A 576,716-nucleotide genomic window follows, 5' to 3' on the forward strand; every position below is an offset into this window, starting at 1 on the left:
TTTCGTAACAGCTTTATTAAGATGTAATTTACACACCAAGCAATTCACTCAAAGTATAGACTTTAATGGGTCAGAGTGTATTCACAGTCATCACATTCAATTTTAAAACACCTTCATCGCCCCAAGGAGAGCCCCCACAGCCACCAGCAGTCATTAGCACTCCCATTTTTCTCCAAACCCCCTCAGCCCTTGTCGACCACTAATCTACTTCCTATCGCTATGAATTTTCATATGTTGGATTTCTCATAAAAATGAAATCATTCAATATGTGGTCTTGTATGACCGGCTTTCACTTAGCATGTTTGCATGTTTTCAAGATTCATCTAGGCTTTGTAGCATTCCCTCACTCATTTTTTTTTTTAACATTTTTTAAAAAAATTATTTGTGCCTGGATCTTGGTTGCAGCACACGGGATCTCAATCTTCGTTGCAGCATGAGGGATCTGTAGTTATGGCCAGTGAACTCTCAGTTGTGACATGTGGAATCTAGTTCGCTGACCAGGTATCAAACCTGGGCCCCCTGCATTGGGAGCATAGAGTCTTAGCCACTGGACCACCAGGGACAATACTCCATTATTCCTTTTTATTGCTAAATAATATTCCATTCTGCTTACCCTTTTTTTTTATTAAAATATAGTTCTGTTTTTGTTTTAGTGATGTTAATTTTAGTACCTTACTGAATTGATTGGCCCTACATCTCCCATCTATGCACCCTTTATTCATTCCAGTGATGATTTTTAGTAGGATTCTACTGAACTTACCAAAAAATCCAGTTCAGTTCAGTTCCGCAGATATAAAATGCTGGGGATACAGATATAACTAAACACAACCCTTGTCATTCAGGAGTTTGCAGTCTATTTACATCAAATCATGTGAGCAAACCATGTCCATTAGTCTTTCTGATACCTTTAGCTTTTAATTAATATTTTGATTTACATTAATTGGATGTAAGCATATTAATGTTTTTTTCAAGTTTTGTTCTTATGTTTATACCCACACTATTCTGTAAACTATCCCAAAACAGGATCTATGCTTCATATTAATTAATATTAGCAGCTACCATTTACTGTGTATATAATATGATCTACAAAACAGTTCTGTGAAGTAGTCATTGTTATTTCCATTTGCTAATGGAGAAATTGAGGTTCAGAGTGATCAGGCAACTTGCAGAAGGTCATTCGCATGGTAAACGTGGTCTCTAGACCATGCTACCCCCAGTTGCCTGGAGGACACTCTAAGCAGCCAGTAGGTGATATTGTCTACCTACCACTCTGGCAGGCAGCTCTACACCTCGGTCTGGGCATCCTGAACTAGTCTGTGGGCATAAAAGCTAAAGTCAGAGTCTCAAATCTTTATCCTATGATATCCGTTAGTTGTGTTCATTCCATTATTCCCTTGACAGTGATAGGAAACCTACCTGCTACCCCACCCTGCCAAAGTACTCCCTCTGCTTGGTACTGAAATCATTGGATGTCGTCTCTGGAATTCATCATTTTTGAATCAAAAATTTGATACACCTAACGATAACAAATTAGGAAGCTCTCAACACCCAAGAAGTGCCATTTCACAAAGTAGCATGACGAAGGGCAGGATTTGCGAACTCAGGCCTCCCGTTTTGGGTCTCCAGAACTGTCCGACTACCTTCCTAAGACATATTTGACTAGTGTGCTGTCATCTTCAACAAGAAGGCAAGTTACCTCTGTGAATCTACATATCACAATGAAAATGCTTGATAAATATTAAATAATAATTATTGTTTCCTTCACATTCGCTGACAGGATAAAATCCCCATAAAGAGTCTTTAAGGTCTAATTACTTTGTAGGTATTGAAACCAAACTGATAGTTGAAAAATTAATTGTGGAGCCTTTGGAGACGGAGGAGTAGGAAGTTGTTTTGAGCAGTGGTGTCACTTTGAAACTCCGTTTAAAATGTGGAGCAATAAACACCATGCGAGCTGCCAAAAGAGACAGGGCAAGAGGAGACTAGGTGTGCAGCTGGCATTTACTGTCTTCAGCACACAAAATATGTGTTGAGTGAGTGACCAACTGAATTAACTAATTAACAGTATATGTTGCTAGGGATATTTAGAGCAATACATAGATGGACTCTATGATGCACATGAAGGCCCCCAACAGTTGCAATAATATGTAACATTAATATGTAATAATCAACATAGCTACGAGCCAGGCCCTATTTCAAGTGCTTTATATTACATCTAGAGAAGGAAATGGCAACCCACTCCAATATTCTTGCCTGGAAAATCCCATGGTCAGAGGAGCCTAGAAGGCTACAGTCCATGACGTCACAAAGAGTTGGACCCAACTGAGTGACTTCACTTTTATATTACATCATTTAATCCTGACAACAAATTGTGAGGCCAATATCCTCATTTTTAAAATGAGAAAGTAGAGGCTCAGAGAAGTTAACTGACTTGCCCAACATCACATGGTTAGTTAATTTTTTTTTTTACTGTGCCATTCTCTAATCTCTCAGGAGATCACTGAGTTTCCAGGAACTTCCAAAAGATATCCAGGGATTTTTCCAGTCTGTAGTCTTCAAAGTGGTTCATGGAACCATGAAAATTGCTTCAGAAGTTCCACCAACAGCATTGTGTTTGTTAAACAGGGTTGAGTTTAGCTCCCTGAAGAAAAAGAAATTTCAAGAAGCAAGTCCAAATTTGCTGCTTGAACCTGCTTTGCATGTTGGATTTCCACATGGCGTTTTGTTTTCAAACGAAAGAGAGAAAGAGTGTTCCTTCGTCACAGGTTTGGGGCTGGTCAATGCTTTCTGTAACGGGTCAAATGGCAAATACTTTAGGCTGTGCAGGCCACACCATCTCTATTACAACTCAGTTCTACTATTGTGCAGAAACAGCCATGGACAATATGTAAATGAATGAGCATGGCCATGTTTCAATAAAGCTTTATTTATAAAAGTAGGGAGTGGGCCATAGTTTGCTAACTTCTGGTCTAGGTCATCCTCCTGTGGTCAAGCGGACCTAAACTTTCCAAATACCAGTTGTCTTGATTACTCACAAAGAGAAGGTATGTAGTTCTAGACCCCCATATTTATTAATGCCTATTACCAGAAAGCCCAGGCCACAGTTTAACGGAAAGGAATCTAAAACGTACTGAATGCAAACTTTGTGTCAGGTACCCTGCTAATGGTTCAACAGGTGAATTAATCCTCCTCATAACTGTGAAGGGTCAAGAGTAGGATTCCCCTCAACAAAAAAGAAAACTGAGACTTGCAGAGGTGAAAATAGTAATGAGAGTCAGGCCAGAGCCTCACTGTGTGCAATTCTACCATGTTGACCTGGCTGAAAGCCACATGGCTTGTCCTGTCATGTAAGACTGGAAGGTTATCAATAAGTCACCCTCGGTTGATTCTTTTCTAGGAAAAACCCTTCAAGTTCACTTTATAAGCTTACTTTTCTCCCCACAAAATGTGTTACCATCTCTAGTAAATTATAGACTTAAAGAAGAGTGCTGCCATATCTGTATGAGTTTCCTCAAAGCATCACACAAGTGGAAAGTAACCTTGCAACTTCAATAAGCTGTTCTCCTATTTATGCTTTCTAGTTTTTTATTGTCTATCTTAGCAGGCTGCAATGAGGGTTGTATTACCTGGTAATCCTCCATGATCCATATGTATTTTATAAAGATCCTTTTTTATCTCTAAACTTTGTTCTCTGCCTCCTGTACTTGTCTCTCTTGAACTCATACTATTCTGGGAAATTTTGGAGCTCTAAGTCTCAGTAACTCCCTTTCATCAAATGTTTAATGGTACCACTAACTTAGGTATATGGCACCACTAGATAAATCTAATGTCTTCCTCCTGCATAGATAGGATAGGTTGAAAATTTGAGGCTGAAATGTTGATGCTTACAACACTAAATCTCTTTAGAACATGCATTTGTTGTCTTCTTTCACATTCACCAAAATGCCTTGGAAGAGAAGGACCTCTTACATCTATTGTCAATTCATTCTGGATTGGTTTCCTCTCGAGAACCAGTCAGCCCCATTCAACCAGCAGTAGGTGGTTGGTGCTTTCCCACAAGTCAGTGACAGCATCACCTTTCATGGCTCTTGATTCCGAAAAATCCCATGTCCCTGAGCCACCACAGCCCACCTTCACAACTGAATGGTAACATAACTTCTAGTGAAACAGAAGAGAAGTCCATCACATGTAGAAAACTCAGCCATCAATAAGCAGCTCTGTAAGCGTTTCAGTTGGGGACCAACCACAGAACGGTCTGTCCTTCAACAATCAAACAGTCTTTAGCTGTGATCAGCTGCTTCCATCACCTCTGAGACTGGCAGATTTCCAATAAAGCCAATAGCACCCCCTCCCCCAGGGTAAGGTCATCAGCAGGAGGCAGGCATTGTCATTCAGCCCAGCAATTTGACAACAGTGTTAGCTTACACTCTATTAGCCAGCAGCTACACCCTGACCCCTGACCCTGACATTGGCCTCAGACGGCCCTCTCCTGAGGTAGACTCTGATCACTTGAGGTGGCCCGCCCTGCTGGTTAGTATGGGAGGAGGCCCGTCAGGACCAAGCCGGGCTCCTCGCTCAGCCCTGCTCCCCACAGGAGGCTGAAGGCTTGCAGTACAGAAACAAGCCAGAGTTGAACCCAAGATGGCAAAGGTGAAAGTTCAGAAACATATCCATCAGCAGTCTGTCACCAAAGGACGCTGTGAGAACCACGGGAGCTTTCAGCGTAGGGCTAGCCGTTGTCTCCAGACAGTCCCGCTCCTTAATGGAAAAGACATATCAAAATATGGCTTACAGAATACAAAATAATGGACTGAGATGTACATTATATGAGGGTGTTAGATTGCGATGTACTTTACAGTGGGGGAATTAGATTGAAGTGTTATGCCGGAGTAGTTAGGTTGAAATATGGATTATCCTAGGAATGTTAGCCTGAGATGTGCTTTATAACACAGTTGTTAAATGAAGACGTGCTCTTCAACGCAGACATTAGTCTGAGATGTGCATTATAGCAGAATTGTTAGGGGGAGATGTGGATTCCACTCGGGGAGGGGGATAAGAGCAAGAAAAAACACCTTGTACTGAATAGTACTCGAGGTTACAAAGAGTCTTATGCATTACATGGATTCAGAGGTTTGAAAGCAGGGGGAATGAGAGCATGGCAAATATGTATGCCATGTATATATAAAATATGCATATAGAGTGTTCTTCCCTTCTCCTTTCTGCCCAGCCAAACAATCTGCCACTTTGCCCACTTTTCCTGTTAGGGACTTAAAGGCCTCCCCCCCCCCCCCCCCCCATCAATAAAAACATTAGCTCACTAAACAGCCCGACGGCTTTTCCTTCCCTGGCTTAACCCTTCGGGAGCTGGGGTTTCCTTTGGATTTGTAAAGATATTGATCCCAGATAATGTTTGCCTTTCTAACTCTCTCTTCCCTCGACTTGATGGATAGGTTCAGGGCGGCATCTCGGCAGCCAGCTCGCCACAGCTACCCAGGGAAAGGGGAGTGGAAAGCGAGGCGAGCGTCCTGTAGTTTAACACCCTCAGAAGGCCTTCCCGGGATCGGGATCGGCGGGCAGTCACGCGGTGGCTGGGGAGAGATGCAGGCACCGCAGTCGCTTTCAATCAGCGCGGGATTTCACTTTCGGTTTTCCTCTTTCTTGTCCTGACCCTTCTACCAAAATTTCTTTGGTTCAACTTTTAGACTGTTGTATAATGTCTAATTAGTATCAGATGTTCTCTTGAGGCTAGCAGCCCTGAGTCGCCTTTATGAAGTCTCCTTTTCCAGTGAAAGAAGGTGATTTTCTCCAGCTTGGTCAGCGTGGAATGAACACAGGTAGCTGGGTCATTTGCTGGTGGCCCAGGTGGGAACGAGGAGGTTGATAAACCCTCCCCTTAAATGCAAATCATATCCAAGAAAAATAAGTGGGAAAGGATGGGCTCATCCTCTCTCTCGTTTCCCACTTGGCCTATGAAGGTCCACCGAGTGTCTCCCCAACCGTGTTTTTGTTCTTTCTTCTCTCCCTCAGCTCCGAATATATAATTTACAGCCTCCAGAAGTCTAGCCGAGCGTGATTGGATGGTGTCCAGCCTTGCCGGAATCGGAGAGGTGAGTTCCAGCCTTCTTGTTTCTCAATGAAAGAGAATGTTATACCAGGTGAGTTAACGCAGTCAAAAGGCTAACCCGCCAGACAAGGACACCAAACAAAACCAAACAGTTCAAAGGAAATAAAAGTGTTACTAGACACCTCTGCATTGTGCCCTGAGGTTCCGGGAAAGAGGCAAGCGGGCCATTCTGCGTGTGTTTTGTCAGGCCCTGTTTGTCTAGATAGAAAAATGGGGCTGAGCTTACTATGGGCGGGACACAGGAATGTGACAGAAATATGCTGCCCAGGTAGGAAGGCAGTTCCATCTCCCCCGTGTGTCTCTGCCAATTTTTCTCTCTTTGTCAGCCTTCCTCCTCCTGGTCTCTCTGAGCATTTCCTGGCTAAGCACTCCTTGACTCCATTCTGGTGTGTTCTTTTTCATGGTGTCCATCGCTGCCTCATTTTCTGACATCACATTTCCCTTAAAAATAGGCTTTGAGAGCTATTTCTAGCCCCTGTCAAGGGATCTGTCCAGCCAGACTCCCACGGGAGGTAGCAATGAGTTTAAAGCCAGTCCTGGGGAAGAAAGAAAAAGAGAGAGAGAGAGAGGCTTGGCTTAGTCTCAGACTCCGTTTTAAAACAAATCTTCTGTTGGGTCAAGTGAGATATTTGGAGCCTCTCCCTAATTGCATTATGGTTCTCTGGAACACCACCTAAAATCCCACCCTGAAGAAGAGACCACGGAGTATCACAGCAGGATCGTGGTGGCCTGGTGGTTGGAAGCAGCTTTGGAATCTGCACTCCTCTATCACTGAATTGCTCTGTGAATTTGGGCAAAGCACTGGGCTTTTCTAAGCCTCAGTTTCTCCATTCATAAAATGGGCTTAATGGTAGCATTGACCTCCAGGTTATTATGAGGTCCAAATGGCCTAATGTATGTAATGCTTAGGCTGACGTCTGCCACAGGGTAATCACTCAACAGATGGAGGTTGTCAATTTTACAATTTTAGCACCATGCCATTGCCAACAACGCGCCCATTTACCGTCGGGCTCCCATGGTATTGACTTATCACATAACCACGCCCACCCTCATGCTCATTAACACATCTGGTTTTAGACACATGCTGCATCTCTTAGCCTCGGTCCTTTTCAACAAACGCTGCTGTTTATGAGGATTTTTTCTGTACAGGAAGAGGGACATCCTGGCCAATGAGGGCAGAGACAGATTAGAAGGGCCTTCCTGATGGAATATAACCCCCCTCTTACTCACTGGGAACCAGTCATGATTGTATGTCAAAGCTAACAGTTCATCTCCACCACAGGGATTGGCATTCGGTTCCCAAATAGGGCCTAATGTGATCCGACAGGCCTGATTTCTCTAGATATATATTAAAACAGCATGCCCAGTGCTGATGGCTCCAAGGTCCTGACCCTTAACAAGGGCTTATGACGTAAGGCAACCTGCCCAGGAGAGCCGGCGGGGCCGGAGGCCAGAGGGACGAGGTCGTCGGCTAATGAAGTGGTCAGCATTGAGTTTCTGTCACTCAGCTGGTTAACAGGAAACTGAGAGGGAAGTAGAAGAAAATGGGAACATTTAAGAAACAAAGGAAAAGACCACATTTCGGCTAAGGCTCCAAAGCTGAACTGTTGTTGTCAGAAGGCAGGGGGGGATGAAACACAGCCGGTCGGAGCCCTCCTTGTGGACTTGTTTAGTTTAACCTGACAAGCACACACTGGTTGAAAGGGGATTTGGAAGAGGCTAACTCTATAGATCTTCCCTTGTAGTTCAGTCAGTAAAGAATCTGCCTGCAGTGCAGGAGACCCGAGTTCGATTCCTGGGTGGGGAAGATCCCCTGGAGAAGGAAATGGCGACCCACTCCAGTATTCTTGCCTGGAGAATCCCATGGACAGAGTAGCCTGGCAGGTTATAGTCCATGGGGTCGCAAGAGTTGGACACGATTTAGTGACTAAACCGCCACCACAAGCTCTATAGAAATCCCAAGTCAGAATGAAAATGAGCAGGTACTAAATCAGACTGTTCTTTGGCTCAAGTTGGTTTCAGACATGGCCAGGAAAAGTGGTCAAGAGCACTGGCTTAAGAATGGATTCCAGACTGGTTATCTCTGGACTCCAAGCAGACTGCCCTCTGAGGTTCAGCTTCAGTATCTGGTACCCACCTCAAAGGGAGGTTGGTGGAATTAGATGAGAAAGTTCATGTACTGGGCTTCATGTGCAAATCATCCCTATTCATTCATTCAGTTGGGCACAAATTGTCACACAGATGTCAGCAGTTGTTATTGTTATTCCACATGCTCTTATAGCCTTAGAGAGAGTGGAGTGGCGTTTTAAAAAAATGGATAGTAAGTCGTCTGTTGCACAGAAAGAGGACAGTTCCATGAGTTTTACAGTGACAACTCCTGACGCGTCCAATTGGGGGAGCACTTTCGAACCACTCATCTGGTCAACAAGCTTTAAAGGAAAATACTGCCTGCTGTGTGTTGTGCTAGGTCTTGGGATGGAGTTGTACTGAATCAGAATCGTTCTTTTTTAAATATTTATCTATTCATTCAGTCATTTATTCATTTGGCTGCACTGGGTCTTAGCTGCAATACTCAGAATCTTTGATCTTCATTGTGGCATGCAGGATCTTTACTCGTGGCATGTGAGATCTAGTTTCCTGACCAAGGATTGAACCTGAACCCTCTGTATTGTGAGTGTGGAGTCTTAACTACTGGACCACCAGGGAAGTCCCCAGAATTAGTCTTTTTTAAAAAATTATTTAATTAAGTTATTTATTTATTTTTGGCCATGCTGGGTTTTTGTTGCTTTTGTGTGAGCTTTCTCTAGTTGTAGCGAGTGAGGGCTACTCTTCATTGCAGTGCACAGGCTTCTCATTGTGGTGGCTTCTCTTATTGTGGAGCCCAGGATCTAGGCACACAGGCTTCAGCAGTTACAGCATGTGGGCTCAGTAGTTGTGGCTCTTGTGCTCTACGTCTCGGCCTCAGCAGTTGTGCACAGGCTTAGTTGCTCTGGAGCATGTGGGATCTTCTCGGACCAGGGAATGAACCCATGTCCCCTGCATTGGCAAGTAGGTTCTTACCCACCGCACCACCAAAGAAGTCCCCCCAGAATCATTCTTGACTTTGTTCTTCAGAGTCTTGCTGGGGAGGCAGAAATATCAAGACCTATAGCATAAGTGGTAGCCTGTTATAAGAATATGGCAAGGAGTGGGGACAGCCAGCTCTTCTAGAGACGGTCAGAGAGAAGTCAAGAGTTGAGGACGTTCACATCTGTTATATCACTTGATCCTCCAAAGGATGACTTGGGACAGGTAAGACTGATGTAGCTTTCCCCCTTCATTGTATGTATAAAAAGGTTGAGACCCAGAGAAGTTAACCCTTGCCTCCTTTGCAGCAGCTCATGGTAGGACAAGACTGTTGTCCCAGTCTCCAGACTTCCAGAAGGAAGCCTTCTCGGCAGCATCAGAATGAATTGGGATCACTGATAGCCTCACGAGGTCCAAGAACGTTTCTCCTAACTGGCACTCTCATCAGAGATAATCCAGTTCTTAGACATTTGAATGCACAGAAAGGGCAGAAGTTTTCCATTCCATTTCCTGAGTTATTAAAAAGATTCTTTCAAAGCTTTTCCCTGTCATTTCTGAAAGTGAAGGTCTATGGGTTAGGCAAAGAAGCACTGAATCTCCAGAGAGATGGAGAATGAGAACGCTGGTCCCAGCAGTGCTACGGTTTCCCTCCGGTCCCGGAGCCACGGGTTCGTCAGGTCCCCAGATTAAGAGTTCATATTCCCTGCCCTCTGCTGCCTTGCAAAGGTCATCTAAGGATAAACTGAAAGCATTGATCTGAGGAAACACCTTGAATGTTTAGTAAGGAGTATAAAATTCCAATGAAAATTATCAGTTTAGACCATAGTGGCCTGGGAATAAGGAATTGGAGCATCAGTGGGGCAACCAGCTCCCTGTTCGCATCATGACCCAGCAAAGCCCCTTTATCCAGATTCAGTTCCTTATGACTTTTTTTGGGTTTAACAACACTAGCAGAGCAGCACAGACACTCATATGCCATTAACCCAAGGCTGATCTCTCAAATATACACCTAACATTAAGCTTTTTTCTGATTATAAAGAAAATATATAATCTCTTTTCAAAGCGATTGGTCAAAGCAGACAGAAAATTAGCATTACCCCAAATTCTACCACCCAGAATAAACACTGTTAACCTGAATGGCGTCTTATCAAATGCTTAGCCTGTAGACGTATACTTGTATGTGTCTTTTATTTTATATCAGTGGTATCATAGTTACTTGTTGTCCAAAGCCATGTACCACACCGGTGAAGTACAGATTTGCATGTTTCTCTTCAATGACTGTGTTGCATTCCAGTGTTGGATGTACTGTCAGTTATTTGACAAATACTCTGTGGATGGGTGGTTACGCTATTTTCAGAAATAGTCTAAATGAACATCCTTGTGCTTGGTGAATCTTCCCAGTTATCTGCTTGGCATAAATTCCCACAAGTTGGAATTTCTGGGAAAGCTGTCAACCCAATGTTAAGAAAGAATTCACGTGGAGCATTGGGGTAATAAAAGGGCAATGACCAGCCAAGCTGAAGAGTCCCATTAATCCTAGTGGCCTGTGACGGTTGCAGGAACCCCTCTCCATTCACCTCTGGGGACATGGGTATGAGAGAAGGTGAATCCTCACATCCCTGAGGTTAAGCATCGAGCCAGGAGGGTCTAGAGCTAGATGCTTGTTTTCTGTTACCTCACACCTCCCATGCCTTTCACCCTGGTCTTGAGATTTTCTCTGCCACACTGTTCATGCCCTGATGCTCTGACTATCAGCCGGTGGGTTCCATTTTCCCTTGACTGGGTTTTCCTCCTGCTTTTCCCCATATGGGGCCCTGATGAACTCCTTTGAGTAAGAGTAGGCACCGAGACCAGCCAAGCAGTGAGTTGAATTGAGTGATTACATTGCAACGTTTTAATTTGCCTTTGGACAAATTCTCATAAGCTTTCCCGAGAAAATCTCCCATTAGACATAGTCATTTAATTTAAGAACAGTTGGGAGAAGAAGATGAGCTAAGATGACAGATGGAGGAATGCAGATGTGTGTGCGTCTTAGAAGGACTTGGAAGCGCTCTGAGGATTTGGCATTCAGTGCAGCGCAGTGTCAGCCTCTACTGCTTGTGTCCACGGACTTGAGAAATTTTCAAGAAATCATTAAAATACAGTGATTTTTCTCAGAGGACAAGCAGGTTTTTTTTTCTTGTCTACAAAATCATAGCAAGGTCAGTTAAAGAACTGGATAGCCCCTGCACACATCCAAAGTCCACCAAACGCAAAAAATAAAATTTGACTAGCCTTGGAGGAAGGCAAAAAAAAGGCTGCTGTTAGGGAGAAATTTCCTTTGGTCACATTGCCACAAAGATCATTTTTTTCTTTTTTGTAATTCCATGCTTACCCTGGTTTCCTTCAAACAGATTTTCTGAACATCCTAATTTGGTGTTCACATAATTCAATGTCTATTATTGTTTTAGGTACACAGTTATTATTTTAATTATAATTTAAAGCTGCCTAATATACCCTGAGGTTACTGGGCACCTAAAAGAAATAAATAAAAACAACGTGCCATTTTTAAAATCAGCATGTTTATTTGGAAGTCCCATGAGCCGCTGAACTAAGATATCATAAAACCTTCAAATAAACTAAATCAGAAACAAAATAAAATATCCAGTCTTAATCTCCTTAGAAGGCATGCCAGAGAAGGTTGCAGCTAGCTGAGTGCTGGCGTGAGAACTCTCAGAATGACTTTATTACTGAGTTTGGGAACCCTAGTGTATGTCTTTTTTTAAGTTATATAAGTGCTTTTTCAAATTTTTATTATTTGCTTATTTGGCTGCACTGGGTCTTAGTTGCAATACATGGGATCTTCCATTTTCATTGTGGCAGGCTGTATCTTTAGTTGCAGCATGTGGGATCTAGTTCCCTGGCCAGGGATCAAACTTGGGCCCCCTTCACTGGGAGTGTGGAGTGTTAGCCACTGGACCACCAGGAATGTCCCCTCAGTGTATGTCTTGATGCCTACAGTCCATGTTGCAGTCTGCACAGTCCTAGTCCTTGGTGTATAATCCTTAGTCAATGAGGAGTTATTGGTCTAGCAGTGAATCTGGTGAGGGAAAGAACAGGGCATGCCAGAAGTGTAGAAACACCCATCCACCATGTGGAGGACTACTTCATCCACATGGTGTCGGATGGCTTCCTGCAGTGGGGGTGTCAATAAAGCAGATGCAGTTCTCATTAACTCTGATATTTTAAATGTGGAATTGGTGAAATATCTAAGTCTAGTGATTTTACATTTGGAAGGCTAAAGACGTTTCAAAAACAGTTCCATAATGTTCCTACATGTGAGTTTCCATAACAGAAAACAGTAAAATCATTTTCAAACCATTTACTGCTCGTATTCTGCATGTAATCAGAGATGTTATGGTTTGTTAAGCAACAGAATTATCTAGTGGGCAGGAGGTTTATGCTGTTCCAAGACCTTCGAGCTACACAAGTATGCAAATCAGTAAATATTATAGAATCCATTGAATAAGCATAGTCAGGATTTCCAGAGGGAAGCACCCATTCCCTCCATCCCCAGAATGGTCTTAGATAGTGTTAGGTGACTCTTTTCGGGACTCAAAGAGCTGGACTGTCAAAGCTGGGTCACTTGAGTTTCTAAGAACAAGGCAGAGAGTAAGTGCCCTCAGGGTGGCAAAGACAGATCTCCTTCCTTACTGTGGACAAAGTAAGAGGAAAAAAAGAAAATGAAGATAAGGCCAAAAGAGAATTTTAAAAAGAAGGAAGTTGATCCACAGATTGGCAAACTCCAATGACTGCATGGATTAAGCAAAGAATACAAGTAAATGAAGTGGGGATAGTATAAGGCAATAGGGAGGGGTGGGGACTGTGGAGAACACGCTCAGCCTTAGAGGGCAGCAGGTGCTCAATTCTAGCCAACGGTTTCTAGGCCCAGTGAAACCAGAATTTTTTATTTTTTCAAAATAAGCTAGAAATATCCTTTTTTTTTTACTTGAAATATTTCAAATTTTGAATGTTGGCAATCAATTTGATGTAAACACCAACACAACACATGAACCAAATCAAAGAGTCAACATTGCCACATTCAGCTCATGGGCTGTAACTTCGTAAACTATATGAAACAGAAGCAACTAGTTGGGAGTTAAAAGGAGCAACAGATTCTGAAGCAGGGAACAGAGAATTTATATTAAGGATTCTTTCTTTCTCTGTCTCAGATAAGAGAGAGGCTTATCAAGTCTTGCTGCTAATTCCCATCTATAAAGAAAAATATATACTTTTTCTCTCCCATGCTATCCAATGCCCTCGAACCTAAAATAACTTTTAATTTACTTCATCCTTTGTTTCTGATTCTCTTTGTAAATATTAGACTGGTGAATGAATTCTGAATGTACTGAGCCAGGCAAATGCTTCCCATCTCTTAATGTTCTGAGATGGGGGTGGGTTGATGCATAAGAAGTATTTGCAGAAGGTGGAAAGCTGTTTTGAACCTCTTTGCAATATTTCTTTTACAGATTAGAATGTATTTAATTGGTTATTTAAGAGTATTATCCTTAGAGCGTTTCTATCATTTGAGCTTAAAAATTTTGATATTTAGCACATGGATATTTAGTATCCATCAGTTTTTACTAAATAATGCTGCATTTGTAAACAACCCCCAGGTCTTAGTGACTTAAAGATATATTTTTTTTTTCATGTACAAAATTGCACGAAAGTAATCCTTCCATTTCATCTTTCTCCATTTCATCCAAATCAGATGGTTGTATCTTTGTTCCATTTCATCTTTATTCTGAGTCCTAGGCTGAATGAAGGAGCAGATCCTCCCTGGCTTCAAAACCATATCCTGCTAGAAGGGAGAAAAGAAACAACCAGATGGCTTTTAAGGCTTCTGCTCAGAAGTAGCATACCTCACTTTCTCTCACATCTTACTGGTGACCAAGTCACATAGCCAAGCCTGATGTTGATGAAGCAAAAGAAGTGTTACCCTCTGGCAGGGAAGGGCAACATTTAGGAACAATGAAACCATCTCTCACAGAGGGTGCTTCCTCAGGGACTTTGAAATGGAAAAATAAGAGCAAGTTCCCCAACATCTCCTTTTGGAGAAACAAAACCAGCCCTCAGGCTCCATGCTGCCCTTGGTAGGGACCATCGAGGTCATTTGATCAGTGAATGGTTAAAAGATGGTACCTGGAGTCAGACTTCCTGAGTTCAGACCTTGGCTCTAAGACGTTAGATATATTATTCAACCTTCTTGTGTCTCGTTTTTCCAGTGTAAGCATACCTGTCTATAAGGCTGTTTGGAGAATTCAATGAGTAAAGATATGTATTTATATGTGGAATACTTAGAACAGTGTTTTGCTCATAATAAGTACTGACTATTACTACAGTGATGATGGCTAGAAAGCTATTGGCTCAAATGCATCTCAGCCACCCTGTCACCCCTCTAATATAGCTAGATTACTTCAGGTCATTTTGACTTTAAGAATCCCATATGAAAATGCATGCACTTCTAGAAGGTCTAAATACTTAAGTTTTTATCAACTTATTCCCTGTTGGGGAACACTTTGAAAGCAGAATGAGATATAGAAGAGGGTCCTGGAGACAGTGAGAGAGAGAAAGCAGAAGTTGGGAAACAAGGACTCCCCCTCCCCCATAATAAATTTGCCATACTGGATGGCTTTACCAAGAGCTACTCCAGAACCAGACCAGTGGTTCTTATCCTTGGCTACACATTGGAATCAAGAGGATGCTCAGACCATACCCTAGACCAAAACATCAGAATCTGTGTGAGTGGGATGCAGGACTCTGAACATCTTGAAGCTCCCCAGGCCCTTTTTGTGTAAAACCAAGGCTGATGAGCCTAGGAGCAGTGTGTCTTCCACTCCGAGCACCTGATTGCCTCCTCCTTGGTTCAGAGCTTGCTCTGCCGTGGATCTGCCTTAACCCCAGTTTCTCCAGCGTGGTCCGAACTGACTGGGAGAGGAGCATTTGCTGACAGAGAGGAGGGAGAGATATGGCCAAAGCTGAGCATTTGTCTTTCCTTTCCTCCTGATTGATCACTTTATACAATAATAAAACTTTTAAAAGGTTGAACCTGAACTGAGGCTGTGACTGTGACACAATTAATCAAACCCTTGAAGAATCATGTTACATTATGTGCTTCAAGCATTGATCCAGTTCACTAAAAGTTGGCCTGAAATACAACCGAGACACAAGATATTGGATCCATAAGAAATGGCCAGGATGCTGTCAATTGCTTTGAGCCTCCATGTGATATGTGGCCATGCAGCTGGCCAGACATTAAAGCAGGACACATTTTAACACATCAGAGAGGATGTCACCAGCCCCCACCTTGCCCCAAATTGCTGGGAGAAGTACGGAAGAAGAAAGGGCTGACTGGAGTATGATCCCCGAACCTGCTATCACTGCAACTAGATAACGATGCTGCTATCCATCCACAAGGCTCCAAGGCTCCCTACCTCGTCTTGAATTGATCACAGACAGTACCAGCATCCCCAGTACTATAAACTCTTCTTCATGGAGGAACATTCTGTGGTCCTCTCTAAAGCTAAGTTTTATAGAATCAAATGCATGCCTCATTTTAACTCACCAGTAATCATCAAGTCAGTGACAGTAACTAGCGCCTCTGAGCAGTGCTTTCCAGTTAGCCAAACACTTAAACATCCCCAGACTCACTTGAGCCTCATAACAGCCCCAAGAGGTAAGTAGGTAAGCCAGGGTTCCTGATCCACATTTTATAAAAGAGGAAACTTTCTGGGGAAGTGAAGTGAGTAACCAGGGTCATGGAACTCCTGGTGGAACAGGAACACCCAGGTTTAGGACTTGAATCCTATCGTTGCTGTTTAGTCACTAAGTCATGTCCAACTCTTTGCAATCCTATGGACTGCAGCACACCAGGCTTCCTTATCCTTCACTATCTCCCAGAGTTTGCTCAAACTCATGCCCTTTGAGTCAGTGATGCCATCCAACCATCTCATCCTCTGTCCCCCCTGTCTCCTCCTGCCCTCAATCTTTCCAAGCATCAGGGTCTTTTCCAATGAGTCGGCTCTTCAAATCAGGTGGTTAAAGTATTGGAGCTTTAGCTCCAGCTTCAATCCTTCCAGTGAATATTCAGGGTTGATTTCCTTTAGAATCGATCTCCTTGCCATCCACATGGCTCTCAAGAGTCTTCTCCAAAAAAAAAAAAAAAAAAAAGGTCTTCTCCAGCACCACAGTTTGAAGGCATCAGTCCTTCAGTGCTCAGCCTTCTTTATGTTCCAGCTTTCTCACATCTGTACATGACTACTGGAAAAAAAATCATAGCTTTGACTAAACAGACCTTTGTCAGCAAAGTGATGTCTTTGGTTTTTATTATTCTGTCTAGGTTTGTCATGGCTTTTTTTTCCATGGAGCAGGTGTCTTTTAATTTAATGGCTACAGTCATTATCTGCAGTAATTTTGGAGTTCAAGAAAATAAAATCTGTCACTGTTTCCACTTTTTCCCCCTCTGTCTGCTGTGAAGTGATGGGACTGGATGCCAAGATCTTAGTTTTTTGGATGCTGAGTTTTAGGCCAGCTTTTTTCACCCTCCTTTCTCACCTTCAGCAAGAGGCTCTTTAGTTCTTCTACTCTTTCTGCCATTGGGTGGTGTCATCTGCATATCTGAGGTTGTTAATATTTCTCCCAGTGATCTTGATTCCAGTTTGTACTTCAGCCAGCCCATTTGGCGTGACGTACTCTGCATAGAAGTTAAATAAGCAGAGTGACAATATACAGCCTTGATGTACTCCTGTTCCAGTTTTGAACCAGTCTGTTGTTCCATGTCCAGTTCTGTTCTGTGGCTTCTAGCAACTTCCAGGCAATGTGGGAGAACACAGAGGAAATCAGCTCTCGCACTGTCCCCAGGCAAAATCTCATGACAGGCACAGCTCCTTGGATGTCTTCTTCATCCACGCGCCAGCCTTTCCCTGTCTCCTCCAGTCATCCCTCCCCTTCTGCACTGCCCCCCATTGCATACCTACACTTCCACTAACATCTCCAGAAGTCTCTCTGTGCTCCCCTCTTCAGTTTGTCCTGTGGCCTTAGCTGTAAAAAGATGGATGTGCCCTCAAAGCCCAGCTCACCCTTGAGGCCTAGCTGTATGACTTGGGCAGGTTACATTATGCTTTTGAGTCTCCTTCTCTGTAGAATGGATAATTTCTAGTACCTACTTCTTAGGGCTACATGGAGAATTATATGTGTTATGTACATGAGGCACTCCAAACCATGTCTAACATGTATTAGACACTCACAAAGGACACTTGCTTTGGAACTATTTATATTTAGCTATTAATTTTATATAATAGATATAGCAGCTAGTGTCTTTCAAGACCTACTGTGTGATGGCATGTATTACATTGTTCTTAGTACTTTTCTTTCATTGATTTCTTTAATTGATTTCTCATGACAACCCTAAGAAGCATGTACTATTACTGCCCCACCTTACAGATAAAGAAACTGAGACACAGAGAGGTTGCATAGAGGCAACAAGGGCTAGACCCTGGATTTGATCTAAATGGTATAACTCCAGACCCAGAACTCTTTATTCAGACACTATCTCCAATTGGAGGGAGGGTGGGTAACAAACCTTTAATATTGCTTTTTGCCACTTGCATTTTTATTTTTTATTTTTTTTGCAAGTAGAAGTAAGATTTAAAATAAATATTCAGTTCAGTTCAGTTCAGTTCAGTCTCCTAGTCGTGTCTGACTCTTTGCAACCCCATGAACTGAAGCACTCCAGGCCTCCCTGTCCATCACCAATTCCCGGAGTCTACCCAAACCCATGTCCATTGAGTCAGTGATGCCATCCGGCCATCTCATCCTCTGTCGTCCCCTTTTCCTCCTGCCCTCAATCTTTCCCAAAATCAGTATCTTTTAATGAAAAGAAATAGCTGAAGGATTTAGAAAGGAGTGAATCTGTAAGGGTGAAATATCAGCCATGATCACAAAGAGGACAGGCAATAAGTAGGAACAAGGGCTTTCTGAGTCCTGCTAAAAATATACCATGAATATATTTTTTTAATTGAAGGAAAGAATTGCAAGAAAACATTACCAGTGTTAGTTTTCCTGGAGAGGACCAAGCTTGGGTGAGGAGACAGGGTTTTTCATGTTCATTTTGTACTTTTCTGTATGATTTGAGTTTTCAAACCAGCTTTGCACATTGATTTTGTTTTATACCAACAGAATTTATCAGAACAATAAGAGTATTGCTTTATTTTGTTATTTGTTCTTTTCTTCCATGTATTCTCACAGTAAAAATTAATGAATGTCATGTTTAAAAATTATACTGTAAAACCAACCACCTGTCCCACTCCAACACCACACCCTCAAACTGCTGATCATCTCAATGCAGAGATAATGTGCAGCAGAGTGAAGAACTCGAGCGCCCAGCGAGACGGGTTATAATTAAGTGCCCGAGAATGCAGAGCCATCTCTTGAGACCGTAGGAGTCCTGCTCTCTTCCCAAACATGGTATTTTCCCTGATTTTTTTTTTCCTCCACCAGAAACTTTCCACTTTAATTATGTGGGTTAGGTTAGAGGAGTTCACCTTCAGAACTTTAAATGCGCAAACAGCTAATCCCTTCCATAAGACACATTTCTGGGAAAGCCCAAAGATAAATGTTTACAGCCTGTGCTGGGAGAACAGAACCCAGTGAAATTCGAAGTGAGTTAAGCATGATGTGCCCACGCCTGAAGAAACAATTTAGAGACTCTAGCCTCTATGTTCTGAAATTCTGGCCTTCGTTCTCACAAAGAGTGGAATCGCTGGCAGTGCTCATAGGTTAGATTTTTTTCCCTCCTTTTCCCGGTTTTGCCTTCAACATGAGAAAGATGGTAATTAAAACCATACTTAAAATATTAAGTCTACTACCTAAAGGAAGAAGTTTATTAAAATTGCTAGGCGTTAAGTACAGAAACTCAAAATAGTTGGGGCACGCTCCCCTCAGCATATACCCAAATTATTGGTTGCAAGGAGCCCGGGCATAAAGATGGTGTGCACACACACACATACACACATCAATACATTGATATGTCAATAAATGGAAGTCATTTCTCAAGTAACTAACCTTTGACAAGAAGAGAGCAAAGATGATCCCCCCAATTAAGGTACTTAGAACGGCCAGTTACTCAGAAAAGTTATAAAACAGCCTCAAAAGGGCACAGAGAAAATAAGAACCAACCCTAGGTACCATTTAACTTCTTTGAAACAGCTTCTCTTCAAGCCCAGGGGGTCAGTGATGGATGGACGGATACGGGGTAGATAGAAGGAGATACTGGGCATGATCCCCAGAACAAAGGCAGGAGGTATGTAGTGTCAGGCTCCTTATTCCTGGGGATCTTATGGTGGTTCAGTTGACAAAAGATGAGCACTCTTCCTCCTCCCCATGGGGCTGGCTGGAAGCTACAGGTCAATCCAAGTAAATTCCAACCATGATCGAAGAGTATTCCATCATCATCCTTTCCTCGTCACCCAAGGTCATAAGGAAAAGGCAGTGTGGTGTGTTGGATAAAGCTTGATCCTGGGTTCAAACACCAGCTTTGGATATGAGACAACTCACGTGGCCTCCCCAAGGGTTGTTAAGAGGCGTGCCTGCAGTGCTGAATGGCGGGTGCTCATCAGGCAGCAGGGTCTTAACTGCTCTGGGTTGCTCCGCTCTCGAGGGGCTCACTCACACCTGCACAGCCGTCCGATGGCCTGCAGGCTGGCTGTGGACCCAGACCACTGAGAAGGCTCACCAGTAGGAAGAGGGCTGCTGCCCCTCCCCATCTCCCATCGCTCGTTGGCCTGGGATCCCCTCTGTTCAGTGCTTTCTAAGGATTTGGCACTGCAGGAAGCCCAGGAGTATCTTGAAAGGCAGTATGGACAAGAAATGGTTTCCTTATATGTTTGTTCTCAAATTCCTTGAAGAATTCCTTGAAGAATTTCTTGGAGCACGCTACCTAGTACAGAGAAGCTGCTCCATAAATGTTTATGGCGTGTTCCCTGGTGGTCCAGTGGTTACAACCCACTGCTTTCACTGCCATGGCCCAGGTTCAATCCCTGGAGACTAAAGTCCCACAAGTCACGCAGCAAATAATAATAATAAATAAGTTAAATAAATGTATGTTTATCAATGAGCCATAATTAGTGTTACCATGTGCCAGGCCCTGTACTCCAAGAGAACCTTAACTATCTTGTTCTAGTTTAACTCCTCAAGTGGAAGAAAAACTCAACCCAGAGATCAAACCCAGGTCTCCCTCACTGCAGGCAGATTCTTTACCATCTGAGCCACCAGGGAAGCCCTTCACATTAAGTGCCAGGCCCTGTACTCCAAGAGATTCTTAACTGTCTTGTTCTAGTTCAACTCCACAAGTGAGAGAAAAGCACTAGAGTTTAACAGAAAAAAGACCAAGCTTTGGAATGATCATGGAATTTTTCAGGCAAGAATCCTGGAGCACGATGCCATTTGCTTCTGCAGGGAATCTTCCCAGTCCAGGTATTGAACCCACGTCTCTTGCATTGCGGGCTGATTCTTTACCACTGAGCAGCCAGGGAAGCCCTTTGGAATTGCAATTTGAACTAACTCCCCACCCTTCATTCTAGCCGGGTGACCTCTGAGAAAGTATTTAAATTCTCTGAGCCTCAGTTTTCTCATCTGTAAGGTAAACATAATATCTACCTCCAAGGATTGCTGTGAAAATTAAAAGATAGGTAGGTAGGTAAATAGATAGATCTATCTTTTATGTATATGTGTACAAACACCCACACACAGAAAACCACATAGCACAGTGTCTAGAACCTGGAATACGACATTAAAAAACAGATGAAAAATGGTATAACAACCCAATGAGTTGGGTGTTATTACCCCCATTTTATACAGACGAGAAATTCCTCAGAATAGCATCCTCTGACAGAAGTCCATTCAGTCTCTTCCACTGATAAGGAGTTTCCTTGCTTACATCATGAGTGAGTAGGGAATTGATCTGGAGCTTCAGAGATACCCAAGATTGAGGTAACAAATGTAGAAGGTTATTCCAGACAGGCTCAAACCTTACAGAGGCTTGTTGGAAGGGGTGGGGTAGACAGAATAGTGAGAGCGCAAAGGAAACACTAGCTACATTTTTCTCTTCTCCTCCCAAACAGAGTGCGTGAGTGCAAACCTATTTGTGAATTTAATCCCAAGCTATGCTGGCAGTCCTGCTATATACTGACCACCTAAGCTAAGAACCAGGATAGGAAAATCATTAAGAAAAACTGCTCTAAAGTGACCTGGCTAGGCTTGAATTCCTACCTGTCATTTACAAGCTGTGTGACCATGGAAAATTCTTTAAACCTCTCTGAACTTTGAGTTACACGTTTCTGAAATGAGAACAATAATATTAATAGATCCTTTGCTTTGAGAATTACACGAGTTAATATAGGCAGAGCCTATGCCATGCTTATATGTGGTAAGCTTTCAACACATCATAATTTTTATTGTGGTTGTTACTGTTTCTATATGCTTTATATGAATAGTCCAATCAGATTAGGATGGATTAGGTAATGAACCAAATCATGGTTCAACTACTATGCAACTACTGGACACAAGATTCTAAAACCCAATCCCCTTGTCCCAGTCAGAAATAGTTTCGTTATGCTGGGTAACAAACAGGCCCAAAAGTTCAGCATTGTGATATAGTCAAAGTTTATTCCTCGTTCACACAAATGCAGTTCTGGACAACTGTCCATGTATTAGCTTAACATTACAGGGGGGGTTTGCTCTTATCCATATGAACGCAAGCACCTATGATCACAGTGGCAAGCAAAGAGCAGGAAAGTTGTGTACTAGTGATTAAATGTCCACCCAGAAGGGACACATGTCTTTCCTGCTCACATTTCACTGACCAAAACAAGTTACATAGTCACACTTAGTTCAAGAAAGAAGCCCAATCCTGAGCACAGGCAAGTTCAGAAAACAAGTTATTAGTGAGCACCAACCCCCCAGCACCAGTCTGTAAGCAATGCAAAATTGATTGCACTGTTCTGCCCATGAATGGACCAGCCATTGGTCAACTTTCTCTTACTGCAGCAGTTAATTTTAATACTCTTTACATGCAGAGAAAAGCATGGAAGTTTTAAATGAACTAAGTAATCAGAGACTGTTTTATAAACCCAGCCTGGCTCCTGTCCCGTTCCTGCCCATCAGCATCATTCCATGGTCCATGGCTGTCCTCCTGTGTGCCTAGTCAGCTCACTCAAGACCAAGGCTGCCCATCCCTCCATCTGGGGGCTCCTTTTCTTCCCCCATCCATGACCAGGGCCCTGCGATCTCACCTGTCTATGCCCAGCTCTTGCTTGATATCTCAGTTCTGGAACAGAGATGTGCCAGCCACTACCTGGGAAGGCTCTAGCCCCCCAAATATTTAGTTAGCAGCCATTCAGTTAAGTGGAATTGACTTTTTATCAGCTTTCCTCTGTACGGCTGCCACCAGCGAAGTCTGTTTCCTCCTTTCCTCTTCTCTGCCTGTCAGTACACTCCACATTCCTATCGGCAGCCTTTAGCTCTGATCAATACTAACCGCTGTGTAACAGCTCACGCACGGCTGCTCTGGTTTGCATCGATCAGACCCTTCTTCCAACAGGTAGTCAGCTATTTGAGGCAATGACTTGAGATAAACACCTACTTTTACTTCAGGCTAATTCATTTCAGGTGGATTTCAAGGAGGCTCCGCACCCCATCTCTGTTAGACAAGCTGAAATCATAGAGTCAAGATCAACTCCTCATGTGCTCAAGTTCCTAGGAGGCCTTTCTTCCTCTCCCCTTTTTCCCTCTTCCCTTGTATGTTGTAAGTGCCACTTATAAACAAGGTACCAAGACTTGGGACATTGAAAATGCTTCTTCAGGAAATGTGTCAGCCAGTCATCTCTCTTTCCTTTTAATTGAGATGCATCCGGACCACCGGAAACCTAGGGCTACCATGGAGGCAACATTGTCGCCAGGCAACCAAGCATCCTTCCATCTTCCCCAGAACTAATCTCACTGTATCCTGCAACCTTGGTCTCTCACCACATTAGGGGGCAGTGAGTTAACCCCCATCCTTGTTCCAGGCTCACCAGTGAATCTGCCAGGAGTTGATACTGCAAAAACAGTTGTTATTTTGCAATTAATTAGGGATTGGTACAACTTCATGGCATTTGCACTATAACTCAAAAACAGGCAAGACTGGATTTTATACATTTTTTTCCCAACATGTACACCAAATGTGGCTGAGTGGTCCATCTGATACCATCATGACCCTGTCACCTGGGTCCCAAACCTCCTGTCTTGTTTCTCTCTCTCCAGCTCATCGGTCCCCTTGTTCTGTTGAGCCTTCCCTTGCATGCAGTTGGGCAGTTCCAGTGTCCTGCATTTCATCTCAATTACTATCATCTTATTGAAGCCCTCCTCTCCTGATGCTTGAACCACTGCAGTACCTTATAGCCTGGTTTCCCATTGTTCCCTGATTTGTTAGTTTCACCCCACACCTAAATATATCTTCCTTGCATTCTGCTACAATTGCCTTTCTCTTGAAAATTCTCAGTGGCTTCCCATTGCCTACCAGAATGCAGGTAAATTCCTCAGTCTCTCATTTTAGTCTTCAGTGGTCTGGTCCTTACCTCTCCCTCTAGACTCTCTCTTGCTGTCCTCTAGAAGAAATCCCACACCCTATTCCATCTGGACAATTCCCTACTTCCTCTACAAGAGTTTTCTAGCTCTGTGCCTAAAAAACAAATGTCATGCCCCACACTGCCTTTGAAATGAGTTCAAATCCTGGCTTTACTACTTATTAGCTGTGTGACCACAATTGAGTTATCTAACCTCTCTTGGAGAAGACTCTTGAGAGTCCCTTGGACTGCAAGGAGATCCAACCAGTCCATCCTAAAGGAGATAAGTCCTGGGTGTTCATTGGAAGGACTGATGCTGAAGTTGAAACTCCAATACTTTGGCCACCTCATGCGAAGAGTTGACTTGTTGGAAAAGACCCTGATGCTGGGAAGGATTGGGGGCAGGAGGAGAAGGGGACGACAGAGGATGAGATGGTTGGATGGCATCACCGACTCGATGGGCATGAGTTTGAGTAAATTCCGGGAGTTTGTGATGGACAGGGAGGCCTGGCGTGCTGCGATTCATGGGGTCGCAAAGAGTCGGACACGACTGAGCAACTGAACTGAACTGAACTGAACCTCTCTTTGCCTCAATTTCTATTCTATGAAATAGGGATAATGACAGTATTTACCCCCATAAGTTGGTTATGAAGATTAAATAATGTATGTAAGGCATAAATAATGGTACCTGTATATAGTAAATTCCAAGTAAACATTTCTATCATTTTGTTCTTTTTCCCAACCCCTCCAAAGTATATATTGTCCATGAACATTTGCTAGGCCATCCTAGTAAATAATACTCCTTTCCTTTTCTGCCTCTTATAGCCCTTGGTTATACTTGAATGATAATTCATCATAATTACTGGGTGCTGGGTACATGCTCAGTTCTTTTATAGGCATTATTGCTTTTAAATCCTTAGACTGGATACCTACCATTTGCCCCAAATCCACTCTCCCTCTTATTCACCTTGCTTTTTGCCACAAGAAGCTGATCTGTATGTCCAGTGGCTCCTAGTTGTATTTGACCAACAAGGAACACTGAAAAGAAGCAAGCAGGAAAATGTGTGGGTCAGAGTTTTTATTCCTCCAGCTCCTTCTCGGACATGTCACTGAAGAACAGCTTCCTCTCTCAGCTCAAGGTCATGGCTCCTGCCAGGTGGCCCTCTTGGTCCTGCTGTGTCCCTCACTCTCGGTCATCTCCTTGTCTCTTCACACCTGGGATGGTAACATGGCCCTAGGGCACTGCACTCCCCTTTTGGGTCCCTGAACCCTGACTGCACCTTTGGAAATACAATTGTCCCCCTATAAACTATCCTCTAATTACCCCCTGTGTCACACTGGTTGACACAGTTCTCATTACAACCCTACAAGGTAGGAACTATCATTTTCACCAAATTTGCCCGAGATTATAGCCCATACTCTGAATCACTCTATTATAATAAAGAGTAAGTAAGGTGGCTATTTCTCTGTGTATTTCCACACCTCTTCATCAGAATACTTTAGTTTGCTTTTCACCACATGAAAAAACACCCCAAAACTTAGAGACTTCTATAACATTTATTAGCTCACCATTCTGGGGGTCAGCAATTTGGACTGGGCTCAGCTGGGAAGTTCTTCTGCTGAATTTGTCCAGGTTTGCTGGCATGGTGCAGTCAGCTGGAAGATTTTCTGAGGCCTGGTGGTCCCTGGTGATGTCGCATGCATATCTGGCATATGGGGGGGGTTCCACAGGGGTGACCAGCCACATGTCCCCAGTATCTAGCAAGTTAGCCTAGGCTGCTTCACAGGGTGACTGTTCTAAAAAAAGCAGAAGAGAGCAAGCCTCAATGTGCAGGCACTTTTCAAGCCTCTGCTTACATCAGGCTGTATAACGTCTCATGGGTATAACCCAGATTCAAGGCCTGGCAAAATCCACTCCACTTCTTCGGTGAAAACAGCTGCAAAATACTTCAGCCATTCTTTTTTTCATTCTACCACAGGGGCACTCCTTTCTGGAAAGATCTATGCCTTGACAACTTCATATCCTGTATCCTCATAACCCAAGTCAGAAAAGCAGTATGGTCAGGTTCTGTGTTTAGGGGGTGGGGAGTATCCGCTTTACAGCTTGGTGAACATCTGACACTCTTCCTGCCTGTTACCACCAGACTGAAAATAATTCTGAAAGGGAAGTCTCTTAAAACTTAGCATGAGGGAGTGGAATTTTTTTCTAATTAGGCTTCAGCAGAATTTTTAAAAGAATCTTTCTTTTCTTCAGTGGCCTCTCCCTTGTTATAAATCTTAACTCCACCCAGTGGCATACCACAGCCAGCCTTGCTTCTCCTCCCCAGGCCTCCTCACCACTGTTTGCTTGGCAGCAACACTCAGCTCACTTTGCCGCAGACAGCAGTAGGAGAAGTCTTGCTTCCTGCTCGCCTCACTTCCTCCTTTTCCCCCTCCGTTCCTCCTGGAGCTCATCCTCTTCTGCTCATTCCTGCTCTGCACCCATCCTCTCAGGATCAGGATTCTGGGAAAGGAGGAAAGGTTAGCCTACAGAACTGCTCTATAAATACATCCCCCCCAGGCTGAGCGCTGCACACAGTAGCCAAGAGACTCAGCCAGAAAACTGGCCTTCCAGGAAGCCCTAAGACCGACTCTTAATCTAGAAAGTAGCTGTACTTGAAATTTTCACTTTGAAATATCTGTGATATCATGAAATTGATGAGGTCAGCCCTTTATTAATTTATTTCACAAGTACTTATTGAATACCTACTATGTGCCGGGCACTGGAAATATAAAACATGGCCCCTGCCCTTGAGAAACTTATAGTCTGGGGATGGGTGGGAGGAAGATAGAGACATGAAGAGATATATCAGTTAACAAAGTTAAGTATTGAGTTGGCCAGAAAGCTCCCTCATGTTTTTCTGTTATATCTAATGGAAAAATCAGAATGAACTTCTTGGCCCACCCAACTCGTACTATGTACGAGGGTGTCATGAGAAGCCAGGAAGCCATTGCACCCGGCCTGGGTGACCAGGGAAGGCTTTCTCAAGGAGATAATGCCTGATTAGGTCTAGTCCAGCACTGTCCAGTAGAAGTATATTACTGGCCATGTATGTTTAAACTTCCCAGTAGCCACAGAGAAAATAACCTTGATAACATTTCATTCAAGTCAATATATCTAAGTTATTGCTATTTCACTACCCAATCATTATAAAAATCATTAATGAAATATTTTACTTTTTTTTTTTATTGTACTAAGTCTTTGAAATCTAGTATGTGTTTTATAATGACAGAACATCTCAATTTGGACACTAACTTTTCAGCAGTTAAAGTAAAATGTAGTCCTACCAAAGCAATAAAGTTGTGTTTAATAGAAACACATTTTGTCTTGTTCCAATTTAAAATTTTTAATCTAAATTAATTTAAATGAAATAAAATTTAAAATTCAGTTTTTCATTTCCTTTAGCCATGTTTCAAGAACTCAATAGCCATGTGTGACTTGTTGCTACCATATTGAGAACTCAGGTTTTAAAGGATAAATAAATGTGAAGCAAACAAAGAGAGGATTAAGCATTCTTGGCAGGAAAACAAAAAAACAAAACCCAGTATCAGCAAAGGCACTAAAATCATATGGGCTTTGGACTGTGCAGTTTAGTAGTTTAGTATTACTGTGACAGAATGGGCAAGGCTAGTGATGGGGAAAGAACCAAATGTGGAGGGGTAGGCAAGACAATCAAAGCAAGCCTTGAGTGCTCCTGAAAAATCAAGGATCATATCTTTCATGAGAATGTACTTAATATATGAGGGAAGCTGCGCACAGAGAGAAGTCTCAGGTTTAGCCCCTGCCTAAGGCCACTAAACCCTATGTGAAGGAATCTGCCCTCCTGGCAGCCTAGGAAGCTCAGCCAGTCCACACCTGATATGATGGAGCTTGGCAAAACAAAGTATAGAGTGCACGAAGTGTATTTACTACAATCAGCTGAAACATATTTCAGTGACCAGTGGTTAAATGATAAATTATTTACCCCAGGTACACCCAATACAGTGAATAAAGAGCAGGATGTAGACAATAGAACCTTGGTTTGGAAGAAACAGGGGGAAGAGCATAGCATATAGTGTAGAACAGAAATAATTAAGAATCCTGGCAGTAGAAGGAATTCTTTGTATCCAGTATGGATCAAGGAGGATCATCCTTTTCCGGTTGTACTCCATGAGCGTATCTGAGAAAGGAATTGGAAGGACGTGATCTCTGGGAATTATCTGCTTTAGCAGTTCACAACCATTTGGTGCAGGTTTGTAGGCTAGGGAATATCCTAAAGTTTGTCCTAAGATTTGAGCAATTTCAGACTGCTGTCTTCCTTTTATGGAGTTTCTGTGGCAATGCACACCTCAAGAAAAGCTAATGGGCTTTCCATCTATTGCACTGGGTAACAACCACAGCCAGAAGTTTTGTTTGGTCATGCTTTTCAAACCTAGAAGTTTCTATTTTCTAGTCAAAAACCTCTATGCTTTATTGATACACCTAGACTACTAGCTTTCAAACTTTTAGTGTATAACTCATAAGAAATGAATTTTACTTCACAACCCAGTATATAATTATGCATGTATGTTATTAATATGTATGCATGTATAACCAAATCACAAGTGTCATGCAGAAGTATTTACCCTCACTGCATGAGGCGTTTCCTGATATTTTCTATTCCATTAGGAATAAAGAAGAAAGGAGAGAAGAAAAGCTGGTCACAATTCACCAAATTGATTTTGCAACCTGCTAATGGGTCACACCCAGAGTTTTAAAGCAATACCTTAGTTGAGGCCTAGTTTAATAGCCTCTCCTTTCATTTTAGCCTCTGCTTTGAAGGAAATAAAAACCAAACCCTTGGATAGAGATAGTCTCATAATTTCTTCTATCCCTCAGATTGCTACCAAATACAACTACACAAAGCATGTGAGTCTCCCCTGTCTTAGAGAATGTTTGACATAGAATGTGCTAGGAGAGCCTAGGAGGGAGGGAGTCAGAATTTTTATCATGTCCCAAGCTCATTTCCTGGGAACCCTCTGCCCTCCCTGTTTCTGTGTATGGAAATTGAACCCATCTGTAGTAATCAAGACCTCCCTTCCGTATTTTATTCCACTTCCTGTTATCTTTTCTAGAACATTCCTTCCTGTGCATTTGGGGCACTTGCCTCCTTGCCCCACCCCAGTAGTTCACATAGTGGATGTATGTGATTATAGCCCACAGGAGTTCTTGCTTAATTGTAATTACTCACATTAAAGCAACGCCTTGGATGATGCCTCATTCTCTAGGCTGTAATGTGGACGTGGGTGTGGATAGATGTGGGCCCTGCACACTGTGACTGGCCCTGGATTTTTAATTTCTAGGAGGCAGCTTTGTGTAACCTGGTAAAGTTCTCATACTTCCTCAGGGCTTTTGCTAACCCTCAACTAGAACTTGTTATTTCCCAGGTTTATTGACCTTCAGGATATGAGGAACAGTCTTATATTATTCTTATGTTCTTGTATGTTATTCTTATATATTATTATATGTCCCTTCCTACAAATATAAAATACCTTCCTTCCTCCCTTCCCTCGCCTTCCCTGCTTTTTACCAGCTTCTCTCCCTCTCTCCTTGTTTCTTTTTTCCTCCGTCTTTCTTTTTTTCTTTAATCCTCTCTTTTTCCTGTCATCTTTCCTCTTCCTTCCTGTTATCCTCCTTCTTCCAGCTTGTTGCTTGTCCTAACTGCTTTTTTTCTCTCTGTTTCTCTCTCTCTCTCCTTCCCTTATTCTTTCTCCCATGACTAATGTACCTAGTTTGCTGCTGCACTGTGTAATTTGTTTTGTCTTTTTGCATGGATGCCCCAAGACTTTCAGGCCAAGGGCAAACTTTGAAATCCCCTATGACAGTAACACCCAAGGTGCAGGGCATCTGTGAGTGGCTGGGCCTGGGAGCATGTTCCCAGGGCGTGGAGGAGCCCTGCCACACGTGAATCCAGAGGGGCTGCAGACCTCCCTCATGGTCAGCCAGGCCCCAGGGAAGTGGTTGGGGACCCTCCACCAGCTCCCCTCAATGCAGAAGGAAAGTTGGTGATGGCTGGCGTTCTCTCCTCTTCACTCTTCGCTAACCTCCCCCTTCCCATCTTATTAGGAAAAGTGTTCATTTTTTAAAAAAATCCTTCCAGCGTGGCTTTGTTGTCATTCATGAAACCAAGATTCCCATAGTTGGTTGTATCACAGGTCCATCTCCACCCCGCCCCCCCCACTTCTCCTCCACTCCTTTTCTCCACCTCCTGCTTTGTCAGCTCCTCTGTGGTCTCTGCCTCTTCCTCTCTGACTACCTCACCCTCTCTTCTTAGTGGACATTATTCCTGTTTTTCTCTCTTATCTCTCTTGAGATGAGATATGGCGGGCAGATGAGAGGAGAGAAAAACGAGGCCCTCTGGAGAGAAGTGTGTCAATATGCCCGGGCATCACCCAAAGCTCGTTCCAGAACATCCATAAAAACAGAGGAGAAGGACATGCAGATACCCAGACCCACAGATCTGGGGTCCTGCAGCTCCAAACGTGCTCTCCAACCATCCCCAAGGGATTCCGTCAGGAAGAACAGAGGCTTCTATCCTTGGGAAACCGTCACCTGCTAGTTGGCTCCATCACCCACTAGTTGGTATATTTGAGACTTTGCACAAGCATGTTAAACCTTCTGAGCCTTGGCTTTCCTATCTGTAAAATGGAGAGATAGTAATAATTTCTGAAGTTCCAGGCACAGGGTAAAATAATAAATAGGACAAGTGTTTGGAAAGTGATGTTTACAGTGAATATTAATTTCCTACTTTCCTCCCAGAGAATATGGAAACTGCTAAGACTTAGGAAGAATAATAAAGCTCGGCAACTAAAGCTGGTGAGAGCGGCACTTCATGTAGTGGTCGGTGCTGCTTCCTGTGGATAGCAGGAGCCTACAGGTCAATTTTTATTCTGGCTCTGCTGTAGTAACTGCATTCGTTTCTTTAATGTTTAAATAGTGCCTGCTTTCGCTTAGCTGGCGTGATGGTTAGACCTCCCATTAGTGTGCTTATTTATTTATTTTTAATTTCACTAGCAATGCGTGAAAGCATTCTCATGGGGGAAAAGCAAAATCAAACAAGATAGGATAAAACGAAAATGCCCCTTGGCCATCCCCAGAAATCCTAATGCAGTCCCAGAGGTAATAACAGCTTGGCGTGTGTCCGTTCAGACCAAAAGGAAAAACTTTCATTCACATGCATATGTGTCCCTACAGAAATGTCTAGATTTATTTTATAATTTTAAATATAAAATGTATCCTTACTGTTATTATTTTGCAACTTGGCTGTTTGTTTCTTTACTGGTTTAAAGTACGCTGGAGATCTTTTCTTGTCATTATGTAGAGCCCCATCTCATTTTTTCTACCTACTGCCATGCACCCCATAATCCTTCTAGAATTATATTCTAGCTAGAATATAATAGACTCAATAAGAGGTGTTGTCTTTTTCATCTCTGAACCCCTTAAACCTCTAACATTACCTGTCATATAATAGGTGTTTATTACTATGTTAAGTTATAACTATTTCTGAAAAGATTTTAGATGAATTAATATGCATATAACCACATGCATTTTTAACCATTCCCCTACTGATTGACTTTTAGGTTATTTCTTTTTTTCCTATTACAAACAGCAGTGAACATTCTTATATTTGTTTTGTTGTGCACATATGCGTGGATTTCTCTGGTGTAGGTCCTAAGAAGTAGAATTGCTGGGCCAAGGAAGACATCTTTTTCTAAATATTGATTGCCACAGTGTCTTCTAAAGAGGTGGCACCAGTCTACAGCCCCACATTAATATCTTTGTTTAGGTGTCTTTTTGACAATATCTTTCCAAAATAATCCTATGTTGCCCTTCTCTTTTTTTATTTCAGGAAAGGAGGAGGTATGATGATTAGAATGATTAGAATTAGAGTAAAATAAGAGGTGGTACAGAAATTCATTCATTTATTCATTCATTTTTCCAACTATTGATTTCATTGTAGGCCCTGCTGTAAATGCTGGGCATAGAAAGATAAACAAAAGCTTCTACACACCCCAGAAGATTTCACAGTCTGGACTGAATACTTAAATTTTTAATTCTTAAAATGCAATAGCATAAAGAAACATGACAACTAAATGCAAGGTCTGATCCCAGATTTGATCCTGGACCAGGAAAAACAATGGCCATGAAGAAAAATACTGGGACTTTTGATGAAATTCAAATGAGGTCAGTGGCTTAGATAATGTATTGATATTAAATTTCCTGATTTAGATCATTGTACTATGGTTGTATAAGAGAATGTCTTTGTTATTAGGAAGTACACATTGAAGTGTTTAGGGGAAATATACATGATTTCTCCAACTGATTCTTCAGTGGCTCAAAAATATACTATCATGTAACTCAGAGCTTTCCAGTGGAGCCTGATGACAAAAATGTTCTGTACCTTCTTTGACAATATGGAAGCCAAGAGTGTCATGTGACCACCAAGCACTTGAAATATGGCTAATGCAACTGAAGACTTGAATTATTAATTTTATCCAATTGAAATATAAATAGCTACATGAGGCTAGTGGCTACCATGCTGGACAGCAAGGATACAAACAGAGAGAGAAAAAAATACTAAAATAAATAGGATGAAATGTAAAGAATAGGTGAACTTGTATAAAGGGAATGAGGAAATTTTTTTGGATTATTCTTGTAATTTTTCTTTAGGCTTGAATTACATATTTTTAATTAAACAATAAATGCGGTGTAATCTCAGGGAAGTTCAAATTAAAATCTTACTGAGGTATATTTTATTACAATTAAAGTGTCACAAATAAAATTATACTAACCAGGAGCCACTAAAAGGACACACTTAGACATTACTGTTAGGTGTGCAAATAGGCAGAACCTTCTATCATATACACTTGCACAAGTACATGAGAAAATGTGTAAGGATTTCATTTTAGCTTTGTTCGTAATATCAAAAAATTGGATGGAGTGGAAATATTCACCAATAAGAGAATGACTAAATGTATTTTCTTTGTTCTTATTCTAGATTACTATAAAGCTCTTTACCACACTGAGACAAAACAATTTTTTAAATTTGTTTTATTGAATTATAGCTGATTTACAGTGTTGCATTAATTTCCACAATATAGAAATTGTAGAGCAAATAGAAACTGTATAGCAAAGTGACCCAGATTTTTTTTTCATACTCTTTCCATTATGGTTTATCATAGGATATTCAGTATAGTTCCCTGTGCTATAATTTGTTTATCCATTGTTGTTTATCCATTCTGTATAAAACAGTTTGCATCTACTAATCCCAAATTCCCAATCCATCCCTCCCCCAACCCTTCTCCCCCTTGGCAACCACAAGTCTATTCTCTATGTCTGTGAGTCTTTCTGTTTCACAGACAAATAAGTGATATGGTATTTATCTTACTTCATTTAGTGTGATAATCTCTAGGTCCACCTATGTTGCTGCAAATGGCGTTATTTCATTCTTGTTTATAGCTGAGTAGTATTCCATTGTGTGTGTGTACTATGTCTTCTTTATCCATTCATTTATTGATGGACATTTAGGTTGCTTCCATGTGCTAGCTGTTGTAAATAGTGCCACAATGAACATCAAGGTGTATATATCTTTTCAAGTTATAGTTTTCTCCAGATATATGCCCAGTTGTGGGATTGCAGTATCATATGATAGCTCTAGTTTTCATTTTTTGGAAAGGAACCTCCATAGTGTTTTCTACAGTGGCTGTACCAATTTACATTCCCACCAACAGCATAGGAGGGTTCCCTTTTATGCACACCCTCTCCAGCATTTGTTATTTATAGACTTTTTAGTGATGGCCATTCTGATATGAGGTGGTACCTCATTATAGTTTTGATTTGCATTTCTCTAATAATTAGCAATGTCCAGCATCATTTCATGTGTCTGTTAGCCATCTGTATGTATTCTCTGGGGAAGTGTCTGTTGAGGTCTTCTGCCTATTTTTTAATTGAGTTGGTTTTTTTTTTTTTTTTTTTTTGCTGTTGTTATTGAATTGTATGAACTATTTATAAAAAAAAGCAATTTGCTTTTTTTTAATTAAAAAAAAGATGTTTGGTATGATTGTATTTTTGTAATAAGAACACTGAAACTACACACACACACACACACACACACTCACTCAATCACTTATTCACCTTTATATGCATGTAGGAAAAGATTTGGAGAAATACACATGAAACAGTTACCAGATTATTCTCCAGAAATTTCCTCAAGTCCTGTGGAAAGACCACCCAGCTCCATCTCTCGAGTCCTTGGGCTGGGCTGTGGAGGGTCCTCTGAGCGCCTTGTGCTATAACAACAGAGGTGCCTCCAGCCAGCCAAAAATCTCAAGCTGGTGCCCATCAGCTTGTTAGCTGCACCTCTGCGCCTGCCCCACGGAATCTCCAGGAAATGCCCCTTAGCTCGACCTGCCATTTCCAGGCACACGCAGTTCCCCTCCCCATAGCCACCAGGCCTACGGGGCAGGCAGGGTCATTACTGAGTTCCAAGAAGGGAGTGTTTATTATTGTTGTCGGTTTGATGCTGATCCCAAAAGGACCTAATCAACAGGTAATAAGACCTCATGGGAGCGATTAGAAACCTCAACTTTAACCCTGTTATAACCACAGCAGAGACGACCAGAGTCCTGGCAGGACTCTGCCCCTCACTGAACAGGGCCTGACGGAGAGGAGAGGGATGGGGAAGCTGGAGAGGTACTGGTGGGTGTGCTCGGCGGTGGGCTGAAAAGGGAATCTGGGAGAAGAGGACACATCTAAAATCAAGTCTACCCAACAGCATACCTCGTCATGCTTAATGGAAGAGCTGTGCTAGGTGCATGAGGTACAAAAACAAATAAGCCGGGGTCCTGCCCCCAAGATGCTCACAGACACAGGAATAAAGATTTGCAATATGATAGGAGCTACACTACAGGATAGGTTTATTCAGGGCCCAGGCTGGTACAGAGGCAGGAATTATCAGCCTTGTTGGGTGAGTCAGGGAGGGTAAACACACCCAGTCAAGTGAGGTCTCATAGTACATAGATGTGACAGCGTCTGTTGGTTGCCTGAAGGGCTTCCGTTTAGACACCCACTTGTGACGCAGACCTCCCTGTGTCTTTCAAGCTGCCTTAAATCCTTTTTCTTTCTTTATGAGGTTGGATTTAAATAAGTAAAACTTAGTAGTAATTAACTTAAAAACAGATACTTAAACACTTGTTTTTGGTGTTACAAGTGGCTCTACCTGCCAACCAATGAGATAGAAAGTTAGTCTCATCCATTAGCAAAACTTAACAATGCCTGATAAGATAACAGTGTCATGAACCATTTCTCATTACCCACATAGTGACCAAGGGTGTTGTTACATAATCATCACATGAGAACACCCTTGGAATGGAACCGACTGACTACACATAGGCACATCACCATCATTGTCAATGGATAGCTGATAGATGTTTTAATTACTTCAAGTTCCCAAAGTAGGGCCTCTGTGATGAATGATGGAGACAAGGAAATGAAGTCACATCTTCAAAGGCCAAATCAGCTCCCGGTTTTTTCCAGCTTGCACAGAATTGCAACAGCTTCTCTCGTTAATTGTTGCACAAGATTCTGCATCTTGCATAAAACTAGCTGCAAATGTCACATCAGCCATCTTGATCAGGCCCAAGATCACAATCAGGAGGGTGAAACTGGACAGCAGCATGGACGCCAGGTCACTGCTCAACCTCTTCTGGCCCTTAGAGAAGAGCAGTTTGTACCTTTGCAACCTGCTTAGTCCTGGGTTCTCATTTTGCTAGAACAAAAGTCCTGGACACCAAAACCTGATACCATACAAAAACCAGGGTATGCTTAAAGTCTCAGAGCTGGTAAAGAACTTCAATTTCATTAAATGAAAAAGAAACATAAGATTATACAGGTTCTTCTTTCACAAACACGCATCATCACCTAGCACCAGGTACTGGGTGTGGGGGGAAAAGAACAAGATCTTTGCCCTTAAAGAGCTTGCACTCTAATTATAGGAAACAGAAATAACCAGAGCATGATGAGAAAAGTCAAGCAGTAGCAGAAGTTCAGGGGACTAGGGAAAATACCCTCACATGACTTGGGGCCAAGGGTCCCAGAAGTCTGAGGAGGGACATTTGAACTGGGTTTTGGATGATGGAGAGGATTCTCTTGGTTCTGGGGCCAGTGTTCTAGGCAGAGGGGACTGTGTGTGCAGAAGCACAGAGGTTGGCGATGGTAGGTCAGAGTGTACATGGTGAAGTGAGAGAGATGAGGAAGCAGAGAGAAGACTGAATGTAAAGAAATCTCAATTGTAAAAGTCTTGAAGGCCACAAGAACAAATTTTTGACCTAGAAGACCATGGGGGTGTTCAGGTATTTTTAGAATTAGCAAACAGGAAGTGTTTAAAAAAAAAAAAAAACACCAGCCAAGGATATATTTAGGTAAGAATTTGTGTCATCAAACAGAGAGTGATACTTGGTAGTCATGGCTCCTCTGCAGGACACTTCGATCATCTCACGTGCTCACACAATGGCCCAGTGACAGACATCCTGGACAGGCCACTGCCTTCAGAGAGCACACCGTCATGCAAGGGACAGACTCACGTTCAACCCCTCAACAGTGTAATGATAGAAATGAACATGGAACACAGTGGGAGCACTTTGGGGGACAGAAGGCAGGGTCTCGGGGGTGGCCAAGGAAGACTTCTTCAGGAAGTCTTGAGCTACATGCTGGAAGCTGACTAGGACTTAGCCAGGTGGAGAACTATTCACAGGACTAGTTACCAGTTCTTAATTTGAAGGTGCAGGAGGGAGGCAGAGACAGGAGAGACCGAGGAGGTGGCACCAGATTAGGAAGGGATGTGTTGGGAGAGATGGTCACCTGTGTGGGGGTGACTGGAGGGTTGAGGTCTGAGCCTGTGGCCTGCAGAGCAGTGGTGTCATGAACAAAAGTAATGTAGTCAGAAAGAAGCCCATCTCAACACGGGCTTGAATGCAGAAGGAATGATAAACTTCTGTGTGGTGCCAAGTTGGATCTCTGTTAGAGCAGCAGTTCTCCACCGGGGCAGTTTTCTCCCAGGGCAATTTCACTTTGCCTAGAGACTCGTTCAGAGGTCAGAGCTCTGGGAGGGTGAGTGCCCCTGGCATCCGGTGGGTAGGATTTGGGGATGCTGCACAATGCACAAGAGAGGCCCTGAAACAAAGAAGTATCTGGCCCAAAATAGTGCTGAGGTTGAGGAACCCTGCCCTAGAGCATCCCCTCAAGGGTGACCTGAGTGCTCTATGAGCAAATGGAGAAACAAGAGTAATTCAAAGACCATTAACAAACAGATTGCTTTCCAATGTACAGGTTTGTAGTTGTAAAAATCTTAGGAAGGGCAACAGAAAGCTTTGGTCAGGGTTCTGGGATGCCCACTTACGCTGACTACATTCTAGACCTCCAAAGAGATCATGTCGCTTTGCCTGGACTCCTCCTTTCTCCTGTCAACACGTTTGGCAGGATGTCACTTTCAGATCACCCCAGTGCCCTGTTCCTGGGTCCTCCTTCTCTACACATGCAAGGAAAGGGTAACCTGACAGAATTCCACCCATGCTCGCTATGCAACAGAATAGCCTGTTGTTCATGGCAATTGTATTCCTCATGCCAGAAGACAGTGTTCCCAACTTTATGAGCAATTCTGGGGGGTCCAAAGTCCACCTAGAAACCCTGGGTAGTTCTTGGATGGAGCTTAGAAACGTACATAGTTAGCTTAATATTTCCAGGAACCCTGATAAGGGGGGGTCAGGGGCCATAGTTGAGAAAGTCTTTCTATAAGAGTGCAAAGGGGTGGATGAAGAAGGGAATGAAGTAGAGGGGTTTATATCAGATCACACAGGGCAGAGGCAGGCATGACTCTGAGCTGATGGAAGGTAGATCAGAAGAATAGAGAGGTGCTGGGTACCAGTGACTTTCTGAGGTTTTATCCACAGAATCCTTTCTTTAGAGAATCCAGGGAAGTCTAACCTATAAACCAAAAAACCGGGGGATGTTCTGATTTAAGTGGGGTGAAAGGGCTCTCTTAAGCTTTGCCACTTCCTGATACTTCTAATAGCGAAATTCTACCAAAGATTTGTGAAGTTCATCAAACCCAACAGACTCCAGCAGACTTTATATTAGGAAATAAATCCATAACATCAAGTTTCATGACAACAAAGAGGGAAAAAGGCACACCCAGTTGGTCAGTTCAGTTGACGCTTGAGTATCTGATGATATGACCAATGTTTATTCATTCATTTAGTAAATATTTTTTTGAAGACTGGCTGTGGACCAGGAACTGTTCTAGAATATGAGTAGTATGGTTGGGCCACCTATATACTGTCTTTCTTCTAATTTTTTCTCTGCTCATCAGTCCAACTCTAAGAAGTTAGGGAAAGAAACAAAATGAAACTCACAATTTGGTTACTTACTCAGGCTTTTAGTGAGCTACTTGATGGTGGAATCCTGGAAATTACTAACAGTGAAACCAACGGCTTCTCTCCAGGTCCCTTGTTTGAATTCTCCTTGCCCTCATCCTCAGGTATAATGGGCTGAGTAGTATAGTAAGATGGTGAACATGTGGGCTTCCCAAGTGGCTCAGTGGTAAAGAATCTGCCTGCAATGCAGGAGGCAGCTGGTGATGCCAGAGACCTAGGTTTGATCTCTGGGTCAGGAAGATCCCCTGGAGGAGGAAATGGCAACCCACTCCAGTATTCTTGCCTGGGAAATCCCATGGACCGAGGAGCCTGAGGGGCTAACATCTTAAGTCCTCAAGACAGTATTCCTAGGGAAAGGAATTCCACTGAGGGACCCCAGAGAGTAGAAGCAAAAAGTCCATTGCAATAATACCGAGGCATGGCCGATGATAACGGCAGACTGAGGGATCCAGGTCAAGATGAACATGTGACCTATCCCTGCTCCCTCCCTACCCACCCCCCCACTTCTGTTTCTGCTTAGAACAGGACACACAAAGCTCACCTCTTAATATTTCCAAATAGTGCTGTTTTAAGAATCTGGCTGGCTAGTGTGTGACAAAAATTAAAAAAAGACCTGACAACAAAAATTACCATTCAAAGTAAAGTATTATTTTAGGGTGACATTATTTTTTAAATTCACATTTTTCATTTGTTATAACATGTAGCAGTTCTGTGAATACATAGATAAGAGGATACAATAGATATTTGACAGTGTAGTTCTCAGAGTATTTGCATATCCAAGAGATTATTTCAGCAAGTATACTTAGACTGACCCTATTAACCATTCACAATATTTTGTCTTGAATCCAATTCACACTCTGTAGACATGTCCAATTCACATTTCAGCTCTTAATGCTGTTTTCCCTCTTAGACTTTATATTAGGAAATAAATCCATAACATCAAATTTCATGACAACATCTACTCTGGCTGACATGATTGAAAGAGAATTTCACTCATGCCAGGTTATTCTGTTTCTTAATTTGTTCTTTATCATACCTGGAGAAGCAGCATCTTTTATCAAGTCCAAAATAGAGAATTGAAGCTACTGGTGAAGAATTCACAACTGGCAGCAGCCTTGGCAATGCTGGAAGGTGACTACAAGAAGTACTCTGAGGCAGCAGAGTTGACGGGATGGCTGGAGACTGATTTCCAGGCATGAATAGCTTTGCCACACGTGCCCAGGCCAGTTCTGCCAAGCTAACAAGGAGAGCATTCAAGATGAAGGTAGATCATTGCCTAAAATGGGCAGTGAACTTTAATGAGAAAAAAATATTAGTCCCTACGTACTAGGGACCCAGTCTCTTATACACCAGTGTTCATAGCAGCATCATTCCCAATCGCCAAAAGCTGAACAATCCATATGGCCATGAACAGATGAATGGGTAGATGGAATGTGGTATATCCATACAGGGGAACATTATTCAGTCATAAAAAGGAATGGCCTCCCATACATGCCACAACATAGATGAACCTTAGAAACATGCTCAGTGAAATAAACCAGACACAAAAGTACAAATACTGTATGATCCCACATATATGAAATAACCAGAATAAGCAAATCCATAGAGGCAGACTGTAGATTAGAAGTTTCCAGGGCTAGGAGCAGAAGAGAGTGGGGAGTTGATGATTAATGGGTTCAGAGTCTCTTCTGGGGATGATGAAAAATTTTGGAAATAGTGACGAGAGATATGCAACATTGTAAATGTAATCCCATGATTAACACCACCAGATTGTGCAATCCCCCAAAAATGATTACCATAGCATGTTTTATGCTATATATATTTCACTGCAATGAAAAATTAAATAGTTTTATATATATATAGATATAAAATGATTTAATTAATATATATTTTTTAAAAGCTGATATCCTAATATCAGGAGGTTGAGGACTGTGTTCTCAACTTCTAGGTACAGACAGAGGGAGACCATAAGCCCAACTTCATGTGGTCATGGGCCCCATATGGTTCTCATGCTTACAACTTCCTGACATTAGGATAGCAGCTCTTTTTAAAATCTAAAACCAGACAGTCAGATTTTTTTTTTCATTTATTTTTATAGACAGTCAGATTTTTAAAGAAACCTATGAAAACTGTACCTGGGAAATTAAACAAACTGAAGGTAGAAAATACAGTAAGCAGCCATCTCAGAGCTCCACAATTCAAACTGTCTCGGAAAGAAATCCATTTCTTATCTCGTCCTTGCCCAAACTTCCTGGTGGACATGGGTGTTTGTTTATAGCACATGCTGGTGGCCACCTTTCTAGACCTCATCTCCCATGTGTGGGGCGATGGCGCCTGTCTCCTCTGGCCAAGCACGTCTCCGAGCTAACACGCCTGAAACAAGATGAGGCTCCAGAATGTTCTGGAGGCAGAGCTGTAACACAGTGTCACCTTCTCGGCCAGCTCCTGGCTCCACTTTCTTCCCATCAGCCTCAGCTCCTACCTACTGGCGGTTCCATGTTTTCAGTGGCAGGAGAGGGCCTATGGAAGGCAGGGAGGTCTCCTGAGCTCTGCGGCCATGAGAGACCTACTCACCTCTCAGCCTCCAGCTCTTCCTTGCTGCCAGAAGGAGAAAAGGCGACTTTCTGGAATGGTGATAGGAGCCCAAAGGCAGCACGGGCAGCAGGAGCGGGCGGGCGGGCGGTAAAGTTTCCAGATCCCCAGGGGACGTAATCCCATTCTCCAGCCAGGTGCTGCAAGTGAGGCTGGTGGCTTCCAACCTTCTTGGCCCGAGGCCAGAGTTTCCAGGCTTCCCTCCATCCTGAGCTCCTTCCCATCATCTTTCCAACCAGAAGCTTGTTAACTGTTTTCCTGTGCTTTTATCCAGATTTCAAGGCACCCTCTGTGTGTTAAACTTCAAAGAAAGTTTGCTACAGTAAGTGCCATGCTGTAGCAAGGGGAAAGCTGCAAACAGCTCTGTTGAAAATGGTTTTGTTCAAATGAATGGGGCTGGGACTCTTTCCTCTCGCACCCCCCTCCCCACACACACCCTATTTCTTTCAGATGAAATTGCATTTGTGTCTGGATTAAGTTGCCTGGTATCAATCCTGAAATTTTTAAAGATGAAAAGCAGAACAGCCGCACAATATTTAAAATGTGAAATGATTACAGATTGGCACCGGGCCAATGTTTATGAATCATTGAATATGATCATAAAATCATAAAAAATAATCACCAAAAGGTAAATAAATTACCCAGCTTACTGCTTATTTTCACGTAGGGTCTGACACAAAAGCGGCAGCCATGAATGATTTATACCTGTTTTAACAATAATACTCATTTTACTGAAAGATGGTCAGCACTTGGACTGCTGTGGGCAGCGTGCCAGTTGTCGAAAGGTTAATGTTTCAGCAGCAATACATTAAATTATGAATAATACCAGTCCCAAAATGGAAGGTTATTAGCTCAGTATGCTTAATTAGCCCAGCTAGAACTTTGCCATCAAGTAGCAGTGCCCATTACTGCAGCACTTGCCTTGATGGGGGATGGCAGCTTTGGGATTCTAACGGCAGGAGCCGGGGCAGGTAGAGGTGGGAGGGGTGTGGGCATGTTCTTTCTTTTCAACTCAGGGCACAATTATTAGAAGCATCTCAAAGCTGGTTTTCAGGATTTTGAGCTTTCCCATGGTTTACCCAGGAAGTCTTCCCAGCAAGAAAGGGCAGAAATGACCTGGGAGGGGCATGGTACTTAGTGTTGTGGATACAGGGGATGGTTCACAGGCTGGGCGAAGCCATCAGCATTCATCCAACATGGGCATTTACTGAAAAACTACTGCCTACCAGGCACGTGCAAAGCAGTTAATGAGACCAACAGGTTCTCAGATCTAAGACAGGGGAGAGCCTTTAAACAACCAACTATGCAATTAGTGCCTTAATTACAGCCTCGTGACTGCTAAGAGGGGCGGGTTTAGAATGCCGCTGGCACCTGGACTGGAGTCAGGTTAAGGGTTTTTGGAGAAGGCTTCCCGTAGGAGGTACCATTCACTCTGATCTCTAACGGGTGAGTAGAAATGAGCTAGGTGAATCTCCAGGAGAAATTCTTTCAGGCAGGGACTAGCTAAATCACGCCAGAGCCTCCAGAAAGGATGGTGCTAGAGAAAGAGGCAGGCTTTAGGCAAAAGGAGTATTGACAGTGTGCTTGCCTGCCAGGCCATAACGATGCTGTTGAGCACCTCGCTTGTGTGGTTGCATGAGTCTGTGTGTGCATGTGCGCCTACACCGGGGCCCACGGCCACCCATCCTCCACTCCTCCTGCTGTCTTTGCCCTACTCGGTGCTCCCATTTTAAACTCCAGGCCCACAGACAGGGGTAGGGCCGGACCCACCCCTGGCCTTCCTGCTACATCCCTGCTGTCTGCACCACCGCCCAGCTCTACTTAGTACTATTAGTAGCTTGTTTTTCTAAGCCCAAAAATTCATTTTCTTTTCCCGCCTCACTTCCAGAAAAATAAATAAAAGTGAACACATCACTCATTTAAGACGAGGAATGGAATTTAGGTTGCGTTTTTCTTTCTATTTTTATGATTAGTTAGAATTTTCCTGGGAATGCGGCCAGGAGGGCATTATGGTGAGATAATGTCCTGTATTTAATCACGGCTGCAATGGCGAGCCGTGTTCTGTGGGGAGAAGCCGAGTTAACGCATCTTCCCTGTCTTGTGTGTTTTCAGGGTACCGCGGGTAGCCCAAGATGAAGACTGGGCCGAGAGGCAGCTGGGCTCCAGGCCTGTGTGACAACCCACGGGTGGACAGGATGCAGCCATGACTCTCTTCATGCGGGACCCATCAGCCCTGAGAACCCTGAAACCCCCAAAGGAGCCAAGTGCAGGAAGCCCCAAGACTGACCAAAGTCAGTTGCATCCTTGCTCCTGCACCCTATGGACATTTCTGGCATCGTCCATGTCCGCCTCTGCACAGCCCCTTGGCCTGGATGCATTTCTTGCTTTCACGTGGGCATCCCACCCCTTTGTGACCCCAACATCATGTGTGCAGGGGGAGCTCAAGGCTTCTGAGTGAACCTGGAAGTCAGCAACAGGTAGGACCCATCTGTTCCTTAATTCCACGCATGCCATCCAGAGACCCACAGTCCTCTGCGGGGCGGGGGCGGGGGGAAGTCCATGGTGGTTGACAGTTTTCTGAGTCACTCTTGTTTTCCAAGATGGTTGATCCATCACTGAAGAATGAAAGAATTGCTGGCAGTGGTAAAATAGAAATAGATATCTTAGTGAGATGTCTTAGGGAGATGTCTGGAAGGCAGGAAAGGGAGATCAAATTTAACCTGGAAGAAGGGAGCCCGGAGGATAGGTGGATGGATGCGGATCCACTTTTCTCAGCCAGGAAAACCAGAGCAGGTGGGGAGGGGCACATGGAACCTTTCACATTCACTGTTGTCCTATTAAATGTGGCGTTAGAAAGAGTAAGGTAAGGGCAGTGGAGAGAACAGGATGCCCCGAGCAACCCATAAATAGCAGGGCGAAGACAAAGTGTTTATTACTTAGCTTCATGAAGCCCATATAAGCACTCTCCCGGGGTGCGAGAGTGCGGGAGCATGTGTGTCCAGGGATGGGGAGTCCCAGACCCACTGTTCGCGCTTGGCTTGATTCTATGAAGGCGTCTATTTGATGGAACGTACTGGAACAGTTCATAGCCAGCCCAGCAAACCTTGTGCGGAGACAGAGCTTTCTTTTTCTCTTTCCTTTTCCTGTTTGCAGTGAGAATGAGGCCTTTCTCTTCTCGGCCCTTTGCTCTCCCCAAAGTTGTCTCACGAGGTCACTGCCAGCTGACAGGCTTGCCTTTCAGTGCGAGGTTGGAATGGAAACAATGCCCTGTGTTCTGGGGGGCTGGTGAGGCTCTGGGTCTAGTCCTGACCAGGCTGCCCTAAGCTGTAAATGGGTTATTGTTTTAGCAGGACTGTCAGTTTCTATAGACAATTTGGTGTATGTGATGCAAGACTTGCTCCTTCTAGTTTGTATGTATATATATATTTCCATAGACGGGAAAGAGTCCCTGGTTTGATCCCTGGGTCAGGAAGATCCCCTGGAGAAGGGAATGGCTACTAACTCCAGTCTTCGTGCCTGGAGATTCCCAAGGACAGAGGAGTCTGGCAGGCTTACAGTCCATGGAGTGGCAAAGAGTCAGATAGGACGGAGCAACTAACACTTTCAATTTTGTACATACATATATACATACCACCAATATGAGCGGCAGAAAGGTGATTTAAGATCATCATGTTTACTTTCAAACCAGGTTTGGCCCCTCACTCGCTGTGTATCCTTGAGCAACTAACTTAACCTCTCAGTAAGGGTATTAGCAAGGCGTTAGCATCTCAGTTCAGACAAGTCTACCTACAAGATCGCTTCTAGTTCAAACATACTCTGACACTGTGATTGCAAGATATTACATTACCATGTTCAACAACAAGCTTAAAAGAACTTCCTTTGATTAGCTTATCCATTGACAGACCTGATTTCTAAGAGCAGTCAAAGATGTGTGCTGAATGTTCTACTGAATCTCCTGAATGCTGAAGTTAGTGGTTTGCAGATATGAATGGCAAGAAGCGGAAAGTAGAAGAGATCTGTGTTGTCAAGTTCTGGGATCTTGAAAAATCCTTACAGTCATACTCAGGATTGTCAGTTACAATACACTTTGTCACCAATGGATAATATTTGGAGAAGTAAGAAGCATTTTTAAAAGCTATATATTGGAGGTTTCTGAATGAGGACCCAGCTCTGAAAACTCTTTTCATTGGATGAGGAACAGCAAATAGATAAGAAACAATTCACCAAAACTAAGGTTGACTATTTTTCATTACTAATAATGGTCAAGTAACAATAATACTGCCTATCAGAGGCCTCAGAGGAAACCAGTAGGACAGGGACAGAACCAAGCCAGGGCCAGCCTCTGGGATGCTAGGAGCCCTCTGGCACAGCCAGCCTCTGGCTGGCACTGGCTGGCCGGCTCTGTGAAAGTGTCACCAGCACAGAACCGTGTGCGGGCCTTCCAGGGAGGTGAGTGACTAGCTGGGCCCAGAAGGAGGGGTTCCCCAGGGTTCTGCAGAAGCTTCACTGAGAATCACAGCCCTGCAGCCACTGATGGCCATGGCCCACCCCTTAGTAGATCTCTGTGAGGGGGTCTCTCCCAGGCTGGCTGGTCAAAATCCCTTTTGGAGGAGGCTGACACTACCATCTACCTGGCTAGAGGTCTTCACTGCTTCTTTGAGCTACAATTTTCCTTCCTTCCTTCCCTCCACAAGCACTGACTGGATATATACTGTTTGGCAGGCACTGGGGGAGGCCCACAGTCCTTGTGTACTAACAAATGAGTCTGAGCTGGAAGTACTTTCTGCCTCACAAGACAGATAATCACAAGCATAGTTTAGAATTCCATACACCGAGCTGGAGAGCACAGAGAAGGAAGAAAGTAGCTCAGGCTATAGAGGGTCTCAGAAGAGATGTTTATGGTAGATATCAGTAGAGGGGAACAAGACATTCCCAGCAAAGCAAACACAGCCTATTTAGAAACCAGGGCTGGGTATTTTTTGGGTCACGTCCAAGACTTAGAGAAGAATCAACACTGGGGATGAGTTTGAGATACACAGCTTCAAAGCAACCACAGCCTGGGTTCAGGAATATCTCTTCAACTTATACCCTGCAGACAATTGCCTAGGCCTGGACGTTGGTGAGGAGAGGAGTAGGGAATATCCAGACCCTGCCTATCGCTAGTAAAAAGCTTGATGATCATTTTCAAAGGCTGCAGGCCATTCTCTCAGAGTGACATCCCCCCTCAGACGCTGCGTCTGTAAGGATGAGAGCTCTGCCTGGTGCATGCAACCTATGCAGCAACGAGTCTTACGACCTGTATCCTGATTCCTAACAGTACAGTCAGTGCAGGGTCCATGGATGGTGTGGGCACCATACACGTGATTTAATCACAGTGGAGTCCGTGATGTTTCTTGCATCAGCTCCCCCACTTTGTTTTCTTTTTAGATTTTAATTTTATTGCAGTGTGATCAATTTACGATGTTGTGTTAGTTTCAGGTATACACAAAGTGATTCGGTTATATATATACATGTATTTTTAAAATTCTTTTTCAGGTTCTTTTCTCATGTATGTAGGTTATCACAGAATGTTGAGTCTCCTGTGCTATACAGTGGGTCCTTGTTGGTTATCTACCTTACATGCAGTAGCGTGTGTGTGTGTATTCATCCTAAGCACCTGATTTTTCCTCCCCGCCACGTTGGTAACCTATGGTAACCATAAGTTTGCTTTTTACATCTGTAAGTCTGTCCCTACCTTGTAAATAAGTTCATTTGTAACTTTTATTTAAAATTAGATTTTACATCTGAGTGATCACGTGATATTTGTCTTTCTCAGTCTGACTGACTTCACTTGTTATGATAGTCTCTAGGTCCATCCATGTTGCTGAAAGCGGCATTATTTCATTTTTATGACTGAGTAATAGTCCATTTTCGGGCTTCCTTGGTTGCTCAGTGGTAAAGAATCCACCTGCCAATGCAGGAGATGTGGGTTGGGTCCCTGGATTGGGAAGATCCCCTGAAGGAGGAAATGGCAACCTGCTCCAGTATTCTTGCCTGGACATGGACAGAGGAGCCTGGTGAGCTACAGTCCTTGGGGTTAAAAAAGAATCAGATATGACTTAGTGACTAAATAACAACAACATTCCACTGTATGTATGCACCACATTTTCTTTATCAACATTTCTCGATCAGTGGACTTTTAGGTTGCTTCCATGTTTTGGTTATTGTAAATAGTGTTGCAATGAACACTGGCATTCATGTATCTTCTCGGATTATGGTTTTCTCCAGATAGAAAACCATCCCTTTGTTCAATGATATAGCTGATTTCCTATTGGCCCATCTCTCTCCTTTTTGATCTCTCCTTGCTAAAAGATACACATTGATTGAAGAGATCCAAGTGCATATGTAAAGATGAAATACCACCTTTGCCTTTGAAAGTAGGTGTATGGCTAGGCAGGCTACTGAGATCCAGGTCTATCATACCCACAGGCAGAGGCTCCACCCAACCCTAAGCCTTCCCATGAGCCACATTCTGCCTCTGGCCCTCTCTACCTACATCCCACCTTCACAGTCCTACCATGGAGATTAAGTAGAATTACTCCCTCTTAGGACCTAGGTACGGCCAAGACTCTCCAATGACTAGCCCACATGGCCAGCACTCTAGGGATCAGAAGACCAGGCTTCTTGTGATAAGGCAAGCTCCTATTAGCAGTTCTATCTTCTGAAATAGGTGTCTCAATATCCCTGACCTCCTGAGCTTATAGATTGGACAGCCCTGAACTTCAAGACCCACTTATTCATGTATTAAATCTCATGTGATTACCTGGATTTGTGGCCCCCACAACCTACTCTGAGGCCTAATATTTGTTTGCTCCATTCATTTCTCCTTTGTGCTTCTTGACACAAAGGAGAAATGAATGGACTAGACTTGACACTGACTTCATAGGCTATATGTAATCATGTAGATGGTAAGTACAGGTATGTGAAATGAAACAAATTAAAGTCTGGCTTGGCCAATAAAACTTTCTTGTCCCTTACAATTTAAAACATTTCCTGATCTTTGAATCACATTAAATTTCATAGTGTTAGAATTTGGTGACACTATCCTTTACCACTGGAAAGAGCTCAAAGACTGCTTTGACATGAACAAAGTAATCTTGTCCATGAAAGAAGATGTATGAATGCCACTTGCTTGTAGAGCCCCATGTGGTTCTTGTCGGTCATCCTCCATTTAATTAGAACTGCAATCATCTCTCAAGGGGCACCTGGAGGCTTCATTAAATCTATCAGCTTCCCTATGATATATAAAACTGGTGATGTTGAAAATCTTGGCTATATAAAAAATACTAGGAAGTTGGGGAAAATGTATATATCATCTGGGTTGTTGTCGTTCAGTTGCTAAGTCATATCCAACTCTTTGCGACCCTATGGACTGCAGCTTGCCAGGCTTCTCTGTCCTTCACTATCTTCTGAAGTTCACTCAGATGCATGTTCGTTGAGTTGGTGATGCCATCCAACCATCTCATCCTCTGTTGCCCCCTTTTCCTCCTGCCTTCAATCTTTCCCAACATCAGGGTCTTTTTCAGCGCTTAGCCTTCTTTATGGTCCAACTCTCACATCCATACATAACTACTGAAAAAACCATAGCTTTGAGTATGAGGACCTTTGTTGGCAAAGTGATGTCTCTGCTTTTTAATACACTGTCTAGGTTTGGGAGCTTCAGGTAAAATGAGTTCCCGTTTCATTCCTGTAGGACCAGGGCTTTCCTGGTCAGTCAGCATAAGAACAGCATTCTTTCCAGTTGGTACATTTGCTTCATGTCCACCTCACATTCCTGGAACCTTCCCATGTTCAGTTACATCTTTTAAAGCTGTCATTCCGGGCCCTTGAATGACCATGAACGTGGCTCACTGATGCTTCTTGTGTGTTTCTACTAGGCCTGCCTTCCTCCATCTGGGGAAGAGGAAGTTGCCCTCTGAGTGGAGTTCACCCAGGGCCTTTCCAGTAAGCTACTTTGAGGTTAAACTTACAGCTATCAGAAGTTATCTAGAACCTCTCTACTTCCATTCAGGCTGCTGTCCAAACCAGTGGGCTTAGGAGGGCCTTCCAGCCTTGGTACCCCACCTTACCATGGAGCCACAAAGTATCTTATAGTGTTTGTCACCTGTGATTTACAATGGTGTGCTAGTTTCAGGTGTACAACAGTGTGACTCAGTTATACACCCATGAGTATCCTTTTTCAAATTCTTTCCCCATTTAGGTTATTACGGAATATTGAGCAGAGTTCTCTGTGCTATATAATAGGTAGGCCATTGTTGATTATCTGTTGATATTTTAAATACAGTAATGTGTACACGTTAATCCTGAAACTTTTTATTGAGATAATTGGTTCTTGGCATTTTGAACCAGATAATCCTCTGTTGGCAGGGAGAGGCTGTCGTGTGCATTGTAGGATATTTAACCACATCACTGGCCTCTCCCCACTAGATGCCAGTGGCACCTGCCCCTCAGTTGTGACAAGTAGAAATGTCTCCAGACATTGCCAGATATCCCTGGGATGAGGAAAAAAAATTCACCCCCTTAGTTGGGAATCACTGCTCTAGGATTCATGCTGTGTGGGGCTTTGTGGCTTTTCCAGTGGAGGGAATGTTCTGGACTGTTTGTGGCAATCTTCTTTGGCTTATAAGAAACAGGAAAGACAAGATATGACTACAGGGAAAATCACTTGACCCAAGGAAACCACAAGACTTAGCACCATTCATTTACAGTTCTCTACCCCCACAATCTTATATCTTCTATATGAGAGTTGCTCAACTGTGTTAGCAGTTCTGATGTGGAGCAGGGAATGGGGGCAGTGGCTAGATCTTCTTGTTCAACCATCTCCTGTCCTGTGGAAACACTTGTCTCTGTCATCACAAGAGGTCTCATTAGAAGGCCCATAAGAAGCTTTATCTGCTTGCTATGCTGCAGTAAGCCAAGGGTTTTCTGAAACGCCCTTTCCTGTGTCTCACTTGGCCATTGCCAGGGATTCTAGTAATTCCGCAATGCCTCAGAAACTGTGTCATCATTTCTCAGTGTTTTCAACACACTTCATTTCAAAGAAGGGCTTTATTCTAACAAGCTCATTTGAATGACCAACGACTAAGAGAAACAACTGGACCTGTGGAGATCTGTCCTGACCCCACTGCTTCCTTCATGTCTATGAAGCATAGTCTCCCAGTATTTACTGCAGGGTCTGCTTCCATTTTGCACAAAAAGTGAAAGTAAATTAGTGGGAATAAAATGCAAAATCCATTCATTCATTCAAAGAAAAGTCACCATTCATTCAAAGAAAAGTTACCCAAGTTACCATCGTGCTAGTTACTGTAAGGTATTTAGAGACACGTAAGACACAAAGTTCAAGAACTGTTTGTCCAGTGATAGAGTCCAATGTGAACAAGAACATTCACAGTACAAATTAGGGGTCCTAGAACATAAGTGCCATAGGTGTTCTGGAAAAGGTCATGGGAAGAGGAAATGTATTCTATACACTACAGTCCTTTGCCTGGCCACAGTTTCCAGAATACTTGTGTAAATGGCCTGTGAGAATGCGTCTTTGCCGTCTTGGACAGAGTTGGTACAGACCAGTGGATCAGGGAAATATGGAAAATATTTCATGGAATTTGGAAAGTGCAAAAAAAAAAATATCTGGGCTCTCCTGAGGCATTTGGCAAATGACAAGTTGTCCATTTATCTCATGGGAAAGAAGACCCAAGTATGAGTCTGTTAGTAATTAGTTGATTATCGTCATTGGTATCAGTGTGGAAAGAGACACCACCTGATGTGGAGAGAGTCACATCTGGTGCTGTGACTCTAAGGTGTTTCATCTTGATCATGTGTGGTTGTCATGAAGTCATATGTCGAAGATAAAGAACTCAACAGATTTTGATAGGCTGGGGCAATGCACCAAACCTAATGAGATGAAATCTAAAAACAAGAAAATACAAGGGTTTGTCCTGGATCCAAAAACCTATCTACACAAAGGCAGGGGCAGGGGGCCAGGCTTGGCAACAGATGTTGAGAAAGCATTTTTTTCACCAGATTTTGTGTGTATTAGGAATCATCTGGCATACCTGTGTAAAATGTGGGTTCCCAGGTGCCACCCTCAGATTGTCAGATTCAGTGAGTTTGAGGTGGAGCCCAAGAATCTGCATTTATTAAGGCTCCTCAGCCATTCTGTGGTGGAAGGTCTGGAAGCCACAGTTTGCAAACTACTATCTTAGAGGTCTGAGTTGATAGGAAGAGAATTCAACAATAGTATTGAGTAAAGTGTAATAAGGAAGACAAAGGAGGCAAGAACCTTGCTCTACTGGGCTTGGCAGAGCAGACATGAACAATTTACATTTAATCTTGGGCCATGACCCTTGAAGAAGAGAATCAAACTAGAAACAGGGAGGCGGGGGTACTCAGAACCAGGGCATGCAAAGAATAGTTGAGGGAACTGACAGTGCCTAGAGAGATCAGAGAGAAGAGGACAGAAGCAGAGAAGGATGATCTGCATAAACTTGCTCTGTGTGGCCTCACAGAATGACACTGGCATCAGTGTCAGGGGCATCAGTTTCAGCTCAGAATAACGACCAACGTCTCCAATAGGCAGAGGTGCAGAGGGCTGGAGGTATTCAGTAATGGACTGGAGAACACATTTAAATAATTCTTTTAGGAAGTTGGTGGTAAAAGGAAGAGTGGGACGTTGAACAGGTGTTAGGATCAAGGGAAGTTTTGTTTGTTTTATTTCATTTGTAATAGGAGAGAATAGAGCATGTGTAGATTTCCAAATAAAAAGTGGATTGATTATAGAAAGAGAGAAGTGTGAATGAGGGCAGGCATTCAGTGGGGACAGGAGCAGAGAGAGAGGAATAAATGAAGAAGCAGGGGATCGGATGGACCTGGAAGGGTGGTCTCTAAGACCCAGGAAAGATTTGCAGTGGAAGGAAGCAGAATAGAAGAAAGGAGGTAAAGATACAAAGGCATTTTATGAAGGAAAAGAGGATGCCCTGCAAGGCACCTTAAGGTCACACGGTGGGCAAGTTGAGATTCTTTCCAATTATGGTTTCTAGAAACAAGGGGTTGAAATGTTATCCAGAGTTAAGAAGGAGTAGGGTTGGTGAGGGCTTGAGGAATGTGGGAGAAGTGTGGAGTAGCAGGTTTGTGGAATTCAGTGAGGAGTCAACAACCATTCCCGATTGGCTTGGCTGTTGCATTGTAGAACTTTCAACTGGTTACATTCAGCTCAAGTTCCTTGCATTCCCAGCAGTGTTGATCAATCCAGAGGCTTAAGTGAAGTGAGCAGGCAGCTGGGGGAAACCTGGGCTGCAAATCGGCATGGTGGACCTAGATAGGTTAAAAAACTTGAATTTCAGGCTCACAAATATTGGTAAATGCCCAGCTTTGACGGTTCCAGGGCAATGGGGTTTTCTTCTTCAGAGCCTCTGAACAAGCACCTGTCTTCATGAAGTGTAGAAACTCCACACTCTAGGGATACTTATTCATAAGTACTCAAGATATCTGAATTTTATTTCAAGGGTGTCATCTCTGTGCCTCCATCTTCATCTTTACAGAACTGGGGCTCTTCTGACTTAGAGATGGCATCATGTGATGTGTGTTCTAGAAATGTTGGGCTTTTATAAGCCCTGAGATTTTAGGAAGTGTACAGACTCCATGTCCACTGTAATTCATGTTAAGCGATGGAAGCTACAAGACTTCTTACATGTTTTCTTCTAGTTTTCTCATTTATTTCCTAGTGGACTCACAATATATTTATGGAAAAAAATGGCTCTGACTTGCCTGAAACTTGCAAGACTGACACAGTCTGAAAAGTCACCATAGCTATCTTTGACCTCAAACCCATTCAATATAGAAATCTCTTCAGATAATACCTAAATCGGTATTTAGAGGGGGTGGGGAGACGTGAAACAGGCCTGTCAGAGTGGAGTCTTAAGCCTTGACCATTTGCTTCCTCATTGTCTTTGCATGATCAACTTTTAAGTAGTCCTTAAACGCTGGTAGAAATACCTTCTTTTTTAAAAAAATAGATTCTTTGCAGGGCAAAGGTTTTTTTATAAAGGAATTTCATTATTGGCTAAAATCATGGGAGAGTAACTTTGTTTTTAAAAACTTGGCAGGACTGAAAAGAAGCAGGATTAATGACTCTATTTTTAAAAAGCAAAAAGGAAGTTCGTAATGTCCCAATCTGGAACTTTACCTGAAAAAAAAAATTACCAAATCATTTCTAGAATAATCTGTAGTGAATACAGTGTTGGGAACTTATATCACTTGACAGAATAAGTCCTGTCAAACTGATTCATTTCCTTCCATGAAAGAGTAACAAGATTTTAGTAGATTGAGGGGAAATGATAAATGTAATCTATATTTTATTTAGCAAGATGCTTGAACCTGTTCCATCCAACATCTTGGTCGATAAATTCAGAAAATTTGGGGACTGGCATTAGATGTCTGGGGGCAGCTGAGCTCCCATCCTGGGGTCTGGATCTAATAGCACATCCTTTTTGAGAGGCTCTGCAGCAGGGGAGAAGTTACCTGATCTGCTTTAAGAGGAAGAAATGACGGCAGCTTACTCCAAAATGATCCTTTAAGCCCTAAAAAATGTATCTGATGTGTTTGTCATTCATGGTTTTGATTATTTAGATGTGCTGGGAAGATCGGTTATGAATATATATTTTTATCAAGTGAAATGGATGCTGGCTGCTCACAGTCATTCATACACCCTGCTTTGTACATCCTTCTGAAAATTCCCCAAGAACTTCCTGACAGAATTGGTTCTCAGGCTTCTCTGTCACCAAAGAGGAGGGGGGAAAAATAAGAGGAAACAATAACTCTGAAAGCAAGTGAGATGTGTGGAAATAAATCTGTCAGACTCCGTAATTCCAAAAAGGGAAAGATACTTCTGGAAATTCTATTCCAGGCTAGGAAAGCGTCTGTTGCTAGAAATGGTGATGATGTTATGCCAGTGATTAGTCCTCGGATTTACATATCCCGTCTGCTGCAGGGCGCCCAGGTACTTTCATAACTTGTGTCACTTTTAACTATTAATCTTCACAAGACCCCGCCTGAGGAAGTCTGGTGGGTTCTTGTGTTCCTCACATTTCAGTAACTTTATGGATGGGATTAGGTATATCAGGTACCCATATACAGAGAAAGTGTGTCCTTGATGATTTCTTAATCTCTGCCTCATTTCCCAATACTAACAGACTTAACTCAGAGCCTAATCTTAAAAAGAGTAGCCCTCTATTTTAGGGCTACTCAAACCCCCTTTGTTGAGGGCCCTCTATTTTATGCAGCACTTTCACCATCATTTGATCTTCACATTCCAACCGAGTAGTGCAGACAGGTAAATAGTATTGGGATGATGTTCCCCATTTCTGCCATGCATTGAACACCTGCCACGTGTCAGGCATTGTGCTAGGCATGTTGCATGTATCATCTCATTTAATCCTTCAACAACTCCGTGGGGGTGTGTACTGTCATCTCCATTTTATAAAGAGAAAACACACTCTGAGGATTGACTCCCCAAGGCCATCCAAACTTTAGTGGGCAGAAGCGGGAGTAAGACCCAAGTCTTATGTGATCTACATTTTAAGAAAAGATCTTGATTCCTCAAGGTGGTTAAAGAGTTCTTTCTTATATTTGTTTCCTTTTCTGTATGCTTTAAAATCTGTTTACTGATTTATGTGTCACACATCACTGCAAGGTGCATCTGTCTCTAGCTCACAATCTTTCTTCATGTCTTGACCATAAGGCATATCTGTCTCTGCTGACCTGCCCCAAGCAGATCAGGAGAGAAGGTCTCTAATTTAGATACAGCAAAACACTTTCTGTTCTGTGGTCATTTGCCTTAAGAGAGAGAAATGCTAGGTAGCTAAATCATGTTTTTAAAAATAGACTGATGGTAAAAGAAAAAAAGCAAGCAACTGTCAATCCACTTTGTACTATTGTTATGCCATTTTAGTCCAGCTCATAGGCTCAGCTGTTGAGTTTGGTTCTTTTAGTACGTATTGATAATCATAGGGTAAATTTTTTTTTTAATAAAAATAAAGAGCCAGATCTCAGAAAAACACGCAGTATAAGTCATAAACATTATGCATTCATTCTGTCTTTGTTAAGTATATCTCTATGCCCAGAACTGTTTTCCTCCTGGAATGATTAGCAATTCAGTATCATCACTGGCGTCATCATCACCATCAACATTATCATTATCCTCCTCTTCATCATGGGCACATCACTGAGCACCAATTAGCACTGTGGGCATTTATGGAGATGTGTTCAATGGAAGCTCCATATGCTACCCTTGCAGGGTGGGGCGACCCATAACAAAGAATACAGACCTATTCATAAACCCATGTGCAGTTTCACATCACCACAGGTACTGAGTAGTCAAACAAATGGATCTTAAGGATGCTATTTTGGCACCTGTATAAACTAATCCAGGAAGTCTACCCAGAGAGGGAATATGAGAAACTGGATGAGGTCAGCTTTAACATTGGGCCAGGGGGCAGGATTCACAAGAGGAGGTGAGCCTGAGCTAGGCTCAAGGATGGGGAAATCCTTTCCCAGATCCCTTCAAAGTTGAAAGGTGCCATGTTGAAAGATCGAGAACCCTTATATATATATATATATTTTGCATAATTCCCATCATGCTTCCCACTTCTCTCTACCACTGTGGGCTTCAATAGGGGTGGTATAGAAACCTGCCACAGGCGTCTCAAACCCACAGCCGGGAACCTGTGCTCCATCTTAGCTCTTCTGTACTTTAATTCAGGAAGGGCTCCATAAATATTCATGGAGAAGATAAGAATGACATTGAGAGTCTCAACACCACTTTATGCGGGTTCTAAAACCACAAAAATCATTTAATTGACCAACAGAGCCATCTGCCTAATTGACAACTCAAAGCAGCAAGTCCTTGGCCTATAACATTTAGAAGTTTAAAATTGGAACTTTCACAATGTATCCAAAGCTTGTCGAAAGTTCTGGATTTCCAGCATGTCTGAAGAGGATTTAGATTCCAAAGAGACAAAATCTATCAGTGGACCTACTAGACCAGACCCTTCTTCTAGCATTGTACCTTGATTGGTGACAGGGTCTCCAGAAGGTCATGATATGACTTCCATAGTACTGGAAAGAAAATTCCTATTTCTCAAGAAATAGGCATGCATCTGAACATTGAAGACCAGTACTATCTTAATATTGTTTTATTATCTTAATTGCCTTAGTACTGTCTTCATATTGTTTTAGTATCTTAGTATTGATTTTACTAGGGTTTTCCAACAGGATGTTGCATTTCTGATTTTCCATATAACCCAGTGGTAAATTTGCCCACAAAAGCATGTTCTTCCAGTAGAGTCCCACCTTTATGCCTATTGGGGATTGTACGCCCTCACCTTAAGTAATGATTACTTAATGCCCTCATCTGTGCATGACTGTCCCATTCCTCCTCTACCTCACTGCCCCATCCCAACCTACAAGGTGTGTCGTAGGGACACAGGAGAGCACAGGCTGGGCTGGCAGGTGGGAGTAAAAGGGGAGATGGCCTTGGCCAGGCCAGCCGTTCCCTGTGATTCCCCCGGGTTGTTTCACCCTCCAGTCTCCCCACCTCGTGGTCTATTTTGGAGGCAGTTTCCAGGGACATCACATTTCCACCTGTCTGTAAGGATAAACAGTTTGAGGCTCTCATGTCTTTATTAAACATTTCCTCTAAGCAGCATGCTTTGGCTCTGTGCCCATGTGCACCAAGAAAGGTTTCTGGGAGCAGCTGAACCCCAGAGCCTTGCCACAGACAGGGTTGCTTGTAAAAATAGTCCTTTGAAGAGGTAGGAGGCACCTGTGCTGATCACTGGCCTTCCTCCCTGCCCCCCGGGTCTTCCCAGCTCCCCCAGATCCTGGCTGGCCAGAAGAATGCGAGAAGCCTCCTGGGCCCTGGGGCAGAACGAAGAGCAGCAGCCTAGAGAAGACCAGGCACCTCCGCCAAGGGCTGCTGGGACCTGTGGTCTGGCTGTGGGGTGGGAAGGGCGCCCCTGCCTGCAGCAGCAGTCGAAACATCAGAGAGGAAAGATGGAGAAGAAATAAATAAATAAGGCCTGTCTGACCAAACTCCCTGCACCTAAATCTGCAAGCCCACTGGAGCAGGAAATTGAGTGGCTGGATGGAGCCACCTTGCTCTGTCCTCCCCCACCTTTGGTCTGGAAGCTTTTCTGGGCCTTTTTGACTTTTTTTTTTTTTTTTTTTTTAAAGAAATGTCCAACCTATAGAGAAAGAGGAAGTGTATTTTTAAACCAGAGCGAAGACTCAGTAGCCACAGATCTGCGAGAGAATGAAAGGGGAGAAAAGGCTTGTTGAAGAAGGGAAAGGAAAAGGGCACCCGAAGTGTGTGTGTGTGTGTCCAAGACAGTCTAGGAGACAGCCTACAAGGAAAAAGAAAACAAAGGAAAGTGTGGCACAAGGAAGACAGAGAAATAAGTGGGAGCAGGCGTGAGTGGTGGGGGAGGAGGCCGGCTGGTGGAGAGAGGCCGGACGATGGATGTCGGAATGCCGGCGAGCTGGGAGGGAGGGAGGGAGGGAGTCCGCTCATGTGTGAGAGAGGCAATGATGTCAGCATTTCCTTCTGGACTGGTCACGTGATCCTTGCCAGGTAAACACACTGGAAATAGACTCCATAAAGGCCGAGCCTGCTGGGGGAGGCGGGGGCGCTGCCACTTCACCCTTTCCTCTCTGAGGAGTCCTGAACTAGCCGGGTTTTTTTCATGTTTGTGACAAGGTGGTCTCTGAGTAGAACTGCCTTTTTACAAGCCAAGGAATATGACTCAGGGAAGGAAAGCTATTTGCTTTTATAATTAGCTCGAGGAGTTAAAGAGACATTTTGATTTTAAAAAAGGATGGAGGTGGGGATGAATATAAATTTAAGCTCCCATGCTGTGTCTTGGGGGGGCGGGCGGGGCTAGATTGCTTATCCTCATTTGTCTCCTTTGGAAGAGGGTCAGATGGGTCTAGATTAAGGATGGATTGGAAGGCTGCAGTTTAGAATGAAAGGATCAGATGCTGTGATTATCAAGATTAGGAAAAAGAAAATGCTAACAGACTCAAGGTGAATATATTAAAGGAGTTTGACACAGCTCAGTATATGACTGTGGTGCCACCAGAGTAACAGAGACCCCATGAAAGAGATTAGGTGAAAAAAAAGACAACTTACTGTGACTTTCAAACAGAGTTCCTTCCCCCTCAAAATAGTGCTTCCTGACCAAAGCAGGGCAGAGCATCTTAAGAGTGGCAAAGGCATATCTGGAAACTGTATCTGAAAAACGAAGTGGGTGAAACAGGTAATTTTCCCACCTGGAAAGCTCTAGAATCCAGAGTGGGGCTGGGGTGGGGAGAATTACTTGGCTTTCTTCAAATTCCTGGAAATAGGGCCTTTGCATCTATGTTGGAATAGCTTATTTGGGTCATTCTTTGAATAATTTTGAAGTGAAAGGAACTCCTTTATTTTGATCATAATTTTCTATGTCCTTGTGGAAATTTAGCCAAAGCCTGTGAGAGGGAGGGTGGCCAACTATCTGAGTTCTCCAGGGTTGAGGGTGTTCCTAGTATGCAGTTTTAAATCTAGGACAGTCTTGGGCAAAGTGGGACTACCAGTTGGTCACAGTAGTAGGCGGCCTAGCCTCGTGGACATAGAAATAGTAACAATTCATCCTCACCCTGTTCCATCAACAAACAAAACAATACTCTTTTACTCATTTTCTACTCATTTCTTCCTCTCTCCCCCATCACTCCTTCCCCTCAGCCTTCCTTGATTCTTTCAGAGCAGGGACCACTGCGAGACAAATTTGAGGATATGTGACTGATGCCTTGACTTGGATAGAATGGAGCTGAGGTGAACAGTTGGGTTTAGTTGTACCTGGAAAAAGGAAGGAAGAAAAAAACATGCCTCCTTGCTGCATCTGCCTCCTCCCTGTCTTCCACTTCCCCCATTCATTGTGTGTCGAGGGGAGGGGTCCATCAGTGCCACAAGTCTACTTTTGGCCCTTGGGTTGAAAGATAGATATTTGATACCCCACTCCGTTAGCAAAATACGTCACTCTGACAAGACTCCCAGGCCAGAGTTATTTTTGCAGCATTATGTAATTGGATTGTCTGGTCAAGAGGACTTCTTAACAAGGCTTTCAGCAACCCCTCCATGGGGGCCTGGCCAGTTTGCTGCCCAGTTACCCACACTTACTCTTGTGCAGTTTCAGCCCAGGTCAACCCAGAGAAAGACAGCGAAGAGATGTCAGCTGTTGCTATTGACCTGCCCACTGCATCCTCTTGCTGCAGAGCCCCTGGAAGGAATGTTTTACTGCCCGGTGGCCAGAGTCGGGGAAGACTCACTCCCACGGCAAACCTCAGTGTCCACAAAGCAGGTACTCCTCTTCTGAGGGGGCTGCAGGTTGGCTGAGGCACAGACCCTCCCCTGTGCTCCCCCACCCCCACACCACCTGTAACACTGAGCTCCCAGGGCCAGGCCTGGAGGGTCTAGGAGACCCTCCCTCCAAAGGCCTGCCATTTGGATGTCACTACCCAGTCTTCTTCCTGGTCTTGAGATTTCCTCATATTTGTTCATGAGTAACTGGTCATCTGATCATTCCTTCCTGTTAACCTGCTGACTCACAGAAGTCACAAATTTGTCTGAGCTTCAGACACAGTAAGAACATTTACAAAGGAAAAAAAAAAAAAAAAAAAGGGCCAGTGGGAGCTTTTCCTGGTGTGGCCAGCAGATCCAGCAGCATACTGGGCAGCTGTCCCGGGGCCCCAGTATGTGGCCTTCACCTGGGGGGTGGGGGGCTTGTTCATGCTGTCCTGTTTCATTATCACTCCTGCCTTTTGGCCCTAAGACAGCGTCTTCCGTGGCCTTCAGTACCTGTCTCTCAGCATTGGATCCAGTCAGGAATCCATAGCAAAACCAGAGAACCCATCCCAGAGTGTCTTCCTTTTCCTTCCTTCAGCCCACAGCATGGCATCCCGTTTTTATTTTCCCTTGGGTCCCTGATCCTTCTATCTTAACAAGAGGCTGACGGTATAGTAGAAATAGCTTTAAAGCCAGGTGGAGCTGGTTCACATTCAGGCTGAGCCTTGAATAGCTAGCTATGTGATCTTAATCTCTGATTTCTCATCCATAAAATGGGACTAATAATACCCATTTCCTAAGGCTACTGGGAGAGTGGAATCCAAAAACCTACAAAGTATCTTCCAGGAGACCCACACACAGTAGGTGCTCAATAAGTGGCAGGCCTTCAGGGAGGGAGGGAGGGGAAAAGAAGAGAGCCAGCTTACCAGGTTCCTAAGAGCTAATGTCCAACCCCTTCACTCTGCCATCCCTCTGTCCCTCTCCCCGGGAAGGCCCTGTTTCAGGCTGCTGGGGGTGGGGTGGGGTGGGGTGGGGGAGGTGGGGTCAGGGGAAAAGCTGAGAAATGGTCTGCTCTTGGTCCTGGGCTCCCAGCACACCAGCATAGGGTCCCTGGGATACACCCCTGTGCCCCCGGGAATGTTCCTTTTGGGAAATCTTCGCACCCCCCCCCCCCCCCCCACTGCCCATTATAACCAAGGTCTCCCTGGAGCTCCCTCGCTTTCTGGGCACTGCATTCAGTCTATTAGCTCTGGCTTTGTAATGCACCGAGCTGCAGGGACCACTAAGTACCCCAGCAAAGGGAAGAGGGACAAGTATTCACCTGTATGAACTAGCTGGAACCAGCAAGTCCTGTCTGCTGAGGGCAAACTGAGGTATAAACAGCCATGACAAGATGATGAGGAGACCAGGAAAGAGGCCCCCCCCCCAGAGGTGGGGTAGGGACGGGGAGAGCTAGCACCCAGGCCCGCCTCTCCTGGGGTGCAGGAAGGCCCCAAAAGCGTGAGTGACTCTGGCTGTACCTGGAGTGGGGGCAGGGCGGGTGGAGGAGAGCCTGTGGCGGCCACACCACTGTTCCAGCTGGCAGGAAGCCCTTCCCTGAAGACTGTAAGTTTAACCTTTAGCATTCAAGTGTCGAGGCTTAAGTGTCGTTATGAGCAATTCTTCCTGCCGCAGCATTCCCAGACTTGGGGAAGAGGGGTCGGCGCAAATCCACCCGCTTTGCTTTTCCTTCCCAGACAAAAACGAAAGGGAGGGGGACCCACAGGACCCAAAACGCAGACAGGGCGCTCCTCAAGTGGACCAGGGCAAACCCTAAGCATCCAGTTCCACCCCCTTGGGTGGAGTTTCTGCAGCCGAGTTTCTGCAGGCCCGAGTGTCTCCCAAGGGGTCCCTGGCTCCCAGACCCCTGGGACTGTAAAACCACCCTCTGGTCCCCCAAGCCTCCACTGGGAGTGTTGTGTGGGAACTCCACCCCTTGCCCTCCTGGATGCAGAACCCCCCAACTGCCCCCACCTTGATGCCCCCACAGGATGAGCTTGGGGCACCTGTGTCCTGAAGGAGCTGGGCAGCTTGGCCAGGGCGGTAGAGAGGGGGTGCCACCATAAGCGCCGGCGTGGGGAGTGGGAGGTCATGGGAACCGACGCTGGGCCTGGGCATCTCAGGTCGTGCGTGCGCAAGAGGTGCCCCCGCCGCTGCCCCCCTTTCCTTCCCAGGTGGCCGCAGGGGTCAGCACGCGGCCTGGTGGTTTTATGGAGGCGTCCCGCAGGGTCGCAATGCGGGGGGGCTCCAGTTGTTCCTTGGGGATTCATTTCCCCGCAGAGCCAGCCGCCAGTGTATTGCGCGCACCTGTGAGGGTTGCCCAGCCCGGGACAGCGGTTCTGCGCTGCTGTAAGTTCCTCAGCTGGCCTCTCCAGGGGCCTGAGCGCCCCGCGCTTCCTGTCAGGAGCTCAGAGCCGGCAGGAGAATAAAGCTTCCCCGAAAGGGGGCCGGGTGTGCCAGGCATGAGGGATGCGAGCCCTGGCTCAGTCAACTGTATGGTCAGTGTCTCGGGAAACTGTCGGGATCCGCGAGGTTTATGGTTCATGGGGAGGAGGGAACAGCGCTCAGTCTATACCGAGCCCCGAGGAGAGGAGAGCAGCCTCGAAAAGCGTGCGCCCCATGCCGGAGCTAGAGGAAGGTGGCGTCGAAAGTCCCTGCTGCCCCGCTGGGCCCTGGAATTAAACAGGGAGGTGGCTGCGTCCACAGGGAACCACTGCCCTGCCCACTGCCCCGGCAAGAGGTGGGGGGTGCGCAGAACGTGCGCGCAAAGTCTAGCTAGCCAGAGCCCCCCACCCCGCCGGCCTGGCGTGCGCCGGACTCTTCCAAACCCGTGGGGCCGCGCCGGGTTCTCCGCCCGCCAGCCTTAACCGAGCGAGCGCTGGCTCCAAATTTCGTGCCATTCTCCTCGTGCAGGAAGATTAGGTTTGCCTTTTTTCTCTATTTCTAAGAATAGGAAACAAACGAATTGGAAAATTTTTGCTTTGGAAAAATATCTGTTCGATGTCGTTTGGTGCTTAAATTGTCCTTTGAATTTTTTTCCAGCTTCATTTGAAAAAGAAAAGGAAAGTTGATGCGCGCCCCAAACCTTGTTTCTCTTTAAACCGTCTCCTTAGACGTGCAGTCGGTTGCCACAGATGTTTTCTGGGGCAAAGAGAGTGAAATGGAACGGGAGGGAGGATGAGGACTAGGAATCTCTCATTTTAAATCCCATTACTGGCTTTGAGGAGAGGCACAAAAAAATCAGGAAAAGATGGTTCGTCCCCCACTGATTTCCTTCACTTCAAAGATTTCCCTCGCCCCTTAAATCAGAAATATTATGGCGCTAGGTATTTGTCAAAAAAAAAAATGCACATGTTTCTTCAGAATATGTACACTGTATAGGTTCCCTTTTACATTTCTCAGCAAAAAAAAAAAGGGGGGGGGGGTTGGATATCAGGCACTCAATTCCCAGGCTATTAAACAAGCCATGCAGGCATCGGGGATTGCTCACCGCGCATCCCTCCATTAGCGCACGCCTGCGTGTCTGCGTGTCAACAATGCACGTGCTACCATGGGCACCGACTCCCCACACCGGTCCTAGCGGGCTCTGGAGGGAAAGGCGCCAGGTCTGTTACCCACTCGCCGCCTTGCACCCCAGCCCACCTCACGTTCCTCTCAAGGATTCCTTTTTCCTGCCTCCAGCTGGCAATCAGAAACCTTGGTCATCATCCCCCCCACCCCGCCCAAGTTATGCTCTTGGAATTCCCCAAAGCGAATATAGCCTGATGAGGGTCTCTTGTCCTCGAGTTGTTCACTTTGTTGCGTTAAGAGGTTAGTTCTCTCTCTCTGCTTCACCCGCCCCAGGCTTTAGATGTACTGCAAACTTCTAGCACCAGGTCACCAAAGGGGAATCAGCGTTTGCCGCTGGTGTGGGCAGTGCAAAACCTAGGAGAGCCACCAGCTCCCAGGCGCCTCCTGCTCCAAGGTTGGATTTCAGATTTCCATTGCAAAGGTGCGGAGGAAACTGGGAATCCGACTCAAACCCTGGAACTGTCTGGTTGCCCAGCATTTTTACAATGTGCCATGTATTGGAAATGAAGGGCAGGCTTTATCATTTAGAACTATTTCAAGGTCCTGGGTGCTCCAAGTTTGGGGCTAATTCTTTAAAGGTTTTTACTTCTGAGAAGTAGGAAAAAAGAATGAAAGAATGAAATATACCCACAATCCATGTAGTGGGGATGGCACTCCAGAGTACGTTGTGGTCTCTTTTGAATAGGGAGTTCAAAAGGAAAAAAAGAAAGTCTGTTCCCTCCCCCTTGCCCCAGGGATGAAACCTCTCTAGATTCTAGCGGCCAATTTGGTTTGATTTCCGTGGTTTGGAGGCTCTGGCGGGGTAAGGGGTGGTGGGGCTCTGAAGACATCCCTCAGCTGCCTTCTGGACCAGCTGGTCCGCGCTCTTGGCCCTGGAAGCAGAAGCTGAAATCGGGGTGATTCGTCCTCGCTCTGCTCTGGCAGCTGGAGGGAGTGTCTGGGGAACGAGTCGCAGAACCTCCCCGGCCGCGCCCTTGTGTGTGGACATCCTAGCTCCCTTCTCTCCCTAGCTACTCTCCACACCTCCCCCCCCCAACCACACACACACCTGCCTTCTGTCCCCCAGGGATCTAGTTCCCCTGCCTGTCATTTCAAGCCAGATCTTTTCCCACCAGAAACTCCTTTTTCTTGGAGTAACTTTCCAAAAGAGCGGTCGTTGTCCTGAAGTCCAGCCCGGCCGGGGTGGATTTGGGAAACTCTTTCTCAGTCAGAGCTCCTTCTCTGGGCACCATATATGTCCCCCTACAGTCCCCAGACATCACCTGGGCTCTGAGACCCACCCCTTGGCGCACCTGCAGGGCGCCAAAACAAAAGGGGACTCCAGTTGCTTTGCTCTTTTCCAGTGAAATGCCTCAGAAATAAATCTGAATTGGGTTTTGGTTATCTTTCAGGCATGACAGATATTTTCACAAAAGTATTCTCCAGGCTGCCTGAGTTGGGGGGGAGGGGAAGCTTTGACCAAGAATATGGGCACAAAGCAAGAAGCTGCAATTAATGGGCACCACTGTGTACATCTGTCCTCCACTGTGAGGAGCGCAACCCGAGTCTGAGGAGCTGGTGCCAACATTCAAAGTCCCCCATTCTGCCAAGGGCACCCCTGATTTTTTATAAACGGGGAGCACTTTCTACCCATATCTAGCTGCTCACTATCTGGTGCATTAAGAGCAAACTTTCTCATCGGTGGTTGAGGTTCAGGGCACAGTGGTTTTAACCGCAGGACAGACTTGCGGGGGGAGCCGTTCTAGATGCTCAGAGGCACCTCGCCCTGCACCCTTAGGAGAATGGGGGAACCGTTCAATTTGTCTAGGGGTCAGGAGGTAGGCTGCAGGGTGGGGGGTGGGAACGGATGGCTGGAGCGCCAAGTGCCGCTCCAGGCTGTCTCTCTCTCCCTCCCTACCTCATCTTCTGCCATTTCCAGAGGCAGGAGAAAGGTGATCTCGGACTTGACCCCTAAATCACAGCTGCTGGTGGCTGCACCTCGCTCCGGAATGAGCGCAGCTCCTTCCCGAGGCTCAGGCAGCTTAACCCTTTCCTCCCCACGCGCTCAGGGGCCGGCGTCAGCGGCGCCTCTGACCTCGGCACTGCCGAGCAGCCCGCCTCCTCCGCGCGGCACCTTGGATCCCACCAGGAGACCACAAAAGGGCAAGACTGCGGGGCGCTGTAAGGCTGGGGCACGGGCCGGTCGGCCCGGAGTGCTGCCTGAGAGCTGGAGGAAGAGCCGGAGTTAGCGGAACGAAGAGGGATGTTTGGATCGTGTTAACTACCCAGACAGATGCACTTCGGCATGTCTGCATTTATGGAATCCATATGTTGTCGTGGCAAATGAAAGGACAGTAACACGTACATACAATAGACTTAGAATAACAATACACATTCAAAAAGGGACCGCACATTCTTCACCCTGCAACCCTTCTCTTAGATCTAGCTCTGGAGTTGTACGGAGAAGCGTCCTTTCAACCTCCCATGCCTCCACACGAGGTTTTCTTTTTTTCTTTCTCCTCCCTTTTTTGTTTTTGTGTCCCCAGTCCCCCAGCAGCAGAGAACCCAGGGCCCAGAGCTAGGCTCTTTGGGAGTGAAATCTCCTAAGATCCCGTTCCCCTCCCTTCCCCCTTAAAAAAGACTGGCCCATCGCATCTTTGAGCCCAATGTGACCAAATAACAGCTGCTCACATTGCAACCCCAGACTCTGAAAATTGCAGGGGAGCAGATTCTTAATCAAATTTACCATCCACATCTTCAGCATTAAACCGACATTTCTATATTATAGTTGCGAAAAAAGGAGCTTCAGACAGATCTGGAAATGGAAACCCCCAGCCCAAAAGCATACCCCTGTCCAGTACCTGCATCTGCGTACACCTTGTATATCTGTGTGCACATGTACTTATGCACACACAGGGATGCACAGACATCTGAAGTCATTCAAATGTATATTTATGTACTCATTTATGCAGATATCTTTGTGTTTATATATACAACCATGCACTTGAGCGAGAAGCAGGGAAATATACACATCAATGCAATATTTAGCCTACTTTCCACTTTCCCTTCCTACTGTAAATTGTTTAAAAACAGATTGGTCTAAAATTTTCTGTCCCTTTGCCAGCTAAATGAAGGATTTAGATTCTGAATTTCTTGGTTCCTTTTTTCATTCTGTACATAAAGTAATCCATATAGATGCTGGATTATCGCCTAAGCATTATTCAGTGATACGAGCTTGGTACCTCTCCGCCTTATAACGAATTCACTCAGTGAAATTAGCATAAGTATTTACCAGATTAAGCTGACATTTTCCTATACTGCAACACGAAATACATTTATATCCAGAATTTCCCTCAAATCGTCTGTACCACTGGAGAGACTGATTTCCTCCATGCCGTTTTGTATAAGAAACAAGCTACAAGTTCGTTTCTAGTACTACTTACATTAAAAAAAAACAAACAAACAAATACATAGCATTTCAGTGAGATCTCAACATTTACAAGGAGAAATTGAATTCTGGTACACCCTAAAAAAATAAACAGATTTATGAAGATTTGTGAAGACAGATAAAGAGGAAGCAAATATACTCCTGAGGGTCTGAACAATTTTCCTTACCTGATGTATAATGGAAAAATTCAGAATTTACCAGTCTTCCTTCAGTCAGCTACATTTTACACTGACCTGCACTTTGGACTGAAAGGGAAAAAAAAAAAAAGATTAACTGTTGCCAATGAAAAATTTAAAATAATAATCAGAAACTGGACAAACTGAAGGTAAAAATATACAATGGCTACAATAAAGATAAATATTTATTTAATCAAAGTAGAAGTTGTGTTTGGACTGTAGGAATGTTTCATCCTTCCCTTTAGGAAAAAAAAAAAAAAATCAAGCAAGAAGAAAGCCAGAGTCTTTGCAGACTCCTGGAGAGTTCCCATTGTCCAGGGCTATCGAGAGCCCAGAATGGCATTAACCTCACAAAAGACACATTGTGCAGAGGACAAAAAAAAGCCCCTTCTTCTACAATAACTTTTAGCTTTTTTATTTTTAGAAAATGACAAAGGTTTTGCAAGCACTGACTGGTGAAACCTGTAGCAAGCCAGGCTGGACTTGGCTTTATTGATCTACTGTCCCGCATGGAAAGCAGCCAGGAAAAGTTTGAATGGCAATCCAGATTTGGCTCAGAGAGAGGAAACCCCCGATTTCTCTAAATGTATTTTTTTTTCTAAATAAAACAGCATTATTCCCAGAGTGAATTCAGAAGGATTAGATGAGGTAACCCTGCAAAATCCTAAACCGGTTTTCTCCTCCTAGTCTTGACTAAGAAGCTGTATGCTCTTAAGAGCATTGGGAAATCTCTCAAAATGAAGAATTCCCTTCTAATCAAACAGATTTCCCGATTAATTCCCCAATTCCTTCTAAAATAAATAATCCAGCAAGGCTGGGACAAAATTTTTTTTTTCTACAAAAAAATAAGTTTTAGTGTGTGTTCTCTACCTGATGTTACAGGGTTCATGAATAATGCCTTCAAAACATAAATGTTTTTACATTTGTTTGCAGATCATTTAAAGTGCAAATTGCATTTTATTTTATTCCAGACATTGTAATTTCAATGGTACTAGTTTATATTTAGAACTTGCATGAATACATACTTGTCATTTAAAAAAATCTATTGCAATAGCAGTGACGCTAAGGCTAGGATTTAAAAGGGGAGGGGGAGAGAAAAAAGGGAAAGAAAGAAAGAGAGGGAGAGAGAGAGACTCCTGTTCTTCCTGCGTTTGTTTGCTTGCTTTTTGGAGGTATCATGCACCCGCCTAAGTGATGGCTTTGATGTACTAGGAATCAGTACAGTAGCAGGGTCCCTGGATGCTGTCTTTGATTCTAGGGATCTCCTTCGGGCTCTGGTGGGATGTACCGTGCCTAGTCTTTATCTGAAATCCATCCTCTCATTTCAAGCCCTTTGGCTTCTGAGACTCTGCTCCAAACTCTTGGAGGTAGCTGTAAGACTTTTTTTTTCTTTTGGCATTTAGGGAAAGAGTATGTAATTCCCCCACCCCCACCCCCCACCCCACCACACACACACACACTCTAGACCTTTCCTCTCTATTTAAATATATTGGCTTTCTTTCTTACGAATTTAGTCTGAAATTATTTTTCACTGCCTTTATTACATCCCTGCTTTTGATGGCAAAATAGCTTCCTGTGTTTTGAAAACATCTGCTTTCCAGGTTTTACACGAGAAAATTGATTTTACTTTTCTCTTAAGTCCAGAAAGGTAGAAAGTTGGACTTGTTTCCAAGTCTTTCCTTAAGTTACCCCCTTTCAGTTCTGATTCAGTTTCCCCCTTTTATTTCTTCTAATCATCACTCCCCTCTTCCCCCTCCTTCTAAAGAACCAGAGAAGATTGATTGCGTCTTATTTCAGAAGACAAAATTAACATATTATATCTTTTTGTCTAGTCTATGGTACGTGTTAAAGTTTTCTCCCTATTTTCTCCATTTGTCCTCTGATTGGAGGGGGGGGGTAATTTTCTTCCTTTAAAAAAAAAATCTCCGATTTGCAATTTAAAGTGGTTTCTATTCTAAGTCTCTGCTCCTTCTCTGTTCTTTCACTTAAATCTTGGCTTTAAGCTGTCCCACTCCTTGAATGCCCCCCCCCCTCCTCTTTGAGGATGCTCTCTTCCTATTTAAACATTTCTGCGTTTGCCAAAAAATGAAAGAAAGAAAAGGAAAGGGGGAAAGAAAAAACAAGAGCGAAAGAAAAGAGAGAAAAAAAGAAAGGAAAGAAAAAAAAAATCTTAGCCAGGTTCCTATTGTTGGTTCTCTGCATTTCACTTCTCGGTGTGTGTGTGTGTGTGTGTGTGTGTGTGTGTGTGTGCGCGCGCGTGTGTGTCGTGTGTGTGTGTGTGTGTGTTTTTAATACATGCATAAACTTTTGGTGCCTCTCTCCCTCTTCCTGGGCTCTTCTCCCATCCTCTCTTCCTGCTCTCCTCGCCCTGCTCATCACTTTCCCCTGTTTTTTTTTTTTTTCCCTCCCTTCCTCCCCTCTGCCTCCCTCCACCTCCCCCTTTTCTTTTTTGCTGAATCTTATTGATCCAGAAGGTGGCTAATTAGCCCTTCCCGTCGTGCCTGGGTAATGAAGCACATGCGCACTGAATTAATCACAGCCATTTTTTGCAGGAAACTAATTAGCAGAATAAAGATCCAAAGACTTTTTTTTCTTTTCACTCATCAGCTCCCACTTCCAGCGCGTCCCCTCCGACCGCTGCAGCCGCCGCCGCCGCCGCCGCCGCCTCCTCCTCCTCCTCCCGGCCGCAGCCGCCGCCGCCGCCGCCTGCTTTGCATCCCAATTACAGCCTAGAGCCGCTGCCGCCGCCGCCGCCGCTTCTCCTCCGTGGCCCCTGCCCGCTCCGGGGGCTGTAAACTCCCCGCCAACCATGCTGCTCGGCGGCAGCGGCGGCGGCGGCTCCGGCTCCCCGGCTGCGGCCGCCTCCCGCCCCGGGCTCCGCCGAGCGCGCTCCAGCTCCGCCGCCGCCGCCGCCGCCGCCGCCAGCAGCGCGTCCTCCGCCGCAGCCGACCCCCGCCAGCCGCCGCTGCTGCCTTGATGGGCTCCGCGGCCCGAGCGCCTCTTTTCGGGATTAAAAGCGCCGCCAGCTCCCGCCGCCGCCGCCGCCGCCGCCAGCAGCGCCGCTGCAGCCGCCGCCGCCGGAGAAGCAACCGCGTAAGTGGCAACTTTTCCCTCTTTTTTTTTTTTTTTTTCCCGCCGCCGCCGCCGCCGCCTGCTCCTCCTCCTCCTCCCGCCGCCACCGCCCGGACGCGGGGCTCCTCGGGGCGCCGGGGCTGCTTTGCATGGGGCTCGTCCTGCCCCCTCCCGGCTCCCGCGCCCGGCCGCCGCCGCCGCCCGCGCTCCCCGCGCCCGCGCCCTGCTCGCTCGCTGCGTCCCGCTCGCCTTCCCCCTGCGCCAAACTTTCTCTTTCTCTTCTTCTTCCTCCTCCTCCCGCCGCCGCCGCCGCCGCCGCCGCCGCGGAGCCCCGGGCCGCCCCCTCCTCCCCGGCCCCCGCGCCGCCGCCGCCGGCTGCCGGCGACCCCCCGAGAGGGTGGAAGCGCCCGGGGCGAGGCCCGCGCGGCGACTTTGGAGGCGCCTCCGGGCAGGGCCGGCCGGGGCGCGGGCTGAGGGCGGGAGGGTGGCCGGGGTCCGGGCGCCGAGACAAAGGCGGCGGTCGGCGGAGTGGGGGGGGGTTTCGCGGTGCCAAGTGCCCCCGCCCCCGCCGCCCCCGGCCCCCAACTTTGCCCCACCCCGGGAGGCGCCGGAGCCCCCGGGCTGAGCCGCGGCGCGGGGCGCGCACCCGGCCGGGAGCCGTCGCCGCGGCCGCCGCCGCCGCTGGCCGGCCGCTTGGCCGGGCGAGCGGCCGGGCGCCTTCCGCGCCAGTGCTCCACTGGCTGGGGACACGGCCGCCAGACTGGAGCCCTGCGTTCCGAGAGAGGGCGAGGGGGCGACGTGGCCGCCCGACCTTCTACCTGCGCGCTCTTCGCCCTGCCCCACTAGCAGCGCCGCGAGCGCCCTGAGGGGGCTCTGCCCTGGACACTAGGGGCTCCCGGGGGCTCGGGGCTGCGCCGCCGGCCGGGACCAGACATCGCCTGGCCGGCCTCTCCTTGCCGAGCTGAGTTGAGAGACATCAGAGGATTCCTTCTTGGGTTTTTTTTTTCTTTTCTTTCAACTCCCCCTTTTCTCTTTCTTTTTTTTGCTCACGCGAATCTGGGATTGTTTACGTTCCGTTCCCCACTTTTACCCCTCGTCCTGTTTCACTCCTCTTTTCAGTGTCTTTTCCCCATTAGATGCAAAAAACACGTTCCTGATTTTTACATTACGCATTTTCATGTACATCTTTTTGCGTATCTGTTGGAGAGTAGAGCTAAGTGTATTTTATGCCGGGTATTTAAAGTGTGTATGGAATCAGTAGGCTTTTTGTGGAGCTATTAAAAAATACATTTTACTTTGCAAATTAATCTGTTGCTCAGACTCTGACTTTGGCAAAATGTTGTGCAGTTCCTTCGAATGTGGCAAATTCTTTGATTACGAGTGCTTGCAAAAAATCACCCACTCAACTTTTTCCCCCTTGTTGCTTTGAAGCAGGGTAAATATGACAATTTTTATTGGTCTCAATTATTGAAACTTGATCTAAGGACTATATGGAAGAAGGGGGCTGATTGCCTTTTTCTGGCCTCCAGTTCTCGTGACTTTTAAAAGGGGGATTGTTAAGTACCTTTGAAGAATATGACATACGGTGATCGCTTGGCTGTAATGCAAATTACAGAACATAAATTCACTTTGAAATTAAAAAAAAGAGACTTGAGCCCTTTCAGTGGGGACACTTGAGGATTTATTATGTTTTTTAAAAAATTACTTTTTTTCTCCCTACTTTGGGAGAATGGCTAGTTCCACATCAACTTATTTGGAGGTCTGTGGAAAGAGGCTTGGGGAATGGGAGAGGGGGAGAGGATTGATCACAATCTGCATAATCGATAGGGAAGCGTGCTGCAGTCTTGTACCTACATTTACTGTAAATTTCTACAATATTTGCAGCGTGGGTGCCCTAGTGCCTTGCTTGGCTCCTTAGAGCAGATTTAGAAACAGTGCAAGCAGAATTTACTGCCAGCTCTCCGGAATAATATAGAGGAAGTCCACTGGATTGTGGCTCATTTGAAAACTCCTTCATTTTACTGTACATTTTTCCTGGTGAATCTGTTTACATGTGGGGGTTTCCGGTACTGAACCCCCAAAGTGTAGGTATCCTATAGGTCGGGAGTGGAAAGTACTGGGCGGGGGGGAATGAGGGGATAGGAATTCACTTATTGAATTACCACTTCGGCGGCCCTCTGCTTATCTTATAATGTGAAAGATCTTTTAGTGCAAGGAATTTAGAGAGAAGAATCCAAGAGAGAGTATTCCACCAGAGACTGAAGCAGTGTCAAAAGTAAGGGTTGCTGTGTGTGTGCATATGAGAGAGAGAGAGAGAATACAGACACTTATCTTAGAGTCAGGCTTGAAAGCTTGGTGGTAGGTGAATCCATATTTGGAGATGATTTTGAAATAGTCTAGCAAATGGTGCACGAGCAAGATTTCATAAAAAGTGTACACTGAGTCAGTTTTGAAAGGATTGTGGTTTGGGGAGATGAGGTGTGGGCAGGAAAACCCACTGTAGGCCAGCCGCCTTCCTCTGTCTGGGTGTCTCCTCCCTTCCCCCCTGCCTGAGTTCTAGTTTTTAATTACTTAATGCTGAAACGCACAGGGCTTATATAAATATTTGCAAATGCTCTTTCCTATTGATTTCTCTGAATAAACTGCCCTGCTCAGGTCCAGAGAGGAGGCAATTCAGATCTGCGGACTTTTTAAACATACAGAGTCTCTGGAGGAGGGTTGGTCTGTGCACGCGTGTGTTTATGGGTAGAATTGTAGACATGAAGATTTTGGGGCGCTGCAAGAAGAGTCCAGGGCCTCTGTGTGGGAACTGGCCCCAAGACCTGGCAGTTCTGACATGTGTGCACGCATGGGCGTGCGTGTGTGTATGTACATTTATGTACTGTGTGGGTGTCTACACTGTGGGAGTCTAAATGCATTGCAGTTACACTACTCACCCCCCCCCCCACCGCCCCCCATTAAATATGGAGCAGTTTTCCAGGGCTTGGTGACTGCCTTCTCCTCAGGGTCACATTGAGTTTGAATCTGACCCAAGGTGCAGGAATCCTGCAACAGGGAAATAAAAGAATATACAGAATGGGGTCAGGTCATTTGCTCAGAGGCCAAAACCCCTACAGCTGCTTTGATTTTGTTTTTTCTGTGTGTATATTTTAGGCTCCTCCTGCCATGTTACAAATTGGGCCTCCCCCTCTCAGGTGTTTGCTCTGTAGCTTAAAGGCACCAGAGCCTCTGCCTGCATAGATGTCTGCTCCCAGCAAGAACAGAAAACCTACAATACCAAATCCAAAACAAAACAAGGGAGGAGGGGGAGGGAAAAAAAAAAAAAACCCTATTGAGTTCAGGCAAATAAGGTTGGGTCTCCAGATCCGATTACAAAGCAGCTTTGAATATGCAAGACAGCACACAGGACCAGTTATTCCAGTTACAACAAACTATTAAAAAAAAAGAGAGAGCGAGAAAAGAAAAGGCATGTTTAGGTCGTAATTTGTTAGTACAAGGAAAAGAATCCCACATAAAGCTGCCTTCCCCCCCCCCCCCCCCCCCCGCCTTTGCTGGCTTCACAGAATTCACTCACCCTTTCTCGACTTGTCTACTGTATAGGTTCCTTTATTAAAATCTTTGGATTTAGGAAGATCGCTGCAAGCAACGCATTTTCTGTATTTTTTTCCCTTTATCTTAGAGGAGAGTTGGCAGGGGTTCTGTGGTTTGCAGTTACACAATATGTTATCATGTTTTTAATCACTAAATCATTGCAGTGGTTATAGATTTACAGTCTTGGGGTATTACAGAAAGAAGCAACGGCGGCTGTATATATATGCTTTTAAATTACACCCATGTAAACTGAGTACAGTGGCTGTGAATATGGTCGGCAGACTTCATCTCTTCCCCCACTGCCCCCCCCCCAGCATCTTATTTCTTTTTCCCTCTGTGATTTTTTTCAAATTGTTCAGTCTGCTTAAAATAAACTATACCCCCCCTCCTATGTTCCTTTTCTCTTCACACCTCCCCCAACACACACAATTTTTATTTTTTTTTTTAATTTCAGAACTCTAACCCCAGATAAGGTAGAATTCAAACTCTTAAAATAAGACTTTGGATCAGGGAGGAGAGTAATAATAATTTAAAAAGTAGATTTCCTAAGAAATCCTCTTGGTTTTCATGCCCACCTCCAGTATAGGGATGAAGGGCCAGTGTGCAAATCTGGAGGTGGGGGTGGGCAGAGGGGAGAGAAGGCAGGCCCGTGGCGCTTGCCTGCCTGGAACCTCCAGTGTCCTGTCACTGTGAACCCACTTTCAGCTTCTGTTTTTCATATTATTATGTAACAGAATCCTTGGCAGCATTAAAAATTCAGTATTACAAGCTGATTGTAATGCTGCCTCATTAGACAGCACTGTCTGGCCTTGTATTAAGTGAAACACAGAGGATGGCTTTTAGATTATAAACACCAATAAATATTAAGGATCAGCAGAGGGGGGACATAGTCAGCTGGGTTTTTGGCCCCTTCTGGTTTTATATCCCCTCCCATCGTCTTCCCTTTATCATCCCTGCCTCCTCCCATGGCACTCCCCGCCCGCCCCCCCCCACGGTAACTGTCATCTGTTTTCTTGGGATGTTGATGTGTCGACCCTGGTGACATTTTAGGAGGGCTTTTTATAGAGTTATCTTGTGTACACAAAAGGTTTGGAAGTTTGTTTTGTTTTGATCTGCAATAAACAGGCCCTTCACTTTGCTGATGTCATTTCCGTTCATATTTGAGTTGTTTATTGTGCTTCGTTGCAGGGCCCTCACATCCCTACCCCCACCTCGCATTTCAGCCAGAGCCTGTGGCTGCCCGGGGAAGGGGGGACACGTTTCTAAGCTGCCAGGTCTGGGTTCAAAGGCTGAGGGTGCGTGTCACTGCTTCGTCCTAGGGTTCGCCCGCTGGGGAAGATGTTTCCAGCTTCCAATCTGGTTAAACACTCCAACATCCACTTGTCCTGGTATTTTCATGGCATGTAGTCATTCACCTCAGCTTCCTTTCTTTGAAGGATCCCCCATACACACACACCTTGTCTCTGTCTTTAGTACATCCTTATTGTCCACATCTCCATGCAGCAACTCCTCCCTCCAAAAAAAAAAAAAACCCTAATCTCATAATGATGACTTTGATTCAGTTGCAAATCTGAAGCTGACTTTAGGGACTTCATGCTGTGAAAAAAAGAAAACGTTTCCAGGCGTTGCCCCACAGTCTCTCCTTCACCACCTTCTATCCCTGTTTAGTTTTTTGTTTTCTCATTTTGCGTTTATTTTTCTGTTCCCTGCCTTTTTGTAGACATAAAGGCCACTCTGGTGTTACTGAAAATGACCGCAGTGCCCAGTGTCTCTTATTTCCATGTGATCTACAATCGGAATGGAACCCCTCCTCCAAAAGGGGAAAAAAAAAAAAAATAGAGTGAGGAGAGGAAGGAGGAAAAACTGAGTGTGTAGGCCCCCAAGGCTTTCCTCTAATAGGATGATGGGTTTTAGGTTAAAAAAAAAAATATTATTGTTTTGTTCTTTTAGCTTTAGAAATAATAGGGAGAGAGGGAAAAGCAGTCATTAGGAAGTTCACTGAGCTGCTTTCCAACTAAGACGGGTGAAAAATGAAGCTGCATTGACACTTGGCTTCATGTGAAAGCCCCAGTAACCTCTCCCCCCTTCCGTGGCCCTGGCCTTTTGTTCCTGGAGAACGGAGCTAAGGTGCTTTTTCTCCCAGACCAAAGGCAGCAGGCAAGGAGTCCCCTTGTGTGCGCATCGCCTTTAGATGGCCTTCTCATGGTTATTGTCAATGCAGACTCCCCCAAACAATTGCTCCAGGGAGACACAAAAGCAAAAACATTTGTCCTATTTTTTTAACCTCTTTGTTTTAGATTTTTTTTTCCCCACCCATTCTTTAAATTTCACAGTTTCTATTTGTCTGCAGAGAGACAAACGGAACAGCATGAAGCAAGCGCATTTTACCGTAGGCCTTACTGGCGATTGGAATGGCCTCAATAGAAATCCAGATTCTCAAAACACCGCCTGACTTGGAGGAGATGTGAAATTTCAGCTTGGGGCTCTTAAGTGAGCTTACCACAAATTTCGGACAAAAAATGCACTAAAAGGAAAAGATAAGACAATGGGATTCTGGAATCATCGGGGGAAGTGTGAAAAGGGTCATCTTTTGTTTCTCTCTTAGGAGCCTGCCCTGAAGAAGTGGTTGCTTGGTAGGAAGGAATCACAAATCCAAATGCAATTTGGATTCATTAAAAAAAAATTTCTGGTTCTGTTTTATTGTGCTCCTGGTGTATCGTTTCAGGGACTGTTTTAATGCACGTATGGCGGGGGCTGTTGGTGCGCACTGTGAATCTGAGGCTGTGTTGAGAATTTTTTTTAAACTATGATTTTATATAGAAAGGCCACATCCCCCTCCCCCCTTTTCTTTCCTCCCTCGTTTCCTTTTTCCTTTCTTCTCCTTTCAACCTGCTTCCCCTCCAAGAATTCAGCGGTGTGCATCAGGCTGAGGGCAGAGGGATGTGTCAGACCGTGGGGATGGCCCATGAGCAGAATAGCCCACCTCTTTTTCCTGAGCGCAGACAAAGCACCTCTCTCCTGTAATGTATGGACCCTGATTTCGATGCTGTCCTTAAGAATCTGTCTGCCTTTTCATTAAAATTCTCAATTTCAAGGTTTAGAAACACAAATGTAAGAATCCCCCTGGGTATAAAAGTCTTGCATGGCAAATTCTCTTGGCCCTTTCAGAAATAATATATATATATATATATAAGAGCAAGCTCCTCACCTAATGTTTTAAAGCTGTTTTAAGGCAAGTTCTTTATTTTTGCTTTCTGAAAACTTGGGCTTTTTAACTGAAATTTGAGGAAAGCTCTTCTCTACTACAGTTTTTTTTTTTTTTTTTTCCTCTTCTTTAAATGGTTCCTCATTTGTATCTTTTTAAAATTGTCATTGACAGACTTAGGTTCTGAGCTGGGGAGGTTGGGGAAGTAAACCAGATAGCATTCCACCTAAGATTTGGGGGGTAAAATTAATCTATGGAATTAGCATTGTAGCAAGAGATGGAGGCCTTGAGGTTTGTGACAGAGAAATGTGAATCAGAACATCTGTTAGGCCTTGGCACACCAGCCTCTAATCCTTCTGGAGGTGAGTGTGGGCTGTTCTGAGGAAAGCATGCATTCTGTACCATACCCAGGAGGGCCTGGCCACCCAGCGGATACCAGGCTCCTAAATATAACTGCCCAGAAAGAATGGGGTGAATTCAGGGCATGCAGTGCAGTTCAGCGCCAAATGTTTCCTTGCTTATTTCAGGGACTTTTGTTTTTGTTTTGTGCCCTCTTCTGGCTTTTTCTTTGTTAAAGCCTCAAGGTTATTTAAGCACTAGTTTTAAAAATCAATGTGTATGTATAATTTAATAAAAATAGAAGGCTCTGGAAGAATACCCAAATCTGCCTCAACCCAGTTGTGTTGTGAAGACAAGAGCCCAGGTTTAGCTGCAAGTTAGAATGCTGACATTCGCTGTCTCTTAGCTCAGAGATCATATTTACCTTTGATGAAGTAAAAGGAGCAGCATTGGGGGGGTGGGGAGTGTGTGTGTGTGTGTGTGTGTGTAGGGGAGAGAGAGACAACCAGTTTGGCTGGATGGGGTCTTCGTAATTTACCAGCCAGCTCAGTAAGCGCCAGGGGACTGGCCTCTGACTTGAAAAGTGGCTAAGGGGAGGAGTAGGGAAGGGGTTAGTGTTCCCTGATTTATTTTTAAATGTTTATCCTTTTAGCTGTTGCCAGTTACGCTTTCCAGATGAGACAAGACTAGTTATGGAGAACTGGAAGAGAAGAATTGCCTTTTCTGAGAGTGGGTTTATTTGTCAACAGTGTCCAGGAAGGAGCGAGGAGAGCGCCCGCCTGTCACTGCTGTGTAGGCCGTGGGTGTCACGTCAGACAGCTGCCCTGGGAAGAGCTGGGGCCTTTCAGAGCCGGGGGACAGAATTTGCAACACGTATGTCAGAAAAACTGTTGATTCCATATGGAAGTGCGAAACTTGCAAAACTCTCTGAAGAGGTATTGTTTTGGTTAGCGATGAAAATAAGTTTTGGTTGCAGTAACATGCCAACTTGTGTGTAATCCTTTATATTTCTGATGATGCAGAGGCCGTAGATCACCTGCCTGTGGGTTACCTGTTAAGTCTGTGCCTGAAGCAAAGGCAGGCCTGACCAGGCCTTTACCTCGTCTGCAACTTGGTGTCGAATTAAAATAAAGGGAAGGAACTCAGGGTCCTTCTTGGTTCTACCTGTCAGGCCTCTGATGTGGTGGCAAGTGTCTGCCACTTGGGATGGCAATTTCAGACTGCCCAGACCTCCACAATCCTTCCAGGTGTCTAGATGGCTGGATCTTTGGGCTTTCCAGCGTTTATTTTGTTGAAGATACCTATCTGTTGGCCCACCCAGTTTATGATGTCACCGGATTAGGAGGTTTTCGCCTGTTAATAAAAGTTAAGACAAAGCAGCAAAATTAGATTTTCTGGGAGTAGAAACATTTTTGTATTGTCTTTATCTGCTGGGCTGTGGGTTGCTTCCAGGTAAGACGTGGAGGCCTGAAGTCTCCACTCGCCTGAAGATATTTCCAGAGACATCTCTGAGTTGTCTGTGCCACGTTACTTGCATTATTGCTAGCATCATCATCTTCATGTATTATTCATAGTCACTTTTTCAATTAAATTATTAATTGGTTTTCTTTAAGGTGTTCTCAGCTTATGTGGCTAAAATAAATAATAGTGTTTTGAAAATACCACCTGTTCTTGGACCTGAAGTCAGGCGGTCTGGAAACAGCTCTGCAGAGGCCATACTCTGGTTTAGAAAATCACCCTCTGCTTGTCCCTTTTCCGTCTCCACTCCCCCTGCCCCCCTCATTCTCTCATGTGTGACAGAATTTGGCTTGCGCTGTCCTTTGTCCCTAATCGGACATGATTCCCTAGAGGCAGTCTTTTCTCCCTGGACTCTGGCTGGAAAAAAAAAAATTTTTTTTTTTTTGGAGTCTCTTTTTTGAAGTAAAATGTAGAGAGGGGCTGTCCTTCCCCAACAGGTTAAGGTAGTTGTATTAATTTGAGCCCAAATTATACTGTGCAGAAATGCCTTCTAGTTTTCATTGCCCCTTTCCCTCCTGCATCAGTGTGTGCTTAACGCTAATGCGATTCCATACATACAGCTCTTTCGCCTCGTGAGCTTATTATATTTCTAACACTTGCACGGTTCATTATTGTGCAGTCAGAAAGGACTCTCAGGGCTGTGGGGCCAGCCGGGGTGGGTGGCTTTCAGAAAGGGCAAAAGCAGGTGCCTTTCTGTGCTGAGAATCCGGAGTGAATTCAGACTGAGCCTGGGACTCCAGCAGGGAGGACAGGGGACTTCCGGTGAGATTTCTGTGGTGCTGCCTTTTGCGTATCTGAATGGAGAAGACGAACCTGGGGAGATAGAAAAGTGTCGAGCGACTGCTTTGACCAACTGGAGTGGCCACATTAAATCTGCCCCAGGTGGTAGAATCTCCCTAGGAAGGGACATGACCTATGGCTTTTTAGGCATGTTGTTAAAGACACTAAGGTTAATTGCAGACTGGACTTTTTCTCTCTTTCTGTCTCCTTTTTCTTTCTTTCTCTCCCATGAAAAACTGTATCCTTAAACTCTCAATAGAGAGCAGGGGATTTTTTTTTTTTTAAATAAGTTTCTGCAGCTGAAAAACAGAAGTGCTCTGTAAAGCAGTTAATAGGTTGGGTGTGTGTTTCAAATAAATTCCTGTCCACATTGGCTAATGTCCGTACGCCGGAGTGGCCTGGCTGTGACGTGGCTGGGGCCCGGAGACCCAGGACTCCGGTTCGGAGGCCCCAGGCTTCTTGTTTTGGCCGAGGGAGCGTCCCTTTCTTCTCGCCCGACTCTAGGCCGGCCCCTGACTTTTGATGAGTGAGGGGTCAGCGTCTGGGGAGGACCAGGCTTTGTTCCCGCCGGGCTGGTTCTTCGAGCGGTGCAGGCCGAGCCGCCCGGAGCTCTGTCTCCGGGCGCGAGGCCCGGCCTGCCCGGAGGCCCGTCCCCGGAGCGCAGCCGAGCGCTGGGGCCTCGCGCGCCCGTGTGTGTCCCCGTGTCCCCGCGGGCGCGGCCGCCGCGGAGCACCCGGCCTGCGCCCGGCACGACTGTAGATGTCAGGCTTTGCCCGGGGAGCAGAGCGGCGGCGGGGCTGTGAGTTTCAAATTAACCTTCCGCTTTGTTGCTGTGTAATGTGGATCCCCGAAGGCCCCCCGCCCCGCCCGCCCCCCTTCCCCGGGCGGTGCGCGCTGCAAACTGCGAGTTGAGCTTCATTTACATAAAGCGATTCCGGGCGGGAGGGCCGGCCAGCCGGCAGCGGGCAGGCCGGGGACGGGGACGCGAGCGCCGCGCCCCGTGGGTGAATCCCCGCCGCGCGCCCGGGGACCCTCCCTCCCGGGGAGGAGCGACCACCGGCCCCGGCCGCCACCATGAGCCCCCCTCCCCAGCCCCAGGCCCCCCCGCACCTAGCCAGAGCCACCTTAGAGCCCCGGGGGCAGCGGGAGGTGGGGAGAAGGCCGCCTGGGGTGGTGGGTAAGTTCGGGGCTCCGGTGCCGCTGGAATTTCCCATTGTCGCTCCCGCCGAGGCCCCCGGACCTGCGAGTGCCTCCTCCCTCCGGAGGTGTGCGGAGCCTTTGTGCGCCAGGTGAGTGCAGCCTCCCGCCCCCGGCCGGTCCGCGCAGCCGGCCGGGAGCTGCGGGCAGGTGCTGCGAGTCTTGGCCGAACTTCCCATTCTCTTGGGGCGTGTGGGGGAGGGGCAGGCTGGATACACCTGAGCTGCTAGACTCTACTTGGAACCTACCTGGGGTGAGAGCCTCTGAATTCTGCTGGGCACAGAGTAAAGCCCTTCCTCCTTCCCTCCCTTCCATCTTTTCCTCCCCTCCCTCCTGCCTTCCTAATTTTGCTTTTGGATTAGTTCCTGCCTTCTGAATATTTGCGGCGCTGGTGTCATTTAGAAGTTTGAGTTCCGCCGCCGAAAAATGCACTCTCTTTATCGCAAGAGAAGTCACTGGCCAGTTGGAAACAGCGTGAACAGTGCGCTTATTGGGGAGTAATTAAAGGGAGAATCAGAGTTTTGGAGCCGGAAGGCACCTTTGGAGATTGACTAGCAGGCACCTTTGGAGATTGATAGCCCACCCTCTACTTTGAGTTGGTTGGCCCTCTGGAAAAACCAGAGCAGCCTTCATGTCTGTAGGGAGGAGGGGTGGGAGAGAGAGAGAGAGAGAGAGAGAAGTTAGATGTTTGTCCTGTTAAAGAGGAGGAAGGCCTACGTTAGGTCAGTAAAAGAAGAAAAAATCTAAAATAATCATGGTGAGCTGGAAGGGAAAGAACTTTCTGGAAAATGGTCCTTTCTGCCTTGGACATACCTGTGTTATAATGATGAGAAAATGCCTGGAGGGCAAAGATTACAGCTCATTGCCTGGTGTAGTCTTAAGAGTGCTTTGCCTGGCACAGTGGTGCATGGTATATACACTGGCTTAAATGAAAAGAGCTGGCAGATGAACCCAAGAGGGTCTCCCCTCCCACCTTCTATTTGTGTCATTTAACTGGCCTTGAGGACTCTGAAAACCACTGACAGATAATCTCAGCGAGGACACATGGCCCCACTTGGGCACAGAGAGAAAGCTTCTCTCTCAGACCAGGGCCTGCCATGGTGGAATGCATAAAGGCAAAACAAGGAAAACAACCTTGAGCCTTGAAGGTAGATAGTGAGAAAGTTACACGTCATCTTATTTCATCCTATGCTTTGCGATCCTTGGGGAAAGGTCACTAAATAAATAAGAGTATAATTTCGAGCTCGCACTAGCTGGGGAACTTCATTTCTCTGCCATCAAACAGCAGGTGTGAGTTTGCAGAGTTGGCCCCCGGAGTCCCCTCATTCCTAAATTCAGGAGGTGTCAAACCCTCATGTTCTTTTAATGCCTGTGGTTTCTGGATAGGTTTCAAGGGGAAACCCTAAAAATCACGAGCTCTAGTAGACCGGGCTGGAGAGGGAAGCGTGAGTGAGAGGGCAGAGGCTGCATATTAGAGGAAATCATACACCGTGCAGGGTAACCTGATCAAGAAAGGCCGAGACCAGCCTGTTCCTTGTTATCAGAACAGCCATTGGCAGCCTGAGGTTCTGAATCCTTCTTGTTACCCAACCCAAAAAGCAATTAGGGAACAGAGATGGTGGAATGTGAGGGAAGTCAGCAGACAGGGTTCTAAATAATCTAAGGGTTTCAAGAATAGGGTCATTGGAGAGAGGGCCATACCTGGATGTTTGCACACCTGTATTTGTATTCACTCTCCTTTGCCGAGACCCTGAAGGCCCCCTCTCAGAGACATGTGGCTGTGAAGGCCAAGAGAAACTTTCCCTCTCTCTCTTCCTTAAATTACAGGACTAAGGAGGTTGTCTGCATTTAGTTTCCAGCATGTTTTCAGAGAGCATGTAAGTGCCTCTCAGAATGGGCTAGGGTCACATTTTGCTCTTTTATTTAATTACACAAGTGTTATTTAACAACATGGGGCAGAGGCAGAAGCAAGCACTTTTACACTTTAAAAACAGTCCTTTTGGAATCACAAGGAATTAAGTGACTTAGAGACCTCCTGTCTTGATGACATGGGTCACCTCCCTTTCCCAAATCTCTTTTGAAATGGCTGCATTTTCTTTGGGATAGAGCTGCTATTTTCCAGTTCTCCTGAGAGCAGTTTTGATTGATAGGAAACTATTGAGAAACACTTGCTAACTCTTCCAAAATACAAAAGAAAAAAAAAATCTGAGCTGCTTCCCCAGCCACCTGAAACTTTAATTTTGGTTTCTTCCCCTCTGTCTTTTATTTGCACAAACGAATACTCAGGGAGGGTGGAAGGGACCCAAATAAAACAGAATTCTCAGCAGGCCTCTGTTTGACTCTTCCCAACAGGACGTTGCCGCGCCTGCCTTCTTGCTGCTCTAGGGTTGCATTTAACTGCCATATCAGTTCAGTGCCAATTGGGCTGTCCAGTGGCCAGGAGCTAAACTAAGCAAGATTTCAGTTTTCATCATTATGACTTTAAATGATGATTAGTAAGACACTCCCTGGCTCAAGACACTCCCTGGACAAGCCTGGCTCACCTTGGGTGACCCAGAGGTTGTTAGTTCCTTAGAATAAATCTGTGATTGTAGACTGCTAGTGAAGTCTTATCTGGGACTGCATATGCTTTAGCTTGGTTCCTTCAGTTCTAGCCATTAGTGGTGTCCAGGGGTGTGTCCTTACTGTCATGGTGGGCTATTGTTCCTTTTGGACCTTGGGACTTTGTTTTTTCTCCCCCCTTTCTTTTGAAGTGTTAGTGTGAGAGCCTAGAAATACTCCAGGGCCCAAAGCAGATCTTTACCTAAGAAATAATTTTTATTACAGGGTTGCAACCGTCTCATGTTAAAAAGTAAATATTCAGGTGACTGAGCAACATTTTATAAAAGGATAGGGAGTTGTTCTAAGGGAAAAGTCAATTGTCTTGACACCCACTTTTTAGAGGAGCTCACCTTGCCTCTTAACTGGAAGGGTTTGCCTCCTGGTCTTATAGGGGAGGAAGCGGTGACTCTGGCCTGAAGAAACTTGCAAGCTCCATCTCACACTTGCCGGTATTCCAGAGATAATGTACCTGACACTGAACATTAGTAACCTCAAGAAGTACAATATGTGCTGTGGTTTATACTTGTGTTTGTTATTAAAATCGTTGCTTGCTCTTAGCCTGGCCTATTTCTGTAGTGCTTGGGCCTGCTGGTCTTCTCTGGTTCCCAAGGCTGGTGTAATTAGCCAGGATGGGGCGTTACCTTAAAAACACAGCAAGAAGGCAGCTTCCATTACAGTGGGCTTCATAGGGGTATTGAAGGGTTCTGGTATGAGATTTTGGTTGTTAAAGGTGGTTGTTTTGGAAATCACAGCACAGCTCAGAACCACCATCCTCTGCTTGCGTTAGAAACTGTGGTCAGGGAAATGGGGACTTAGTTTTAATAGAATCCAGGCAAGGGAATCCCTCTGCAGGAGCTAGTCTCAATCAAATATTAAAAGGTGCCTTTTCTGTCCAAAGCAGTGTGCCGAGTCCTCAGACTGCTCACATTGAGGAACAAACACACAGAAGCTGAGATTGAGTCAGACTGCCCCAAGGGAGAGACCCAGGCAAAAATCTTGGCTCATTGGCAGGCCACTCTCAAAGTCCAGATTAAGGAGGAAAACTGCAAAATCAACAACTGTCAGATTTCTCTTCTATATGATTTAAAGTTTGCTGCCAGATTGTTCTCTTTGAACATGTGCAGACTGACAGTCAGATGTTAGAGGGCTTTTTTTGTTTTTTTCTTCAGCTAATAAAGTAAATGACTCTTATATGGATAGGAACTGGGGAATTGACAGCAGTATTGTGCCAAAGCTTCAGAGGCAGTGAGACAGCGTGAATGCTTTTTTTCTGGTTTTCATTTTTTGGGGCCAGGGGACAAGATGGTGAGGACAAGGCAGTGAGTCGTCAGAGCAGTGATGGGTGTGTTTCCAGAGAATTCTTTGCCCAAGGAAGGTGGCTTGGCTTATTTATCACTTTTAAGAGGTGACTTTTTTTTTGTTTCCTTAGATGTTGTTGCCCTTCTTTAACCCTTAATTCCTGGAGTTTCTTGCTTTTGCAAGAATAAGGGTCTGAATAAAAATAGGGAAAGAAACAGAGAGTTTGCTAGGTGGCAAATTTGACTTCATTTCAGAAGACTGCTGTGTTGTTGGTTTTAACCCCAGACAGGGGCCTCTTAGCAAAACGCTGGGCCTTAATCTGCCTTTGGGTGAGCCCTTCTCCCTTCGCACGGGAGGGTCGCCATGCAGTCTTGTCAACACCGGGATTAATGCACAGGGGTTTTGATGTGTACCCCTCCAGAGGGGCCTTAACCAGCCTCCGTGTCCTGGGGGTGGGGTCTTAGAAGGTTCAGTTCCTCCCTCTTTGAGTTTGGGTGTTAACACATGTGTCATCTCCAAGACTTTGCCATCCTCTTCCCTCCCTGAAGTTGGTCTAAAGTTGGTCTAAAATTGGTCTAAAGTTGGTCTAAGGCTTCCGAGGAAGGGAGGAATGGGGTGTGCAAACCATATACTCCCCTACCGCCCGTTGCCCCTTCTGGCTGCTGCAGGTTTGGGACGGAAGCCATCAGCTCCCCTTGTAGGCTGTGCCTTGGGAAGATGGAGAAACCCTGAGATCCCTCTCTCCTCCCATCCTGCTAATCACATAATGGCCTTAAAGGCTTTCTTCAATGATTATCTTGTCTTTAATTTTAAGTGGGTCTTTTGGGGCAACAGTTGGGAGTTTATGGAGTATCTTCTGTCATCTGTAGGCAGACTCTGAACTGGGGAAGCTGGCTCCATTGGACGCTGTGAAAAGACGGCGGAATTTTCATCTGCTGCCGATTTCACGCGCTGTCCTGAAAGTGATTTCGGCCACAAACCTTTGATCTGGGAGTGAAACTTGCCCCCACCCCCCGCTGCCCCCACTTCTGTGCTTCTGGAAGCAGGAGTTGGTGACTACTCAGACCTCCTACTCTGTGTGTGTGTGTGTGTGTGTGTGTGTGTGTGTGTGTGTGTGTGTGTGTGTGTGTGTGTGTGTGTGTGTGTTGGGAGGGGTGTTAGCTAAAGAGAAGGGCTGAACCAACTACTTGTGGGGCTTTGGGAGTGGGCAAAAAGAAAAAGCAGCTTTGCTGCGTTCTTAGTTGTGCCGACTTTATCCAGGAATGTGACTGCAGAAAACTTCTGAGCCTATTGGTTGAGCTAGATTTTGAATGAGAACTGTTGTCCATGCACATCTCTGCTGTAGACTCTGCATTTCTGTGTTACAATTCCAGGAGGCTCTCTGTCTTCTTTGAGTCTCCTTAGTGGAAAGGCCAGAGTCAGATGAGCTGAGTGAAGAAAAGACTAGGGTTGCTTAATTTGATCCTTGATTTCAGGCCTCAGCCTATCCCCCCACCCCCACCCAACCCCAGTCGTATAGATCCCTGTTCAAATGTGGGAGCCTTGATTCAGTACATAAAAAGCTCTTTACAAAAGAGTTTAAACTCCTGTAAGCCTATAAAAAGTACAGATGTGTAGTCCTCAACTTACTTACTTTCCACACTTAACGGTTTCTCAGCAGCCTGTTTTGGACAACTTTTCGTGATGAAAATATGCTAAGGAACACATGTATGCCTCCCCCCCCCCCCCCCCCCCCCGCCCAAGCAACTTTTCCTGTCTTTTTTTTTTTTTTTAAACAGTTTTTCTTAACTGCTCAAGAAACAGTGCAAGCCTCTGCCACCATTTCAGGCCCTCTATTTCTAAAAGGCTCTTTGGCTCAGGGCCTTGGTTCTTAATGTGCATTTGGCTAGTAGGGGGAATCTTTTTTGCTTTCTCTGTAACATCGCCACATCTCCCCGTGAAACATCTGCCTGGTTGCTAAAGTGTCAACTTGTGGACATAAAGAGGAGGCCTGTGGATTCAGTGTGTGTTAGAAGGTTGATGTCACTGCGAAAGCAACCGGTTTCAGTTGCCACCCCTGCTCTGCCAGGTTCTGGGATGGTGTCACTTTTACACCAGGTACAGAATGATTGTCCAGGGAAGGCTGTCAGTCTGTGTACCTGACTTCATGAGTACATGTTACCTGGGCCCACCTGCCTTACTTTTAAAAGGTAGTTGCAGGTGAGGAGTATAGGCATGAAAATAATAAGGCTTCACCTCCCCCTAGCTTTTTCAGAGAGGTCAAAGCTGATTTTTCTTGCAACAGATATGAAACCAAAGGTAGAAGTGTCTTTGGGAGAAAGCACAGACCTTTTACACCTTTTGGGAAAGGACCTTTGGTTTATTTCTCACTCGCTGGTGAATCTAACATTTGTCCAGACATTGAAGATGCTGGCTGCTAAAGGAAATCCTGGTGCAAACTCCTCTAAGTGTCTTAACTGGAGGGAGGTGCGGTCTTGCTTGTTGGTGGAAGGAGTGAGATAATTATGAGTATGACAGGTAGGGGCCAGGTCAGGATCAGAGTGCCGCTTATGAGTCAGCCCTTGAAATGGGCATGCTGGTGTCCACACTCCATTGTCCTGGGAGAAGCAGAGAGAGATCAAATGAGGCTGCTCTTTGGGAAGCCAGCTTCTATTCTCTACTCTGCTCTAGCCCAGACCCCTCTGCGGGGGTCGCAGGCATGGAGGCCCAGCTCTGTTCCAGCCTGGCAGCGTGACTGTGCACCCACCATGCAACCTCTCTGAGCCTTACTGCGTCCTTCCTTTGTGAAACGGACATAATGCACACCTCACTCCTCGAGTGGTAATGAAACGAAGTAGAAAGCAAGTCTTCCCGGAGCGTTTTCAGTAGCCTCTCCATGAATGTTCGTTCCCATCTGCATATCCTTGCCTTTTTGTTTCTTTTGTCCCCACTGATGGCCCTGGCTCCCTTCTGCTTCCCAACACCCTGGAAGAAAGAAACTCAAAGGTCCAGCATTTCTTCTGCTCTGCCTTTAGGGGCTAGGAATAAAGCCAACTCCTTTTGACATCCTGCAACTGTGTTCAGGAGTGAAAGGGTCTGAAATAGACGCAGTGTCCCCGTCCTCCCCTCACGTGCCCCCCACCCCAAGCTGACAGGCGGCCTTCGAAGTGAGCAGCCCACTCAATGACCCACCTAGAGAGGCCTTCACGGGCTGGCTTGTATATGCTAATAGGCCTGACTTGTCCTGGCTTGTTTGTAGTGATTTGTGGAGGCATTTATATGCAAATACTATCAACTTGCTGAGTTAATTATCATGTGCCCTCCCTCCCACCCCCCTTCCTGCCAAGCCTCCCAGACTGGCTCCACGAAAAGGGGCTGCTCACGTTCATCCCTGAGCTCTTCCCGTCTTGGCCTTCTCCGCGCAGCCCTGTCCTCTTCCTGTCCCCGCCGGGTCGGTCTCAGCTCCTCCACGGCTCTGTCGCCTGGCCCAGGAACCTGTGTGGTCAGGGCTGGAGAGCTGAGCACGTCAGGGGCTTGCCTCATTCAGAGCCTCCATGGGAGGTGTCACTCCGTGTGCAGGGGCCGGTGTGGGGGGTGGGGGCGGGGTGGGTGTGGGGGGGGGGTCTGGCTCATGTTGCACTGAGCTTTTTTCTTTTTTTAATTTTTATTGGAGTATAGTTTCTTTACTGCACTGAGCTTTTAAACCCCGTTTTCTATCAAATAACCTGAAAAACAGCTGCCCAGACCTTTCAGCCCTTGAAACTCAGTTCTCAGTCTGGTGAGAAAGTAAATATTGTTTTAACATCATTATGACTTTCATATTCCCACGTTGTGGGTACCACTATAACCTGGGCCCACTTCCGAGCCCTGCAGAGAAGCCATTTTGCAGAGAGATGCCCCCTTCCAGCCCCCTGCCCTTGGAAATCTTGAGTGTTAACAGTGTGACCGTGCGGACCTCAGATCAACCTTGCCTGATTGTGTGTGGGGCATGGTTGACATTGGAGGCTGGAAAATTTTTGTTGTCAGGGGTGTCCCTCATTTCTCCAGGTCAGATACCAGGAGTCCCTGCTCCCCCACCCCGACTCCCCATCAAAAATGTCTCCAGGAATCATCCAATGTCTCCTTGGGAGGCATGGAGAACCACTGGGCTAGAGACTGCATATGTTTTCTCTTGGATAAAAAGATGGCAGATTCCTGTCGCCTCTGAGTTACACATATTTGTTGAGTGTTCTCTTAAGTTTATGATTTGACCTAGCTGATATCCGTTGTTGCCATTTGCTTAATTTCATGGTCACTTTAGCATTTAAACATTAAGACTCTTTCCTTTAAGGGCACGGCCATGGGCTGGTGTTCGAGGCTGTGACACTTTCGTCCCCAGGAGGGCCATCCTGTAGAAATAGAACTCAGGCCCCATATGGAATTGTCCATTTGCTAGGAGTCACGTTAATAGAAAAGTAAAAAAGAAACAGGTGAAGTGAAGTTTAAAATGTCTTTTTCCGCACAACGCACAGCACCGGCATGATTTTCTCACCTCACCAGTTGGGATTTGCCTTGTTGCCAGTGCTCAGGAGCGGTGGATGAGCAGTGGCCAGCATGTTGGACAGCTTGGCCCCATCTGGGATGGTTTTGTGGTGGCCACCATGTTGGACAGGTCAGCAATATCTAGAATGACTGTGGCCCTTTCCAGCTGTGGAATCACACCACGGGAGCAAGTTTTTTTTTTTTTCTTCTTTACTTAAAAAACAAAGGAAAAAAAAGGGCTTTGTGTTTATTCTCTGCAAAGTGGGGCCTTGGCTGCACAGATGCAGCTGTGTGGAGCTGTGGCCCAGGGAGCCGGGCCTCTAATCTCTAGGGAAGCTCCCCCGGCCGCCGTGGGGGAGCACCCCGGGCCGGCCGGGGAGGAGGGTAAGTAATTCCAAGGGCTCGGTGTACTCTCTCACACCGCACAGACTAATGGTTCGGGTTAATTTTGTGTACAAGGTCCCTTTTGTTGGAGAAGGGGGTGAAAGTCCGCAGCTGTGACCGGAAACAGGGGACGGGCCTACTGGGATGACCTTGTTTTGGAAAGTCTAAATGGAACACTAATGGCAGAGATCTAAGACGGGTGATGTATGTGTGTGTTTGACTGGGCCTGAAGATAAGGTGAAGAGTATTTTAAAAGTTACTTTAGTGCAACCTCCCAGATAACCATAGGCCGAGGGCCAGTTACAATTTATGGCAAGCTGGTAGTCAGGCCTGTATGTTGGCCTCATTTTATCTTCTGAGTCCAGACTCTGTAGCTTAACTGGTGGTGCTCTCTTTGTTTATTTTATCTTTTTTTTTGGATGGGGAGGGCATTTGGTGGGGGGTGGGGTGCTGATCAGGTTCTGCAGTGAAGCTTAGCGGTATTTTATTATGCAGAGAACCATTGGTGTTCTTGCTCCGGCGTGCTGTTGGTGTATCACTCCTTGCCATCCCTAATTAGAAGGCCGCTGGGTGTTGCGCTGTAGTTTCCAGTAGCCCGGGAGTGCAGGCCCACACCTTGTGTGGTGACACAAGCCTGCCAAAGATGTGACCTGGGAGGAGGTGTGGAGTCCTTAATATAGCCCTGAGCCCCAGGTTTCGTTTCATCTCTGAGGTCAGTCAGCCTTTTCCTGTTGCCTCTGGAGTTCTTGAACCGGTGTGGCTGGGCTGGGCCTGGCCAGCACCCCTGGCGGCACACTTTGCTAGTAAACAAGGCAGCTTTGAGCAGTGAGTTCCCGGCTGTTTCTGGACCACAAATGTGCCAGGGGTATCTTCTGACACCCTACAAGGTCCCTTCACCCCCGAACCGAGCCATTCTCTCAACACCCCCTTTCTTAGACCTTAAAGAGATCCTCAAGTTTACCAAGTCCCCACGACTGGATGCTTTCTCCTTCCTACCCCAGAATTCCAAGGAAGGATTTTGCAAACTACTCCCAAACTTTGTTCGTGAAAAATGTATGTTCTTCAGTTCGAGGGGACTGTACTGCCCATAATACATTTTATAATCAGGTTTGCAGCTCCACTGGCAGCGACGTCTTGCTTATTTCTTATTTGCACTTTGACTAGATACAGATTTGTGGAGGGGTTCTTTCTTGAGGGGTGATAAGAAGAAAACAGGAAGTTCTTCTGAGTTTGGGAACCTATCTATAAAAATAACCTCTTGATTGATAGATTGGAGTAGGTTTGTAGATAGCTTTCTTTTTTTTAGAGTGGGGGGATGTGGTCAAATGTTCCTTCAGAACATTTCCACGTTACCTATCCTGTAACCCACTGCCATCTGCTTAAAAAATTTTTTTTTTTTTTCATTTTAAATCCTCAAAGACAAAGGGACCTGGAAGCTCAGACCTGTCCTGCCACATTCCTGAGTAATTTGGTTTTGATTAACCCTAGGAGAAAAGTTGGTTTCTCCTAGCGACCGAGGGGATCAAAGCACCAGGAGGGGCAGTTCTCATACACACAGTACCCACCCCCCCACTCCCCCTCCCAGCCTTTTCACCCTCCCCACTCTTTAGAAAGCCTGAGTAGGAGTTATTTCCACTTTCTGACTCTCAGAGAACTGGAAGTGTATCATCAAGCTTTGGATGGACAGACTGGGGAGAAACAGCCCCCCCCCCCCATTTCTTTCTTCCTAAACTCCTTTTCCCCCCACAAAGCTGCGAAGCACATTCCTGTGCTAATCCTGCCGCTGGAGGAATGCAGATGGCTGTAATTGTGTGCCCCAGGATGGGCCTTCCGCATCTGTGCAGCTTTTCTTCTCTGTGGAGGTGGCCAAAAAGTTCATTTACATGGAGAAATGAGACTGGCCCGGGATCCCTCCTGGTAGGACGGGTACTGTCTGAGAGGCAAGGGGCCGTGTCTGTGTGTTCTCTGCCCCTTGCTCCCCCTTCCCTTCTTTACATACTTTACAGTGTGTGTGTGTATGTGTGGGGGTGGGTACCAGCATCCTGCTGGGCATATTTTATAGGAAGAGCAGTTAAAAGGGAGAGGTCTGCTCTCCATAGTGAGAAATTCAGCCGGAGGAGGAGGCAAGCCAGCCTTGTAATGGGCAATCCTTGAACCAAACCACAATAAACAACTTTTTACTATTTTTTTTTTCAAAGCAAAAAGATCGGCCTCAGATGCAATTGATAACATTTTGAAAGAGGGCGTGTCACCCCACTGGCCTTGTCCAGCTTCTAATGCACAGCTGACTTTATTCCTCCTCCTCCCCTACCCCGCCACCCCTTAATCCATTGCCAAATTGCAAGTATAAATGATTTGATTTGGGTCCTAAGATTTTTCAGCACAATTAGAAGTATCACTTGGGAGTCAGAACGTTGTAGCTTTAGGGGGGATGTTCAGAATAGACGAGAAAATTCTTAGTCCTGTTCAGGAACACTGAACTGCTGGCTGAGTCTGAAGTTGAAAGCCAGACTGAAGTTTTAGGAACACTGCTGTCCAATAGAAATACAGTACAGGAGTCACGTACATAACTTAAAAGTTTCTAGTATCCACATTAAAAAAAAAAAACTGGTGAAAGGAATTTTAAATATATTTTCTGTAGCCCAGTATATCTGAAATGTTACCATTTTAACATATAATCAATATAAAGAAAACTACCAATGAGACATTTTGCATCCTCAAAAAAAAAAGAAAGAAAGAAAAATCCCACGTGTATTTTATATTTGCAGCCTTCTCTCATTTTGGACCAGCCCCCTTTCATCGGTTCAGTAGCCCTGAGGGCCTAGTGGCTGACTATCAGACAGGGTAGAGCTGGCATTTCAGGTTGCCGCCCTGGGCTCTTCTGCAACATTATAGTGATGGAGCTGAGTCGCCTCCCGTCTCTTCTGACCGGCTGCCTCCATTTATCGGGGTGCTGCCTTCATATACTGGTGTTCAGGGGCTGCAGGCTGCATCTGAACACGGTTTCCTCTGTAAAAGTCACCCAAGCCTGCTGACATCCTCATGGGATGGTTAGGAGGCAAAGTGTGCGATGCTGCCGTGCAAACCTTTCACAAACTGTTTCTCGGTTCGCGGGGGGCCAGTGGAGGTACCCCACCTGGCTCTGAAGGCCATTCCAAACAAAGGATGGCAGAAGTGGCAGCAAGGTGGTCCCAGCCCCAGCGAGAGGGCAGTACAGCTTGCAGCTGTGAGCTCCGGTGTGTTTATGCGTCACCCCCTCTTTGTTTGTGTCCTCAGCGTGGCAGGGCTGCAGGGAGCTTCTGAAAGCCATCCAGTTCGCTCTGTCCATGGCGGCTTACTAGTCAGTGGCAGGACAGGGGACCTGGACTTGTGGGTGGTCATTGCGTTCTCCTCTTGGACCTCAGTCACAAAGGCTTCCTGGGTTGGTTGGCCTGGGCCCACGTGGCGTGTGGCTTAGAGGGGCCTGTTTTTTGGGGGGGCTACTCTGCTGCCCACGTACTGCTATTGACCTGTTCCCCAATCCCAACAAGAGACTCCCTCCTCCTCTTCTCCTGGTTGTATTCAGGGTTCTGGTTTCTCACGTTACCTTTTTCTTTTCTTCCTTTTGGCCACACTGCAGCATGTTGGTCTTAATTCCCCAACCAGGGATCAAACCCACGCCCCCTGCATTATTGAAAACACAGAGAGCCCTAACCACCGGACTGCCAGGGAAGTCCTTCTCACGTTACCTTAAAGGCCACACAGTGGAGAGGCCTCTTTCACCGTCTGGGGCCAGTGGGCCTCTCTGGTTGGAGGCAGAGAGAGAGAGAGGCAGAGGGTGATAAGGAGAAATCAGAAACAGCCTTGCGCGTGAGGATAAGGGAAGGGATATGATAGAGGCAAGGAGTCCCAGCCTAGACTCATTTGTGTTTTGTTTTGTTTTTTTCTTAAAGGCTGGTCATATTTTTCTTTTGTATGCTCCTGAAGGACTTCTCAAAGTTAGACAAGTCTGACAGCCCCGATGAGCAGGATAGCAAGGATGGCTGTCACCCGGCTTCTGCCGCAGAGAGCAGCTGGGAGCCCTGTCCCACCGAGGGGTGGGAGCGTCTCCTTGCTGAGCGGTGGCTGAGTGCTGGGGTTTCCTCACTATTGATCTCAGCATTCCTTAGTCGACAATTGAGATAAGGACCCTCTCCCTTCGCAGTCGCTGTGTCCAGGGCGCCCAGCTAGCCCTGGCCCATCCCTGGGCCTCCAGTGGGATTTGTGCCCCTGGTAAGCTGAGAATCGAGTGTGGGTTTGGGGTTTTAGGGAAGGGGGGTATCTAATTCCTTCAATGGGCCGACCTCCTGTGCAGGCAGGGGGGGAGAAAAAACTGTGAAAGTGTGAGGTTGAGTGGCTGCGGCGCCGGCCTCTGCTGGGGCTGGAGGAGCGCAGCTGTCTGACCCCGGGTGAAAAGTTCAAATCTGCATTTAAAAGGAGTGCCAGGACCCCCCCCCCCCCCCGCCCCCGCCCCTTCCCCCCAGTCAAGTTGAAACTATTGGAGTTTAGAGGATATGGTCAGGCCCTGCCCTGGAACATGAAACAGCTCCTGGTTCCCTTCGGCCACAGCCCAATGATGTGGGGACCCTGGGGGCGGGGGTCTCTCCTGGGGTGTCGTTCTTGGATACCAGTGATGTTGAGGGACCCCACCCGTCCACCCCAGTCACCAGGAGGAGAGGAAAGTTCCTCCCTCTGTCTGGTGCTGGGTGTTTAAGCCCTTTCCCCAGGCACTCTTGGCCTGGCCTTTCCTTTTTCGACCTCCTTCCTCCAAGGCCACTGTGGGTGGTGGAGGCCCGGGCCGGCCAGGTTGGGGGTGGGGCAAGGCCCCTTCTCCAGCGAGGGGCTCTACTCCCCGTCTTGGTCTTGTGGCTTAAAATGCTCTGCTGGGCCCGGACGGGGTCAGGTCTGCAGCCCGCTCCTCCTCTGTGCCCACTGGCAATCCTGAACCAAGGGCGCCCTGTGCTTTTCTGGAAGCTTCTGTGGCCTCTGTGGGTGCAATCCTCATGGGCTGCGTGGGATCAAGGAAGGTGCCGACCTGCCGGTGGGGAGAAGCAGGGGTGGGAAGGGGAGCCTGGCCCCCGATGGCAGAAGTGCCAGCAGCAGCCCGTTCCCTCCCCTCCCCCTGCCCTGCTACCCTGCTCAGGAGGGGGTCTGGCCACAGCCCTGCCCGGAAACCCATCCGCTCGGGCCCTGATTTGTTTACTCGAGCATTAGGTGAATGTAAACAGTTCATCCTCTCCGATTTTATATCCCTAAAGGCTCCGAGTGTGAATACAAATGGGTATTAGGCCCCTGCGGTTTCAATGGCTGTCCCCACCCCCTCTTTTGCTAACTAGCAGGTCTTTAACCCGCCTGGAGGAAGATAAGGTCCTCTGCAAGCCTCAGGGCTTCGGTGACTCTTTTCTCTTTTTTTCTTTGGTTTCGAATGCTGAGACTTAAGGAGTGGTGTTGGGAGGCCTCCATCCCTAGGACTGAACATGGACGAGAGCAGAGAGCACGGCTTCTGGCTTCTGTTAAGGGGAAGCCTGGTTATTTTGATCTCTCATTTGGGGAGGAAGAGACATTTTCTATGTCCCTGTTGCTATGTTAAATGCACTATGAATCTTGACTGTTTGGTCAAGTTAATACTTTCTCACAGATCAGGTGGCATCATATACCTTTGCTTCATTCTTTCTGAATCTTTTTTTTTTTTCCCCCCCACAGTGTAGTTGGATATTCCTGCCGGTAAGAAGGGTGGTCTCTGGGGAAGGGTCTCTCAGGTCAGTTTCACACATCTTGTTTTCTCCCGTAATAAGGTCAGACACTTTTTTTTTTTTTCCTTCAAGGGATCATGTGAACTCCTGAGGGTCATGCCAGGTTACTTCACCCACAAGGTTCTAGAACGCACCTTCTGTTAAGGAGTACCCTCACACCCCCTTTCCTAACTCCTCCCACTCCCCCACCCCCACCCCCACCCCCTTCCAGTAAGGAGCTTCCTTCTTTGCAACCAGAGGGCATTGTGACCTGAAGGAGCAGTCACCCATCACCTCCACCCCCGCCCCACACGTTTGCGTTCTGGTTCATGCGTTCAAGGCCGGGGCAGTTCTGGTTCCTGTGGTGGCTCTGAGTCCAGTCACGCCATCACAGGGGCATTTTAATTAGCAAGGCCTTAGTCATTAGTGAGTTATTGTTTTTGTCTGGAAACACTTAAGTACTGTTTACTCGATGTCTCAACGAAATGCAAAACAGCAATTAAGCAGAAATTTGTTGTATGAGGCAGGAACCAAAATGGATTGTCAAAAGCAGGTCGTGGGTCCTCCAAGTCAAGTCGCTCTTCCCTTCGGCCTCCTGAGAACGGTGGTGCAGCAAGTCCTCTCTCTCTTCAAGACCTGCCCCCCACCCCCCACCCAGGGTTATCTGATAGAAATACTGACAAACTTCCTTTGCATCTTCCTGCATCCTGCCTTCACTGATGTGGATGGTTAGGTTTGGTGAAGTGGTAATGTTTACTTTCTTCTTCCTTGGCGTTTCCACTACCTGGATATTTCAAAACCCTTTCCAATGAAGATTAATTATTCACGAAAACTTGCATATCCTTGCTGGAACTTGAGTCTCTTTTGTTTATGCTTCTGAGACCAAGTGCCATGGTTAGTTTGATCAGTACTTCATGAGCCCTGGAGAGGATTGGGTGCTAGGATAGATATCCCTTTTACTTAAAACCTTTTCTATGGGTTGGTGGGAAAGAAGCTAAAATGAAGAATTCTGGCTAAGGCAGACCTGGAGAAGCACCAGAATGTGAAGAAAACAGAGGTGCATGTAAATTGCCTGCAACTTGGATGGGAAACATTGACCCCAAAGAAGGAGTATCTCCTTCCTGAGACTAATAAAAAAATGGCATCTGCTTTGGTAGGGTTCTAGCCTACCAAATGGAAAAGGGAATCATGTGAGAAGGCTGAGGGGGCTGTTAGGGGGTCAGGTCAACTCTGAGTCGCATTATACCGGCTTCCATTCCAGGAGACAGGTTGATGTAAAAACTCTTGGTACCAAGTTCATGATCGGGGACCCCATTTTCTAACTGCTTGGGCGCTTGTCTTGTTGCTCCCTGTCTCTTTTTTTCTTCTTTTCCCTTCAAACAATATCTTCTGACTTCCAGATTTCTGATAAATTGATAAGAGGCATTGCGTGAGTCAATAGAGCTGTAGACACTTTGCCAATATAACCCCGGCTCTATTGATCTGCCAGTAAATTAAAGTCTTACTTAGAGGCTGCCGATATTTCTAATCTCCTGCCTCACCAATTACATCCTCCCAGCTACCTGGAAGGGGGACTTGAGCCTTTGAACCTTTATTTGTTGTTGTTGTGAGCAGGCCGCTATCCTTCCATGAGCCTGGGGGCCTTTGCCTGCCTAGCCAGGTAGGAGAAGGGGGAGCGTGGAGGAGAATGAGCCAACTTGACTCCTTGCCTGGGATCAGTTTTCATGCTCCAAGGTTCATTAGTAAAAATTTCTGAAAAACAAATTCCATCATGGTGGTCAGGAACATTTTATCCACAAACCTGCAGGTCACTCTTACCCTTGACTTTGCCTGGAGTTTGGAGGTAGAAAAAGTTGAGAGTAGCTGCCATTGGAGGTCTCCCTGGAATGTTTCATGGCTGTCTCTCACTTGGGGGGGAGAAAATGCTGACAGCTTTTCTCTTGCACTGGGAGAGAAGGAGAGTTAGGATCAAAAGCTGGATTATTAGTGTTTTATCACTTTAAAAAAAAATGCCCAAGAGTTTGGAAAAGGAGAACAGAGGACGGGTGCCCAAAATAGGAATGGCTGGAGGCCTGTGTATATGCTTGCTGCTTTTTTTCGGGTTTTGTTCCAGAGCCGTTTTGTGTTCTCATTGGAGCAGAGGCCTGGGGGAGAGAGAATTCCCTTCTTTGTCCTTTGTCACTCTTGCCCACGGTGTCCCCTCTGCCACTCCCCTCTCTGCCTTCTTGCTCACTCATTTGAAGTCGAGTAACAATAACAAGGGCTTCAAGATGTCACCCTGGAACCGTGAGGCTCGTTGAGTCCCCTACCGGGGTGCCCACTTTCTGCAGTGGTAGTGGTTGCAGATAAGCTCTTTCAAGTCCCGTTGATGTGGTTGGCTTTGGGAAGAAATCTCCAGATAAATGCTGTGTTCTCTCTAATACTCCAGAGCGGACAATCAATGGGAGGGATAATTCCTCCTTGTCCAACACACACCCCTCCTATGTTTCTACCCGGTGAAGTGAAAGTGAAGTCGCTCAGTCGTGTCCGACTCTTGGCGACCCCATGGACCACAGCCCACCAGGCTCCTCCATCCATGGGATTTTCCAGACAAGAGTACTGGAGTGGGGTGCCATGTTTCTACCCGGAGCAGCACTCAAAAATTTTTTAATGACAAATCCAGTCGCAGAGTCTTATCTCTTCCTCAGCATTCAGCAGGAAGATGCATTAGGACTTGCCCATTCCCCCTTTAGGAGAAAGAACGGTTCAGACCCTGGAACCTGGGGGTCTCCCCTCTGCCTTCCTCCTCTGCTTACCTCTCGTGTGGAAGAGCCGAGCGCTTGAGCTAGGGACCGGGAGTGTGGGAAGCTTGCCAGAACGGTCCACCAGCTGGCCGAGTTAGGGGCAGATGGAAGGTGTGTGCAGGGGCCCAGGATTGCATGTGAGGTGTTCATGGCCTTGCCTTCTGCTAGAGGGTGACCAGGCTGGTGGCCCATCTGGAGTGGCAGAGGGACCTGCTTCAGGGCTGTCTGGGTCTCCTTGCCCGGCCTGGAGACAATCTCTCCACGCGTTCACTTGGCTCTCTTGGGCTGAGTGAGTGAAGAAGATGTTAGACAAGGTTCACCCCAGGAGGTTGGGATTGACTTTCTCCTTTGTTTGGATTGCATTGTATTGTAGGAGGTGTTTAAATCTTGTTCACACCTGTTGAGGCTGAGGCCTGGCTTTAGAGAGCGGTTTGTAACAAGACTTCTGTTGTTGCTGAAAAGGTTCCTAGCTCACAACAGAGGAACTTTATTGTAGCAACTTGTTAATGTTCAATTAGGCAAATTCTGGGTGCCCCGGGGCAGTGGAAGGGCGTGCTGGTTCTCCCTGGCTGCCCACAGCCCCTTGTCGGCCAGCTGGATGGGGCGGGGGAGACACAATCTTGTCCACCGGCTCCTCCAGGGGCAATAGGTGGGGTCCCGCTAGTCGTTCCGAGGCGTCTGAGGTTGATAGCGGGGAACGGAGGAGGTTGATGCCAGCTCTTCGATGAAGCAGTCTCCTCCTGAATCTTGGCACTTGCTGCTCACCCACCCTTGGGTGTGGCACTGGCTGCGCACCCGTGCCCGGTTCTTCGCCTGTGGGTTGGGAGGAGAGAGGGAGGACCCCAGGCCCGGTGTGTGGCTGCTCCAGCATCAGGCCTGCCCCGGGCAGTGGAACCCTGTTATCTCTCAGAATCAGAGCCTGCCTGGCCACACCTGGCTATGTCTTCTGGCTCTGGTCCTGGCGTGATTCCTCTCGAATGACTGTCCCTCGTTTCGATGGTTAGTGTTTTCCAGCTCCTGATTAGACTGAGGTCTTGACTGTGCAAAAGTAGAAACAGGAAGCTCGTTTCTCCGATGGGAGGTTTCACTCGGAGGCGCATCTGTTCTCATGAACCTGGTGGGCTGGCGGTTGTCTTTTCAGGATGGAGGTGAAGAAGCCGGGGCTTGAAGGGACTGGAGGTGCGCTTTTTAAAAGGGCGAGCAGGAGATGCTCAGAGGGGCCCTGTCCCCCACCAACACCCCGGCCCACAGTCAGGGTGCACCTGGGGCCCGGCAGCCTGGTGGGAGGTGGGTGCACCCTCCTCACCGCGTCAGGGAGTGTCTGCTGGCGAGGCCTGGCTGTAAAATATCGGCCCCCGTGGCAGCCTCGCGCCGCGGTGTTGAGCGATGAGGAGCGCGGGGCAGCCGGCAGTGTATTAAACACTAGTTGAGCACAGGAGGGGCAGTATATCACAGGAGAGAGATAAGCAAAGTTCTCTGATAGTGGATCAATAAAGGTTAGTGACATCATATCTCAAAGTGAGGGAACCTGCTTTCTGCACAGCCATTTATCAGATCACAGCCTGGAAGGGCCTTAACCCCTCTCTGGCCGGGTTTCTTCTTCCTGAGCACAGAGAGACCGAAACTCCTCCTTGGGCCGGGGGGGTTGGGGGGTTGGGGGCTGGGGGGCGGTAGCGCAGGGCGGGTCACTAATCCCAACACTATATTTAACGACACTGTTAAATACATGTGTGCTGGTTTTGAAAATAAATGACTTCTGCCGTTAGTGTATTACCCCAGCAGTGGCTTGGGCGTGTGCGTCTGTGGAAAGTTTCTTAACTTTGAAATTTGTGCAGAAATTCCCAACAAAAGGCAGCGCTTCTATAGAAGTGTGGAGACTTGGCCAGTGTGTTTTGGGTGCGCGACTGTGTTTCGGTTGGACACCTGGGGGCTGGACGTTGTGTTTGGCGCTGGAGGGTCAAGCAGTTTCAGTGGACAGGACTATCACAGTCGTAATGAGCCTGGGAATGGTGGTGCCCATTCTGTTTGACTGTGTGGTGTTCTAGATGCTTCACATCCCCCAGTGGGCTGGGATCGGCAGACTGCAAACACGCCTGCAGGCCACATCTGGCCCAACGCCTGTTTTCATATGGTCCGCAAGCTAGGGATGGTTTTCACCTTTTAGAATGGTTGGGGGAGTCCAAAGAAGAATGTTGTTTCGTGACATATGAAAATATGCAAAAAATCTTACTTGTGTCCGTAAGTAAGATTTTATTGGAAAACAGCTGGGCTTGTCCTTTTACATGTCTGCGGCAGCTCCATGCCACAGTGACAAGAGCTGAGCAGTTGCAGACAGACACTGAAAGGCCCCAAAGCCAAAAACATTTACCTGACTTTCCACGGAAAAAAGTTTGCCAACCTCTAGTCTAGCCTCTAAGATCAGACCTGCTGCTAACTAGCTGTGTGACCTTAGGTAAGTCACTTACCTTCTCTGTCTCATTTGTCTCTGTAATATAATCTTGTCCCTTACCTACTCCATGGTGTTCTGAAAGTCAAGATTGATGAGAGATGGATTTGAAAAATAGCTTGTGTTTGCGTCATGTTTATTTTTGAACTAGCAGGCCCTTCAGTATGTAAATCTATCTAAGACTGCTAGGGCGTGGGGACTTGCCTTGTGGAAACCTAGCGTCTGGCATGATTGTTAGAGCTCGTCTCATCCCTGTGTCATGCTGGGTGAAGTTTGAGTTTCTTTGTCTCTGAAAACTTCAAGACATGCATCTTCCCAGAGTGAACATCTCTTGCTTTGCAAGGGAACATCAATTTTCCTCAGCGACTGCTGAGATTTTTATCCTTAAAGAGTTGGATCACTTTTCTTTCCTGCCCACCAGTGATTTATAGATGGAGAGAGCAGGCCTTTTCCTGTAGGTCTCCGGCTGTTTATCTTTCAGGTTGGGCCCTGACAATACACGGGCTGGGATGGTCACATCGGTCAGGGCGTTTGGGGGCAAGATGCCAGTTCCAGGGCACAGGGGTGGTTGGGGGGAGCAGAGGAGGCCGGAGATTCCAGCCCAAAGCTAATGGGCTGGTGTCCAAGTGGAAAGTGTATTTTCATTGAGGAAGTGTAGGTATTAGTGGAGCCTGGATTACTGTGTGATTGTGCTGTCAATACTGCCGTATTGAGTCTGCGAGAGCCCGCACAATACGGGGAAACACTTAGCTCACTACTGCTGCTTATCGAGAAGCCAATAGCAATTTACTTGCTGACACTTGACATCAAATCCATTCCCAGAGGTAGAGCTCCCGCAAACTACCACGGAGCTCCCTCCCGTTCCTGGGGCCCTCCCGCCTTGGGGGTCTGCCAGTGTGCTGCCTCTCGGCTTCAGGGGAGAAGACAGGGTGGGCCGGGAGGAAGCAGGGTGGGGGAACGATGGGAGAGATGTTCCTGTTTAACTTTCAGAGCTGACAAGAGGTTTTCTTCTGCTCCTCATCGTTCCTGTCCATGTCTTCTTTCAACAAGTGCTCAGTGAGCCCCCCTCTTCATTCCTCCCCAGGGTGTGAGCTTTCTACATGTGGGAACTTTCTCCTCCTCTTCTTCACAAAAACATTGATTCCTAAAAATGGATACATGAGGAAATCATATGTGGGAGAAGGCCGAGCAGGGTCTCCAAAAGATGGGCGGGCATCTGGGGAAAGGCTGGGAGGATGCCGCGCTGGGGAGCAGAGACACCCCGTGGTACCCCGGGGTGGGGGACAGGGCCTCCCCGTGCCCACGTGCTGGTGGGGGGGAACGTGTGACTCCAGAGCTGCTGGGATGGGGCACAGCTGAACACGCCGTTCCTTCTGCAACTGGTCGTCTGCAACTGGTTCCTTCTGCAACAGTCTGGAGTCTGTCTGCGGAGTGTGCGGCTGCTTGATTTACAGAGTCTTCACTTGGCCAAGCCACTTAGATGCCTTCTGACCCTGGGCTCTTCTCCCAGGAATTGGCTCCCAGATGTGGCTAACTGGATTCTGGGAGAAAGAACCTACCACACGAGGATTTGGGGGTGACCAGTCCATGGCTCCCACTGGCCGCTCTGGCCTCGCTGAATGCTGGTGCCTCTGAGTTTTGTCTGTGTGTCCCCAGGCCTCGGGGCCCAGCCCAGAGGTTTTTTTTTCTTGGGTGTCTTATGTGAGCTTCTCTGCAGCCCCTTCTTGCTGGCCGGGTAAGAGGATAAGATGGTTGGAGACGCTCTAACCCCATCAGCATCGCTGTGGATGGTGTGGTGGCCACGGGCAGTGGGAGGGAAGGCAACGCAGGGAGGTCCACACCTATGGGGTGTCATGAGGCTCATGGAGACCAGCCGGCAGTTCCCCGGAGTCTGCTGCCTTCACCTGCAAGGTGCTGCCCATGGGAGAGAGTCCTGCTTCCCTCCTTCCTTGTCCCCCCCTTCCCCTGCTCACCCAGCCTCCTCCTTCCTCTGCCAAAGACTTGGGTGTTCCACTCACATCAAGCAAAGCAGAGCAGCGTGGAGGTGAGATTAGGGGCCTCTGACCGTTTTACCTTCTCTCCAGTGACCTTGATCAGACCGAGCATCTGATGCTGATCAAGGCAGCCTTTGCCTCTGTGCTTGATGGTGCACCATGCTGGGAACAGTGTTCTTTAATTATGATCATGCTTTGTGGTAGGGTAACTCTCTCTGAGAAGATGACAGCAATTAAAGGAGGTCATTCTACCTAGTTTACAGATTGGGCAGCGAATGCCGGTGTCGTAACCCACCCCCACCCCAACCCTGAGCGTGTCCAGAAATGGACGAGTCACTCAGAGCTCTTTTGCTTTCTGTCACAGTCTAACGTAGATGAGACCACAGTGCCTTTGGACCAACACCATGGTATGTGTTGTCAGAATGACCTTCTCATTGCTCCAGATTCCGGGACTGGTTGTGTGTGGGGGTCAAACAACTCAAAATCCGCTGGTGGTGGTTTGAGGTTGTGGACCTGACCTGTGATTCCGCCAGGCTTCCTGACGCTCACTTGCTTAAGCCCCGTTTTCTTTAACACAGAGGGATTGTCTTGAGGGATGCCTTGGGGTCCTTCTCAGGCCAGATTATCATGGGAGGGAGCCTAGAAGGTGCCTAGGCCTGGCTGGGGAGGCAGGAAGCAGTCTCATTAGCACAGTGACATTGTCCCAGTTCTTGGGGGAGGTTGATCTGAATCCGGCTGCTCCTTGGCTGGTGGTCTGGGTGTACTAAACATCGGGGAAGGTCCACACAGGTGGTCAGGCTAGTTCCTGAGCAGTGTGAAGATGGGGAGGCCTTGGCTTTGTCCAGGATGGGTTTAAGGGGACCTCCCTGTATTCACTTTCCTCTTCAAGGAACTCTCCAAAGTCAGCAGCTGTTAGGTTGACACTTGCACTGAAGACCTGTGTTTCAGGAACATGTGGGCAGTTGTCCCGGTGTGCTTATCTCATTTCAACTTAAGTTTCTGGGACTTGGCCCTTTTCTTCAGCTCATTCTCACAGGCCTTGTCCAGGGCCCCATTTCCTTGTGGCTAAATTCCTACAGGTTCTAAGGAATCTCCAGGCTGCCCCCGCTTCTGCCTCTAGGCAGCCTCTGTGCCGGAGATTTCAAAGTCATGGCCTGTAGGCAAAACCTGGGCTAGAGTTGAGTTGGTTCAGCAATATGGTATTTTAAAAGCAGATATATTTCAACATAAGACTCTAGACTGGAACCTCCTCCTGGAAACAGAGGGGATTTGGCACTTCTTAGGCCTTGAGAACAAAAGCCAGCTAGCATAGTGACCTCCGCTTTTAGAAGGGGTATGTGCTGTTTAGGTCACCAAGAGTGGGCCCTGTCGCAGGTACACCTGGTGTCCGGCCAACTCGCCCACCTGTGCTTCCAGCTTTTAGGTCTGTGCTTTCAGGGGTCGCTCTGCGCACACACCACTACCACAACTCTCTTGGTTCTCAAAGGGGCTGACTTTGCCTCCCCTTCATCCCACAGGGACATGTGACAGTGTCTGGAGACATTTGGGGTTGTTGCAGCCTGGTGGGAGATGCTCCCAGAAGCTGGTTGAGGGAGGCCAGGGATGCGGCTAAGCCTCCGCCAGCGCACAGGACAGCCCTCCACCCCCGTAAAGAATATGCGGAGTGTCAGTCGTGCCAAGGTCAAGAGACCCTACTCTCTTTCCTTCCTCTCGTTCTCCTGATCCAGGCCTGCAGGCGCTTCATGACGCCCAGCACTTTCCATCTGCCTGCAAGGACTCGGGAGCCTCTGGTGCTCAGCCTGCAGACTCCACTGGAGCTCCCAGAGTCCTGGCTGACCTCCACACCGCTGCTGCCCCTGGCCTCAGGCTCCTTCCTGCCCCTTGACCCTGTGTCCACCTTTTCATCAAACGTTTGGGGACATCTTGGGTGCCAGGCACTGCTGAGTGCTGGTGCTGCTGCAGTGGGGGAAGGGGAAAAGGGAGCCAGCCCTGTCCTCGTGGAGTTTAATACACCCTCCACCCCCTCAGTACATGTAATTGGTAAGAAAAATGCAGTGTTTGAAAAGAAGTGAAATGCTACAGAGAAAGAGCCCGGCGGGGGAACAGGGCGTGCCGTGGAGGACAGTGGTTTGCAGGTGAGGAAGGTGACCTGAGAGCAGAGGCTGGAGGGAGTAAGTGATGGAGAGAGCTCTGGGCAGAGGGGAGACTCAGTCAGAAATGTCCAGGGAGCAGCAGGAGGCCCGTGTGGCTGGAGCAGGCGTGGGAGGGGACAGGGCACGTCCTATAGGCCCGGGAGGTCATGGCAAGGCTCTCCCTTCTGTTCTGAGCCGGGTGGAGGGTGGGAGCGCGGAGACCACAGGGAGACGATTGTGGCCGGCCCAGTGAGAGGTGGCTCTGGCCAGAGCCCTCGTGGGGCAGGGGTGAGAAGCGGCACTTCCGTATGCTGTGACCGCCAGAGCGAAGGGAGGTGTCACAGCCGAGTGGCTTACAGAATGCGTTTCTTCACGGTCCCTCTGAAGTCTTAGCCGAGGCTCCTCCCTAGCTTCCATCAGGCCCTGGCAGTCCTCTGCATTCCTTGGCTTGTAGCCGGATCCCTCCGGTTCCTGGGTCTCCGCATGGCCTTCTTCGCCGTGGGTCCTCTCCCACTCTCAGCGCACCAGTCCCGGGGTCTGGGATCCACCCTCATCCACTATGACCTCTACTTGGTACCTGCAGAGACTCGGTTTCCAGATAAGGTCACACCCTGGGGTTCTGGGTGGACAGGAAGTGCTGAGAGGTGCTGTGCGCACTCACTTCTGAGTGTGTTTTGAAGGTGGGTGTGGGAACGAGGAGACAGTGATGCTTTGGGTGGCGGGAAGGATGGCTGTGAGCTTGGCCAGGGCCCCTCCTCAGCGGTGGCCCCCACCCTTGCCCCAGTGCCTCCAGCCCCACCCAGTGGGCTGTGTCTTTCCTCAGCTCTAAGCCCCATCGATGTTTTCCTGAGCTACTACATCTGTACTGGGTATCACTGTTGAAGCCCCTGAGTTAGCCACCCAAATATTTAATCGTTTGATTCTAAATAAATTCTGAATAGAAGGGAGAGGTGCTACATCTGTCTGAGGAAGACTGGAAAGGAATTTAAGCGGCTTCATTTTTCAAAGCCCTGGGGCCTGTGTCCCTTCCACTAATCCCCGCAGTTGTTCTGTGAGGTATGTAGGGTGGGGGCGCGTCATCTTTTTTGGAAAAACTGAGAGGCTAAGTGCCTTAAGAGGATCGCCTAGCAGTTGGTTGAGATCTGACTTTGAACTCCAATGGGCAGGCAGGGCATCAAGTGGAAGAGTGTTGAGAGGATGGAGTCGGGGTGGATCGTAAGGAGATGTTCTCTGCTTTCCGACCCCAGGATGGCTCAGAATCCAGACAGAGGGAGGCCTCAGAAGCAGCCACCTGAGTGCACGGTGGGAACCCAGCCCCGTGGCTCAGCAGGTAAAGAATCCGCCTGCAGTGCAGAAGGCACAGGAGACACGGGTTTGATCCCTGGGTTGGGATGATCCTCCTGTAGGAAGAAATGGCAACCCAGTCCAGAATTCTTGCCTGGAGAATTCTATGGATAGAGGAATCCAGCGGGCTACAGTCCGTGGGGTCACAGAATCTTACAGGACTGAGCGTGAGCCCGAGGGAGGGACAACTTTTCCATAGCGAGCACAGTGTGTGGAGAAGAGGGACAGATGGAGATGTGCTCCAAGCCAGGAACTATTCCATGTGTGAACCAGACTTTCTGCAGGCAGTGCTCATGGCGGGTGTATAGGCGACCCTGGCAGGACAGTGTGTGCAAAAAGCTCTGGTGTTTTGAGGAACCAGGCACTGGATTCTCACTCTGCTGTTACCTAGCTGTGTGACCTTGGGAAGTAACTGGGACTCCCTGGACCTTGATTTCCTTGTGGGCAAAACAGAATCCATGATAGTGCCCGCCTCATAGGTCATCCAGAGAATGAAACAAAAGTATGCAGGAAGAAGATTTACCATAGTTCCTGACACCCAGCGCTAACAGGCATCAATCGGTGTACTTGTACTTAATGAGTTCTAATGTTGTCCCTGCTTTAACAAGATTGGGTAAGAGAGAAAAGAACCAATGACCGTGCCTGTGACTACTCCCTAAGCTTACTCTTCAACTGGTCAGTATTGAGTGGAAAAATGCCTGACACACATAGGACATTGACGAATCATTGTGTGGAACCCAGCACTGGGGGTCTGAACTGATCAGTTCCACTTGATTTCAGTTTTGATAACCGACAGGCGCAGCCAAAGTCAGCACGGTGGGGTCTGGCTGGGGCAGCTGGTTCCGTCGTGGATGTGTCCTGCGCCTCCCACTTGCTGTGTGTTGCTATACCACACCATGAGGCCACTTCCAGCCCTTCCAGGCTGGGGAGGCGGGGGGATGGATGTTTTTCTTTCAGAGTATTAAGATGGAGACCTCTCGTTATGAAACTCCTTGTAGGAAATCAGAACTGTATCTTTTCGATAGAAGGATAGTAATGGTAGGCCTCTTGATGATTTCCCTGGGCAGTCTCCCTTTTGATCTGATCTGAAGTTTGGTCTTGATCACCAAAGAAATGGTCTTCCAATGTAAAGTCTTTGTCTGTGGGTCATTACATATATTTAAAAAAATTTTACAATAAAGTATGCTGACATCTCTGAAGAGTAATCGGGGCCCTGGTGCCTCTTGTACTGGCGACAGTGGCCTTTCCCACGTTTCTGGGGTTTCCTCTCTCTTTCTCTCACATGCTCAGCTCCCAGACCAAGAATGTGAGGGGTCCATGTGAGATGGGGCAGGGTAAAGTGGATTTTGTCTTTCAGTGATGATAAGGAGCGGCAATAGTCGGTTCCCATGGAATGCCTTCTGCTCTTTCAGAAGGTTAAAGGGCTCAGTTTTGGACCCAAGCAGAGCTGGAACATACATTTCTTAAAAAAGTGTTTATGCCCTGCCAGGAATGGCAGACAGCTCTCTCATTTTTCTTACCAGTGGACTAAACAAACAAACAGTCCTGGTTGTGGCTCCATGGAAGGAGAGATCTTGAAAAGGCTGCAGAGAGAGGGGACGGGGTGGGTGAGCCCAAGCATGTTATGAGAACCGGGGCACGGGGCAGAGGGGTGGAGGCAGAGAAATCTGTCTAGGAACTGGGTCAGGCCTTAGATTGAGCGTTGTTTCCTGCTAGCACTGATGACTCACGCTCTTCAGGTTCATGCCCTTTAGAGCAGGAAGGTCTACACAAGGAAAATGCTAATCTGAGGCTGAAGATGGGGGTGGTGTGGAACCCCGGGTCAGTTCAGGTTTGGATGGGAAAGTGCTGCTCGCTCCATGCTGCAGTGAGGCTGGGAGGGGTTTGGGGTGGGGGTGGGAGGTCCAGGTAGAGACCCCTGGTGGGCACATCAGTGGGGAAGGGGCATGTGTGTTCAGATGAGGTGGGAAGATGGCAGTGGCCTGTCAAACACGCGTGCGTGTGCGCTCACACACACACATGTACACACAATGTTGCTGATGGGAGAAGACTCCAGACCCTGCACACACACACACACACACACACACACACACACACACACACACTGTTGCTGATGGAAGAAGACTCCAGGCCCCGCACGTACACACACACACACACACACACACACACACACACACACACACACACTGTTGCTGATGGGAGAAGACTCCAGGCCCTGCACACACACACACACACACTGTTACTGATGGGAGAAGACTCCAGACCCTGCACACACACACACACACACACACACACACACACACATACACACTGTTGCTGATGGGAGAAGACTCCAGGCCCTGCACACACACACACACACACACACACACACACGCTGATGGGAGAAGACTCCAGGCCCTGCACACACACACACACACACACACACACACACACTGTTGCTGATGGGAGAAGACTCCAGGCCCTGCTGGGGTTTAGTACCATGCCTGAGACCACTTCCCTGGTATAAAGACCCAGTAGGAGTGAGACAGATGTTCCCTGGCTCATTGGGCCCAGGATGAACTGGCCATAGGATCCCTGCCTCATAGGGCTAGCTTTGTAAAGTCCCGAGGGAGTGAATCCCAGCTCCGACTGGAGGCAGGATGAGAAAGTGCCATATGAGTTACTGTTTTGCTCTGATATCCAGTGATGATTCTTGGGAATCTTGGGTGACACATCTAAAGAAATAGTTACAAGAGTGTGATCGAGTGGGCCTCTAGATCTCCCAGGTGCCTGTTGCTGGAAGTCGCAGTGAGAGTCTTTTGGGGGCTGGAAACTCAGGCATGAGCAGTAGGGCACCTGCAAGGCCAGAGGCCAAGTTAGCTTGGGGTTGGCTTGAGGAGGATAGCCTTTGAATGAGAAGAACTGTAGTTTTGGGAATAAAAGCATGGCAGACGAGGACTGGGGAGTTCAGCGCTTAGAATGAATGGAGACTTAGAATGAATGGACAATGGCTTCTGTCTTCAAGGGAAAGAGCGACTTCAGGTTTCCAAGGTGAGGAGAATGTGACCGCATAATCAAGTGTGGGTTGATTTGTTCAGGAACCCCTGAAAATTTTCAATGAAAGAAAATTCTTGTCGTTTACTGTCTGATTTTTAAAATAAGATTTAAATTCATGAAAACATCTTCCCTCCCAACCCTCGTGAAAAAGAAAAGAAAAATTCCAGCTAAAATGGGGAAATCCTTCCCAGAACAGAAGGGAGTAAAAGTAGAGACAGAAAGAGGGTCTGAGGAGCTGAACGGGAGCTCTGTGTGGGCAGCAGGCATCTTGTTCCGTTGGCCTCATCCCATCCTTAGCCCGCAGGACAGTCCCTGGCACACCTGGGCCACTGGGATGTTTGAGTGCCTGGACTGACTGTTCTCTAGACAGGCACCGACTATGGAATGCTAAGCTGGGAAGACTTCATGTGGGACCAGGTTTTCTAGCACCCTGGCATCAGAGAAGCCAGCTACAGATCAGAGAGGCTCAGGGCAGCCTTATTGAACAGAAGAGAAGGCATTTTTGAGACTGGAGGACAGCCAAGCCGTGGGTGGAGGGGCCCAGGGAAGTGCAGTGGAGAACAGTGTGGGCAAAGCTGTGGTGGCTTGGCGAGGGGGGCCTTTGGGGTGGGGCCTGGAAACAACTTGGAGCACTGTCAGAAATTCCTTCTAAGTATTCCTCCTCCTGTGGCCCGTGGAGGATATTTTCTGGGACATCTTCCCATACCCCCCCCCCTCAATAAAAACAAAAATCAAGACCTTCCCCCCACTCCCTTTAATCCAAGTGAAAAAAAAAAAAAAGAACAAAACACAAAAAAACCCAGACTGTGTCTTGAGATTACACACTAGTTGCCCACCCAGCCTTTTTAGTCTTGCTTTGTCATCTTTAAAGGCGTTCTACCCTAAAGCAAAAGCATACTCATCCACCTCTCTGGGGAGCAGGACTTGGGTAGGGTGCCGAGTGAGCTCACGCTGTAGTGGAGAGGTGCCGCCCCTGAGCACCCTGCTCTCACCCGGGCGGGATCCCACATCCGTGGGAGGCCCGGAGAACACGCTCGGTTCACATAGAGGTTACAGAATGGCTGTAAATGGACATGCGTATAGAAGGAGAGGAAATTGCTGGAGTCGGAGCTCTGGTGCGAGGGCTTTCAAAGAAGGCCATAAATTAGTCATAAGAACTAAGGAAGATGGGATTCTATTCCTAGGGCTGCTTTATTTTGTGAGGAGGGGTAGGGGCATCAGAAGAAGCAGTAGGTAAAGAGAATCTGGCCAAGTAGCATCAAGATTTTGAATCTTGGGCATGTTAGATGTCAGTTTTGCCACAAGTCACCTTCTCCTGGACTTTGAATATTCAGAGTTGCATCTTTATTATGCAAAAGCTGAATGACAACCCTGTGTGGAAGGCTGGTAAAACTGTTTTTTTTTTTTTTTTTTTAAATTGTTGACAACTTTGTTTCGAGTAGCATCTTGTACACATATGCACCGAAATCGCGTGTTTAAGTCCCACTGACAAAGCCTAGTTGTCATGACCCTCAACGTCATGACACAGTCCTATACCTCACGTTCCTTGTGAAGCATAAACAAAGTGGGCTAGACTGGGAGAGTAAAAGCAGTTTGGAGGAGAGGGAGAATTAAGTAGTGTATGGGATAGAGGGTTCAGAGAATGGAGGATCTGACTTGTGATTGAAGCAAGCCCAAGTAGACCAGAGTAGGAAGAAGACCCAGGTGGGATGCTGCTTGATCTAAGCAGTGAGAAGAATGTCCTTGGTGTGACGGCCCACATGGAGTGCAGATATGTTTCCTGACTCTGCAGCAGGACAGTCAGTCCACGTGTGGCCAGTCCCTGTGTGGGAAGTTCTTCAAGGCGCGTGTGCCTCGATTCGGTCAGCAGTGGCCTGTACCTGTGTAGTGTGTAGAGCCCAATCCTGGAAAGCTGGCTCCTGCAGAGGTGTTGGGCAACGGGGGCCGGCTGGCAGCCAGCTTCTGATGTGGTTGGCTGCCTGGCTCACACCTCTCAGGTGCTGGCGAGATGGTGAGATCCAAAGGCCCCAGGCTACCACTGAGGTGGGCAGGATGCCACCACCTTCCAGAGCCTTCCTCTTCTCTTTGTCTCCAGGAGTCACATGGACCAGGGCCCTGGCTTTCCAGGGCTTTGGACTGGCCCACCTGTGGGATCTGTTGGACAAGGTTGGCTTGGCCTGCCTTCAGTCCAATAAAAAAACCTTGGATCTGACCCTAATTCTTCCCTGTAGATATTTTTTTTTTAGCCCAGTGTCGAATCAAAATGTCCTACACATGTATTCTTGAGTTAGCTGCTGTGTTTCTGTTGTTCTCATGGTTTATTGTGGTTATTTGTGAATCTCAAACGCAGTAGGCTGGGATGGGAGTTCTTCTGTCTAATGCTGAGAAGCTCCGCTGAGCACCACCCACAAGTCATAACACTTGCTTGTTGCATCAGACGCCTTTGGTTTTCGCTTTTTGGTGATGAAGAAAGAGAGGGTTCAGCTGGCTCTTTGAGTCCAGAGAGAAGGTTGTGTGGATCCCAACAAAGACGACTCATTCTTGAAATTCCAGGGCATTCCTGGTTTTGTGTGTGTGTTGTCACAGTCCCCTTTCTCCAGAGGGGTCATATTAGCTTCCGATTGATGCCATTATAAATGACTGCAAACGTTGTGATTTAAAACAGCTTTAATTGACGTCTTAACTCTTCTGGAGTCCAGGAGTCCAAAATCAGTTTCAGTGAGCTAGAGTCAAGGTGGTGGCATGGCTGGTTCCCTCTGGAACTTCTGAGTGAAGGGAGAATCAGTTTCTTTGCCTTTTCTGGATTCTGCAGGCTGCCCTGTCCCTGGCTTATGACCCTTTCCTCACATCACACCCCCTGTTGCTTCCATCATCACATCTCCTGTCTGACTCTGAACTTCCCCTGCAGTCTTGTTACAGGGACCCCTGATATTGTGTCCGGTGTCCCCTCCCAGGTCATCCAGGATAATCTTAATCCCTTCTGCAAAGTCTCATTTGCTGAAAGGGTAACACTTTCAAAGGCTCCAGCTATGAGGATATGGACATTTTTGGGGCCTCTGAGGCAGCCCACCACTGGAATCAGTACAGTCTGCAAAAAGGGAAGGCCTCACAGGGACCAGGATGGTGTTGGATGGCAAAGCTCAAGCAGTGTCCCTGTGAAAACTGAAGCAAAGGCTGTCTGTTCTGGCAAAGGAGGTTTCCTGGGGTATAAGGGGGGAGGATTTGTGGTGAAATTTGGTAGCCTCCCTCCTCTCCAAAGGCTTCCCCTGGTGGCTCAGTGGTAAAGAATCTGCCTGCCAATGCAGGAGACATGGGTTCAATCCCTGGATCAGGAAGATTCCCTGGAAAAGGAAATGGCAACTCACTCCAGTATTCCTGTCTGGGAAATCCCATGGACAGAGGAGCCTGGCAGGCCCCAGTCCATCGGGTCATGAAGAGCTGGGAGACAGCTGAGTGACTAACCAACAGCTCCTCCCCAAATGATGTGATCCTGTTCTGGTCAGATTGTGTTGAGGCACCAAGAGTAGAACTTGAGAGAGTTTATAGAGAGTTCTTCCAGAAGAACCCTGATGTTGTATGCTTAAGAACAGAGGTTCAGGGGAGCCCACCAGCACTGAGAGGTCAGTCGGGGGGTACAGTAGACCGCAGGTGTGGGTGGGGTGGAGGACTCCTGTCTGTGCTTCTTGCACAGCTTCTCAGGCTGGGTGCCTCCTCTACGTGAGAACCAGGTCTGCTGCATGTTGCTCCTGGGTGCCCAGTCACAGGACCATGGCTGTTTTGGCAACATCAGAGGGAAGCATGTTCATAGAATGGGGACATGTTTTTCGAACCACCATGGATGCATTTTCCTCTAGAGGTGATAGTGCACTTCACTATGGCACTTCATTCCTTGGCTGGTCCCTGGAGGTGGTAGTTTAAACCATGTGGAATTGCTCTTTTTTGGATTGTGTGGACTTAGCACTCAGTTGCTGAGTCATGTTTAATTCTTTGCAGTCCCATGGACTGTAGCCCACCAGGCTCCTCTGTCCATGGGATTCTCCAGGCAAAATACTGGAGTGGATTGCCATTTCCTTCTCCAAGGGATCTTCCCGACCCAGGGATCGAACCCATGTCTCCTGCATTGGCAGGCCGACTTTACCCATGAGCCACCTGAGAAGCCTCGTTTTTGGATTACATGAGAGTAATTAAATATCATCGTGGAGGAATGTGTTAAGTTCTAGGTAAGGATCTTGAAGGTGAAGATTTTGGAGTGACTATAGGTGATTAGGTACCCAGATCATTATCATACCATCTGTGCCAGAATCTCAAACACTTGAGGTCAAAATGATTTCTGTCACACTCCTCTTTTTTATATCCAGCTGCCAAGTTTAAGAAATAAGTGGTTGTACCAAGTTCCAAGGAGGACTTACAGGATGGAGGCCAGTTGCTCCCATAGCACAGGGCCACTATCCGATGGCTGCCATGGGCTCGGGGCCACTGCGAAGCGTGGAGACAGGTGGAGCTGAGATGGTGATATCAATGCGTAGAGCAGCTGAAAAGGAGTTCAGGGCTCTCCTCCTACTGTTGGCTGTACCTGTTCCACCAGATAGGCAGTGTTGGAGACCTGAGATCAAGTTCTTAGTTGGCGGTGGCTTCAAAGCGTAGTTGAGAGGACCGCTCCTTCGGGCGCCTCTAGCTTTAAGCGGCGGTGACGTCTGTAGCTTGAATGTGCTTGATGAGCTAATAGCATGCCTCTCTCTAAAGATAGCATTTTAGTCACAATGGAAGAGGCATCCTCCCTGGGGCTGGACGGCACAGCCAGTTTCTGCTCCTTGATACAATCTCTCCTGGTGCCCCCATAGTTTGTAGGAAACTCTCAAAAAGGGCTTCCCACCAAATTGAGTTGAAGGGCACCTTAATTCCCCTTGTATCATCCCAGCATTGTTTTGGGGAGTCAGGTGAAATCTTAAAATTCCATCAAGGACCTCATGACACTGAAGTGTTGTGTGTTAGCCAGAGACTCTATGACTTGAGTTAAACGACTCCTCATTCTGTGGAGCCCCGGTGCAGGATGGCCTGCGTGCGGAGAGAGTGGTTTCCAGAGACAGACTTAGAGTGCTGGGCTGAGGGGCGACTTGTGGCTGCCAGTTCTGTCTTTTTAAGAAGTGTCTAGAGTCAGCTCCCCAGAGAGGAGGAGGACAAGGAGATGAGGTAACCTGGTTCCACAGGTCAGCAGGGGAGGCTCTGCCTTGGGGCAGTGCGCTGGCTCTCTGATAATGCAGCATTTTCACTTTAATGCATCTTAAATGTGGATTATACTGTTAATTACTGCTGGACAAAAAGGGATTAGTGCAGCTGGCCCGCTCTCCCCCTCTGCACTTTTACACTTCCCCTGTGCTCCAAACGGCCAAAGGGCAGTAGGTTTCCCTGTCGCCTGTCTTTCGTTTTAGCACAGCCGTGGCTGCTGAACCTCCTGTGCTTACCAAGTCAAAGGTCAGTGGTTGGGGCTGCGTGTAGAGCCCTGAACTCCATCTGGTTTTGGTCGGTCAGCGGAGGTGGGACGCTTTCCTTCCCCGGAGTTGGGCATTCTTCCTCGGGCTCTGGGGGGGTCTGTCTGGATGGCATGCCCCAGCAAGGAGAGCCTTGTAGCTGTCAGAGGGTCTTGCCAAGCGCTCCTTTCCCGCAGTGCTGCGCCTCCATGGGTGTGCTGTCTCTGATAGTCCTGCGGTGCTGGGCCCCCACCTTAAGAGGTCCTTCAGTGGTCTAGGAAAGTGGAGGATGGCTGTGACTCCCCCTGTGAGCCTCCTCTGGTCCCACTGCCAGGGTGGAGATCTCAGTAACTTGCGGTGAACTCGTATCTTGTAATGTGAGACATTCTGAATTCCTAAGTTTTGGTTGTATCATCTTGTGCTTGTATAAAACAGCACAGATTTTAAGAGATCTATGATTACATCCCCCCCCCCCCATACTCAGGCTAGTATACTCATTTTTCATCCATATGGAATGAATTTTTTTTAAATAGATGAGGCATTAAATAACAACATCTCAGTAATAATACTCCCAGGAGTACATAACGTGGTAGTGTTTGCAATTACACACAGTGTAATCTGTTGTGTGTACAGGCGTGTGGGCTTTCTGTTTACTGGCATCCTTCATTATATGGTAACATAATATACAGAATTTCCCAGTTGCAGAAATTAGAAAGTGGAAAACAGATTTCTTCCACATAAATTGGAAAACCGATTTACAGAGTTGTTTTTTTTTTCCTTTCCTTTTCCCTTTCATTCTTTGTTTTTTTTTCTAACTTGATATTTCAAAGTTTGTGGCAAATGAGTTGACAATGATATAATGCTTAAAAATCTTCACTTAATTGAATTAATTTGGGATTTGAATTCATTTCAAGTGATAATGGAGAAGACTACAACAACCAAGATGCATAATATGGAGCATTTCTAAAAGGGGAATGCCATGGTGAGGAGGTGGAGGAAACTAGAAAGTCTGCTATTCTCTCAGCTGTACTTTCAGGAATTTCAGGTTTCAAAATTGTAGCCTGATTGAAACCTGACTAAACTTTTTTTCCCCCCCTTTATACTTTCTTTGCCTTGAAACTCTTAATTCTTCTGAACTTGGAGATTGCAGAATTAGGGATCATTTCTTTTCCTCTTCCCTTTTCTAGGCCCAGATGTTTTATCATCTTGGATCCAAGTCTTGTTTAATTAAACCAATCTCGAAATTTCATCAAAGAAAGTATGGAAATTTACTTGGTTATATACTTAGTATATCTGGGATGGTTTCATTCCATTTATTGAGAGATGACTTTGCTTTTTAAATTAATTTTTAAAGAGGCAATATACCCATAATAAAATTTTCAGAAGGTACGGAAGAGCATTCCTTTCCCCTCTCCTCCTGTGCTGTCTGTCCCCCAGTCACTCAGTTCCCCCAGAAACACCTCCCATTAAATCCCTTGGGTAAGGCATATACTTAGATGCAGCCATCACAGCACTATATAGTTTTTCTTTTTTTAAAAAACTAAGCATTAAGTAGTGTTTTCTACTTAAAAGATTTCCTCGCCTTATCAGAGTTTCTCCATCTTATTTCAGAGATGTATTTGTTCTCTGTAGAACACTTAATATTAAAAATATTAATGAAATCCAGTTACTTGAAAATAAAAAATTCTCTCCTGAATCACTTGGGTCAAAGAGGAAGTGAAATGACTGTTACAGAATCATTAGGAAATACTGAGAACTCTGTGTATCTAAATGTATTGGTTATTACCAAAGTTTTATTCAGGGATGCGTTCATGGCTTTAAATCCTTTCATTATTAAATAAGAGAAAATGAAGATAATGAATTAAGTATTCAACTTAAAGTTGGAAAGAGTAAAGCAAGCCTAATAAGATGTAAGTGATACTAATGAATTAGAAAACACACAGAAACATTAAAGTGATCAACCTAAGAGCTGTTTGTTTGGGGAAAAAGTCAAGAGAATAGACTGAGCAAGTACCATATCTAAAGAGAAATAAAACTAAAAGTAAGTTGACATGTTAGAAAAGAGAGTTAACAAATTAAAAGTTACACTTGAAATAATCATTTTGTTATAAAAATAAAATTTAGTAACTTAAAATACAGCATTTTTGAAAAATCTCAGTTGACGTGTCTGTTCTAGATGACTCAGAAGTCTGAGTCTTTAAACTAGGAACTAGGGAGCAAACTCAGCCCTAAAAAAATTAATACTTCCAAAATGGGCTCTGGATGCAAGCAGTTTCATGGATGAATTCTTTTAAACTTTGGGGGACAAAATAATTAATTGCTCTGTAAACTGTTTCAGAGTATAGAAAAAGAGATAAAACATCCTAGTGGATTTTACAAAGTTAGCACAACTCTGTAAAAAAAGAAGGCTGAAGATTTAGGTCAGGCATGAGGATGGATGCAAAAATGCCAAATAAAACAGTCATAGATTGAATTCAGCAGTATTTTAAAAGAGTTGTGACCACATAGGGTTTATCCCAGAAATGTAACACGGACTTAAGATTAGAATGTCTAGTCTCCAAATACATCGTGTGAGTAGAACAAAGAAGAAAAACATATATCCAAAAATGGCATTTGGTAGTTCTCTATTCTTATTTCTAGTTTGCTTAGAATTTAAAAAAGCAAAACAACTTTGCTACAAAGAGATTGCATTAATTTGATCAAGAAACCGGCAGCTACAACACTTGGAGATTTAATGGCAAATCAAAAGAGGCAGCATAATGAAATTGGGAATAAAGCAAAGATTGCCCATTGTACTCGTTTCTTTTTCCTGCCTTATTGAATTGGCCAGGATATACAAACCAAAGTCAAATAATGGTTAAAAAGAAACAATGAAAATTATTTGCAGATGTTATTGTCTTCCTAAAATACCCAGGACACATTTACATGGAATTAAGTATGGAGTTCAGTTACAAAGTAAAATTTCAAAAATCATTAGTTTTCTCCTATACCGGGAAAACTTGGTTGGAAAATATTACAGAGGTCACACAGTGGGATGGAATCAAATAGAAATGTGTCTGGGAAAGGTAGCATTTCAAATAAATGAGAGGAATTAAAATAGTAACAGCTCACATTTTCCCATACTTGTATGTGCCAGACAGTATGTTAAACACTTTTACATGAGCTCATTTCATCTTCACAAGAATTGTATGAGGTCAGCACTACCTATAGTTCCATTTTATAGATGAGGAAACTGAGGTTCAGAGAGCTGCAGTAACTTACCCAAAGTCCTGAAGGCTTGAACACTGATCTGATTGGCAGTAAAACCAGTGACCTCCCTCCCTGGGCTTTACTATCTCTAGTAAAGAATTATAGGGCAAATAGGAAAAAATTAATTTAGATAAACAGGGAAAACTGAGTTAGAGCCACTCTTCATAGCGTATATTATCATATATCTACATGAGTTAGAGAGCTGTTAGTAAACGTGAAATCACAAAAGAGCTCAAAGAAAAGCTGCTGCTGCGGCTCTTTAGCCACTATGTTGTGTCCAACTCTTTGCGACCCTCTGCACTGTAGCCCACCAGGCTCCTCTGTCTGCGGGATTTCCCAGGCAAGAATGCTGGAGGGGGTTGCCATTTCCTTCTTCAGGGGCTCTTCCTGACCCAGGGACCAAGCCTATGTCTCCTGCTTGGCAGGCACAGTTTTTACCACTGAACCACCTGGGAAGCCAGAAGAAAGTGTGAAAAGTGAAAGTGAAAGTCACTCAGTCCTGTCCACCTCTTCGTGACACCATGGACTGTAGCCCACGAGGCTCCTCTTTCCATGGAATTTTCCAGGCAAGAATACTGATTGCCTGGTTGCCATTCCCTTCTCCAGGGGATTGTCCCGACCCAGGGTTTGAACCTGGGTCTCTTGCATTGCAGTCAGATTCTTTACCATCTGAGTTACCAGGGAAGCCCATACTAGAAAGTATAGGTGAATGTTAATCTGTAATGGAAGAGGGAGGGACATCAGGCCCGACTCTTCTGGCAAAGAAATGATAACAAAAAAGATTGATGTACTACATTTTAAAAAGTTCTTTATGCTGGGCACTGATAATCAGTATTTAAAGACATATGATAAACTGAGAAAAGATACTGAAAACACATATAATTGTCAGTTTGTCCTCAATGTCCTTAATACATAAAGAGCTTTTAAAATCAACAATAGAAAAAGATAAAGAGAAAAATGAGCAAAGAATACTAAATAATCAAACTTATGTAAAGAATAAATTCAGATTGCCTATTTGAAGAGCCAAATGATAGCTCATTATTTTCACTTATTTGTTTACTAGGAAGAGTGTGCTTTCTTCTTTGTTTTTCTTTATAGAGCAAAAAAGGAGTGGTTATGATGAAGGAGTGGAAAAATTAGTAAACTCTTTCTGGAGAGTGCTTTGACAATACATGTCAGGAAGCTTTAAGATTTATTTAAATTTGTAACTTGTATCACCATGAATTTCCTGATTCTCCTTACTCTGACCCACTTCTCCTACCATAGCCTATTTTTGCCTAATAAAATACTAAATAATATTAAAGAATTTTTGAGTTTATTACCCTTGATTTTCTCTCCTTCTAAAGACTGTAAGCTTCACAAGGAGGAGAGATGTTTGCATTTTCACAAATTTATCCTTAATGTCTAGAATAGGACTGGTAACCCAGTTCCTTCATGTATAATATAATATAGGGATCTCCAGTTGTGCAGAAGATATTTATAAATAAAGATTGTTATTACAGATGTCTATCATAGTGAAAAAGAGTAGCCATCTAATTCTCTCACAGGGGACTGATTTAAACTGTGGTGCATCCATATGGTTGATTCTTAATGTGGTTATTTAAAACTCTTGTCTCATGGTTAGGAATGTGGGAAAACAGTGGTGTTAAATGAAAGGAGGCTGTGTGTACTATAGGACTTCAGCTTAAGTTTTAAAAATATGCATGAGGGCACTATTGAAGGATACCTGTAACAGAATATTAACTTGAGTGGTTACATTCAGGTGGTAGAAGTACAGGCTGCTTTTAATACTCAGTTTTCAGAACCCTGGGTAGTGAGTATCTGTTACTTTTGTAATAAAATATATATATATATATATATATATATATATATATCTCAATGTTAGTGAGAATGTAGGATCACTTGAATTTTACTGATCTGTGGCTATGCCTAGAAATATTTTAGGGATTTAAAATTTTTCAAATTAGCAAGATCCTAATTAAAAAAAAATCAGCAAGAATGCTTCCCACATGTCCTTAGGCTACTTTGTCTTAATTATTTATGATCTTTACTGTAAGTGTCTAGGGCATGTGTTTGTAAAAATAGTGGAAGTCTTAGTCAGTTTTGTGCATGCTTGTGGAGTCCTGCTGGAGATTCAAGAATACTTCTGCCTGTTTAGCTTTCTTGGTGGAAATGGTGCGTTGTCTTCCTGGTATGTCACAGAATCTCAGAGGACACTTGGATTGCACGTGGGCATGAGCTGAGGCTGGGAATTTTCAACTCCCACATTAACCAAGGGGCAGACAGTCTACCTGTTGTGACCCATCAGTGTGGAAGGACTTTGGAGGACAGGTACAGAGGAAGCTGCCAGGTTAGAGGGGAAACGTCAAGGTGGGGGCAAGATCCACAGCGTTCACAGTAGTGCCAAAAAGAGAAGACCAGGGTTCCTGATGGAATTTTCCTAGCCAGCAAATCAAAAGTGTGTCCAGAATGTTTGGGCTGAAGTTTCCCAGATCCTTAAAGAGTCACATGTCATCTTGGCCAGCATTTGAGTTCCGTCTCTGCTGCTTTATGACTGTGAGTGTTAATTTCTTTATTGGTAAAAGGAGATTAGACCAGCTCCTCTCTTCACTCTACTTTCATATCTGCATTCTGCAGGAATTTTGTGTTTTTTGGTATTAAAGCTTGTATTTTAGGTATGGATGTGTCATTTGTGATGGTGGTGAGGCCCAGTGAGTATTGTCACTTCCTATCTGTGTGGGCCCAAATGTGAGCATGAGCGCAGAAATTGCATGGTGAAAGGAAAGTTGGCAGTAAATGATCAGTCTGGCCTAAGTGAGAATCTCAGCCCCACCACATTCTGGCTAAAACTTTCTCCTTTTCATTTTAACATGGAAAGTGTATTTGGTATCTACTGCTGTGTAACAAACTACCCCTGAACTCAATGGCTTAAAATAACAGTTATTATTAATCTCTCAGAGTTTCCATGAGTCAGAAATGTGGGTGTGGCAAAGCTGGACCCTCTGCCTCCAGATCTCTCATGAGGTTGCCATGAAGATGTTGAACAGGGCTACGCTCTCATCTGAGTGTTTAGTTGGGGAAGGGCCCATGTCTGAACTGATTCACGTGCTTGTTGACTGGATTCAGTTCTTTGTGGGCTGTTGGATAGGGTGCCTCTGTTCCTTGTTGGCGGGGGAACACCCTCAGTTTCTGGCCATATGGGCTCCTCCTCAGAGCAGAACACAGCATGGCAGTTGGCTTCCATTAGGGAGAGCAAGGAGTGTTCAGGAGACAGAGGCTACAGTGTCTTTGTAACCATATCTCAGAAGTGACCTCTTTGCAGTTAGAGGCCAGTCATTGTGCACAGCCCATGCCAGAGGGGAGGGGACTCCTCAAGGATGTGGATTCTAAGAGTTGGGATCAGAGGGCCTTGACCACCTGAAGCTGTAAAGAGGTGGTTTTTTTAAGGTGTCAAGAATGTCTTAGATGCTCAGTGTTACTCCTGTCTGTCTCTCTGGTTTAAAAACTTCTTTTCTTAAGGGTAGTCTGTGGGGTTGAGCAGAGTAGGTTAAAACCAGGAGGGCGTCTCATCACATGATCTAACGTCCACTCATTGTCTTCTTACACTGAAGTCTTGAAGTGCCTGTTAGGCCCATGACTCCTCACCCTGAGTCTGCTGGGTGTGGCGTGTCTAGCATAATTTGAGAGGGAAATGGGTATTTGGCTGATGAAAACGTTCAGTGTGTGTTTCCGCGGGTTAGGCAGCCATTCGGGGGAACGCCCGGGAGCAATCTGGGAGCCTGCGGGTCAAAACATAAAAGCCCTCCAGGGCTGCCCCTTTTTGTGTCTGAATGCCACCACCTCTGGAGTCAAGAAGGTCTGCCTGGCACAGCCTCTGGGTGAGGGACACTCCAGCGGGTTGCGCTGGGTGCCAGACATTGCCACAGCCCTCGGAAATGAGTAAGAAAAAAATTCAAAGCAGAGACCTCCCCCTAGAACAAGCTGAGCTTTGTGCAGAACAGGCTCCAAATATGAAAAGACCATTGTTCCCGGATGGCTTTTTAATTAATGCTCACCACTCACACCCATCAGCTCGCCAAGAAGAGCCGCCTCCTTCCTTCCTTTTCCCCTCATGCTCGTCCCCTACTCCTCTCCTCAGGGTCTTGGGGACAGGTTGAGGGCCACTCTGAATGGCAGGATGCCAGGAGCAGCATTGGCTGAGAGTGTTCCCCTCCTGCCCCTGCCTGGTGTACTTGGATGGGGGGGGCCCCCACCTGTTGGAGAGCAGCCCTCTGCATTTCCAGGTTCAGGAGCCAGGCCTGTCCCCTGGGGGTTCCTGGAATGAGTCCCGGCCTCAGTCTGTTCCAGTCCTTCCTCCCAAGCTCCACATGTACCTTCTCTTGCCTAAAGCCAGAGCAGTGAGCCAGAAGCGAACTGTTTTCTGTATGTTTCAGGTTTCCCCTGGTTATCCTGCTCTTAGAGCTGAATCTGGATGGAGGAGCCTATTAAAAAAAAAAAAAACAAACAAGTCTTTAGCTTTCTAGTAGTTCTTTCTAGATCACCCCTCTATTCCTCTGGGTAGGGCCGATGTAAATACAGGGGACAGGGCTGAATGGGGAGGCGAGGATTCTAGCACTGACCCAGCAATGGCTTAAGGGGGCTGACTGAGGAGTTGCTGCGGGGTCAGTGTGGCTGGTGGCTCAGTGGGACCCTGCCCCGGCCCGGCCCGGCCCGGCACTGGGAAGCATGCTGTCACAGACCCACTTACACTGTGCTGAGTGTCTCTGCAGGCTGGGGTTTCAGATCTCTGAGCTGTTTGTTGTATTTTAAGTAGCTCTGTGACCCTCCTGCATAGATCTGGACTGAACTTAGCAAGTTTTCTGGTTACCAGTTGCAGAGAACACGGCGTCAACATTTTATCTTCTGTGGAAAATTTTCCTTCTGTTTACAGGCAATTCCCAAACCTGTGGATTTGTCCTGCACCTCCTTGTGCCTTAGGATTCTGCAGACATGACCTCAGTCCTTTATTCTGCATAATTTTGTTAAATATCATGTAGATTCATCATCTGCGACCAGGGCAGAAACCATTGAGCGTGATCTTGAGTTAGAGATGGGGTCTGTCCTAGTGAGAATGCATCAACAAGGGACTATGGACGTGGGCACCAAGGAGTTAAATATACATCACCCGGAAGATGGTGGATTTTCAAGTTACAGGGTTACAAGGATTTAAAATTAAGAAACCCTGGGGGTTTACTTGAATGGTGGACAAGCCCTGGAGAGAAGATCTGATTGACCAGATAAGTTGTACGCGATTCCTTGAAAAAATCTGTTCACTCCAACCCCAGCAGCTTAACTTCTTGACATGTCACCCAAATGTAATTGTAAATGCCGTGGGAAAGAATCTTGAGTAGGGGTGAGTTCTGTGAAGTCTGTGAGTGGGAAAAACAAGCATGAATTATTACAGCACAGCCAGATTAGAGTTCTGCTTTAGGCTTTCATCGGCAGAGGAAGGCAGTGCTCTTGAGATCCCTGCAATATGGTAGCCACCAGCCACGTGTGGCTGCTGAGCCCTTGAGATGTGTCCACTCGGCGTTGATCTGTGCTGTAAGTAAACACGTATAGGTTCTCAAGGCTTAGTGTGAGAATGGAGGGGTGGTGGAGGGGGAGATAGGTTAGTAACATTTCAATGGATTGCACTGGAAGTGATATTTATTTATTTTTGGCCGTGCCACGCAACATGTGGGCTTCCCTGATAGCTTAGTTGTTAAAGAATCTGCCTGCAATGCAGGAGAGCCTGGTTCTATTCCTGGGTCAGAAAGATCCAGTAGAGAAGGGATCAGCTACCCACTCCAGTATTCTGGCCTGGAGAATTCCATGGACTGTATAGACCATGGGGTCACAGAGTCGGACATGACTAAGTGATCACACCCATGCGGCATGTGGGAGCTTCGTTCACTGACCAGGGAGTGAACCTATGCCCCCTGTAGGGGAAGCATGGAGTCCTAACTACTAGAATGCCACGGAATTCCCTGGAAGTGATATTTTGGATATACTGGTATTAAATAAGATATATTTCAATTTTTACCTGTTTGCCACCCAACCTCCTTTTTTTTTTCTTTTTTTTTAAATCATGACTACTAGGAAATTTAAAATTACCTCTGTGGCTCCCATTTTCGATGCAGGTTTTAGAGGAAGGATAGCTAAACAAGGGAGACCCAGAGATGTGCTGGTTTGGGTTCTCTGACTGTAGACTCTGAGGAAAGTCACGGCTGGCTCCACTTGGGAGCACTGTGGGAGACGACCTGTGTTTGCATTTGGGGGTTAACCCATCCTAGTCAGAAATTCTTTTAGATTCTGTCCTCCTGGCTGTGGTCAGACTGCAAAGGAGTGCAGCAGAGTCTGTGGCTGGGAGGATGAGTCTCCCCAAGTAACTGGGGAGGCCTGGGTGCCCTGAGATGAGCAGAGGTGGTCGGTCTTAACCATGGCAAGCCCTCAGAGGGGTGGGGGGATGATTACTCAAGAGCTGGAGCGGCCCTCCAGGGCACAGAGCTCTTGCTCAATGGCGAGACCTTTAAGAGAAGACAGCTATTGCTCAAACAGACCTCTGGACCTCTGAATCCAATCATTCCAGTTGCACAGGCCCACAGGCAAGGCAGCACCGGGTAATTCTTCCGTGGTGGTAGACCTTACCCCACTGTTGGCATGGAGCCTGCTGGTGCAATTGTGCCTTTATGTAAAGCAAAACTGGATTCCTGTGGGTGATTCCCTTTCTCAGCATGTTTGGGGAGGGTCCCTTTGGGAGCAGAGTCCACCGGCTCTCTCTGTGGAGTGCCTGGGCTTGCCCTCCTGGATGGAGGGAACCTGACAGGCTTTCTCACTGGCACAGAATGTCCAGCCTCGCTATGGGCTTCTACCAGTCGAGGGGTCAAGAGTTCACCATACCAGTTGTCAGTAGTAATATCGAGAGGGCCAGCAAAACGAGATTGACCTTAAGCTGCTTTTTAAGTTTGTCTCTCTTGTGATCCTGCATCCAGAGTACTGGTCAAACCAGTCCGTATCTGGCTGATTATTATCAATAAAGCAAACTTAACTCTGTGGCCAGAAAGTTTCTGGCATCCGGCAGCTTAGATTTACCTGGTGAAACTGCCATAGTGACAGGTTTGCATTTCACGAAGGGAAGTGCCTCTTAAATATGAGAAGCTGGGTCCACTGTTTCCCCACAGAGAAGGGGGGGACCCGAACCCCCATCCCTCTTGTCGCCTCACTGCCAGTGCCGAGTCTTTCACGAGGTTGGTCTCTCATAGAGGGTTGACGGATAGTTGTTAGCTGTTGGTGTTTGAGAATGAATGGGTAACCGTGGGGGCTGTCGATTCCAGCCATATATGGAGAACCTCCATGGTACTGACTGGTAGTCTGCACACACTGGTTTGCAGAAGGAATAAAGCCGCAGTCCCTGCCTGGCAGGAAACCGTGTCTAGTTGGATTGATAATTATCCACACAAATAATTATGCATATTTAGGGGCACAGGAGGAGCAGAAGAACCTGTGAATAAATATGCATAGTGAAGAGGAAGGCAAGGCTAGCACAGTGCCTCTTGAACAGAAAATTGAGAAATTCCGGAGCCTAAGGGCTTTGGCGGCTGGAATAATATGAATGTTTATTTGCGTTTTCAGTTTGCACTGTTCTCCAACGTGCCCATTGACCCTCTTAATAATCTCGGAGGTCGTTTGGTCAGACCAAGACATTCCCGGTATTGGCTGGTGAGCTACTGGGGCCCCTGTGAAGTTCACGTGATTTCACCCAGGATCCCGCAGCTCAGGAGTGGCAGGACTCCATGTGGGGCTGGGGGCGCTTATGTGTGTGTTTTCACTTTGCACCACACGACGACCCTCACCTATGGTTTCTGCAGAAGTGTGGCGCGCTCTGGAGGCCTACCGGTAGCCTCAGTGTGTTTCACATGAGAGGAATTGGGGGTGTTGACCTCGGGGAGAAGACTGTGACAGCTGTAGTTATGAATGCTACTGGAGGGACAAAAAAGGTGTCCATTAGAGAGGTTTGTGCCAGCGGTTTAATTTCCTTTATTTCAGAACTGGAAGTTATTTAAATTACTTTATAGACTTCCTGTTTCCTTGCAAGAGCTCATTAAGTCCAGGCGTAGCTGCGGCCTCGCCATCACGGAGCAGCCGGACCCGCAATTCCCATTCTGTCCGCTAGGGCCCCCACGGTGGCAAGGACTGACCCTTTTACTAGATGTCCAGTTATGACCCGACGTTGTCGATGGTGTCCCTCAAGGATCCAGAATTACCCGGTACTCTGGACCCTATAGACTACTTTCTGAACTTGTCCATCCCACCATTATGTTATGGAGAAGAGGCAGGGCGGTCTCATCTGGCCAGAGGACGGGGGCCCTTGCCTACATCTTTGGTGATCAGATGTGATGTTAACGAGCTGATGTGTGTGCAGTGAAGGCTGCAGATCTCCCTGGTGATCAGGAATACAAGTCAGGGTTAAGTGTGGATTCCCTTAGTCCTCTCTGTTATCTATGGAAGAGGGCTTCTGACAGGGGTTCCAGAACTGCACTCTGGCTTTTGAACCCTGCTCCCAGGCAACTCTTGAAGAGATGTGTATTTGACTAAATGATTTACCTGTAAACTTGCCAAGAAAATAATTTGAGGTGACTAGGAAACACCCCTCCTGTTGAACATCTGTGACTGTTCCGTCATGGGGACATTCAGGGCTGGATTTGTGGGCAGAGTACTAATGAGGAAAGGTAGGTACCAAACAGGCATTAGGAGGGAGCATACATGGTGTCAGCATCCAGAAGCTGTCACTGGCGCCCTGTGTGGACCAGTGGTGATGCCGAGAGCTCACGGCTTACCTCCATCCACCTGGGGGAAGGTAGGGAAGATGGAGGCGGGATAAACTGCCACATCCAGACCTTCCTTGACTCCATGCATGTTGTTCCTGGTTTGGAGTTGTGTTCATGCATGTTGTTCCTGGTTTGAAGTTGTGTTCCAGACCATGTATCTCTTTTGGTACTCAGTGGGTACTCTGTTTTGGCTGGTCCAGAAAGTCTCGGTGGAATCCCGCACCTGGGATTTGGGGAGGGACCTCATTCCTTACTATCAGCCAGACAAGAATCTTTCTAAAAAGGGAGGTAATACGGCGGCTTAAGTGTAACCTGAGTCAGACTCGAATGCCTAAGTGAGCGCTGAGTCTTCCGTATTCATTTACAACATTAAGGTCTGTAATTTCTTCATAAAAAAATTCTAAAATAATGAAGATGACCTGGTAGGCAAAATTCACTGGTATTTTCTAAAAGCTTTTGATAAGGTCCCTCATAAAAGATTAAGAGAGAACAAAACCACAGTGTGGCGAAAGTTCTTGTTGTGGATTAAAAAATGATTAAGTGATAGGGAACAGAAGAATTCCGGTGGAGACCCACTGCTTGGAGTGGGGAGAGGTTAATAGAGGGGTGCTGAGGAGTCTGTTGTTGGGGCTGGAGTTATTAAGTGCATTAATTGTTTGGAGAAGGAAATGGAGGGTGAATTAGTGCAGTCGGCTGCAGCGACCCTGGTTTTTGTCACTGGTTTCAACCCGGAGAGTCTGTACTGCCTGGAACCTACTGGGGGAAGAGACAGTACAGGGAAATGAAGGTTGTGGAAGTCTGTGGCCTAAGTCTTATGGCTTCTCTTGTGGCTCAGTGGTAAAGACTCCGCCTGCCAATGCAGGAGATGCGGGTTCAATCCCAGAGTCAGGAAGTTCCCCTGGAGAAGTAAATGGCAACCCACTCCAGGATTCTTGGCTGGGAAATCCCATGGACAGAGGAGCCTGGCGAGCTACAGTCCACGGGTCTGTAAGGAGTTGGACATGACCTAGCAGCTAAGCGACGACAACAAATGGCGTAACTCAGATTGGCAGAAAGTCCAGTCCACACAGACGAGCTGTGAGCTGCGGTGCCCCCTGAACTTGCCACCTCTCCTGAGGAAAGAGGTTCAGACGCTATCAAGGGCAGCTTTTTTGGATCAGACAGAGGAAATGGGGATGGGGTGGGGCTGAAAAATAAAGGGTTTCCTTAGGAAGGATGAAGCAGGCTATTGTGCTGTCCCGTGTCTCACTGGCTTGCTGCATTAGAAAGGAGGGACACCTTTTCAGTCTTTCTGACCATGTTATCTTTTGTGCTGTTAGATTTATTTTTAGAGTCACAATGAGGGCACCCTGCTGGTCACGGACACACTGCCTCTTGAAAGTTCTCGGTAGGGCCTTTGCACACTACTCTGACACACGTTACGTACGTGTGTGGGCTGCTAGTGGGGATGGCCTGTTGGACGGGCCTGGTTGAATTACAAGCAGATGATCACGCAGGACCAGGCTACCGGCCCGGCATCTCGAGTATTCTGAGTTTGAGGTGGGGTGCCCAAGCTGTCTGGGGAGGGGGAATGGTTCTGAGCTGAGTGGAGCGGGGTGGGGTGGGGTGCTTGTAGGAGCTGCGGGGCCATCCTATGCCTCCTGCCCGTGTGCGTTTCTTGTTGCTGCCTCTTTAAGGCCACTTGCTGTGTTCCTCCTGAGGCTGAAATGAAAGTTTGTTGCTGGGGCCATCCGCCTCCAGAGCTGGTGCTTTCCTGAAATGGCTCTTCTTCCAGGCAGGCCCTGGATTTCTTGTTTTCTCCCCTCTTCTTTACTTTCTGATTTCCTTGTGTCGCTGTCTCCTAACCTGTCCCACTTTTCATTAAAACCTGAAAGAATGCCGGCCTCCCTCAGAAATGTCGCTTAGTCCCTCCTTTCGGCTGTGAGCAGATGCTCTGTGTGGGTTGGGGTCCTCAGCAGCGCCATGCCCGCCCCCCCCCCACACTCCATCGCCCCCTCCCCAGGGTAGGGGGGCAGAATTTTCGCAATCTTGGTCCAGCGTAGTTAGAAGCTGCAATTACTACTTGGTCGCTAATTACCGGGCCTCACATTAGATCAGTTTACAGAGGGAGCTTGGAGCCTATCAGCAAAGGTCAGCCTGAGGTCCTCTCACTAAACAGCCCTCTTGGTGATAGCTGTACAAGGAAAAAGGCATTACGAGGGGAGACTGGGTACCAGGTCCGGGCTGCAGGGTCTTTGCTGGATGGGGGCGTGGGGGATGGAGAGGGAAAGAGCCACAGCTGACTAAAGGGGTCACGGAGGCCGGTAACCCTTCTCACAGCCTTCCTCAGAGAGCCTGGAGGAGGGCGCAGCCCTCTCATTGAAAGGCTGTGCTTTAGAGAGGGTCAGGCAGACACACCGGGAACCAGGACGTGCCCGCCGCTGGCTTCTCATGCTTGACTCTGTCAGAAAGATCCATTCAGCTCCAGCTTCTGAGAGGGAAAGCAGGGCCTCAGAGAGAGCACCCCAAGCGTGGGTATCCTTTTTCTGTCTTTTTATCACCCGAATTACATTATTTATTTAAATTTTTTTTTTTTTTTTTCATGAATCCCTGTATTAAAACCATAAATACCTGCTCTAGCATCATCCCAAGCAGTGATATCAGGGGAATCACAGGTTTGGGCTAGTCATATTTGCTCAAATAAACATTAAGTAGGTAATGATTTGAATTTAAAATGTCTGCCCACTCATCATCCAGTGGTGCTGGTTGGACACACTGGGAAATAATGGTGCGAAAGACACCAGTCCGGAAGTGTGAGCACTTGTTTTCCAGGCCAGCCTTACTTTCTCATGAGATGTGAGACTATGGGTGAGTCTCCCCTGCTTCTCTGAGCCTTAGAAATGAGGATTTGGCCTCCGTTAGATTTTATGCAAGTGAAACGATTTTATGCAGATTCTCCCTGTATACGTATGTGTGTATAAAGATTAATAACTGACACTTACTAAGCATTTACTGTGCTAAATACTTCAGTTATTAATCCTTACAACCATATGGGGCACACATGATCTCTCCAACCATTATAGGTATGATAAACCCAAAGTGGGTTAACAGTTTGCAGCTTTTCAATGGCCTCCGTGCTGAAATGCCAGCCCAGGGCATATGCTTGTAGTCGGTTCTATACTATGCTATACTGTACTGTGCTATATATATAGGTTTTCTTTATTTTATTTTTTGTCATTGACCCACTTCAAGGTGTTAGTTTAGAGCCTCTCTGATAGCTGCTTGTGGGGCGCAGCATTAGAGAAAAATCATTGGAAGTGATGAGTGGAAAGAAGAGGGCGTTCCACTCCTCCTCATGGGTGGATCTCTATGTATTCCCTGCTCAGGTGTGGCACAGTCCTGATTGCTCAGTCCCAAGTCGTCTGTTCAGCCCTTCACTGGCTGGGACAGACCTGGGCTTCACTGTAACTCCCTCGCTTCAAATCAGGGCCAGATCAGTATGCGGTCGGCGGGGGCCTGGCAGGCAGGTGTGGGGGACGATGCGTTATGTTGATAAAGGGCTTTGCAGCCCCAAGCCCTGGGATTCGGAGCCATTTCAGAACTCCATGTTCAGTCTCACTGCAGATACAAAGTGTCTCCCCAGCACCAGAGACTCTGGCACTGCCAGGACCCAGGGGGACACGGTGCTGTCCTGACCCTGCAAAATAGCCGAGGGGCGGTGGGTGCTGGAGGTTCCCTGGGGGCCCTCCCATCACCTTGAGGGGCAACACTACCGCCTCACCATTGTGGTCCGGGCTTTGAGCCTCTCTCTGGATTGGCTGAATCTGAAAGGAGCTCTGCCACATTTTGATTTATAGGACAAATGTGCAGAAAGGAAAAGGCCCCTGGGTATTTTGTATGTTAGGGAGTTTGGCTGGGTGGGGAGGTGGGGTTGTCTACTGAGTGGGCTCTAGAAGGTCTATGCACAGAAGGTTTGGAGGTAGAACCCAGAGCTCTGCTTCATGATTCCTCTTCTTATCCCGAGCCCAGGGAGCCCCGGGCCTGCGTGTGAGACATGGCTTGGAAAACCATTTTACTTAACTTCCACCCCCTGGGTGCTGACTAACACCACTTCCCCTCATATAACTTCACATTCATGTAATTAACATATAATTTGATACCTGGAAATTCATGCTGGGTGGAGCTGGAAAGGATTACTCAGCTCTTAGCAATTCAGACTCTTGGCTTATAGAACGCCATGTGTTGTGTCCGGGGTCTCCTGTTACTAACTTGCTTTGCCAGTATTCTTGCTACTTAATTCTTCCTTCTGCCTCTTGAAGATGAGTGCAAATGATGACACAATATGATTTTTTTTTTTTTTTTAAATCATTTTAACAACTGAAGGGCTGTAGACTGCCTGCTTCTCTAGTTAACATGTTCTTATCTCTCTTCTCCCATGGGCTGGTGGAATTCGGGGGTGCCATAGTTTATTTCACTTCCTGTTTCTTTGTCAGGGCAGCACCATCAGTATTAAAAAATGTGCTAAGTAATTATCAGGGAAGAACAAAGATGAAAACTTAGGACGATTTTGCAATTTAAATTTAGAGTGTATGCTGGTGATTCTAAGTTTTGTTGGAGAAATTCTTTACTATGTTGACACATACTAATGGGACTGGATGGGGGGGTATCACAGTTCTAAATATACATGATCCCTGCCTATTGAAAGATAAAAAAGGCTGGGTGAACTCTGACCCAGAGTAGAGAACCAGCATAGTTGAAAGCCAATCAGGATATCTTGAAAATATATCTAAATGTTCACATACTTTGAAAGAGGATGTTTAGCGCAGTACAGATGGAAAATTGTACCTGATGGGAACTCGGAGGGAGAAGAAGAGTGAATCCCTTAAACCTCGATAGTCACAGCTTCCTGATCCCGTGGGTCGAGAAGGATCCAGAACCCCCCAGAACCCCGGTCCCAGGTGAGCGTGCTCTGTGAGCTACAGGGAAGGTAGGAGTGGGGAGAGTATTCCAGAGACTGGCCGTTTGGTTTCTGCCATGGATTGAGCTTGTGAGCCTTTCAAGGATTGAGAATTTGACTTTGGAAAGCTTCTAAATTTGTTCCTAGTGGGTTTGATTTATTTTGTTGAGGTCAAATTAGTGCTAATGGCCCTAATGGTTTACAATGCTCCTAAATGGTTCTTAGCACTTATGCGGGCTTGGCTGGCCATTGTGGGCGGGTTTCCAAGTGTGGACCATATCATTCTGAGGGTATATTTTTTGTTGTTGAAGTTACTGTTGAGAGTATAACTCTGTTTGTGTGAGTGACGTTAAAAGGTAACAGCAGAATTAGTCACACTTAATATTCTACTTTCTCTTGGTATCAGATCCAGGGATGTGTTTGTGAACACGGGCCCCATGGACATATGGTGCGTGAGCAGGGCGTCCAGCTGGACATTTAGTAGTTGATGATTGTCCTCTGCCACTTTCCCTGGGAGTGTATTGTTCATGAAATGCAGTAATAGGGACGCCTCAGATTTCCTCCTGCCGTTCCTGGTTGCCAAGCAGTTCCTGTAAGAGCGGGTAACCAGGTTAAAGTGATCTCGGTGCATCCCTTCCAGCCATGCTGTGGTATCTGTGAGTTCATGGCAAGGTCTTTGGCAAGGGGATTATACTCCCCATAAAACTGGCTCCAGTCTTCTGATTTCTGTGTGATTGTGAGTAGGCGGAGCAGACAGGTGTCTACAGAGGAGCTGCGTGTCTCTACTCGTCCACAGAACTGAACCGTGCGTGTGCACACGCAGGCAGGCTATGCAGGCAGTGAGCTCCCAGGGCTGCCGGCGCAGCTGACTCGGGAGAGAGTCAGGGCTTCAGTGCCGGAGCTGAGGTCTTGGTGCATGGTCAAGACAGGGGCGTTGGTTAACCATTTCTCCATGCTTTGATGGAAAAGAAAGAAGCTACCCCCACATCATAGTTCTTTGGCCCATCAACTCTCAGAGTAGTGCTCCTGAAAGTAGCAAATGTGGTTTTGAAGGCCTGTCAAATTCTGTCATGGGGAACATGCTGCTGGTTACTGTGGGCCGAGCCAACGCTGTCGAGGGTCGAGTGAAGGATGGGGCCTTCACCTTCTCCTTTCTAATGGAATGGCTACTGGCTTCTTCTCAGAACTCGAGTTCCTTTTTTCCTTCTTGCACATTCTGCAAACACACTTTTAGTCTATTGTCAGGCTTTGGCATCCTGAAGCTACCATACTTATCTTCAGGACCCAGTGAAATTTCCCCTGGAATGGTTTGAAGAGCATTCATGCTACCTGCGAGATGCTTGCCTCTATTGAGAAACATTTCCACATTTGTCTAGTTCATCTTGAAAAATAATATCACAGCATGTGAAAATATTATTACAGTCATTATTAACAGTGCTGTTAATCCAAAGACTTGGGTCCCAAGGCAGATGGCTGTATTTATAACCAAGGAGTTAATTCCACTGTCAATAAAAATGAAGCTGTTGCTTTGGGCATGATAGAACTCGAGACATGAGCCCAGTGTAGCAGAGAAAGTCACCACTGAGCCGTGTCTGCAGGAATGCATTCTAGAATCAGCGTTTGAACATCTTCAGTTAGTTCCATGGCCACCAAGTCCTCCAGAGAAGTTTTAATTACAAACCAAGGTGATGTGGTTTCTTAAATGTGCTATAACAAATGGATGTTAGCTCAAGTAGCCCTGAGCAGCCCCCTCCATCAATAAAACCCCATAATTATCACATGGCGGGCTCGGAGGAGGAAATCTTCACGCCCTGAGTGTCTAGTCGGCTGGGCTTCCGGCCTCCCTTTCCTGAAGTTGGGGGCAGGGTGAGGGTGTGGAAGATCAGCCCTTTCCTCAGAGGCCCCCGAGGGTCATGACACACCCAGGACAGGCTCTAGTGCTGGCCCGGGAAAGAACATGTTCATAGCCCAAGGGTGTGGCCTGCTTTTTGGTGGTGGCCCTGGAGTTTGGGGGAGGAAGGGTGGTTTAAATGGAAGAACTTGAAATGGCAAATCTTTATTAGTTTTGTAAACAGCTTTAGGAAGCACTGGGAGCATCTTGCAGGGACCCTGCAATTATCATAATAAACAGTTTTATCATCTACTTGGCAATCAATATTGTGGCTTATGCTGCTTTAGTATCTCAGTGGTATTGATTACCTTAACAACTGTGCTGCGGTCAGCTTCCATTAACCCCTGCTCTGCCAGCAGGGCCTGTGCTTTCCCTGGTTGGATGGAAAACTGCTCTGGTCCCAGACCAGGCAAGTGCCAGAATTCAAAGGCTGGCCAGAGTCAAACACAGCTTTTATCTCAAGGCACTCAACAGAAGGAAGGGTTTTAAACAGGGAAGTTAATGCAGGTTTTTAAAGGCATCTTGTGTGTGTGTGTGTTTGTGTAGACAGTGTATAAAACAATTATAGCAGTGGGATTTCAACGGATACTCAGGAATTTGAATGTTAAGATCAAAAACCCTGATTTTTCCCTGCCGTGGCCCTGTCCAGTGGTCATGTCCATTCCAGCCCTCTCACCCCCATGATGGAATTGAGCACTGCAGTGCTGAGGCCCTTATGTAACAGGCATTCCTGGGACATTTGGAGCATTCTGCTTTGAGATCCACAATTTGCTTTTAGAGAGTAACCACTTACTTGGGGACATCTCGTTCTAGGATTCAGGTTCCTCCAGACCAGTGAGTGTCTGAAGTGAAATGGTCGATCATAAGATGACAGAATGCTGGAGATAGATTTTGGTGCCACTTTAGATTACATCACTCTCACTGGCTATCCCCAGTCTCTGGTCTGATTCATGTTTACACCCCTCTTTTCTCCTGATGAAACAAAAGCAACATGGATTCTTAGCTCCAGGGAGCAAGGGATGGAGTCCCCAGACACAGCCAGTAGTTAAGAATTAGGCAGTGGAGGTGATGGGACCAGATGCCATGATCTTAGTTTTCTGAAGGTTGAGCTTTAAGCCAACTTTTTCACTCTCCTCTTTCACTTTCATCAAGAGGCTTTTTAGTTCCTCTTCACTTTCTGCCATAAGGGTGGTGTCATCTGCATATCTGTTGTTATTGATATATCTCCTGGCAATCTTAATTTCAGCTCATGGGAAATAGATGGGGAGACAGTGGAAACGGTGTCAGACTTAATTTTTTTGGACTCCAAAATCACTGCTGATGACTGCAGCCATGAAATTAAAAGACGCTTACTCCTTGGAAGGAAAGTTATGACCAACCTAGAGAGCATATTAAAAAGCAGAGACATTACTTTGCCAGCAAAGGTCCGACTGGTCAAGGCTATGATTTTTCCAGTGGTCATGTATGGATGTGAGAGTTGGACTGTGAAGAAAGCTGAGCACTGAAAAATTGATGCTTTTTTGAACTGTGGTGTTGGAGAAGACCCTTGGGCTGCAAGGAGATCCAACCAGTCCATCCTGAAGGAGATCAGTCCTGGCTGTTCATTGGAAGGACTGATGCTGAAGCTGAAACTCCAATACTTTGGCCACCTCATGCAAAGAGTTGACTCATTGGAAAAGACCCTGATGCTGGGAGGGATTGAGCGCAGGAGGAGAAGGGGACGACAGAGGATGAGATGGCTGGATGGCACTACTGACTTGATGGGCATGAGTCTGAATAAACTCCGGGAGTTTGTGATGGACAGGGAGGCTGGCATGCTGCGATTCATCGGGTTGCAAAGAGTCGGACACGACTGAGCGACTGAACTGAACTGAACTGAAGTGACAGTCATCCAGAAACTTTAAGGACAAGCAAGGTCTTTCTAGCAGCAGTGGGGACGGTGGTGTGTGTGTGTGTGTTGACTGTCTACGTTGTTTTTCTCTTAATAACTACTCTTTGTTTTAAATGAGAAATGTGTATATGTGTGTATGCATATATGTATCTGTATGTATATATGTGTGTGTGTATATATATATTCACATATAAAATAAGTATAAATGATGCTGGGGGTGAGCTTGCACAGCATATCTGGCAACATAACCCCTTTAAACCAATTTTACTGCAAACTGCCATGGGGTCTTTACCTTTCTAGACCAAACAACACAGGTGTGCTGTTCAATCTGAGTGACACTGATCTCTAATGAGAAGGCAGCAGCTACATCTAGGAGTCAGTTTTTAAAGTTGGTGAGTTTCATGGAGTCGCTGGGGAGCGGAGGAGCAGGAGGAGGAGGTAGCAGTAGTTGGACTGGGGGAGGGTGAATCGCTTTGGCAGCTGACATACAGAATATGTCTGTATTCTTGCCCTCCTTGCCAGGCTGCAGCCTCTGGCTTCCTAATCCCTCAAGAGGATCCAGGAATCAAAGTTTAACAGATGGGGAGGAGGCCAGTAGGTGTGTGATAAAGGCAAGGGGCTTGGCTTCAAACTGAGCTTGGAGAAGTGTAAGTAGGTAACAGGCAAGAGGGGGTGCCAGGTGTATGGGATTCCAGATCTTGGAATTTAAGTCCCAGCAAATAAGGGTCCATATAAGAGAGGGTCAGAAAGCCAGGTCACAGAGTCTGGGCAGCAAGATGTAAGGCCGTAGACTCTATCTGGTGAGGTCTAGGGGAGTAATAGCAAGACATGACCACAGTATCCAGCCACAGGCTTGACAAGCAGGGCTGAGCCCACAGATGGCCTTGAGTAGACAGAGACCTGTGCGGGTGAGGGAATGGCTCCAGGGAGTAATGGTGGGAAGTTGGTGGTTCTCTAGGCGTGGTTGAGAATCTAACCAGGGCCAAGCTTACCCTCCTGACCCCACCCTACCAGGTCACCATCTCTCCCACTGGGAGGTCGAGGGATCCCCATCACTGTCTTGTTTTCTGCACCCACCTACTTTTGTCCTCAATCTCCCTGCACCCAGACTACCTTGGTTCCACAAGTTGGTGAGTTTTGTTTTAAGCATAATGTTTTTCCTAAGTGGGCTTCCCTGGTGGCTCAGCGGTAAAGAATCTGCCTGCCAAGGCAGGGGACGTGAGTTCCATCTGTATGTCGGGAAGATCCCCTGGAGAAGAAAGTGGCAACCCACTCCAGTATTCTTGCCTGGTAAAGCCCATGGACAGAGGAGCCTGGTGGGCTCCAGCCCATGGGGTCACAAAAGAGTTGGACATGGCTTAGCAACTAAACAAGAACAACATTCTTCCTTAAATATTAGCTACATCAGTCAGTCAGACTCAGAGGGTGGGCAGTGGTTAAGTTGACCCAAGTTCCATTACTTTCCATTATGATCGGGACAGTAGCTCAAAGGGCTCCATTGTGACAGCAGAGGGTAGACCAGATGGCCCTTACTTTGTCACTATAGACTAAGCAATATTCATGGTGGGGACGATACCCCCATTTTTTAGTTTTATGTAGATGTGTGCATCTTGATTGGATTATAGTGCAGTAATATTGTGGCCCAAATCACCCTTTCTGTTACCTCACCTCACTGGTCTTAAATTGAACTCTGCATTGATACTAGCTCTTCTAAGCTTGACCTTATTCATGAAGAGCTCCTAGATGTTGACAACTTTTTACTTTTTTCTTTTCACCAATAGCTTTTTGAGCCACATGGTCAGACTTCTGGGCAGCAGTATTGTCTATGTGGTAGAGGATGTTTTAGAGGGAATCACGCTCTATGTAAAATTTCAAGATGTAATGTCTCACATCAAGGTTCTTGGCTGTGTGGAGCAACCCGGTATTCAGTGTTATTTATAGTTCTGCTTTTTAGGTGTGAGCAGAGAAGTGAAAATCTTTTTTTGGGTCTTTGGTATACTCAGGTTTTTTTTTTTCTTTCTTATTTAGAAGATGAAATGTTATCTTTGAAGGGTTTGGAAAGATGATTCTTTTTCAGAAAGTGGTAGAAATTCTTTTTCATAGAGAAAAGAACCCTGGAGTAGAAACCAGAGAATGGATCCTGGTTCCTGATTTGCTGCTCACCAGCTGGTGACCTTGGAAAAGAATGATTCATAGTAGTCACTCTGCTGTTTTAGAATCTTTTTGAACCTGTAAAATCTGAGTTATGGTTCCTATTCTGTCTACTTAACAAAACACAGTTGTTGGTGGTCAAGTGAGAAATGAATATGAGTGTTTCAAAATGTATAAACCACCGTATAAATTGAGGGAGCATTGTTATTTGTTCCTAGGGAAGTTGGTGCCGGGTGTGACTGTTTTCTTGGTCAAACACCAACGCTGCTGTGAAAAAGTGCTTTGCAAAGAGTATTTCCCAGGAAGCTGCAGCGTGACGATGGGCATGTGAAGGCCTCCATGCGGCAGGAAGCCCACTGATCGCTGGCTCAGCCTACCTGAAGATGAGCACAGAGAGCTGGCCCCAGTGGGAACCAGCTCAGTTCAGACTTTACAAAGCAATTAAGGTGACTTATAAAACATTCATACTGAGATGAAAGACAATGAGCTCAAAAACAATGGTTGGTAAATATCGTCTGATTTCGTAAATTCACTGGAAGTGTTTAAAGTTATTTTTTAACCCACTAAAGCAACCAGTGGAGGCTTTTCACTTATCAGTGGGTGTGTTTTTTCTTTATCATGAGTTTGACTCCAAACTCTAAATCAAGCTCTTATGTAATCTTAGGCTGTTACATTGGGCTCATTTTTTTTCTCAGCAGTGGTACTGATAGTTGGCCATGTATAAACGGGTCAGGGACTGTGCCCAATGCGTGATGCCTCTTGCCCTTCCTCTATTAGTGGTCGGATGGTGCCTTATACCTTCCAAGGGTAGGAGTAAGGGTGGGGTCAGCAAATGGTGAGTTTTGAACAAGATTTAGAGGTGGCTGGGGCCTAAAGTACTTCTTTGGAAATCTTTTAGCTCTTCTAAATAAAGAAGAATCCATATTTCCTTGATAAAAGGCTTAGCTTGCCATGAATATGTCAACTCAAGGCTGAGGAGTTTGGCTCTGGCCAGGGCCATTCTTTTTTCAGAAGGTGCTCCTGAACTGGATAAAGACAGAGCTTTCTTTTTTTTAAAGGAAAAAAAAAAAAAGTGTATTATGTAAAAAAAAAAAAAATATGATGATGAACTCCATCACCTACACTTGACAACAATTTACTTTTTGTTGGATTTCTTTAATCTTTTTGTTTATTGACTTTGATTTTAGAGCTAATCAATGATATCATGAGGCTTCATCATTTTCTTAGGTGGTAGTAACATGTCGACAAAACAAACGTAACACATTCTTGCATGCAATCAGATATCAAAGTGCTCTCCACACTTACCTGATTGTCCCCAGAATAGCTTCTTACAGTTGATTTGTTTGAAGGGGTTTCCAGATGAGGTCTACCTAGTGCATTTAGGTGTTCGATTCTTAGCTCTCAAATCCAGATCAGTCCCCTCACCCCTCACTGTGGCCTCCACCTGTGCCTCCCTGCTAACCATCCCATGGATTTAGAACAATGATGGGGAGTAGGTCCATGTCGTAGAAGAGGCACTGTCGTGGTGTGACAATACGTCCTCTTTCTAACTCTGCCACTGACCTTGGACAAACCACCAACACTCTCTGGGGTCATTATTCTTGTCCATCAAAGGAGACAGTGAGTCTGAATGACCTTAAACTCAAGCCGTCTTATGACCTTCTCAAAGGGAACACTTGCTACCTGTTCTTTATCCCAGTTTTTGTGATTGAGAAATTGTTGGTGCTAAATAATCCTGAGTGATTAACTTGTTCTTTTTCTCTTGACCATTGTGAATAGTATACCTTAGACAAGGTTATTATGTTTTCCTCCTGAACTTTCAGAAAGCTTAGAGCCAAGTTTATGGCTCAACGTGTTGGTTATTATTGTATGCATTTTTTCTGAAATTTTAAATTTAAACTTTTTTAATGTGGACCGTTTTTAGTCTTTATTGAATTTGTTACACCATTGCTTCTACCTTATCTTTTTTTTTTTTTTTTTGGTCAGGAGGCATGTGGGATATTAGTTCCCCAATAATGGATCGAACTTGCCCCCCTTCACTGAAAGGCAAAGTTGTTAACCACTGGACCACCGGGGAGGTCCCTGTTGTATGCATTTTAAGCCTCGTTTTTGGCTCAGATTTTCTCCACTGTTGTTTATTCTTTATTCTTTTGCCCTGGCCTCAATTTATGCTATCATGTTGTGTTGTGTATTCTTGTAAGCAGTGTGAATAAATGACTCCATGCTGGATGTTCTCATGTGACTCTGATCTGGTCTGCAAGCTCATTTACCTAGGGTCCCTGTCTTACCTATTTTCTGCTTTGTTGAGCCACACATTAGGTGCTCAGTAAAAACTTAACCAATAGAGTTTAAATTTGACATATTGTCATCACTTGTGGATTTACATTTTTTCCCATTTTAGTGGTGAAGAGTTGTTTGGAGTAGTATTGATTTTTTCAGTGTGGCCCCAGTCCTTCTTGGATTCATCTTTTTATGGCGAAACTGCCAGAGGAAGTCTGGCAGTTTTTAAATGCAGTGGACTTGGCTGTTGATGTTTATTTTTCGGTAGAACTTATCTTTGTCAATAGCTCCTTGCTACCTTTCCCCCCCTAGGCTTTTGGTGAGTGAAGCAGTATTTGCTGGGCAAACAGTTGGGGACAGGGGGTTTTAATTCCTGAAACAGTAGCCATTCTATGTATTCTGAAGAGTTCACCTCTGGTTCCAGCCTTGGACACCAGGAGCGCTGTTGTGGAGATGCACAGGGTGATGGAGGTGGACGTACACCTGGGAGAAGGCAGGCCAGGCAGGCGGACAGTGAGCGAGTTCTCCGCCTGGCTCTTGGCAGCCTGCCTTGCCCTCTGGGGAGGCTGTGCCTGCTCTCCTCAGCAAGGCCGTGGTTCTGGTGGGCTCTGTCCCTTACCGCCCCCCTCCCCCCAGGACCTCTGCTTCCTTGATTGTCCAGGAGAGGTCGTTCCTCCTGCAGCTTTAGGGGAGGGTCTGAGTCTGTGCTTCTTGAGCCCCCGGCACACAGTAGGTGCTCAGTAAACACACGGTAAGTGCCTTCCGGAGCAGCTCTAGAAGTGATCAGAGGACATATTTACTTCTGCTGGTGGCCTCCTTTTTTGTTGTTTCTGACACTTGGGAAGGCAATCTAAGCGCTGGTTTTGAGGGGCTGTGGTTTTGAAGGCTCCTGTTCTGGGTCCCTGGATGACTTCTGTCTCAACCACAGAGAACTGAGGTGCCCTTGTTGGTTGACGGAGTCCTGCCCATGTTCTTCTCCCAGCCAGACACCTTCCCAGGCCAGCGGCTTGGCCTTGATTCTCTCATCCCCACTGAGGAGACACTTCCAAGCCTCTGCTCCATGCAGACCTAGTCCAGAGGGACGGCGAGACCCTTGGGTGAGGGGTCCTGGGTGTGGCGAGGAAGTTGAGGCTCATGGCTTGCAAGTTTTCTTCTAATGGAATTTCCCATCACTTACTGCCCTGCTGATTTCTGATCAATGAAAATGAAATTGCATCACCTCCTCAGAGGCTCCACGTATGCCTGCTGCTTCCAGCTGTGTCAGTTCCGGTAAAATAATCTCATCAGGCGTGCGAGAGGGTAATAGGAAATAAAAATAAAAACCCACAATTAGCAAGAGGCCTTGCAGCTGAGTAACACTTTCCATCCCGGAGGCAGAAGGCCAGGGAGTGAATGCTTAGGAAAGATTCCCTCAAATAAAAGAAAAGAAAGAAGATTCCTGGTCCTTTTCTTCTCCCTTCTTCCCCTGAACTCTGCCCACCCCCCTCCCCCCCCATGTGTGGATGGTTTAAAATCATTTGTCCTGCCCTCCAGGTGAGGTCAGCAGAACAGCTGTGAGAGGGACACACACGAGGGAGGGGGCTTTCACTTTTCTTTCTCCCTGGCCCGCCTCCCACCCCAGACAAACACCAAATGAATTACAGAAATTTCAGTTTCTCCCACCAACCTGTGACAGGAAACCAGATGATTGCAGGGTGGGGGGGTGGGGTGGTGGCTGACAACTTGAAGCTGAGTTAAGGTTGGTGAATAGGCTTCTCAGAGCTGGTTTATTTTAATTCCTAGACTTTATGCTTCAATTATCAGTCCATTAGGAACCAGACTCCCCACCTCTGCATTATTCTCTGAAACTCTCAGGACCATGTCATGAATAAGAAGAAGGAGGGTCTATTGAGGGGCATGGCTTGATCACGTGGAAGCAGGGGTGTGGGACAGGCCAGCCCTAACACCTCCGGGTAAGGCTTGGGGATGGTGAACCCAAGTATCCGAGGAGAAGCAGTGCTCGTGTGAAGCCCGGTTCAGTGTTTCTGGCAGTTTTTCATGAGTTGTTTGGGGGACAGCATGCTTTCCTCCTGGGTCATCAGGAAATCTCGGACATCTGTAAGTTTCCTTTAGGAATCTGACTCCCTTTAGGTTCCTGACTCCCATGTAGGTTGAGGATGAGACCCCTGAGAGAGATGAGCATGGCTGGGGGGCATGGCAGGGGCAGACCCAGTGGCAGGGGCGTGGAGAGGGGCTATGGTACCCCCAGCACCACAGGGGCTCGGGCCAGTTGCGCGGCTTGCCAAACCGTGTGTTGCAGTATTTGAGCCATGTTTTTGAATGCAGTGGACATCAGAGGTCGTCACTGGCCACCTCTGGTTCACAGAAGGACAGGTTCTGCCTTAGAGCAGGAAGGGTCAGGAATGTGGGGAGCGGTGGTAACCCAGATAACTGTGTTGATACTGTGAATCCGGCAGCACGTGAAGTTCCGTGCCTCCTCGAACTAGCACCCCGCCTGGATGATTACCACTGTCCAGGTTCTTATTTTGCATTTCTGGCCTCTAATGAGGGCAAGCTAGTTGGGAATCTGTATTGATAAGAGGGCCGCTGTGCATATTGTAGTCACTCAGTGAACATCTGTCGTGTGAACGGATAAAAATCATTAAGAGCAGCCAGCGAGTTTTTGGCTAAGTATGATTCACAGGCATTTAAAGCTAAGAGCACCAGGGCCAGAACCCCAGTAGCCTCTTCATTATCATGGTCTAAGAGATGGGCCCTGTTAACCAGCCAGGTTGGGTACCCCCATCTCAGCATGGCTTAACGCTGGGGCCTTCTGGAGCTGCGGGAACAGTTTTCGTCAACTTGTTCTGGCACTGCCCGGGATTAGGGCTGCTAGCTGGAAGTTTTGAGGGGATGACCCGAACTCGAGTGGGGAGAAGACAGAGGGTGTCCCTTCAGAAGAATGCTGAAGTTCTTGATGTCAGCATGAATTTTTCATGTGTCTGTGTGTTTGTATAAATATATTTCTTTTCTTTTTTTTTAAATTATTTTTTAATTGAAGGATAATTGCTCTACAGAATTTTGTTGTACAGGTATATGTTTGTCCTCTCATCTCAGACACTTAGCACAAGGTGTTGATCTACATTGATCACTTTTTATGACGAACTGGCAATTCCCCACCAGGGATCAGACCTAACCAGGGTGTTCAGGAAGCCATTAAGGAAAAATACATAACCACACTCATTCCCAAACTCAATTGTTTGGTCTTAGTAGTGCCTGGATAAGAGACTTTCCAGCATGATTAAGCCACGTCCTATTTAACATGGCCTCAATGATTCTTCACAGCAGCCTTTGACCTAAGAGCAGCATCTGGAGCAGTGAGAAGAGAAAGATCATCTGGGCCACTTGTGCTGAGTTTGTGAGGGTGCCATTGTTACCCACCGTCACTTGCTGCTTCAGGTGGCTTCTGGAAGGCTAAGGCAGTGCAAACTCTTGGATCCTTACGTTTGAAGAAGGAATTTTCTTTTGTTGATTTGCCTAATTACCAGGGCCACTCTTTGAAGTGGCTAGTGGTAAATACATCTCAATCTGTTTTTTTCTTGATTAAAAGTAATGGTGCACATAATTGGCTTTCTGATTACCACTTGGGATGGAGAAGGGGCTATGAAGAGTAGGGCACACAAATCAGTTTCACTACTCCTACCCCTGCCACCCACACACCCCGCCACCCAACACCTGGTTGGGTTTTAAGCTTCAGAGTTTGGAAGTCCTTCACATACACTCAGAGGGCGAACAGCATCAGTACCCTCTTCAGTCTGTCTTGAAGTCCGCCAAGGTCCCCATGGCTGCTGGTCCACTTGGCCGTAAGGAAAAAGGAATTGTCAGTGGCTGGGCCGGGGACAGCCTCCATCCCTGCTCCATTTAGTGGTGCCTCTTGCTCCCTGCTGCTTGAAAAGCTGTTTATGCTAACGAGCCCGGGAAGATCTGAAGCGCGCACTGTGCCTGCGCTGGTGAGAGGCCCTGTGTGTGTGTTGCCCCATTAATGAGCCTTCCAAGGGCAACCCTTGTTGGTTTTGTCCTGGTGCCAGCTCCCGAGCCGTGTGCCAGGGCGCGCTGCCGATGGGGAGCCCGCCGTGTGGCTTTCTTCCTGCTGAGAGGAAAACACACTCCTTTTTCAAAGAGTCATTTTGGAGATGTGCATTGAGGGGGACATTCCTTCCCCAGGGCCACCTCTCACACCTCGCCCTTGCCTGGCTTCCTGACCATCCCAGCATCAGCATGACCGTGTCCGATGGTGGAGCTTGTGGATAGCAGAAGTTCCGCTACTGGGAACGCTGGATGGGGTTCCCAGGTGCTGCTGCAGGACCAGAGAAAGGCAGCTCACAGGTTGATCCTTTGTTCGCACGATCAGATCGGTGTAGAAGAAAGCTCGAGGCCCATGGCTGCTTCTGCCTGCGTCCCAGAAACAGCACGTGCAAACAGAGAATCTGCCCAAGTCAGTTTCTCTTGCGTCTGTGCAGCCTTGAACCCCTGCAGTTTCTCCTGCGACTCAAAAGTTCTACTGACCAAGAACTAGTTCATAAGAATTCAGGAACCAGTAGACTCATGGTCCTCTTTTACTCATGAGCATAGATGGCTTTATAGCTCTTTCCACAAGGAAAAAACTTTGTCCATACCTGATTCCCCTCACTCTGCCCCCCAAACCCAGATATTTAGGGATTTGCTTGGCTGTCTGAATTTCTGTCTCCTTGACCAGTCTATTTAGGATGACTGGAATGAGGGCTGCCCTTGTAGACTTCAAACCTTCCAGATTATTTGGAGTGGGACATAAGAAGTCACAAAATACTGAACTACTCAGGTGTTGTACCTGAGCCTCCAAATTTGGAGGAATGGGTCTTTGGTGGTCAATTATATGTAACGTTGAGATCAGCATACTCCCAATAATATTATTTAAGAGAGAGTGCTCTTAATCAAGTTTTTGGTTCATACTACCTGCTTAGCACTGTGCTGGGAGATGAACAGAACTATAAGCTGATTTTCACCTTCAAGCAGCTTATAGTCCATTGGGAGAGAGAAAAGTAACCCAGGTGGCACAAGGAGAAGTTGTTTTAATGTCAATGTGGTGGTGATCACTGTTGGAGTTCAGCGAGGAGAAATAGTTTGGTGGGTTTGAGTGATTTGAGTGTTGTTCAGTCACTACGTCGTGCCTGACTCTGCGACCCCCATGGACTTCAGCATGCCAGGCTTCCCTGTCCTTCACTATCTCCCCAAGTTTGCTCAAACTCATATCCATTGAGTTGACGATGCCATCCAACCATCTTGTCCTCTGTCGCCCCCTTCCCCTTCTGCCCTCAGTCTCTCCCAGCATCAGAGTCTTTCCCAGTAAGTCCATTCTTCACATTAAGTGGCCATAGTACTGGGGCTTCAGCATCAGCATCAGTCTTTCCAGTGGATATTCAGAGTTGATTTCCTTTAAGATTGGTTGCTTTGATCTCCTTACTGTCCAAGGGACTCTCCAGAGCCTTTCTCTAGCACTGCAATTTGAAAGCATCAATTCTTTGGTGCTCAGCCATCTTTTGGAGAAGGCAGTGGCAACCCACTCCAGTACTCTTGCCTGGAAAATCCCATGGACAGAGGCGCCTGGTGGGCTGCAGTCCATGGGGTCGCTAAGAGTCAGACACAACTGAGCGACTTCATTTTCACTTTTCACTTTCATGCCTTGGAGAAGGAAATGGCAACCCACTCTAGTGTTCTTGCCTGGAGAATTCCAGGGACGGGGGAGCCTGGTGGGCTGCCGTCTATGGGGTCGCACAGAGTCGGACACGACTGACGTGACTTAGCAGCAGCAGCAGCCATCTTTATGGTCTGAATCTCACATCCATTGACGACTATCAGGAAAAACCATAGCTTTGACTATGTGAACCTTTGTCGGCAAAGTCATGTCTCTGCTTTTTATTACGCTGTCTAGGTTTGTCATAGCTTTTCTTCCAAGGAGCATGCGTCTTTTAATTTTGTGACTGCAGTTTGAATGATAGGAAGGGAGTTTTATTGCCTCTGTGGAACTGGAGCTTGTGCTTTTTAAGGGACGTCCAAGGTTTGGATGAATGTTGAGGAAGAGGGACGCCATCCACCGGGTGTGGGGCTGCAGAAACGGAGGCAAGAATGTGTTGATGGGGTTGAAACTGTGCTGTTGGGGAAGTGAGAGCTGACTGATTTGTAGTGTGGGGTTGATTTTAGAGTGTGTTAAAATCAGTCTGGGGAGCATCTGTTTGAATATTTTGGCAACTGTCTCTTGCATGGGAAAGGCACTGGATGAAGATGACAGTGAGAAGGCTAGGAAGATCTTTCCTGTTTTCTGAACTCAAAGATGGTACCAAGAGTTCCATCCAGAGAGCCCAGGGCAGTCGGTGAGGGGCAGTTCCGCTTGGACATGTCGAGCCACGCCAAGTGTGGCGTGATGGGAGGCCAACCGCTTACAGACATCTTGTGGTCTACTGAAAGTATGAGATGCACATTCAGGTGATAAGTCAGGAATGGAGATTTTTGCTTTGGGAGTCAACTCATAATTTCAGTAATTGAAACCACAGAAGTAGTTAAGGTAGTTGATGTACAGAGATAAGAGCAGAGAACCAAGGGAGGTGGTGAAGTATGATGCTGGTTAATTCTATACAACAGAGAGGAGAGATTCTGGGGGTCAACATAGCAGGGTATTTTATCAAGTAACTGGAAAAGCGCACCCACGTATGGTTAGAGAGGTTGGAGGAAAGCCAAAAAGCCATGTAAGAAAAGTGAGGTGGGGAAAAGATTGCAAGGGGACAGTCAGCATTTCTGAATGCAGGGGAGATGGAAGAAGATGAGGGGAAAAGAGGAAGAGCCATTGGCTACCCTGAGAAGGGCATTGGTGACCTTGAAAAGGGAGCTGCATCTTGGAGGCATGGGACCTTCTAACACCCCTTCCCATAGAAACAGTGTTTAGTACCCCCTCCAGAGAGCCTGAGACTCTGTTCTGGGGTGGGGGGGTGCTGGCATCTGTGTGTATCTTCCCTTGGGTCTATGGTTGGGTCTGCTGCTCAGCAAAGCTTGAGAATTGCTAATGCGACACAGTCTTGCTCTCTGTAAGCACGTAGAGCTGGTGGAGTCACCTGGCTTTAGGAGATTGGTGATGGGAAAGTGAGGCCGTGGTCACAGTCCACTTGTTGAAAGGAGTTGAGCCCCGAGGGAAGGACAGAGCAGCATCATGTGCCTGACGATGTGAACAGTCAGGTTCCCATTCAGAAGCTTACGTGGGAGTGGACTGTGGTAGCCTGTCAAGTGGGAGGGGGATTGGCCAGTGAAACCCTATGAAGCCCTCTTAGTAATCATCATGGAAAGGACAACACATCCCTGCCATAGGAATAACAGGCAATTTACAAAAGAAATAGCCAGTAAGTATCTGCAGATGGGTTCTGTCTTACTGGCAATAAATGGAAGTGAGAATGAAATGCCATTTCTTGCCTGCCAAATTGACAACTTTTTTTTTTCTAAATCAAAATAATACCCACTATTGATGAGGGTGCAGGAAAATTGAGGCTCTTGTGCCAGTGAGCATGTGTTGGAAAGGCTTTCCTAGAGGGCTGCTTGGCCTATGCCAGGCAGCCTGAAATATTCCTAGCTTTTGAGCCAGCAGTTACACTTCCAGAAATGTGTCCCACGGAAATAGAGATGGAACGTTATGGGTGAAAGCCTAGGTTTTAAAGTAGGAAGGAAGGCTTATGGTTTCAAAGGTTGACATTGGTAGTATGTAACTTGTATAAGGTATTAACATTTAACCCTCTAGGCCTCAGTTTCCTCATCTGTAAAATGGTCTGTTGAAAGGATCGAAGGAAATAATGTCTTTTTAAAAAGTTCTTAGAACTGTGCCTGGCCCTACTAAGTGGGTAGTAATTGAGCTACTGCTTATTTTTATTATTTTGCTATTATATGTGCAGAAAAATTTGTGAAGAGTTTATTGTTGTGCAGCATTAACAGCAAAATATTAAGGATTGCTTAAATGTCCAGTAATTATGAATTATGCTGTGTCCATAGGATGCAGTATCTATGTAGTCATTAATTCTAACCTGTGAAGAATATTTCATGTCCTGGGAACACTTCAATGCCTAAATTAAGTTAAAGGGGCAGTTCACTTAAGGAGCAGTGTGATCTGAGGTTGGTAAAGATCTATAACTATAGACATGAAGAAGGAAAAAACCTAAAAACTTCATACCTCCAAGTGGCTCTCTGGTCAGTGATATTGTAGGTGGATTTTATTTCAGATATTGAGTTTTTCTACAGATACCCCAAATTTTTAAAAACAGTGTGTTCATACTGCTTTAGTCAGAAGACATTATTTAAAATAAGTCTTAACATCATGAAATGCCAGACTGAAACTCTTAACGGGCCAGATGGTACATTTTACATCATTTCCTAACTTCTGCTCCACAGCCCAATAGGAGAAACGGAGAGATCAGAAATGGGATCTTTCGAGATGGATTTTTAGGAAATTGGAGGTGAAAAATTTTGGGTGCTGGCACAGAAGACGTTGAAGTAGTTGTTCACACTTAGCAGGGATAGCAGGGAAGGTATCCAGTTGAGCAGAAAAAGCACTGGCGGTTGGGTGAGGATGGAAGGGAAGAGGCACCTACTTGCCGGTAGGAGGGGCAGGTGATCCAAGTGGGAAGTTCAAGGGACTGCATTTGCTGGAAGGAGAGGGAGATCCATGCATTATGGTGAATAAATTCAGGTCTGGAGAGAACCATTCAAGCCAGTGATGGACAAAGGATACTGGCCTGTTGTTCTCAGGATATGGGGGAGAGGTCTCAGGGTAGACACTGAAGGAAGTACCTAAGTGTTAGATACAAATATTCATATAGCTGGTTAAATTGCCCCCAATTCTGCACTTCCCCCCCCCCCACTTTATTTTTAAGAAAAACACAGAATCAGTAAAAACTGAATGGTTTCACTTTTCATTACTGTATTATGGGTTTGATCTTTTTTGAGCTTTGGGTGTGTCTGCATACATAGTAACAAATCTGTTCCGGTAAATACCAGCTCCTCTCTCCTGACACCCACAGCCTGGCCTGTTAGACCTGGCTCTGCTTTGGATCTCACGACTCTCTCCTCCTCCCCTGCGTGACTCTGTCAGAGCCAGAATATCGCGGTAGTTGTGGATTCCCTGCAGAATGGACTGAGCTAGCAGTTTTCACTTCCAGGGTGATTTATGTTCACGCTGGAAAGAGCACAGATGCAGTTATTAGCAAACATGAAGCCCAGGGCCTGGACGATTCTCTGGGCCTTCCAGGCAGTGGTCCTCCTGCAACACAGGAGACCTGTTCCAGCATGTGTGTGTTCCCTGATCTCGCCATAGTTACAGAATGATTCTCAAGGCTACAGGGAAATGGCTACCAAGAGGATGGAATCTCGCCTATTTATGGTTTAACACTTACTGACTTACACGCAGCAGCAATATACAAATACCGTTGTTGTGTAAAGCACAGAATGGAATTGGATTTGATTCTTCAGTGGATTCCAGGCTAAACAGTTGAGGGTATTATTTCTTTGCCCCTAGAATGAGGTTTCTACTTATCTCCAAACCTAGGTTGCCCTTGGTGCTCTTTTTTTTTTCTTAGACCGTGGGAATAGTTTATCCATCATTGTGTATTTTGCAAATATGTTTTAGTCTAGGTTAAGCGCTGCCCACTCTCTGTAGGTTGCTGGATTTCTTGCTTTCTTTGGTGGCTATCCTTGCCATTATATTTAGCATTGCTCTTCACCAGGTTAGGGAAATCTGTCTTGAATCAGGATGCCACAGTAAATAGCTTTCAGCATGTGTTATTTGAAATCCTGCCTGAATTAGAATGGCCATTTGTCTTCTCCAACCAGGGAGTTCTATCTAGAACCTTTAGGCTGAAGAAAGGGAAGACCAGTTTCCTCTGTCTATCTGTCTGCACCTCCACATCGAAGCCTCCCTCCTGTCATGAAGCTGTGCCAGGAATGGATTTCAGATGAAGATAAGGGTGGAGGATCAGGCTGGATTGGCTGTTTATAGGTATTTTGGGAGATTCAACACGTAGAGGTCCCACACTGGGCAATTTATTATTTCTTTTTCATTTAACGTAATTTCAGATGTACAAGAAGAAAGTTATAAGAATAGAATAGAGAACTCTCGCATATATTTCATCCAGACCTCTCCCATGTTATTAATAGCATTTTCTCCCTTCTATCTGTATGTTTGTCTTCATGCATGTCTGCACAGAGACACGCTCTCACACATGTATTTTCTAAGCAGTTTGAAAATGGAGACAGCATGCCTCTTTACCTCTAAATGGACCCGTGCCTATTTCTTAAAAACAAAGATACTCTTTTATATAACCACACTGCAGTTATCAAAATTAGGAACTTAACATTCATCTACCACTATTTCCCAATCTACAGACCTTAATCAGATTTTGCAAGTTGTCCCAACTGTGCCCTTTATTTGGGAAAAGTCCAGATTCTGTGTTTTGTTCATTGGTCACATCTCTTTAGTCTGACTCTTTAATCTGAAACAGTGTGTCTTTCTGCCTCCTGACACTGAAATTTCTGAAGAGCCTAGGCCATTAGATTGTCCCCACTTTGGATTTGCCTGCTGTTCTCTTGTGATTAGACTTGGGTTTTACTTTTTTGGCAGGCATTTCACAGAAGGGATGGCATGTTCTTCTTAGTGCATCCTCTCAGGAGGCACAGGATGGCTCCTTGTCTAATTCCTGGTGATCCTCGCTTTGACCACGTGGTGAAGGGAGGTGCTGCTGCCAGGTTTCTCCAGTGTAAAGTCACTGCTTTTTCCTTCTGTAATTAATAAGTGTCTTGTGAGGAGATACTTTGAGACTGTAAATATTCTGTAACTACTCAAACTTTCACCCACTGCTTTTAGTATTCATTGATTCTTTGCTGAATGGGTTACTACTATGATGATGATTACCAGATGGTATTGTTCTAACTTTATCATTCCCTCTGTATTTGTTAGTGGGACTTCCACCCTAAGCAAGAACTCTCCCTTCTGCCACATTTAAAAAAAAAAGAATTATCAGAGTATGGAATCATGGATTCTAATTTTATATACTGGGTTTGTAATCCTTTACTCTCATGTAACTTTCTTGCTGAAATTGTCCCAGGCTTGGGCAGTGAGAGCCTCTGAAGATGCTCCTGGGCCTTTGGGCACACTCTTCATTCATTCCTAGAGCACTTCTTTCTGTCCTGGCTCAGAAAGGTGCTCCACACTCATCTTGCACTCTCCCTGCCTCAGCCCAAAAATTGGCCGGCTCTCCAAGGAAACCTGCTTCCATTTAGAGGAGAAGGATTACACCAGACATTTCTTTAGTTTAGAGGAAAAGAAGGAATGTGTCCAGGGATCGTCTGTTTTTTTCTCTCTCTCAGTGTTATCATTTCTCCCAATACGTTCATTTTCCCCATGGTTTTATTAAGCACCTGTTACATTGTGGATGTGGAAGATACAGAGATAAATGAGACATGGATCTTGCTCTCCAACTACTCATAGCCTTAGGGCAGAAACAGACAAGTCAACATATCATTACAGCAGTGTGATAACTCTAGAATTGCAATGTGTCACCATATGCAAAGCTGTGGGATCACAGAGGAGGAGGTTAAAGCTGATAAAGCTGACTGAATAACCCAGTGGATCACCAGGAATGAATAGAATCTTCACCTTTCAAAGGACCCAAGAGGCTGCCTGATGTGGAACCTCCTGGCCATAGAAAAATGCCCTTCTCCACGCATGAAACCAGGGTCAGCATTCCACTTGGGAACTCTCTCTAATTAATCCAGAGACAGATTTTTGTTTATATTGAATTGAACTCTAATTTTTAAATAAATTGCCCCTCATTTACTCCTAGTTAAACCCTAAAGCTCAGTAGAAGATGCAGAACTAATCCTCATCGTATGTGGCAGGCAGGGCTTCGCGTGGTTGAAGATGGTTGTCTTGGCCTACAATGGGAACCTCGATTTTTTTTGCTCTTGAGCTGATCATGGTCAGCCATTCATTAGTCAGTACACCTCTTACCAGATTCCCCCACATGGCTCGTAAAACTCTTCATACAGATAGAGAAAACGAGAGGGCTGTGATCCTGCTCAGTTGGAACAGATAGAGGCACCCCTGTAGCCCAGAGGCCACATCTACATCGTTGGCCGTTGTGTCAGCTTTAGGCTGCCTCTGAATGTGTAGTGAAGGAACACCTCCAGGTATGTTTTTTGTTTTTTTGCATGAACTCCTGTTAATCCAAGTCTCTTTCATTCCCTGTTGGTTTTACTGCTTGCTTGAAGTTAAATACAAGGCTTCCTGTTTCTCCTTTCAAATTTTCATCTTGTTTGTTTCAGCCTGTTGTTCCAACTTACCGAGATTTTTTTAAAAAGTCTTGATCCCACCATTTAGCATATCAGTCCCCTCAACTGATGTATGTGCTTGGTCTTGTCCACCCCCTAAAGTTGTCGATTTAAGTGACGGGAACCAGGGAAAAGGCAGGACTTTAAGGCATGTCCCTAGACACATTGACCTTTGAGTGGGTACTTTAGGTAATAACATCCTCCAGCTATAAGAGCGGGCAGACTTTATTATCTGGAAGACATTCTGCTCCCCTAGATACACAGAAATGATAAACTTTGGGATACGTTATTAAAATAAAAAAGTACCCTCTACTGCGTTTCTCAGATCGTTGAGTCTAAGTGAAGCTATTTTTCAGTTTATTTTATGTGAATTTTCTTACTGAACCTACAGCTAATTGCTGAGTCCTCAGGACCTTTCCTCCCCCAGATGCTATTCAACAACTGTCGACTCTCTTCTAAAACTGTGAGGAACTTGCAGTATATAGTCTATAACACATCCTTTTAAACCTAATATATATACTTAATCCAAAATGACGATACACATCTTCTTCCCCTTTCTCTTGTTTTATATTACTTCTGAGTGCTTTTTCGCCATTTAACATTATATTTATTTGTTTGCAGTCTTTCCCCACAAGAATGTAAGCTGATTCTTGTTGTTGATTCTCTAGCATCTGACACATAATAGGTGGACAGTAAATGCTGAGTTAATGGATGAATACATTTTTCGATCTATAGTTTCTGGAACTGCTTTTTTATTTTTTTCTTGAAAGAAATCAAGATAATGGGCCTTTTATCCCTTCTTTGCTGTTGAAGATATCCAAGTAAGAGTCCATTTTGAACTCTCCTCTCCTCTATCACTCCCAAGTTAAAAAAAAAAAAAAAAAAAAAAGGAGGGAGGAATGTGTCTATGAACTGGTAGTGTTCCTTTACATAGTCATCCTGATAGCCCATGATCTTAGAACAGACCCTGGTACCTAAAGATTGAATGCGACTATCAGATGTTCTGAAGTTCTCTTTGAGAAACAGACATTAAAGTAAAACAGAGAAGACGGGACTTCACCGGTGGTCCAGTGGTTAAGTTTTGCACTCCCAGTGCTAGGGGTACAGGTTAGATCCCTGGATGGGGAACTAAGATTCCGAATGCCACATGGTGGGGCAAAAAAAAAAAAAAAATAGGGAGAGAAATAACTAAAAAAAAAAGACAAGAAAACATAGCAGAATGACTGAGAACACAGGCTCTACAGCCAGATTATGGTTTTGTCATTTAGGCTTTCGTTTGTTATTTGACAAACACTATGTCATTTGTCATTTAGGTCAAGCAACCTCAGTTTTCCCAGCCTCAAAATGGGGCTAAAAATAGCACCCGTCTTATGGAATGTTATAAGCATCCAGGTGGTGTTGGACCCACAAGCCTTACCATGATGCCACACTCAAGAAGTGATGGCTTCCCTTCACATGGTTTTCATTTTTAAAAAGCTTTGGGTAAAAAAGGTGCAGAGGAGGACATGAAGTTGCCTATAACCTCATCCCCTAGCAATTGCCTCTGTAAAGTTTTTTGACGTAAATCTCACGTATTTCCACATGCAGAACCTATATAGGCTTTGTTCACTAAGCATCCTGTGTGATCATTTCCCCACCCACCCCTGTAAATAGTTTCTTTTAAAAGTGATATTTTATAACATCCAGTGGAATGCTATGCACTGTAATTTAGAAAATACCTTGTTTCTCCAGATTATTGCCATCTATTTTTTTTTTTTTCCTGTTACAAACATTGTGATGAATAATCTTCTATCTCTGTGGGTACCTTAGATTGTTTCCTGGAATGGGGGAATTGCTGAGTCAAAGGGCACATGCATTTTTGAGGTTTTTGACACCCACTGCCAAATTGACTTCAGGAAGGTGGTGCTCACTGAAGTCTCCTGCAGCAGAGCAGGGAACCCCCGGGAGCCCACCCATTCACTTCTCCCTGGTGATGCTGCTCGGGTTATTCACGGAGGCAACAGTTTCTCCCATCTCTACTCTCTCTTTGTTTTTCTTTGCTTCCCCCCTTTGTTTCCTTTCTTGGTTTTCTGCCAAACAGCCTCTTGTGAAAGGACCGCCTAATTAACCCTGTGCTAATTAACAATTTAAAATTACACAGTGCGACTGTTGGTGTTAATTCTCCAGGAACTGGAGCAACAGCAGAGCCCCCTCCCCTTCCTCATAACTGCACCCCCTGTAACTTCACCAGCTTCCCCCGTAACTCTTGCATGGAGCCCTGGCCTGTCTCCTTAAGGGAGAGTGATAAAGCTGTCACTTCACGTCTTCTCAGTTGAAAGAGGGAGATGGATGACTTTGTTAATGGGGGGCCCCCGGGATAACAGGGTGGAGTCTTACCATTTTTTAACCATCTTCAAAAAATAAGGACTGAGACTGGCAAAGATGCAGGGGTTTTACAGGGAGGTTCAAGGAAACTCTAACCTGTGAGAGGAACAAGAATGGGGGAGGGGTTCCTGATGAAAATGTTAGAACTTTTCTGCACAAGAGGACTTCTCAAATGGAGGAAGGCACTCAGCAGAGAGTGCGTGAGTGCTAGGTCACTCCTGTATCTTCCCTTTAACTCTCTTACTGAAGAGATGCACTCTGTTGAAATCTAACTGAATTCTTAAAACCACCACCACCAAAAAAAACCCCCCAGACCCACACTGAGTCCAACACTGGTGGTCTTGTGTTTAAAGGGGATTCAAGGGTGCAAATGGCTGGAGAGGAGCAGGCGGCCAGAAGGGGTGAGGGTTTGTGGCGTGTGAGCCAGCCCCAGCCATACCGAAGGATGAGGAAGGGGCGCAGAGCCGGGGGTGGGGGGCCGCCTGTGAGAGCACGGGGACCCGCTGGGTTCCCAGGCTGCCCTCTGTAACTGAAGATCATTGATTTTACGGGAAACCATGTTTACAGACAGAGTGCTGATCGACCTCGAGTTGACTTCTGCCTCCTTAAGTAAGAACTACCTTTTTCTTATTGACTGGCTGATAAACAGAGCGAAAGGAACTGCTGGCCGGGTGGGAGGGTGGGAGAGGGCCTGAGGTCCTGGGGCCCAAAGGTGGGGCAGCGTTAAGAGATTCCTGCATCTCTGTGCTCTGGCCCTCTCCTGGCCCCCCCATCCCTGCACCTCCCAGGGACTGGTGAGTGAGCCCAAGACTGACCCTGCCTGATTACCTGGCAGCACAGGCTCCGAGCGCAGAGGAGCAGCGATCTGTCCTAAAGCAGAGTGTCTCACTCAAGCTTTAGTAATGCACAGCCCCTGGGGAGGGTATTAAAAATGCAGATTCTGATCTGGGGTAGGGCTGAGCGCCTGCATTTCTCACAGGCTCCCTGGTGAAGACAGGCTCTTTGGCCCTGAACCATATGTGGCTTAGCAAGGTGGCAAAAGCCGTCTGCTTACCCTGGCCAGAAGGCACTGAGAAGAAGCCCAGAGCAGGTGCTTGGTATCCCGAGCGGGCTCCTTTCCCACCAGCATCTCAGGGGGCTGGTGCCCCCTTGCGAATGAGGGGTCCCCCACGTGTGCTCCCTCATGGGGCACGTGTCACCACCACAGGCTGTCTGTCTTTGCCCATAAGGTCATCTTTTCTTGACACCTTTTGCTGAGGAATAGAAAACAAAGTTGGGTGACTTTTTAAAAGTCCCAGTCCCTTAACCAGATGATTTATGGAGGAGGAGGAGGAAGAAGAGAGCAGAGCAAGAAAAGCCCACCAATTAATTGGTAAACGCTTTGCAGACTTCTCAGCCCAGTCCAGGCTGGAGAAGAGATTGGCTTTGCTGTCAATACACAAGTCCCTGGTGAAGCATCAAAGCTGTTCTCCTTTATCAATCGTGGCCTCCCCTTCCTGCATGTTCCTGTAACTTACCAAGCATTTATGACATTGATTTTACAATCCGGCTGTTAACCCTCCCGCCCCTTCAGGCCTGCCAACCTTTTTGGCCCAAGCTGTCAATCAGATGTCATCCAGCCAATCACATGCGTCCTTAGGGAAGAGCCACCCTGTATTCTCACCTGTATCCCAGCTGAGCCTTGTGAGGTTGTCTCATTGCGTTTGCTGTTTGGTTTGGTTTAGTGTAGTTGTCTTTGTTTAAAATCAATATATCTTTTCTAAGGCACACGAAACTTTGTTGTAATGGAATTTGAGGTTATAAGCTGAGAGCTGGTGTGTGTGCACGCGTGTGCTTGTGTGTTACAAACAAAACATGACATATTCTTCCAAAAAGTTGTTTCTCCTGAAACTTCTGGTAAACCTGCTTTCCCCATCTTTTCCCGAGAGGGAGCTATTGGCTCACTGTGCGGTCGAGAATCAAGCAATGAAAAAAAGAATGGGAAGATGGAGGGGGGGGGGGGTTGGGTGGAACAAACCCAGCCAAAATCTTCATCCACTGTGAGTGAATGAGATGGTGGGTGGAGAAGCAGCCAAGTCTTCTCCAGGAAGGAGGCGTGGTGGGGAGGGTGGCCTGGGATTCACAGCAAGCACTCTGAAAACCTTGCGAGGCGCTGAGTCGCCTGTAGGAGCGGGGCCAGACGGAAGAAATGCTCCTGTGATGTTGTTGTCACAGGAGCAGAGCAGAGGCAAGCGATCTAATGTCTCCCTCCCCAGGGACGTGAGGTCTCCGAGGGCAGATTGAGCTCAGTGGCACTTTGGAGTCGGAAACGGAAAAGCCCCAGGGCTGAAGGACAGCTGCTTGGGTAACGACTAATAAGTAAGAGGCAGGTGTGGAGCTGGGGCTGGCGGAGCCCAGCTGCCATCTCGGCTCGCTGTGAGATCCTTGACAGCAAAACCCACCCAGTCAGTGGTGAACGCGCTCCATTCAGGCAGGGTGAGATCCTCCCTGCTGGTGGCGGACGCGGCCCACTGAGAGTCTCGGTGGATCTTCCTAGAAACATCACACTCATGTTTTGCACCTCTGTATTTTAAGTCTGAAGCCAGCTGAGTCACAAGCAAGGGTTGTAGGGGGGAGATGGGAACTGGGAACACCACCTTTCTCAGTGTCCCAGTGGCTTTGGAGTCATTTTTTAGATCTAGGGCCTCAGTTTTACTGCTTGTAAAATGAGACGGTATTTTCAAGACTGGGACAGGGTGAATGTAGCCATGGGGCCTTTGAGGGGCTTCACAGAGCTCGACCAGGCCTGCATACTTGCCCTTGACCCCTGCAGCCCTCAACCACTTCTCCGTGAATTTCTCAAACTAAAAATGTGGACAGTAAGAGCAAGAGCACAACTTCGCTTCTAAATCAAATGGCATGTCCCCGCCCAGGTTCATCATCCTTTCTCTAGGGCTGCAAAATCGTCTTTCTCCTGTCCGTCTGTCCCAGGTGTTCCCCTGGCCCACAGACAGTGTGGGCGACAGGGGTGGCTTTGTGTTGCCATCTGTATGTGGTGGGGCCACTGTTCTGTGTCCCAGCAAGTTGAAAACAATCCTCCTCCTGACCCCTGCCTGATCGCTGGGCCCTAACTCTTTAACGCTGTGCTTGCAAAGAACTCAAATTCAAACTGGTCTCCAGGGGTGCAGCAGCTGACAGTCTGGACAGAAAGGGCTTTTCCTGACGCCCCTTTCCCCACCCCCCACCCCTCCTGTGACACCCAGGGGCACCGCCCGCCCGCTGAACCTGGACGGGGTGGGGCGACGGCCCGGGGTCCCCGCTGCCCCGCCGTCTCTGTTGTGGGTGTGGAAGACAGAAGCCTGCCAGGGCAGAGTGCTCTGTGCAGGACCGTAGCCTCGGCCCTCCTAACCTCTTTCCTTTCTCTCTCTCTTCCTCCCTCTCTCCCTCCTCTCCCCCTTGCCTCCGCCCTTCAGGTCCAATCCGTACTGGGTGCAATGAAAGCTCCACGCAGGCCTTACCATGGAAGGCTGTGACTCGCCCGTCGTCTCGGGGAAGGACAATGGGTGCGGTATCCCTCAGCACCAGCAATGGACTGAACTCAACAGCACCCACCTCCCCGACAAACCCAGTAGCATGGAGCAGCCCACAAGCGAGAGCCACGGGCCCCTGGACGGCCTGAGGGCCCCCTTCAATGAGCGCCTCGCGGAGAGCACCGCCCCGGCCGGGCCCGCCGCCGAGCCCGCCGCCGCCGCCGCCGCCGGCAAGGAGGTCAGCTGCAACGAGTGCTCGGCCTCCTTCGCCAGCCTCCAGACCTACATGGAGCACCACTGCCCCGGCGCCCGCCCCCCGCCGCCGCCGCCGCCGCCGCCGCTGAGGGACGAGAGCGGGAGCGACAGCAGCGAGGAGGGGGATGAGGAGAGCGACGTGGAGAACCTGGCCGGGGAGATCGTGTTCCAGCCGGACGGCTCGGCGTACGTCGTCGAGAGTCTGAGCCAGCTGACCCAGGGCGCGGGCGCGGGCGGCGGCGGGCCTCTCCCGTCACTCTTCCTGGGCTCTCTCCCCTCCGCCGCCGCCGCCGCCTCGGGGGGCAAGCAAGGGGACCCTTCCTGTGCGGCACCCGTCTACCCCCAGATCATCAACACTTTCCACATAGCCTCATCCTTCGGGAAGTGGTTTGAGGGCCCAGACCAGGCTTTCCCGAATACCTCAGCCCTGGCGGGGCTCAGCCCCGTCCTGCACAGCTTCCGCGTATTCGACGTGCGACACAAAAGCAACAAGGATTACCTAAACAGCGACGGCTCCGCCAAAAGCTCCTGCGTATCCAAAGATGCTCCCAACAACGTGGACCTGTCCACCTTCGATGGCTTCGTGCTCTACGGCAAGCGGAAACCCATTCTGATGTGTTTCCTCTGCAAGCTCTCCTTCGGCTACGTCCGTTCGTTTGTGACCCACGCGGTGCACGACCATCGAATGACCCTGAGTGAAGAGGAGCGGAAGATTCTTAGCAATAAGAACATCTCCGCCATCATCCAAGGGATCGGCAAAGACAAGGAACCCCTTGTAAGTTTTCTGGAACCAAAAAACAAAAACTTCCAACTCCCTTTAGTTTCCACCGCTAACCTCATAGGCCCCGGACACAGTTTTTATGGGAAATTCAGTGGCATTCGAATGGAAGGGGAGGAGGCTCTCCCCGCCGGCCCCACTGCCGGCCCCGAGCAGCCCCAGGCGGGTCTCCTGACCCCCAGCACCCTCCTGAACCTTGGCGGGCTCACCAGCTCCGTCCTGAAGACCCCCATTACCTCAGTCCCCCTGGGGCCTCTGGCCTCCAGTCCTACCAAGTCCTCAGAGGGCAAGGACTCTGGGGCAGCAGAAGGAGAGAAGCAAGAAGTGGGTGATCCGGACTGCTTCTCGGAGAAGGCGGAGCCCGCTGAGGAGGAGGCGGAGGAGGAGGAGGAGGAAGAGGAGGCGGAGGAAGAGGAAGAGGAGGAGGAAGAGGAGGAGGAAGAAGAGGAAGAGGAGGGCTGCAAAGGACTCTTTCCAAGCGAGCTGGACGAGGAGCTGGAGGACAGGCCCCCCGAGGAGTCTGGGGCCACGGCAGGTAGTAGCAGCAAAAAGGACCTTGCTCTCTCAAACCAAAGCATTTCTAACTCCCCCTTAATGCCTAATGTGCTCCAGACCCTGTCCAGGGGCACAGCTTCTACTAGTTCTAATTCCGCTTCTTCCTTTGTTGTCTTTGATGGTGCGAACAGGAGGAATCGTTTAAGCTTTAACAGTGAGGGCGTCAGGGCCAACGTGGCAGAGGGCGGCAGGAGGCTGGACTTTGCTGATGAAAGTGCCAATAAAGACAATGCCACAGCACCAGAACCAAATGAAAGCACAGAGGGGGACGAGGGGGGCTTCGTCCCCCATCACCAGCACGCTGGCTCCCTCTGCGAGCTCGGGGTGGGGGAGTGCCCCTCGGGGAGCGGCGTGGAGTGCCCCAAATGCGACACGGTCCTGGGCTCCTCCCGCTCACTGGGCGGCCACATGACCATGATGCATTCTCGCAACTCGTGCAAGACACTCAAGTGCCCCAAGTGCAACTGGCACTACAAGTACCAGCAGACGCTGGAGGCGCACATGAAGGAGAAGCACCCGGAGCCGGGGGGCTCCTGCGTCTACTGCAAGAGTGGGCAGCCCCACCCCCGGCTGGCACGAGGCGAGAGCTACACGTGCGGTTACAAGCCTTTCCGCTGCGAGGTGTGTAACTACTCCACGACGACCAAAGGCAACCTCAGTATCCATATGCAGTCCGACAAGCATCTCAACAACATGCAGAACCTGCAGAATGGCGGGGGGGAGCAGGTGTTCAGCCACACAGCCGGGGCAGCGGCAGCCGCGGCGGCGGCAGCTGCAGCCGCGGCCAACATGGGCAGCTCCTGCGGGGCCCCCTCGCCCACCAAACCAAAAACCAAGCCCACCTGGCGGTGTGAGGTGTGCGACTATGAGACCAACGTCGCCCGGAACCTGCGCATCCACATGACCAGCGAGAAGCACATGCATAACATGATGCTGCTGCAGCAGAACATGACCCAGCTCCAGCACGGCCGCCACCTGGGCCTGGGCGGCCTGCCGCCACCCGCCGAGGCGGAGCTCTACCAGTACTACCTGGCCCAGAACGTCAGCCTGCCCAACCTGAAGGTGGACAGCGCGGCCCCGGACGCCCCGTTCGTGATGAGCGGCTTCCAGCTGGACCCCGCCGGGCCCGTGGCCGCCATGACGCCCGCTCTAGGTGAGGCTGCCCCCGTGTGTGTCTGTCCTGACCGATGGGAGTGAAACCAGGGGAGGACGCTTGCGCGGGCCAAGGTCCCCGTCGACTCTGTTGGGTCCTGTGGATGTTATGAATCTTTACTCTCTCTGAGAGTCGTTCTGTGCTCCGCTCAAGCAAGCATCTGGTCATCACATCTTTTTTTTTTCCTCTAGAGTCCCTTGAACTCTTGTGTTGAGCCTGTGGACAGTGGTTTGGGTTCAATGTAAGAAACATGTGCCCTCCAGCTCCATGGATGTGTGGCGAAGTTTGAGTGTTTCCTCTAGTATTTGGCTCTGGGTCAACTTTTCTTCCTGTTCCCATTCCCCCCTTTATCTGTCCCTTTCTCTATTTGAAAAATCACCACAACTCCCCTCAACTGGTAGGTTCCGTTAAACAATTATTGAGATGTACAGGAAAGTGTCACCGCAGTTTTCAATAGGGACAGTTACCTTTGAAAGAGCATCTGAGAACTGTGGTGTAACTTATTTAAATAAGCCAGGTCTGGTTGTGAGCAGACCAGGAGCCACCCACGTGTCTCCCAAAGTTCTCCAGTGTTGTTACCAGGATCTTGATGCTTTAAAGAGGTAGGTTCTTTTTATTACCTTGCGTGAGTTGCCAGTGATTAGTATAGTTGGGAATCGGTTGACCTGGGAGACACTGTGAGGAATGATGTGATAGATGAGTAATGGATAAGTTCTAAAATTGCACATTAAAGAAAGCCTGGTTTTAGTATCACATCCTGGTTAACAGAGCCTTTGTTGTCATGGAGTACATGGCTTTGTGCTGGAAGACTGTCTTACACGTTGGCTTCACTGAGCCAGAATGGGACCAAGAGGACAGGATTTGGATGCCAAAAGCCATGACTCTTCATGTAAAAAGAACCGTGACCGCTTCTAGGGAAGAGCTTCTATAGCAAGTGAATGTACAAACCAGTTTCATGAGCACAAGTGTGGTGGTTGGGCCCCGCCTGCCCCAACCCCACAAGCCTGGTCTCCATTCCCTGACCCAGGTAACCTCTTGAGACCAGCAGTGATGTCCTGAATGACACAGGACCCCCTTACTGACATGGGAGTAAGTCATTCTCGGCAACAAAGCATGAGCAAGCACCTTTATCCTAGAATGGCTCTGATTCACACAGAGGGCTAAAGCTCCCCAGTGGGCACATCTTTATTTGTGTGGTCTTTCAGTGCTAATTGCTGCTGATGAGTTATATTTCACGGCATTTAATTTGTTTTTCCGGCCATGCATTTAAATTTGAATCCTGGCAACTTTAATCTTGTTCTCCGTTTTGGAACATTGACTCGTTGATCCTTTCTTACCAAGCAGTTTGCAGATGTTTTACCCACTGATCAATCATGGATGCACAGGAGTCAGTCATTCTATTTGTCCCAAGAGTGACCCGGGGGGGTTGCACACCTACAAGTGGCATCAGTGCTCAAAAAGACTGTACTGATTTTAAAGCCTACGGGAATTGGGGTTTTCTTCATCTGGAGATTTAGAATCTTGGGGAAGCAGGTCTTGGAGTAAATCAAATATAATGTAAGTGGAATGAAGACACAGAAAATGGATGGGTTCATACTGGGTCAAAGTGAAGACTTTTTAATTACCTTGAAAACCAGTAATTCTGACTGAGGCTTGAATTGAGTGGTAGATAAATAGTTTGCTTTTATCACCCACTGTCTGTGAGTCTGCGGGACACCGTGCATCGTGAGCAGAGGGCAGATGCAAAAGATATGAAACGAATCCTTGTGTCCTGCACATACATAAAAGATCCGGACTTTATTTCTTAAAGAGAATAGTGTTCTTTCTTCTAAAGACCTTATCCTGGTAGTCACGGAGGGCCCTTGAATTTCCAGCATCACTGCTTGGCAGTCGAGGTGAGTCCCTCAACACCTCCCGTGCCTGCCTTAAGCCATGAGCGCTGTTAAGATGAGGGTGAGAGTGATGAAAATACTTGATGCCAGAAGCCTGCGTGCCTGTGGGAGTGATAGAATGTGTCCACTTGGACCCGTTATTTCAGTCGTAGGAGCTCAGCAGAAGGCAGCGTAGGCAAATAGAAAGAGCGTAGCTTTCAGTTCCGTGTGCAGCCCGGCTGATTGGTCCTTAGGCCTGCTAGGAGAAGACTGTGGGCGTTATTAGGCATTACTGGGTTCTACAGGGGGAAGTAGTGGTTGTGAATTACGCTCCTGCTCACAAGTCAGTGTTCTCTTCCTCCCTTTGATGGAACCGCCACTGATCCTGGGGACACATGCATTCTAGACACCCTCAAGGAAAAACTCAGCTCCATTGGTCTGGTCTGCTTGAATTTGCCTCTATCTGTAGGTGAGATGTTAGACTTGAGTCCAGATGACCATCTTTCTGGACATCCATTTGGATTGTATTTTAGCACAGCATGGAGCAATGGATGGCTTGTCAAGGCACCTATGTGTTTCCTGAGTAGCCAGCTGGCCATAGGACATTTGCACCAGGTTAAGAACTCCTTTGATTCTGCTTTTGATTGTAGGAGGTGTCTTTTAATCCCTGTGTCTCTCTGAGGATGTGCTCAGGGCAGAACTTTCTGCCACGGTGTCAGTCTCCAGCCTTAAGGTTAAATGTTGGGGGAGATGGGATCCCCCCCTTCACCAAGACCCATCTGTCCGGTGTGACTCAAGAGTAGGAATCCACTGAGTTCTCAGTGCGTGCTCTCTCCCCCCACCTGACCTGCCTGTGAATTGGGTGAGGTTTCTCCACTTCTTGGGGACTGAATTTGTTCCTTCCAGCCCTGTGGATGTGTGGGAGCCCAAGCCCTGTGTATGTTTCTCCAGGGTATAATTCTCAGAGGGAGTTTTGGCTTTCCGATCATCCCCATTTCACTGCTTCTCTGCTTCTGTCTTGGATTTGCATTTCATTTTAAGAGCTTGGGATGGCAACAGGGACTTATTTTGTTTGTGTGTTCTGAGGACTTCTCACTTTCACTCAGGCACCAAGCAAGTGACAGCTGAATTTCTCTTTGGAGTGATATTGATGTGTTGAGGTTAAATTTTAAAACTGAAGAAGATTTGATGCTTCAGGTGGTCGACATCAGAAACAAATATATGTTTGCTCCTTGTCTTACCCTCCGGGCAGTTTCTGCTTTCACTGAACATCGAATGTGTTTTGTGGATGCTGCCTGGCCTGCATCCCTATTAAGGGATGGAGCTTTTAGGCTTTTTTCCCCCCATCTCTTTTTCTCTCTTGTCCTAAGAAGAATGTCATAGCTATGGCTCCTCTCACCAGGGGAGATGGCAAGAGAGAAGGCAGGCAGAAAGCTTCCAGAGTCTTCTGGCACGTATATGCAAAAGATTTCTGTGGCTTGCTAGACTGTCCGCAGGCTTCAAATCCTGCCACTCTGCTCAGTCGAGCCTGGACTGAGGTCCTCACTCAGAGTACCTCGTACAGCAGAAGTAAGAAAAAAAATTTTTTTAAATAGTAATATCTTTTCTTTGATTAGCCACTAAGTTGGATTCTAATCAGTCCCTAAAAACAAAAATAAAAAATCTTCAGCCCAACCACATGTGAAAGGTCAGGTTTAAATATCAGCTGGGGAGTGGCAGGGGGAGACATAGCTCGAGCGTGTGTGTGCTTAGGGGAGAAGCAAAAAATAGAAGCCGACGCTCGGCGTTCTGCTTGACTGTAGGCTTCTAGGTAATGGAGGGAAGGCTGCTCTTTCCAAGCCTTTCTCGTGACAGAAATAAGAGCTCACAGTATTAACTTACCGCCAGTGAGTGAGAGCCGGCCCTTGGTTTATGCATGGTTGTGATGGACTGAGAAAGAGCCGGGCTGGAGAGGGAGGAGCAGAGCCATCTCAGACCCCGGTTTTCCAGGGCTGTGAGCTGACCTTTGCGTTTCACTGCCCATCTCCACCCAACTTCCCAAACCTGTAACATTTTGGCTGCTCTGTACCCTGGCTGTCACGGCAGATGTTTGGGCCTCTGTGCGGCGGGCTGGGTACCCTCTAGAGGTTCAGCAAGGAGAAGATTGGATCCTTGTCCTAAAGAGGCTGCACCTGTATTGAATGGCTGAGATAACGCCAGAGGGGAGCATGATGTACCCCAGAGTAGACTTATGTTCCACGCTGTGTCGGGCTCATGGACAGGAAATGATTGTACTCTTGGGGAGGTGTGGGAGGAGCCAGTGCCTCTGAGAGGCAGGTGTGGTAAGGAATAAGGAGATCATTCTGGAAATCTCAGATTTAGAGCTGCACTGTCCACTACGGTAGCCACTAACCTAACTGTAAATGAAGTAAAAAAAAAAAAAAAATTGAAAAATCCAGCTCCCCAGCTCTATCTTAGCCATATGTCAGGTGTCCCATAGCCATGCGTGACTAGTGACTTTCACGTTGGACAGTCCAGATACCCAAGGTTTCCATCTTCACAAAAAGTTCTCCAAGGCATTGCTGCTGCTTAGCCCAATTCTGATTTGCCGCAAAGACTTGGTGCCTTAGAACGCAGCTGTGACTCAGTTCGGGGACTGAAGCTTCAGATTCTCTTACATCCAGTGAGTGATACTTTTATGTCTATGTCTTTTCTTGGATCTGAGTGAGGAGCTGAATTCAAACATTTAAGAGATTATATGGTTCCCACCTTCTTCTAGGCATTCTTTTACAAAAGAAAAAAAACAAAAACAACACAACCTTTCGCAAATTTCAGAATGTCCATGAGAGCGATCTGACCACGTCAAGCTGATTTTCGTTGTACATTTTCCCAGTGGATAGCACCTTGTGATGCTTGAAATGTGATCTTTCTTCTGCTGGAACCTGGGTCAGGGATGGTGGAGGGTGGGCAGTGCCTCAGGTAGGGCCACTGCGAGCCCAGCCTCTGATTCTCTCCCTTCTCTTTCCCCGCAGTTGGCGGTGAAATCCCCCTAGACATGCGGCTCGGGGGCGGGCAGCTGGTGTCGGAGGAGCTGATGAACCTGGGCGAGAGCTTCATCCAGACCAACGACCCGTCGCTGAAGCTCTTCCAGTGCGCCGTCTGCAACAAGTTCAGCACGGACGCCCTGGACCTGCTGGGGCTGCACATGAGCGTGGAGCGCAGCCTCCCGGAGGAGGAGTGGAAGGCGGTGATGGGGGACTCGTACCAGTGCAAGCTATGCCGCTACAACACCCAGCTCAAGGCCAACTTCCAGCTGCACTGCAAGACGGACAAGCATGTGCAGAAGTACCAGCTGGTGGCCCACATCAAGGAGGGCGGCAAGGCCAATGAGTGGCGGCTCAAGTGCGTGGCCATCGGCAACCCCGTCCACCTCAAGTGCAACGCCTGCGACTACTACACCAACAGCTTGGAGAAGCTGCGGCTGCACACGGTCAACTCCAGGCACGAGGCCAGCCTGAAGCTGTACAAGGTAAGCCCCGGCCTGTCTCTGGAAGGAATGGAGCAGATCCCCCGGGTGACCATGAGGCTGGGGGCAGATGGACACTTCGTGCCATTAACTGGAGGGACTGGCGGCTGGCTGATGCCCTGGCATTGGGAGGGGGTGCTGATGACATAGTGGAGGGCTTCAGCTGGGAACTGAAGGATCTCTCTGTGGGGTGCCTCATTTGGGGGCCAGGTTGTATTTATAGCAGCCCGATACTATACATTGTTCCACATACCTTCCTTAGAACTGACTTCTTTCCTAACTCACAATTGCCATTTCCCTAGTTCCCCCTTTACCTTTGTGCTCGTATGTTTTCCCTGCAGGCTTCCTGTCCTCCTTTTCCATCTGGTTATTCCCCCCAGTTTTTAGCCTCTGTTCCCTGAATGCCCCCTGGGGTGCTTTGTATATTTGTTCATTCATTCATTCATTCATTTAAGAGATACACATTGAACCCCTCCCATACCCCAGGCCCTGTTCTGAGCCTGCTTCCATGCACAAGGCAGACAAAAAGTCCCTGCCCTCCCAGAGCACCCATTCTTTTGGGGGGGTGGGTGATAGACAAAGTAAATAAATTATATGGTAGGCTAGAAGGTGGTGAGTACTATGGAGAAATTCACGGTCAAGTGAGGGGTCCCTTTATTCTTTTTTCCTGTCTGCCATGTTCTATGCCTCTGTTCTCTTCCTCAAATTTTCATTTTTTTTTTTTTTTTTGCTGGGCTTCTCCTGCCTTCCTTCTCCTCCTAAGTCCTCTCCACTTCTCATTCCTTCATATCCCTCCTTCCTCACCCCAGCCCTCCTTTCTCACCCCTCCCTGCCCCCTTCCTTCTTCCCCTCAGTCCATAGACGGTAACGAGGAGGAGGTGCTCAGATACTGTAAATAGTCCTTCCACTTGCACGGCAGAATTGCTCCAGACGTTTCTATTGATTTTCACTGGACTTAAAGCCTCACCTTTTTCTCTAATCATCCCATAATGGCTTTAGTATGAACAATCAGGTACAAATCGCCATAAATCTGCCCAGCCTCCCTCCACGTCCCTTCCACGCCCTCGCCCTCTCTCTCTGTTTCCCTCCCTCTTGTCATCAGTCTCTCTTTCCATTCACACCGATTCCCACATCTGTGGGCCAGTGAGCTCCAGGTTGCCCCTCACCCTGAGTTCCTTGAATCCCCTCTCTGCTTACAGTGATTTTAAACGGAGACTCCAAATAAGACCCTGATCCTGTCCCCACATCGGCCTCTGCCGAGATTGATAAGTGCGATTCATTTTATAGTCACTCATTCTCAGCTTGTCCAGAGGCCTGTGTTACATGGATGAGAAACCATGTTCGGGAAAGGAGGAGAAAGCAGGCACAAGGTGGCGGGAATAGAATATTCTGGAATTGACTGCTGACTCAGGCATGAATGGGCTCAAGGGGTGCAGAGGGGAGGGTCTAGACACCAGACAGCCAAGCCCACCCTGTCCTCCGTGAGCTGGTCCCTCAGTGGTTGGCTTCCCTGAGTGTCACCCTTGGAAGGAGAGGCTCCTGGCCATCAGTTTAAATCAGAGGTTCTCACTGGCCACAGGGTGGTGCCGGTGTGGTCGCGAAAACCTGATGGAGATACCCATGGGGAAAAAAAAATAGAGTTTCTTAACGACTCAACTGAGCAAAAATTAGTATGAAGGACTAGGTGCAGCCCTGGAAGGTTGTTTGCAGCTTTGAATGCTGTCCTTTAGAGGTGGCATGAAGCTGGCCTCTTCCATCTGAGGAGAAGCATTGCCTTTTAGGTTATAAAATGCATGGGGGTGGTCACTAACTGTCCACACTAAGGCCTCCAGCAGGAGCAGCCTTGGCTTTGCTTCATTCCAAAGGGCCTGGAACCTGGGGATTCACTGACTACATCCCTTGCTGGTCCCCACCCCTTGTCCTTTGGTCTCACTTGAGAGTCGGGTAGAGGTGGTGTTCAGGGCAGCTCGAGTGTCACCATTTGCTTTGCTCAGCTAGCCCCAGATGCCCATCCTCCCCTGCCTTGTTCTCTCATCTGTTTTCCTAAGTAAAGATGGAGGGGTCTCCTGCTCAGAAAAGGCAGTGTCGCAGAAGTGAAGGTGTGGGGATGCAGGGTGGGATGCGGGGACCAGCACCTGGAGGAGAGGTGCCCGGGTAGTGTGTATGGCTGGCACCTGCCAGGGGTGACCTCCACCCACATTCAGGACAGAATACCCCCGGGTCAGGAGCCGAAGGTCGTTAGTCTGGTCTCATTAGTCCTTGGGTAGCAAATGTCCCCGTGACTCTGCCGTGGGGGGCGGGGAGCTCTCCCACCCACTCCCAGATGTGACCCGGAACCTTACCATTTCAGTGCCCGCCTCGAGGCCTTTCTGCCCCGCGATGTGACTAAGATAAACTTCTCTCGCCACCACGAGGGTCCCTCGCCCAGGGTCTTGTCATCAGTCCTGGGATTTGGGGTGGGGATCGGAGGTGGTTCGAGAGTCAGCTTTTCTCTAGGCCCTGGTGTGGCCTGTGGTAAATGGAGATTGATTGCATGTTATTTTTCCTCTTGCTAATGTAATCCATTAGCCCAGCACATGCATAATCAGTTTAGAGCACAGTTAACTGGATATAATCGAGTTCTTTACTGTCTGCTAGAGAAACAGCTCCAGATGCTGCTGACCCAGGGAGGGCCCCCAGCTTCTCACACACGGCCCTCCTCACTGCCCGCTTCCCCACGGCCCACCCTCGCCCCTGCCCTGCCCCCACCCCGCCCCACCCCATCTTGGTTCCCTGGCAAGTTGCTCATGGATCGGTCAAGGAGATGCCCATGCTTGCCTTCTGCTGCATCTGCTCACGTGGCCGTGATGTCTTCGACTTCCTCGCGGGTCTCCCACCCTCTCCTCTTCCTTTTCGATGCTTGAGGAGACAGACCAGCGGTCTCAGGGGACACTAGCAGAAGTGTGGCTTTCTGGTCTGTCACTGGGCCTCAGACAGGTCCAGAGCCTCTCCCTCTTGGTGTCATAAATCCTGGCGCGTATGTTGCTGGATTAGGACTGAGCCGTCTGAAAGCATGAGATAATTTCTTATCCGGACACAGGAGAGGGTTGGGCTGATCAGCAAAATGGGAAAATGGGCGATACTATCTCTCTTGGCTGGGATTGTCTGGTTAGTTTGGATTATTGTGTGAGAGCGGTTTTTAAATCAAGATTAATGTTCATCGACTTCTTCCTGCCTCCTGGAAGAAAAAGAAAGTAGGGTTCAGGTGGAGAGCCCCTGGCATCAGAAGGAAGCTGTTTCCTTTTTTCTTGGCTCCCAGGTTAGTTTTCTGAAATGCTTGTGATTGAATTCGTCGAGTCTTTAAATACATTAAGTCCTCCTATGTATGAACAAGTTCCACTCTGAGAGGCTGTATGTAAGTCCAACCAAGTTAGCCTAGGTACCCAGCTAACACAGCTGGTGATATAGTACTGTACTGTAATAGGTTTATAACACTTTGCACACAAACATTAATAATACATTTTTAAAAAAACACAAGAATAAAACATTTTTAATCTTACAGTACAGTATTATATACTATAAGCTGTAATAGTTTACTATTACAGTACACCATCTGGCATCCAGGGGCGGGCATCAAGTGAACAGGCAAGAAGAGTTGCTGACGGAGGAGGGCGAGGAGGTGGGAGACGGTAGAGCTGAAGGATTGTCAGCAGAAGGAGATGGAGGGCCGGCTGCAGTTTCCCTCATGCCTGACGTTGATGGAATGCACGTTCACATCTTTGAAAGTTCACAACTCGAAGGTTCGTATGTAGCAGACTTATTATAGTGGTGGCCCTGGTCCAGCCTCCAGCGGTCGTATGTCCACACCCTCGCGGCTGCCCTCACGGGCACTGTGATTGAGCAACACTGCAACACAGCGGGCCGGCTAGGGACCCCAGTCAGGCTTGGAAGCCAAACTCTTGGGTTTTTTTTTTGTCTACAGCCATTCCTCAGAGCCAGAATGAAAGTGTGTTGTGGGTAAGGTGCTTGTCTCTCATGAGGGCTTGAGGTCCGGAAGGGGAATTCTGCACCTGACTGCTTTCCCACTTCTCCTGAAGTACTTGCTCCTGTGCCCCACTCCTTCCCCCCACAGCAGTGTGGGGTACCCTTGCTTGGCTTAAGGTGTGGGGGGCACCTGGTACTGATAATGCCTGCCCTCCACTCCCCTCCACGCTAGTGCAGATCATGAGCCAGGGAGTGGGCTCAGGGCTCACGTGAGCCCTTCTGTATTTATCTGGACTTCCCTGCTGTCCCTGGCGAGCTCTTTGAAAGTTGAAGTGTTTTCTGCTTGGGGGAGGAGGGTGCCGAAAGGGCAGCTGGAGATCAGTGCACACCTGCCAGCTATCAGAATCTGGGTTTCACTTTGATGTTTTTCTTCACCTGAGAGTCATTGGGATGGAAATCCATCAACTTGAGCAGATAGATTAAGACCCCCACCAGAATCTGTTACTCCAACAGTTCCCAGCTGAGTTTCCTTTGATTGGGCCCAGCCCTGAGTTTTCATATTAATCTTAAGTTGTACACAAAGAGGCTTGTCTTCCCCCAGAGTTGGATCTGGACCCCATGTGGGTTGTGTCGGGCCCCCCAGGCAAACCGAGGGGGAGATACCAAGTCTCTTTGGCCTAAACTAAGAAGTAGAGGATGGTACCAATTGACTGAAAAATAGGTACCCAGATTCTCTACATGGTGGACTTCGATGCCGTTCGGATCATTTGAGGTAGAAGGAAGGAAGAGACACCCCCTCCCACCAGACTCTGAATTACTTTGGAATCTGCCTTCCCAGTTGTTTCCGTGCTGTGTAGAAAACTCAGGGTTCACTCTCCCAGCAGGGCAGTAAGTTCACCAAAGGATGGGTGGACAGATCAGATGTATAACACGTCAGACAGAGAGATTTGGTCTGAAGTTTGCATTCTTCATGCCCTCTTACGGGGTCTTAGGCACGCAGCTGCGCACTTTGTGCCCACAGATGGTGACTGGCAGCCTCTGTCCCGCCCCTCCCGCCGCCCTCCTCCTCCTCCTCGCCGTCCTGGTGTGGCTTCGCGTCTGAAGCCCTGTCACCGGTGTCATCTGGTTTACATCGTCACTCTGGAACCAGTTTCCTCAAGCCTTGTTTTCTCATTAGGGCGACTATTTTTTTTTTTTTTTTTTTTTAAAGTGCATACCTCTGCTTTCTTCTCTCTATACTTTGGTGCCTTCAACCAAAAATGAAAGGCGGGGAGTGTTTTCCTGTGGCTGATTTAGAAGGTGTGAAAGGCCAGATGTTTTGGTAAATCTTAGCACATTTCGCCTTCATGCCTTCCATCTCCCAGCGCAGCTGGGGGTCTGAAGTTCATTTCCCTCACTTGATGGCTGGGCTCGTGGGGTGGGGGCTCCTGGGGCCGGACGGGGAGACTGCGTGCACATGGGCCCCCTGGTCACCACTGGAGAGCTGCGTGAGCCCTGGCAGTGGTTCTCGCCACCAGCTAACTTCAGGGTGTCTCTGGGAAGGTGGAAAGATTGAATCTTTTTTTGGAGGCAGGGCTCATATTGGGACAGGTTGAACCCTTCAGTGCGGTAGGAACTGTGGCCAACACGTGATATAGGAATGCTTGGCCAACAGATGGCCAGTGGGTGCAGTGTGAAAGGTCGACACCTCGCTGCAGCCTTGCCCTTCCTCCAGAACCATGCTGCGCCTGAGAATCCCTCCAGTGTACCATTTCATTCCACACGTTCTCTCAGCTGATTGGCTGTAAGCCAGGCTTTGCCCTCTGGTTACCGGGCTACAGAGACTTTCACATCAGGAAGGTTGGATCCCTTTTACTTTTTGGCTCCACCCTTTAGATACCAAATAATGGAATCGAAATCTTACTAGGTGTGCCTGCTTTTAATATGTCCAGTAGTAAATATGCCAACTTGGGAGTTCCCTGGCAGTCCAGTGATTAAGACTCAGTGCTCCCAATGCCAGGGGGCACGGGTTTGATCCTTGGTGAGGGAAGTAAGGTTCCACATGCTGCACGGCATAGTCAAAATAAACAACTAAATATGCCAGCTATTGAAAGACCAGTTTCATAATCATTTACATGCCAGTTCCTCCTTCCCCCCCGCTCCAAGTACTTTTAATATTTTTTATTTTCTCTCACCCTTCCTGAATCCTTTTTGTGGATGGTAAAGAACTGATGAGACTCCTTCAGAATATTATTATTCTTATTTGTTACAAAACTAGCATTCCAAGTTTACCTCAAGTGTAAATGAATAATAAAATGTGGATTCCTTATTTTTTATAGTAAAAATTATTAGTATGAGTAACATGTGTTCACTGTAGAAAATTTGAGAAATCCAGGGAAGTATAAGAGAATATAATCATTTGCCTAATCCCATCAAAGAGGATAACATATGTTTTCTTTCTTTCTTTTTGATTTAACAAGATGGGTAAGGCATCTTACAAAATTGGAATTATGTTGCATGTACACAGCATTACACCTTAGCCCTTTCTCATACCTTTAAGTACTTTTCAATACTCTTTAAAGGGGAAGTCCTTTTTCTACTCTCCAACTCTTCTCTTAAGATACGGATCACAAGTTATCTACTTAATCTCTTTCGGGGTTATTGGTTTTTTTTCCGTATGCTTATAGTGATAGAAAGTGTGTGTGAGTGTATACATACATGTTATTCCCTTATGAAATGTCTTAGACACACTGCTTTTGGTTTGCTTTTTTCATGTAACCTATCATCCTGAAAATCATCTCAGGTCATAACATATCGATCTAGCTCACTCTTTTTAGTGGCTGCGTAGTTTTCCACACACTGACCAGGCCCTTGCTGACGTGCATTCATGTTACCTGCAGTTTTGAGCTTATGGTAGGGAAGTCTGTCCACACTCGAGCTGTTCCAAGAAGGCCTGGTGGTTTTAGGGTGCTGTGCCCGTAGATAGAGTCCTCCCTAATGGCCCTTCAGAAAGAAGACCCTTTCAGAATATTATTAACATTATTAAGAATATTTTAAACACTAAGTTTTAAGTACTTTAACTCTTTTAAACATTTCAAGTTTTATTAAGAACATTTTGTCCCCTCCCTATAATAGATGATATTAAAAAGCAGAGACATTACTTTGCCAACAAAGGTCTGTCTAGTCAAGGCTATGGTTTTTCCATATGGATGTGAGAGTTGGACTGTGAAGAAAGCTGTGTGCCGAAAAATTGATGCTTTTGAACTGTGGTGCTGGAGAAGACTCTTGAGAGTCCCTTGGACTGCAAGGAGATCCAACCAGTCCATCCTAAAGGAGATCAGTCCTGGATGTTCATTGGAAGGACTGATGCTGAAGCTGAAACTCCAGTACTTTGGCCACCTCATGTGAAGAGTTGACTCATTGGAAAAGACCCTGATGCTGGGAGGGATTGGGGGCAGGAGGAGAAGGGGACGACAGAAATTGAGATGGCTGGATGGCATCACCAACTCGATGGACATGAGTTTGAATAGACTCTGGGAGTTGGTGATGGACAGGGAGGCCTGGTGTGCTGCAATTCATGGGGTTGCAAAGAATCGGACATGACTGAGCGACTGAACTGAACTGACTGATAATAGATGATGTTCAAACTCCCACATGGTGACCAACACAGTCTTATTTTTCTGTTTGCATCCTGTTTGTGAATTTGTCCCAGTGTGCGTCTCTTTAATTATTAGGGTGAAGATGTTTTCATGCATTTATTGTCCATCTGAATTTCTTTAGTGACTTTTCCATTCATAGACTTTGCCCTGTTTTCATTCATTCTTTCATCTATTTTGGTGGGTTGGTCTTTCTTTCTGACTGATTTGCAAAAGCTGTTGGTTTATCGGGGCCAGCAGTTCCTTCTATGCCGTGGATATTGCAGTAGTTTCTGTGAGTCTGTTATTCATCTTTCACTAAGCTTACAATATGCTTCAACCTACAGAAACTTTTCATCTATGTGTTGTCCAGTCTGCACATCTGTTTCTTTATGGTTCTGACTCTTTCCCCAGGGAGGCTGTCTTGCTGCTAATATTATAATAAAAGTAATCACTAGCTCCTATGTGACAGTTACCACTAGCAGTACTGTCATACCTGCTTTACAGGTATTCATTGATTGATTCTTCTGTTGACCCACCTGTTTTCAAATGCGGGAACCGAGGCAGAGGGCACTCTAAGTCACCAGCAAATGAGTGTTGTTGAAGTCGGTCTTCAAACCCAGGCAGGTTGGCACCACTTGATTGATAGTTTCTTTAGCACTTTCTCCCCACATTTAAGACTTTACTCTGTGAGAGGTGTATACGGTATATTGTAGGACTCTGTATTGTATGATTTAGAACTACATTTTCTTTCAGATTGGACGGTTGGTTGGTCAGCAGTTTCTCCAAATAGCTACTCTTCCCTTGCTGATGTGAGAAGCCCTGTTCATTGTCCCCCATTTGTAGATCGTACAGAGCACCCCTGAATACTGTGCAGGTTTGGGTCAGTCTGGGCATGTTTACCAAGTATTGCTTGTCAGAAACACTGAGGTGAAAGAAGTGGGAACAGAGACAGCCATTCTCTTTTCCAGGCCTGTGAAGCCCCATGGATGACATTTCTTCCTCTCTCCTTTTCCTCTTCCTCTCCCACATATTCTCCTGGGTGGAATTTCTTGAATTAATTACCTTCATCAAATTCACCAGGATGAGGGAGTCTCTAGGAGAGAAAAGGGCTTGAGAGAGGGGCCAATTTTTTTTTTTTTTATTGTTTGTTAGTGAAGACTGTGGGTCTCACCATTTATTTAATAGAGAAAGAACAAATACTGAATGTCCAAGAAGTTTGCTTTACTGAAGTTCATATTGGGGTAGTGTGGAGATGGCACGGCTGTGTCTGCTGATTTCTGGGAGGGGCTGTTTTCAGCTACTGGTGACAGGTCTCCTTCTGGGTTCCAGAGAAGGTGGGCCACGGCCCTTCACCCCGGCTTGAGGAGTGGGGTGGTCTAGGAACTATACCACTTTGTTGAAACACTTAACCCTCCCATCTCCCCTCTCCCTCACCCCCACAAATCCTTAAGCTCCAAGCCCTAGACCTTCTTGGGGAAAAAGAATCTCAAATTCTCCATCCCCCACCCTCACCCCAGCCCCATACTCCTAGTGGAATTCTTTGCATGGATGCCATCTGCCGTCTTAGGGGTGGTCTGTGACCCTTAGGAGAATTTTGCTGCGAATATTCCATTGCCTCTACATTCCAGAGTAATTCCGTGTGTTCAGTTGCTCCAGGTAAACCCCGTCTGGAGGAAAGCTGTGCCAGCTCACAGTGGGCAAAGGCATAAACCCAACTTTGAGTCTTTTCAACTTGCCCAGGACTTGGACTGAAAGGGCAAATTTGAATACATTTAGTCCCAACAGGTGTTCCTGGTTTTTTATTTTGAAAGGGAAATTATAAGGGAACAATTAAGCATTGTCAGGAACATTGTTGGAAGGCAAGAGTTTTTAAATAATTACATAATACACCTGAACCGAAGCCTTGAGTCTTTTTTTTTTTTTTTCAACATAACATGAAACTATAAATACTATTTAAGTGTAGGGTGGGAAAGGCTGTTGCTATGAAAACCATTTTGGGAGCACTGAGTCATTTTATACTTTAATATTTAATAAACTTAGGTTTCCAGTGCTTTTTTTTTTTTTTTTTTTTAAGCAACCAGGTTGTAGGGTGAAAGTTAAAAATGTTACAGACAAAAAAAAAAAAAAAATTCTATTGCTCGCAGAGGTATTGGAGGTTATTGAAACCAGCAACGTCAGACTGGTGACCCTGTGGAGCACTGAAAACAGCACAGGGGCTCTCCTGGTGGTTCAGTGGTTAAGAATCCACCTTCCAACACAGGGGACATTGGTTCCATCCCTGGTCGGGGAACTTAGATCCCACATGCCATGGAGCAAGTAGGCCCATGTGCCCTGGAGCCCAAGAGGCTGACGGCAAAAAAAATACACACACACACACACACACACACACATTGTGTGTGGGTCTGAGCCGCCAGGGAAGCCCATATATATATATATACACACATATATATATACACACATATGTATGTATGACTTAGCTTTAAAAATACCACTGCAAATACCTCAAGGTCAAGGTGCCAAATTTAGCAAATAAAAATATGAAATACCCAGCTAAATGTAAATTTCAGACAAAGCCACATGATTTTTATTGTAAGTATGTTCCATAAAATAATAATCCTATTTCTTATCTGAAATTCACATTTTCCTGGGCATCCTATATTTTTACTGGCAACCCTTCCTCCACATGATGAAGAAATTCTCTCACAGTCCTACCAACTGGCCTGACGGGAGCATGAAGAGAGATAAGTGGCTTCCTTGTTGGTAAAGCCTTTTTTTTTTTAATGGGTCCCAACAAAAGAGGAAAATTACAGAAGCCTCTAATGATGATTTCCAATTTTTGTTATTTATAGAAAACTGTCATATCAGATTTTCGCATTTTCTACATTAAATAAAGTGCTTTTCCTATAATGAAATCTGAAATTTTCTCCAGAGCTATTTGTTAAAATTTGTTTCTCAATAATTTTTTGATTATTCCCTTATATTTGAAGTGCTCTCACATCACATGGTGAGATGGATGACAGCGTGCCTAGTTCGGTGACTTGCGGCTTTGTCCAATGCTTCCACTGTCTTTGCTCTTGCTTGGCTCCTCGGGCCTTTTCCTGCAGCTGTAACTTGTATGTAGGTGGTAGAAATTCACAGCCCTTGAGCACTGGCTGTTTTACTTGTGCCTTCCACATTCAGGATGTTCGTAGGAGATGCTGAAGCGGCTTTGAATCGGGACTAATCATCAGCTGTGATTAGCAAACCTTCTCTAGGGTCTGTGTCCTCATTCTGTAAAAGCCAAACTATTTAGAAGGTTAGAAATGTTTATCTACTGATAATATTTGATTTGTAACCTGTTAATTAGAGGAGCAGGTTCCCAGGCCCAGGATGGGGACCTCTAAAGCATACCTGGTCTCTTAGGTCAACACTTTTAACCAGTGTTTTCATTTGCCCGTCAGCCTGTGCATTGGAACTGTGGGGATAATTTCTTGTCTCCTTGCGGTCCCTGTTGAGTTTCTCTCTCTCTCTGACCACAGGCTCCTTTTTGGAGCTTGTTGGGCCCCTGTACTTCTGAGCCGACCCCTGGACTTGTCTGGGTGTCCTGCCACACCGCATTGTCCTTGTTTGTCTGCAGGGCCCCTGGTTCCAGGCTGCGAGTGTCCCTGCACCCGTCACCTTGCTGCACTCTGCTGCTGCAGGCTTGGACCCCAGCACGTGGGGCACAACCCCTGGCTTCATCTCTAGGACACCCGTAAATGAGGAGGGTTTTCCTTCCTGGGGGTCAGCAGCTCGTATCGAGTCTGATTTTGTGCTGAATCCTGAAGTAGGACTTTTTACTCAAGCTGATAAATCTTGTAACCTGTTACTTAAACACCTCTTCTGGGTAGGGAGCTTGTAGTGAGCGGCAGGCACTGGGAGCATGTTTTACCTCCAGTGTCTGTACTCTGTGATGAGGACCCCAGTTCCTGTCTGCCTTTCACGTTGCTCTTTTTTCCGAGTCTTTGTCCCTTTGGAAGAGTGCCCAGAGAACATGAACAGACATCAGGTGTACTTCTGAATTAGGAGGATGTCATCGTTCCAAAAACTTGGGGCACACAAGTTGTCACATGTTTCTCCTGCACCCTGGGCCTGTAGGGTTCAGGAAAGTAAAAGATCACCCCCGTTGCTCACCTCCAAACCAGGATGGTCTTCAGGGTAATTGTCCCACTCTTGCTGGGCCTTCACGTGTCTGTATTTCCCTTCTCCTACCAGCTCTCTCATTTTCTAAAATCACCGAAGATGGAGCCTGGGGAGCGTTCCTTAGTTCCTCCTGTCAGCTGAGCCAGCAGGCGTGGGTCCCGGCACTGCCGTTTTCTCAGTGTCCTAGACGTGAGTCAGCCAGTGTGACTCTGCAGCCAGCTGTGGTTTAGGAAGCACTGTGGGGAAAGATTTGGCTGGAGGCATCTGCTTGCGTGTATTCTTCCACTTCTGGTTCTCGGACTAGGATCCAACCATTTGTATTTATTTTTTTTTGCCCAGTCTGAGTTCCTGTTAGTGATGGCCACAGCTGCCAGTGTGGAAAGATGCAACTGTCTCTCCAGGGACCGGAGTTCTTGTAAGCTTGGTCCAGGCTCATCGCGTCCAACTTTGAATCCACACCCGCCCACCCTTCTCATCCTTGCCCTCTTGCTGTGATCGTATTTGCATTTCTGGGCCTTTGGTTCTTTGAGTTTATCCAAAGTCCAGGCTCGGGGCATCTGTGGCTTTGTTACGGGGTAGTGAGTCCTCAAGGCATTCTTCCTTCTTGACTTTTCCTCTCTGATGTTCTAGGACCCAGAGGACCTCAAAAGTCCTTGAGACACTCCTCCATTCTCACCACCTCCCACTAACACTGTCACATACCCTTCCCCTTTTGCCTGGCCTGCTCTTTCTTCCTCTTGGTACATGGCAACTGGAATCCAGTCTCACCTGGGGAAGTCTCAGACAGCAATGACAAAGCCCAGCTCCTCTGAGGGAGACTAATTACACAGCTAATTAATCCAGCAGATGTCACCGTAAATGCTCGTTTCTTTCTAATTTGGATCCACATCTTCGAGATAGGCTTTGGGCCCTGATGAAAGTGTCTTTTTTTTTTTTAATTCAGACTTTAAGGGATAGCAGTTTTCCTGGCCCGCCTTTATGTTCTGGTGACAGATCCCTGGTTTTCCAGAGAGCTCTCTCCCGTTACTGCAGCCACAGATGGTTTCTCCTCCCCGAGTGTGTGCCACACCATTTGGCACCAGGCTCATTCTCTGTGTTATGTGTCAATTTGTTTCTCCAGGAAACCTCTTCAGAATACAGGCTGCCTTAACCAGCGAGTGTCTCTTGAGAATGCCCCACGACACGAGACAAGGAGACACCCACAGATGGTTACTGATTCCTTTCCCACCGCTCTCCTGTCTTTCCCAAAAGCAAGTTGGTTTGTCACGAAGGTAGCCGAAGAGTATTTGAAAGGTGCTGTTTTGATATCGGATGGTGAAGAAGTATAGAACACCCGTAACTTGGCGAGTGAAATGGAACAACTCACAGATAGGACCAAAAAGGGTTCTGGAAGTCGGGGAGGGATGTTGGGAAGCAGGAGCAAGGTAGTGTTTGTGGTCCCTCAGCCACTCAGTGATAGGAATGGATCAGACAGGCTGCAAGGCTTGGTTTTCTGCAGGTGACCTGGGGGCGCTGTGGACCTTGCAGGGTGTCCTCAGCCTCAGGCTGGCGGCCTGTGCCTGCCGAAGCTGACTGGTTCCTAGTCGGGGAGTATTCCCCTGCCCAAGGCCGTGATGACTGAGTTCTCCCTGCTAACATCCCCTTGCCCTCCCTTGGTCATGCCCACCTGTGAGCGAAATCACTATGTCCCCTCCTGGCTTCTGTGACACCAGTCTTCTGGTTTCTCTGGTCCCTTACTGGCCTGTCTCCTTGGTCTCCTTGCTGGCTTTATTTCTGTTATTTACGGTAAATGCTTAAGACTTCAGAACTTGGCTCAGACCCGCTTCTTTTTTCCGTTGATAGTTCTCCCCCAACAACATCTCGCTTCTAGTGACACCGGAATCTGCCCTTGAGCCTTGCAGTCTCCTTCCGTCTGCTTCTGTACTGGGCGTTTCTGGTTGAATGTTTGATAGCTGACCCCCAGACTTAGCATGGTCTGAAGAGACGTCTTGCTGACGGTATTACTGCCAAGCCCCCTCTCCCCCAGGCTCCCCCACCTCAGTCAGGGCTGTCGCCAATCTACTGTTCACTCAAGCCTGAAAGCTGGGCATTATTGTGGCCCCCTCTTTCTTTCACTCCCCTCCAGCCAAATCATCACTAAGCCCTGTTGGCTCCACCTTCAAAACATGTTTCCCTGTCGTCTCTCCCCGTGTCAGCTCCCTCCCTGCAGCGCCTCTTGCCCTTGACTGTCCACTCTCCACGTGGTAATTTCATGAAGAGGAAAATCAGGTCATATCACTCCCCTGCAAAGACCCAATAATGGCTTACCGTCCCTCAAAAGACAAGCCAGCCTTTCAGTGCTGGCTTATAAACATCCCTGTGACCTAGACTCCACCCACCACACCAGCCTCGTGTTGTAACCCTGCTTCCCTTCCCGTGACACTTCAGCCGCACCAGCCTTCTTACTGTTCCTTCAACGGGCCAAGCTTGTACCTCCTGCTGGTCCTTTGCACTCGAGGTCCCACTGCCTGGAGTGAGCATCCTTGACCTTGACACGCATCTCTGGTCCTCAGAAAGGTAGCCCCTAACCACCCACTCCCAAGTAGTTACTGAGAGGAGCTCCATCTAGGCGTGCTTCTCTGCATTGACAGTTATTATCTATTTTTCTTGTTCATTCATTTATTTATTTGTCTACCAGAAGATCGGCGACCTCGGTTGTCTTATTAATGGCTGTATCCTTGGCATTTAGAACAATGTCTGACACCAGCTCAATAAATACTTACTAAATGACGAAAGTACTTGCAGAATGTGCCTACGCTTTCCTTCAGTTCTAAGATCTAGCGTAGCAGCCCGGTCTGAACCCCTGACTTTACATAGTTGTCAGTCCAAAAGCGTATGTCAGAATAAACTGGATGTCCTGTGTGGACCAGAGCTTTCCGGAGCTGTTTATAATCATTCTATTAGCTGTCAGGTTTGTGCAGCTTTTTTTCTGTACTGACCCACTGAGAAACAGTCCTGAGACAATTAGCTTGTGTCCAAGTACTTTGAAAATTCTCACTTGCAGCTGGTCTTGGCTCTGTGTCTCCATGTTTTATCAGCCAAAATCACAACTCTTTCTATCAGCAGTCATAGAGATTGATGCTGAGGTAGAAAAAGTGATGGTAGTTTGCTCCTGCTTCATAGTATAGTCAATTTTTATAGTGGTCTGTCTCCTCTACTCAATCGCAAGGTCCTTTACAGGAGGATCTGTTTATTCTTACCCAACTTGGTATCCTTCCAAGTCCTACAGGTGTCAGATGGACGGTCAGTGTCAACTGAAGGTTTGATACCCAAGGACAAAAAGCTTAAACATAGAAACTTAAAGACTAGGTTCTTCTGTTTCCTTCAAATCTGCGCTGTTCACTCTCCAGCTCTTTGCTTCTGAATAATGCTAGTTAGCCCCAGGAGAACCACATGGCAGAATGGCTTCCCAGTAAGAGAGAAACTCTGTTCCCTCTCCTCTTGCCCCATATTCAAGCCATAGATCTTGGAGAACCTTTAAGGAGCAGGATAATGTACTAACTTCTTTGTGGCTATGTTTCTAAACTTTGTAAACTTTGTTGACTAGTGTCCAAAAAGAGATACATTTTAATAGGTGACTAAGCACATATGGGAGAGATATTTTGTATGTATAATTGAAACAAAAGTTTTACAAAATAATTTTATGCTTACTATCTGAGCTGCATTCTGATACTTCCTTTTTTTATCCTATTCCCTTGGTTTTTACACAAATGCCAGTTGCATTTAGGACATTGATTTTTATGACCCCCTAAGGGCTTCTCTCGGAGAAGGCAATGGCACCCAACTCCAGTACTCTTGCCTGGAAAATCCCATGGATGGAGGAGCCTGGTAGGCTGCAGTCCATGAGGTCGCTAAGAGTAGGACACAACTGAGCGACTTCACTTTCACTTTTCACTTTCACGCATTGGAGAAGGAAATGGCAACCCACTCCAGTGTTCTTGCCTGGAGAATCCCAGGGACGGGGGAGCCTGGTGGGCTGCCGTCTGTGGGGTCGCACAGAGTCGGGCACGACTGAAGTGACTTAGCAGCAGCAGCAGCAGCAAGGGCCTCTCTGGTGGCTCAGACATTAAAGAATCTGTCTGCAATGCAGGAGGCCTGGGTTCCATCCCTGGGTGGGGAAGATCCCCTGGAGGAGGGCCTGGCAACCCACTCCAGTATTCTTGCCTGGAGACTCCCCAGTGGACAGAGGAGCCTGATGGGCTGCAGTCCATGGGGTCACAAGGAGTCAGACATGACTGAGTGACTAAACATAGCAGAGCAAGGGATCGCAGAAAAGGTGAGGGGGCTGCCTGGCCCAGCCCTCAGAGACTCTGATTCATTGTGGGTTTCTAATGTGTAGTTCCAGATTCAGAACCACAGCCCCGAAGGATCAGGACCTATAGTTTGAAAAACACTGTCACGCAGGATATATAGATGAGTTGATTGGTGCTGGCAGATGTGTACACGAAAGTTACCCAAGTCTGGAAGGAGGTGGAGGGAGGGAGGAAGCACCTCCGGTGGTCAGATCAGAATAGACCTCCTGGAAGGAGGAAGGCTGGAGTGTGCTTGGACCAGCTTTGGAGAGGGAGTGATCACGTAGATGGGCAAGCCAGACAGAGGACAAAGGCAGATTCATTTCTTCTACATACTAAACCCGAGGCCATAATTCTAAACTGATTTTAGTGACTAACACTCCTTTCATGCACTTGTGGTTACTGTAACTTCTCAAAAAAAAAAAAAGAAAAAGAAAAAAATCAGTTGTGAGCCAAACATTTCATACTGGTAACACAGTGGAATTGGGGCCTTTTTAGTATTTTATTAGTAAGAAAGTCCACTCAAATAATCTGTTCAAATAATAAAAAAGTATTTTTTAAAAAATACCCCATGGATAGGCTTCCCTGATAGCTCAATTGGTAGAGAATCCGCCTGCAATGCAGGAGACCCCGGTTCAATTCCTGGGTTAGAAAGATCCCCTGGAGAAGGGATAGGCTACCCACTCCAGTATCCTTGGGCTTCCCTTGTGACTCAGCTGGTAAAGAATCCACCTGCAGTGCAGAAGACCTGGGTTCGATCCGTGGCTTGGGAAGATCCCCTGGAGAAGGGAAAAGCTACCCAGTCCAGTATTCTGGCCTGGAGAATTCCATGGACTGTATAGTTCATGGGGTTGCAAAGAGTTGGACATGGCTGAGCAACTTTCACTTTTCACCCATTAATGAATCTTGAACTGTGGTTAATACTGTGTGTGCTAAAGTACTGGGGAGAAGCGGTAAAGTTTATTCATGTCCGCAGTTGACTTTGAAATGCATCAAAGTGGAATCATCATTGATGGATGGATATACAATATATATAACAAAGTATATTATTTTTTAAGTTATTTTTTAAAATATTATTTATTTGGCTGTTCTAGGTCTTAATTGTGTCTTGTGGGGTCTTCAGTTGCAGCACTCCAACTCTTGGTTGTGGCATTTGGGATCTAGTTTCCTCACCAGGAATTGAACCCAGGCCTCCTGCATCGGGAGCATGGAATCTTAGCCACTGGACCACCAGGGAAGTCAGTCCCGTATTGTATTAGTTTTAGCATCAGGGTGAGAGGCATCTACTCTGTCTGTTTGTTTGTTTTGAATAAAACTCTTCTCTATTATTGAAATTTTTGTGATATAACTTTGAGTGCAGAATACTAAAACCTGATGGCTAGGTGGTATTTCCACTGTGAAGTCCATATATGGAAGCTGCAGGTTCACTGTGCGTTCTCTTTTTCACTCACACTGTCTTCCCATCCAGCTTCCTGTGAGAGTATTCTGTTGTCTCTCTCAAGATTGGGCTCAGGGATTTCTGCTTGTTTGCAGAAGAACAGAAGCATGAGGCAGAAACACACCCAAGTGAGAGGTCTCAAACCGTGCAGGAGAGGCGATGGGGGTAGAACAGGCTCTTGGTCATTCCAGAAGTTTCAGATGCTCACTAGATACCAGGTGCTAGAAAACTTCAAGGTAGGATGCCCACATGTCTTAGGGGAAACCCAGGTAGCTCTTGGGGTTTTAAAGAGAGAAAGAGGCTCCCTGGTAGGCTGCCGGGATTTGAATCTCAACTCCTGCCCTTCACAGACGTGCGACTTTGGACATGGAACTTAATCCCTCTGTCTTCCTCTGCTGTGAAACGGGCTCCTGAAATGACCTGCCTGGCAGGACTGTTGAGCAAGTCCAGTGTGATCCTGCCTGGGATGTACCTGCATGCAGTGCAGTCAGCGCATGGCTCCGTGTGGTGTGCTTTCCTCTAGGAATGTCACTTTCCTGCCTTAGATTTTCCATGGTCATATGCAGGCCACATAGGGAAGTCATTTTATAATTGGTTTTCATTAGTTTTGAACTTGGCACACCTTGGGTTTGGGGAATAGAAAGGCTGCTGGGTTGTTTCGGTTTTCTAGAAGGGAGAAAACATTTGTCTTAAGAGATGTGAGCAATGTGTAGTGAAGACTGGGCAAGTTACTTAACTTTGGGTAATCCGCTGTGGTCCCATTGGAAGAAAGAGATGCTGCGAGGGACCACTGAGTTCCTTCAGCACTGAGAGAGTGTGTTTGCAGGAATTTTTTTTTTTTTTTTTTTTTTTAAGGAATACATTGGTCTCTTCTGTAATGGAGCAAGAAGTTATCTAGTGAAGTACATAGGAAAGTTAGAAAGTGGTCCAAGTCCAGCTTTATTTTTGCTACTTCTTCTTTGACCGCTTCTCTGAGCTGTGAGAGGAATGAGCAGTAAAGTTACTTGTACTGACATAATTTTATAATAATACCTGCCTAACCTGGGGACTCTAGAATTTGATTTTTTTTTAAAGCAAGGCTACCCCACAAGCCCAAATAGACCCACATTTCCCTTATGTGACCGGAATTAGGTGCAAGTAAGAATTGAAGTTTTCCCCATTCCCTTTTGTGTATATACATGTATGTGCGTGCTTAAGTCGCTTCAGTTGTGGTCAACTCTTTGCAATCCTGTGGACTGTAGCCCACCAGGCTCCTCTGTTTATGGGGATTCTCTAGGCAAGAATACTGGAGTAGATTGCCATGCCCTTTACCAGGGAATCTTCCCAACTCAGGGGTCAAACCCTTCTCTCCTGTGTCTCCTGCATTGGCAAGCTGGTTCTTCACCACAAGTGCCACCTGGGAAGCCCGTATGTATGCATATACGTACATACATTTTATATATATAGTTTTCAGATTAAAAAGCTAATGCAAATTCCCACTAAAGAAATTATTATATAGAAATGCACAGCACAGAGCATGAAGATTGAAAAGTGAAAGTTACATTCTAGTTAAAGGGGAATGTATTTGGTTTTGGCATCTCTCTAATGTCTTGTATTTGTGTCTGTTTATGTTTTGTAACCTTGGCGATACCACAGACTGTCGTAAAGGGGGAGCAGCTTCTGAGCACAAATGAAGTATTAGCCAGAGCTGCAGAGCTGCTTTACCCACCTTGCCTAAGTGGGTTCGTTTCTATTGAGAACCACCGTGTTGGTGGCATGGATGGCGTAACATTGCCTTAGGAGTCTTCCTTCAGTGTTTACATTCGTGGCCGTGCTTATAGCTGTACCATCTTGTCTCCATTCACTGGAGCAAACACCTGCAGTTAAATGTGCAAACCGTTTCTGTGGCAACCATTTGTTATCCATTAATTTACAATATTCCAAAATTTTTCTTCAGCTAAAACTTTTTTTTTCTTTAAACTGTGCATTCCTCTGCTCCCCTTATTTGTATATTGGAAGTTAATCTCCTTGGCTACTCAAGTTATGGATGTTTTCTCCCTACCTCTCTTCTTTTGAAAGCTGATTTTTTTTTTTTTTTTTTTTTTGGTTTAATGAACGAAATGACTAAACCTGGGACCTCTGATTACAACTCTGAGTCAGTAAGCAGGAGGAGGGGCCTCTTTCCTTGGTTTTAAAGAAGCAAGACCTAATGTGAAACAGTCTTTAACACCTGAAAATGATGTGCAAAAAAGTATGTACAACAGAAAAATCTCAGCAAGCTCATTGCCTGCCTGATGGTTAGGTCAGCATGAGCAGACCTGGCAAGTAGACTTCAGAAACAGAGCTGCTCTCTGTCATTTGAATGGTGAGTTGAATGACTACTCGGAGGACTGAACTTGTGAAACGCTGAATTTCATGCTGGTGTCCACAGGCACACGAGGAAGGTGTCCATGGCTCATGTTAGGAAAGATCTATGGAATGGAATGCAAATCAACGGCAGTAACATGCTAAGTTTGCAAATTTGGACACAAATGAGGAAATGCAGAAGGAAGTTTTGCATAACAGCACTCACTTCACATGTAGTGATTATTGCCACCAAATGCTATATTCTAATACGTAGGACGTGGGGCATTATCATGTGCCACAATTATCATTCCTTGGGTGAAATTTACAGTTTTATAACTATCGTATGCAGATCTTTTGCATTTCTTACACACTCTAGGGGATGTTTCCGTCACTTATCGTCAATGTAATCATGACCTTCCTTATTTTGGAAACATACACACATTACTTTCTTCTCTAGTAGGATTTGTGGGTATTTCTAAATGTTATTCACTCTGAGCTATTTCTCACAGTTGGCAGTGGCAGGTGAAGGCAGACACCAGTTTGGTTTTGTTGCTGGAGAGCTCGAATTGCTGTTGTCTTCCTAGCTATTTCCGTTTTGAAGTGTTCTCACTTTCTTACACAGTTGGTGTCCTGGTCATTTTGGGTATTAGGACTTGCTGGCTTCCACATACTTTGGACTTTGGAAGCCACTCTATAAGAGCAAATCACATGGAATTCGCCGCCCCTCACCCTACCATCTAAAAAATAAATTTACCTTTGTTTTTCTTTGTTTTTCTCCAGTTTTAAATAGTTTGAGTTTTTAAAAAGAATCTTAAAGGAGTACTTTATCAGCACTCCTGTCTCATGGGATGATAGCAAGAAAGAGCTCATAAGGGCAGTAGGTGTGAAGTGTGTTATATATACATACATATATGCACTGTGCTTAGTCGATCAGTCCTGTCCTACTCTTTGTGACCCCATGGACTGTAGCCCGCCAGGCACCTCTGTCCATGGGGATTCTCCAGGAGAGTGTACTGGAGTGGGTTGCCATGCCCTCCTCCTGGGGTTCTTCCCAACCCAGGAATTGAACCTTGGTCTCCCACATTGCAGGCAGATTCTTTACTGTCTGAGCCACGAGGGAAGCCCATATATGTATATATATGTGCATGTATATATGCATATAATAGATGTTTATATATATATATTTAAGTGAAGGTTTATTTTCCTCTTGTCCCTCTTTTTGTGTTGGGGGTCTCAGAGCCCAGCGCATTCCTGTGACTGTAGTTGATTCAGCATAATTGAGGCGGTCTCATTTCCCACAGCTGATGAGGATTATATCAGCTTGGTTTAACAGTCTCGTTTTCTGCTCCCAGTGCACACTTGTTTTAATGTGTTTCAGTTAATGAGGTAGAAGAGAGAATGAGGTGTTACTGTTTATACACAGACAGTGAGTTTGTGCGGGGAGCCCCACCACAGCCCACGAGGCCCCAGGCATCCTCGCGGGCAGGGCCCACAGAGTGAAGTCTCCTTTTTGGAACATGTTTATTTGTGGCTAATGCTGATAATGATCAAAAGCTATAAGCTTTCCCTGACACTCTATATAATAGCGCTTCTTGGTGTGTCTCTCATGTGTCATGATGAGAAGGTATAACTTGTCTCAGAACTTGGGGTGCATTCAAGGGCATTGATATGGCCAACCCCCCCCACCCCCCGCCCCGAGAGACAAAGGTTTGATTTTTGGGTTGGGAAGATGCCCTGGAGGAGGGTACAGCAACTCACTCCAGTATTCTTGCCTGGAGAATCCCATGGACAGAGGAGCCTGGAGGGCTACAGGCCATGGAGCCACACAGAGTTGGACACAACTGAAGCGATTTAGCACACACATGCCCACCAAAAAACTTTGTTAAACTCCCAAATTTCATCCACCAACCCCACAGTCCTAGGTGGACCCTTCCCCAGGTAATGATCGGTTCATTAGAAATAATGCAAGTGAAACTATTTTCAGAAGTCCAAGAGCATCCACGCCTGTGGGCAAGGAATACTAAGTCCAAAACAGGTGCTAAGAGTCTGTGTATTATTAGCCGTCGGTCAGAACAGTGCTATTGGTTAGGGACGATAGGAGAGGTGGAAGAAACTACCAGGGTGATTTTCTGTGAGTCGGGGATCTGGTTTGGGTCATGACTTTGCATTTGCTCCTTCAGGAGGCGGGGCCCTGGTGCTTGGAAGCTGACATATTCAAGGGGCAGATTCAGCCACCCCGCCTTCTGCTTGGTGAGCAGACTGCTGCCACAGGGCAGTCAGGAAACCGTGGCTGGGGGCTTTTGCATGTATTCAAATCTCCAGCTTCTGGGCATGTGGGAAATACAGGGCGTGCGCAGGTGGGGGCAGCAGCGAGGACCTTTCCCTCGGGGACCCACCCCCCTCCAAGCCATTTTGAGGAAGGACACACGCTTGGGCCGCCCACGCCTTCTCCTGCCATGTTTCACTGAAGCCCGTTCCTTCCCCACTCTCTCTCTCTCTCTCACAGTCAAGGGCCCTAAATGGTTAAAGCTGTCCCCCGGCCTTGGCCTGGTGCCAGCCCCCGTGGGGCGCTACACCGGCTGGAGGCCCCCAGCACACCCCGGCTTCCCGAAGGCGCAGCGGCCCTGGGTTTCAGCAGGAATTAAACAATTACTAAGTCTTAGTCCTCCCCACCTTCCGTGGATTGACTCTATAAATTGTCAGCCTGTTGACATTTTAATGCGAATTATGTCATGTGGTATCCCCTTTGATTTCGACATGCCTCAGTTTGTAAATACATGAGCCACTGAAAGGCTTGTGGTTAGTGTACACTCCGGAGGCCTCGGGCTTTTTGGTGGGGGAGAGAGCGCTGTGGAGCGCGCAGCGCTGGGAGCCTGCCCAGCGTGGAAAGCCTTTCAAGCTACCTAGGGCAGCTCGGAGGGTGGGTGGGCGGGCAGGCATGCACGGGCCCTGCTAGGAGCCCCAGCTCCCTGCTGCTGCCTGCCCCCCCTCCCCCCCATTCCAGGCCACCAGGAAGGCCAGCACTGCCTTTGGGACCAAGTCACAGGGTATCTTTCATGGATGGCTGAGTACTTCCCCAAAGTCCCCGTGCAGCTCTGCTCCTCCCCCGCCCTCCAGGTCCGCAGCACCTGGAGAAGAGCTGACTTGTTCTAGGTAACTGCAAACCAGGAGGGCAGGGGAGCATTCCCCTGGAGAGAATTCCACTCCCCCAGTGGGGAAAGTGGTTCCAGAAGGCTTTTTTAAAAAGCGATTGACAGAGATTGTGAAGTTGAGCAAGGAGAGAAGATGTAGAGTGAGGATTATTAAGGTGCCGAGAGGAAAGGGGCAGACTGGCCATTTGTATGGGAAGGAAACGGGAGAGTCCAAATGTTCCAAAAAAATCCCAAAAGTGAAACCAAGGGAGGAAATGTTGAAATGGATTTTAAGAGGCCATTTTGCCGCAAGAACAGTCCAGAAACCCTGTGCTAGAAGTCTGCTCCAGCCCACTCTGCTTGACACCCTGTTTTCCAGCTTCTGATCTCTCCCTACTGGAGACTTCCCTTTAAAATTAATAACCCCAGGAGTTGACTTCATGGCAATGTTTTGCATGTAGTATGTCAGTGTTCACAAAAGCCAGAATTAGCCATTTTGAGGTTGGATGTGTTGTGCTTGGAGGAGATTGGCCACGATGACGTCACTGATAGAGCCTAAGGATGGACCAGAAGGAGAAACAGTGGTTTCTGCTTTGAATGCAATCATTCCTTCTCCGAATCCAGCAACTGCTGGGCCTGCTGTCTGTGTTGCTGTTTGGCTGACTTACAAAAATGTCATGGGATCCTTAATGGCCATGGGTGGTCGGGACCTATTTCCCACGTGCTGAGTAATTCTAGTTTCATGTGTGAATAATGCCCATATTAAAGCAATTTGAGCTACACATAATCTGAAAAGGAGGAAGGGACCAAAATTCCTGTTGATCACATACACTTGCAGCGCATCGATTTCTCTGGCAACTTCCCTGAGTGCTGGGGAAAGTTGTTGTTGTTGTTGTTGTTTTTTCTTTCTTTGGATTCTAGATCTTAATTCATTTTTGGAAAGTTGTAACACAAACAAGTGATTGGGAAGTGGAGTTACTGCCGAGCTCCCTTCTTTTGCCTCCTCTGTGGACTTATCTGGCTTTTATTACTTGGTGAAGGATATGAGTAAGAGGGTGGAATGGAATGAGGGAGACAGGGAAGAGAGAGTGTGTGTGAGTGAGAGAGAAAGAGAAATATACACTCCTTAGGAGCACTGTTTAGTTGGTTATCATGAGAAATCATACTTGGTCCCCTTCCAACATCTAGCTAGAGTTTAGCGGTAAGACTATATGTGAAATAAAATGACAAGAGATTAGAATCATATGGCCCATAAGAACATTACTCTTTCCTAATTAAAAAAAAAAGTCCCAATTGGTGTTCTTTTCCAAATTAAAAAAAAAAAAAAATCAAAAACACAGTGGCTTCCAGTCTTTAAAATGAGCCCTGTGCTTTGTAAAAAAAAAAAGATCATAAATTGTTTGCAACAGGTACATCAGTCTTGGTTACCTACTTCCTCTGTTTTGCAGTTAACTGTTTATATGGGAAATGTTGGAAACATGCTTTGAGACATAAATTTAGGGCCCTTTTCAACAACCTGACGTGTATTCTATAGTTTGTCTTGAAGAGGGAGGTTGGAACTTGTGCTTCTTGTCATGTCTTACTTGTTTTCCAGAGGATGTAAAACTTAGGATCCCTGCCCACCCTTGGCAGGTGCCCATTCCAGCCCCCTAGAAAATTGATCTGGAAAGGATTAGGCCACATGGAGACAGTTGGTTTCTCAGCCTGTAAATGAGAATTCTGGGTGATCATAGCGTTGCAATTGAGGGGATCAGTGAATTTACTTTTGTTCATTTCTTCCTTCTTCCTCAGTCTTAGTTCTTCAAAAATCAAGGCAACCCACAGTGTAATGGAAGGACCCAGGAATGGGGTTAGAGTTGGGGGCCATATTTTGGCATAGCCGGGAACTGTCATCTTCAGGACTGCCAGTTCTTCACCAATGGCTGGTATCCTTGACATTGCCCCTGTGGTTGGGGGCAATTCATTTTGACCTGTGACATGTTCATACCCCATGAAATTTTCTAATGCTCTATAGGCTGTAGAACTCTCATGCCCATAATAGAGTTAGGAGCCCTGAGATTCTTTTTATTGGACCTTTTTTTTTTTAAAGTCTAGCTAGCTAGCTAGCTGATGGAATAATGATGAATGAAAATGCAGTGGGCCCTCGATGACCGAGCTGAACTTAGGTTCATGGACAGTGGCCGAGGCTTGCTCAGAAGGAAGAAGCTGGCCAGCCTCTGGGCAGCCAGGGAAAATGGGCAGCGACTGACCCGTTTCTATAGCACAGCAATGGCTTTGTGTTCACTCCACATTCCAGCTCGTTCCAGCCCCACAGGTTATTTGCATAGCACACAAACAGCGGATTGTACAATGCATTACAGGTATCGCCGGCCTTGGCAGTGGACCACGGACATGAATGGGATCTGTGTGTCCCTGTTGTGAGACCGTCCCAAACCACCCCTACGACTGCCTGGACAGAGTCCAGACTTGCTGGGGGGTGGAAGGGGGATGCCCGACCCATTGGCATTCTCACTTCTGAAAATGCATTTATAGAAAGGGTGGGAGGAGATGGGATGAAAATCCTGCGGGGAAAGAAGTGTCCTGAGGAAGAAAACCCAGGAGGTTAGTTTAATAAAAAGAGAGAGAGAGAGAGAGAGAAAAAAAGGGGACGTTCAAGGGAGGCGGGGGATGCATGAGAGTGGATGAGAAGAGTTTCTGACAATTAACTAATTCTCCTTGCTCTAACCCATGACAGAATTAATCACACATTAACACACTGACAGCAAAATTAATGTCATATGCAAATTAATAGTGCAGGCTTGGCATTCAACAGCCTGTTGGCTTTTTAAGGCTGGCGTTGTTGTTGCACCCTCCGGCCCCAGCCCATTGGCTGCTGCCTTGGTGCCCCCACCACCAGCCCCCGTTCTGCCTGAAGATCCCCGGCTCAGCTCTGGTGGCACTGAAGCAGCATCCCCTCCGCTGACGAGAAACAACTTACAACTTGAAACAACTTACGGCAAAACCCATCAGCCAATGGCGACTGTTTGCTTCTCGAGGAGGGAACAGAGTCAGGGAGGAAGCAAGTGATTGGTTAGGAGCCGTTCGGTGCTTACCTCTGCCATAGTTTTCCCAGCAGTGACTACTGCCGTGGGAAGGCAGAGGTAATTTTCTTGAAACGCTCCGAGGAAGCTCCTGCCGTGTGGCTTTAGAGGTGCCTCCACAAAAAGACGCCTTGGGTTGAAGTGTTGTGTAGAGTACAGTCACATCTAAAGTCATTCTAGTTTTGGTTATGCGCTACTGAGTTGAAAATCGTATTCTGTGGTTCCAAGGGGTTTAACCTATTGAAACCAATTCTAAAGGAGAAAAAAAAATCACCACCAGAAGAATGAACAGTCTGTTTCAGAACACTCTTGTGGCTGAACTTGAGAGCCCAGGGCAAGTGCGAGCCAGCCCTGTCAGCGCCGATGACTAACCCACTTGTGAATTTGCCATCGGGGTAATTATTATTATGACGCTTCCTGAGTAATAGCACTGTGAGGCAGGCGTTACAGGGAACATACCTACGTGAACCTGCCTGGGAGGCACTCTGGGAAGGACGAGGCTGCTCAAAGGAGGATACAAATGGTCAACTGTTGATGTGGATATGGAATGAGTATTGGCATTTTCTTAGTGGTGCTTTTTCATTAGCTCCCACTTCATCTACTGCCAGGGAGAAGGGACTTGAGATTGATGAGGTCAGGACAGAGATCTGGGGCACAGCACTGCTGGCAGAGGGAAATGTTCACTCCTGGGGGTGTTGGTGCTTCTTTTCATTGTGTGTCTAAAACAACCCTGGAGACTGACTGCCTGGCCTGAATCAGGGCCCTGGACCTGGAGACCCTGGAAAATCGTGAATGCAATACTTGATTTCATAAATGGAACAAGGGGTTTGCCTGTATCAGGGTTACAGGTATATCCCTTATGTCCCTGATACCCGGATGAATGGATAGATGATAGGTGCTGTTTATGTATATGTATTTAATATGTAAATAGATATGCATGTAAACACACACGTGTATATATTTGCTGTAATTTTTATGTACAATATGGTAACTTAGGTACTCCTAAGTCAATCAGTCCTTGTAGTGTCTTCACCATATACTCATATCTGACTGGCTTGGTATGGACAGAGCAGGGAACTAGACTGACGAGTGTGACTCTGTTTTGTTCTTAGTTCTGACATGCACAAGAATCCACCTGCTACTGCAGGAGATGCAAGAGATGCAGGTTTGATCCCTGGATTGAGATGATACCATGAAGAAGGAAATGGCAGTCCACTCCAGTATTCTAGCCTGTGGCATCCCATGGACAGAGGAGCCTGGTGGGCCACAGTGCATGGGGTTGCAAAGAGCTAGACACCACTGAGTGATTAAACGACAACAAAAATGACCTGTTCCAGCCTCAGACCCTGCACAGGTGCCTTAATAGCATCTGTCAAATGGGCTCATTTGCCTCCCAGTTATTAGGATTGGATAAATGTGATAGATTTAATAAATGTGAAGGAGTTCCAAAAATGGTACAGCACATAGCAATTGAAAGCAAATTTCTTAGGATTTGTATCTAATCACAGAAAGCAGTTTCACAGACAAAAACCAGGCAATGGGAAAACATCTGGGGCAACAGTGCATTGCGGCCGCAAGCGCCACAAAATGTGCTTGGCTGCACCCGTGCTCATCGGCCTCTCACCTTGACTCCAATCCCCGGGTTCAAGGTGGTGACCCGATGGACCTCGTCGCTGTGACTCAAGGAAGCTGGTCTCCACATTGTCCCATTCCTGTACGTGCTGTAGAGTTAGGTTTGTCCTCATTTCAGTCGTCATGCCTCCCACTTGGCTTTCGTCGGCATGTTGGATTAAGTAGAATGTGGTGAACTTAGGCTGATAGAAGGAACAGTTGACAGTGGTCAGAGGCAAGGTCCTCTAGCTCGGATGGGCCTGAGCTGGTGCCATGGTTGGGAGATGATGGGAGCTCAGCCTGTTTAGCAGAGGGGTTGCCAAGTGGAGTAGGCTTGTCGAAATAACTGCAGAGGGAAGAATTGGGGTGCAAAGAGAAGAGTCAAGACGTGGGTGTCTTGGGCATCGCTGCCTGGGATTAAAGTTCTCAGGACAATGGGGCATGCACTTCCCCTGACATGTGAAGAGGAAATCCGGCCTTTCTATTCCCGGGCAGCAGGCATGAAGCAGCAGGTGTGGCGGAGTTCTGCAGATGCCGCAGGGCCGAGGAGAAGGAAGTGAGACCACCTCAGTTGTTGGGGCCCCAAAATGCCTTTTGGCGAAGCTTGGTTTGGGGGCCAGGGACCCTGGGTCTCCCTGTGCCTAACTGGGAGCTAGGCCTGCTTCAGCTTCGCATCTGTGCCTGTGGCCATTTTACTTTTCTCCTGGACACTGCCTGCTGCCGGCAAGTGTTGCTAGGAGACCGGTGGAGACCCATCTTCTTCCTTAGGACAAGGCCTTATCCAGCTTCCCAGGGCCTGGAATCAGCACGCATCACAGCACGTGAGAGCCAGTCTGGATACATGGCCCCTCTCTGCCCTGGTCCTTTCCTTCCAGATGCTTCACCTCCTTTCTGCACGTGGTGGCCTTTGTAGCATAGAAGCATCCAGCAGAGGCCAGGCTGTGTCCCCCATCTCTGTCATGCCTGTCTCCTTGGTATTCAGATGCTTTATCAGGGAGCAAGGGTGGCCCTAAATCCAAATGACAGTGAGATCACCCTCTAATGATTTTTCTAAGGCCTTTCTCAGGCCATACCTGAGCAGCCCCCTCTCAGCCCTGTCTCCCCCTCTCTACTGCCTCATTGTCTCTTGCAAGAGCCCCCTGTATTTCCTGTTCCTTGTGCCTTCCAAAGGAAAGGGAAGCTGGAGGAGTTTGGGCCACGGAGTCCTGGAGGGAAGTCACTGTCACATTTCTGTGAAGGGCTTGTGCAAGTCCCTGGCGGCCACATCTCCCAGACGCTCTGCCAGTTGTCGCCCTGTGCTGGGCACTGGGGCAGGAGGAGAGGACCGGCTCTGTAACTGAGACCTTGGCCCTGGAGTCAGAAGCAGAGTGTCCATGCATTCTGCAGGGAGGTTTTCTTCTGATCTTCGATGGGTTTGCTTTAAAATCTTACAATGTTGTCTTCTTCCACTTGGGGAAGCTGGTCTGCAGGTTCCACACAGACTGGCTGTTTTCGCTCTAAATGTTTATCATCTTCCTATTTGTGAGGGGACCCAGGGGCCCGTGTGTCCTGTTGGAGAGCATGCAGAAGAGTGTAATTTTCTGCCGATGTGTAGTGGCTTTAGGTCTCTGATAAAGGCACTCTGACTTCTGGTTGTTGATAATGCTTTTGAAATGCTCCTCATTATGCCATTGCTTATGTCAGGTTTTCTTTTTTTTTTTAAGTTGGTAAACTGGTCATTTGGACTGTATAAAATCATTATTGTAAGTCCTTGCTTGTGGATTATTATGCAGCTGTTAAAAATGATGGTGTGTATGTATCTTTTGTTGGAAAGATGATCTCAATATAGTATAAAAATGCTACATATATAGCTTATTTCATTTATGTGAAATTGTGAAGTATTCTGCATGTAGATAAGAGATGTTTAGATGGATATTGGCTAAAAGTGAAAGTGAAAGTTGCTCAATTGTGCCTGACTCTTTGTGACCCCATGGACTGTAGCCAGGCAGGCTCCTCCATTCATGAGATTCTCCAGGCCAGAATACTGGAGTGGGTTGCCATTCTCCTCTCCTCTCCCAACCCAGAGATCAAACCCAGGTCTCCTGCACTGCAGGTGGACTCTTCACCATTTGAACCACCAGGGAAGGATTCATCTTAATGACAGAATTTGGTGATTTTTTGTTTGTTTGTTTCTTTCAATATATTGCCTTCAAAAAACCCCAGATATTTCTTAAAACGTATTAAAGATTTCACCTTACCAAGGGTTTATGAACCTGATTGTGCATCAGAATCAGCTGGTGAATCCTTCCAAGTATAATTTCAGTTTTGCCCATGAGTTTGAGCCTTTGAGTCTGAGTTGGAAAAATATTAATACAGGGGATCTGTGTTTCTAACAAGCTCCTGGGTCTTTGAAGGGCATTTAGGAAGTACTGACTCTGATGAAGGAATGTCCTGTAGAAATACCCCTAACCTGATGATCATCGAGATCTCTGAATGTTTCCACTTTCTTTCCATGCAGGACTCTAGGGGCCATCTCTAATTGTTAGACTCCTCTCTGTTAAGATACTGTCTACTCTGTTACCTGCAAGGGGAGAGGCAGTTGTTTCCTGTTCCTCTCTCCCAAAAGAGGAACATCTTCCTGCTGATGCTATTTATCATAGTAACAGACTGTAAATGATGACTGTGTGCATCTCATAACAGGCTGCTGTCAGACTTAGCCATATCTGCTTTCTCTTGCACCACTGAGTATTTTTCCACCACTTGTTTTTCAGTAGGTGCACAGGGAACCCCAGCATGAAGGTGCCACCGTTTTTATGGAGTTCTGTGCTCCCACCTCATTTCGTCCCTTGGCCCCATGCGTGTTCCTTCTCCGTTCCACTGAGTACACGTCTCTGATATTTCTAATTTTTCCCATGAAGTGGTTTCCAAGCTCTTTATCATCCCCGTCACCTGCCTCTGACGTGTTTGCTTGTGGACACATCTCCAGGGTGACAAGACTTATTATGGGATGTCTTCTTGGTGAAACCTCACTGGATGGTTACAGAGTCTCTCTCCTTCCTTGATATAGATACCGAGTCATTAACTTTCTATCATTTTCTTAAGGAGCCATATCAAATCCTTGGCTTCTATGGAACGTGGGGTCTCCTGAAAGGAGCAGGTTGTACTGCTGTTTTTTAGTTTCATGGAGCTGACAGTTACCAGGCCTCCCTGTCCTCCAGACCTGAGGACAAGACTTGACATTTAGGCTGTTTTCCTTCATCCTCTCGATTCTATTTGTCAGTCCTGTTGGTCACCATTCCACGTGTATAATATCTGACCGTAAAGTCATCCTCTTCTATAGATATTTTTTCACTCTTATTTTTGAGTTCAAAAGTATTTCTTGTCTATTTTTTTTTCACTTATAGAAATGCAGAGAAGCACTAAAGAGAAAAACCCCTAATCGCACCACCCGAAGACAGTTTTAATTTTAAGCACTTTGGCATACATAATTTTAGCTTTTTCTGTACAGGTGGGATATTATTATTTTGTAGAATTTGAATGATATTCTATCTTGTAACTGGCTTTTAACTTTGCAATGTTTGTTTTTTTTTTTTGATGTCATTAAATATGGTTATACTACATGATTTTTAACAACTGGATGAGGCACTGCCATAGGAAGATGCCACGATTTATTCAGCTACTCCTCCACTTAACATTCATATTGTTTCTCGTATCTCACTATTGTAAATAATATTTTGGCAAGGGTATAACGTAAATAAACAAATTAGAAGAGCTCTTTCTGTATAAAAAAAGCTAAATAAACATGTGTTTGTTCTCTATTATGATTTCATTCCACCCCCCACGCTAATTCATCATTGTCTTTTACTGTTGATATGTTTGAGATTCCCAAGTTACAGATTTTTATATACTGAAGTCTTTTCATTTCTGCTTCCTTTACCTCTGTGAAGGTTATAAATCCCTTTCCCCTGCCCACACCATGTTCATGTAAACGTTTGCTGTTAGTTCTTCCATGGTGTTTTGACACTAAACTTGGTCATCCATCTGGAGTTTATTTTGGTATATGTCACGAGGCAAGGATTCCTCCATGTTTATTTTTTTCTCAGTTAGTTATCTTCCCAGCCCCACTTATGAAGCAACCCACCCATCCTTTCCTTCTGCACTTATACGCGCCACCATATCACACACTAAATTCTTATTTGGATCTGTTTCTACACTTTCTCTTGTTTCATTAATTAACCTTGACTGGGACCCATGCCGAACTATTTTATTTAGTTACTTTAGTTGTGTAACTAAATACTGCCTGGTATTAAGATGTTGTCATTCTCATCAGTCATCTTTTCAAAGTGTCTAAATTTCACCTGCTTACTGTTCTCTGTGACTTTTAGACTCCGTGTGGATGCGGGGGGGAGGTGGGTGTTGATGGGCAAAACCCCTGTCTCTATTCAGATCCTACTGGAAATGTTAGATGAGAGCGGTCCAGTGAGGTCACTGTGATTGCCTGTAGACATTTTTCTCCAGGTGGGCTTTCATTCATGATCAGTGTCCTTTCTGCCACATTCCTAAGCACAGAGACACCTCACCATACTAGAATCAGATCACCCTGTTTCCAGATTTTTCACAAGGATATCATGAGAGACATATCAGATGTCATTAATTTCTGATGATCCACCAGTTCAGTGTTAGTAATAAGAGCAGTAGTGACATTACTTGAGGGGAAGATAAAGCAGAAGGTCAAGGAAAGAAAGATGTTAGCTTCTTGTTCTCTATTTGGCGAATATATGTTTACTTCTCATGATTCACTACTTTTCTAAGTGCTTACTAACATCTGCTTAAGTGACTTTAGATGTTTGCCAACATCATGCTCCAGTCCATAAGTTTTAGATTTGGGGGCCATTAAAAATCGGGAAATGTGCCCCTCTTGAATACGATTTTATTTTTTCCAACCAAAGTAAAGCATTGAAATGCATGAGAAAGAATACATTGAAATGTTACACAGTTCCCTCTAGGGTGGTTGGTGATATATCTGTTTTATTTTAGAACAGCCCTGAGAACCATGGCCTGGCACATAGTAAGCACTCAGATATCTGCTGTTAACACTCTTCTGCATTGAATAAAATGTGTACACATGCTTTTAAAATGCACAGTGAGACTCCATCTTGAGAGGAGGTGTTCTGTTTTCCCCTTAAGATCTAGCTTGATGGATATGTTTAAACTGAGGCCGACCACGCTGATCTGGAAAACCTACACTTAGACAGCCATCAGGGGTGGCACCTTCTCTTCCCTGTTCTGTGCTTCTAGGTGTTGATGAAAGATCTGCTCTCTGTCCATGTGTGAGATGGGATAAGGGTGGTGTTAGAATTGATGTGGTTCTATGTTAGTGTCAATCTTAAAGGCAAATTTTTGCAGGTGAATCTGTTGGAGAACAGTACAAGTGAGAGTTAGATGGAGAAGAAATGAAGGGGATATTTAGAGAAGGCAGTGGTGTGGGGTGGGCACCCAGCAAGGGGGAAAAGGAATTGCTCCCTGCTCACTTCATCGTTTTTCTCTGTGATGAAGGGTAATGATAAAGATCAGTGTGGGAATTCGAGTAAAGTGGGCCATCAGGGGAGAGAGGTAGCTGTCCACACATTCCTGGTTCCTTTCTTGTTTTTCTAGAAGCAGTGCATTTCCCTATTTCTTTCTGGTGTCAGGATATCACATCATTAACAGTTGGGATTAAACAAGCCCATGTTGTAGATCAGGCAGGTCATGGGCCCAAGTGTCTCCCTCCCCACCCACCCACCACACATCTGGGTGGCTGGCTCTTTGTGAGCTGGCATCCTCTCTGCCCCCAGACAGACAGACTTGCTCCAGCCCTGACCTTTGTGCTCTGTTGCTGACTCCAGAAGTGTCTTCTGAGGGTGTCACAGTGAACCCTTAGAAGAGGAGGCAAAGTGAACGTGGTTGGGAAGAGGCAGTTCCAAGCTGGTCTCTGTGACAGATGGGCTGGGGTGTCGGTAAGCACTGTGGTCCGTGGATTTTGAGCATCTTCTGTACCTGGGGACTGAGAGAGTTCCTTTGACCTGCTCAGGTGTCTGGCGTTCCCTGCCTCACTCTAAAGGTAGAGGAGGACTGTCTTCTGTTGAAACCCTGACCTCTTCCCGCCCGGAGCATCTCGGTTTTGTTGGGCCACTGAGCCCTGCAGTGCAGATCCTCGGGAGCCACTGTGACTGCTTCTCTCTCTCCTTGGGTCTAGACATCCTGCCCCAGGTCACTCTTCTTTGTGAATTACACTTTGCTATGCATTTGACTGTCCTGAACTTGTGGAACTGTATGTTGAGAAGCAGGATTACAGAGAGCTCTCTAGACTGCATGACCTCTAGAGCCAGGAGGCTTGAGTTCAAATCCCGCCCCACCATTTAATAACTGTGTTCCATGAGCAAGCGATTGTGCCACCTTTGTGCTACCTCTCCCCGCTTGTCACTTGGAGTCGATTAATATAGTGTCAAAGCCCCACTTTCATCAGGCTGTTTTAAGGATTAAATGAGTTAGTATGTCTAAGTGGGCAGGACACCGCCTGGCACAGAGTGAGGGCTCTGCAGCTGTGGGTGTGCATTCATCTCTGATGTTGAGAATCTAAGTATTCGAAAGAAAGGCAACAATTCTAACTTTCTAAATAGACATCATCCTTAGATACTTCTTTTTAAATGAAGAGAAGGTTGTCTCTTTTAGAAAATTTTTAAATTTTATTTAACAGCATAGTAGCCAGAAGGTGGAGCTTCATTCCCTTCCTCTTGACTGTGGGCTGGATTTAGTGACTCACTTCTGATGAATTGAGCATGGGAAGGAAAATAGATTAACTTGCCAGTGGGGCAGCCTGACACGACCACCTTCTCAGAGTGATGAAAGTTAACCTGACCGGTGATTAGTCGGTCATGTTGATGTCATGTTCCCCGGAAGTGATGCAGTAACCTCAGTCAAACTGTGAGAATCTGACCAATCAGAACTGAGGGACGCTCTACGGACACCTGATCAGTTCTGTCCAAAAGTGATGAAGTCACCAGACATAGGGAGGAATCGGGATGGATTGGAGACGTAACATCTAAACACTGGGTGGCATCCTGCTTTGGATCCTGGCACAGAGAAAGGGCATGAGTGGAAAATACCATAAATGTGCAAAGTCTGTTCTTCAGTAACAGCTTTGTGCCCACGTCTGGTTCTTGGTTTTGACAAATGTCCCAGATGTTAAGACGCAAAACATTAACAGCAGGAGAGGCTGGGTGAGAACATGTGGGAACTCTGTACCACATCTCTGCTGTTCTTCTGTACATCTAAAATTATTTCAAACTAAGAAGTTTAAAAAAAAAACAAACAAGTTTAAAAAACCCAACTCATCCTACCTGTTTGTTTGAAAAATGTCTTGAGTTTTAAAGAACATGAAGAGCGGAAGGCCCTGCACTGCGTCTTGTTCTCTGTCTCCGTGGCTCTCAAGGGCAGTGACAGTGAACAGGGGTGCTCCTCCTGTAGACCTCCTCCTGAGGGCACGTAAAGTCAAGTCAAAGTCACTCAGTCGTGTCCCACTCTTTGTGACCCCATGTACTGTACCGTCCATGGAATTCTTCAGGCCAGAATACTGGAGTGGATAGCTGTTCCCTTCTCCGGGGCATCTTCTCAACCCAGGGATCAAACCCACGTCTCCCGCATTGCAAGCAGATTCCTTACCAGCTGAGCCATGAGGGAAGCCCAAGGGCATGTAAACGTTTGCATTAAAAATCGTAAAAAAGCCTTTAAAAAAAAAAAGAAGCTCCCATTCTGCTTATGTGCCTTAGACTGTTGGAAACCTTTTCATTTTAGTACAGCTATTTTCCAGATTCCTTTTCGGGCACATTTTGGCTCTTCCAAAAGATTTATTTAAAGCGGCGTTTGTTTAACCAGCGCTTAATTTTATTTTCCACTCCGACTTCTAACCCATCCAGGTCCCATTTATATTGCCTCTGCCCTTGCCAGTCTTGAGAAAGCCTCCCGAATTAGCATCATCTGAGAATTTAATTAACTTGCTGTTTACTAACCCTCTCCTTTCAAGATAATTAATGAGGATGTGAAGTGACACCAGGCCCAACACGGCTCCCGAGCGGCACCTGAGCAGCCACCTCCCCGGGTGGGCCCCTCGGGGGTGCCAGCTCCCTCCTGTTTACCTTCAGCCCTGTGGCCACACTGCGTGCAGGTGCCGATGTCCAGAGTTTGCTCAAAACCCGGCTCTTCTGCCTCACCTTTTATCCACCCGTTTTTCTGCTGCGTTAATTAAAAACCCTCATTTTACTTAGAATGGAATGCTTATTTTTGTGTGTGCTATTCCCTGGACAGAGTCTACATTACCGGGCCTGAAATTAAACTAGCTGAGAGAGTCAAGAATTACAGTTCCCTTTTATTTTCTGCAAAAGTGGCAGCAGAGCATCTCCCTGCCTCCCGACTTTATACTTGATCCGGGAAGTAAGAGGTGGTCCTCAGCCTCGAATTCAGTACTGTCTCTGAAACTTTCCCTGATGACGGACATGTTCCATATCTGCTACCACACAGCAGCCACTAGCCACAAGTGGCTGTGAGCACTTGACACACAGCCTGCGTGGCTGAGGAGTGCAGCTTCATATTGTATTTAAGTTAATTCAGACATACATCATCACAAGTGGCTAATGGTTAGCCTGTCGGACCACCACTGTCGGTACTTCTTTTTTAATCTGCCTTGGGTTATCTGTGGCAGGTCTGAAATTCCTGGCAGTTTCTCTACCCTCCCCAACAACTTTCTTCTCTGGTAGAGAAGGTAAACTGATTTCTCCATCACATTTCTCCATCACATTCGGCAAGCTGTAATTAGGAAGGTAAGTTTTCCAAGGGAAAAAGATGTTACTTTCTAAATCCAAATGTAAATGACTTGGATTATCCGTGTCACTGAGCGCTTCATTCATGCAGATAATTGAGAATTGACAGTGTCCTTTTCCCTCAATTACTTCCTGATCGTTCCGTGTGTTACAATGGGAGGAACATGGAGCTGTTTTTAAATAGCTATGTTAATGTCCTCATTAATTTTACCTTTTCCTACCAATTAACAAATATTAACTCCAGTGGCAGAATTAAGTTGGCTTCCCTCATGAAGCCACATTCATCCTGAACACCCTTCTCACCCGAGCGTGGTGCAGCTTAGCTTTCCGCCTTTGGTTTTTTCAGTCTGCTGCCCCCAATAGAGGCATTGGTTTTCGGGGGATCTTTGCTTTGGGTTATTCACAGTGTAGCACCACCACCGTGGATCCAGGATGAGAAGATTGGGGGTTAACTTGCGTGGCCCCCCATATACAAGCCCCATTCTCATTTATAAGTGGCAGAGACAAACCCAAGAGCCTACAGGAGCCATGCAGGCATCTTTTCATGGGTGCTGGTGCTGGCCGGGGAGCACCTGCCTGATCTTACCCAGATAACTGTGAAGCACAGTCTGTAAGTCTTGGTTGAACAGCAGAGTCACCAATCATAATGTGTTAGTCCTGAAGTTAAGAATTTTTTAAAACTCAGAGTTTTGAAGCTCATACCCACAGTCTCCCCAGTCACGGCCAGTTTCTCTTCTCTGACCTAACGCTCTCTTCTGTCCATGAGACAGTGAAGAAAGGCATCTGTGTAGCCCTTATTTCGCGAGGTAGTTGTGAGAATCAGTTGAGCTAATGAAGCACCAAGCCCTTTGAAGTCTGTGCAAGGCCAGATAAACATGGATGGTGTTATTGAGAGAATGTTTAAATATTTTATTTCTCTAAATCCAGACTTCCTGATTACTCATTGTTGGATGTCAAGATCATTGCTGGCATTCTCCTTTCAAGAGATGCTTAGGAAACAGAAGCGTGGTGTGCAGGAAGATACACGGGGATGATCGTGACCTGATTTTTCACCTTTTCATTTTGCTCCCTGGGCTCTTTAAACACAGATTATTTTCAGCTGCTAGAGGGCACAGAGGCTGCCTACTTTTTTTTTTATTGTCGTTAGTAATTCCATCATTAGGTTGGTTAAAAGTTGAATCGGTTACAGGTATTGTTTAGTTCTGAATAAATGTATAACCTTAACTGTTACTCACGTGGTGGTGTTCACAGTGGTTATAGACTGAGATGTGGAACTTGAGAACAGGTACTGCCAGCTGCAGAGCACGTTCACACACATGTTCTTACGTTCAAATGTCTGAAAACAAGGATGAATTGTTCTGGAGTGACTTCATAATTCCAAGTTAAATGGTACTTGAATTACTGCTGACCTTCACTTTGAAACAGCTTACTTTTACAACAGGTTTGCATGTCTGGCTCTTAGTGGGGTTTGACGAGCTGGAAGGAACTTATTTTGCTTAAAAAAGTGTGTGTGTGTACACGTGACTGTGTGTTCACCTCTCTTCATTGATATTCTGAGTGACTGGGTAAAGCTTTCACAAAGTTTTACATCCGAGGTTAGCACATGGCTACTACTAGATGGACAAATCCAGCCAGTCGCTTGTTTTTATAAATAAAGTTTTATTGTAACACAGTCCATCACTGCTTTTATGCTCTGGTGGCTGAGTTAGGCAGTGACAACAGAGACCAGATGGCCCTCAGCCTAAAATGTTTACTGTCCAGATGTTTACAGAAAAAAATTGGCCAACAGCTGATCTAGATCATAAAAATATGTCTTTTAGTGGAAGTTGTATTTTTTTATAAATTCGGGTGAAATTGTGGATTAAGAAATTGTTTTATCCTGGTCCTTCGTTAAAAATGCAGTTGTCAGCTCGGTCTGCTCTGGTTTATTTCTGTGATCTCGAGAAGTTGCTTATCGGATGTTGGATGCAGTGACCCTGGTTTCATGGTAACTAAACCTGCATCAGCTTCTTGCTAATGTACTGCTAGTCATTTTATTCAGTAGACTGAGTAGCTTTCCGTGTTTCTATGGGAAGGACACTGCTCATTAGTGAATATGTTCGGCCTTCAGTTCAGCTAAAATCTGAATGCCTTCTCAACCTGAAACAGGCAGTCTTATTCTAAATGTTAAGTAATCGAGCTGTCCACGAAGACAGAGTGCTTCCCGGTCGTTACAAGCTGTGCGCCACCGTCATTCCTCACCGTGATGCCGTGAAGTAGGCTCTTCACGTCGCCATCCAGATTTTATCACCGGAGCGGGAAAGGGTGACTTGCTGAAGGTCACATAATGAGAAAGCCCACTGGCAATTTGTGTCATCTGTGAGTCATGTTGGCGCTGGGAAATGAAGCTGGCACCAGTGGGACTCACACCCAGGGGCTAGCCGGTCCTCCTCACCGGTTCCTGCCCAGCAAGGCCGACGATTTCATTAGCGAGGTGAGTGAACGGGTGATCCCGTAATTAATTCGTCTCTGTCTAGACTTAGGACCCCAATGAAATCAGATGGTGGGGAAGGCTTCCCAAGTCTTCACATGCCCCCCTCCAACTGATTCTCATCACCCAGCAATGTTTTTTCTTTTAACTTTGCCTGACCTTTTATGAAGTACTTTCCTATTGATTTACTCTCTGCATCCTCATGGCCCTGCGTCATATGATGGCCTTATTCCATTTGATAACCTGAGGAGACAGCTCGGTATCTGAGCACCCCCTCCCCCGCGTGACCCCCAGCTCCCAGGCCTGTGTTCTTGCTGCAGAATGACCTGAATGACGTGCGTCCATAGGAAGGCACATGGTCCCTGCCTTCAGGAGCCTTCCAGTCTCATGGGGGAATATGGCACATACGTAAAGCTGGTAACTGGTCTTCAGGGTCTTAGTGGGAAAAGATGTGCTATGAGGTGGAGGCTTTGAGGTCAGAGGAGAAAGAATCACGGTGGACTGTGTGATGCTCAGAAAGGGGAGCGGGATTTGGCTGAGCTGGGAGGAAAGTATGCACGGGAGGAAGTGGCATGAGCTAGTATCTCTCTCTCACACACATAACACAGGCACACACACACACACACACACACAAACACAAACTCGCGTGCACACACATGAGGCCACTGAGGGATCGAGTTCAGGAGACAGCAGAGCTGGCTGGAGAGGGGCTGGTGCAGCAGAGGGGAAGGTGAGAAGATGCTCTAATGAGGACCTTTCTCATGTACAGAGAGTGATGGCGACAGTGATTAGAGAAGATGAATAGTACCTCTGATTGTTGTGTGAGGAAACAGGAAGCAGGAATGTAGATAGACAGATGAGGAATGAAGGGTCCAGAGCTGGCAGAAAGACCCCCACTGTAAACACATGTGTCACCAGAAACCCCACTGGCTGTTGGTTCCTCTGGCCTCATGTTATTATAGAGTCATCTGGAAAGGTCATTGAAAAATATTTATTTTAATACTTTCAGCCTTTAAGAGAATGCTCTATAGTCTATATTAATACAGAGCAGGCTCCTGGATCTGAGATTCTACACAGCTGCCAGCCAACACGTTGAGGTGTGGGGAGTGACCAGCCACATCCTTATACTGGGGCCCCAGGAAGCAACCGCATGCTGGTCTGTATCCACGTGTCACCCTGCCCCAGTCGCACAGTCCCAACTAACGTGCAGTGTGCATCAGAGCGCCCTGGTGCCCCAGGGCTGGCAGGATCTCAGCCATCCTCTCCCTAGTCCTGCCTTTCTCCAACACCCCCCCAACCCCCACCCCTTACACCCCATCATTTTGCTCAAGGAAATTTCCCCAGCTGCCAGTTTTATAGATGCAGTTTTCTGAAACTTGGATCTTACTGCAGAAGATCCCTCACAATTCTCCAGCAGGTTTTGCGAACCGTCATCTGTCCAGAATGAAACTACCCGTGCCCCCAGCAGACCGTCTCCTGTGGGTCCCACCCACCTTACACTGGCTCTGGGACCTGCTGGACCAGAGTCAACTTGCTGAAAATGAGGAAGGAATGTTTTGGTCAATGTGGGCTGGTTGGTGAAAACCCTCCCTAAACCCACCATTTAGAAATACGTTTTGAAAAATATAACTCACTGACTGGCCTCACAGCTACATTCTTTTGGGAGGTTGAGAGTGGAACCAGGAGGTGTGGTATCTCTGAACCAAATCACTCAGAAGACCCTGGGAAGGGTCTGCTGTAAGTGGGGCCAGCCAGTCAGAAGGCTGAGGAGCCTGAAGCTCAGGCATAAACTGGAAAGGGAGGGGGACACATCCAGGTATTCCGCGTCTGAGCCCAGGTGGAGAATGGTTCCTTCCTCAAAGGTCTCAGAGCTTGAAAACTGATGAAGGTGTAACATGTAACCAGTTCCTTGGGGTCCAGATAGCAGCGGGTCTCAGCATACAGGAGGACAGGAAACTTGGGAAGAAAATAAAGATGTATGGGTGCGTTTGTGAAAAAATAGAAACCTCCTCATCCTGGTGCTTCGAATCTGGAGACAGTCCAGTTGCCCTGGCAGGCGTGGGGTGGGACTGCCCACGCAGCCACCTCCTTCCAGATGTCTGAGCACTATCATGTCACTCCGTTGGCTTGTGGACATTTTCTGTCAGAACTAACCTGGGTACTAAACTGTTTTCAGCTACAAAGGTGCCGTGGACACCTGCACTCATCCTGGGAGCCGCCTCGGCTGAGCGACTTGGCCGCAGAGGCGTCTGTGTTGTGCGCTCTCTGCTCCTGTCTCTCTGATCGTCCAGGTGTGCTGGCTGCTTTTCGGTATCCCCAAGTCTCACAGCCCTTTGTCAGTTCAGTAGTAAAAGAGGATGGCCACATTAAAGCCAGGTAAACACAGCAAAGGGTGTAGACGAAGCAGAGGGTGGAATGACAGTGACTGAGCTGGCCTCTGGCTGGGGAACATTTGGCTAGTTTTGTGGGAGAAGTGCAGCACTTCTGCGATCCATAGACTGAAATAATGATCTTATTTAAACAAATGGTGTATGTTAGCGAACGTATTTATCCCTTGGCCCCAGTGTCCCACCTGGACTGCAGACTCCCACGTGGGAGTCCAGGGGAGCTTCTGCTGAAAAGAATGACACGTGGTGGGCGTGGGTGGGACCACCTGTGCTCTGCCATCCCAGAGGCGGGGAGATGGGTTCCTGGCCCAGGTGTGAAGGGTGCCTCTTGCGTGCTATAGCTGCCTTGCAGCTCGTCGGCAGGTGGAGGGTGGTTTGGGGAGGGTCTCCAAGCAGGAGAGGCACCGAGACCAGAAAGGCCAGGGCTGGTGGGTAAGGTGGGAACGGCCAGGTGTCTCATGGTGTGTGGGGTGTGGCGTGGGGTGGAGGCTGGACATCTGAAATAGAGGAGGGAATCTGACCCGACCAGCTCGGTCTGGAGTGACAGCTGAGGACCAAGAGCAGCAGTAGAGCATTAGAGGAGTGTCTCAGCTCATTCAGACTTGCGGCCAGCCATCTTTCAGTCCCTACCCTGGGTCAGGAGCTGTGCCCTGAACCAGGATTGAAAGTTCTCCCCGCCTGTGAGGTGCTGTCCGTGGTGTGGCAGAGGAGTTGGAGGTGGTTTGAAGCACAGATGAGTCCAGAGTGGATGCTGCTACAGTGGGGTTTGCGGGCCCAGAGGAAGCAGGGGTGGAGCTGGGAGCTGGGAAAGGCTCTGGAGAAGGTGTGGCTTTTGCGCAGAGGAGGGCTGTGATTTCTCCAGCTGTATATTTATTTTCTTTCTTTCTCGCTCATCCCCGCTTCAGTCGTGTCTGACTTTTTGTGACCCCATGGACCATAGCCCACCAGGCTCCTCTGTCCATGGGATTCTCCAGGAAAGAATACTGGGATGAGTTGGCATGCCCTCCTCCAGGGATCTTCCCGACCCAGGGATCAAGCCCATGTCTCTTATGTCTCCTGCACCGGCACGGGGGTTTGGGTTCTTTACCACTAATGCTACCTGGGAACATGGTCTTTTCTGGAGGACTTCCCCAGCAGTCTGTCCTCCTGGCCAGTCACAGCAAGAACAAGTGTGCACACACAGGCACGGCGGCCTCCGAGGGAGGTAAGACAGCTCTCCAGGTTCCCAAAGAGCCCTCCAGGTTATCTCACGGGAATTCAGACTCCTGTGATGCCTGTGCAAATGGCATAGATGCTGGGATGGGTGAAGTGGGATTCTAGACTCTTGCTTCCTCCCCATCTTCGAGGGCTCACCCATTCTCAGGACCAAGACTCGATCTCGAAAACTGATGGCACCCGTGAAGAGTAGCAGACTTGTTATCGTCTGGCTTGGGTCTGTGGCCTCCCAGCGTGGTCTCCGTTGTCTCCTTCTGGGAGAGGCCCCTCTTGTACCCGGGAGATGTCCTGCCAGGGATGCGTTCACTAAGAGTGACAGCCCCAGGGAGGCCAGCAGACAGCCGGAGATCCTCAAGCTCTCAATGGATGCTCCCGGTCCTTGAGCTCTTGCCTATTGGAATGATTAATTGACGTCCTCCACTCTGCTGGACAATTAAGGAACACAGGAGAAGGAGGGAAAAGTCGTCAGTTGGACCTAATTTGGCACCATATTGTTTTCTGTTAATCTATTTTGTTTTCTGTCCGTCTGTCCCCAGGGACGGGTGCCTTGCTGCTTGCTGAAGCATGCATAACTAATGTCCTCATTAAGGGCTGATCTGTTTACCAAGGCCAGGCGAGGAAGCCAGCCTGCCAAACCCAGGCGCAAGCTGGGGGCCGTTGCCTCCCTCTGGGCCTTAGCCCCACCTCATTAAGCTGGTCCAGGCTATTGATTGGGAGCCTGTGTTTGGAAGAGTCTTACTTACTCCATGCATTATCTTGACAGATTGATCAGACCTGATTGAGAACCTCTTAAAGAAACGAACAGCTGTAATGGGAAAGTTGGACTCTGTCATCCGTTAGGATGATTCTGGGAGCAAGAAGAACAAGTCTGACATCTTGGAGCAATTGTATTTACAATTAACATGGCTGAAAACGATTGCCTCTATTGATCCCCCCTTCCTGCAATTACAGCCCCATTGTTTACATTCCAGCACTTCAGTTATAAAAAGGAAATTCAATAATTATTGCATTATTTAAAGTTAAAGTGCCACAGAGTTTGCTGGCTACGCTTGCTGGTTGATTTAACGTTCAGTAAAATCCATGCTGAGCTCTCCATCTTGAGGTCGAACAATATCGGCTTTTAATGAGACTTAAAAAGCGGGGGAAGGAGAGCAAAACCTAGAGCACAGGGTGTTTGTCTGGGTTATTTATGGGGGGCACCGAAAGGCAGGGCAGAGAAACTCGCCATGTCATCTTTCGCAAAACTACATCCCCTCTTGCCAGCCGTCTCCTGGTCTCTCGACTCCGCTTCCTCAGAGAAGCACTTCTCTCTTTCCACTCTCTCAGCCCCTTGTCCCCGTCCCACAAGTGTAACTTTCTCCTCAGCCATCAACAAGATCCACAGAATTTAAGGAGAAAGGGTGAAACATCTTAGCACCCAAAAGGAGCGACATGAAAGGCATTTGTTTCAAGGGAGTTTTTCTCTTCCGTGCAGTCATTTTCCCATTTTCTGATTCGAGGGGAAAAAAATGAAATAAAAAATGAAGCCCCCCCCCCACAACTTATGAGGAAGAAAGCCCTGCGCGTGCTCACTGCCCCCTGCCCGTCTCACCCTGGCAGCCCTGACCCCTCTCATAACGAGGGTGATGAGGGTGTTGGTCAACAGATGCTGGGAGCTCAAGAGGTGCCTCCAGGTTGGAGCATCACACTCAGACTCCCAGCAGCAGCAGCTGGAAAGTTCAAGAGCACGGGAGGAATTTTAAAGACCGTTTTATTTTTCTCATATTTGGTGGAAACTCTCCGGCGGGCTGGGTTCCAGCAAGACATCTGGACAGGTGTGCTCAGCGGGGTGCCGAGCTCGCGAGGAAAAAGTGATGCCTCATGCCTCGCCATCAAGAGTCACGCTTTCAGCCCCAGCCCCAGGAAATTTGAGACTGCAGGTGTGAAAGGGGAGAGGAAGATGAATGGAGCCAATTCCGACTTTTATGAAGTATCTGGAGCGGGCCGGTAGCAGGCAGCTGCTTCCGTGGACTTTTTTCATTAAAGAGGTGAATTCTTGAGTGCTGGCACTGCGTGATTTATCGAGTGCAGTTTGCTAGCATCTGAAATGCTCTTTGGGAAATGGCGGGTGATGCGGAGATTTTAGGCCTGGGCAGTTTTCCTTCTTGCAAGGAAATACCTTCATCAGTTCCGACTTGGGTCTCTCCTCCGTGGCAGCCGCTGTCCCAAGCAGCTGTTCTCAAGAGTGTGATCCCAGACCACCAGCATCAGGGAGACGGTCAGGAGTTCTCCCTCCCTACCCCAAACCCGGACCTGGTGAATTAGAAACCCTCAGGGTGGGCCCCAACGCTCTGCGGCAGGACACCCCATCTCCCGCCCCAAGTGCTTCTGAGGCACACTCAAACCAGAGGACCGCAGAGCTGGAACGTAGCTATATTTTTAACTGCTGAGCCCATGGTGTGTACCTGCCAGCCAGGTGTGAGGAAGCAACATCCAGGCCCAAGGTAGAAAGATGACGCCTGTGCCAAATGTTTGGGCAGTCCTTCCCGTCTTCTGAATCTTTTTCACATTTGTTTGCTCATGTGGTTTTCAAAATTGCCTCCGAGGAAGACAGGGCAAGTATAAACATCTGTGTTTCACAGATGAAGTAACGCACCTGTTTTGACCACCAGACAAGTATTTCTTTTCTTTTTTTTTTTTTCTTTCTGCTGTGTTGACTGTCATGGGATTGGAGATACAAATAAGCAAATCCTTCAGCGCGGATTTGGGAAACCAGGGATATGTCTGTTTCAGCTCAGTTCTCCTTCCTTGGTCCTCACCTGGGGTGTTGGCAGATGTGCTAAAGAACAAGGTTTCTGATTTTTCACTATTTGGGCGCCGACAGACAGACAGATCCAGTAAACAGATGTGGTTCTGGAGCAAGGGCCTGGGGTGAGGGTCCTGACTTTGCCGCACCAGCTGTGTGACTTTGGGCAAATGACTTAAAATGAGAATTAAGTGCCTCTTGTAAGGAAGAAGTCAGTCCCATGCATGTGCAGTTTGCCCTCTGTTTCATAATTTCTGCACATCGAAATTTCTTTACTGTCAACAAGCAACCCTTCTTTGGGACTGGGGGTGTGGGGTGGCAGCTTCCAGGAAGGGGGCCAGACAGACTGGGCATAAGGAGGGAAATGTCAAATAGGTAAATTCAGTAACATTCATTCCTGTCCCTAATCCCAAAAGCCTAACCAGCTTGGAAAGTAATGATAGTTATAATAATAATCTTATTAATTATGAAGGTGAACCATACAGCAGGTGCCGTGTTAAGCACCTTTGTATGAATTATCCCATTGACCTCTCCCACTGGTACTATGAGGGGGTCCTGTTATTGTCCCTGTGTTGCAGATGAGGAAACTGAGGCCCAACCCATGTGTATATCTTGCCCAGAGTAGCACAGAGGGAGGGTTTTCCCCGGCCTGCCTTAATCCAGAGTGCTTCGTAAACCACCGTTTCGGCAGCAGTGTGACATGGAGTTGATTGGGGACCAGCTTGAGTAGCATGAATACGGCGGCCTTTGTTTCATGTGGGGACTTAAACCCATGGGAGCTGAAGAGTAGCTCCAGGGAGGAAGCGTATCTTCACGAATGAAGAAAGTCACTGTTCCCTGTGCCCTGTCTTAACGAAGGGGTGACCTTCGGACTCAAGGAGCCTGGGCTCGTTCCTGGAGAATGGTCGGGTTGATGCCATGTATTTCCCTCGGCTTCCCAGCTTATGTACATGCTCATTTGACCAGTGTGGAAACTAGCTCTTATCTTGCCTGAGACCCCGTGCTCTGATGGGCCCCCTCCTTTACAAAAGATGCCTGCACACCCTGAGAAGCTTGGTCTCTGTGTGGTTATGCCACACCCCTCTCTGGAGTTTTCCCAATAGAGGAAAATGAAATCTGTTAGTACCAGCATTCCACAAAAGCCCACATTTGGATTTTTTTTCTAGAAAAGATTCAAAGCCAAGTCTGATACACCCTCTCGATGGTTGCAGATTCATGCTTATTTTACTTCTAGAATTTATTGTGCTTCTCTCTAAGGACCATTCATCTTCTTGAGACTTTTGAATGAGGAGATGTCATTCTTGCGAGCCAAGAGATCCAGGGTTGGGAAGCCTGAACTCCAGCCTTGGAACTCGGATGCCGAGAGTGAACAGTCAGAGCTTGTTCCAGGGCGTGAGGAGTCTGGCCTAGAAACCAGAAAATAGGTCAGAGATTGATCTAAGGGAACGTTTTTACTTCCTTTCACTTTCTCTTGTAAATTGTGGTCGGGGCTTATATCTTAACGCTGTCTGCTGGGCTCCTGCAGTGAAATAGGACTAAATTAACATGTGCCAAGGTCCAGGGCGCGAGTGGGTGAAAAGCCAACATGAAACAGAAAATGCGTATATATTTAGGTTGACCTTCCGGAAGCTTTCCTAAGAACGCGGCATTAAATCTGGAACGGTAACACCGCCCCTGATTAAAAAATTAACCACCCCCCTTCCAGGTTGCGTTATACCTAAAACAGTTTCTTCTTAGACGTTCAAGGTGAATGCCTGGGTCTGGGGCGTCCTGGGTCACATGACAGCCCTCTGCAGTCAGCGCAGCATCGCTGGACAACCGTGGACCCGGCCTCCAGCCCCAGGGTTCCAGTCCTGTTTTGTCCACACTCTGTGGGAACTCATGGGTGGGGGAGAAGTCACGTGACCTCTCGGAGCTTTGGGTTTCTCCAAGGACAGGCGCCAAACACCGCCCACCTCGGGCTGTAATGAGAAAATGAAGTGTGCGAAGGTGCCTCCTCAGCAGTACCTGCCGAGCAGGGTTACGATGATGAATTAACCCCCTCACGTCTTCCTTATTCCATCTTAGTGGGTAATTAGCGGGCTCACTCCGGACCCTCATCTTCCTGTCCTGTCTCACCGGAGGTGTTGGTGAGACTTCTACAGCCCTCGCCCCGAGCCCCTGGCTTGCTCTGCTTAACGGTTTTCCCCTCCAGAGGTCTGATGGAACAGAAGCCTCTTCCATCAAGGCCTTCCGCGTGTGGGTTGGGGGGCCCGTCCCCCTAGGTGTAGGTCACCGCCAGGGTCGCCCGTGTGCCACAGGAGGAGTGGATCCCTGGGAGCCGCTTTAGCTTATCCATCACGGAGCTTCACTGTTTGATCTGCCCTCAGGGTGCGGTTGCGATGTATCCGTGGGAGAATGTGGTGAGCCGGATGGGCGTTTGTGTGTTCCTCATAACAGGTATTATTCCCCGAGGAAGCTCCCTTCGTGAACCCTGTGTGTTTTCATTTGTGAGAGTGTGTGTGCGAGTGTCAGAGTATACTTTGTCCATTTCTACTTTAAAGGGGAGGCTTTGACAAAACCTGATCAATATTTTGCATTCCATGCATGAAGAACCAGATGTTAGAAGTTTCCTCTTGTTGGGGAGGAGGAGGGAGCCGGGGCCCCTCCAGATTTATAGAAATCGATGTTCTCTGACAGAAGTTGGTTAGTTTTCCTGGGAAACAAGTAACAGGAACACACTTTTTTGATTTTCGTGATGAATTATTTTCTAACAAGAGCCCTCTTCTCATCTCTTTGACTTTCAGTCGCTGGCCAGGGTGGACGAGCCCAACATACTAATGGGGTGAAATCCCACAAATAATGCCAGCCGGCTCCTTTCCTTTCTTTTTTAATTATTCATTTCCTTTTCATACCCGCCCTCACGTGCCAGGCTCATTATCCGTGATGCCTTTTCCTGTATTGAGGTCTTGTCTTTTCCAAGTTCTTCCCCTGGAACCAGACCCACAAGCAAAGATGGGAGACCCTGGACGTCTCCAGGTCAGGGGCACGGGAGTGTCACCTGCCAGCTAGACCCAGCCCAGCATTTTATTGATAAAATATGAATGCTCCAACAGGATTGGACAGATGGACAGGACAGGGTCCCTGGTTGGCACAAGGGAGCCCCCCTCGCTCATTTCCAGCACAGGTGCTGCTCACCCAGCGCATGCCAGTCCAGCTCCTATGCGCTCACCAGGAGGACCATCTGTTTTCTGCTGCACGGTGGTCATTTGGAGAAGTTGGAGTTTGCAGAGTTCTTTCCCTGCTTCCATTTATGAGTCAGACCGGGTACTTATTTCCTTTTTCTGGGTCCTTGTACTTCTTTGTGCTTTCAGGAAGTAAATCCTATTGCCACATGTAGAACTCTCTTTCAATGGAAACAACTGTACACTTGCAGTTCACATAACCCAGTGTTTTGCAGGCACTTTTTTTAAAAGTTTTTTTTTTTTTTTTTTTTTTTGATGTGTTCCATTTTTCAAAGCCTGCACTGAATTTGTTACAGTATTGCTTCCGCTGTTTATGTTCTGGTTTTTTGGCCATGAGGCATGTGAGATCCTAGCTCCCTGACCAAGGATGAAACTGGCACCCCCTGCATTAGAAGGCGAAGTCCCAACCACTGGATTGCCAGGGAAACCCTTGCAGGCACCTTTAAAACCAGACCGTAAGACTGGGGAAACCAGGGAAGCCCTCGGCGGTTCAGGATTCAAGGTTGTAGGAGAGGCTGGCTGGACAGAGTGCTGGACTGGACCTTGGTTTCTGCTCTTCCTTTGGCTGAGTCAGTCTCCCTTCCTTGACTAATTTGTTGGTCCTGCTTCTTCATTACTCACTGATTGGTTTTCTTGAGTGATCAGTGATCTTCCTGTGCCACCAGAGGAAGTGTTCTCACGATGGTATGCACGCCAGAAGGTTGCCCTCCTCACATCCCTTGGCCGGTCTGCCCACTCACCACCATCACTGCCTTGTTACTTGCAGGGTCAGGCCCTTGGGTAGGGCATAGTGTGTGTGTGTGTCTGTGTGTGTTTACATGGTGTGTGCGTTCACGTGTTGTTGACGTCTAGAATCGAACCAGACCCTGCACAGTGGGCTCAGGGACCACTCTGCTTTGGGCCCCCGTGTAGTACACCTGTCTTACAGCACACTGACTACAGTTGAAGTTATTCTGCTTTCTTATTCTTTGTTTTCTATTTTTAAAAAACCTTTCGTTTTTTATGGCTGCATCAGGTCTTGCAGCACGCGGGGTCTTCCTTTCAGCGTGTGGGGTCTCTCGTTGCGGTGTGTGGGTTGCTCCCCAGGGCACACGGGCCCTGTGGTTTGGGGCATGCTGCAGGCTCTCTAGCTGAGGCTCACAGGCTCAGCAGTTGTGGTGCATGGATTAGTTGCCCTGTGGCATGTAGGATCTTTGTTCCTCAACCAGCAATGGAAGGAACCTGCATATCCCTTGCCTTGGAAGGCAGATTCTTAACCGCGGAACCACCAGGAAAGTCCCCTGTTTTCTTTTTTAGACTGCACAACTGACCCTCTAGAGGTGAACAGAAAGAAATCTTGAGCATAGAGTTCAGAATCTTGAGCACAGAGTAAAGAAATAAATGGAAACAGCCAAACAAGACTTGGGTCCTCCTACCTGAGGCTGGGCAAGCTCTGTGATGGAGGGGGAGAGGCTTGGGGGAGTCCAGTATCTGTGTGGGAGAAGAATTTCCTGCCTGCCGAGAGGAGCAGGAACTCTGAGAGGAAGCAGCCCCTTCACTGAGTGTTCCACTGGGGTTTGTGCCCCGGTGGATTCTTCATATATTACAGTGAATTTAATTAAATACATTGTGATCCCAACTGAGGGTATCCTAATTAGCTGGGTCAGGAACAAATCATTCTTCCTCCTTCTCCAGATGAAAACATCTACTCTTTCCCGCAGGGAAAGCATTTCCGGGGTGACAGGCTGGCCCTGTGGAGTCAGTCTCTCCAGTTCCACCCGCTCCTGCTGCTTCTTACTAGGCAGGTTCCCAGGGTGGAATTCCGGGGATGGGCCAGCGCATCTTGGGAGGGAGAGGGGACCTGGACCCACCCAAGGCCTGGGAAGGGACCAGATGGTGTGGAGAAGTGAGGACCCTGTTGCTGGCTTTGGAGCCCCGTTTGCTCCATGTTGGACAACCTGAAAACTGCCCAAGTGGGATCTTATAAGGTGTGGTAAGAACAGGAGCGGTCATGCACAGGTAGACCCCCAGAGACTCCAGTTGTGAGAGGAAGTTTGGGTTGGGGTGTAACCTTTATGAGCAGGTGTTTCCTAGGAATGGAGAAGTAGTTTATTCTGGATTTCCATGTGTATGTCTTGGAGAGTGAACTTGGAGTGCATAAGCAAGCTAGGAATTTTGAATTAAGCTTCTGTGCAAGTCTCTGAGAGGGGACCCGAAATGTCCGCTATACCGGGCTCAGAGGGCGAGGCCGTGGCTCTGTTTTCCGCATTTTTTGCTTTTATTCTTATCTCTACCATTTGTATCAGGAACCCATTTTCTTTCCAAAATGGTTCTCACATAGCAGACCAAAAGGATTCCTGGTGCAGCAGAGGTTACCAGTGACTACCAGGAGTCAAGTGCGGTGGTTTAGGGGCATCATCATTGTATCAGTTACTTTTCCAGCAGGAGTCCCCAGTGTGATGTTTATTTTATAAAAAGTTGAACATTTATACAGCCCTGTCACCCAAGAGCTCCTGAGTCTGAGGATGAAAGACATCTGACATCTCAGCTCCCATTCAACTCTTTCTGGCCGTGTTATCCTCTCTTCTGGCTCAGAGACTGGAAACCCCAGACATTTGGAAAAGAACCCTCACATCCATATTAAAATTTCATGTTTAAGATTCAGAGCCTTACTGCCAGGAAATCCTGTTTCATGGAAAGGTAATGGGAGTTCGGGGTTAAGGCTTCAGTGATCCTCTCTGTGATTTCGTGGTTTCCACCAGAGTCCCTTGATAGGACTTACCACTTTAGAGTCCATGGTTACCCTTCATTCATCAGTTTTTGTTGAAACTTTAATAAATGTAATTCACTGGGTCTTGGTGATCCAAGATGGCCATTCCTGGCTCCTGTACGACTTCCCTGTTCCTCAGTGGCAACCCTGACGCTTTCTCCCAGGAATATCTGGGTTCCATTTTTGGCTTTCGGGGGTCCTTATGGAGAATTTGGGGAGAATCAGTGTGGGCAGGCTCATTTTGTTTTCCTTTCCATCCAGCCCATCAGTTTCTTTCCCCAGAGTCCCACCCTCCAAAAAATGTAGCTTTGGAGCTTTCCATCCTTGGCAGATGTCAGAGGGGGCAAACTGAAGAGAAACCATTAAAAAAAAAAAAAAAAAAAGCACAAATTTATTTCAAGAAAAGTAGCTTTGTGTTTTTGGTGGTTATAATCTGACAGTTAACATTGAGCTTGCTTGTTATTCAGTCTCTTTTCTGGTTGTGATTGCTGTAGGCCAGCTCTTACTGGAGGCGGGGCCAGGGAAAGGCATATTGTTTTGCTCCAAGGCTTTGCACTTGAGTGTGTTAAGTCACCCATTTCTGGGAAAGAAGGGATTGTTCTCTGCTGATACCTGTGAAGCCCTTCACTGTGTTACCTGCAAGTTGGCCCCAGAGCAAAAGTAAATGTCATGTAGCCAGTTTACATTGACGAGGGCCTGCGCCCCCTCCCCTTCTTCAGCCATCTGTTGGTGCATTCATATTTCCTCTTTCAGTAAGGTTCAGACCTGCTTCTGGGATGTTCACACTTTTTCCATGAACATAGGATGTGTGCATGTGAATACATGAGCCTCAAAGCTGTGTCATCCAGTAGGAACAACTGGGCCACTCTTGTTAGTATTGAGCAGAGTGCAGGGCATTGACTTCTGTGCTTCCTGAGTGTCTCACAGATAATCAGGACAGGACAGAGGTCCAAGCAGGACCAGAGATGGTTACCAGGCATGGGTGTCAAATAGAACAAGTGTGGTCAGAAAGGAGAGGAGCAGCACAGAGCAGTCCCAAGGTTTTATTGTGGTTCCTTGGGCCAGGCTCGGGGGACTGGAGGTGGGAGTGAAGGCGAGGAGAAAGAAGGAAGGACAGGTGGTAACATGAGCCCATAAAATACATGATCTCAATTTCCTCCTCCAGGAGGATACTGGGGGCGGATGCTGCCAGGTTCTAGTTCTCTTTCTCCCATTAACTAGCTGTGTTACCTTGAGTCAACCACTTAAAACTTCTTGGGATTTTTTTTTTTCCTGCTTTATGTGTACCCACTAGAAAAATTTCCTCTTCCCCTAAAATGAGTCATTTGAAACGAAGGAGGTGGCCTTTCTATACCAGGAGCATGTCAGTTCTCTAATTCTTAATAGAAAGGGTCCGTAGCTTTCCATGTGTTCCCACAGGGACCCCAAAGGATGTGAATATTGTGCTTGGATACAAGTCTTCTTCAAGATGCAGAAGTCTGGGTTCTGCTAACTCCATGGCCTCCATTGGTTTGTGTACCATACTTTATCCCTGTCGTGTCTGCTTCCTGCCGACTCCTGGGCTTCCATGTTCTGGAATCAAAGTTCTGTATCGACACAAACACAACCCAGAGTGTAATTTTGACCGTCTGAGCACTAAGTCAAATGACCTTGAGATGTTGAGAGAGAACTGGTCTGGACAAATTTATTTTTCTTTTCTTTCTAATTTAGGGGAAAACCTAATTTCAGGTTCTCCTAATAAACTAGTTCTAAATACAAAAGCTTGAATCATCTTTCTTGTGAAATAGCCACACAGCAACTTTGGTGCTTCGTTACTGACCTAAGATTCTGTGCAGGTAAGGTGACCACCCTGTAGACCATCCCCTAAAACAGGCGCTCGTCACTTTTTCCATGAAGAGCCAGATAATGAGATTTTAGGCTTCACAGGCCGCATAATCTCTGTTGCAACTGTTGAACTCCATCCGGTGTTCAGAAGGCATCCATCGACGATGCACAAACCAACACATTTTGTGGCTGTGTTCCACTGAGACCCTATTTATAGAACCAGGCAGCAGGGTGCGCTTGGCCTGTGGCCATAGCTTGCCGACCCCAGTTCCACATAGAGCAGACACTTTGGAGATAAGCAGAAAGAGTGAACCTCTGATTATCGTGCCAGGAAGCCCAGTTTTACACTGGGAGGGTCGGATCCATTGGCATTTTCAGCACTCTGACACCCCTGGGGGAGGGAGGAACGAGAGTCACCTTGCTCCCTGTCCTCATCAAGCTGCTGGGGGAAGGGCCCCCTGGGAAAACCGAGTCACCCCGGAAAGGGGTTGTCGGGCGGCCGGCAGGGCGGGCGGGCAGGCGGGCGGGCTCCCGGCGGGGCTGGGCTCGGCGCGGCTGACCAGGGCACGTCCCTCTCTCTCACCCTCGCAGCACCTGCAGCAGCACGAGAGCGGCGTGGAGGGCGAGAGCTGCTTCTACCACTGCGTCCTGTGCAGCTACTCCACCAAGGCCAAGCTCAACCTCATCCAGCACGTGCGCTCCATGAAGCACCAGCGCAGCGAGAGCCTGCGCAAGCTGCAGCGGCTGCAGAAGGGCCTCCCCGAGGAGGACGAGGACCTGGGGCAGATCTTCACCATCCGCAGGTGCCCCTCCACCGACCCCGGTGAGTGTGACCGCTGGGCGTGGGGGACGCGCCGGGACTGTCACTTTCCTCCTACTTTTAAGTGTTTTTAGAGGAACTTAGCACCGCTTTTCTTTGCACATCACGAGCCCCTGCCCAGTGAGCAAGCCAACAGACCGTGTGTCGTCCCCTCTTCCCAGGTGTGTCCAGCGTGCATTCTAGATCCCGTCTTTGGGTTCAGATCGACATAAAGAAAATGCTAAAGTATGTCTTGCTCAGAATTGAGATTGGGCAGTTTGTGGCCTCGAGTCTGGTCTGTAAGAATGAACTTCAGAGATGATCGAAGCAGCTAGTGCTTGTTAAAAACATCGTGACTATATCCGAGTGCCCCGGCTATTCCTGGCTCAGAACTGCCCCTTCCTTCACAGAGAGCATGGGGACCTTGGTGTAGCCCTTGCCCCGTGTCTGCTTCCCACCTGTCCTCTAGCCTGCAGTCCTTTCTCCTGTCTTCCCCATGTGACTTACTCCCATGGGAACCTCATACAGTAGACTGTCCCCTCTCTCTTACTTTTTCCAGCCTCCTACTCCCTTTCTCTCCACTTGGGAGCATAGGACAGTCGCCTGTCTTTTTAAAAACCATACAGCAAAAGCTCTCCCTTAATCCTGGGCCCCATTGTCTGTCTACAACAGAATCTTCAGATTCTTGAAAGAACATTCTGTGTTGGTCCATCTCTAGTTCACACGTCAGCCTATCAGAGCCTGTTTCCTCTCGTCATCAAACCGTGCTTGACAAGGAACCTTTGACCCTGGATGCACCCAGCCCAGTGGCTACGTGCTGGGCTTCTTTCTTGGTCTTTGAGATTGCTGCCCAGTGCCTTCTGGAAGTGCCCTTCCCTGGCCGTGTTTCTGTCTTGTTCTTTGGTGGCTCCAGACTGTCCTTCACACCCCTCCCAGGCTCGTGGTCCTCGGTCTGCCCCACAGGCCAGCATCGCCAGGCACTAGGCCTGGCCCTTGGCTCCCAGCCTCTTAAAACTTTGCTCTCCTGCTGTTGGCACATGCCCTTTGGGCAGCTCCCTGGGTTTTTCACTGGGGCCACCTCACAGGCCCCGGTTCACGACTTCTCCCGCAGACAAACCCCTTTGCTCATTCTGATGGCGTGTTGCCATACGACCTGGCCAGGCTGCAGACTCGGGCGGTCTCTCCGTTGCCTGCAGCACCCTGTCAGCCATTGAGCTGTCATGGATGTGTGGGGTTTTAATCCTAATGTTATCAGATTGCATGTTTTTACAGTTTTTAAAGGCAAAAAGTTATATAAACCTTACTGTGAAAAATGGCATGGCCCTCCCCAGTGCCATTCCCCAGAGAACTGGCTTTCAAGTTTAATTGTTCCTTTTGCCATGTTTCTTAACATGCCTCTACTATTGTTGCTTGAAATTTTTTTTTTTTTGGCTAAGTGTTAGACATTACCTATTGGCTTTCTACACTGGAAGATGAGGATTTTACTAGTATGCCGTTCTGCAAGCCCACACACTGAAACCTACTCACACACACCCCATCCACAAACTCACATTCCCACCCCACCCCCACTCCGTACACACCCTCTTGCACACAGACTCGGTACCCACACACCCCAGCCCCTCAATACATTCTGTCTTCCCCTCTGATCTGTCTTCCATTATGATTAAATAATAATTTGGGGGCATATTAATATTCAGTATTTTCATTATTCTGACTCTATAAATATTAATCACAGCTGAGCCATGTGGAGTTTTATAATTTCATTTACCTTCTTGTACAACTTTTTGTTTTCTCTGGTTTTCTAGGTACCTATGATTAATTCATGGCTAACCCTCTGCCAGAGTAGACGTTTTCTCCGCTCTGAAGGCTCTGCTACATCACTTTATCTGTTAGCTTCGTTCCCTACTGGAGGCATCGCTCCAGAGCCCCCACGGACCTCTCTGCCCACAGCTTCTGTGTCCATCACCCAGCTGCCTCTCTTCCCCCTTTTTCTGTATAGCTGGAGCTAGATTCCTCAACGATGGGATATACCAGAATTCGAGAATGCTTCCTCTCTGCTTGAGTAGAATAATCACAGAGGAGGGGCCAGTCCTCCTAGCAGTCAGTATGAATTGTTGCTTTGGGAAAGTCCTGCGTGGGGATCAGGGTGATTTTTGTCACCCCCAGGTCACTGCAAGATGGACTGTGCCTTCCCGCGTGTATCATGGATGCCTGTTTTGTTTAAAGTTCATTCTCCACCTCTGGGGCTTGTGTTTCATGTCCAACCCCCTGGTTCTGCCCTGGGATGGGGCCCAGCACCCACAGACACGCCAGGGCCCCAAGACTGGGACCATTGTGCCATCCGGCTGTGGGGGTCCCTGCTCCCCACGAGCGCATTTTGGCCCATCTGTTCCGCTACTGTCTTTATTCTGCTATGTCATTTCATGGGGTTCTTCTTCCTCTACCAATATACTCAGACCTATTTATTTCAGGGTTTAATTTTTTTTTAACCAGCTTTGCATACGTCATTGTTTTAATCTTCCACTAAAAGCTGGTCCCTTTTGCCCCCTCAATTCTTTCTTTCACTCTGCTCAGAATTCCCTTTTTATTAATGAGGTGCCCCAAACTAAATAGTGTACAGCTGCCATTTCACCCGGGGTCTATGAGCTGGAACAAACAGTTCCCTGTTTTATAATGTAATACTTCTATTTATGCAGTCGCTGTGGAATTGCGTCCTTACACCATTGCCTTCTGGGTTTCTCTCATTTAATGCGTATTAGTGTTTTTTTTCTTTTCCCTCTCCGAAGTGTATGAGCAACTTTCATCTAGATGATAGACTTCCTTTCTGTATTTCAGAATCCTTTTGTATTGTCTTCGGCCTGGAGTCATGTTTTCACTCTCCACCCACCTCCCTCCCCACCCTGCACCGCCCCTCCACCCATATGCTGTAGCTCAGTGTATACTCTTGAGTAATGACAAAGGCATAAGTTACTAGGTAATGTTCGTATTAACATGAACAGTAACTCGGTTCTGTTTTAGAAACTCCTTCAAGAAAACTCATCTTAAAGCATATCCTCCTCCCTCGCACCGGGAATGGACTCTTATAAACTTCTTGGAAGAATGTCTTCAAGAGAAGGGCCACATGGGCCTGGTAGAATTAAGGCACTGAAAGTCATCATCTTCTGGTTTTGTAAACACAGACTTCATAAAACAGGTGTCCCTTGCTCCGCCACGCTCAGAGACACTGCATCATCCTTTTATAGATGGAAGGTTCGTGGCTGCCCCGCTTCGAGCAAGTCTGTGGGTATCATTTTTCCATCAGCATTTGCTCTCTTTGCATCTCTGTCACGTCTTGGTAATTCTCACAGTATTTCAAGCCCTCCACCAGCAAAAAATATTTCGACGCCTTGAAGGCTAAGATGATGATCAACATTTTTTAAGCACTGAATTTTTAATCAAGATATTAGTTTTTTATTTGTTTTTATTAATATATTTAAGATACTTTATTTTTTTCCCCTGATCTTAATAGACTACCATATAGTATAAATACAACTTTTATATGCACTGGGAAACCACAAAATTACGTGACTTACTTTGTTGCCATACTTGATTTATCACAACATCTGTGAGGTGTGCCTGTAATTCCCACTTCTCTCCTCTGAAACATAAAGGTTGGGGCACTGATCCTCAGCGGGCAAGGTCGTCCATGTGCTGTGAGGAGGCCTCAGGGCGTCTTTAGGCACCCATCGGTAGCCCTGCGTTCTGACTCTCAGCCACGTATAAACAGTGGTTCTGTCTAGGGTTTTCATTCCTGGCATTCCGTCATCACCTGGTTAAAAGATGGTGTTCTCTCTCCTTTCCTTTGCTCCTGTCTTGTCCACACACCAGAGAGATTTACACAAAAGCCACCGGAAATAACGTCCTTGCCTTCCCTGAGCCCAGGGCCTCAGAGCTCAGCCTCCTGTCACCTTCTGCAGTGGCAGGGCTTCTCTTGCCAAGGCTGATGGAGTGGACTCTCCCATGATTTCTTCCCTGGGGGTGACAGAAATACCACTTATTCAAACCTTACTTGTTAGCTTAGTCCCACATGTCTTCCAGTCAGTCAGGTTCACCAGGTGGTCCGCCAACCCACGTGGAAGTGCAGAGAAGGAGAAATTGCGAAGGTCTCCTCTGCCTTCAGAACTTTGTGGCAGTGGCCGAGAGTCACACCCACCACTGGCTCCCTAAGCCCCTCATGACCAGCCTTGAAGCATCGAGGTCCTGCCCTGCTCCACCGAAGGGCTGAGTCTTGGTTGTTGACCACATGCTAATACCTAGTGCACCCTCCTGGACACAGTCCTGCTTGTGGTCAAGCGTCACCCTTACTTACATCAGTGAGTCATATAGTATATTGGTTTTTTTTTTTTTAACAAGTGCAATGGTCTTTGTGGTTATGCTTGCCACCCTCACCTCTGTGCTAGAAACACAGACACACACAGACACACACACACAGCCTTCCCATTTAAAAAAGAATGTCTTGGAAATGTACATCTCACAGAAAAGAAGGTAACCAAACTACCGAGATTTGTGCCTTCCCAACATTTTTTGTGTGTGACCTGGTCTTTTGATTTTGGCTTGAGTGTGTTTTCTGCAGGACCAAGTATTCTCTTGACTGTGTTGGGATTTGGCCTTCCTGTTTCATTCCCACCCCTTCCCACATGCACACAGATAAAGGTAGACAAAGCTCTTTACTGCGGCGACACCTGGGTTACATCTCCCAGTGGTTGGCTTCGGCTCTTTGCTTCCGCTTAGTTGACCAGAAGCCCTTGGAAGATGGAAAGCACCCGTAGGTGGATCATGTGTAGGATCAGCTTCCCTGTTTGCTTATTAAAAAGGCATTTCTGGCTCCCTGGTGAAACTGTAGTTAATTTCACTCTATCAGTGCCCTGGGCTTCCAGAAGACAAGAGGCACTTTGTGTTTGTGCCCTCAGCCTTCCTCTGTTTTCCTCCTTCTGTTTCTCTTACCCTCCCCTTAACTACTTCTCACACGGGGACATAGCCCTCCAAACATTGCACAGAAGTAATGATCTGACTCTGCATGGAGCACCTACTCTGGGCAAGACTTTGAGTTGGGGGCACGGCTAAGGCCGTCTCTCAGCTCTTGGTGTGGATACGTTGGTCTAGACGCCGGCACAGGTGTTCAGGGCAACCGGATGATGGCTCAGCTTACGGATGGCGCGCTCATTCAGAATTTAGGGGAGTATTTTGCCTGGAGCAGAAGACGGCAGCCTCCTTCACTGACACGTCTTTGGCGCTCAAGGTAGTGAATTCCTGGGGTCAGGGAGCCGGCCAAGTGACGATGTAGTTTAGACGACAGCCTTTACTCAAACACTCACCGGCTTCACTTGATGGATGAGTTTTTTGAAGCAAGTTCCGGGGAGTTCTACTTAACTTGTACAGTTTAAGAGAATAATAAAATGCACTGTTTTCTAGTTCGTCATTTGTTTTTGTTTTGATCTTTTAAAACTGGCATAAAGCTGCCCTCTGAATATTAAGTGCTTTTTTTTTTTTTGGTAAATAGCTAAATTATATGCAATTTCAGTGTAATTTTTCTTATAACATTAAAATATATTGTGACCAGTTCTGCAGTTCTAAAGTATTATTTTCGTAAAACCAGCAGTTTTTTCTCTTTCCTTTTTCCTTTTGACTATATGTCTTGTCCATGAGGCTTGGGGAAGCATAGGGATAAAGTAATGCTGACCAGAAAAGTTAAATGTGTTAAGGGCATCAAAACAAATTGGGGTGACTGAAAATTTGAGCACTTATGGAAGAATAGAGAAAGCATGACTTTATCTGTTTTAAATCCATTTCCTGATAAGGGACTAGTGGGGTGAGAATTATGAATTTCAGGGTGCTTTTTTAGAAAACTGCTTTTCAATGCAAGGCTAAAGAGACTTCGTTATATATTGACATGAAAAGAGAATATAATATTGTTGAATGAAAAATGGAGTTTGCCAAATACTGTATACTTTGATTCTTTTTTTTTTCCCCTAAAGCTTTTAAAATAGCCATTCAAAGCAAAATTTGTAATTGGCATTTCTGACTGCTTCATGGGTGGGATCTGTTTATATGGAATCTAATAGAGTGCCAGGCACATGGCAAGAGCTCAAATAGTGGACAAGCTCTTTGACAGAGATATTAGCAAAATTACTCACAGGATACCAAGGGGTGAATCTTACTTGTCTTTTGTTCATGGAGACAGTTTTCCTTTTGTCAGTGTAAAGCACATGTAGTTTGATTACCGTCTGATTCGCTTGCATTTTGCATCCACATGAAGAGGACAGGAGTACTTCTTAGGCTGTCTACAGTCTTGTTTTTTTGTTGGAACAGAGTTCCTGATTTGCCTTAATTAGTCCTCTAACAATCTACAAAGGTCAGCGCCAATTGCCTGTTCATTTACATTTGTAATTGTGATGGCTTCTGATTACATATTCCTTGTCTTAGTCCTTCCTCTAAGTATACGCTAGTGTGTCTGCTCCTCCTGTCACACGTGTGTGTGCACACACGTGTGCATGCATATGCTCGCATAGATGAAGTGCACACACACCACACTCATCCCCACACACCCACCCCTGCCCCCGACCAGTGTGGAAGCTAAGGGTCCACCTCTTCATACAAGACGGCTTTGTAGTGATAGCACCGCCTTCCCCGCAATGTCAGAGTCTGTTATGAAGAAGCATCTTGGAGAGGCTGTTGCTTCTAAGTTAGGAATGTCCTGAAGCCAGAGTCAGGGCAATTACACGGATACCAGGCAAGACCTCGGAGAGCCATTATCCAGGAGCTTTTTTGACTGGAGTCATTGTTGTTCAGTCACTAAGATGTGTCCCACTCCTTGCAGCCCCATGGACTGCAGCATGCCAGTCTTCCCCCTCCTTCATCATCTCCCTAAGTTTGCTCAAACCCATGTCCATTGAGTCGGTGATGCCATCCAACCATCTCATCCTCTGTTGTCCCCTTATCCTCCTGCCCTCAGTCTTTCCCAGCATCAGGGTCTTTTCTAACGAGTCAGCTCTTTGCATCCAGTGGCCAAAGTATTGGAGCTTCAGCTTCAACTTCAGTCCTTCCAATGAAAATTCCCACTGAGCTTGTTTCCTCTCTGTCTTCTTCAGAAGAGATAAGCATATGCGCCAAGACATCCCACCTTTTAGAAATGATCTGAGATCTGGCTGCAGTAGCCTGAATTACAGTGATGATCATTCATTTGCCCATTTGTATTCTGTATCCACCATTTAGCAGCTGCTTTATTTTTATGGGAGGTTCGAAGCTGTCAGGGTTTGGGGTTTTATTTCAGTGTCTGGCACTGGAGTATATGTTCCCCTATATCGTATACTGGGCTGTATGTCTGACTATACATTGCCTGCCTGGTTAGCCCTTGTTTGGGGTCCTTATTTGGGGACTTAAGTCCTCATTTGGGGACTCGAGCTGTCTTGCATGCTGTCCCCTCAGTAGGTAGTGGTGGGTTCCCTCACGGCCACCCTACACTGCCCACTCTGAGAGGTGCTAACACTGCAGCTGCTCCCTTCCAGAGAGGGTGATACCAAGTGGCCCAGCAAAATGTAGATGAACGTAAAAATGAGAGACCATGAGTCCTTTTGGTGGGCATTGAGGGTGAGCATTAGGAGTCTCCTGTTTAGGGCTGTGAGCATGCCAGAGAGCTCAGAAACACAGGGATCCCCTCGGGAGACAGAAAATGTCATGTCCCACCAGGTGTTATGTCAGGGAAACCTTTGTGGGGGGTCCCCTCTGAAAGGGGGGTCCAAGGAGCTTGAACGAGGGAAACATGTCCCTCAGGCGAGCATGGGAGCCAGCCAGCGGGTTGGGGTTGGAGTGTGTACCTGGGTGGGTTGGGGATGGCTGTGGTGCTCATCACCTACTGTCCCCCATCTCATGGGCACGTCTTCGTTCCAGCCTCTTCCCTTCACACCATCCCGTGCTGCTCAAATGTACTCTTTCAAGAGAAACAATTGAGTTGAACTTGTTATGCTTTCAGAAATGCCCGAAGAATCCGTTTCTTGGGCCACTTACACTCTATATTAATAAACTTGCTCCTGACCTTGGTAGGGGGCCAGGGAGGAAAGTGGAGCATGCATTGGTCTCTCTGCTCACAGAAATAGCTCAAAGCCTTCTTCTCAGAGTCACAGATGTTAAGGAACCCCCTTCAAACTGTGACCCAATTAGGAGAATTATAGTCCTGCATGATTTTTTTTTTCCCCCAAACACTGACTAGCAGTGGGAAGTTTTCTGACCACCCACATCAGAGTAGGCGGGGTCCAGAGCCTCCTGGTTCTGGGGTTTCTTGACCCTCTGAGAGCGATCAAGGGAGCATCTCCAGGTTCTCTGCCTGCTCCGCGCGATAGTCACGAGCCCCCTGTGACTGTTTAAGTTTAAATTAATTTAAGTTCAGTAAAAATTTAAAATCCAGTCTCTCCGTCATACCAGCCAGATTTCAAGTGCTTCTTAGTCACATGTGGTTCACAGCTGCCTTGGTGGAGGGAACAGATTTATCGAGCAATTCGGGAGGTTCTAATGGACAGTGCTGGGCAGCCGTGGGGCACACGATACACTTGTCCTGGCGCTGGGCTCCTCACTGGGATCCCGCTGGCCCAGCCCGGATATGAGCCGCACTTTCCATAAAATTCTTTGACTTCTGTTTTAAAGAAATGGGTATGGTGCCCAGTCGCCTCCTGCTTTCCGTCAGGCTGAGTAAGGTGTATTCTTTTGTGCTTTCCCATCTCTGTTTCTGCTATTTCCCCCCCGCTCCTTGATTTTTCTCCATATGAGAGAAACATGTTTTCAAATAGGCATTTACTTTTGGTTTCGCCACTTAAGCCTAATCCATTAGCAGTTTTGAGGGAGTTGGAAAGGACTATGTCAAGATGTAGCCTTCAGAGTGGATGTTAAAGGGCTTTTTATAGTTTTACACTTCCAAATTATCTTGAGACCTTTTGTGTATTTGTTAATAAAAAAGAGCAATTTACCACTTTTAAAAGATACTTGACTTCTGCTGTAATCAGAATATTAAAGGTTGGATAGTATGTGATTTTTCTTGAAACAAGCCTGTCTGTTGTCTTCACTCAGTTTTATCCAGATCTGTCGTCATCTCATGAAGACAGAAAGAGAATCTATGTGCTTCCCTTTCACCATTTTGCTTGGTTTAGAATCCTCTCCTTGGGTCAGACTTTTTCCTTTCAGACTGCCTGAGTTTGCTTAGAGCTGCCATAACGAAAAGCCACAGGCCGAGTGCCTTAAACAACCCAAGTTCATTTTCCTGCAGGTCTAGAGGCTGGAAGTCCAAGATCAAGGTGTTGGGAAGTTTCATTTCTCCTGAGGCCGCTCTCCTTTGCATACAGAGGGCTGTCTTCTCTTCTCACAGCCTTCACTCTGCTCTCAGGCCTGTCTCTCTCTCTCTGTCGTAATCCCCCTTCTTATAAGGACACCAGCCAGGGTGCCCTAATCCATTCTAACACTCATCTTTAACTTAATCACCATCTTAAAGGCCCTTTCTCCAGATAACAGCCGCATCTGAGGTTCTGGGGGGTGAGAGCTTCAATGTATGAGTTTGGGGAACACATTTCAGGCCATAACCACCCACTGCCTGACATCCGAGTTCGGTGTCTTGTTCCTTTTTGGATGTGGAGGAGGGCAGGAGGCAGAGGTGGAGGGCGACGGGGAGACCCCGGACCTTCCTGCCGCGTGGTCAGTGCCTGCCGGTCCCTCCGTAGCTTCCTCCTCCTAGATCTCGGTCCTAGGTGCGGGCCTTGGTCTGTGAAGAAGCAGAGCAAGCTTCCTGGCAGGGGGCTCTGGAGGAAGTGCCCCCTGGTTAGATCAGAAAAGAGGTCAGAGCGCTGTGCCCGCTGAGCTCATCAGACAGGGAGCAGCGCTCTGCTTGGTCGGTCCTAACACAGCCTCCGTTCAGACCTTCCATTGATGAGTCCCAAGGGCACAGCCAGCCCGTGGAGGGACATTCTCGTGCCTATGAAACTTGGCGACTTACGCCTCAGGACAGCGTGCCCTGCTGTACGCCAGGGGAGAGCGGCCTCAGGAGAAACGAAACCTGCCAACACCTTGATCTTGGACTTCCAGCCTCTAGAACTGTGGGAGAGTGAACTTGGGTTGTTCAAGGCACTCGGCCTGTGGCTTTTCATTACGGCAGCTCTCCAGTACGCTGTCACGTATGAGGCTCATGTGCGAGGATTTACACAAGGAGCCTCTCCTCTCTGTTACCCACTGGCACTTTTAAGGACAAGCACAACCCCCTTGCGGATTTGTGGATGGTGTTTAGTGGTCCTGTTTTTGTTTGTTTGGGGGTGATTTTTTTGCTCTGGTTAAAGTAAATGCCACCCCCCTTGTCACCGTCTGACCTGCTTTGGTAGAGAATTCCACATCATGTCTATTGGTTGAGCGTCCATCTAGAGGATCCCAGTTGCCACGAGTACTGAAGGATTCTGACTCCCTGGTTTTGCTATGTCTGTGTTGAGTCCTCGAGACCTGACATTCTAGAAGGGCCCTGGTGTATAAGCCTTCACCCTTCTCATTAGGGCACACCCCTCACGTGTGTCCCTAGGGCAGGTCTGTCCTCACCCCCCAACCCTCATCTTTCCCAGATGCGAGCCCAGGATATAGGCTTCACAGCTGACCTCCCAAAGGGCCTTCTTCTGTGAGAGTGTAAAGCAAGGGCATGTTCATGGCTTCTCAGCCATCATAGGTCTCAAGTCTCCAGGTTCCCAGATGGTCTGCTTGTTGTAACACGTGGCGGCCATACCAGACGGTGCAGACGGAGGGCATCTCTCTCGCTGCAGGAAGTCCTCGTGGGCTCTGCTGCTCTCTGTCAAGGCTCTTCCTGCAGTGTCTTGCCTTCTTGCTGGGGGCTGACAAACTCATCCAAGGAACCAGCAGCTCTTTGCCCCAGGGACAGGGTTCTTCATGTCCAGAAAGGACTGTGTTGCACTGCCAGATCTTCTCAGGGTAGAACCAGGAAACATGTAAGGTGGGGCACGAAGGGGCGGCAGTCATTTGTGACTCTCCAGCCTGCCGAGTGCAAACCTCGGTCTTCTCTGAGAACTGGCAGTGATTTAAGTGGTTTTCCTAATATTCAAAACCCTTTGATGATTTTCCTGTTCAAGTCAATCCCAGTGGCACTGGAAACCCCACAGTGTGGAAGGGCAGCCCTGCTCTGGGGGGCCGGGGCTTGGGGGTCTGTGCTGGAGTGACTCCTGGCCTGTGAGACTCGGGATGAGACTGTGGCCTGGTCATAGGCCGTGTACGCCTGTGTCCACCCCAAAGTTTTCATGCTAATTTTGTAGTAGACACGAGTCTTCAATTGTTAACAAAACTGGCAAAAAATTCAAAACTCTGTAGGCAATTAAATTCAGAGCAAAATAAAAATTGGGGCTGATTTTGGAGTTCAGGAGGGAGAGCAGGGCTCACGAGGGGGGCACGTACTGAAGAGTTTGCAAATGAAGAGGCAGAGAAGGGGCCCAAGTCGGGGAAAGATGGACTTGACTTTCCCTGCCTCTTTTAGACGAGAACCGCGGCTGGGGAAAGAGTGACTGGTTGAGTCCAGGCGTGGAGTTCTTTAGCCCTGCAGACATGGAGTGTCCTGAGTGTGGCCCATGGTGCTCTGGGAACGCTGCCAGCAGGCAGTGAACACAAAGTCTGGACTCTTCCCTCCAGTGAGGGGGAGACAGACGCCAGATAAACAAACAGAGGATGTCAGGTGTGCATATAAATACAGAGCCAGGCAGGGCAGGGCAAGATGGGTCAGTCGTCTTACATAAGGTGCTCCGAGAAGTCTCCCCGGGGAGGTGACATTGGAGCTGAGCAGAGCGGCCCTGGCAGAGGGCCCAGCGGGTGCACAACCCCTTGGCCAGTTGGAGGGGCAGCGGGAAGGCGGGCAGGGGGTGCTGTGGATGCTGGCAGGCTGCAGGGGAGGGGGAATCGGATTTTGCTCCCATCAGGATGGGAAGGTCGAAGCAGGGGAGTGACAGTGTGACTTGCACTGTTGAGGCTTCCATGGGAACTTGACCTGCACGACCCCTGTCGCACAGGGGTGACTGGTCCCTCTCCCCATCGCCCCCAGGAAAAGGAGCCCCTCAGGCCGGGAGGGGAGAGCCACCGCAGGGTGCAGTGTGTGCAGGGTCCTCGTGAGCGGGGATGAACGCGAGGAGAACAGACTTGCCGAGCTTGCCCTGCTTAGAAGCCACTTTCTGGGATCAGTGGCATTCTTTGGAGCTCTCTGGTTTAGCCCAGGGGTCAGTGGTTTTCTCATAAAACAATCTGTTTCTGGTGACTCATGACGCAAGTGCGAAGCGCAGGACAGACTTGGGTCCTTTAGACTTGAGAATGTGTTGTCTCTGCTACAGCGTAAACAACTGGAAGCTGGCTCTGCTTGGGGTGTGTGTCAGGCTGACTGTAGCGAAGTAAGAACCACTCTCTCCTCCTTCCCTCCACCTGCCGATGGGCGATTCCACATTTCACGCAGAGCCTTGGTATGTCAGAGGGCGATGCGTTTTTCCTGGACTGGAATTCCGTTCCACTACATAGTATCATAATGCAGAAAGTGCTCGGTTCCCAGGCACCTGTGTTCTCTTGGCGTCCCAGATGCTGCATGTCAGAGGTCATTATCCCGTTCTGGGAGAGCCAAAGACCTTGCTCTGACTTGTATGTCTGGCCAGCCTTTGACAGACAGGCCTGGTCTATTTCTGCACCCGTTTTCCCCTCCATAGGCATGTGCCCAGACCCCAGGCAGATCTGAAGACGTCCTCAGAACACATAAGACCAGGGAGATTTGTACCCCACTGGTCTGTTTTCTCTGGGCTTTGTTGTAATCAGGAATGCAGACTGGGGTGTGTGTGTATTTCCAGTAGATGGTGTGCAGGCACACAGCCTTCCTTGAGTCAGAATTACACGGCTAATTGGGAAATGGTGCTTCTTTTTCAATAAAAAGGGGCCACGCCTCCCCCCTCAGGGTCCTAGTCTTTCTGGGATTGTCAGGCTCCCATGGAAAGGCCCCTGGAGGGAAGGACCTCGGTTATATATATCACGGGATATTTGGAAAGAATGTTTCAGCCACACCTGGCTGCCGTGTGTGAGGACAAATGTAATTTATTTTAAAAATTTGGCCACAGGCAGCCTTTTCTGTCTGTTTCTTTGGGGCGGGGGAATGAGTGGGGGATTGAAGAGAGGCAACAAAGTGATGGTTTGCATTTGTTTTCTTCCAGATTTGACTAGCCAGCAGAAGAGAGATTATCTCTAACGGATATGAAAGGTTTAATCATTTTAATTTTGTTTTTATTAAAGTTTATCATAACTTTTTCCCCCAATGTGCCCTGGTAGAACAGAAGGGAGAGAAGAGGAGGTAATATAAATATACACAAACCCCCAAGCACTTGGTTAATAAACTCTCTCGGGGCGGGCCTGTGTGGGGAGGAAGTGGCTGGCTGGCTGGGGACAAGTGCTGACCCGGGCATGCCGTGACAACCCTGAAAACGTGGTCGGCATCTCCTAAGCGTCCCAGCCCCTCTTCAGCAGATACTTGCCATGGGGAGCTCAAGGCTTTCATTAAGCAGAGAAAGAAAGCTTAATTCTTGTCTTATTCTATCATGATCCTCAAGTGGACTGGATCCCCAAGCCATTTCTAGCTATAAAGAAGCCTGAATTTGTAGAGAATAATAGAATTTGTTTCCATTAGATTCTTCTGCCCCTTATCATAACAATGAAAATATGTGAACCTGGATATCCTGAAGACTTACTTTAGGTCAGAATCCTTCAGATCTTATCTCTCTGTGTTTTATGGAACAGCAAAGTCGGGATAAAAATAGTCTTTCGTTTCAGGGTAGGAAAACTGTCCTATACATGATGGTGAAACGGAGCAGCTCGGATCCTAGATGAACAGGGTGTTGGCTCGTTTTCCGTTCAGGGCAGTAAAAATAAGCTTATGTCAGAGTCAGTTGTCTCAAATCACCTGGGTGTGGACTGGAGTCCCTGTGACCTCAGCACTGTCTTCTCTCTCCTCCATGGGTGGAAAACCCCATGGAGGCAGGGATGTTGCACGGCCTGAGAATGAGGAAATGGTGTTCATGCCTGTGTTCACGAGGCTGGAAGTCGTCCCTGCACACCTGAACGACTTTTTAAAGCAGCAGAATGAAAGCACTGTCATCTCGTTAGCTCACCTAACCTGGGATACGCACCAGTCCTGAAGTTCTGGGCCATGTTCAGGCTTTATAGCACTTTCTCTGCCATTATTATGGAAGGTGCTCGGTTCATCAGTAGAGAGGCAGCTTTTCTAGTGACGGCGGCGCCTCTAGTTCCTTGAATCAAGTAGAAACTGCAGAGAGGCGGCTTTATTTCAGCCGCTGTGTGAGTGAATGGCTGGGCCCCACACAGGCCATGTGGGCAGTCACGTGCTCCATACAGGTTCTCTTGGGGGCTTCTATGAGGAGCGTGGTGGGTGGAAGGCTTCCCAAAACAAGCCTCCCTTCTGAGAAAGAAACCCAGAGCGCAAAGGCCGTCCCAGGTTTGCAGGCCTCTGCCCTGCCCTTGCTGGTTCGCCCCATGTGAAAGAGAATGCCAGCAGCCCAGCGGCCTGGCGTTTTGGAATTCTTCTATGGGAGTTCCGTGAACTGGTAAGGGGCAGCTTTCCTGGTCACTGTCGACCAGGGCCGTGTGAACGGTACAAGTGCACAAATGTAGGCCCGTATCATTCCCTGAAGGCTCTTACCCCCCCGGCTAAGCTGCCCTCCAGGAGAGGGGAGACCCAGATATTCCCTCAGCTGCACTTTTGTCTCAGATTGAACTGAATGGCCGCAGAATTTCTGGTTTGTGTTTGAGGGCTTAATCTCATATTTTCAAAGCTTTGTATAGACTATGAAGATAGTAGAAGGTGGGGAAACAAAGAATACGTATATTCTTCTATCTCATAGCTTTAACCTGTGAGCCACAGAGCCACCCCAAAAGTGCCTTAAGCAAATTAGGGGTTCCATTTTCCCTCACATAAGCAGACTTGGGAGGAGGGTAGTCTAGTGCAGGAGTGAAGGCCCCGCAGGTCAGCAAGGACCCAGCTTCCTTCCGTCTTTCCTCTGAGCCATCCCCAGGGTCTCAAGGATGACCGCTCTCCATCTGTGCTCTGGGCGGGAGGAAACAGGAAAGCTCACTTGCTACCCGATTTGTCCCTTCCAGGAGCTTTCCCCAAGCACCCAGTTACTTCCACTTGCATCTCATTGGCTGGAATTTGGTCACATGACTCTCTCTGGACTCACAAGAGACTGGGAGATACTGATTTTAACTATAAGGGGGTGTTGCCGCCCCGAATAAAGTGAGTGCTCTGTTCACAAGAAAGAGCAGTTGTTAGGAAGGCAATTAGGAGCCTCTGCCACCCATCTTTTAAAAGATGAGGAAGGATTAAGTAAACTGTGTTATGAAAATGTAGTGGAGATCTGGGTGGCCATTAGGAATAATGTTCTTGATTAATATTTAAGGACATGGAAGAAAGCTCAATAGACAGGGAAGCAAGACCCAAAATCATATAATTGTCCTAGTTTCCTTTAAAGTATATATAAATATACTGAGATGTTATCACTGATTATGGGCAATTTTTACTTCCTTCACACTTTTTTGTATTTTCAAGATTTTCAACAATAGGCATTTATTTGCTTTTATGATCAGGGGGAAAAAGGCAAACTTTAAGTGTAAGGAATAGAGAACTTGGTAATTACTATCTCATGTATGAAATATACTTGATGGAAAAAATAAAATGAGTAATAAAGGGGAAAATCTATAAACCTGTAGTGATAATGGAATGATGATGAGTAACTGTAGTGCTATGGATTCATCAAGAACAAATCCCATCATACTAATAAGATAAAAGGAAATAATGTACATCAGTTCTCATTGCAAAGGGAAGTTGTATTGTGCAAATGCAAACTTATATTCTGGAGGCTGTAAATGTACTTCAGAGGCATCCGCCATTCTCTTCAAGCATGCTTTCAAGGTGACTTAGGCAGGGGCTGTTCTTTCCCCTATTTTACTCTGGAAATTTGGGTGGGGGGGTGTTGAGGTTTGTAGCTGTTGAAGCTCCAGTTCATTGTAAACACTATTTACTGTGGAAGAATATAACAGAATAAGAGAAATGACCCCTGCCTATCATATTTTGGGAGGATTTCACCCACCCACACACATGCAGGCGTACACACACACACACATATGCACATGATTAACACAGTTCAAGGTGGTCCGTGGTAATCACCAGATAGTGGGGCAGGACAATGAAGACCCTGGGCCTTCCAAAGTGTGAGGAATTCTTGGGTGAAATCACTGGGGCAGCTCCAAGGAGCAGGTGAACCTGATCGTGATAGCTGCAGGTAGAGTAAGATGCTTGGGGTTCTAGGCAAGTTCAGGAATTTGGTGAGGGCCAGGGAGCAGGCCGTTCAGCTGGAGAAAGAATCCTGGGCAAGGACCACAGGCTGTAGACCCATCTCCTTCCATTGATTGTATCTAGCTTCTTCCACTTGCCCCTGCCCCACACCAGTAGGCCCCTGTGAGAGGCAGATAGAATTGCGAGTATGAATATCATAGGTGTATTAAAAACAAATACATCAAGGACTTCCATGGCTGTCCAGTGGTTAAGACTCTGTGTTCCCAATACAGGGGACACAGGTTCCTTCCTGGGTCAGAGAACTGAGATCCCACATGCCACCTGGTGCTACCAAAAAAACAAAAATGAACAAATAAACAAAGAGATACATCAAAACTACTGTTTCTCCCAAAATCTCCTAATCAAATTCTGAGTCTAAAGAGAAATTCTTATATGTGTTGAATCCTGACTACAAGAAAGATAATATATTGATTTCTAGGCTGTTTGTGCTCGTGCTGGCAAGAGTTCTGTTTTTATCCAAGATTTTCATTGGTAACTTGAAAACAAATAGTAAATGAAATTTGCATACAATCTAAAATATTTATGCAATAACGTGTGTAATTGCCAATACTAAAGAATACAGAAAATATATCATTGGACTAGAGATGTTAAGAATCTTACTGCATTTTCTTTTCAATTTGTACTTTTTTTTTTTGGCCCATGGTTTTCCAGCAGTTAGTTGTGATGTTGGTGTTTTCATGAGAGGGGGTGAGCTTACCTCCTTCTACTTGTCTCTGCCTCTCAATTTGTACTTAAAAGTTTTTTTTTTTTTTGATATAATTTCAGACTTACAGAAAAGTAAAGATCAGAAAGAATTCCTGTATATCTTTACCCAGATTCCCCAAGTGTTAACATTTTAGCACATTTGGTTTATCCGTCTCTCTCCTTCTCACACACTCTCACTCTCTACATGCCTACTTGGGACGCATACACACAGATATTGTTATCTTTTCTGCCCATTTCAGAGTCAGTTTCAGACATGGTGCCACTTGATTGCTAAATATTAGTGTATTTTCCAAATGTATATTTGGAAATGTATATTAGTGTATATTTCCAAAGAACAAGGGCATTATCTTACATAACTGCAGAAAAGTTATCAAAATCAAAAAATTAACATCAATACAGAAGCACTAGGTAATCTGCAGGTTTTCTTCAAATTTTCCCAGTTATACTATTTATATGAAAAAAAAAAAAAAACTAACACAGATCACAAGTTGTATTTGGATGTCCAACTCTTTTTAAAAGAGTCCTGTAATCTAGGACAGTTTCTCCTTCTTTCCTTTGTCTTTTACAGACTCAACATATCTGGTGAGGACAGGTTAGTTAATTTGTAGCGTGCCCTTCAACTTGAGCGTGTCTAACGTTTCCTCATGATTCCAATCGGGCTTTGCATGTTGATAGAAGTTCCCCAGAAGTGATGTTGCTTTTCTTCTAGTACACTGTATCAGGAGGGACATGGTATTGATTTGTCTCTTTATTGGTGATGTCAACTTTGATCAGTTAGATGTGGTGACAAATACAGATTAGTTATGTTAGTGAAGAGTTAGTGGTTAACAGTGATTACTTATCCATTGTAAAATTACTATTTCCCCCTTTGTAACTAATGAGGATCTAGTGGAAGGATACACTGAGTATATTTAATAAGGAATTGAATTTTTAAATGGAATTATTTGGAAAAATATATAGCTAATAAAAATCAATAGGAAGAAATGTTTGGCAAAAAAGTAGTATAGTCATTAAAGTTGACTTTTAAAGCTTATAATTTTGGGGAGGGAGGTGGGAGGGGGGATCAGGATAGAGAACACATGTAAATCCATGGCTGATTCATGTCAGTGTATGGCAAAAACCACTACGATATTGTAAAGTAATTAGCCTCCAACTAATAAAAATAAGTGAAAGAAAAAACAAACATACAAACAACAACAATAAATTAAAAAAAATAAAGCTTATAGTTTATCAGTTTCTAGATGATGAAGTAATTCAATGATCCAGAATACTGAAGGAGTGAAAAGAATTCTCAGAAGTGTCACTTGATGGTGGAAGTGAATGAGAAACATTGAAAGTAACTAAAGAAGTGATCCTAGCGGAAGAAGGAAACGTAGCATTAGCTTGGCCAGGTCCTGAAGAGAAGTCTTAGGAATGTGGAAGTTGGTCTATGACAAATCTTAATTCAATTCTAATTCCATTTTTTAAGGAAAACGAGCACCTCTTGATCTCATGAGTGTGCTCGGAAGTAAGTGGGCCCCTGGTCTGGGGGTGCCCGTCAGGACAGGGTCAGTAGACGCGTGCGGAGCGCGGAAGGGAAGGGGGGCTTCTGTGTGCACCTGCCGCTCGGTGTTTCCGCTTCCCTCTGCTCCACAATGCTTTAATGGGAGCCTGGGAAGGGCACTGATGAGCATTCACTTCCTCTCAGCTAAGCCTGAGAAAGTCCTCGGTCCTGGTGTCCTGCTGTCCATCTCCTCTCTCTGAGGGGCGCGGGGGAGAAGGCCCTTCTGTGCCCTGGGGTGGCTTGAAAGCACAGCCCCCCTTCACCTCCCACTCTTTCCTCTGATGGGCTCTGGTGGAACCACAGCCTCCTCTTTTTCCTTCTTCATGTTATCAAACTGCGGTTAGCGTTTCCTCCTGTCCACTGTTAGAATCCCTGCCCCACTCTTACCTGTCTTCCTTTCCAGAGGTGATTATTCCTTCTCTCATCTTCAAGGCTGCACAAACAGTAGGGCCCTGCCTCCCAACCCCTTAAACGAACAGAGATCAGGTGAGCCTTCAGTGGAACAAGGAGATGGAGAAGCCAAACACGACGTGCTCTGTGCCCAAGGTGGCTCACTGTCTGACAGAAAAAGATTCTTAAAAAGATCAGTGCCGTGGACCCGGAACTCTGCTGATAATGTAAAGGGCGTGGGGATGTTCTCCATGGCCCTACCTTGAATGTGAGCAGATGGAGAAGGCGGAAGTAATCCCTCAGTGGGACCAGCATGAGCCGAGTTCTCCACGAGAAAGGGAGCTCAGACTTCCCTCTAGGGGAACCGGGAGCCATGAAATGCTTAGCAGAGTCACGTGACCTCACCCTCTTTTAGGCAAGTAATACTGGCTCCTGGGTGGAAGATGGAAGGGTTTGAAAGCGAAACTCATGTGCCGTGACAGATGAGGATCTGAGCTAGTGGAAGCAGGGAGTGTGGGTGGTGTCCCGAGTGAATGCTCAGTGCTGTTGAGGTGGTTCCATCTGGGAGACATGGAGAGAAAGCGGCTAAGGATGGTTGTATGGTATCTGGGACGCTGGTACTCGGGCACTGGTACTCCCAAGTAGGAGACAGCAAGAGATGGAGGTGTGGGTGAGAAAGGAAGTTACCGCTGAACCAGCTTCATCTGCCTCATCTCCCAGTTTTCGTAATGAATATAATGAATATAATTCTTAATCTCTACTGCAGAGCCTTTCACGTAATTATAATTATGTACTGTTTATTTATCTCATACTGTTGTGAAAAGATTTGACAGACTTGTCTGGCTGATTATTTAATATCTGCTTACTGTTCATCCCCAGAATTGTAGATGTCTGTGTAACACGGGACCGCGTCTGATGCTGCTTGGGTGGCACCTGGGCCGGGCCCTGTCCTGCTGAAAGGCAGCTCAGCCAGTGAGTGTCCTTCTTGCTCGAATCCTTTGGGTCCTGCGGTTGGCCCCGAGCCTGCCCTGCCCCACACATGCGCTCTGCTGTGTCCTCACTGCTGCTGACTCTTGCCTGTGTCTCTAAGCTGCTGCCTCCTTTATAGGATTAGTGAGAACTCACCAGGTTTGTGCCCTGACTGGGGGCACCTTCAGAAGAGGAGGGCTGCCACCTTGAGAAAGAAGTCCCTCCTGATCACGTCCGGCATCTTTTTGTTTCTGGGAACGATCATCCTCTCGCAGGGTCCACTGCTCTCCACCTTGACCAGAAGTTGGGCAGGACGTGACTCCACGAGCCAAAACAAATGATCCATCCAAAACAAACGTGGATTACAAGTTTAAACTGCTGTCGGCAGCAAGCCAAAGAAGAGTTGAGCTGATCGTTGGCTCCAGGGGGCCCTAGCTTGTAGCAGCATTACGGTGTTGCTCTTTACGGCCTTGGGGGTTGGGCATGTCTTATCTTCTGAAGGTTGCGTCGCCCCACCCTCTGATAGAAGGGGGCGCCCTTGAGAAATGCTTGTTTTCCTCCTCAGGGTGACCCAGAATGCACCACTGTGCTTTGATGAGGTGCGCATTTCCATTGTCCTCTCACCTGGGCAATGCCATTCTCGACTTCCCCCAACCCCGCTTGAGGAGGACTGCTATTTCTAAATTTAGTGAAGCCACTCACGTAACATTCTACCCTGCCGTCATTCATGGTGTGGAGCAGGACCAACCAACGGTGTGCTCCTTTCAGCAGAGTTACAGGTCACAGAGCTCTGGAGCATTTAGGGCTGGGCAAAGAATCCCGACCTGACAGTCTTATGCTGTGTTCATGAGACTTGACACCGAACCCACCAGGCCATTTTGGCTCAGCCTATAGCTGGGAAACATGAATTCATGTCATGAGGTGCATTCTTAGTGTACAAACAGCCCCCCTGCAAACTAAGGAAAGCTAGACACGCTTATTATTCTTGAAATTGCAATGTCTATATAAGGGGTTGGGAAACCCCACACCTCTAAGGATAAGACCCCCCTCCCCCTAAAAAACAATAACTATTCCTATTTTGCAGAATTTCCTTCTAGAAGGGCTATGATTTAGGGAATCTGAATGTTGAATGCTTCTTCTGTCATTTCCAGATCATTTTTCTGACTTCAGGTAGAGCTGGGCTGCAGGTGGTGGGTTTGTACCTGTGTCCCTGATGGAGCGGGGGGAATGGAGGTGGGTTCCATGAAAAAAAAGTCTTTCTTGTACACTAAATGTTTTCAAAGAGATGAGATCACTTTGAAGCAAAGTGTGGGATGGGGTGAAAAGGCCCTGTGAGTAGTGGAACTGTGACCCTGGCCCACAGAGCATTTGACCACCGAGCAGTGGAGATGCGGGCTCACTGGTGGAACTGGGAAGAGCCCGTCCAAGCAACAGGAACACTCGTTCGTTCTGGGCTGAAGGTGACCCTGACCTTTCTACTCTGACCCAGCATCCATCTCCTCTGCTTCTGCGTCTCCTCAATTCCAAGGAAACACGCAGGTTCTCATCCTCTCTCTCCCAGCAAACACGGGAGCTTTCAGATCAGACCTGATTTCGAGACCTTTTAGAAGTCGCACGGTGGTTTAGATCCCAGCTTTTCTGAGCTGGCTGACTTTGGTCAAGTTACATAATCCAGGCATTCGTGACCCTTCCGGGTAATCTGATACACGAAATGGTCCCTCAGCTCAGAAAAATGCCCGGATGTGAAAGATTCTATGTGTTTACTTCCGGGACTCCCAAGAGCACGCCTCTGCAGCATCAGTTCTTTTATCTGCAAACGAGGGGCACTCATTCACAGTTTGGGGTCTGTCTCTAATTCTCTTGTGCCAGTTAAGTGAGAGAAGATACATTAAAGGTTCATCCTTCACACGAAGTCCAGCACACAGCCCAGGCACGTCCTTTTGTCCCTCATTCACTCTCACTCTCCTCTGTCCCAAATGCTGTGCCTTGGCCTCCAGTACATTGGCCAAGGGAGGGTTAGTCTCATTTCATTTTTGGATCATTTGTTAGGATAGAACCCCGCCAGATTTTTTTTTTTTTTTTTTTTGTCTGTCCACAATGATTTCTTTGTTCCTTTCTTCCCTGCCTCCTCTTAGGGCATCTCATGGCCGGAAGCATCGCGTTATCTCTTTGGTTTGCAGCTTTCTTATACCCGTTTCTTTCCTGCAGGAGGGGGCTGAGCTCAGAGAAGCTCCACGCCCACCTCTTCCACTCCTGCTGTTCTGGAGTCACACAGACTCCCCAAGGTGGTGTTGCCTCTACTCTTGAGGGCAGTGGAAGCCCTGCTCCAGATTTCATGCTTCAAACAGGCATGACTGGCGTAACCGTGACCTTGGCCCACGGAGCATTCAGCTCCATCGATCAGTGGAGACGCGGGCTCACTGGTGGCACTGGGAAGAGCCCGTCCCAGCAACGGGAACACTCATTTGTTCTGGGTTGAAAGTGACCCTGACTTCAACTGTAGCACCTGATATTTCCAAAAAGCTTGCCCTGTGGATGATTTTTTTTTTTTTTTACATTTTTATTTAATTTATTCAGGCTGCACTGGGTCCTTACTGCAGCATGCAGGCTTCTCTGGCTGCAGTGCCTGGCCTCTCTAGCTGTCACGCATGCTTAGTTGTGGCATGTGGGATCTGGTTCCCTGACCAGGGATGGAACCCGGACCCCCATGCATTGGGAGCACAGAGTCTTAACTGCTGGACCACCAGGGAAGTCCCAGTGTGGATGACTGACAGCTTTCATTCTTGGTTCAGAATCCGGCTTAGGCCATGGTGGTTGGAGCTAGTAGTCCTGGTGCGCGCCTGCCAATGTGACTTGGTGATGTTGATGCCATTTGCAAGGTTGGCTGCCTCTCTGCCAGCACAATTTGGTGCTCCCGTCACAAGATTATAGGAAGGTTTCAATACTTTATGTCTTTTGATATACAGGAATCTTACTGCCAAGATAGTGTTTAAACTATCAAAATGGCAGGGGGATGCTTTTGTGTCCTACCAAGATGTGGGGTGAACGCCCCCTCAAAACCATGTACAGATACACGGGAGCGTAGTACTGTGAACTGCTGTCCAGTGATTTTTATGGTCATGCTTGTACCTGTGCCTGTATGTTTTCTGATGTTTATTTCATGCAACTTCCTCTGTGCCAGGCACCTTCAAAGCCCTGGGGACATGGTGGTGAGCATGGGGTGGCAGGCTAAGGGCCCCGGCAACTGCTGTGTCCTGGGAAGGGGAGAGGCAGAGGGCATAAGGTCACTGGACCTGCCTTTTATAAGCAGGTCCTGAGTTTGGGGTTGGAGGGCTATGGAAGGAGATGTTGAAAAGTGGCCTGATATGATTGGACTTCCTCAAAGTTTACCTAGTATACAATTTGTCACACATTCCTGTCCTCATAGAGCTTACTGCTCCAGAGAAGACAGAAAATGAGACAGAAACTAGTTACATCTGTTCTTGTGCCAAAGTTTTAAAACTTATGGACTTCCGTGTTCTTTTGCCTCTTGCTGACTTCACTTTTTCAGATCTGGTTTTTCTTTGATGTGATCTTTCGGTCCCAGTCTCTGCTTTGCAGGGAAGCATATGGGGCTTCCTCGTGGGTATCCGGTTGTTCTCTTGCTTTTGTGAGACCGAAATACCTCACAGGTGTAAGGAAATGTGTATATGAGTGGGAAGTGGTCTCATTTTTCCGACTTGGAAGAGGATTCTAAGATCCCACTTGGGACCCGCTCTCGTGTCTGGGGCTGCATGGATGCCTGCGTGGCTGTGCTCGTGCCAGCCACAGTACCTGGGCCTGTCTGCGTCTCAGTTGCTGTTTGCCCTTGTCCTGGGCATGAAATTAAAAGACGCTTGCTCCTTGGAAGAAAAGTTATGACCAACCTAGACAGCATATTAAAAAGCCAAGACATTACTTTGCCAACAAAGGTCCATCTAGTCAAGGCTATGGTTTTTCCAGTGCTCATGTATGGATGTGAGAGTTGGACTATAAAGAAAGCTGAGTGCCAAAGAATTGATGCTTTTGAACTGTGGTATTGGAGAAGACTCTTGAGAGTCTCTTGGACTGCAAGGAGATCCAACCAGTCCATCCAAAAGGAAATCAGTTCTAAATATTGATTGGAAGGACTGATACTGAAGCTGAAACTCCAATACTTTGGCCACCTGATGCAAAGAACTGACTCATTTGAAAAGACCCTGATGCTGGGAAGGATTGAAGGTGGGAGGAGAAGTGGATGACAGAGGATGAGATGGTTGGCATCACCAACTCAATGGATGTGAACCTGAGTAAGCTCCAGGAGTTGGTGATGAACAGGAAAGCCTGGCATGCTGCTCTCTGTGGGGTTGCAAAGAGTCAGATACGACTGAGTGACTGAACTGAACTGAATTCGTCCTGGGGATGACGTTCACTTCACTCTGTTACTAATGTGAGTGGTTCCACCACATTCTTGGAGGAGAGACTTTAATGTCCCTTTATCTTTGCTGATATTACTCTTGGTAGAGAGATTTGGATCTGCAGAAGGAGGACATGATGTATGACAGACAGTCTGTGCCAAGACAGCCCTGTGATTGTAGGGACCTGTAGCTACCAAGGTGCTTCCAGAAGAGTGATGTAGATGTTCACAGCGCAGGGGACTTATGTGTCTGCCGGCCGGACGTGGATTAGAATTGTTTGAATGGGAAAGGGACGGTGGTGGGGAGCAGAGAAAGCCGGCTGGCTAGCTGCAGTCAGCGAGGTGAGAGAAGGTGAGGAAAAGCGCAGGTGGTGTCTGCAGGGCCATAAAGGCAGCTTGAGAGACATCAGAGGAACAGCCAGGCTTGGGCAAAGACCTGGAAAGGAAGGGCGACTGGGGGTTTAACCAAAGCCTGTCCTGTGCAGGAGGGAGATCCTCAGGCTGGCGGCTCCAGAGGTGACTTAGAAGTTTGCAAACTATGAGGGATGCAGAGAGGGACAAGGTTTTATTTTTGGTTAAGTGACGAAAAGGGAAAGCAAGAGTGAACTTAGCAAGTCTTTTAGAGTTGTTAAATATGTGGATGTGCAGCTTCCCAGAGGAAAACGGAGACATTTGAAGTAATCCGTGATGTATCAAGAGGAGCTGTCTGAGCACCACCCCAGACCCACTCCCTCAGGGTGCCCTGTTCAGATGGGCTCCATGTCTCCCCTGCTCTCAACAGAAGGTCGATTTTCTAGATGGGAATCTGAATCTCTTAAAAATAATGGACAGCGTGCCTAGTGTGATTAATCTAAGTAGGGAAGGCTGAGAGGGAGGGACTTGGTTTGGAAAGAAGAGGAAAAATTTCCACTGGTGGAGAACCGAGTTCTTCCTGCCCTGTGAGGGGTCGCAAACATCTGCCACGTGGGAGAGGTGGGCAAGTAAGAACTCTCAGCCCCCATCAGGGCCCCCAGTTAGGGCCTTTAAGATAAGCGTCTCTCCTGGTGTGTGTGGCTGTCCGTCACCTGTCTCTGTGCCCGAGGCTGTGAGCCTCTTGCCCGCAGGTCAGTGCCACCACTGGGGCGGGTCTTCCCAAAGAAACCCTCTTGACTTCAGGAATATGAACAAGCAGCAGCTGGACATATGTTTTCTTACACGCCTGAGCAGAAGTGTCTGTAATCAAAGTGCCCCATTCCATCTGACCAGTGTCCTGCGTGTTCTCGTGTGACTGGGCGGCCCTTTGTAGACTGCAGAATGGTGCCCTGGACTCTGCCTGGGTTTTCATGAAGATGGTGAGCTTCAGCCTGTGGCTTCATGTGCTGAAATTCATGTGACGTTAAAGCTATATTTTAAATTCTCAAGGTGTCTACATTTCCCTCCATGGGAGACAGGAAGAAAAAGAGTGGCCTTGTTGACGGACCAGCAGATTTCCAGAGACTTTCACCACAACTGTAGAAGGGAAGTTGCAGGTGGAAAGCTGAGGTGGTGATGGGCGGTGGACTTTCGTCTCGTGCCCCCATGTGGCCTCGCCGAGAGGATGATGGTTGTCATGGAAACCTACACCCACAGACAGGCCTTTGCCCGGTTTCCACCCACAGTGACTGGAATGGAGAGAATGGCTGAGTTGGTGAGAGGGAGAAATAAAAGAGGATTGGTCCAGCTGTTTATTCATCTGAGTTGGATATTTCTGGAGAGAGTAAGTCAGCATCTTTTTGGTAGAAATGCTTCTTATAAGAAAACACACACACACACAAGCAACTTCAAGGTGAAAGTTCCCTTTTTGGGAACATGAAGTTTCATTGTCTGGTTGGAGGCGCCCAGTCAGCGTAGGGGTCGGGGGGTTGCATACAGGGAGAAGGCAGTGGGGAGAGCCTGGGGGGTGGCTTGGGAATGGCCCCGCGTGGCAGCCCCGCCCATCTGCCAGAGAGGTGGCCTCAGGAACCTAGTGTGAGAAGCAGACAGAGGCTGAAGCTGAGCCGGGCATAGCTTTCTAGATTAGCTCCCCCAAATGGCCCTGTGTGGACTGGCCCGGGGCTGAGCAGGAGGCCAGCTGGCTTTCTGGAAGAGGAAGCCTGCCTTGCCGGCCGGGCAGGGACTGCACTGTTCACGCCTCTGCCCTCCCCCTTGCCCGGGTTGGGGCAGCTGGTACATAAAGGGGGCAGCCTGTCCACGTCTCTCCTTGCCTCTGCACAAATTGGAAACGACTAACCTTGCCATATTTAGTGCAGCGCTAACGGCCACTCGCCTCTAAGGGGTAATCATGCAGGCATAAATTCGGAAAGTTGCTAAGCTATGAGCGGTCTTATGAGCATTAAAAGTGTCCTCTTTGCCAGAAAGGTCATTCATAACTTGGCTACCCTGCTGATGTACAGTCAGTGATATTGATTGATTAATGTATAAAAGCACCAGATCCATTTGCTTCTATGAAAGAGAATAAAGTGCAGTCGACTCTCTCTGTATTTTCACCTCATCCTTTTGTTTGAAGGACATTTTTCCCCCTTCTTTTTGTTTTGCCGGCTAGGTTTAAGGGGGTTACAGAAAGCCAGTTTCTGCCAAGTAATGTGTTCACAAAGGGAACATTGATTCACATCAGTGTCGCTTGAATTACCCTTAAAGGTTTGCCAAGGAGTTGCTCTTACATTAACCTTCTGTTCACGAAGGAAGAAGTAAATATATAAGTCATAAAGTCAAGTTCATCACTTTGGATTTAGTTTTGGACCCGATCTAAACTAACGTCTTCCATGGCTGATTGGGTTGAAGGGCATTGCCCAGAAAGTCCCCTGTTCATTTTGGGGAGGGGTACAGGCTGGGTGGAGGGGGTAAAGGGAAGCAAGTCCAGCCCCACTGCCTGGGCCCTCCTGGGAACCAGATCAGGGAACCACTGCTGAGAATGTACTTCCAGAGCAAAGGTTAATTCTGTTTGGCTGCCTTGTGTTCAGGCTGAGACGCTGTGGTCCCTTCCTTACACTCAAAGCAGTTCATACAATCAGGTGGTGGAAATAGCAAGAAAGACCTTTCTTTGTCTGGAAGATGAAGGATTCTGGAAGGTGACTGGGTAGCTAACTCATCCCACTGAACTCAAGAAGCCCAGTCTTGAGAGCCATCCTTGACTTTCCCAGTTTACAAACCTAGCAGGGCAGTAGGCTGCAGTTGGGAAAAAGAACTCCTCTGTTTTTTGTTTTAACCTCAAATTAAGTGTGTTTAGTTATACTTGTTGTTGTTTTAAATTTTCCATTATCCAGGCAGTCTGGAGAGTTTCCTGTTCTTAAAAAACCAAAATGGTGTTGGTGGGCTTTGAGACGTAGAGCATATTGATGGCCCTGTAATTTGGGGAGCCGTGGACATTCTGTAGGGTAGAGCATTTTGACAACTAATGGGTTCCTCCTGAGGTTTCTTGCAGTGACTTATGAGAACTGTCTGGAAGATAGCCCCGCTCTGGGCACGTCTGAGGACGTCTGTCCATGTCAGCTGACCGGCCATCTCGGGTTCTTCAGCATCTGACGTGACCATTTGCAGAGTTGGAGGCATTTCCAAACAGTGTCTGAAGGAGGCTGCGAAGCCAGGGGAAGGTGGAATTCTGGAACGTAGGCTGCACTGAGGGAAGTGCTGTCTGAAGCATGGCCTGCAGGTGCCAGTGTGGAGCTCCTGGATCGGCTGCCCTGGTGGGGAATGAACGCTGGTCAGTCGGCCTGTCTGTCCTTCTAAGACTTGTTGAAATCTCCTTTACTAAGGGGCTGTTACCAGATACCAGAGCTGTCACCTGATAACAGCTTTTACCCCGAGCTGTTCATTCACGGGACCCAGCAGAGGCTGGCCACCTTCTTTCTCTCCAGGCTCCTGCGGATGCTGGAAGAACCAGTTTTAGGTCAGTTTGAAGCTCTTGAGCTCAGAGCATTGGTGGCTGGGAGCCACAGAGGAGTTTTCTCTGGGCTTAGGGAGCATCATCAATACCTTAGTCTTCCCTGGGAGTCTGGGCCCTGGGACCCAGATGTACCTTCCCTCTGCCATGGGCAGCCACCACCCAGCGGTACAAAAGTACCAAACGAACAAGCAGTTGGCTTCTGTTTCCCTCCCAGCGGGGGTTTGGGAGTCTGAAGGTTTCTAAGCACCTGAGAACTCCTCCTAGTTCGAAGAAGGCTCCTGGTGAGCTCGCTGCAGCTGGCCTGTGCTTTGGTAGAGGGCCTTCACCATTTGGGGGCATCCCCAGACACTCTTGAGCAATCAGGCTGCTGACGGCAGTGGTCCGCCCACGGCAGGCGCTCTGTCAGTCTCAGCGCTTCTTGGCTCCAGAGTGAGGCAGGCAGCCGCAGGCAGACGGGCCCAGGGTAGCTCTGTAGTTACATGTAGGCCGTCCTGGGTTTCTTCCCCTTCACAACAACCAGAGCTTGAAATGCTGGTTGCCAAGCTCACCCCAAGACACTGGGGAAGTGTTGGCCCATATGGGGAGCCACACTAACTTCATGTAATTGTTTAATTAAAACCTGGGTTTTCTAATTGCAGTCTAAACACACACGCCTTTTGTTCGTGAAAGGCAGCCCTCTGTGCTTGGTGCTCTTGTGCACAGCGTTTCTTTCCTGTTTTTATTTCTTCCAAGTTGAACACCGCCGTTTAAGTTCCCACCGTGGGGAGCTGGCAGGTGGCGTTTCTCACCACTGGGGGAGACGTGCCAGAATCCCTTTTGTCAGTCCTGGTCCGCATCTTCTCTTGGCCGCGGTTGCCTTTCTGATTTCATGTTGCATCGAATCAAATCGGTAAGCCCCTTCCAGGTATACCTGCTGGAATAATCAGAAAGCCAGAGAGAAACCCCCCCAGGTTTCTCTGGCATAAGCATTGTTTTCCATATTCCTGGTTTAGGTGTTGAAACAGATATGTTTTCATGTTTGCTCTTTAAAGGAGAAAACCTCCCCTCCTCGAGTTCCAGATGAATCCTGGCACCCTTTCTGCCCCCTCCTCTCTCTGCTGAGGTGATAGGAGCTGGCTCAGAGGATATACTGAGAATGAATCCATTTTCTTTCCTCTGTCTCTGCAGAATAAATTAGAATTTGCCTGATTTAATAAAATGGCTTCATCTCCCTGCTGTCTCCCCCATCTCCAGAGTATTCCTTCCGTAGTGGCCTGCTCCTCTATAATGGATCTCAGCGCCGTGTCTCCTCATTGCAGGGGAGTGGTCTCACATGTCGTGTGTTCCCTTGCACTGTCCGACGGGCATGGTGTCACACGTGTGCGCACACACCAGCTTTGGGGGATCCTCGTGGCTGAAGGCGTGGAAATGTGTCCCCAGCCCTCCTCCTCCCCATGGTCAGGCACGATGGTTGTAATTGATGTAGAGGTCAGTGCGATTTGTCGTCCGCCTGTCATTAGCCTAGCCTTTTGGGGTTGACGTGACCACCGTGTAGAATGTGTTTTGGGGGGAAGAGAGAGGTCGAAGATGGAGGTTTGCAGCATAAATCTTCTCACCCTGCCCCAGCCCGGCCTCTGTTTAATTGGAACATGTTTATCTCTGTGGATGGTGGAGGGCTCTGCTGTCTCCCTGTTACTCTCAGATGGACAGATGGCAGTTTGTTGTTGAACCTGGGGATGGTTCTTCCATTTGGACCTCCCCCTACCCTCAAATTTGTGTTTTAATGTCTATTTCCTAGGTTGGTTTTTTCTTCCCCCCTTTCCTTTCCATTCTGACACTAATTATACCAGCCGCATCGGGAGCCCTCACTGCTGGGAGGTACCCAGCTAAGTGTTAAGAAGGGTTTTAAAAACAGGCTGAACTCTTTCTTAATGAGGCTCAATCGGGCTCTCCTCCGGGTGGTTTTGTTTTGCTGATCTGTCAGTTTTTCAAGGATTTAATTGCACTTTTTTTCGTATTAGTCTTTGAAATTGGCCTATACAATCTTGCTATAAAATAGCATTTTTTTTTTTTTTTTTTTTTTTGTAACGCAGAAAGTTAGTAGCTTCTCTCTTCCCCTCTTTTATTGTTGCTGGGAGTTTTTACTTTCCCCGTTTATCTCTCCGGACCATCTTCCACCCATCACCTTTCGGAGCCAGCAGTAAGTGGAGAGCCCAGAACGGAGTGGCAGGAGAGGGGCCACAGAGAGCCTGACGTCCAGGCCTCACGGGCAGTTTTCCCCATTTCTTCAACCTCCCATCTTTGGGACTTTGATAAGGCAACTCAGCTTATGTCTCTGCTCCAGGGTCTGCTCTGGGTCAGGGCGGTGGGAGGAGGGGTCACAGCCACTGTCTCTTTAGGCCGGAAGTGACAGATTCCACCCACTGGTGCCAGGTCAGCTAACCAGCATCTGGAGTCCTCAGCCACGGGAGGGAATCAAAGGAAAGGAAGAGTGCAAAAGACAGAAGTTGCCAGGCAGGGGAGGGGGCGGGGGAAGCAAGGCCATATCCTTTATGCTATTATCTTTATGGCGTCGAGAAACATGCTTGAAGCAATCAGCGTGAAATTCTTAATTGCTTCGCTTACTTCGCTCTCCTCATGGGACAGATTGTGCAAATGCCGGAGCTGCCAGGACCCTCATGTTAGCGCACTGTCCCTACTGCACACACTGTTTTTAACTAGTGCTTTGTTTTGCAAAGATGCACAAAGCTTTTTCTTTCCTTTTTTTTTTTCCCCTTCCCTAGGATGCTAATAAACAGCAGAGGCAATAAAGGGTTGCTCTAGCTACCCTGACAGCAGCCCCACTTATTAGGCTGTGTGTCTCGCTCTCTCCTCCTGCCACCCTGCCTTCTGCTTCCTCTCTCTGGATTTCTTCATTCCCTCCCATGCAGTATGCTTCTGAGCTTTAAAACAATTTTTTTTTTAAATTTTTTTAAATTTTTGCTTCTGAATTTATCCCGTGAACCAACCAACTTCCCTTTTCCCCTTACCACCCTCCTGAATCTTATTTGCATCCCTCTCCTCCTCTCTCTTCTGATGTGTATCTTCCTCTTTGAGATTTCCAGTCCCCTCTCATGAGGATGTAAAAATCCAAGAACCAGATCTCAGAGATTTCAAAATAAAATAAAAGTAAACTCTGCTTAAAAAACACTTTAGCAGGAAAGCCAGGCTAATTGTAAATCAATGGGTCTTAAAATGCAGCATCGATCTCCAGTTAGAAGTTTGAAGGGGAAAGCAGTAATTACTGCACCAGAAGGTAGTTTTTCCTCTTAGTAAGTTCTGGGCAGAAAGAAGGCTCATTAGGGCAGCACTTCGGAATCAGAGTAATTAGTTTAAAAAGTACTTTTGTGGTGTTATTCCCTCGGCTAGAAATTATTGGAGTCTTCACAGATTTATAGCTCAATTCTGATAAAATTTGATTTATTATCATGTTTGGTGTGGAAGAATCTTGATACAAAATCACTCAGGTGAAGACTCAGGAAAGTGTGGATTGGAGCCTTGGGAATGAAGAGCCTTTTAAGAGTAAGTGACATTTGATTCTTTCAAGATTCCTCCTGTTCCCTGAGAGTACTGAATGTGGCCAACCTGGGATCCTAACATGGGAGCCCACTTAGACCAGTCTTGGCCAACCTCGTCAGTGAGCAAGTAGAAATCTCAGTAAAGGAGGTGATTTTCCTGTCCGAGTGCACGTTGACATGAAGGTTCGGTGACCAGGTGGGTGTGACACAGCCGTCCTGTGTCACCCAAGGTGGGTCTGCTGGAGCATAATTTCCATGAGGGCAGGAATATCTCCTTGTCCAGTTGAATCCACAATGCCTAGAATGTAGTAGGTACAGACTAGTGGATATGTTTCATGACTTGATGAGTCAATAAATGAACAGACAAATTTTCTTTTCTGTCTTAGCTTCTAAACTCTTGTCTTTAGGGGGAAAAAAGTACGGGCTTTTGTCGTGAAAGTAATGTCTCTGCTTTTTAATATGCTGTCTAGGTTGGTCATAGCGTTTCTTCCACGGAGCAAGTGTCTTTAAATTTCATGGCTGCAGTCACCATCTGCAGTGATTTTGGAGCCCAAGACAATAAAGTCTGTCACTGTTTCCATTGTTTTCCCATCTATTTGCCATGAAGTTATGGGACCAGGTGCCATGATCTTTGTTTTTTAAATGTTGAGTTTTAAGCCAGCTTTTTCACTCTCCTCTTTCACTTTCATCAAGAGGCTTTTTAGTTCCTGTTTGCTTTCTGCCATAAGGGTGGTGTCATCTGCATATCTGAGGTTATTGATACTTCTCCCTGCAGTCTTGATTTCAGCTTGTGCTTCATCCAATCTGGCATTTCCATATGATGTACTCTGCATATAAGTTAAATAAGCAGGGTGACAATATACAGCCTTGATGTACTCCTTTCCCAGTTTGGAACCAGTCTGTTCCATGTCCACTTCTAACTGTTGCTTCTTGACCTGCATACAGATTTCTCAGGAGGCTGGTAAGGTGGTCTGGTATTCCCATCTCTTCAAGAATTTTCCACAGTTTGTTGTGATCCACACAGTCAAAGGCTTTACTGTAGTCAATGAAGCAGAAGTAGATGTTTTTCTTTAATTCTCTTGCTTTTTCTATGATCCAGCGGATGTTGGCAGTTTGATCTCTGGTTCCTCTGCCTTTCCTAAATCCAGCTTGAACATCTGGATGTTCTTGATTCACATACTGTTGAAGCCTAGCTTGGAAAATTTTGAGCATTACTTTGCTAGCGTGTGAGATGAGTGCAATTGTGCAGTAGTTTGAACATTCTTTGGCATTGCCTTTCTTTAGGATTGGAATGAAAAGTGACCTTTTCCGGTCCTGTGTCCACTGCTGAGTTTTCCAGATTTGCTGGCATATTGTGTGCAGCACTTTCACAGCATCATCTTTTAGGATTTGAGTTTAGATGTATAATAGTTGTGTATCAAAAGAATAATAAAGCAGAGCTGATCAACACTTTGGTCAAAGTTAAGAGTTACGGAAGGGAGTGAGATAGTCCGGACGAAGCTTGTGTCTTGTGTATTTTGTTTGGTTCCATTACTTTTCGAATCTTCATGGGGAGGAGTAGTTCCAAATGGTAACAGTTTCCAGCAGCCTTTTAGCATTGTAGTCTAAATGCAAACATTGTTTGACTCAGAGGTCTACGCAGAAACTAGTTAACTTAGCTGTACAAGTTAATGCCCTGGCCTCCAGTGTGTTAAATTTTGGCATATGTCACAGTTGAGTATGTTTTATTATTGCATTTAATAATAACCATTAGCATTTAATAATAACCAGTAATTTAATAACCAACTTAAAATGAAACTAGAATCAGGATTTGCAGAACCCCTGCAGCATCCCAGGGTTCCCCGGAGACAGTTCAGGCACCGTTGCACTACAGAAATCTACCTCAGACATACACTGGGTCTCTATCGTTGTAGCAGCCTAAGGCTGTCCTTGCTGGAAAAAACCACTAGGGGTGTTGAATGACTGGCGGAGGGCCTCCGGTCTGAGTATCTCCCCATCACTTGGATTGGCTACGGCTGCCACGTAGAACGCAGCCTTCTGTCCCACGTGAGGAGTGGCTTTACTGGTGAAAGGGATCTCAGCCTTGGCTCTGCAGCCTCTGCCCTCCTCTCTCTGCTGTCTGTCTGTCTCCATCCTCAGAGAGGGTCGCCCGTCAGGGCCTTCTCTCTCTGGCCTCTGCGTTGGTCTGTTCAGTGCTTGCCTCCGTCCTGTGAATATGGAAGTACTAATGGTCCACGTGGAAAAATGTCACTTTCTATTTATAAATGAGAGGAAATATTTCCACTGTTTATGCTAGAAGCCCCGAGCCGTGCTTTCAGACTGAGAATTACGTCTCTCAGCCGTGGCCTCATTGGCCTCCTGAGCTCTGTCACCGCTCTACCTAAAGCTGCCTTCTTCCCCACCCCCACCCCCCTTCTGCTTTTCACCACTTCTGGTTGCCTGTACCCTCTCTCCTCTAGTTAAATGTTTGTGCTTGCAAAGTTTATTAATAGCACCAGCACCGCTGAGTGGAGTAGTGATTTGCTTCCCCTTTTTAATTTAATTTATTTTTGGCTTTTAGTAACAAATCTGGAAGAATATTTCAAGCTGCTCCCTTTTGAGGCAAACTCCACTTAATCCCTTTAAGCACATCTTAGGGGTCAGGCATTCCCGGAGTACCCTCTCACAGTCATAGGCATCGCAGCTCATCCCCTCTGTGGTAAATGTCCTGGTGATCACTGTTCCTCGGAGGGGTTCCAGCTCCGGATCCATGGTCTATTCCACCACACACTCCCCATCCCCGAGCCTTTTCTAATATAACCTACCTAAAAACCTGTCACCACCCAGGGAAATTTTTTTTCCCAGCTGTGACTTGACAATGATATTAGTGCTGTCTAAACAATTCACTGTGTGCCTTTCAGCAAACATCAGAATGCCAGTTGTGGATGTCAGTTTTCTGGTGGTGATGGTGGGGTGGAGTGGGGTGATGGTAGGGTGATGGCTCCTAGGAGACAAGTCCTTCCCGTACCTGGAGCTTGGGTCATGAGGTCAGGGGAACGATTTCCTACCGAGCCCATCTATTGTAGGCGTTGAGTGATGTGGATGCCGTTAGGCGCGGTCGGCAGGTGGGATTGTGGATCGGGGGTCTTGGATGGCTTCCCCAGGTGAGCAGAGGGTCTGTGACGGTAGCTCGTGTCTTCAGGCTGGTCCCATCATTGTCTGGCGTATTGTCTAGTATCCAGTCTACAGACCTAATCGCCTCTCCTCGTGCCTCGTCTGGAAGCTTCTCGTGGCCCCTCCCGTCCTCCTGTCTGCTCTCACAGTCCCCGCCCCTCACACCGGTCCTTCTGTCTCATGTGTCCTAAGAGAGCCGTCCTTGTGTCACCTTAGAACATGGAGAGCTGATTTTCAAATGGAAGTGGACGCGGGGGTAGGTGTGATTTTTTTAATTTTTTGTCTTGATAGTTGAGCCCCAAGTGGCAGAGAGACCACCTGGAGGTCAGTTGAGAACCGGAGACTCTTGAGTGAGGGGGTGCTCTTGACATGGCTCTGTCTTCTACCGTCTGAACAGCCCGGGGAGTGGACGGCAGCTGCTGGCAAGGAATTGATTGCATTAATTGATATGCCAATAAGAGAGCTTGTTACATCCGCCATTGGTTAGGAGGCCAGCTAACAAGTCCACTGATCAATGGCACCAATAAAGATTTCATCCATTAATGAGCAACATGGTAATTAATGTTATCCATAAACCAATTAGCCTGGCTGGCCAACGTGCTGGTTTGCACCGTGAGAGGCAGTACCTAAAGTGGCTGGGCAAACACCCTTTCCACATGGCGTTCCATGTGGGCCTCCACGCAGGGTCATGGGCTGTGTGTGAGGGAGCCCGAGACCCTGGAAGGCTTGCTCCTGGTGGAGCAAGTAAGGAAGACCTGGAGCACTGAGAGCCTCGGCTGAGCAGAGAAGGCAGGTGGGGTCCTCGCTGGGCCCCAGGCTGGGCGCAGCTGTGCCTGCCTCGTCCCCATACCTGCTGGGCGGAGAGTCGGCCACACTCGTCTCTTCCGACTCCTCTGGCCATAGAGTGTTCCCACGCGAGCCTCTCAGGGGCTGTTAGGGGCGTAATGGAATGACTGCACTCCCGGGTCACTCCGGTCCCAGCTGGGCACGTGCTCCCCGGGGACACCCCTTGTCAGTGGCTCACACGCACAGCCCTGTGCTCCCGGAGGGCGGGCCGTGGCCTCTTCTGGGAACCACGAACGAGTGGTGAAGTAATTAACATCCCCCCCCAACCAACCTCAGCCCCCTGCCTCCGTGTTGCGCTAGGAAGAAACATTTTGCTAGAAGAAAGAAAGAAGGAAAAACAGAGGATTGGAAGCTGTGCCTCTTTTCCTCCCCACCCCCCACCTTGGTTTTTTGAAATGACATCAGTGGCTTGTTTGCCAAGCATAACCTGGCAGCCTGGCGGCTCTGCCTGACTGCCTGAGATTTCTGGGGACCGTGCAGCTCGCCAGCTCCAGCCGTGGCAGCGTGCCAAGGTGACGTTCCGTGACTAAGCAGAAACGAGGGAGAGGGAGAGAGGGAGGAAGAAGGTATGTGTGGTTGGGGAGCCGGGGGAGAGAGTGGTCCTGGGGCCGGGTTGGCGTGGGGAGATGTAGAGGCACGTCCGGGGGCATCCGATCAGGAGGGCGGGTGTCGGGGGAGCGCACTGGCAGGCCAGTGACTGTCCCTGTGGCCCTGGGTGGAGGCGGGGGGGAGGGGAGGGCAACAGCCACACATTGAGCCTTGGTGGTGGCCAGAGGGGTCTGACTTCAGAGGGAAGCGAGCGAGCCAAAACGAAGGTGACAGCCCTCAGGGCCTGGAACTACTGAGAAGGAGGCTTAGGGAAGGTCTTCTCGGCATCAGGCCGATACTCCTCAGCGGAGTTTCCTCTGCATTGTTAGGTATTGACCCTCCGAGACCCCTTGTGGATTCCCTAATTGAAAATTAATACTAGATCAATGCCATGGGCAATTTGCATATTGATCATAAACAACTTTGAAGGCACCGAGTGTGCTGCAGATCAATAGGGCTCCTGAACAGGCTGCAGAGGGAGTGCCTCCCAGTACAATGCACTCCGAGAGAGGTTAATGATTCGGGAAGTTCCTCACCGCTCAGTGCGGGGAGTGGCCCCCACACCACACAGCGTAGCTGGCCAGAGCAATTAGTCAGGGCCTGGGCGCCCCCCACCCCACCCCGCCCAGCCACCCGGTCCCCAGAAGAGGGGAAGATGGCTGAGCTGGTGCGATACAAGGGCTGGCCACGAGTGTTTTTATGGTTGCCTTTTTTGGTGATGGATGAAGTCTTGGGGCAGTTTATTCTGGGAAGCGTCCTGTAAAAGGCAGTAGCCAAGTGAAGGCTCCAGTCATTATTCTGGCCCCTTCCCCAAAACACAGTTCTCCCCAAGACTTGAATAGAACGACCTGAGGAGGGGGCTCTCTTCGCCCAGCTGCCTCCTCCGTCTTCCCATCCCCAGAAACCTGAGCTAGTGCTCATGTTAGGCAGTATTTTGCATCCTGTTCTGTCCCCTTCCCGGTTCCTGGCTTGGGGCTCCTCGCCCATTACTCAGCTCTGTCCCCTGCCTCATGTCTTCTTGTCCTGCTCTGGTGTCAGGCCTTGCCTTTCTGGTCCGTCCCCGGGTGCCCTGTGGGTCCCCAGCAGGCCTGGAGGGTGCTCCTCCAGGTGGGCCCCGTCACCTGTCCTCCGTTTGCTTCTTTCGTTTTCTTTCTTCTCCCTCTGGCCCGAATCTGGCTCCTCTTGTCTCCTGGCCATAGAAGCAGAGTGTGGACGGGTATCCTGTGGGTGCTGGGGATCCCCCATTAGCATTTACAGCAAAGCTCAGAGCACTTGAGAGCCCAACTACTGATTCTCTCTTCGCACTCCCAGGGTACTCTGAGAAGGCTGGTCTGAGGATCGGGGCCAAAGGCAACCTGGAAAGACCAGTGACGGCTGTCTGCCTGCACCTGGCTGCCTGGCTCCAGCCCCGAGACAGTGGAGGGTGGTGGTGCGGGTGGTGGTCACTAGGGGGAGACACCTCCTAGTGAGTGGAGCAGACTTCTTCCACAGCAGCCCTGCTCCCACCCCTCACCCCAGCCCCCCAAATTCATCTGGTACTGAGAAGAGCTAGCATTAGAATAGTGGTCCTGTCAGGGTGACAGAGCTTTAGATGGCAATTAAGTTTGCAAAATGCATCGAAATTCATTGATGTGAAGGGGCAGTGCTGTTTCAGAGAAGGGGCATGCCAAATGGCGGGTGTCAAATTTCCAGGTTGGCGCTGCAGCCCTTCTGAGCCTCGAGCCCTTCACCCCATCCTGTTCTGTCACCTTCGCAGGGAGGCGCTTTGGACACGCTGGTGTGGTGGGCGCCTCTGGAGTGCGGCTGCCGGGCCCATCATCATGCTGCTGCATCAGGGGGTGATCAGTGTTCCCTTTCTCTTTGTGGCATTGCCTCACTTCAAGGTCAGCTCCTCCCCACTCCCCAGGAAAGGAAAGGCTCAAGGAGATTCTACCTCTGTCTGCATTTATATATTATACATACACATACAGAAATACAGTAGCTTTTCTGCTGGGAATCCCTCTGAGGGCAGCCGTCAAGCTGTATAGATGGTCCACACGTGCACAGCCCTCTGTTCTGCTGAAGGGGATGAGCGAGGACCCAGGCCACCCTAGATTCGACCCAGCAAGTAGAACAGCGAATCCAGGGTCTTATCTGCCCAGAGGGAGGGCTACCGAAGGCGGGGGCAGCTTCGTTGTGGTTTTCACACGAGTACCTTATGTGTTCGCAGTGCCTCTGGTCTTGTTCACAGCTGTATCCAATGCCCAGAACAGGTGCTCTGTGGATGTGTGGTGGGTCGGTGGGTGGGCAGATGGCACAAATACAAGTGTAGCTTCTTCAGGGAAGCCCGGTTAGTCTCAGCTCTGTGACCTTTGCCAGGTCTTCCACCTCGCTGAGCCTCAGTTTCCTCATCTGGGAAATGGGGGTAGTAGTCATATCTGCTTTGGTTGAGTGATGACTGTCCCACTACCATTATGATGATTATTAGATAAGAATGACGAGCACGTGGGAGCTTTCAGAGGTGGCTGTTGTTGGTTTCCATGCTCAGGCTCTTTGCAGTGAAGGGTTTTATCCAGGCAGCAGAAGAAAGCAGCGGGCATGCTGTGCTGATCAGTCCCACTTGGCTAGTCCCTTCCTCCTCCTCCTTCCAGTCAGGGCCCTTGTGATTATGTCACAGAAGATGTCATCCTGGCCAAGGGCTCCTGGGGCAGGATGGGGGTGACCTGACGTGGAGCCTGGGAGCCCACGGGGTAGGGTGGGTGGAGGGTCGGGGGAGACTGGAGGGCCCACAGCAGCTAGACTCGCGGCCAGGTGTGGCTGCAGCCCCACAGCCTGGTGGCAGGTGCCAGGCCGTTCCCGTGCATGTGATTCCTTCATTACGGAGCCTTTCATTGACTCGGCCACACTGTGCTGATGAACTGAGTCTGGGGACAAGAGCACATAATTGACGGAAATAAATTCCCATCACAGGCCTGGCTGCAGCCAGAAGGAAGTGTCCACCTGTGTGTGTGCATGCGTGTATGGGGGTGGGTGGGCAGGTGTTCACGTTATTCCCTGGATGCACCTCCCCTGCCCTCCTTCCCTTCCAGAACCTTCCTGGCACTGCCCGTGGGCCCAGTGAGCGGCCGTGCCTCTGTGTCCGCTGCTTGGAGCCTCTTGCGCCCTGTGCCGCAGTCATTGCATCACCCTGAGGGACACGAGCCTGCCAGGGCCTGGGGCAGGGGGCGCCTGTTCACACACCTGTCCTTTCTCTCTTTCTGTCCGTCTCCCTCTGTCCGTTTGTTTGTTCACCTTCAGCGCTGTCTGCGCTCTCTGCTTAGATCTCCGTGAAGACAGCGAGCAGGGAGCTATGGGGCTGCCCTTCTTAATTGAAATCGCATTTCATTCATCTGGGGAATGAGGCAGAGGAGGGGGCGGGGCGCGTTTCCACCAGCAGCTGATTCGACAGGAGGCCAGGCTTGAAGATAACCAGCCCACGAACACACAGCACATCTTGGAAAAGAATTTAGGAACTAGAGCCATTTGCATAAAACTAAACTAAAAACCACATAACCAGCCACGTGGTTTTAACCACCACCACAAAAAGAAAAAGTCCTACTGTAATGCATTTTCTCAAAACCAGGAAATTAGTGGCTCAGGTCACCAGGGCACCTGAAGCTGGTCATTACTAATCAGTTGTTTACAGCAAAGAGATTTTTCTTCGTCTCCCCCAGTGTTTTCTGGGCCTTCAAAAGCATTTCCTGGAATCCTGAGTGAAGTCAGTGTGTGTACCGGAGGCTGGTGGTGCACTGGGGTGGCGGGTTGCCTCAGTGACAAAGAAGCTTGGGTGGTGTGAAGGCGGAGCAGAGAGAAATAGAGGGCCCTCACTTGACACCCTCTGACCTCAGCCAGTGGAGCTGAATGCTGGAGAGCCGGGACTGAAATTGCAGTCACTTTAGATTATTTGGAGTGAGGAGAGGCAGGGAAAAAGGGTCTGTTGACTACAGGAAGCTGAATTCTTCCTCTGCTGAAAAGCTTATTAGTGGAAGGGGAAAAAGCAATTACTTGACTTTTGCTAGTTCTCTCTGGCAGGGATCTGGGGCCGCGGTGGCCCCTTGGCCCTCCCCCTGGAGCCAGGGACTCTCAGCCAGGCGCCCACCCTGAGCCATTTTGGGACAGTGCTTCTGGGATCCCCCTCTTCCAGAAAGAGCATGGTGGGGGGACAGATAGAGAAGGAGAGGGAAGATGAATGAACAGGAGGAGATGCAGAGAGGCAGGCTCCTCTCGTCTTTAATGTGACGCTTTTCTTTAGGTACCATGTTGCTACTGACAAGTTAACAGGACACCATCTGCTTAGAAACATGGATACTTGTGTTCTTAGGGGCTGGTTTGTGGTTCATTTTGGTCAGGGTGAGACCATTTTATCCATGCTGTGTCTTTTGTCTCATCATTTAAAGGACAAGTGGAAGTTGCTTGAACCACTGTGGTACCACTATTAGAATCCATTTTCCTCAACATCACAGCTTTAATTGAGGAAGGTTCCCAAGGAGCAGGCTGCCCAGTCCTTCTCACGTTTGGCTACACAAGTGTCATCACGACCGCTTGTTCCCTCTGTGGCTGGTGCCCCTGGGCCTCCCTGGGAGACCCTCGTTTGGGCTGCCTCATTGAGTGGTCTTGGAGGCCTTCCTTTCTCCAGGACCTGGTCTCCTAGTTTGTAGAACTGAGATGCTGCAGCTCCTCCAGATCCCTCCAAACAAAGGCAGGTCCTTCTGATGACCGGGTTGCTGCAAACACCATTATTTCTCTTTCCTGAACCTGTTTTTACCTTATTCGTGCTTTTATGCCTTCTCTTGTTTGGGCTCCCTACCTCTCTCATATTTTACACATTTACATTTATATCCTTTTAGAATTTCTAAAACACACATTTTTTATTTAACCACCTTAATGGTATTGAAATAAATTTTACACATCTCTATTTTTTAGTCCATTGACCCATTTGTCTTTCTTGCTTCTGTCTCCGTTCTTCCACTTATTTCCTTTAAGGCTCGGTTTTCAGTCATTTCCCTTCTCCTGGAAGAGCTCCTGTGCTTTCCACCCTGTCACCAAAGGTTTTTAGTCGTTCAGTCAGTTCACAGACTCTTTTCAGAAATTGATTTTTTTTTCCCTGCTGTACTATGTATTTAAGATATGCTCTCACCTAGGTTATTTTTTAAATGTATTCATTTTTGACTGGAGGATAATTGCTTTATAACACTGTGATGATTTCTGCCGTACATCCCCATGAATCACCACAGGTGTACACAGGTCCCTTCCCACCCCACCCCGTTGGTTGTCGCAGAGCCCCGGTTTGAGCTCGTTGAGTCACACGGCAAACCCCCACTGGCTGTCTGTTTCACATGTGGTACACATGTGTCTGTTTCACAGTTCTCTCTCCACTCATCCCGCCCTGTGTCCACAAGCCTGTTCTCTATGTCCGCATCTCCATTCCTACCCTGCAGATGGGTTTCTCACTACCAACTTTATAGATTCCATATATATGTGTGTTAACATATGATATTTGTTTTTCTGACATTACTTCAGTCCGTATAATGGGCTCTAGGTTCATCCACCTCATTAGAACTGACACAAAAATGTGTTCCTTTTTATGGCCGAGTAATCTTCCACTGTACATGTGTACCACAGTTTCTTTGTCCTTTTATCTGTTGATGGACACCTGGGTCGCTTCCATATCCTAGCTGTGATCGTGCTGCAGTCAACATTGGTTACCTAGGTTATTTATTTTTTACGTTTCTCATTGGTTACTAAGTCCTCCTCGTCACTCTTCCTCCCTTCTGTGTTTAAAGATGTTGCTCCCTAAGTGCGGAATCATTCAATTTTTCTTCCTAATCATCGGACCATCTAATCTTTAATGTTGCACTGCTTTTTGACTACTTTTCATTCACACCTTTGACTGGTTTTTACTACTTAGAGAATGAAGCAAAAATTTTTTTCTTGGTGAGGGTTCCTTTCCTTATCGGCTCTGCATAGGATCCATAATTCACTTAAAAAAATTATCCACTTCTGAAAGTTTGGGTAGGATTCTAACTTAAGCATTTCCCCTTCTGGTACTTTCTCCAGTTGCAGTGTGCACACAGAAGAACTTAAACCTCCAGAACTGTTTGTTTAAAAGTAATTGTGGGCTGCAGACTTTATCCCAACTGTCCCAGAAACCGTTTGTCACAGAATCGTGCTTTCTGCCCAGATCCTTGTTGACATTCTCATGTCATGGCAGCATTTTCATTCTCTTTGAATTCGTGTTTTAGCTGTTTACAAATGTCCCCGCCATTAAAGAGAATGGTGTGAGTCTAGAATTTAAATTCTTTGTTTGCCTACATAACCATAACTGTGTGTCTTTGTGCCTTGAGATATATTGCCATACAAACTTGGCGGTGTGTAGCGGAGTGGGTGCCTTCTTTTTAAAGGACACCAGCCTGTTCTTAGGTCTAAGAAACATCTAATGGGAAGTAAAGCTGAATAGATGCTCACAGGGTCCTAAGGCTGAGACTAAAATACGGTTAGTACCTCTGGCAGATTCCTGGATGGGTTGCTATAGCTAAAATCACTGTGAGAAGGCAGGTGTGTCTGTGTGTGTGGGGGGGTGTTGTCAAACCCTAGAAAAGGACCATTTCATTGTATAGGATCCAGATTCTTAGAATATGGAGCCTTTGTATTCAGCCATTGGCATACCTTTGGAAGTTTCTCAAAAGGAGGAAGATCCAAGAATTTTCTTTCCCCTTTGGACACAAAAGAGCTGTACAAGGTGCATGTTAAAAATGCATGATGATGGATTAATCCTGGTGTGGCTGGCTAATACAGTGTTTATGAATTTTGCTTGTATGTTCATGAGTTAGATTTGTCTGTAATTTTTCCCCATAATGCCTTTGTCAAGTTTCGTCATAAACGTTATGCTGGCATAATAAAATAGCGAGCTTTAAAAAAAAAATGACCACAATTTAGCAGTTCCATCTGCTTTTTCTCCCGTTAATGCAGGAAAGCTCTTGAGCATAAATCTCTGGGTTTTCTCTTCACCTCGACTTCCTGCTTCACTTTCTTTGCAGTTTCCTAGGAAGTGTCAACTAAAACACGTTGCTTCTGTCACCCAGTTGTTTCAGACTGAAGCACGTTTGGGGACTTGATGGTTTTGGGGGGCCGGCCCAGTTTTGGACTCTCCACGTGGAGGCGCACCCCTCGATATCTCGAGTGTGACTGTAAATGCTCACAGCAGAGACAGGCTCTTCACCGCTTGCACCAGGCCGTGAGCCTGTGGTAGACACCCGGGGACCCCCAGCGTCAAAGGAGGGGTGAAGCTGTCCTGAGCCACCTCCGGCTTCATGTGCGTTTTTAAGGCTGCATCCTGGGACATGCCAGGCCATTACACATGCAGCGACCTTTGTGCAGCTTGGGTCTGGCCAAAAGAGGGCAGGGGGAGCCAGTGCTTTTCTGGGCACAGCATTGTCTGAAGTTGGCCTGATGTCTGTTTCCCAGATTTGGTTTGGAAAGTGTAAGCCTTTGTTTGTGCTTTGTTTTTATGAATCAGCTGGTTTTCCCAGCTGTGCGTATAAGTGGCTTGTGATCATGCAAAACGAAGCTCATTGACAATCAGCCCCTCACACGGCCCTCCACTGACAAGCATGGACTAATACTTCTGTGTGCACCCTGTGCTTCATGGGGCAAAGCTCTTTCCTTAATAGGCTGGAGCCCCTTTGGATGGCATGGACATCAGCGTGAAGCCACAAAGGGGCTGGAAACTCAAGCCCTTCATTTGTGTGTCATGTGACTCCAACCCCTGGCGTCATGGTTTCATCTTTTTCAGTCGACTGCTATTTGTTTTGGTGGCCAGAAACAAAATGTTCACCTGTGTTTCTTTTGGTTTGCTTTTTCACATGTCCAGCCCCCAGTATTCCATCTTTTCCTTCAGTGTTGCCAAATTCTGTCTTCCCCGCACTGTAACGCCTCAGGTCTGCATGGTCACCCCCACCCCCTTCCTTCATTCCCGTATAGATTGTGTCCATCAGCAATGGCGTTCCCGTCATGAGAGCCCTCCCACAGGTCCGCTTACACCCATTGGTTCTGATCACCATCATCTAATACCACTTCTGCACATCCTGCTCATTTCCCACACACCTTCATTTGTATATGGATACGTAAATACACTTATAGGCCTGCCCTGATTTTTTTTTTTAATCTATGTAATTCCAACATTTTTTCATGTAAAAATAAATAAGTTAGGAAACACATCATATATATGTATGTGTGTGTGTGTGTGTGTGTGTGTATATATTTTACATTAAACATAAGATCTCTCTCTGACAAGCCTAGTCAGTTTTGACTCAGAAGGTGATACCAGCCTTCTTTAATGGAAACTGTTAATTTTTTCATTTTTTATTTACATGCTTTCTATCACTCATGTGTGTTTATCCATCTTGTCTTCACCCTCCAACCATGGAAGCCTGGCAGTGTTTATTTCAAACAGGGTGTTATTGAAAGACAGATGCTTGTAGGGACTGCTCAGGCCTCACACCTGGAATGTTAAAAAGCTTTCAGGCAGATCAGTTGGATTGAAAAACGTCCCTTGCCATGGGGTAGGGGGGGAATGGGCGAGGGGGGAAGCAGTACCCCACTTGACAGCTTCCCTTCCTCAGCCAGTGGTCATGACCCCCCCCCCACCCCGCCCCCACTTCTGACTTACATCCACATCCTCAGAGGATGCTTTCAAATCTACAAAATGGTTTATTCCAAAGGAGCTTGGGAGGCCCTTTTTCCTCCATCAAGACCCTCCTCCCGTCCTGCTCACCCTGGCTTTTCTCACCCTTGCCTATCAAAGATTCTGCCCGTAAGATGGGGCTGTTTACTATCCATCGTCCTCTTTCGCAGTAGTAGTCCACTGAGTTAGAATCATTATTTTTTTTCTCCATGACTTTGTCTTTAATGGAAGGAGGAGAAAACCACCCTTCTTGGTTTCAAGGACCTTTCTATTTTGCTTGCCCCCTTCTTTCCAGAACATTCCAGTTTGGTGCGAGGTTAAACTGTGCAAAATACTGTTTGAAAGAAGGGAGAGAAAGAGAAAAAGGCTTGTCAAAATGCATTTGTTAGATCACGTTTTAAACGAAGTACAATTGAAGGTAGTTTTTGTCCAACGAAAGGAAAAACCCCTGCAAATGCTCTGAGCTCCCAGAGAGCGCGCCTCCTTTGTCGTCGCCCTGACATTGAAGTGTAATTTTTCATGGTTATTTGGACTGGAAAATGGTGGGGGGGGGGGGAGGGGAGAGATGGGCTTGCGATTATTTCCCATAAATGACAACACAATCACATCACGCTCCGCTACAAACATGCTCAGGGAGTTTGCCTTTTTTACATTTCGTGTGTGGAAGTTGCAGCAGCAGCCAGGGCTCCGTAGAAACCCAAGGGGATTAATCCCCCTGAACCCGGTGTTCCTCAGAGTTCCAGCTCAGAGCTGGGTTTCTGGTTTAGCGCGGGTTCCCCAACCAAGTCAGGGCTGGGTTTGGTATTTTAAAACCCGGAACACACATCTTTCAGTTATTTAAAAAAGGAAAAAAAAAATCTTCCTGGGAACAGCCACCAGGCGAGTCAGCGACACGTTCGTTCTGGCGAGCTTTGTCACCGCACGCGGCTTTCATCCTTTCTGCGTTTCCGCAGGGGGCAGCCCAGGTGCTTTGGCTGAGAACACAGATAAATGGAGCCGGTTGCAATCCCGGCTCTAGGCGTTTCCTCCCTTTTTCTCCTCTCGTGACCCCCACCCACCCCCTTAATTCCAGCGAGGTTTTAACAAACTGTTCAAATGACCAAATGGCCTGGCCCGGAAGTGGGAAACTGGCAGGACCCTGGCGGGCGACGGTGCTGTGTGCACAGCCCAGGGCGGGCGTTGTGCTCCAGATGGCCCAGGAGATGCCCCCTTGTATACACGCTCACGATGGACATGAAGCACACTGGCGTGGGGCTCCCCCAGGCGAGCCTTCGGGGCCTCACCTTCTCCGGCAGGAGCTGTGCATGCAGGCTGCAGCTTCCCAGGCTCCCTCAGGCCGCCCAAGCCCCATTTTTCTTGTTTCTATAAACAGTGGCAAGATCTTCAAATATACAAAAGCATAAATGGTCTCTATTCTCCAATTAGTCATTTTAATAATACCCGGCATTGCCTTCAGTGTTGACTCTTGCAGCCTAGTGCCAAAGCCAGGGGTGGTGGGGCGGGGGCAGGGGCAGGAGAGAGGGGCCTGGCCAAGGGGGCCGCTTGCTTCCTCACCACTGGTGTGCCTGGGTTTACTGGGTTTTCCTGCAGAGCCTCCCCCGGGCCCTTGTTGAGGTTGCTGGGCCTCCACCGCCTCGCAGGCTCGGTCCAGAGACTCTGGGCCCAGCGGCCCCCAGTATACTTGGTGAATGAACCCAGCAATGAAAAAAATTCTTGTGGAAAAATGATCACTGAAAGGAAAAGAATATGTCACTGGAGGGCGGGAGTGGGTCTGATCTTCTCCATGTCCTCTGTTCCTCTCCTCCTCACATCCTCTTATCTCGCAAAGGACCGGAACTTGTTTTTATAAACGTCATCTTCCAGAGGGCAGTTGCATTTAAAACAGCTAGTTAGCACTTTGGTCACTTTTTTTTTTTTAAACTCCTTGGGGTGGGAAGATGCCTGTGGCTGACTGGCGACCCTTCACTCCAGCGGGTGGAAAAGGGTCTTCAGCAAGATGGCCTGGCCAGGAGAGAGCTTAGATGGGGGAAAAAATGGGAAATGCAAAGAACAAGGGTGAACAGAATGGGGAGACACACACCCCCTGTCCTGTGCTGTGTGCTCCCGACTCAAGACAGGCTGGGGTGCAGGAGGTCTGAGTGCTTGGCATCCGCCCTGAGAACATACTTTTCACCAAACACCTTAGTCTCTGTTAGCGCCCTGGAGTTCTCCTGTCTCTGGAGAAAAAAATGGCAACATACCCTGAGAAGGTAGGAAAACATTTCAGGTCCCGAAGGCATAAAGCAGCACGCCAGCCTTGGGGTCCCCGTCTGCTCCCTCTTCCTACCCTCATCCTTCACCCCGGTAATGATTCCCACCTGGACTGTCAGAGTCGCTCAGAATGTTTCACTCACCAGCTTTGATTTAGACCATGGACCCTTCGTCTTGTGATTTGACTTCTTCCTCAAGTAATCTCAACCCTGTTAAGATGTAGGAAACAATGGCCAAAGTTTGCCAACAATTAGAAATAATATTCAGACAGATTACCCACAGAGGACCTCAGGGAGGTGTGGAAGTTCCCTCTTTTGTGTGCATAGTGAGAACTTGCGGTCACCTCCACCACAATGCAAGGTCTAAGAACTGAGGTGTTAGAAGAACAATTTGCATTTGTGGTAGGCAGAAAACAACCTGATTTAAGGGAAATTTTCTGGGGCTGTGGTATTGTCACTCAAAAGACCTAATTGCTTGAACTGCCTCTCAGGCAGTTTCCAACCATGTCATCAGGACTGGAAAGACCTCATGGAGTAAAACCACAGCATCAACATTTGAAAAAGTGTGCTTGGGGATGTTGTGGAGTAGAATATTGCATCCTGAGTCTGGGAGTCACTGTGCGTTTGAGGTGTAGCCTAGGGCACATGGAGTGTCACCTACTGTAGGACCTGAGGTTGCTGTTCAATGGGATCACACTTGCCAAAGTGTCAAGAGGGAGAATGGCTCAGTTAGCCACCCACCCCAGTGAGTGCGGCCACAGGCACCTCACCTCTCCCTCCACGGCCTAGAGAGGGTGACGAGCTGGGGACAGCAGAGGCATCTGTCCGTCAGCATTGCAGGTCACATCCTGTTACAAGTTATTCTTGCAGCAGAATTTTAATGCACTGGATATTATTCAAAATAAGTGGTCTAGACCTTAGCCATCATCTTTCATATTGTAGGATTTGATTTGACCTCTGTCTGCAAAATAAAGCGTGCATACTTTTCTAGCATATGTCCAGCCGTTAGAGGTTTCCTGTGGAACCACAAGGGGCCGAGAGGGTTGGGCAAGCTGGACTGTTTGGCCCTCATTCTCCAGTTGTTCCATTTGGTCCCACAAGAGGACAGGGATCGGCCAAGGTGTCCTGTGGGGTGAGTCTGTAGTTACAGGTACAAGGGGACAAGACACAGTGATGGAATCCCCTAGCCACCCACCATGGAGGCTCCAGAACAAGTGGCCGCCACCCTCCGTGTCCATCCTGCTGGTCAGAGTGTGCCAGGCCTTTCCCGCCTGCTTTGGCGCTTGTCCTTGGTTAATTAGGTTGAAAATGAAGAAAGGAAAAGCTTGAACCCTATCTTCAAAGTAAGCAGATTGGTTATTTTGTTTTTCAAAGAAGAGGTCCAATATACAATTAAAACTTGTTTCTGGTAACCCTCATTCCAGGAAAGATGAGCTTTTAACAAAAGGCTTTTGACAGCTGCAGGCTATTTCATTTTTTTTAATGCCGAATGAAAAATCAATACATTTTTCTGGGTTATACATATTCAGAACAGGCCTGATATTTCCATTGTAATGGAAAGTGGGTGTCTGCGCATCTCGCCTGTCAGAGCTGCACCGCCGCGTTTTCCAAGCCACTGCTAAATATTGCAAACCTGATTTGATTGTGGTTCATGACAGCTAATGTTTCTCAGCTCTTGAGCCTGCCGACAGGCAAACGCACTTTAGTTCACCCCCCACCCTCAAACATAACTCCCCCCAAAGAAAAAGGAAAGAATAATTTCACTCTTCAGTGTATCAGTGTATTCTGTAAGTAATGTGATCGCCTGAGTTCTGGGAACAGCACCCTGGTTCTTAGGAGAATTTCCAAATTTCTGTCATCAAGGCCCCATGGCAGGGCTTTGTCAGGTTTGGAGGAAAGTTTGACTTAGTCTTCCCTGATAGCTCAGTTGGTAAAGAATCCGCCTGCAATGCAGGAGACCCCGGTTTGATTCCTGGGTTGGGAAGATCCACTGGAGAAGGGGTAGGCTACCCACTCCAGTATTCTTGGGCTTCCCTTGTGGCTTAGCTGGTAAAGAATCTGCCTGCAATGTGGGAGACCTGGATTAAATCCCTGTGTTGGGAAGATCCCCTGGAGAAGGGGAAGGCTACCCACTCCTGTATCCTGGCCTGGAGAATTCCATGGACTGTATATGTATAGTTCATAGGGTCGCAAAGAGTCAGACACGACTGAGCGACTTTCACTTTGACTTAGTCCACGTTATCCTGTTAAAGAGTCAGGAACAATTAGGACTAGTCTCAGGTGTTGATGGACTCCCCTTCCTTCAAGCCTGTGATTTGTAAAATACTGCCCTCGGCCCTAGTTATTTGGTGAACGGTGTCCTTTTTCAGCAAAGGGCATGTCTTGGGTGACACACTCAGCGCATAGTGGCAGGTGCTGACTTCGTGCTGATGCCACCTCTGTTTTTGCTTCAGCCTCGTGCTTCTTCCACAAACCAGTTTCCAAGTGGTTCATAAAATCACTGCGAATCCACATGGGTTGCTAGTTGGCACATGCACTTCCTTCAGAAGCAGATGTTACCACAAGTCGGGAAATCGTACAGTCATCCTCACCAACGTGATGAGTGTAAGGTGTGTTGAGAGAACAGTGTGCATTTGTGGCAGGAAAGCCACCTTAATTGAAGGGATGTTTTCTGGAGCTGTGGTATCATCACCGCCCCCCCGCCAAAATCTATGCTGCCCTTGGAACCCTTCCCTTTTAGAATGTATTATCTGGAGAAAAAAAAAAAAAAAGAATGTATTATCTGCTGAAATGGGGCTTCCCTGGTGGCTCAGCAGTAAAGAATCTGCCTGTAATGCAGGCAACCAGGGTTCAATCCCTGTGTTGGAAAGATCCCTTGGAGAAGGAAATGGCAACCCACTTCAGTGTTCTTGCCTGAAGAATCCCATGGACAGAGGAGCCTGGCGGGCTGCAGTCCATGGGGTCGCAAAGAGCTGGACGTGACTGAGTGACTAAACAACATTTGCTGAAACCCTCATACCTGAGGGCTCTGCCCTTAACCAGAAGACATGAGTGAGTGCTGTCTGGGAGAAGCAGTTGTACAAAGAGGTAGTGATGGAAATAGGTTTTTGAAAGGCCTTCCCAGTGTTTTATGTGGAAACTGAAGACGGAAGGGACAATTCATTGGAGATTTGCTTCTGTTTCCCTGAACCTTTTAACATGAAAATATACCCGAACAGGAGGGGTGCTCTGGTCTGAGGGCTCCTGTAGAGTGTATCCATGAGGGTGGGCGTCTGCAAGGGGTTTGGAGGCACGGCCTCTGGAGTCTTGTGAGCAACAGACCATCTCATCTGTCTGAGAACGTGCGGGGCCTGCTGCTATGGCTGGAACAGGCCAGGCATGGGGGGCAGAGATGACCTCCTCACTCAGGCCCTGGCTGTGCCCCTGAGAAAGCATTCCTGGTGTGTTCCGGTTGGGTTCTGAAATAGCGTTCAACTCTTTGGGGAGAAGATGGTTTTGATTTGTCTTTTTTTTTTTGGCCTTAAAAATGGCACAGTGGCTGTGGTGTTTCTTGGGGAAGAAAAGTAACTTTGTCTTCTGAGAGAAAGACAGGATTTTCCAGATAAAACTGGATCTTCATCCTTCAGGTCTTTGCTTGTTCCCACCATCTGTCAGAAGCTGACATTACTGGCGGTTGCGGGGGGAGGGGGGGAAGGGTGGGGTGGAATGGATAACTTCTGTAATGACCCCGGCCAGTTGCCACTGACTTAACTGTGGACGAGAAATGCGTTCCGTGAACACCTCCCCTCTGCTCTGTGCTCTATGAGCACGTGAGTATCAAACACACATTCCTAAGGGGAGCGTGGCTACCCGGCCAGCCCAGGGACTCAGAGCGGGACGCCATCCTGCCCCTGGCTCCCACGTGCTCCCAGTGCACGGGGCCCCGGGCCCTGCCCGTGGGCGCCCAAGGCCCGGTCTCAGGGACGATGCTGGAGACTTTGGGGACCAACAGAACAGACCCTGTCTGCACAGCACTGTGGGCCGAGCTGTCCAGACGAATTCATAGTTTACATCTCTGTTTTTTAATCATATCTCTACCTTTATTGGTATTCAGAGCTCACAGTTTTCTGGTTACTGTCAGCCTGGGCTTTCATCCATTTTAAAGAGCTATTTTTCCTCTTGCTGTTGATGATGATGGTATAAAGACAGATGGTGTAACTGCTTATGAATGTCCTATTTTATTTCCCCAGGACCAGACAGTTCACTTGAAGACATATATTATTTCCACATGCTCAGGTTAGGCAGCCCAGACAGTGTCTGCCTCCTGCAGCTTGCTGCCCTTACAGGGCTCGCCTTGCAGAGGGCGACACCTGTAGGTCACACGCGGAACTACAGGGAACCGCCTACCGGGCTGAATGGGACCTGGTTTTCTTAGCTGGGGGTGAGGACACTGATCTGCCCATAAAGGAAGCTGGCTTGTCCCGGAGTTTCTTAATCATTTCTTCTTCTACAAAGCATACAACAGATTTCGGGTGTTTAACATACCAGAAATGATAATGTTAAATCTAAATAGTCAGAAGAGGAAAGTGAAAGTGAAGTCACTCAGTCGTGTCTGACTCTTTGCGATCCCATGGACTGCCAGGGGGAGTCTGTGGACTGTCTGTGGAATTTTCCAGGCAGGAATACTGGAGTGGGTTGCCCTTTCCTTCTCCAGGGGATCTTCCTGACCCAGGGATCAAACCCAAGTTTCCTGCATTGCAGGCAGCCTCTTTACCATCTGAGCCACCAAGGAATCCCTTTCAAGAGAAGAGGACTTGATTTTTAACTCTTTAAGAAGAAAAAGATGCAGAAGAAATTCCTGAGTCAACCTTGGTCCTTCACCCTCTCACTGGAGCTTGGTCACTGTTGCTTTTCCATGCTTAGCAGGGCAGGGAGGGAAGAAAGCAGAGACCCAAGCAGGCTCATAGAACAAGGGCCTGGGAACAGTCACAAAGCGCCATGTGGTTTCCTTGCTTGTTGCATGAATGATGTGCTTATTCTTCAGTCTGTCTCTGGATGGGTTTGTTTGAAAAGGTTCAAAGAACTGGGGTCAGTGCCAGAGTGACCGTGAGTTCTTAACTCTCTGCTTGGATGGCTCAGCCCACATAGTACACAGGAGAGAGGTGCCTGCCTTGGAGCTGGCCTCCCAGGGGCTAAATTCCTTCCCACCTCTGCAGAGCATCACCTTCCAACACTGCTCATCACGTCGGGGTGTCCCCTGTGTGTAGGTGTCAGACTCGCTCCACCTGGGGTGGTGTGTGTGTCCTAGAGAGGAGGGGCCATCTCTTTTCATAATTGCATTTGATGAATGTATGGGTACTTGCAGGTATTTTGTATCACAGGATGTTTTTGGGCAAATGAGTATATTTTAAGAGACCTAGTAGCTACTTTGGGTAGACCCAACTTAATTCTGATCGACTAAATGCTGGTATCACCTTTCAGAGATGGATTTTATAATTATAGTGCTGAACAATTTAATCAAAAGCCAAAAATATGCATTGACTATTTGGTCTGAATTAAGAGGGCACCTATAGCATACTGTGTAACTTGTTCATTATTGCTCAGCTAACACTTTGTATTTTTTCCCTCCAGTAAAGGCTGTAGCGTGTTAATATGGTGCTGTATATCTGACTGACTTCAAACCATGGTTGCATGCTTTTTCTTTGTTTGAACTAGGGGTGGGCGTGGGAAGACTTGATGTTAACTTGACTGTGCAGTGAGACAGAAAGGCGACATAGAAATTATTTGCGGAAGCCTCTTGGTTGAAGAGGAAAACAAGCAGTATCTCCTCTCATGCGTGTTCCCCATGACTGACTCTTACATGCCCTCTCGGCGGTAATGAAGAAATGTTCCCCGACCTCTAGTTCCATCTTCCAGCTCTCGGTCTTTCGTTGTCTTTTTGGGAAGAGTTAGGAAAATCTGGCTCTAAATAGATACTTTCTTCCTCAAATGTTTGTTTGATAAATCCTCTGAGGTCAGTTTAGTTTGAACTCTTTTTACTCCCTTTTATAAAATGAAATTCAGACACTATTTTCTGGAGGGTCGTTAGTGTCACACCTTGAAATGTTGAAAAGTGGAGTTGGGGCTAGAGAGACTTAGGGTGATGTCAGAATAACCCCAGGTCCGTGGGCCAACACCCTTAGTCCCATGGATCTCAGCTAGCAATGGCCTTGGGTGACAGACGTGGGCTTCAGTGTCTCCACACCCAGGAAGGTGTGCTCTTCAAAGTCTATAATGATTTCATCATCAACCTACTTTGGTTTGCTCGCCTTATTTATGCATTTAGCCTGTTCTTATTGAGTGTTTTAAATAATGGTCCATAGGGCCAGGAGAACAAATGAGAGATGCCCCACTTCCTTTCCCTCAGTATCTAGAGTGTTTTACCCTCTTTGTCCCCACTTCAGCAAGCAAGTGGCATTTTACTTTGTGATTAACCTCATGTTGGAAGTGACCATTCTTTTTCTTTCACTAAAGTAGTGTGTGTTGAGCTGGAGAGAATTTCCTTGGTTTGTTTTAAGCCAGTAGCGGGTAGAGAATGGAATGACTTCAAACGGGGAGTGGATGATTTGGATAAGGAATTGTTTCCCTTTCTCTATATTAATCTAGCTTCTCGCCACTGATGCCTGGCGAACGCATAGATGTTTGTTTCCTGGACCTCTTCACACTGATGAAATCCTATCACTGATATTCTGTGACTCTTCAGAATATGAATGACTGTTAAAAAAAAAAAACACAACCCTCCACAATCTGGCAGGTGCTCAGGCACCACGAAGCCTTATGCGAGGTCTAGTTCAACGCCAGTTCTCAGTGTGGTCAGAGCTAGGCAAGAGGCAAGCCTGTGGCACTTTTTGCGTCTGCAAGTGTTAAAGACTTGCATGGGATTTCAGAACTCAGTTGGAGTTATTTCCTCAACAGGATTGGCTTTTCAGTAAGAAAACCTCAAACGAGGTATTTGGAATCCATCTCAGAATACCGAGTGTCTGCACGTCTAGCCCAAGTTGCAGGTCTCCTGCCAGTGAGCGGGAAGGAAAGCTCCCCACAGCACCCCAGACCGTGCACATCCTTAGTGCGGTCGGCCTCTCAGGGGTCACTGTGTGGCTGGGGGACAGTCGTTGGCTGCCTGTGTGTCATGGTGGGTACTTCTTTGGAGTAGCAGCCAAGAGTCCTCCATCTTCTGTCTACTTTTAGTCCCTCTGACGTTTTCATTTTTTTCTCTTATAGAAGAAGCCATTGAAGATGTTGAAGGGCCCAGTGACGCGGCTGCTGATCCCGAGGAGCTCGCGAAAGATCAGGAGAGTGGAGGCGAGAAGGACCAGAGCAAGTGGACAGGTAGTGTGTGTGGCTGCCCTCCAGCCCGCATGTTTCTCTCCTGGAGGAGGGAGGCAAACAGGCCAGGGGGCAGGCGCAGCCTTGGTCCACTCGGAACGGCTCGGCTGATTTTCTGCGGGTGGGAGACAGATTACATTCTTGCTTTGTTGCAGTGGTCACCTTCCTTCTCCTATTACTTTATATTAAGCGATTTTAAAAGTTGCTTCAGTCAGCCACAAAGCCAGCTTACTGATCGAGCAGGCATTCAGGTGTCTGGCGCTGTCCTGGGGGCTGCTGTGTTTTGCGGTCACATTTCCTTAGCACCTCCTCCCTGTTGTTGTTTTTGCCCTTGGTGTGATTCTTCCTCCATGGAAGGTCCGGGGCCCTGTCCCACTGCTCGCGAACCCAGTGAAAGGACTTGCCACATGGAACTTGATCAGGGTCACCCCCAAGTCTCTAAGGAGTCAGCAGTATGGAGGGTGGGCTTCATCCTGCATTTGGGGTCCCAGGCAGCCTCTTTGTATCCCTGGTGTCCCGCCTTGGCCCAAAGGGGAGGCAGATGGAGCGGCAAGGCAGGGGGACGTCTAAGCAAAAGCAGAGGAAATGGAAGAAGTTAGGAAAGGAAGTGCTATTTCTGGAAAAGGTGGTGTTGAGAAAAGTGGGGAGTGGCCTTCTCTCAGGATGATAGGGTTTCTGTATCAAGGGAGAGACTTGGGGAGACTTAGAGGAATATCTTGGTTCTTTTTTGAGGAGGAGCAGATGGTTTCTGAGAAGACTTATCAGGCCAGAGACGTCTCCCAGAAACACCACCGTAATTAGAGGAAGTGATATGACAAGCCACAGAAATCATTGTCTTTGGTCAACCTGGTTCTTACTGCCTTCCATTATTAATATTGTTATACTTCGATTTTTTTTTTCTTTTGAGAAAATATTTGCCTTCTGGAGTTCGTATTGGTTGGGCCTTTGTTACTTTTCCAGGCATGACTGTTCTTAAATCACGTTCAGTGTTGGCCTTTACTATTTAAACAAGATACAGAATCTTGGAGGGAGGCCAGGGGAGAGCAATGAAAATGACTGAAAGCTGAGCAATACTGCCTGGGAAGAAGCTGAAGGAATCAGGGCTGTTCAACCTAGAAAAGAGAAATTTGAGTGTGACAGCATCTAGGTATTGAGAGGGATGTGTCACTGTCCTACTTTCCTGGGCGGGCTTTCCCTTCCATGCTGCACATCATCCCCCTTTGCACTGGGCACTGTGGTATCCAGAGGCCTGTGCTCGAGCTAAAGCCGAGGGCCAGGGCGAGCCCCCTAGGAGGAGCTGGAAGGTAGGCCCAGGGACGAGGGGATGGGCATCCACACTCGAAGGCCCTAAGCATACGGGGGAGGGTTGCCTGTGTGCCTCCCAGGGATCAGGATCCCAGACTGTGAGGTCTACACAGACTTGGCCGACAGCAGCGTAGAACACACATCTGCCTGGAGGAAGTGAGCTGGGTTAGGGGGGTTTTGCAGACACAGTCTGAAGTCTGAGCTACTGTCCAGGCCAGTCCATCCTTTGTTTTCACGATCTGGGTGCCTGGTTTCCAGTCCTGCCCCTGGGATGCTCTGACTCAGTGACCTTGCTCCACGCACCTTTCTGTGCCTCAGTTTTCTCCTGTGAGATGGGCATTAAAAAAAAACCCTATTTCCATAGCATTGCTCTGAGGGTTACTTGAATCTGGGAAGTTTGGAACAGTGCCTGGCATGAGGGGTTCTTTTGGTTTCATTTGTAGTTTAGTTAAATAAGATGAGGAAACCCAGTGGCACTTTCTCTTCGGATCCTCCCATTTGAATGTAGAACTGTTGCCAGGCAGTTGTTTTGAGAAGCTGGGGGAAGTAACATAGGATTTAGTGGGCTTGTGCAAACGGCAGGTGGTGCATGCTTCCTGCATTCTGTGAGCAAAGGACCCTGAGAACAACAGAACCATTTGCAAATGTGTGCCAGGCAGGCACTTGGTATGTGCTTCTCTTATCCTTAGACAAGGTTAGGGTAAACTTTGTTGAGGGCAGTTCCATTAAATCATTCAGAATGATTGATGGCAGGAGGAGACAGAGGATGAGATGGTTGGATGGCATCAGCAACTCAATGGACATGAGTTTGCGCAAACTCCAGATGGTGAAGGATGGGGAAGCCTGGCATGCTGCAGTTCATGGGGTCGCAAAGAGTCGGACATGACCTAGCGACTGAACAACAAACAACATAGTGTTTGTAATTCAATAGGAATGTGTCTTCACAGTACTGGTGGACAATGCCGGGCAGTCATGAGACTATATGAAGACTTGAAATAAGCACTGAGAAGTGCCAATGTCTTTAATAAGACTCTACTTTCTCATTCAGTCATTCAAGCAACAGGCCATACTTAATCTTTATCTCTAAGACAGAGAGAGAATGAATAACTCAGAGATGCATGTTGCCAGTTGCACAGAAGCAAGGAAAGAAGGGAAAATTCTTCCATGACTCCTGCAAACAATTCTTTCTTGACCTGAAGCATAATACTGTCTCTGTTGTTTGTGTGTGTGATGACAGGCATTATTAAGGTGCTTTGGGCTGATTTGATCTTGGAATCAGTACAGGTACCAGCAGCCTCTCCTGAGCTTTCTTTGGGATCCTTAGTATTTTATAAAAAATGTCTGTCTGTCCCATTTACTCCCTAAATTGAGCTGTTCCTCTCTGATTAAATGTGATGGGGAGTGCTTCCTCCCAGCAAATAAATAAGGAGCGATTTCACAATTTGTCCTGTTGATTAGTGGCTGCTCAGGATGCAGATTAGTCATATTTGAAATGGGTCTGGATAATTGGCATTTTCTCAGCTATTGATTATGTAATTCAAGGGTTTGTGCAGGAACGGATAATCTTTACTAAAATTTGTTATTTTACTTTGGGATGGGACTCCTGATTTCCTTTTTGATGTCTGTTGCGCTTCTTTCCTTGAGGAATCAGGTCTTTTACCTTGAGCGGCAGCAAGACAAGCAGGAGAGTGACTTGAATCACGGGAGCATCAATCCCATAGTCAGTGGTTGGGTCCCTACCATCTGTGTCCCACAGATCACAGTTTCCTTGAGATTATGAGCCTTGCCTTCAGGGAGTGTAACACTCCACAGGAATGCCCAGTCATCAAACAGTGTTGCTACAGATCAGTGCTGTGGCGTGGAACTTCCTGTGTCGAGAAAGATGCTCTGCATCTGCACTGTACAGTGCAGCAGCCACTGGCCACCTATGGCTGTTGAGTATTTGACACGTAGCTAGTACCCCAGAGGAGCTAGCTCAGCTTTACATTTTATTTCATTTCAATGAACTTAAGTTTCAACAGCCTGTGGCCAGCAGCTAGCATATCAGCCATGCAGATACTCGGGAGGAGCAAAACTAACCCTGAAAGACTGTCCCGGTTCTCCCGCTACTTTCCAGCTACTCCTCAGGTACATCAGGCTGTAACTGTGAGGCAGGCACCGGTCTCCAGCCCATGCCCAGCTGGTGAGCGGCTCACAGGTGCCCATCTCCGCCGCCCTGGGGTCGGCCCTGGAGGCAGGGCCGCGCGCAGGCCAGAGGCGGGTGCAGCTTCATCTGCCGATACCGACTTGCCGTGGTTTTCTGTGTGTCCTGCTTTGTGAGGAAGAGTTAGGCAGCACTGCTTTATACACATTATTTCATTTGATTCTCACCCCCTACTCTGTGAAATACAATAGATACTGGAAGGACCCACTCCCTTGTTCCCCCTTCCACCATTTTCCAGATAAGTAAGTGGAGTCCCAGAGAGCTCTAGCAAGTTGCCAGAAGGCATACAGATGGGTTTGGGTTTGCATAGGGGCTCTTCCACACATTCTAATATAGAGTGCTAAGTTTGCTGTACTCCTCTCCAAGAATGCTTTTTCAGTCTAACCATTTGATCCAGTTTTTACCCCCATTCTGAGTGTAGAGAGTAACACTCACTCTTCTAAAGTGGTGCAGTGGAAAACAGTAACATGACCACCACCTGTACGTTCAGCTTGAGTGGGGCTGTCAGCCATGAATGTGTCTCATAGTAAGACAGTGTGATGCTCAGTCTGAAAGCAGGTTGGTGAAATGGAAAGACCTCTATAGGTTTGGAGTCAGGAAGCCCACCAGTTAGTGAATGACCTTGGCCTCTGGGAGGCTTGGATGCCTCCCCTTGAAAACACAGACAAGTGACACCCATCAGCTGCAACCTGGGTTCCATGATGGGCTGTGGTGGCACATGGACAAGCCCTTGGTAGACACTTGAGAGTCACATCTACTCAAGGCAAGTGTGAAGTGCTCCTCTGGGTCCCTGGAGCGTGCAGGAAGGGTCTTTGAAGCAGAGCCTAATGCACAGCCATTTCCACCATCCAACTCTGTGGTTTTCTCTTTTAAAACGTGAAAGTGATCGCTTGTTCTCTTTCAGCAGTGTGGATTTGAAAGTGCGTGCTGTAGACTGAAGAGCCCCCAGTGTCAGCAACTGAACAATAATTAATGCAGTGATTATCCAATCAATCATTAATTGCTATAAATTAAGTGATATACAATTAATTTGATGCTTTATCACCAATAATTAGGAGAAAAAATTGAACTCTTGGCAAAGAATCATGGCAGGATGGTTATTTAAATCTTATAGCCGCCATGGTTTCCAGGCTTGGAGCACTAGGCCGGGTCTAGTTAAGCTAATCTGAGACAGGATGACTGAGCATATTAGTGCTTTAAACAAACAAACAAACAAAAGATGGGGCAATAATCCAACTTAAAATGACAACATGGTAACTTCAAAAATCCCTTACTGAAGTTCATGTTTGCATTTTTGTAACATTTGGAGTTAGAATTGTAGTTAGAGCTTTGCTCTTCAAGGGGAATGGCCTGAAGGGATTTTATTTTATTAATTTTTTTCAATCCATGATGCTCACCTAACACACAGCAATTAGTGCAGTGGAGCATCCCTGATTTGAATCTATGGAAGATTGCTATTAAAGGGGGGTATTAATGGGCTGGCAAGGTCTGGACGACTGTTGGGGAAAAGTGTGTTTATGGAATATGCTGCTGGCAGGCATGATTTCAATCGGATTTGACATGTTTAACATAAATGTATAGTGTACGGCTCTTGCTGCGTATGAATAATTCCTGCAGACCCACTGCATTTCTAATTACTGAGGCTGAAAAAAAGCAGGTCAGGCACATCCTGGTGGAAATCTATTACCAGCCCTCCCCCTCTTCTCACTGTTGTTTACAGCTTTGTATAAATAGGAATGCCATTGTATGGGGAACTGAGTGCCTGAAATGTAATCTGTGTCAGAGAAAGGAAAGAGGCTGAAACAATACTTTAAAAAAATAATTGAGTTCATAAAGACAAAAGGAGGTATGTGCTGAGAGGAATCCTCTGTGCTACAAGGAGGCAGAAGCCTGGGGCTCACCGCCTTGGTTCTGCCACTGTTTAGTTGTGTGACCTCTCATCTCTAGAGCTCCGTTTCACAGTTTGTAAAGCAGGCGGTTTGGACTCGGTGGGTTCTTGCATTTCTGGGACTTCTTAAAACTGTGAATGGAGGAGGGACAGTTGTACAGTGGTGTAGAATCTTGGAGAATCTTCATTCCTAAGGTCTGAACGCTCATGACTTGCGAGGATGTTCCTGGTTTCCAGCTAGTGGAGAAAGCATGGATTAGGAGTGGATTAAGAGTTCACACAGCCCCTTAGTCTTTTCCTGTGGTCAGCCTTTCTTGGTAGGACAGTCCGCGGGGTCGCAGGGTCGGACGTGACTCTGTGATTGAACGACAGACACAGAACACCCTTGCTCTCGCCTGGCCCCTGTCACTGGGCACATCACCCAGACTGTTAGAGCCGGTGATGACGATACCCCTGGCGAATCTTTGGAGACTCTCGTGTTACCTCTGAGTGGATCCCCATGTCCCAGCCCTGTAGCGGGCTGGAAACCAGGCCCTTCACCGCCTCTACGAAAATCATTGTGGTCTGATTCTGTGTCCTTTCAGAATCTGGTTCCATCTCTCTACCAGATCCTAAAATAAATTTGTCTTTGCAGTAGGGTACATGAGAGGGAATGCTGGGAGCCTGGTTTGCATGGCCCCGTTGTGGTTCCCATCCTTGCTGATGGAATCCATTTTTGGTTTTCCATTTCCACACGCAGATGGGAATTGTGTGGCTAAGTCAGCTTTTCCCTTCCCCCATCTTTTTTTTTTTTTTCCAGGCCACTTTCAGTATAACTTGAAGGCTTAAGTCACTGCAGGCAGATTTCTGTCTCACAGTTGAAAACAAACCATTTGAACTATTTTTATGTTGAGAAGCAAAAATAGATACAGGGTATGGTGTATATCTGCACTTGCCTGAATTCCAGTAATTCAAAGGTCTCAGCTTTGAGAATTTATATTTAAGTCATAAGAGAGATAGATACCACATCAATTGAGCAAATACTCTTTGTGCAGATGTGGGATATGCAAAAAAAAAGTAGTTGGAACTCACTTTCTAGAAAGGACATCATATGCAAGCATATAACTAGGTAATGGTGTGATGAGAATTATCATCAAGGTATAGTTAGAAGGCAGTGACCCTGGAGATGAAGGAGTAGATTGTTTTCATGGCTGTAGAAAATAACTTATAGGTTTGCCTATTATTCCTGCAGCTTGGCCATGTTAATCTTCCTACTTTGTTTCAGTGTTAGGTTTTGTCCTGATGGGGGAAGCACCTGTTATTAGAATCATGACCATGTTCTAAAAAAGATAAAAAACACTGTAGTGCCTTTCTCATGGGATATCAGAGCACTTTCATTAGGTTCTCACATTCTTCCCCGGGTGCAACATTATCTTTACTTATCAGGCTAGAGAACCAAAACTCATCAGTGGAGAAGTCCTGGCTGTCAGATTTGTGATCAAACGGTGATTTGCCTTCTGGGTCAGGGTATATTCCCTGGATTATAAAGCTGAAGAACCACGTGACATAGGAGTGTTCTCTCAACTGTATGAAGATTGGAGAAGACTTGAAGACCCTGTTTCATCCTGTTTCTCTAGTTGTCAAGCAGAATTGTCAGCTCTTTATGGTTAGGGGCACATGGCATTCATTCATATTTTTGTGTGTGTTTTGTTTTTTAGAGACATTTCTTAGTGCTGCTTTAGGTTTACAACAAAACTGAGAGGTACAGAGATTTCTGATATACCCTCTGCCCCATCCCCAATCATAGCTTCCCCCATTATCAACATCACTCACCAGGATGGCACTTTTTTAACCAATGAAAAACCTACACTGATCTATCCTAATAATCCAAAATTCACAGTTTACCTTATGATTTACTCTTGACATACATTCTGTGGGTTTGGACATGTGGCTATCGCTGTAATATCATACAGAGTGTTTTTATTGCCCTAAAAATCTTCTGTGCTCTACCTGTTCACATGTCCCCAACCCCACACATGCATTTTTGTAATCTCCTAGCAAGTGCTTAATACCATCTGAATATTTCATTAACAATCAGCTGGTGAAATAGCATAACCATAAACACTTTTCAAGTGTAAGTTATTCTGTTCTGTGCCTTTTAGATATTAAGTCCACGGGGTGAGTAGGAGTCTGCCGTGTCGATTTACGGAAAAGGTGGATGTAGGATGCCTGTGCTTGTCCTTAAAGCCAGGCCTCTCCCCTCACCCTGTGGTTCTGTGGCTGCACATGCACCTGTATTATTTCCGAGAGATGCTTCTAAAGATGAAACTCATCGTAACAAATGTTTGTACTCTCACCATGTGCTTGGCTCTGGTGGGCTTCATGTGCCTCATCTCTCCTCCTGGCCTCCCAGCAGCCCTGTGAGTGGACACTGTCCTCCCACCATCGGACGTGGAAGCTGCAAGTCCACTGTAGTCAGTTGAAATGCCCAAGTTCACACAGCAGGACTCCAGCCAGGTCACAGCAGCCCTGCAGACCGTGGGCTCCGTCCCTTAGCAAGGGGGCTGGTGCCTTTGTGTAAAGAAAACTTGGCCAGGGAAGACAAGAGTTCTCAAGGAGTCCCCCACGGTACCCTTGAGCCGTCTCCCCCACCCCTTCACACACTTGTCCCTCCTGGGCCCTTGGAGGCTGTGAGCAAACGGAGCTGGGGGGTGCGGCGGAGAGTGAGAAGCTGTTCGGTGTGGGCTCCCCGCTCTTGTGTGCAAACTCCGGGGGGGACATCTCCAGTCTGCTCAGTGTTGGAAACCCACGGGGGAGGGGGCTGCTGTTCCCAGTTTTCAGACCTTCCAGGGATCTGAGTCAGTGTCTTTCTGCCCCAGCGCAGACTGTCAAACTCCTGCCGAACCTGGACAAACCAAGAGCAACCCTTGGTGGGTCCCAGGCAGGTAGATTTGTTGGGGGGCGGCAGAGAACTGAAGTGCGGGGCTCTTCGTGTCTGTCATCATGCTGGACCCAGATTGTGTGTGTTACATGAGTGCCGTCTCTTAAAATTTAGTGAAGTATCTTATGAAGATAAAGATAGGTTTGAAATGGAGAAAAAACCTGGAAGAGTATCCTTCTAGCCTGGTCTTTGGGAGCCTATGCTGCATTGGGGCTCAGAGGCCCTAACTAACCTCATTAAGGTTGGATCTGATGCAGGCGGGATGAGCTTCTGTTAATTAACTGTGGTCTGGTCCCAGCATGACCCACATCGTCTCCTGTTTTGACCTACATCTCACACCTCTGGACTTTTTGCTGTCAATTCAAGCGTCTCTAAGGTTCTCCCTGTTCTAGTGTTTTCCCAAGTCCATGGTTGTCACAATCTGCAGTGAAGCCAGAGGGCAGAGTGATGATGCAGAGCCCAAGGTACCCCCAACTGGGCACTGTGACCACAGCTGCAGGGGGCGTCTGTGCACAGCCCAGCGGGCTCTGCCGGGAGAAGACGGCAGAGCTGACCAGAGCCCAGAGGCAGGCAGACGGATTTGATACCTCTCAGTGAGGACTTGGGTCTTGGCCTCTTTGGTCCCTGCCTGCTGGCCCAAGCCAGGCTCCGGGTGGCAGCCCCGGGCTCAGAAGTTATTATTAAGTACCCCGACAGCTGCTGTTGGTCTAAACGAAGTGGTGGCTGGTGGCTGGTGGCTCTGTTTTGATTGGTGGTTCATTCATAAACTTGACACAGAGGGAGCAAGGTATCTTGAAACTGAATTGTGGGATGGCCTTTTGGGAGCGCAAATCAGTGTAGTTAAGCAGCCTTATGCATATTTCAACATGGAATTAGTACAACAGATTGATGCCTCTGATGTGGGACTTAGCACAGTTTTTTCCCCGAAGATGGAGACAAGCCACAGCAGCCGGCACTCAGCACAGACCCGCCACTGCACCCTGGCTGCTTGCTGGGACGGCGTGGCGTGACCCCCGTTCCCAGAGTGCTGACTTGAGGACACGGGCCAGGGTGGGCCTCTGCACCCTTCCCAGGGACCAAGCCAAGGGAGCCTTGGCTGGTGTGTCCTGCACATGCCAAGACCAAAAAGATGCTGCCTCCTCCTGCAGAGTGGAGAGAGCCTAGAGGTGTTTGTCCTGTTCACAGAGGTTCTTTAGGACACGTGGAAAGACCTAGACTTTGATAGCAAGGCAGCCTGTCGTCGTTCTGGGTTACACAGCTGACAGAACGTGTGGAGGTTACTCCTTCTGAATTTCTGGCTTTGAAAGTGTATTTGTGTTGGCTTAGAGCAGGCACATTCCCTGAGGGACAGCCATATTTAATCTTTCACCTTTGGCCTGAGGGGGAAAACATCGAGCTTTGAGACCAGGCCTGGATCTCATCCCCACGTGTGGATGATGAGAGTATCATTTGCAGCAAGAATTATTTGAAAGTGGACTCCCTGATTGCCCGCACCTGCCAGGCCCCCGTATTTCATTCGAGTCTAGCCGAGAAGTGGTATGAACCCTGCTGATTACAGAGAGCTTCACCTCTGACGATGGTTCTCAAGAGTGTGGTGGGACCATCGGCATCACCCAGGAACCCACTGAAATGCAGGTTCTCTGAATCAGACCTGTTCCAGGGGGTGGGGGCTGCCTTCTGTGTTTTAGCAAGTTTTCCAGGGGATTTCTGACTCACTTGAAGTTGAGAAGTTGGGGCTCTGGTCTCTGTGACAGGCATGAAGTTTGAGACCTATTTCTCCTTTAGCTGGATGGCAGACCTCTGAGTCCCGGGCATATGAGGGAGGGACTAAGCTTTCCTATAAGACAGAAGTGTGCAGAGGAGACACGAGTCCTGGTCTGGCCAGTGGAATCTAGATCATAGGAATGGGAGGGGGGAGACATGTGGTCATGATGAAGAGTGATCAGAGACCTAGCACTCTTTATCTCAACCCTGGTTAAAAAGTAACACTTGGTGAAGGGGAAATAGACCTCCCTGTACTATTCTTGAAACTTCCTATGAATCTATATTTCCAAATAAAAATTAAAATAACAACAGCAAAGAGTTTCTGGATTTTCAAAGTGCTGAGCTATCTCGTTCACCTTCAAGTTGGTAGAGAAAACTAATGAGCCTTTCCCCAGCAGCAGTCACACTCGTTTGTAGTAGAACTCAAGTTTTCTTTGAAATCCTCCATGGAAACAGGAAGCTATACGTGATGAGTCAGTGAGGCCTGTGTCTTGCTCCACCTACCTAGGTATGCTCGTCTGCCTTTCTGAGTAGGTGTCAGAACTTCTCTATCTAGAGATGTACAGAAGCAACGTAGCCTGCAGTTACTCAAACTGGGACTGTGTCTTGAATAGAAGGTTTTTCACCTCACCAGGCTGGATTCTAGGACAGAGTTCTTGGGGAAGGGCGTTAGCCGGGATGTGAAGACCCCCGCTGGCTGTGCCAGTGCTCACCGTCGCCTCACATAGTCTCCTGATTCCTCTTTGAAATGACTTTAAGTGCTCGGCTGGAGGCAGAATGAGAATGAGAACCGTGCATATTCAACAACTAAGTTGGCAGCAGAGTAGACCATTTAGAGGAACTGTCGTTCTCTATAGTAGGGAAGGGAGAGAGTTTAGCCAGATCTCTGGCCACTTATCAAGTGTAGTAGCTCCGCAGGAGATGCGGCATGAAACCCTAGCCTCTGCTTTGGGGAGGGAATTGCAAGCAGATGGCAAGAGCGGCCCCACAGCCAATGACAGTGCGGAGCACAAAGCGTCCTCTGGAAACCATGCAGTTCTGCTTTCTAGAGGGGAGTGTGGGGCCTCTGAAAAGCTGGGTGGGGGTGGGGGGGGTGGCCGTGGAGAGAGCTCACTGCCCCTTGCATTGTATTTTCGTTATGAGCCAAATGACCATTTTCAGGTCTGGTGAAGCTTCTGTGACTAGCGTGCTGGGGTCATTATCTCAAACTCAAGCATCAAGTCTGGAGTTGTACGAATGTGTTTTTGTCTCCTTAGTCAATGGAGATAGATAGAAAAGATTGCTGTAAATTTCTGGGGCAGGTGGCAAGCTGGTTTACGGAACACAAGGCGATGAGAACCTCTGGCTTACGGAAAGTAGCATGAATTAATAATCATTTAATTGGCTCCTCCATTATGTTGCTGGTTTGGGAGATGGAAGTTTAGATGGAGGGGCTGTCAGTGGTGCTTTAGCTCAGAGGCTGATGGTTGAGAAGTGGGGGTGGTGGCTGCCTTTGGTCTTTCACAAGGATGACACTTCAGGCAGCCTCCCAGGCCTTCACCAGAAGGAAGAGGGTCGGCACTTTGGTGGAACACCACTTCCACCATGCCATGAAGGGAGGAAGTGAGCATGAAGACCCCCGCTGGCTGTGCCAGTGCTCACCTTCACCTCATAGACTCCCGATTCCTCTTTGAAATGACTTTAAGTGCTCGGCTGGAGGCAGAAGGAGAGCTGTGCATGTTCAATGACCAAGTTGGCAGCAGAGCAGACCCTTTAGAGGAACCATTGTTCTCCACAGTAGGAAAGGGAGAGAATTTAACCAGATCTCTGGCCACTTATCAAGTGTAGTACCTCCGTGGAAGATGCGACACGAAACCCTAGCCTCTGCTCTGGGGAGGGAATTGCAAGCAGATGTCCAGCAGTGTGGACGTTCAGCACATGTCCTGATCTCCTCAAGGGAGGACTCTGGCCAAGTGCAGGCCTGTGACAGAGAATGTCCACCACACAAACAGCACCACTGATGTGGTGAGTGGAAAGCAGGTGAATTTTGCTCATGAAACTAAAATTTCTGGTACTTTTCTTTTGATTATCTTGGAGGGCGAGTCAATGTCTTGGGTAATGATTAGAGAAAACCAAACACTGCGTACTGTGAGGTTCCATTTCTGTCCCATTGCCATGGTTTCTTCAGGTTTCTTTTTCAGGAGGCAGCAAATCCCTGCCCTCCTTGGCTTGAGTTGTACAACCACCTCACTAGGTGAGAAAGTCTGCAGGCTGTCTGTGGTCTCGTGAGTACAACTCTCAAGTTTTCTGCCACCAAAATTTCAGTGACTTGGATTTTAGTTATTAGTGAGGATTGGAATTGGGTGAGAATTTGTTCTATAAAAAGTGGTTTTATCAAGTCAAGTTAAAGGGGCTGTGTATTTCTACCATACCTGACCACTTGATAAGCCCCCTAAATGATATTATTCTTGCCTGTTCTTCACAGTTAGTCACCTCCCGCCTGAAGCCCCTTACTAGGCTTGTTTTGATTATTCTGTGTGCTTAGAACAGAGTAAGACCATGTGTTCAAAACTGCAAATAAAACTTGCATGAATTCAGATCAGCTCTCTTCTGTTCCTTGCTCCCTCTAATTAATATGGCAGGAGAAGTAAATTTTTAAGTAATTACTTTTAGAGGTTAAATACTCCCTAAGCAGATATGTTACAAACAATGGATACCTGTTTGTTGATGTCATAGAAGTGGTTTTAGTTTTTCCTGAGGAAGCCATGCACTGACTACTGTCTTTCCCTTTGAAATGAAATTCTTCTGCCTGGAATGTAGAGGAACCTAAGAGAATAAAACAGAGAGTCATGAATCAGGTCTGCCTCCCTCAGCATCTGTCTTTGTCAGATACAGTGGCCAGCACATCCCAGTTTAAGGGGGAATGGTGGTTTTCGGCCCAGACGGTTGATTTTGAATTTTCTGTCCTCCATAACCACCACGCGCTGGTCCTTTTTGTGCCTCACCAGTCAGTTGGGTGGGGCAACCTCAACTCCTGACAAGTTGAACAAGTATTTTGTTCACTCCTTCGAAAGTCTGCATGGTAAGGAATCCACAGCTCACATTGTCAGGCTGTGGTTGGGGTTTGACCCAGCATTTCGCTGTCCCAGCATCCCTCTCGCCTGGCTTTACAGAGTATGTCATCCATGGCACGTGTGCGCGCGTGATTCCTGGCCATGTTTTTAAACCCTTTGAAGTGCCAGGAGCCCAGCATGTTGGCTATGGAAGATTCATTGAGATTTAACACATATTTTCGTATGACACAGCTGCCAAAATGAGGAAAAATTGCTTTAACCAGCAAAGTAAAAAATACCACCCGAGGTTTTGCACAGTATGGATCCAAATATCCACATTTTCATGGACAGTTGAATTTAAATTCTAAACACTTTAATTATAATATTAAAAATAATATAACTGCATGACAAACTGAGGAAATGGGGAAATGGTCTATGATGCCATCACCTAAACACAGCAGTCATTTTCATTCAGTCTTTTTTCCTAATCCCTATTTTTTACAGAGCTGTATCATGGTATAATGCACATTTTATCTTTTTTGTTCCTTCAGATTAACATTCTCAAGGACTTTTCCACATTGCTGCATTGCTATCATATGTAACCTCATTTAATAGTGAAGAGGCTGTCCCATGGTTTACTTAACCATGCCTTTTTGTAAAAGATCTAGAATGTTCAGTTTGGCTAACTGAACAGGTGGCTAACATCCACTCCTGTTCAGTTTGTCTTTGTTGAAGAAGCCACTACAGGTTGTAACCCTTCAAGTTTTGACCAGTATAAACCAGTGGGTCTAGGCACTGTTTAAAATTACAGCTTGTCTCTGGATGCATGTTTGTATCTTACTGCTGTGATGTCATAGTGGGCTTCAAGTGACCACTAATTAATTTTTTAACAAATAAAATGTTTTCCAGACCTGTGACATTTCTTAGAATTTTAAGTTAGACTTTTGGAAAGTCTTCAAACCACATTGCTTTCCCTTTTGATATTTGCACTACCTCATTTACTGATGGCCTACAATGTATGCTAGTGACAGAACTGAAGTAGGAACTGACTTTAGGACTCTGGCCCTTGAGAAGTTGTTCAGAGAGAAGCTTGAGAAAAGGTTAGACTGTCATGGCCAGCAGTAAATCCTGTTCCAGCCTGCTGACGGAGAACTTGCACAGCTGTTTGCCCACCTACAGAAATTTTTATAAAGGCTTTGGCACCATGGTTTGATAGGGACTGACATTTTAATGTCTGGGGTCAGGCTAGGAGGATGCCTGTCAGCCTCATTAACCTAACTCTTTGGAGCATTCCCCACATCACCCAGGGATGCACAATGGAATTATAACTGGGTGTTAACAGATTCTGATATGAGAAAGGCACAGCTTTATCTTTAGAGAAAAAGCCTAGGTGGCTAACGTCCACTTCTAGACAAATCTGATCTAATAAAAATGCAGATTGCCCCAGATAGAAATGAGATGAGCCCTGGAAGTTTTTACACCAGTGGATGCAGGGTTTCGTATTAGAGCAGGGCTGCTGTGTTGCTCCAGAGAAAGAGGAATGAGTGAGTGAGTGATTTTATTTTTTAGAAACACTTTAGAAGGACTCCTTAGCTTGAGCATACAAAGGAAGCCTTTAGAATTCCAGAGCAATATGAGAGTATGGTGGTGGGGTGGCGGGGTGAGGGGGGAGATAATAAAAGTCCCCTTCTTCACCCAAAGGGAAAAGAAGAGTGGCTTCTGAAACCAGAATTCTCACCTCTGCAACCTCTTCACAATTCATTACACGTTCAGCGCTGAAGGAAGAGGATGGACCCTTTGGTCATATGAGGAAACTAATGCTGCAATGGGTTACACTGGGTTTGCCTTTTTCAGTGAGTGAGGCGAGTCTGGTGGTCTCAGCCTCCTACTTGTTCACCCACACTGCCCGTCAACTGCAGGGCTGACAGTCATTCTGGGCAGGGCAGGGGGGTGGGTAGCACAGATGGAGGGCACTGATAAGGTGGCATCATTGTCCTTTAAAAGCAAGTCTTGTTTCAGGTCAGGCAGACTGACTAAAAAGACGAAGATGGGTGTTCACAGGAGAATTCTGTATCCTGGCTCGCCCCTAAAGGAGGGGAGAGCATACGGCAGCTCCTTCCTAACTGTAAGCCCTGAATCCTACAGATTGGAGGTGGAAGTGAGGAAGGTGGAAGATGGCTGTAACAAATAGGCATCTGAAGTATCACCTAATGCCTCCACCACTACCACCCTATCTTTAGGAGGAATTTGAAGAGCTAACGCATAGAAGTAAAATAAGCAAAAATGAAAAATGATGGAGAATAAGGAATCTTCTGGGGGAAGGAAGATCTCAAGTCCCTGAAACATTAATTAAAGACTCCTGTTGTGGGAGTGTGCAGGCAGCGGCCCGTCACACTCTAAGTGTCTAAAACCTGTGACACAGGGTTTCGAGGGATCAGGTCTGAGGGGGTCTGGGAGATGGAAAGTGGGCCATGGGGGAACCAGACTAGAATGTTACAGCACCTAGTTAATCGGCAGCCAGTCCATCACATTAAATATCCAGCCGTCATGTATTACCTTTCAAGTGAAAATGAATAACTCCCATTAAGAGCAAAATGGGTTTGAAGTCGATTCGAGACAGATTAAAGTACTGTTATGAATGTGTGTGTTGGGAGGAGGAGGAGGGGTCTGTATGCAATATGCTCGTCCTTGTACTTTTTAAATAATAGATGTTCTACAAACTTATGTAGACCAGGTTACCAAGATACTGGGGTTAAAGGTCACAAGATGTGCATTCTGGGAAGAGCATCCACTTCCTGGAATACTTCCTGCATTTCACTTTTTTTTTTTTTTTTTCAAAATTATTGTGTGGCCTTATGATTTTAATGAACAAAATTGATTTTTTACAACTGTTTATTAAAGCACACATCTGTAATGACAGCATCTTGTGTATCCACGTCAGAACAAATCTCAAAGCTGGAAACACGTGCTGGGTAACTAGACTGGATGAGACAGAAAGCAGTCTGACCAAAGAGTAGAAATGAGGCTTTCCATACCAATGACTTCTGCATGGAGTCAGATGATTTTTCAGTGAGGGCAGCAGGCAGTGGGTATGTCTTGTCTCGCTACCATTTTTAGGATTTTTCCTCTTGCCTCTTGTAATGAGATTCTGAAAAATGGAGTTCCCCATCCAAAACAAGTGAGAGGGCCAGCCTTAAAGCTACTGACCAGGTTTCGGAATGACCAGATGTGACCACTTGAGGATTTGTGTTTATGCGAGAGGAGCCCTGCTTATTTATCCTGGTTAAACCTTGTTAGTCCAACTGTTTTCTCATCCAAATCTTACAGATCTCTTTCCATGATTCAGATAACTCCTTCCGCCACTATTCTGTACCCACTGTTTGCTGCTTAAGTCTCAGGTGACCCTCCTCCCTCATTAGTGTTTTGTCTTTTTGGTGACGTGGGGGGTGAGAGGGCATGGTCTGGGCAAGCAGATAGGAAACTCTCTCTCTGAACTACCCACTCTGAGTAAACTCTTGTGTCTGGAGCATTGGCTTGTTTCTAAATTGGATTGATACCCTGCCTAGTTCCATTCTTAAGTTATGTCTCCCTGCCAAAAGCGAGTTGCTGAACCAAAGCTTGATTTTTTGCATGTGAAGAGATATGTGCAAAAAAATCAAGCTTTGGTTCACATTGATCAGGTCTCCTTTGATTTCAAGACCTGTGACAATAAAGTTGGGAGCATACCGTTGATTACATCTATGAAAGTCTGTCTGGTTCTTGGGTTGACTCGTGGCTGGCAGAGCAGTTGGTGAGACTTCCCCAGCCACTCTCATGAGCCAGCAGGTTGTGTCTTGATCGGTGGGGAGGGGCGTCAGAACAGACTGAATGTAGGTTTATCCAACTCAGAGCTTTTTAGTCCATTTCTTCACCTTTTTCCCTTCGTGTTCAGTTGTTAAAGTTGTATAGTGACAGAAATCCATAGGCAACAGAAAGCAATGCTTGCTTCTTTCCCAGCGTGCCCAATAAACCCATCCAGATGCTCATCCTCCTTTAACTTGGGTGTTTCACAAACACCCTGAGTTATGAATGAATGTTGACTCTCACCCAGCATGCACCCTCTGGGAGCTGGCCTGGCCTGGCTGCTGGATTACATCTTCTGCTTTTCCTTCCAGCATCATCAAGCCAAGCAGAGAAGGAGCTGACAGATTCTCCTGCAACCTCCAAACGCATCTCCTTCCCAGGTAGCTCGGAGTCCCCTCTTTCTTCAAAGCGACCAAAAACATCAGAGGAGACCAAGCCGGAGCAGGTGAGGCCCGGAGGGGCTGTGCTGTGGGAGAGTATTTCAGACACCTGAGGGGAGTGGGACGGGGAGTGCAGTCTCGGTGGGCGGGCGTGGGACAGACACTGTTGCCGCGGGAACTGAAGAGTGAACCGGCGGGGTGGCTGTGTCCCCCACAGATGTACCAGTGTCCCTACTGCAAGTACAGCAATGCCGACGTCAACCGGCTGCGCGTGCACGCCATGACGCAGCACTCGGTGCAGCCCATGCTCCGCTGCCCCCTCTGCCAGGACATGCTCAACAACAAGATCCACCTCCAGCTGCACCTCACCCACCTACACAGCGTGGCGCCCGACTGTGTGGAGAAGCTCATCATGACGGTAAGGCGGCCGGGAGCGGCACCTCAGGGCTCTTCTCTCCCCAGGGGTCAAGGGTGACACTGTGACAGGGACAGGATGCTGTGCTGCTGGATGCCAGAGCCAGGACAGAGTTGGAAATGTCAAAGATGGTCCTGTGACCTCTGTCAGCCTTAGTCTTGGCATGGCCGTGACCCAAAGGGCTCTGTGTTCTCTGCATCCCTCATCATCCTCCCCCCTCCAGATGCAGAGGCCTGGGGGGAGTTAACTGCAAGTTGTTATTCAGGTTCTCCAGGCCTTTACTGAGCAAGTCATGTTCTAGGTTGTTCTTAGATTCATTATGTTTCATTTCATCCTCACAGCCACTGTCTAAAAAAAGGCCTGACGCGTTTACATTATGGCTGAAGAAACTGAGGCTCAGAGAAGTTAATTGGTGTGATGCCACTTTTAGGTGGCAAAGTTGAGACTTGAACCCAGATTCTCCCACTCTAGGAATGCAGCCCCGTGACAGGGGAGTCCCTCGGGTGGATGCTTTCGTTCTCAAGGCAGGAAGATGCTCAGTTGGGTAATACGTGTCGATTCATGAACAAGGGCTTTGCATTTTGAACATGAAGTTGCTCTACCTGTGGGGCATGGCTCTAAGTGGCCACTGGAAACATGGCCCCAAAGATTACTATCAAGATTTAGATATAACATAATGTGAAAACTTTTCAAAATTCTGCAAGTGATACTAATGTTTGTCCTAAGTGATGTTTTGTCATGAGGAATATACATTTGGTGCTACGTCAAGGGAACTTTAGCAGCCAGTGGGAAACTACGGTGACTTATGTGCTTCAAGTGTAACTTTCCATGGGTATTTTCAAATAGACTGGTGAACATTTTGAAAGATTCTCTGTAAGTGGAAACTTCCTTTTGTGGATGGTGGGTTTCTATGTTACAAGTTTCCTGGGAATTCTCTCCAGCCTTGGGATTTTCCTCAGGCTGTCATACTGGGTTGGCCAAAAAGTTCATTCGGGTCTAAGTAAAACTAAAAGACACATTTTTCCATTTTCACCAGAAACTAATGAACAACGTATTTCCTAGCTGAATGAACTTTTTGGCCAACCCAGGACTTCCCACAGCTGACCTGGAACCGTGGGAGCCTAAAGAAACAGGAAGAGATGTGAAGAGGGAGGCATTTTCAATACATTATTCTTTTGCTTTGGTGATTGTTTTTCCTGTTTAATATCACACTGGTCTAGGAAATATGAGCCTGTAGTAATCTGTATGATTGGTTTACATTAGACAGTGTTTCATTTATATATTCTTAAGGACCAGTATATAAATTTTATCTCAAATAGGCCATTGTTTATATTAATTCTTTTATTTTTATTTATTTTTTAAATTTTTTTTTAGTTTTTTTTTTAAATTTTTTTCCCATTTATTTTTATTAGTTGGAGGCTAATTACTTTACAATATTGTAGTTGTTTTTGCCATACATTGACATGAATCAGCCATGGATTTACATGTATTCCCCATTCTGATCCCCACCTCCCGCCTCCATCCCCACCCAATCCCTCTGGGTCTTCCCAGTGCACCAGCCCCGAGCACTTGTCTCATGCATCCAACCTGGGCTGGTGATCTGTTTCACCCTTAATATACATGTTTCGATGCTGTTCTCTCAAAACATCCCACCCTCACCTTCTCCCACAGCGTCCAAAAGTCTATTCTGTACATCTGTGTCTCTTTTTCTGTTTTGCTGTTTGTCATATTAATTCTTTTATAACAGCAACAGTGTGGTACAAGGTATCAAGTCTGGTGATCATTTGAGTCTTCTTCATTTAACAACAGGATGTTACTACTATGTTTGCTTGGGTACTAAATTCCTAAGATACTTGGGGGTGTTACTCAAGCAGTGATTCTCAAATCCTTTTTGGGGGAGACTGGTGAAAATGATTCAGTAGCCTTACTGGGTATTCTATGCATGCTAGTTTGACATTTGTTATTAAGAACTCTTTAAAGTATTCTGCATGTACAAAATTAAAAAAAAAAAAATTTACTTGGCTGCACCGGGTCTTAGCTGCAGCCGGATCTCCAGTCTTCATAGTAGCATGTGGGATCTTTAGTCGTGACATGCAAACTCTTTTATTTGTGGCTTGTGGGATCTAGTTCCCTGACCAGGGATCAAACCCAGGCCCCCTGCATTGGGAGTGAGAAGACTTAGCCATGGGACCACCAGGTACGTCCCTACACGTACAGAATTGTGTGTATAATGCCAGGGAGCATAAGGATACCCACAGTTCACCCACAGAGCCAGGTTAATAAACCCTGTTTGAGAAGACTTCCCCAAGAACATAACTGTGTAGGAGAAACGTGCTCCCTAAAGAGGCTGTGCTTGGCACCTGTTCAGAAACCCCTGTATACCTACCTCATTTTCCCACAGCACACAATGGAGGTGCTTTCCAGACATTTCTGAAAAAGTGTGCAAATTGTGGGAAATGTGCTGACTATAGGAAGTTCATTTGCTAGCAACAGGAGACAGTTAATGGATTCAGAAACAAAGTTGAAATTTGTGGGAACTGTAATCATGTAAGGGTTTGACATTTGACTGAAGATGCCTGTAAGGTCAGTTTGGTACCTCTCTTTGCATGAAGATGGAGTTACTGCATGGCTGTCGGTATTGAACTGGTTTCTTAAGTTATGAGGACGTTTTGCGTCGAGCTAAGTGAAGCAGTTCCTTCTCCATCCTTTAGCAGGATCAGCAGGAAAAAGACAGGTAGCCAAGGTTGGAGGGCAGTTTGTGGCCATACTTTGGGGTGAACCCAGGCACCCTGTTTGAGGACTGGACTGCTCATCTTGATCTTTACCCTAACAATTAAGTAGTTGCCACTGTCCTCCCTCTGAAAAGTATGGTGTTAAAATGAAATTTTGAAATTGTTTTACAACTGTTTATAATGAACCTGTGGTTAAAATCATGCCCCTGGAGGCTATTTTTATGGCAGTTTTATTAGAAAACTGTCCAAGGGGAAGTATTGGTTAGACTTTTTGATGGTATATCTGCTTGTTCCTGGCCATCTAGAGCAGGAAACTCTGAAAACAGCATGATGAGATATGCCCCTCAAATCAGAGCTCCATTTTCTAAACTGTATCATTAAGGAATGGTCAATGTCCAGTCCTTCATCCTCCCAGAGGAGAACGTGATGTTTGCTTTATCTCTGAGTGGCTCAGATGAATGGCAGTGAGAGGAGTGAACTTCTTCCTTGCCAGATGGTCTGACTGAATGCACTGCCTTTGGTGCAGACTAGGAAAACCTGGTGCAATCTACCAGACAGACACCTCCTGGCAGATGTGGGGTGTGTCCATGGTATCTGAAGCTGTAAATTCTGGTAAATATTTTTTGCTGTCTGGGTCCAAGTTCTCAGGATCTGGCTTGAATTGGGTTTCAGTCTCTCTAAAAGTAAATTCCACCTTGATAAATGGAAATAGATTACTTTCTATACAATGTCTTTCCGTTCAGTTGTAAATGGAGAGTGTTTTGAGGAGGCTTCATTTAATAATACCTTATCAGACAGCTTTCAGGAACCTGCAGTGTCTAATATGTCTGTTGCTATGGTAACAGCTGCTTGCTTATGCTCTGCATCTCATATCTGTGTCCTCCATGGGCCCCCTTCTTTTTACCGATGAAGGGGCTTGAAAAATATTCTCCACTGGGAACAATTGCAGCTCTGGCCCTCTGCTATGGAAACTGCACCGACAGCACTTCATTCTGCTGGGCCTGTGGGAAACCGAGCTCCAGAGGGTGTCTTCACACATCATAAGAAAGAAGGAAAGAAAGCTGTAAAGCTGAAGGCAGTGAGAAAGTGCCCCTCCAGGCCCCACTGAGCGGCTACCCCCGATGCCAGTAACACAGCACCTCACCTAGTGACGGAGGAGTTCACGTCTGAGTCAGTGACGGGGGTAGAGGAGACACTGCCTGTGCCACCTCTTTCTGTTCACTTTTCTAGGGCAGGAGGGTTGGTGGGGGGAGGGGTTTAAGGGGGCCAGGTTTCTAGCCCCTGAATGAGCATAGGAAAGACCACCTACAATAATTTTCAGTGGTCCTGAACTATTCTAATTGATCACTGTCCTTCTAAGTGGCAGGACACACTACTGGGATCGCAGTGCATTAACACAGGGAAACTGTCTTTGTTCCTCCATCACTTAGCAAAGTGTGACCTCATAGCAGAGAATGGGGCTAAGTCTGGAGCAGCCAGCAACACCTTTCTCTAGCCCTTCGTCTTTGTTCCCTTCAGTAGTTCTTGATTATCCTGTGTGTTTTGTACATGCACTCATTTCCCCTTCACAGCTCCTGGACCCATGCTGCCTGCAATTCCACAGCTCCCACCCCCCGCCCCCCCCCCCCCCACACACACACCTCACCTCACCCCACAGCTCTCTGACTCCTGTGATGTTTTCGGTCAGCATCTCTCTCTGTGCTCACCATGTGCCTGTACATCTGCATCTCCAGACCAGGCTGGCCGCTTGGCACCCCCTGCACCGGGGCTCTCAGGTGGCCACTGGCCCTGAGGCTGGGGCACCCACTTGGGTACCAGCTCTCACTTTGTCTCCATATCAGAGGAAGGTAATGAAAATAATCGGGCTTCATTAATTCCAAGTCCTGTGAGATGATAGCCATTTGGAGCCTGTTTGCCAATTAGATGGTCTAAATTAGAAGTGACCTTGGTATACTGCCACTGCTTGCCTCTCTGAGTCTAATGAAGCTTTTCTCTCCAGTCTCCTTCTCAGCTCTCTTTTTTCTCTCTTCTGCTGTATGTGTTTGTGTGTGTGTGTGTGAGAGAGAGAGAGAGAGAGAGAGAGACAACTGCTCATGTGTTTCCTGTTCTACCACCTATCTCCTTTTTTCAGTCTTTCTGATTCTTAGATTTTTAAAATCTGGTTCAGGGCTACATTTGTTTCTCACCCACATGAATGTTAATATTGCTCTACAATTTTTCCTCATGAGTTTTAGGTTAAAAAAAAAAAGCCACATAGATGACATTTTAGAAGGGAAACGAGACAGAGAAATGGCCCTCTGGACACCAGGGTCCAGCGCCCAACCTGGCACAATTGGAAGGCAGTAAAAAAAAAAAAAAAAAAAAAAACCTCTGAGGCTTTGCTGCCAAGTAGCGCCTGGCTTGCTGGCTGCAGGCGTGCAGACAGCTCCTGCATCCTGGCGGCCATTGAGGTCAGAGGAGGAAGTAAGCAGCTGGACCCTCACTGGCACCATCAACTCTAGATCCCCCACTAGCTAGAATGCTAAGGTCTGGAAGCAGTGGCTTTTAAAGAATAGGACCAATGCCTCATTCACCAGGTGTACAGACTAGCCAGGTCTCTGTTGGGAAGGCCTGTGTCTGAGGTTCTGTCTTTCCCTCTGTCACCATTCCCTCTTTCTTTCCGTCCATCTGAGACTCTTCAGTCTGTTGATTTTTTACTGAAAATGTGAAGGATTTCAGCCTCTTTGGGAGTCTAGGTTTTGGCAAACCTGTCCTTTCACTTGGAATAGTGAGCCTTTCAGAAAGCAACTCTACTCAGGCGAGCACTGCCAAGGCTGTGGGGATGAAAGTCTCAGAGAAGTGAGGTGCAGTACTTGGGTCTGAGAAGATACCTTTGCTTGCCAGCCTGTGGAACCTGTTGGTTTCACTGATCTAACCTCAGGGTGGCCTTGAGGGATGAATTTGCATGAACAGTTTCGTTAAGAATTTAGCAAAACTTATATACCCCTTGGTTGCTCAAGGTGTTGTATTTGGCCATTTCACATCCATGACCCAAAGAAAGCAAGGAGTGTGGCAGCTCCTTATAATCCAGCTTCTTCCACTAAGAAAGAGTAAACATCGGTGGCCCCTCCTGGATGTCACAGTGGGAACCAGACCCACATCTAAGACTCTGGCTTTTATAAGATGAGTCCTTGAAGCTTTAAGGCCCACTCACGTCATAGAAACTTGAAAGGCATTAAATTGTAATCCTAAATAATGGTGAACCGAACAGGAGGTATTTACAAAGCCATGTCACCTTTCCTAGTAGTTCAAGGGCAATTAACTGAGTCCAGGAATTTCTCTCCAGGGAGCCTGTGATTTCCTGAAATTATCTGCAATAGTCTATTTGAAAGTATTTTTTCTAGGAGCCTGCCACTTTCATCAGATTTCCTAATGAGTTTATGATATCTAAAAGGTTAATTATTCTGGATGTGAGCTTCTTGGGCCCAGGGATCTGGTCTTGCCCTGTCTCACAAGCAAGTGGCACAGGGACCTTGTACAAAGTTTAGTGTATGATAGTCAAATGAATGGACAAGCAGAATCACTTGAGGCCCTTCCTTCTCATCAACTGAGTTGTTTTGGAATTGTTTAAGCGTGAAAATTTTTTGTATCAGTGTAGAATGCTTCTACTTCTATTGTCATATATGAGAATTGCTGAAACTTGAAGATTTCTAGCATCAGGGCAGAACTCCCCATTTCTCACTCTATGTGAGACCTGTGTACTTGTTTGGAAGGTTCTATCCCTGCTCAGATGATACTTTGTTCCTGTGTTCTCATCAACTCTGCAAACCTGGCTTGGCTCAGAGAAGCAGGAAGAAGGCGTGTGCTATCTAGATTGCCACCAATCAAGAGAGACTCAAATTCTGAGGAAGTCATTGCCCTAAGAGATTGAACTTTCTTACCTGAAAAACTTGGACTTTTAGTTAAAAGTCTGTTTTCATAGTCTTAAGTCCCCTTTATACATTAGTGACAAGTACGGGGGAATGGAACTTAACATACTCCTTGTGTATGGTTGTAAGATTACTGGAAGAATCAATCTACATGGATGTCGATGAAGGACAAGTAGGTGTTTGGACTGATAGTGTGGTCTGGCCAAACCTTAATCTCTTTGTTTGGCATTTGAGTCTGTGGTTGGGGGTGCTGGGACAGTGTGTGTAATGGCATCCAGTGCTTGGGGGGTTTGCAGCTTGGACACGTCGGGTGAGGGAGAAAGGGGGCTGGTTATACTGTGGGCAGGTTTGGTCCCTTCACCTGCCAGCGTGCTCCGATGCTCCTCGTGAAAGGAAGGCCTTTACAGAACTGTGCTTGGCACTGGTGAGTGACCGCCTTTCCCAGGGACCTCCAGCCTGGCTGGGGTGGTTTGAGCCTTCCATGCTGCGTGGCCACCAGATCTGATTGGGAGACAAGGGGTGCTGAAGGAACTCTGCCCTTGGCCGACTTCTGTCATCTTCTGTGAGCACAGCTCCTCAGTGAGCCCTCGGCAGAACCGTACTTTTGGCTGTTGACCAAAAAAGCGTGGAAACTTTGAGCGACAGGATTGAGAAGTTGGTAGAAGGAGGAGTGGACACAGACACAGGAACATTTAATGCCCAAGAGCTTACATGAGGCCTGTCCTGCATAGCCAAGAGGCTGCCATTGCAATCTCTCTGTTCAGACACATGGGCAGATAGACCCCATCAGAATTTCTAGATCCTTAGGATTCCCTTCAGGAGTCTTCCTCTCAGTCTCCTGGGAACTTCTTGTCCATTAAGATTTTATATGCTGAATCTTTTTTGTTTGCTTGCTTTCAGGGAGAGGTTGGGTACACTATAGATGAGAAGATGCAGGTAGATAAAAGTAATTACTTAAACATATACGGGGCAAGACTTACAGGTTTGGAGGCCCAGATTAAGATGCAGAGGAGCGTGTGAGGTTGATGATTATATTTCGGGGAGAGTTAATTGATGGAAGGTGAAGGCAGACAAAGAACCGCTGCTTACTGCCTTCTTGAATCCCAATCAGGAATTATGATTAAAGTCGCGGCGAGACAACAGAGGGCTGATGAATTGGTGTCTTTTTTTTTTTTTCTTTCTTTTTTGCCGTCATTCACACTTGATTGACTTCAACCTTTCAAGTGCAAAAGTCTCTCTTTTCCATTATTATTCATAGCCATCTGAGTTTTTCTAATTAAAGTGTATGAAAACAATTACTGATCCGTCGTACTGAGTCTGTTAGAGGGGATGTCTGCCTTACTGTAACGCGTATAAAGAGCCCACAGTTTTCTATAATGATGTGCAGCTGAGGTGTTAGATAATTTTATTCTTTTTTACTCTGTAGGGCTTTTTTTTATTTCTCATGATTCATTTTTCATAATTCCTAAAGATCCCAGGAAAGGACTGATCCTGCAGCTACAACTGAGAAAGGAAGTGGGGGGCAGTCTTTTTTTCCTTTCCCTTTCTCCCCATCTTGCCCCCAACCTCGTGCTCCCCCTTGGTTGAGGACTATAAATTAATCGGTGACCTTTCACTTCTTGGATTCCCGCTGGACTCCCCAACCACACTGGTCAGAAATGCTTTCTATTAAAAAGAAAATAGATGGAATGAGTTTGGCAGTCTCTGCTCTATTCCTAACGATTCATCAACAGCTAGCCTTAACCAGCTGCCGGTGAGCTTTGTGTGAGGGTGCAATGTCTGGGCAAGAGGGGTTCTGTGTCACTCACGTGCACCTGCCGCACACCTGCTGTTCATAAACACGGGGCTCCTCAGAGCCCTTCTCCAGTGCCTGTTGCTTAATTTCTGCACCTTTGGGCATCTGGGTTGCTGAGATTATCCTAACACCCTGAAATGTAAGGGGAGTTACCTTTTTGGTATTTATGGGGACAGCTGTCCGAGTTTCCCCTTGAGGTGGAACCTACCACTGATGATTCTAGTGAATGCATCAGCAGCGATTTTGAACAAGGCCAGAATCCTTAAACCATTAGAAATTAATAGTAAGATTTATTTTAAATATTTAATTTTGAACAGTAATCTAGATGTTCTGGTCTTTGCAACAGCAAGAGAAGATACTATCTCAGTGGTCATGTTTGATGAGGAAACAACGTCTCCAGGTGGGCTGGGTGCCATGTAGAAGGGCTAGTGGTGACTGTATGTTTCTGTTCCTGTAACCTCGGGGTCAGTTTATGTCTCAGGCTGCATTCAAACAGGGGATGATTTCTGATTCACCTGGGAATATACTCAACTACCTTGCTGTCCTGTAGCAGGCAAAGGGGCACTGCTTCTTTTTAAACGAAGATGCTTTTAGCCTTATGTTGCATACTGAGGGCTTCTTATCACACTAATGGAAGGCAAATGATAACGTGTTTGGACAAGTTTCTGGCCAGATGGCAGGACAGCCTGGAGAAATAAATCCCTAAAATCTGACCTTAAATTGTAGCTCTCTTGACCCAGGTTGCTATATTGGGCAGCAATAGCCGTGGCCGAGGTGGGGCTGCCCTGCTGTAGGATGCAGGACACCCTCCGGGCTACCACACAGGTGGGGGTTCCCTCCAATGCTGTGTGCCTCAGGCAGAGACCCTGGGAGAAATCCTGACTGCAGTGAGTCATAAGAAATGCTCATTTGCACTTGATCTCAGTTTATAAAGGGTTACAAAATGTTGTTTCCTAGAAAATCTGCCAGTGCGTCTGCATGTCCTTAGCCTTCCCTTTGTTCTCCTCTCTTCTTCTTACCCTTTCTCTCGCTCATTCCCCTCCTCTTCTTGCCTGAATACATTTTGAAAATAGTACTACAATGCTCCCTGCTTCAAGATTACAGTGTACTTTACTAGGTATGATTTAATTAGGGCCCTTATTATGTTTTCAGCAGCTTAAGGTGGGCCTTTCAACTTATCTACCTAATTGGTTGCACAAGAAGTTTCACAGCCCATGACAAAACATTGTCAGTGATCAAAGTCAAAATTCTGCATAAAGGAAAAATATTAATAATAAGATTATTCTTCAAGTGTGCACTGCTAATTATGTCCAGAATGTAACCGTAGAAACACTTTTGACTGATGTGAGCTTTGTCTAATAAACATGAATCTTCAGTGAGCTATGGAAAGTGACACCTCCAGTCTTAACAGTGGTGAAGGCTAATTTTGCTTATTAAATAATTTCTACACATTTTCCTATTTGGGTCTCTTTCCTCTCCTTTTGACTTGCCTCGTGTCTCTGCCACTTGCTCTTCAGGTGACCACCCCTGAGATGGTGATGCCCAGCAGCATGTTCCTCCCAGCGGCTGTTCCAGATCGAGACGGGAGCTCCAGTGTGGAGGAGGCAGGAAAGCAGCCTGGTTAGTGTCATGACTCTTGACCTTGAGAAGAGAAAAAGAATGTTCATAGGGCAAGAGTGCCGCAGATTCCTTACTGTACTCCTAAGCTGAATATAACTTTTCAAGGGATGAGGGGCACTGTTGTCAGCACTGGATACTTGGGCTCTTAGTGGGTATCTGTTGCTCTTCTTGTGGTTTGAAGTGAGAAAAGCTCAGGTGAGAACCAGTGAGGTTCTGGTGGACACATGTCCCCTTAGACTGTACAGTGAGGAAGTTAATGACCAGAGACTCAGTCAGTACACACACAACTTACCATCCCAAGCCGTTACATATTCCCTCTCTGAGGACTTAAACATGAGGGACTTGTGGAGCACACGGGTGATCTCAGGGCACTGGATTAGGTATCTTTCTAGGTGCTGTATCTGCACAGAACTCTTCTCTGAGACTTCCAGGACTGTCTCATAGGAGGCAGCAGAAAAGAACATTTGGAAGGGACGCTGTTGTAAACATAGATGCTGGTGGTGCCCTGTGGTGAGCCCTCACTGGGTGGGACCTCTGTTTATGAGTCTCTCCTCCATCACTGACATCTTGTCAGCAGCTAAGATTTAAGTTGGGAAGAGCTCTGCCCCACCTCCTCCCTTGTGATTTCTCCATACTAGGCAGTGTACCACTGACCTGAAAAAGGGTCAGAATATTTATGGGTGTGATGATCTCACTGTAGAAAAAATTTTTTAATGTATTCTTATAATTGGCCACTTGAACATGCATTGCTTATTGAATAGAGAGGATAGTCAGAAGTCACGTTGTAACAGGAAATTTAATGCCTAAGAAATATATCCAAAATATATCCCCACATCCAAAATTTCTTGTTACAACGGACAGCAGTCCTTACAAATGCCCCACATCTTAGCAGCGCACTAAATCACATATTCTACAGTTTAGATCCATATAAAAGTGGTATCCTTTTATTTGTTGAGAAACTGAAACAGATATTGTTTAAAAGACAGATCTGTGTGATGGTATAGGCCTACTAAGAGTTGAGACTTTCTGTATTTCCTTTTCTTCCTCTCTTCTTCCTATGTGCTCATATAGCATGTGCTCTCTGGGGGCAGGCAGTGGGGGGCTCCGTGGAGAGTGTGTGTCTGCAGGTTGGGTACTTCCCCCATCATCAGATTCTGTGTTCACAAGGCCTTGCTAGGCAGGCAGCTCGAAGCCCTCTTTATCATTGGGCTTGATTTCTGTTTTCTTTACAGAAACCTCAGAAGATCTGGGAAAGAACATCTTACCCTCTGCGAGCACAGAACACAGTGGAGATTTGAAACCCTCTCCTGTGGACCCGGGCTCTGTGAGAGAAGATTCAGGCTTCCTGTGCTGGAAGAAGGGGTGCAACCAGGTTTTCAAAACTTCCGCCACCCTCCAGACGCACTTCAACGAGGTCCACGCCAAGAGGCCCCAGCTGCCGGTGTCGGATCGCCACGTGTACAAGTACCGCTGCAACCAGTGCAGCCTGGCCTTCAAGACCGTGGAGAAGCTGCAGCTGCACTCTCAGTACCATGTGATCAGAGCGGCCACCATGTGCTGTCTCTGTCAGCGCAGTTTCCGAACTTTCCAGGCTCTGAAAAAACACCTTGAGACAAGCCACCTGGAGTTGAGTGAGGCCGACATCCAGCAGCTTTATGGTGGCCTTCTGGCCAATGGGGACCTCCTGGCAATGGGGGACCCCACCCTGGCCGAGGACCATACCATAATCGTGGAGGAAGACAAGGAGGAAGAGAGTGACTTGGAGGATAAACAGAGCCCGACGGGCAGCGACTCTGGGTCGGTACAAGAGGACTCGGGCTCAGAGCCAAAGAGAGCCCTACCTTTCCGCAAAGGCCCCAACTTCACCATGGAAAAATTCCTGGACCCTTCTCGCCCTTACAAGTGCACCGTCTGCAAGGAATCTTTCACTCAAAAGAACATCCTGCTCGTGCACTACAATTCTGTCTCCCACTTACACAAGTTAAAGAGAGCCCTTCAAGAATCGGCCACCGGTCAGCCAGAACCCACCAGCAGCCCTGACAACAAACCTTTTAAGTGCAACACTTGCAACGTGGCCTACAGCCAGAGTTCCACCCTGGAGATCCACATGCGCTCTGTGCTGCATCAGACCAAGGCCCGGGCAGCCAAGCTGGAGGCGGCGAGCAGCAGCAGTAATGGCGCCGGGGGCGGCAGCACAGCCCCCTTGAGCTCCTCCACCCCGAGTCCTGTGAGCACCAGTGGTAGTAACACCTTTACCAGCACCAACCCAAGCAGTGCTGGCATCGCTGTGAGCTCCAGCTTATTGAGTCAAGTGCCCGCTGAAAGTATAGGAATGCCACCCCTGGGGAACCCCATCAGTGCCAACATTGCATCCCCTGCAGAGCCCAAGGAAGCCAACCGGAAGAAGCTGGCAGACATGATTGCATCCAGGCAGCAGCAGCAGCAGCAGCAGCAGCAGCAACAAGCACAGACACTGGCCCAGGCCCAGGCTCAAGTTCAAGCTCACCTGCAGCAGGAGCTGCAGCAGCAGGCGGCTCTGATCCAGTCCCAGCTGTTCAACCCCACCCTTCTGCCCCACTTCCCCATGACCACCGAGACCCTGCTCCAGCTGCAGCAGCAGCAGCATCTCCTCTTCCCCTTCTATATCCCTAGTGCTGAATTCCAGCTCAACCCGGAGGTGAGCTTGCCGGTGACCAGTGGGGCTCTAACGCTGACCGGGACGGGGCCAGGCCTGCTGGAAGACCTGAAGGCCCAGGTTCAGATCCCGCAGCAGGGCCACCAGCAGATGCTGCAGCAGCAGCAGCAGCAGCAGCAGAGCCAGCTCCCTCTGCCCCAGAGTCATCCTGCCCTCCTACAGCCCGGCCAGCACACTGAAAAGAAAAACAAACTGGTTATCAAAGAGAAGGAGAAAGAAAGCCAGAGAGACAGGGACAGTGCCGAGGGGGGAGAGATCAACTCGGGACCAAAGGAATCACTGCCCGATGCCTTGAAGGCCAAAGAGAAGAAAGAACTGGCCGCGGGGGTTAGTTCTGAGCCCTCCATGCTCCCTCCACGCATTGCCTCAGATGCCAGAGGGAACGCTACCAAGGCCTTGCTGGAGAACTTCGGCTTTGAGCTGGTCATCCAGTACAACGAGAACAAGCAGAAGGTGCAGAAGAAGAATGGGAAGACAGAACAGGGCGAGAACCCAGAGAAGCTTGAGTGTGATTCCTGCGGCAAGCTGTTTTCTAACATCTTGATTTTAAAGAGTCATCAAGAGCACGTTCATCAAAATTACTTTCCATTTAAACAGCTAGAGAGATTTGCCAAACAGTACCGCGAGCACTATGACAAGCTGTACCCCCTGAGGCCTCAGACCCCCGAGCCGCCGCCCCCGCCGCCGCCCCCGCCTCCACCCCCGCTGCCGGCAGCGCCGCCCCAGCCAGCATCCACCCCAGCCATCCCTGTGTCGGCCCCCCCCATCACCTCACCCACGATCGCCCCGGCCCAGCCATCCGTGCCGCTCACCCAGCTCTCCGTGCCCATGGAGCTGCCCATCTTCTCGCCACTCATGATGCAGACGATGCCACTGCAGACACTGCCGGCTCAGCTGCCCCCTCAGCTTGGACCCGTGGAGCCCCTGCCCACGGACCTGGCCCAGCTGTACCAGCATCAGCTCAATCCGAGTCTGCTCCAGCAGCAGAATAAGCGGCCTCGCACCAGGATCACGGATGACCAGCTCCGAGTCCTGCGGCAGTATTTTGACATTAACAACTCCCCCAGTGAAGAGCAGATCAAAGAGATGGCAGACAAGTCTGGGTTGCCCCAGAAAGTGATCAAGCACTGGTTCAGAAACACGCTCTTCAAAGAGCGGCAGCGGAACAAGGACTCCCCTTACAACTTCAGCAATCCTCCTATCACCAGCCTGGAGGAGCTCAAGATTGACTCTCGGCCCCCTTCACCAGAACCTCAGAAGCAGGAGTACTGGGGGAGCAAGAGGTCTTCGAGAACAAGGTTTACTGACTATCAACTGAGGGTCCTGCAGGACTTCTTTGATGCCAACGCTTACCCAAAGGATGACGAATTTGAGCAACTCTCTAATTTACTGAACCTTCCAACCCGAGTCATAGTGGTCTGGTTTCAAAACGCCCGACAGAAGGCCAGGAAAAATTATGAGAATCAGGGAGAGGGCAAAGATGGAGAGCGGCGTGAGCTTACAAATGATAGGTATATTCGAACGAGCAACTTGAACTACCAGTGCAAGAAGTGCAGCCTGGTGTTCCAGCGCATCTTCGATCTCATCAAGCACCAGAAGAAGCTGTGTTACAAAGATGAGGACGAGGAAGGGCAGGATGACAGCCAGAATGAGGACTCCATGGATGCCATGGAAATCCTGACACCCACCAGTTCCTCCTGCAGCACCCCAATGCCCTCCCAGGCTTACAGCGCCCCAGCACCCGCAGCCAATACGGCATCCTCTGCTTTCTTACAGCTTCCATCAGAGGCCGATGAGCTGGCCACCTTCAGTGCAAAACCAGAGGCGAGTGATGAGAAACCAAAGCAGGCTGACCCTCCCAGTGCACAGCCAAACCAAACCCAGGAGAAGCAAGGACAACCAAAGGCAGAGCTGCAGCAGCAAGACCAGCCCGAGCAGAAGATGAGCGCTGCCCAGCAGAAGCTCCCGCAGCTGACGTCCCCCGCACCGGTACCTACGCAGCCTCCTCCACAGGTGCCCCCTCCTCAGTGCCCCTTGCCCCAGTCAAGCCCCAGCCCCTCCCAGCTCTCCCACCTGCCCCTCAAGCCCCTCCATACGTCAACTCCTCAGCCGCTGGCCAACCTACCTCCTCAGCTAATCCCCTACCAGTGTGACCAGTGCAAGTTGGCGTTCCCATCGTTTGAGCACTGGCAGGAGCATCAGCAGCTTCACTTCCTGAGTGCACAGAACCAATTCATCCACCCCCAGTTCTTGGACAGGTCACTGGATATGCCTTTCATGCTGTTTGACCCCAGTAACCCACTGCTGGCAAGCCAGCTGCTCTCTGGGGCCATACCTCAGATTCCGGCAAGCTCAGCCACTTCCCCTTCAACTCCCACCTCCACGATGAACACTCTAAAGAGGAAGCTGGAGGAAAAGGCCAGCGCAAGCCCTGGAGAAAACGACAGTGGGACAGGGGGAGAAGAACCTCAGAGAGACAAGCGTCTGAGGACAACTATCACACCAGAACAGTTAGAAATTCTCTACCAAAAGTATCTCTTGGACTCCAATCCAACTCGAAAGATGTTGGATCACATCGCGCATGAGGTGGGCTTGAAGAAACGTGTAGTCCAAGTCTGGTTTCAGAACACCCGGGCCCGGGAAAGGAAAGGACAGTTCCGGGCGGTGGGCCCAGCGCAGGCCCACAGGAGGTGCCCTTTCTGCAGAGCACTCTTCAAAGCCAAGACTGCCCTGGAGGCTCATATCCGGTCCCGTCATTGGCATGAAGCCAAGAGAGCTGGCTACAACCTAACTCTGTCTGCAATGCTCTTAGACTGTGACGGGGGACTGCAGATGAAGGGAGATATTTTTGATGGAACTAGCTTTTCCCACCTACCCCCAAGCAGTAGTGATGGCCAAGGTGTTCCCCTCTCACCTGTGAGCAAAACCATGGAGTTGTCTCCCAGGACTCTTCTGAGCCCTTCTTCCATCAAGGTGGAAGGCATGGAAGATTTTGAAAGCCCCTCCATGTCCTCAGTTAATCTAAACTTTGACCAGACTAAGCTGGACAATGATGACTGTTCCTCAGTCAACACAGCGATCACAGATACCACTACTGGAGATGAGGGCAATGCAGATAATGATAGTGCGACGGGAATAGCAACTGAAACCAAATCCTCTTCTGCGCCCAGTGAAGGGTTGACCAAAGCAGCCATGATGGCAATGTCTGAGTATGAAGATCGGTTGTCATCCGGCCTGGTCAGCCCAGCTCCCAGCTTTTACAGCAAGGAATATGACAATGAAGGTACCGTGGACTACAGTGAAACCTCAAGCCTTGCAGACCCCTGCTCTCCAAGCCCTGGTGTGAGTGGGTCAGCAGGCAAATCTGGAGACAGCGGGGACAGGCCCGGGCAGAAACGTTTTCGCACTCAAATGACCAATCTGCAGCTGAAGGTCCTCAAGTCATGCTTCAATGACTACCGGACACCCACCATGCTGGAGTGTGAAGTCCTGGGCAATGACATTGGACTGCCAAAGAGAGTTGTTCAGGTCTGGTTCCAGAATGCCCGGGCAAAAGAAAAGAAGTCCAAGTTAAGCATGGCCAAGCATTTTGGTATAAACCAAACAAGTTACGAGGGACCCAAAACAGAGTGCACTTTGTGTGGCATCAAGTACAGCGCTCGGCTGTCTGTACGTGACCATATCTTTTCCCAACAGCATATCTCCAAAGTTAAAGACACCATTGGAAGCCAGCTGGACAAGGAGAAAGAGTACTTTGACCCAGCCACTGTACGTCAGCTGATGGCTCAACAAGAGCTGGACCGGATTAAAAAGGCCAATGAGGTCCTTGGACTGGCAGCTCAGCAGCAAGGGATGTTCGACAACGCCCCTCTGCAGGCTCTCAACCTTCCTACGGCATACCCGGCGCTCCAGGGCATTCCTCCTGTGTTGCTCCCTGGCCTCAACAGCCCCTCCCTGCCAGGCTTCACTCCATCCAACACAGGTGGGTTCTGCTCTCAGCGATTTCTCCCAATAGTAAAGAGCCACCACACAAAACCTGAGTGCTGGGCAAATGGGAGGCTCCACATTGCTAGTTCTCTAACTGCAACAGAATTTCAGGTCCCTTCCACTGAGTCTCCCTAGAGCTGTGGTGTACATGACCCTTCCACTTCCCAGTTCAAGAATGGGGACCCTGGAGTTGGAATGAGCTCCTGAAACCATACTCCTGCCTGGTGTTCAGCACAGACCAGGGTGTGTGCTATGGGCATGAACTGGAGGGTTCTGGTGTACTAGATCCTGGGGTGTTTTTGAGACAGCAGTTTCCATTATGGATCCTTCCATTCAGTCTTTGTGAAAATGCAGATCCCTTCTAGAAATCTATTGAAAATATAAAACATTTGAACATCCTAGCTAATTCTGGGTTCTGCCCTCTGGAAACAGGTTCAAGAGAATTTAAATCAACTCTCTGCTGTCCCCTGAGGTCCCGCCTCCTATTTCAGAGACCTGCTCTCACAGGAGAGAGGCTACCAGAAAGTAGCTCTCACAAGGTGGAGCCTTACTCCTGGGGTTCCCTTTGATTCAGAAACACAGTAGTGTGTTAGTTTGGGGTTTTGGCTGCACCACGTGGCATGTGGGATCTTAGTTCCCTGTCTAGGGATTGAACCCACACACCCTGCAGTGGAAGCATGCAGCCTTAACCACTGGACCACCCTCTAGTTTCTAATTAGACTACCTCCATACTGGAATGCACTGACCAGGAACTTGTATTGGGCAATGTGGTTCTGAATTATGATGTGTTTTATAGTTGTCTAAACCGACAATGTTTATTTTTAGCGGTGTTCAATCACCTCTTCGTTTCCTTCTGCCCATTTCCCTTTCTAATGCAGAGTCACATACTTGGTACTCGTTTTTCTACCTCATTGGGAGTTCCACAGTTCTTCCTGTGTGCCTCTCTTGTTCCTCCTCCTCCTCGTTCCTCACCCGTCTTCTCTGGATCCAGCTGCCTTTCCTAAATTGGACCCTCACCTCTAGGATCCTGTGAGGCTTAGCACGAGTTAGTAAGTCCCCCACAGCCTGTACTGACCAGGGCGCATTCTCCAAAGCAGAGCCCCTCAGTGTGCCTCCTTACCTCCGAAACGTCCCAGTTCCCAGGGGCTCTAGTGGTTCAGCTGCTTCCCAGAGCGGCCCTTCTTTCTGGTTGAATTAAATCCAAGTTTTATAATTTTGGCAGTGGTTTTACAGGACATGAAGCTACCTCATTCCTGATCCCACTTTCTTATCCTAAGAGAAGAAAGCATTAAGATGTAGAAGTCGCTGCTTACCTGTGTTGACAAGTAGTGTCACAGGATGATGATAAGAGTCAGCTAGACGTAAGCCAGGAAACAGGCGATGGGAAGTGGCTGAGTACTGAACTACTCCTGTAGCCTGGGACCTTGACAGAGGGGCTTGGGAAGGCCCAACATTTCATAGTAATGAGAAAGAATCAGAATGTCTGATCTGTTCCCCTTGTCTTACAGATGAGAAAACTGAGGCCCAGAGAGGTCAAGACCATTCAGCAAGCTAGGGCAGGAGCCAGAGCTCCCGCCCAGGCCTCCAGGCTCCCAGTGCTATGCACTGGGCTCCTTCCACAGCACCCAGTGTGAGCCAGTCAGTCAACGGGTATATGCTTAGTGCTCCTCAGGTTCTGATCACTTACAGTGGACGCCAGGTAGGAAGATATGCTCTTAATCATTCAGGGCAGCTAGGCATGCCCCAGTTACCACCACCGACTGAACCACAGCTCCCAGGAGTACTGCATCTGCAATTAGGAAAGAAAGGACTATGTCAGGCCCAATGGTAAGCTCTTTCCATGACCTTCCATTTCCTCCCCACACCCATCTACTGTGGAAAGCCGAGGTTCCAAGCATCACATGGCAGACGTGTCAGCCACAGTCCACACTGCGTCAGGAGTGGACTCAGCCACTCCAGGATGCGTGACTCAGCCTCAGGGAGATGAAGTGGCTTGTTTGGTTCTGACCTTACAGATGAGAAAACCAAAGCCACAGGATTATTGTGAGAATGTACTGAGCTACTTTACTGAGTGAACACGCCTAGTGCAGAGCCTGGTAAATAGCAGAGGTTCAGTACATATTCCTTAAAATTGAATCTCTTTTGTCCCGCCATTTCTTCTCTGGGAGCCTGATGCCATAGGGACGGGGCAATGAGGAGGCATTTCTTCTCTGCCCTGCTGAGCACCTGACTCTGGCTGCAGCTCCAACCTAAAACCTAGAGCAAGCCTGTTGCCTCGAAGTAGACAGAGCCATGTCCCAAGTGTGGAATTCATTATCTGGTCTGTCCCTGCCTTATTTGTGCTACCTTAACTAACAAACCTTTACTGGGTTTTTCTAGTGAGACACATCTTCTCCTCTGATTTTGGTCCCTTAACTGCATTCAGGAAACTGGATGACTTAATCTCAGCTGTCCCTTTCTGTCACTTTGGAAGCGTTAATGATGTCATGTGATGCTGAGGGAAGCATCCTCCTCACTATCCCGAAGTTAATGCATGTTTTTTCTGGGATTGGCAACTGGAGGCAACCTTGTTCTCCTCACCTGAAATGTGAGGGTTTTTAATGCAGTGTGATAGCCCAGGGAACCCTATACCACTGGAGCCAGACATCAACATTGTCTTCACCTGGGCCTGGCCTTCAGGAATGTTTACTCTCATGAAGACAGTGACTTGTTTGGAACCCCCCACCCCAACTTTCTTGCTGACGGTGGTCCAGATGAAGAGAAGGGATGTCTACTGTCTAGTGTCTTGGATGTGGTCAGTGCTGTCCTCCACCACTTTGCAAGTCTTCATGAACCAGCAGCAGCCTTCCATCACCCTGGAACAGAAGAGTCAAACCAGGAGATGACTAAGGGTCAGGGAGGATGGCAGTCTCTGGGCTCGGTGAAGGCTTTGCAGGTGTGGTAGGTTAGGCCTGAGTGTGACTGAGAATGCAGCTCTACCCTACATGAGCCTAGTGCCACGGCCTGCCACCCATAAGCAGTGGGGCCTAAGTTGTGATGTGTCAGGAACTGCTGGTGCCAGCACTTTGGGCTGTTCCATTTCTGACGTTGCTTTTCCCTCTTTCTGTGTCTGGTTTCCAAACCTCCCTGTCAACCAAATAGGGGCAGGAGAAGAAAATGCTCATTTTTCCATTGGACTCCAGAGTCCTACTCCTAGATGGTCATATTTTTCAACAGATTTGTTAAAGCAGGTCAGCTGAGTCAAAGCAGTGGCTCTGTTTACCTTGAATGGATTGTTGTCATTTCTTCCCCTTCTTCCTCCTCTCTCTGCCTCCTAACACGTCCATTCAGCAGCAGCAGTGGAGGTCACAGACGCACATGTGTGGAGCCTGTTGTGTTTATTCATGTGGTCTTGGTGCCTGACTGGGTTTCTTGCTTTTGTTCTCTTCTCCATACTGTATTACTTCTACAGGGCTTTTGATGAAGGCCATTGGTTCAAATGGGTCCCAGCTGGCAACAGCTAGTCTGAGGGCCTCCAGACTAATTGCCTTGGGCAGAGTGAATGGAAAGGCTTCCCTGGTGGCTCAGTCATAAAGAATCTGCCTGCCAATGCAGGAGACGTGGGTTCAATCCCTGGGTTGGGAAGATCCCCTGGAAAAGGAAATGGCAACCCATTCCAATATTCTGGCCTGGGAAATCCCATGAACAAAGGAACTTGGTGGGCTACAGTCCATGGTGTTGCAAAGAATCAGACACAATTTAGCGACTAAGCAACAGAGTGAATGGTAGCTGGGAGCATGGCAAAGAAAACATGACCCAGTGGGATGGGTGTAGCACGTTGGGCTGGAAGGTGTTAGGAGTTGTTCAGCTGATAGAGACAGGATAGGAGCTGACCCAGGGTGGGGTCCGGATTAAAATACAGGTTGGCCAACCCTGGGCCTGGTAAGAAAGCTCTGCCGCAACGTTAAATCAACAGAGAGGATCCTTTAAGTTCAAACTCTGAGCTCTTAGACCCTGTGCCAGTGACACAGACGAAACCTCCTGAGCAAAACCTCCCAAGCTTCAGCCTCACCACCCAGACTGACATGTGACTTCTGTCTCCATTCCTTTCAGCTTTAACGTCTCCTAAACCGAACTTGATGGGTCTGCCCAGCACAACAGTTCCTTCCCCTGGCCTCCCCACATCTGGATTACCAAATAAACCGTCCTCAGCATCGCTGAGCTCCCCGACCCCAGCACAAGCCACCGTGGCGATGGCCCCTCAGCCAGCCCCCCAACCCCAGCAGCAACAGCCACAGGTGCAGCCGCCGCCGCCAGCAGCCCAGCCACCACCTGCACCACAGCTCCCGCCGCAGCAGCAGCCGCAGCAGCGCAAGGACAAAGACGGCGAGAAGGTCAAGGAGAAGGAGAAGGCACACAAAGGGAAAGGGGAACCCCTGCCTGTCCCCAAGAAGGAGAAAGGAGAGGCCCCCACGGCGGCCGCAGCCACGCTCTCAGCGCCACTGCCCGCCATGGAGTATGCGGTGGACCCCGCACAGCTGCAGGCCCTGCAGGCGGCCTTGACTTCAGACCCCACGGCGTTGCTCACGAGCCAGTTCCTCCCTTACTTTGTACCAGGCTTCTCTCCTTACTACGCGCCCCAGATCCCCGGCACCCTGCAGAGCGGGTACCTGCAGCCGATGTATGGCATGGAAGGCCTGTTCCCCTACAGCCCTGCGCTGTCGCAGGCCCTGATGGGGCTGTCCCCGGGCTCCCTGCTGCAGCAGTACCAGCAATACCAGCAGAGTCTGCAGGAGGCCCTCCAGCAGCAGCAGCAACGGCAACTACAGCAGCAGCAGCAGCAGCAAAAAGTGCAGCAGCAGCAGCAGCCCAAAGCAAGCCAAACCCCAGTCCCCCCGGGGGCTGCTTCCCCAGACAAAGACCCTGCCAAAGAATCCCCCAAACCAGAAGAGCAGAAAAACGCACCCCGTGAGGTGTCCCCCCTCCTGCCGAAACCCCCCGAAGAGCCAGAAGCAGAAAGCAAAAGTGCGGACTCCCTCTACGACCCCTTCATTGTTCCAAAGGTGCAGTACAAGTTGGTCTGCCGCAAGTGCCAGGCTGGCTTCGGTGACGAGGAGGCGGCGAGGAGCCACCTGAAGTCCCTCTGCTTCTTCGGCCAGTCTGTGGTGAACCTGCAAGAGATGGTGCTTCACGTCCCCACGGGCGGCGGCGGTGGCAGCGGCGGCGGCGGCGGTGGCGGCTCGTACCACTGCCTGGCGTGCGAGAGCGCGCTGTGTGGGGAGGAAGCTCTGAGTCAACATCTCGAGTCGGCCTTGCACAAACACAGAACAATCACGAGAGCAGCAAGAAACGCCAAAGAGCACCCTAGTTTATTACCTCACTCTGCCTGCTTCCCCGATCCTAGCACCGCATCTACCTCGCAGTCTGCCGCTCACTCAAACGACAGCCCCCCTCCCCCGTCGGCCGCCGCCCCCTCCTCGTCCTCGTCCTCCGCTTCCCCCCACGCCTCCAGGAAGTCTTGGCCGCAAGTGGTCTCCCGGGCTTCTGCCGCGAAGCCCCCTTCTTTTCCTCCTCTCTCCTCATCTTCAACGGTTACCTCAAGTTCATGCAGCACCTCAGGGGTTCAGCCCTCGATGCCAACAGACGACTATTCGGAGGAGTCTGACACGGATCTCAGCCAAAAGTCCGACGGACCGGCGAGCCCGGTGGAGGGTCCCAAAGACCCCAGCTGCCCCAAGGACAGTGGTCTGACCAGTGTAGGAACGGACACCTTCAGATTGTAAGCTTTGAAGATGAACAATACACACAAATGAATTTAAATAAAAAAATTAATAACAAACCAATTTCAAAAATAGACTAACTGCAATTCCAAAGCTTCTAACCAAAAAAAAAAAAAAAAAAAAGGAAAAAAAGAAAAAGCGTGGGTTGTTTTCCCATATACCTATCTATGCCGGTGATTTTACATTGTTGTCTTTTCTTTTCTCTTTTAATATTAAAAAGAAAAAAAACCCTTAACCCTGTTACATTGTGTCCTTTTGAAGGTACTATTGGTCTGGGAAACAGAAGTCCACAGGGCCTCCGTATGTCTTTGGAGCTTAAACCCCTTGTATATTTGCCCCTTTCCAATAAACGCCCCACGTTGATAGCACAGAGGAGCCCGGCATGCACTGTATGGGAAAGCAGTCCACCTTGTTACAGTTTTAAAAAATTTCTTGCTATCTTAGCATTCAGATACCAATGGCTTGCTAAAAGAAAAAAAGAAATGTAATGTCTTTTTATTCTCAGGTCAATCGCTCACACTTTGTTCTGTTTTCAGAATCATTGTTTTATATATATTATTTTTTGGTTTTTTTTTTTTTTTTTTTGGTTTGTTTTTATTTTCGTTCCAGAAAAGATTTTTTTGTTTTGTTAATTTAAAAACGGGCAGAAAGTATTTGAGAAAAACAATGTGAACTGCTTTAGCTTTCTGGGGATTTTAAGGATAGCTTTTCTGCTGAAGCCAATTTCAAGGGGAAAAGTTAAGCACTCCCACTTTCAGAGTAAAAAAAAAAAAAAAAACCCACACAGAGTGTTGAGGACTTGTAGCTTAAAAAAAAAATAAGTTTTAAAAACTGACTTTCTGTATTTATGATAGATATGACCATTTTTGGTGTTGAGTAGATTGTTGCATTGGAAATGAACTGAAGCAGTATGGTAGATTTAAAAGGAAAAAAAAAAACCTTTTGTGTACATTTAGCTTTTTGTATGGTCCAGCTGACAGCTCCTCATTTGATGTTGTCTTGTTCATTCCTAGCAGATAGATTGCAATCCGTTGATTCGCCTAAGCTTTTCTCCCCTTTGTCCCTTAATTCCACTTTCTCTTTCCTCCCCCCACCCTATAATCTCCCATTTAAGGTAGCTGCCTTCATTTCTTAGAGGGTAGCTGCAGAATTATTTTATAAAACTAAAGAAAGAATTTCAAAGGGTTCTAGGGGTCATTAGGATCCTCACAGATTATTTTTGGTTGGGGAGTTGAAACTTTTTAAAGGCATATAATTCTAGTTATCTACGTCTGTTAGCCTTGTACATTTAGTTTTTATTTATCCTTCTTTTGGTTTTTTTTTCACCTGATTTTCCCCCTCCTTGTTTGGTAGATGCTTCAAATATTCTTTTCCTGAACTAAAGCATTCGTTTCGGTTTGTGTAATTGGGCTGTGTACTTTTCTTTTCTAAAAAAGTTTTTGGTTAGGGGTTTGGTTTCTGTGTTTTTGTTTTGTTTTCTTTCCTCTCTCAGAAAAAGAAATTTCATGCTTTAAATAAAATCCAAAGACACACCCTTTCACTGCTGAGGCAGAAAAAAGGGAAAGGGTTCTTGTTACTTGAGAATTTGTTTCTGATTTAAACAAACAAGACTTAGTTTAATAAAAGAAAGAGTAAAACAAAAGATTCCCAGGTTGTTATGTGCTTCTTCTGCAAGCAGAGAGGCAACTGTTAATGAAATTCCATATACCAAAAGACACATTTTTCACTTCAAAGTTTTGTCCTTGTGTTAGGCAGTCTGAGCGGTGAGTGATCCAGAGCGCAGCCAACAAAGAAGCAGATAGCACTTGTACGTACAGAGAGCAAAAAAGGAGCCGTGTGTGAGGCACTTGTGTTTATGTTAATATCCATATTCCTGTAACATGCAACACAACGCAACATACACCCTTTCTCATCTTACAAAAAAAAGCGGTCTGAACTTTGAAAGGAAAACTTTGTGCTGCTATAACGTAGATTTTGGAGACAAATAGATGCTTTGCTGTTTCACTTTCATAGCCAAACATCAACCGAAAGAATCTCCCCTGACCCCAAAAGTTGAAGTCCTTCTCCCTTTCATTCTCTTCCTTATGTTTCAAAAGGGAACTTTGAAGACTGTGAATGCAGGTTCCTCTGGTCACCTTTGGGCTTCTTTCCCCAAATGAGTGCGGAAGCCACTCATCGACTTTGCAAAAAGACTGGAGCATTCCAAGATCTGAAAATGGATTTCTTTTTTTCTCTTTTTCTTTTTTAGCCGGGACTATTTTATTTTTATGAATTTGTTTTTAGTTTAATGAAAGAATAGATCCTGAACTGTTGTATATATTTCTAACTAGGCTGACTGATGCACAGTGCAAATCCCTTTTTTAATTTTTTAAGTAGAAATACTAAAGAATACCGTCTAACTATTCATACCAGTATCCAGCTGTAGCATAAGGTGTCAAAACAAGTACGCAAAATATTTGCTGTTTTAGCAAGCTGTTTCTTTTGACAAGAATTCTTGTATTTCTCCCTGTGTTTGAGATGAACATTTTTAAATTTTGAAGTTGTACAGTTTTGTTTTCCATTATTTTATCTTGTTTGTAACTCTATGAAATATATATATATTTTTTGCCATTTAACTGTTGTATGTTACTCTGTGTCTGTATCATATAGAAAAAAAAATTGTTTTTGGTTCTCTATGTGATACCAATTAACAATTTAACACTAGCTTTACCTATCAAATTCTGCTAGGTCTTTTCTGAAAACTTTGTTTTTAAAAATGATAACTGCTTGGTAATAGTGCAATTTCTACCCCTTCCCCCCCCCCCCCCTCAACTTTAAGTTCATTTCCTTATAATTTTGCCACCTTCTCCCCAATGGCTTTTTTTTTTTTTTTTTTTTTTTGAGCTACTATGCCATCCTCCCTCTGTGAGGCAGAGTGACTGTCAGTGTTTTGGTATGCCATGCCTCGACCTGTGGGTGTGTTTGGCAACAGCAAGGTGGTTGGGTAGAGTGGCTAAGCCTGCTTCCACCCACCAATGTTCCCCAGAGGGGTTATGTGAGTGTTTCAACCTGGAGTGGGTTGCATGCTTAATGCTTTCCTCTACAACTGTACCACCCACGCATATGTTCATTCAAAAAGAAAAAATAATTCTTCTCAGCATTAACCCAGAAGTAGCAAAGCAGTCAGTGATGGTGAAGCTTAGAGGTCAGACATAAGCTAGTTGATGTTTGTGGGCTGACATCCACCATGGCTGTGACCAGAATCATTTACAAAGCATGAATTCACTACAATGCTCAACTGTTTAGACTGGTCTCACTCAGAGAATTTACTCCTGTAGGTAGCTGAATAGGCTATCTCAACTCACTTTTAAAATTAGTTCTTCACCTCCATTAACACTTCATATTTTGGTTGGTTGGTTTTTTTCTGACTTTCCACAGTGTGGGTTGGTGCTGGGCACTATTCAGTCACAGCACAAAATGCGCCCACAGAATGGGAGTTATTTCTTCCCTCTTCCAAAAAGAAACTTAAGAAGGAAACACACACACACACGGAAAAGTTTAATAAATCTAGGAAGGTTTTTTTTTTTTTTTAATTAAAAGCTATTTAAAGATATGAATGTGGCCAAAGTTTTACACAATTGAAAATAAAGTAAAACAGACGGCATGTGTTTAAACCTGAGTTTATCAGGCATGGCAGGAAGTTGCAGGAGAGAGAGGCAGTGACCCAAGCCAGTGCACTTGATGTTCATGGACATATATTTTTTTTAAATAATAAATTAAATTAAAACATTTTAAATAGAAGCATAAATTGAGTTGGTTGGTTGTTGGCGCTGAGATACTGCCCACTGTGAAACAAAGCTTTGACTAGTTTTTTTGTTTATTTACTTTCTTCGGGGGGGGGGGGAGGGGGGCAAGTTTGGGTAGGAAAGAAAGCATACATGAACGTGACCCTGAGGTGAAGAGGTATATGAACAGCCTTTGCAATGTACAAAAAAACAAAAAACAAACAAAAAAAAAAACAAAAAAAAAAATAGAGCAAGTGAAACCAAAAATGATGTTCTTGGTGTTTTTCTATAATGTAGTCTTGTTAGCTTTTTTGTTACTGTAACAATGCTGATCTCGAACTGTACCAAAATACATGGAGACTAACAGAACCACATGGAACTTTCAAACTGAAAAAAATTTGTCACAAAAACTTTGTTGTCATAGTTAAGTTGATTGTAGATGGTAATTGAATATACTCCTTTGAAAATATTTCATCAAGTATGTTTCCTGCTCATTGTGATACATTAAAAAAATATGAGCAAAAGTTCTTGTCTCTGTCACCAGATTTTGTGTGTGTGAGAGAGAGGTTGATGGTTGATCCTGAGGTTGTGTGAGCAAGGACACTTACTCTAGGGTACACAAGCTCTTTGATATTTCTGAGTGTCCTTGTCTCTCCTGGCACTTAAGAAGGTGCAGGAAGTGTTGGTGATGGAGCTGACTAACTTATTTCCTTGAGAAGGGTAAGCCTGACAGCTTGGATGATATTTGGCCCCAAAGAGTTCTAATAACATTGATACTTTTAATTCACATGTTTATATGTGAATTTTAGGTACCTGGGACAACAATAAGCAAGGAAGTTTTGCTGACGGCAAGGAAAGAGGTAAGATTAACCTCTCTGAAATGGGAATCAGATCCACTGTTTACAATGCAAGGATACAAAAAGTGAGTTGAATTAAATGAATGCTTGACTACATTTACCTTTCCTAGCAAAGGGCTTTTAAACTCTGTTACAGTAGAATCTGAGATAAGAACAGTCTTCAAAACAGTAACAGCACTAGTAATTCCTATATACAAGAGGAAATTTGGTCCTCTTAACAAAAACCCTCCCATCCAGCAAAAAAGGTGTGAAATTCATTAATAAGGAGTACATCCAAGATCAGACCCAAAGGCCCTTCCACTCATCTCTAATTTATAGCCAAAGCCCGTAAATAATTTACCCAACTCTAGCAGTGGGCCTGGATGGCACTGCAAGAGAGCAGTCTTCGTGCAAGGTCTGCAGCATCGGTCCTCAGCCAACAAGGGTATTTTTGCTATACCAGGAGCTGAACTATGAAACCTGCTTCTATTGGCTCAGACAGTCATTGTCTACGAAGTCTTTTCTCTTAGTTCCTACTAAAGGCATTCAAGAAGCAGCAGTGACCCTCCTATTAACTCAACATCTCAAAGGATGCTACAATGGGTAAAGGCATCCCTAGGAGAAGCTGGTTCCCTCACTGGTAGCTGGAACCTCTATGCCAAGCAGGTAGTGTCACTGTCCCTAAGGAAACTCTGCTCTTTCTCCAGGCACTGTACTTTCTCCTGGGTGTTCCTGCAGAGGTACATGGCTTCCATCTTAGTATGTGTTCTTGGCACAGTTAGGTCACTGATCTTTCTTCTGACCCCACAGAAAGGTACATACAGCATGATAAAAACTGCCCAAACCCAAAGCCACATCTGCCTTCCTAGGCTATAATTATTTTAAGATCTGGCAGGATCACATTGAAATGTTTTAAACGGAACTAGTTTCCAGTGAGGTTTTTGCTGCTTCAGCTCTTTGCAGGAAGGTGACTACAATTCAAATTCTTCTTAAGATAAATTTTTAATAAGAAAATAAGACAAAACCTTGGTGATGGTTAGGGCTTTTGTATCAGAAAAACCTCCAAGCACCTAAATTACATTGAGAGAGGGCTGGGTAAGGAGGGACTCCTCCTGTTACTAGAAAAGTTTTACACAAAAAGGAAAAGAGGTCTTCCAATCTGGCTTCAATATCATGTTCATGTGGATATTAATCTACTTGGAATTAACAGTTTTCACCCCGGAAAATGTGAAATGGCAACATCTTAGATGTCGTGCTAGATATGTGCTAGTCGGGTAGCTGTTTCTAATTTTGCTTTAAAGAAATGTCTGTAGTGCCTAACTCCTGTTATAGACTAATGAATGACCTTACAAATCTCACTTTTAACAACTTTAGACTTTAAGTTACAAGAGCACAAGCAGTTTAAGAGTCGAGCTGAAGGATGAGAAGTTTGCACCTGCTGCTCTGCTCTGTAGCCTTAATTACAGGACAGACATGCCCGCTCAGTCTCTGTATATTACAGCTGGGTGTGGACCAGCAAGGCTCTGGCAAAACTTGCAAAATTAGTGCTCTCAGGGCCATTAAAGTAGCCAAAGCTTTCCAATACCTTTATTTCATAGCAAAGATGGTAGGTATTTTCCTTCCTTCTTTCCTCCCCCCCGCCCCTTTTTTTTTCAGAGAGAGGCATATGTTTTTTAAATGTCTTAGCCAGTTACCGTAGATTCCTCTCAAGCTATCTTCTGGAGTTTTTAAAATCCAGCTACAAAAAAATTGTTCTTTATCCTTTATGACTGCTTTATTTCTTATCTGTATAGAACAAAGAGGCTGTTTAATCCAATTTAGGGATCTCTTATTAACACAAGAATGGAAGCTTTCGGATGGACTGTTTTACTCTTGGGGCGAGATCCTCTGGCCTGAGAAATGAGTGCTCAGAAACAACAAAGCAGAGCGCATGAGAATGGCAGACACTCTCCGTCCCTGTAACACGGAAAGCTGCTTAGGACACTCACATTGCCTTGCCCTCCAACACGGCCCCCTGGTGCCTCGCTGCTGTCTCTTAGACCCCCTCTGTAACCCCTTCTATGGCATGGCACTTAAAATACATTGTGAAGGTTTGCAAAATTACTTCCTGCTTGTTCCTCAAAATGATCTATGAAGTAGGCAAAGTGGGCGACGTCGATGCCAGGTGCCCAGGATGGTGAGGTACGAGTGAGGGGAGAAGGCGCTGACCATGTGTTTCAGCCTCTGTCCTGTGCTCCTCCTCCCTCTGCAGTTCTGAGAGAGGGGCTGAGAGAGAGCAGGAGTCAGTCCGACGGGCTTCACCACTGTGACCTGGATGGCATCACTTACTCCCAGTAATGTGAGGATAAGGGTGCCTGCTTCATAGGCTTCTTGTGAAGATTAAATAGTTAATATCCATAAAATGCTTCAAACCCTGCCTGGTGCATACTCAGTGCTGAGTATCTGTTGCTCCTACCATTGTCAGTATTAACTCTCCACTTGTTTGCTGTAGATCCCTTGGAATCACAGGTCTCTAACTCTTGCTTTACTTCAAGAGCGTGGGGACTGCAATCCCATCAAGCCTTCACCTGATGCATGTTTATAGCTGATATGTCCCTGTCTGTACGTATCTCAGAGGCCACAGAGACCTCAGGGTGTTTCTGCCCATGCGTTGTACAGGAGGGCTGTACTGAGTCTGCGCTTCATTCTCTCCATGCCCAGCTTCTAGTGATTAATATGGTCACAGAAAAGGATGGCTTGTAGTTTGCTTCTGTTTGCCAGAATAGGCATTCCTGCCTCGTCATGCTGGTGGGTCAACAGCTTAAATGTCTGGGATTACAGAGACAGACTAGAAGCAATGGAATAGGTTGTCACAACTTGCCCACTGCCATTGCCTTTTTTGAAGGTGGTTTGAATACACAGGTTGGGAGCAGTAGTATCTAAAATGAGACTAGGAGAGTAAATGACTCGTACATGAAACAAAACTGAAAAAGGAAAGCACCAAAAGAATGCAGCGAGATCTTTCCAGCCCAAAACACAGGAAGAGCTTTAAAAAAATACTATTATTCTAGTAACCAGCAAAATAAACATCAGGAAGAGGCATGGGAACAGCTGAGTAAAAACTACACTAGCACAGAGAAAAGACGTGCATGGACTATTTCCATGATGGCCTCTGCATGTACGGGCTCCTCAGGGACACCGGTTTTAGGGGGCTATGGCTCTGTGAACTTTCTCCATGTTTAGTCAGAAACAGTGATGGTATTGGAAATAAGATTGCTGATATTGGTATGAGAGGGCCGGTAAAGGCTACGGTGGATGGCTGGTGAGCCATTTTTCCTTTTCTCTGAGGATAACAACATATAAATGAAGCTTTGGTATACTGCCTGTAGATAGGACATTATCATATAGTATCTGCTTTGATTTCTTTGTTATATGGTTCTAAGTTTGATTTTTGAATAGTTTTCAAAGTCTGATTTGTAATCAGTTGAACTTATTTGTTTCTTTCAATAGTGTAAAGATAGTGTTCCACTGTTGCCTCATTTGAATTGTTGCCAATAGGAAATATGCCATCCTTATTTTTAATGTTTTTTTTTCTCTAGATGAACCCTCTACAGGGCAGGAGTAGAGACACAGACGTAGAGAATGGACTTGTGGACACGGGAGGGGAAGAAGAGGGTGAGACAAAGTGAGAGAGTAGCACTGACACATATATACTGCCATGTGTAAGAGAGACAGCTAGTGGGGAGATTTTTCTCTGCACCACTGGTTTCATCACATCACGTCCTGATGTGCTTCGGTGCAGTTTTAGTTATGTCTCTGTGCTTGGGATTTGTGGGGGCTTCACGCATCTGTGAAGTACTACTTTTTGTCAAAATTGGAAATTCTTCAAACATTTTTCAAATCTTTTTTCTCTTTCCCTCCTTCTCTCCTTCGCCTTCAGGGATTTCAATTATATGTGTATTAGGTCATTTGAAGTCAACTCATAGCTTTCTGAGGCTCTGGTCTGGTGAGGTTACTTTTTCACTGGCAAGGTGTGGGGGCAGGGTACTCTCTACTCTGTGCGCTTCCGGCCCCCCTACGGTGGCTCCTACAGGGAACAAGTATGCTTCACTTTTGATCTTTCATGTCTCAACTTCAACTTCTGAACATATCAGTAACAATAATTGCTTTACTGTCATCATCAGCTAATCCTAAGATATGTGTAAGTTCTACATTGGTTTGATTATTTTCCTTATTATGAACTGTGTTTTCTTGCCTCTTTACAAGACTAGTAATCTTTGATTGGATACCAGTTATTGTAAATTTTACCTTGTTGGGTGCTAGACATTTTTGTATTCCTATAAACCTCCAGTTTGTTCTGGGATGCACTTACGGTATATAAAACCAGTTTGAGGGACTTCTCGGTGGTCCAGTGTCTTAGACTCTAAACTCCCATTGCAGGGGACCCAGGGTGGATCCCCGGTCAGAGAGCTAGATCCCACATGCCACAACAGAGATCGAAGATCACACATGCTGCAACTAAGGGTTTACACACCACAACCAAAGATCCCACATGCTGCAACAAAGATCTATGATCATGCTGCAACTAAGAACTGGCACAGCCAAATAATTATTAAGGAAAAAAACCAGTTCGAGCCCTTCAAATCTTATGTGTTAAGTTTTGTTGGGCAGGACCAGAACACTAATCAGGGGCTAATTATTCCCCATTACTGAAGAAGGACGCTTCTGAGATCTCTGCTCAAATGTTCCACGAACTTTTCCCCACCCTATATGTGCATCAGGTTCTGTTCCCTCTTTTGAGCTGGTTCTTTCCCAACCTGAAGTAGTTTGCTAACATGCATGCTTAATGAGGACCCTGTGAAGATCTCCAGAGGTTGCTTCTATGGTACTCTGTCCTGCAAATTCTAGCTGCCTTGGTTTCCCCAGACTTACCTTTCTGTCAGCTCAGGGGATCTGCTGGGTTCCAACTATGTTCCTCACCCTGTGTTGCAGGCTGGAAACTCTCTTAAGGTGGTAAGGTGAGATAATCAAAGGGCTTACCTTGTTTCTCCTCTCCCAGGGATCGCTGTTCTTCACTGTGTGGTGTCCAGTGTCTCAAGAACCATTCTTTCATCTATTTTGTCTTGTCTTTTTAGTTGTTTCAGCTGGGGAAGGTACATCTGGTTGCTACTGCTCCATCTCAGCTGAAAGCAGAAGTCAAGTTTACTTTTTAGATAGTGTGTAAGAGTTCTGTGTAACTTTCTAAGTTGTTACCTGTGTTTATGAAATTTCCCAAAAGGTCTGAATTAACTTAGGAGTCTGATTTCCCCAACAGACTTCCCTGGACATGACAGATGCTGACTCACTCTTAGAATCAAAGGTTCCAACTACTTCATCCTTTTGCTTAATTATGTGATGGGGGTTAGAAGAAAGGTAGGTAAATGCATAATTGTAGCCACTTTTTACCTTGCCATAATGCCACATAGAGTGGAAAAACCACTTCCAAGGTTTTGAAGTTGTAAGTCAGCCCATGGAGCAGAGATATGACTGACAGTAAAAACACTATTTCAGCTCTTCCCCCTTGATATAAGGCTTATCACTATTCATAAAGTTACTTCCAGTCTTAGAAAAAAAATCACTTTCATTTCAATGACATCCTTCACACAGATAATTTTTCAGGCTAACCAAATGTGGCTCAAGGAAATCCATTAATGTGGAAGTATGATTCTCACTCTGAGATGAATTCATTGCACTAAGTAATACAGAAGAATGATAACAATCAGGCTTCAGCAGACACTAGTCATTCTTGCTAAAGTCCAATCATGTTTTTGTTTACTATTTTGACAGAAAATTGATCCTACTTAAATTGGAAATATAATAATATATCCATGATAAATGAAAAGCTTCAAGTATTAACTCATTACCTGCTTTTAAAAATTCAAGATTTGTTTCAGGGTACTTTTCCCACTATACTTATCTGCAGATAATCTGCTCCACTAACCAGTCCACCTTCAAAGCACACCCTGTACTCTTCCCTCTATATTTAAAGGCTTAGCTAGGGTCATTCACTCCATGACATCTATGTCATCACATCTGTCCAGTCCTTTTTCTGACCCCTCACAGCAGCATATGCCTTGTGTGGCACTGATTTGTGTAGGTATAAATGTAGCTGGCCTGCTATCCTACATTTACAATTTGAATGACCAACTAAATGAATTAAAGAATGAAGCAAAGGGTGTTCATCCTCATCCTTCACCTTCATGGGAGGCAAGGTCTCAAATGAGTGAGTACAGACATTAACAGAATTGTATAAAGTGAGGATGGAAAACTTCAAAATTTTTTCAGCCCCCAAACTTTCTGCAAATTAAAGGGAAAGGGACATTTTTCAGCACAGAGAAATGGAAAATAGAAATCAACTTTTTAAAAAAAAATTTGGGTTGGACAGGATAAAAACTATACTAGACAAATGGTTTTTCTAGGAGAGAAAATAACTGCAGTTAAAAAAACAGTCTAGGAATTTGGAAGTACTAGTTGAAACCCTTTGTATCTTTGTCTCCAAAGTGAAGGGTGGTATTAAACAGCTGTTTGAAAGGAGTTACAAGGTTTTGTTTTTTTTAAGTAAGTGCAAATGTTTATAGAATATTTGAAAGCTAGGCCTCACCCCAAACCTGGGGGAAAAAATCAGAATATAATCCTAATAGAGTTAGATAATTATGAAATTTCAAATTTGTTTTCAGTTTTTGCTACCTGGTTTCTTTGGTTGATTCATCAGAAAAAAAGATGCATAGAATATTTTTTATGATTTTCTATCTGTAAAAATCTCATACTAGTACAGATATTTCCATGTGTCATTCATGTATACGTGCAACATAAAGAAGTTGAGTACAGAAAAAAAAATGCAGAATTCCAGAACTCCATTTAATGAGCTGAGCTATACAAGGCACCCCTCTAACTTTGAAGACTATTTTGTTATCGAAGAGCTAACCATGAGTGCTTGCTCAGTTGCCTCAGTCATGTCCAACTCTCTGCGACCCCATGGACTATAGCCCACCAGGCTCCTCTGTCCACGGAATTCTCCAGGCAAGAATACTGGAGTGGGTTGCCATTCCCTTCTCCAGGGGGTCTTCCATCAAAGAGCTATACAAATAAACATTCTCCCTTTCCCCAGGAAAAGGAGCAGGCCCAGAATGTTTCATGCATAACTTTTACCAAGTTGTTAAGGCCAGTGCAGAGGCAATTTCAAAGCCACTAGAGAAGAATAAGGGACTAAAGAGAAATTTGAGGGGGGGGGGGGGGCGGGGAACCTTTCACATAAGCTCCAAAATTAAAATTCCCAATCACATGAAAAAGAAAATTTACGAAGATAATTAACAACTTAATAATCAGATGGATTTACTTAAAGTCTAATGGCCTATGATATTAATGACAACTCTTTATGAAACAAAAGCAGACTAAGTATGACTGAAGAAAATAATTTAATTAAAAATCTTATATATGGGACTTGCCTGGTGGTCCAGTGGTTAAGACTCTGAACCCTTAATGCAGAGGGCTAGGGTTTGATCCCTGGTCAGGGAACTAAGATGCCTCATGGTATGGCCAGAAAAAAACAAAATCCTATATGTGAAAAAGAGAGTAACAGAATTAAATTCAATAATAAGTGATAATCAGTAACACAATGATATGGTCATTTTCCAGAATGGAAAAATATTGTCAAATTGAAAGTACACATGACATACCAAGAAAAATAAATGAACTAACCTGACACTGAGACATAACCCAGTGAAATTACAGGTTATCTTAAGCTACTTTTCTCCCTGATGGCTTTTAAGATTTCCTCTTTACATCTGGCAAAGATAAAACAATTTGACTATGAGAAGTTTTTTTTTGTTTTTTAAATCATCAAGAACAGGCACAGGAGACAAGGGTACTGAGAGGAAAGAACTAACAATGTAGGTTTCTATGTCCTGCTAAACTGTCATTCAAGAGTAAGGATAAAGAAATTCTAGAAAAATTGTAATGGAAGATAACTTAAAATCTCTCAAAATCACCCCATGAAAACAGAATGACTAGAATAACAAAACCAAAATCCAAAAACACAGTATCTTCACAAACCCCAAAGGGAAAAACCAACAAAGCTACATGCCCTGCATAGCATCAACAAGTATCTGAGAAGAGGAATCAGATTAGCCCGAGAAAAGGGAAACACTAAAACAGCCAACCAATACTCATGAGAATGGCTGAAACAGGAGAGGTTTTGCATGTTCTCCTCACAGGGTCAGGGAGCTGGGGAGCAAGGCAAGCTAAAATCTGAAAGGGCTGACATTAAAATGCCACATTTAGGAGAAACTAATCAAAAGGATTAAAACTAAGCAAGACATGGATGGGCTTCCCTGGTGGCTCAGATGGTAAAGAATCTGCCCACAATGCACAAAACCTGGGTCCGATCCCTGGGTTGGGAAGATGCCCTGGAGGAGGGCATGGTAACCCACTCTAGTATTCTTGCCTGGAGAATCACCATGGACAGGGGAGCCTGGAGGGCTATGGTCCATGGGATCGCAAAGAGTCAGACACAACTGAACAATTAAACAAAGCACACACAGCAAGACATGGAGAACAGGGAGTATAAGGAGAAAGGAAGAAAGGGACAGAGAAAGCATATGGGAGAGAGCTCGCACGAGAGCAACTGAGAGCACCCACTGAATACTGAGGGAGTGATGTACTCGATTCAGCACCACATATACTAAAATTAGAATGATACACAGGATGCCCACACTCACCACTTCTCATCAGCATAGTGTTGGAAGATATAGCCACAATAATCAGATAAGGAAAAGAAAATGTATCCAAATTGGAAAGGAAGAGGTAAAATTGTCATTATATGTAGATGACATGATAATCTAATAGAAAACCCTAAACACTCCACACAAAAAATACTAGAACTGATAAACGAATTTAGCAAGGTAGCAGAATGTAAGATTAAGTACAAAAATCTGTTGGGTTACTTTATATTGATTATGAAATACCAAAAAGAGCAAGTAAAAAAATGATCCCATTTAAAAATCACATCAAACCCCACCCCCACCCCCCGAAAAAAAGATCCTAGGAATAAACCTAGCTAAAAAGGTGAAAGATCTATATACTGAGAAATAGAAAACAATGATTAAAAAAAAAACTGAATATGATTCAAAGAAATGAAAGGATATCCTATGTTCTTGAAGTGGAGGAATTAATATTGTTAAATTGCCCATACTACCCAAAGCAATATACAAATTTAATGCAATCCCTATCAAATTACCCAAGACATTTTCCACAGAACTTTGGAAAAAATTCCACAGAATTTTAGAACAAATAATCCTAAAACTTACATGGAAGCACAAAAGGTCCAGAATTATATACAGATGGCAAATAAAACAAATGAAAAGGTGCTTAACATCACTAAAGTTCAAAGTGAAGTCACTCAGTCGTGTCCAACTCTGCGACCCATGGACTATATGGCCTGCCAGGCTCCTCTATCCATGGGATTTTCCAAGCTTGAATACTGGACTGGGTTGCATTTCCTTCTCCAGGGGATCACCCTGACCCAGAGATCAAACCCAGGTCTTCTGCACTGCAGGCAGACTCTTTACCATCCGAGCCACCAGGGATGGCCTAACTAATTAATTATTAGAGAAATGCAAATCTAAACTACAATCACCTCACACTGGTCAGAATGGTCATCAACAGAAACTACAAATAATAAATTCTGGAGAGGAACCGTCCTACACTGTTGCTGGGGGTATAAATTGGTACAGCCACTATGGAAAACAGTATGGAGACTCCTCCAACCAAAAATAGAGTCGTCATATGATCCAGCAATCCCACTCCTGGGCATATATCCAACAGAAACTATAATTTGAAAAGATATATGCACCCCAATGTTCACTGCAGCACTATTTACAATAGCCAAGACATGGAAGCAATCTAAATGTCCATCAACAGATGACTGGGTGAAAGATGTGGTGAGTGTACACATACACACAGTGGAATGTTAGATATAAAGAAGAATGAAATAATGCCATTTGTAGCAACATGGATGGACCTGGAGATTATCATACTAAGTGCAGTAAGTGAGAGAAAGACAAATATCATATGCTATCACTTATATGTGAAATCTTAAAAGGAATGATACAAATGAACTTATATACAAAACAGAAATAGACCCACAGACACAGAAAACAAACTTATGATTACCAAAGGGGAAAGGGTGGCGAGGAATAGATTAGGAGTTTGGGATTAACATACACATACTACTATATATAAAATAACCAACAAGGAACTACCATATAGCACAGAGAACTATACTCAATATTTTGTAATAACCTATAAGGAAAAATAATCTGAAAAAAAATTATATAATATATACATACTTTACATATATCATATATGCATGTATAACTGAATTATTATGCTCCATTCCTGAAAGTAACACAACATTGTAAATCAACCATACTTTAATTTTTTTTAAAATGTAGAGGAAAAAAAGGATTGAGAATTGCCAAAGCAATCTTGAGGAAAAAGAACAAAGCTAGAAGCATAAGCTTTCCAGATTTCAGATAATACTACAAAGCTACAGTAATCAAACCAACATGAAACTGGCACAAAAACAGACACACTTATCAATTGAACAGAATAGACAGCCCAGAAATAAACCCATACACCTATAGTCAATTAATCTTTTGACAAAGGAAGCAAAAATATACAATGGAAAAAAGAGTCTCTTCAACAAGTGGTTCTGGAAAAACTAAACAACCACATATAAAAGAACAACATTAGAATATTCTCTAACACCATACACAAAAATAAATGCAAACTGGATTAAAGACCTAGATGTAAACTGAGGTACTATAAAATTCTTAGAGGAAAACATAGGCAGAACACTCTCTGACACAAATTGCAGCAATATCCTTTTGGATCCACCTAACGTAATGAAAATAAAAACAAAAATAAATGGGACCTAATTAAACGTGAAAGCTGCACAGTGAAGGAAACCATAAGCAAACAAAAAGACAAGTCACAGAAAGGGAGAAAATATTTGCAAACAAAGTGACTGACAAGGGATTTCTTTCTAAAATATACAAACAGCTCGTGCAGCTCTATGTTAAAAAAAAAAAAAAAAAAAGGCAGCAACCCAATCAGAAAACAGGCAGACGATTTAAACAGACATTTCTCCAAAGAGGACACAGATGGCTGAAAAACACCAGGAAAGATGCTTATCACCACTATCTGAGACATGAAAATCAAAACTTCAATGAGGTATCACCTCACACTGGTCAGAGTGGCCATCATTAAGAAGTCTACAAACAATAAAAGCTGGAGAGGGTGTGGAGAAAATGGAACCCTCTTATACTGTTGGTAGAAATGTAAATTAGTACAACCATTATGGAAAACTATATGGAGGTTCCTTAAAAAAACAAAAATAGAATTACCATATGATCCAGCAATCTCACTCCTGGGCATATATCCAGAGAAAATTATCATTAGAAATGAGGGACTTCCCTGACAGTACACTAGTTAAGACCTCACATTTCAATGCAGGGGGTGCGGGTTCAATCCCTGGTCCGGGACCTAAGATCCCACATGTCTCAGGGCCAATAACCAAAACTTAACAGAATCAATACTATAAAAAATTCAATAAAGACTAAAAAAATAATCCACATCAAAAAAATCTTTTAAAAAAGAAATGATACATGCACCCCAATGCTCATTGCAGCACTGTGTGCAGCCAAGACATGGAAGCAACCTAAATGTCCATCAACAGAGAAGTGGATAAAGAAGACTGTGATACAAATATACAATGGAATATTATTCAGCCATTAAAAATTACAAAATAATGCCATTTGCAGCAACATGAATGGACCTAGAGATTATCATGCTAGGTTAATAAGTCAAACAGAGAAAGACAAATATCATATGACATCATTCATATGTAGAATCTGGTTTTAGAAAATGTTACAAATGTACTTATTTACAAAAGAGAAATAGACTTACAGATATGGAAAACAAACTTACGGTTACCAAAAGGGAAATGCCGTGTGAGGGGGAGGCGGGCAGGAGGTTAAAATCAGGAATTTGGGATTGACATATGCACACTACTATATATGTGCTTGTCTGTGTAGTCACGTCTGAGACTCTGTGACCCCCTGCATGGTAACTCACCAGGCTCGTCTGTCCATAGAATTGTTCCAGGCAAGAATACTGGAGTGGGTTGCCAATTCCTTCTCTAGGGGATCTTCCTGACCCAGGGACTGAACCCGTGTCCCTTGTGTCCTGCATTGGTAGGCGGATTCTTTGGCCCATGGAAAGTAACCAACAAGGACTGTACTGTATATCACAGGGAACTCTACTTAATATTCTATGATAATCTATATGAGAAAAGAATCTAAAAATGAATGTATATATGTATAAATGAAAAACTTTGCTTTATACCTGAAACACACACAACATTGTTAATCAACTATATTCTAATGATTTTTTTTTAATTGGTGCAGCTACTGTGGAAAACAGTATAGAAGTTCCTCAAAATATTAAAAACAGAACTACCATATGAGTCAGCAGTTCCACTTCTGGGTATTTATCCAAAGGAAATGAAATCACTATCTCAAAAAGATATTTGCACCCCATATTTACTGCAGCATTGCCAAAGACGTGAAAACAATCTAAATGTTCCTCAGTGGGTGAACGAAAAACAAAATGTGATGTATATATACAATGGAATATTACTCAGTTTTAAGAAAGGAAATCTATTTGTAACATGTATGGTAAACTTGAGGGTATTATACTAAGTCAAAGAAGGACAAATAAAATAAAGCTCCAACTTATAGGTGGAATTAAAAAAAAAAAATGAACTTAGAGATACAGAGAACAGATTGGTGATTGCTAGAGACTGGGGAAGTGGGTGAAATAAGTGAACTAAGTGAAGGTGGTAAAAAGGAACAATCTTCCAGCTAGAAGATAATTACATCCTGGGGATGTAATATATAGCATAGTGACTATAGTTCTATTAACAACACTGTATTGTAAATTTTAAAGTTGCTAAGATAGTAGATCTTAAAAGTTCTATCACAAGACAAAATCTGTAACTATGTGAGGTGGTGGCAGTTTCGTCATTAAGTCATGTCCAACTCTTGTGACCCCATGGACTATATAGCCCACCAGACTCCTCTGTCCACGGGATTTTCCAGGCAAGAATACTGGAGCTGATTGCCATTTCCTTCTCCACAGAACCTTTCCAACCCAGGGATCGAACCTGTGTCTCCTGCACTGCAAGTGGGTTCTTCAGTGACTGAGCCACCAGGGAAGCCCTAGCTATGTGTGGTGATGGAGTTCTTTTATACTATCAGTATTCATTTATTTATTTTTATTGTTGAAATGTTATTGACATAATGTATTAGTTTTAGATGGACATAATGATTTGCTGTATGGATATACTGCAAGTGAATGCCACAGAAGTTCAGTTAAAAACTATGTGGTGATGGATTTTAACTAAACTTTCTATGGCATTCACTTGCAATATATCCATCTATCAAATCATTATGCACACCTAAAACTAATACATTATATATCAATTACATTTCAATAAAATAAATACTGATGGTATAAAAAACAGCTGTGTAGTTTTTTAAAAATACATAAATTTAAATATACAACATTAGCATTTAGGTTAGGAGAAAGTAAATGGAGTTAAAATCCTTTATACTTATACTGTCCATGGTGCAATTGAGAGTACTAATTCCCACTAGCCTTTCATAGGTTAAGAATGAAGGGTTTAATATTTCTTTTTTGGTTGCTCCATGAGGCATGTGGGATCTTAGTTCCTTGACTAGGGATTGAATGCCTGCCCTCTGCATTGGAAGCATGGAGTCTTAACTACGTCACCACCAGTGAAGTTCCTCTTTTTCTAAGTTTTATGTATTTATGCAGGTATAGTCAAAATAGAGCATGGGAAGCGCTAAATGTGCAATCAGTTCAATAAATGGTCTATAAATTAAGAAGGCATTCTTGCCATAGAGGAGAAATCAGCCTTCAGAAAGAGAAACAAACATTTAAGTTTTTAATTTTCAAAACTGTGTTAGCAAAATAAAACACATCCACTAGCCAAACCTCAAACTCTAGTGCCTTAAAAAAAATCCTCGAGTACTAAAGACTTATTTTTAAGTCAGATCTGCAGAGGTATGATCTACACACAGTCAAAATCATCCTTTTCAGATGAAGTTTTATGAGTTTTGACAAATATATATGTTATGTAACACCACCAGATCAACATATATGATATTTCCATTACCCTTGAAAAGGTTCCCTCCTTTGGTTGTCAATCCTCTCTCAACCCCCATCTCAAACAACATTGATCTGTTTTCTTTCCCTATAACTTTGCCTTTTAAGAGAATATAATATAAACAAAAGTATACAATATGAGGGCTTCCCTTGTGGCTCAGCTGGTAAAAAATCCGCCTGCAATGCGTGAGAAAAGAAAGAAAGTGAAGTCGCTCAGTTGTGTCCGACTCTTTGCGACCCCATGGACTGTAGCCTACCAGGATCCTCTGTCCATGGGATTTTTCCAGGCAAGACTACTGGAGTGGGTTGCCATTTCTTTCTCCAGGGGATCTTCCCAACCCAGGAATTGAACCTGGGTCTCCTGAATTGTAGGCAGACGCTTAGACCTGGGTTCAATCCATGGGTTGGGAAGATCACCTGGAGAAGGTAATGGCTACCCACTGCAGTATTCTGGCCTGAAGAATTCCATGGACTGTATAGTCCACGGAGTCACAAAGAGTTGGACACAACTGAGCGACTTTCACTTTTATACAGTATGTAGGTCCGTCTAGTCAAGGCTATGGTTTTTCCAGTAGTCATGTGTGGATATGAGAGTTGAACTATAAAGAAAGCTGAGTGCCAAAGAATTGATGCTTTTGAACTGTGGTGTTGGAGAAGACTCTTGAGAGTCCCTTGGACTGCAAGGAGATTCAACCACTCCATCCTAAAGGAAATCAGTCCTGAATATTCATTGGAAGGACTGATGTTGAAGCTGAAACTCCAATACTTTGGCCACATGATGTGATGAACTGACTCATGTGAAAAGACCCTGATGCTGGGAAAGATTGAAGGTGGGAGGAGAAGGGGACGGCAGAGAATGAGATGGTTGCATGGCATCACCGACTCAATGGACATGAGTTTGAGTAAACTCTGGGAGCTGGTGATGGACAGGGAGGCCTGGCGTGCTGCAGGCCATGGGGTCACAAAGAGCCAGACATGACTGAGTGACTGAACTGAACACTATATAGACTTTTGCATCTGGTTTCTTTCACTAAGCATAAGGCTTTGGAGATTCGTCTGTGTTGTTAAATGTGTCAACAGTTCCATCTCTTTTTTTCATAGAATAGTGTTCCACTGTGGCTATACCATGATGTAGTTACTCATTCAACGGGTGATGGGTATTTGGGTTTTTTCCAGTTTGGGACAAGTTTTGATAAAGTTTCTATAAACATTCATGTGTAGATTTTTATGTGGGCATATGTTTTATATTCTCTTGAGTAAATATCTAGGCATAGGATTGCTGGGTTATATGGTAAATGTTTTATGAAGACCTACCTACCAGACCTTCTAGAACTAATACCAAAAAAAGATGTCCTTTTCATCATAGGGCACTGGAATGCAAAAGTAGGAAGTCAACAGATACCTGGAGTAACAGGCAAGTTTGGCCTTGGAGTACAAAATGAAGCAGGGCAAAGGCTAACAGAGTTTTGCCAAGAGAACGCATTGGTCATAGCAAAAACCCTCTTCCAGCAACACAAGAGACGACTCTACACACGGACATCACCAGATGGTCAATACCGAAATCAGACTGATTATATTCTTTGCAGCTCAAGATGGAGAATCTCTATACAGTCAGAAAAAAACAAGACTAGGAGCTGATTGTGACTCAGATCATGGGCCCCTTGTTGCAAAATTCAGACTTATATTGAAGAACGTAGGGAAAACCACTAGACCATTCAGGTATGACCTGAATCAAATCCCTTTTGTGATTATACAGTGAAAGTGACAAACAGAATCAAGGGATTGGATCTGATAGAGAGAGTACCTGAAGAACTATGGACAGAGGTTTGTAACACTGTACAGGAAGCAGTGATCAAAAGCATCCCCAAGAAAAAGAATTGCAACAAGGCAAAATGTTGTCTGAGGAGGCCTTACAAAAAAGGTGAGAAAAGAAGGGAAAGGAAAGGAGAAAAGGAAAGATATACTCATCTAAATGTAGAGTTCCAAAGACAAGCAAGGAGAGATGAGAAATCCTTCTTAAGTGAGGAATGCAAAGAAAGAGGAAAACAACAGAATGGGAAAGACTAGAGATTTCTTTAAGAAAATTAGAGATACCAAAGGAACATTTCATGCAACAAAAGGCACAATAAAGGACAGAAATGGTATGAACCTAACAGAAGCAGAAGATATTAAGAAGAGGTGGCAAGAATAAACAGAAGAACTGTACAAAAAAAGGCTACTGTCCACAGGGTCCCAAAGAGTGGGATGTGACTGAAGCGACTCAGCATGCACACATGTTGGATGATAAAAAAGCAAGAGAATTCCAGAAAAACATCTACTTCTGCTTCACTGACTACACACGCCAAAGCCTTTGACTATGGATCACAACAAACTGGAAAATTCTTAAAGAGATGGGAATGCTAGACCACCTTTACTGCCTCCTGAGAAAGCTGTATGCAGAACAACAAACAACAGTTAGAACCAGATATGAAACAATGGACTGGTTCCAAATGGGGAAAGGAATATGTCAAGCTGTATACTGTCACCCTGCTTATTTAACTTATATGCAGAGTACACCATGCAAAATGCCATGGTGGATGAATCACTAGCTGGAATCAAGACTGCTGGGAGGAATATCAATAATATCAGATATGCAGATGATACCACCCTAATGGCAGAAAGCAAAGAGGAACAAAGCCTCTTGATGAAGGTGAAAGAGGAGAGTGAAAAAGCTGGCTTAAAACTCAACATTCAAAAAACTAAGGTCATGGCATCCAGTCCCATCACTTCATGGCAAAGAGAAGGGAAAACAATGTAAACAGTGACAGACTTCATGTTCTTGGGCTCCAAAACCACCACAGGTGGTTCAGGACTGCAGCCATGAAATTAAGACGCTTGCTCCTTGGAAGGAAAGCTGTGACAAACCTAGACAGCATATTAAAAAACAGAGATATTACTTTGCAGACAAAGATCTGTACAGTCAAAGCTATGGTTTTTCCAGTAGTCATGTATGGATGTGAGAGCTGGACCATAATGAAGGCTGAGCACTGAAGTATTAATGCTTTTGAACTGTGGTGCTGGAGAAGATTCTTGAGAGTCCTGTGGGCAGCAAGGAGATCAAATCAATCAATCCCAAAGGGAATCAACCCTGAATATTCATTGGAAGGACTGAGGCTGAAGTTACAATACTGTGGTCACCTGATGTGAAGTGCCGACTCATTGGAAAAGACTCTGATTCTGGGAAAGATTGAGGGCAGAAGGAGAAAGGGATGACAAAGGACGAGATGGTTGGATAGCATCAACCAACTCGATGGACATGAGTTTGAGCAAACTCTGGGAGATAGTGAAGGACAGGGAAGCCTGGTGTGCTGCAGTCCATGGGGTCTCAAAGAGTCAGACATGACTTAGCAACTAAACAAAAACAACAAAAATGGTAAGTGTAATATATAATTTTATAAGAAGACACTTCCAGTAGACAGAGTCTAATATACCTCCAGTTATCCCAGCCTCCTAATATGTATGCCCTGTGCAATATGCTTTCCTTATGTGTAGGTGGAACCTGTTTCTAAACAACAAAACACAGCAAAAGTGACAGGATGTCACTTCCATGATTACATTACATAAAATTTTAACTTTTGTCTTATTAGCAGACTTCCTCTATTCTCTCTCTTCTTGGTTCTGATGAAGTAAGATACCATATGATTTAGCCCATTAGCAGGAAACTGAGGGCAAACAACAGCCGACAATGCATTGAGGCTCTCAATCTGATGGCCCACAAAGGAGCTGAATCCTCCCAACCACCACATGAGCTTGAGGTCAGACCTTCCCTCAACTGAGCCTCAGATGCAGTCTTGTTAAGAGACCTAAACAGAGGACTCAGTAAAGCTCAGCCCAGCATCCTGACTCGTAGAAACTGTGAGATCAAACATGTGTGTTGTTTTAAACTGCTAAATATGTATAATCTATGTAGCAACTGGTGACTAACACACAGTTTCCTAAAATGATAACACCAACTTACACTCCCACCAGAAGCAGGAGTCCTGATTGCTTTGCATACCCACAAGTACTCAGGAGTGTCCATTTTCTAAATTATAACCATTGTAAAATGTGTATGGGTATCTCACTGCAATTCTCTATTTTCCTTACGACTAATGACTTGCATGATCTATTCATTTGCTCATTTGCCACCTATCTTTTTATTTTATTAACATTGTATTTTGAATACCAAAGATTTAAATTTCAGGTTAAATTTGTCAACTTTTCCTCCATAATATGTAGCTTCTGTGAGCTGAGAAATCTGTGCTAAGGTCACTTTAGAGTTTTCAAGATTTTCCCCTACATCTTCTAGAAGTCTTATAATGTTAGATTTTACACTGAAATCTATGATTTATTCTGAGTTACTATTTTTGTATAGTATGTGAAGCATGGGTGGGGGTTCTTTTTTTTTTTTTTTTTGCATACAGATGTCCAGTTGTTCCAGTACCATTTGTTGGAAAGACTATCATTACTCCATTGAATAACCTTGGCATCTTTGTTGAAAATCAAGTGACCATATATGTATGGCACTATTTCTGAACTTCCTCTTCTGTATCATTTATCTCTACTTCTATCCAAATTAGCACTACATTGTCTTGATTAGTACAGCTTCATAATAAGTCCTGAGATTAGGTACCAGAAGTCCTCTAGCTTTCTTTTACTTCAAAATTGTCAGTTCCCTCTAATTTGATGTATATGATTTAATATCATACCCACCAAAAACTGAATAGGCTGCATTGTAGCCAATTCAAAAAGCTAATTCTAAAATTTATGTGGTGTTATGGTCTAAATCTTTGTCTCCTCCCAAAGTCCATATGTTGACAACCTAATGCCCAAGATGGCAGTATTAGCAAGTGGAGGTCTTTGGGAAGTCATGAAAGCACAACACTCATGAATTGGATTAGTGTCCTTTATAAAAGAGACCCCAGGGAGCTAGTTCACTCTTTGCCACATGCAGATACGACAAGAAGTCTGTAGCATGGAAGAGGGCCCTCACCTGACCATGAGGGCTTTCTGATCTCGGATTTCTAGCATCCCAAACTGGGAGAAATAAATTTCTCTTTGTAAGCTATCTAGTCTGTGGTATTTTGTTATAGCAGCCTGAGAAGACTAGGACATATGGAAATACAAAAGACCAAGAAGAACCATAACATTCTTGAAGAAAAAGCATATAGAATATCTCATTCTATCAATATAAAGGCTTATGATAGAGCTATAGGAATGAAAACAGCGCGAACAGGTGCATAGATGGACAAAGAGAACACAGAAGAGAGAGCCCAGAAGCAAACCCACACATATATGGATACTTAATTTATGACAAAATTCAGAGTAGGAAAATAATGGTCCATTCAATAAAAGGTACTAGAAAAACTGGGTATCCAAAGGTAAAAAATATGAAACTGGACCCCTCTGTAGTATCATTTTCTGGTGGATAATTGACCTAAAATCTCTTTTAGCAAATCAATATTAAAATTTTAGAATATAGAAGAATGTTTTCATGAACTTGGAGATTTCTTTCTTAAAAAATAATTTGAGAGAAAGGGAGATGCTGACAAATTTGACTGTATTAACCTTAAGAACTTCTTTGGCATATCAAAAGACACTAGGCAGAATATGAAATATTCTGGAGGAAGAGAAAGCAACATGTATAACGAAGCAGAGTACTAGTATTCCAATATACAAAGAACTCCTACTAAAGTCATTAATAAAACAACAGGAAGTGGATAAATGGGCAAAAACCTCAACAGGCACTTCACAAAAGAAGAAATCCAAAAGGCCGATTAACATGTGAAAAGATAATCTCAGGGGAATAGAGATTAAAGGCACAAAATGATTCTGATGTCACATATCCACAAGATAGCTAAAAATCTGACAGTACCAAGTGTTGCTGTAGATTTTGAATTCTCTTAAAAACTAATGTGGGCATGTAAACTGGACAACACTCTGGCATTATACAGTAAAGATGGAGATATGCATGACATATAACTCAGCAATTCCACTCTTATTTGTATACCCTAAAGAAACTCATCCATAGGTACTTACTTGCAACACAAAAGCATTCTTCTAGCAGCCCTTTTTGTGAAGACCCCAAACTGGAAATTCTTTTATTTATATATCTATACTTACAAAGTAAAACTTTAGAGAAAACACAGAATGTAATTTACATGGAAGCCAGGACAGTGATTATGTCAAGGGTGTGATGAGAAAGGGGCATGTGGAAAAAAGAAGGTGTTTCTGGAGTTCTGGGGTTCTATTTCTTAACCTGCGTGATAAATTTTTCCTTTATATGATTCAGTTAAGCTCTACTTTTAAGTTCTTTAAGCCCTTTTCTGTTTGTGTGTTTTCCACAGTAAATATACAAGATGGATTTTTAAATATTCAAGATGCAACACAGGTTCTATAATAGAGTTTATATATATATAATACACAAATAAATAACAATTACTTTATACATATATAAATCTATATGTATAAGAATGTGAGTATGTGCACAATGAATATCTGATGGATTCAAAAGATACTAATAACACTGGTTGCTTTTGAGGAAAGTGGGAGTCAGGGTGGGAGAGAGACAATTTTCATTGTATTCCCTTTTAACTGTTTGAATTTTATCCCAAATATACTACTTTTACAAAATGTGTTTTAAATGTTATTTAAAACATAACAAACAACAAAAGAAAAATGGCACCTTATACCAAATGAGCTTAGTATTACAGTGGGCCAAGAAAAGTGGGTTCATGTCAGGTGCACCCCAATGGAGAAGAGGCTCAGACGCAAACGCTGTCTCATGCAGCCACACTGTGTCTCTGTCAGCCTGGAGCCAGCTCACAGCCCTGGTGTCACATGTTCTGGCACAGTGACACTGTGATGAGCTCCATCACACATCATGCTAGTGATGAAAAAGTCACTGTGGTCCTGGGCACAACGGAACCCGAACCTCTATCAATGTTAAGAACTTTGAGGCTTAAAATTGTGTCACTCACCTATTTTGGGTTTGATCTTGATGTTTTAGGGGATGAAGGTATCTCTCTCCCATAAACCTGGCGATTTATTCCCATGCTTATCACTTGGACATCACGGCAAAGCAAATCCACTGAAGCAAGTACCCAGAATCAGGAGGTGTCTGGCACCCTTAGAGAACTTAAACAGTTCTAAATTTTTCTTAGAATGTTCTGTTCTTTCAGACTACCATAAGTGAATTATGACGTGCTTTTTAAACACTCAAAAAAAAAACTTTTCTGAATGACAATAGGCACAGGAGGAAAAACTGAAACAATCAGACTATTTTGTTTAGTAATTTAGTAAAAAGTTAATAATTTCAGTAAGGTTTTAATGCAAGGAATATGAAAGAAAATTTTAAACAATAGTTAAAGCTGATATAGCTGAGAATACTTCACTTAATCCTCTTTCTAAAGGCCCGTTATATCTTATGTTTCCATCCAGCTCCATTCTCTTGCCTCCTCCTTAACTTCCTGTCTCAAATCCTTTTTTCATAAGGACTATAGGAAAAGAAGAGAAGCAAAAAGCAAATGAGAAAAGGAAAGATATACCCATTTGAATGCAGAGTCCCAAAGAATAGCAAGGACAGATAAGAAAGGCTTCCTCAGTGATCAATGCAAAGAAATAGAGGAAAACAATAGAATGGGAAAGACTAGAGAGCTCTTCAAGAAAATCAGAGATACCAAGGGAACATTTCAGGCAAAAATGGGCTCAATAAAGGACAAAAATGGTATGGATCTAACATAAGCAGAAGATATTAAGAAGAGGTGGCAAGAATACACAGAAGAACTGTACAAAAAAGATATTCACAACCCAGATAATCACGATGGTGTGATCACTCACCTAGAGCCAGACATCCTGGAATGTGAAGTCAAGTGAGCCTTAGGAAGCATCACTACGAACAAAGCTAGTGGAGGTAATGGAATTTCTGTTGAGCTATTTCAAATCCTGAAAGATGATGCTGTGAAAGTGCTGCACTCAATATGCCAGCAAATTTGGAAAACTCAGCAATGGCCACAGGACTGGAAAAGGTCAGTGTTCATTCCAATCCCAAAGAAAGGCAATGCCAAAGAATGCTCAAACTACCACACAATTGCACTCATCTCACACGCTAGTAAAGTAATGCTCAAAATTCTCCAAGCCAGGCTTCAACAATACATGAACTATGAAATTCCAGATGTTCAAACTGGCTTTAGAAAAGGCAGAGGAACCAGAGATCAAATTGCCAACATCTGCTGGATCATCGAAAAAGCAAGAGAGTTCCAGAAAAACAACTATTTCTGCTTTTTTGACTATGTCAAAGCCTTTGTCTGTGTGGATCACAATAAACTGTGGAAAATTCTGAAAGAGATGGGAATACCAGAACACCCGATCTGCCTCGTGAGAGATCTGTATGCGGGTCAGGAAGCAACAGTTAGAACTGCACATGGAACAACAGACTGGTTCCAAAAGGGAAAAGGAGTATGTCAAGGCTGTATATTGTCACCCTGCTTATTTAACTTACATGCAGAGTACATCATGAGAAACGCTGGGCTGGAGGAAGCCCAAGCTGGAATCAAGATTGCCAGGAGAAATACCACTAACCTCAGATAGGCAGATGACACCACCCTATGGCAGAAAGTGAAGAACTAAAGAGCCTCTTGATGAAAGTGAAAGAGGAGAGTGAAAAAGTTCACTTAAAGCTCAACATTCAGAAAACTAAGCTCATGGCATCTGGTCCTATCATTTCATGGCAAATAGATGGGGAAACAGTGGCAAGAATGGCTGACTTTATTTTTTGGGGATCCAAAATCACTGCAGATGGTGATTGCAGCCATGATATTAAAAGACGCTTACTCCTTGGAAGGAAAGTTATGACCAACCTAGATAGCATATTAAAAAGCGGAGACATTACTTTGCCAACAAAGGTCCATCTAGTCAAGGCTATGGTATTTCCAGTGATCATGTATGGATGTGAGAGTTGGACTGTGAAGAAAGCTGAGTGCCGAAGAATTGATGCTTTTGAACTGTGGTGTTGGACAAGACTCTTGAGAGTCCCTTGGACTGCAAGGAGATCCAACCAGTCCATCCTAAAGGAGATCAGTCATGAGTGTTCATTGGAAGGACTGATGTTCAAGCTGAAACTCCAATACTTTGGCCACCTGATGCGAAGAGCTGACTCATTTGAAAAGACCCTGATGCTGGGAAAGATTGAGGGCAGGAGGAGGATGAGGATTGACGACAGAGGATGAGATGGTTGGATGGCATCACTGACTCAATGGACATGAGTCTGGGTAAATTCTGGGAGTTAGTGATGGACAGGGAGGCCTGGCATGCTACAGTTCATGGGGTCGCAAAGAGCCAGACACAACTCAGCAACTGAACTGAACTGATGTGTACATACTCCTCAGTTTGCGTGCTTTTTTTTTTACTTTTCTTCTCCTCTCCCCTCCCTCTCTACCCCCTTCTTCTCACCCTCTTCTCTTTCTCTCCCTCCCTCCTTTCCTTCCATGTATGTGGTTTGGGATCCCATTTATAGTGACTGGTTATAATGCCTTTCCCTACAATACACTGAAGGATACGCATTTCTTTTTCTATATTTTAAAAATTCATGTAAAATAGTCATGCTGCTCAAGCCTTTTAGTAAATGTTCTTTTGGTAAAACATACCATATCATAGTGTGATAAAGATAAATGAAAGAAATCTACAAAAGGAAATGAAATATTTTCTGAAACTTCACTTTCTTTCTAAAGAATAATTTATATCATAGTTTTTTTTTATATAAAGGTCCATTAGATATAAAGACTGCCTATAATAACATATTCTTGTATGTGATTCTCTAACAAGAATTTACAAATGATTTCCTACATTTTGGTATCTAATTACAACCACTGCAGCTACAATTTATAAAGATAAGCACTCAAGATCAAAGCATCCCAGATTATTCGGTTTTAGGTTTGGACTCAGCACTTTAAAGCCATGTTCTTCTTTACGGAGTGCCAAGAAGTGAATCACTACAGATTCTTAGCTCATGTGGTTGTGAATTTCATCAGTGGTCATTCCTTGTTTAGAGACAAGTAAGATTCAAAGGCCAAGTGTATTTTTTTAAGTAACCACCTTGTTTTTGTCTTCTCTACCATAACTATAAGAAATTATGAATAGTGTCAATCTAGAATATGGCCTCCTCTGATTGCCCAAGAAAATGAGAAACTAAATCCAAGTGCTAATAAGATATTCTAATCTATAAAGCAACAGATCTTTCAGGACTCTAGGAAATAGCTGGAGGGCTGTCAAGAGGAGCACCAAACCCAGTCAAGATATCCAGAACATCCACTCTGGGTTAATCTGATAGCTTTCACAATAGGAGAACATATCAAAAGAAGAAAAAGAAGCCAGCAGACATACTAGGAACAATGGAGTATCATGTCTATTTATACTTATCCAGTGGCCCATTCAGATAAAACCTCAAGTTTTTAATGTTTTGACAGGACATTTGGCTGAAGTCTTACAGGACATCTGAAAAGGACCTTGGTCCTTATTAACAAATAATTTTCTAGTTGCCAAACACGAACAGAAAATGACTAGCTTAGACCACTTCTGCCCTTCCTTCTTGTTTGTCTAGGGTGTTGCTGAACTCTCTTGAGGATACAGCAACTACTCCACACCTTAGAGTTTGTGCAACATGAGGACAGAGCAGTACAAGAAATCCTTCTTATAAAACATATTTCTTCCCAGAGAAGTCTGTGTTTCTTTATAATTGTAGGCAAAGGAGCTTGGGATTTGACAGACTGTAAAACTTGACAAAGAGTTTGCAATCTGCCACATTCTAGTGCTCAAGGCTCCCAAAGCAGCCATGTAGCTCATCTGCCTATCCTCCAGCAAGAACTGTCCTCTGATGTGTCGGAAAGAAGGGTGGCCATCATGTGCAGACCCCTTGAGGACTGGCCCTCTATTTGGACAGCTGCACAATATTGCAATCTTTGATACTCCGTCTAGGGACAAAATTTTCTCAGCTGTGCAGGTACCAGGTTATCCTGGAATACAGTGAAATAAACCATGAAGCATTTCTTGTTGCTTATTGGACAGAAAAAAATGACACTGCTTCCTTAAAATATGGTTTATTTCCCATTTCTGTTACCTAACCAATTCTTCAACATGGGACTGGAACTGACTGAAACTTCAAAATGCTTTGTTAGTCGTTGTTTTCCTAAGCAGCACAATGGTTTGCTCCCTTTGGAGGCAGGGGCCCCGTGTAATGAGCTGATGCTTCTGTTAACTCTAAGAACCCTTAATTATTTCTACCATTTTCTCCATGTGATTCCTTCGCTGACTGTGTGAATCAGAGGCAGGCTGCTGGTTGTCAGAGACTGAAAAAGTCACTGGCCTTCCTTGTTGGCAAGGAACTGAATTCTGCAGCGTCTGAATTCATGGCCAGAGCATCCTGTCTCAGAGTTAGTGCAGCACCTTCTGTTTTCAGTTTACTGGTGATCAGGGCACATCACAAGAACTTGGAATATAGCTAAAGCCAAATCAGACTTGACAGAAAATTATTAGCAGGGTACAGAAGGAAAAAAGATCCCCCTTCCTTTCTGTAATCAGGTTAATATGTGCATGGAATGTTTCACTTTAAAAGGTAGTGTGTTTTGGCAAAGCTGGTTTCTTAAGTAGAATTTCAGTTCCCATTATGCGAGGCTATCCATTGCTACTCTGGCAGGGCCTTTGATCAGTGAACTCGGTGGGGGAGAAGGGCATAGGCATATTAATAACTTCAACATGTGGCCCTTCAGCCCAGCTGTACCCTTGTCTTGGAAAAAGGCCAACTGGAAAGGGTTTTCTTAACACGACCTATGCATGCATATTTTGGAAAGGGGTAAAGGGAAGATAAGGGTTCAAAGAAGAAATAAAATCTGGTTTTATGGTGGTTCGTTCTTTTGTCCCAGTTCCCTTGTTGGGGCATTTTGCTACTACATATTTGAATCCTATGGATGCTGGCTCCATCCTCGACTTTTACTATCTTCATTTTTTCTGCTATAATGTTATAAAGATTAAAGCTGTTGGTTTAATTTACATACCAGCTCAGGCAAAGTTAGGGACAGGCAGAAAGCTCTGTAAGTCTACAGGGGTGAGAGATTAATGGGAACCAGGTGCCTGAAGTGGGAGCCCGGGGTCCACTCTGCCAGGGCCAGGTCTTCTGCCCCTTGCCTACTGCACTGGTCCTTCTGACTTTTATTTTAACAATCATAGGCTTTAGGCCTCATTGATTTATGGCCACAGACTAGAGCCTAGCCTACTCTTTTAGTGTGTTTCCTTGTATTATTTCATACCATCTTCCTCTCATCTTCGTCTTCTGGGATGCCCATTTGTCTGGTCCTAAAAAGGTTCATGAGTGACTCTACACCACAGCCATGGAGAGCAGGCTTACCTCCTCACAAGCGGCTTTTCAACAATGACCTCTGCTGACAATCATCTCTTGTTCCCTCTCTCCTCCTCTTCCTCTTTCAATTTATAATACTGTTACCATTTCCTTGATCCGAATCATCCACATTGCTAATCCCCTAACTGCCTGATACCAACTTGCCACACAGGATTCAGTTCAGTTTAGTTCAGTCTCTCAGTCGTGTCCGACTCTTTGCGACCCCATGAATCGCAGCACGCCAGGCCTCCCTGTCCATCACCAACTCCCGGAGTTTACTCAAACTCATGCCCATTGAGTTGGTGATGCCATCCAGCCATCTCATCCTCTGTCGCCCCCTTCTCCTCCTGCCCCCAATCCCTCCCAGCATCAGGGTCTTTTCCAATGAGTCAACTCTTCGCATCAGGTGGCCAAAGTACTGGAGTTTCAGCTTCAGCATCAGTCCTTCCAAGGAACACCCAGGACTGATCTCACACAGGATTAGCAAGGAGTAATCCCAGGGATGGGACGTGATACCCAAGGGCACTGTATTTATTACCCTAGGATACAAACATGACTTCTGTAACAAAGGCCAAAATAACAATGATTTAAACAAGGTAGCCGTTACTTTGTGTGTCATGTTCACAGTCCAAGCATGAGCAGCATGGGGCTGAAGAGGTGGCGCCATCATCTCAGACACCCTGACTCCCTCTCTCCTACTGCTTTCTTATTCTCATCACACAGTTTCCATCATTTAGTCTAGGATTGTTTCTGCAGCTCCTGTCCTCACATTTCCATTCCTGCTAGCAGGAAAGGAAAAAAGAGAGGGGAGGGCATACACTTCCCTTTTTAAAAGTATGAAGTACTTAGTACTTCTCTTATTTTACTGGCTAGAACCTAATCACCTGGTCACAGTTAGCTGTCATGGAGACTGGGACACAAATTCTTCAGCCGCTGGTCTTCTTTGCCATAGAAACCTGCTTAGGATTTTGTTTCAGATAACTATGGGCATTGTAAAATTGTGAGAGTTATAAACTGTACTAGCACAACTACGCTGTTTTCTTAGAAACGTGAAAATTAGAAGAACAGGTAATAGAATGATGGTTATGTTTTGTTTTTGAACTATTGTTCTCTTTTCACCTCAATCATTTATTTAATCAACAAAGTAAGCATGCCAGATACTGTACAAGACTCTGGACTTACAAAATAGCCTTTAACAGAGGACTTGTCTTTGTGTATCTTCCCATGTGAAGCAGTCAGACAAAAAACGCCAATATGCATGAACATGGACCGTCAGGGGGACTTTCAAAAGGAGTTTGTTTGGCAGACAAAAGGAGAAAAGTGAAGTAGAAAAGGGATAATAAAAAAAAATCTTATATGTCAGAATAAGAATATTCAAATTTAACCAGTAAAAGGCAATAGTGAAATACCAAAGATAAATTAGCAAGAAATAACATAAATAGATTTAATTTTTAAGGCTATGATCCTTCTTTAAAAGAGATGCTTCATCAATTTGACCATATGAAAATATTTTTGAAAATCTACTTGGTGAATAGATTGCATCAAGATGGTGGAGGAATAAGACATGGAGCTTACCTTCTCCCACAAAATACATCAAAAATACATTGACATGTGGACTGATTCTCACAGAACATCTACTAAACACCAGCAGAAAATCTCAGAGTCCCACAGGGGTGAGAAAAAATCTCCACATAACTGGGTAGGACAAAATAAAAAAAAAGAAAAGAGGGGAATTGGGAGGGCTTCCTTGGTGGCTCAGTGGCAAGGAATCCGCCTACCAGTGCAGGAGAAATGGGTTTTATCCCTGACGCAGGAAGATCCCACATGCCACCGAGCAACTAAGCCCAAGCATCACAACTGCTGAGCCTGTGCTCTAGAGCCTGGAAGCCGTGACTACTAAAGCCCTCACACCCTAGAGCCTGTGCTCCGTCCGCAAACAACAGAAACCACCGCAACGAGAAGCTTGCACACTGCAGTTAGAGAAAAAGTTCATGCAGCAACAAAGACCCAACACAGACATTGAAAGTGAAGTCGCTCAGTTGTGTCTGACTCTTTGCAACCCCATGGACTGTAGCCTACCAGGCTCCTCTGTCCACGGGATTTTCCAGGCAAGAATACTGGAGTGGGTTGCCATTTCCTTCTCCAGGGGATCTTCCCAACCCAGGGATTGAACCTGGGTCTCCCAACACAGACATTAAATAAGTAAATAAAAATAAATAAAACGGGTGATTAAAAAAATGAGGGAGAGAAGGGAATTGGGATGGGAGCTACGCCCCTGTGAGGGAACTGTGAAAGAGGAAAGGTTTTCACACCCTGGGAAGTTCCCTCACTGGCAGGGAGATCAACCAGAACAGAGGGCGAACTTCGGAGAAGAGTGCAACAACCAGTTTGCAGGGGGCAAAGCGAAGAGAGACCTGCATAGTTGGTCTGTCCATGCTGCCACCTGACACACGCCCCAGCGTGAGACATGCCCCGGCTGCGGTGGGCAGGAGCTGGTGCTGAGGCTCGAGCTCTGGAGGTCAGACACAGGGGAAGGACTGGGGTTGGTTCCTGGAGACAGCCTGAGGGGCTAGGGTATGGTGCGCCACAACCAACGGGATGAGAAAAGAAGCTTGCGTCCACCAGAGAGGCAAGGTGCCGTTACTGGGGGCACAGGAGGAGAGGGACAGGACTGCCACAGGAGTCTTTCTCTCCATGTGCTCTCAGGGGGCAGGGCACTACCTACATAGGCTCCAGTGGCCTACTGAGATGCCACTGCCATCTCAACCTCCAAAGGCAGGCACAGACCGCTGCCACCACTGAGGATCCCACAAATGGGTGGCAACCACAGGCCCTGCCTCCCTGGGAGTGTGCAAAGGCTGGGCATCTGCACACCACCTATCAAGGGGATAAAGCCCAGCACAGGCTGAGGAAACAGATGGCAAGCATCCAAACCAAAAACAGCCCTCAAACCAAAAATAATTATTAAACCCACATAAGCTATGCAGGAATACTAACACACATAATACTAACACACATAATACTAACACACATAGCTCTCTAAGCCTATGGTAGATAATTCTTTCTCCTAAACTTACAGAGTAAGAGAAATAAAAGCAAATGAAGCAGCAGAGGGGGCACTCCCAGTTAAAAGACCGAGAGAATTCTGTTGAAGGAACAAACAATGAAACAGACCTCTTCAGTATAACAGACACCAAGTTCAAAAAGTAGGCAATGAAAATACTGAAGGCATTAAGAAGGGCTATCAACAGAAATGCAGATTCGTGCAAAAAGGAACTAGAAACTATAAACTATGAGAAGCCAAGAAAAATTAGAAAACTCATTTGCTGAGATGAAAGCTGAGCTAAAGGCTCAGAATGAATAAGCAGAAGAAAGGATAAGTGATCTGGAAGACAGAATAATGAAAATTACACAATCAAAACAGCAGACAGAAAACCAAATGAAGAAAAACGGAAAGTAATATAAAAGAGACCTATGGGATAATATAAAGCATGCCAATCTATGCTCAATAGTGATTCCAGAAGAAGAAGAAAAGAGAACTGAAAATGTATTTGACGAAATTCCGTCTGAAAACTTCCCAAACCTATATAAGGAAACAGATATCCAGATACAAGAAACACAGACAGTCCCAAACAAGTGAACCCAAACAGTCCTACAACCAAGATTTATTATAATAAAAATGGCAAAAGTTAAAGAGAGAATTCTAGAAGCAGCATGAGAAAAACAAAGAGTTAATTATAAGGGAATCCCCATAAGGCTATCATATGATTTCTCTACAGAAATGCTGCAGTCCAGATGAAGTGGACAAATATATTCAAAGTCTTGAAAAGGTAAAGTCTGAAACCTAGAATACTCCACCCAGCAAGATTATCATTTAGAATAGGAGAGGAAATAAAGAACTTCTCAGATAAGCAAAACTAAAAGAATACAGCAATACTAAAACTACCCTAAGGGAAATATTGAAAGGTTTTCTCTAAATAGAAAAGAAGCAGGGACATAAAGGAATGGGAAAATCACAACTGGAAACTAAATCACTTAAATTAGCCAGTATACAGATCAAAAAGGAAAAAAAAATTGTGAAAGTGATGATAAAGACAAGGAACAGCAAAAGGATAAGCACGAAGATGTGAAAAAGGAAATCAACATCATAATATTTGGGGAATGATAGTAAGAAAATGTAAGAAAATTCTTTTTTTAGGACACATTTGAGCCTATATGACTATCAGTCTAAATAAAACAAGCGGATATATTTAATATGAAGGAGTTAACACACTTGAAAAGCACAAACTAGAACATACAATAGACATACAAAAACAAACAAACAAAAATCCAACTCAAGCGTAAAAGGAAATCATCAAACCATACACAAAAAAAGGAAAAAGAAAAAACACAGAATCAACTAGAAAACATTTAAAATGGCAAGAAACAGGACTACCTTGTAGCTCAAACAGTAAAGAATCTGCCTTCAATGCAGGAGACCAGGGTTCAATCCCTCGGTTGGGAAGTTCCTCTGGAGAAGGAAATGGCAACCCACTCCAGTATTCTTGCCTGGAGAATTCCAAGGACAGAGAAGCCTGGCAGGCTACAGTCCGTGGGGTCACAAAGTGTCAGACACGACTGAGCAACTAATACACAGGTAACTAAGAGTAATATTGGGCTTTTCCAGGTGCTAGTGGTAAAGAACCCTCCTGCCAGTGGAGGAGACATAAGAGACATGGGTTTGATCCCTGGGTTGGGAAGATCCCTTGGAGGAAGGCATGGCAACCTACTCCAGTATTCTTGCCTGGAGAAACCCATAGACAGAGGAGCCTGTGGACTACAGTCCATGGGGTTGCAAAGAGTCAGACATGACTGAGTATGTATGTATGCACACATGAACCTCAATTTGAAAAACAGAAATTTTCAGGCCTGAATTGACCTAAGAGCTTAAGGAAAAGGAAAAAGCTTGGTATGATGACTCAAATATGTCTCGTCTAGGCCATAGAGTATGTGATCATGATTAGTGAAATCAGGAGAAACACATGTATCAGTTACCTTAAATGTCAATGGGCTGAATGCTCCAATCAAAAAACACAGAGTGGCAGACTGGATAAAAAAACAAGAGCCTACAGTATGCCACCTCCAAGAGACCCACTTTAGGGCAAAGGACACACATAGATTGAAAGGAAGGAGATAGAAAAACACGTTTCATGCAAACAGAAATGACACAAAAGTGGGAGCTGCAATACCTGTATGAGTCAAAACAGACTTTGAAACAAAGGCCATAAAGAAGGCCCGCCAAGACTGAGTCAAGAAGAAATAGATAATTTGAACAAAGCAATCACTAGAAGTGAAATAGAATCTGTAATCTAAAAAACAAAAGTACTTCCTATAAACAAAAATCCAGGACCAAATGGCTTCACAGGCAAATTCTACCAATAATACAAAGAATTATATCAATCCTTCTCAGCTTCTCCCAAAATACTGAAGAGGACAAAGCCACCATCACCCTGATACCAAAACCAGACAAAAATACCACCAAAACAGAAAATTACAGGCCAAAATCTTTGATGAATATAAATACAAACATTCCTAAGATACTAGCAAACCAAACCAACAGCACATATAAGAGACTGTACACCACAACCAAGTTGGGATTTATCCCAAGTTCACAAAGGTGGTTCAACATATGCAAATCAATCAATGTAATATAGCACATTAACAAAAGAGAAGTCAAAAACCACAATAAACTGTCAATATATGTAGATGACATGATACTATATATAAAAAACCATAAGGACTCCATACAAAAACTACTGGATCTAATAAGTAAATTTAGCAAAGTAGCAGGATAAAAAATTAACATTCAGAAGTCAGTTGTATTTCTTTATACTACAACGAAACATCATAAAGGAACGTTAAAAAAAAAAAAAAAACACTCTTAAAATCACATTCCCCCCCCGCCAAAAAAAATACTAAGGAATACACCTGACCAAGGAAGTGAAAGACTTATTCACTGAGAACTATAAAACACTAACAAAGGAAATTAAAGAGGATTCAAAGAAATGGATAGATAGTTCATGCTCTTGGATTGGAAGAATTAATACTGTAAAAAGAGCAATACCACTCAAAGTGGTTTACAGATTTAATGTGACCCCTATCAAATTACCCCATGACATTTTTCACAGAACTACAATAATCCAAAAATTTATACTGAACCGTAAAAGACCACTTTGGCCACCTGATGTGAAGAGCTGACTCATTTGAAAAGACCCTGATGCTGGGAAAGATTGAGGGCAGGAGGAGAAGGGGACGACAGAGGATGAGATGGTTGGATGGCATCACCGACTTGATGGACGAGTTTGAGCAAGCTCCAGGAGTTGGTGATGGACAGGGAGGCCTGGCGTGCTGCGGTTCACGGGGTCACAAAGAGTTGGACATGACTGAGCGACTGAACTGAACTGATAAAAGACCAAGAATTGCCAAAGCAAGCCTGGTTGGGTGGGCAGGGAACAAAGCAGGAGGCATAACTCTCCCAGACTCCAGACAGCACTACAAAAGCTACAGTAATTAAAACAGTGTGGTATTGGCATAAAAACAGATATATGGATCAATGAAACAGAATAGAGAGTCCAGAAATAAATCCATACACCTGCAGTCAATTAATCTTTGACGAAGCAGGTAAGAAATAAAATGGGGAAAAAGTCTCTTCAGCAAATGATGCTGGGAAAGTTGTACAGCGTTTTGTACAAAACGCACAAAAATAAACTCAAACTGGCTTAAAGATTTAAATATAAGGCATGACATCATAAAAATCCTAGAAGAGACCATATGCAAAACATTCTCTGACAGAAATCGTGGTAATGTTTTCTTAGGTCAGTGTTCCAAGGCAGCAGCAATAACAAACAAAAATAAACAAATGGGACCTAATCAAAGTTACAAGCTTTGGCAAAGCAAAATAAATCATAAAAATAGACAACCTACAGAATGGGAGAAAATATCTGCAAATGATGCAACAGACAAAGGCTTAATTTCCAAAATATACAAAGTTCATACAACTCAACAAGAAACCAAACAACCCAATCAGAAAATGAGAAGACCTTAATAGATATTTCTTCAAAGAAGATACATGGATGGCCAGTAGGCAAATGAAAAGATGCTCAACATCACTAATTATTAGAGAAATGCAAATCAAAACTACAAAAAGGTACTGCTGCACACTGGTCAGAATGGTCATTATTAAAAAATCAACAAATAACAAATGCTGGAGAGCATGTGGCAAAAAGGGAACCCTCCTACACTGCTGGTGGGGACATATGTTGGTGCAGCAACTATGGAGAACAGTATGGAGGGTCCTCAGATAACTAAATACAGAATTGCCATATGATGCAGCAATCCAACTCCTGGGCATATATGTGGACAAAACTATCATTCCATATTCATTGGAAGGACTAATGCTGAAGCTGAAACCCCAATACTTTGCCCATGTGATGCGAAGAACTGACTCATTGAGAAAGACTCTGATGGTGGGAAATATTGAAGGCAGGAGGAGAAGAGGATGACAGGATGAGATGGTTGGATAGCATCACCAACTCGATGGACATGAGTTTGAGCAAGCTGCAGGAGTTGGTGATTGACAGGGAAGCCTGGCAGGCTGCAGTCCATGGGGTCACAAAGCATTTGACATAACTAGTGACTGAACTGATGACAGACAAGGGGTTAATTTCCTCAGATAATACAAAAAACAAAAGCAATCTAAAAACTAATAACACAAAACTATCCAAAGAAATGTACAGAAAAAAATAAATTACTAATGAATTTATGTATTGGTGAAGCCTGGCTTGGAGAATTTTGAGAATTACTTTACTAGCATGTGAGATGAGTGCAATTGTGCAGTAGTTGAGCATTCTTTAGTATTGTCTTTCTTAGGGATTGGAATGAAAACAACTGACCTTTTCCAGTCCTGGGGCCACTGCTGAGTTTTCCAAATTTGCTGGCATACTGAGTGCAGCCCTTTCACAGCATCATCTTTTAGGATTTGAAATAGCTCAACTGGAATTCCATCACCTCCACTAGCTTTGTTCGTAGTGATGCTTCCTAAGGCCCACTTGACTTCACATTCCAGGATGTCTGGCTCTAGGTGAGTGATCACACCATCGTGATTTTTTGTTTTCTGTGTATTCTTGCCACCTCTTCTTAATATCTTCTGCTTCTCTTAGGTCCATACCATTTCTGTCCTTTATTGAGCCCATCTTTGCATGAAATGTTCCCTTAGTATCTCTGATTTTCTTGAAGAGATCTCTACTCTTTCCTATTCCATTCTTTCCTTTATTTCTTTGCACTGATCACTGAGGAAGGCTTTCTTATCTCTCCTTGCTATTATTCTTTGGAACTCTGCATTCAAATGGGTATATCTTTCCTTTTTCCAATGCTTTTTGCTTCTCTTCTTTTCACAGCTATTTGTAAGGCCTCCTCAGGCAGCCATTTTGCTTTTTTGCATTTCTTTTTCTTGGGGATGGTCTTGATCCCTGTCTCCTGTACAATGTCATGAACCACCGTCCACAGTTCACCAGGCACTCTATCAGATCCAGTCCCTTAAATCTATTTCTCACTTCCACTATATAGTCATAAGGAATCTGATTTAGGTCATACCTGAATGGTCTAGTGGTTTTCCCTACTTTCTTCAATTTAAGTCTGAATTTGGCAATAAGGAGTTCATGATCTGAGCCACAGTCAGCTTCTGGTCTTGTTTTTGCTGACTGTATAGAGCTTCTCCATCTTTGGCTGCAAAGAATAAAATCAATCTGATTTTGGTGTTGACCATCTGGTGATGTCCATGTGTAGAGTCTTCTCTTGTACTGTTGGAAGAGGGTGTTTGCTATGATCAGTGCATTCTTTTGGCAAAAGTCTATTAGCTTTTGCCCTGCTTCATTCTGTACTGCAAAGCCAAATTTACCTGTTACTCTAGGTATCTCTTGACTTCCTACTTTTGCATTCCAGTCCCCTATAAGGAAAACGACATCTTTTTTGGGTGTTAGTTCTAAAAGGTCTTGCAGGTCTTCATAGAACTGTTCAACTTCAGCTTCTTCCGTGTTCCTGGTCAGGGCACAGACTTGCATTACTGTGATACTGAATGGTTTGCCTTGGAAACGAACAGAGATCATTCTGTCGTTTTTGAGATTGCATCCAAGTACTGCATTTCGGACTCTTTTGTTGACTGTGATGGCTACTCCATTGCTTCTAAGGGATTCCTGCCCACAGTAGTAGATATAATGGGCATCTGAGTTAAATTCACCCATTCCAGTTCATCTTAGTTCTCTGATTCCTAGAACGCTGACGTTCACTCTTGCCATCTCCTGTTTGACCACTTCCAATTTGCCTTGATTCATGGACCTAACATTCCAGGTTCCTATGCAATATTGCTCTTTACGGCATCAGACCTTATTTCTATCACCAGTCATCCACAACTGGGTGTTGTTTTTGCTTTGGCTCCAACCCTTCATTCTTTCTGGAGTTATTTCTCCACTGATCTCCAGTATCATATTGGGCACCTACCGAACTGGGGAGTTCATCTTTCAGTGTCCTATCTTTTTGCCTTTTCATACTGTTCATGGGGTTGTCAAGGCAAGAATACTGAAGTGGTTTGCCATTCCCTTCTCCAGTGGACCACATTCTGTCAGATCTCTCCACCATGACCCATGCGTCTTGGGTGGCCCCACATGGCATGGCTTAGTTTCACTGAGTTAGACAAGCTATGGTCCGTGTGATCTGCTGGCTTTAGAAAAGGCAGAGGAACTAGAGATCAAATTGACAACATATGATGGATCACTGAAAAAGCAAGAGAGTTCCAGAAAAACATCTATTTCTGCTTTATTGACTTTGCCAAAGCCTTTGACTGTATGGATCACAATAAACTGTGGAAAATTCTGAAAGAGATGGGAATACCAGAACACCCGATCTGCCTCTTGAGAAACGTGTGTGTGGGTCAAGAAGCAACAGTTAGAACTGAACATGGAACAACAGACTGATTCCAAATGGCAAAAGTAGTAAGTCCAAGCTCTATATTGTCACCTTGCTTATTTAACTTATATGCAGAGTACATCATGAGAAACGCTGGGCTGGATGAAGCACAAGCTGGAATCAAGACTGCCGGGAGAAATATCAGTAACTTCTGATATGCAGATGACACCACCCTTATGGCAGAACGTGAAGAAGAACTAAAGAGCCTCTTGATGAAAGTGAAAGAGGAGAGTGAAAAAGTTGGCTTAAAGCACAACATTCAGAAAACTAAGATCATGGCATCTGGTCCCATCACTTCACGGCAAATAGATGGGGAAACAGTGGAAAGAGTGGCTGACTATTATTTTGGGCTCCAAAATCACTGCAGATGGTGATTGCAGCCATGAAATTAAAAGACACTTGCTCCTTGGAAGGAAAGTTATGTCCGACCTAGACAGCATATTAAAAAGCAGAGGCATTACTTTGCCAACAGAGGTCCATCTAGTCAAGGCTATGGTTTCTCCCGTAGTCATGTATGGATGTGAGAGTTGGACTATAAACAAAGCTGAGCACCGAAGAATTGATGCTTTTGAACTGTGGTGTTGGAGAAGACTCTTGAGAGTCCCTTGGACTGCAAGGAGATCCAACCAGTCCATCTTAAAGGAGATCAGTCCTGGGTGTTCATTGGAAGGACTGATGTTGAAGCTGAAACTCCAATAATTTGGCCACCTGATGCAAAGAGCTGACTCACTGGAAAAGACCCTGGTGTTGGGAAAGATTGAAGGCAGGAGGAGAAGGGGATGACAGAGGGTGAGATGGTTAGATGGCATCAACGACTCAATGGACATGAGTTTGGGTAAACTCTGGGAGTTGGTGATGGACAGAGAGGGCTGGCATGCTGCAGTTCATGGGTCGCAAAGAGTCAGACACGACTGAGCAACTGAACTGAACTGAATGGAATTTATTCATCAGTAGTATGCTACAGGAAATATACATAACCTCTCTTAAAAGAAAATAAAAACTTGACATATTATGTCCAAATTTGCTAATACATCTTACATATGGTGTATTATGTGAAGATTGTGGGAAAGAGGCACTCAGAGCAAAAAGTATTAAAGTAAAAGTAGCACTTTATAATAAAGAAAGGTAAATAAACTCTAAAATAGCTCCCAATGATCCCTACTTCCTGGTATTGATGCCCTTGTGTATACTATGGATTTTTATTCAAATCATAAAAAAGAAGGAAATCTTACCATGCAAGGGCCTTACACTTGGTGAAATAAGTCAGACTGAGAAAGACACTGTATGATCTTACTAATATATGGGATTTACAAGAACCAAACTTGTAGAAACAGAATATACTGGTGGTTGCCAGGAACAGGAAAATGACTGAAGGGTGTAAAGGGTACAAACTTCCATTTATAAGTTCTGGGGATCTAGTGCAGCATAGTGACTACAGTTCACAATACTCTATACCTGAAAACCGCTAAGAAAGTAAATCTTAAAAGTTCCCACTATACACGCACACTAACAATGGTAACTATGTGGAGTGATGGGTGTGTTAACTACCTCACTGTGGTAATCATTTTGCAATTGTACATATATCAAATCACTGTATGTATATCTTAGATTTACACAATGCTATATTTATATCTAGAAAAAACAGACATTGAAGAAGACATAAACAAACAGAAACACATCCCAAGTTCATGGACTGGAAGACCATATTGTTAAGATGTCCATACTATCCAAAGTGATCAGATTTGAGCAGAATCTCAATGACTTTTTGCAGAAAAAAAACTCTAAAATTCATATGGAATCTCATGGGACCCAGATTAGCTACAAAAACAAAAACCTTGAAACAGTAAAGTTGTAAGACTTACACTTATGATGTCAAATTTTACCACAAAGCTACAGTAATCAAAATAGTGTGGTGCAGACATAAAGACATAAATATAGACCAAAGGAGTAGAATAGAGTGCCCAGAAACAAACCCTCACATGTATGGCTATAACAGACAGGACTGTGTCCCCTTTCCAAATTCATATGTTGAAGTCCTACCCTTTCATATGACTGAATTAGAAATATGGCCTCTGAAGAACGATTAAGGTTAAATGAGGTCATAAATGTAGAGCCCTGATCAGACAGAACTGGTACCCTTAAAAGAAGAGGAAGTGACACCACAGCACTCTCTCTTCCACGTGTGGACACAGCAAGAAGGCGGAGATCTGAAAGCCAGGAATAGAGCTCTCACGAGAATCTGACAAATATATGGTACTGCTTATATGTGGAATCTAAAAACAAGGCACAAATGAACTAATTTTCAAAACAGAGAAGGATAAATTGGGAGACTGGGACAGACATATACATACTACTACTGATAACTAATAAGAACTTACTACATAGCACAGAGAACTCTACTCAATACTTTATAATGGAAAAAGAATCTAAAAAAGAATGGATACACATATATGTATAAATGGTTCACTTTACAGTACACCTGAAAGTAAAACAACATTGTAAATCAACTATACTCCAATAAAAATCTTTTGAAGAACAGAAAATCAACAAGGACTTGCCATATAGCACAGGGAACTCTACTCAATATTTAATAACCTAAGTGAGAAAAGAATTTGAAAAATAAATGTATACATATAACTGAATCACTTTGCTATATACCTGAAAGTAACACTACATTGTAAGTCAATTATAATCCAATATAAAATTAAAAAATTCATTTCTGTTGCTTATCAGGATCCAGTAAATCTGCATCACTGTAATCCTAAAACTTGTAATCCTTGTGGTGAAAACTTTTTAAAACTTTCCAAATCTTTGTCTTTTAGAAAATGTTAAATTTATGCTTTCCCTTTCAGTGATGGATGTCCAATCATACAGAAGCACTAAACCTGGGCATGTAAACATTCTTGTGATAATTAATATTACCACATTGATTTGTTCAGTTAATGTATCTTATTAATATCATACTGGAGTCTAAAAGTCATGCAAGGAATGTTCCATTAAAAAGCAAGTTTAGAAACAATAAAAGCTTAATTTGTGTTATTTAATAATAGTAATATTCACCCTGGAGGTCCAATCAACTAATTAGGTATCCTTTTTAAAACACTGAAAAATTTTAGACAGTTCCTAAGAGAGAAAGAAGGTCAGTCAGTCAGTTCAGTCGCTCAGTCGTGTCCAACTCTGCGATCCCCTTGGACCGCAGCACGCCAGGCCTCCCTGTCCATCACCAACTCCCGGAGTTTACTCAAACCCATGTCCACTGAGTTGGTGATGCCATCCAACCATCTCATCCTCTGTCATCCCCTTCTTCTCCTGCCTTCAATCTTTCCCAGCATCAAGGTCTTTTCAAATGAGTCAGCTCTTCGCATCAGGCGGCCAAATTATTGGAGTTTCAGCTTCAACATCAGTCCTTCCAATGAACACTCACGACTGATCTCCTTTAGGATGGACTGGTTGGATTTTCTTGCAGTCCAAGGGACTCTCAAGTCTTCTCCAACAGCACAGTTTAAAAGCATCAATTCTTTGGTGCTCAGCTTTGTTTATAATCCAACTCTCACATCCATACACGACTACTGGAAAAACTACAGCCTTGACTAGATGGACCTTTGCTGGCAAAGTAATGTCTCTGCTTTTTAATATGCTGTCTAGGTTGGTCATAACTATCCTTCCAAGGAGTAAGAGTCTTTTAATTTCATGACTGCAGTTACCATCTGTAGTGATCTCAGAGCCCAAAAAAATAAAGTCTCTCACTGTTTCCCCATCTATTTGCCATGAAATGATGGGACTGGATGCCATGATCTTTGTTTTCTGAATGTTGAGCTTTAAGCCAACTTTTTCACTCTCCTCTTTGAAAGAAGGTCGTCAGTGGTAAAGAATCCGCCAGCCAATGCAGGGGACGCAAGAGACATGGGTTCAATCCCTGGGATGGGAAGGTCCCCTGGAGAAAGAAATGACAACCTGCTCCAGTATTCTTGCCTGGAGAATTCCATGGGTAGAGGAGCCTGGCAGGCTACAGTCCATGGGGTCACAAAGTGTCAGACATGACTGAGCACTGATGATAGAGAGAGAAAGAAGATTCAAATTTCAATAAAAGGACTGAATATTTCAGTTTGCTGGAACAAAGTGAAACAAAGAAATGTTCCAACATCATTTTTTCCCCTGGAGATCAAAAGGCTTGGACATGGACAGGAGCAAGGAGAAATTTTCCTAAGTTCTGACTCTGTGAGAGAGCTATTTCTTTTTTTTTTTTTTTTTTTTTTATAATCTCTCTTTTTTTTTTTTTCTTTCAGTATTTTTTTTTTTATTATTATTATTTTTTTTTTTCCAGTGGGTTTTGTCATACATTGATATGAATCAGCCATGGATTTACATGTATTCCCAATCCCGATCCCCCCTCCCACCTCCCTCTCCACCCGATTCCTCTGGGTCTTCCCAGTGCACCAGGCCGGAGCACTTGTCTCGTGCATCCCACCTGGGCTGGTGATCTGTTTCACCATAGATAGTATACATGCTGTTCTTTTGAAATATCCCACCCTCACATTCTCCCACAAAGTTCAAAAGTCTGTTCTGTATTTCTGTGTCTCTTTTTCTGTTCTGCATATAGGGTTATCGTTATCACCTTTCTAAATTCCATATACATGTGTCAGTATGCTGTAATGTTCTTTATCTTTCTGGCTTACTTCACTCTGTATAAGGGGCTCCAGCTTCATCCATCTCATTAGGACTGGTTCAATTCTTGATTGAATAAAGAAGCAAATAAGGCTAAGAATTAAAGCAATCTGGACAAAGGATAAAACAGGTTCATAATGACTTTTTCCTTTTCCTTAACACATTTCATGACAGTTTTGCACATGTGGGAATATACTGGCTTCTTTAGCACAACTTTCATTTCAGACTTGGAAATTAAAGAGCTCATCTATATGAACAACATGTGATAAAACTGAAGTTAATGATGCATTACAGTAAGTCACAAATAATTTCAAAGATTTAATAATATATATTTTATATACATGCATATTATGACAGATTGCTTTTTCTCAAAGTTTGGTTCACACTGTGCCATATATCCTAGTGCTCATGTTTATTTTTAAAACCTGTGGTCCAATTTCCTTTGTTTCTCTTTGTTGTCTTAGTTTGCTCAGTCTGCTATAACAAAGTACCATAGACTAGGTGGCTTACAAACAACAGAAATTTATTCCTCACAGTTCTGAAGGCTGAAAAGTCCAAGATCAAGGCACCAGCAGATTTAGGGTCTGTTGAGAATTCACTTTCTGATTCAGACAGCTGTCTTTTCACTGCGTCCTCAGATGGCAGAAGGGATGAGGGACCTCTCTGGGGTCTCATTTGTAAGAGCACTAATCCCATTCATGAGGACTCTGCCTTCACTACCTAATCATCTCCCAAAGGTCTCATCTCCAAATACCATCACACTGAGGATTAAGTTCCAGCACATAAACTTTGGGGGGGACAGAAGCCTTCAGTCTACAGCAATTTAAAAAAATTGTCCTGAGGCTCAAGTTTCTTGCATTTTCCTATGTTTCTGATACTACTCTATCTCACCTGGGGGTTCTTCTTTTTGTCTCTGACCCTAAGGGCTTAGACTCTAAAGAATCTCAGGCGGCGGGGGTGGGGGGGCAGGAGGGGGTTCTCCCCGGAGATTTACAGTCTGAGCCACCAGGATTACAGGTAACTCAGACTGTAAAGAATCTCTGTGCCATGCAGGAAACCCAGGTTCAATCCCTCGGTAGGGAAGAAGCCCTTGGAGAAGGAAATGGCAACCCACTCCAGTATTCTTGCCTGGAGAATTCCATGGACAGAGGAGTCCAGCAGGCTACAGTCCATGAGGTCTCAAACAGTAGGACATGACTGAGCGACTGACAGTTTCACTGGTGTTAACGGGTAGAATGCAACCAGCCAGAAGGGTCTGACTGATGACAGTGGATATAAGGTTTTGAGGCAGGATAGCAGTACCCAGTGATAGACTCCTTGGAATCCACATTCCTCTACTTTGGGCCTGTTTTGATATCAAACTTCCAGATGAACTGTTACTAGTTTTGCCCTCACTCATTCTTACAGAACAATGGATGCTACTACATCTCTCTTCTAAAAAGAAAAGGAAGAGAAGGGTATTTCTTGGAAGCATCACACGTACTGTATATGTTATTCCCATTGTTCTCTTGATCCTCATTACAGAATTCATTTCCAGCCTTCCATGACTGGCAAATTTCCTGCAGAGCCTTCTCATATCTCCCTGGAATTTCACTTGTCCCAAAAGGTAATTAAGTCATCTTTTTTTTTTTTTTTAAATAAAAAGTAGGACAGTGGGACTTCCCTGGTGGTACAGTGGATAAGAATCTGCCTGCCAATGCAGGGGACAGGGGCTCGATCTCTGATCCAGGAAGATTCCACATGTCATGGAGCTTAGTAACTAAGCCCATGTACTGAGCCCAAGAGCAACAACTACTGAAGCTGCATGCCACAACTACTAAAGCCTGCATGCTCTAGGGCCAAGAGCCACAACTAATAAGCCCACATGCTTAGAGCCTGTGTCCCATAATAACAATAGAAGCCACTGCTATGAGAAGCCCATGCATGGCACCAAAGAGTAGCTCCCATCAGCCGCAAGTAGAGAAAGTCCTTGAGTAGCAACTAAGACCCAGTGCAACAAAATTATTTTTTAAAAAAGTAGAACAGTGAATGCCAAAAATTTATAAGAATTGCTAGATAATTAGTAGAAACATCAGTTTCTACCTCTGACCTATTAGAATCCATGAGAGGGACTCTGAAAATCTTTACTTTTAATAGAAACCCCAAGTGATATTTTCACTCGGTGACTTTAGGACAAACTGAAGAAAGTCGTAATAATTCTGATTTAAATATGCGGTGACCATATAGTTTACCATCTAAATAGGACACTCTCGAAAGGAAAAGCAGGGCTATTAATTCATTGGCCCAACTGGCAAAAACTGGGTCAATTCTGAGCCAATCAGAACATATGGTCATTCAGGATATAGATCACTATCTTCATCTCCACCTAGGTCCTTTATTTTTTTGTAACAGTTTTGTGGAGACATATTTCATGTATCACACAATTCATCCATTTAAAATGTCCAACATACTTTTTTATTTGAATATAATCTAAGTTTTACAATAATCACCACAATTAATTTTAGAACATTTTCATCATCCCCGAAAGAAACCCTGTGTCCTTTAGCAGTCACCCTTACCCTCGGTGTTCCTTTCCAGGCTCTAAGCAGCTATTCATTTTTCTTCTGTCTCTGTAACTGCCTATCCTTGAAATTTCCTAGAAATGGTGTCATACAACATATGATCTTTCATGACTTGCTTATTTCACTTAGTGTAATGTTTTCAAAGTTCCATCTTGTAGCATGTATCAGTACTTGGTTCCTTTTCTATGTTTAATAATATTCCACGGCATGGATATACCACATTATACTTATTTATTCATCAGCTGATGGACATTTGGGCTGTTTCCACTTTTTGGCTATTATAAATAATATTGCTACAAACATTTGTGTTGAAGTTTTGTGTGGACATATATTTTGATTCCTCTCAGGTATATACCAATGCCACCTCCCTGTTTTTATCACCCTTACCTTAGAAGACCTTAATGAAGAGTTTTTATAAGCCTTTATAGAAAAGCAAGCAATAAGAAGGATTCAAAGTAGAAAACTGTGTTACTTAGATTAAGTGAAATAGCTATTATGTTTCAAAAACACATTTATTCCCTTTCTAGCAATGACCCAAATAAATGTTGAGAAATTAAAGTGTTTGAGAAGGAGACACTAGGTAGGGAAGAACCAACATTAAGGATCAGTAAAAATCCCTGCTGGGCTACCAAGGATCCTTTCAGAGTTTAAAGTCATTCATTTAAAAGCAGATGGACTAATATATCAAAGCTAGTATAATAGCTGCAAAAACCTCTTGGGTCTTTGTCCCCTGACCAAATATTTGCATTCTGTGTCTTGAATCAAAACTTTTAATTTCTAGTGCTAACGGTTTACTCACTGATGACTTCTTTAATTTGATCTTTTTCTTTCAAATGCATGACACAGGCGAAGTTTTCAGGAGATGTGTTTAACCTTATAAAGATCTACACATAGGTGTAATGGTCTTATGTGAGGCGAGACACAATAAAGTTAGTTGTGTTAAAGTAAAATCAATACCTACAGAAAAGAAAATTAGAAAGGAAACTGCTGGTTTTCCTTTCCTTTTTCTTCTTTCCTGTCACTCACTAGTCTGTACAAGTTTGGAACTCTAAGAATCATTATATTATAAAAGTCTCCAGGTTTCCGTTCTAATGGGTTCCAGGTTTTCCTGCTAAGGGGATGAAACTAGCAGACTTAGTAAATCCTTATTTATTTGTCCCAAAAGGCCAGGCGGTACTCTTTCTTCTCAGTGCTGGTTTCTATTCACTCACTGCCTCTTCTCAGGTTCTTTTGCTGCTCATCATTAATCTTTCAAGCTACAGCTGGTAGATTCAGAACAAAACCATCAGAGGAACTGAAAAATGAAATACTTACCTGCAGAAGTGGGGAAAGAGGCCTATCAAACTTGTCCTTTCAAGCAATCACATTTTTATTTTATTCACTTTCTACATAGAAGATAATATACACATACACATGCATGTACATATATATTCCCTCTTTGTGTTAATATTTTTATTATTTATATATATATATATATATATTTTACTATCTATCCGCATTTGTAATGAGGTGTAATATATAGTGCTCAGTTAGTTACCATGGAGACACTGGTCTTCTGTTTCTTATCACAGAGTCACACCATCGTCTGGTGTCAGCGAAGGAGGGATGACAAAGGCCTCCCCAAGAGCCTAGCTCTGCAATTACTGAGCAATCAAGCGCCTCTTTTAATAGAGCACATCCAGGTATACGTGGCACCTCAGCACTGTCTTCTCTTCTTCCTTTTTAAACTTACATAGCAGGAACAGTTACCAAGTAGCGATATCTTCCTCTGTTAGATGGTCTGTTTATTCAGGATTTCAATGACATTCTTTGGTTTACTTAATAAAGCTGACTAGCGACCATTCTCTTTATTTTGAATCTCCATTTTTTAAAACTTCAACAAGTATTTCCTTCCAAAGGAATACACTGATTTTCATTTTATGTGTTAATCTGTTCTTATGGTTTGCCATTAACTGATGAAATGAAGGAGTGGATAAATGAAAATCATAGCCTCTAAATCTCTTCCTACTCCAGACTTTTCCCTAACGTCTCTAACCAAATTGCTAAGGCTATTAACAAAATATTTTAAAATGGGAATGATTGTTGCTCACTTTTTATCTTCTAGCGGTGGCATACATGAGAAACTAGAAGAATCAAAGACATGTAACTGGAGAAACAAAAAACCTAGTTTTCCGTCAAGGATTTTTAACTTACTGGGGGGTTGGTATGACTTCTCCAGAGGTGACTCTGATGCTCCAACTCAGATGTTCTAAACTCACTTAGAAATTTGGGAGGAGGAAGAAGATGGTGGGAAGTAAGACAGGGAGAATGCCAGCCTCCCCACAAACACATCAAAACTCATCAAGATATGGAACAACTCCTACAAAGCAACCTCTAGGCGGCTTCAGAAGACCCCAGGCCTCCAGGGGGGCAGGCTAAGCTCCCTGGAATGACATAGGAGAGAGAATGGAGACATAAAAAGGGAAAAGATGGAGAACTTCTGGGTGGGAGCTTGTGCCCTGAGGGAGGTAGGGAGGGAGTCGTGAAGCTGGAAGAGTTCCCATGCACTGGAAAGCTCCCTCACAGGGAGCTTTTTATTTTGGAGGTCCGAAGGGGGAGTTGCGGACTCTCAGAAAGCAGGACAAAGCTAGGACTTAAAGGGCAGAAATCAGAGAAAGCTTCACTTCTCAACAAAATTCTAGCAAACAGAATTCAACAACAAATTAAAAAGCTCATACACCACGATCAAGTTGGGTTTACTCCATGTTTGCAAGTGTTCTTCAATATATGCAAATCAGTCAATGTGATACACATTAACAAACTAAAAGATAAAAAGCATATGATCATCTCAATAGAAGCAGAAAAGGCCTTGACAAAATTCAGCACCCATTTATGATTAAGAAAAAAAAAAAAAAAAAAACACTTCAAAAATGGGCCCAGAAGGAATGTGCCTCAACACAGTAAAGGCAATATATGATAATATACGATAAGCCCACAGCAAACATTATTCTCAATGGTGAAAAATGGAAAGCATTCCATCTAAGATCAGGAATAAGACAAGGTGCCCACTCTCACCAATATTATTCAACCTAGTCTTAGAAGTCCAAGCTATAGCAATTAGAGAAGAAAAAGAAATAAAAGGAATCCAGATCAGAAAAGAAGTAAAACTCTATTTGCAGATGACATGATACTATACATAGAAAACCCAAAAGAAACTGTCAGAAAATTACTAGAGCTAATCAGTGAATTTAGCAAAGTTGCAGGATACAAAATCAATACACAGAAATCACTTGCATTTCTATATACTAATACTGAAAATCAGAAAGAGAAATTAAGGAATCAATTCCATTCACCACTGCAACAAGAAGAATAAAATATCTAGGAGTAAACCTACTTAAGGAGACAAAAGAACTGTATATGGAAAATTATAAGACATTGATGAAAGAAATTAAAGACAACATAAACAGATGGAGAGATATTCTATATTCTGGGAAGGAAGAATCAATATTGTGAAAATAACTATACTACCAAACGCAATCTACAGATTCAATGTGATCCCTATCAATTTACCAACGACATTTTTCACAGAACTGGAACAAAAAAACTTTCATAATTCATGTGGAAACACAAAAGACCTCGAATAGTCAAAGCAGTCTTGAGAAAGAAGAATGGAGTTGGAGGAATCAACCTTCCTGACTTCAGATTATACTATAAAGCTACAGTCATCAAGACAGTATGGCAGTGGCACAAAAACAGAAATATAGACCAATGGAACAAGACAGAAATCCCAGAAATAAACCCATGCACCTATGGGTACCTTATTTTTGACAAAAGAGGCAAGAATATACAATGGGGCAAATACAGCCTCTTCAATAAATGGTGCTGGGAAAACTGGACAGCTACATGTAAAAGAATGAAATTAGAACACTTCCTAATGCCACACACAAAGATAAACTCGAAATGAATTAAAGACCTAAATGTAAGACCAGAAACTATAAAACTCTTAGAGAAAAACATAGGAAGAACACTCGATGACATAAATCAAAGCAAGATCCTCCATGACCTACCTCCCAGAGTAATGGAAATAAAAACAAAAGTAAACAGGTGGGACCTGATTAAACTTAAAAGCTTTTGCACAGCAAAGGAAACTATAAGCAAGGTGAAAAGACAACCCTCATAATGGGAGAAAACAATAGCAAGTGAAACAACTGACAAAGGATTAATTTCCAAAATATAAAAGCAGCTCGTACAACTCAATACCAGAAAAACAAACAACCCAATCAAAAAGTGGGAAGAAGACATGAACAGACATTTCTCCAAAGAAGACATACAGATGGCTAGCAAACACTTGAAAAGATGCTCAACATCGCTTATTATTAGAGAAATGCAAATCAAAACTACAATCAAATACCACCTCACACCAGTCAGAATGGCCATCATCAAAACGTCTACGAACAACAAATGCTGGAGAGGGTATAGAGAAAAGGAAACCCTCTTGCATTGCTGGTGGGAATGTACAGCCACTATGGAAGACGGTATGGAGATTTCTTAAAAAACAAGGAATAAAACCACCATATGACCAGCAATGCCCTAACTAGGCATATACACTGAGGAAACCAAAATTGAAAAAGACCCAAGTACTCCAATGTTCATTGAAACACTATTTACAATAGCTAGAACATGGAAGCAACCTAGATGTCCATTGACAGATGAATGGATAAAGAAGCTATGGAACATACATACAATGGAATATTACTCAGCCATAAAAAGGAATGCATTTGAGTCAGTTATAATGAGGTGGACGAACCTAGAGCCTATCACACAGAGTGAAGTAAGTCAGAGAGAGAAAGTTAAATATTGTATACTAACGTATATATATGAAATCTAGAAAGATGGTACTAATGAACTTATTTGCAGGGCAGCAATGGAGAAACACATATAGAAAACAGAATTATGGACACACGGGGAGGGAAGGAGGAAGAGGGTGAGATGTATGGAAAAAGTAACATGGAAACTTACAATACCATATGTAAAATAGATAGCCAATGGGAATTTGTTGTATGACCAGGGAACTCAAACAGGGGCTCTGTATCAACCTAGATGGGTGTGGTAGGGAGGGAGATGGGAGGGAGGTTTGGGAGGAAGGAGACATGGGTGCACCTACAGCCGATTCTTGTTGATGTTTGACAGAAAAAAAACAAAATTCTGTAAAGCAATTATCCTTCAATTAAAAAATAAATTAAAAAAAAAGAAATTTGGGGTGAAACAGGATGTACATATATGCCCTGAAGCATTCTAATTGGCCTCTGTCACTGTAGATAGGCTTCTTACAAGAACACCTAGGTTTTGCCTTGTGTAGTATCTACAATGTTATAAAATGAACAGTTGTTTCTGATTCCATTCAGAAGGTCTAAAAGTTTGCTAACATGGCCTTTTTCTTGGAAGGAGGAATGTTCAGGTATTTTAAAAAGCATGATCATTGCTGGGTGGAGGAAAATGGAAACAATGAAAAACAAAAAATGTCTATGACATGATTACTGCTCTAAAAAAAAATCTTAAAATCTAACTGGGAAAACAAGCCTTTAAACTTACATGCAAGGTCCAATCATTTGAATTAAATATCCAAAAGTATCTACCAGCCTAGTTGGGGGGGGGGGGGGGGGGACAAAGATCAATCAAGTCCAGAGACAGTAAGATTTACTGGAAGGCATGAGATTTAAGATTGATCTTGAAGGATGGAAGAAGAGAAGAAAAAAAAGCATCTAGGCAAGGAAAATAGCAGATGCTAAAATGGGGCAGTGGGAATGGTCACAGTCTTCTCAAAGGACCACGGTAATGTTAACTTCACTGAAGCAAACCATTCTTGAGTTTCAAGAAAACTTTGAATCAATTTGGATGATGATGTTAGTCTCTTCCTATTATACCATCACCTTCAACTCAACAAAGGCTCTGCTATTCTCCTTTTACTAGAAAATAAAGAGAGAAAGAGAGAGGGAAGGAAGATGTGGGAAGATAGGAGGGGGTCGGGAAGGATGGGAGAGGAGAAAGGAGAAAAAATTTTAAAAGGGGAAGAGGGAGAGAGGGAGGGAAAGGAGAGAAAGAAAAGGAGAACAATTGTATTCAAAATGTCATAATAAAGAAGCAAAAAGACATTGCCAATTTTTTTTTTTTTCAGGTAGAGAACAAAGTCGGCTTTCCCAGGCAGAGTATGAACACATTCTGTGTTATATGATCCCTGTATGCCAGGAATGTCATTAATTAGACAGAAATGAATGACTGGAGATTTGCCAAATGCAGCTCAGGAGATCAAGGGCTACATACACACACGTTTTCACCTATGCTCTGGAATCCTTGGCATAGCTACACAGTATGTATAGCTTTGTCAGGAGCTTGACAGGAGCCTGAATTAATACTAGGTTTCTAACAGAGCACTGACTCCTGGCATAGATGATCTCATAAATATACAATTTCTTTCAGCTGGACACCAAATAGAAAGACATGTGATTAGTGGCATGAGTTAGGGGAAAAGCCAACATAAAAGTTTACGGGTGCTCCTTGAAAAATTTGCAGCAAACGTTTACTGGGAGGTGACTGGAAGCAATGAAGATGTTCACAATTACATTACAGTAAGTGCTCCATAAACATGAACTATTCTATGTGCCCGGTACTATTATAAACACACTGTGTACATGATCTCATGTAATCCTCACAACCCAAGATGAAGAGTAGTTACCTCCACACATTATGTATGAGGAAATCAGAGTTCGAGTTATGTAACCCGTCCAAATTCACATAGTAAGTGACATTGACCTGATGGAACACAAATGGCCTGAATCTGTTAAAACGAAGGCAGAATAAACTTCAAACACATAATTACTATAGTATGGATTTCTTCAGCATTTTCCTCTCCTCCATTTCCTCTGAAAAGATTATAATGAAAAGGTATATGAGAAATAATCTTCAGTTCCTGTGTTAATTTTATCAAAAAGTAATTGCTGGGGGTAGTATTTATGCATAGTCAAAGTTAGAGGAATGAAGGCATGATATTCAAAGGTAAAGATTTCTTAGGACACTAAGGGAAAGTTGTAAAACAGTGAAGATAATTTTGTTCTTTAAAATGGTTCATCTTGTCTCCAGCTATGAAGGGACACATAAAAATAAAAATTCATAAAAGATTTTAGCATTTCTTATCTTCTCTCAGTCATTTATCATTCTGTGGCTGTAAGATTACAAGTTCCAAGGAGCTTCACTTACTTTATGACCTGGCCTTCCTATCATTTCTTGAATAAGTCAGGCTTGTTCCTATCACCTGGAATTTTACAATACTTTCCCTCCACTTGGAATTTATGGCAAACTTCTCAACACCCCCAGCTCTATTGAGCTATCAGATCCTCAGGTTGACCTTTCCTGACTAACTAACCTATTTTAAGATTTTCTCCTTTTTCCCCATCGATGACTCAATCTTCCTAACACTCTATTTCAAGAGCCTGCTTTCTTCTCCTCAGAACACCACTTTCAGAAGGTCTTTATTAATTAATCCACTTTTAAGTTACGCTTTATTTACATGGTTATGTATAAAATTGTGTGTTTTAGTCATTAGTGCTTTTCCAGTACTTATAAAATTAGTTGGTATATACTATACAGTTGGTAAACATTTGCTGAATGAATGAATACCACTATATCAGTCAGTGGGAATGGGATAATCCTAAATGAGACACATTTGGTCATGCTTCACTATTTAGAAAGTGCACACATATTCATCAATAATCAATATCCTACAGGAAGTTATTCTGCATGCCAACTAGTTATATTAAAACACCTATAATGCAGGGAACTCTGTTTTCTATCAGGAGTCTTATTTGCTTGAAGGCCCTCAGCTCAACTTAAATGCTTGGTGTAACTGTGTGACCAGTTACTACTGAAATTCCTTTCAAAGCATTGGCTTAAGAAGGACAGTCAGTAGAATGTACAGAGTAACAAAATGTGTTATTTCAATGAATTTTGAAGTTTTTATTGCCATTTCCAACAGACAGTAAAGTTCCTGCTTTCATTTGCCAAAAATGTCCCTGAAAAAACAGAGGTTTTTATTTCTGCTTTTTGAACTAGTACAAGTTATACTGTCCAGAGTAGCTACAAAGTAACATCATGTACTACAAAATGAGTATTTGTTCCCCCCAAATTTGAATGTTGAAACCTATTCCTTCAATGTGGTAGCATCTGAAGCTGGGGCCTTTGAGAGATGACTAGGTCATGAGGGCAGAGCTTTCATGAATGGGATTAGTACCCTTATAAAAGAGACCCCAAAAAACACCTCACTCCTCCCAACCATGTGAAGACAGAGAAAAGGCAGCCAGTGATGATCCAACAAGCAGGTTCTCATCAGACACGAAATCTGCTGATAACCTGATCCTGGACTTCCCAGTCTTGAGAAGTGTGAGAAATAAATTTCTGTTGTTTATAAGCCACCCAGTCTATGGTATTTTGTTTTATCAGCCCAAACAGACTAAGATGTCACAGCTAAGAAATTAAAGCTAGCCAATCAGATCAGGTAATTTTTTGTTTATAACCCAGAGTTACTTTGGAATTTTCTGAGTATTCAAGGAGAGAATGGTAACCAGGGCTGAGAATTCAGTCTTACGCTTTGGATGTTCATATGTTTCCTTTGATGATTTATATAGGAATTTGCAATGTGCCCATCATGGGTTTCATCCCATTCCATTTTCACTGACCTGATGTTATACTGAAATATTAGCAGCTTGGATCTGTCTCTTGCTTCTTAATTTCCCACTTCTGGGCTTGGCAAAACCCATATTTGGATTTAGGAGAAGATACAGGTAGCAAATGGTTAACCTTAAACTGAGAAGCAATTATGTTTCAAAAACAATTACTGGCATTTTTGCTGCTAAATGATTTTTTGTATGTTTTCATTTGCAAAATGAGGCTTAGGTAACAAGTATCAAGAAGAAAACTCTATATTAGAATTGACAAAGAGGACCCACTTCCTTCCATTATCTCCAATGGAAGTCTCAATGGTTTTGGTTAAACTGATACTGAAAGTTTTTCCTACTGTCTTCTCTTTTCAACCAAAGGAAGAAACTACAGTTCACAAAGACTCCCATCAAGATTTCTGCTCTTTATTCATCAAGGAGTTCTGTTTCATTTTTAGGATATCACACATTGTTTCAAACCTTTTTTCACTATGGAAGTGAAAACAGATGTTGAGATCCTTGGACATATCTGGTGGAAAGAAACCCCACTCCTGCTGTAGTCCAGTAGAGTCTCTGGTCACAAGAGCCCTTCCTAACTGAAGGCACATTACTAATCATTCTATTTTCACATTCTATGTGAAAATGTATATCCCATTATGTATTCATTAACTGATAATTTTTTAAAGATTTATAAGCTGTATGCTTATCTTGGAAACATTTCTAGCAATTTCACCTTAAAAATTTGCATTGTGGTTCATATATCTGAAAAGGATGTCTCTAGTAAAACATAATGTTCAATGCTTCATGTGAAATTCTCCTAGAAAAGCTTTTGGCCCTTTATTATCATTCCAGGGCAGGTGTAAAGTGAAAAAGCTGATAGAATCAGTGCATGGGGCAATATTTAGTGAACTGCACAAAGGCAAACAATATGGTAAGGAGACCCATAATAAATCCACTGTTATCAGGATTGCAATAGAATATAGAAAAATAGCAGTGCAAGAATGCTCTTTTGAATAGCTGAGCAAAACCTTTCAGATTACCCAAGTGTAATAAAAGCCCCAGCTTTAGTAGTCACTAAAGTTGACAAATCCTGGCTTGAACAATCTCCCTCCCTTTTTCCATTTTAAGTAGCTGGTATATTTTTAAAAGAATATAAAAAACAAATACTAACAAAAAGAAAATCAACAAATTGTGACAACATCCAAGAGGAACATATATAACCAGAAAATAAAAGGCCAAACTCTGGTCCTTTATCCTGTGAGTACTTTTACCTTAATTCTATAAGAATGTCTGCAAAAAATTATCATTATAAATTATGACTTATTTTTAAACTTTTTTTAATTTATGTTTTATTGAAGGATAATTGCTTTACAGAATTTTGTTGTTTTATGTCAAACCCCAACATGAATCAGCCACAGGTATACATATATCCCCTCACTTCTGAAGCTCCCTCCCATCTCCCTCCCCATCCCACCCTTCTAGATTGATGTTTCCCTTCCAGTTTGAGTTTCCTGAGCCATACAGCAAATTCCGCTGGCTATCTATTTTACACATGGTAATGTAAGTTACCATGTTACTTTTTCCTTACATTTCACCCTCTCCTCCCCTCTTCTCAAGCCCACAAGTCTATTCTCTATGTCTGTTTCTCCACTGTTGCCCTGTAAGTAAATTCTTCAGCACCATTTTTCTAGATTTCATATATGTATTAGAATATAGTATTTTTCTTTCTCTTTCTGACTCACTTCACTCTGTATAATAGTTTCTAGGTTCATCCACCTCATCAGAACTGACTCAATGCATTCCTTTTTATAGCAGAGTAATATTCCATTGTGTATATATACAACAAGTTCTTCATCCATTCATCTGTTGATGGACATCTAGGTTGCTTCCATGTTCTAGCTATTGTAAATAGTGCTGCAGTGAACAATGGGATACATGTGTCTCTTTCAATTTTGGTTTCCTTAGGGTATATGCCTAGTTGGGTGATTGCTGGGGTCACATGGTGGTTTTATTCCTAGTTTTTTAAGAAAACTCCATACCGTCTTCCACAGTGGCTGTATCAATTTACATTCCCACCAACCGTGCAAGAGTGTTCCCTTTTCTCCACACCTTCTCCAGCATTCACTGTTTGTAGACCTTTTGATGAAGGCCATTCTGACAGATGTGAGGTGATATCTCACTGTAGTATTTTGCATTTCTCTAACAATAAGCGATGTTGAGCATCTTTTCATGTGTTTGCTAGCCATCTGTATGTCTTCTTTGGAGAAATGTCTGTTCATGTCTTTTTCCTACTTTTTGATTGGGTTGTTTGTTTTTCTGGTATTGAGTTGTACGAGCTGCTTTTATATTTTGGAAATTAATCCTTTGTCAGTTGTTTCACTTGCTATTATTTTCTCCCATTATGAGGGTTGTCTTTTCATCTTGCTTATAGTTTCCTTTGCTGTGCAAAAGCTTTTAAGTTTAATCAGGTCCCACCTGTTTACTTTTGTTTTTATTTCCATTACTCTGGGAGGTAGGTCATGGAGGATCTTGCTTTGATTTATGTCATCGAGTGTTCTTCCTATGTTTTTCTCTAAGAGTTTTATAGTTTCTGGTCTTACATTTAGGTCTTTAATTCATTTCGAGTTTATCTTTGTGTGTGGCATTAGGAAGTGTTCTAATTTCATTCTTTTACATGTAGCTGTCCAGTTTTCCCAGCACCATTTATTGAAGAGGCTGTATTTGCCCCATTGTATATTCTTGCCTCTTTTGTCAAAAATAAGGTACCCATAGGTGCATGGGTTTATTTCTGGGATTTCTGTCTTGTTCCATTGGTCTATGTTTCTGTTTTTGTGCCAGTACCATACTGTCTTGATGACCGTAGCTTTGTAGTATAATCTGAAGTCAGGAGGGTTGATTCCTCCAACTCCATTCTTCTTTCTCAAGACTGCTTTGACTATTCAAGGTCTTTTGTGTTTCCACGTGAATTGTGAAATTTTTTGTTCCAGTTCTGTGAAAAATGTCATTGGTAAATTGATAGGGATCACACTGAATCTGTAGATTGCATTTGTTAGTATAGTCATTTTCACAATATTGATTCTTACCCAGGAACATGAAATATCTCTCCATCTGTTTATGTCATCTTTGATTTCTTTTATTAGTACTTACAATTTTCTGTGTACAGTTCTTTTGTCTTCTTAAGTTTATTCCTAGATATCTAATTCTTTTTGTTGCAATGGTGAACGGGGTTGATTCCTTAATTGCTCTTTCTGATTTTTCATTGTTAGTATATAGAAATGCAAGTGATTTCTGTGTATTGATTTTGTATCCTGCAACTTTGCTAAATTCACTGATTAGCTCTAGTAATATTCTGATACTATCTTTTGGGTTTTCTATGAACAGGATCATGTTGTCTGCAAACAGTGACAGCTTTACTTCTTTTCCAATCTGGATTCCTTTTGTTTCTTTTTTCTTCTCAACTGCTGTAGCTAGGACTTCCAGAACTATGTTGAATAATATTGGTGAGAGTGGACAGCCATGTCTTGTTCCTGATCTTAGGAGGAATGCTTTCAGTTTTTCACCATTGAGAATGTTTGCTTTAGGCTTAGCATATATGGCCTATACTTTGTTGATGTAGGTTCCTTTATGCCCATTTTTTGAAGAGTTTTAATCACAAATAGGTGCTGAATTTTGTCAAAGGCTTTTTCTGCATCTATTGAGATGATCATATGGTTGTTATCTTTCAATTTGTTAATGTTCACATTAATTGATTTCCGTATACTGAAGAATCCTTGCACCCCTGGAATAAACCCAACTTGATGATGGTGTATGAGCTTTTTGATGTGTTGCTGAATTCTGTTTGCTAAAATTTTATTGAGGAATTTTGCATTTATGTTCATCAGTGATATTGGCCTGTAGTTTTCTTTTTTGTGCGTTGTCTTTGTCTGGTTTTGGTATCAGGGTGATGGTGGCCTCATAGAATTTAAACTTTATTAAATGTTTTCACTAAAAAGTTAATATATGCAATATTACTGATTAAGGACACTAACACTCATATAACCAAGTGAGGATTTTCCCTTACAGTGGGGAAAATTATATGTCTATTCCACTGATAAATGTACTGTTAATTTTTTGTTTTCTAGCAGATTTCTTTTGGAGTGGGCTTTCGTATCATTTTAGGAAGTCAGACAAAATCCATCTAATCACTTTTAAAATTCATCTTTTTCTTTATAAAACCAAAAATCTCCCACCTTGGTCACTAGATCTATTTCCAAATGATTCCTGTTTCAAAAACAAAGATACTATCAATTCAAGAGTAAAGTTAGTAAAGAGTAAAAGTTAGTACACATGTGTCATGGGGACCTTATATCATCTCTTGCATCCATCTTGTCTTTTTCATTCCTACAGTCAACACCCCAGTCTAAGTCCTCATTTCCCCTTCCCAGACCTCTGTCTTTTAAGTAATGTCTTTCTGATGATCAATTATGCACACTACCACCAAGATCATCTTCTCAAAGCATAACTCTTCTGTCTTTTACCCTCTTGGTCACAAATGCTCAGTGGCTTCCAGGGAAGATTCTCCACTCTCTTGCCTTCTAACACTTACATAGTATGCACTATGTGTCCAGCACTATTCTAGGTGGTTACACTTATTATTCTTCATATCAACTCTGTAAGGAAGGTAAAAATACTATCCCCATTTTACAGATAAACTATTATCCCCATTTTACAGAGTTCAAGTCACTTGTCAAAGAACACAAATAGGTTTCAGTACTGAGATTTTTACCCAGGGATTCTGGTTCCAGAGTTGTACCTGCCTGTTTCTTTTCCTAGCTTAACTATGATTCATCCTTCTCTGATTAAACCAAATGCTTTTCTGCTTTGGGGTACTGATTACAATTCTCTCTGTGCTGGCTATCCACATCCATCAAGTTCCATCTGAAATACCATCTCTTCCATAAAGCTCACTCAGATACTTCTACAAAGAGTGCAACACTGTATTTTGTACTATTTGTACATACACTGCTAAGTTATAACTTGCAGGAGCAGAACCATTTCTCATTTTCACTGGCCCCCTTCAGTGTCAGTTACTAACAGGGAAGACTGGCAGGCAATTTCTACAATTGAAATAAATGAATTATTGATGGGTGAAATCATGAAAATAAATACATTCATCATAGGCAAAAGACAAGTCTAAGGTTTTGAGAATTTTTCTTTTTTTATTTCTACATATGCCTGTATCCTGCATCTATTTTGAGCTACTCTTCCTCTTATTCCTATGAAATAAAAATCAAAATGCACCTTTTCTTTCAGTTCTTGTTTAGTTAAGATGATTTTCTATATGATTGAGTATAGAAGCCATAATTATACTATCAAATTCTTTCAAAACAACAATTTAATGCAAAATCTTAACAACTGGCAGTGCTTAACTCTAAAATGTAATAATTTTTAAAAACCTGTGTGGGAATAAGGTGAATTTATTCAGACTATTTGTCTCTGCTGGAATGCAAAAGAAAGTTATGGCTACCTTATTATTTACCACTATAGCAAGCTCCAGGAGTTGGTGATGGACAGGGAAGCCTGGAGTGCTGCAATCCATGGGGTTGCAAAGAGTTGGACACAACTGAGCAACTCAACTGACTGAACTGATGTATACTTTTGTAAAGAGAAAAGATTTATAAGTTGTTAGAAATAGTAGATGGCCGTGCCAAACCAAGATTCCTTTCTGATGTGTTTATAATGGGCATCAGTTATTATAAAACCAGGAAAAGACAACATGACAACAGAAGAATATAGCTCGAGCAAGATACACACTAGTAGGTGATCTTTTTTAAAAAATTTATTTATTTATTTTAATTGGAGGCTAATTACTTTACAATATTGTAGTGGTTTTTGCCATACATTCACATGAATCAGCCATCAGTGTACATGTGTCCCCTATCCTGACCCTCCCTCCTACATCCCTCCCCATCCTGTAGTTAAAATATTTAGGGAAAAAAGAATCAGAGGATTGTGAGGTTAGAAGAGGACCCATTATAATCTTCTTGAGGGACTGGAGATATGACGGCAGAATAGAAGGACTTGAGCTCACCTTCTCTCATGAAAACACCGAAATCACAACTGACGAACAACCATCAGCAAAAAAAACCTGGAACCTACCAAAAAAGATACTCTACATCTAAAGACAAAGAAGGAGCCACAGCAAGATTGTAGGAGGGGCGGTTTTGCAATATAATCAAATCCTGTCAGTTGGGTGACACACAAACTGGAAAATAATTATGTCACAGAGGTTCTCCCACAAGAGTGAGAGTTCTTAAGCTCATGTCAGACTACCCAGCCTGGGGGTCTGGGATCAAGAGGAGGAAGTCCCTAGAGCATTTGGCTTTGAAGGCCAGTGAGGCTTGAGTGCAAGAACTCCACAAGTCTGGAAAAAACAGACTCTTCTCTGACCCAGGGCAAAGCAGTGACTCCATGGGAGCCTGAGCCAAACCTATCTACAGGATTTGGACAGTATCCTGGGGTTGGTGGAGGTTGGCTATGGCCCAGTGCAGGGTCAAGGTCACTGGTGGTGGAGACCTCTTGGGTATATTCATTGGTGTCAGCTCTCTTGAAGGTTGTCATTTTGGCACTAAGATCTGGCCCCATCCAACAGCCTACAGGATCTAGTGCTGGAAAGCCTCAGGCCAAACAACTATAAGGGCAGGAACACAGCCCCACCTATCAACAGACAGGCTGCCTAAGGTCCTTCTGAGCCCACAGTCCACTGTAGATGCACCGTTTGACATGACCCAGCCCCTAGAGGGACAAGATCCAGCTCCACCCATCAGTGGACAGAGATCAATCCCTCATACCAGGAAGCCTGAACAAGCCTCAGAACCAACCTCACTCACTAGGGGGCAGACACCATAAGTAAGAACTACAATCCTGCAGCCTATGGAAAAGAGCCCACAGACCAGAAAGCTAGACAAAATGAGATTGGAGAGGAATATAGTTGAAAAAAGAAAGATAAAACCCCAGAAGAATAAAGTGAAGTATAGATGGGCAATATGCCTGAAAAAGAATTCAGAGTAAGTATAATAAAGATGATACAAGATCTCAGAATAAGAATGGAGGCACAGAATGAGAAGATATAAGAAATGTTTAACAAACAGGTAGAAAATTTAAACAACAAACAGATAAACAATACAATGACTTAAACAAAAAACATACCAGAAGGAATCAACAGCAGAATAACTGAGGCAGAGGAAGGGATAAGTGAACTGGAAGACAGACTGGTGGAAATCACTGCCACAGAACAAAAAGAGAAAAGAATGCAAAGAAATGAGAACAGTCTAAGAGATCTCTGGGACAACATTAAACACACCAACATTCACATTATAGAGGTCCCAGAAGGAGAAAAGAAAGAGAAAGGGTCTGAGAAAGTATATGAAGAGATAATAACTGAAAACATGGGAAAGGAAACACTCACTCAAGTCCGGAAAATACAGATAGTCCCATACAGATAAACCCAAGGAGGATTATGTCAAGACAGACATCAATCAAATTAACAAAAATTAAAGACAAAGAGAAAATGTTAAAATCAACAAGTCAAAGCAACAAATAACATCTAAGGGAATCCCCTAAAGTTATCAACTGATTTTTCAGTAGAAACTGTGTAAGCCAGAAAGGAATGGTATGAAATATTTAAAGTGATGAAAGAGAGAAGTATGCAACCAAGAATACACAGCAAGGCTCTCATTCACAGAAAAATCAAAAGCTTTACAGACAAACAAAAGCTAAGAGAATTCTGTAAAACCAACCCAGCTTTACAAATGCTAAAGGAACTTCTCTAGGTGGCAAAGATAAGGCCACAACTAGAAACAAGAAACTTACAAATAGGGAAGCTCACTGGTAAAGGTAAACATACAGGAAAGGTTGGAAATCATCCACACACATATTTTGAGAATATAAATGCAGGTTATTGGAAACACATTTGAAAGTAAGAGACCCGGAACCTAACACAATCTTGTTTGATTATAGAGTACTATATCAAAACCTCATGGTAGCTGCAAACCAAAAAACTACAATAGATATACACACAAAATAAAAAAGAAAGACCTAAATCCAACACTAAAGACAGTCCTCAAGTTACAAGAGGACAAAATACCAATGTAAGAAAAAAGACTTGCAAAAACAAATCCAAAAATAACAAAACAGCAATAAGAACACACATATCAATAACTAGCTTTGATGAAAATGAATTAAATACTCCAACCAAAAGACACAGAATGACTAAGTGGATACAAAAACAAAACCAGTATATATGCTGTCAACAAGAGACCCACTTCAAATCTAGGAACACATACGGAATGAAAGTGAGGGGGAAAAGGTATTTCGTGAAAATGGAAATCAAAGGAAAGCTGGGTAGCAAAACTCATATAAGGAAACATTCTCATTCACCACTGCATCAAAATAAAACAAAATACCTAGGAACAAATCTAGCAAAAGAGATAAAAGACCTATACTGAAAAGCATAAGGCACTGATGAAAGAAATCAAAGATGATATAGACAAATAGAAAAATACAACATGTTATTAAATTGGAAGAATCAATACTGTCAAAATCACTACCCAAAGCAATCTACAGATTGACTGTAATCCCTATCAAATTACCAATGGCATTTTTCATAGAATTAGACAAAAAAATTTTACAATTCGTACGCAAGCACAAAAGACCTCAAATAGCCAAAGCAATCCTGAGAAAGAAAAACAAAGTTAGAACAATCAGGCTGCCTGATTTGAGACCACACTACAAAGCTACAGTCATTTTAAAAAGTATGGTTCAGAAAAAAAAAGTATGGTTCAGTTCAGTTCAGTCGCTTAGTCATGTTCAACTATTTGCGACCCCATGAAGTGCAGCACGCCAGGCCTCCCTGTCCAACACCAACTCCCGGAGTTTACTCAAACTCATGTCCATCCAGTTGGTGATGCCATCCAACCATCTCATCCTCTGTCGTCCCCTTCTCCTCCTGCCCCCAATCCCTCCCAGCATCAGGGTCTTTTCCAATGAGTCAACTCTTCGCATGAGGTGGCCAAAGTATTGGAGTTTCAGCTTCAGTATCAGTCCTTCCAATGAACACCCAGGACTGATCTCCTTTAGGATGGACTGGTTGGATCTCCTTGCAGTCCAAGGGACTCTCAAGAGTCTTCTCCAACACCACAGTTCAAAAGCATCAATTCTTCAGTGCTCAGCTTTCTTCACAGTCCAGCTCTCACATCCATACATGATCACTGGAAAAACCATAGCCTTGACTAGAAGGACCTTTGTTGGCAAAGTAATGTCTCTGCTTTTTAATATGCTATTTAGGTTGGTCGTAACTTTCCTTCCAAGGAGTAAGCGTCTTTTAATTTCATGGCTGCAGTCACCATCTGCAGTGATTTTGGAGCCCAAGACAATAAAGTCTGACACTGTTTCCACTGTTTCTCCATCTATTTCCCATGAAGTGATGGGACCAGATGCCATACCAACTTTTTCACTCTCCTCTTTCACTTTCATCAAGCGGCTTTTTAGTTCCTCTTCACTTTCTGCCATAAGGGTGGTGTCATCTGCATATCTGAAGTTATTGATATTTCTCCTGGCAATCATGATTCCAGCTTGTGCTTCTTCCAGCTCAGTGTTTCTCATGATGTACTCTGCATATAAGTTAAATAAGAAGGATGACATTATATAGCCTGATGTACTCCTTTTCCTATTTGGAACCAGTCTGTTGTTCCATGTCCAGTTCTCACTGCTGCTTCCTGACCTGCATACAGGTTTCTCAAGAGGCAGGTCAGGTGGTCTGGTATTCCCATCTCTTTCAGAATTTTCCACAGTTTATTGTGATCCACACAGTCAAAGGCTTTGGCATAGTCAATAAAGCAGAAATAGATGTTTTTCTGGAACTCTCTTGCTTTTTTGATGATCCAGCAGATGTTGGCACTTTGATCTCTGGTTCCTCCGCCTTTTCTAAAACCAGCTTGAACATCTGGAAGTTCATGGTTCACATATTGCTGAAGCCTGGCTTGGAGAATTTTGAGCATTACTTTACTAGCGTGTGAGATGAGTGCAACTGTGTGGGAGTTTGAGCATTCTTTGGGATTGCCTTTCTCTGGGATTATACGGTACTGGCACAATAACATAAATACAGATCAAGAGAACAGGATAGAAAGCCCAAAAATAAACCCAGACATGTATGGCCAATTAACCCACAACAAAGGAGGCAAGAGTATACAATGGAAGAAAAGACAGTCTCTTCAGCAAACAGCACTGGGAAAACTGGACAACTACATGTTAATGAATGAAATTAGAACATTCTATAACACCGTACACAAAAATCAACTCAAAATGGATTAAAGACCTAAACATAAGACTAGATACTATAAAACTCTTTGAGGAAAATATAGGCAAAATATTCTGTGACATAAATCACAGCAATATCTTTTTTGTCCACCTCCTAGAGAATGAAACTAAACAAATGGGATCTATTTAAACTTAAAAGCTTCTGCACAACAAAGGAAACCATAAAGAAAATGAAAAGACAACAGAAAAAATGGGAGAAAATATTTGCAAATGAAAATCTCCAAAATTTACAAATAGCTCATATAGCTCAATATATAAAAAAAAAAAGAACCCAGTCAAAAAATGGGCAGAAGAGCTAAACAGATATTTCTCTAAAGAAGACACACTGATGGCCAAGAGGCACATGAAAAGATGCTCAACATCATTAATTGTTAGAGAAATGCAAATCAAAATAATGATGTATCATCTCACACCAATCAGAATGGTTATCATCAAGAAGTCTACAAATAATAAATGCTGGAGAGAGTATGGAAGAAAAGGAACCTTCCTATATACTGTCGGTGGGAATGTAAACTGGTATAGCCACTGTAGACAACAGTGGCTTAAAAAACTTAAAAGTAGAGCTACTATATGATCCAGAAATCCCACTCCTGGGCATATATTTGGGAAAAAACATGGTTCGAAAGGATATATGCACCCCAATGTTCCTTGAAGCACTGTTTACAACAGCCTTAAAAAACTAAAAGTAGAGCTACTATATGACCCAGCAATCCCACTCCTGGGCATGTATTTGGGAAAAAACATGGTTCGAAAGGATATATGCACCCCAATGTTCCTTGAAGCACTGTTTACAACAGCCAAGACAACAAAGCAACCTAAATTTCCATCCACAGAGGAATGAATAAAGAAGATATGGTAAATAAATACATAAAAAAGAATGAAAAATTGCCATTTGCAGCAAAATGGATGGACCTAGAAATTATCATACTAAGTAAAGTCAGGCAGAGAAAGAAAAATATCATGATACCACTTCTATGTGGAATCTTAAAAAATGATACAAATGAATTTATTTTAAAAACAGACTCAAAACCAAACAACTTAAGGTTACCAAAAGGGATGGGTTGAAGGGGGAAGGATAAATTAGGAGTTTTGGATTAACACACTACTATATATAAAACGAAGTGAAGTCGCTCAGTCGTGTCTGACTCTTTGTGACCCCGTGGACTGTAGCCAACCATGCTCCTCCGTCCATGGGATTCTCCAGGCAAGAATACTGGAGTGGGTCGCCATTTCCTTCTCCTGGGGATCTTCCCGACCCAGGGATCGAACCCAGGTCTCCCGCATTGTAGGCAGAGGCTTTACCGTCTGAGCCACTTAGAGGTTAAAGTGTCTTTACCGTCTGAGCCACTTAGAGGTTAAAGTGTCTGCCTGCAATGCAAGAGACCTGGGTTTGATCCCTGGGTCGGGAAGGTCCCCGGGAGAAGGAAATGGTGACCCACTCCAGTATTCTTGCCTGGAGAATCCCATGGATGGAGGAGCCTGGTTGGCTACAGTCCACGGGGTCACAAAGAGTCAGACACGACTGAGCGACTTCACTTTCACATATAAAATAATCAATATGGACCTACTGTACTGCACATGGAACTCTACTCAATAGTCTATAAAAACCTATTTTGGAAAAAATCTAAAACTATATATGTATATACACATATATATATATGTACAACTGAATCACTTTGCTGAACCCTGAAACTAACACAACATTGTAAAATAACTATACTACAGTATAAAATAAAAAATTAAAAATGTTAAAAATAAATAACATTTTCATTATTCATAGGAAAAAATTAATCTCCTTCCTTTGGCTGGGAACAAATATACACAACTAATTCTAGGTAAACTAAGAACATTCTTCATATTTAGTCTCTCTTAGGGTTGGAGATTCTATCATTCTTTTTTGTCATTCAGACAGCACTTATGCTACATTTAAGTCTATTTCTCTTCTGTCCTGAAGATGGACAAGAACTGGCAACCATGGTTTCCATAACAAGAGCCTTCCTGTACCTGAAGATAATGTTTAATCACTGATCAGTTTTTTTATCTCAAGAACAAAAAAGGTAACTTTTTTAAAGCGTTACAAAAATATGATTTAATGTTGATATACATGTAACATCCAAGAACTCTAAGGAAGAGAGGGAAGAGGAAAGCAATAATCAAAAAGAAAGGAACAGCAGGCCAGATAAAATAGGAAATAAAAGCTGCATGGAAAGAATAGAGAAAACATCCTTGACAGACTCCAAAAATAATATCTGAGTGCTCATCATTTGCAAGGCACTATGTAGAGGGCTTTATGCCGTTGTCATACAGCTAACACTTAACTGAATGTGTACCTCATGTCAAGCATCATTCTATGTACTCTTCATATATGAAGTCACGTAATGTACAGTCTTTACAACATCCCAAGGATATGATATTCCCGTATTTCAGATAAGGAACTGAAACAGAGGCTTGTAACACCTTTATATTCTTGGTGCATTCTTTTTAAGGACATCATTATTCCTATTTTACAGATGTAAAAACTGAGTATCACGTTAAATAACACGCCCATGATCAAAAGAGTTGGTAAGTGAGAGAGCTGGGTTTTAAACTAAGAATTCTCTGATTCCAAAGTACTTTTTGACTACATGTTTAACTTGAGAAAAAGAAAATACTAGTAACAATAAGCACAATAGAGTATATCACATGCCAGCCACTATTAAGAGAGTTGGTTGGGAAAATGAAACTCAAACATAGGAGGTCCTATTTCAGAGCTATGCTCTTACCACAACACTATATTGCCTCTTGTAATCAAAATATATAATAGGAGCAACTGTTTGGGATCATGAAAAATGAGAATGGTCTCACAGGTAAATATATGCTGGTACTGCCATATAACTAATACTTGTTGAACACTTACTAAATACTTCAGGAAGACACTGTAACATGCGACCTAGATCCCCCTCAGGAATGAAGGACTTATTGGACCAGTTGATGGGAGTTCTAAAAGAAGACAGGCCTCAACTACCAGGTCTCATTGGAAAAACTTACCTGTGGGGTCGGCTGGGATGCAGCGCAGCTCATTTCCTACAGGTGTTGATCCAAAGAGTAATCCCTAATAAATAAGAAACATCCTGAATGTTAACTTTGACCTGAGAGTTTGTTTCCCTAGGAACCCAACCTGAAACAACATTTCACAGAATCTCATTTAACTCTCATCATCTTATGAATCAGATGCTATTATTCTCATAAACTCATTTTACAAATGAAAAAACTAAGGTTTAACTTTCCCAAGGTCATAGAGCTGGTCAAGGATGGAGACAGAATCTGAAAAGAAGTAGAATTCTAGAGGCTGTACCCTAAACTTCTACAAAACTGTATATATAGAGACAGACTCTATATATACAGACTGTTTATGTTGAGACTTGTCATTAGTTCAACATGTATTTAATGTGTAGGGGAAAGAGGCACTGTGAGGACTCTAAGATCTTAAAGAGAAAAGATATCTAACATTTATGTTTAAAGCACAGGCAAGAGTAATGTTAGCAGTTGGGATGACCTAAAATGTAAACCAGGTGGCCTGAAAAAGACTGGTCAAGAAAATAGTCAAACAGTTTTTACCTCTATGGCTTCCACAACTTATTTCTTAAGAAGAACAAACGAAGGGCCAAAAGTTAAAAAGTTCCCATATGAAAGAGGAGAGGAAAATGTTCAATTAAAGACAAACCTTACACATTAAATAATCTTAAATTCAAAGAGAAAAGGTTTCACTCTCCAATGTGCAGTGTTTATCATTTGATACATCTGTCTAGCATCTTTCCTCATATGAGAGAAGTTGAAAACACAAAATGCCAGCATATGGACTGGACTTTAATGAGAAGTTACAGGGTATCAGTTCAGTTCAGTCGCTCAGTCATGTCTGACTCTTTGTGACCCCATGAACCACAGCATGCCAAGCCTCCCTGTCTATCACCAACTCCTGGAATCCACCCAAACCCATGTCCATTGAGTCGGTGATGCCATCCAACCATCTCATCCTTTGTTGTCCCCTTCTCCTCCTGCCCTCAATCTTTACCAGCATCAGGGTCTTTTCAAATGAGTCAGCTCTTTGCATCAGGTGGCCAAAGTACTGGAGTTTCAGCTTCAACATCAGTCCTTCCAATGAACACCCAGGACTGATCTCCTTTAGGATGGACTGGTTGGATCTCCCTGCAGTCCAAGGGACTCTCAAGAGTCTTCTCCAATACCACAGTTCAAAAGCATCAATTCTTCTGCACTCAGCTTTCTTTATAGTCCAACTCTCACATTCATACATGACCACTGAAAAAACCATAGCCTGACTAGACGGACCTTTGTTGACCAAGTGATGTCTCTGCTTTTTAATATGCTGTCTGGGTTGGTCATAACTTTCCTTCTGGTATATCTGTTCACAATATTCTAAGAGATATGGGGCAGTGTTAAAAGATGGGGTGGGGAGAGAGGAGTTAAGGCCATAGTTGTGGCCATAGCCATAGCTTTTGCCTGAGTTATGCTATTCAATCACAGATTTCTTCCAATGTTAAAAATTTCCAAGTACTATTAGCCATCTTAATTTTCTCACTTTTTCCAGGACAGATAAGATTCAAGACATAAATCCCTTGACTCATATGTAAGCTTAAATTGTGTAGAATCTACTTTTTAAAACTACACTTTTTTTATGGGCATGAAAATTTTCCTGTATTTCCAACAGAAGGAAGAGGAAAATTACAACCGAAAAAAACCAAATATTAAATTTATTCTCAGTGCCCACATGTCCTGGGCACATTTTTTATTTTACCCAAAACCTAAAGCAAATTTAAAATACATTCAGAACATGAGAGGGCCTGAAAAACCAAGTTCAGAGAAAATGGGATGCAGTTAGCAGAGATTACATGCATCAGTGAACTGTACTAAATTGAACACTTTTAAATGCCAGAGATTTTCTCTGTGAAACTGGGGGGTTTGAAAGGAAAATCAATAATGTTGGGAAAGAGAAACCTTCTTCACACATCTCTAATTAGTCATGGCAGAATCTGGTGGATTTCCATATTACAACTGGATCAAACTTGTGAAATTGGTTTTGATCCCAGACTCATTCAGTACATCTTCTAGAAGCTCCACTCAAGACAATCAAAGGCTTTTCAACCTTGAATGATCACCAAGATCACTCTTTCAGTGTGCATCCATCCTATATTATGTTCAATGTCTGTCTAATGTTGCCTCCAGCAAATCTCCCTGGAATTACCCTGAAAGAGCTCCATTTATAAGAACAGGCAAAGACTCTTCAAAACTGGTCAGCTTCAACTTTAGCTTGAGTCTTCAAAATCTATATTAGTAAGTGAAACCAGGCATAAAGAGGCATAGTTCTTCATATCTTTTATTTTTTTTAATAAGTAAAATAAATATTGGCCATATTGTTTACATTACGGCACAAAGTCTTCTGTAAAGTCACCACTTAAGTCTAATGAAATAGGTGAAGGGTTTCTGTATTTTTCTAAATAATCAATATCAAAGCTGCTGATGCAAATTTATTTGAACCCCAGGGAACATATCCTTTGAAATTCTGGGAAATTTTTAAAAACAGTGTGCAAATCAATAAGTGGACAAAAACATCTCTGTCAATGTGTTCATTTTTATTTGGAGAGGAAATATATCTTTAAATGTAAACTCTCACTCCCTCTATGAACCCTTTCCCCAAATCATTTCTTTTACAAAAGAAATTCATGACAGTCAGCTGGACATGAAACAGTCTTTTTGGCTATAATTAAAAGTGGTGTAGATGTCACCTCCCTGAACAGGATGACTTCCCAAGCCTGAAAACCAGCCTTCTCAGTCTTCCTGTTTCTAATCTTTTGTAATACTCTCATGCTTTTCTCTTTTCCTATCATTTCACATCCAGTTTTGGAGCTTTAGCCAACTGGTATGGTTTGAGGGCATTTTCAGAAGGGATTCTACTGGCCTGGTTTGGTTGGTATATGCTGCTTTGAATGGAATGCATCTATGAGATTAAAATATAGTTTTTCACTACTACCTATCTTCACAGTCCACTGAGCAAAAACACAAAGCAATTTTTTTCCTTCCCTCATTCTCCCTTTCTCCCTTCCTTCTCTTTCTTCCCCTGTGGAGTTCAAATTAAAGAAAGGTGAAAATTGAAGCTGTTGTAGGCAAGGCGATTGCAACATGCATATTTGATTTTTATGATGGATCTAAATTGCTGAATAAGGCCATGGAACAAAGGGAGACTGCAGCTTCCTGCCCATCACATGCAGCCACTGAATGCAGAACAAAAGCTTCGGCCATTAGGGGCTCAGCAGGGAGACACATTATATAAATGACTTTGTCTTTTCTGCCCCCTCCCCCCCTACTGGGTGCACTGGACAGGGATGGGGGTGTGGGTTGGGGGGGGGGGTGTGTGTGTGTGTGTATGGGTGTTATGATTTCCCAGGGCAGGAGATAATAAATCCTGGAAGCAGCAGTGGGAATAGAAAACGTACAGCATGTTATGATTCAAAAAGGCCATGCTTTACTCACTGGACCAGTGCAGCTCTCAGCACTGTGGTGAGAGCATCACCTGAGACAACCACTTCCCTGAGGAAGTAGGTGTCTTTCCAGAACAACCTGTAGCTTTTCTCTTAACTACTTTGTTTCTTTCATCAGGAATGATGAAACATAAAAAAAAAAACCACTTAGAAAAAATATGAAGGCCTACTGTTCCAAGGTAATTGCTAGACCTGCTTAAAGAACAAACTGACATACAGTTCATTGTGACAGCAGTTTCCCAGGAAGGTACTATTTTTAATTCTTCCTTCCAGACTCAAGGTTTTTCTTTGGCAGAAAAGGAGAACCATATGTCAATAAAAAATCATAAGCTATCACATAGCTGAGTCAACCTGTTTTTAAGAGGCCTCCTGTGGTGGTGACTTGAATAGATGCTACTGTTTTTCCTGGCTTGAAATAGCAGCAATCCTATACATATACATTCAACAATCTTTGTATAGACTGTTCTGAAGGATTTTAGTAATCTTCAGAGAGGTGAATCATTTTATTATTTCTAATATTACTGTAAGAGACAGGGATTAAAAGAGATTCTCTCGGCAAGTTCGAGGTCGAAGCACAGAGTGATTACACACACTGAAGGTGATATAGTACGCTGGAGGCAGGCTAAGAATGAAACAAGGCCACTGGGTGCTCACTGCAGGCCTAACTAGCATGTACGTTTCATGAGAGGAAATGACTCAATGATATGTTTCTATTTTTTAGTACAATTCAGAAATTAGCATGTTCTGACAGTCCTACTCTCAAATGTAGTAGAGAAAGCAGTCCCACTGCTAACCAAAGTAACTGAAAGTCAGTGTCAAGTGCTACAGAACTAGAATTGAGGGTTCTTGGTGAGACTGAATTGCAAAGACAAACTCAACGTAAGGGCATATATATCCTTAAGCAATCTAACGATGATGGAGTTGTGTAAAGCTAGCTAAACAAAATGCCATGAGATAACTGCCATTCGTCATACACCTTATCTCTCTGTCTCAAAGTGGGCAATTCATGTGAAATAAAGTAGAATCATATCACTTACATGAAAGCTGAGGGACAGACCGTGGGTTGTTACTGTAAAGTAATTCAGTTGTGAGCCACACAGGTCACCAAGCAAACTTTTACAAAAGTTCTTTTGGATCTTACTTTAAGATGGTTAAATTCCTTCTAACTGGGTAGGAAAAAATCTCTCAATAAAGACTGCTTAATGGATTAGGATGATATTGAGACTTATGCTTATCAAAGGTTTAAGCAAATGGGATGAATAAATGCTTAAAGGGAGTCCCCTAACCTACATGTTCAGAGGTGGGGGTTAGTAGTAAGGATAAACAGATGGATCAGTATATTGGAGAAAGTGAAAGAAAGTGAAGTCACTCAGTTGTGCCCAACTCTTTGCAACCCCATGGACTGTAGCCTACCAGGCTCCTCTGTCCGTGGGATTTTCCAGGCAAGAGTACTGGAGTGGGTTGCCATTTCCTTCTCCAATATTAGAGAAGAGAAGGCTAAACAGTTATTCATTTCTTTATTCATCTACTCTGTTATCAGATATTCATTAAGGGCCTACTAAGATTCTGCCCTAGATAATAATTCTATATGTGGTTAGGGGTGGTGGTAAAGATATTAAATAGTTATACAAATATCTATGTAAATAAACATCTGGCAAGAGATATGAAGAGAAAGAGCAGTGCTCTATGAGAATATTAATTGGTAGGACCTATCTCCTCAGCAGGGGGTCAGGGATGGCTTTAATGAAGACAAGACAGTTAAGCTAAGCCAGAAAGAAAAAGTGAGATATGCTCTAATTACATTTTCATCTTCTGAGGTACATCTCAAGATATCAATTAAAAACGAGTGTTCAGGAAATGATGTATTTCTTTAGGTTTTCTTATACACTATTGGTAAAGAACTCACCTGCCAATGCAGGCGACCTAAGATGTGGGTTCAATCCCTGTGTCGGGAAGATCCCCTGGAGGAGGAAATTGCAACCCACTCCAGTATTCTTGTCTGGAGAATCCCGTTGTTACTTTGCTTAAAAGTAAAACAAAATACAAATTTGGCAATTTAAATTAATTTTAGAGTAAAAATCAAAGGCCAGAAGGCTACAGCTGTACTGTACAACATGGCAGCCACTAGCCTATTTAACTTAATTTTAATTCAAATTTAAAATTTAAAATTAAGTTCTCCAGCTACATTAGCAACACTTTCAGTGTTCAACAGCCACTAGAGGCTATTAAAATTAAATTAAACTAAGCACTGAGTTCAACTGTACTGGCTATAATTTTGAGTGCTCAATTTCAAGTGAACAGTGGCTATCAGTGGACAGCACATACAGAACATTCCTATCACTGCACAAACTGCTATTGGGCAGCATTACAAGATTATCAAGCACCTTATTGATGCTCTAATTTCACTTTCTACCATTCTTGTTTATACTACCCTAGCCATGCTGGGATGTTTGTTGCTCCCTGAGTATACCAGGTATGACCCTGCCTCAGGACCTTTGCATAGTTTAGTCCGTACCTTCCTCTCCAGTCACATATAACAGTCTCCAGCTGCTGTCTGTATTCTTAGCCATGCCAGTTTTCTTTCTATATTCCTCATTTTCCAGGTCTCCTTTTTCTCTGGGCTTTGCAAATATTACCTTTCCTTGGGAGGCTCCTCCTTCCTTACTTTACCTTTCCTTCAAATACCAGCTTATTTATTATCTTATCATCAAGAAAGCCTTTTCTGACTAGGTCACATTCTCCTTTTACAAACTCACATCCTTTTCTTGCATAGTGTTTATTATAGTGACAGGTTTACATTTATTTATGTCATTTTTTATTCATATCACACTCTTCACATCCACTGAGAGTTCCATGAGAGCAGGCACCATGTCTGTTTTTGATCGCTGATGCATTCTTAAAAGGTAGCAGAATGCATAGAACAAAACAGGAGTTTAATAAAAATCTATGATTGAATTATCAATGAATGAATGCTTGGGGAAAAATAGCCAATGGTCAGTAAAAATATACATGCTGTCGTGCTGCTTCCATGCATGTCAAGTACCCAAATTTTAAGATTATATATAGTGAGCAAAAATGAATGATGGGAAATGTGGTGTCAGAGTGTGAAATACTTCCTTTAGATTGAAAAAAAGCAATGCTCTCCCAAGTATTAGGCTTCCCTGACAGCTCAGTTGGTAAAGAAACCTCCTGCAATGCAGGAGACCCCGGTTCAATTCCTGGGTCGGGAAGATCCCCTGGAGAAGGGACAAGCTATACACACTCCAGTATTCCTGGGCTTCTGTTGAGGCTCAGCTGGTAGAGAATCCACCTACAATATGGGAGACCTGGGTTTGATCCCTGAGTTGGAAAGATCCCCTGAAGAAGGGAAAGGCTACCCACTCCAGTATTCTGGCCTGGAGAATTCACTTCACTTCACTGCTCTCCCAAAGGATACTATAATTAGTTTAGGCATAACTTGCATTCTTTTTACTTATCTGAATTTTCGAGTATTTCTCCATCATCAAGCATTGGTATTGTAAGGATGTTATTTTTTAACTGCAACATCAAAAATTATACTTCAATGCATCACAAAGCCAAACTACCTATGAGGTACAGTAGTTAAAGTGCTTCCCTTGTGGCTCAGCTGGTAAAGAATCTGCTTGCAATGCGGGAGACCTGGGTTCAATCCCTGGGTTGGGAAGATCCCCTGGAAAAGGGAACGGCTTCAGTATTTGGTATTCTGGCCTGGAGTATTCTGTATTCAGTATTCTGGCCTGGAGAATTCTATGGATTGTATAGTCCATGGGGATACAAAGAGTCAGACATGGCTGAGCGACTTCTCTCTTTTCACCGTGGTTAGAAATAAGAGTGTTTTTTTTTTTTTTCTCCCTGCTTGACAAACCAGAGATGAATTCCTCATTCTGAAGTTTGTTGGTTCTGTGACCTTAAGCATGTCACTTCACCTCGCCTCTCTGAATTGGGCCTTTTCAATGAAGACAACAATAGTATTCACTATATAGGATGGTTGGGAAGATTAAATAAGATAATGGATATAAAACATTCAACAAATGGCAGCTTAAAATATATATGCTGAAATGGCCATATTTAAAGTGTCATGGCTAGGTGAGCAAAGATCTCAATAACTAGTTCATTTCTTAATTTGAAAGTAAAAGATTTTGGGTTACACATTCCATGTTTGGCTTCTCATACTGGATATGCTCCCAAGGTACCTTTCTTTTGAATGTGACTGGTCCACATACTCTAGGAATTCAAGTCAGCACCAATAATTAAATTTATTTATTTATTCAACAAGTACTATGTGTCTCCTGTAAATGGGTTAGGGATGATAAAGTTAGTAAGATAAAATATATTACTATATTTCTTTCAACCTAAATAACCTACACGATGCCTAGGTGAGCACCTAAGATGAAAATTTAGTTACCAACTGTCACAAACTATTTGCATTATGCTGGTACAGAAGTATTTGAATAAATTATTTTTATAGATGTGAAATGTACTTTCATAAGGATATTTCTTAGCACTGTGTTTATACTATTGAATATTTAAGTGCCCAATAATTGTGGATTAGTTACATAAATGATAATAAATCCATATAATGAAATACTATATAACTATTAAAAATGCAGCAGCAGCAGTATATTCACTAATATAGAAAGATGCTTATGACACATTGGTAAATCTCTGTTTAGATTTTAAACTTGAAAAGGTTTCAAAGTTGCATGTTTAATAAGAATCTATTTATAAAAAAAACTCCATAGTGTATGTCTATATAAGCAAAAAGACTGGAAGGACAACATCAAAATGTGATCATTTCCTATAGCAAGTTGTTCACAAATATGACTAAATATTAAAACTAAGAGAAGATTTGAAAAAATAAACTGACATAGGGTCACAATTAGAAATTCTCATTTAACTGATTCTCTAAGGGGCCCAGGTGTCAATATTCAAATAATGCATTCTAGGTGTTTCCAATATGCATCTAGGATTGAAAATACTTTTTCCTAAGTGGTGGGACTATATTTTATTTTATCAGTTTTTCTTAATTATATACATGAGTATTATAGATTATTCATGCAATAAAAAGTTATGTCACAAGCAGAATACTGTTAATATTATTACAAGTTGCCAAATACTGAATTAGGATGTAGAGTAAGGTTCCTCATTTTTTAATTCTTGATTTTAGCTAGTTATCTCTTTTCTTTTTTTTTTTTAAATGATGAGTTTATGATGAAACTTGCCTGGTAATAAGCATCAATTTTATTATATAAAGGAACAACTTCTGGCTTTATTGATTTGTTGAATGTCTGTTCATTATTTTTTTTCTTGTAATTTCTTTTGGTTTTGTTCTTTTTTCTACCCTCTTCAAATGGATGCTTAGATCATTGAGTTTTCGGCTTTTCTTATTTTCTAATATACACTTCTATAGCCAAAATTTTCCTTCTAAAAATGCTCTTTCTCTTCTAAGCATGATACTATACTCTTCTTTAGTCTAAGTCCATGGTGATCTAAGAATATACTGTTCTTTTTCAATATTTTTACTTCTTCTGTAATTTCTAGCGACAGAACTACAGTCCAGTTTTTCAACTATTCTGTGTGCATTTTTTAAAAATGGGTATTGAAAGTCAAACAGAGAAAGACAAATGCCATATGATATCACTTACATATGGAGTCTACAAAAAAAAGATACAAATGAATTTACTTACAAAATGGAACAGACACCGAAAACAAACTTGTGGTTACCAAAGGGGATAAATCACAAGTTTGGGATTAACTGACACTAACTGTACATAAAACAAACAAAAAGGACCTACTGTGTAACACAGGAAGCTAATATTCAGTATTTTATAATAACCTATAACAGAAGAGAATCTGAAAAAGAACATGCACCTAAATATATCTAGTCACTTTGCTGTACACCTGAAACCAATACACTGTAAATCAACTATGCTTCAGTTTCCTTAAAAATGGGTATTATGTAGTTGTAACATGAATTCGGAAGTTTTACAAGACACAACTATTAAGTGAGTTGTTCAAATTTTCCTTCTATTAATTTTTGTCTGTTTATTCTAAAAGTCATTGAGAATGGAGTGTTAAAATCACTCACTATGATCATGAGTTTCCGTATTTCTCCTTTTTGTCTCATAAATTTTGTTATCTATAGTTTGAGGCTATGTTATTAGAGACATACTTAGAATTACTTTAGCTTCCAGGTAAATTAAGTATTTTGTCAAGAAATGTCACTGTTTACAACTAATGATATTTTAAATGACTTCATATAATCTTAATTCAGCATTCACATATTTCTTTTGATTACTGTTTAAATTTTGGGGGACACTGTATTATTGACCCTAGTTCCTCACTCCTTCTAGTGTCTACATCCTTTGCTATGGGATTGCTCTTCATTCCACTAGAGGCGGAGTACCTCCCTGAGCTTTACATTTGGGTTCAGTCACAACATTTATTTTGGTCTTGAGATGTTCATAGCTATACTGCATACAGAGACTTGAAATGTGCTTGTTCAGTTGAATTTGCTCATGCTTCGACCATTGTCATATCCAGTGGCTACCACTCCTTGTTCCCAGTGCAGGGGACCTGGCTTCAACCCTTGGTCAGGAAACTAGATCCCACATGCCACAATTAAGAGTTGCAGTTATGCTGCAACTCTCAGATGGTAAAGAATCCATCTGCAGTGCGGGAGACCTGAGTTCGATCCTTGGGTCAGAAAGATCCCCTAAAGAAAGGAATGGCAAGCTACTCCTGTATTATTACCTGGAGAATTCCATGGACAGAGGAGCCTGGCGGGCTACAGTCCATGGAATTGCAAAAAGTTATACCCGGCTGAGCGACTAACACTTTCACTTTCATGTCACAACTACAGATCCTGCACGCCACAAGGAAGACCAAAGATCCTGACTGCCATAACTAAGACCTGGCACAGCCAAATAAATACATATTTTTAAAAATAAAAAGAAGAAAAGAAAAGTATGCCCTGGTTGTACTGCTTGTCCAAGGAAGAGGACCTAATCTGGACTCAAATTCCAGTTTGCAGCCAAGCTATGCCTATCAACTCATCCCAAGATGTATGAGAAGAAATATTTTTGTTTCAAGCCACTGAATCAGGGGCATTATTGTGGCAAAAGTGAACAGACATAGATGGTAAGATATAAGTGGGGTGCTCCAGAAGTAAAAATCTATTAATAAAATATAAAATAGTAGATTTGGAACCAGAAAGCAGATAGTGAGGAAACTATAAGAAGAAGCTGTAAAAATAGCAAGGAAATCTTTAGTGAAGACTGGGAAAATTATGACTCATGTAATGGCAAAATATTTTGTAAAAATTTTGCATAAGATTACCTGACAGAAAATTATGTAATAAACATAGGGTAGCTAATAAAAGACTGGGGGAGAATTTGAGGGAAAATATTAAATGCACGAAATGTCTTGTTTCTAGTTGTATTTGGTCAGATAAGAAAGCAGTAACTTGATGAAAAAAAATAAGTGATCTCTTTAGAGGTAGAATTAAACAGACTACAAATCGAGCAGACATTTCAAGGTTAGAAAACAAAACTTTCTTATCAAATAAAAGCTGAAGCCATTAAGAAACAGCTTCAGGGAAAAGACCAAATCCAGGGTACCAAGTAAAGAATAAATCAAGGGTATGGCTATTAGATCTTATGGTAAGACCCCTGGAAGAACTGAGGTGGTTATCTTGCAGGTCATCTCTACTTGGGGAGAAAAAGGTGACTTTTAGAAATATAAAAGGCACAGTCCCACAAAGGTGTGATGCACACCGAATACCTGTAATTCATATATGGAGAGAAGAACATGTCTCAAAAAGAATTTTGGGGGTGGGAGAGGATCAAGATGGGGAAGGAGTAGGACATGACACTCATCTTTTCCCACAAAAATATTAAAAATACATCTACAAGTGGAACTATTCACACAGAACATCTACTGAACACTGAAGGAAGACCTCAGACTTCCAAAAGGGCAATAAAACCTCCATATAACCAGGTACAACAAGAGGAAAAAGAAAAAAAAGAAGGAATTGGGACAGAGCCTGCCTGTCAGGGAAGGAACTGTGAAGGGGGATAGTTCCAGCACCCAGGGAAGTCTCCTCATTATGCGGAGATCAGCCTGGATGAAGGGGGAACTTTGGAGCCTAGGAGAAGAGAAACAACTGTCTGCAGAAGGCAAAATGGGGAGTAACCTGCACAGAAGGTCAGCACCAGTGCCCTGGACTCCCCAGCTTGACAGACTCATTTATTAGTGGGGATGGGGGTTGGAGGCTGGGTCCTCTCCCAGTGCATGGAGAGAACCAGAGCTGGCTGCATTAAGGAAACCCGAAGACGCTGGAATGAGGCAACTGGGGGTGTACTCAGAAGGAGCCTGGGCCACCAGAGAGGCAAGGCACGACTATTGAGGGGTGCATGAGCAAAGGGGCAACTACCATAAGAGGTTCCTTCCCTGTCAGCACTCCCAGTCAACAGGTCACTACCTACAGGAGCACCGGGAGCAGGCGTGAGTTGCTGCCACCACTGTGGGCTCCAGGAGCAGACACAGGCAGCCACTATGAGACCCACGAGCAGGCACCAGGCACTGCCCCTGTTGGCACACACAAGCACCACCGTACCTGCACACCCCTTTTCAAGAGGTTCACGGCCAGCAGACACTGAGGAAAGAGGCTGCAAACATCCAAACTAAAAACAGCCTCTCGATTCTAGAAAACTTGGCAGAATAGAAGGACTCCAGCTCACCCCCTCTCACAAAAACACCAAAATCACAATTAGCTACTAAAAAACCATCAGCAAAAAAGACTGGAACCCACCAAAAAACATTTTACATTCAAAGACGAAAAAGAAGCCACAACAAGAGGGTTCTTTCACAACATAATCAAATCCTATAAACACCTGGTAGGCAACACACGGACTAGAAAATGATTCTATCACAGAGGTATTCCCACTTAAGAGACAGTCCTGAGCCTTACATCAGGCTCCCCAGCACGAGGATCTGGCACTGAGAGGAGGAACCCATGAGCAACTGGATGTGAAAGCCAGTGGGGCTTGAGTGCAGAAGCTCCACAGGGCTGCGGAAAACAGGGACTCCACTCTTGGAGGGTGCACACAAGGTTACACATATACTGGGACCTAGCACAATACAAAGCAATAAGTCCATGGAAGCCAAGGCTAGACCTACTTACTAATCTCGAAGAGTCTCCTGGGGAGGTGATGGTCAGCTGTGGCTCACCGTGCAGGCAAGAACACTGGAGGCAGAGGCCCCAGAGAATACTGCTCAGCGTGAGCTCTCCTAGAGGTCACCATTTTGGCATCAAAGGATGAAGACCTTGCCCCACCTAAAAAACTACAGGCTCCAGTGCTAAAATTCCTCAGGCCAAACAACCAGCAGGACAGGAACTCAGACCTGCTCACCATCAAGCAGGGTGCTAAAGCCATACTGAGTTCAGACACCTCTAAACACACCCACTGACTGAGGCCTGCCCACCAGAGGGACAACACCAGTTCCATCTACAAGTGGACAGGCATCAGTACATACCACCAGTAAGCCTTCACAAACCTTAGGACTAACCTCATCCATCAGAGGGCAGACACTAGAAGCAATCCTAAAGATGCAAAAACAGTCAAATATATATATATATATATATACACGTATATGTGTGTGTGTGTGTATATATATATATATATATATATATATATATATATATAAAATTAGCAACCAAATCCAACAATACATTAAGAGGATCATATTTCTGATCAAGTAGGATTTATCCCAGTCAGTTCAGTCGCGCAGTCATGTCCAGCTCTTTGCGACCACATGAACTGCAACATGCCAGGACTCCCTGTCCATCGCCAACTCCTGTAGTTTACTCTAACTCATGTCCATTGAGTTGGTGATACCATCCAACTATTTCATCCTCTGTCATCCCCTTCTCCTCTCGTCTTCAATCATTCCCAGCATCAGGGTCTTTTCTAATGAGTCAGCTCCTCGCATCAGGTGGCCAAAGTACTGGAGTTTCAGCTTCAGCATCAGTCCTTCCAACGAATATTCAGGACTCATTTCCTTTAGGATGGACTGGTTGGATCTCCTTGCAGTCCAAGGGACTCTCAAGAGTCTTCTCCAACACCATAGTTCAAAAGCATCAATTCTTTGGCGCTCAGCTTTCTTTACAGTCCAACTCTCACATCCATACATGACTACTGGAAAGTCAAAACTACTTCTAGTTTTGACTAGAAGGACCTTTGTTGGCAAAGTAATGTCTCTGCTTTTCAATATGCTGTCTAGGTTGGTCATAACTTTTCTTCCAAGGAGTAAGCATCTTTTAATTGCATGGCTGCAGTCACCATCTACAGTGATTTTGGAGCCCAAAAAAATAAAGTCTGTCACTGTTTCCATCATTTTCCCATCTTTTTGCCATGAAGTGATGGGACCAGATGCCATAATCTTAGTTTGCTGAATGCTGAGTTTTAAGCCAACTTTTTCACTCTCCTCTTTCACTTTCATCAAGAGCTCTTTAGTTTTTCTTCACTTTCTGCCATAAGGGTGGTGTCACCTGCATATCTGAAGTTATTGATATTTCTCCCAGCAATCTTGATTCCAGCTTGTGCTTCATCCAGCCCAGCGTTTCTCATGATGTACTCTGCATATAAGTTAAATAAGCAAGGTGACAATATACAGTCTTAACATACTCCTTTCCCGATTTGGAATCAGTCTGTTGTTCCATGTCTGGTTCTAACTGCTGCTTCCTGACTTGCATACAGATTTCTCAGGAGGCAGGTCAGGTGGTCTGGTATTCCCATCTCTTGAAGAATTTTCCACAGTTTGTTATAGTCCACACAGTCAAAGGCTTTCATATAGTCAATAAAGCAAAAGTAGATGTTTTTCTGGAACTCTCTTGCTTTTTCGATGATCCAACGGATGTTGGCACTTTGATCTCTGGTCCCTTGTCTTTTCTAAATCCAGCTTGGACTTCTGGAAGTTCATGGTTCACATACTTTTGAAGCCTGGCTTGGAGAATTTTGAGAATTACTTTACTAGTGTGGTGAGATGAGTGCAACTGTGCAGTAGTTTGAGCATTCTTTGACATTGCCTTTCTTTGGGATTAGAATGAAAACTGACCTTTTCCAATCCTGTGGCCACTGCTGAGTTTTCCAAATTTGCTGGCATATTGAGTGCAGCACTTTCACAGCACCATCTTTTAGGATTTGAAATAGCTCAACTGGAATTTCATCACCTCCACTAGCTTTGATCATAGTGATGCTTCCTAAGGCCCACTTAATCCTAGGGATGCAAGGATTCTTCAGTTTCCACAAATCAATCAGTTTGACATACCACATTAACAAACTGAAGAAGAAAAACCATATGATCATCTCAAAAGATGCAGAAAAAGTTTTTTATAAAATTCAACACTCATTTATAATAAAAACTCTCCAGAAAGCGGGCACTGAGAGAACCTACCTCAACATAATAAATGCACATATGACAAACTCGCAGCTAATATCATCATTATTAAAGGTGACAAGTTGAAAGCATTCCTTAAAGATCAGAAACAAGATAAGGATGTCCACTCTCATTACTTTTATTCAACATAGTTTTGGAAGTCCTAGCCATGGTCAGAGAAGAAAAATAATTCTCTATACATAGAAAATCATAAAGATGCTATCAGAAAACTACTAGAGCTCATCAAAGAATTGGGTAAGATTGCAGGATACAAAACCGATACACGGACTCTCCTGCATTCCTATACACTAACAGTGAAAAAGTAGAAAGAAAAACTCAGGAAACAATCCCATGTACCATCACATCAAAAGAATAAAATACCTAGGAATAAACCTACATAAAAAAGCAAAGGACCTGGATTCTGAAAGCTGTAAGATGCTGATGGAAGAAATCAAAGATGACACAAACAGGTAAAAAGATATGCCATGTTCCTGGATTGGAAAAATCAATATTGTCAAAATGAGCATACTACACAATGCAATCTACAGACTGAATGCAATCCCTATCAAATGACCAGTGACATTTTTCACAGAACTAGAACAAAAAGTTGTTTAAATCTGATGGAAAAACAAGAAACACTAAATAAGGAAAGCAATGTTGAGAAAGAAAAAAAACGGGGCTGGTAGAACCAGGCTCCCTGACTTCAGACTATACTATAAAGCTACAGTCATTACATGGTATTGGCACATTAATAGAAACAGATCAATGGACAGGATAGAAAGCACAGAAATAAACCCACACGCCTGTGGTCAGTTAACCCATGGTACACAACTGAGAAAAGACAGTCTCTTCAAGCAAGTGGTGCTGGAAAAACTGAACATATTCATATGAAAGAACAAAATTAAATGTTCTCTAACAAAATACACAAAAATAAACTCGAAATGGATCAAAGACCTAACTATAAGGCCAGACACTATAAAACTCTGACAGGAAAACATAGGTAGAACACTCTTTGACATAAATTGCAGCAATATCTTTTTTATTTACCTCATAGAGTGGTGAAAATTAAAAGATAAAAACAAATGTGAACTAGTTAAACTTAAAAGCTTCTGCACAGCAAAAGAAACCATAAATAAGGCAAAAAGACAACCCTAAGAATGGGAGGAAATATTTGCAAATGAAGTAACCAACAAAGGATTAATCTCCCAAATATCCAAGCTGCTCATACAGCTTTGCTTCAAAAAAAAAACAATCCAATCACAAAAAACTGGCAGAAGATCTAAGGAGACATCTCTCCAAAGACATACGGATGCTACATGAAAAGATGCTCAACATTACTAATTATTAGAGAAATGCAAATCAAAATGTGAGGTACCACTCCACACCAGTCATGGCCATCATCAAAAAGTCTACAAATAATAAATGCCAGAGAGGGTATGGAGAAAAAGGAACCCTCCTACACTGTTTGTGGGAATGTAAATTCATACAACCACTATTGAAAAGAGTATGGATGTTCTTTAAAAATCTAAAAACAGAACTACCTTGTGATCCAGAAATCCCATTCCTGGGCATATATCCAGAGAAAACCACAATTCAAAAAGATACATGCATCCTAATGTTCATTGTAGCACTATTAAGAAATGTAAGCAACCTAAATGTCCATCTGCAGAGCAATGGATAAAGAAGATGTGGTACTTATATACAATGGAATATTATTCAGCCATAAAAAGGATAAAACAATGTCATTTGCAGCAACATGAATGAACCTAGAGATAATCATTCTATGTGAAGTCAGTCAAAAGTAAGTCACAGAAAGTCAAATATCATATGATATCACTCATATGTGGAATTTAAGTTAAAATACAATACAAATGAACTTATTTACAAAAAGAAACAGACTCACAGATATGAAAAACTAATTTTTGTTTACCAAGAGGAAATGCGGAGAGAGAAGGCATAAACCAGGAGGTGGGGCTAATATACACATGCTACTATATATGTGGCTTCCCTGGTGGCTCACTGGTATAAAAAAACCCGCCTGCCAATGCCGGAGATGCAGATTCAATCCCTGGGTTGGGAAGATCCTCTGGAGAAGGAAATGACAACCAGTTCAGTATTCTTGCCTGGGAAACCCCATGAACAGAGAAGTCTGGTGGGCTACAGTCCATGCGGTCTTAAAAGAGTCGGACATGACTTAGAGACTAGACAGCAACAACTACCATGTGTAATACAGGTAATCAACGACCTACTGTACAGCACACGGAACTCTACTCAATATTCTGTTATAACCTATATGAAAATACAGAGTGAAAAAGAATGAATATCATGTACAGGGTTGGCCAAAAAGTTCATTTGAGTTTTCTGTAAGATGTTATGGGAAAATCCGAATGGACTTTTTGGCCATCCCAATACTACCAAATCACTTCGCTGTGTACTTGAAACTAACACAAAATTGTAAATCAACTATAATCCAGTAAAAATGTTTTTTAAAAATTGTGGGTATTGTTTTTGGAATATAGTTGATTAGAATAGAATCTAATATGAAACTCCAGGCAGTTTTTGAGAGAGTTAAATCAGTAGAAGCACTGCCATCTTGAAATAAAACAAATTATTATATAGTGAGGTGTAAAACGGAGAAGGACATGGCAACTCATTCCAGCATTCTTGCCTGGAGAATCCCATCGACAGAGGAATCTGGTGGGCTAAAGTCCATGGGGTTGCAAAAGTTGGACATGACTGAGCAACTGCATGGACAAGATGTAAAAAGACTTCTGGACACCACTACACACCTATCAGAATGACAAAAATCCAGAACAGTGACAATACCAAATGCTGGCAAGAATGTGGAGCAACAGGAATTCTCACTGATTGCTGGTGGGAATGCAAAATGGTACAGCCACTTTGGAAGGCAGTTTGACAGATTGTTACAAAACTAAACATACTCTTATCATATGACTCAACTGTATTCACTGGTATTTACTCCAAGGAGTTGAACACCCATGTCTACAGAAAAATGTGTGATACAGATGTTTATAGCAGCTTTACACATAATTACCAAAACCTGGAGTAACCGAGAGTCATTCTTTAGGTGAATGGATAAATAAATTGTGGTACATCCACACAGTGAAATATTATTCAGTGCTTAAAAAGAAATCAGTTATTAAGCCATGAAAAGATATGGAGAATCTCAAATGGATAATCATTAAACGAAAAAAGTCAATCTGAAAAGGCTTTCTACACACTATATGATTCCAACTGTATGCTGTTCTAGAGCAGGCAAAAACGCAGCCAGCAAAAAGATCAGAGGTTGCCAGGAGAAGGGGAAGGAGGAATGAACAGGTGGAACACAGAGACTTTTTAGGGCAGTGAAAATACTCTGTACATATAATGGTAGAGAGCTATTATTATACTTTTGACCAAATCTATGAAATGGACAACACCAAGAATGAACCCTAGTGTACACTAAGGGCTTTGTGATAATGCTATGTCAGTGTAGGTTCATCAGATGTAACAAATGTACCACTCTGGTGGAGGATAGTGATAATGGGGTAGAACTATGCATATGGGGAAGGGTTATATGAGAAATCTCTGTACCTTCCTCTCAATTTTACTATGAACATAAAACTGTTCTAAAAAATAAAGATCTCAAAAAAAAAAAAAAAAAAAGACTTCTGTGGCAAAAGGATTCTGGGAAGATAACGAATTGAAAATACTATACCAGGAATCTCTCTCCCCACCTAGGTGACAACTGCAGTGACAGAATATGTCTAATGTAACTATTTTGGAACTATGGAGTCTATTTGAAGGCTAGTAACTTTCAGATGAAGGCTTGGATGATAAACAGCAGTTAATTTTGTTATAGTAGCAGCAGCCATCCCACACTGCCCAGCCCCATGGCAAGCAGCCTTGCTTATGTTCCACATAGCAGCTCGTATGTAGCCTGTGAGAGTCATGCTGGGCAATAGGGAACCTGTCTCCAAATATTGGGGACATGTGCTCCAATTGCTGCCTGGTGCTCCTCATAGTGGAAGGACAGATGAAGATTTAGGCAGCCACTGGCGTAAGCCCATTTTCCTCCACCTGAAGTGACTGCCAGCAGATTTAAAGGACTCACACACTTTTCTCCCCCCTTATTTTATCCCCTTTGGAAACCACATATTTAGGAAATTCAAAACTGACTATATATACAGAATTTAGAAAGTTATGGCATAGGCCCAGCAAAAGATGCAGGCATAGAAAAGACCCAACACAGAATCATGTTTTGTCATGGCATCCCAAGATCACTAATACAATGGTCAAATGATCTCAACAAGTGTACCGAGACTGTTCAGTAGGGGAAAGGACAATCTTTTCAACAAACAAAGCTGGGAAAACTGAATATTCACATGCAAAAGAATGAAGTTAGACCTTATTTAATATTATGTCCAAAAATTTTGAGTTCAAATAGATCAAAAACTGAAACATAAAATTTAAAACTATAGAAATCAGAAGAAACTATATGACAGAAGAGTCATGATCCTGGATTTGGCCATGATTTCTTAGATATAACACTAAAGGTACAGTAAATAAAATATAAACAAACTGGACTTTATGAAAATTAAGAACTTCTGTGCATCAATGAATACTATCAACAGAGTAAAAATTCAGCCTATAGAAAAGGATATTCATTATGAAATCTTTGCTAAAAACTATTATCTGACTCATCTGTGTAAGTCTCTTTCTATTGGGTGTTGTTTCCTCTTGATTTTCTATCATCTTTTCCTGTCCCTGATTTTTATTCTGAATGAGCACCAGTCAGTGTATATAAACAACTGCAGAGAGAGTCAGTAAACTAGGATTATTTTATCTTCCACTATGAAAGACTTAACTTTATTTCTTGGAGTGGGTAAAGACACTAGCAATTTTGTGTCATCTAAATCAGAACAAAATTTGAAATAATGTGAAGCTGGTTTTCAATCCCTGGGTAGGCTGGCCTATTTCAGGTTCATCCTTCCTCTTAGACTTAATCAAGTATCACTCCCCCTCTTTGTAGGCTTGAACTCCAGGTTTTCCCACAGGTTTCATGATTCTGAGTATCTCTATTTAGCTTCTCAGTCTTCTAGCCATCTTTATTAGAAATGACAGATAACTTGGATCTGCAGGAAATGGCAGACATGCCTGGGGAAAAGCACTTCTAAATGCCAGATTCATCTCTCTTGCATGAACTCTGAGGTGGTCTCACAGGTTTCTGCTATACTGTTAGCATTAGACAGCCTTAAACAGATTTTTTTTTTCTATTTCATCCAGCTTTTCTAAGTATTCTTAGAAGGAGGGATGGTTCATTACTTGGTCTGCCATCATTACAAGAAGCCAAACTCCATACCTTGTTTTTCAAAAGCACATTTAACTGTCAAAGTAAATTTTCACAAACTGGGCTGCAGATCATTTATGTAAGTATCATCTATGATGATGGTTTAAAATGCAAATTCCTAAATCTCTCTTTGAGTCAGAAATACATTTTTAGCCCAGATCCCAGTTCACTGAGTGTCTATACGTGTATTAAAAATTACTAACTGGAGAGACTTTTATTTACATAATGATAATTGATCATCCAGTCATAAAGTAACTACTTTAGAGAAGAGCTAAGGGAAGTATTTGTCTCCTAAACAAAAGCTCTTAGTATAGTTTACATCTTTAAAATGTTACTAGAAGAAAAGAAGGACAAATACTAAGCAAACTTCCATAGTATCAAAACAATCTTTCTTAAAGGGGTAAGCAAATATATACTGGCAAACTTTGCACTTAAAAAAAAATGTTATCTTTCTGATCTTTTACTTAAATGTAAACTTTTATTTTAAAACATGATTAGGAGATCTGTATCTATGTGTAAAATATGAAATGAAAAGATACAAATCAAGACAAGCTCATCTCATTAATAAGATCAAGGTATGTTATAATAAGAAACTATCCAATAACTGAAACCATTTTGTCTTTTCTATACTAATTCAGGCTTTTTATTAAGTGAATTGTTAGATCAAAGAATTATAAGATGAAGATAAATGGTAAAGGTAAACATTACAGAACATATTTAAAACTTAGCCTAATAAATCTTGATTAAAATTTCCTGATGGTAAGCTTAAAATTTCATGTTTAGGAAAAAATGATAAACAATTTTATTCTCTTACATATGTAACCCCCAGTGGCATGTTAGACACCTTATATTTCTCCTTGAAATTTTAAGTGTTTATAGCCAGTTCTCATTTAGCTTTTGCTTAGCCAAACCTTATACATTAACTTCTATTAAACCTGACTGAGATATGAGTTTCTTTTAACTCCTCAATGTCTGAAAATATGTGTCATTAATTTCTTTTTATTAACATCTTCAAAAAATGCAACACAATTTTTCTTGTAAAGTTCTGCTCAAAGAAATAGAAGCACATAACTATATTCCTTCCAGTTATATGCCACATGATTTTTCATATACTTAGTATTTTACCAGGTAGGAACATTTTAATCAATTTCTATTTCCCTAATATCTGTTTCTACGTATTACTCATTTTCATAAAGTTTCTGCACAGTCTTTGATCTTTTAACCCAGTCTAGCCATAAAACTTCCAAGCACTCTATTCATCCTCTTAGAATCTTCATTTCTAGCAAAAAAAAAAAAAAAAAAAAAGGGAGAGATGACCTTCAATTGTGCTGCCAATTCTCATGGGACTTTGAGTCACTGATAGTCTGCCTCTTAAAACCAATGTGTTTCCCCCCTCCTGCTCTGTAACTGATCTCTTGAATAAAACTTTCTATGATAATTTTTACAAAATCCAAATCCAAACTATATGTTACTAGGGAAAAAGAGAAAGCCAATAAAGCAAATAACAAGGTTAAAAGAGAACAACTCAACTACTGAGGGAATCTGGGACCATACTGATGGTCAATCCAACTTACTCATGCCAAGCATATTTTGCTTTGGGATGAATAGGATGGATTTGCTGTTTATTAGATTCTGAATTCTATGTATAATTTGTATCATGCTTTGCTCTCTATCCCTCAAATACTACTCCTGAATCCATAAATCAATCCTCAGTAAGAAGCATCTGGGCATCTACAACACTGAGTTTGATGATGACAGTGTAAAAAAAAAATTTCGTGTTGGTTAACTTAGCACACGTTTTAGTTTATGTGCTCAACTGTCTTGTACTTCTGGGGCTGCCCTTCTCATTCCAGCCCAATTTATGCTTCTGAATATTAAAGTCAGGGAATCTATCAGGTCCTTTCATGCAAAGACTGGGTCACTCAACCATACCTGAAGGACTGTATTTACTAAGGTTTCCAGTAACAGTCTTTAGTTGTCCTCATGAAAATAACCTACACTGGGGAGAACACTACAGTGTAGAGAACATTAGCAGAGTAATCTTTACTAGTTATGATGTGAAGTTGGTGAGAAGACCTTATGCTGGAGTGAAGGCTAAGAGTCAATAAATGAAACCATTAAGTAAAAAATACCTGATATCTAATTTGGTAAAAATTTCATGCCTGACGGGAAGTTAAGTTTAATGTATTTGGTTCATACTTCTTAGAGAAATAGTATTAAGAGAAAAATCTCAAGGGGATACTGTTAAAAATCAATGAAATTAAAATGTTGAGAAAAACTTGCTAGGTGAGAAACCCATTGCTATGGCCATGAAATTTCATACATCTCACATTTTCTTTCTTACACTCAAAAAAGAGCCTAAGACTTGATTTAAGGGCTTAGAAGGTTTTCTTCTCTCCACTCTGAAAATGAGGAGATAGAAGAGGTAGAGAGAAACAGGACTGTGTCCTCCCTTCTCTCTATGATGCCACCTTCAACATAAAAAACTAGATGGTGGCTCACCAAGGAATGTCTGAGTAAAGAAAATCAAAACAAGTCTGTAAGATACTTGAGGCATTTTAATTACACTTTGTTTGCTGCATATTTTTTCCTTTGTTCAGGGACTTGCAGTGGGAAAGGAAGTTGTGCCCCTGAGAAAGAATTCTCAGTATGCACCATGATTTGTGCTGCATTTGAGGCCTCTGCTCATTAAGAACACCTATGAGTTTCTTCTTTGTTTTTTTAAGAGGGCAGAATCCAGTAATAACTCAAACGCCCAGACCTCTCCCCAGACATCATTTTTAACAGTCCAAGAGGAGCTGATTCAAGGTCAGAGGTCATAGACTGTGCTCCATTTGCCAGCTGGCAGTAAGCTCCAAGGACAGAGGGTGCAAGAAGCGTGACGATTCCTCAAGATGCTCATTCACAAAGCATAGAGAGTATCCCCAAAGATACCTCAGAAATACTCATTTTATCTCAGTTTGGTGGGTTGGGAGGAAAGTGGGTCAATTTTCTGGAGTAGCTTTGCAGAGCTTCACATGCTATGAACCCATCTCACTGCAAGTGACTTTATTTTACACTAGCACAATAAAGCTTAAGAGGATAAAAAAGTTTCTGTTATAGATAAACATCTGCCCTTTGATTCAGAAGAGAGCAATACTGATTAAAAGGCGAACATCTGGAACCTCAGTTAAAGCAGAAACAGTGGCTAGTGTAAACACTCTATCTAGAATGATAAGGAAACTTTCAAACAGAAGGTAATGGTGATATTAAAATGTTGGTCTACAATTATTTTGGGTGAATTCTTTTCTCTCTCAAACTTCTTCCTCAGTTTTTGTGCATTAGCCCCGTACCACAATTCAGAATTTGACTGTTTTTCCTTCTGCAAATGGCTAAACTGAGATGCTGTGTGTTTGAAATGGAAAGTGACAAGATATGACCAAAGCATTGGAAATCAATCCAAACTAAATGTGCTTCTTAACTATAAGTGAACAGTTGAAAACAATCCTCTTTTATAGCCATGGAGATAAATACTCTGTTTTTATTAGGAAAAAATTGCTTTGGACTGAATAAAGTCATTTGATTAACAAGTCAAAGCAGATGGTTTATTGATATTTCAGAAAGGAGTTTACAAGGTCTAGTGAAAAAAGAGACCCAGCTCTGAATTAACAAATTACCCTGGTATATAGGACATTGACAGTTCACTGCTAATAGATTTATGGGCTACTGCTGAGTGTTTCAGCCCTATTTGGTTTATTATGGTAAAATATTGGGTCATGGGTAAACTATAGCCTTATTGCAATATACTATATTGACCTTTGACCTTTAGGACCTGACAGCAAAACTATGTATTAGATTTTTAATTTGTCTTAATCTAACAGGATCAACATCACTACTGTGCAGTTTATTTTGAAGAGGCTATTCAGTGTAACTAACACAGCATGGTGGCTTAGGATTTGCTAGAACTCAGTAAGCTAGCTCTCAGGGGTTATAAGAGTCACATGGTAAGATCCAGAAGTCACTGGCAAAATGGCATGCTGTATGAGTTTAAAAAAAAAAAAAAAGTGCCTATAAGGAATCTCATTGTTCAACTCAGAAGTAATTTTTTTCCCCTGGGAAAAAAATCTTTGTATCTGAATATAAATCTTCTGATTTCAATAAACATAATTTTTTAAAAAAATATAAATTCAATTTTTTATCTCAAGAATTTTTTTTAATCTGCTTGGATATTTCATACTGTCTGTTCTTATCTCATGTTTTCTATTCTTTAAGTATTTAAAACAGTAATTTTATATTCTCTGATAATGCTATTATTGGAAATTCTTAGGAATCTACTATTGCTATGTTGTGTCCGTTAATTTTTAGGATGGACTACTTTCTATATTTTCTAATTTTGGGTTATGCACTTATTTTTGGTGGGGCTCTCTCTGTGGGAATCCTTGGATGAGGGTATATCTCTTCAAAACTTTTACTTTTGATTTTTACAGGTGCTTACATGGATCTTTCCAGCCCCGGTTGACTTTTTATGTCAGTTTCTTAGCCTGGGAATCCCTGAACAATACAAGTAAGGTAAATCTGATCCCAAATCAGAATGAGGGCAGGCCCATGGCAGTGGATACTAAGAAACTAAATAATTTGTTTTCACTTTGTTTCTTTCTCTCTCTCTCCCCATCCTCTTAATCCAGAGCCCAGGACTAGTTAGACAACTTTCCTTGAGCTCTTACTGTCCCCAAAAGAGGACTTTTTAACGTCCTCCCTTTCACCTGGATGTAGTCTTCGGAGGATTCCGGTTTTACATATGGCAATCTTACCTACAATTCTGTGCTTTCTGAAATGTAGCTCTAAGTCCTGGACTTGAAACCTGAGATCTTTGGATATAGAGACTGGTAGACTCCTCCAGGCAGCTAGATGTTAGCTCTCATTGACTCAATTTCTTGATCTTTGTTTTAGGCTTCTGGGAAATGATTTTTCTTATTTTCTTATTAACCCATTTATGCATTCAAGAGGATTTTTAAAATAGTTTACCTAGAAATACTCTATCTTTTCATATAAATAAATAAAGTAGAAGCAGATAGGAAACTTGAGGCTCAGAAAATTTGTCCTACCAACTTTACTCACTTTATACTTATGAAAAACCTGATTTATTGCATTAGCCTACATATCTCACAATTGCATGTTTCTTCTATTAAGTCTTTTTAAAATAATCTGGGTATTGTGTTTGATATTTTGGAACTAAAAGACAATATTTGAAATTAAAAGACCCTGTTCTTTGGGAAAAAAGTAATGACAAACCTAGACAGTGTATTAAAAACAGAATATCACTTTGCCAACAAATCTCCATATAGTCAAAGCTATGGTTTTTCCAGTAGTCATGAATGGATGTGAGAGTTGGACCATAAAGAAAGCTGAGTACTGAAGCATTGATGTTTTTGAAATGTGGTGCTGGAGAAGACTCTTGAGAATCCCTTGGACTGCAAGGAGATCCAACTAGTCAATCCTAAAGGAAAAGTTCTGAATATTCTTTGGAAGGGCTGATGATGAAGCTGAAGCTCCAGTACTCTGGCCACCTGATAGAACTGACTCATTAGAAAAGACCTTGATGCTGGGAAAGATTGAAAGCAGGAGAAGGGGACGACAGAGGATGAGATGGTTGGATGGCAGCACCAACTCAATGGACATGAGTTTGAACAAACTTCAGGATATGCTGATGGACAGGGAAGCCTACCGTGCTATAGTCCATGTGGTCGGACATGACTTAGCAACTGAACAACAACATAAAAAAATGCTATCCATGAAATACAGAACCATTTAAGTGACTTGGTTTATGCAAATAATCAAATCAAATTTCATAATAAACATTTAGCTTGATATGATATTTTAAAGGAATTTTACATGGATCATTTCAAATATGGAAATCATTGTATTTAACAAACTCAGATACATTTTTGAAACCTGCAAACCTTTAAACATTTCTAATTTTTCATAGAAGCAATGACCAAGCAATAAATACAATATTCAATCTCAATAAATACAATAAATTCAATCTCTGTGACTCCCATATTCCTTACAGCCATAATACTGGATGCAAGATTTCCTCGTTGCCTAATATATTTTAAAACTACAGATTACCTAAACAAAAGATAATGAAACAGAAGTGATAAAAGGTAGGACTAAGAATTAAAGTTTTGATAAATATCTATACTCCTGGCCAAACAAAATAAAGGTTGAAACGGGCAGGACTTCCCTGGGGGCTCACTGGTAAAGAATCTGCCTGTCAATGGAGGAGTCATGGCTTCAACAGCTGATCCAGGAAGATCCCATAGGCTGCAAAGCAACTAAGCCCATGCACCACAACTATCAAGTCTGTGCTCTAGAGCCTGGGAGTTGCGACTACTGAGCCCACGTGCCACAACTGCTAAAGCCAGAGCACCCTAGAGCCTGTGCTCTGCAACAAGAGAAGCCTGCACACCACAACTAGACAGAGGCTCTCCTCTCTGCAACTCGAGACTCAACACAGCCAAAAATAAAATTATTTTTTAAAAACAGAAGTGGGCAGAAAAGGAAGAAGCCAACAATAAATAAAATTAAGAAAAACACTGATGAGTTAATAAATTTATCATTTAGGTTTTCATCCAGGAGATCACAGCCTTGTTTCAGAAAATGCTAATTTTATGGCATGTTCTTCAGTATAAAATACTTAAATACTTTTTCTCACTCTGGACTTTTGGAATTAGAACTTAATACAAAAATGAGAGAAAAACCACATATTGATAAAATAATTCAAGGACTCAAAAAGCTGTTTTTGAAGTACATGAAATGAAGTTATTGTTGCCTTAACCACATGACGTGTGAGACTATATCAAGGACATTTTTCTGAGCTCTTCTCTCAAAATTTTGCTTTGAGCAAAAACCCTGGATAGTAAGGGGAAAGGATTCACTTAGCAAAAATATATTTCAAATTTTAGTTTTGTAACTATTAAAGTAAGATTATTGAACTGAATGGGAAAATAGGTAGATATTTCTATTCCTGCCCATTAAATTATCCCAAATAGCTCTTGCTTAGTAACTCAACTTATCATTTGGGTTTGGGATTCTTACTCAGCATTGAAAATTAATACTCACCTGATAATTTCTTCTTGTGTTTCACAGTCTCTGGTTCAGAACACACACACACACCCCTTACAAACTTTATACTGGAGCATATACTCAATTGTACCACTAATTTATTGTTTTCTGCTCAGTACCCCCAAATGTGGTGGTGGTTTAGTCACTAGTCATGTCTGACTCTTGCAATCCCATGGTCTGTAGCCCACCATTCTGTTCTGTCGATGGGATTCTCCAGACAAGAATATTGGGATGGACTGTCATTTCCTTCTCCACGGGATCATCCTGACCCAGAGATCGAACCCACATATTCTGCATTGTAGATGATCTCCTGCGTTGCAGTCCTGCTTTACCGCTGAGCCACCAGGGAAGCCCAAAACATTAAGAATGAAAGTAGAGCAGTTTAAAAAACAAGTCCAAGAAGTTATGACACTCTGTTGCTAAAGAAAGCAGCAATGGAATGGAAGAATAGCTACGGTCTTTCAAAAATTATACCACAAACTCAGTACTAACTCTGGTACAAGAAGAAAAACTCATTCTTACATTGTGAAAATTTGTCTAAAAGAAAATGAATCAGGTGATGTTTTGCTTTGGAAAATAAGAGGAAAAACGCTGAGTTATTTTGAATTGGTGGAAGGGAAAATATTAGAAATCAGAAAGTACAGGTTAATTTGTACCAAATTCTAGCTCTAGGAGACCCTCTGGAGAAGGGAAAGGCTACCCACTCTAGTATTCTGGCCTGGAGAATTCCATGGTTTATATACATAATCCATGAGGTCGCAAAGAGTTGGACACAACTGAGCGACTTTCACTTTCACTAGCTCTTCAGTGTTAAACATTATCTGCATCTGATGCTGTTTTCCTCTATTTCTTCTCATTAACGACTGAGGAAGGCTTTCTTATCTCTCCTTGCTAGTCTTTGGAACTCTGCATTCAAATGGGTATATCTTTCCTTTTCTCCTTTGCCTTTCAGTTCAGTTCAGTTCAGTCACTCAGTCGTGTCCGACTCTTTGCGACCCCATGAATCACAGCACGCCAGGCCTCCCTGTCCATCACAAACTCCCGGAGTTTACTCAAACTCATGTCCATCGAGTCGGTGATGCCATCCAACCATCTCATCCTCTGTCGTCCTGCCCCCAATCCCTCCCAACATCAGGGTCTTTTCCAATGAGTCAACTCTTCGCATGAGGTGGCCAAAGTATTGGAGTTTCAGTTTCAGCATCAGTCCTTCCAGTGAACACCTAGGACTGATCTCCTTTAGGATGGACTGGTTGGATTCCCTTGCAGTCCAACGGACTCTCAAGAGTCTTCTCCAAAATCATAGTTCAAAAGCATCAATTTTTTGGCACTCAGCTTTCTTCACAGTCCAACTCTCACATCCATACATGATCACTGGAAAACCATAGCCTTGACCAGGCGGACCTTTGTTGGCAAAGTAATGTCTCTGTTTTTTAATATGCTATCTAGGTTGATCATAACTTTCCTTCCAAGGAGTAAGCGTCCTTGGAGCCCAAAGAAATAAAGTCTGACACTGTTTCCACTGTCTCCCCATCTATTTCCCATGAGGTGATGGGACCAGATGCCATGATCTTAGTTTTCTGAATGCTGAGCTTTAAGCCAACTTTTTCATTCTCCTCTTTCACTTTCATTGAGAGGCTTTTTAGTTCCTCTTCACTTTCTGCCATAAGGGTGGTGTCATCTGCATATCTGAGGTTATTGATATTTCTCCCAGCAATCTTCATTCCAGCTTGTGCTTCTTCCAGCCAAGCGTTTCTCATGATGTATGTACTCTGCATATAAGTTAAATAAACAGGGTGACTCACCAATATACAGACTTGACATACTCCTTTTCCTATTTGGAACCAGTCCGTTGTTCCATGTCCAGTTCTAACTGTTGCTTCCTGACCTGCATACAGGTTTCTCAAGAGGCAGGTCAGGTGGTCTGGCATTCCCAGATCCTTCAGAATTTTCCGTAGTTTATTGTGATCCACACAGTCAAAGGCTTTGGCGTAGTCAATAAAGCAGAAATAGATGTTTTTCTGGAACTCTCTTGCCTTTTTGATGATCTAGTGGATATTGGCAATTTGATCTCTGGTTCCTCTGCCTTTTCTAAAACCAGCTTGAACATCTGGAAGTTCTCAGTTCACGTATTGCTGAAGCTTGGCTTGGAGAATTTTGAGCATTACTTTACTAGCGTGTGAGATGAGCGCAACTGTGTGGTAGTTTGAGCATTCTTTTTGGGATTGCCTTTCTTAGGGACTGGAATGAAAACGGACCTTTTCCAATCCTGTGGCCACTGCTGAGTTTTCCAAATTTGCTGGCATATTGAGTGTAGCACTTTCACAGCATCATCCTTCAGGATTTGAAATAGCTTAACTGGAATTCCATCACATCCACTATCTTTGCCTTTAGCTTCTCTCTTTTCACAGCTATTTGTAAGGCCTCCTCAGACAACCATTTTGCCTTTTTGCATTTCTTTTCCATGGGGATGGTCTTGACCCTGCCTCCTGTACAATGTCATGAACCTCCATCCATAGTTCTTCAGACACTCTATCAGATCTAGTCCCTTGAATCTATTTCTCACTTCCACAGTATAATCATAAGGGATTTGATTTAGGTCATACCTTAATGGTCTAGTCGTTTTCCCTACTTTCTTCAATTTAAGTCTGAATTTGGCAGTAAGAAGTTCATGATCTGAGCCACAGTCAGCTCCTGGTCTTCTTTTTGCTGACTATGTAGAGCTTCTCCATCTTTGGCTGCAAAGAATAAAATCAATCTGATTTTGGTGTTGACCATCTGATGATGTCCATATGTAGAGTCTTCTCTTGTGTTGCTGGAAGAGGGTGTTTGCTGTGATCAGCGCGTTCTTTTGTCAAAACCCTGTTAGCCTTTGCCCTGCTTCATTCTCTACTCCAAGGCAATGTGCCTATTATTCCAGGTATTTCTTGACATCCTCCTTTTGCATTCCAGTCCCCTACAGTGAAAAGGACATCTTTTTGGAGTGTTAGTTCTAGAAGGTCTTGCAGATCTTCATAGAACCATTCAACTTCAGCTTCTTCAGCATTACTGGTCAGGGCATAGACTTGGATTACTGTGATATTGAATAGTTTGCCTTGGAAACGAACAGAGATCATTCTGTCATTTTTGAGATTGCATCCAATTACTGCATTTTGGACTTTTTTGTTGAATATGATGGCTACTCCATTTCTTCTAAGGGATTCTTGCCCATGGTAGTAGATATAATGGTCATCTGAGTTAAATTCACCCATTCTGGTCCATTTTAGTTCGCTGATTCCTAGAATTTCAATGTTTACTCTTGCCAGCTCCTGTTTTACCATTTCCAATTGCCTTGATTCATGGACCTAACATTCCAGGTTCCTATTCAATAATGGTCTTTACAGCATTGGACTTTACTTCCATCATAGTCACATCCACAACTGGGTATTATTTTTGCTTTGGCCGTGTCTCTTCATTCTTTCTGGAGTTATTTCTCCACTGATCTCCAGTATCATATTGGGCACCTACCGACCTGGGGAGTTCATCTTTCGGTGTCCTATTTTTTTGCCTTTTCATACTGTTCATGGGGTTCTCAAGGCAAGAACACTGAAGTGGTTTGCCATTCCCTTCTCCAGTGGACCACATTTTGTCAGAACTCTCCACCCTGACCCATCCACCTTGGGTGGCCCGAAACAGCATGGCTCATAGTTTCATTGAGTTAGACAAATCTGTGATCCAAGTGATCAGATTAGTTAGTTTTCTGAGATTGTTGTTTTCAGTCTGTCTGCCCTCTGATGGAGAAGGCTATGAGGCTTATGGAAGCCTCCTGATGGGAGAGACTGACTGAGGGGGAAACTGGGTTTTGTTCTGATGGGCAGGGCCATGCTTAGTAAATCTTTAACCAAATTTTCTGTTGATGGGTTGGGCTGCTTTCCCTTCCTGTTATTTACCTGGGGCCAAACTATGGTGGAGGTAATGAAGATAATGGGGGCCTCCTTCAAAAGGTCCCATGCAATCACTAATACACTCAGTGTCCCCAACCCTGCAGCAGGCCACTGCTGACCCACGACGCCACCAGAGACTCCTGGACACTCACAGACAAGTCTGGGTCAGTCTCTTGTGGGGTCACTGCTCCTGTCTCCTAGGTCCTCGTGCACACAAGGTTCTGTTTGTGCTCTCCAAGAGTTTGTTTCCCCCATCCTGTGTAAGTTCTGGCAGCTCTATGGTGAGGTTAAAGGTGACTTCCTCCAAGAGGGCTTATGCCATACCCAGGTCTGCTACACCCAGAGCCCCTGCCCCTGAGGCAGATATTAAGAAGAGGTGGCAAGAACACACAGAAGAACTATACAAAAAAGATCATAATCACATTGTGATCAGCAACATAGAGCCAGACATCCTGGAATGTGAAGTCAAGGGGGTCTTAGGAAGCATCACTACAAACAAAGCTAGTGGAGGTATGGAATTCCAGGTTGCGTTATTTCAAACGCTAAAAGATGATGCAGTGAAAGTGCTGCACTCAGTATGCCAGCATATTTGGAAAACTCAGCAGTGGCCACAGGACTGAAAAAGTCCCAAAGAAAGGCAATGTCAAAGAATGCTTAAACTACTGCACAACTGCACTCATCTCACACGCTAGTAAAGTAATGCTCAAAATTCTCCAAGCCAGGCTTCAACAGTACGTGAACCGTGAACTTCCAGGTGTTCAAGCTGGATTTAGAAAAGGCAGAGGAAGCAGATATCTACTGCTAACATCCATTGGATCATCGAAAAAGTAAGAGAGTTCCAGAAAAACATCTACTTCTGCTTTATTGACTATGCCAAAGCTTTTGACTGTGTGGATCACAATAAACTGTGGAAAATTCTTCAACAGATGGGAATATCAGACCACCTGACCTGCCTCCTGAGAACCCTGTATGCAGGTCAGGAAGCAACAGTGAGAAATGGACATGGAACAACAGACTGATTCCAAAAAGGGAAAGGAGTACGTCAAGGCTGTATATTGTCACCTTCCTTATTTAACTTATATGCAGAGTACATCATGAGAAACGCTGGGCAGGAGAAAGCACAAGCTGTAATCAAGATTGACAGGAGAAATACCAATAACCTCCGATACCACCATCCTTTTGGCAGAAAGTGAAGAAAAACTAAAGAGCCTCTTGATGAAAGCGAAAGAGGACAGGGAAAAAGTTGGCTTAAAGCTCAACATTCAGAAAACTAAGATCATGGAATCCAGTCCCATCACTTCATGGCAAATAGATGGGGAAACAATGGAAACAGTGACAGATTTTATTTTGGGGGGCTCCATAATCACTGTAGATGGTGACTGCAGCCATGAAATTAAAAGACACTTGCTCCTTGGAAGAAAAGCTATGACCAACCTAGACAGCATATTAAAAAGCAGAGACATTACTTTGTCAACAAAGGTCTGTCTAGTCAAGGCTATGGTTTTTCCAGTAGTCATGTATGGATGTGAGACTTGGACTATAAAGAAAGCTGAGCGCCAAAGAATTGATGCTTTTGAACTGTGGCGTTGGAGAAGATTCTTGAGAGTCCCTTAGACTGCAAGGAGATCCAACCAGTCCATCCTAAAGGAGATCAGTCCTGGGTGTTCATTGGAAGGACTGATGTTGAAGCTGAAACTCCAATACTTTGGCCACCTGATGCAAAGAGCTGGCTCATTTGAAAAGACCCTGATGCTGGTAGAGATTGAGGGCAGGAGGAGAAGGGGATAACAGAGGATGAGATGGTTGGATTGCATCACCGACTCAATGGACATGAGTTTGGGTAAACTCCGGGAGCTGGTGATGGACAGGGAGGCCTGGCATGCTGCAGACCATGGCATTGCAAAGAAGTGGACATGACTGATCAACTGAACTGAAGCTGATATAGTGGTGAATGGGACATGAATATATTTTTTATTGCCTCTCCCAGTTTTCTTTCATGAATGGTGGATAGCTGGACACAGGCATTCTTAATGATTTGCTTTGCAACCTTTCTTCAAACCCTCTACTGTAACAGGTGGCTTCCCAGATGGCTCAGTGGTAAAGACTCCTTCTGCTAATGCAGGAGATGTGGGTTCAATCACTGGGTCAGGAAGATCCCCTGGAGAAGGAAATGGCAACCCACTCCAGTATTCTTGCCTGGGAAATTTCATGGACAGAGAAGCCTAGCAGGGTTATAGTCCATGAGGTCACAAAAGAGTCCAACATGATTTAGCAACTCAAAAATAACAACTGTAATAGGATCTGCAGAAAGAATTTTAAAAGGCTGAAAGATAATTTAGTGTTTTCTCTAAGTCTTCTCTCCTCCATCTCCATAACACATTCCACAAGCAGTAGGTACCTGCCAAGTGAACTAATCCTATTATAAAATATTATTTTTGTTTTTTATCTTTTTAATCTATCCATTGTCCTCAGTTCTATTTAAAGGCTTTAGATTAACTCTGCAAATCACTGTTCTGGATTTCTGTCTTCTCTTCACATTTTACTTTTATCGTTTATTCCTTTAAAAGCTGCTATTTTCTATCTCTTCACTTTTCTGTTTGTCCATGAGAGTGGTATTATATAAAAAGAGAATTGTAGAATTTCAGTTTTTATTCTCTCAAAATTTTATTCAAGAATTCTTACTCTTTGGAAAAATAAACCCCAGTTATCAATATGGCTTTGAATATCTGGGTAGATAATTTTTTCTGGTAAATGAAAATGTTTATCTTATATTGAAAATTAAAGTGAAACTATAAAGTAGTAGTAGGACTTAAATGATACTCAAACTAAAATGTAGGATAAGAGGAGATGTAAACAGCTAAGAAGCTGAACATATTGCCAGGTGGCTCTGAAGCACAATCAGCTGTGGCTCAAGGACAGAGCACTGACAGTGTGACACCAAGTCACAGAGTTAGCCTTAAACAACGGAGAGAAGCACACCTAAGCATTTCTGCTTCATTGAATCCACCTCTAACGAGATCATAGATGTGTTTCAGAAAGGTAGTGAAGCATTTCAAATCTGTGTATCTTTCAGATCTGAACTGCTTGTCATGACTAGGGTACCTCCAATCCTTCATCCTTTTAAGCAAACTTTAGGAGTTGAGATATGCTTATAGAGGAATAGACAATGGACTCTAAAACCCAGTTTTAAGAGCAAGAGTTGTGATAAAGGGCAAAGGCAGATCTAAGTGCCAGTCTAAGTGATGCACTACATAACTGTTTGGGTTAACCAAATCCACCAAGTAGCCCTAGGAGAAACCATAATGCCACCCCAATTTCTGCCACTCCCAAATTGGCATAAATTTCCCTTTATTAGTTACCCATGGTTTGTCTTTGATCTTGAGTTTTTAACCTCTTAAGATAAATGAAAGCATATTTAAAGGTAGGAAAAAACCTAAGGGTTGCAGCCACAAGTTAATCAAATTTATGATGTAAAAGAAGGTTGCAGTTACAGCTAGACACAGAGGGACACTACATTTTTGAAAAGCATATGGTTAAACTGAGGACTATTATAAATGAAATGAACAAATGAGAAATGAATTTTAAAAAACAAGCGTATAAGAAATAGAAAAGAGGGTACAATATGCTAATCATCAAGGAAGGCAGACTTAAAATAGACAAAAAACCAAAACGAACTAATGCTCAGTATGGCAGTTAAAAGAAATCAAAAGGGATTAAAAATATATTCAGAAAAGACTGGGACAGGACCACTACAAAGAACAACAAAGGAGATTCGGCAGGAAAATTAAATAGCTCTTTTCTTAACTTTCTGCAAAAAGGTTAATAATAAAAAAATAAAGAACATTATACAAGACACCAGCAATTGAAGTCAAAGTTGAAAAAAAAAAAAACTACAAACCTAAAGGGTTAATAAAGAAATTGGAAAGAACAGTTTCTGTAATTGTATTTAAATCTACAGTTTTGTATGAAGCAGTCTCAAGAATGAAAAACTATGGAACGCTCATAAAAAAGCTTGGAGTCCAGGGTTAAATCCATTATCAAAGGACAAACAAAAAACAAACAGAAAAAAGATTCTACTTCCACATTCCCAAAATAACAGAATTAGAAACCTTGTGTTATATAACCTGGCATAAACTCCATGGAAACTATAAACTCACTGCTAATTCATATGTAAAGAGTGAAGAGAAAGATGACTAACTGATTACTAGCAACCCTAATTTTTCCTAAATAATCCTTATCAAATAAACCACATAGGCTTGTCATAAAACTTAGATTTACCTAATGGCAATTTAGAATGGAGAGAGCAAGAATATTTGGATATCATCAGGCATTTTGCAATAGCTACTTATTATTTTAAAAATCTCTTGTGATAATGAATAGATTTCAAAAACATAAAATTATCGTGGGCTGATTTCTATATGACAGAGTCTGTAAAGGTGACACTGAAGTCCCAGTATTTCATTTTCATCGAATATTGCCTGATTACATGCAGTTGTAATGAATTGAGTACAAAAGAGGGTGAAGTAAAAGTTCATCATAGTGTATGTTAAAGTCTGATTAATAACTCGGGGATAAAGAATAGTTATCTATGGTAAAAGGAATAATAATAGAAAAACTGGGAGAAATGGAGTTAAACTCCACATTACTTTCCCTTTTTATCAGTGTCTAAACTAAGCACTGGCTCTTGTTTTAAGTTAATGGAATATATATCCTACTTCTAGATTTTATGCACAAGGAAAAAATGGTGACTTTTGAAATCTCTTATCAAAATTTTGTGGAAAAGACAGAGTAATATGGGACAAAATGAGTTGGGAAGAAAAAGAAGACATTTTAAACTGACATCTAGAGATATCTGCAGTACTCACAGATGCTTCAGAAATCCATATGGGGACATCAGTTTGAAAGATATTATAGATTCTATTATGAATACCTCTATAAATGTAAACATCCCTATGAAGGAAAGTAACAATAACTCAAGTGAATTCAAATTATAATGAAAGAATTAGAAGATAAACACTAGATGAAGTTTTGCAAAAGATCTAAATGTTGTTACATTTTGTAACTCAAAGTTTAGCGTATTACTTGCTTTTTTTCTATATAGTATAGGAAGTGGATTATAATTATACAAAAAAGTGTGTAGAGATCTTATCTCATGACTAGAATATGTGAATGACAATAATAACGGAACGGAAATCTAGTGTCATAATCAGGACAATTCTGTAACTGTTTTAATATCTGGGTAGCCTAAATAAAAGTATGAAAAATAAGGGGCAATAATCTGAAATTAGGAAAAAACTCATAGGGAAATTCTCTAAAGAGACAGAACAGCTGAGTAATGTAAAAGACAAAGACAAAAAACCGAAGAGCCAGATTCAGAATAAATTATCTATTTGTTAAAGTGAAACAGTAATCATATTGTTAAAATGATGAATTTCTGAAATAACTAGGCAAACTGAGGCAATTAGTAATTCTAACCTTACTTTTCATAGAAGCAGCAAGAAAATATCCCCCATAATCTTTCAAGTAGTCCCTGATAATACTTTTCAGAATCTAAGACAAACCCATATGGTAAGATAACACAAATGTAGGTAATAACCATGGCTCCCAAACTTCAGTGACCCATTACCCAAAAGCAGTAGTAGAACCTGATAAATTAAAAAAAAAAAATTTACACATCATGAATGTCAGATACATAGTAAATTATAAGGACTCCTAGAAATCTCTAACCTTTTGAGATTTGAAGTGGTGAACAGCTAACTGACTTCCACAAAACATACTTTGGCATTACATCTGGAAGCTGAATACCATGCTAGTTGAGCAATGAGTATGACCAAGTATGAGCTTCCCTTGGCTTATGGCTTATGGCTAAGCTGGTACAGAATCCACTTGCAATGCAGGAGACCTGGGTTCGATCCCTGTGTTGGGACGATCCCCTGGAGAAGGGAAAAGCTACCCACTCCAGTATTCTGGCCTGGAAAATTCCATAGACTGTATAGTCCATGGGGTCACAGAGAGTCGGACACAACTGAGCGACTTTCTCACTCACTCACTCATGACAAAGTATGGCAAGTCTTATGTTTCTTAGATCATAAAAAGACTCTTTATCTTCTATTATAACTATATTGATTATATTCAGAATGGAAAGTTGGAACATATTCTACCAAAACTCCAGGTCTAGCAACAAATTTTTTGAGCTGTATCACATCAACTCCTTTTCCCCTGAGGTCTTTATTTCTAAATTACAGATGTACATACAAGTGTTTGTATTTTAACTGTTGTCAAGACTGAAGGTTTATAACTTCAGAGTTACTACAGTAGCAAAAAGAGAGTATTTCTCACCTTTGTGAACATTATAAAGAATCCAGATTGTCTTATACTTTTGCAGTAGTAAGGACATTGGAAATAAACATATTCTACATTTAAACAAAACTTATCTGGAAGTTTACAAATATAAAATACATTTTAACAACAGAGTTTATTTAAAGATGCCAGAGTTACATGGGATTATTCCAATCCATGGCTATGTAAAGGCCAATATATCATAGGTGATGACAGATGCAGTAAAGCAAGAAGGATGATGAAAAGGGACCATGATAGCTAAGCTTCAGAGTGAATGAAACACACAAATATCTTAAGACTTCTTAGAGGGTGGATATGGATTTTGACTCATTTATTATGGAGATAATCAAAAGTCACAGGCTAAGGCAATGGGTCTCAGGATAAAATTTGAAGAATTGGGAAGTCTATTTGCCATATCTTTTCAAAGGTACTTCCAGGTGGTGAAGCCAGCAAGAGAAATCCACCACCCACCATGATGTAAAGATTAAAGAAAAATCCAGAGAAATCTGGAAATCTGCAAAATGAATGGGCTAATAAAATCCTGCTCCTATAAAAAGAAAAGGAAACAGCCAACAATTTAATTTCATTACTGGTTAACCAAGTTTGCATTTCATTGTAACAAACATCTTGTTGTTCAGTTTTTCTGTTTTACAATTTATCATAAAAATTACTTGATGAAAATACAGGAAGCTGCTAAAGGCCAGATCAAGGCTGTCATTCTAATGAAGAATATTTGGGAAATGATTGCAACAAAACATAACTGACCCCACCTAAGACAATGGACATGGATTTGGGTGGACTCCAGGAGTTGGTGATGGACAGGGAGGCCTGGCATGCTGTGGTTCATGGGGTCAGAAAGAGTCAGACACGACTGAGCGACTGAACTGAAGACAAGAAGCCCTTCCCAACCACAGTCAAAATGGTTCCTGATATTTTGACTATAACATGGCGAAAGATAAAAAAATACGCTAGGCAGCAAAGAACTCATTGTCAAGGGAACAGTCTTAGTTTGTAAGGAAGAGATACAGATCTTAAGACCTAAATAAGAATTTTAAAACAGTAAACTAAAGGCATCTAGGAGACATGGATACTGAGGAATATGAAGCTTTCTAAAGAAACTAATTACATTCTGCTGCTGCTAAGTCACTTCAGTCGTATATTCTAGACAAGCACAACTAGTAAATCAGATTCTTCTACACTTTAAATTGATGGACATGATCAGTTTACTTTATATTGTTGAAGTGACTGTAGAAATATCAGATATGCCTATGACTGATGGGTGAGAATAAAATTATGACAACTACTCCAAGAATATAAAGGAGGCAGCTTCTTGGAGTTTGCTATAAAAATATCTAAGATAATAATGAACCGTATGAACTGTTCAGGTACAGAAGCATCATGCCCCTTTTAATTTGACATCATGAAGTTTTTTAAAAGATTAATTTTAGAAGTGCTTATGTCTAACCTTTTAATCTCTCCATCCTTCTGGTACTTGGAGTTCTGAATGTTATGAGAGTTAAGAGTAGGCTGTCTAATAACGAATAATGTAATAAACAAACATACCACCTAGGCAACTAGAACCCAAATTAAGGGTGTTCTTATTGTACTTTATATATTCTTGCTGTAATACATGTGAAATTTGCTGTATTTTATCTTAAAGAGCTGTTCAATAGTGGGGAGGTTTATTGAAAGAAGTGAATAGGTAGTATTCTATTTTGTTTTGTACAGATTTCAAGACAACAAAAATTGTGTTTGTACTTACAGGCATTCAAGTAGCCAAATGATTAACACAAAATATCCTCAAAAGAATGAGAAGGGACCTTAGAAAAGATTTGATTCAGTCCTCCATCCAATGTAGCATTCTCCTCAATTTCTCAAAAACACACACAAGAAAAACCAACTTATTTTATCATTCAACACTCTTTCACCAACCATGTGGGGGTGGTCTTTTCTTCAAGTCTGTGAGCCCATGATAAGGAGGAGTTTGAGACAACATCTCAAATATCCTCTGTAACTCATTGATTCTCATATTTGTTGCCACCTAGAACTTATTGAGCTTAAACATTATGTATACTCTCATGAGTATTTTTTGAATATGTAAGTGTGAAAGTTAAATAAGTATTCTTATTCTTCAGCCATAAAAAAATGAAGATTCATATACTTTTTTTGTGTTAAGAAAACTTTTTAAAAGCACAGAGACTTTCCAAGATGACAGACGAATAGAACGTGGAGTTCATTTCTCCTCATGGACGCATCAATAAAACAGCTACAAATGAAGAATTCTAACAGCATCTGCTGAACACTAGCAGAAGACCCCGGACACCTAAATGAACAAGAAAGATCCCCATGTAACTAGGTAGGATGAAAGAAAAGAATAAGGTAAAAGGGAGAGGCGAGGAAGTGGAATGGGACCTGCACCCTTGGCAGGGAGCTGAAGGTGAGGAGCAGGTCCTGCATCTGGGGAAGCCCCCTCACCAGCAGGGAGATCAGCTGGGACATAAGGCAGCTTCAGCTCAGAGGGGAGCCCAGCAACCCTCCTGTAGCAGGCAGGACAGAGTGACACAGATGGGCTGTGCCACAGCCCCAAGAGCCCCAGCCTAAAACTCCTGTCCACCAGTGCACACAGGGCTGGGTGCTGGAATGTGTAGTTTGGAGAGCAGACCCAGGGAGGGACTGCTGTTATTGGCTGCAAGGAGACAGCCTGAGTGGATGGAGGTGAGGAGCTCTTCAAAAAGAAACGCTCATGGAGGAATCCTAGCTCACCAAAGAAGCAAAGCACCATCGCTGAGTGTACAAAGCACAGGGCTGCCGTTGCAGCCTCTCTCCTCAATGCCGGCCCTTGCCTCCACGTGCACGAGGACGGGCTTTGACTGTAGGCAGCCTGTATGCCTCTGCTATCACCTCCCTTCACACACACATCATACCCCTGCCACCCAGTACTTCTACGCCAGCACCATCCCACTGGGGTGGTCCACTTGCCCAGATTGCCAAGTGAGGGCCCGCAGATTCCAATTGTTACATCAGCACCTTCTCGCCTAGGATCCTACCTGCCTGATAGGCTTATCTGCTCTAGCAACCTCTGGAACAAACCCCCATGGGAGGAATATAGGCAGAGGTGGGGCTGAAGTCATAGCTGAGACCCAAGAGCCGTGTGATTATGGATAGAGAGCTGAAATCTCTCCGTGCTGTGGCACGAACCACAGAGTTACAGCTCTGCTAGTGGCTTCCTAAATTCACCACCAGTGAAATATCTGAAAGGACAGCAAGCGCTCCTGCAGCTGAGACAGGTGTGGCTTTAGCAACTGTCAGCCTTGTGGGCACACACACAGAGGCTGAGCAAGGCCAGAGTCTGTGCTGCCTGGATGAGAGCTCCCACTGCAGGTCCGGGTACAGGCTACTGCAGGCCCCTGAGACCTGACCTCACTGGATCTGCACAAGTGGCCTGGTGAAAACAAGGCCTGAGCCACCAGGGCCAACTGCCAACATACGCACAGTTAAGGTGGGACTGCAAACACTGCTAACAACACTATATTTTGTTAGCCCACACAAGGCGGGAAAGGGGATACAACAGAGCACAGTCACAAGTGGACAGCTCCAGAGAAGGAATATTCAGAGGCTTCTCTCCCAGAAGGAGTGCTCCAATCCTGCCTATCTCACACTGCAGATCAGAAACACAGCTAAAAACAGGTATGGGGGCCTCTATTCCAACATCTATGGAGCAGACACTGCCCCTGGCAGGGCAGTCACAACCACAGAGCAAAGAGGAGGCCCCATTCAATATTCAGGACAGGCTCTGGTCACCACACCACCAGTCAAACCCCCCATCAAAGGGATAATGGCACAACCCTCTGGACCAACCTCACTCACCAAAGGGCAAACACCAGAAGCGAGAAGAACTACAATTTTGCTTTTTCAATACCTCATGGGAAATACAAACCAAAAAACTACAATAGATAAACACATAAAAATGAAAAAGCAACCCAAACACAACACTAAAGATGATCATCAAACCATAAGTGAAAACAACAAAAGAAGGACCTGGTGGCCCAATGGTTAAGAATTCACCTGCCAATCCAAGGATCATGGGTTCGATCCCTGGTCTGGGAAGATCCCACATGTGGCAGAGCAACTAAGCCCATGTGCGAAAACTACTGAAGCCAGCCTAGAGCCCATGCTCTGCAACAAGAAAAGCCAACGCAATGAGAAGCCTGTGCACAGTAACAAAAAGTAGCCCCCGCTTGCTGCCAAATAGAAAGTCCACAGCAGCAAAGACCCAGCACAGCCAAAAATAAATTTAAAAGAAATAAATCTTTTAAAAAAAGAAGAGAAGTAAAAAAGACCTGCAAAAACAAACCCAAAACTATTAAGTAAATAGCAACAGGATCACACATATTGATAATTACCTTATGTAAATAGAATTAATGCTCCAGCGAAAGACATAAAATGGCTGAATAGATACAAAAACAAAACCCATATACATTCTGTCTACAAGAGACCCATTTAAGATCTAGGGACACATACAGACTGAAAGTGAGGGGATGGAAAAAGACACTCCATGCAAATGGAAATCAAATGAAGTAGCAATATTCATTTCAGATAAAACTGACTTTAAAATAAAGACCGTTATAAAAGACAAGGAAGGACTACCTAATGATCATGGAATCAACCCAAGAAGAAGGTATTACAATGGCAAATATATATGCACCCAACATAGGAGTACCTCAATATATAAGGCAAATGGTAATCACCATAAAAGGGGAAATCTACAGTAACACAATAACACCGGTGGACTTTAACACCCCACTTTTTATCAATGGACAAATCATTCAGACAGAAAATTAATAAGGAAACACAACCCTTAAATGACATTTTAGACCAGATACTTAATTGGTATTTAGAGGACATTCCCTCTAAAACCAACAGAAAACACTGTCTTCTCAAGTGCACATGAACATTCTTTAGGATAGATCGCATCTAAAGTCAAAAAACATGCCTTGGTAAATTTAAGAAAATGGAAAACATATCAAGCATCTTTTCTGACCACAATGCTATGAAATTAGAAATCAATTACACATATGTAAAACAGATAGCCAGTGGGAATTTGCTGTATGATATAGGTAACTCAAACCAGGGCTCTGTGATAACCTAGAGGGTTAGGATGGGATAGGAGGGAGGTTCAAGAGGGATGGGACAGGTGTATACCTATGGCTGATTCATGTTGATGTATGGCAGAAACCAACATGATATTGTAAAGAATTATCCTTCAATTAAAAATGAATAAATTTTTAAAAAAAGATTCAACAACAACAACAAAGAAATCAATTATAGGGAAAAAAACTGTTTAAAAAATGGAAGCTAAACAATATGTTACCAAATAACCCATGGAACACTCAAGAAATCAGAGGGGACATTAAAAAATACCTAGAGACAAATGACAACAAACACATGACAATCCAAACCCTTGGGAGGCAGCAAAAGCAGTTCTGGGAGGGAAATTTATAGCAATACAATCTTACTTCAAGAAATAAAAATCTCAAATATCCTAACTTTACACCATAGCTTTGAAGCTATGGTTTTTCCAGTTGTCATGTATAGATGTGAGAGTTGGACTATAAAGAAAGCTGAGTGCCAAAGAATTGATGCTTTTGAACTGTGGTGTTGGAGGAGACTCTTGAGAGTCCCTTGGACTGCAAGGAGATCCAACTAGTCCATCCTAAAGGAAATCAGTCCTAAATATTCATTGGAAGGACTGATGTTGAAGCTGAAACTCCAATACTTTGGCCACCTGATGCAAGGAGCTGACTCATTAGAAAAGACCCTGATGCTGGGAAAGATTGAAGACGGGAGGAGAAGGGGATAACAGAGGATGAGATGGTTGGATGGCATCACTGACTCAATGGACATGAGTTTGAGTAAACTCTGGGATTGCTGATGGATAGGGAGGCCTGATGTGCTGCAGTCCATGGGTTCACAAAGAGTCGGACACGACTGAGCAACTGAACTGAACTGAACCTTACACCTAAAGCCACTACAGAAAGAACAACAAACAAAACCCATAGTAGAAAGAAATCATAAAAATCATAGCACATGAAATAGAGATGAAATAAAGACAAAGAAAATAATAGAAAAGATCAGTAAAACTAAAAGTTAGTTCTCAAGATAAACAAAATTGATCAACCTTTAGCCAGACTCATCAAATAAAAGGGAGAGGACTCAAATCAATAAAATTAGAAATGAAACAGGAGAAGTTACAAGGGACCCCACAGAAATACAAAGGATCATAAGAGACTAGTACACACAACTATATGCGAATAAAATCAACAACCTAGAAGAAATGGACAAATTCTTATAAAGGTACAAACTTCCAAGATTGAGCAGGAAGAAATAAAAAAATGAACAGACTAATTAAAAGTACTGGAGTTGAAACTGTGATTAAAAATCTTTCAACAGGGCTTCCCTGGTGATCCAGTGGTTAAGAATCCCCCTGCCAATGCAGGGGACATGGGTTCAATCCCTAGTCCGGCAGGGTTCTACACGCCGTGGAGCAACCGAGCCCATGTGCTGTAATTACTGAGCCCACACTCTACAGTCCACAAGCCGCAACAACTAAGCCTGCAAGCCACAACTACTGAAGCCTGAATGCTCCAGAGCCCGCATGCTACAACTAGAGAAAGCCCACGTGCAACAATGAAGACCCAGTGCAGCCAAAAATAATTACTTAATTTAAAACATTTAAAAAACAGTATGATACTGACACAAAATCAGAAATATAGATCAATGAAACCAGATAAAAAGACCCAGAGGTAAACCCACACACCTATGGACAAAGGAGCCAAGAATATACAGTGGAGAAAAGACAATCCCTTCAATAAGTGGTGCTGGTAAAACTGACAGCTGCATGTATTAGAGTGAAATTAGAACACTCCCCAACACCATACACAAAAATAAATTCAAAATAGATTAAAAACCTAAAGGCCAGATCTATAAAACTCTTGTAGGAAAACATAGAATATTCTTCATCATAAGTCACAGAATTTTTCGACCCATCTCTTAATGAAAATAAAAACAAAAATAAATAATTGGGACCTAATTAAACTTAAAAGATTTTGCACGGCAAAGGAAACCATGAAAAAAATTAAAAGACAACCTTGGGAGAAAAGTTTGCAAATGAAATAACCTATAAGTGATTAATCTCCAAAACATACAAACAGCTTATGCAGCTCAACAACAAAGAAACAACCCAAAGAAAAAATGGACAGATGATCTCAGTAGACATCTCTCCAAAGAAGGCTTCAGTTCAGTTCAGTCGCTAGGTCGTGTCCAACTCTTTGCGACCCCATGAATCGCAGCACGCCAGGCCTCCCTGTCCATCACAAACTCCCGGAGTTTACTCAAACTCATGCCCATTGAGTCGGTGATGCCATCCAGCCATCTCATCCTCTGTTGTCCCCTTCTCCTCCTGCCCCCAGTCCCTCCCAGCATCAGGGTCTTTTTCAATGAGTCAACTCTTCGCATGAGGTGGCCAAGGTATTGGAGTTTCAGCTTCAGCATCAGTCCTTCCAATGAACACCCAAGACTTATCTCCTTTAGGATGAACTGGTTGGGTCTCCTTGCAGTCCAAGGGACTCTCAAAGTCTTCTCCAACACCGTAGTTCAAAAGCATCAATTTTTCGCCGCTCAGCTTTCTTCACAGTCCAACTCTCACATCCATACACGACCACTGGAAAAACCTCAGATGGCTAAAAAGCTAATTATTAGAGAAATGCAAATCAAAACTTGCTCCTTGTAAGAAAAGCTATGGCAAACCTAGACAACATATTAAAAAGCAGAAACGTTACTTTGCCAACAAAGGTCCATTTAGTCAAAGCTGTGGTTTTTCCAGTAGTCATGTATGGATGTGAGAGTTGAACCATAAAGAAAACTGAACACTGAAGAATTGATGGTTCTGAGCTATGGTGTTGGAGAAGACTTTTGAGAGTCCCTTGGACTGCAAGGAGATCAAACCAGCCCATCCTAAAGGAAATCAACCCTGAATATTCACTGGAATGACTGATGCTAATGCTCCGATATTTTGGCCACCTGATGCAAAGAGCTGACTCACTAGAAAAGACCCTAATGCTAGGAAAGACTGAAGGTAGGAGGAGAAGGGGACAACAGAGGACAAGATGGCTGGACAGCACCACTGACTCAATGGACATGAGTTTGAGCAAGCTCCAGTAAATGGTAAAAGACAGTGAAGCTTGGCGTTCTGCAGTCCATGGGGTTGCAAAGTCAGACACAACTGAGTGACTCAACAATAGCAGCAGCGACAAAATCAAAACTATATGAGACATCACTTCACACAGGTCAGAATGGCCATCATCAAAAACATACAAGCAATAAATACTGGAGATGGTGTGGAGAAAAGTAAGCTCTCTTATATAACTGTTGGTAGGAATGTAAATTAGTACAACCATTACTGAGAACAGTATGGAGGTTCCTTAAGAAATTAAAACCAGAACTGCCTTATGATCCAGCAATCCCAGTCCTGGGCATATATCCAGAGCAAACCATAAATTCAAAAAGATAAATGGACCCCAATGTTCATTGCAGCACTATTTACAATAGCCAAGACATGGAAGCAACCTGTCTCACAGAGGAATGGATAAAGATGTGGTACATGTATAGAAAGAAATATTAATCATAAAAATGAACAAAACAATGTCCTCTGAAGCAACATGAATAGACCTAGAGATTGTCATAATGAGTGAACTAAGTCAGACAAAAAAAAAAGGTAAATTATGATATTTTTTACTGCGGAATTTTTTTTTTTTAAAAAGGTACATTTGAGCTTATCCACAAAACAGAAGCTGTGTTACAGATGTAGAAAACAAACTTATGGTTACCAGGGTTAAGGGAGGGAGGGATAAACTGGGAAATTGTGACTGACATATACATGCACGCGTGCACGCAAAGTCACTTCAGTTGTGTTTAACTCTGTATGATCCTAGGGACTGTAGCTTGCCAGGTTCCTCCATCCATGGCATTCATCAAGCAAGAATACTGGTGTGGGTCACCATGCCCTCCCCCAGGAGACATATACATACTACTGTGTATGAAATAACTAACAATGACACACTGTGGAGCACAGGCAACTCTGCTCAGTGCCTCCGTAATTGCTGTATGTAAAAAGAAACTAAAAAGAGTGGATTTATGTATAGCTGGTCCACTTCGCTGTACACCTTAAACTAACGGAACGCTGTAAATCAAGTATACACCAATAAAATTATTTTTTAAAAAGACACCAAATGCAAAAACAGCATCTATTTTATAACACTTTATAAGCATATGTGGTCAAAGAGATTTTTTATTATTCTACATGACTCCTTGCCAATGGATGATAACATCTTGGGGCAATCTGATTCATGCTATAATCATTAGAATATTGCATTGCTATAGGAATTCTGATCTATTTATTTTGGTTGTTATTTACTCAAGTATTAATTCCAATACTCTCCTCAGATGTTACTTTTGCTTACGCTCTTTGTTCTATGGCTGCTGGTAGGGGCATATGCATGTATTTGTGAATAAGGGTTGGAGCATTTAGATGAAGATGTGACAAAGGCAGAAGTCAGTTTTAATGAGCAATCAAGGAATCCTATACATAACTGAATATAAATTAAGAACACATTAGAAAGAAGCAGTTTGTAAATTTAATTTGGGATAGAGGGGAGAAGATTAAAGAGTTAGGTAAACTGCTCTGAGGTTTAACCTGAGTTATATATCTTGAAGGAAGGGTCACCTATATGGGATATGAAGTAGAATCAGCAACTACGAATGGCAAGACTAATCAAATAGCTCAGTATAATTTGCTGAAGGTGAATATACTTCTCTGTAGTGTTCACAGCTTAATCATTTTTATTACTACTCCTATTGTGTTGATGGCAGTTAGGTAACAACTTGACACAGAATGAGTTCTGTCTTTTGATGTCATTTTATCATTAGTATGAAGAACAGACTCTTCTGCTCTTTCTCTGTAGCAAGCAGTATGCGTAGCCATAATCTTCAAAATCACTATGTCATAAATTCGTATCTATTTTATAATTCATTTTCACCCTTAGGCCTTTTGATAATTTAATGACTTTCAGATTTTGCTCCCTCTGAATACCTATTTTATTGTTTTTCTCCTAAAGCAGTTGTAGTTTCTATTTGGAAGGGGCAGAATCTCATTTTGTTGTTTCCACTCCATATTTCTGAGCTCTCTGGGTACCTTTATATTGCTTTGCTGCTCTTACTGTTATTTGCATCACCTGCCAATTTAATATCATCTGTGAATTTCATTAACATTCGTTATACTCCCTCTTCTACATCATTAATGCAGCTGCTATGTAAGATAGGACAAAACACAGATCTTGGCAGCACCTACACATATTACCCAACTTGATCCATTTCCATTTATGGTTTATCAATATTTTTTATGATTCTGCAGCCAGTTTTGAATACGTGTGACTTTGCTTATATCCAGAACAATCTGAATTAATTGTGCATAGATGTCATGAGACACTGCATCATAGGCTTCACTAAATTTGATAAATATATGTACCATATTTTTTAATTTACTAGTATTATATGTAGAAAACTGATATTTTCAGTTTAGTTCAATGTTTATAGTTCTAGTAATTGCTACATATTTACTTTTAATATTAGAATCACTATTTTCATATAATGAATACTGATGACACAATGGTTTTTACTTTTTTCATGTGCTTTTAACTTTTAATTTTAGAATAATTTTAAATTTACAGAAAAGTTACAAAGATTGTAGAGTGCATTCCCTTATATGATCTAGGACATCATATTGCATTTAGCAGTCATGTCTCCATAATCTCAATGATACATGACAATTTCTCAGTCTTGTCTTTTCATTACCATGACCCTCCTGAAGAGTACTGGTCAGATATTTTATAGAATGCCCCTCATTTTTGGTTTGTTTGATGTTCTCTCACAATAAGACTGGGGTTACAGCTTTTTGGGTAGACTATCACAGAGGCTAAATACTCTTTGCATTTCATCATACTTAAGGTATAGAGCATTAACAAGATATCACCACTGGTGATGTAACCTCTGATCACTTGTTTGATCACTTGCCAGCTTCCCCTGGAGTAAGTTAGAAATTTTCCCTATCTATACTCTACCCTGTGCATTCTCTGTGAGGGTTATTACAATGCCCCTAAAGGAATAAAAATTTGATCTTGGGGGGAAATTTTACTCTATTATGCATTAAACATTGATATTCATATAATACATAAACAGATAAAGTATATTTGTGGTATTAAAACTTCATCAGGAGTGTGGGGGAGAGTGTCAAAAAAAATGTTCATGTGTGTGTTTGTGTGTGGGGGAGGAGGTAGTAAAAAAGAAAAAAAGGACTGGCAAATTCCTCTCTATCCATTGGGATCAAATTACTAAGTCCAGCCCATATCCAAGCAGATGGAAATAAAGTTCCACCTCAAAGAGGAGGGAGTATCTGCTACATATGCTATTTGGTATTTTTCTCTAAAAAATATTCTTTTCAAAAGTCAACTTTGGTAAATTTTCTGCTAATAGTTTGAGTCTATGTATTAGTCTGGGTCTTCCAAAAAGCAGATGCAAAGATGGGATTGAGCATGTGAAACACTTATTAAAGGATTTACCTGTGAAAGGCAACAAAGAGGGAGCAAAGGAGGGCAAGAAAGCCTTAGGATACCTATGAAGGAAAAATGGAAAGAGAGAGAACTGGGTAGGAAGAATCTCAGGCTGCAAAACATCTAAGGTTTTGGACCAGTCAAATGGGAGTCCTTTTGACAAAATATTCCATTAACACAGTCCCTTATCTTATAGGAAAGAACCTGGATTGCAATCGTCATCATATGGACTCATGGCCTGGAAGGATCACTTGGGAATCATGGCCTTGACATGAATATGGGAATGGGTTCCAAAACATACCAGTACCTGGATCCACCAGTCAATTACGGTCCCTGAAGAAAGAGGTGGAAGTAGGACATTTTCATGCCCACCACAGCCCATAATTTTACACCATATTAAAATATCAGAAATTATTTTTGAAAGAATATTACCTAATTCTTTACCCATTCTAGGAGATGTCTTTTTACTTCTCTAAATATAGCTGCATACACAACATGCTTCAGCTGAATGCCAAAGTATCGATGCTTTCCAGTTGTGGTGCTGGAGAAGACTCTTGAGAGTCCCTTGCACAAACTAACAAGATCAAACTAGTCAATCCTAAAGGAAATCATCCCTGAACATTCATTGGAAGGACTGATGCTGAAGCTCCAATACTTTGGCCACCTGATGTGAAAAGCCGACTCATTGGAAAAGACCCTGATGCTGGGGAAGACTGAAAGCAGCAGAAGAGGGTGACAGGATGAGATGGTTGGATGGCATCATTGACTCAATGGATATGAGTTTGGATATATACTGCGAGAGACAGGCTTCCCTCATAGCTCAGTTGGTAAAGAATCTGCCTGCAATGCAGGAATTCAATTCAGTTCAATTGCTCAGTCGTGTCCGACTCTGCGACTCCATGAACCACAGCACGCCAGGCCTCCCTGTCCATCACCAACTCCTGGAGTCCACCCAAACCCACGTCCATTGAGTCGGTGATGCCATCCAACCACCTCATCCTCTGTCATCCCCTTCTCCTCCTGCCCTCAATCTTTCCCAGCATCAGGGTCTTTTCCAATGAGTCAGCTCTTCACATCAGGTACCCCAGTTCAATTCCTTGGTCAGGAAGATTTGCTGAAGAAGGGATGGGCTGCCCACACCAGTATTCTTGGGCTTCCCTTGTGGCTTAGCTGGTAAAGAATCTGCCTGCATTGTGGGAGACCTGGGTTTAATCCCTGGGTTGGGAAGATCCCCTGGAGAAGGGAAAGGCTACCCACTCCAGTATTCTAGCCTGGAGAATTCCATGGACTGTATAGTCCATGGGATCGCAAAGAGTTGGGCATGACTGAGCAACTGAACAATAGCCAACAATTTCTTAGAAACCATACCTTTGTTTTTTCCATTTAAAAATACAGATTTAATGATACTTGGTACTCTTAAGTACTGAAGTACATTCAACTCAATAACTCTTGACAGTGACAATTATAAATTTTGACTAAAAGAAAACAACAATTGGAAGGCACTGTGGAGCAATCAATAGCAGGTAGAAACTGAAGGGGATATAACCCTTGAAAGAAGAGTAGCCAATAAATAAGATCTATATTTTTCTAATTTTTCTGCTACGATTACCTCCTTGTCTGCATAGTGCACATGGAATAGTACTTAAACAAAAAGCAACAGTTTGGGGGACTGAGGGATAAAAAGTTTGGAGTTTGAGGCTATAGGAGCAGCTAGAAGTTGAAACTGAAAGCCGCCATAAAGGCGAAGCCACTGGGGGCCAAGAGGGAAAGGTGGCAAAATCTGCATAATATCTCTCCTCAGATCCTTGGCTGACTCCTGAACTGTGCATGTACAGAGTGATATCCATGAAACCTAGAAGAAAGTTACAGACAAAAGACTAAAAGAACTAAGTAGAAATTTCAGCAGTTTTTGAGTGATGATGAGTCAGAGTGAAAACATGAGGAATTCCAGTCAAGATATAAAAACCAAAATTAAAAATCAAATGGAAACACTAAAACTGAAAAATATAACATCCAAAATGATTAATGAAATCACTGAATGGAATAGCAGGTTGAACAGTTTAGAAGAAAGGATCCATAACTTTGAAGACAATTCAGCAGAAATTATCTAAACTGAAGCACACAGAAAGAAAAAGTATGAAAAAAAGGTAGCAGATCATTAATGATGTGTATGTTCAAAATTAGGCAATCTAGCATGCTTTTAAAACTGGAGTCCCAGAGGAAAAGGAGAAAGAGAAAAGTACAGAAAAAATATTTGATAAAATACTAGACAAACCTGCCAAAATTAATTAAAATATAAGTCTACAGCTCCAAGATGCACAGCAAACCCCAGACAGAACACATGAGAATAAAACCACAATTTAGAGACGAATTAACACCTATCCTGAACTATTTCCCCTCCCCCGCAAAAAAAAAAAACCCTCACAGAGGAAGGAAAACACCCAAACTCATTCTATGAGGCCACCATCACCCACTACCAAAATCAAAGATATCACACAAAAAGAAAATTATAGGTAAATATCACTGACAAACATCCATACAAAAATCTTCAACAAGATACTAGCAAGCTGAATCCAACAACATGTTACACAGATCATGCACCGTGATCAAGTGGAATTTATCCCAGTGAATCAAGGATTTTTCAATACCTGCAAATCAATTAGTGTGACATACCACATCCACAAATTGAACAATAAAAACCAAATGATCATTTCAATAGATGCAGAAAAAGCTTTTGGCAAAATTCAACACCCATTTATGATTTAAAAAAAAAAAAACAACTCACCAGAAAGTGGGCATAGAGGGACCCTACCTCAACATAATAAAGTCCACATGTGACAAACACACAGCAAACATCATTCTCAATGGTGAAGAGCTGAAAGCATTTCCTCCAAGATCAGGAACAAGACAAAGGTGATCACTCTCACTTTCATTCAACACCACTTCTGAGCTCACATGCTGCAACCACTGAAGCCTGCACGCCTATAACCCGAGCTCATCAACAAGAAGCTGCCACTCGCCACAACTAGAGAAAGCCCACGTGCAGGAATGAAGATCCAGCACAGCAAGAAAGAAAGAAAGCTAGAAAACTCTTATAGGAAAACATAAGCAGAACACTCTGACTTAAGTTGCAGCAGTATCTCCTACAGTAATCGAAATAAAAACAAAGATAAACAAATGGGACCAAATTAAACTAAAAAACCTGTGCATAGCATTGGAAATCATAAACAAAAAGACAGGGCTTCCCTGGTTGCACAGTGGATAAGAAACTGCCTGCCAATGCAGGGGACAAGGATTCGATTCCTAGTAGGAGAAGATTCCACATGTCAAAGAGAAACTGAGACCTTTTGCCGCAATGACCAAGCCTATGTGCCCGTGCACTCAAGGGCCCATGAGTGCAATTACTGAGCTTGCGTGCTGCAACTACTGAAGCTGGAGCACCTGGAGCCTGTGCTCTGCAACAAGAGAAGTCACCGCAATAAGAAGCCCACTCATAGCAACGAAGAGTAGCCCCCACTTGCCACAACTACAGAAAGCCTACACAAAGCAACAAAGACCCAGCACTGCCAAAAATAAGAATTTGCATTTTTTTTAAAAAAAGAGTGCAGCAGAGCCCACATCTTGACTACATCCCAGGATGGCAAAAACAAAAGAACAGATAACCCACAGAATGGGAGAAAATACTTGCAAATGAAGCAACCGACAAAGGATTTATCTTCAAAATTTACAAGTAGCTCATGTCCATCAAAAAAATGGAAAATAGACCTCAACAGACATTTCTCCAAGGAAGACGTACTGATGGCCAAGAAGCACCTGAAAAGATGCTAAACATCACTAGTTATTAGAGAAATGTAAATCAAAAGTACAGTAAAATATCACCTCACACGAGTAAGAACAGCCATCATCAAAAAGTTTACAAACAATAAATGCTGCAGAGGGTGTAGAGAAAAGGAAACCTTCCTACACTGTTGGTGGGAATGTAAATTGGTACAGCCATTATGCCAGGAGAAATATCAATAACCTGAGATATGCAGATGATACCACCCTTATGGCAGAAAGCAAAGAGGAACTGAAGAGCCTTTTGATGAAAGTGAAAGAGGAGGTGGGAGGGGGGTTCAGGATGGGGAACACCTGTAAATCCATGGTTGATTCATGTCAATGTATGGCAAAAACCACTACAATATTGTAAAGTAATTAACCTCCAACTAATAAAAATAAAGGAAAAAAAAGAACACCTCTTTTCTCTCAACAGTGCTGTAATTTCTAAAAAAAAAAATAAAAAAGAAAGTCAAAGAGTTGGCTTAAAACTCAACATTCAGAAAACTAAGATCATGGCATCTGGTCCCATCACTTCATGGCAAATAGATGAGGTAACAAAGGAAACCATGAAAGACTTTATATTCTTGAGCTCCAAAATCACTACAGATGGTGACTGCAGCCATGAAACTAAAAGACACTTGCTCCTTGGAAGAAAAGCTATGACCAACCTAGACATCATATTAAAAAGCACAGACATTACTTTGTCAGCAAAGGTCCATATAGTCAAAGCCATGGTTTTTCCAGTAGTCATGTATGGATGTTGAGAGTTGGACCATAAAGAAGGCTCAGCACCAAAGAATTGATGCTTTTGAACTGTGGTGTTGGAGATGACTCTTGAGAATCTCTGGGACTGCAAGGAGATCCAACCAGTCAATCCTAAAGGAAATCAGTACTGAATATTCACTGGAATGACTGATACTGAAGCTACAATACTTTGGCCACCTGATGTGAAGAACTGACTCACTGGGAAAGACCCTGATTCTGGGAAAGATTGAAGGCAGGAAGAGAAGGGGACGACAGAGGATGAGATGGCTGGGTGGCATCACTGACTCAATGGACATGAGTTTGAGCGAGCTCCGAGAGTTGCTGATGGACAGGGAAGCCTGGTGAGCTGCAGTCCATGGAATCGCAAAGAACTGGACATGAGCAACTGAACTGAACTAAACAGTCATTATGGAGAAAAGTGTGGAGGTTCCTTAAGAAACTAAAAATAGAGCTACCATATGATTCAGCATTCCCACTCCTGGGCTCATATCAATAAAAAAAAACAAAACAAAACATGGTTTGAAAGGATACATGCAACAGAATATATATAGTGGCACTATTTACAATAGCCAAGACATGGAAGCAACTTAAATATTTATCAATAGATGAATGGGTAAAGAAGATGTGGTACATATATACAAAGCATACTACTCAGTCATAAAAAAAGAGAATGAAATAATGCCATTTGCAGCAACATGGATGGATCTGCAGATTATCTTAATAAGTCAGAGAAAGACAAATATTGTATGATACCACTTGTATGCAGAATCTAAAAAAAACTGATACAAATGAACTTACTTACAAAACAGAAACAGACTCACAGACTTAAAAAATGAATTTATGATTACCAAAGGGGAAAGATGGGGAATGGACAGATTGGGAATTGGGGACTGACAGTTATATTTAAAAGAGATAACCAACAAGGACCTACTCAATAGCACAGTACTGCTCAAATATTCTGTAATAATCTAAATGGGAAAAGGATATATGAATATGCAAAACTGAATCTCTTTGTTGTATACCTGAAAGTAACACAACACTGTTAATCAACTATACTCCAGTATAAATTTTTTTAAAAAATGCAAATTCATGTGCTTCACCCTGGACCAAGCAAACAGGAGTTCATACATAGAGTCCAGCAACCTGCTTATGAAATAAACACCTCATGTAAATTTTAGCCACACTGTTTTGCGAACTAGTGCCTTATATAAAGTTTACCTAGTTCTGTAGACTCTTACCTTTTCAACATTTCTCATCTATTTCTCTCCTTTCCTATGGCCTCTACTCTAGTTTAAGGCTCCTTCACTTCTTAGATGGACTTGTGTAATAGGATTTCCTTGCCTCTAGGATATTTTCCACTCTAATTCATCCTACACACAGGGGCCTTATTAATCTTGCTAAATCACAGCTCCACTCATTTAATGTGACAAGAACTTATTGAGAGCATACTATATACCAGGTGCTTCAAGGCAGAAGGTTCTAAGTGGGGCTGATAATCTGAATCATTAAGCGGGAGAAACATTTTAAAAACAGAGATTCTCTACCACTTCCCTAGGCCTACTAAATTAGAATCTACAGAGCCAGACTTGAAAAAAGTTTACTGTTAAAAAGTTCCAACCTAATACAGGGTGCTCAGTTTGGTTCTCTCTGATGACCCAGAGAGGTGGGATGAGGCAGGGGAGAGAGGTTCACAAGGGAGGGAATATATGTACACCTATACCAGTGTTCTTGCCTGGAGAATCCCAGGGAGGGCAGAGCCTGGTGGGCTGCTGTCTATGGGGTCGCATAGAGTGACACAACTGAAGCAACTTTGCATACCTGATTCACGATGTATAGAAGAAACTAACAGAACATTGTAAAGCAATTATCTTCTAATTAAAAAAAAAAGTTACCCAGGTGACCCTAATACTTTTAAACAACACTGCTGCTGCTAAGTCACTTCAGTCGTGTCCGACTCTGTGCGACCCCATAGAAGGCAGCCCACCAGGCTCCCCCATCCCTGGGATTCTCCAGGCAAGAACACTGGAGTGGGTTGCCATTTCCTTCTCCAGTGCATGAAAACGGAAAGTGAAAAGTGAAAGTGAAGACGCTCAGTCGCGTCTGACTCTTAGCGACCCCATGGACCGCAGCCCACCAGGCTCCTCTGTCCATGGGATTTTCCAGGCAAGAGTACTGGAGTGGGTTGCTATTGCCTTCTCCCTAAACATAAGACTGGAGCATATAAAGATTAAAATATTCTTGAGTATTTCAGATTATACTGGGGAAATGTGAACGCATGCAAATAATATATAAGACATTTGTTGTTGCTTAGTCACTAAGTCATGTTCAACTGTTTTGTAAACCCATGGCAATGTAGCCTGCCAGGCTCCTCTGCCCATGGGATTTTCCAGGCAAGAATACTGGAGTCTTGTTTCTCCAGATACAACACATTGATTAATGCTATATTAGAAGTACCAAGTGCTATAAAAAAAAGAATAACTCTAACTGCATTAAATAACTTTAGTAATACACCAACCTTGAAGAAATCTTTTCCTCCTTTAATTTCCCACAGTACTTTATAACTCTCCTATGGTCTCATTTTTATCTTGCACTATAATTATTTTCATATATGTGTCCTGTCCTCTCCACTTGTACTTAAGATCAGAGCCTTGACTTTATCAGAGCACATAATCTCAAAGATTTTTTTTCAGAGTTCTAATTCACTTATGGGATAAACCTGTACCACTCAAAATACTAAATTATGCATGGTTGTGCACACCACCATGGTGGTGGTGTCTAGTCGCTAAGTCGTGTCCGATTCCTTGCAACCCCATGGACTGTAGCCCAGCAGGCTTCTCTGTCCATGGGATTTCCCAGGCAAGAATACTGGAGTGGATATAGTTTCCTTCTCCAAGGGATCTTCCCAACCCAAGGATTGAACATGCATTCACAGACAGATTCTTTACCTCTGTGCCACCTAAGAAGCCCACGCATTTTGTAAATTTAATCAAAAACTGGATGTCCTTGTAACAATCAGATATATGTGGACAAATTTATGGATTTAACCTCAGTGAGGCACTTAGTGCAATTCCTTCAACAAAGCAGGTACTTAAAGTTATGTGTGAACCAATGGGGTCTGGAGAAAACATCCTGTGGATATGGAAAAACATACTTAATATGTCCAGTATCCACTTAAGAGGTTATAGATTCCAAATGAAATATGCCGGTGGTTTTTGTAAACCAGCCCCCTGTGGGCCAAAACCAATCAGCCTGCTTGTTTTGTTGTTGCTGTTTGTTTGTTTGGATGACCCAGGATTGTGTGGCATGCTGGTGTGTGGGGGTTGTGTTTTCTGTTTTTTGACAAATTTTAATTTGAAAATCTTTGGCAAATATTCTCTAATTTACCACAGGCTCTTCCATTCCCTGGGCTTCCCTTGTGGCTCAGCTGGGAAACAATCCACCTGCAACGTGGGAGATGTGGGTTCGATCCCTGAGTTGGGAAGATCTCCTGGGGAAGGGACAGGCTACCCATTCCAGTATTCTGGCCTGGAGAATTCACAGAGTCGGATACAACTGAGCAACTTTCACTTCCATTCCCTATTATCTTACACAAACTTAATGTACACAATTATGTTATCTACAGGTCTAAAGATGAGAGTGCTAATGGACAACTACTGCCAATCATTTCTGCTTTTTGAATGCTGATTATTGTATGCACTGAACTGTGTACCGCCAAATTCATATTCTGAAGTCCTAATCCCCAGTACCTCAGAATGCAACCAACTTGGAGATAAGGATTTTAAAGAGGTAATTAAATTAAAATGAGGTCTTTTGGATGGGCCCTAATCCAGTAAGACTGATGTCCTTATAAGAAGAAATCTGGACACAGGTGGGCATGAATTAAAGACCATGTGAAGACAAAGGCAAAACTACATGCCAAGGAGAGAAGCCTCAGAATGAAGTTATCCCTGCTGACACCTTAGTATTGAACTTTCCAGCCTCCAGAATTGTAAGAAAATAAATTTCTGTTTTTTACACTCTCAGTCTGTGGTATTGTTATAGCAAACCTAGCAAACTAATGCAGCTGCCACTATATTTAATATTAATCCTAACAGTGGCATTTTTACATCAGAATTATGTTTACTGGGACTTCCCTGGTGGTCCAGTGATTAAGTCTCCGTGCCCCCAACGCAGGGGGCCCAAGTTTAATCCCTGGTCAGTGAACTATATCCTACAGGCTGCAACGAAGAGCCCACACCTGGCAATAACGATCCAACACTCGGCAATGAAGATCCCCCAAGGTGCAATTAAGACCCGGCACAGCCAAAAAAAAAAAAAAAAAGATTAAAAAGAATGTTTACCATGTTTAAGTCATTCTGCCATGTACAGTGGTGAATAAAACTCTAAGTAGCTTAGAATCCAACAGATAAGGCAAGTTATATGTAAGATACATTCATCAACATAAATGAGAAAAACATTACCAGGCCTAAAGGGAAAGAAAAAAGCCAAATAAACAGTGTATTTTTAATTCTATAGATGTTCTGAAGGAGACAGTTAACTATTAGTTACAGCTCAGAAAAACTCAGAATTTGACCTGGGTATGGAGAGATAAGATTCAAAAAAGCAGGAGTAAGAGGACATTTAGGTAAGACGAATGGAGAGTACAAAGTCAAATGCTACTACAGACAACAGTTTTCCCAAGTTCATCTAACTTAGACTCAAGTCTCCTTTCTAAACTCTATAGTCACTATACACTTTTAAATTAAAGTTCTAAATCCTTATAAAATTTAGGCATTTCCCCCTGAAGATAAATAACAGTGTAACTGACTTTTTCAGTACAATACTGACATCCAAAGGATAGTCTAGTTCATCTCTAATGCCTCTTGGGCTTCTGCTGAGAGTTGGTTTTATTTTCAAATGGTCTATGAGGGCAATAAGCAGCTCACAGAACATTCTCTTTTGAAATCTGGCCATTTTTTGATCTCTCACCTATCTATCAAATCTCATCATTTTAGATGACTCTGCAACGCAGGTGGCCTATGTTTTCTTAAGTGCTTCTTCTTCTGAAGAATGTTACTCAGTTCGTTAATGTTTCATACCTAAGTATTCTAATATATTTAATTTTTTATTTAATGAAATTTCTAACCTCCAGGCTGAGGAAGTTATTCAGAATATTTCATCCAAGCAGCTGGAAAAGTGCTCATTAGCAGGGAGTTTTGAAGTTGGAATTTTAAGAAAAGGGTTGGCAGGAACCTAAACACATAGATCTAAGCTTTCATAAATGTTTCCCTGTCTTAAGTGTAAAGGAAGAAATTCTTCTTGATAAGCAGATAAGTTATGAACTTTTCCTTTTAGATTTTGGTGACAAGAATTTAACAACGACTTTTGTTAAAACATGTGTTTCAAAGCTCCTAAGTTTTTTTTTTTTTTTTAAATAATTGTCTGTAAAAACCCTTATTTTTCCTCTATCATTTCAACAGCGCTTACTTTCTTCCATAAAGGAGAGACTGAAGTGAGACCATTATCGCCAAGAGATACACACCGAACTAAAGGATCCATGCTTAGCATCTGGTTTCAATTATTTTAGATTCAAGTGATTCTCTATGAAAGGAGGCACCTCATATGAATTAGTTTGATTCTTGTAATGGTTTGAACTCAAAGAACCTGCCCATCTTATACCATCTAACTTGAGATTTATGGGAGATTAAGAACTTAAGTTAGAGAAGCTTCTAAAATTTTTAAATTAAAGGTTTTTAATATACCCGGTTCAGATGAAATTTGCGGGTCCTAAAGAACTAGAATTTTAAATTTAATTGTAACTCAAATTGCACCCAATATTTCAAGACTACAAACTGCGTACAATACAGTAAAAATGCACACGGTAAAACTTTGCTAAATATTTAGAAGTCCAAATTTTCACTTTTTTCTTTTTTTTTTAGTACTCGCTCCCTGGTGACAAAGTGGACTCCAAGTTTCCGTTACCCTCAAAAAACAAGGGGCTGGTGTTATACTACACGCTTACCTTTGGGAAACAACTTGCACTTTATAACTGGACGGGAAAATCTTTTGGTGAGCGAGAAGGCTAAAGGAAACGAAGGACAGTGGCGTGACCGTGGCTCAGGCCCGCGGTTACTCCTGAGGAGACCTCCTCATCCCCAAATCACAGTGATCACCTAACAAGACCGCTTTTCCCGCGGACTCTCGCCTTCCGGCGGTAAGTCACCGCAGCACCGGAAGCCGTCGTCAGGACAACGCTCTTCTGCCCACCCCGTCCCTTCGTCCCGCCCACCTCCTTGTACGTCTGAGGCCAGCGGGGCTTCCATTGGTCCATCTGTCCTTCACTCTGGGAGAAGTTCGGAGCGCTAGGCTCAGGAACTCTGATTTGAATTTGTGGCGCGGACAGTTCACGAGGTGACAATGGTTCTGGCCGTCTTGCGGGAGCCAACAAACTCGGTGGTGAGAGACCCTGAGGGGAGAATGACTAAAAGGGCGGCCGAGGAGCAGGGGCGCTGCGTTAAACAGGTCGCCCAGAGATGGGTGACTTCAGTCGGGCTGGAACTTCCCTTCCTGAGGCAGGCTCACCGTTCTCCTCCTCACGGCCTCTAGATTCTTCCCTCACGACGTTTTCCTCACGTCTCAGTGACGACGCTCCCGCCCCGCTTCTGTCGCTCCTGAAGGGAGTCTCCCCTCCCTTTTCTTTCACGATCTGGTGTCTCTCACCTTCTAACCCTCCTCAGTAGCAACCCTCCAACTCTGACGTGCTTACACCTCCCCCAAGCGCACTTGACTCCCGCCTCATTCCTACCCTCCTACGTCTTTCCTAGTTATATTCCGCTCTTCATCACCCACACTGTCAGGAACTTTCTACCTGCCCGTGATAGGGTGGGAAACTCCCGAGCGACCTGGGGAGCGCCCCACATCTCACAAACTGAGTCCAGAACTTTCCTTATCAAGGAATAGGATGCTGCTGTCCACTTGTTCCCAACTGAGACGCAATAAAGTTCCCGTGGAAAGCAGCAAGTGCAAGCTCTGTATAAAAGGATACAGAAATGTAAGATCTTGACCCCAAGTAACTTACTGACTCTGAATGAGCGGATTCCTGTCGAAAACATGACTATTTTGTTCTTGCTCGGACCCTGTTGACACATACATTTCATATTGGCGTTGTGAGTACTGTCTGGATCTTAGAACAAACGCAATAGATCTTTTGGAGTAAAATGAAACTCTGAGGCTTGATCATTAAAAACATTAAAAAGCGAAACAAACAAACTCCCATTGAAAAGTCTTCTCTTCATTAACCTTCTGTGTCTATTATGATCTGACTCCCCTCACTACGACTCCATCTATTGACTTTCAAGTTAAGATTCAGAACCACTTTAAGGAGTTCTATAGTATGAATGAGCATTTTGTCTGACATCCCCTGTCTATAACTATGAAAATCCTCTATTTTCTTTCTAATTTGATAATTCAACTTGATTTTCTGTATGTCTAGTCTCTGGAACCAAGGTTTAACAGAGTTTAACTTTCTTGGGGTTGGGGGAGATGGAAAGGCATAATCCCCTTTAAGAAGCAAGAAAAACCTTGATGCTTTTGTGTACAATATGATACATATAGGAAAATTTTTTATATCAATTTCAGGGAGTTTTAAATCTATATGGAAGAACTCCAGTCAAGTATTCTAGAAATGTATTTCTATTTCTTAAAAGTGGAAAGAAACAGCCAAAGCAGCTAGATGTTCTACTTCTTTAAAATGGCCATCATTTAATTTCTGAATTGAGACTTGTTCTGAAGAAAGTGGGAAAGTGAGAAACCCTGAAGCAGTTGTATTAGCACTTTCAAATGAGCACTGGGTTGAGAATTTTAGAGAAGTCACTGAAGTGCTTTCTAGAATTGTAAGAAGGTCATTCACAGTTGAGATTTTGTATCTTTTTACATTAATTAGGAAAATACTTGATCAACCTAAAGACTTAAAGTAATTTTTGTGCCTTAATGTTTTGGATGCCTTGTATTAAAATGATTTTTATTGTGGAATTCCAGTAGCTTGTCCTGAATATAATTTACATCATCAAGTTTTTTTTTTTTTTTTCCTGCACTAAAATTTTACTTCACCTGAAACTCAGTTTGTGTATTATGTGTGAAAAATGATTTTAACTAAAAAATTTTTGTTGCTATTTGGAAAACATGCTCATGGGCCAAATCTGGTCTACTATCTGTTTATGTAAATGAAATTCTATGAGAACACAGGTATATCCACTTGTTTACATGTTGTCTGGCTGATTTTGTGCTATAGCATCAGAATTGAGTAGCTGTGAGAGAGACTATATGAGCTTCAAAGCCTAGTATATTAACCATGTGGCCCTTAATAGAAAAAATTTACAAGCTCTGGAATAAGACATCCTTTCTTCACTGAATGGGTAATGTCATGTTCCCATACAGTTTCTATAAATATATGTTTGCCTTTGTTTTTGAACTAGTTTAGTCCATTTCATTTGCCTCACCCTGCACATATAACAAGGTGTTTTAATTACCTTAACTCTGAAAGAAGACAGTATATTCTGTAGGTTAAACTGCTCCCCTTACTCCCATACCAAGCTGTTCTTTTATTTATTCTTGGTGCTTTGATTTTCTATATTAATTTTAGTGAGAAATCTTCTTAGGTTTTGACAGGAATTGCTTTGATAGGAATTAATGTGTATATTCTACATTAATTTGGGAAGAACTGTCATCTTTACCGTATTCATTCTTTCCATCCATGAACATAGTATATCCTGATTGTTTTTATCTTTTAATGTGATCTTAAAGTTTTTTTTTCTTTAGAGTGTTCATAAGGAAGATTGGTCTTTGTTTTGCTTTATTTTGATTTTCTGATTTTAGCATTAGGGCAATGCTGTCTGACTACTTTAAATGATCTGAGATGTGTTATATTCTCTATTTCTTAAAAGATTTTGTATAGGATTAGTAATATTTTTTGTTAAAGATTTGATAGAAAACAGCATGCATCCATCCAAGTCTGGCAGTTTCTTTGTGAGGAGGTTTTAATGGAATTAACAAAATGAGAGTAAATGTTATTAATATTTGCCTACATCTTACCATTTCTGGCACTCTGTTTCTTCTTGTGAAGTGTTAGTGTCTCAGTTGTTGCCCAACTCTTTGCGACCTCCCCAGGCTCCTCTGTCCATGAAATTCTCCAGGCAACAATACTGGAGTGGGTAACCATTCCCTTCTTCAAGGGATCTTCCCCACCAGAGATTGAACCCAAGTCTTCTGCATTGTGGGCAGATTCTTTACCATCTGAGGCACCAGAAAAGCCCATTTCTTCTTGTAGATCCAAATTTTCATTTGTTTTCTTCTGTCTGAAGAAATTCCTTTAACATTGCTTATGGTATGGCTTGTTGGTAATGGATTCTGTTTTTGTTTTGTTTTTACTTGAAAATGTTTTTGGTTAACTTTCGTTTTTGAAAGATTTATTTATTTGTTTTTGGCTGCACTGGGTCTTCATTGCTGTGTGTAGGCTTTCTTTAGTTAAGGTGAGCAGAGCCTGCTTTTCAAGGAGATACTTCTCCTTGCAGTAGCTTGTCTTGGCGTGGAGCATGGACTCTAGGACCTGCAGGCTCAGGAGCTGTAGCTGCAGCCCACGGGCTCTAGAACACTGGCTTCGTAGTTGTGGCATACAGGCTTAGTTGCTCCCCAGCATGTGGAATCCTCCCAGATCAGGGATCGAACCCATGTCCCCTGCACTGGCAGGCAGATTCTTAACCACTAGACAACCAGGCAAACCCAAAAGATTTATTTTTAATCTGGATATATAATGTTTTTAGTACTTTAATATTCTATTGCCTTCTGCCTTGTGTTGTAAGATTATTTGGAGTCATTCTGATCTTTGTTCTCCTGTATGTAATTTTTTTTTTCCCACTCCCTGATTGCTTCTTTTTTAGAAGTCAGTTTTACTGAGGTTTAATTTACATATGGTAAAGTTCACTTTTTAGGAATATAGTTCTATGAGTTTTGACAAATATAAACAGTTGTAAACTACTGCCATAATCAAGATAAGGAATATTTCTGTAAGTCTGTAAAGTTACCTCATGATCCTTTATCATCATTTCTCAGGTCCCATACCTATCCCCTAGCAACTACTGATCTGCTATCTGCCACTATAGGTTTGTACTTTGAGAATATCATATTAATAGAATTCTGTAGTATGCAGCCTATATCTGACTTCTTTCAGTTGGCAAATGAATTTAAGATTTATTCATGTTGTTGCATGTATCAGTTTATTATGTTTTGTGTGTGAGTAGTACTCCATTATACATATGTACCATAATCTGTTTATCTATTAGCCAGCTAATGGACATTTGGATTTTTCCAGTTTTTGGCTGTTAGTGATAAAGCTGCCATAAACATTTTCCTACAGGTTTTTTGTGGTCATAGATTTTTACTTTTGCTGGATGACTACCTAGGAATTATATGATAAATGTTTAACATCTTAAACTACTACCAAACTTTTGCCCAAAGTTTTCATTTGTTTTCCAATAAACAGCATATGACAGTTCTAGTTATTCTACATTCACATCAGCTCTTGATCTTGTTAGTAGTTTAAAATCTAACTGTACCATTTAGTATGTCAGTTTATATTTCCCCTTTCACCAAAGACATTGCTATTAAATTTTATTACTATCTGGTGAAATAATCTTTTGTTTTTAATTTCTACTTCTATTGTATGATCAAAATCTTTTTATATTGTTTCTACTTTATGGAATATATTGAAGCTTTCTTTGAGACATATGCATTTGGTCAATTTTTATGAAAATTTCATATGTACTTAAAAAGGAAATTACTTGTTACAGGAGTTTAAAGATATTCACATAGCTTGTTTAGTTTATATATTCCTCATCCTTTTATATTTTTTGAATACTTATATTGAGTTTGGTATATTGATGTCTTCTTTTTGTTTTCTTTATTTTTTGCATCTTCTTGATTCTATTTTATCATGGTACTCACTGTGTTATTTGGCACATAGATATTCCTATCATATATTTATTTTGAATTGACTTTTAGATCATAATGTTCTTTTTAGTATGCAGTGCTTTTGGTGTTCTACCGTGTCTGATATCAGAATTGCAATACCTACTTTCTTATTGCTCTATTTGCATAGAATACATTGTCTAGCCCTTGTATTTTTAATAATTGAATTGCTCTATTTTAGATGAGCTTCTCTAATACATTTTAGAGTTGTTTGGCTTTGTGAGTTAATTCAAAGTTGTGAGTTTTTTCTAACAGGAGTGGTAAATCAGTGTATATTTATTGAAATGACACAATTCTAACAAAATATTATATTAATATATATGTATATATTATGGGGCTTCCCAGGTGGTGCTAGTAGTAAAGAACCTGCCTGCCAATGCAGGAAACGTAAGAGATGCAGGTTCAATCCCTGGTGGGGAAGATCCCCTGGAGGAGGGCATGGAAATCCACTCCAGCATTCTTGCACGGAGAATCCCATGGACAGAGGAGCCTGGAGCACTACAGTCTGCAGGGCTGCAAAGAGTCAGACACAGCTGAAGTGACTGAGCAAGTACACACACATGTATATGTTACTACATTTTCTCACTTTCATTTTGTATAATGTTTCTCCCTTTTTGTATTTTCCTTGGCATTTTGGAAGGTTTATATTTTTGTTCTAGTGGTTATCTTGATATTGTTATTTATAATGCCCTTATTTTTGTCCCTCTTTTGCTTACTTAGGGTTTCACTGTTCAGTTTCATCAGTTTAAATAAAATAATTTGATTCCTATCTTCCTACTATCTTCATTTGTAGGTTACTGCTCAATAGTCTGATACCAGTTTGATTTTTCTTCCTTTGCAAGTGATCCCAAATATTTTTTTCTATCTTTAAAGTCTAATTATGTATTTTTCATAGATCTCAGAATTGTTTGTGTCAGTTTTCCCAGGCCCTTCTTAGACCTTTATAATATTCATGTGTTTTCTTATTTTGGTTTTTTTTTTTATTAGTTTTAAATATTAGCTCTTTAATTTTATGTATGTTGGGTCCTCTTTTTTTCTCTGGTATGTTATAACGTTTCCCTGAACCTTATTATACTCTCCCTTCATTTTGTTTTATTCCCTTGGTTATATTCAGGCTTTTGTTCAGTGCCCCTTATATTTTCATTCAATCCTTTTCTCTCTTGAGTACTTTATAATTTATTTTTGGTTTCTAAAATAATTTTTGTCTTCTCAGTTTCTTTCATGAGACCAGTTATCTCTTATTTCACATCTTCTGAAGTGAAGATTTTTGCCCAATTCTGTTCTATTTCTGTTCTGAATTATTGAATATTTGATTTAAGGTTTTTGAAAAATATAAATACTGGTTTAACAATATATGGTTCAATTTGAGACATTGTTGTAGTTTTCTCTATGGTTTCTTTTTCTTTCTTCCTTTCCTTTTTCTTTTTGGAGAGGAGTGTTCATCAGCTGAAGAGTTTTTGTTCTTATTTTCTATATTATTTCATAATAATTTTTTACTGTTGTTGCCTACTGTTCTCTGATCCATTTTAAAAGTTTTGTTTTTCTTGACCAGTGATACTAGTTTGTATAGAAAGTTGTGAGAGGGTTTACAAGGTTTCTTAGTTCAAAAGCACCCTATTCTATTTCTATAATGAAGGGCAGTATTTTAAATTTATGGTGCATTTGTTTGGAAGGTGAAAAGGTTTTCCTTTCTTTAATTTTGTGCTTCCTTTTATTTCTGAAGGATCATTTTTTATTTTTCTCCTGCTTTCTTCTTTCTCCTTACCACCAAACATCCAAATAATATCACTTTTAAGTCACTCACTGTCCTCTCCCCTAGAAGCTGTGCTTCCCTAAGACATGTGTGCATGCATGCTAAGTTGCTTCAGTCATGTCCAACTCTTTGCGACCCCATGGTCTGTAGCCCACCAGTCTTCTCTGTCCATAGGATTCTCCAGGCAAGAATTATGAAGTGGGTTGCCATTTCCTTCTCCAGGGGAACTTCCCCACCCAGGAATCAAACTCTTGTCTCCTGCATTGCAGGCGGTCTCCTGCATTGCAGGTGGATTCTTTACCGATTGAGCCACCAGGGAAGCCTGAGTGCTGAAACTTAAAATTTTTTTCCCCTATATGTGATTACTACTAACAGTTCTGCTTAGCGTGTCTGCCTCCTGTCTGAGGATTGACAAATGACTTAATAAAGCCCGTGCTGAAAGTTGAGCTTAGCTTTCTAAACTTCTCTTTTATACTTCTTGACTGCCTTTGGTAGCTCTTTAATACCTTCACATTGTTGTTTTCCATATTTTACCTACTTTCTATAGCTATTTTTCACTGGGAAGGGTTAGTCTCTACTGAGATAATGTGTGAAAACCTCTTGACTAGGTTTTAAAATTTCAACTACTGTGTATTTAATTTGTATAAATGTCTTGTGAACATTTTATGTCATTTTTGGTTTTTTTTTCCTGTTCTGTGAAGATGTTTTTCCCTTTAAAAATTATTGTAAACATATTAAACAGGGTTTTATATAATCTATTTGTGATAATTCCAAGAAATGAAATCCTTATAGGTTTGTTTTTACTGGTCCTCTTTCACAGTGCCTTGTTTACTTGTGTATTTAATAAGTTTGTTCCACCAGTTAACATTTGTGTTTGTTGCATTTGGCTTCTTGGAGTGTGACTAGTTGCATGCTATTTTATGTTTGTTTATTTATTTGGACCCATTCAGGTGATGTGAATTTGGTGCGTACATTTACTTGAGTGCTAGATTGTGGTTGCAACTTGTTGCTCTTTTTTCTCCTGTTTTGGTCATTTCCAAGACAGCTTTCCTTATAGTACCTTAAACCCAGACTCTTGGATTACTTTTACTTTGAGGGAGTAACTGAGTTCTCAGCTTTTTGGGTGGACAACCTCTTGTTAGACTCTTAGGTGGTATTTTTATTTGTCTTCTTTCCTTCATTCCAAGCCAGATCTGTACATCTTAACTCTGTTTGAAATGGACAAAAGCAGATTCAGCACACCACCGCCTTCTCTGAATTTTCACTTTCATTTAGATTTTTGTATTGGTACTTCTTCTTCTTTTTTTTTTTTTTTAACTATTCTTATCAACTGGGATGATTTTAAAATGTCTTTGTTTATTACTTTGCATTTCAGTTGTTTTCATTATAGTCCATGGGGTCACTAAGAGTGGAGCTTCCTTGGTGGCTCAGCTGGTAAAGAATCCGCTTGCAATTAGGGAGACCTGGGTTCGATCCCTAGGTTGAAAAGATCCCCTGGAGAAGGGAACAGTTACCCACTCCAGAATTCTGGCCCAGAGAATTCCATGGACTGTATAGTCCATGGGGTCAAAAAGAGTTGGACATAATTGAGTGACTTTCACAATGATGCAGCCAGTGCAGATACTCTTGTTCTCTACATTGCCTGAAAATTTGATAAAATTTAGAAAGAAACCTTTCTTATTTTCTTACCATTGTCTTTCCACTATACATCCACATACCCACACCCTTGCCTACACACTCACACCTTTAAAAGGAGATAGATTCTTCTACTTTTTAAACTTTCTTTTAGGGAAAAGCTTTATGAGATTCATCTGATATTATCTGTAAGGTTGAGTTTTATTTTTTGGTGCTGGACTGTAATAATTACAGTTATTACCAGTAACATTTTTTAAGCTCTGTAAAGGCCTTGAATAGTTTTCAGAAGGTAGAAATTTAGGCTACAGTCAATATATTAATATCTGGGATATTTATCTTTATTCTAAGAATTTACTTATACTCAAGTCATATTAGCTTTAACAGTGAAAAACATGTAAAGGTTTAACATGAAAAGCAGGAATAATTTCCCTTTCTGTTTATGTTCTATCCCGTAGCTTTTCATTTCCTGCATGGTTAGAAATTTAGTAAATTGATGAAAGTTTTTTTGTGTGAGTTTGTATAATCATGTGATTAAGTTTTATAAGTAGTTTCAGAATTTATTTTCTCTCCTAAAGCCTGAATGTCCCAAAGACAAAGACTTGTTTTAAGATGATTTTTAAATAGTTTTCCTTTACGAAAAATTACCTAATCAATGTTAGTTGATGAAGATAGATATTTTATGGTAAAATATTTTATAACTTTAATGTTCCTTTACTATTTGGCTTTATAAATAAATATGAAAAGTGATTATCTCATAACACTTTTTAAATTCACTTTCTTCTTTCCCCAGAAAGTAGCAAAGTAAATAAAACCGTCATTCTTTTCTAATCTTCATGAATAATTTCTCACTGGCCCTTGGTGAGAGGCAGTTTTCAAGGCCATCCCATGGTATCTACAAAGATACAGTTTAGACCCTACAGTTTATGCCTCTGTGAAAATGCTTCTAAATTACAGAAGTAAAGAGAGCTTACACTTAATCTTTGGATAATTTCAGTTGTGGACTTCACAATGAAGCAGCTAGGGGGGAAAAGGTTGCCTGTTAGAAGCATAAAACCTACTGACTGTATCTTGGCCAGTGTTCCCTTTTTTCCAGTAAGCTGTCAGCTGTACAGAGGTGTATAACCCTAATGGCTTGTTGTATGCCATTAAAAGGTATTGTACACTCATAAAAGAATGACATTTTGATCAATGCTGTTAAAAGAATTACTGTCTTGACACAGAAAAGCTTTCCTGCTGCAAGTTTAAAAATATGCCTTTAAAAGCTTTTTATTGAATACCTTTGCATCCCTCAGAAATGTGCCATTTTGGCATAAGGTTACTCTGAAGTATTCCACATTGTAACTTAAATACAACATCTACTATTTACCTTTAAAAGTAGCAGAGATAAACAGGTATTCTCCTACAACTGGAGCTTGAAGACATGATAGCATCTTAAACCACTGTATCAGATCTAAAAATAGAATTTTTGTACAGAGAAAGCTGAAAACTAAATTACTCCTTTTTATTTTGTGAGGTATTGATTTTTTTTTTTTTCATGCTGTTTTGTTTAAACTTTGTGGTTTTAATTTCCCTTTGGATTTAGGAATCATGCCTTTCCACCCAGTTCAGAGATAGATCTTTTCTAATCACCAGGGAATTGATTCTCTTAAATCGTGATATGTTGAATGTATTTTTCTACTGTTTCTTTTCCTTTTATTATATTTTTGATTAGGAACTTATGAAAACCATGTCATAATAAACATATGTTTTTTTCTATATACAGGCTTCTACAGATTTTCAAATGTACTGATGCTATAATTTTATCTTTATTTCATTGTTTGTAATACTTCTGCTATTACCTAACTTCTGACTTTATATCATGTTTTCTGACTTGTGAACTGAGAGGTTTAAAATTTAATACTCTGAAAGCAACAGATTTTCTAAAATATGTCACTATAGAATCATTTACTTGCTACTTATAATATCAGTCAGTCGGTTCAGTCACTCAGTCGTGTCCGACTCTTTGTGACCCCCATGGACTGCAGCACGCCAGGCTTCCCTGTCCATCATCAATTCTTGGAGCTTACTCAAACTCATGTGCATCGAGTTGGTGATATCATCCAACCATCTCATCCTCTGCCATCCCCTTCTCCTGCCTTCAGTCTTTCCCAGCATCAGGGTCTTTTCTAATGAGTCAGTTCTTCGCATTAGGTAGGCAAAGTATTGGAGCTTCAACTTCAGCATCAGTCCTTCCAATGGATGTTCAGGACTGATTTCCTTTAGGATTTACTGGTTGGATCTCCAAGGGACTCTCAAGAGTCTTCTCCAACACCACAGTTTAGAAGCATCAGTTCTTCAGTGCTCAGCTTTCTTTATAGTCCAGCTCTCACATCCATACATGACTACTGGAAAAACCATAGCTTTGACTATATGGACCTTTGTTGACAAAGTAATGTCTCTGCTTTTTAATATGCTGTCTAGGTTGGTCATAGCTTTTCTTCCAAGGAGCAAGCGTCTTTTAATTTCATGGCAGTAGTCACTATCTGCAGTGATTTTGGAGCCCAAAAAAATAAAGTCTCTCACGGTTTCCATTGTTTCCCAATCTATTTGCCATGAAGTGATGGGACTGGTCATAGCAAACACCCTCTTCCAACAACACAAGAAAAGAGTCTACACATGGACATCACCAAATAGTCAACACCAAAATCAGATTGATTATATTCTTTGCAGCCAAAGATGGAGAAGCTCTATACAGTCAGCAAAAACAAGACCAGGAGTTGACTGTGGCTCAGATCATGAACTCCTTATTGCCAAATTCAGACTTAAACTGAAGAAAGTAGGGAAAACCACTGGACCATTCAGGTATGACCTAAATCAAATCCCTTATGACTATACAGTGGAAGTGAGAAATAGATTTAAGGGACTAGATCTGACAGACAGAGAGCCTGATGAACTATGGACGGAGTTTCGTGACATTGTACAGGAGACAGGGATCAACACCATCCCCATGGAAAAGAAATGCAAAAAGTCAAAATGGTTGTCTGAGGAGGCCTTACAAATAACTGTGAAAATAAGAGAAGCAAAAAGCAAAGGAGAAAAGGAAAGATATTCCCATTTGAATACAGAGTTCCAAAGAATAGCCAGGAGAGATGAGAAAGCCTTTCTCAGCGATCAGTGCAAAGAAATAGAGGAAAAAAATAGAATGGGAAAGACTAGAGATCTCTTCAGGAAAATTGGAGATACCAAGGGAACATTCCATGCAAAGATGGGCACAATAAAGGACAGAAATGGTATGGACCTAACAGAAGCAGAAGATATTAAGAAGAGGTGGCAAGAATACACAGAAGAACTGTGCAAAAAAGATCTTCACGAGCCAGATAATCACAATGGTGTGATCACTCACCTAGAGCCAGACATCCTAGAATGTGAAGTCAAGTAGGCCTTAGAAAGCATCACTATGAACAAAGCTAGTGGATGTGATGGAATTCCAGTTGAGCTATTTCAAATCTTGAAAGATGATGCTGTGAAAGTGCTGCACTCCATATGCCAGCAAATTTGGAAAGCTCAGCAGTGGCCACGGGACTGGAAAAGGTCCGTTTTCATTCCAATCCCTAAGAAAGGCAATCCCAAAGAATGCTCAAACTACTGCACAATTGCGCTCATCTCACATGCTATTAAAGTAAGGCTCAAAATTCTCCAAGCCAAGCTTCAGCAATACGTGAACTGAGAACTTCCAGATGTTCAAGCTGGTTTTAGAAAAGGCAGAGGAACCAGAGATCAAATTGCCAATATTCGCTGGATCATCGAAAAAGCAAGAGAGTTCCAGAAAAACATCTATTTCTGCTTTATTGACTATGTAAAAGCCTTTGACTGTGTGGATCACAATAAACTGTGGAAAATTCTGAAGGAGATGGAAATACCAGACCACATGACCTTCCTCTTGAGAAACCTGTATGCAGATCAGTAAACAACAGTTAGAACAGGACATGGAAGAACAGACTGGGTCCAAATAGGAAAAGGAATACGTCAAGGCTGTATATTGTCACCCTGCTTATTTAATTTATATGCAGAGTACATCATGAGAAACGCTGGGCTGGAAGAAGCACAAGCTGGAATCAAGATTGCTGGGAGAAATATCAACAACCTCAGATATGCAGATGACACCACCCTTATGGCAGAGAGTGAAGGGAAACTGAAAAGCCTCTTGATGAAAGTGAAAGAGGAGAGTGAAAAGTTGGCTTAAAGCTCAACGTTCAGAAAACTAAGATCATGGCATCTGGTCCCATCACCTCATGGGAAATAGATGGGGAGACAGTGGAAACAGTGTCAGACTTTATTTTTTGGGGCTCCAAAATCACTGCGGATGGTGACTACAGCCATGAAATTAAAAGACGCTTACTCCTTGGAAGGAAAGTTATGACCAACCTAGATAGCATATTAAAAAGCAGAGACATTACTTTGCCAACAAAGGTCCACCTGGTCAAGGCTATGGTTTTTCCAGTGGTCATGTATGGATGTGAGAGTTGGACTGTGAAGAAAGATGAGCACCGAAGAATTGATGCTTTTGAACTATGATGTTGGAGAAGACTCTTGAGAGTCCCTTGTACTGCAAAGAGATCAGTCCTGGGTGTTCATTGGAAGGACTGATGCTGAAGCTGAAACTCCAATACTTTGGCCACCTCATGTGAAGAGTTGACTCATTGGAAAAGACCCTGATGCTGGGAGGGATTGGGGGCAGGAGGAGAAGGGGACGACAGAGGATGAGATGGCTGGATGGCATCACCGACTCGATGGGCATGAATTTGAGTAAACTCCAGGAGTTTGTGATGGACAGGGAGGCCTGGCATGCTGCGATTCATGGGGTCGCAAAGAGTCAGACACGACTGAGTGACTGAACTGAACTGATGGGACCGGATGCCATGATCTTAGTTTCCTGTATGTTGAGTTTTAAGCCAACTTTTTCACTCTCCTCTTTCACTTTCATCAAGAGGCTCTTTAGTTCTTTGCTTTCTGCCATAAGGGTGGTGTCATCCGCATATCTGAGGTTATGATATTTCTCCTGGCCATCTTGATTCCAGCTTGTGCTTCATCCAGCCTGGCATTTCACATGATGTACCCTGCATATAAGTTAAATGCAGGGTGACTATACAGCCTTGACAATCTCCTTCCCCAAGTTGGAACCAGTCTGTTGTTCTGTGTCCAGTTCTAACTGTTGCCTCTTGACCTGCATACTTATTTCTCAGGGGTTGGTCAGGTGGTCTGTTATTCCCATCTATTTCAGAATTTTCCACAGTTTGTTGTTATCCACACAGTCAAAGGCTTTGGCATAGTCAATAAAGCAGAAGTAGATGTTTTTCTGGAACTCTCTTTCTTAATGTAGTCATAAAAATTGACATTTAATCCCAGTCTAATGAGCTTTATATATGTAGGCATATTTTAAGATAGATGACACTGAATTTTATAAAGCATGTTATCTTTGTCATCTATTTTATTTTTAAAAGCAGGTGTTTTGGTGGTGGTAGTAATTTTTATTATTCACTGCCAACTAAGTGCCTGGTGATTTATATATAGTATTGATAAAATTAAAACTTGGTGCAATTTTTATGTCTCATGTTCTGTGCTAAAGTACTTTATGTGGCTCAAAAAGGTTATATAACTTGGTCAAACAAGCAGGTTGTGGTTTTAAAATTCTAAGTTTGGTAGTGGTACTCCCAACTTGTACTGTTCTAATCATTTTTATGTTATTTGTTCTAGGTGGTATTATTCCCACTTTACAAATGAGGAACCTGAAGATCAGACAGAGTAAGTACTTTGGCTGTTGTTGCATAAGGGAGAAATGACAGAGCTGGCTCTGTTAGACTTCAAAGTATATTTTCTATGACATGATATTGGGTTGGCCAAAATGTTTCTTCGGCTTTGCCTATCAGATAACTCTAGTAGTGCTTAGTTGTCTTTAACTTCATGTGAAACAATTTTGTTAGATTGTATTGTGACACCTGTCATATCAGTGTTCATTTAAAAAAAAGCACTTCACAAAACTGGTGAATTTTGTGTACCAATTTTAATATTGAAGGTGGAAGGAAAAAGTAATGTTTTGGGCATATTATGCTTTATTATTTCAAGAAAGATAAAAACACAACTGAAACGCACAAAAAAAGATTTGTTCAGTGTATGGAGAAGGTGCTGTGACTGATGGAACATGTCAAAAGTTGTGTGCAAAGTTTCATGCTGGAGATTTCTCACTGGACATTGTTCCACTGTCAAGTAGACCAGTTGAAGTTGATAACAATCAACTCGAACATTAATTGAGAACAATCAGTGTTACACCATGAAGGAGATAGCTCTCAAAATATACTCAGAATGTCCAAATCAGAAATTGGAAATCATTTGTACCAGCTTCGTTATGTTATTTACTTTAATGTTTGGCTTTCACATAAGTTAAGTGAAAAAACCTTCTTAATTTCTTGGTCTCATTTCTGCATGCAATTCTCCACTTAAACTTAATGAAAATGTTCCATTTTTAAAACAAACTGTGATGGGTGATGAAAGGTAAATACTGTACAGTAATGTGGAACTGAAGAGATCATGGGACAAGAAAAATGAACCACCACCAACCACACTGAAGTCCAATCTTCATCCAAAAAGGTGATGTTGTATATACAGTAGAATTGGAAGTGAGTCCTCTATTATGAGCTCCTTCTGGAAAACCAAACGATTGATTCCAACAAGTACTGTTCCCATTAGACCAAATGAAAGTGGCACATGACAAAAAGCATTCAAAATTAGTCAGAAGAAAACACATGTTCCATCAAGATAATGCAAGACTGCATGTTTCTTTGATGACCAGGCAATACTGTTACTTGGCTAGGAACTTCTGATTCATCTGCTGTATTCACCAGAAGTTGCACCTTTGGATTTCTATTTATTTCTATCTTTACAGAAGTCTCTTAATGGAAGAATTTCAGTTTCCTGGAAGATTGTAAAAGGCACCTGGAATAGTTCTTTGCTCAAAAGGAGAGAAAGGTTTTGGGAAGATTGAATTATGAAGTTGTCTTCATAATGGTAGAAAGTAGTGGAACAAAACGATGAATACATTGTTCAATAAAGTTCTTGGTGAAAACAAAAAATGTGTCTTTTACTTTTATCTAAAAAAACCAAAGGAACTTCTCGGCCAATCCAATACTAGTGATTTTTCCTTCATCTTTCTCATCACATTTCCCCATAATTATCTTTATATTTTCGAAGATAATTTCTATTAGAAATTTTGGAAAAGGAATTTGTCTCATGATTTTCCTTGTGATTTGGAGAGAAGCATATTAACAGATAATTGCAGTAGGTGTCAGGAGACTTGAACTCTTGTATTATTTCTGATTCTGGCCATATAACATGGGACAAATCACCTTTTCTGGGTCTTATAAAATGAGGGCATTGGATTAGATGATTGTAAAGATTTCCTCAAACTCTATAATTTGACTCCAGTTTGATTTAATTTTTATACTTGTTCTTTTTAGTACAGTTAGAACTTTACCACCTGTATTTTAGCCCATTAAATATTATACTTTATTAAAGTAGCAGGGAACTTTGATTTTTATTCTCTTCTTGTACTATTATATCCAATATTGAAATTCAGTAATTGGAAGAAGTTCCATGTAAAGAAGTAATTAATCTTATTATAAGGACAACCTTGTAAACTATTGAGAATTCTCTTAGTTTTTACATACAGAAAGAATAATTCTGAAAATCTTAATATTATAAAAGGAAATAAGTTGTTTTTAATAGAAAATGTTTCCATCAAAGAAGACAGGAATGGGTGACTGCCTCCTTCAGTGCACTTGCAAGTTCTTACCTGTATAATATACTAATAGCAATGATAGTAATAAGTAACTTTTATTGAGAATTAATTTTATGCTAAGCATTTTATATACATTGCATCATTTAATAATAATGAAAACCCTATAATAGAAAGTAGAGAATTGATAGGTCAAGTAATTTCTCTTAAAGCCACATTGTTGGTAAGTGGTGAAGCTGAGATTTGAACCTATAGAAAGCCAGAGATTTTCCTCATAGTTGTAAAACAGAGCATAATTGTAAGAGGTTTATGCTTATCAACATATGAATGAAACATGAAACTTTTTAGGAAAGGGTAGGTCTGATGGCTTGTGATGAATGGCTGTTTCTACATTCTCAGATTTGATCACTGCCAGTTACATATTTTATTAATATAGTCATAAAACATGTAACGGCTTTTAGATTATTTTTATAACACCACTTATTTTCTAAAGAGTTAATAAATTCATTGTAAGTTACAGGAAACCATTTTGGGGGGCTTGGGATGGTGAGTGTATGGGGGTTATGTGTATGCTTATGTGTATACACATAAGCACATACATGCAAGGTGTATGCTTATGTGTATACACATAAGCACATACATGCAAGGTGCATGGATTGGGAGCTGTACATTAGGGTACTAATCTTCCCAGTTTGCCTAGGCTTGGGTTTCTAGATCATGAAACTTTCAGTGCTAAAACTAGGAAACTTGCAAAAACAGGTAACAGGCAAGTATGTATCTACATATGCATGTATGTGTATGTGTGTGTATGTCTCTAATGCAATGGTAGTAGATGAGCTACAAGGAATTCAGATTTTGCAGAGCATAAAACAGCTCTGAATTCAGTGCCTAGACTGATACTTGTCTGTTTTATTAGCAGAAAGCTCAGTCTCCTGTATTTTCCCCGTTTCGGATAACCTTTTCTTGTCATGAAGAAATTAATTTCTTTGTTGGAATCATTTCACATAAACTTGATAGCAGGAGTCCTGTTATTGAGGCAGCTTACACAGTGATTTGCTAAGTACAGCCTCTTCATAAAAGGTGAAGCAGAAGTTGATTTATCGATCACTACCAGGATTTCAGTAACCTGTTGAACTACCTGATTTTTTTCCCCCTTCTCATAAAGCCCACTATCTTTATTTCTCTTTATACCTTGCATTTAATTGTTTCCTTTGGAAACATTTTTTACATGTATTTTCACATCATGTAAGCAATTTTTTGTGTGTATTTGCTGTTTTCTGGAGTTTGAACTGTCTAAAAAACTCGTATTAGTTAAAACACATGAAATTGCCAAGATCTGGCTGTTTTTGAGATACAACAATGGCATCATCATATGACCCAACTAAAACTTAATTCAGCTTTTGGTTATGTGAAAACATTGGGCTACTAACCTAAATCTAAGCAGAGTATTCCACTGAAACCCTGGTTAATATTACGGAGGAAGTGAGATGGACTTTGGACTTATTACTCTATGCTGCTAATTTGCTAAAATTACATTTTAAAAGGTATAACTCATGTGGAAAAACTGAGTGTTGCACAGCCATTAATATTAGACAGGCATTTAAAAATTTATTTTACCCAAAGGTTAAGACCAAATTTAACCACTTTTCTTTCTTAGAATTTTGACCCATTGTATTAATTTTAAGCTATAATGGGTAATGTAAATTTTCTTTTTGGAAGAAAAATGCTCCTTTCATTGAATTTGATTTAAAATTATTGCAAAATTTAAAATTCTGTTTAAAATTGTTAACAGAAACAAATATCAACCAGTAAGATTACTTTCTGTGCCTTTTCGATAGTCTGATTTTGAATTTGCCTTCTTGGATTATTTAGCTTCTAGAACAAACACAGGATGTAACTTAATTTTTTTTTTAAGAAATGTAGCCAGTTACTACTTATCTTAGCCTCATATACTATCATAATTTTGAGACTCTTATGGTATGTATAAAATTGTACATGTGAATTTTTTATGTTAAAAGCATACTTTTTTTTCTCTTTTGCCCCTTTCATCCCACATTTGTATAACACTTGGCTCATAAAAAGGGAAAGGATCCCTTTATTTTTCTAAGTTGTGCATACGGTGGAATAAACCAACTTGAGCAATGATTCTACCTTAGAAAAATAATAAGCTAATATAGGATTTTAAGGAATTAACTTTAAGACTAGTATTTTGCAAAATTAGAACTCATATCTGGGTTTCATTCTTTTTCCCATCATGATATTCCTTAAATATTTTTGACAGTGTCTTAGTATATCTCTTGATCTACCTCTGTCATTGATATTTTGAGTGCCCACTATTACTGAAGTATTGTACTCAATCTTATGTATATATTTCACAAACTACTTTGTGACTATTAAAGAGTAATATGCATGAATTGTGGTTTGGTAGATATTCTCAGGAATAAAGTATCATGATTATCAAGACTATTTAAAAAAATACCTTTCTAAGACTTTAGAATAGAAATCATTTTCATTGTTATAAGTTAAAAGATAATTGGCCCAAATATAATGAAATATGTTCTGTTGCTGTAATATATCTAACTTGAGTTTATTCTTAAACTGTTTAGCTTGAAAAGCTAAAGAACAAGTAAGTATAAAGCAGGGATCATCTAGATAAGATGGGAATTTGATACTATAACTTTTCTCAGAGACTAAATTCATGGGGCAGTTGACTAGAGGATGTGACATTTCTTTGATCACAAAGATTCATATATTGTAAGTGTATAGTTAAGTAAATTTTTATAATTTGATGATACCTATGTAACTTCCCTGGTGGCTCAGAGGTTAAAGCGTCTGCCTCCAATGCGGGAGACCCGGGTTAGATCCCTGGGTTGGGAAGATCCCCTGGAGAAGGAAATGGTAACTCACTCCAGTGTTCTTGCCTGGAGAATCCCATGGATGGAGGAGCCTGGTAGGCTATAGTCCATGGGGTCGCAAAGAGTCAGACACGACTGAGCGACTTCACTTCACTATGTAACTTAGCACCTTAATCGAGAAACAGAACAGCTGCACCCTGAAACCCGTATTAGCGATAACTTCTAAACTAACATCAGGTTTTATTTACCCAGCTAAACATTTAGTTGAGTATTTAGTTATCAAGATTTAAAACTGCCTGAAGAGCAAGACTACTTAATTTGCACAAATTATCCAGATAGTTACATTTTCATCTTTGATATACTGGCTATGTCAATATTCAGTTTAAATCTACAGAATTTTAAATGTCTAGAGTTTTCTTAGTTGTCTTTATGATTCCTGAACAAGGATTTAGACAATTTCTGAATGTCATCCCAATTTTTCTGATTAACTCCATTGCTTGGATAGTGATTGACAGTCAAAACTGATCTGATTGGCCCCTTAAGTTCTCTGTTTTGACCTGCTGAGATTACAAAACTCAATCATATGCAGAGAATTTGCCATTCAGACTGACAGTTCTGTCAGGTCAGATGGTAAGATCATTATGCATGCAGCAAGTGCATTGTTATTGCTGTGTGGGTTTGAGGTGGGGGGCGGGTGTTTTGGTTTTGGTTTGTTTTTTTTTTTCCCTTGAAATCTAGATGGAAGCTCTGGTCTATGAAGGTGAAAAGCTAGAACATCAGTCTATCTCCATTTGTCTTTATTTTTTTTTTTTGAAGGGAAGGATTTTTATTTGTATACTTCACTTCTGTGCTCGATACATATAGGTCTCAGTAAATTAGTGTTAAGTAAATGTATTCATTTTACATGTAACAAAGGCTGTGTGCATCCTCAGTTGGTTCAGTCATGTCTCACTCTTCACGCCCCCATGGACTGTAGCCTGCCAGGCTCCTCTGTCCATGGGATTCTCCAGGCAAGTATACTGGAGTAGGTTGCCATTTCCTTCTCCTCCATTTGTCTTTAGTTTCACTGTTATTTCCTTGTGCTGAGCTATTCCAGTCGCTAAGCCCCAAACTTAGTTTTTTCACTAATGTTTGTCAAAGAAAGATCTGTCCTCTTTGAGAGATTAAAATGAATAATAGTCTTTTGATGCTATTGGCAAGTGGCTTTTACAGTCCACGGCAAATCTAATGAGCTACATCTGCCTGCTTGGAAAATTCAGCCTTTGATCACGTAAAAGGATTCTCAGAATATAAACATGAATTTCTGTGTATATTAAAACACTATCTTGACCAACTTACAAATGTGTTATAAATTGCTTATCTTAAAGCTCAACATTCAGAAAACTAAGATCATGGCATCCAATCCCATCACTTCATGGCAAATAGATGGGGAAACAGTGGCTGACTTTATTTTTTGGGGCTCCAAAATCAGTGCAGATGGTGACTGCAGCCATGAAATTAAAAGACGCTTACTCCTTGGAAGAAAAGTCATGACCAACCTAGACAGCATGTTAAAAAGCAGAGACATTGCTTTGTCAACAAGGCCCATCTAGTCAAGGCTATGGTTTTTCCAGTAGTCATGTATGGATGTGAGAGTTGGACTATAAAGAAAGCTGAGTGCCGAAGAATTGATGCTTTTGATCTGTGGTGTTAGATAAGAGTCTTGAGAGTCCGTTGGACTGCAAGGAGGTCCAGCTAGTCAATCCTAAAGTAAATCAGTCCTGAATATTCATTGGAAGGACTGATGCCTAAGCTGAAACTCCAATACTTTGGCCACCTGATGTGGCCATTGGAAAAGACCCTGATGCTGGGAAAGATTGAAGCCGGGAGAAGAAGGGGACGACAGAGGATGAGATGGTTGGATGGCATCACTGACTCAATGGACATGATTTTGAGTGAACTCCAGGAGTTGGTGATGGACAGGGAGTCCTGGAGTGCTGCAGTCCTTGGGAGCACAAAGAGTCAGACATGACGGAGCGACTGAACTGAAGGTATTTTGTAACAACATTCAGTGGTATTCATTTTCAACTGTAATATTTACTTTTTGCAGAAACCAGGAAAAATGAATAATATAAACTATTTGACAAAGGTAGTGGGTTTATATCAGGAACTGAATTTTTGGTATTTTAGTTCTACAAGGTCAGTTGTTCATATTTAAAAGAAAGGATAATAGTGTGAATTGTAGATAGAGCATCAAGTTCCTTCTGCATATCAACTAGGTATACCATGATGTGGGAATAAATTGTATCTCATGGAATCATATGACAGAGTGTGATAGACTTGTGATTTATGGATAACCCAGTATATATAAGCACAGTTACACTCAAGGTTTGCATCTTCAGTTCTTTTGATAGTCAGAGAATGGAGACTGATCTCTTATAATGCTCATGTAGAAAAGTAACAATCATTTCATGTAAGCTCATACGAGGCAAGTATTTCGTCTCATGGTTGAAGGAACCCCTTTTTATGGCTTGGGTAATAATATTTTATTAATTTAAATAAACTGTAAATTTAATGTGTCAGTCTCAAGAAGGTTTTTTTTCTTTGAAATGGCTTCATCACTTGTTCAAAGTGATGATTTGAAAAGTGGTTGATTATTTTCATGTCAACTATAAGAAAACTTCATGAAAAACCTTGCCTGACCTTCCACATAACTATCTAGTGACCTCTGACAAGCAGTTTTTCCTCTGCTGTGGTGTTTGGATAAAGGGGATATCATTGCTCTTGAGAAAGAGAATGAAGATAAAAAGAAATGCAGAGTGCTCATTCAGTAACTTTGTACACATCAGTGGAGTCACTATTAGGAACTGTAATAGTTACAACTATAAAACAGAGCAATAATTCTTTGAATTTAATATGAGAATTTTGATACAAGGAGGCATGAATCTTGCACAGGCCTATTGTGGCATGTGGAATGATTTAGGGAATATGGAGAATCAGCACACAACACAGAACAAGGATAACAAAACATGAGCATCTGAAAGAGGATCACAATGGGAACATACTTTGTTCATACTTTGTTGTTCAGTCGCTCAGTCGTGTCTCACTCTTTGTGACCCCATGGACTGCAGCACACTAGGCTTCCCTGTCCTTCATCATCTCCCGGAGCTTACTCAGACTCAGGTCCATTGAATCAGTGATGCCATCCAACCATCTCATCCTCTCTCGTCCTCTTCTCCTCCTGCCTTGAATCTTTCCCAGCATCTAGTGAATCGGCTCTTCACATCAGGTGGCCAAATTATTGGAGCTTTAACTTCAGCATCAGTCCTTCTAATGAATATTCAGGATTGATTTCCTTTTGGATTTAGTGGTTTGATCTCCTTGCATTCCAAGGGACTCTCAAGAGTCTTCTCCAACACCACAATTCAGAAGCATTAATTCCTTAGCATTTAGCCTTCTTTATGGTCCAACTCTAACATTCATACATTAGCAGTGGGAGTTAACATTGGAATCACATTCTATAATGTTTATAATTTTTGGAATAAGCTTGCTGTGTATGTTGGTGTATATTAATTGATTAGTAAACTAAAAAACAAAAAAGGAAAGAGGTGGAAAGTTGTGACTTTTCCAAGAGCAGAATCTTTAAAAAGCTAGAGTACAGAACAGAAAGAAGAGGAAAGTAGCAGATGCTAAGGAAGATTCTTCATTAAGATTATAAATTGCATAAGACACTCCCCTGCATTTCATCCTAGTATTTAATCGGATCCTCCTTTCACTGCCTCTCTTTGTGACCCATTTTTAACAACTTCATTGAGATATAATTCAATATCATAAAATTCATTCACTTAAAATACAGAGTGCAATGATTTTTTTTGTTATTCACAGAGTTATGCAGCCATCACCACAACCAATTTTAGAACACTTTATTTTCCCAAAACAACACCCCATACTCATTAGCAGTGTCTCCCAATTCTCTCTCAGTCTCCCAGCCCTAGGCAACCACTTATCTATGTGATCCAAGTTTTAAAAGTTGTTGATTTGAAACTCCCTCCTGCCTTCCAAGGACATTCTACTTCAAGCCATTTGATTGATTACACAGGTACAATCAGAAAAGCATAATTATTCTCTTTTTTGAATTAAGTCTTATAAATCAGAAAGTGAAAGTGTTAGCCATTCAGCCATGTCAGACTCTTTGTGACCCCATGGACTGTAGCCCAACAGGCTCCTCTGTCCATGGAATTCTCCAGGAAAGAATACTGGAGTGAATTGCCATTCCCTTCTCCAGGGGATCTTCCCGACCCAGGAAGCAAACCCGGTTGCACTGCATTGCAGGCAGCTGCTCTACCATCTGTTCCACCAGGGAATCCCAAAGAAGGTGGCATATAACTGCATTCATAGGTATAGCTTCTTAAACATGGCTTTCAAATGGTTGTTTTTATCATAGATACAGACCTGTTAAATATACCCCAACTCTGATCCTTAACTTAAAGATTCAGAATATTGATTTTGTCAAAATCCTACCGTTCTTGGCCAAAATATTCTGGCTCATTCTGACAGCACTCAAAAGATACTAATGTGTGACTCAGAAAAAAATTAGTCAATATAATATAAACTGTATATGCTCAGGGCATAGGACATTGTACCCACCTCCCCCACCCCACCCCCTGGCAAACAGCACATTCTCCTCCTATAAGTGAGTTTTAGGGCAAGCTAAAGTGGTCAGTAAGTTGCCTCACATGTATGGAACTAGAATAAGGAGGCTAGTTACATGGTTTAAACTTTGAGTGACACTATTCTCTTAATCATACTGAGAATAATGCTCTCTACCAATCCCCATGGATACCTCTGTCCTAATCCCTGGAACCTGTTACCTTACACAGCAAAGGGGACTTTGTAGATGTGATTAAGTTAAAGTATATAAGATGGGGAGATTATGATGGTTTATATAGGTGTGTCCAGTCTAATCACCTGTTCTCTTATAATTGGAGAACTCTTTTGTGGTGAAAGGGTGATGGGATAATGGAAAAACAATAGAAATGGCAGTCAGAGAAGAGCTCAACCCACCATTGCTGGCTTTGAAGATGGTGGCCAGAGGCCATGGCCATGGAATGCTGGTGGCCTCTAGCAGTTCGAAGAGGCAAGGAAGTAGATTCTCCTCTAGAATCTTCAGAAGGGAATACAGCTCTGCTGACTCTTTGATCTTAGACCAGTGAGACTCATGTCAGCTTTCTGACCTATGAAACTGTACTATAATGAATTTGTGTTGTTTTAAGCCACTAAATTATTTGATTATAGCAGCAATGAAAACCTAAAACACAGACCTCTAGATTTCTTATAATATGAATCTAGTCAGTAAGCCTTGGGCAAGCACACTCTCTGCTAGAATACTGCATGGGTGGGCCTTGCCCATGTTTGCCTCAGTAGCTCTTTCTTTATATCTCAGGTGTCTTCCTCAAAGCCCTTTCCTGAATAACTTATTTATTAAAATGCATTTAATAAGAACATGGGCTTGAGAGTATGGGCCTGGGTTAAATTCTGGCTCTGCCATTTTACTAGCTGGATAACCTTGGACAGGTGACTTAATATTCTAAGCCTTGATTTTTATGAACAAAGTGGGAATAATAATATCTACCCTTTGGGATATTTGGAGATTAAATGAGATAATATATATAAAATGGCACAATGTTGATAAATAGTGATCCCCTAATAAATGATTGCTGGTATTATCTTCTCTTAAAGGCTAGAAGAGATTTGTCAATAGCATGCATTCTAACACTTGACCAGGTACAAATATATTAAGAATGATTGTTATAGCCATTGGATTTATGTGACTGTTCCACAGGATTCTGTTTATAGCCCTCTGACTCCTGGTACCTAAGCCTTTTAACTGAAAAAGGCTTACTCTTGGAAACTTTAATAAGTAAGTTAAAACCACAACCATGAAATTAAAAGATGCTTCTTCCTTGGAAGAAAAGCTATGACAGACCTAGACAGTATATTAAAAAGCAGAGACATTACTTTGCCAACAAAGGTCCATATAGTCAAAGCTATGGTTTTTCTAGTAGTCGTGTACAGATGTGACTGTTGGACTATAAAGAAGGCTGAGCACCAAAGAATTGATACTTTTTAAACTGTGGTGCTGGAGAAAAATCTTGAGGGTCCCTTAAACAGTAAGGAGCTCAAACCAGTCCATCCTAAAGGAAATAAACCCTGAATATTCATTGGATGGACTGATACTGAAGCTGAAGCTCAAATACTTTGGCCACCCAATGCAAAAAGCAGACTCATTGGGAAAAACCCTGATGCTGAGAAAGATTCAAGGCAAGAGGAAAAGAAGGATACAGAGGATGAGATAGTTGGGTGGCATCACTGACTCAAAGGACATGAGTTTGAGCAAACTCTGGGAGATAGTGAAGGACAAGGAAGCTTGGCATGCTGTGGTCCATGGCGTGGCAAAGTGTTGGACACGACTTAGCAACTGAACAAAAACAACTTTTGATTTATAGTGCAATATGTAATACCTTGCTTGTAATATTTCCTTTCTCCTTAGAGCTAATATGAAATAGAATGCATTAAGGAAAACCTGCGATTCTGTTTCTACAACTAAAAATAAATCCCTAATGACTGGAGTTATTTCTTCAGTTTAAATCCCTAGTGTCTGACAAATGGCTGATATATAATAGGCAGCAGTGTTTACTGAACTGAACTAAACTGACCTCTAAGCAACTTATTCTTTCACAATCTGTTTTGAATTCATCTATTTTGTAGCTACTCTTATTTAGGCCTTGGCTAAGGTTTGGTGCCTTGGCTACTAGAGCACTTTTGAATGACTCCTTCTGCACCTTGTCTTTCTCTCATGATCTTCCACAGAACCACCAAACCAGGCAATGACTGTTGTATAGTATGTGTGCATGTGTGCTAAGTCACTTCAGTTGTGTCTGACTCTTTGTGACTCTACAGACTGTAGCCCCACCAGGCTCCTCTGTCCATGGGATTCTCCAGGCCAGAATGCTGGAGTGGGTTGCCACACCCTCCTCCAGGGGATCTTCCCAACCCAGGGATCAAACCCACATCTCTTGTGTCTCCTCCATTGGCAGGCAGATTCTTTACCACTAGCGCCAGTATACCCTCTTCAATTTAGTCTTTATCTTCATCACATTGCATACTTCCTCGTAGACATGTTTTAAACTCAATATTTCCCAACTTTTTTATGGCATACTACACTTAGAAAATGATGATATTAGTATGGTATACTAGGATAGGAAGCAAGCCATCTTAGGACTGGAGGTTTTTATTCTAAAAGCTGAATCACCCTCTCAGCACAGCATTTACCTAATTTGGGCACCGGTATGCCTTGGTATACTTATTGGAAAGCACTGCTTAATCTAGCATTTTATTTATTTTAAAAATATATTTATTTTATTTATTTGATTGTGTTAGGAATCTTTTTTAGTAGCAGCATTTGGGATCTAGTTCTCTGACCCAGGATCAAACCCAGGCCCCCTGCACTGGGAGCACAAAGTCTTAAGCCACTGCACCGCCAGAGAAGTCCCTTAATATCATGATAGACTGACTGCAGTTGGAATTCATTTTTTTACATAGATACTTAATGAGCACTGCTTGTGTCCATGCTAAGCTCTGGGGAATGGAATTGAGAGCACTGTATCAGGTATTCTACATGAGACCTCAGTTCCAGGCAAACAAATCTGTTTACTGGTCTCCAAATGGGACTTCCATGTTCCTCTCATACCTTTGCTCGTGTCTTTTACTGTTTTTGAATAACTTGTATTTCCTTTGTCATCTGTATGAATCTTCTGTCTTCTCTGTGATGCTATCCCTAATACAGTCAAAATATGGCAGTTTTGTTTGTTGTATTCTTTTCCATTTGATTGCATCATTAACTCACTCAAGTTTGGTGCCCTCTGTAAAGCCTGGATTCCTTCTTTATGTTAATTCTTATTCACTTACTTTCTGTGTTATATTTGTCAGTATTTTCCCTTTATATATATTCCTATTGTTCTTAAAATGATATTTACCCTACTCCTTCCCCCTGTAACTTTATATCATATAAATTCTGATAAGTATTCAATACTATTACAATAAATACAAAACAATGTTCATTGTGCCTATGTTTTTATCAAGTAATAGGAAATGTTTTTCAAGTCCATACTTGGACCAGGCATTATTCTAATACCTTTATGTATATTTAACATATTTAATATACATTAAATGATTGGATATATGTTAAATGGTTGGATGGCCTCACAGACTTGATGGACTTGAATTTGAGTAAGCTCCAGGAATTGGTGATGGACAGGGAAGCCTGGCATGCTGCAGTCCATGGGGTCGCAAAGAGTCCGACACAACTGAGCAATTGAACTGAACTACACTGAATGTATTTAATCTTCACAGCAGCCCTATAAATCTAAAAATGCTGTATCTCCACCTTACAATGAGAAAATTGAAACACAGGTAAATTAATTTGCCAAAAGTTGCTCAGTATTAAATATCAACACCAGAACTGAAGTATAATTTGTTACCGTGGGCAGTGTTGACACTGAGCCCATATTGATAACTATTCTGTAATACTGTGCTGCAAGAAAACCAAGTTATATATATGTGAGCCCTGGTGGCTCAGCGGTAAGGAATCTGCCTGACAATGCAGGAGACTTCGGTTTGATCCTTGGATCAGGAATATCCCCTGGAAAAGGAAATGGCCATCCACTCCAGTATTCTTGCCTGGAAAATCCCATGGACAGAGGAGCCTGGCGGGCTATAGTCCATGGGGTGGTCCAGGGGGTGGCAGACTCAGACATGAGTTAGCAACTAAACAACAACAAAACAACAAACCAGAAGATACTTATACCTAATGCTAAATATCCCCACTATTGTGAGTTTGAGACTATTACAGATAAGAAAAGAGATTATAGTCATAAGAAATGTACGATCTGGAAAGGATGATATCTATAACATACAATTAGCAAATGATCAGTGTTATAAAAATCTACAGTTAAAAGGAATATTATTTATAGAGCATCAACAGTATACGTCAAGAAATGAACTGGGTACTTTACATGTATTATCACATTGAAGCCTCACCACGACAGTACTGACTAGTTGCTATCCTCTCTATTTTATAGATGAGGAAAAAGAATCAAAAATAGGTAGGCTGCCCAAAAGTTGCCGAGGTGGGAACCTGGGCCCGTGTGCCATTTGCTCTTCACTGTGCTGCCCTGCCTCTCTGATGCGGGGTGTCCTGGAAGAAGTACAGGAGATGGACAGACAAGCCACTGTTAGAATAGAGCTGTGCTTAATAATGGAAACTACTGCTGTGATCTTGGTACTTTTTGTCTTAAAGTGAGAATTTGAGGAAGGAATATAACCAGTATTCTGGAATAAACCCAGTAAAAGCATTATTCATTTTTGCTAAACCATTACCTTGTGATCTTGGCTAAGCTTCTTTCTTTTTTTTGTGCTTTAGCTCTATTTTGCACAACATATAGTTGATAGGTATCTATTTATATCCAAAAATGTTTTATGATGTTAGGAGCAGTGTTCAGACTCTGGAATTAAGTAGCAAGTACTGCACAAATATTAAGTTTCAATTCTTAGTCTTAATATTAAAGTTTGACACCACCATGTTTTTCCTTTATAGCATCAGACCTTTACTTTGCTATGTCTTTTGTTTTCTTCCCGACACTGACAAAGATATTTGTTCATAGAGAACTGACTCTGAAGATGACACACTTCATTGTATCTCAGTGGCTTAGGCTCCACATGCAGTTTCTTCTCTGTCTTTAATTAAACTTGTTTTTTTTTTTCAGTGCTATAGCTGGGAGCACTGTGTTGACACAACTCATTCTTGTACAGAACAGATTAAAATGTCAGTGTTCTAATGTTCTCATCTGTGGGAAAAAGAAAATATTTGGGATATTTTATTTATAACTTTTAAAAGACTCCTCTGTGGAGAAAGATTACTTGTAGGCTGGAAAGCCATTTGACAGTTAAAGGGACAGACTCTATTTAATATTAGCCTAACAGAAAAGGGGGAAAAACTACGAAAGCTTACTAAAACTCTTTTCTAGGGATTTAGAATCCATTTTTCTTTCTGTTTCCTTCTTAATTTTCACTTAATTGTATCTCTTAATTTCCTAGTGTTCTGCTTAATCCTTCTAGATGCTGTGTATGTATATATTATTAATATTATATTAATACATTAATATTAAATATATCAATATTTTGTAGAAAAGGCAGTCAGTTGGTCATAACAGTAAACACGTATATTATGTGGAAGAGGGCTACTAGTCAAGGGAAATGGAGTTAGTGTATTGAGCCTTTAACCTTCAAATCACAGGTCTGAATGTATTTATTTTTACAATGGAGTCATTAATACTTGCTTGCTAATTATTGGTGGGGACTTCCCTGCTAGCTGAGCTGGTAAAGAATCTGCCTGCAGTGCGGGAGACTTGGGTTTGATCCCTTGGTTGGGAAGATCCCCTGGAGGAGGGCATGACAATCCACTCCAGTATTCTTTTTTTTTTTTTATTATTATTTTTTTTATTAGTTGGAGGCTAATTACTTCACAACATTTCAGTGGGTTTTGTCATACACTGATATGAATCAGCCATAGAGTTACACGTATTCCCCATCCCGATCCCCCCTCCCACCTCCCTCTCCACCCGATTCCTCTGGGTCTTCCCAGTGCACCAGGCCGGAGCACTTGTCACATGCATCCCACGTGGGCTGGTGATCTGTTTCACCATAGATAGTATACATGCTGTTCTTTTGAAACATCCCACCCTCACCTTCTCCCACAGCCACTCCAGTATTCTTGCCCAGAGAATCCCTATGCACAGAGGAGCCTGGCGAGCTGCAGCCCATGGGGTTGCAAAGAGTCAGACATGACTGAGCAACTAAGCACAGTTATTGGCTAGCAAATTCACCAACCATGCCACAGCTTGAGACTCTTTCCTACCTATCAGGCATTCACAGGGTATAAGCCACATTAATTAATGCTGGGTGCCATGCAAATTTTAGAAGTCATAGTAAAGAGACAGGCTTGCTGCAAACCGATAAGGTAGGGACTTAATAAAAGAACTAAAACTAAGGGAACACTTGTCTCAATCTGAAATAACATTTTAAGTGTCTATATGTATTGATGTATTGACTGTCTAATCTACATAGCTCTATAAATAGGTAATATAATATCATTTTCACTTTGCAGATGGTAAACTGAGGCCTGTAAATGTAAGGTAACTTGCCCAAGGCAACACAGGAAATGAAGAAGCTGGATTTTGAATCCAGGGAATTTGGTTCTATAGCCTATTCTTTTTGAGAGTTTCTGAAAGTTTATCAACTTCGATATTATACATTTAGGAGCTTTTACATTGTTAAACCAACATGTAATATTGAATAGATGAAGAAGATAGTGTAATCACAAAGAAAGTCCTTTCTTATGTTCATGTGCTAGATGGTGTCCAGGCAAAATTTCTAGTCTTCTTTGGGTGTATCTTAACTGGCAAAGGAATTATGAATTGTTCTGGTTTGCCCGTATAAAGACAAAAGGTAGCTTTCCAGAAAGGCAGACATTAGCATTCCAAGTGCCCACTCCATACTCCTGGTTTTGGAAGTTGGCTGCCCTCTAGCAGATCATCTGCCTTTCAGACCTTATTTAGAGATTTGCTTGATTTGAATTGTCCCCTGGGTTAACAGCTGTGGAATCTGTATTTCTTTGGCATTGCTCCCTTCTATGTAAATTACAGATGTTCTCTAATGCCCTTTTGGGTTGCTTTTGGGAAAAAAAAGGAAAGACTAAAAGCTTTTTTCTTTTTTTTTTTTCTTTTTAAAGGAATCTAGCCTAGGTTCCACTCCAGTATTCTTGCCTGGAGAATCCCAGGGACAGAGGAGCCCAGTGGGCTGCTGTCTATGGGGTCGCACAGAGTCGGACACGACTGAAGTGACTTAGCAGCAGTAGCAGCAGCAGCCTAGGTCCTAAGTAGGAAGAAATATATTTACTGAATTTTTCCCCATTTATGTTTCCCTTCAATCTTTGAAACTACTCCTTGCAGCCCTGCTGCTATGGGATCAATTTGTTGGCAAGGGTTATTCAAACATGAGCAGAATTTGTGTCCTCTTTGGATTAAAGTGCTAAAGCCAACAATAACAATTTTCATGTGGGAACTGGTGCTTGATATCCAACTCAGACTATACTTGGTGGTCTGTAATTTACTCCAGATTAAAAACAAGAATTTGAAGGGGAGGAGGGTCTTTTCCCAGGTTTTTGTTTGTTTTTATTTCAGTCTTTTTGTTACTTTCTTTTTTAACCTGTTGTTTTTAAATAGATATTGTTTTAGAGGTAGTTTTTTGCCTCTTGATATGAAGGTGAAAGGAATACGGTACTTGAACTGAGACGTATAATAGAGTTCTTTTTTAAAAAAATTAATATTTATATTAAGGTGTAACTTAGAAGTTGAGTGAACAGATCTGCAGTATACAGCTTAAATGAATTTTTCCATATATGTAACTCATTTCTGTCTTTCCCACTTCCATTTTATTTAACTTTTACTCTTTTATCTTCTATGGTTAGAGGGAAAAATCACGTAATATTGAAGACTGCTATACTTAGTGTAGATTTTTGGATTTAACTTCATTTGGAACCTCTAGCATTATGTGGCAGCTCTCTGTGTTTCCAATTCAGCTCTCTTCTTTTTCTTTCAACAGTTATTTCAAACTTTTGTCACTGTCCTCAGAGTTTCTTTCTTATGAAAAAAACTTTTAGCATGTGACTTCACCTATTAGATCACCACAAAAGTTGAGGCATTCAGAAGGGAGCTCCCTTATCTCCATGTGGCCTTCTCATTGCTTCCCTGTATTTGTATACCCTTATCCATTCTTTTTGTCTGAAACTGATTACATGCCTTTTGATCTCAGTGATTCACTTTATCAACTTATTCCCTTTTTCCCCCTTAGCTTCTCTGTTGACTTCTACTCAGTATATATGCATGGTTAAGATGCCCGAGTAGAGTCCACAGAAGTAGGAGCTTCCTATGACTCCTCCTTTTCCCCTCCATTAGTTGCTGAGTCCCATTAATTCTAGATGCTTAATGTCTTCCAAATTTGGTTCATGTTTCCCATCACACGTCCTATTGCCTTAGTTCAGGCATCTTTGGGATATAGCAGCAACTTTCTAATGTCCTTCCTTTTTCCACTCTTTGTATATTTGCTTTTTCAGTCTCTACATTCTCATGATTTATAATAGTGTATTTGTGCTGTAAATTGTTGTTTTATGCTTCATTGCCTAAATAAACCCCCTAAATACAATGGTGCTCATGGAAGCTTTATACTGAGTACTTTCTGACTTTCTTCCTCTTCCTGCTCCTATTTTAGCATTTTGAATGCTGCCATTGTTAGGTATAGATATATAAAACCAATGTGCTTCATATCATGTGAGTGGTCTGATTAGCAAAAAAAAAAAGTATGTTATCTATTTAGCCTTGAAACCAGTGTTCAGTGTTAATGGTTGTTGGATAACATTCCTTTGAGTCAGAAAAGTATAGCATATATATTAGAATTAAGCAAGACTTTTCCTTTAGCAGAAATCTCTCTTTTAACACTAACAACGTTCAAGTTAGAATTTTGGCTTTGGAGTTGCCAGGAATAACTTTACGTGGATAATTAACCAGACTGAATAACAGAGCAAAAGAATATACTTTATTTCCACACCATGGTAATAATAAAACTGTTGCTAATTTTGGAGCTGCACATTATTTCCATAGTTGGATATGTCTTAATAAGGGAGTGGATTCCTCTCACTAACCTGAAGTCACACCAAAAAACCTGCTTCTGCATAAAGAAGGTTTAACTTATTTTCTAAGCTAAATGATTTTTCACCATAGGATGTTTGGGTACATATTTTTCTTGAGGCTACAACCTAGAATCTGTTAGTAGGATGGTAAGGTTGAGAATTCCTGCTTTGGTTGATTCAGTGCTTTACAACCTGAACTGTTCCTTGAGGCAAGCTATTTCTCAGTTCCATTTTCCTACCTATATTCTGAAAATAATAATTAAAGATACCATAGCTATGAGGTAACTTCAGTGTTAATATTCTACTTGTTTAAAATCAGGGAATTTTTTTGCAGTGGGGAGAAGGGGAAACTACAGGGAAAGAAAAGTACAAATTTAATTTAAAAATTTTATTTTCCAGACTTCTATGTAGTAGTGACATTTAAAAATAAAACTAGAGAAAGTGTTCTCAGTGATAGTTCTTGGTTTTCATTTAACTTTTGGTTGAGGATATTCAATGTCCTGTCAGTTTCTGTGCATGTTTAAATAAAAGATCACCAAAGTGTTTTTGATCCTTGAGATGTTTAGGTACTTATTTAGATAAAGGCTTAGTTATGTATTGCCCTCAAATTTAATTGTTCACTGGAATTTTGAAGCAAAATCAAAAGGGTGCTAAACACTATATAGTTTCTCAAGCAATACCTGCTATTTGTATTTACATTGAAAAGCTATTTAGCTTAAGGGAGAAAATTATAATATCCTGGTAATTACTTTGTTCTATCTGTACTGTCTTGATAATGATTTATCTTATTCAGATAGAATATGGCAGCTAGCATATGATCTCATTTTAGCAATTTGTCAGTTGAACCTAATCATCTTTTATAGGTTTGTGTCAATTATATATTCACAATGAGAATGCCTCACAAAAGGCCTTCTTTTCAAACTAGTAACATCTTCAGCTAAAGACCAGAAGGCATCACTGACTACCTATTAGCTGATATTTGCTAATAGGAATTATCTGCTATCTTTTTTACATATGTCAGTGCCCACTGTGAAAGGAACCGGAAGCCACTTAATCAATAAGACACTCTTAATTTTCTGCCTTCTCTCTTTTTATATATTATTGAGGTATAATTTATAAATGGTAAAATAAATTTTATTAAACAAATTACATATACATGTTTTAATTTAAAGTTATTTATTTTTATTTAAAATTGCTTATTAAACAAACTTACACAAATTTTGTGTACACAAATGTAAATATTAACCCAATTTACGTGTAGAGTACTTACATTACGTCAGAAAGTTCCCTTGTGCCACTCTTCTGTCAGCAAGGAGGTGAGTGTTTCAGTTCCACCTGAATGCCTGCTTTCTTGGATCACTAGTGGTACTAACTATCCCTGGCTGTTCCCCAGGAGATAGACTCTGAAAGGCGGTTTAGCTTGCAGAGTGTTTATTAAGGAGTGCCCTTGGGGTCAACATTGGTGAAGGCAGGGGAAGAGACCAGGGCTGGGTAGCAGGAGAAGTCAAGCATTTGGAAGGTCAAACACCAGCCTGGACTGACCCTGTGAGGAACTCTTGGCCTTGATTGGCTTTTTAAAGTTATCTGGAGCTGGGGCCAAAAGATAAAGCCTTTATATTCCTATTTTGATCAGCTGTTGGATGCAGGCCACCCTGAGAAGAGACCCAACCTTAGGGAATATGGCTTCCTCCAACTGACGCCGTTGTAGAAGGGCCTGTCAGATGATAGCTGATCACTCTCCCAGCAGCTGGGTAATAAGTCCTTTATCTAAGGGGAATCTGAAAAGATTCTCACATTTTCTCCCACACTGTTGTTAAAGAAATTCAAGCTGCTTGGAAACACAGGTGTTTTTTATTCAAGTCTGGAAGGAGGAAACCAGAATTAGAATAAAGAGTAATTGATAGCAGTTAAATATGAGAACATTCATAATTACATGTATTTATTTAAAACTTAGTCTAATAATAGTTTGAATATGTTTTAGGATTTATTCATTGAAGAAATATCTGAGATAAATGGGCACATTTATCCTTCATTTTGGCCACCTACCTATATTTAGGTGTATATGAACCCCTTTCTTATATTTAAACCCCTTCTGTATGAGGCCAAGCTCATCTACCACAGTAGAGGCTGAAAATGCAACATTATTGAAAGGGATACAGGCATCAAACCTAGGCTCTGCCAAACAGACAGATTTTGTAATCAGACCTGGTGATGTGAAGGACTAGGACTTTGTCTTCAGTGATGTGCTGTGCCAGCAGAACAGTGAATAAAGCCTTATCCACTTTCCAGAGATGGCCGTGTTTCCATCCCCAGACTCTACTTTAGTGGAGTCAGCAGTGTAAACACCCAGAACCAAAGACAGTAGTTTTCTCACCATACTGGGCATGCTTCTTTGGGCTTTTTTTCTGACTGGGTAACCTATGTGCTTGATTGACTGGGATTGGTGTCAGTTTTTTGACTTCCAAACTGGCTGATGTAACCTGTGTACTGTATGTGCTCAGTCGTTAAGTCATGTCTGACTCTTTGCGATCCCAAAGACTATAGCTCTGTCCATGGGATTCTCCAGGCAAAAATAAAGGATTGGGTTGCTATTTCCTTCTCCAGGGGATCTTCCCGACCCAGAGATAGAACCCACATCTCCTGCATTTGCAGGCAGATTCTTTACCACTGAGCCACCTGGGAAGCCCGGCTAATATAACCTACCCCCACCCCCGCCCCAACCAAATGTTCTAGGCAGTAGGATTATTATGGTGAAAAGAAAGACAAGGTTAAGTGGGGAGAGACTGAGAAAAAGACAAATTGACAATATAATTCTCGGTTATGATGAGTAGCATGAAGGAAGTAACAGGGAAGTGAGATTAATAAAGGAAGGGGATGTTGGTGATGGGGGGCAAGGAATCCTTAAAGAAGTCTAGGAAAGTAAAATGATTACCGAAACCAGTAGACTGAGAGGAAGAGTAAACTGGATGAATGGTGAGTGTGATGAAAAAGAATTTTGCAGCCAGAGACAAAAGCAAAATGAATGAGGATGTACTTTACTGTTCAAGGAACCAAAAGGAGCATAGTAGTTGTCAGTTGTGTTTGTTTAGCTAATTTAATAGTTTCTCTTTTTAAAGAAAAATATATCTTGATATGAAAACCTATGCTATAATTGATTTCTGTCTATTAACTCTGGAGCAGCACTGTTTGGATCAAAAAGCTTGTCTGATTGACCATATTAGAATCACCAGGGAACTTTTCAGTAAGTATGGATTTCTGGTAATCCACCCATAGAGAGTGTGAAAGTGAAAGCTGCTCAGTTGTGTCCAACTCTTTGCAACCCCGTGGACTATACAGTCCATGGAGTTCTGCAGGCCAGAATACTGGAGTGGGTAGCCTTTCCCTTCTCCAGGGTATCTTCCTAACCCAAGGATTGAACCCTGGCTTCCCACATTGCAGTCAGATTCGTTACCAGCTGAGCCGTAAGGGAAACCCAGGAATACTGGAGTGGGTAGCCTATCCCTTCTTCAGCAGATCTTCCCGACCCAGGCATCAAACCAAGGTCTCCTGTATTGCAGGCGGTAAAGAATCCACCTGCAATGCAGGAAACCCAGGAGATGTAGGTTTGATCCCTGGGTCAGGAAGATTCCTTAGAGGAGAGCATGGCAACCAACTCCAGTATTCTTGCCTGGGAAATCACATGGACAGAGAAGCCTGGCAGACTACAGTCTATGGGATTGCAGAGTCGGACACAACTGAAGCGACTTAGCACACAAACATGCATGAGGAAATTGATGTCGTTTACTGTATTTGTTTTGCTTCTAAGCCTTTAGCAATGATTCTGTATAGGCATTAAAAATGGGACAGATAAACTGATAATCAATGTTAAATCTTTTTTTCCCAACTTTCTGACATAAAAAAAAGGGAGATTGCTTTCTAGAAAGAACCAATTTTTTTTTCTGAAATAACTTTAAAAATATAATTGTCAGTTGTAGGAATAAATATCCCACTAGAACCCTCATATATAGGTATAGAGATTTGGCAGTTATTTCACCATTATTTGGAAGATTTATCTATGGAAACATTATTTTTGCATTTCAAGGGAATGACTATTTTTAATATTTTAACTTAGCTGCTATCCTATTCATGAATATTAGGCTTAAGGCATTGGAACATCTGGGAACCAGAGTTAGATTTTTAATAAAGTCTAACTCTTCTCTTCCAAAAGCTGTAGCTTTAGGGACCATATTTTAGGATGGGAGTCACCACTAAGAAATGCCAGTGAGTATCAGTGGGTAATGTTGGGAGGACAACAAAGAAAACTACCATGGGATAAAAAATATAAGAGAAAAAAAGAAAAAGTGAGAGGTGGTAATGGTAGAGCCCTTCAGTTGTATCTAGTGAGAATAATCAAAATAATTTAGGGCCATTACAGGTTTCAGGATCTGCCTGCAATGCAGGGAATCCCGGTTCGATTCCTAGGTTGGGAAGATCCCCTGGAGAAAGGATAGGCTCCCCACGCCAGTATTCTTGTGCGTCCCTGGTGGCTCAGTGGTAAAGAATCCTCCTGTGATGTGGGAGACTTGGGTTCGACCCCTGGGTTGGGAAGATCCTCTGGAGAAGGGAAAAGCTACCCACTCCAGTATTCTGGCCTGGAGAATTCTATGGACTGAGGAGACTGGCAGGTTACAGTCCATGGAGTCTCGAGAAGTCGGACACGACTGAGCAAGTTTCACATTCACTTCACAGGTTTCAGGCACTAACCAACAAATAGATAAACCCAGCAAATCTCTACTGTGATGTGTCAGTTGGTTAGTCCTTTTGGTCAACATCACTAGCATGCTCCTGATTTCCTCTGAATGAATGGGTGATGTTGTAAGGGAGATCAGGAAATACTTGTTGATCATACCAGCCAAATATCTGATGCCTGACTTAAGTGTTTTGCTTGATACATTTTTTTTAACTGAACTTTTTATTCAAATAACTTTAGATTTACAGAAGAGTTGCAAAGATAGTATAGAGTCTGAGTATACCTCTTACCAGATTTCACTTTCCCCTCAGGTTATCATTTTACATTACTCCTTGGTTTCTTTTAATCCTCACACAACCTTTGAAAAAAGCTTCTATTATTTTGTTTTCTGTAAGAAGAAACTTAGGCCACATTGTGAAGAATAATTTATTAATTCAACAAATATTTGAGTGTACTGTGTGGCAGGCATTGTTTTAGGGTTGACCATGGGCATACACTGGTGAGTAAGAAGGTATGCCTGCCTTCATGGAATTGTAATATTTATGTTGTTTGTTCTGTATAACACTACATTGAACTAATTACCTTTTTGTTCCTCTGGGAAGTCATTATAGGAAAAGCGCTGAAATGTTTATCTCATAAGTGAATGGTATGAACTGTCACCCCACCACCTAGTTTTCCTCAAAATTATGGATGTAGTTAGCTCCAGACCTCTACACTTAGCCACTTTCACAAACTGCTCCATATGTTAATATATATGCCAGTTTGGATTTCTGACCATCTGTATACCTGGTTATATTTACTGCTGTACACTGCCATCCTCTAAAAATCCTTTGTTGTCTTATAACCATTGGCTCTGTAGGTAGTACAGATTATGTGAAAACATAATTCTCAGCATCAGAAGCCTGGGTTGGATTTTTAGTGAGGGAATATAGCCTTCAAGCCCTGTTAACAGTAATGGGAATCCCATGACTACCTCACCACACTCCTTGCAGAAAATACTACTATTGCTGAGGGGGTCACTGACCTTTACCTCCATTACAGAGGTATGGAAGGAGCAGGGTGGAAGAAGTTCCTTAAGTAATAGGTTAGCCAGAGAGAGACAGAAGAATAATCAGAGCACTTAAAAGCTGGAGGAAGCTTGTGAAAGAATGGGGAAGTGATACCCTTGTAACAGGGATCCCTGCTGTTCTCTATTTTCAGCGTGGCAAAGCAAAGCAGGCCCCTATGGACTCTAATACTAAAGAACAAATTACAGGCCTGAATACTAATGTGGCAGTGCTAATGATTTCATCAGTGACCGTGGCCCTTGTCATTCCATTTTGGGTATACAGGAGTTTGTGTGTGTGCATTTGGGCCCGTTAACTTATTAAATAACCTATTTGGCTTACAAAATAAATTGTAGTTTTTCAGGAATAATTTACTTACTATTAATTTGGCAGTGTGGGAAATGCACTTTATATGTTTCTGCAATCGTACTGACTGAATAAACGAATAGGTTACATCATTATTTCTTGTATTTATTCCCATGTATTAAACACACTGTTTTTAGCCTAGTCCTTCTTCTGTCAGTCTTTTAGATCTCTCTCCAAATTATTCTTTCAGAAACTGAAATTTTTACTTTTTCCCTCTAAATTCTTTTTCTACTTTCTCCCATCAGCCTTTAATTCATTTTCATACATTAGTTTTTATAACCTTCTAGAGGCAATCATATTTCCCTTTATTTATATATACATTTTTCCTGAAATCTAGATTTTAATCTTTATATTTGTGAGTTTTATTGTCTTTTGTGGCAGTAATGATTTTTGTGGTGATTTTTGTGGCAGACTCCCAGTTGTCATTGGAGATGTTATAACACTATTCAGGCTGAGAAATATGATAATGAAATGAACATTTGTTCTAGACATGTATTTGTTGTTCCTCCAGACCAATATAAAATATTTAATCTAAAGTTCGGTTAGTTTTAGAAGAAACATTTTACATCTTTTCATACCTTCTCATCTAAAATATTCCTGAAGAGTTTATACTCTCTCTCTCTCCCAACTGTGCTTTTCTGACATTAATGTCCATAGAGTTTAGTGTCTCATCAGTTTTCTGGAATCTCATGGTTTTCTCAAACCTAATTTTTGTTTCATACTACTAGTTTAAACTTCTCTAAGTTTCTCTCAAGGGATCCTTGAAGGAGTTGGAATTGTTCTTGAGGCACTCAGGAAAGTATGTGATGTGAGTCAGCATTTCATTTCATTGAAGACAAGTGATCTCGCTTTAAGGTGAAAGTCACCCCATTCTCTTCATACTCTGCTAAATACCAAGCTATGAACAATGAGAGACCACATGGGGATGGAGATACGGTGTTATGCTATGGTAGGTTTCACTACACTACACTGCACTACTTTACAATAAGTGGAAAGTGCAAGGATGGGCTACTGTTGTCAATTTATGTGAAGATTTGTGTGAGAGAAACGCAACTGGAGGAGGTAGAAATCGTCCAAAAATTTTCTTCTACCTAAGGGTTCCTTTTGCTGTTGACATTAATTAGCAACTTTGAGCTAGCTGTGTGCTGCCCAAAATGAAGTGGAAATTAATAATTTTCTCTAAATTTAAATTGTTGTCTACATCTTTTGGGGCATAAATCTGTTTTTGTTTTTTTTTTAATTCTTCTACCTAGAGCATGGTCCTTGTGCAACAGACAGAATTACTATTTCTGTTAAGATTGAGACTACTAAGAGATTTCCTTTCTTTCCTACAAAAGAAAGATTTAAGATCGCTCACTGAGGCTTCCTACATTGTCTTATGTGCTAGCTACTGCTTGCTGAGTTAAGATTACCAATTTCTATCTAGTGATTTTATCTTCTAGAAATCACAAAAGCAAATAATTCTGTTGCCATTTTTCTCAAGGTGTGTATATGCCTTTCAAATATTTGATTGGAAATAGAAGACTGTTCCTGTCTTGCTCATCTGGGTAAAACTCATTTACTGTTTTTCCTTTTAAACTGTTAGCTCAAGTGACCTTACACACGAGTCCCAGCTGTGCATTAGCATTGCTTGGGGATGTGTTTGTATCTTTTGTCTAAAAATACCCAGCCGGTAGGATTCATGATCCATGAAAGCTAATTGAAACAATTTCTCTTCAAGTTTTGGCAAGCGAAGCATGCATTATAAGCATTAATATCTATAAATTGAATTGTTAATGAATCTAGACACTAATAATGAATGCAATTTTGCAGGCTTAACTAGAAACACTAAAATTATCAGGATCTGGAACAGAATTTTCAATCATTTTTGCTTATTAAATAGCAAAGCTATGCTTTTAATAAGCTAATCATTTTTATTTGACCCCATAGGAGTAGCTCGGTTGATTAGAAACAGGTTTCTAAGTGCAAAACAATGTTTCTTTTCTCTTACTCTTTTAACTACCAAAGCAGTGAAATTTTAAGATGGATATTTGATCTCATAGTCTGTGTCTTCTAGTCACATTTGTACATACATTCAATACTTTATGAAATATTTACTTACTCCATTTCACCTGTATTAAACTGGATGTCATATAAATGTGTGCCTATACACATATGCGTGTGTGTTTGCATGCGCATCCTCTTCAGTTTTTAAAAGTCAGTGTCACAATTCGCTTAAACAAATGGTCTCATTTTGCATGAAAGCATTTGAGAAGACTGCATTATCAAGGTGTAATAGAATTTTGAGCTTCATGGTTGCCTAATAGTGGTATTATTTTCTGAGCCTATGGTATATATATTTGCATTTGAATATGACCTCCTAAAACTTTTGCATAGACCCAGTTTAAATTGCAGCAAAATCTAGTACATAATGTTAAACAGCAATAGAGAGTTTTCTCTCAATTGCTTGAGTGACTTGAGACAGTCAGCCATGCGCTAAAGGGCACATTTAGTGCCTTTCCATGGCTGTATACCGAATAGTTCCCAAGTGGCCAGAAAGAGTTAAAGCACCTTTCTGTGTCCTTTCGCTTACTACTCAGGAATGATTTAACCGCTAGGAAGAGTGAAAGGGTACTAACTAGGAATATGTGACATCTCTCTCAATGTTCTCATGGAGGTGACTGAAATTAGAACTTAAAGTACCTTTTCTGATTGCTTCTTTCCCTACAGATCTAAAGAATATTGACAGTTGTTTTAGGTTGAAATAAAGAAAACTAAGAAACCAAAGTGTAGAAGTTGAGTCTAATAGTAATTTTTGCTTCAGAGGTTATAGGTTGGAACTTCTGTGGAAAGGTGGCCTAGAAGGGCTGTTAGAATTCTTGGATATTTTTTTTTCTTCAGCATTATTGCATATTCCTTTTGAGTACCAGATCTAAGAATCTATAATACATTTAGAAGAATGGAATGTATGACCAATGTATATCATTCATATTTTCTCAGGAATATAGTGTGTATTATCATCTATGAAATTGTTTTCAGGATTTGTCGACCATCAAAGATGTGATAATTACAGGCATGTACTTTTTTTTCCCCAATGACTATTTACTTTAGTTAACCAAATTTCATACCTCAATTCTTACATATGTGGCTTTATCAAAAGGAAATCGAATAGTCTTAGACCCTTTTGTACCCGCTTTTTCCAAAAGCTGATGATCAGTCTCTACATGTGATTTAATCAGCCAAGAAAATCTTCCTAGCCACAAAGCCCAAGAAAAACACAATCAGCAAAACAAAATCCTTCCCCAAAGAACTATTTAGAGAACGCTCATTTCTTAGCTAATAAACTTTACTACTTTCTAACATTTTGATCACACTTTTAAAATGTTTTTTTATTGAATTTACTCTTTCTTTTCCTCTTAGAAATAAAATTTGGGTTGACTATATTTTACGTATCAGTAAATCTTGACTAAATGAGTCCCTGGATTATAAGCTTGTCTGGATTTGACTATCTATTTTCAAAAATATGTGATTTTAAAACTGTACATACCAATCTAAGTTCTGATATCAAAATCTTCTCCAAAATTGCCTAAGTCAATTGGCATTTATTTGATATGGCTACTTGCAGCACAGAAATAATATATGTTCCTGAATAAGCAAGAATTTTTGCTTATTCCAGACTTTTTGCTATTATCTGGTCAATTTCATCTAAATGAATTTCACAGACAAATCCTAATAGTTAAGATCAACCTATTGTAAGCAGTCACACTCAGGACAGAGTAGGAATCTTCTACTTTTCTTTCTTATCCAAATATTTAAAAAAATTTTCTACATCAGTTCAGTTTTCTTGAAGTTTTTGCATGTGATAGTTTACATTAGAAACATGACTTAAAATCTTTACTATAAAATTTATTTCTATGTTTAGTTGGAAGGAAATGTGCCTGTTATCACTGCAGTATTTGATTTTTACGCTAGTTCTGTTTTTCAAAAATATTTCTGTTTATATCTGTGGTGTTATAAATAGAAGGACTAAACTCTGTGTTACACTGAATAACATACCTCATTCCAGAGCAGAGAGGGGTTGAAGTGATGTCTCTAACACATTTTCTCTTCTTCTAAGTGCTCTAAGAAGATAACATTCTATAAAGGAAATTTAAAACAGAAAATCAAACTTGAACTTAAGAATAATTCTTATTGCAAGCCTAATTCTTAAAATATCTTCATTTTCATCTTAAAATATATCCTCATTGTCATCATCTTAAACTGTTTCTCTCCATTAAAATAGTAAGACTTGAGGCTTTCCAATAAAAATCTGTTCTGCAATGCCTATTTTAAAAATGCAATGTTAACAGAGTGATTTTAAACCAAATCCTGAGCTGTATCTAATGGTTTTGGTTAGACATGACCGATAATCAGAACTCTCTGTAGATCCTCAGACCTTTGCTTTTCACAGTATCTTTCCATGACTTACGTAAGACAAGACACCAGTAGGGACACTTACACATTGCTTATGTGAAGAACCCAGCAAAACAGACACATACTGGAATGGGTAAATTATTTGACTTGGAAATTATGATTACTTAATACCATGGAGCTTCCCTAGTGGCTCAGATGGTAAAGAATGTTTTGCATGAAATGCAGGAGACTCAGGTTCGATCCCTGGGTCAGAAGATCCCATGGAGAAGGGAATTGGCTACCCAGTCCAGTTTTCCTGGTGACTCAGATAGTAAAGAATCTGCCTGTAATGATGTTAATACTATTCTATACTTAGAAGTTCATACTTCTTCCATCATTAGTGTGCAGCTCTTGTTTTTCCAGTCAAAATAGTTCTGACTGTAGGCATTATATCTACATCCCAAGTAAGGAGAAAAGAGAAATAGCAAAGAGCAGAATTCATCTTGCTTGGCTTGTGTTTATCAAGAATGTGAAACTGTCCTCAGTTCAGTTCAGTTCAGTCGCTCAGTCGTGTCCTACTCTGCGACCCCATGAACCCCAGCACGCCAGGCCTCCCTGTCCATCACCAACTCCTGGAGTCCATCCAAACCCATGTCCATTGAGTCAGTGATGCCATCCAACCATCTCATCCTCTGTCTCAGGGACTTTCATTTATATCTCATTGGCCAGTACTGTCACATGATCACTCCTAGTTGTGAAGGAACTTGAGGAAGTGGGTATGTTTTTATTATTGAGGTATAATTGCTTTACAATATTAAATAAGTTTCAGGTATATAACATAGTTATTCACAGTTTTTAATGATTATACTCCATTTATAATTATTATAAAATATTGGCCATATTCCTTGTACTGTTCAATTTATCCTTGTAACTTATTTATTTTACATACAATAGTTTGTACCTTTTAATCCTTTATCCCTATCTTGCTCCCTCCCCCTTTCCTTTCCCCACTGGTAACCACTAGTTTTCTGTATTTGTGATTCTCATTCTTTTTTGTTATATTTATATATCCACATATAAGTGATAAAATGTAGTCTTTGTCTTTCTCTGACTTCTTTCATTTGGCATAATACCCTCCAAATCTATCCATGTCATTGAAAATGACAAAATTTCATTCTTTTTTTTAATGGCTGACTTGCATTCCATAGTGTATATGTGTGTGTGTGTGTGTGTGTGTGTATGTATACACATAAACACCACAAAAGAAGATGTGATATATACTGTGGAATATAGCAGAGTGTGTGTGTGTGTGTGTGTGTGTGTGTGTGTGTATACTGTATATATACCGTGGAAGGTGAATAATTTTAAAAAATTATTTTTTCTATTTTTTAATAGGCAATACAGTCTCAAACTTAAAACATCAAAGTATAGGAAGGTATATTAGTGAGAATCTCTCTTTCAAATCACATCTCCTTCATTTTTCCAACTTCATATACATCCCCCCCCCCCCAAAACAGGTAACCATTGATAATAGTCTCTTTTTATCCTTCTAGAAATTTTAAAACTGTATATGATTCAAATATGTGTTCTTTTCTCCCCTCCTTTTAAAAAATCTTAAATAGTATGTGAAATAAGTATTTTTAACTGGCACCTAGCTGTCTCAACCAAACTAAACCAAAAGAACAAACCAGTATTCTTCCAATAAAGGAGGAAGGGGACTAATAACATCTTACAGGGACTATTTTATGCATTTATTTTCGTCTGAGTTGAGTCCAGTATTATACAGATAGCTCTGAATCTGTTGATTCTATTTAGCAACTGACAAAGGCATAAGTGTTCTTCAGAACAAGATACCTGTGTCATCTGTGTAGCACAGCCCTATATAGAGTTGATCAATAAATGTATAATATAGAGCTCATGATATCTTTTACCCCATAACTGCTCCTCTTCAACTCAGTTAATGAAGCTACCATTTGGTAAATTATTCAGACCAGAAACTAAGTGGTCATCCTGGATTCCTTTTTATCCTGTTTCCAGATGTGTCCCCTTCTCTTGTACGCCACATCCATTAAGTCAGTCACTCCTGCTGACCCTACCTTCAGAAGATATCCCACATACCTCACAGCCTCCATCATCTCTATCCTGGGCCTGGCCACTGTACTTGTCTCCCTACTTGTTAATTCTTGTTAATTATCTGGCTTTTCCCACTAAAATAAAAGTTTCATGAATGCCAGAACTTTGTATTGTTTATTTCTTCATTCAGCAGATGTTTGTTGAGTACTTGTTATGTTCAAGATCCTTTGCCATCAGGGGTGATCAAAACAAAATGGACAAAAATTACTTCCTTCATGGAACTTTTATTTGTGTGCATTTGTACATGTACATTTCTGTAGGCAGGGGGATAAACAATCAACAAAGGTGTAAAATATATAGTAGTTTAACCTTAAGTACTTCTGTGATGAAAATAAATAAGGAAAAGGAATGAGGATCACCCAGACGTTGATAGTTTTCACTTTCTCTTCGCTGTTTTCACTAGTGTTTATATCAAACCACCTAAAAAGCAGTGCCTTTCAACACCAGGCACATCTGTGGGTTTCTGGAGGTTGAAATAAACTGTGTATAGCTCAGTTTCAGGTATAGTCCTTGTGTCTCCCATTTTTTTTGGCACCAGTGGAATACCAAATAATGTTATCCTCCATGGCAAAAAGCAGGAGTATAGAGCCCAGGCCTAGCAATGCAAACCATTTTAAGTCTCTGTTTGAATCATGTCCACTAACTTCCCACTGGCAATATTGATTGATTTCTGGAAGTTATTTAAATATTCTGAATATGAATCCTTTGTTGGATGTATAGGTATACATATTCAGTCAATTCAGTCGCTCAGTCGTGTCCGACTCTTTGCGACCCCATGAACCTCAGCACGCCAGGCCTCCCTGTCCATCACCAACTCCTGGAGTCCACCCAAACCCATGTCCATTGAGTCGGTGATGCCATCCAACCATCTCATCCTCTGTCGTCCCCTTCTCCTCCTGCCCTCAATCTTTCCCAGCATCACAGTCTTTTCCAATGAGTCAGCTCTTCACATCAGGTGGCCAAAGTATTGGAGTTTCAGCTTCAGCATCAGTCCTTCCAATGAACACCCAGGACTGATCTCCTTTAGGATGGACTGGTTGGATCTCCTTGCAGTCCAAGGGACTCTCAAGAGTCTTCTCCAACACCACAGATCAAAAGCATCAATTCTTCAGCGCTCAGCTTTCTTTATAGTCCAACTCTCACATCCATACATGACCACTGCAAAAATCATAGCCTTGACTAGATGGACCTTTGTTGACAAAGTGATGTCTCTGCTTTTTAATGTGCTGTCTAGATTGGTCGTAACTTTCCTTCCAAGGAGTAAGCATCTTTTAATTTCATGGCTGCACCACTGCACCATCTGCAGTGATTTTGGAGCCCCAAAAAATAAAGTCAGCCCCTGTTTCCACTGTTTCCTCATCTACTTACCATGAAGTGATGAGACCAGATGCCATGATTTTACATTTTCTGAATGTTGAGCTTTAACCCAACTTTTTCACTCTCCTCTTTCACTTTCATCAAGAGGCCCTTTAGTTCTTCACTTTCTGCCATAAGGGTGGTGTCATTTGCATATTGGAGGTTATTGATATTTCTCCCGGCAATCTTGATTCCAACTCGTGCTTCCTCCAGGCCAGCGTTTCTTATGATGTATTCTGCATATAAGTTAAATAAGCAGGGTGACAATATACAGCCTTGACGTATTCCTTTTCCTATTTGGACCCAGTCCATTGTTCCATGTCCAGTTCTAACTGTTGCTTCCTGACCAGGTCAGGTCAGGTGGTCTGGTATTCCCATTTCTTTCAGAATTTTCCACAGTTTATTGTGATCCACACAGTCGAAGGCTCTGACATAGTCCATAAAGCAGAAATAGATGTGTTTCTGGAACTCTCTTGCTTTTTCAGTGATCCAGCGGATGTTGGCAATTTGCTCTCTGGTTCCTCCACCTTTTCTAAAACCAGCTTGAACATCTGGAATTTCACGGTTCCCATGTTGCTGAAGCCTGGCTTGGAGAATTTTTTTTTTCCATTTATTTTTATTAGTTGGAGGCTAATTACTTTACAATATTGTAGTGGTTTTTGCCATACATTGACATGAATCAGCCATGGATTTACATATATTCCCCATCCCGATCCCCCCTCCCACTTCCCTCTCCACCTGCTCCCTCTGGGTCTTCCCAGTGCACCAGCCCTGAGCACTTGTCTCATGCATCCAACCTGGGCTGGTAATCTGTTTCACCCTTGATAATATACATGTTTCGATGCTTTTCTCTCGAAACATCCCACCCTTGCCATCTCCCACAGAGTCCAAAAGTCTGTTCTGTACATCTGTGTCTCTTTTTCTGTTTTGCATATAGGGTTATCGTTACCATCTTTCTAAATTCCATATATATGCGTTAGTATACTGTATTGATCTTTCTCTTTCTGGCTTACTTCACTCTGTATAATGGGGTCCAGTTTCATCCATCTCATTAGAACTGATTCAAATGAATTCTTTTTAATGGCTGAGTAGTATTCCATGGTATATGTACCACAGCTTCCTTATCCATTCGTTTGCTGATGTACATCTAGGTTGCTTCCATGTCCTGGCTATCATAAACAGTGCTGCAATGAACATTGGCGTGCACGTGTCTATATTACAGACATCTTTTCTTGGGTTATGGCTTACCTTTAAAGTTTTTTTTTTAATTGTGCTTTTATTTATGAAAGTTATTAATTTAATGTGATCCAATTATCAATGTTTGTTTTTTTAAATAGTGCTTTGGTCTTTTGTTTAAGGAATCTTTTCCAGTGTAATATAAAAATGTTGTTACAAATTGACTTCTAAAACTTTTGTAGTTTGTCTCTCACATTTAGGACTGTAATCTACTTGGCAGTGATTTCACATATGGTGAGAAACAGGGAACCAGATTAATCTTTTTCCATATTGAAACCCAACTGCCCCATTGCATGACTGACTAGTTTTACCTTTTCTCATTGATCATGAATGCCAGCTATGTTAAAAGTGAAGTCTTTTTATCAGTGTGTCTGTTTATGAATTCTCTCTTTTGTTTGTTGGTCTCTATACTATTACATATTTATCTTGGCTTTTAATAAGTGTTGGTGTTTGGAAGAGGATTTTTGGTAGGAGAATCCCCCTAACTTGTTCTTCTTCATGAATATATTGACCATTCTTTGCTCTTTCTTTTTGTATGTATATTTTATCACCACTTGTTAAATTCAAGGAAAAGTTTATTGAAATTGTTTTACAATTAAAGATTAATTTGGAGAGAACTATTTTCTTTAAAATATATAACCTTTCTATCTTTAAACATTTGCTATTATCTCCATTTATATCTTACTGTCTTTTAATAAAGTAATTTTTAATAAATCTTTTCTATATTTTGTTATATTTATGACATATACTTCTTGTGTTGCCATTGTAAATGGTTTGTTTTATTGGGAAATATTTTAAATATACAGATAAGAATAGAGAATAATGTAATGAACACCTATGAACCTGTTCCCATCTTTGTAAAGTATTAGCACTATGGCTGATTTCCCGCTGCTGCTCATTCTCCTCCAATTACACATTATAAATACAATTACTGTTCCAACTGTGTTCCTCTGCTATCTCATTCTCTTCCCTCCCTCCTTCTCTAGTGTTTCACAAATCCAGTGTTATCATTCTTATACATTTTTTTAATATTTCCACCATATGTTTATGTATTTGTTAGCAATATAAAGTATCATTGTATTTTGTAATGTAAATGGCTTGATGTCTATTATTAAAACAGTACTCTAGTATTACATTAGTAGAAAGTAGCCTGGAAAGAAGGTCTTTCTACCTACAGTATTAGTAATTCTTATTTTTCTCCTGGGTTCTCACTAAAACATTACATCTTTGGGACTCATACTGTTTTTCTCTTTGAAGAAAGCTCTAGAGAGAGAAAGGTATAAAATTTTCAAATGAAGGAATATATTTGAGCATAATCATGTATGTTTTGGACTGACATTTCCATTTCATATGAGACATATTTGAGTTAATTATTTTAACTCTAACTCAATGAGGTGAAATTTAGGTATTTTTGACTCTTGCCTCATTCACCCATAGCCCCATTTCTTAAACACTAGGTCAGAATAAATAAGTGATAAACAAATAAAACGTAACCTAAATAATACATAATATATTCCAATTCCCCCAAATTAAGATCAGCATGATTTTATACATAAATTTTCACTTTAGCTTTGACACTGAGTATAGAGAAGAAAAGTATAAATAGTCACTTTTTTGTGGATAATTACTGATGACTGGAAGTAAATTGAAGAATTTCTTGATTCATTTATAAGTCACATTCAACTTTCCCTAATTATGGATTTATGCTTTCTCAAAGTTCAAACAAATTCAAGTGATGTTTTGCCTACTTTGAGCTAAATGTCAACCCATGTTCAGGAAATGACACATGGATGCACATTTGCTTTTGTTACCTACTAATGCCATGCTTATTTGTATGACTATAGGGACTAATTACTGTCCTTCCTGAAAACAGTGTAATAATTTACCCATGGGTGAAGGAAATCAATGGGGAACTTAAAAGGAGTACTTCAAGGAGAACTTTAAACATAAGATAAATTTTAAATACTAAGACTTCTATCACAACACTTTTTCTGTATTAATGATACTGTTAGAACAAATGAGTCGAACAAGAATTATTTATTTTATGGGTGATTTTGATAAGATGAGTATAAGTGCTTTATGCAAAGATTTACCTAGAGAGTAATTCAGTTTTTGTAGCCTTTTATAAGATATTCTACCCCAAGAGTGATAGAATTCATATTTCTGTTTATTAAAATAGAAAAGATGTTTAAACTACAGCCCCAAAAAGTTAGTTGTTTCATAGGATAGGTCAGTAAATTTAAGAAAACTGAAATCATGTCAAGCACCTTTTCCAACTACAACATTATGAGACTAGAAATCAACTAAAAGAAAAAAACTAAAAAAAAACACAAACACATATCTTTCAAATTAAAAGAAAATTAATGAAAGAAATTTTCATCAATTAAGAAAAATGAAAATTAATGACATTTTTCACAGAACTAGAACAGATAATTTTTGAAACATTTGTATGGAAACACAAAAGATCCCAAATAGCCAAAACAATATTTAGAAAGAAGAGCAGAACTGAAGGAATCATGTTTTCTGACTTCAGGCTATGCTACAAAGCTAAAGTATTTAAAACAGCATGGTACTGGCACAAAAACAAACACAGAGCTCAATGGAACAGAAAAGAGAGCCCAGAAATAAACCCACACCCTTGTGGTCAATTAATCTAAGACAAAAGAGACAAGAATATACAATGGAAAAAAGATAATCTCTTCAATAAGTGGTGCTAGGAAAATTGGAGAGCTACTTGCAGAAGAAGGAAATTAGAACATTCTTTAATACCATATTTTTTTTAAAAAAGCAACTTCAAAAAATAATTGGGAAAAAAATAAAAATAAAAAAGCAACTTCAGAGTGGGTTAAAAACCTAAATGTGAAACTGGAAGCTATAAAAGTTTTAGAGGAAAACATGGGGCAAACACTCTTTGATATAAATTATAGCAGTATTTTTTTGGATCTGTCTCCTAAAGCAAAGGAAATAAAAGCAAAAATAAACAAATGGAACCTAATTGAACTTAAAAGTTCTTGCACAGCAAAGGAAACCATTGACAAAATAAAAAGACAACCTACTGAATGATAGAAAATATTTGCAAATGATAATAGATTAATATCCAAGTTATATAAACAGCTCATGCAACTCAACATCAAAAAAAAAAAAAAACCTCAATTGGAAAGTGGGCAGAAGACCTGAATAGATGTTTTCCCAAAGAGGATATGTGGATGGCCAACAGGCACATGAAAATATGCTCAGTATCACTTATTATTAGGGAAATGCAAATCAAGACCACAATAAGATATCACCTCACAACTGTCAGAATGGCTATCCAAAAGAACTGAAATAGCAAATGTTGACAAGGAAGTGGCGGAAAGAGAACCCACATACACTGTTGGTGGGAATGTAAATTGGTGCAGCCACTGTAGAAAATAGTATAAAGGTATCTCAAAAAAAAAAAAAAAAAAGAACTGCCATATGACTCAGCAGGTCCTCTGCTGGATATATATCTGAAAATACAAAAATGCTCATTTGATGGGTAGAAGAGATGTTTCTCCAAAGAAGACATACAGATGACCAACAAACACATGAAAAAAATGCTCAACATTGCTCATTATTAGAGAAATGCAAATTAAAACTACAGTGAAGTATCACCACACACAGGTCAGAATGGCCATCATCAAAAAACCTATAAACAATACATGCTGGAGAGGATATGGAGAAAAGGTAGCCCTCTTACACTGTTGGTAGGAATGTAAATTGATGCAGCCACTATAAAGAACAGTATGGAGATTCCTTTAGAAACTAGGAATAAAACTACCATATGGCCCAGCAATCCCACTGCTGGGCATATACCTTGAGAAAACCATAACTGAAAAAGACACATGTACTTCAGGGTTCATAGCAGCACTACTTACAATAGCTAGGACATGGAAACAATCTAGATGTCCATCAACAAATGAATGGATAAAGAAGATGTGTATATCTATCTATCTATCTATCTGTGTATATATATATTTATTTATTTATTTAATGGAATATTACTCAACCATAAAAAAGAACAAATTTGAGTCAGTTCTAGTGAGGTGGATGAACCTAGAGCTTGTTATACAGAGTGAAATAAGTCAGAAAGAGAAAAACAGATATAGTATATTAATGCATGTATCTGGAATCTGGAAAAATGGTATTGATGAACCTATTTGGAGGGAAGGAATGGAGATGCAGATATATAGAATGAACTTGTGGACACAGTGAAGGAAGGAAAGAGTGGGACGAATGGAGAAAGTAGGATTGACATATATACACTACCATGTGTAAAATAGATAGTTAATGAGAAGTTACTATATAACAGAGGGAGCCCAGCCTGGCACCCTGTGATGACCTAGAGGGGTGAGATGGTGGAGGAGAGGGAGGCTCAAAAGTGGGATGATTTATGTATAATTATGGCTAATTTGCATTGTTGTATGGCAGAAACCAATACAACATTGTAAAGCAATTTTCCTCCAGTTAAAAAATAAAAATACACATGTAGTCCAGTGTTCATTGCAGCACTATTTACAACAGCCAGGACATGGAAACAACCTAGATGTCCATCGACAGATGAATGGATAAAGGAGTTGTGGTACATATATGTAATGGAATATCACTCAGCCATAAAAAGGAGCAAATCTGAGCGAAACTGAGGTGGATGAACCTAGAGTCTATTTTAGAGAGTGAACCGAAAGAGAAAGAGAAAAAGAAATATATTAACACATATTTATGGAATCTAGAAAAATAGTACTGATGAGCTGATTTGCAGGGCAGGAATAGAGACACGATGAACTTGTAGACACAGTGGGGGAAGGAGAAGGTGGGACAAATAAAGAGTAGCATTGGAATATATACTTCATCATGTGTAAAATCGATGGCTAGTGGGAAGTATTAACACAAGGAGCTCAGCCTGGTGCTCTGTGACGACCTAGAGGCATGGGATTGGGTGGTAGGAAGAAGGCTCAAGAAGGAGGGGGTATATGTATACTTATGACTGATTCACATTGCATGGCAAAAACCAACAAAATGTTGTAAATAAATTATCCTCTAATTTAAAAAATATTTAAATGCTCTTTTGAAAAGATACATGCACCCCAGTGTCCATTGCAGCATTATTTGCACTTGCCAAGATAAGGAGGCAACCTGCATGTCTGTCAGTAGATGAATATGATAAAGATGATGTGGTGTGTGTGGACTACTACTCAGCCATAAAAAAGAGTGAAATTTTGCCATTTGCAACAACATGGGTGGACTTGGAGGGCATGATGCTAAGTGAAGAAAATCGTACAAAGACAAATACTGTATATCACTTATATGTGTAATCTAAAAAATACAACAAACTAGTGAATATAACCAAAAAAAAGCAGACTCACAGATATAAAAAACTAGTGGTTACCATAGGGGAGAGGAAAGGGGGAGGGCAGTATGGGTGTAGGAGACTAAGGTACAAACTATTACGTATAAAATAAGGTACAAGGATATATTGTACAACAAAGGCATTTTAGCCAATATTTTATAACTATAACTGGACTATAACCTTTAAAAATTGTAAATCATTATATTGTACACTTGTAAATTGTATTGATACATCAATTTTTGTTATTGTTTTGCAACCCCATGGACTGCAGCATGCCAGACCTCCCTGTCCTTCACTATCTCCTGGAGTTTACCTAACTTCATGTCCATTGAGTCAGTAATGCTAAAATCTTTTTTGATTATGTCAACTGTACTTCAGTTTAAAAAAAAAATAAAGTTGTTTCAGAAGAAGGTAATCAGAGATGATGTGAAGTTATTCTAGAAGATAAAATAGAACCTGGCTATTTAGAGAACTATATGTAGAATCACACTATTCCTATACTTCTGAACACAGAGGGTAACTTTAATTTTAAAATCTGGAGAATTGAAACATTTTATACAAGGAAAGGTCAATGTTTTTATTTTCCTTCCTGAAAAGTGTTTTATATGGGTTCTTGACACAGTGAAAACACCACAATAGTAGTTCTGACTGCTAATTTTTGTGACTACACTGTATATGTAGTCATGAGACAACTAGTATACCATTCCTTTTATTCTCCATCATAGACACAGAGCAAAGGATACATGGAACCGTGGATGGAATCGGCAGGCTCAAAGAAAGATGCCTGAATTTGGGCAACTTTATCAGTAAATAGAGACTCCTATGAACAGCTTGTTCATCTGTACCTTTTTAATCCCTTTAGGAATATAGCAAAGGACTTTCCATGCTAGCTTTAGACACAACCGTAAGGGTAAAGAGAAAAGGCCATGGAAGCTCCCGTTTGTTTGTTTGTTTTTGACTATCCTATCTAAACAATGGCCTGTTTCCTCAAAGGAGACTCCATATATAGAAAGTCAAATCTGTAACCTATCAAGGACCTCTGACTTCAATCCTTCTTGCTTTTCTTCTCCTTATTTGTTATTTCAGGATATTTATCACCTTTTTTTTTTTTAACTGAAAATATTTTGGAGGGAATCTCCCGGTAGGCCAGTGGTTAGGGCTCTGTGCTCTCACTGCCAAGGGCTTGGGTTCAACCCTTGGTTGGAGAACTAAAATCCCATCAGCCACGCAGCATGGCCAAATAGACATATATATTTATACTTGAATAGGAAATGCTGCCACAGTATTAAATTCTGAGAGGCAAAACAGTCCTAAGTAAAACATAACATTACCCTTATGTTCAAACCACTCAGGTCTCTTCTTCAGAAGCAACTACTATTACCAGTTTCTGGTGTGTATTTCCAAGATATTTTTATGCACGTGTAAATATATAAAAATACATGCTCATACACACATTCTTTAAAAAGCACACACCCACACATAGTATTTATTCCTTTTATTTTGTTCTTTACCTTGCTTCTTTAAATTAAGACATCTCAGATCATACTACAGTAGTTCCTAAAAAGTTGCCACATTAAAAAACAAATGAAATTTTATACAAATTGTTTAGGCAGAATTGCATTGTGTTGCATATGTGCTCAGTTGTGTCTAACTATTTGCAACCCCGTGAATTGCAGCCTGCCCACCAGGCTCCTCTGTCCATGGAATTTTCCAGGCAAAATGCTGGAGTGGGTTGCCATTTCCTAATCCAGGGGATCTTCCCGACCCAGGGATCAGAACCCTCATCTCCTCCATCTGCTGCGTTGACAGGCAGATTCTTTACCACTGCACCACCCTGTTATATACATGTCTTTGCAGTTCCTTCATTTCTGACATTTAAGTTGTTTTCAGGTTTTTTAAATTATAAATTCTTTTATGATGGCTATTACTACTTGATGATGATTTTATATATATATCTAGGAACTACAAGATTAGAATGTGTGTGCATTTTGCTGGTTTTCTGTCTTACTGCTGTTTTTTTATTTTGATGATGTCCACTCATATATTTATTATTTCCTCCTTTCTGCTTGCTTTAATTTAAATTAGTGTGCTTTTTTTTCACTTTTTCAGATAGAAGCTTAATTGATTGCAAATCATTTTTTTCCAATTAAAGCACTTAGAGCTATGGATTGCCCTTCAAACCCTGTTTTAGCTGCACCATAAATATTTGATATGTTATTTTTGTTATTATTTTAAAATATTTTATGATTTTCCTGTAATTTCTTATTTGACATAAGTGTTATTTAGAAATATGTTGCTTTAATTGTCAGCACATAGAGATTTCTGAGATATCTTTTTGTAATTGATTTATAATTTGATTTGGTCACAATACAAACTGTATATTTTCAATGTTTTAAAATTTATGTGACTTCTAAAAATTCATTGAGACACAACCTATGAGTTGGTTCCTTCTGTACTTGAAACAAATGTATATTCTGTAGTTTATGAGTTTACTCTTCTATTACTGTTATTTAGGTCAATTTGGTTTTCCAAGTTTTTCTATTTCATTTTTTATCTCATATTCTTATCAACTATTAACAAAGAGATACATTAAATTCTCTATTTATGATTGTAGATTTATCTATATCCTTATTTATGTCAGTATTTAGAAATGTATTTCAAAGCTCTCTTAAGAGATGGAACATGTTTACCATTGTTATGTCATCTTAATGAATTGATCTTTTATTATTATGAAATGTCTTTCTTTGATAATATTCCTTGTTCTGAAGTCTATTTTGTCTGATCTGAATATAACCAATTTAGCTTTCTTATGCTTAATTCTTGCATGGTTTTTTTTTTTTTTTTTTTTTACTGTTCTTTTACTTGTAATCTATCTGTATTTTTATAATGTATGCTCCTTATAAGTATTGATTCTTGTGTTTTTTATTGGCTGACAGTTTCTGACTTTTAATGAGAATATTTTGTCCACTTAACATTTATTGATAATTTAACTTTGAATAAGTCTTGGGTTAAGCCTACCATCTTGCTGTTTGTTTTCTATTTGTCTTACCTCTTCTTTTTCATTTTTTTTTTTTTTGGCTTCCTTCCCTGCCTTTCAAATTCATGGTTTTTAATATATGATTTTTCCCTCTTTCAGCTAATTATCCATATCTTTTGTATTATTATTCTCAGTTCAATTCAGTTCAGTCACTCAGTCATGTCTGACTCTTTGCAACCCCATGAATCGCAGCACGCCAGGCCTCCCTGTCCATCACCAGCTCCCAGAGTTTATTCAAACTCATGTCCATCGAGTCAGTGATGCCATCCAGCCATCTCATCCTCTGTCATCCCCTTCTCCTCCTGTCCCCAATCCCTCCCAGCATCAGGTGGTTACTCAAGAATTTGTAATTTCATCTTCAAGTTATCACAATCTGCCTTCAAGTAATATACTACATCACATATAATTTGACACCCCTCTATTTGTTTTTGTTAAACTTTCTTTATATCATATTATAAACTAACTTTACAATGTTTAAAGACATTAAGATATGAAAAAAATGTAGTTTGTATTTACCCATACAGTTTTTCATTTGCAATGCTTTTCATTCTTTGTGTAAATCTGGTATTTCCCTCAGCTTGAAGAACTTCCTTTAACATTTCTTGAAGTACAAATCTTCTGAAAACAAATGCTCTGAGCTTCTGTTTGTCTGAGATATGGAATTCTTAAAAAGCCATTTTAATCAAACTGCAGCTTTTAGACAACACCGTTGATGCTTCTAGATAAAATACCTATTTTACTTGCTTACCTTTACCCTGCTCTTTCTAGCTCCCTTTGAAGACAAATGCTTCATTTCCAAATTACAAGGTGACTCTATCAAACAATTTGGAAGATGATAATTTCTTTAACTGTCACTTCACAGCCTCTTTCCTCTTTTATCATTTCTATTATTAGGAATACCAGTCTATGTCAAATTTAATGTAGAAGACCAGCTTAGAAAGTCTCTAGTCCCATCAACTTTGAAGAGTTGGTCTGGTAGACCTAGCCATTTCATTGCATTACAGTCTGTCCTTTGTATCTGTGGGTTCTGCATCAGTGGACTCAACCAACCACAGATCAAAAAATATTTGAAAAAAATTTCAGAAGACTCTACAAAGTAAAACTTAAATTTGCCACACACTGCAACTGTTAATATTTACATAGCTTTTACATTGCAAAGTAGCATAAGTAGTCTTGAGATGATTTAAGGTATGTTGGGGACTTCCCTGGTAGTCCCTTGGTTATGAATCCACCTTGCAATGCAGGGGACACACTGCATTGTTCCCTGTGTTAGGAAACTAGGATCCCACATGCTGTGGAGCAACTAAGCCCTTGTGTTGCAACCACTGAGCCTGCGCACCACACTTGAAGAGTCTGTGCACTGCAACAAAAGATCTGCATGACACAACGAAGACTCCATGTGCCCAATCTAAGACCCAACGCAGCCAAATAAATAAATATTTTTCAAAATAATGAAGTATATGGGAAGATCTGTGTAGATTATATGCAATACTATGCTATTTTATACCGAGACCTGAGCATCCATGGACTCTTGTATCCATGGGGGACCTGAAACAATATCCTCCCACATAGATGTTGAGGGATGACTGTGTAGCTCTTTTTAAGAAAAGGCAACACTAGGGCATGAAAAGGCACTCTGAAAGACTAGTAGAAGTGTATTTAGAATTTATTCTAATATTGGCTACAGTGATCAACAGTTCTATTCTTGTACATGAGCAGTTGAGGCCTTAAAGGAAAGTTAAGGGAGGAGTTTTCAAGTTACACAAAATTCATTTCCCTATTTTACAGTTAATATTTTTTATCTCTTGCTGTCAAGAAATAACTTTAAGAGAACTATATACTAACCAATCTTATTTTCATCAACTTTAGGACACTGTTCTTCAACTGCCAGTCTTCCCTCACTCTATATTAAATCTATCAGCAAAAGCTGTCAGGTTTACGTCCAGAATATATCCCAAGTCTGACCATTTTTCTTCACTTCTAGTGCCCTCCCTTAATAAAAATATTTTGATCTCTTATCTAGCCTCTATGTAGTAGCTTCTTAACCTGTTTCTTTTCTTTTACTCTTAACCTCCTAAAAGTCTTTCTCTACACAACAGCCAGAGTCATCCTTTTAAAATCAAAGTCAGATCATATTACTTCTCTGCTCAAAACCTTCTAATGGTTTCCCTTCATGCTTAGAGTAGCAGCCAGTCTTCATCATGGTATAGAGTGCCCTGCATATCTGGTTCTACCTCAACATCCTGCCATTTTATCCCTCACTGATTCTGCTCCAGATGCACTGTCTTTTCCTTGAACATACCGAGCATGCTCCATTTTCTGGGCTTTATTCTTATTGGTTCCTCTGCCTGAATGTGCTCCCAGATATTTTCAAAGTTGGCATCAGCTATTTAATTAAGTCTCTCCTCAGAGCCGTATCACCAAACACTTTTAAAGTGGCAACTCTCCCACTTTGCTCCCTTTCTAGCATAGAAAGATAGTTCTTTGTCAGTAATAAATGAGAGACATCAAGAATATAAGTCAGGCTAACTGAGGATTTCCAGCAGAAGCCCCTTTCTGATCATGTATGAAGTGCACATGTACATTATATGTGTGTGGATTTTATGTTTCTTAAGGAATTGATGGATCATGGAGATAGCAAGGGAGTTTCGGAAAGACTTCTACTTCATTGACTATGCCAAAGCTTTTGCCTGTGTGGATCACAACAAACTGGAAAAGAGATGGGAGTACCAGACCATCTTACCTGTCTCCTGGGAAACCTGTATGAGAGTCAAGAAGCAACAGTTAGCACCAGTTATAAAACAACTGACCGGTTCAGAATTGGGAAAGGAGTAAAACAAGGCTGTGTATTATCACCCTGTTCATTTAACTTCTATGTAGAATACATTATGTGAAATACCGGGCCGGATGACTGACAAGCTGTAATCAAGATTGTCGGGAGAAATTTCAGCAACCTCAGATATGCAGATGATACCACTGATGGCAGAAAATGAAGAGGAACTAAAGAACCTGTTGATAAGTGTGAAAGAGAAGAAAAACATGTGAAAGAGATGTGAAAAAGATGACTTGATGGATAAGGAAGCAATGGTACATACACACAATGGAATATTACTCAGCCGTTAAAAAGAATTCATTTGAATCAGTTCTAATGAGATGGATGAAACTGGACCCCATTATACAGAGTGACGTAAGCCAGAAAGAGAAAGACCAATACAGTATACTAACGCATATATATGGAATTTAGAAAGATGGTAACAATAACCCTATATGTAAAACAGAAAAAGAGACATAGATGTACAGAACAGACTTTTGGACTCTGTGGGAGAAGGTGAGGGTGGGATGTTCAGAGAGAACAGCATTGAAACAAGTATACTATCAAGGGTGAAACAGATCACCAGCCCAGGTTGGAAGCATGAGACAAGTACTCGGGGCTGGTGCACTGGGAAGACCCAGAGGGATCGGGTAGAGAGGGAGGTGGGAGGGGGGATCAGGATGGGGAACACATGTAAATCCATGGCTGATTCATGTCAATGTATGGCAAAAACCACTACAATGTTGTAAAGTAATTAGCCTCTAACTAATAAAAATAAATGAAAAAAAAAAATAGAATAAACAGTCACATTTACAAAAAAAAAAAAGATGACTTGAAACTCAGCATTTAAAAAACTAAGATCATGGCATCTGGTCCCATCACTTCATGGCAGATAAAAGAGGAAAAAGTGGAAGCAGTGGCAGATTTTATTTTCTAGGGCTCCAAAATCACTGCAGATGGTGGCTGCAGCCATGAAACTAAAAGACGCTTGCTTCTTGGAAGGAAAACTATGACAAACCTAGACAGTGTATTAAAAAGCAGAGACATCACTTTGCCAACCAATGTCCATATAGTCAAAGATATGGGTTTTTCCAGTAGTCATGTACAGATGTAAGCTGCTGCTGCTGCTAAGTCACTTCAGTTGTGTCTGACTCTGTGAGACTCCATAGACGGCAGCCCACCAGGCTCCTCTGTCCCTGGGATTCTCCAGGCAAGAATACTAGAGTGAGTGGCCATTTCCTTCTCCAGTGCATGAAAGTGAAAAGTGAAAGTGAAGTCGCTCAATCATGTCCAACTCTTCGTGACCCCGTGGACTGTAGCCTACCAGGCTCCTCCGTCCATGGGATTTTCCTGGCAAGAGTACTGGAGTGGGTTGCCACTTCCTTCTCCGACAGATGTTAAGACTTGGATCAAAAAGAAGGCTGAATGCCAAAGAATTGATGCCTTTGAATTGCGGTTCCAGAGAAGACTCTTGAGAGTCCCTTAGACTGCAAGGAGATCAAGCCAGTCAGTCCCAAAGGAAATCAACCCTGAATACTCATTGGAAGGACTGTTGCTGAAGCCGAAGCTCCAATACTTTGGACACCTGATATGAAGAGCTGACTGATTGGAAAAGATCCTAATGCTGGGAAAGATTGAAGGCAAAAGGAGAAGAGGGCAGCAGAGGATGAGATGGTTAGACAGCATCACTGACTCAGTGGACATGAATCTGAGCAAACTCTGGGAGATAGTGGCGGACAGAAGAGCCTGGCGTGCTGCAGTCCATGGGGTGGACTGCAGTCCAAGAGTCGGACACAACTTAGTGACTGAACAACAACAAAGGAATTGGTTCATTTTCTAATGCATAATTATGAATTATATAACTGGTGAAGTTATTAGAAAACTTAGCTAGTTATTAGGAACCTTATCACAGAACTTTATAATCTACCTGTAGCGAATGTGTATTCCTGCAATATAGAATACATTATTTATGATTCCATTTTGTTTCCACCCTTGCTTTTCCCTCTTTTGTATCACATTTAATTTATGTTCTGGCGTTATGTAATTTTTTTTTAAACTGGCTTAAATTCTTTCTGGAACAAGAGAGGATATAAACAAATAAACCCAGGAGTTATAGCATTGCCCACAGACGTTAAAGTTGGTAGAACTGCCAAATAAAATGAGATCAGTTCTGTTTTCTCTGTAGTCACTGTTTTTAGTTGAGTAGGGAAAAAATACATAGTAACATTAATAACCTTTAATATGCATTTTTTTCTGGGAGAGAATTTGATTTTTTTAGGGTAGGAAACATCTGTGGGATAATGTGTCCAGCATATCTCTTCTGCAAAAATTTCTCCCCATTCATATGCCTAACATGGCTTTTGGTCCCAGATGTGTAGTTCAGGAACTATTTGCCCAAGCTTGGACACAGTTCCTTACCTACCCAGGCAAAGTTAATTTGTCTAGGGATAGGCCCATGACTCATTAATTAGGTCAATGAGAACCTCCCCTAATAATTTTGAATTTAGGACTAAAACACCATTATTGAAGCTATGAAATGTACAACACTCTAACTATAGGCAGCCATGTTTTTCTTTATATGGAAAAAGGCAGACTGCAGTGATGATAGAAAACTAAGCTGGCCTGGGGAAAGAGATATGAGAAAGACCCTTTATAAGTTTCCAGTATATCTTCATTTTGTACAATTCTTCCTTGTACAATTTTGCTAAGCCAGTTCAAAATAGTTTGTCATCTATGACCAGAAGAGTCCTAACTGATAGTTCGTCATAGGCAAGGTGAGTGGGTAGTAGGAAGTACATGTGGGTATAAAATCCATATCCTAGGAATTTCCAGGTGGTCCAGTGGTTATGGTTCTGTTCTATCACTGCTGTGGGCCTGGGTTCAGTCCCTGATCAGGGAGCTAGGATACCCCAAGACTCGCAGTGTGGCCATATCCTTACCCTGAACTACCTAAACCTCAGAGTCTGTCCAAATATAGAAAGCTCTTATCCTAAAATTGGGAAGGTATGCAAATTATTGAGTAGTTAAGAATATCTAACACTTCTCATTAAAACACTTTTTTCCAAACTTAGACTGTTTCAGGTTTTTTGTTTGTATAATATTCTTATTTCAGAATCACATGCCTATGCTTTTATAGGCAGTAATGAAATCAGAGATAATAGTAACATTAGCCTGCATTTGGTCATTTGGATGAAAAAACCCTTGGAATAGAATGAAGTTTTGTGTAATATACCTTATATCATGTGACTGAATGTTAGCCAAGTCCCCAGAGACAAAGCTTTTATCGCTGGCAGAGTATAACAGCAAGAACTTTTCGTCTTCTGTTGCAATCAGCACTCTGTGTTTAATGTTTAAAAATATTTGGCAAACACAACAGAAGCAAGGTTGTAGATGTTACCTTTAATTGGACTTTAAAAATTAATATAGTGAAACAATGTTCTGGTTTTTGCCCTCTCGCCATTGACCAGATTAGAAAGAACCCAGAGTACTTTTTCTCAGCTCTATTTTGTTCTTAATGAAGGTCGTGGTATTAAGAAGAAATTATTTGCTCTAAACGGTACTGGGATCAGTTGCATTTTTAGTGAATTTTTTCTGCATGTATAATCTATGTACAATAATATATAATGGTTCTTTACATATAAGAGAGATTATTCCAATAAATATAGCAGGTACAGGTATACCAGACCTCATTTTAACCAATAATCTCAATTTTTTTCCCCCAAAGATGCTAGATAAAGAATAACTGATTCATTTTTATCTGCTCTTCTAAGCCCTTGACAATTTCTAAAGGATGTACAAATGAAACAGCAAAACAGCAAAACAGAGAATGCAAACTGGACTACCTGAAAAGCAAAACTTTTCTGTTTTTTAAGTAATTAAAGGGAAAGCCCCTATTTCTTCAAGCTCCAGAATTAGATTGATATCATCAAAAGGTGAAAGAGAAAAAAAAAAGGTGAAAGAGGGTCTTCCTTGAGAATTAATGACTTTTGACCTCTCTCTGGGATTAATGTTCCAAGTCACCAATATATGTCACAGCCAACTCCATTGAGAAAATTTTGTCCTTTAGGTTCTCTTAACAATTTCTACCAAGACAGAAGTCTAGGAAACCAACTACTCTTTTCCCAGTTTATCTGGACTAGGACTTCTTTGGTAGCACCAACAGAATCTGTGCAAAGATCATTGTCCTTAATTCCTACTTAATTTGCACCTGGAGCCTAGAGCATCTGGCATGCACAATTATTAACATAAGAGTTTAGACCTAGATCTTAAGTAAAAATCATTACACCTCTCTTTGAGAGTGGTTTAACCTTGAGAGGCCTTCCCTGGTGGCTCAGATGGTAAAGAATCTGCCTGTAATGCAGGACACCCAGGTTAAATCCCTGGGTCAGGAAGATTCCCCTGGAGAAGGAGATGGCAACCCACTCCAGTGTTCTTGCCTGGAGAAAACCCCATGGACAGAAGAACCTGGCGGGCTACAGCCCATTGGATCCCAAAGAGTCAGGCATGACTGAGTGACTAACACTTTAACCTTGAGAAAATTATTTAGCTTCTCAGTCTTACATTTCTGATCTACTACAAAATGTTGTTATGAGATTTTATATCTGAAGTATCTTCTGTAGTACCAGGCATTTTTAGTTTCCCTAACGTTCCTTAGTTCACCATGTTCCATATTTCTGCCTTACTTGATCACGAGTCCAAATACTAGCCGCTGTAACAGTCCTTTGTTCTACCTTAAACTGTCATCCAGGTAATGCTCTGTGCTTGGTCTCATGATCGTTCAGTGCTTTTGCTCCTCTTCACCTCTTCCATTGTAACTGGTGGAACTGGTCCTCTGAGAAAAAAATTACCCTAGGTCCTGAGGCTTTTCTCAGAATTATTCCTGTACTGACTTTATTTGGAGCTACACCAAGAATTTGACTATGCCCAATACACTCTAGAGTGGAAACTATATGTCTTCTTCATTATATATTCATATGCCTGGGACATTGGTTGCTCAGTATTGTTTGGTTTTTTGGGTTTTTTTTTTTTTTTCTGTAGCTTCTGATTCATCATTCCTCTGTCCTCACTAAAAATAATCTCTGGCACCTATCTTTTGACAATATGACTATCTCACTTTTTCATTTTTTTTCCCCAATCTCCAAGTTACTTTTCTGTTTTAATTAACAAATTATACCAGAATGGGAGTCCTTTGGCCTAATGTCATAGTATTCTGTTCTACATGCCATCACTGGACCCAGTGAAATGTTCTGTCTGATAGGTCTCGATGACTCTATCCCTGAAATATTATCTGATACTACACAAAATCTGGAGCTATTGCACAAGCAGTAAGTTATTTTCTACATATATTCCATCTCAGTGCACCTAGGTGAAAGTCTTAACAGTTGCACGGCCACAACATACCAGGAGTCGCTGATTATTAGTTTGTCCTCAGCCAGTCAGTGAGTGAATCAGCTCCAGAGTCTTATCCTTAAAGTATGCTTTGTAGGACCACTTGTATCTCCAATTCTGTTAGGTTGGGTCCCCTAGAAGCAGAGCTCAAGAAAGAGATTCTTGTGCATTGATTTAGTAAGAGGCCACTCTTCAAAAGAAAGTGAAGAAAATAGGAAAGGGCAGAGGAAGAAGCTAGACAAAGTTGTGGTTTCAGAAGTCTAGCTTCAGTCTGATCCCATGGGGAGCTCTGGAGAATGAGTGGTACCACACAGTTATTCTCTTACGGGACAATCCCTCCATGCATCCAACATGATGAGTTGGCTTTTCTAACCCTTTATTTGTTATTCAGCTGTTGTGGGCCACCCTAGGTACTTGACTCCTATATCCAGTAAAGAGACTCTCATTAACAGAGGGTAAGATTGGTGAGGACTAATTTTAATTAAGTTCCTAGTTTTCCAGTGTAGAATTATACCTATATCTTGTTTAGCAAGAGCCCCAATTATTAGACATTTTGGTTGTTTTCATTTTTTCTATTGTAAACCAAGTGAAGATTAGCATTCTCTAAATAATTGAGCACATGCAATTTTTTAAAAAGCAATAACAAGATAATGGGAAAAATATGAAAAAACCTGAGACTCTATGTCACACCTATATAATTTAAGAAAGAAATTTGAGTTAGGTTTTGGTTTAAAAGATGGAAAGGTTAAAAGTTGTTGCATGGGTATAGAGATGAGAAATAGAAATTAAAATGGAACCCAAAACTAGAAAAAGTAGAAGTTTACGTTTGTTAGGGAATAAGTGTGTTTCTCCAATTTAGGTACCCACACACATTTTCTAATCCCTTAAGAAATATATTGACATGTAAGACTCGGCTGAAGAGCAAGTTGAGGGATCCTCTTGTTGATTTAAGCATGTGTAATTGGACCTATATACCATAATTAGGCCATAATAAGTAATTTAAGAATATGTTGTTGTTGTTGTTATTCGGTCACTAAGTCATGTCTGACTCTTTGCGACTGCATGGATTGTAGCCCACCAGGCTCCTCTGTCCATGGGGTTTTTCCAGATATGTATGCACCCATAAATGGGAAAGAGGCAACACAAAAAAGTGGTCCAAAAATACATAAGTTAAGGGGAATGCATTGAAGAAGAAGCAGAAGGAGAAGAGAAAGTTGCATGTAAAACTAACACTAGAGATTTTGGTAAAGGAAGGATTGAAGAAAAAATGATTGCTTTCTTCCAATTATTGAGGCCGTATCACAAGATATTCATTATTCATGCAGGAAAAATGAAATATTTAGAAAAGAGAATGAATTAGTATAAGATGGAAATGGATAACTAAAATTCCTGAAATATTTAATTCTTGAAAAAAATACATCTCAGCTATAAGGATACTCAGAGAACTGTATAAACAAAAAAGAAAAATATTTTCATAAAATTCATAAAAGCAGTTGCCCCCTAAGAAAAGCAGGTATGCAATTGGAAAGATGTATGTAGGTAGCTGCTAAGGTTACTAGTGATGGCATTTTTTAATCGAGGTGGTGGGTACACACGTGTTGTTTTTAATATTCTATCTTCAAAACACACTTAGAAGTCTGACATGTTTCCTCATAAAAATAAAATTTAAAATAGGTTTTAATACAGGAAAAGAATTTTAAATAACCAAAAATTAGAAAGAAATTATATGGACTTCCCTGGTGGTCAAGTGGTTAAGAATCCTCCTGCCAATGCAGAGGACAAATTCAATCCCTGGTCCAGGAAGATTCCACATGACTTGGGGCAACAAAGCCCCGGGGCCACAACTACTGAGCCTGCACTCTAGAGCCCAGGAGCTGCAACTACAAAAGCCCATGCACCCTAGTGCCCGTACTCTGCAAGAGAAGCCACCTTAATGAGAAGCCTGTGCACCACAATGAGTATCCCCTGCTCATGGCAACTAGAAAAAGCCCATGAGCAGCAATGAAGACCCAGCACAGCCAATAAATTTTTTAAAAAAGAAATTACAGTTAAAAATGTAAAGGAGGAACAAAAGAGTTTTACTCAGTTCACATGAACCATATTGACCTTGGTTCAGCTTATCAATTCCAAAATAACTTAGAAGCATGCTAAATTAATCCCTTTTCATATATATAACAGAATATTATCATGGTAAATTGGTATCTAAACTTTAAACTCGTTACACAGCAAACAGAATTTGGAATAAGATATCTTTGTAAATTTACATCATGGACATGAGAACATCAGAATGAGGCTTCCATGCTGTTAGACTACATTTATGAAAAATGTAGCAATTTCTGGAGGATAAAAAATTGTTACTAAAAGCATTGTCATTCTCCCAAGAAATAATTATAATAGTGACTTAGCACTAATATTAAGAAATGGCAGTGACCCTAAGCATGATTCTGTTTTTAGTCCACCATCAGCCAATTCTAAAATAATGAAACAAATATTAAGTGACAAAAAAGTGGTATGTTCTTAAGACTGCAGCAAGACTATAAACATTGAACAGCATTAGACTCTTAAAAAATAAACAAATCATAGGAAAACTTTATTAATGATTTATAAGAGAGGATACACATCATGTTAATTAAATTTACAGATGATACTAAATTGGATAGTGTTGACAAAACCAGTGAGGGCAGATAAAAGGGACCTAAAGTGGTTAGAAATACGGGCAGGAAATGAAATGTGATTCAACCTGGAAAAATGTAGCTAATACATCTGGGGAAAAATAATCAGAAACACAGCCATTCAATTGGCAGGATATACAGTACTTGGAAAGCAGTAGTACCAAGAGACTTTGAGATGATAGTGGGTAGCAAATTATATATGATCTAGTAATGTAACATGACAGTAAAATCAGTCAATAAGATTGTAGTCTGTATATGCAAAAGGTGGAAGATAAAAGTTATTTAAATGGTGCTGCTAAGATCACAACAAGAATGCCAGTTTAGAGCATAAATACCTCAAATAAATAAATAGAGTTGTGTTCAAACTGGACAATAAATATGTAATGGGCTTCAGACTTCAATTTGTCAGAGAAGATTAAAATAACAAAACATACATTTGTCCATCTCTGACTGAGTCTTGTTTTGATAACATTTCACAAATATTTGAAAGATATAAACATCATGGAAGCCAAGTCATTTTGAAAGGTAGAACAGGGGGTTTATAGTCAAGTAATGGGATGAAATTAAGTAACGGAAATTTAAGACTGAATCGGGGAAATGTTTCCTGACAGTGAAATCTATTAGTCTCTGGAATGGATTCCCTAGAGAGGTAAGGGGAATTTCCATTGCTCTAGTGATTGGACTAGATCAAGGCTTGGACAACACATTATCTTTAAAAAAAAGAACAAGTAAAAACTAATTTGATCAGTTTGCATTGTCAGGAATGCACACAATAACATTGCTGGGTCTCATCCAATTGTCTTAGATGGTCTCAGACTTCTCTGACATGTTATGGCCTACCATTAAAAACTGCATGTTATTTTTTAATGAATGATTTCTAAAAGACCAAATTCATACTTTCCAGCTCATGGATTTCAATTTCCTGGATTATTATTTTTTCTCTTCCAAGTCATAGGAGTGCAAGAAAAGAAAACACCCCTCCTTTTCCCTATTGATGAGCTTTGGCCTTAAATATTCCAAGCTTTTTGGATCAAATCAGATGAGGTAGCTGAACTCTGAAGTCTCACTTATACCAGTGCATTGAAAACATATTTTTACTGCAGTTTTGCAACCACAACTATGCAATATATAAAAATTCATTCACTTCCTTTTCTGAGTTAATCCACAGAGAGATTTTTACCAGATGGTGTCCTGGAGGTACTATTTACTTTTAGCAAAGCAATATAACTGAGTTTGAAAAATATAGAGTAAAGTATGCACTTCATCCCAACATTAAAACATTCTGTCAGTTGTACTTTTAAATTATCTGGCCTAAAGTTTCTCTGTAATTTTGCTCTATGTCCCTGGCTGAGTGAAATAAATGTGGAAAAAAATTTTTAACAGATAATTTTAAACCAAAGTGTGATTCTTCCAAGTAAAAACAAAAACAAATTAAAATTAAATTATATGCCAGACTTTGAGGTAAATTATATATATATATATATATATATATATATATATATATATGTATATGTATATGTATACACACACACACACACACAAATACCTATGTCTGGTGGCTTAGACGGTAAAGAGTCTGCCTGCAGTGTGGGAGACCCGGGTTCAGTCCCTGGGTTGGGAACATCCCCTGGAGAAGGAAATAGCAACCGATTCCAGTATCTTTGCCTGGAAAATTCCATGGACAGAGGAGCCTGGCAGGCTACAGTCCATGGGGTCGCAAAGAGGCAGACACAACTGAGCAACTTCACTTACACTTTATATATATATACACACACATACACTCTACATATTTTACCTTATTATTAATAGTCCTGTTATTATCTCTAGAGAAAGAAATAAAGAAAATAGAGTCTCTATCCTTGAAGTGCTTAACAGAATAGCTGGAGAGAAAAATGTGAGAGGCAAATATAGGTGGTATAGATAAATATTAGTAATTTCATAAAAGCGTTTATATGGAATTGTGTGAATTATGCAAAAGGTAGCAAATAGATTTGATTTAGTGGAGTGGAGAATCTGTTGAGGTTTAATAAGAAATGAGCTGGTTAAATGGGACTACAGTGTTGGAACAGACATAGTATACAGGGTTCTCCAGAGGAACAGAACCAATAGGATGGAGAGATAGAAATGTAGATATTTAGGAAAGGAAGGGGATAAGCAAGGAAGAGAAGGAGGTTTACACCACCTTTCTTTCTGTCTGTCTATTAAATACTGTGATTATGGAGGCTGACGAGTTCAAAATCTGCAGAGTTGATGTTCTAGTTGAACGGCCATCAGACAGGAAGATCAGATATTATAGTTTGGTCGTAAGCTATGAGTGTAAAGAGAGACTACCCATTTGAGTTTAAAAATAGTGTGGTGGTTTAAGAGTTGTTAAGTGAAAATTCAGAAGTTGAGATTATTTTGCTTTATTTAGTTTCCGTAAATGATTTCTTTTGCCTACCTCTGAACAATTTTGAAAATCACAATTTTATTCTACTTTGACTTTTAAATTTAAAAATATTTTTGAGGGAAATACATGATCAGTTCTGATTTTGGTATAATTAAAACAATGTGCACTATGTCATATATAATGTAATAATATAAATTTTAGGTGTTAACAAGCCATCTAGGGACTTCCCTGGTAGTCCAGTAGCTATGACTCGGCTCTCAATGCAGGGTGCCTGGGTCCGATCCCCTCTCAGGGAATTAGATCCCACATGCCACAAGTAAAGACTCTATATGCTGCAACTAAAAAAAGACCCTGCATGGCACAAAGAGCCTGGTGGGGTGCAGTCCATGGGGTCACGAAAGGGTCGAGCGCGACTAAGTGACTGAACACACACGCGCGCGCGCGCACATACCCACATACGCCACAACGAAGATTAACGATCCCACAAACTGCAACTAAGACTCGGCACAACCAAGTAAATAAATATGAAAAAAAAAAAAAAAAAGCCATCCATGTAAAGGTGAGATACAAAAGTTAGGTACAGTGAGTTGAAACCTACCCATTTTTTTCTTCTTGACTAAGTAAGTTGTATTGCTCCAGGAAAGCAGCTCTTCTAATATCACAGACTAAGGATACATATTTTTTAGTTTTGGAGTGTTTATATATTTTTTCTTGTTACAACAAAAATTCAAAAGTCCCTAATCCTACTAGGTGAAAAAAAAATAGCCTCATGTAAAGTAGAGCTAAATCTTGACTTTAGAATCTGCCTGCAATACCGGAGACCGGGTTCCATCTCTGGGTTGGAAAGATCTCCTGGATAAGAGAATAGCTACCCACTCCAGTATTCTTGGTTAGTTCCATGAATAGAGGAACCTGGAGGGCTACAGTCCATGGGGTCCCTGGCAAAGAGTCAGACAGCCAGACACGACACTTTCGCTTTTTTTTTCACTTGACTTTAGAACAATTCACACGTCTAAACAACATGCCTTAAATCTAATCCTAGAAGCAAAATTCAAACTGACATGAATAGAATTCATATGTTTGTGTATTATGAATGTGAAACAGTTCTGAGTTACGTGATAGCTTGCTGAGGAGCAGACAGTTCCATTTGCACAGTCTTTACTTAGTTGTATTTACTTATTCTTTTGTTGCTTTTTGCTGTAACTTCCAACTTCCAACCTGTAAGAGCTTTCTTAAGAAACATTGAAGAAAGGGCAAGAGTCTGAGTGGGAGGAGTCTAAATCTCCACTTTGTTTCAGCCAAGGCAACTCCGGATTATTTTGCTTTATCGGGTTTCTTAAAAAGCTCTCTTTTCCACTTCTTGGGGAAAAAAAGAAGTAATTTTGAAAACCACAATTTTATTTCACTTTACTCTTAAACATATTTTTGTCAGAGATTATGCCTAAAAATAAAGGGGGGTTTTAGATATTTCATAGTCTATGTTTTGCTGTTAGGACTAGAACCCTTTTATAAACATAGTTACGAAGTATGATTACACTTATTTAAACATAATTTTTGAGATATAATGCATATACCATACATTTCATCCATTTAACATGTACAGTTCAATGCTTTTGATTCACAGTTATGCATCCATCACCGCAATCAATCTTAGGACATTTTTATCACCTCAGGGAAATAAAAACTTATGCTCATTAGCAGGCATTCCCTATCTCTGCCTAATCCTCCCAGCACGAAGCAACTTCTAATCTATTTCATGTCTCTACAGATTTGTCTATTCTGGACATTTCATATAAATAAAATCATACTATATATGGCCTTTTGTGACTATTTTCTTTCAGTTAACATAATGTTTTGGAGATTTATCCATGTTGTACCATGAATCCTTCATTCCTTTCTATTTTTGAATAGAAATATTCCATTGTGTTGATATTGTCACATTTTAACTTTATGGTTTAATTTTTGCACATTCAATTTACTTTCAAATTTGTAGAAGCACATTATGTAGAAGGGTAGAAGATTACTTTTAAACCATGTGAAGTTTTCAATTCACTCAGATACAATTGTCATAGATATACAAGGTGGTATGCTAGACATTGTAGGAGAGACAAGCAAAAGTTACAGTGATAGCTATCTTAAGAATACAATTTTGGGGAACGTCCCTGGTCTAGTTGCTAAGACTCTGGACTTGCAATGCAGGGAGCCCTGCTTGGGGAAGTAGATCCCGCATACCACGAATAAAGATCCTGCATGCCCCTATGAAGATAAAATATCCTATGTGCCATAACTAAGACCAGGAGAGTCAAATAAATAAAAATAATTATTAAAAAAAATACGATTATCTGGCTTTCTAAACGCCTTCCCATGTTTTCTGATAGTCTCACCACAGTATTCTATGCACAGGCATCATTGTTGTTAATCACAAAGAATTAGGACTTTGTGCAAGTAGTTAAACCTTTCTTAGTTTATTTATCTGAGAAATAGAAATAGTATGTATAAAGTGTTTAAACAGGACCTGAAATATAAGTATTTCTTAGTAAATATTCTAAGATCAGAAAACTAATTCATTTTTCTCCAGGACCAAGTTGTTTAATATGTAGCCACTAACCACATTTTGGATTCTCATAGCCATATGTGGCTAGTGATTATTGTGTTGGACAATACAAATATAGAACATTTTCATCATGTGGAAAGTTCTATTTAAAAACACTGCTGTAGAACCTTAAAATGAAGTATTATGGATAGTACATATGCATGACTACCAAATAAGGGAGAAAATTCTAATTTTCTGATTTAAACAGTATCATATATGCTCAATGTGGACTGGAATCGCTTGCTTCTGAAATGATCAAAGCCCTGGAAGGAAATGCTACTTGAGCTAGACTATGAAGTGTAGGTATACACAAAGCAAGGGCATCATTTAGTAGCATAAGATTCAGCTATCTACCAAAAGCACAAGGACTTTAAAGAAAAAGATTTATGGGGAAGAGAAGAGTCAAAAATAACATCAACAAATTAGAGATTACAGGAGATTTTTCCTTGCATAGAGTGTTTTGTTCTTTCTATCAACATTAAAAGTCATCACCATTTAAGAAGAGAAATGATATGTTAGGACATAGTGATATTATAAAACAGGTAAAATGCATAGGATGGATCATAGACTGGGAGACTTTTTCAGAAGGTGTACTACAGATCAAATTTGGACTGTCAGTAGCCTGAGTTATGATAATGACACAAGAACAGAAAGGAAGGTTTGAATGTGAAAGGAGAACCAGGGTGACTGTTTCAAATGGGAGAACCTTGATAACTGACTAGGATTGGAGAATGAGGAAAAGAGAGAAAATAAAAAGAACTAAAGTGTGGAGCCTAGAAGAACACTACATTAGGGTGGCCAGTTTAGAGTAAAATGTGATGTTTACTTTTAGATTAAAAAAATTAGAGTTATTAATAATTTGCTTCTATCACAAAGATGAAATTAACTCATTCCCAAAGATGACCATCTACTTTCAAGAGAACTAATATTATTTGATAATCTGTTATATACCAGGCACTTTATGGAGTGGTAACATAGTTTTTCCTTTTTAATGTTCATAAATATCTGTTTGGTATAGGTACTAGTTACTATTTATTAATATATTTTACAGATTAGAAAAATTGAAATTCAAAGTGGTTAATGAGAAGGAACCAACTGCTTTTAGAATCTGCCTATTTTGAAGTGGGAGTCAAAGTTGATAAAAGCTCAAGAAAGCAATTTGTTAATGTTTTGGAAATTGCTATACATGTGATTTCTGATCCAGAAATTCTACTGTTAAGAATTTATCCCAAGGATATATATTCATACCTACATGTGAAAGTTTCTATGTACAAGAGGAGTCCTGGCAACATTGTCTATAAATAACAAAAAGAGTGCAAATAAGATACATGTCTACCAGGACAGGACAATTTAAAGAAACTCTGATGTAATTCTACCTACAATTCCTCATAAGTAGGGGAGTGTTGTTATAACACCAGAAGTCATGGTGATTCTAATATGATTTTGTTTAGCATATTAATGCTTTGCACCAAGTAAGAGTGGCTTCACATGCTTTTTTACCTATGCCATCTAGCCCATTAATAATTACTGCGGCTCAAACATTGCCCCTGACTGTTGAGGAGCCTACAGGCTGGAAGTTGGGGGAAAAAATGTCTTAGTTTCGGTTGCTCAGGAAAGACCCTGAGACAAGAATTTGAGTAAAAGGATTTGACGAGTTTATTTTGGAGTGATCCTAGGAACACAGAGAAGTGGGGAAAATAAGTAGTTAATAAAGGGTGCAATATCAAGTTAGGAGTCCTGTGTATAAATTATGGGTGATAGTGGAATACAGGTGCTCAAGAATTATTCTCAAATATTGGTGTAGATTCACATTAAATCCCATCAGTCATTGGTAGAGAGCTTTAACTGCTTTTTTGTTTTAATTCTCCTGCCCTTCTAACCATCTGTGTGTAATATACACTTCTTTAGGCCTTTAAGATGGGATAAAATCTGGCGCTACAAGATGCAAAACTGATTGCCAATGCCTAAAAGACTGGGAGAGAGGAAGCTGCCTTAGTCCTCATGCCTGCAAACTCCCATTCTTCTCTGAAAATATTTTTCTCAGCACCCTGATTTTGTAGAAATTCAGGTGTTACAGACTGTCGTAGCAGAAATACCTGTATGTATTGCAGTTATGCTGCTTAGATTGAAGATGTGACTTCCTGGTTCAGGCAGAAATACTTGTACTATGTTGCTGTTTAAAAAGTTTTTTCATAGGGCAGCCCTATCTAAACTATTGGAAATTTTGGAATTAGCCAAGCTAATACTGGACTGGGCCAGGTTCGATACATGATACAGGGTGCTCGGGGCTGGTGCACTGGGATGACCCAGAGGGATGGGATGGGGAGGGAGTTGGGAGGTGGGTTCAGGATGGGGAACACATGTGCACCCATGGCGGATTCATGTCAATATATGGCAAAACCAATACAATGTTGTAAAGTAAAATAAATAAATAATTAAAAAAAAAAAAAATACTGGACTGGGTTGCTGTTTCCTTCTCCAGGGAATCTTCCCAAGCCAGGAATCGAACCCAGGTCTCCTGCATTGCAGGCAGGTTCTTTATTGTCTGAGACACCAGAGAAGCCCCAGAAACAGCTACTCTCCAAAGATTTATGCTAGAGTAAAGTTGAGTAAGTGCCAAGCCAAGGACTAAATTTCTCAGCCTCTTGCTGTCTTCTTTAGGGCTTCCCTAGTAGCTCAGCAGGAAAGAATCTGTCTGCAGTGCAGGAGACATGGGTGAGATTCGTGAGTGAGGAAGATCCCCTGGAAGAGGTAATGGCAACCCACTCCACTATTCTTGCATGAGAAATCCCATGGACAGAGGAGTCTGGCAGGTTGCAGTCTGGGTTCACAAAAGAGTTGGACACAGCTTAGCGACCAAACCACCACCACCACCACTATTTTCTTTAGCCTGTTCTCTCTTTCAGTTCATAATAACAATTCTACTTCCCTTCTCTTTACACTAAAACTTTAATATCTCTTAAAAGCTTGATTTTATTCTCATTAAATAGCCTCTGTACATCTAAAAGGACCATATGATTTATTTCCAGTAGAATTTGTGCAGTATGATCTGGTGACTTCTAGGTAAGATGGTTAGAAAGCAGTATGTCTTCTTTTGTTTTCCTCTATTTTCTGTTGAAGTGAAAACTCGAAAGTCCTGAGCTGTGGCAGAACTTGGGCTCCTAAAGCACACATGGAAGCTGCCCACTGAACATTTGGACTATTTGTCATGTGTATATAAACTAATCTTTTGTTAAATCACAGAGATTTCAGGGTTTAGTTATTGTAGCAGCTACTGTTACCTTAGCCTAAGAGTATGTTGCCATTCGAATATGTCTGTAAAACTGAATACGTAAGTATATGCTTCCTTTAGTATGACTGAAGAAATAGACAAGAAACTGAGAATGATGGTTCACCCTGGGGGTGTTGATTTCAGGTTCAGTGTGTGAAAGAGACTTACTTTTCATGTTCTGCCTTCTAAAACATATTGTTTATATGTCATATACGGCCAAAAGATAATGAAATGATAAATATTGGAACTTAGAAAGGAAACAGTGAGAATATTAAAGGTACTGGAGAAATAATGAATAATTGAGGAAGGAAGTTCAAATGCAGTAGGAGGAAACTGAGTCAAAGGCATAAGTGGAAACATAAATCAAGAAAGGTTCCTCATCCTCTGACATAAAAGGTAGCAGAAATAACAGTTACATGGCCCACAACAAGACAAATGCAGGTGAAAACTGTACTGAGACACAATTTCTTATTTATCAAATGTACAAAACCCGCAGTTTGCATAATCCCATACCTCTTCACTAGGTCATTTTAAAGTCAGTCTCAGGCATATTATTGAATCTATAAATATCCACAAGTATTTCATTATGTATCTCTAACACAAAGGAACTATTTTTAAATAATCATTATTACACTACAAATGTTATAATTTCTTATATATGAAAGAAATTTAAAGAATATTACTTAGAGTTCATTTTTATGAACATTACCTTATATTTCAGCTGCTCCATTTGCCTCTCTGCTTGTAAAGTGTGAGTTTATTATGGGACTTTGTAGCACACTTTATTGACAAATTTTCATTTGTAAATAATATTCATCTCAACAAAGATGCAAAAATATTGCAAAGAATTACCCAGGTACTCAAATTGTTACATATTACCATATTTGCTTTCTATCATTTCCTCTGCACCCTCTGCGTGTATGTGTTTATAAATAAAAATTATGTGTGTGTATTTATGTATTTTTCCCAAATCATTTGAGAATAAATTGCAGACATAATGTTTCTTTACTCCAAAATACCTCAGTTTGTACTTCCTAAGAATATTCTGATACATAAGCACAGGAGAAATTAACATGATACAATACTATTATTTAATCTACAAACCTAATTCATATTACACCTATTTTTCTTTGCAATAGCATTTATAGAAAATAAATTTTTTCAGACCAGGATCATACATTCCATATATGTCATATATCTTAGTCTCCTTTAATCTGAAATGATTTCTCTGTCAGTCTTTGTTTTTCATGCATTTGAGGTTTTTAAAGCATGCAGGGTAAATATTTTGAAGGATATCCTTCAATTTGGATTTGTCTGATGTTTCCTCATAATTAGATTCAGGTTATGAATTTTTGACAAAGATAACACATAAGTGATGTGTCTATCTCAGTGTATCATATTTGGAGAGATTTGATACATTTTTGTCCCATTTCTGTTGATGTTAACTTTGATCATTTGGTTTAAGTGATAGTTGGCAAGTTTTCTCCACTGGAAAGTTAATTTTTTTTCCCTTGCAATTAATAAGAATTTTGTGGGGAGATAAATTGAGACTGTGAAGACATCCTATTCCTCCTAAAACTTTCACCTACTAGTTGTAACATATATTGATGATATTTGCCTAAATCTAGTATTACTTTGTTATTTGTCACATAGTGATATTCTGTTTTGTAAATAAGTTCAATTGTATTATTTTTGTTTCCATGTATAAGTGATATCATATGGTATTTGCCTTTTTCTGTCTGACTTATTTCATTTAGTATGAGCTCTAGGTTCATCCGTGCCTGCTAAGTCGCTTCAGTCATGTCCAACTCTGTGCGACCCCATGGACTATAGACCACCAGGCTCCTCTGTCCATGGGATTCTCCAGGCAAGAATACTGGATGAGTTGCCATGCCCTTCTCCAGGGAGCCTTCCTGACCCAGGGTTCAAGCCCACATCTCTTACATCTCCTACATTGGCAGGCAGGTTCTTTACGACTAGCACCAGGTTCATCCATGTCACTATAGCATTTCATTATTTCATTCTTTTCATGCCTCAGTAATATATATATATATATATATATATATATATATATATATATATATATATATATGCCACATCTTCTTTATCCTTGCATCTGTTGACAGGCATTTAGATTGCCTCCATGTCTTGGCTGTTGTAAATTGTTCTGCTATAAGTATTCGGGTGCATTTATCGTTTTGAATTTGAGTTGTATCTTTTCCCGATATATGCCCAGGAGTGGGATTGCTATCTCATATGGCAACTCTATTTTTAGTTTTTTAAGGAACCTCCATATTGTTTTCCATAGTAGCTGTTGCAAATTACATTCCCACAAATATTGTAGGAGGGTTCTCTTTTCTCAGCATCCTCACCAGCATTTATTATTTGTAAAATTTTTGATGATAGCTATTCTAACCAGTGTAAAGTTATAGCTCATTGTAGTTTTGATTTGCATTTGTCTAATAATTAGTGATGTTAAGCATCTTTTCATGTGCCTGTTGGCCATTAGTATGTCTGTAGAGAAACAGCAATAGACTCAGAGACATAGAAAGCAAACTTACTGCTAACAAAGGGGAAGGGAAAGCGGGGACACATTAAGAGTTTTGGATTAAGAAGTACCCAGGACTATATATAAAATAAACAGTAAGGCCCCACTCTGTAACACAGGGAACTATATTCAATGTCTGATGATAACATATAATGGAAAAGAATATGAAAAAGAATATATATGTGTGTGACTATGAATAACTGAGTCACTTTCTGTACACCTAAAACATTGTAAATCAGCTATACTTCAATTTTAAAAAAACATATAACCATCTGGAAAAAATAGTTATTTTCTAACTCTATTATTCCTTCTGCATTTATTAGTTTACATTCTGCCCTAAGGAAGAGTTTTCATTCCCTCTATTAAAAAATAAATTTACATCAGTATGACTCATGCATTTTACATTTGTTAAATGCTTATACTGTCCCAAATTTAGTCAGTGGAAAACTTTTCAACCTGGCTCTTTATGTTCCTTTGAATGTCTCCAGCATTTTTTGATCATTTCTTTTCTTTCTGACCTAAGAAGATGTCCCAGGTATCTTACACATTCTTTCTCTCAATCCTTCAATAAGGCATTTCTCCAAGGAGTCCTAGTTTCTTTTAATGCTTAAAATCGAAATTTACATACTAGAAAATATTACCACATTTTCAATTCTTCTAGGCCCAGTATTGACTATTAAATCAGGTTAGTATATTGGCTCTTAAAAATTAAAATTTGGAAATTTAAACCTGAATGCACCTTATATCACAAATAGATTGTAAAGTCAGTGAATACACCATTAGAAAAAACTTTAATATAGTGTTTGAGGATGAAGGCTTCAGAGTTGGATAGCTCTGGGTTCAAATTTAATACCACTTAATAGTTTGTAATTTCACTTTAGTTACCAGTTAATTGGGAATGTGTGTGTGTGTGTGTGTGTGTGTGTGTGTGTGTGTATATATATATATATATATATATATAATTGGGTTATTGTGAGGATTTAATGAGATATCAAGCTAATGACAAAACTAATCTCAAAAACAACAGAATAATCTCAATTCATTTCCAAGGCAAACCATTCAGCATTACAGTAATCCAAGTCTATGCTGCAACAACTGATGCCAAAGAAGCTGAAGTTGACTGGTTTTATGAAGACCTAAACTTCTAGAACTAACAACAAAAAAGGATGTCCTTTTCCTCATAAGAGACTGGAATACAAAAATAGGAAGTCAAGAGAGAACAGGCAAGTTTGACCTTGGAGTACAAAATGAAGCAGGGCAATATACTGGTCATAGCAAACATTCTCTTCCAACAAAATGAGAGACAGCAATACACATGGACATCACCAGATGCTTAATACCAAAATCAGATTGATTATGTTCCTTGCAGCCAAAGATGGAGAAGCTCTATACAGTCAGTAAAACCAAGACCTGGAGCTGACTGTGGCTCAGATCATGAGCTCCTTATTGAAAAATTCAAGCTAAAATTGAAAAAAAGTAGGGAAAACCACTAGACCATTCAGGTATGACCTAAATCAAATCCCTTATGATTATACAGTGGAGGTGATTAACAGAGTCAAGGGATTAGATCTGGTAGACAGAGTGACTGAAGAACTATGGACAGAGGTTTGTAACATTGTACAGGAAGCAGTGACCAAAACCATCCCCAAGAAAAAATAAAGCAATGCAAGACAGCAATGTGGTTGTCTGAGGAGGCTTTACCAACAGCTAAGAAAAGAAGAGAAGCAAAAAGCAAGGGAGAAAGGGGAAAATATAGTCAACTGAATGCAGAGTTCAAGAGAATAGCAAGGAGAGATAGGAAGGCCTTCTTAAATGAACAATGCAAAGAAATGAAAGAAAACAATAGAATGGTAAAGACTAGAGATCTCTTCAAGAAAACTGAAGATATCAAGGGAGCATTTCGTGCAAGGATGGACATGATAAAGGAGAGAAATGGTATGGACTTAATGGAAACAGAAGAGACTAAGAAGAAGTGGCAAGAATACACAAAAGAACTATACCAAAGAGATCTTAATGACCCAGAAAACCACAATGGTGTGGTCACTCACCTAGAGTCAGACATTCTGGAGTGTGAAGTCAAGTGGGCCTTGGGAAGCATTACTATGAACAAAGCTACTGGAAGTGATGGAATTCCAGCTGAGCTATTTCAAATCCTAAAAGACAGTGCTATTAAAGTACTGCACTCAATGTGCTAGCAAATTTGGAAAACTCAGCAGTGGCCACAGTACTGGAAAAGATCAGTTTTCATTCCAGTCCCAAAGAAATGCAATGCCAAAGAATGTTCAAACTAACATACAGCTGCACTCATTTCACATGCTAGCAAGGTTTGCTCAAAATCCATCAAGCTAGGTTTCAGCAGTATGTGAACTGAGAATTTCCAGATGTACAAGCTGGGTTTCAAAGAGGCAGAGGAACCAGAGATCAAATTGCCAACATATGTTGGATCATAGAAAAAGCAAGATAAGTCCAGAGAAAACATCTATTTATGCTCCACTGATTACGTTAAAGTCTTTCACTGTGGATTGCAACAAACTGTGGAAAATTCTTAAAGAGATGGGACTACCAGACCACCTTACTTGCCTCCTGAGAAACCTGTATATAGGTCAAGAAGCCACAGTTAGAACTAGATATGGAACAAATGACTTCCAAATTGGGAAAGGAGTATGACAAGGCTGTATATTGTCACTCTGCTTATTTAACTTATATGCAAAGTACATTATGCAAAATGCCAGGCTGGATGAATCACAATCTGGATTCAAGATTGCTTAGAGAAATACCAACAGCCTCAGGTATGCAGATGATACCACTCTAATACCAACCTAATGGCAGAAAGTGAAGAGAAACTAAAGAGCCTCTTGATGAAGGTGAAAGAAGAGAGTGAAAAGGCTGGCTTAAAACTCAGCATGCAGAGAAACTAAGATCATGGCGTCTGGTCCCATCACTTCATGGCAAAAAGAAGGGGAAAAAAATGGAAGCAGTGACAAATTTTCTTTTCTTGGGCTCCAAAATCTCTGCAGATGGCGACTGCAGCCATGAAATTAAAAGACACTTGCTTCTTGGAAGAAAAACTATGACAAACCTAGACTGCGTATTGAAAAACAGAGACATGACTTTGCTGAGAAAAGTCCATATAGTCAAAGCTATGTTTTTTCCCTATGGATTTTCTGTACGATGTGAGAGCTGGACCATAAAGATGGCTGAGCACCTAAGAAGTGATGCTTTCGAATTCTGTTGCTGGAGAAGACTCTTGAGAGTCCTTTGGACTGCAAGGAGATCAAACTAGTCAATCCTAAAGAAAATCAATGCTGAATATTTATTGGAAGGACTCATGCTGAAGCTGCAATACTTTGGCCACCTGATGAGAAGAGTGGACTCATTAGAAAAGACCCTGATGCTGGGAAAGATTGAAGGCAAAAGGAGAAGGGGACAGCAGAGAATGAGATGGTTAGATAGCATCATCGACTCAGTGGGCATAAATGTGAGCAAACCCTGGGAGATAGTGGAGGACAGAGGAGCCTGGCATTCTATAGGCCATGGGATCTCAAAGAGTGGGACATATCTCAGGGACTAAACAACAAAGACAACAAAACTAATGACATATAACATACATTTAAACATTGCTTTTACGTTATGAGTAACTTTATACTTAGCACAGTATGGAACATTATATTCAGGAAGTACTTGTTGAGTTGGATTGTAATGCTCTTCTCCCTTAATGATAACATACAGTTTTTAGAATCACTGCAATGTTCCTGAGCAGCCTCTCAAACCATGAAAAAATATGGAGTGAAATAATTTATAGACTTTATTGAGACAAAAGACAAATTGGAGTTGATCTTCAGCTTTAGGATGTTCTGAGTTGATAGAAACTTGAGTTAACAGTGTCTAGATCAGACTTGTTGGATATAGTCAGAAATAATTTATGAAAACAGTTTATGCTAAGTTAAGCCTATATGTTCCTCAGAAGTAAATTTCCTCAGGTTTACTCTCATAGAATTTTATACTTTACCAATTTAGGAGAAGAGAATGAAAGCAAGAAGCAGGGGGAATAGCATTGAATTTCATATAATAATAGAAATCTTGCAGTTTAATATAGAAAGGAATAGAAAGGAGAAATTTATTATAATCACATTTTCAGCTGGTTCATACTTGACATTACAATGTGGGAGTGTTCAATTAGATTCTCATCAAGTTCCGAAACATGGCAAGTTGACTGCTTTTGCAGCCTCAACTATTATATATTTTTTATTCCCCAATAGTTATGAACCATTTCATATTCAAAATACAGAAGTGGCCACTGTTAGAAATACTATTATTGTCACTAGCATTCACTTCTACCCTGCCAAATCAGCAGTATATTGAATGTTTTGGATGGGGATAAAAGGGCAAGCCACTGCAACCATGGTGTTGGCTAGTCACATACACTATAGCAAAGAACAGGCTGGAGAAGGTCCTTTTCCTTCAGCATAACTCTATAGTTCATAACATTTTTTCACAATTATTTGAACCAGCAAACAAAAAAAGAAAGAAACCACCCAACTAAAAATATGCAAAAGATTTGAAGTTTTTCAAAAGAAGGCATACAAATGGTCAATGAGCCCTGAAAAGGTACTCAATATCATTGTCATTAGGGAAATCCAAATGGGAATCACAGTGAGATACTACTTCATTCTGACTTATAAATACTAAAATGAAAATGACAAAGACAAGTGTTGACAAGGATATAGAGTAATTGTAACCTTACTAGTGGGAGTCCTACTAATGGGGATTAAATGCCACAGCCACTTTGAAAAGGGGCTTCAAAAATTCTTACACTGAATTATCATATGATTCAGGAATTCTACTTCTAGGAACAGAATAATCAAAAGAAGTGAAAACATATTCACATAAAACTTGCATACCATGTTCATAATAGCATTTTCCATTGCATCAAAGAATGAAAATATACTGGGCAATACACTGGAAAATTAGCCTAAACAGATGCTGGGACTATATAATAATTGACTTCCTAGAAGCTGATGGAATCTGGGTAGATTCTAGGCAGTTAGGCATTAACGTTGAGAGCAGTTATATTGCATTGGGTCTTGAGGGAACCCGGCTTCTGCAGTTAGTAAGGTCCTGTATGACTGATGTTTTTCTGGACTATGAGTTTGGTGGGGTTTCAGTATGAATAACAGGTCTCTTCTCTGTGCTTTTAATGATTCTTATACAGAAACTGTTTGGCCTTATTTCTGTACTGGAACAGACTCTGAGCCTCTTAAGTATCTCGTCAGTAACATATGAAAGATAAAATACTTAGGAAGTGACTCTGTTTCAGTTTTTCAGCCAGTAAGTTTAGTCTCAATATTTCTGGATTCTTTTTAAGTTTTACCCCTGAAAATGAGAAGAGATTTTTTGCCTTAATTTTCAGTAACTATAAAAACATGATATTAATGCCAGTTTCATAGATGTAACGGGTATCATTTGCCAAATGGTTTGAAATTCTAGGGCTTCCCTGGTGGCTCAAACAGTAAAGAATCCACCTGCAATACAGAAGACTCAGGTTTGGTACCTGGGTCAGGAAGATCCCCTGCAGAAGGGAATGGCTACCCACTCTAGAATTCTTGCCACTGGAATTCCATGGACAGAGGAGGCTAGCGGGCTATAGTCCATTGGGGTCGCAAGGAGTCGAACAACTGAGCCACTTTCAATTTTCAGTTTCACTTTCTGAATTTCTAAGATAAAATATTTAAAATTATATTCCTTAACATATCTAATAAAATATTTTTAAGTGAAAAGAACCCGAAGAGTCATTAACTGATGAACGGAAAGGTAAACTGTGATATCTCCATATAATTAAACATTAATTCACCATTAAATGGAATGAAGTACTGATACATGACATAACATGGATGAATCTTGGAAGCACTATGCTTAGTGACAGAAACCAGTCACAAAAGGTCATATATTGTATGATCACATTTACAAGTAGCATTGTGTTTCTTAAAGCATTCAGCTCTTTTGGATAGAGATGACTGTTAAATATTATACTTGTTTCATATGTATCTTTGGCAAGTGAAATAATGCCAAATGGAATTACTCCATATGAATATCTGTGAAAGGTCGAAAGTGAAGATTTCCTATTTATTTAGTTGTCATATGCTTTGCAGATAAAAAGGAAAATTAGAGGAATTTCTTTTAGTGCTGTGCAGTGTGAAAGTTCATAAGGTTAGAAATAATTTTCATCCTGACTTAAACTCATAGGTAATTTTTTAAAAAGATTTAATTATAGTTGTCATTTTTGTGATGTCTACTGAGAAAACAGTAGAGAGAATACCCCCACTAAATGTTCTTATTCAGGAATAATTATTATATTCTTGAAACAATGACCTTATCTGGTGACACTTAGTGGTAAGGCCAGAGAGCATCTGATTTTCAAAGTGTTTGAATTCATGCATGGTAATTTCACCTTTTAAAAAAATTTAACATTTTGACTAAATGAGTCCTTTGACTTTTAATAGTACTCTAAGGCTGGCTGAAATGAGTAATATTTGCTCTTGATATATTGATTGAAAAATCTTTTTGAGGAGCTTTACTGTTTGGGGAAACTTTAAATTTATTGGATCATACTATTTTGTGTATATTAAAGTATATTAACATACTATATAAAAGAGACTGATATAAGCAGTACCAAAGTGCCTATTTTACAGGTTAATAAATTATCATTTTGTCATGATTGTTGCAGAATTTTTAAATAATAATAATGATACATTATAGGTACAGATCATGTCTTCCCAAGTCTCATAGCCTTCCTTCTCAGAAGTAGTTCCTACCTTGAAATTAATGAGTTTTAGTCCTAAAAATTTTTACATTGGTATTATACAATTAAGTATCCAAAATTGTTGATAATATTAAGCATATTTTTGGATTATAAATGGTATCACTCTATGTTTGTCATTCTGCAGTTTGCTTTTTACCTCAACATCCTTCTTTTGAGATTTATTTTCATTGACATATTTTTATGGTATTCCATTTAAGGAATATGCCCCAGATTGTTTCTCCATTCATCTCTTCATAAACATTTGGATAATTTCTCTTTTCAGCTATTGCCAACAATGCTACAGTGGACATTCTTGGGCCTGTCTCCTTGTGCTTACTTGTAAGATTTTTTGCCTGACTATATCGAAAAAGCAAGAGAGTTCCCGAAACACATCTATTTCTGCTTTATTGACTATGTCAGAGCCTTCGACTGTGTGGATCACAATAAACTGTGGAAAATTCTGAAAGAGATGGAAATACCAGACCACCTGACCTGCCTCTTGAGAAACCTGTATGCAGGTCAGGAAGCAACAGTTAGAACTGGACATGAAACAACAGACTGGTTCCAAATAGGAAAAGGAGTATGTCAAGGCTGTATATTGTCACCCTGTTTGTTTAACTTATATGCAGAGTACATCATGAGAAACGCTGGGCTGGATGAAGCACAAGCTGGAATCAAGATTGCCAGGAGAAATATCAATAACCTCAGATATGCTGATGACACCACCCTTATGGCAGAAAGTGTAGAGGAACCAAAAAGCCTCTTGATGAAAGTGAAAGATGAGAGTGAAAAAGTTGGCTTAAAGCTCAACATTTAGAAAACTAAGATCATGGCATCTGGTCCCATCACCTCATGGGAAATAGATGGGGAGACAGTGGAAACTGTGTCAGACTTTATTTTTTTGGACTCCAAAATCACTGCAGACAGTGACTGCAGCCATGAAATTAAAAGACTCTTCTCCTTGGAAGGAAAGTTATGACCAACCTAGATAGCATATTAAAAAGCAGAGACATTACTTTGCCAACAAAGGTCCATCTGGTCAAGGCTATGGTTTTCCCAGTGGTCATGTATGGATGTGAGAGTTGGACTGTGAAGAAAGCTGAGTGCCGAAGAATTGATGCTTTTGAACTGTGGTGTTGGAGAAGACTCTTGAGAGTCCCTTGGACTGCAAGGAGATCCAACCAGTCCATCCTGAAGGAGAGCAGTTCTGGGTGTTCATTGGAAGGACTGATGCTGAAGCTGAAACTCCAGTACTTTGGCCACCTGATGTGAAGAGTTGACTCATTGGAAAAGACCCTGATGCTGGGAGGGATTGGGGGCAGGAGGAGAAGGGGACAACAGAGGATGGGATGGCTGGATGGCATCACCGACTCGATGGGCATGGGTTTGGGTAGACTCTGGGAGTTGGTGATGGACAGGGAGGCCTGACGTGTTGTGATTCATGGGGTTGCAAAGAGTCAGACATGACTGAGCGACTGGACTGAACTGATATACCTATAATTGATGGTAGAATTACTGGACATATGTGTATATTTAACTTTATTTGATGTTGTCAAATTGTTCTTCATGGTGGTTGTACCAGTTTACATGTCAGCCGCATCCTCAGACATTTTACAAACACCTTATTGAGATATAATCCCTATCAAGATCCCAATGACATTTTTTGCAAAAGTAAACACATCTAAAATTTATATACTTCTAAACTTGTTGCCTAGTCACTAAGTTATGTCCAACTCTTTTGTGACCCCATGGACTATAGCCCACCAGGCTTCTCTGTCCATTGGATTTCCCAGGCAAGAATACTGGAGTGGGTTTCCATTTGCTACTCCAAGGGTTCTCCCCAACCCAGGGACTGAACCCACATCTCCTGTGTTGATAGGTAGATTCTTTTACCACTGAGCTACCAGGAAAGCCCTGTATTGGAACCACGGAAGACTGCGATAACCAAAGAAATCCTGAGAATGAAGAACAAAGCAGGAAATGCCACACTCCCTGATTTCAAGTTGTAGTGTCAAGTTATAGTAATGAAAACAACATTGTACTGGCATAAAAGCAGACAAATAGGCCAATGAAACAACTGAAAGCCCAGAAATAAACCCAAGCAGTCAAGTAATGTTTGACAAAGAGCCAAAAATACTCAATGGAGAAAGACAGTCTTTTCAGTAAATGGTGCTGGAATAATTGAATATCCACGTGTAAAAACTGTAACTGGACCCCTATCTCACACCACTCACAAAAATTAGCTTGAAATGGATAGGAGAATTAAATGCAAGACCCGACACTATGAAACTCCTAGAAGAAAACATAGAATTAAAGCTGCCTGATATGGGCCTTGGAAATGATATGACACCTAAAGCACTAGTAACAAAATAAAAAACTGAGACTATATTAAAAAGCTTCTGTGTAGGAAGGAAACCATCAACAAAATAAAGGTAACCTATGGAATGGGAGAAAATAATTTCAAATTGTATATCTTAAAGGGGATTAATATACAAAATATGTAAAGAACTCATACAACTCAATAGAAAAAAAGAAAGGAGGAAAAAAGAAAAACCCACAAGCAATCCAATCAAAAAATGGGCAGAGGAACTGAATAGACATTTTCCAAAGGACTTGGAATATTTTCCAAGCAAAGAGAAACTAAAGAGCCTCTTGATGAAGGTGAAAGAGGAGAGTGAAAAAGCAGGCATTCAGAATACTAAGATCATGGCATCTGGTCTCATCACTTCATGGCAAATAGATAAGGAAACAATGGAAACAGTGACAGATATTATTTTCTTGGATTCCAAAATCACTGCAGATGGTGACTGCAGCCATGAAATTAAAAGATGCTCCTTGGAAGAAAAACTGTGACCAACATAGACAGCATATTAAAAAGCAGAGACATTACTTTGCCAACAAAGGTCCATCTAGTCAAAGCTATGGTTTTTCCAATAGTCATGTATGGATGTGAGAGTTGGATCATAAAGAAAGCTGAGCGCCAAAGAATTGATGCTTTTGAACTGTGGTGTTGGAGAAGACTCTTGAGAGTCCCTTGGACTGCAAGGAGATACAACCAGTCAATCCTAAAGGAAATCAGTTCTGAATATTCATTGCAAGTACTGATGCTGAAGCTGAACTCCAGTACTTTAGCCATCTGATGCGAAGAGCCAGCTCATTCGAAAAGACCCTGATGCTGGGAAAGATTGAAGACAGGAGGAGAAGGAGACGACAGAGGATGAGATGGTTGGATGGCATCACCAACTTAATGGGCATAAGTCAGCAAGCTCCAGAAGATGGTGAAGGACAGGGAAGCCTGGCATACTGCAGTCCGTAGGGACACAGAGAGTCGGACATGGGTGAACAACTGAACAACAACAAGGACTTACAGATGGCCAAAAGGTACGTGAACATGTGCTCAACATCTCTAATCATCAGAGAAATGCATATCAAAACCACAGTGAGATATTACCTCACGTTTGTTGAATTGGGTATCATCAAAAAGGAAAGAGAGGGTGAGATGTAAGGAGAGAGTAACATGGAAACTTACATTACCATATGTAAAATAGAGAGCCAACGGGAATTTGCTGCATGGCTCAGGAAACTCAAACAGGGCTCTGTATCAGCCTGGAGGGGTGGGATGGGGAGGGAGATGGGAGGGAGGCTTAAATGGGAGGGGACATATGTATACCTATAGCTGTTTCATGTTGAGGTTTGACAGAAAACAACAGAAGTCTGTAAAGGAATTATCCTTCAATGTAAAAATAATTTTTAATAAAGGAGAGAAGAGTTAATTAACAAGGCTTCCCAAGTGGTGCTAGTGGTAAAGAACCCACCTGCCAATGTAGGAGACATAAGAGACTCGAATTCAATCCCTGGGTCAGAATGATGCCCTAGAAAAGGAGATGGCAACCCACTCCAGTATTCTTGCCTGGAGAATCTGATGGACAGAGGAGCCGGATAGGCTACAGTCCATCAGGTCACAAAGAGTCAAACACGGCTGAAGCAACTTAGCATACAGCATGCACAGCAAAGATGTGTAGAAAAGGGAACCCTGTGCACTATTGGTGGAAATTTAAATTGATGCAGCCACTGTGTAAAACAGTGGAAAGGAAGTTCCTCAAAAACTTAAAAATAAAACTATCATATGACCTAGCAATTCCACTTCTGTGTATTTATCCAAAGGAAGATACTTTTGGTATTTATCTCAAAAAGATACTGAACCTTGTATTCATTGCAGCATTATCTACAATAGCCAAAACATGGAAGCAATTTGTATCCATCAATGATTGAATGGATACAGAAAATGCATTTACACACACACACACACACACACACACACACACACACTGGAATATTACTCAGCCATAAAAAGAAAGAAATTCTGCAATTTGTGACAATATGAATGAACCTGGAATGCATAATGCTGAGTGAAACAAGTCAGACAGAGAAAGACAAATTGAAAAAAAAAAAAAAGCCAAACTCATAGAAAAAGTAATCATGTGTGTATTTACCAGAGGTGGAGGGTAGAAGGGTGGTGAATTGTAGGAAAGTGCTCCCAAGGTACAAATTTCCAGTTTTAAGTTTGATAAATATTAGGGATGTACTGTACAACATGACGGCTATAGTTAACACTGCTGCATGATATATAGTAAAGTGGTTAAGAGAGTAAATTATGAAACTTCTCATCACAAGGAGAAAATTTTTTCTTTTTATTGAAATATACTTGATGTACAATGTGTTAATTTCTGCTTTACAGCAGAGTGATTCAGTTACACACACACACACATACATTCTTTTTTTAATATTCTTTCCCATTATTGTTTATCACAGAATATTGGATACAGTTCCCTTTGCTATACAGTAGGACCTTATTGTTTATTCATTTTATATTAATATATAATAGTTTGCATCTGCTAACCCCAAACTCCCACTCTTATCACTCTCCCATACCCTTTCTCCCCCTTGGCAACCACAAGTCTATTCTCCTTGTCTGTGAGTCTGTTTCTGTCTCATAAAAGTTTATTTGTGTCATATTTTAGAGTCCACATATAAGTGATATCATATGGTATTTGTTTTTCTCTGATTTACTTCACTTAGTATGATAATCTCTAGTTGTATCCTGTGTGTGTGTTAGTCACTCAGTCGTGTCCAATTCTTTACAACCCCATGGACTGTAGCCTGCCAGGCTCCTCTGTCCATGGAATTTTCCAGGCAAGAATGCTGGAGTGGGTTGCCATTTCCTTCTCCAGGGGATCTTCCTGACCCAGGGATTGAACCTGGGTCTCCAGCATTGCAGGCAGATTCTTTAGCATCTGAGCCACAAGGGAAGCCCCCACGTTGCTGCAAATGGCATTTTTGCACTCTTTTTTATGGCTGAATAGTATTCCATTGTGTATATATACCACAGCTTTATCCATTCATCTGTCAATGGACATTTAGGTGGTTTCCATGTCTTGGCTGTTTTCTTTCTTTGCTTTTTATTACATATGTGAAATGATAGATGTTAGCTGAGTCTATTTCAATAATCATTTCACAATATACACAATGAAATCTCATTTCACAATATTTCAATAATCATTTCACAAAATGTGAAATATCATTTCACAATAATCATTTCACAATCACAATCAAATCATCATGCTGTGTGTCTTAAATTGATACAGTGATGTATGTTAATTATTTCTCAATGAAACAATAAAACAATATAAATCAAAAAGATAACAAAAAATTTTCAAGGATGATGTTAAGATACATTTTTTCTGAGTGTCCACTTTCATTGTATTGTACTGTAAGGTTACTTGTGATTGTATGGCTTTGGGAACTTTATATTTTTAGAATCGAGTTAATTTTTATAATTTTACTCTCTAAGGGAAATACTAAGAAAGAAGAGACAAATGTAATTACATAAAGACAAAAGAAAGGCAGAGAGTTGGCATTAATGAATTCAGTGATATCTTTGGAAGTTTTAAGGAAGATTCCTCTAGTAGAAATCTGTAGCTGAAGAAATAAAGTTAAATCTTGTATCTGCCAGCATTTATTAACTAACTGAAATATGTAGGTATTTACAGTAATTTAAAAAAAAGCTTCAGATGTTTTTACCCTATACGGGATAACTGAATTTAAGGATAAAGAATAATAGTGACTGGACAAAAGTAGTACTGTAAAGGGTTTTAAATTGTAAGAAATCAAGAATTAAGACAGCAGGTGTCAGAATCAAGTGACTAAGAAAGAATTATGTATGCCAGTGTTCTACTAGAGTTTTAAGAGTTTTAGTGCTAGTTTGGAGTGAAGCATTGGATGCACAAGATTTCAGTTAGGGTTTTAGTGATGAAATAAGGAAGGAAGGAAGAGAATAAATTTTAATGGATTTAAACTATCTGCTGAAATGAATCTCCTCCGTGCCTTTCCTCTAATTGTAGGAGATGGTTTATTGGAAATCTCAAGTTTGAACTACTCAGGTCCTGTATCCCATCCCTCTAGGGCCAGCTCAGCCCTTCATCCTGTCAAAGCAGATAAAACAGAACAGCCTGCAATTTGCTATAAAGGGGTCCTTGGGATGAAGCATTTTAATGTCCGTAAAGAGTAGACAAGACCTTCATTTTTAAAGACTCCCATGGAACATTTCAAATGGCATGGATTTGTCTTGATACCCTTTGCCAAAATTAATAGATTTGGGCTACAGACTTGGAGAAAAGCTGAGCATTTAGGTCTGCTTATTATCCAATAATGTTTTGCTATATTTGATCTTTTTCTTGCCAGGATCCCCTAAAACCAACAACGCATTAAGTAAGGAATACTAAATAAGAGGGCTACTAGTTTTTAGACCTGTGTCAACTAAGCATAGGAGGAATACAGAGTTACAGCAATAGTATTTTAGAAACTAAAAATCAAGTATAATGATCTAGAGAATAAATTAAATTGATCTAATTTGACCCATTGTTTTTAAAAAAAATTTTACCTCTGTTTATTGGTCTGTGGTTGAACTGCCTTTCTGGTTCCAAAAGGCTATTCCAACCAAGAGCCTTCTTTTGAGGAAATAACATGGGGTAATAAAACACCAAGTGTGTTATTTTGGATTCTTCTCATGCTTGAGAACAGAAATATCTTAAGCTTTGATAGAATGGTGCAATTTTATATTTTCCATTTGACTACTTTAAAAGGTTCATGGTCTTTTAATTAAACTACAGGGGGGAAGAGCAGAGATTAAAAGATGTAGTACTATAAAGGGGATGGCTTTTAGCTACTAGTACTTGAGTGAAGACACTACAATAAAAGCAAGATGGAGTGCAGCAACAAGTTTTGTGCCTTGAAGCCTCCTCCTGTTTGACTGTGGCAGTAATTTGAAGTTAATTTGTGCAGTTTCTTAATAAAAGACTGTGTTTTATATTCCTTGATTCTCCCCAGCATCTTTTCTCAGCTGTTCTTTTATCTTCCCTTTCATGAGACCTGCTGCAGCTTACAACTAGATATGATAATGAGGTAAACCAGTTTAGGTGAGAAGCTTTGACCAGGCTCAGTACATGGATGTTTCCTATTCATCAACATTTTTAACTTTCCACAAAATAACCACCTCAAATAGCCGCTGCCTTTAATCTCCCATATTCTGTTCTTACTGATGAGTGGAGGTCTACTTCCTCCTGTAGTGATTTGTAGTTTTAGCATGGAGTGAATGTTTGGGTTTCTACATTTGGGAATATTATTGCCTGGTAGTTCTTATTTTCCTTTGTCTGCAGGAAAAAAATTTTTTTTTCTTTGTGTCTGTTTTTCTCCCTTTGCTTTCTACTCCCCCACATGTCCCCAAGTCCTTCAAGCCAATGAGGCTGTGGTGACACCTTCTGGGCAGTGCTGGGAGTGAATTGCAGCCATAAGTTCCATGTTGGTGTTAACATACCAAAGATTTGGTGTGTACTACTAAATTTAGTTTGCTTCATCAAAAGAACTGAAAAAGAATTCTGCTTCTGCTCAGTTTCTAGAACCTGTTAAATATCGATGTCATTTATTACAACGATCAGGATTTGCAGTTAGCTAAATAAAATGGCAGTGAGTATGCTTGCTTAATAAATGTAAGGATATGGTACTTGGTTGAGCCTAAAAATAATGTTAACAGAGGAAAAGTTAATAATTACCTGTAATTAGAATATCAGCACTGTACACTATTGGTTTTTTCCATGCTCTGATGCAACATTATCATGGCAGCAGAATGTGCTATAAACAATCTCGGTGGAAACAGGGTCATCCATCATAACCATCCACTGTTGGGCCAGCATAGGATGAAGTTTTCTCCAGAGATGTTCTTGTCCTCCCATATTGCTCGTTAGTTTTAAGAAACATGTAATAATTCTTAGTAGGTTCTATTGGATCCTTGCTATCTTCTGATCAGACTCTATTCCTTCCACCTCTACTTCAAAATTAGTTTAACCCTTGTATTAAAAGATTTTAAATTATGCTTTTTCATACACTGATGAATACAATAACGGTTTACTGTTACCAATTTATTTATTCATTTTTTAGCTGGCCTTTGTTTGAACACTGAGCATGCTAAAAGCTAGTTTTAAAGGAAATCACTATGTAGTACTACCAAACCTTATGAAGGTTATTATGAAGCAGTTTTAGAGAACTCAGGGATCTTTCCCCTGTTTTCTTCAATAACTGAGTAGCAAATGCAGAAGTATCGGACAACAAAGCTGCGACTAGCTGTCAAAGCAGCCATAAAGCTAGCCATCTCTATAACATTACCTTAGGGCAGTGTCAAATGGGGAAGCACAAGACTCTAGACGTAAGGACAAGGACAACTGGTACCGCTGGTTATATAGCGTTTAAAACAGCACTGGGTGCTCTTTGCATCATTCTTTGGTCAAATATTGCATACTCCATAAATGATATATGCACCTATATTTGCTATAGAAACCAATATTCCTAATACTACTACATAATAAAATCGAGGCATGTACACATGCCTGCTTTCTAATTTTGATTTGCAAACAGATGGTAAATAGCTGAGAAATCAGGGGAAATTCTTTTCTGAAGTTAAAATAAAATAAAGCTAATTCAGAATACTAAGTGTGTGAATAAGTAACAAAAATCATGTAGTAACTGTGGAGATGATGGTTTTATTTGAAGAGTGGGGGAGGGAAGAGAAAACTAGAAGGAAGCAAAAACACAATTTGGCCTAAAATTGAATTTCTCTGATAAGGCATTTCAGAAGCGGCTTGTCTTATTCACTCAGCAGCAAAATAATCGTATGCGCTTTAATAATCTTTATTTTACAGGAGTATGTTGCCAGGGTAACAGGATGTAAGCAGGGGAACAGCACCTTGCAGATCACAAAGGCAAATCTGTGGAAAGAAATTTCACTGAGTTTCTCTTTTCCTTACCAGTGTAATAACGACTCTTATTTTTCCTGCAATATTTAATAATCTCACATAAACAGTCTTTTCCCTTTCCCTTCTCTATATCTGTTTAAACATGGACAATAACATAAATCTGGAACTGTCGAGCTCAGTGGGTTAAGCAAAAAAACAGATGTTATATCTTTAGCATTTTTATGTAATTACTTTTTATTACTGTTTTACTCCATCTCCATCCCTCCCAATCTTACTGTTATTTCCTTCTCTTCTATAAACCAATCTGATGATAGTGTGCCAAGTAGGGCGGGCTTGAGGTGGGAGTTGGTATTAATATTTGGCTACATTAATCAACATTTTTTCTTAGCTAAGCTTGGCTGCATGAAGATTTTAAAGAGGCAGAAATTGCAACTTAAAACATCTATCTTTTCGTAAGGGGGTAAATCGAATTATAGCAAATAGAGTGACAAGCATTCAGGCCAAAAGCTGCAAAAATAATGTTTTCATTACATTTATGCACAGGCAAACATACATACACATACATACGTGCATAAGAGAGGAGTGAAGAAGGAAAGGAAGCAATGTTAGATTCCTTCAGCTTTCCACTGGGCACTGGAACCTCAGTTTGTTCTAGGAAATTGGCTGGTTGAATTTATGGCTCAAACAAAATGAAAGTTGCCAATGCCTTTCAAAAGAAATAGAAAACTAGCCATAAGAATGTGACTGCTGATCATTTGATTGGATCAGATTTATGACAAAGCTATGGCTTATAAATGTTTGCCTGTCATTATTCTTGCCAAAAGCCATAGGCTGTGAAAGTGCATATAGAAACAAAGTAATATTAGGCTGTGGGGCTGGAAGAAAATTTTTAAAGAGCCTTCATGAAATTAGATATGAAAATCTGTATTCAAATCATGATTAAAGGTTTGACTTCTGCCAAGAGTTTTAAGTTAATGCTCTTAGCTTTAACATGCTCGCTGTGAACCCAAGTTATATAGCTCATCCAGTTCTTTATCTAAGTCTATAAGATAATCAGCAACCAAAAACAGGTGCTGAAAAGCCATTCCTGGATGGATATCATTATACATTATATTCTTTCTGGGTTTTGGTGAAATTTATTGAAGTGTAGTTTTTATTATTTTTATTCCTAGACATTACTCTTTCATCTTAGATAACCCTGCACAAATACTTAAAATTTTCAAGCTAATTAAACCAATGTTAAAATAGGTAATGGTAAAAGAAAAAGTAAAATATTAAAAGGCCAAAGACTCATTAAAATGGCAAATTGTAAAGGAAACATTCCATAGTGGTATGGATATTGTATCTCGGATGTTCAGAAAAATAGAAGGTTACATTTGAAATAGTAAGATTTCTGATGTTCCAGAAATCATTTTAAACCCAAATGCTACAGGAGCTTGATTATCTTCAAGCATCATTGAATGTTCTTGAGAAAAATTTTAAACTCAACAGAGTCCATTTAAAATTTTACTCTATATTAAAAGACTGTTGGTTTAAACTCAGCTCGTGATTATTCATTCTACATAGAGTCAATTTATTGGGAAGGGGGGTTTTAGAGCCAATATTTTCTTTGATAAAAAATATCTATTGACCTCTATAATGTCAATTATTTCTTAAGAGCTTATAAGTTCCCTTAGATAATGTAGCCGAAAGAGAGGACATTTTTCTATCCTTGGGCTCCTATTTTTTTCTTAGATTCAATGTTCAGTGGAAATATGGTTAGCAACTTGGAGCACAGAATTGCATGTCTGTTTTCCTAGAATTTGAGCCATTGTTTGTTCTTGATACATAAAAATCACCAGTAACTCTACATTTTTAATTGTTTTGAAGATGAGCATATGGTTGGCAAATGAAAGCATGGTGGTAGGTAAACATTGTTAATTTAGTAATCTTACTTCAGCTATCATAATTTTCAAATCAGCTGCTAGTATTTGCTGTTTCTTATTTGGTGAAAAGGAATTATTTTTCCTTGCTGCCTAAATTTCATGTAGTTTGGAATTCTCTGTAACATGATCTTAAAATGGGACTATCCCCGTTTGTTTTAGCTGAGTCTTAAGAAAAGATGTGAAAGTAAGATAAGGCACCACCCTCCAGTTTTTATGTGAAGAGGAGGGAGAAAGCCAATTATGTGATTCTTAAGCCACTTAACCATGTCATGGATATAAAAAAAATTGGGAGGTTGGAAATTAAGAAATGGAAGATTTTCAGAGAGAGCTGGTGTGTTGGGTGTCCCATCACACGTGCAAGGAGGAGGAGTAAAGATGCATCTCCTTTCATCTGAATCCAAGAGAGAAGCTCTGTGGAGATGACCTGGAAAGCTAAATAACTGACCCCTGCATATTCAGAACTGCTATCTGACTAGTGCCTGAAAAATCTAGACCCTGCTATTGATTTGTCAGCTGCTTAAAAGTGAAGTAATGAAGAGGTAGCTGTGTTAGGTAACCTACATTGTCAGGTTTTTTTGGAGCAAATGTTGCTGAAGTATATGTCATGGATCAGAGGTTGGCCATATGCACAAGAGAGATGATCCAAGGTTGTCTTAGATCCATAGGACATCTGGAGAGGAGCCCAGTGATTCCAATAAGTGAAGCGAATTGCCCATTTTGGCAGTAAAAGTAAGCAGAAAGAGAGCTTCACCCAAGTCCAAAGATCTGCAAGTGAGAGTCAGACATCCTCTTTACCACTGCAAGCATACAAGCAAGACTGAACTGGGAAGGGAAAGGAGCTCTAACATTGAAATTTAAAGTTTTTATTACCAGACTAGACTAGATGTATTAATTGTTACATATTTTTTAATTCTTGTCAATGAACAGAAACATGAAATCTGCCCTTAATTTCATGCATGGGTGTGGGAAGTCCCATAGAATAAATTATCATTCTGAAAGGCAACAGTAACTTTTTTATTATTACACTTGTTCAATTTATGATTTTGTGTATGTGTGTGTGTGGCAAAAAAGAATAAAAGAGCTGAATTACTGGGACTTCCTTGGTGGTCCAGTGGCTAAAACTCCGCATTCCCAGTGCAGGGGGCCTGAGTTCGATCCCTGGTTAGGAAACTAGATCCCACATGCTGCAACTAAGAGTTCACATGCTGCAACTAAAGATTCCCCACAGGTCACAATTAAAAGATCCCGTATGCCTTGACAAAGATCCGGCACAGCCAAATAAATAAATAAATATTAGACAAGAAGAAGAAGAGCTGCATGTTGGGAAATACCATTACGCGTTTCTTTTAATCTCTAGCTTATTATGTCTATCTTGGCAGCCAATATCTCTACCCATCCATACCTCAGTGAGAAGGTAGTAAAGCCAGGCAAAAAAAAGAATAGTAGACTGGAAGTTTTTGATAGATTGTTTTATCCATGTGATTTTATCTCTTTTCCAAAACCCCTCTTACAGGCTTCCTCAATTTAAAATTTTGCCACGTCTTTCTTTGCCTAAAACTTAGGAAGGGATATTAAAAATCAAGGGGCCTTGAATAACCAGCAAACTGTATTATATATTACTAAACACCAGAAAGTTAATGGTAGTATTTCTAGAAGGACACGATCAAATTCTTAATTCAGTATATGGATTAAATAAAAACTAGATGTTGTAAGTGAATGCAGTGTTTTCTAAAGGCTCTAAATAATCTTTAATAAATTTTAAATACATAAGAAAAATCTCTAAAACATTATCCAGATACATATATGCTATTTTCATTACTGCTTCCAGTTTGGTTTCCTGGGGATCCCTTGGCCTCTGAGTTTTGCTGGGCTTGGTTAGGCTGTAGCTATACTTGTGCCTTTTATTTAATAGTCAGATGTTAGAAAAAGTAATATTAAAGTGGGAAATTCACAGAACTCTTCAGAGGGCCTTTGGTAGAAAAACTGGAAGCTGATGCTGATGATGTGCAGATGACAAAGGAGAGATGATGTGAATATCATAAATTAGGTCTCATCAGGCCCCCTAGGGGTGAACCTATAATGCTCTCTACAAAAGCTACTTTCTCTCTTGACCTTAAGAGAAATTACATATCTCAATGCAGACAAAGAAATCAACGTATTTTCTAGTCTGTCTCTCCCTCTCAATCAATTTTTAAATATGTTTAATCTCAGTGCTCTTAAATTATTTAATAATTCTTATTAGTTGAATGAGATTTTGTTCATCATTTGCAAAGTGTTTATGTTACAAACTATGCTAATATCAATGTTTTTTTCCTCTGAAGTTCACTTGTTGTATACAAATATATTTGTGTACAAATACATAAAAATATGTGTACTTACTATAAAAATAATACAGATACTACTAAAAATTGTTATTGAAACATATAATTAGGGAAATTGACCCTTTATTAAACATGTCTAATTGTGCTTATAATTTTATCACAGTGAAGCACACTGAAATGATCTCTGACCAATTCAAGTCTTGACTCAGCCAACTTAATAGTTCTGAGACTTTGGGGCAGTCAAAAGTGTTTTCTGTCTCTAACCTGTATTATGAGAACAGTACTTCTTACCCTGCTTAAATGACAGAGTTATTGAAAAGATCAAGATTAGGAAATATATAAAGGGTAATGTGTATCTAAATAATATATTAATAGCTATCTTTTTACATATTTTATTCTTTTTCATTATATGATTTAGTCATATTTGTGATTTTTTTCATTATTATGATATTAAATGCACAAAAGTATCCAATTGTGCTTCCTCCTTTCCACTGCTAAGAATTGAGTGAAGATAAAGTATACTTTCAGTCAACCAGAAGATTTATCATGTCCCACAATTAAAGGCAAGTCTTAAATTTAAGGGAAAACAGGAATTTCAGTAGTTTTCATTCACTCAGAAAAATGGAGTCAAAGCTGTTAGAATAGGGACATAGCAAGGAACAAGCTTATCATAAGAATGCTGAAAAAAAACTATAAAGGGCTTTCGTGAACATTCTATTAAACAGCTAAGCCTGCATTTTGACTTTTGGATAACAAATCTCACTATCTTTGTATCTTTTTTTCCTCTTAGCATGTTTAGGGGCTATTGCTAAACATGAAACAACAATTTTTAGAAATAGTATAGTATCATTGACCCTGAGAATCCCTCCCTCATCCCTCACATCTATACTCTTTTAATCACAAGTGGTTGGACAAATTTGAGTAATCTGATGTTAGAAAACTGATGGACGAGTTATTATCTTGGCTATAGTTTTAGGCCAGTATAATGTGTGATAACCAAAATGTGCTAACCCTTCCAAATAGGAACGCACCAGAAACATTAGCCAAAAACCAAGGATAGGTGACTTCTCGAGACAACCATAAGCACTTGTCCAGTTTCCAGTTTTAAGAATCATAAATGAAGAACTTCTGATGTGAAGTTAGAAAACAAGAACCTTCTAACATCTATGCTTTGTTTGTAAACAAAATTTTTTAAATAAAAGCATTGCATACTCTTATTCCTTTAGGGCAAATCATATTTATAATATTTCTTCTCTCATCAAAGAATAGTATAGCCTTATAAGACATTTTCCCCTCACAAATTAGTTTAAGGCATGTTATGTACAGGTCAATTAAGAAGACCTGATACATAATTCTTTTTCAGGTTTTAAAAACTATTTTGTTGTTCATATTAATTAAAACTTTATTGTGTCTTCTATATGAATGACATAGAAAACATTTTCCAAAGGGTAGGAAAGATATGTTCCATGAAATCCAGAAATTTGCAAGTTAGGAAATTATTTCTATGCTACATTTAGATAAGAGAAATTTCCTTTGTTTCCTGTCCTCAGTCTGAATTCATATTTCTCTAACTTTGATATATTTTGTATTATGGAAAAGGGAAAAGCAAATTTTTACTTTATTGTTAAAATGATTACTTTAACCATTATGATATGAACCATCTACTTATTTTATAGATGGTTAACTGAGATACTATTAAGATTGTAATTGTATGTCTGGGTTGCAAGTCAAATCTTTTGATTCTCAGTAGACTGGCCACATACACTGGTATTATTAATTGTGGGCTTTTTGTGACTGTTGTGTTTGTAATGGTTGCTGATCTCTTGTTGTAGTTACAGGGTGGATCTGGCATGACCTACTTCAATATAATTCTTATTAGTGACTCCATTGAAGTGTTAAATGATAAATCCTTTCAATTTTTTTCTTTAGGTAATCCTAACTTAACCATGTTATGAAAATAGAAATAGCTCTCTAAGGAAGCAGGAGGGGTGTGTGTGTGTGTGTGTGTGTGTGTGTGTGTGTGTGTGTGTCCTTAGTCCTGAAGAGCAGATACTTTGGGCTTCCTTTTGTCTCTAGGAATGTTATTTAAAGCTATTCTTGACATTTTCCTTGTAGTGCAAGGATTTGTAAAAATGCTTTTCATTTCAGGGCATGAATATAACATGCAAATATCACAAGTCTTAAATGATCCAATTTCTTACTCTTAAAGCAGAGTGGCTACACATCTTTATCCCACCATAAAGTATCACGTTGAGGGTGATATACTCCACTTGTGATAAATCATGTCAGAAAGAAACTAGCTTGTCTTTAAACTAAGTGTCAGTTCAGTTCAGTCGCTCAGTCATGTCCGACTCTTTGCGACCCCATGAACTGCAGCATGCCAAGCCTCCCTGTCCATCACCAACTGCCAGAGTCTACCCAAACCCATGTCCATTGAGTCAGTGTTGCCATCCAACCACCTCATCTTCTGTCATCCCCTTCTCGTCCTGCCCTCAATCTTTCCCAGCATCAGGGTCTTTTCAAATGAATCACCTTTTCGTATCAGGTGGCCAAAGTACTGGAGTTTCAACTTCAACATCAGTCCTTCCAATGAACATCCAGGACTGATAAGTATATATACACCTAAATTTTGAGACATTGGGAATCATCTGCAAATATTCTCAGTGATCAACTAACAAGTTCTTCATAAAAAGCAAAGATAACTTTATCTCTTGGCTAATTATGGACCTCCAAACCTAGATCAAGAAACACCTGGAGTAACAGGCAAATTTGGCCTTGGAGTACAGAATGAAGCAAGGCAAAGGCTAATAGAGTTCTGCCAAGAGAATGCACTGGTCATCGTAAACTTCCTCTTCCAACAATACAAGAGAAGACTCTACACATGGACATCACCAGATGGTCAACACCAAAATCAGATTAATTATATTCTTTGCAGCCAAAAATGGAGAAGCTTTATACAGTAAGCAAAAACAAGACCGAGAGCTGACTGTGGCTCAGATCATGAACTCCTTATTGCCAAATTCAGACTTAAATTGAAGAAAGTGGGGAAAACCACTAGACCATTCAGGTATGACCTAAAACAAATCCCTTGTGACTATACAGTGGAAGTGAGAAAGAGATTTAAGGGACTAGATCTGATAGACAGAGTGCCTGATGAACTATGGATGGAGGTTCGTGACACTGTACAGGAGACAGAAATCAAGACCATCCCCAAGATAAAGAAATGCAAAAAAAGCAAAATGGCTGTCTGAGGTGGCCTTACAAATAGCTGTGAAAAGAAGGGAAGTGAAAAGCAAAGGAGAAAAGGAAAGATATACCCATTTGAATGCAGAGTTCCAAAGAATAGCAAGGAGAGATAAGAAAACCTTCCTCAGTGATCAGTGCAAAGAAATAGAGGAAAACAGTAGAATGGGAAAGACTAGAGATCTCTTCAAGAAAATTAGAGATACCAAGGGAACATTTCATGAAAAGATAGGCTCAATAAAGGACAGAAATGGTATGGACCTAACAGAAGCAGAAGATATTAAGAAGAGGTGGCAAAAATACACAGAAGAACTGTACAAAAAAGATCTCCATGACCCAGATAATCACGGTCATGTGATCACTCACCTAGAGCCAGACATCCTGGAATGTGAAGTCAAGTGGGCCTTAGGAAGCATCACTATGAACACAACTGTTGGAGGTGATGGAATTCCAGTTGAGCTATTTCAAATCCTAAAAGGTGATGCTGTGAAAGTGCTGCACTCAATATGTCAGCAAATTTGGAAAACTCAGCAGTGGCCACAGGACTGGAAAAGGTCAGTTTTCATTCTAATCCCAAAGAAAGGCAATGCCAAAGAATGTGCAAATTACCACACAGTTGTACTCATCTCACATGCTAGTAAAGTAATGCTCAAAATTCTCCAAGCCAGGCTTCAGCAATATGTGAACTGTGAACTTCTAGATGTTCAAGCTGGTTTTAGAAAAGGTGGAGGAACCAGAGATCCAATTGCCAACATCAGCTGGATCATCGAAAAAGCAAGAGAGTTTCAGAAAAACATCTATTTCTGCTTTATTGTCTATGTCAAAGCCTTTGACTGTGTGGATCACAATAAACTGTGGAAAATTCTGAAGGAGATGGAAATACCAGACCACCTGATCTGCCTCTTGAGAAACCTGTATGCAGGTCAGGAAGCAACAGTTAGAACTGGACATGGAACAACGGACTGGTTCCAAATAGGAAAAGGAGTATGTCAAGGCTATTTATTGTCACCCTGCTTATTTAACTTCTATGCAGAGTACATCATGAGAAACGCTGGACTGGAGGAATCACAAGCTGGAATCAAGATTGCTGAGAGAAATATCAATAACCTCAGATAGGCAATGACACCACCCTTATGGCAGGAAGTGAAGGAGAACTAAAAAGCCTCTTGATGAAAGTGAAAGAGGAGAGTGAAGAAGTTGGCTTAAAGCTCAACATTAAGAAAACTAAGACAATGGCATCCAGTCCCATCACTTCATGGCAAATAGATGGGGAAACAGTGGAAACAGTGGCTGACTATTTTTTTGGCTCCAAAATCACTGCAGAAGGTGATTGCAGCCATGAAATTAAAAGATGCTTACTCCTTGGAAGGAGAGTTATGACCAACCTAGACAGCATAGTAAAAAGCAGAGACATTACTTTGTCAACAAAGGTCTGTCTAGTCAAAGCTATGGTTTTTCCAGTAGTCATGTATGGATGTGAAAGTTGGACTATAAAGAAAGCTGAGCACCGAAGAATTGATGCTTTTGAACTGTGCTGCTGGAGAAGACTCTTGAGAGTCCCTTGGACTGCAAGGAGATCCAACCAGTCCATCCTAAAGGAAATCAGTCCTGAATATTCATTGGAAGGACTGATGTTCAAGCTGAAACTCCAGTATTTTGGCCACCTGATGCGAAGAGCTGACTCATTCGAAAAGACCCTGATGGTGGGAGGGGTTGGGGGCAGGAGGAGAAGGGGCCGACAGAGGATGAGATGGTTGGATGGCATCACCAACTCAATGGATATGGGTTTGGGTAGACTCCGGCAGTTGGTGATGGACAGGGAGGCCTGGCGTGCTGCAGTTCATGGGGTTGCAAACAGTCGGACACAACTGAGCGACTGAACTGAACTGAAATGAAACCTAGATCACTGTAGCTGAGAAAGAGTATAGAAAAGGAAATTTCACAAGAGAAATGGATTCTCATCATTATAACCAACTATTTGTTACTGACTACCTTCTCTCCTCTTCTTCTCCACCTCCCCATCTCCCTGTACATCTTTCCATTTCAGGAGAAGTGAACATTTTTTTTTTCTCTTATTAAGCTCCACTCTCTCTTAAGTGAATAATAGGTGACAACCTAGTTGTGCTAAGGTAGTCTTATGTGCCAGAGATTCCTTAGCTGTCCTGCCTAGTGAGGTTCTACTTCTTTTCTTTCTCTCTTTTTAAAATCTCCTTTAGCTGGGGAAGAATTAATTTATAATCTACTTTAATTTTCACAAGAAGAGTGAAATACTTTTAAATAAAGTTGTCTTTATTTAAATAAACCATCATATTTTCAACAGCTTAAATTAGATGGTTTACTTTCTTCCCTGGCATGGGAGCCTAGATTCTCCTGTCTTTTGAAATGGAAACTGTCCTAACCCCATAACCTCAACATCACTGTGAGTAAAACTCTTTCTAATTATATGACTGTGCTGTATGCACATTAGCATTGCTAATCAGCTCACTGCAGTGGAATTGTATCTTTACTACTGATGTTCGTAGAATGTCCATTGATATAACTGTAGCTCTGTCCCAGTGCTTGGATGCTAGTGTATTTCAAACCACAAGTCAGAAATTCATAGTGCAAACCACAGTATATGGAAAAATTTTAAGCCATGTATAATTCTATGTCACTAACTGGAGTTTCCATACAGTTTTATTTATCCTAAATGTTCATAGTTCCTAATGTTATATTACTGTGAATCTTTAGCTTAAAAATTAAATGACAATTTGATCTCACTTGGATTCACTGTATTTTTGTTTCTTTTCTGATTGATAGGCAATCATCTCTTCTGGGGAAAGATTTCTTAATCTGTGTGAAAGAATAGCTGATGATTTCTGAAAATCACTTTCAAAAAGCCTGTGTAACATCATCATGATTGGCAACAAATGAATATTTGTTAATGTCCATTGAATTCTTGACATTCTACTAAGTTTTGCAGAGATTTCACTGAAGATAAACAGTGGTATATAACATTCAGGGTTGAGCAAGGTGTAAAGGGGAAAAGATTTATGTGAATATAACTTTATATACATATAAGTTTAAAGAAAATCATTCCATAATTAAAATGTATGTTTTGGAAAATATGTGGTATATCCCTAATGCATACAAACATGGAATATGATGAAAGAGGGATATATGGAATAATTTCTACATTTACTTTTGGAAACTAAAAGCCTTATGTAAAATCTTTCTCAAGTTAATGAGATACCAAGAATAAAGCATAATATAATAGGACCAAATGACACAACTTTATGACACATTTGACACAGCCTTAATTAGTGGAAAGTATAGTCGAGTATAACTATTGAAAGGAGAGTTTAAGATGTTAAAAAACAATAAAAATAAGATATTTGCAAGTCCATTGGCAGTAAAATGGCATTGCAAGAGTTTCATATTAAAAAGATGACTGGCAATTTTATATGAGGCAAAAAGAAAGGAGAAGGAAGTCAAAGAGTGGATTACCATGACTACTGTAGTAGTCAAAGTGAGAAAATTATACTAAATGAAGTCCATAAAACAAATTAACAATTTTTAATGAGGGATTTGAGAAATAAAAGTTCGATTAAAAGAATTAATGAAAAAAAGGAATACTGATAAAAATAATCATTCATTCATTTAATCTCTCACTGACACATTTATTTGCACTGCTCTCTGCCAGCCACTGTGCTCAGGAGTATGTGAAGAATAAAAAGATTTATAAGAGAATTCCTGGACTGGCAATCTAGTATTAAGTTGAAAATTCTCCCACTAGCCAACATGCAGAAGTGGTAGCCAAACTGCAACAAATAGCATTTTGAGTCTATAGCTGTGCTTGTCAGAGAGAAGAATCCTCAAGACCTAAAAATGGAGTTTAAGTTTGAGTAGTAACATGGGCTTCCATGGGAATGGTTTAGGAGTAGGGGAATGTCCTGACCCACAGATATAGGTCTAATAGCCAGTCAAGTGTGGCAACCTAGGGCTTGTTTTTTTTTTCAACCCTACAACTTTTATCAGAGGATAGAATTTTTTTTTCTAATCTGCTCTCCTGTGTAGACAGCCACAAGATTTTTTTTTCTCAACATGGACTGTGTATCTAAATGAATTAAAAAGCTTCCCTGAGAATTTCTAACCAACAGTCATACCATTTTTTAGATTTGAGGTCTAAATTTACCCTCCTTACAATCCATATGTTGAGAAATCAACATAAAAATAGTAATCAAACATAAATACTGCCTAGGTGCCTTACAAGAAACTTAGATAAAAGGTATTCTAGAAAGAAATACCTTCAACCCAGGCTACACTGTATTTCCTCAGAGAATGCACTGCTCAACACTTTCCGAAAGTTACAAATGTGCAAAAATATATCCAATATGAGTAAGAGTCGGTAGACCTAATTATACACTAGGGTTAATCTCTATTAACTTCAGGTAATTCAATGGGGAATATAAATAAAAAAGAACAAAACATTTTCAACAAAATGCCAAAATATTAAAGTATAATATTTAAAGATGAAAAAAAAATTGGCCAGTGAAGGAAGAATTGACAACTGGAAGAGAGATCTGAGAAAATTACCCTAAAGGGAGTACAGAATTATAGAGATAGAAACAATGAAATGGAGATTCATTGACATGGCAAATAAAATCAGAAGGTCCAACATAATAGGAGTTCCAGGTAGAGACCATGGAAGAACAAAAGAAAGAATATTTGATCATGAAGTTATTGAGAGTTTTCCCAACAGTTTTGCAAACAGCTAAGTTTCTGTAATAAAGATTTTAAATTTTTATTTATTTATTTTTTATGGCTGTGTTGGGTCTGCGTTGCTGCACAGGCTTTTCTCTAGTTGAGGCAAGTGGGGGCTACTCGTGGTGGATGGACTTCTCATTGTGACAGCTTCTGTTGTTGCTGAGCACAGGCTGTAGGGTATGCGGGTTTCAGTAGCTGCAACATGTGGGCTCACTAGTTGTGATTCCCAGGCTCTGGAGCACAGGCTCAATAGTTGCAGCACATGGGCTTAGCTACACCTCAGCATACGGAATCTTCCCAGATCAGGGATCAAACCCATGTTTTCTGCACTGGCAGGCAGATTCTTTACCACTGAACCAGGGAAGCCCTATAAAAAATTTTTTAACTTTAAATATCTGGAATAGTTTCTCTTTTCCTGACTGACCCATCACTGATACGTAATCTTATCTAGGCTATTATTTAAGAATGAGAGCATAATAAATAAATTTTCAAAACAGGTGAAAGTGCTTATATACTTATAGACTATGAAAAAAATAGTAAAGAGTACTTCATATAACAGTAGAATGATCCTTGAAGAAAGAATGGCATTATTCTGAGTAAAAAAAAAAAAATCTCAAAAAATCATATAAAGTGTGATTCCATTTATGCATCTTGAAAATGATAAAACCGTAGTCAAGGAAAGCATATTCATGATTGCCAGAAGTTAAGGGTGGGCAGAGAGGACTGGGGTGACTATAAGAGAATAGCATGAAAGAGAACTTTGTGATGATGGAACATTCTGTATCTTGATTGCAGTCATGGTTACATGAATCTACATATGTAATAAAATGACACAGAAGTATACACAGATAAACCAATGTAAATCTCCTGTGTTTGCAGTTTGCTAGAGTTATTTATGATGTAACATTGGTGGATACTGAATAAAGAGTACATGGGACCTCCCTATATTATCACTACAACTTCTTTTTAATCTATCATTATTTCAAAATAAAAAGTTCTCTAAAAAGGAAAAATAAAAGTAGGACTGGAACACTGAATAATAAAAATACTGAATAATTAATAATTTAAGACTCCCTTAGGAGTCTTATATTCCTTGTATTATTTGAGAGGAACATCTATTGACCAATTTTAGTTTTTGTCAGTTTTCTATAGTAAAAGTTTAGGTATATCCATTAAAAATATAAAACTGTAGTTAATGTGTGATTTCCAAACCAGTATCAGCTCAGTTGCTCAGTTGTCTCTGACTCTGTGACCCCATGGACTGCAGCACACCAGGCTTCCCTGTCCATCATCAATTCTTGGAGCTTGCTCAAATTCATATCCATCAAGTTGGTGATGCCAGCCAACTATCTCATCCACTGTCATCCCCTTCTCCTCCTGCCTTCAATCTTTCCCAGCATCAGGGTCTTTTCCAATGAGTCAGCTTTTCACATCAGGTACCCAAAGTGTTGGAGCTTCAGCTTCAGCATCAGTCCTGCCAATGAATATTCAGGACTGATTTCTTTTAGGATGGACTGGTTTGATCTCCTTGTAGTCCAGAGGACTCTCAAGAGTTTCTCCAGCACCACAGTTCAAAAGCATCAATTCTTCAGCACTCAGCTTTCTTTATGGTCCAACTCTTACATCCATACATGACCAATGGAAAATCTATAACTTTGACTACATGGACTTTTGTCATGAAAGTAATGTCTCTGCTTTTTAACATGCTGTCTAGGTTGGTCATAGCTTTTCTTCCAAGGAGCAAGCATCTTTTAATTTCATGACTGCAGTCACCATCTGCAGTGATTTTGGAGACCAAGAAAATAAAGTCTATCACTGTCTCCATTGTTTCCCCATCTATTTGCCATGAAGTGATGGGAACAGACACCAAGAGCTTAGTTTTCTGAATGCTGAGTTTTAAGCCAGCTTTTTCACTCTTTTCTTTCACTTTCATAAAAAGGCTCTTTAGTTCCTCTACACTTTCTGCCATAAGGGTGGTGTCATCTGCATGTCTGAGGTTATTGATATTTCTCCTGGCAATCTTGATTCCAGCTTGTGCTTCATCCAGCCCATCAATTCACATGATATCCTCTGCATATAAGTTAAATAAATGGTGACAATATACAGCCTTGACATACTCCTTTCCCAGTTTGAAACCAGTCTGTTGTTCTATGTCCAGTTCTAACTGTTGGTTCTTGATCTGCATATAGGTTTCTCAGGAGACATGTAAGGTAATCTGGTATTCCCATTTCTTTAAGAGTTTTCCACAATTTGCTGTGATCTATACAGTCAAAGGCTTTGGCGTGGTCAATAGAGCCAAAGTAGATGTTTTTCTGGAACTTTCTTGCTCTTTCGATGATCCAGCAGATGTTGGCAATTTGATCTCTGGTTCCTCTGTCTTTTCTAAATCCAGCTTGAACATCTGAAAGTTCTCAGTTCAAGTACTGTCGAAGCCTCTCTTGGAGAATTTTCAGCATTACTTTGCTAGCATGTAAGATGAGTGCAATTGTGTGGTAGTTTGAACATTCTTTGGCATTGCTTTTCTTTGGGATTAGAATGAAAACTGACCTTTTCTGATCCTGTGGCCACTGGTGAGTTTTCCAAATTTGTTGGCATATTGAGTGCAGCACTTTTACAGCATCATCTTTTAGATTTAAAATAGCTCAGCTGGAATTTCATCACCTCCACTAACTTTGTTCTTAGCGATGTTTCCTAAGGTCCACTTGACTTCACACCCCAGGATATCTGGCCTAGGTGAGTGACCACATCATTGTGGTTATCTGGGTCATGGAGATCTTTTTTGTGCAGTTCTTCTGTATATTCTTGCCACCTCTTCTTAATATCTTCTGCTTCTATTAGGTCCAGTTCTGTTAGAACAATATTAAAATGCATAAGGATATGACACTGAAAGATGAACTCCAAACGAGTATAAAGAAAGTGAATAGAGCAGAGTAAAAAAAAATTTAGGAGATGAGTTTTATATCTGGCAGTGTAGTTAACTAAGTACTAACACCAACTTTCCATTAAAAACACTGGGTAGAAACTTTTTGTATTTAATTCTTTCCATGAGTTGGTGAAAAAAAGAGGGAAATTCAAGCCTAAAAAAAGAATGAAAAAATAACCTAAATCAAGTAAGCAAAACACTGCAGCCAGCTTTCACCTTGAAAGTCCAGAGGACTCTCAAGAGTCCTCAAGACTAAATAGAGTTGGACCTTTGCCTTTTATGAGTTCCCAAGGGATCAAAATCCAAGAACTGTCCAAATGAATATCTTAAGGCTGGGACCCCAAAGGAACAAAGAAGGGAGATAAGTAATTGGAATTAAAAGTTGTTACCTCTAATCTTCATAAGGAAGAGTTGTATATTTAGATCTTTATTAAGCTTCGGCTGTGATAAAGTAGACTCAGAGGGTAAAGATTCTGCCTGCAATGTGGAAGACCTGAGTTCAATTCCTGGGTCAGGAAGATCCCCTAGAGAAGAAACTGGCAACCCACTCCAGTATTCTTGCCTGGAAAATCCCATGGATGGAGAAGCCTGGCTGGCTACAGCCCATGGGGTCACAAAGAGTCAGACAAGACTGAGCAACTTCACTTTCATGCAGAAATGGATGTGGAATTACTAAAAGAATGATACTATCAGGTTATACATACGTACATATATATTTGTTGTTTGAAAAACTTAACTTCACATAATCTTTAAGGAAAAAGCTGTATTAGAGATAAAGACAAGTTACTACATAAGTATAAAAGTTTCACTTCTAGAATGATACATTTCTAAATATATGTGTTAAGACAGGCTAAAAATATCAGTAAGTATAACAATTGACAGAACTGTAGGAGAAATAGACAAATTCACCAACCTATTTTGAAGTATTTAACATGTATCTGTCAGTTTTTGCAAGATTCATCTTACATTAATAAATTGGTTGCTATAACTAACCACTCACTAAAATTAAGAGCTAAACATACTTTTCCCATGTTTTATAGATATTCTCTATTTCCCTCATTATTTACTTTGTCAGGCCTCCCTGGTGTCTTAGTGGTAAAGAATCCCCCTGCCAATGCTGGGACGTGGCTTCAATCCCTGGTCTGGGAATATCCCACATCCACCGGGCAATTAAGGCCGTGAGCCACAACTACTGAGCCTGTGCTCTGCAACAAGAGGAGACACCGCAACTAGAGAGTAGTCCCCGCCCCACCACCACCACTAGAGAAAAGCCCGCACAACAACGAGGACCCAGCACAGTCAAAAATTAATTAATTAAATTAAAAAAAAAAAAAAAACTTTGTGAACAGAAGGCAGAAAAAGCCAAGGAAGTTCTAAGAAAGAATAAAGTAAAAATATTAAGTACAAAATAAGATGATAGAAATATACTCAAATATTAGTTTTCAGAAATGTAAAATGTACTAATCTTATCAGATTAAAAACAATGTTGTCAGGTTTTTAAAAATTCATCCCCATTTTACAAAAATTCATCTCCATTTTGCTTAGGAGAGACATACTTGACACATTAGGACACAGAGATTAGAAGTAAAAAGTAAAAGAAATGCATGAGGTAAACACTAATAAAAAGAAAGTTAACATACTGATAGCAGATCCAGTGTTCTTTAAGGAAAAGGCTTTACTAGAAACAGCCTACTACAAATTATAAGATCAAAAACTCCAAAGGAAATATATAAGGAAAGCTTGTATGCACCTATTAACTATATACAGCAAAAACTGACAGAATTTTAAGAATAAAATAACAAATCTGTACTTATAGTGGGAGATTTAATACCCTTCTCTAGATAATTGCTCAAGCAGACAAAATTATTAGTAAGGCTAAAAAAGACTTGAACAATTAACAATGCGATCATGTTAACAATTCACTAAAAATTAATAATTATTCAATGTGCTAATGAATAGACTAGCACAGTGATTCCCATACTTAATGAATATATTTTTCAAATAAGTATGTGATGTTTGTAAGAATTTACGACATATGAGGACACAAAGCAAGCCATAACAGAAGTTTAGTAAAATCAGTATTACACAAATTGTATTCTCAATCCAACAAAATTAGAAATCAAACCCAGCAAAATAATCTCAAACCTCTCTTAGCCTTGGAAATTTAAAAACAGTTCTAAATTAATGAGTCCAAAATAAAAATTGCAATAGAAAATTGAAATTATTTAGAATGGCATGATAATTTAAGATATTATTGTATTGTAAATATTTTACAATTGTATTGAAATATTATAATATTTCAGAGCTTGTGAGGTGAAGCTAAGGAGGTACTTAAAGGAAAACTTATAACTGAATATTCAGCTTGAGAAAGAGTAAACAAAGTAAAAGGAAGGAAATAAAGAATAGAAATTGAGGAATTAAGAGAAAGATAAAATTAAAAGATTTTTCTTTGAAAAGAATAATAGAGAAACATGAAGCAAAACTGATCAAAAAAAGCAGAAAGCCATAAATAATTAGGAATGAAAAGGGTATGTGCAGACAAGCGTGCTCAGTTGTGTCTGACTCTGCTATCCCATGGACTGTAGCCTGCCATGCTCCTCTGTCCATACGATTCTTCAGGCAAGAATACTGGAATAGGCTGCCATTTCCTCCTCCAGGGGATCTTCCAGGCCCAAGGATCAAACCCACATCTCCTGCAGGTCCTACATTGGCAGGCAGATTCTTTACTACAGCCACATTTAAAAACATAAGGGAATACATTTAAGAATCAAGGATTACCTAGCTCTTTTCCTTGGAGTTACAAATAATCACCACAGCTGACTTTTGGAATGTGAGCTCTGTTTATACCAGGCATCACTGCTTATATTAAAAATGACATTTGATGAGTAAATCACTTTGGCCTGGGAGAGCTGTAAACACACTATTAATACCTGGTAGGAAATCACAGCTTTAAACTTCTCTGAGTGTAATGACTTTAAGCTATGCCTGTAAGATTATTAAGGGAAATATTAGTTACTCCTTTGTCCACCCAGTGTGATTTTGTTCCTTCAGATCTGAGATTAGCTCTTTTTTGGCTTGGTAGCCTGTTATGATGACTACTCCTACTCAAGAAAAATGCGTGTTATTGCCCTGCCAGTGTGCTGTGTATCCTGGCCTGTATTCTGCTAAAAGAATTTATGCCAAGAATGACCTGTAGTAGTTATGTGCATCTAACTGTAGGCTCAGTCCAGTTCAGTTCAGTTGCTCAGTCATGTCCGACTCTTTGCAACTCCATGGACTGTAGCATGCCAGGCTTCCTTGTCCATCACCAACTCCTGGAGCTTGCTCAAACTCATATCCATTGAGTTGGTGATGCCATCTGACCGTCTCATCCTCTGTCATCCTCTTCTCCTGCCTTCAATCTTTCCCAGCATCAGGGTCTTTTCCAATGAGTGAGTTCTTCATATCAGGTGGCCAATGTATTGGAGCTTCAGCTTCAGCATCAGTCCTTCCAATGAATATTCAGGACTGACGCCCTTAAGGATGAATTGGTTGATCTCCTTGCAGTCCAAGGGACTCCAAGAATCTTCTCCAACACCACAGTTCAAAAACATCAACTCTTCAATGTTCAGCTTTCTTTATGGTCCAACTCTCACGTCCATACATGGCTACTGAAAAAAACCATAGCTTTGACTAGAGGGACATTTGCTGGCAAAGTAATGTCTCTGTTTTTTAATATGCTGTCTAGGTTTGTCATAGCTTTTCTTCTAGGGAGCAAGCATTTTTTTAATTTCATGACTGCAGTCACCATCTGCAGTGATTTTGGAGCCCAAGAAAATAAAGCCTATCACTGTTTCCATGAAGTAATGGGACTGGATGCCATGATCTTCATTTTTTGAATTTTCATACTGAGAACCCCAACAACAGTATGAAAATTGTAGGTTAAGCTCAGAAGACTTCCCCTAGTTGACATAAGCTACTTTATGCCAATAAACTTGAAAGTGTAGCTGAAAAGGACAATTTTCCATTTTACTAAAATAAAACTTTAAAGAACTGACTCAAAAGCCATTAGAAAATACAAATAGAACTGTAATTCTAAGAAGTTAATATATCTGTAACTTTTTAAGAAGTTAAATTTTTGTTCACTAGAAGATATGATAAATAGTGAAAATACAATCCAGAGAGACTAGGAATTGATTTTGATAACATGTATTAATGGACCTCTCAGGTGGTGTTAGTGGTAAAGAACTCACCTGCCAATTCAGGAGATTTAAGAGATGCAGGTTCAATCCCTGAGTCAGGAAGGGCATGGCAACCCACTCCACTATTCTTACCTGGAGAATCCCATGGACAGAGGAGCTTGGTGGGCTGCAGTCTGTGGGGTCACAAAGAGTTGGACATGACTGAGGCAACTTGGCATGCACAGAAAAGGGCAAAAATGATCATACCCTATGCTAGAGCAGATCCCACTTCTAGGTATTACCATAAGGAAACTCTCTTATACACACAGATACGTACAAGAATGTTTGTTACATCATTGTAAGAGTGAATAGTTACAAGTAAACTATCCATCAAAGAATAAATAAATATCCTGTGATCAGTTAATGTAAAAGAATATTATAACCCAGTTTAATAAATCAACTGGAGCCATTTGCTGTGACGTGAGCAAATATAGTAAGCAATGTAGAGTATAGTAAACCAAAATATAATGTGTGCATTTTGACGTCATTAATATAAAGTTTTAAAATGCAGAGATAGTGGCATATGTAATAAAAGTAGGAAAAAATGCATGGGAATTTAGGATAATGCTTACCTCTAGTAGGGAAAGGGGTTGGGATGGAGAGGACTGCATGGGCACTTCAATTTTGTCTTTCATGTTTCATACCTTCAACTGGGTGCTGGTTAAATTTCTCTTGACTTTCTTAGAAGCATTAAGTATTGTATTAAAGAAATATATAATGTGCAATACCAATTTTTAATGTGCCTTGTTATAAGAATGACTATAAGATGATAACAAACTATTATATTAAAAGACATTATGTAATCACCATAAGAACAGTAAAAAGAACAGGTGTACAGTTTTAGGTAAATGAACGATGCTTCTCTGATAGGGTGATAAAAGAAAATTTCATGGAGGCATTTGATCTAGGTAAAATTCTGATAGACTTGTTTTTAGGGCTCTATTTAGTCTTTTTCCCTTTATTGTGTATTTAGTGAAATCCCTATGGTATATCTGCAAAAAGATAGTTTGCAAAGCATGGGGTGTGTTTTAAGGTAAGGCAATTAGATTGATTTGAGAGGGTTAATGGTTTCGTGAAGCAAATAGTGAACAGTAGGTTATAACAGATCAGTTAGGGATAAGATTGTGATAGATTTTGAGTAACCGGTTTTGAAATTTAGACCTTATTCTTTGGGACATTATTTTTCAGTTTTTTGTTTTTAACTATGATTCATAGGATACATTTACATTGTGACTCAAAACACATGACTAGGGGGAAAAAAGTTTCACGAAAGATCATGCACCCTTTGAAAACATTGTTAGCAAGTGGAAAGCAACTGAATGACTTCAAATAGCAATGTGAGATGGAAAAAATAAACCAAACATATGTCTGACTTTATAGTCTGCAGTCTATTTTAAAGTGAAAAGATTCTGGGTATAGGGAGATCAGCTAAGAAGCAGTTGCATTAGGCTAGACCTAATGGCCTTGTTAATTGAAAGGCAATTGAAAGAATTGTGAAGGAAAAAGTAGCAGAACTTGTGACTTTGAGAGTGCTGAAAGAACTTTTACTACCAAGTGTCAGAACCTTTAACAAAAATGGAAGAAGGTGGCATCTGGTCTTTATCCTGAGGTGTACAAATTCTCATGACACTGTGAATGTACAGACTGTGACCCACATTTGAGGTTGGTGGTCTGACTTTATGTTAATGAAAGTCGTGCAGTTGTGTCCGACTCTTTGCCACCCCATGGACTGTAGCCACAGGCTCCTCCTTCCATGGAATTCTCCAGGCAAGAATACTGGAGTGGGTTGCCATTTCCTTCTCCAGGCAAATGATTCAATAAAAATACTGAACACATAGGGCATTTACTAAGGTACTTAAGAGTCCTAATATGAAGTTAATATTGGAAATATTGCAGGAAGGGGGACCCCTTCCAGCACCTAAAAGGGAGCTCTTGTTCTCACACTCACTCGGAAATGAATTGTCCAAGGAGACACATGTACTGACTGACAAAGCAAGAGACTTTATTGAGAAGGAGTGCTCAGGTGGAGAGCAGGAGAGTAAGGGAACCCAGGAGAACTACTCTGCCTTGTGGCTAGCAGTCTCGAGTTTTATGGTGATGGAATTAGTTTCCAGGTTGTATTTGACCCGTCCTTCTGACTCTGGGTCCTTCCTGGTGGCTCACACATTGCTCAGCCAAGATGGATGCCAGCAAGAAGGATTTGGGGAGGTAGTAGGACACATGGCATCTCATTTTGACCTTTCCTGAACTCTTCCGATTGGTGGCAGTTTATTAGTTTCATGTTCCTTACCAGGACCTCCTGTCATAATATAACTCAGGCAAATGGTTTTACTATGGTGCCTGGCCAGGGTGGGCTGTTTCAGTCAGTGTGTTTCCCCTAACGGAAATGAGTAATTTGGGGATTAGTGGTGAGGCAGGAGGTAGATTCACTCCCCAAGGAAAGCAATTGGAGATTCATCCCCTATGGTCTGAAACTCCAAGTTGAGCAGGACAGTTAGCGGAGGAGGCCAGGCCCTGCCCAGACCACATATTTCTCATTCTCAAAATCAGGAGACCTCCCTAACCACACAGGGGCAGAAAGGCTCTTTGGAGTTCAAAGAGAAGTGATGTCAAGGGATGCTCTACCCATAGGCCTTTTTGGTAGACTCGCTCTTGGCTAAGAGATAGTGTATGCACATATAGTAGGATCCTGAGATATACCAAGCATGGACTGTGAACCAGGCAAATCAAAATGATTAGCCAAAGGGTCCTGGAAGAAATGCCCCAGAGAAGTAAATCAAACTGCCATGAGGGTGCAACTCAGTGACTCTCTGTCTCTCTCAGTCTGCCCATGTGTCTATCCACATGTACTGTACGCCTTTTTCCTCTTAATTAATATTTTACTTGCTTCACTACTCCTCATCTTTGTGGAAATTCTTTTCTGCAAAGCCAAAGGGCTTTTCAGTGGGTCAGGAAGATCCCCTGGAGAAGGGAATAGCTACCCACTCCAGTATTCTTACCAATTCTTTGTGACCCCCATGGACTGTAGCCTGCCAGGCTCCTCTTAGACTTCTTCAGTCAAGAATACTGGAGTGGGTAGCTCTTCCTTTCTCCAGGGGTCTTCCCAATTCAGGGATTGAACTCAGGTCTCCAGCATTGCAGACAGATTTTTTACCATCTTGAACCACCAGGGAAGCCTTTCACTACTGCAGAAAGAGATGAATAAAAAGGAAAAAGTGATATTACCTTTAAATACCAAAGCTGTCTCACTTATAAGAAATATGATTAAACACTTCTTTCTAGAAGAGAAAACTACAATTTTAAATAGACTGAATTTTATTGGGAGCTACCTTGGCATTTTGCAGTGATGCTTCTAGCTTGGGTTTTGTCTGTTTATTTGTTTATTTTTTTTTCTTTATTTTTTTTAAATTATTATTATTATTATTATTTGGTCATACATTGATATGAATCAGCCGTAGATTTACATGTATTCCCCATCCCGATCCCCCCTCCCACCTCCCTCTCCACCCGATTCCTCTGGGTCTTCCCAGTGCACCAGGTCCGAGCACTTGTCTCATGCATCCCACCTGGGCTGGTGATCTGTTTCACCATAGATAGTATACATGCTGTTCTTTTGAAATATCCCACCCTCACCTTCTCCCACAGAGTTCAAAAGTCTGTTCTGTATTTCTGTGCCTCTTTTTCTGTTTTGCATATGGGGTTATCGTTACCATCTTTCTAAATTCCATGTATATGTGTTAGTATGCTGTAATGTTCTTTATCTTTCTGGCTTACTTCACTCTGTATAAGGGGCTCCAGTTTCATCCATCTCATTAGGACTGGTTCAAATGAATTCTTTTTAACGGCTGAGTAATATTCCATGGTGTATATGTACCACAGCTTCCTTATCCATTCATCTGCTGATGGGCATCTAGGTTGCTTCCATGTCCTGGCTATTATAAACAGTGCTGCGATGAACATTGGGGTGCACGTGTCTCTTTCAGATCTGGTTTCCTCAGTGTGTATGCCCAGAAGTGGGATTGCTGCGTCATATGGCAGTTCTATTTCCAGTTTTTTAAGAAATCTCCACACTGTTCTCCATAGTGGCTGTACTAGTTTGCATTCCCACCAACAGTGTAAGAGGGTTCCCTTTTCTCCACACCCTCTCCAGCATTTATTGCTTGTAGACTTTTGGATAGCAGCCATCCTGACTGGCGTGTAATGGTACCTCATTGTGGTTTTGATTTGCATTTCTCTAATAATGAGTGATGTTGAGCATCTTTTCATGTGTTTGTTAGCCATCTGTATGTCTTCTTTGGAGAAATGTCTGTTTAGTTCTTTGGCCCATTTTTTGATTGGGTCATTTATTTTTCTGGAATTGAGCTGCAGGAGTTGCTTGTATATTTTTGAGATTAATCCTTTGTCTGTTTCTTCATTTGCTATTATTTTCTCCCAATCTGAGGGCTGTCTTTTCACCTTACTTATAGTTTCCTTTGTAGTGCAAAAGCTTTTAAGTTTCATTAGGTCCCATTTGTTTAGTTTTGCTTTTATTTCCAATATTCTGGGAGGTGGGTCATAGAGGATCTTGCTGTGATTTATGTCGGAGAGTGTTTTGCCTATGTTCTCCTCTAGGAGTTTTATAGTTTCTGGTGTTACATTTAGATCTTTAATCCATTTTGAGTTTATTTTTGTGTATGGTGTTAGAAAGTGTTCTAGTTTCATTCTTTTACAAGTGGTTGACCAGTTTTCCCAGCACCACTTGTTAAAGAGGTTGTCTTTTTTCCATTGTATATCCTTGCCTCCTTTGTCAAAGATAAGGTGTCCATAGGTCCGTGGATTTATCTCTGGGCTTTCTATTCTGTTCCATTGATCTATATTTCTGTCCACATTAACAAATTGAAAGATAAAAACCATATGATTATCTCAATCGATGCAGAGAAAGCCTTTGACAAAATTCAACACTCATTTATGATTAAAACTCTCCAAAAAGCAGGAATAGAAGGAACATACCTCAACATAATAAAAGCTATATATGACAAACCCACAGCAAGCATCACCCTCAATGGTGAAAAATTGAAAGCATTTCCCCTGAAATCAGGAACAAGACAAGGGTGCCCACTCTCACCACTACTATTCAACATAGTGTTGGAAGTTCTGGCCACAGCAATCAGAGCAGAAAAAGAAGTAAAAGGAATCCAGATAGGAAAAGAAGAAGTGAAACTCTCACTGTTTGCAGATGACATGAGCCTCTACATAGAAAACCCTAAAGACTCTACCAGAAAATTACTAGAGCTAATCAATGAATATAGTAAAGTTGCAGGATATGAAATTAACACACAGAAATCCCTTGCATTCCTATATACTAACAATGAAAAAACAGAAAGAGAAATTAAGGAAACAATACCATTCACCATTGCAACAAAAAGAATAAAATACTTAGGAGTATATCTACCTAAAGAAACAAAAGACCTATACATAGAAAACTATAAAACACTGATGAAAGAAATCAAAGAGGACACAAACAGATGGAGAAACCTACCGTGTTCATGGATTGGAAGAATCAATATTGTCAAAATGGCTATTCTACCCAAAGCAATCTATAGATTCAATGCAATCCCTATCAAGTTACCAACGATATTTTTCACAGAACTAGACCAAAGAATTTCACAATTTGTATGGAAATACAAAAAACCTCGAATAGCCAAAGTAATCTTGAGAAAGAAGAATGGAACTGGAGGAATCAACCTGCCTGACTTCAGACTCTACTACAAAGCCACAGTCATCAAGACAGTATGGTACTATTTGTTTATTTTTTTCTACCCTCTGCTGTGCCCCCACTAAGCAGATCATTTTTTAAATTAAATTTTAACTATGAGACAATTGTAGATTTACATGCAATTGCAAGAAATGATAAAAAGAGAGCCTATATACCTTTATTCAGTTCCCCTCAATGATCATATATTGCAAAACTACAATACTATATCACAACCATGATGTTGACCTGATACAGTCAAGATACAAAACATTTACATTACCACAAGGATTTCTCAGGCTGCCTTTTATAGCTACATCTACTTTCCTGTCTCTAGCCCTCCTTAACCCCTGGCACCTACTAATCTGTTCTCTATTTCTATAATTTTGTCCTATTAAGAATGTTATACAAATGGAATACACAGTATGTCATCTTTTAGGATTGGCTTTTTCTTTATTCAGCATTATTCTTTAGAGATTCATCCAAGTTTTTTTTGCATGTGTCAGTACTTTCCATTTTATTGCTGAGTGGTATTCAGTGATGTGGATGTTTCACAGTTTAGCTATTTGCTCTTTAAAGCACATCAACACTGCTTTGTTTTGAGCTGTTTCTGAATAAACCTGCTTGTATTAGTTTCCTGTAGCTACCATAACAAACCACCAGAAACAGTCTTAAAACAATAAAAATTTATTCTCTCACATTCCTCTGAGGCCCAGAGTCCAGAATCTGGCAGGACCCTACTGTCTTTGAGAGCCCTAGGGGAGAATCCATTCTTTCCCTCTTTACAGTTTGTCTGGCTTCCTTGAAGCTACCCACTCCAATTCCTGCCTCTGTCTTCATATCTCCTTCCTCTCTCCTCTCTGTCAAATATCCCCTTTGTGTCTCTTATAAGGACCTTGTGTTTGGATTTAGGGCTCATGGATAATCCAGAACGATCTCTTCATATCAAGATCCTTCATTATATCTGCAAAAACCCTATTCCAAACAAGGTAACATTCAATAGTTCCAGGAATTAAGGCTTGAGTGTATCTTTTGGGAAGCCATCATTCAACCCAACACTCTTCTCTAAACACTCATGTACCTGATTTTGTTTGAAAGTAAGTCTTCATTTCACTGTTATAAATGCCCTGGAATGCAACTTCTGGGTTGTATGGTAACTGCATGTTTGATTTTTTTTTTTTTCCTCCTTTCAGAAAATGCCAGACTATTTTCCAGAATTGCTCTACCATTTACATTTCCACTAGCAGTGTATGAGCAATTCATTTTCTCTGCATTCTGAGCAGTAACTGATGATGTTGTTATTTTTTATTTTAGATATTCTGAGAGGTTTATAGTGATGCCTTATTGTGGTTTTAATTTGCATTTCTTTAATGGCTGATGGTGCTCAACATCTTTTCATGTGCTTGGCTGTTGTCTATAGATCTTCTTTGGGGAAGTGTCTCATCTGTTGCCTGTGTTCTAATTGGATTGTGTGCTTTTTTTTCACTATTGAGTTTTTAAGACTTTGATTGTTTTGTTTTGTTTTTGCATAGTCTACATATTAATCCTTTGTCAGATAGTCCTTTCCAATGCATATGCTATTTATTTCCTTTTCTTGCCTTATTGCTTTGGCTAGAACTTCCAATCATGTTAAATAAGAGCAGTGAGAGCAGACATCCTTCTCTTGTCCCCAATCTTAGAAGGAAAACATCCAGTCTATGACCCTTAAGTATAATATCAGGTATAGTTTATACATATATATAAACAGTGTTTATCAAGTTGAGGACATCCCCCTCCATTTTTGTCATTCTGAATTTTCTTAAGGATGGGCATTAAATTTTGTCAAATGCTAAATTTTTTGCATCAATTGATATGATTATGTGATTTAGCCTCTGAATTTTGAATATTTAACCAGTCTTCTGTCCCTGTAATAAACCCCACTTGCTCATGGTTTACAATCCTTTTTCTATATTGCTCAATTATATTTGATAATTTTTGTTAAGCATTTTTGCATCTATGTTAATAAGGGATATTGGTCTGTAGTTCCCTCCTTCTCTCTGTTCCTTTCTCTCCTTTCTTTCTTTCCTTCCTTCCTCCATTTTTTTTTTCCTTTTCGGTATTGTCTTTGTCTGATTTTGGTGACAAGGTAATGCTAGTTTCACAAAATGAGATGGAAAATGTTCCTTCTATTTTGTGTAATAGATTTTGTAGAATCGGTGTTAATTCCTCCTTAAACATTTAGTAGCATTCTCCAGGGAAACCATCTGGGCCTAGGAATTTCTTCTTTTGTAGTTTTTTAAATTATAAATTCAATTTATTTAATACTTTATAGGGATATTCAGATGATCTATTTCATACTGAGTAATTTGTGGAGATTTAAATTGTTTTGGAATTAGTCCATTTAATCTAAATTGTCAAGTTTAGATGTATAGAGTTATCTCTAGCTTTTTCTTATTATCCCTTTGATGTTTGAAAGGTCTGAAGTCGTATTTTCTGTTTTATTCCTGATATTGGTAATTACTCTGTTTGTCCGTTTTATTGGCATTTTAAAAAAAACCAATTTGTTTCATTGATTTTCCCTGTTGTTTATCTCTTTTCAATTTCACTGATTTCCTATCTATTATTTTCTTTCTGCTGCTTGTTTTAGGTTTATTATTATCTTCTCTTTCTAGATTTTTGAGATTGAGCTTAGGTTACTGATTTGAGAATTTTCTTATTTTGTAGTATATATAGTTAGTAGTATAAATTTATTGCATTCTATTTTCTATACCAAAAAACTATATTTATATAATTTTAAAATTCCACTTACAACAAGAATAAAAGCATAACATATATATTATAAACCTATAGAAGGAGGTACAAAATCTTTATCATCAATGATAAACCTTATTAAAACTAAAAATTTAAATAAATGGTCAGAGAAACTATGTTCATTAATAGACTGAATATCATAACCATAATCGCTTCCCCCAAACTAGCCCTAATCATTGGATTGCAACAGATTTAAATACTGTGCATTTGAATTCAGTATTTCATACTCATTAGATTGACAAACTATAAGATTTAGAATATTTACAAGCACACATGTAGAGAAATAACCTCAGTGACTACAGGGAGTAGCAATAAATAGGTGCAGTCACTTTGAGGAACAGTTTGGCAATATCTAGAAAGGTTGAAGATGCTTATATGTACCTTTGCAAAACTCTCATATGTGTCCACAAGGAAAGCTAAAATTAATGTTCATTGCTATATTGCCAATAATAATGAAAAACTGGGAATACCTGATTGTTCATTACTAAGAGAATGGGTGAATGAATCTGGAAATATTCATTCAATGGCACACATATATCACTAAAAGTATATGAATGAAAGCTCCATGTATCAATAGGAATAAAACTCCAAAATGCAATGTTGAGCATAAAAATATTGCAGGCTCTGCACAGTGTATCATCAGTATAACTTCTAAAACATGCAAAGCACAGTGGACATCAGATTCAGGGTGCAGTTTACATCTGGGAAGCAAGAAGAGAGGAAGTAAGGTTATGAAGGTCTCCCTGTAAAGCTTAAACTGTAACTGTAATGTTCTATTTCTTTTTTTAATTAATTTATTTTAATTGGAGGCTAATTACAATATTGTGGTGGTGTTCACCATACATTGACATGAATCAGCCACAAAAATGTTCTATTTCTTAAAAAAAAAAATTAAGTGGGATTTCCCTGGTGGTCCTTGCAATGCAGAGGACATGGGTTTGATCCCTGGTCAAAGAGCGAAGCAGCCAGGCCCAAGAGCCCTCAATAAAAGATCCTACATGATGCAAAAGACCTGACACAGTCAAATAAATAAATAGATTTTTTTTAATTAAGCAAATATGAAAACATGTTAAATGTAACAAAACTAGATAGTGGCTATACAGGTATTTAATGCCGTTACTCTTTTAACTTCTTTGTATGCTTGAAATATTTAATAAATTTTTAGAAGAAAATGAAAACAAATGCTAGTTTGCTAATGGACCCAGGAACACATACAGCTTATTTTCAGAATAGAAATCCTGAAAGAAGGACAAGGAATAAAATTATCAAAGGCCATTGTGAAAGAGAGTAATATAGTCAGTGTATGTAAGGTTAACCAGTTTGTACCTGTGTAACTGACTAATAAATGTTCCATTTAAACCTCTAATTCTGAGGTGCTGGCTGGGCACCTGTGGGGCCACAGGCAGAGCCTCACATAACAGCTGTTCTCTTTTGCTGTTCATCTTTCTTTATCAATGTCCAATCTCTCTTTCTCCTCCCTCTTTCCTAGATGTGATGCTATGATCTAATGTGTGAACAAAAGATGATTCTAATGTTTTGTCCTTTCATCTGTTGATGAGAAGCAGGAAACATTTCTTTATTTCAATTGATGCCTTTTCAAAGTCAAAGGGCACACACACGAGAGACTTAAACCAAGTCTCTATGCCTATACATCTCCTCAAAGAGGCCTTTTTTCCCCCCAAAAAAAGGTGGGAGGTAACATTTTCAGAATCTTCCAATAGAAGCCAATTCCTCTTTTCCTTTTAATCTCTAGCCTTCCTCACACAGAAAGCTCTCTTTGTTGAAGTTCACTACCAGGACAGGTATGTGTGTCAAGTGTTCATGATCTATTGAAAGAGCTACTAATTTGATAATATATAAGCCTTGAACATATACACACAAAGAATCCTTTGTTAATTTCTATAGGAGAGGATCAGATCCATTTAGTGTAATGTACTACATAGAATGTGATTCTGTGAGGATTCTACCTGATTCATCTTAAAATTGAAAGACATTGTTAATATATGACATGGTTTCCCAAGCCAGCACAAAGAGGAAATGGGACAAATTTTCAATCAACAATCATATTTAGTAAAGGCCTATAGATTCTGTTATCACCAATAGATCTATTTTATTTATGCTAGATGGTGATAATTGTAATAGAGAAAAATAAATCAAAGTAAAGGAGATAGAGAATACCAAGTGCTGGGAGAGATTGCTCTTTTATAATTGGTGATCAGGAATGAAACCAGAAATAAGTAAGAGAAAGAGAGAGACATGACTTTGAGGAAAGAATATTTCAGCTAGAGGGAGCAGCTCGAGGGCTCAGAAAGTGAGAGTGTACACCTTCCAGGAACAATAAGAAGGCCAATGGATGCTGGAGTAGAGTGAAGGAGATGAAGGCTAGTAAGAAATGAGGTCAGAGGAGTACAGGTAGGGAGTGGCTAGATCAAGTAGGGTCTAGTAAGTCAAGGTAGGGACTTTGACTTCAAATGAGACAGGAGACCACTGAAGGATTTTGATCAAAGAAGAGACCTTTGGTGTTAGAGAAAGGAAGATGCCTATAAGTGAGTCTTCCTTCATACATTTATAAATGTAACAGCAACAGCAATAGTTATTATTTTGAGCTAAAAATTTTAACACTATTGTATTTTTCAAATATTCATGCATTTAATCCTTACCACAGCACTGTGAAATAGGTCATAATTGTCTCCCATTTTCCTAATGAGGAAAGTAAAACACAAAGAGGTTCATTCACTAAGTCATCCAAGGCCACACAGCCACTAAATGTCATAGCTTGGATTCCAACCCAGGCAGTCTAACTTTGTTGTTTCCACTCTTGTTAACAGAAATGCCATACTGTTTACACTTCAGAGGACTGTGTGGGTGTATATATCCTAAAAATGTAAAAATCCATCAAATAAAATGAATGAAGTAATGGAAAGAATAGAATTATAATAGAAATACATTCTATAAGTAGTTTTAGGTAGAAGATGACACTTGTGGTAGATCCTTGTCTTGAGGGGGGAGATAACTTGAAAAGATACATGTATGTGAAATTTGTATTGAAACCGACCCAGGGACCGAACCCAGGTCTCCCGCATTGCGGACAGCCACCAGGGAAGCCCACTGAAGGAAGAATATTTCTGTAAATATTTAATTAAAAGTCTAACTTAAAGGATAGGAAAGGATTAAAATCTAAGTGGCAATATTTCATCCAGGTGAGAATTGATTGCTGCTGGATAAAATGAAACTTGAATAAGATCAACAAAAAACTAAAGAAATAAAACGGTTTTTGTCATCCTATAGAAAACTGAGCTCTGACATGCCACAATATGTCCTGAAGGCACCTACCTCTGTTATTCTTTACCTATTTGCTGTATTAAACTAGGTTTCAAGATCAATTCCATTTGAAAGGAAAATGTTTCTAGTGGTGGCTTAAGACACTTTTTTTCCTGTTCGGTATTTAAACTGAGTCATCCAATTTGAGACTATTGTGTCACATTTTCCACCTTTCTTTCTCCTCAAGAGGCAAGAGTCAGGAGAAACACAAGTGATGAACATTAGTGGCAGAGTGTGTGGTTACAAGAATCAATAAACCACAGGATACCTTAGATACTGAAACAGTTTAGAAAAAAAGAAAAGGGGAGGCCACTATGTGGAGTCCACAAAAAAGAGTGATTGTCTAAAGCTGGCACTCAGAGTGTGAGAACCCAGCCCATAATTAAAGCTTCCGTATCCCATTATAACTCCTTCTTTTATTAATACGCAGACATCCTGAGAGAACCCATAACCTTGACTGCCTTTGAATGTTTTACAGAATTAATGTTTTACAAAATAACAGTGCAGTTTAGTAAAGAAATTAACACATACTGTGTAGTATTTAAGTTGTAATTGCAACCATGTTAAACAGTCTTGCATGCAGGTTAAAGAAAGCCTCTATTCTCATATTTTAAGACCTAAAACCAGTTCACTCTAATCTCTCAATGTCTCATTTGATGACATAAAGCATCACAACCTCAAAAAAGCTGTTTAGGATTTTGAATTTTTATTAAAATTCTTCCTCGCTCCCAGCCTGATTTTTTAAGTTCATTTTAATTTCTTCCATATTTAATTGTATAATTCAGACTGATAAACTTTTATTGCCAACTCTTTCATTGATCCTTTGATTGAACAGCTATAGACTGTTCTCTGTGAATTCTAGATTGGCCAAACAAAAGAGAAAACTCTGACAGTGCTACCAGTTTTTAACATGTCCCTTGTCCTCATTTCTTCAGTTCCAGCTTTTATCCACTTAAATCAAGTGGTGTTAGCTCAGATAGAGACTTTATAATAGAATAGGCTTATAGAAATAAATTCTAAAAGCAGAGGACTTTTTCATTGTTTCAGGAATAAGTCAGAAAATAATGACAGGAAACAGCAAGAACAGAAATGAACTAGTTTAAAAAGATACTCTTCGGGACTAAAGAAAAGAGGAATGCCAGTGGGGGCAAACTGAAGGAGGTTTTTCAATTTGATAACAGTAAGTGTAACTGTTCCTTATATGTATTTTAAATGAACAGGCTTTTAGCTTGCCTATGCAAAGCTGGCATTTACTGAGCACCTATTATGTACCCAATAGTCCTTCACTTGTCTCAAATTACTCAGCCCTAGTAACAACTCCATGAGGTCATTACCATTATTTCTTACGTTTTATAGACTCCGGGAGTTGGTGATGAACAGGGAGGCCTGGCGTGCTGCGATACGTGGGGTCGCAAAGAGTCGGACACGACTGAGTGACTAAACTGAACTGAACTGAACTGAACTGAGGTACAGAGAATGTAATTAACTTGTGAGTGGTGGTACCAAGTTTCAAACTCACCAGAGCCTGTGCCCTTTACCATTATGGTAAATCAGCTCTAATATAGCAGTTCTGTACTTCATTATTATACAAGAAATTTAAAATTCTTTTTTGCACAAAATACAAATCCTAACAGCTTTTAATTTGTCATGTATGAGAGGGGAGGATAGTTTAAATGTAGAGATGTGGCCAGATACTAGACCTACCAAACAGGTAATAGAAGCTTTCTGAATTGGGAGCAAAGGTATAGTGTCATATCTGATTGGTTGAGAGAGGGGAGTTTCATTTCACACATTTAAATTTTTTCCTAATTTTTGTACTTGTTTTATAGTAATACAAACTATAGAAGGTATTTTTCTAAATTTATCTTTAAAATGGTCTTTTTAATATTATTAAATAGAACAAAAAGTATGTACAGTTCAGTTCAGTCAGTTCAGTCGCTCAGTTGTGTCCAGCTCTTTGCGACCCAATGGACTGCAACACACCAGGCCTCCCTGTCCATCGCCAATTCCCAGAGTTTACCCAAACTCATGTCCATTGAGTCGGTGATGCCACCCAACCATCTCATCCCCTGTCATCCCCTTCTCCTCCTGCCTTCAATCTTGCCCAGCATCAGGGTCTTTTCAAATGAGTCAGTTCTTCACATCAGGTGGCCAAAGTATTGGAGTTTCAGCTTCAGCATCAGTCCTTCCAATATATGTCCAAATTATGTACAGGTGAGATTAATAGGATATACAAACTATGGAATTGTCTATTATACAGAAAATATGAGAATGAACACATTGAAGATTATCTAATTTTCAACAAAAAAACTTAAATGTTAGTGTGCATGTGTGCATGCTGAGTCACTTCAGCTGTGTCTGACTCTTTGCAACCCTATGGACTGTAGCCTACCAGACTCCTCTGTCCATGGGATTCTCCAGGCAAGAATACTGGAGTGGGTTGCCATACTCTCCTCCAGGGGATCTTCTTCACCCAGGGATCGAACCTGAGTCTCCTGCCGCTCCCGCACTGGCAGGCGGATTGCTTACAACTGAGCCAGCTGGGAAACCATTAAATGTTAGTTATTGGTTATATTTCTTGGTGTGAGTACAAGTGATTTTGCACCTTCTTTGTGCTTTTCTTTAATTCTAATTTTTCTTTCATTAACTTGTTTTCCCCATTGTAATAGAAGTCATTTTTTTAAAGCTTCATGAAATTTAATTAAAGATTATTCTGTAATTAATTTGAAAATTTTTAAAGAGGCTGATTTAGCTTACTGCATTCTAAACTCACTGACAGCAGAGAATTTAAGTTCTACTTCTTTTAGCTTCCCATAATACCTTTTCTTGCATATAGTACCAGCCTAATATGTAATCATGGACAAAAAAATTCTTATTGGGAACCCTTAAATTCACCAGAGGGAGAAGTAAAATAAAATTTAGAAACTTCAGATGAATCTTCCAAAACTGGTATAATAGAAGCAAGTACTCAGGAATAAAGAGTCATGAAACTTAACGGAACTTACAGCAGAGTATGAAAAACTCATAAGTATCAAGAGTTCCCTGTGCCATTATAATAAAGGACAGCAGTTTGAATTTCCACTGAAGTTTGCAGTTTGCCAAAAGTAGCTCTTGCAATTTCACCAGAAACTTTTTAAATATATAAGAAAGTTGATATTAAAACCACACAAGATTACCACAAGAAAATTACAAATTGATCTTTCCCATGAATATAGATATAAAATTCCTAAACAAATGACAGCAAATTGAATCCAGTAATATAGAAAAACTATTATGAATCAAGTTTATTTTAGGAATGAATGGGGAATTTTTAACATTTTGAAATTAATCAATGTAACTCACCATATTAACAGAAAAATAATAAGACAATCACATGGTCATCTCTATAAGTTTTTTGGTCTTTGATAAATTTTAGTAACCATTCATAATAAAAAACTAGGAACAGAAAGGAAATTCTTTAACCTGATCAAGAAAATCTATAAAAATCAAAGATGCTCACCATTCATCATTTCTATTGTAGTATTCATCATCATTGTATTGTAGTTCCTAGCTAGTACAATAAGACAATAAATAAGCATCAGAAAAAAATAAAATTGTCGTTATTCACAAATGACCTATTAATACACATGAAAAATCCAAATAAATTCACAATCTTCTTGTAATAGGGTATATTTCTTAAAGCACAGAGTGCTAACTGCAAATAAAAAAGGATTCACCAGACTACATCAAGATTAAGAACTTCTGTTCATCAAAAGACACCCTTAAAAAGAATTAAGAAGGCATACCACAACCTAGAAGATATTTACAGAAGATAACCTGACAAAAGACTTGTACCTATAATATATAAATAACTCCTACAATTCAATGACAAAAAGTCATGCTAGCCTATAGAAAAATAGATAATGATTAATAAAATGGCTGCTTCAAAAAAGAGAATATTTAAGTGGCAATTAACATATGAGAAAGTACTCTCAGCCTTATTAGACATAAGTAAGTTAAGTAAAGTCGCTCAGTCGTGTCCAACTCTTTGTGACCCCATGGACCGGTGTCCATGGGATTTTCCAGGCAAGAGTACTGGAGTGGGTTGCCATTTCCTTCTCCCTATTATTATTAGACATAAGGGAGATACATATCAAAAGAACAAAGGGGACTTCCCTGGTTGTTCAGTGGTTAAGAATCCACCTTCCAATACAGGGGACCTGGGTTCTATCCTTGATTGGGGAACTAAGATCCCACATGCCACAGGACAAATAATCCTGCATGCCACAACTAGAGAAGCCCACATGCCACAATGAAGACCAAAAAAAAAGGTGTGTGGGGGGGAACAAGAATAGCTAAAATACCAAAAGTTGGAGAGAAAAAAAGAAATTTGAATTTTCATGCACTGCTGGTAGGAGTGTACACTGATAAAAAGCACTGGAAAACTGCTCAACGACAACTATAAAACTGAATATATACATACCTTATACCCAGCAGTTCCACTCCTAGGTATATGTATGCTCACAAAAGACGTGTTCTAGAATTTTGAAGCACATATTTATAATAGTCAATACCAGAAACAGTCCAAATGTTCTTCAAAAACAAAATGGATAATACTGTGGCACAGTCACACAACGGGACACTTTTCAGCAGAGGTCAGCAAACTTCTTCTGTGAAGAGCCAGATAGTAAGTATTCTAGATTCTATGCCATATGAATTTCTATCCCAGTTACTCAGCTCTATTGTTGTAGCATGAAAGCAGCCATAGCTATTATTTAGACAAAGGAGTATGACTATATTTTTTAAACTATTAATATTTATGGGCATTGAAATTTGAATTTCATATAATTTTATGTTATTATCTTTCTTTTTATTTTTTTAATCATTTAAAAATGTAAATATATTCTTTAGCCACAGATCATACAAAAACAGGATCACTGGAAAAGGTTTAAAAAATGTTATCAGTGACAAAATTCTAAAAGAAAAGAGGGCCTGTGAAGATGAAGTGAAGTATTATTATAAAGTAGCTGAAGTTTTAAATTCTGCTTCAAACATTCTGTTTTAAAAGGTCATTTATCTGTTTCTTAAGGAAAATGATGTAGATGGATTTTATTGCTGAGGAAATCTCCAAAAGGAACAAAAAATCAGAGAATCATTCAAGCTTTCATTAAACCTCTAGCCTTTTCAAGCATCTCTGAATATGGACTGATTAGTTCCCTTCTTAAGTCTTTGGGTCCTGCTAGTACTATAGTTAAAACTAGGTCATAGTATGTCTCAACCATGAAGGCTTGAGAAAAATATATCCCTTTCAATTTATGCTATAGAAATGAAATTTAATTTTCATTTTTTATATTCAGAGAATAAAAAATATTTTATCCAAAGACATTATGTATGTTTAAATGTATAGTGATTTCACTTCCTATGGGTTGATTCCATTGTTTCAGGGTATCTATGGGAGACTAAAGAACTTGTTTGGGGGTTTGCTGCAGCAGTCAAGAGGCAGCTTTGCTACTGGATTCCATGAAATTGATAAATACTTTTTTAAACTGAGAATGTATACATAGTTAAGCAAACTGTTACATAATTAGAAACCCATAAATGAATTTGTATATTTTGTCTGTCACTGAGCTTTGAAATAAGATAAATATGGTTTTAAAAAAACTAGTATATTATACTTGCTGACCACTCTCTTTACAGCTCCTTGGAGTATTTGCATAATATAACACTAACTTATTTTCCATTGCTTTTGCAATTCACCTTCTGTGCAGCATTACTGAGAATTTTTTCACCAAATCCCTTTTGTTTAACACCTGCTTTATATATATATATATATATATATATATATATATATAATTGTCATCTTCATTTATAGACCAGCGCATACAAAGTATTCCAGCCCAATTTCTAGAATTTTCTTAGAGATTAAAAACCCTGCTGCTTATGACTGTGATACCTGGTATTATTTATGGGTTTTCATAAAAAAGGGGGGGGTTAGAAGAAAAAACACAGTATTCTCTGGCCTTTCTCTACTTTCTTTTTCTCTATTCCCCCTCTCCACAGAGGAGTTTAATTTTAAATGATAAATGTGGAAATTAGAGACCATCGAGAAAATCCAATTTGGTGAGGAGTTTTAAAAATCCCATAATAAACGCAGAGTGAAATGTATGATTTAATGCAGGGCGCCAATGGCTGCTATTATGGGCTATTAGCAAATCGAGGCTGAGAGTGAATCTTTATCACTTGGTGAGTGCGGGTTGG

The 576,716-nt window shown here is 42.8% G+C and overlaps 1 protein-coding gene and 3 long non-coding RNA genes across 6 annotated transcripts; 2 read left to right on the forward strand and 2 right to left on the reverse strand.

Annotated features, from left to right (window-relative positions):
* The first annotated feature begins 5,646 nt into the window (after positions 1-5,646).
* Positions 5,647-43,110, forward strand: LOC133050746 (uncharacterized). Its single transcript, XR_009691692.1, has 3 exons — positions 5,647-5,834; positions 6,028-6,107; positions 43,021-43,110. It is a non-coding gene; the product is annotated as an uncharacterized LOC133050746 (long non-coding RNA).
* Positions 43,111-43,406: 296 nt separating this feature from the next.
* On the reverse strand, positions 43,407-59,202 carry LOC133050738 (uncharacterized). Its single transcript, XR_009691691.1, has 3 exons — positions 59,153-59,202; positions 58,130-58,231; positions 43,407-43,542 (listed from the first exon to the last, which is right to left on the reverse strand). It is a non-coding gene; the product is annotated as an uncharacterized LOC133050738 (long non-coding RNA).
* Positions 59,203-69,572: 10,370 nt separating this feature from the next.
* On the forward strand, positions 69,573-318,844 carry ZFHX3 (zinc finger homeobox 3). 2 transcript variants are annotated; one of them, XM_061138860.1, is made up of 9 exons: positions 69,573-69,622; positions 165,084-165,580; positions 219,314-219,545; positions 274,206-274,313; positions 291,577-291,710; positions 291,863-292,063; positions 302,013-302,115; positions 303,348-308,792; positions 312,890-318,844. In XM_061138860.1, the coding sequence occupies exons 2-9, from the start codon at positions 165,107-165,109 to the stop codon at positions 314,557-314,559; spliced, it is 8,367 nt and encodes a 2,788-aa protein (XP_060994843.1). In that variant the 5' UTR covers positions 69,573-69,622; positions 165,084-165,106; the 3' UTR covers positions 314,560-318,844. The 2 variants fall into 2 exon arrangements, with proteins under 2 accessions (XP_060994843.1, XP_060994842.1); XM_061138859.1 differs by lacking the exon at positions 69,573-69,622 and adding an exon at positions 157,430-160,201.
* Positions 318,845-324,181: 5,337 nt separating this feature from the next.
* Positions 324,182-445,186, reverse strand: LOC133054149 (uncharacterized). Of its 2 annotated transcripts, none has more exons than XR_009692379.1 (3): positions 445,050-445,186; positions 385,126-385,189; positions 324,182-324,318 (listed from the first exon to the last, which is right to left on the reverse strand). It is a non-coding gene; the product is annotated as an uncharacterized LOC133054149 (long non-coding RNA). The 2 variants fall into 2 exon arrangements; XR_009692380.1 differs by lacking the exon at positions 324,182-324,318 and adding an exon at positions 326,620-326,728.
* Positions 445,187-576,716: the final 131,530 nt, after the last annotated feature.

The sequence above is a fragment of the Dama dama genome, chromosome 4 (genome assembly GCF_033118175.1).
Source record: "Dama dama isolate Ldn47 chromosome 4, ASM3311817v1, whole genome shotgun sequence".
Lineage (NCBI taxonomy): Eukaryota > Metazoa > Chordata > Mammalia > Artiodactyla > Cervidae > Dama > Dama dama.

Excerpts from the sequence above, each read along its gene's own strand:
- ZFHX3 (XM_061138859.1), top strand. The coding sequence starts at position 157,450 with ATGGAAGGCTGTGACTCGCCCGTCGTCTCGGGGAAGGACAATGGGTGC. Across the intron at positions 160,202-165,083 it reads CGCCATGACGCCCGCTCTAG|TTGGCGGTGAAATCCCCCTA; the intron begins GTGAGGCTGCCC and ends CTTTCCCCGCAG. Across the intron at positions 308,793-312,889 it reads CTTCACTCCATCCAACACAG|CTTTAACGTCTCCTAAACCG; the intron begins GTGGGTTCTGCT and ends CATTCCTTTCAG.